General features: G+C 48.7%; 23 protein-coding genes, 8 long non-coding RNA genes and 7 other non-coding genes across 120 annotated transcripts; 15 read left to right on the top strand and 23 right to left on the bottom strand.

The window, feature by feature from the left end:
- The first annotated feature begins 42,606 nt into the window (after nucleotides 1-42,606).
- Nucleotides 42,607-61,571, top strand: Plekhg6 (pleckstrin homology domain containing, family G (with RhoGef domain) member 6). 3 transcript variants are annotated; one of them, XM_017321495.2, is made up of 17 exons: nucleotides 42,607-43,872; nucleotides 44,246-44,467; nucleotides 45,312-45,520; nucleotides 46,685-46,840; nucleotides 48,334-48,498; nucleotides 48,884-48,979; nucleotides 49,198-49,248; nucleotides 49,544-49,693; nucleotides 51,005-51,115; nucleotides 51,356-51,409; nucleotides 51,607-51,744; nucleotides 52,045-52,164; nucleotides 53,508-53,640; nucleotides 53,726-53,841; nucleotides 59,487-59,638; nucleotides 60,503-61,180; nucleotides 61,355-61,571. In XM_017321495.2, exons 3-17 carry the CDS (start codon nucleotides 45,383-45,385, stop codon nucleotides 61,362-61,364), a joined length of 2,268 nt encoding a protein of 755 aa, XP_017176984.1. In that variant the 5' UTR covers nucleotides 42,607-43,872; nucleotides 44,246-44,467; nucleotides 45,312-45,382; the 3' UTR covers nucleotides 61,365-61,571. The 3 variants fall into 3 exon arrangements, with proteins under 3 accessions (XP_017176984.1, XP_006505930.1, NP_941006.2); NM_198604.2 differs by having other exon boundaries at nucleotides 43,718-43,872; nucleotides 51,260-51,409; XM_006505867.3 differs by lacking the exon at nucleotides 44,246-44,467 and having other exon boundaries at nucleotides 51,260-51,409.
- Gm52918 lies at nucleotides 50,827-51,659 on the bottom strand. Its single transcript, XR_003956501.1, has 2 exons — nucleotides 51,582-51,659; nucleotides 50,827-51,253 (listed from the first exon to the last, which is right to left on the bottom strand). It is a non-coding gene; the product is annotated as a predicted gene, 52918 (long non-coding RNA).
- Nucleotides 61,572-61,738: 167 nt separating the features above from the next.
- Nucleotides 61,739-74,499, bottom strand: Tnfrsf1a (tumor necrosis factor receptor superfamily, member 1a). The gene is made up of 10 exons (NM_011609.4): nucleotides 74,160-74,499; nucleotides 67,244-67,397; nucleotides 66,781-66,909; nucleotides 66,352-66,501; nucleotides 66,090-66,168; nucleotides 63,649-63,725; nucleotides 63,399-63,512; nucleotides 63,102-63,130; nucleotides 62,638-62,923; nucleotides 61,739-62,535 (listed from the first exon to the last, which is right to left on the bottom strand). Exons 1-10 carry the CDS (start codon nucleotides 74,196-74,198, stop codon nucleotides 62,228-62,230), a joined length of 1,365 nt encoding a protein of 454 aa, NP_035739.2. The 5' UTR covers nucleotides 74,199-74,499; the 3' UTR covers nucleotides 61,739-62,227.
- A 4,779-nt stretch (nucleotides 74,500-79,278) lies between these two features.
- Nucleotides 79,279-109,951, bottom strand: Scnn1a (sodium channel, nonvoltage-gated 1 alpha). 3 transcript variants are annotated; one of them, XM_030255276.1, is made up of 12 exons: nucleotides 109,710-109,951; nucleotides 93,038-93,311; nucleotides 91,939-92,129; nucleotides 86,322-86,425; nucleotides 85,823-85,986; nucleotides 85,287-85,385; nucleotides 84,999-85,116; nucleotides 81,542-81,620; nucleotides 81,377-81,434; nucleotides 81,146-81,201; nucleotides 80,925-81,000; nucleotides 79,279-80,523 (listed from the first exon to the last, which is right to left on the bottom strand). In XM_030255276.1, the coding sequence occupies exons 4-12, from the start codon at nucleotides 86,398-86,400 to the stop codon at nucleotides 80,134-80,136; spliced, it is 1,119 nt and encodes a 372-aa protein (XP_030111136.1). In that variant the 5' UTR covers nucleotides 86,401-86,425; nucleotides 91,939-92,129; nucleotides 93,038-93,311; nucleotides 109,710-109,951; the 3' UTR covers nucleotides 79,279-80,133. The 3 variants fall into 3 exon arrangements, with proteins under 3 accessions (XP_030111136.1, XP_017176960.1, NP_035454.2); XM_017321471.2 differs by lacking the exon at nucleotides 109,710-109,951 and adding an exon at nucleotides 102,931-104,747; NM_011324.2 differs by lacking the exon at nucleotides 109,710-109,951 and adding an exon at nucleotides 101,848-102,882.
- Nucleotides 109,952-110,336: 385 nt separating this feature from the next.
- Ltbr (lymphotoxin B receptor) lies at nucleotides 110,337-117,651 on the top strand. The gene is made up of 10 exons (NM_010736.4): nucleotides 110,337-110,632; nucleotides 110,736-110,832; nucleotides 111,103-111,228; nucleotides 111,312-111,470; nucleotides 111,856-111,952; nucleotides 112,100-112,179; nucleotides 114,656-114,763; nucleotides 115,003-115,028; nucleotides 116,076-116,292; nucleotides 116,751-117,651. The coding sequence occupies exons 1-10, from the start codon at nucleotides 110,537-110,539 to the stop codon at nucleotides 116,990-116,992; spliced, it is 1,248 nt and encodes a 415-aa protein (NP_034866.1). The 5' UTR covers nucleotides 110,337-110,536; the 3' UTR covers nucleotides 116,993-117,651.
- A 20,489-nt stretch (nucleotides 117,652-138,140) lies between these two features.
- On the top strand, nucleotides 138,141-145,952 carry Tuba3a (tubulin, alpha 3A). Its single transcript, NM_009446.3, has 5 exons — nucleotides 138,141-138,254; nucleotides 141,244-141,466; nucleotides 141,721-141,869; nucleotides 142,572-143,252; nucleotides 145,568-145,952. The coding sequence occupies exons 1-5, from the start codon at nucleotides 138,252-138,254 to the stop codon at nucleotides 145,862-145,864; spliced, it is 1,353 nt and encodes a 450-aa protein (NP_033472.1). The 5' UTR covers nucleotides 138,141-138,251; the 3' UTR covers nucleotides 145,865-145,952.
- A 4,492-nt stretch (nucleotides 145,953-150,444) lies between these two features.
- On the bottom strand, nucleotides 150,445-158,697 carry 4930417O13Rik (RIKEN cDNA 4930417O13 gene). Its single transcript, NR_015527.1, has 4 exons — nucleotides 158,153-158,697; nucleotides 157,696-157,822; nucleotides 153,809-153,899; nucleotides 150,445-150,774 (listed from the first exon to the last, which is right to left on the bottom strand). It is a non-coding gene; the product is annotated as an RIKEN cDNA 4930417O13 gene (long non-coding RNA).
- A 7,347-nt stretch (nucleotides 158,698-166,044) lies between these two features.
- LOC115486330 lies at nucleotides 166,045-166,173 on the top strand. Its single transcript, XR_003956577.1, has one exon. It is a non-coding gene; the product is annotated as a small nucleolar RNA SNORA70 (small nucleolar RNA).
- Nucleotides 166,174-166,296: 123 nt separating this feature from the next.
- Gm24175 lies at nucleotides 166,297-171,048 on the top strand. Of its 2 annotated transcripts, XR_869428.2 has the most exons (3): nucleotides 166,297-166,549; nucleotides 169,773-170,273; nucleotides 170,916-171,048. It is a non-coding gene; the product is annotated as a predicted gene, 24175 (long non-coding RNA). The 2 variants fall into 2 exon arrangements; XR_869427.2 differs by having other exon boundaries at nucleotides 169,773-171,048.
- Nucleotides 171,049-184,287: 13,239 nt separating this feature from the next.
- On the bottom strand, nucleotides 184,288-192,953 carry E130112N10Rik (RIKEN cDNA E130112N10 gene). The gene is made up of 2 exons (NR_015604.3): nucleotides 192,868-192,953; nucleotides 184,288-185,561 (listed from the first exon to the last, which is right to left on the bottom strand). It is a non-coding gene; the product is annotated as an RIKEN cDNA E130112N10 gene (long non-coding RNA).
- Cd27 (CD27 antigen) lies at nucleotides 187,086-191,602 on the top strand. Of its 7 annotated transcripts, NM_001033126.2 has the most exons (6): nucleotides 187,195-187,465; nucleotides 187,618-187,749; nucleotides 189,528-189,707; nucleotides 189,906-189,968; nucleotides 190,461-190,580; nucleotides 190,791-191,600. In NM_001033126.2, exons 1-6 carry the CDS (start codon nucleotides 187,330-187,332, stop codon nucleotides 190,910-190,912), a joined length of 753 nt encoding a protein of 250 aa, NP_001028298.1. In that variant the 5' UTR covers nucleotides 187,195-187,329; the 3' UTR covers nucleotides 190,913-191,600. The 7 variants fall into 7 exon arrangements, with proteins under 7 accessions (XP_006505961.1, XP_006505963.1, XP_006505964.1 ...); XM_006505898.4 differs by having other exon boundaries at nucleotides 187,086-187,465; nucleotides 190,461-191,602; NM_001286753.1 differs by lacking the exon at nucleotides 189,528-189,707.
- On the top strand, nucleotides 189,410-189,538 carry Mir8113 (microRNA 8113). The gene has a single exon (NR_106193.1). It is a non-coding gene; the product is annotated as a microRNA 8113 (primary transcript).
- Tapbpl (TAP binding protein-like) lies at nucleotides 192,362-200,295 on the top strand. 2 transcript variants are annotated; one of them, NM_145391.2, is made up of 7 exons: nucleotides 192,362-192,688; nucleotides 193,425-193,667; nucleotides 193,805-194,077; nucleotides 195,821-196,159; nucleotides 197,426-197,731; nucleotides 199,272-199,358; nucleotides 199,513-200,017. In NM_145391.2, the coding sequence occupies exons 1-7, from the start codon at nucleotides 192,625-192,627 to the stop codon at nucleotides 199,554-199,556; spliced, it is 1,356 nt and encodes a 451-aa protein (NP_663366.2). In that variant the 5' UTR covers nucleotides 192,362-192,624; the 3' UTR covers nucleotides 199,557-200,017. The 2 variants fall into 2 exon arrangements, with proteins under 2 accessions (NP_663366.2, XP_030111162.1); XM_030255302.1 differs by lacking the exon at nucleotides 192,362-192,688 and adding an exon at nucleotides 192,715-192,849 and having other exon boundaries at nucleotides 199,513-200,295.
- A 1,620-nt stretch (nucleotides 200,296-201,915) lies between these two features.
- Nucleotides 201,916-208,641, bottom strand: Vamp1 (vesicle-associated membrane protein 1). Of its 2 annotated transcripts, NM_009496.3 has the most exons (5): nucleotides 208,495-208,641; nucleotides 205,522-205,648; nucleotides 205,153-205,311; nucleotides 204,585-204,636; nucleotides 201,916-204,172 (listed from the first exon to the last, which is right to left on the bottom strand). In NM_009496.3, coding segments are annotated over exons 1-5 (357 nt in total). In that variant the 5' UTR covers nucleotides 208,497-208,641; the 3' UTR covers nucleotides 201,916-204,155. The 2 variants fall into 2 exon arrangements, with proteins under 2 accessions (NP_033522.1, NP_001074026.1); NM_001080557.1 differs by having other exon boundaries at nucleotides 201,916-204,636.
- Nucleotides 208,642-223,725: 15,084 nt separating this feature from the next.
- Nucleotides 223,726-227,488, bottom strand: Gm52878. The gene is made up of 2 exons (XR_003956366.1): nucleotides 226,980-227,488; nucleotides 223,726-226,361 (listed from the first exon to the last, which is right to left on the bottom strand). It is a non-coding gene; the product is annotated as a predicted gene, 52878 (long non-coding RNA).
- An 855-nt stretch (nucleotides 227,489-228,343) lies between these two features.
- Nucleotides 228,344-228,430, bottom strand: Mir3098 (microRNA 3098). The gene has a single exon (NR_037281.1). It is a non-coding gene; the product is annotated as a microRNA 3098 (primary transcript).
- A 1,399-nt stretch (nucleotides 228,431-229,829) lies between these two features.
- Nucleotides 229,830-232,022, bottom strand: Mrpl51 (mitochondrial ribosomal protein L51). Its single transcript, NM_025595.3, has 3 exons — nucleotides 231,789-232,022; nucleotides 231,596-231,706; nucleotides 229,830-230,999 (listed from the first exon to the last, which is right to left on the bottom strand). The coding sequence occupies exons 1-3, from the start codon at nucleotides 231,865-231,867 to the stop codon at nucleotides 230,803-230,805; spliced, it is 387 nt and encodes a 128-aa protein (NP_079871.1). The 5' UTR covers nucleotides 231,868-232,022; the 3' UTR covers nucleotides 229,830-230,802.
- A 99-nt stretch (nucleotides 232,023-232,121) lies between these two features.
- Ncapd2 (non-SMC condensin I complex, subunit D2) lies at nucleotides 232,122-256,215 on the top strand. 4 transcript variants are annotated; one of them, XM_006506532.4, is made up of 32 exons: nucleotides 232,634-232,724; nucleotides 234,314-234,459; nucleotides 237,070-237,145; nucleotides 237,410-237,468; nucleotides 237,961-238,122; nucleotides 238,386-238,528; nucleotides 239,660-239,787; nucleotides 239,870-239,993; nucleotides 240,161-240,308; nucleotides 243,046-243,243; nucleotides 244,393-244,527; nucleotides 244,622-244,709; nucleotides 244,810-244,984; nucleotides 246,298-246,413; nucleotides 246,670-246,894; nucleotides 247,396-247,570; nucleotides 247,995-248,079; nucleotides 249,864-249,997; nucleotides 250,310-250,442; nucleotides 250,537-250,621; nucleotides 250,698-250,862; nucleotides 251,060-251,232; nucleotides 252,275-252,389; nucleotides 252,463-252,586; nucleotides 252,669-252,824; nucleotides 253,129-253,306; nucleotides 253,401-253,495; nucleotides 254,008-254,088; nucleotides 254,224-254,407; nucleotides 255,233-255,359; nucleotides 255,474-255,632; nucleotides 255,903-256,215. In XM_006506532.4, exons 5-32 carry the CDS (start codon nucleotides 238,033-238,035, stop codon nucleotides 255,986-255,988), a joined length of 3,825 nt encoding a protein of 1,274 aa, XP_006506595.1. In that variant the 5' UTR covers nucleotides 232,634-232,724; nucleotides 234,314-234,459; nucleotides 237,070-237,145; nucleotides 237,410-237,468; nucleotides 237,961-238,032; the 3' UTR covers nucleotides 255,989-256,215. The 4 variants fall into 4 exon arrangements, with proteins under 4 accessions (XP_006506596.1, XP_006506595.1, NP_666283.1 ...); NM_146171.1 differs by having other exon boundaries at nucleotides 232,636-232,724; nucleotides 237,941-238,122; XM_006506531.4 differs by having other exon boundaries at nucleotides 232,685-232,828; nucleotides 237,941-238,122.
- Nucleotides 237,791-237,861, top strand: Scarna10 (small Cajal body-specific RNA 10). The gene has a single exon (NR_028517.2).
- Nucleotides 256,216-257,754: 1,539 nt separating the features above from the next.
- Nucleotides 257,755-262,370, top strand: Gapdh (glyceraldehyde-3-phosphate dehydrogenase). Of its 3 annotated transcripts, none has more exons than NM_001289726.1 (7): nucleotides 257,755-257,828; nucleotides 258,911-258,951; nucleotides 260,786-261,083; nucleotides 261,182-261,379; nucleotides 261,514-261,744; nucleotides 261,829-262,010; nucleotides 262,121-262,370. In NM_001289726.1, exons 1-7 carry the CDS (start codon nucleotides 257,769-257,771, stop codon nucleotides 262,188-262,190), a joined length of 1,080 nt encoding a protein of 359 aa, NP_001276655.1. In that variant the 5' UTR covers nucleotides 257,755-257,768; the 3' UTR covers nucleotides 262,191-262,370. The 3 variants fall into 3 exon arrangements, with proteins under 3 accessions (NP_001276655.1, NP_032110.1, XP_017176874.1); NM_008084.3 differs by lacking the exon at nucleotides 257,755-257,828 and adding an exon at nucleotides 258,449-258,670; XM_017321385.2 differs by lacking the exon at nucleotides 257,755-257,828 and having other exon boundaries at nucleotides 258,492-258,951; nucleotides 261,514-262,370.
- A 68-nt stretch (nucleotides 262,371-262,438) lies between these two features.
- Iffo1 (intermediate filament family orphan 1) lies at nucleotides 262,439-279,017 on the bottom strand. 15 transcript variants are annotated; one of them, XM_006506279.4, is made up of 11 exons: nucleotides 278,193-279,017; nucleotides 274,573-274,633; nucleotides 274,386-274,481; nucleotides 272,697-272,837; nucleotides 272,419-272,427; nucleotides 271,451-271,608; nucleotides 271,060-271,180; nucleotides 270,720-270,815; nucleotides 265,030-265,160; nucleotides 263,578-263,685; nucleotides 262,439-263,465 (listed from the first exon to the last, which is right to left on the bottom strand). In XM_006506279.4, the coding sequence occupies exons 1-10, from the start codon at nucleotides 278,963-278,965 to the stop codon at nucleotides 263,589-263,591; spliced, it is 1,683 nt and encodes a 560-aa protein (XP_006506342.2). In that variant the 5' UTR covers nucleotides 278,966-279,017; the 3' UTR covers nucleotides 262,439-263,465; nucleotides 263,578-263,588. The 15 variants fall into 15 exon arrangements, 12 of the variants coding, with proteins under 12 accessions (XP_006506342.2, XP_006506338.2, XP_006506341.2 ...); XM_006506275.4 differs by having other exon boundaries at nucleotides 263,578-263,689; nucleotides 278,193-279,016; XM_006506278.4 differs by having other exon boundaries at nucleotides 262,439-263,685.
- Nucleotides 279,018-279,468: 451 nt separating this feature from the next.
- Nop2 (NOP2 nucleolar protein) lies at nucleotides 279,469-292,339 on the bottom strand. 2 transcript variants are annotated; one of them, NM_138747.2, is made up of 16 exons: nucleotides 292,219-292,339; nucleotides 291,904-292,014; nucleotides 290,658-290,703; nucleotides 290,420-290,508; nucleotides 289,491-289,675; nucleotides 287,254-287,309; nucleotides 287,007-287,167; nucleotides 286,712-286,911; nucleotides 286,498-286,587; nucleotides 284,495-284,582; nucleotides 284,276-284,416; nucleotides 283,548-283,687; nucleotides 283,343-283,432; nucleotides 283,064-283,186; nucleotides 282,720-282,948; nucleotides 279,469-280,221 (listed from the first exon to the last, which is right to left on the bottom strand). In NM_138747.2, the coding sequence occupies exons 2-16, from the start codon at nucleotides 292,007-292,009 to the stop codon at nucleotides 279,581-279,583; spliced, it is 2,385 nt and encodes a 794-aa protein (NP_620086.2). In that variant the 5' UTR covers nucleotides 292,010-292,014; nucleotides 292,219-292,339; the 3' UTR covers nucleotides 279,469-279,580. The 2 variants fall into 2 exon arrangements, with proteins under 2 accessions (NP_620086.2, XP_030110957.1); XM_030255097.1 differs by having other exon boundaries at nucleotides 292,193-292,313.
- Nucleotides 292,340-293,630: 1,291 nt separating this feature from the next.
- On the bottom strand, nucleotides 293,631-328,242 carry Chd4 (chromodomain helicase DNA binding protein 4). 11 transcript variants are annotated; one of them, XM_017321295.2, is made up of 39 exons: nucleotides 327,962-328,242; nucleotides 326,957-327,135; nucleotides 323,633-323,754; nucleotides 323,229-323,423; nucleotides 322,886-323,004; nucleotides 322,528-322,769; nucleotides 322,213-322,340; nucleotides 321,924-322,059; nucleotides 321,612-321,790; nucleotides 321,190-321,429; nucleotides 319,152-319,355; nucleotides 318,841-319,046; nucleotides 317,682-317,813; nucleotides 317,486-317,582; nucleotides 316,563-316,754; nucleotides 315,741-315,941; nucleotides 315,426-315,563; nucleotides 315,049-315,170; nucleotides 314,757-314,930; nucleotides 314,302-314,443; nucleotides 314,080-314,211; nucleotides 313,852-313,969; nucleotides 310,633-310,757; nucleotides 310,085-310,322; nucleotides 309,756-309,931; nucleotides 303,837-304,017; nucleotides 303,666-303,752; nucleotides 303,490-303,578; nucleotides 303,249-303,382; nucleotides 302,805-302,949; nucleotides 302,541-302,706; nucleotides 302,193-302,290; nucleotides 301,940-302,099; nucleotides 301,674-301,745; nucleotides 301,267-301,404; nucleotides 300,774-300,882; nucleotides 300,541-300,673; nucleotides 295,232-295,430; nucleotides 293,631-294,402 (listed from the first exon to the last, which is right to left on the bottom strand). In XM_017321295.2, exons 2-39 carry the CDS (start codon nucleotides 327,054-327,056, stop codon nucleotides 294,221-294,223), a joined length of 5,751 nt encoding a protein of 1,916 aa, XP_017176784.1. In that variant the 5' UTR covers nucleotides 327,057-327,135; nucleotides 327,962-328,242; the 3' UTR covers nucleotides 293,631-294,220. The 11 variants fall into 11 exon arrangements, with proteins under 11 accessions (XP_017176784.1, XP_030110914.1, XP_017176785.1 ...); XM_030255054.1 differs by having other exon boundaries at nucleotides 321,612-321,751; XM_017321296.2 differs by having other exon boundaries at nucleotides 295,235-295,430; nucleotides 321,612-321,751.
- On the bottom strand, nucleotides 302,363-302,498 carry Gm23751. The gene has a single exon (XR_003956644.1).
- Nucleotides 327,136-327,198, bottom strand: Mir7045 (microRNA 7045). Its single transcript, NR_106012.1, has one exon. It is a non-coding gene; the product is annotated as a microRNA 7045 (primary transcript).
- Nucleotides 328,243-338,092: 9,850 nt separating the features above from the next.
- Lpar5 (lysophosphatidic acid receptor 5) lies at nucleotides 338,093-356,378 on the bottom strand. Of its 3 annotated transcripts, XM_006506340.4 has the most exons (3): nucleotides 356,246-356,378; nucleotides 355,855-355,945; nucleotides 338,093-343,085 (listed from the first exon to the last, which is right to left on the bottom strand). In XM_006506340.4, exon 3 carries the CDS (start codon nucleotides 342,902-342,904, stop codon nucleotides 341,750-341,752), a length of 1,155 nt encoding a protein of 384 aa, XP_006506403.1. In that variant the 5' UTR covers nucleotides 342,905-343,085; nucleotides 355,855-355,945; nucleotides 356,246-356,378; the 3' UTR covers nucleotides 338,093-341,749. The 3 variants fall into 3 exon arrangements, with proteins under 3 accessions (XP_006506403.1, NP_001156741.2, NP_001156740.2); NM_001163269.2 differs by lacking the exon at nucleotides 355,855-355,945 and having other exon boundaries at nucleotides 340,178-343,085; nucleotides 356,246-356,302; NM_001163268.2 differs by lacking the exons at nucleotides 355,855-355,945; nucleotides 356,246-356,378 and adding an exon at nucleotides 352,824-352,887 and having other exon boundaries at nucleotides 340,178-343,085.
- Nucleotides 356,379-360,956: 4,578 nt separating this feature from the next.
- On the bottom strand, nucleotides 360,957-374,295 carry Acrbp (proacrosin binding protein). Of its 2 annotated transcripts, NM_016845.2 has the most exons (10): nucleotides 374,170-374,295; nucleotides 373,573-373,788; nucleotides 373,281-373,375; nucleotides 372,862-372,979; nucleotides 370,270-370,732; nucleotides 369,417-369,549; nucleotides 363,233-363,412; nucleotides 362,969-363,136; nucleotides 361,703-361,786; nucleotides 360,957-361,286 (listed from the first exon to the last, which is right to left on the bottom strand). In NM_016845.2, exons 1-10 carry the CDS (start codon nucleotides 374,210-374,212, stop codon nucleotides 361,164-361,166), a joined length of 1,623 nt encoding a protein of 540 aa, NP_058541.2. In that variant the 5' UTR covers nucleotides 374,213-374,295; the 3' UTR covers nucleotides 360,957-361,163. The 2 variants fall into 2 exon arrangements, with proteins under 2 accessions (NP_058541.2, NP_001120812.1); NM_001127340.1 differs by lacking the exons at nucleotides 360,957-361,286; nucleotides 361,703-361,786; nucleotides 362,969-363,136; nucleotides 363,233-363,412; nucleotides 369,417-369,549 and having other exon boundaries at nucleotides 370,029-370,732.
- Nucleotides 374,296-374,368: 73 nt separating this feature from the next.
- 4930557K07Rik (RIKEN cDNA 4930557K07 gene) lies at nucleotides 374,369-414,046 on the top strand. The gene is made up of 4 exons (NR_130997.1): nucleotides 374,369-374,460; nucleotides 395,064-395,094; nucleotides 397,230-397,249; nucleotides 413,828-414,046. It is a non-coding gene; the product is annotated as an RIKEN cDNA 4930557K07 gene (long non-coding RNA).
- Nucleotides 374,957-384,374, bottom strand: Ing4 (inhibitor of growth family, member 4). Of its 2 annotated transcripts, none has more exons than NM_001368695.1 (8): nucleotides 384,325-384,374; nucleotides 380,197-380,268; nucleotides 377,152-377,318; nucleotides 376,897-377,011; nucleotides 376,635-376,743; nucleotides 376,282-376,429; nucleotides 375,985-376,046; nucleotides 374,957-375,854 (listed from the first exon to the last, which is right to left on the bottom strand). In NM_001368695.1, exons 1-8 carry the CDS (start codon nucleotides 384,359-384,361, stop codon nucleotides 375,815-375,817), a joined length of 750 nt encoding a protein of 249 aa, NP_001355624.1. In that variant the 5' UTR covers nucleotides 384,362-384,374; the 3' UTR covers nucleotides 374,957-375,814. The 2 variants fall into 2 exon arrangements, with proteins under 2 accessions (NP_001355624.1, NP_579923.1); NM_133345.2 differs by having other exon boundaries at nucleotides 374,958-375,854; nucleotides 376,635-376,740.
- On the bottom strand, nucleotides 386,352-415,205 carry Zfp384 (zinc finger protein 384). Of its 18 annotated transcripts, none has more exons than XM_030255424.1 (13): nucleotides 414,723-414,812; nucleotides 413,782-413,841; nucleotides 400,473-400,543; nucleotides 399,952-400,189; nucleotides 399,670-399,717; nucleotides 399,140-399,476; nucleotides 398,282-398,374; nucleotides 397,903-397,965; nucleotides 393,200-393,424; nucleotides 392,369-392,551; nucleotides 390,904-390,982; nucleotides 388,351-388,509; nucleotides 386,353-387,916 (listed from the first exon to the last, which is right to left on the bottom strand). In XM_030255424.1, the coding sequence occupies exons 9-13, from the start codon at nucleotides 393,415-393,417 to the stop codon at nucleotides 387,497-387,499; spliced, it is 1,059 nt and encodes a 352-aa protein (XP_030111284.1). In that variant the 5' UTR covers nucleotides 393,418-393,424; nucleotides 397,903-397,965; nucleotides 398,282-398,374; nucleotides 399,140-399,476; nucleotides 399,670-399,717; nucleotides 399,952-400,189; nucleotides 400,473-400,543; nucleotides 413,782-413,841; nucleotides 414,723-414,812; the 3' UTR covers nucleotides 386,353-387,496. The 18 variants fall into 18 exon arrangements, with proteins under 18 accessions (NP_001239012.1, NP_780766.3, NP_001334381.1 ...); XM_030255425.1 differs by lacking the exon at nucleotides 414,723-414,812 and adding an exon at nucleotides 414,321-414,548; XM_006506201.3 differs by lacking the exons at nucleotides 397,903-397,965; nucleotides 414,723-414,812 and adding an exon at nucleotides 414,977-415,205.
- Nucleotides 415,206-421,125: 5,920 nt separating this feature from the next.
- Nucleotides 421,126-427,502, bottom strand: Pianp (PILR alpha associated neural protein). 6 transcript variants are annotated; one of them, NM_175696.4, is made up of 6 exons: nucleotides 427,283-427,502; nucleotides 425,245-425,304; nucleotides 424,482-424,987; nucleotides 423,487-423,568; nucleotides 422,574-422,795; nucleotides 421,126-422,259 (listed from the first exon to the last, which is right to left on the bottom strand). In NM_175696.4, exons 2-6 carry the CDS (start codon nucleotides 425,247-425,249, stop codon nucleotides 422,238-422,240), a joined length of 837 nt encoding a protein of 278 aa, NP_783627.2. In that variant the 5' UTR covers nucleotides 425,250-425,304; nucleotides 427,283-427,502; the 3' UTR covers nucleotides 421,126-422,237. The 6 variants fall into 6 exon arrangements, with proteins under 6 accessions (NP_783627.2, XP_006506297.1, XP_006506299.1 ...); XM_006506234.3 differs by lacking the exon at nucleotides 427,283-427,502 and adding an exon at nucleotides 426,830-427,266; XM_006506236.3 differs by lacking the exon at nucleotides 427,283-427,502 and adding an exon at nucleotides 427,021-427,266.
- On the top strand, nucleotides 426,319-465,777 carry Cops7a (COP9 signalosome subunit 7A). Of its 12 annotated transcripts, XM_030255406.1 has the most exons (10): nucleotides 426,319-427,107; nucleotides 457,467-457,584; nucleotides 458,465-458,820; nucleotides 459,294-459,498; nucleotides 461,525-461,600; nucleotides 461,776-461,864; nucleotides 462,862-463,064; nucleotides 464,026-464,131; nucleotides 464,272-464,423; nucleotides 464,585-465,773. In XM_030255406.1, exons 4-10 carry the CDS (start codon nucleotides 459,337-459,339, stop codon nucleotides 464,622-464,624), a joined length of 828 nt encoding a protein of 275 aa, XP_030111266.1. In that variant the 5' UTR covers nucleotides 426,319-427,107; nucleotides 457,467-457,584; nucleotides 458,465-458,820; nucleotides 459,294-459,336; the 3' UTR covers nucleotides 464,625-465,773. The 12 variants fall into 12 exon arrangements, with proteins under 12 accessions (XP_030111266.1, XP_006506224.1, NP_001157561.1 ...); XM_006506161.3 differs by lacking the exons at nucleotides 426,319-427,107; nucleotides 457,467-457,584 and having other exon boundaries at nucleotides 458,697-458,848; nucleotides 465,450-465,777; NM_001164089.3 differs by lacking the exons at nucleotides 426,319-427,107; nucleotides 457,467-457,584 and having other exon boundaries at nucleotides 458,710-458,820; nucleotides 465,450-465,769.
- Gm23851 lies at nucleotides 459,835-459,939 on the bottom strand. Its single transcript, XR_003956668.1, has one exon. It is a non-coding gene; the product is annotated as a U6 spliceosomal RNA (small nuclear RNA).
- A 22,295-nt stretch (nucleotides 465,778-488,072) lies between the features above and the next one.
- On the bottom strand, nucleotides 488,073-492,834 carry Mlf2 (myeloid leukemia factor 2). Of its 2 annotated transcripts, none has more exons than NM_145385.2 (9): nucleotides 492,636-492,834; nucleotides 492,046-492,123; nucleotides 491,685-491,811; nucleotides 491,410-491,445; nucleotides 490,215-490,268; nucleotides 489,803-489,931; nucleotides 489,477-489,636; nucleotides 488,777-488,989; nucleotides 488,073-488,620 (listed from the first exon to the last, which is right to left on the bottom strand). In NM_145385.2, the coding sequence occupies exons 2-8, from the start codon at nucleotides 492,093-492,095 to the stop codon at nucleotides 488,802-488,804; spliced, it is 744 nt and encodes a 247-aa protein (NP_663360.1). In that variant the 5' UTR covers nucleotides 492,096-492,123; nucleotides 492,636-492,834; the 3' UTR covers nucleotides 488,073-488,620; nucleotides 488,777-488,801. The 2 variants fall into 2 exon arrangements, with proteins under 2 accessions (NP_663360.1, NP_001163812.1); NM_001170341.1 differs by having other exon boundaries at nucleotides 488,073-488,599.
- Nucleotides 492,835-498,377: 5,543 nt separating this feature from the next.
- A230083G16Rik (RIKEN cDNA A230083G16 gene) lies at nucleotides 498,378-507,359 on the bottom strand. The gene is made up of 2 exons (NR_152158.1): nucleotides 507,040-507,359; nucleotides 498,378-499,048 (listed from the first exon to the last, which is right to left on the bottom strand). It is a non-coding gene; the product is annotated as an RIKEN cDNA A230083G16 gene (long non-coding RNA).
- Gm38896 lies at nucleotides 503,484-504,632 on the bottom strand. The gene is made up of 2 exons (XR_869424.3): nucleotides 504,124-504,632; nucleotides 503,484-503,593 (listed from the first exon to the last, which is right to left on the bottom strand). It is a non-coding gene; the product is annotated as a predicted gene, 38896 (long non-coding RNA).
- Nucleotides 506,276-510,547, top strand: Ptms (parathymosin). The gene is made up of 5 exons (NM_026988.2): nucleotides 506,276-506,662; nucleotides 509,233-509,304; nucleotides 509,509-509,587; nucleotides 509,756-509,814; nucleotides 509,990-510,547. Exons 1-5 carry the CDS (start codon nucleotides 506,618-506,620, stop codon nucleotides 510,038-510,040), a joined length of 306 nt encoding a protein of 101 aa, NP_081264.1. The 5' UTR covers nucleotides 506,276-506,617; the 3' UTR covers nucleotides 510,041-510,547.
- A 1,240-nt stretch (nucleotides 510,548-511,787) lies between these two features.
- Nucleotides 511,788-519,863, top strand: Lag3 (lymphocyte-activation gene 3). 2 transcript variants are annotated; one of them, XR_377427.3, is made up of 8 exons: nucleotides 511,788-512,928; nucleotides 513,311-513,458; nucleotides 513,826-514,118; nucleotides 514,733-514,996; nucleotides 515,570-515,856; nucleotides 518,730-518,966; nucleotides 519,254-519,384; nucleotides 519,622-519,857. XR_377427.3 is itself a non-coding variant. In NM_008479.2 (8 exons), exons 1-8 carry the CDS (start codon nucleotides 512,871-512,873, stop codon nucleotides 519,778-519,780), a joined length of 1,566 nt encoding a protein of 521 aa, NP_032505.1. In that variant the 5' UTR covers nucleotides 512,517-512,870; the 3' UTR covers nucleotides 519,781-519,863. The 2 variants fall into 2 exon arrangements, 1 of the variants encoding a protein (NP_032505.1); NM_008479.2 differs by having other exon boundaries at nucleotides 512,517-512,928; nucleotides 515,570-515,845; nucleotides 519,622-519,863.
- The last annotated feature ends 14,843 nt before the right edge of the window (nucleotides 519,864-534,706 follow it).

The raw sequence follows: 534,706 nt of genomic DNA, 5'->3' as shown, positions 1-534,706 counted from the left end.
AGCTCAGTGGGGGTACACTGGGGGTTCCGTCACAGCAGCACACACACACACACACACACACACACACACACCAGAAACAAAAGAACAGAGCCAGATGTAGTGGTTCACATCTGTCTTTGTTATCCTGACACTTGGAAGGAAGAGGCAGGAGGAGCAGGAGTTGAAAGCCAGATTCAGCTACACATTGGAGTTTGAAGCCAAGGGAGAAAAAATTAAAGCAATAAAAAGAATACACCCAAACTGTAAACCATAGGCATGGCCTGACCCGTGGGGCTAGTACAATTCAAAGTCTTACTAGGAATTCAAAACAGGATTCCACTGCTCCCAAGGACATGCAAAAGAGAGAGAGGCAAAGTTTCCTCAGGAGGAGCTGGGGCACAGCATTTGACTAGCGGAGGCTCACAAACTCTTTGACTGTCAATCTACAAAGGTCCAGTAACCAAGTGCCCCTAACAGCTGGAAATCTTGCTGGCATGATTCATCAATGAACGGCCCACATATTTTGGGTCTGTGGTCGTGAATAAGTCACGGCTGTGGCACTTACTGGGCACAAACATGCTCACCTCGTCCCCGTCCCCAGGAGGCAGCGGAGAAAGGGCAAATGCAGGCTCGTGCAGGCCTTGTGCAGCGACCCTTTGCTCTCAGCACTTGGACCAGCAGCGAATCTCTGCTTTAACGCCGGCTCCTTGGACAAAGGCCGAGAGCAGCCCCTGTGGATGTGTAGAAACGTGAATGTTCAGAAGGCAGCATGTCCATTTAGCAAAAGCAGAAACATCCCTCTAAGAGGTTTGTGTCTTCCATTCTCTGCCTACTCTCCCTTGGGTTACCACACTAAACTACTGCAGCCTGGAACTGCTCTCAGCTGCATCCATCCGTCTGCCTGTCAGCCTGTCCCTCCTGAACATCACCTGACCAAATTCTTCTCCCTTTCTTGGGAACCCAGAGCCACAGGTGATAAGAACGTTCTGTACTTCCTGCAGCCAAAGTCACCCACCCACAACTTAATCTGCTCTTTCTTTCCTCTCCTGATCTACAAAGGACCTGTCCCTGAGAGCCTAGTGGTCCTCAGGTGTCCTGGCTCCCACCCTTCCTCCTGGCCCACAGCTTCCCCAACCTATTGACTACCCATCTCCACTCGCTACCCGACAAGCTCTTCCCTTCAATAGCCTGTTGATATGTGGAGTTGTTGTTTTTCTTGTGTGTGTGTGTATGTGTGCGTGCACTATTGACTACTTGATGTCTTTTGTAATTCCATATTACTTTGGAATTTCTTTTTCTGTTTCTGTGAAGAATTTTCTGGCATTCTGGTAGCCTTCCATCTAGGCAGGGAACTGGTTACCAGTCTCCTTGCCACAAAAACAAGCTGGAAATGCACCTTAAGGAAGAGTTTATTTTTGGTTCGTGGTTTGAGAATGTGGCGCCTCAAAGCAGGAAGACGTGCTGAAGAGAGAGTAAGTGGCTGGTCTCGCTGTATCCACCTCCCTTCCCTGCAGCCTCTCCCCGCTGCAGTCCCTCTTCCTGTAGCCCCTCCCCTGAAGCCCTACCTTCTGCAGCCTTTCCCTCCTGCAGCCCCTCCCTCCTGCACCCCCTCTTCTTGTAGCCCCTCCCCTGCAGCCTCTCCCCCTGCCGCCCCTCCCTCCTGTAGCCCCTCCCCTGCAGACGCTCTCATGAAGCCCCGCCCCTGCAGCCTCTTTCTCCTGCAGCTCCTCCCTCCTGTAACTCCTCCCCCTGCAGCAGTGGTTCTCAACCTTCCTAACTCAGCATCCCTTTAACACAGTTCCTCATGTTGTGGTGACCCCGACCATAAAACTATTTTCACTGCTGCTTCATAACTGTAATTCTGTTACTGTTGTGATTTCCGTGCCCGTGAACCTATGAACGGCTTGACACAACGTGGTCCATACACACATACTGGGATATTATTCAGCCTTAAAAGGGAAGGAACGCCTGACACATGCTAGGACATGAACAGACCCCGAGGACAGTATACTCAGTGAATAAACCGGTCGTGAAGCAGCAAGTCCCGTGTGACTCCACTTCTGGGAGGTTCTCAGAGAAGTCAATAAAGCACCCAGGGATGAGTCAGGAAGAGACGGGCAAGGGTGGAAGGGGCGCAAAGAGGCTCATGGGAGGAATGTGATTATTAAACACATTCCACCATGTATGGAAATGCCACAATAAAACGCACTATCATGTAATTTATACAATAGTTCATTATTCTGTTTTTTTTTTTAAAGAGAAAGAACGGCAGTTGCCAGGGCTAAGAGGGATGAGGAGTCAGTTTTCAAGGACTGCAGTTTCAGCTTTGTAGGATGCAAAGGTCCCTAGAAACGGCATAGCTGTGCAAAAGTCTCAAGGGAAGTGCTCCTGGATTTTGCTGTCTTGTTTTGTTTTTGAGATCCAGTGTTGTTACGATATAGCTTGGAGTGACCTTGAACTCACAATATTCCAGCCTCAGTGCTGGGATTACAGGCCTGTGCCACTCCGCCCAGTGAGTAATTATGTAATAGTTAAACTGATTCCCAGAGTCTTAGATTTTCAAACTAAAGTCTCATTGCCACAGTGGCATACCCCACCCCCGACAGACGGACAGACAGACACACACACACCATGAGTTGTTGGCTAAGGAGTCCCCACAGGCCCCCATATAACACAGACTTTTGCCACCACTCTTGGTTACCTGAGAGGACTAGACAGTAAGACCCCATTGCTCATCTAGCAAACGGGGATCAGACTGGACAAAGCCTGGAAGCTCCCGTTCTGCTGGCCATAGTGCTGGAAGGTTCTGTGTAGGCTGCTGAAGAAATAAGTGATCCCCCAGCTGTAGACCCCACATGCTGCAATCCTGAACTGCCTAGTAAGACACTCCCACTGGCAGCATAAATATCTGCAGGTTACAAGCCAATCTCTGACTAGATTTGAGGCCCGATCCATGGGAGAAGATACATACCTGGTTTTCACGGTCAGAAGCCTATGGCCCTATAGGTCCTATGCTGAAGGAACATGTAATAAACGTGCCTTCTAAATATTTATGCTTATATCCATAGACTAATGTAGCTCTTAGCTTTGCTACCGCCCTCAAAACTCCCAAATGCCTCTCTCTCCCAGCCATGGGCAAGGGTCAAAACAAGGACTCATAATTGGTCAAATGCCAAGAAAGAATGACCACTGAGGCTCAGGCAAAACAGGACATTTGTGTCACCCTTCCTGAGATCCCAGGAACTTTGTGGAGAAAGGATGCAAGAAAAAACCGTGGGAGCCAGAGAGGGTGGGCTGAAGTGAAGTGTGCGTCTCCGCATTGCTTACAAGTACGGAAACATCAATAACAACAGAAGAACGGTTCCGCTGAAGTTGTGCGTGGGGTCAAGGAGGGGGCACCCGACGTGGACACCTGAGTCTGGTCCCCAGAGTGTGCATAATAAAAGCTAGTTCGGTGGCTTCTCTGGGGCTGTCTACCCTAGCCTTGCTGAAGAGCCCCAGGTTGGTGAGAGAAGCTGTTTCACAAACCAAGGCAGGCAGCACCGCCTGAGGAATGATGTCTGCAGTTGACCTCTGCTCTCCACGAGCATGCGCACACTCCGCACACCAATAGTTAAGCTGTCCTGATTTGTTTTCGACAAGGTCTCACTGTGTAACCCTGGCTGACCTGGAACTTTCTACGTGGACCAGGCTGGCCACAAACTCACCTGCCTCTGTGTCCCAAATGCTGTAATTAAAGAGGTGTGCCACCACACCCTGGCCAAAGGCTGGCTAAGTTCTATGCTGTGTTTTTGTAACCACAACATTAATGGGAAAAATAAATTAGTGTGTATTTTTTTCCTCTTCTTAAAGCATACGGTAGCTTTCCATTTTGCTCAGAATAGTAGCTGAGTTCCTCGAGTAGCCTAGAAATCTTTGCTGGCCTCGATTTCCCACCCAGCTCCACTGCAGAACACCCAGTCAGCAGGCTTGTGTGTGTGTGTGTGTGTGTGTGTGTGTGTCTGTGTCTGTCTGTGTCTGTCTGTCTGTCTGTCTGTCTCTGTCTCAAACTCACCAAGTAGGATGACTTTGAACTTCAGATCCTCCCTCCGTCTGCTGAGTCCCTGAGTGTTAGGATTACAGATGAGCACCAGCAGGATTTTATTCTGAGCGCACCTGCCGCTTTGGCAGACAGTCCTCTCAATGGGATTCCCACTGGGTCTCTGGGGTCTCTCTACTCCTGTCTGCTTGCTCCTTACAGGTTCTGCTCACATGCTTGCTAATGCCTCCTGGACAGGACCTTGGGACCACCACTCCTCTGGACAGAGGACACCATCACAGCAGGCGGCACAGCACAGCCACCATTCCTGCTCAGGACTAACATTATCCTTGCTAAATTCTGGGATTTTCCTGTCGACTGTCTTTTAAGGATTATGATTAAATTGCACATGTAGCTGGGCGGTGGTGGCACACGCCTTTAATCCCAGAACTTGGGAGGCAGAGGCAGGAGGATTTCTGAGTTTGAGGCCAGGCTGGTCTACAGAGTGAGTTCCAGGCCAGCCAGGGCTACACAGAGAAACCCTGTCTCAAAAAAACCCAAAAAATAAAATAAAATAAAATAAAATAAAAATTGCACATGTAAAGTTTGACACTTCATATATAACCAGGGCCTTCTGCGACTGGGTCTCAGAAAGTTCTTGATTTGGAGGGGTGGGGGTGGGGGTAAAGGGGCGAATTCCCTTTGAGAGTTTGATTAAAACTATAAAACCAGGCCTGGGGGCTGGAGAGATGGCTCAGTGGTTAAGAGCACTGACTGCTCTTCCCGAGGTCCTAAATTCAAATCCCAGCAACCACATGGTGGCTCACAACTATTCATAATGAGATCTGATGCCCTCTTCTGGTGTGTCTGAAGATAGCAACAGTGTACTTACATATAATAAATAAATAAATAAATCTTTTAGAAGGAAAGAAAGAAAGAAGGGAGGGAGGGAGGGAGGGAGGGAGGGAGGGAGGGAGGGGAGGGAGGGGAGGGGAGGGGAGGAAGGAAGGAAGGAAGGAAGGAAGGAAGGAAGGAAGAACCAGGCCTGGTGGGGTGACCCTTGCCTGTAATCCCACCACTCTGGGGACTGGAGCAGGAGGACGGTGAGTTCGTGGTGCATATCTAGTCTGCTGATGTTTATAGGACATCAAAGCCCTGGAGACCAGGTTAAGAACCCTAAGTATACAGAGAGAACAAAATTAATCTGAAGAGCTGGGAAGCATGGCCAGCTTGTGAAGAGCCTGAAGCTCCGGAGCGCAGCACTCAGGAGTCCTAAGACAGGCATCTCTAGGTCCACAGTGCCCCCTGCTGGTTAGCTTAAAAAACTGCACAGACTGGCGCGGTGGGAGAAAAGTCATCACTCTGGGAAAAAGCTTGGAAATCCCGAGGGGCCCCTTAACTCTTCGGATGAGACTGTTCCCCCCAGCCATCTCCACCACGTTCTCCACAGACATCTCTTAGAGTCTAACATCCCTTGGAGACGTGAAATGTGTCAGTTCTGACCTGCTTGCCACAAGTCTGGAATCTGGAATGTGATGTTGAACACCATTATGCTCTTTTTTTTTTGTTTTTTTTTTTGGGGGGGGGGCGGGGTTTCGAGACAGGGTTTCTCTGTGTAGCCCTGGCTGTCCTGGAACTCACTTTGTAGATCAGGCTGGCCTCGAACTCAGAAATCCGCCTACCTCTGCCTCCCGAGATTAAAGGCGTGCGCCACCACGCCCAGCTTCATTATGCTCTTTTTGTTTGTTTGTTTGTTTGTTTGTTTGCTTGTTTTTTGTTTGTTTTTCGAGACAGAGTTTCTCTGTGTAGCCCTGGCTGTCCGGGAACTCACTCGGTAGACCAGGCTGGCCTCGAACTCAGAAATTCGCCTGCCTCTGCCTCCCAAGTGCTGGGATTAAAGGCGTGTGCCACCAACGCCCGGCTCACTCAATGTTCTTACTCAGCCAGCTCAGCTCCTAGCACGGCCAGGACCCTTGGTGCCCGTGGTATACTCGGCAAGCCCTGCACCAACACCAAGCAGCACCCTCACGACTACCCGTGGTTTCCTGCTCCAAGGGATCCGATGCTTCTTCTGGCCTCCATCGGCAGCCACACCCAGGGACACACATATAACTAACTGTAAGTCGTCGTCGTCGTCGTCTTCTTCTTCTTCTTCTTCTTCTTCTTCTTCTTCTTCTTCTTCTTCTTCTTCTTCTTCCAGTGCTTTCTATATTCACAGTGTGTGGTTCATCACACTCTGAAATCATAGAAGTCACTGTTGCTGGGAACGGGTGACACAGAGAAAGCAAACACACAGCTACAGCAGAAACATTTAGAAAGGGCCAGGCATGGGGTAGGTAACACACCTAAGCGCTCAGGAGGCAGAGGCAGGAGGCAGGAGGCAGGAGGCAGGAGGCAGGAGGCAGGAGGCAGGAGGCAGGAGGCAGGAGGCAGGAGGCAGGAGGCAGGAGGCAGGAGGCAGGAGGCAGGAGGCAGGAGGCAGGAGGCAGGAGGCAGGAGGCAGGAGGCAGGAGGCAGGAGGCAGGAGGCAGGAGGCAGGAGGCAGGAGGCAGGAGGCAGGAGGCAGGAGGCAGGAGGCAGGAGGCAGGAGGCAGGAGGCAGGAGGCAGGAGGCAGGAGGCAGGAGGCAGGAGGCAGGAGGCAGGAGGCAGGAGGCAGGAGGCAGGAGGCAGGAGGCAGGAGGCAGGAGGCAGGAGGCAGGAGGCAGGAGGCAGGAGGCAGGAGGCAGGAGGCAGGAGGCAGGAGGCAGGAGGCAGGAGGCAGGAGGCAGGAGGCAGGAGGCAGGAGGCAGGAGGCAGGAGGCAGGAGGCAGGAGGCAGGAGGCAGGAGGCAGGAGGCAGGAGGCAGGAGGCAGGAGGCAGGAGGCAGGAGGCAGGAGGCAGGAGGCAGGAGGCAGGAGGCAGGAGGCAGGAGGCAGGAGGCAGGAGGCAGGAGGCAGGAGGCAGGAGGCAGGAGGCAGGAGGCAGGAGGCAGGAGGCAGGAGGCAGGAGGCAGGAGGCAGGAGGCAGGAGGCAGGAGGCAGGAGGCAGGAGGCAGGAGGCAGGAGGCAGGAGGCAGGAGGCAGGAGGCAGGAGGCAGGAGGCAGGAGGCAGGAGGCAGGAGGCAGGAGGCAGGAGGCAGGAGGCAGGAGGCAGGAGGCAGGAGGCAGGAGGCAGGAGGCAGGAGGCAGGAGGCAGGAGGCAGGAGGCAGGAGGCAGGAGGCAGGAGGCAGGAGGCAGGAGGCAGGAGGCAGGAGGCAGGAGGCAGGAGGCAGGAGGCAGGAGGCAGGAGGCAGGAGGCAGGAGGCAGGAGGCAGGAGGCAGGAGGCAGGAGGCAGGAGGCAGGAGGCAGGAGGCAGGAGGCAGGAGGCAGGAGGCAGGAGGCAGGAGGCAGGAGGCAGGAGGCAGGAGGCAGGAGGCAGGAGGCAGGAGGCAGGAGGCAGGAGGCAGGAGGCAGGAGGCAGGAGGCAGGAGGCAGGAGGCAGGAGGCAGGAGGCAGGAGGCAGGAGGCAGGAGGCAGGAGGCAGGAGGCAGGAGGCAGGAGGCAGGAGGCAGGAGGCAGGAGGCAGGAGGCAGGAGGCAGGAGGCAGGAGGCAGGAGGCAGGAGGCAGGAGGCAGGAGGCAGGAGGCAGGAGGCAGGAGGCAGGAGGCAGGAGGCAGGAGGCAGGAGGCAGGAGGCAGGAGGCAGGAGGCAGGAGGCAGGAGGCAGGAGGCAGGAGGCAGGAGGCAGGAGGCAGGAGGCAGGAGGCAGGAGGCAGGAGGCAGGAGGCAGGAGGCAGGAGGCAGGAGGCAGGAGGCAGGAGGCAGGAGGCAGGAGGCAGGAGGCAGGAGGCAGGAGGCAGGAGGCAGGAGGCAGGAGGCAGGAGGCAGGAGGCAGGAGGCAGGAGGCAGGAGGCAGGAGGCAGGAGGCAGGAGGCAGGAGGCAGGAGGCAGGAGGCAGGAGGCAGGAGGCAGGAGGCAGGAGGCAGGAGGCAGGAGGCAGGAGGCAGGAGGCAGGAGGCAGGAGGCAGGAGGCAGGAGGCAGGAGGCAGGAGGCAGGAGGCAGGAGGCAGGAGGCAGGAGGCAGGAGGCAGGAGGCAGGAGGCAGGAGGCAGGAGGCAGGAGGCAGGAGGCAGGAGGCAGGAGGCAGGAGGCAGGAGGCAGGAGGCAGGAGGCAGGAGGCAGGAGGCAGGAGGCAGGAGGCAGGAGGCAGGAGGCAGGAGGCAGGAGGCAGGAGGCAGGAGGCAGGAGGCAGGAGGCAGGAGGCAGGAGGCAGGAGGCAGGAGGCAGGAGGCAGGAGGCAGGAGGCAGGAGGCAGGAGGCAGGAGGCAGGAGGCAGGAGGCAGGAGGCAGGAGGCAGGAGGCAGGAGGCAGGAGGCAGGAGGCAGGAGGCAGGAGGCAGGAGGCAGAGGCAGGTGGTCTTTATAAATCTGAGGCAGCCCGATCTACAGAACAAGTTGTTCTGGGATAACCAGGCCTATACAGTGAGACCTTGTCTTAAAAACAATAGGGGGCTGAAGAGATGGCTCAGTGGTTAAGAGCACTGACAGCTCTTCCAGAGGTCCTGAGTTCAATTTCTAGAAACTACATGGTGGCTCACAACCATCTGTAAAGGGATCTGATGCCCTCTTCCGGTGTGTCTGAAGACAGCTACAGTGTACTCATAAATAAAATAAATAAATCTTAAAAAAAAAAACCAAAACAATAAATAGCCAGGCAGTGGTGGCGCAGGCCATTAATCCCAGTACTTGGGAGGCAAAGACAGGCAGGTCTCAGAGTTTGAGGCCACTCTGGTCTACAAAGTCAGTTCCAGTATAGCCACGGGTACACACACAGAAAAACCCCATCTCAAAAAACAAACAAACAAACAATGACCAAGAAGAAAAAAAAACAATAAACAACCAACCAACCAGTCAGGCAGGAACTCTGTGATTGAAGGCCAGCCTGGTCTGTATAGCAAGTTCTTTCCAGGACAGCCAAGGGTCACTACGTAAAAACAGTTTTTATCAACAGCTCTGTGGATGTTACAACCTAGCTTCAATTACTGTGTATCCATCAGACAGTTCTATATGGCTGGCTAAAATCCCTGGCATACAGACTTCGAAAGTAACTGTAGAAAGGAAGGGGGTATACAAGGGCAAAACCCACCGTGGACACAGGTTTCACCTGTCTCTATAAGCCTTCCCATACGACAAGAGTATTTTGTTCTATCTCAGCTTAGTCTGGGCATGAAAATGCACCCTGGAATTCACACAAACAGAGGGCTGAAATGACAGAGAAGGCGCTGTACCTCTACGTGCTTCTGGGTTTTCAAAATCTGGGCATTAATACAATAATAATGTCTATTGCTTGCGTTTGTAAAGATCAGCGAGCAAGTACATGTGGGGTTGCGGCTGGACCTTGGCGGTAAAGCACTTAGCTTGCTTACATGAGGTGAGTCCTGGAGTCATCTCCAGTACTGAGTGGGGGCAGAGAAGAGAGAGAGAGCTCACTGAGGGTCGTGCAGAGTTACTCAATAGAGGGCTGGGCAGATGGCCCGGCAGTTAAGAGCACTTGTTACTCTTGCAGAGAACCTGAATTCAGTTGCCAGAACCCACACAGAGACTCACAACCATCTGCAACTCCAGCTCCAGGGGATCGACACCTTTTTCTGGTCTCCACGGATATCAGGCATGCCAATGGTGAATAGACATACACGTAGGTCAAACACTCATATAGATTGTCTTAGAGTTTCATTGCAGCGAAGAGACATCACAACAAAGGCACTCTTTTTTTTTTTAAAGACTATATATATATATATATATATATATGACAAGTACACTGTAGCTGTCTTCAGACACACCAGAAGAGGGCATCGGATTCCATGGTTGTGAGCCACCACGTGGTTTCTGGGAATTGAACTCAGGACCTCTGAAGAGCAGTCCACTGCTCTTAACCGTTGAGCCATTTCTCCAGCCCGAGGCAACTCTTATAAAGGCAAACATGTAATTACAGTTTCAGACAGAGATTCAGTCCATTATCATGGTGGGAAGCATGGCATCCTGTAGGCAGACTTGGTGTTGGAGATTCTACATCTTGAGTCAAAGGCAGCCAGGAGGGCCTCTCCTCCACACTGGGTGGAGCCTGAGCATAGGAGTCTCAAAGCCTACCCCAACAGTGACACACTTCCTCCAACAAGGCCACACCTCTTAATAGTGCCACTCTCTGGGCAAAATATATCCAAATCACCACATAGATACAATACAATAAAATATTTTTTAAATTTACATTTGTTTACTTTACCATATAGGTATGAATATTTTGTCTGTGTGTATGCACGCCTGACCTCTCAGAAGGAGTTGGATCCCCAGAATTGTAGTTACTGATGGTTGTGAGCTTGCTATGTGGGTGCTGGGAATCGAACCCAGGTCCTTCTGCAAAAGCAGCAGGTGCCCTAAACCGCTGAGCCAGCTCCTAGCCCCAAATAAAAGATTTTTTTTTTTAATTCAAGAAATGCTAGGTGTTATTCTTATATGCCGGTTTGAGCTCTATTTAATTCGCTGAGTGGCACTAATAGCCAGCAATGTAGCTCCAGAGGTCAATGAAGTGTTGAAGGAAATAAGAAAGAAAAGTCTCCATGATTCAACAACAGTCACTAAGGAAACATTCTTTTCAGTGTGTTCACGGAAAACACAGAAACATGAACCCTGAGCTGCTTCTGCCCTCTCCCCGTGAAGTCTCAGCCGCTCATTCCCAGGGTGAAGTGCCCGCATGCGTTTTGTTTGTTAGGCTTGGACATTTTTACTGAGCCGTGACTCATACAGTATAAACTTGCCATTTAAACTTGGCCCGTGGCTTTTGGCATACTCACTGTGTTGAGACTCCATCACCAGTGCTAACTCATTCTAAAACGTTCCTATTGCCCCCCACAACAGAAATCCCAAACGGGCCTGCAGCTCTGTTCCTTCCCCTCCGCACCCCCTGGAAGCGGCTACTCTAACTCCTGTCTCTAGGGTTAGTCGATTCCAGACATTTTATATAAGTGAGATCAGACAAACTGTTCGGATAGGGCCATAGGTAGTCCAGGCTAGCCTCCAGCTCGGTAAGCCAAGAATGAGCTGGGCTTTCTCTTCTCCCTGCTCCACCTCCTGAATGCTGGGGTGACAGGTGTGTACCACACATGCAGATTTTTGTATAAATGTGTCTTGATTGCCGACAGGTGGGACTTTGACCCTTTGAAGAGCCACTAAGTAGTTCGGTGTAGCAGCTAAATCATCTTACAATCCCACCAGCAGTGCATGGGGAAAGTTCTCAATTAGCAAAATAATAAACCTAGGATAAGCCTCAGTGATTGCTATCTGCATCTGCTGCTATGAAAAGCTTTTTGCAATCTCCCTCCATTCTTTTTTTTTTTTTAAAGATTTATTATATGTAAGTACACTGTAGCTGTCTTCAGACACAGCAGAAGAGGGAGTCAGTTCTTGTTATGGATGGTTGTGAGCCACCATGTGGTTGCTGGGATTGAACTCTGGACCTTTGGAAGAGCAGTCTGGTGCTCTTACCCACTGAGCCATCTCGCCAGCCCCTCCCTCCATTCTTACAGACAGGTGTCAACGTTATTGAATTAGTGTCGTAGCAGTTAGGAAGAGACACCTCGTGTTTGCATTCTCATGCACTAGTCACTGACTGGGTACACATTTTTCATTCATTTGTTAGACATTCTTGTTGTCATTGTTTTTGCTTTAGATTTGGGGTTTTGTTTGAGGGGGTTCAGGGGTGTTTTTTGTTTTGTTTTGTTTTGGAGACAGAATCTTTTTATCCCCAGCTAGCCCGGAGCTTGCTGTGTAGATCAGGCAGGCCTGGAACTCAGGACCTTCCTCAAGTGCTAGGTTTATAGGTGTGTACCACTATCTGGCTGTAACTTTTTTAATTTACAAAAACATTGGTGCTTTGTGGGTATATGACACCTAATAAAATGACAAGGACCAAGGATGCCACATTTGAGGGACATCGATATAAGCCAAGCCTGGAAGTACAGACCTGTAATCCCAGCTAGTGTTGAAGACCAACCTGGGCTACAGAGAAACACTTAAGCAGAAATCGCAATGCTCAGTTTCTGCTCTGATGTTTGTTTCTTTTGGTTTGGTTTTTTTTTTTGTTGTTGTTGTTGTTGTTGTTTTTGTTTTCTGAGACAGGGCTGGACTACACAGCCTTGGATGACCTGGAACTCTTTGTGTAGACCAGGCTGGCCTCGGCTCACAGAGATCTGCCTGCCTCTGCCTCCTTAATGCTGGGATCAGAGGCATTCGAGAGCTCATTACATAGGTCACAGTGGTCTGGAGCTCACTTGTAGCCCCGGCACTGAAGACTTCTTTCTAGATCCTCCTGCCTCCACCTCTTGAGTGTTGGGACTACAGATGCGCACCGCACCACCATACTCAGCCATCTTGACTGTTAAGTAAGAGTTATTGTGCTGGCTAGGGTATTGTAAGCCTTTAACCCCAGAACTCAGGGGACAGAGGCAGGTGGGTTTCTATGAGTTCAAGGCCAGCCTGGTCTACAAACCCAGCTCCAAGCCAGTCAAAGCTACATAGTGAGACCCTGTCCGGAAAAAAAAAAAATCTATTTTTAAAGAATAGAGTGGTAGTCTTTGATTTAGCATCTTCACCAGGTTCTGCCCAAAGCATATGAAAACCTGAAAAATAAAAAGGCTTTGAAGGCTCTAAACCTGTGCATAAAAGCAACCCTGGGCGTGGTGGTGTGCACCTGTGAGCCCAGCAATCAGGGCTGATGCAGAACCATTCAAGACACGCCTGGGGTCACAGAGAGTTCCGGGAAAGCCTGGAATACATGGGCAAACCTAGCCTTGAAGGTGGGGTTGGGGGACGCCACCTGCTGCTCTGGCTTCCCTTTCTTTTGGCTCCAAACCACCCTGCCACTAGCAGGGAGAACTCTAAGTGACCAGAGCTCATAAACCGGTCTACTTTTCATTGCTGGGAGTTCCTCTGTGTCTGCCTGTCTAGACTCCTCCCTAACTAGGGTGAGGGAGGGAAACCTCCAATCAGCAGAGAGTTTCGCAATCAGCCCCAATTGCGAGACCAAGCTTCTGCCTCTCTCCCAAGGAGACCCATGCTGGAGAACACACCTTCTCATCCCCATATCACCCTCCAGCGAGCATAGAAACAGCTGAGTTATGAGCCAGACAAGGGAGAGGATGCTCCACCCTGCATACTTGCCCTCTAGAAATTGATTTATGCTGCATTGTTGCTGGGAACCATGGAAACCACAGGTGACCGTGAGTCAGATGGTAGTAAACAGGAATCTTTACTAACAGAAGTTACCCAGGCAACCCCGGGAGAATAAGACCCTGCATCTCTTGGTTTAACCTCGGAGAACTTCCAGGCACCGTTATTTTGCTCCTATCCTCTGCTCCAGAGCTCCCAGATCTGGGATCTTTGGAGTAAGTCAGGTACTTACTTAAGACTTGTACAGGTCCAGCTCTCTGCGCTCCTTTCTGGAAACCCTGGGGCTCTGAGCTCCCCCATCCTGACTTTCTGTTCTGGGTTTTGGCACTGCTCACACCCGGAATTCTCGTGCTGGCTGCTGACTCAGCTTATCCACGCTTTCCGTCTTTGCTCAGATGTCAGGGCCTTCCTTCCCTGACCCCGTGAATGGCCTTTACAAACTTTATAAAGCGTAGAACTTTAGTTCCACACACACAATCTAGAATAGCAGGCGCCCATCATGGAGTGCCCAGGCTCCCAGCTCGTCTTGCCAGCCCTAAGCCCAGGTGCTCAGGCTTTGGGTCTAGGTTGGATGGACCTGTTCAAAGACCAGGATGAATGGAGACAGGGACCAGATGAGATGGAGACCGCATGAGGTGGGAACGGGAAGTGAGATGCCAAGGCGTCTTGCCGGCTGCCATAAAAATATTGACCAAGCAGTTTTTAGACCCCCGTTCCAGTCATCTTCCTGGACTATCCCTGCCACAATGAGGCATCGGGCCATGCTCCGCGTCTCCTGCCTTTCCACCAACTTGCCTGTTTGCCATTTTATAAAAGGACGATGGGTGTGGGGCTAGGGAACCGGCTCAGCACTTAAGAACTCTGGTTGATCTTGAGTAGGACTTGAATTCACTTCCCAGCACCCACATGGTGGCTCACAACACCCGAAACTCCAGGTCTGGGGGATCTGATGCGCTCTTCCAGTCTCCAAATCGTGCATGTGGTGCACAGACATACATGCAGACAGAGCACCCATGCACATAAAGTAAAAATGAAGTAAACCTTTTTTTTTAATTAAGAAAAAAGATAGGGGCGGGATTTGGCTTGGTAGAGAGCTCTTGCCTAGAATACACATGGCTCTGGGTCCCATACAGCTCTACGAAATCAAACATGGAACTAAACCTTTACCACTGAGGCACACTGCAGCCAGGGGCAGGGGACAGGGATGCCTTGTCTGTGGAGACTCTGAGAACAATAAGCAAACAATGGTTACCGGCTCTTTGTTTTGTTAGCTTTTAATTTTTATACATTTTAAGTTAAATATAATTATACCACTTTCACCCTTTCCTTTTCTTCCTTCAATCTATCCCAAGCCCTCCATCCAACTCCTTCCATGTCCCTCCTTCATTCTAGCGTTAACAGCCTCTTTTTCTTTGGCTAGTATTGATACATATATACATATACATATACATATACATATATGTGCATATGTGTATGCACCAATGTATAAATGCAACCCACTGGGTCTGTTTTGTGTGTTGGTGTTTAAGGCTGACCCTTTGTATAGGATGAGCAATCAGGGGGATTATCCCTGCAAAGGCTGATTCACCTCTCTGCAGTCATTTCTTACTGTAGTTCTTTGTTTTGGGAGCGCCCATGTGAGTATCCCCACCCCCTTTCAGGGTTAGCAAGTCTGTTGACATTGCTACTGTTTAGATAATGTTTACGTAGCCATTTCTTTGAGAGACATTCACAGTAGATGTCCTGGTATTCTGACTTAAAATTGTTCTACCTCCTCTTCTTCAAGGTTCCCTGAACCCTAGATGCAGGAGCTTTGGTGTAGACACAGCCATGGAAGCTGGGCTCCCCGTACCCTGTTAATCTTTGAACTGTGTTCAATTGTGGTTTCTGTGATGGTCTCCATTTGCTTTAAAGAGAAACTAATTTGAGAGGTGTGATAGATTTTCCTGTGGGTATAAGGATAAGATTTAGGATGTAGTTAGGATTTAATGCCGACTTGCAACTCTTCTAAGACTCGATTCTCTTCTAAGATCCATGACCTGATTAGCCCTGGGAAGCTGGTTCCGTTTCTAGGAGCAGATTTCTTTCTTGTCGAGTGGTTCTTAAGTCAGTAGTTGGTTACCACCAACGTGAGTGCCACTACTGCACCTTTACAGCTATGGTGCCTTGCTGGTTCATGGAGGTCACAGCTGGATAAGGCTATCACTCCGTTCCCTGCACTGGCAGCCTGCACAGCACCTTCTAGTACTATAAAAAGTGGACAGCAAGAAGGAGGCTTTCAGGTTAGACCTAGCTCACATAGCCCTGTTCCCTACGTGTGTCCTGTGTCGTGTCTTCAACAGGAGGGGCTTACCTTTGAGACTCAACCAAGGGCAACTCTATTGTCTTGGGAGTCACTAGGACTATGCTTGCCGCCATTCAAAACGAGATTTCTCAGACATGGTACGGGGTGGGGAAGTTGTTAGTCCATGGTTCCTATGGGGAGCATTGTTAACCCAAGTAGCATGATCTCTCTCTCTCTCTCTCTCTCTCTCTCTCTCTCTCTCACACACACACACACATACACACAACCTTGTTGTTATTCATTCTTCATTTATCTGTCTCCTTCTGTATTGACCTCCCATTTCCAGTTGAAGCCCTTCCTATTTTTCACTTACTACTTAAAATCATCTTGATCCTGCTAATCCCCTCTCACGCCCCTTCTCTCTCTCTCCCCACCTCTCTCTGTCTCTCTGTCTCTCTGTCTCTGTCTCTCTGTCTCTGTCTCTGTCTCTCTCTATCTCTCTCTCTCTCACACACACACACACACACACACACACACTGCATGGTCCCTTTATACTTCCCTAGTTTTTGTGCTTCCTCCATGAATTTATGACCATACCTGAGGATTTGGAGCTAGGAACCACAGATGAGACCGTGTAGGGTTTTCCTTTCTGAGTCCATGTTATCCATCATTGAGAATCTTTTCTAGATCCGTTCATTTACCTGTACATTTCACGGTTTCACTTTTCTTTGCAGCTGAAGAGTATTCTATTTTGTACAGGTACCGTATTTTTATTACCTGTTCATCTGTTGGAAAACACCCAGATTGCTTCCGTTTCCTACCTGATGTGACTAGCGTGGCTAGCAAGCTACTCGCTGAGCAAGTATGTGTGGATTCGGGTGTTGAATCCTATGCCAAGTGGCGTGGTTCTGCTGAGTCATACAGTAAATTTACTCTTAGTGCTCTGTGGCCTCCCTCTACTGCTTTCCAGAGTGGCCACACCGATCTATATTCCCAACAACAGTGAAAGAGGGTTCCCTTTCCCCACAACCGCACCAGCATTTATAATCAGTTGTTTCGTTGGTCTTAGCTATTCTGACTGGATTAAGATGAAATCTTAAAGTTGTTTTAATCTTTGTTTCCCTAACTACTAAGAACGACTGACTTAGTCACTGTTCTACTCCCGGGAAGAGACACCATGACCAAGGCAATGCTTACAAAAGAAAGTATTTAGTTGGGGCCTTGATTACAGTTTTAGAGGGTTAGCTCATGATCATTATGGCAGGAAACGTTGTGGCAGATCCTCGTGGGGCTGAGAGTTTACATACTGATGCACAGGCAGCAGGCAGAGAGACTCCCAGCGACACACCTTCTCCAACCAGGCCACACCTCCTTCAACCAGGCCACACCTCCTCCATCAAGGCCACACCTCCTCCAACAAGGCCACGCCTCCAAATACTTCCCAAAGGATTCTATTAGCTAAAGACAGAGTGTTCAAAATCAAACATATGAGCATATGAGGGCCATTTTTATTCAAACCACCACAGCGATGAACGCTTTTTGAGATATTTCTTAGCCATTTTTGTTTCTTCCATTGAGAACGAGATCTCTAAATCCTTGGACCACATTTTGACTGGTCCCTTTGTTTTCTTGCCTCTGATCATTGTTTTTGTTTTTAGTTCTCTGTGTATTCGGGATATTTTTCTTCTATCAGATGAATGGCTGGCAACTATTCTTCCTCACTCTGGAGACTTCCTCTTCATTCATTGTTTCCTTACCAGCTGCTCTTCAGTGTCACCTCAGCCCACTCTTCTGATCAATGGCGGAAGCACAATGCTTTACCCTGCAAATGTGTTCTGTGGGTATAAGAGGTTTGGATTGTTTGTGTGTTTCTGGGGTCAGGTGTGCATCCCTGGCCTATAACTTTCTATACAGATCAGGCTGGTTCCAACTTGCAATGATCCTCCTGCCTCTACCTCCTGAGCCCTGGAATTCAGGGCATGAACCAGCCTTGGTTTTGGTTTGTTCTGGTGTGGTTCAGTACAGGCTTCATTGCTTGCTTTGTTTGGAGTTTTCTTGCTTGTGTTTTGTTTTGGTGCCAGGGATCAAACCGAAGGACTTCCTTGTACACAGTAGGCCAAGCTGTCTACTTCTGAACTCAGTTCCCTGACCCTGTTCTAAGTCAAAATGAATGGAAATAGTGACCACTGAGCTTCGGTGATGTGCAAATTTCAAATCAGGTGTGTGTGTGTGTGTGTGTGTGTGTGTGTGTGTGTGCGTGTGCGTGTGTGCGCGCGCGTGAGCACACACATGCACACATGTATGAGTAACTTAGAGGGAGGGGTGTCCCCAAACCCTTTGGATTCAACTATATGTGTTGCTACCAACACTATGAAGCATCCTTCTGTATTGTCCCAGTTCCCTTTGGCCCACTCAGCACCCACAGCCCTGTGGTGTTGCCTGTGCTCTGGACTACTTACCACACAACCCTACCTGCCCTTGGGGGTTGTGGGTGCGGTGGCGCAGAGTCAAAGACACAGAATCCAGGAGCAGGTGAGAAACGCTGCAGCAAGCTCATCTGGGCACTGCTGCAAGCTCCTTAAATATCTCCACCCACATCCCCACTGGTCTCAAGAAGGCATCTATAGCAGTTCCCAATTGGCTGGCATTGTCCGCACCAGCACTCCTTGGCCTCTCAGGCAGTCCTCAATTAGGTCCTCCTGCAGGGGGTGCTTTTGCACTGCCCCCGCACTCCCTGCCCCCTGTGTTTACATAGAGGCGGTTCCTGCTACGCTTTGGAACTGGGGATCTCCGAACCCCAAGGAGTCAGTGACGTCCTTGTCACGAAGGCGAGGCACATACACTCCCTGCCCCTTGGCTTATGGTGTTCTAGCTGTGTCAGGATTCTGCCAGTGAGAATCAGCCCTCCACCTTGAGCCTTGTCCTGGTTTGCTTTCTGCTGCCTGCCATCATCACACTGTGACCAAAAGCAACTTGAGGAGGAAAGGGTTTGTTTTATCTTATACTTCCAGATAGCAGTCCATCTCTGAGGGGAACCAGGGCAGGCGCTCAAGGCAGGGACTGAAACAGAGGCCGTGGCTTGCTTACTGGCCTGCTTCCTCTGGCTTGCCGGAGCATATACAGCACAGGCCCCACCTGCCTAGGGTAGAACCAACAGGGTAGCACTAACCTGAGTGGGCTGGGTCCTCCCATGTGAACTAGCAATTAAGAAAATGCCCCATAGACATGCCCAGGGCAAACTGATGGAGGCAGTTCCTCAGTTGAGGGTCTCTTCCCAGATGACTGTGACAAGGTGACAAAGACTAACCAGCACACAGCTCCAGTACTGTAAGTTAAGTTTCCTTAAAAAGTTGGTCTGCCCTGGGTGCTGTATTACAAGGATGGAAAATTACTAACGCAGTTTTTAAGCCTTAAAACAAAAACCTAGAAAGTATGTTTGTTTGTTTGTTTGTTTGCTTGTTTTGGGTTTGGGGTTTTTGTTTTTTGTTTTGGTCTTGGTTTTTGGTTTTTTGGCTTTTCGAGACAGGGTTTCTCTGTATAGCTCTGGCTGTCCTGGAACTCACTTTGTAGACCAGGCTGGCCTCGAACTCAGAAATCCACCTGCCTCTGCCTCCCGAGTGCTGGGATTAAAGGCGTGCGCCACCATGCCCAGCTCGAAAGTATGTTTTTTTTAAAAAAAAAAAAAAACAATAACAAAAGTTGCTGTCTATACTGACAACATGAAACTCCATGGGATGGTTGAGGGGAAGGATCCTGTAGAGATGAGAACAGCCAGAGGCATCTGCAGAGTCCAGAGCAGAGAGAAAGTAGTGGACTGAGCACGGCCAGCAGACGATTTCACCATGATAGACGCAAGAGCAGGGCAGAGACAGACAGACAGAGACATAGAGAGAGACAGAGATAGAAAAACAGACACACACACACACCACACACAGTGGGGGGGGAGGGGGAGAGAGAGAGAGAGCAAGCGAGGGAGAGAACACAAGAGGGAGACCAGAGATGGAGAGATGATGGAGAGGGGATGAGGGAGGAGCCAGGGAGCAGAGCTGAAATATCAGGGCTACACAGAGAATGAGGAGCTGGGGAGAGGAAGTTTAGGGTAGAGGATGGAGAAGGGCTGGGACTTCAGCATGGACTCTGAAATGGGTAACACGTACGTGTGTTACTGAGGGAGCCCAGCAGGCTCTTTGGGATACTAATAGGCACCACAGATAGCCCATTTGTCCCTTCTGCCTTTTGGAATTTGGGAGAAAAGGAGTTTCCTTTGAAGCTGCCAGTTGCTTTGTTTCTAAGTGTGTGGTGGGTGGGGTGGGGTGGGGGTGGGGGTGGGGGAATGAGACAAGGTCTTATAGTACAGCCCTAGTCAACTGGGAACTCAAGGTAGCTCAAGGTAGCCTTAAATTTTCAGCAATTCTCCTGCCTCTGCTTCTCTAATTCTGGGATTACAGAAGGGCACTGCCAAGGCAGGCAAGCATAGGAGATAGTTCAGTGTCCATCCTATTTGGTTTGGGTTATGTGCAGCCCCCTCTTTCACCCAGCAACCTCAGAACCCTCAAGCCCCCATAGGCACCAAAGCACACATGACTCCCATCTCGGAACGATTATCTAGATGTCTCTGCCCTTAGTCACAAACATTTTTGTTCACTTGTTTTATTTTTCAAGACAGGGTTTCTCTGTGTAGCTCTATTGTCCCCGAGCTAACTCTGTCTGTAGACAGGTCTCCCATGTGTCTGAGTATGACAACTGGACGGCTGTTCGTTCAGGCCTGAATTGGTTTGGGGCACAGTAAGCTCTTCTTACCTCAGCCTCCTTAAGCTCTAGGAATAAAGGTGGCACCATGGCAGGACATTTATATTTTCTGCTTAAGGACAAAGTTTAAAAAGGGAAGCTGTTTGGGTCCACACTGCACTTCCTGGGTTCAGACGGACTGGCCAGCAAGAGTGAGAATGGCATGAATTTCCTCACCTTTCTAAATGTCCAAAGATGCCTGAGTGCAAGGAAAGGACACGACAAAGGTGCAGTGCCTTGTCATCCACAGGCGAGGCCCTCATGGCAGTGCACTATATTGTCTAATTATTGTAATGACTTGGAGGAGGGGGGTGCGGTTAGGAGACGGGGTTTCTCTGTGCAGCCCTGGCTATCCTGGAACTCACTGTAGATCAGGCTGGCCTCCAACTCAGAAATCCACCTGCCTCTACCTCCCAAGTGCTGGGATTAAAGGTATGCGCCACCACTGCCCAGCTTACACTCATGATTCTTAAAAAGGAAACCTGGCCACGCTAATCCATTACAAAGCACTGCCCAGCCCTGCCTAAAGCAATGGCCTAGTGGTAAAGAAAGCACCAGGCCAGCATTTCTCACTTCTCATCCCTGTCAGACTCTGCTCTGTGCATAGCATTCCTGAAGTTCATGGCTTCAGGAAGGAGGAAGTGAGGGGTTTCATGCTTACTTTGTTCTCTCTCTCTCTCTCTCTCTCTCTCTCTCTCTCTCTCTCTCTCTCTCTCTCTCTCTTGACGTTTGTCAGTAATAGTTGTTCACTGATGTATCCTACTGAAGCCAAGATCATCAGCTGAGTTGCAAATGCATGAATGTCTTAGTCAGGGTTTCTACTCTTGCACAAACATCATGACCAAGAAGCAAATTGGGGAGAAAAGGATTTATTCAGCTTGCACTTCCGCATTGCTGTTCATCACCAAGGAAGTCAGGACTGGAACTCAAGCAAGTCAGGAAGCAGGAGCTGATGCAGAGGCCATGGAGGGATGTTCTTTACTGGCTTGCTTCCCCTGGTTTGCTCAGCTTGCTTTCTTATAGAACCAAGACTACCAGCCCAGGGATGGCACCACCCACAAGGGGACCTCCCCACTTGATCACTAATTGAGAAAATGCCCCACAGCTGGATCTCGTGGAGGCATTTCCTCAAGGGAGGCTTATTCCTCTGTGATAAGTCCAGCTTGTGTCAAGTTGACACACAAAACCAGCCAGTGCAATGGGGTTGCTTTCTAAGAGTGTCATGATCTTAACTCATCTAGCTCTCCTGTAACTGTACAAAGCCAACACAATCACTTTGAAGATACGGAGGTGCAGAAATGCCCCAGTTGTCTTTCTGTTGCTGTGATACAAACACCATGGCCAAAGCAACTGGGGAGGGGAGGGTTTATTTTATCTTGAGACTCAGAGTCCTTCATGAAGGGAAAGTCAGGGCAGCGACTCAACTCGGAACCAGGAGACAGGAACTGAAGCAGACCAGGGAAGCATGCTGCTGACTGGCTTGCTCAGCTACCTTTGTTTTTTTCTTTTCTTTTCTTTCTTTCTTTCTTTCTTTCTTTCTTTCTTTCTTTCTTTCTTTTTCTTTTTTTTTTTTTTTTGTTGTTGTTTTTCGAGACAGGGTTTCTCTGTATAGCCCTGGCTGTCCTGGAACTCACTCTGTAGACCAGGCTGGCCTCAAACTCAGAAATCTGCCTGCCTCTGCCTCCTGAGTGCTGGGATTAAAGGTGTGCGCCACCATGCCCGGCGCTTCTTCTTCTTCTTCTTCTTTTTTTTTTAAAAAAAAAGACTTATTTATTATTATATCTTTTTTTTTAATGTACATTGCCTTGGTCATGGTGTTTTGCTTTGTTTTTATTTATTATGTGTAAGTACACTGTAGCTGTCTTCAGACACACCAGAAGAGGGAGTCAGATCTTGTTAGGGATGGTTGTGAGCCACCATGTGGTTGCTGGGATTTGAACTCAGGACCTTCGGAAGAGCAGTCGGGTGCTCTTACCTGCTGAGCCATCTCACCAGCCCCTTATTATTATATCTAAGTACACAATATAGCTGACTTCAGACACACCAGAAGAGGGCATCAGATCTCATTATGGATGGTTGTGAGCCACCATGTGGTTGCTGGGATTTGAACTCAGGACCTTTGGAAGAGCAGTTGGTGCTCTTAAATGCTGAGCCATCTCTCCAGACCCTCAGCTACCTTTCTTATACACCCCAGGACCACCTTCCCAAGGTTGGTGCCAACCACAAGGGGCTGGGCCCTCCCACATCAATCACTAATCAAAACAATGTTCTCAAAGACTTACCTAGAGGCATTTTCTCAACTGAAGTTCTGCCTTCCCAGATGGTCTCAACTTGTGTCACGATGACAAAAAAACTAACCAGCACAAGAAACATTAGCTATTCTTTAAAATGGCTGACATCAAACAGACCGTCTGGCACAGCATGTAAGATAAGTCACTAGCCATGTGCCTTCTCTGGGGCAGGAGGTCTTTGTCTTTCTCTGTGGGGATCTCTATCCATCCTCTTTGTTATAAGCAGTTGCCTTAGCCTCACATTCAACCTCAGGTGGAATATATTAGAAATAAATAAATAAATAAATAAAAATGCAATGACCAAGCAGGAACAGAATTGTTTCTTGCCATTATTCCCTAAAGAATAGAGTAGAGCCACACCTAGCACTTGGTGCTATTGGGAGGCAATGGTCACTCTCAGAGGTGGGTCTAGTAGGAGGTCTTTGGGTCCCTCGAGGGTACTCTTATGATGTGTGAGCAAAGCCTGTCCTCTTTTTTCTCTTCTGTTTCCCTGTTGTGAGGTAAATGGTTTGATCCACTATCACTATGATGTGCTAGGTTGCCACATGCCCCAAAGCAGCAGGGGCAACCAGTGCATTAAAACCTACAAACCTGTGAACCCTACAAAACTGTGAGCCAAAATAATGAATGGTACCTTCTTCTTTTTTTTTTTTTTTTTTCGAGACAGGGTTTCTCTGTATAGCCCTGGCTGTCCTGGAACTCACTTTGTAGACCAGGCTGGCCTCGAACTCAGAAATCCACCTGCCTCTACCTCCCAAGTGCTGGGATTAAAGGTATGCGCCACCACTGCCCAGCTTACACTCATGATTCTTAAAAAGGAAACCTGGCCACGCTAATCCATTACAAAGCACTGCCCAGCCCTGCCTAAAGCAATGGCCTAGTGGTAAAGAAAGCACCAGGCCAGCATTTCTCACTTCTCATCCCTGTCAGACTCTGCTCTGTGCATAGCATTCCTGAAGTTCATGGCTTCAGGAAGGAGGAAGTGAGGGGTTTCATGCTTACTTTGTTCTCTCTCTCTCTCTCTCTCTCTCTCTCTCTCTCTCTCTCTCTCTCTCTCTTGACGTTTGTCAGTAATAGTTGTTCACTGATGTATCCTACTGAAGCCAAGATCATCAGCTGAGTTGCAAATGCATGAATGTCTTAGTCAGGGTTTCTACTCTTGCACAAACATCATGACCAAGAAGCAAATTGGGGAGAAAAGGATTTATTCAGCTTGCACTTCCGCATTGCTGTTCATCACCAAGGAAGTCAGGACTGGAACTCAAGCAAGTCAGGAAGCAGGAGCTGATGCAGAGGCCATGGAGGGATGTTCTTTACTGGCTTGCTTCCCCTGGTTTGCTCAGCTTGCTTTCTTATAGAACCAAGACTACCAGCCCAGGGATGGCACCACCCACAAGGGGACCTCCCCACTTGATCACTAATTGAGAAAATGCCCCACAGCTGGATCTCGTGGAGGCATTTCCTCAAGGGAGGCTTATTCCTCTGTGATAAGTCCAGCTTGTGTCAAGTTGACACACAAAACCAGCCAGTGCAATGGGGTTGCTTTCTAAGAGTGTCATGATCTTAACTCATCTAGCTCTCCTGTAACTGTACAAAGCCAACACAATCACTTTGAAGATACGGAGGTGCAGAAATGCCCCAGTTGTCTTTCTGTTGCTGTGATACAAACACCATGGCCAAAGCAACTGGGGAGGGGAGGGTTTATTTTATCTTGAGACTCAGAGTCCTTCATGAAGGGAAAGTCAGGGCAGCGACTCAACTCGGAACCAGGAGACAGGAACTGAAGCAGACCAGGGAAGCATGCTGCTGACTGGCTTGCTCAGCTACCTTTGTTTTTTTCTTTTCTTTTCTTTCTTTCTTTCTTTCTTTCTTTCTTTCTTTCTTTCTTTCTTTCTTTTTCTTTTTTTTTTTTTTTTGTTGTTGTTTTTCGAGACAGGGTTTCTCTGTATAGCCCTGGCTGTCCTGGAACTCACTCTGTAGACCAGGCTGGCCTCAAACTCAGAAATCTGCCTGCCTCTGCCTCCTGAGTGCTGGGATTAAAGGTGTGCGCCACCATGCCCGGCGCTTCTTCTTCTTCTTCTTCTTTTTTTTTAAAAAAAAAAGACTTATTTATTATTATATCTTTTTTTTTAATGTACATTGCCTTGGTCATGGTGTTTTGCTTTGTTTTTATTTATTATGTGTAAGTACACTGTAGCTGTCTTCAGACACACCAGAAGAGGGAGTCAGATCTTGTTAGGGATGGTTGTGAGCCACCATGTGGTTGCTGGGATTTGAACTCAGGACCTTCGGAAGAGCAGTCGGGTGCTCTTACCTGCTGAGCCATCTCACCAGCCCCTTATTATTATATCTAAGTACACAATATAGCTGACTTCAGACACACCAGAAGAGGGCATCAGATCTCATTATGGATGGTTGTGAGCCACCATGTGGTTGCTGGGATTTGAACTCAGGACCTTTGGAAGAGCAGTTGGTGCTCTTAAATGCTGAGCCATCTCTCCAGACCCTCAGCTACCTTTCTTATACACCCCAGGACCACCTTCCCAAGGTTGGTGCCAACCACAAGGGGCTGGGCCCTCCCACATCAATCACTAATCAAAACAATGTTCTCAAAGACTTACCTAGAGGCATTTTCTCAACTGAAGTTCTGCCTTCCCAGATGGTCTCAACTTGTGTCACGATGACAAAAAAACTAACCAGCACAAGAAACATTAGCTATTCTTTAAAATGGCTGACATCAAACAGACCGTCTGGCACAGCATGTAAGATAAGTCACTAGCCATGTGCCTTCTCTGGGGCAGGAGGTCTTTGTCTTTCTCTGTGGGGATCTCTATCCATCCTCTTTGTTATAAGCAGTTGCCTTAGCCTCACATTCAACCTCAGGTGGAATATATTAGAAATAAATAAATAAATAAATAAATAAATAAATAAATAAAAATGCAATGACCAAGCAGGAACAGAATTGTTTCTTGCCATTATTCCCTAAAGAATAGAGTAGAGCCACACCTAGCACTTGGTGCTATTGGGAGGCAATGGTCACTCTCAGAGGTGGGTCTAGTAGGAGGTCTTTGGGTCCCTCGAGGGTACTCTTATGATGTGTGAGCAAAGCCTGTCCTCTTTTTTCTCTTCTGTTTCCCTGTTGTGAGGTAAATGGTTTGATCCACTATCACTATGATGTGCTAGGTTGCCACATGCCCCAAAGCAGCAGGGGCAACCAGTGCATTAAAACCTACAAACCTGTGAACCCTACAAAACTGTGAGCCAAAATAATGAATGGTACCTTCTTCTTTTTTTTTTTGTTTTTTTGTTTTTCGAGACAGGGTTTCTCTGTATAGCCCTGGCTGTCCTGGAACTCACTTTGTAGACCAGGCTGGCCTCGAACTCAGAAATCCACCTGCCTCTACCTCCCAAGTGCTGGGATTAAAGGTATGCGCCACCACTGCCCAGCTTACACTCATGATTCTTAAAAAGGAAACCTGGCCACGCTAATCCATTACAAAGCACTGCCCAGCCCTGCCTAAAGCAATGGCCTAGTGGTAAAGAAAGCACCAGGCCAGCATTTCTCACTTCTCATCCCTGTCAGACTCTGCTCTGTGCATAGCATTCCTGAAGTTCATGGCTTCAGGAAGGAGGAAGTGAGGGGTTTCATGCTTACTTTGTTCTCTCTCTCTCTCTCTCTCTCTCTCTCTCTCTCTCTCTCTCTCTCTCTTGACGTTTGTCAGTAATAGTTGTTCACTGATGTATCCTACTGAAGCCAAGATCATCAGCTGAGTTGCAAATGCATGAATGTCTTAGTCAGGGTTTCTACTCTTGCACAAACATCATGACCAAGAAGCAAATTGGGGAGAAAAGGATTTATTCAGCTTGCACTTCCGCATTGCTGTTCATCACCAAGGAAGTCAGGACTGGAACTCAAGCAAGTCAGGAAGCAGGAGCTGATGCAGAGGCCATGGAGGGATGTTCTTTACTGGCTTGCTTCCCCTGGTTTGCTCAGCTTGCTTTCTTATAGAACCAAGACTACCAGCCCAGGGATGGCACCACCCACAAGGGGACCTCCCCACTTGATCACTAATTGAGAAAATGCCCCACAGCTGGATCTCGTGGAGGCATTTCCTCAAGGGAGGCTTATTCCTCTGTGATAAGTCCAGCTTGTGTCAAGTTGACACACAAAACCAGCCAGTGCAATGGGGTTGCTTTCTAAGAGTGTCATGATCTTAACTCATCTAGCTCTCCTGTAACTGTACAAAGCCAACACAATCACTTTGAAGATACGGAGGTGCAGAAATGCCCCCAGTTGTCTTTCTGTTGCTGTGATACAAACACCATGGCCAAAGCAACTGGGGAGGGGAGGGTTTATTTTATCTTGAGACTCAGAGTCCTTCATGAAGGGAAAGTCAGGGCAGCGACTCAACTCGGAACCAGGAGACAGGAACTGAAGCAGACCAGGGAAGCATGCTGCTGACTGGCTTGCTCAGCTACCTTTGTTTTTTTCTTTTCTTTTCTTTCTTTCTTTCTTTCTTTCTTTCTTTCTTTCTTTTTCTTTTTTTTTTTTTTTTTTGTTGTTGTTTTTCGAGACAGGGTTTCTCTGTATAGCCCTGGCTGTCCTGGAACTCACTCTGTAGACCAGGCTGGCCTCAAACTCAGAAATCTGCCTGCCTCTGCCTCCTGAGTGCTGGGATTAAAGGTGTGCGCCACCATGCCCGGCGCTTCTTCTTCTTCTTCTTCTTTTTTTTTAAAAAAAAAAGACTTATTTATTATTATATCTTTTTTTTTAATGTACATTGCCTTGGTCATGGTGTTTTGCTTTGTTTTTATTTATTATGTGTAAGTACACTGTAGCTGTCTTCAGACACACCAGAAGAGGGAGTCAGATCTTGTTAGGGATGGTTGTGAGCCACCATGTGGTTGCTGGGATTTGAACTCAGGACCTTCGGAAGAGCAGTCGGGTGCTCTTACCTGCTGAGCCATCTCACCAGCCCCTTATTATTATATCTAAGTACACAATATAGCTGACTTCAGACACACCAGAAGAGGGCATCAGATCTCATTATGGATGGTTGTGAGCCACCATGTGGTTGCTGGGATTTGAACTCAGGACCTTTGGAAGAGCAGTTGGTGCTCTTAAATGCTGAGCCATCTCTCCAGACCCTCAGCTACCTTTCTTATACACCCCAGGACCACCTTCCCAAGGTTGGTGCCAACCACAAGGGGCTGGGCCCTCCCACATCAATCACTAATCAAAACAATGTTCTCAAAGACTTACCTAGAGGCATTTTCTCAACTGAAGTTCTGCCTTCCCAGATGGTCTCAACTTGTGTCACGATGACAAAAAAACTAACCAGCACAAGAAACATTAGCTATTCTTTAAAATGGCTGACATCAAACAGACCGTCTGGCACAGCATGTAAGATAAGTCACTAGCCATGTGCCTTCTCTGGGGCAGGAGGTCTTTGTCTTTCTCTGTGGGGATCTCTATCCATCCTCTTTGTTATAAGCAGTTGCCTTAGCCTCACATTCAACCTCAGGTGGAATATATTAGAAATAAATAAATAAATAAATAAATAAATAAATAAATAAAAATGCAATGACCAAGCAGGAACAGAATTGTTTCTTGCCATTATTCCCTAAAGAATAGAGTAGAGCCACACCTAGCACTTGGTGCTATTGGGAGGCAATGGTCACTCTCAGAGGTGGGTCTAGTAGGAGGTCTTTGGGTCCCTCGAGGGTACTCTTATGATGTGTGAGCAAAGCCTGTCCTCTTTTTTCTCTTCTGTTTCCCTGTTGTGAGGTAAATGGTTTGATCCACTATCACTATGATGTGCTAGGTTGCCACATGCCCCAAAGCAGCAGGGGCAACCAGTGCATTAAAACCTACAAACCTGTGAACCCTACAAAACTGTGAGCCAAAATAATGAATGGTACCTTCTTCTTTTTTTTTTTTTTTTTTTTTTGTTTTTTTGTTTTTCGAGACAGGGTTTCTCTGTATAGCCCTGGCTGTCCTGGAACTCACTTTGTAGACCAGGCTGGCCTCGAACTCAGAAATCCACCTGCCTCTACCTCCCAAGTGCTGGGATTAAAGGTATGCGCCACCACTGCCCAGCTTACACTCATGATTCTTAAAAAGGAAACCTGGCCACGCTAATCCATTACAAAGCACTGCCCAGCCCTGCCTAAAGCAATGGCCTAGTGGTAAAGAAAGCACCAGGCCAGCATTTCTCACTTCTCATCCCTGTCAGACTCTGCTCTGTGCATAGCATTCCTGAAGTTCATGGCTTCAGGAAGGAGGAAGTGAGGGGTTTCATGCTTACTTTGTTCTCTCTCTCTCTCTCTCTCTCTCTCTCTCTCTCTCTCTCTCTCTCTCTTGACGTTTGTCAGTAATAGTTGTTCACTGATGTATCCTACTGAAGCCAAGATCATCAGCTGAGTTGCAAATGCATGAATGTCTTAGTCAGGGTTTCTACTCTTGCACAAACATCATGACCAAGAAGCAAATTGGGGAGAAAAGGATTTATTCAGCTTGCACTTCCGCATTGCTGTTCATCACCAAGGAAGTCAGGACTGGAACTCAAGCAAGTCAGGAAGCAGGAGCTGATGCAGAGGCCATGGAGGGATGTTCTTTACTGGCTTGCTTCCCCTGGTTTGCTCAGCTTGCTTTCTTATAGAACCAAGACTACCAGCCCAGGGATGGCACCACCCACAAGGGGACCTCCCCACTTGATCACTAATTGAGAAAATGCCCCACAGCTGGATCTCGTGGAGGCATTTCCTCAAGGGAGGCTTATTCCTCTGTGATAAGTCCAGCTTGTGTCAAGTTGACACACAAAACCAGCCAGTGCAATGGGGTTGCTTTCTAAGAGTGTCATGATCTTAACTCATCTAGCTCTCCTGTAACTGTACAAAGCCAACACAATCACTTTGAAGATACGGAGGTGCAGAAATGCCCCAGTTGTCTTTCTGTTGCTGTGATACAAACACCATGGCCAAAGCAACTGGGGAGGGGAGGGTTTATTTTATCTTGAGACTCAGAGTCCTTCATGAAGGGAAAGTCAGGGCAGCGACTCAACTCGGAACCAGGAGACAGGAACTGAAGCAGACCAGGGAAGCATGCTGCTGACTGGCTTGCTCAGCTACCTTTGTTTTTTTCTTTTCTTTTCTTTCTTTCTTTCTTTCTTTCTTTCTTTCTTTCTTTCTTTTTCTTTTTTTTTTTTTTTTGTTGTTGTTTTTCGAGACAGGGTTTCTCTGTATAGCCCTGGCTGTCCTGGAACTCACTCTGTAGACCAGGCTGGCCTCAAACTCAGAAATCTGCCTGCCTCTGCCTCCTGAGTGCTGGGATTAAAGGTGTGCGCCACCATGCCCGGCGCTTCTTCTTCTTCTTCTTCTTTTTTTTTTAAAAAAAAAGACTTATTTATTATTATATCTTTTTTTTTTAATGTACATTGCCTTGGTCATGGTGTTTTGCTTTGTTTTTATTTATTATGTGTAAGTACACTGTAGCTGTCTTCAGACACACCAGAAGAGGGAGTCAGATCTTGTTAGGGATGGTTGTGAGCCACCATGTGGTTGCTGGGATTTGAACTCAGGACCTTCGGAAGAGCAGTCGGGTGCTCTTACCTGCTGAGCCATCTCACCAGCCCCTTATTATTATATCTAAGTACACAATATAGCTGACTTCAGACACACCAGAAGAGGGCATCAGATCTCATTATGGATGGTTGTGAGCCACCATGTGGTTGCTGGGATTTGAACTCAGGACCTTTGGAAGAGCAGTTGGTGCTCTTAAATGCTGAGCCATCTCTCCAGACCCTCAGCTACCTTTCTTATACACCCCAGGACCACCTTCCCAAGGTTGGTGCCAACCACAAGGGGCTGGGCCCTCCCACATCAATCACTAATCAAAACAATGTTCTCAAAGACTTACCTAGAGGCATTTTCTCAACTGAAGTTCTGCCTTCCCAGATGGTCTCAACTTGTGTCACGATGACAAAAAAACTAACCAGCACAAGAAACATTAGCTATTCTTTAAAATGGCTGACATCAAACAGACCGTCTGGCACAGCATGTAAGATAAGTCACTAGCCATGTGCCTTCTCTGGGGCAGGAGGTCTTTGTCTTTCTCTGTGGGGATCTCTATCCATCCTCTTTGTTATAAGCAGTTGCCTTAGCCTCACATTCAACCTCAGGTGGAATATATTAGAAATAAATAAATAAATAAATAAAAATGCAATGACCAAGCAGGAACAGAATTGTTTCTTGCCATTATTCCCTAAAGAATAGAGTAGAGCCACACCTAGCACTTGGTGCTATTGGGAGGCAATGGTCACTCTCAGAGGTGGGTCTAGTAGGAGGTCTTTGGGTCCCTCGAGGGTACTCTTATGATGTGTGAGCAAAGCCTGTCCTCTTTTTTCTCTTCTGTTTCCCTGTTGTGAGGTAAATGGTTTGATCCACTATCACTATGATGTGCTAGGTTGCCACATGCCCCAAAGCAGCAGGGGCAACCAGTGCATTAAAACCTACAAACCTGTGAACCCTACAAAACTGTGAGCCAAAATAATGAATGGTACCTTCTTCTTTTTTTTTTTTTTTTTTTTTTGTTTTTTTGTTTTTCGAGACAGGGTTTCTCTGTATAGCCCTGGCTGTCCTGGAACTCACTTTGTAGACCAGGCTGGCCTCGAACTCAGAAATCCACCTGCCTCTACCTCCCAAGTGCTGGGATTAAAGGTATGCGCCACCACTGCCCAGCTTACACTCATGATTCTTAAAAAGGAAACCTGGCCACGCTAATCCATTACAAAGCACTGCCCAGCCCTGCCTAAAGCAATGGCCTAGTGGTAAAGAAAGCACCAGGCCAGCATTTCTCACTTCTCATCCCTGTCAGACTCTGCTCTGTGCATAGCATTCCTGAAGTTCATGGCTTCAGGAAGGAGGAAGTGAGGGGTTTCATGCTTACTTTGTTCTCTCTCTCTCTCTCTCTCTCTCTCTCTCTCTCTCTCTCTCTCTCTCTTGACGTTTGTCAGTAATAGTTGTTCACTGATGTATCCTACTGAAGCCAAGATCATCAGCTGAGTTGCAAATGCATGAATGTCTTAGTCAGGGTTTCTACTCTTGCACAAACATCATGACCAAGAAGCAAATTGGGGAGAAAAGGATTTATTCAGCTTGCACTTCCGCATTGCTGTTCATCACCAAGGAAGTCAGGACTGGAACTCAAGCAAGTCAGGAAGCAGGAGCTGATGCAGAGGCCATGGAGGGATGTTCTTTACTGGCTTGCTTCCCCTGGTTTGCTCAGCTTGCTTTCTTATAGAACCAAGACTACCAGCCCAGGGATGGCACCACCCACAAGGGGACCTCCCCACTTGATCACTAATTGAGAAAATGCCCCACAGCTGGATCTCGTGGAGGCATTTCCTCAAGGGAGGCTTATTCCTCTGTGATAAGTCCAGCTTGTGTCAAGTTGACACACAAAACCAGCCAGTGCAATGGGGTTGCTTTCTAAGAGTGTCATGATCTTAACTCATCTAGCTCTCCTGTAACTGTACAAAGCCAACACAATCACTTTGAAGATACGGAGGTGCAGAAATGCCCCAGTTGTCTTTCTGTTGCTGTGATACAAACACCATGGCCAAAGCAACTGGGGAGGGGAGGGTTTATTTTATCTTGAGACTCAGAGTCCTTCATGAAGGGAAAGTCAGGGCAGCGACTCAACTCGGAACCAGGAGACAGGAACTGAAGCAGACCAGGGAAGCATGCTGCTGACTGGCTTGCTCAGCTACCTTTGTTTTTTTCTTTTCTTTTCTTTCTTTCTTTCTTTCTTTCTTTCTTTCTTTCTTTTTCTTTTTTTTTTTTTTTTTTGTTGTTGTTTTTCGAGACAGGGTTTCTCTGTATAGCCCTGGCTGTCCTGGAACTCACTCTGTAGACCAGGCTGGCCTCAAACTCAGAAATCTGCCTGCCTCTGCCTCCTGAGTGCTGGGATTAAAGGTGTGCGCCACCATGCCCGGCGCTTCTTCTTCTTCTTCTTCTTTTTTTTTAAAAAAAAAAGACTTATTTATTATTATATCTTTTTTTTTAATGTACATTGCCTTGGTCATGGTGTTTTGCTTTGTTTTTATTTATTATGTGTAAGTACACTGTAGCTGTCTTCAGACACACCAGAAGAGGGAGTCAGATCTTGTTAGGGATGGTTGTGAGCCACCATGTGGTTGCTGGGATTTGAACTCAGGACCTTCGGAAGAGCAGTCGGGTGCTCTTACCTGCTGAGCCATCTCACCAGCCCCTTATTATTATATCTAAGTACACAATATAGCTGACTTCAGACACACCAGAAGAGGGCATCAGATCTCATTATGGATGGTTGTGAGCCACCATGTGGTTGCTGGGATTTGAACTCAGGACCTTTGGAAGAGCAGTTGGTGCTCTTAAATGCTGAGCCATCTCTCCAGACCCTCAGCTACCTTTCTTATACACCCCAGGACCACCTTCCCAAGGTTGGTGCCAACCACAAGGGGCTGGGCCCTCCCACATCAATCACTAATCAAAACAATGTTCTCAAAGACTTACCTAGAGGCATTTTCTCAACTGAAGTTCTGCCTTCCCAGATGGTCTCAACTTGTGTCACGATGACAAAAAAACTAACCAGCACAAGAAACATTAGCTATTCTTTAAAATGGCTGACATCAAACAGACCGTCTGGCACAGCATGTAAGATAAGTCACTAGCCATGTGCCTTCTCTGGGGCAGGAGGTCTTTGTCTTTCTCTGTGGGGATCTCTATCCATCCTCTTTGTTATAAGCAGTTGCCTTAGCCTCACATTCAACCTCAGGTGGAATATATTAGAAATAAATAAATAAATAAATAAATAAATAAATAAAAATGCAATGACCAAGCAGGAACAGAATTGTTTCTTGCCATTATTCCCTAAAGAATAGAGTAGAGCCACACCTAGCACTTGGTGCTATTGGGAGGCAATGGTCACTCTCAGAGGTGGGTCTAGTAGGAGGTCTTTGGGTCCCTCGAGGGTACTCTTATGATGTGTGAGCAAAGCCTGTCCTCTTTTTTCTCTTCTGTTTCCCTGTTGTGAGGTAAATGGTTTGATCCACTATCACTATGATGTGCTAGGTTGCCACATGCCCCAAAGCAGCAGGGGCAACCAGTGCATTAAAACCTACAAACCTGTGAACCCTACAAAACTGTGAGCCAAAATAATGAATGGTACCTTCTTCTTTTTTTTTTTTTTTTTTTTTTTTTTTCGAGACAGGGTTTCTCTGTATAGCCCTGGCTGTCCTGGAACTCACTTTGTAGACCAGGCTGGCCTCGAACTCAGAAATCCGCCTGCCTCTGCCTCCTGAGTGCTGGGATTAAAGGCGTGTGCCACCACGCCCGGTTTGAATGGTACCTTCTTAATAAATTCTCTATCTTGGGTCTTCGTTATGGTGACACAAGTCTAACACACAAACCCTTACCAGCTAGTTCTAGGAAAGCAGCCAAGCAGCCTTTGTGGAGAACAGCACTGTTGGGCCTTCTCTTGGATTCAATCTCTCTGGAGAGCAGAAGGGGACACATAAAGGCTCAGAGACAGTGTGGCTCACACCGCCAGCCCCTGCATTGTCAAACCTCTCCAGGGAAGTCCCAAGGAGTTTCTCACCAGCCTCTCTCAACCCCCAAAGAAGTTCTTCATCGACCCCCTAGGGAGCATTCTCAACCACCCCACTCGATTACCCGCTCTATGCCCCTGCCTCAGTTTACCCTGGATGTCAAAGCTGGTCTTGGACGCTGCACAACTGTCTCCCATCTGAACAAAGAGGCCAGATTTTTATGTTGTCACACCCCTGCCTGTCACTGTATGCAGCTGCTCCACAGAGGGAGCAGGGTGGGTGGGCACTTCTTCAGAGGAAGCAATCAGTAAGTCAGGAGAGACAACTGGAACTGTCAACAGGCACCCACAAGACTTCTAATCATGGGAAGCATTAACCTCTGTGCCAGTATAGATGGAACTGGGTCATTCTGTCAATTTGGTCCAGGCCTGGTTGATTTCATCCAGGATGCGGTCCTGCTTTATTCTGTTTGGTCTTATGTGGTAGTTTGAAAAGCAGTTGCCCTCATAGGGCTTATATATTTGAATGCTTAGCCCCCAGGGTTTGTGCACTGTGTATTCCGATGCTGGTTACTGAGCCCAGAGATCCGGTTGCTGTCCGGACACTGGCACTGTCAAGCAACTCCTGTCTCAACATTGTGTAAAAATTGTTTTTGGTCACCTCTGATAGGTTAACAAAGAGGCAGGGCTTCCAAGCCCAGTGAGAGGGTCTCTGGTGGGGGGGGGAGAGAGAGAGAGAGAGAGAGAGAGAGAGAGAGAGAGAGAGAGAGAGAGAGAGAGATTCACCACGAGCAGGTCACCAGGGGAGCCGCTATAAGGACACTGGTGGAGCAGGAGCAACCAGGGCAAGACTAAGTTGGCAGGTAATGGGGCACGTGGCTGGGTAGGAGGCAGGTGTAGATGAATTAGAATAGATGGGTATCTGCCTGCTATAGTGCTTGATGTTTATTAATAAATATAAGGTCTCCATGTCTTTATTTGGGAGCTAGAACAGGCATAGAAGAGCCAGAATTACTTTACAACCAGGAGAGGCACCATTTGAAAGCTTAGAAGGATCAGGAGGTATGAATGACCTTTTTGGAGTGTCACTGGGGGTGGGGTTTTTAAGGCTTCCAAAGCTCATGCCAAGCCCCGAGTCTATTGCTCTCCCTGCCCGTGGGTCAGGATGTAGCCCTCAGCTATAGCTCCTGCGCCTGCCTGCACGCTGTCATGCTTCCCACCATGATGATAATGGAGCAATGCCTCTGAAACTGTAGGCCAGCCTCCCAGCTAAATGCTTTCTCTTGTAATAGCTGTCTTCATCGTGGTGTCTCTTCACAGCAATAGGACAGTGACTAAGACCTCTGGGAAGGACTCAGGAGGGCAGAGCTCACGTCACAAAGTCTCTCACCCTACAGAAGGCACTGGCTGGTGGGAAGATTTTTGAGAGAGAAAGAAAAAGCACAAGATTGATGATGTTTTCTTTTGGTTTGGTTTAGTTTGGTTTGAGAAGGGGGGGGGGGAATCTCACTATGTAGCCCAGGCTATCCCCAAACTCAGGATCTTCCTGCTTCAACCTCCCAAATTCTGGGACCATATTTGTAGCTGTAGACCACATGTAGATCTAGCTGCACAAGAGCTTCCAGTTAAAAACAGTACATTTCCATTCTAGCACACATTGTTGATCCAAGCAAATCTCAAGCTCAAACCAGAGTTATATGGGAGGAAGCTACCAAGCAACAGAGACAGAGTCGGACATGCAAGATCGGGGAGCATCTACCACAGTGATGGGACAGAATTTGAATGATTTGATTATGTAAAACATGGTCTGGCCATATAGCCCTGGCTGGCTTAAGTCTTACTATGTAGCCTACCATGACCTATAAATCTCCATCCTCCTGCCTTAGCCTCCCTAGTTGTTGGGATTCTAGGGACATGGCACGGCCCCCAGCTTGTAAATTTGAGTACATATCAGTATTCCTTGTGAAGACTTTGGGAGTTACATGCCTGTTTCTCTGAATAATTAGACGACCCTTAGGGCTGAAGTGAAGCCGTCAAGCTTTAGTTGGTTGGTTGATCTTGCAGACAGAATCTCACTATGTATCCCAAGTTGGCCTTGAACTTGAGATTCTGTTGCCTCTACCTCTAGCGTGCTGGGTTTATACAGATGGGCCTCCATGCCCTGCTAAATAATTAGATCTATTTTGTACTTCATCGGGGGTGAACTTATGTGTGCAAACTGCCCATTTCCCACACAATGGCAGTTAAAAGTTAGGGGTGAGAGGAATTGGAGTTGAAATTTTGTCTTTTGCTCTTACTAACACTGTCATCCTAAAAATGTCTGATGGCCCTTCTGAGCCCATGTCCTCAGGCTATGAGACAGTGATGGTGCGTAGGCATTTTGTTTGCTTGTGTGTTTGTTTGTTTTAGAGGGGGTATCATGCAGCCATGTTGGTCTTGAACTCACTATATAGCCAAGGATGACCCTGAACGTCTATTTTCTTGATTCTACTTCTTGGGTGCTTGGGATGACAGTCATGTACCACCATGCCTGCCTTTTGTGGTGCTAGGATGAAACCCAGGGCTTCACACATATCAAGCAAACAGTACCTGAGCTACATCCACAGTCAATCCTACGGTTTAGGTGAAGGACAAATGAAGAAAAAAATGTGCCTTGCATACTCTAATCAGCCTTGTTTAAGGATTAACTGTGGTGGCAAGCCTTTAATCCCAGCACTTGGGAGGCAGAGGCGGAAGGATTTCTGAGTTCAAGACCAGCCTGCTCTACAGAGTGAGTTCCAGGACAGCCAGGGCTACACAGAGAAACCCTGTCTCAAAAAATAAAAATAAAAATAAAAATAATAAATAAATAAATAAATAAAAATCTTCAATTTTGTTGTTATAATCTTCATCTGACATAAAGATAGGCAAGTCACCCACTTCCTTTGTGTCTATGAAGTCAAGTGTGGTGGTGCACGCCTTCAATCCCAACACTCAGGAGGTAGAGGCAGGTGAATCTCTGTGAGTTTGAGGCCAGCCTGGTCTATACAATGAGTTCCAGGACAACCAGAGCAATGTAGAGAGGCCCTGTCCCAAAGAAAATAAATAAAAACAGCAACAACAAACAAACAAACAAACAAAATCAACCAAGAATAAAGTGTCTATGAAGGGCTTCCTGAACTCTTGAACTGGGAGTGGAGTTCGGTGGTAAATTACAAAGCCCTTGGTTTAACCCCCAACACCAGAGAGAGAGAGAGAGAGAGAGAGAGAGAGAGAGAGAGAGAGAGAGAGAGAGAGAGAAGAGACTCTCCTACTAAGTGAACAGACATCCTGATACCTGGCACAGGGCAGCAGACCACACTAAGCATCTGGGGGCTGTGTGCACAGCACACATACACCGAGTCTGTTTTCTTTTGTAGTGTTTTCCCTTTGAGGCAGACTCTCTAACCTAGGCACACCTGTAATTCACTATGGAGCTGGGTATGACCTTGAACTCATGATCTTGCTACTCCCACCTCAAGTGTGGGAATTCTAGGTGCTCACCACTGCATACATCTGTGGCAGCAGCTGACACTTCTCCTTCTCCTACTCCCTCTTCTTCTCTTCTTCCTCCTCCTCCCCTTCATCTTCCTTGGTTATGCTGGGCCTGTTATGCTGCCCAGACAACAGGCTGGTCCTGAATTCCTGGACTCTATCCACCCCGCCCCCTTAGGAGACATGCCACTGCACCTGGCCTTTTGCACTCTAAAAACAACCAACCAGTGAACATGGGAGCAGCAAGGACAGTGAGGGAGGGACTCTTAGGCAAATAGAGAGGATTAACACAGCTCTGGAGTGGGGCTGGTCTCACACACTCACAGCGCTCCCCTGTGAGGAACCCGAGGTTGGACCTCACGCCAACACCTTGTTTGATGTAATCAAAGGACTGAATAATTGTGCCCTCCACTCTGCCTTTGTGACCTCGGTCAGGTCAGTTCACACCTGAAGCTGAGTCTGGCAACAGCACTGGCCTCATTAGGGAGGGTGCGGAGAGAGTGAAACAGTCAGAGTTCTCTAAAACAGTTCTTGACTAAGATGGTCCCTCAGGCCTCACTGACAGCCCACATGAATTCTACTGAGACTCTGGTCTCTGAAGGAAGGTGCAAAAACCTTCAGAGAATGAGCGCTCACTAAGATGACCTGTGATCCAGCTTACTCGAAGGGCAGCCTCTAATAAGACGGGATTCCCCAGAGCATGAGGACATTAAGCTTGAGCAAGGCAAATGCAGGACAGAGATGAGAAAGAACTTCCTGAAAGTCAGGGTTGCCCAATTAAATTGGAAATAATGATTTAGAGCTGTGGTGTTCCTGGGCTGAACAGGGAGTGGCATGATGAGACAGGTTGGGACAGTCAGCTGCCCTAGTAAGTGGGCCTTGAGACACACACACACACACACACACACACTCCAGGAGCCAGGTCTGTGACCTCTGACTAAGTGGCATGGACTGGGCTGGTAGAAACTGGCCACAGCTGGGGAAAAGCTGCCCTAGCCATGAAAACTTTTACAAGGACTAACCTAGTCTCTACTACCCACTCGAGTGGGCTTTGGGGACACCCTACAGCTGCGGAAACCCAGGAGACCTGGAGGAAGGGGACTGAGAGAGGCAATCTCGTGCATGTATCAGCCTTCATGTGTATCTCCCAGGACAGGCTGGGAGAAGCCTTGCAGGTTGTTAGGCCAAGTCAGGGACCCTTTGCCAGGACAGCGTCAGCCAGGCCTCAGATTGCAAGGCCTTGTGGGTCTCCTCCAAAAGAACAGGCATAGGCTTATCCACTGTCCCCTAAAACCAAACCAAATCAGCTGTCATTTCCAGGAGATGTCACTAGGGGCAACAGTGTTCCCCTGGGGTAATGGAGAGGAGGAGAAATCCCTGAGCAGCTGTGAGCTGTGGTTTATGGAGACCCCACTATTGTGGTTTGGAATTTGTTTTGTTCCCTGGAAGCAGAGGGTGGGTAGGGAGCGTCCAACAGGCGAGGGGTTTGGATGGTCACTTGCGCCTCACGGCTAAGGACTTCCTGGGATACTGAGACACAAGGGCCCTACAGGTCTCAATGAAAAATTTGCACCCTTCTCAGGTCAAAAGCAGAGGAAGACCCAGTCAGAGAACCGGCCTGGACATCAGACACCCAATCCCAAGTCCAGCCCCGGGGAAACCCTACAGTCATTCTGCCTCTGGGGCTCCCCGTGCCTCTTCTTCTTACTTCCTCTGTCACCTGTGCCCCCAGCAGACACCTCACACTCCCACCGTGCTCGGCCCCTTTCAGTGCTAGAATAGACAAACATCACACACAGTGTAAGAGCCTCAGCCGTGTTCCTGCTGAGCCGCCCCATCCTCAGAACCCTGCTGCTGAAGGGGGTGTAATACTAAATCAGGGGTGATCATGTGACATCACTCAAACACCAGCTAGCTAAAAACAGACGGGAACAGAGAGGTGACAGTGCGGGCAAGTAGCCTCCAAATGGAATGTCCTGGGTCTTCCAGCAAGTGAGTTCAGTGCAGTCTAGGAAATGCCGAGGCTAGGCTAGCATCACACTTTATGCAAGGGGCTGTCCCTGCTTCAGGGACACTTAGTTAAGGTCCCTGACCCAGATCCAGATAGCTGTGGGGCTGGGGTAAGAGAGCAGTGGGGCCTTTGAGCAGGCAGGTGTCAGCAGGAAAGACAGTAAGTGCCAGGCCTGAGAGGGATTGGAAGGAAGTGGGGGGGGGGTGTCTGGGGGACATAGCAGGTGACACCAAAGGAGTAGCAAAAGCATCAGGAAAGTTGAAGCAGATCCAGGGACACTGACACACAGGGAGAAGCAGGAGAAAAGTTGAAATTGTTTCTGGGGTCCAACGAGGAGACCCTTGAATGCCAGAAGAAAGAGAGTTTATCTTCCCAAGTCACCAGGACCCAGAGATGGTCGGCTTGGAGGTGGAAAGTCCCTAGGGAGCCATCAAAGCAGATTCTGGAGTCGTTGGAAAACCTGCCTTTTCTGTATTTCTGTTTGTTTGTATACAAGTCCTGTATAGCCCGGAATAATACTGAACCTCTGGTCCTTATGCCTCCACCTCCCCAGTGCCAGAGTAAGAGACGCATGCCGCCAGTTTATGCTGGTACAGGGCGTCAAGCTCGGCGCCCCATGCATGTCAGGCAAGCACTGAATCAACTGGCTCAGCCATGCCCTGGCCCTGGTTGCTTGCTTCTTTTTAAATGTTTTTTTTTTTTTTTTTAAAGATTTATTTATTTATTTATTTATTTATTTATTTATTTATTTATTCTATGTAAGTACACCGTAGCTGTCTTCAGATACCCCAGAAGAGGGAGTCAGGTCTCATTACGGATGGTTGTGAGCCACCATGTGGTTGCTGGGATTTGAACTCAGGACCTTTGGAAGAGCAGTCAGGTGCTCTTAACCTCTGAGCCATCTCTCCAGCCCCTTAAATGTTTTTTCTAATTATATTTATGTGTGTGAGGAAGTCAGAGTCTTTCCTTCCATTAAGTGGGTCCTGAGGATCAAACTCAGGCCTTTGTCTTCCCAGACATCTCCTTAGCTTCGTTTGCTGGTTTTTCTGCCCGGGTCTCACTGGGCTGCACAAGCCGCCTGTGAACACTCACTTCTGCCTCCTAGGAAGCAGGGACAAGTGTGCTCTACCACACTTAGCTCCGGCATCTTTACAAGCAAGCTCTCCCACATCACAGCTCTTTGCCCATTCTTTGTTCCAGAAGTGTCCTCTCTGCAGCCCCAGCAGCAGAACCCTTTGCGCTCAGCAGCATGGTCTCAGTGCAGAGCTCAATTCCTCCAGGAAACCTTCCTTGCCTGCCCTATGTAAGAACTGGACCCTCTAACATGTGCTTGTGGTTTCCCATCCATCACGTCTATATCTACCTTTACAATGTTTTATCTATCTGTCTGTCTCTCCACAGGTCTGGAATTCCCTGCCTCTGTCCGGCATTCTCTCATTTGTCTCTAGATTCCTTAGACCTTGCACAGGTGGCCAGGAGGAAGGAAGGCAGGGAGAACTGGAGCCCAAGGCTGATGTGAGGCACCAGCAGCTAGACCCAGTGGCCTTGTATGCATTGTCTTCCGTGATCTGCCACCTCCTGCTCACGTCCCCAGTCTGTCCCCAACTCTTCAGCAAAGACATAGCTCCCATTGGCTGCCTCCTGTTGCTAGGAACTTCCAGTACCTCATTGACATAGGTGGCCTGCCTCTCCCCAGAGATGTGGACTGGGTCAGACTTAGGGATCAGGCTCATCTTCTGTACCCTCCCACCTCTTGGAGCTTTATGCCAACCCCACAAGTGCCACCTGGCCCCAAAGTTACTTTCCAGACAGAGCCTTTCGATTCTCCAATCTCAGATCCTAGGACACCTATCAGCTGTAGGGTCAAGCGGGGGCCTGATGAAGAACATCTGGCCCACAGAGGAAACTGAGGCACAGTGGGTCAAGGAGTGTGATCCTTGTTATGGCTACCAGGAACTTCTAAGGAAGCAGAAAAGGAAAAGAGGTATCCAGGGGGTCCCCTCTGTCCTGACCAGTGACTCCCCACCCCTCCCGGCAGAGTCCCAGCCTCTGGCAAACTCCTCATCTTCAGGAGACTACGCAGTTCCTCTGCTTGTGTTTCCTTCTCAGCCCGCCCCAGGAGTCTGTCCTCCACAGCACGGGAGAGCTCGGTGGAAGGGGCAGTTGTAGAGAGGACAGCTGGACAGAGCCAGAATAGAAGGAAGGAATGGACCAAGAGAGCCTGCGAGTCCACCTGCCCACACACCTGCAGCTGGCCACACCTCTGTCTTTAGCTTTGTCTGGGAACCTCTCCTCCCAGGGAGACTTGATACAGGCCCCAGGGTACTGGGAGGTGGAGGTGGGACCTCAGCCCTGAGGGAATGGAAAGGGTTAACTCTGCCTGGGTCTATGGGAGACATCAGAAGCTCACTCCAGGGGCATGTAAGTCCAGGATTTCTCTCCTACCTTCTCAATTCCAATTTCCCTCTTTCTCCTCCTTCCACCTTTGTCTGAGAATCAGTGGGAGGAGAAGTCCTCAGCACCAGTGTCTTTGGGGTGTCATTTAATATGGCCAGTAATCAGCACCAACTGGTTCATTAACTCTCTCTCTCTCTCTCATGGCTACTCATCATCCCTGGATATGTCTTCCTCTTCTCCTGGCCCCCCACAGTGTGAATGCTAGGAACAGGCAAAACCTGCATTCTTGACAAACATGGTTCTCATCCAACTCCTTCTCCGCTCCCCCCCCTACACACACACCTGGGGGGGCAGAAGGCAGGATGGAGGCAACCACAGGTCAGGACAGCTCCTCTGTAACACTGAGACCTCACAACATCATATTCTAAAAAAGTACACTGAAGGACAAATCTGTGACTGGGAACAGGAACACACATTCAAGCAACCGATGGCAAAGATGCCTCTCCAGGCTGAAAGGAGCCATGGGAGAGGGTGAGAATTAGAGGTGTTTTTGTTTTGTTTTGTTTTGTTTTTGTTTTGTTTTGTTTTTGTTTTGTTTTGTTTTGTTTTTCCTCTGAACACAGGGAGACACTTCTGAAAGGGTTTTGTGTACTTCGGGATGCTTTGTGTGGTAAGAGGTTGCACCAGACCCAGTCTAGTCCATTGGCGGAAGGAAGATCCCAAAGTGGACCTCAGACCTGCCCATCTCCCCGCCCCCTCCCCCCCCCCCCCACCGAGACTTCCACCTCTGGATCACACATCCATGGGATGATATAACTCTCAGTTCTTCCCTCAGACCAGACGACAGGACTTGGGAATGTGGGGGCGGGGGGGCGGGGATGCCTTTCACATCACGCCCAGCCAGTGCTGTACCACTTCGGAGAAACTGTTCAGTCTGTGTAGCCCTTGGGAAGGCCACACTGGCCCAAGTGCAGTCCGGTGGGAGGGTACCCTCCCCTGGTATGCCCCCTCCCTCCAGGCTTAAGTAATGAGAGTAGTGTTGGGTATGGTCTAAGCTTGGCCCCTGATGCCTCCCTCAATAAGACACAAAGTCCACAGAACCTTCCTCCCTGTTGCCAGGGCAGGCCAGCAGGTTCACTGGAGATAAGGGCTACACTTTGGACTCCATGGCCAGAGGACAGCCATGGGGCTGAGAATCCTTGGGCCTCCGCCCTTCCTGATGCTAGGCTGGCTCCCTTTCAGGGTAACGGTCTAGGACAGGCAAGAGGGGCCTGGTGCAAACAAGGGATGTGTACCTGCCACAGGTCGCTTGGTCATTACCTCACCGCCTCCGCATAGCGGCGCCCAACCTTTCATTTATCCCTCATTACCCTGGCGCCTGGCAGGGGTCTGGCCGGGAAGGGAGGACACGCTGGTGGCCTGCGGGTGGCACAAGGTTCCAGCCCCTGGCCCCGACCAGGTGACAGATTGCTGGTTAGTTCAGGTGCAAAAGAAAGGGAAAGGTGCGCACCGAGAAGTGAGCACTCCTGGTCTGGGGTTGGTGTACGGAGAGTCCGGCTCCCTACCCTCTCTGTCCGGGTGACCAGGACCGCGACGCTGCAAGGCCCGCAGGGAGGGGGAGGTGCCAGCCCACGTCCCGCCCCTCTGCCTCCACCTTCACCTCCCTTCCCGGCCCCGTGCTGCCTGGTCCCGCGGGCCGCTCGGTCCTAGTCCCAGGCTGGGACAGTGGGGCTGCCATCGCCAAGGAAGCTGACAACGACCCAGATTTCCACAGTATCCAGCGGACGTCAAGGACAGCGGAAGCTCGGACACCTGCGCTCACAGGTGAGCACTTGGGAGGGCGAGTGCCGGGCGGCCAGGGAACCGGGGATCTGGGACAGGGTCGCGGGGCCTCAGAAGGAGGAGGGAAGGAGGCTGGGTACGAGGGAGGGAGAAAAGCTGGGCCTGGGAAAAGATAGAAAAGGTGGACGTGGGGAGAGATAGTAAGGGGGAGGGAGAAGGAGGGGCGGGGGACTGCCTTCGGGGGCTGGACTGTTGTTGTCCCGGGGCGGGAGACACAATGAACAATCTCCTCTGCGAGTAAGTCAGAGTAAGCTAGGAGAGAGAAATGGGAGGTTTCTAGAGCCCAGTTGGTGGGAAACCAACCCCTGTATAGGGTTCTTGAGTCCAGTTCCCATTAAGGGCCTCTTCCCTTCAGGCCCTGCCCACTGCAAGGGATGGGTCTTCCATCCAGGCTTAGAAAGGAGGGGTGGAGTCCTGCATCTGACTTCCAGCTCTATCCCTGGTGGTGCCCTCGGCGGCCAGGAAAGGAGCTTAGTGGGAGACCAGCGGGCTGCCTCAACTAGGGGCATCCCTCCAGACCCTGTCTGACAGCTCTCCTGACTTCGCCAGATTGTACGTGGACGTGTGGGGTTTCCAGGTAAGGCATGTACAGACTTCTCAGTAAAGGGACAGAAAAGCTATATTGTAGAGTCTCTTGTCTATTGAGTCTCAGTTGCGACTAACTGAAAAGCAGCCAAGGATGGCCAGCCGACCAGTAAGGGTGGCTGGCTGGCTGAACCGTGATAAAACTAGCTGTAACTCATGGAGTGTGAACTGGGTGTATTGTTCTCTTTCCCCAAATATTATTTTTCCTTTTTTGCCCCCCCCCATTATTTAAAAATGTAAACGTTGCAAAGCATGATAGAATACATCTGTGATCATAGCACTCTAGAAACTGAGGCAGGGGGATGCAGAGTTGGAAGGTAGCCTAGACTGGGTTACACTGTGTGTCAGCCTGGGCTATATTAAGAGGTCCTCCTATCTCAAATCAGAAAATAAAATAAAAGCCGTTCTTAACCCATAGTCTGTTCCAACATGAGAAACCCACTTGTCTGTCTCTAGTCAGCTTTACCTGTCCCAGTTCATGGTGTTTGTGCAGTGTTGACAAAGGTAATACAGGAAAGGAGACATCTAGGTACAAGAGACCGCCTTCTACCTGGGGCTATCTAGAGTGCTAGAGATTTCTGTGACCCTTGCTCCCAGCTGCTCTTGAGACTACAGCATCCTCTGAGGCTGAAGTGTGAATGTATCCTAAGTATAAAGCAGATGTTCCTACCCAGCATGCACCTGGCCCTGCCCTCCCCCTACTAGCTTATAGATAGCACACACCCCCCACCATCTGGCCCTCTTCTTCCCCACTCTGTCCTCTTGTCTTTCCTTGCTCTCCAACCTGTGGAGACGTTCGTTCATCACTAATCCAGCCTGGGCTTTCTATCTTGCAGAAAAGGGGATACCCCCCTTTCTCCTGGACATTGGTGCTATGATCCTCTGGGGGTAACTCAGGAGAGAAACAATGCAAGCCTTTGGTCCTCCAAATGAGGGCCCCCTCCAAGGCCTGGTAGCTTCCCGAATTGAGACTTACGGGGGCCGTCATCAGACCTCTGCCCACAGCACTGCTGGGAATCTATTTCCCAGAGGAGGTCCTGGAGTGGTGAGTGCGCCTGTGCCCCAAAGGTGACCTGGGTGGGGCAGGAGGGATGACACCAAGGTTTTGAAGTCTGTCCCCTTTTTCACAGGCTGCTCTATTCTTGTCCCTTAACCTCCTCCGCTTTCCGGGGTTACTGGGAAGGAGGGTCAGTGCCCGGCCAGGATGCCAGCGCTTCACACCCAGCCTCAGACAACAGTGGGGGAGGCGGGGAGCTCAGAGGAGGGATTGGGAGGCATTTCTGAATTCCCAGCGCAGTGGGGAAAGGCATCTGTCAGTCTCTACTTGAGTTGGGAGGAGTCAAAAGCTCCCTGAGTCAGGGCTGAAGAAGAGCAAAGGTTCAGGGTGCCCCTGCTCTCACAGGGGAGGAGGGGGAGTGGCCGGAACTGTCTCTGCCCCGCCCCTGGCTCCACCTACCCGGCCCACTTCCAAAGCTAGTAGAGGAAAGGGGTGTGGAGGCCAGGACTTAGGCTGTTTCTGCCCTCGGTGCTTCCTTAAGAACAGTGCCCCTTCTAGCTGGGGGTATTCCCTGCCTCCTTAGAGGATTCCACCCCTGGAGACGAGACTTGCCCAGGCAGAGGGCAGAAAGGGACACTAGGAAGTATGTAAGGCAACTCAGGCCAAGGCAGACAAGGAATGTGACCAGGCCTGCCTTGGGAGGAGACTTGTGGCTTCAACCTCTAGCACAGAAGAACAGCAATTCCCAGTGCCATAGGACACAAGCTGCAGGCCCTAGGGAGGAGGCTGAACCTTTGCGGTCTTTCATTTCCACATGTGAGGGAACCCAGCTGCCCGCAAAGGGATGAGCTCAGAACACAGCGTGGACCATCCTCTGTTCCTGAGAGCCCTTGGCCCAGAGGGCACGTGTATAGCCGGGCAGAGGCTGGGTACCCGACGCAGAGCCCAGGCATGTGTGTGCCTGTGTACAAGCGCTGCAGGAGACCTCAGCCTCTACCTCCAGGCTCCCTTGGGAACCAGGCAGGCATGTCCCTGCCCAGCAGAACTTGGCTTCCCTGGCAGCAGCCACTGTGACTCAAAGCAGCAGCGACTCACACCAAACTGGTTTGATGAGAGCAGCGAGCCAGCCCAACTTGCAGGAGCCAAGCTCGGCCCCTACCACCTCTCTAGTATTTCTGGTACCCCCAGAACTTGTCTTGTCTTCTCCTCTAGGACCCTAGTCGCCGACGCCTTCAGCACTATGTCCCCTTTGCCAAGGGCTCTGGCCAGACCCGAGGCATGTCTCCTCTGGTGCTTCGGGAACCAGACCCAGAGAAGAGGCATGGAAGCTATTTTGGGGTCGGCCCACCTCACTCCCCCAAACTCAAGGTAAGGATTCCCTTGCCTTCTGCCCCAGTGCTCACAATCCCAGTCATGATGGCCTCTAGAGACAGTCAAGCCCAGAAATTCCGTGAACTGAACGCTGGCAGGGAGCCTCTGACAGCAGGCAGATGAGAAGTCAATCAGAGACAGCTCTCTGCAGAGGCGCTCTCAGGAACAGCTCTGCGCTGATGCGCTGGGTCCCATGGGAGTAAACCATTAATATTAAATTCCCTGCATTGTGGGCTGGGGAGATGGCTCAGCAGTTAAGATTATGGGCTACTCTTCCAGAGGACCTGAATTCAATTCCTAGTACTGACATGAGAGCTCACAACAGTAACTCCAGTTCCAGGGGACCTGATACCCTCATACAGACATACATGCAGGCAAAACATCAGTGCACATAAAATAAAAATAACCTCACAGCTTTTGGAAATTACCAAATAACATGAGATCCAGGGACAGTCTCTTCATCCCTACTCTCCCAAAGTATCCTTCATCCTAGCCAGGAGCCCCGCCACTTCCTCCCATGTCACAAGAAGGGCAGAGTGAGCAAAGGAATTGTTTGTCCCCCATTATTTGACACCAAAACCTCTTACGATGAACAATTTTAAGGCATGCTGCTTCAGAAATATCTCTACTTTGAGCCAAGCACGATGATTGCACATTTATAGTCTCAGCACACAGGAGGCTGAGGCAGGAGGGCTGCAAGTTCAAGGTTAGCCTGAGCTGTATTACAAATCCCCATCTAAAAAACAACCCAGAATGTAATGTGTCCATTTTATGTCACTGTGTTACCTGAGACCATGCCCTTTTGTTTTATTTTGTCCTTGTTTTGGTTTTGGTTTTTCAAGACAGGGTTACTCTGTGTAGCCCTGGCTGTCCTGGAACTCACTCTGTAGACCAGGCTGGCCTCAAACTCATAGTGATCCACTTGTCCCTTCCTCCAAGAGCCTGGGATCAAAGGCGTGCGCCACCACCACCCTGAAAGACCATGCTTTCTTAAGTCTAGTCCTGGTTCTTACTTGAAGGCCTCTCAGTCTGGGGTGTATGTCTCAGTGGTGGAGGGCTTGCCCAGCGTGCAGAAGGTCCTGGGTTCGATTTACAGTGCAGCCAAAAACTGAGAAGTTTTTTTCCCTTTCCTTTCCTTTCCTTTCCTTTCCTTTTTTTTTCCTTTTCTTTTCTTTTTTCTTAAGTAAAGAAAATCAATTCTTAAGGACCACTCTGAGAAGTCTGATTCTGCCCCTCACCCCTATTCTGAATTGGGAAACTTCTAGAAGGAATTGCTCTAGTCGGGAAGGTCCCCTCAAACCCCTCTACCCTGGGATCTTTTCTTTCTGCAGACAAAACTGTAACTTCATTTCCTGGGCAATAACAAACCTACTCATTGCCCTATCAGGCCCGTGTATGTATACATGTGTGCGCACACAGCCAGTCCAGAGCCTGGGCACCAGATGCTGAGGACATGTCAGGCTAACTAACCATCGTCCCTGCTCTCCTAGGAAGTCACCAGGGCCCATGAGCTAGAAATAAGGCTGCACACATTCAGCATGTTTGGGATGCCCCGCCTGCCACCAGAGGACCGGAGACACTGGGAGATAGGAGAGGGAGGCGATAGTGCCCTGACCATGGAAAAGTCCTGGAAGGAGCTGGTGCTGGAACACAAGGTGGGTTTGAAACGGTATATGTCCCTATAATGCATCAGACCCTCCTACACACACACACACACACACACACACACACACACACACACACACGCATCCATGTGTCTTACTTCTGTCCTGAAAAAGGCAAAGACCGTGGGATATAGCACGTAGAAGGGAAAACCTCCAGAGATCTGTTCAAATCCCAGCTCTGCCACCAAATAGTGAAACCCTGGTTGTGACAGAGGACGTCCAGAGCCTCACTCGCTTCATATGGAAAGTGGGGGACTGGCTAAGATGAAAAGGCCCTGGGTCAAGGGACCAGAACTGGTGGTGCTGATCCAGCTCTTGACAAAAGATACCTGCTCTCATAAGCGGTCCCCAAGTGAACCAGCACTGTCCCCCTCAGGAGATGAACCGCCAGCTTTGCCACCAGCAGGAAGCACTGTGGGAACTCCTGACCACTGAGCTGATCTACCTGAGAAAGCTCAAGATCATGACTGATGTGAGCCACCTTCAACCCCGTCTCCTCCCTACCTGGGTCCTTAGCACTATCTCCATCCTCCCAGAGCAGAAGGGCTGGGGTGAGGGCTAGGAGGAAGGAATCCAGGCCATGGTTTCAGATGTGCTCAGATGGAGAGGACACTGAAGATGGCAGTGCTGGGAGGACCCCCTGAGGGAGGATGGTCAGGAGCTGAGCCCCTGTCTTCCTCCTGCCTCTAGCTCCTGGCAGCTGGTCTGCTGAATTTGCAGCGGGTGGGGCTGCTGACTGAGGTGAGTGGAAGCAGAGGAGGAGGCAGGGCCACGGCGAGACCCCCAGGTCGTACAGTCTGAATTCCCACAGCCCTGCTTTCTGGGATGCCCCTGGTTTTCCTATATTTCCCATTTGCATTAGACCCTCAGCAAACCACAGGCCCCTGGCTCCCCTGGTGCCACAGGGTTGGGGTTGGGGGATAGAGGGACTCCCTAGGATCTTCCAGGCCACTGTCAGGTTCTGCCCCTCCTCCCCAGCCCTGTCCCTTCCTGTCTGTGACAAATGTCTGTTACTGAGTTCTGCTCACTCCTCCAGGTGTCGGCTGAGACCCTGTTTGGAAATGTCCCCAACCTGATTAGAGCCCACCGGAGATTTTGGGAGGAGGTGCTGCAGCCCATCCTGGAAGACACTCGCACCTCTGGCCAACCTTTGGATCCTGTCAGCTTACAAAATGGCTTCCTGACAGTGAGTCTGGGGAGACCCAGAAAGAGCAGGATAAGGACAGCCCAAAAGAACCCACAGGGCACGGCCCAGCCCAACTCTAAAGCATAACCACATCTCCTTCCCTCCATCCCACAAGTGTGACCTGTCCCAAAGGCTTTTTGGTCTTCTAGGGACGCTTATGAAATGCAAATATATCTAGGAGGTGGGGGAGGGGTGCTCTCATCAGTGCTACAGTTTGTATTCACTATTGGATTTGGGGGGAAGGGGGACTGGTTTGGTTTGGTTTGGTTTTTGGCTATCCGGGAACTCACTCTGTAGACCAAGTTGGCCTCAAATTCACAGAGATCCGCCAGCCTCTGCCTGCCTCCTGAGTGCTGAGATTAAAGGCAGGCACCATCTCCACTGTGTTTTGTTTTGTTTCGTTTTGTTTTGAAGACAATGTTGCCCAGGCTAGCCTCAAATTCAAGCTCTTCCTGCCTTAGCTCTTCAAGTGCTCTAATAACAAATGTGCATCACTTGGCAGCTATAAAATATTAACTGTATCATTGAGACCCAGCAGCAAACAGATCAGGGCAAGACCTCAGTCTAAAGGGCAGGGAGGTGGCTCAGTAGTTAAGAATGCTTGCTCCACTTGCAGAGCACCTGGATCTGTCTCCCAGCACCTACATGGTGGCTCACAACCATCTGTAACTGGTTCAAGGGGACCTGGCCTGACCTCTAAGAGAACCAGGAAGGCACATGGTACACAGACCCACATGCAGATGAAACACTCATACACATAAAATAAAATAAATAAATTTAATAAAATGTCTCTTAAAGATGCTGCCCAAGTAAGGAGATCCCAGAGGCATTGAACGTGAGAAAGAGCTAGCCTGGGCTAGTCTTTCTTCCATAGTGCCTCCGGGTCAGCAGGAAACTTTGAGGTGGGGTACAAAGCTAGTTTGGGCAGGTTTCTGGGAGCCCCGGCACCTTTTTCCTTCAAGGCTGGGCTTCTGGGCAACTTTCAGGTCATAGAAACAGGAGCCCCGGTGTCCCGAAAACAAGTCAGGCTGAATTATTGATGGTGAGAGAGTGAATCCAGAGGAGCAGGCACAGCCACTGCCACAGAGAGAATGAACTCCAGGGGTGGCCAGGGTCTGCCTCTCGGGGTGTTGGTTCCTCTCTGGAGCACAGAATGAGGGGTCTGGCTGTGGGAGATGTCTTGGGAGGTGGAAGCCGGCAGAGGTTTCTCAGAGGGACTGTATGAGGCTCTCTCCTCAGCCTGCAGCCATGTTCTACCTGTCAGAGTTTATTCATGGCCCTCTCCTGCCTGCTTTATATGTGTTCCTCCAGTTTGGCCAGCGGTTCCAACCTTACGTCCAGTACTGCCTTCGAGTAAAGCAGACCATGGCTTATGCGCGGGAGCAGCAAGACACGAACCCACTGTTCCACACCTTCGTGCAGGTAGGGTGCGGTGGAGCACAGGGGCAGCGGGGCAGCGGGCGCAGTTGGCACAGCCAGGTCCCGCTAGGCTTCAGCTGCTTGCAAGGTTGCGGCGGTTGCAGGAGGGGCCCTGTAGACTCCTGAGCTCTACCTGGTCCCCTGCAGTGGTGTGAGAAACACAAGCGCTCCGGAAGACAGACGCTGGGTGACTTGCTCATCAAGCCCCACCAGCGCATCACCAAATACCCACTGCTGCTGCAGGCTGTGCGCAAGAGAAGCCCCGAGCCCCGAGCCCAAGAGGCCCTGAATGCCATGGTAGGTATTCAGGTGGGGTTGGGCCCTTGTGTGGTGGGGGCTGGCGGGTGACGGGTAAGAACTGATCTCTAGTGTTCCCCGAAGGTCTCGTTCCCCCTACAGTGCTGATCGACTAGACCTATTTTAGAGTGCTGTGGCTACCATTGGGTGGGGAAGCTGGGCTCAGCTGTACCTCCTTCTGCTTCTCACACCCCAAGATCGAGGCTGTGGAGTCCTTCCTGCGACACATAAATGGCCAGGTCCGACAGGGTGAAGAGCAGGAGAGTTTGATGGCTGTGGCCCAGCGCATAGGACCCTATGAGGTGCTAGAGCCCTCCAGCGAGGAGGTGGAGAAGGTGAGGAACCGCACTGGAAAAATGCCAAGCTCCAGGGAAAGGAGATGGAGGAGAAGCCTGGTGGGGAGAGGACAGAGGTACCTGAGTACCACAGCTGGGTGTGTCCATCCTTCCTTCCTGTGAGAGGAACCCAAAGGGCAGATGGGAAGAGTAAAAGGGGGGCCCTGGGCATGTCTGCTGTGGCTCCAGCTACAGAAATGATGGACCGATCACAACACAAGGATCCACCGTGGGTTGGGATGGAGAGGCTCGCCTGCACGATGCCCTGATCCCCTTTCTGCTTGTTCTCTGTTCCCTTAGAACCTGCGTCCATTCTCCACCCTGGATCTGATGACTCCTGTACTAGGGGTTGCCCCTGAGTATACCAGGCAGCTGCTGCTGGAAGGACCTGTGCGGGTGAAGGAGGGACGAGAAGGGAAGGTGAGGGTGCCACGCACAGAGGTGACATGTAAGGGCACGGCGACATAAGAGGCGAACAAGCTGGAAATGGGGCTGGGAAGGTGACTTGGTGAGGGAGATCACTTGCTCTTTAGGCGTGCAGACCTGGGGGTGGAACGAGAGAGGGCTCAGCAGGTAAGGTCGCTGGCTGTTCTTGCAGAGGACTCAGGTTCAGTTCTCAGCACCCACATGGCAGCTCACAACTGTCTATAACTCCAGCTCAAGGGTCTGACATCTCTTCTGGCTTCCCCAGGCACTGCCTACATGTGCTACAAACAAGGCAAAACATCCATAGGCATAAAATCAAACAAGCAGCTCTTTCAAAGAAAAACAAACCAAGTAGTTTACCAAACCGGAGCCAAACATCAAACCAAACAAAACGTGAGAACCTGCGTTTGAATCCTCAGCACCTTCTGGAGGAACTGGGCCTAGGGGCTGGAAAGAAAACTAACTCAGCAGCTAAGAGTGCTTGCTGGTCACCTCCCATTGTCGGGTGACTCATCACTTAGCTCCAGAGGATGATCCAAAACTCTCTTCTGGACTCCTTGGACACCTTCACTTACATGCATATACCCCCCCCACACACACAGAGAGAGACACATGTCACTAAATAGAATAAATGCTTGTTTGTTTGTTTTATGTATATGAGTACACTGTAGCTGTCCTCAGACACACCAGAAGAAGCCATTGGATCCCATTACAGATGGTTGTGAGCCACCATGTGTTCGCTGGGAATTTAACTCAGGACCTCTGGAAGAGCAGTCAGTGCTCTAAACTGCTGAGCCATCTCTCCAGCCCCCAAAATAAATGTATTTTTAAAAAACAAAACAAAACAAAAACTGGGCATGGTTGCTTGCATCTGTACTCCAGGATTGTTGGGAAGAGACAACCAGATCCAGAGAGTTCTCTGGCCAATCCGCCTCATTTCAGAGCAATAACGGTAAAAAGTAATAGCGCAAGCCACCCAGGATCCTGCTCTCTCCCGCACATGCGCACACTGGAGCAAAACATCCATACAGCCACATACATGTAACCACACAGATACTACACAACCACACAAGGTAGCACTGGGAGAAAGTGTGCTGAGCTGGTCAGGAGGACAGGGTTCTGGTCCTGCCCGAGCTCTGGTTGTTTATATGACCTTCAGCCAGCCCTGTTCCCTGCTTGTAAATCAAGATATGGAACCAAGTTAACTCTCTCTCAGCTGATCACTCTGCAGGTCTGACCTTGTCCTTAGGCTCACAGGCAAAGAGCCAGAACCCTGGAGAAGCCCCTCCCCTGACTCTGGCTGACCCTGCCTCTTTCTCCTGCACCCCTACCTGTAGATGGATGTGTACCTATTTCTCTTCTCCGATGTGCTCCTGGTAACCAAACCTCAACGCAAGGCGGACAGAGCCAAGGTCATCCGTCCTCCCCTCATGCTGGAGAAACTCGTGTGCCGACCACTGCGAGACCCCAGTATGTCTCTTCTCCAGAGGAGGAAGGGTTGGGATTGGGGTCAGATAAGGCCCAGCCCTTAAAGCAGAGCTTCTTCTCTGTGCAGACAGCTTCCTGTTGATCCACCTCACAGAATTCCAGTGTGTCTCCAGTGCCCTCACTGTGCACTGTCCCAGTTCTACAGAGCGTGCACGGTGGCTGGAGAAGACCCAGCATGCTCAGGTAGGTGGTGGGTCAGGCTTGGAGGCGGGCGAGCATGCATCCCTGGAGCTCAGGACTGGCATCACAGAAGGGTGAAGGAGGGCCGAGAGGCTGGTGCAGGGGCAGATCTGACCAGCAGCAGGTCGGATGCCTTCCAGAGTCTGAGAAAGCCTGTGGCAGCTATTGAGACAATCCAACACGCCGTACACCCGAATGCTTTCCCCATACCGAAACAGTGAATTTCTAAACTTTATCTTCTGTTCAGAGACACCTACGGAGCACTTTCTGGGGACAAGCAGAGCTAGTGCTACGTGCCAGGGAGTCAGAAAAGAATGAAAATACCATTCCTGCCCTCCAGGAATCTGTGCTTCAGCTCATTAGAGTAATCAGGGTACAAATAACAGAAGCAAGCATGCCAAAGACAGCAGCAGGGAACGGCCATGCTGTCTGTCCCAGCAGGCTGCTGGAAAAGCAGTGGTGCTAAGGGAGCTTAGGGGGGAGAAACCGGTGCATCAGAGCAGACAACAAAGCAGGAAGAAGGGAATTACAGTGCAAAGACCCAGAAATAGGAAACAGTCCTGGGTGCTGAGAGAGGCACCCCATCTCTCACTTTATAGGAAGGGACCAGGACTGGATCAAGGTCATACAAACCTTTAGAGCTCAGTAGGAACCATGTTCTCTTTCCCTCCCACTGCCACTGTGTGTGTGTGTGTGTGTGGTGTATGCATATGATTGTGTGTATGTATTATGTGTGGTGTATGCATATGACTATGTGTGTTGTGTGTGTATATGACGTATGCATATAACTGCATTGTTATATATGTGTATGTATTATGTCGTGGTGTATGCATATGACTGTGTGGGTGTATTATGTGTATGGTTTATGTATATGACTGTGTGTATACTATGTGTGTATATATTATGCATATGGCCGTGTGTGTATTATGTGTGGTGTATGCACACGATTGTGTGTGTGTGTATTATGTGTGTGGGTGTACGGACATGACTGTGTGGGTGTGTGCACTCAAGTGTGCGTGTGTGTAGAACTGAGCAGGTTGTTTGCTTGGCATTGTTAGGGTGAGAAGTAGAAGGGTGGATGCAGCAGAAGCTGAGTTCAGGAGGTGGTACCACAGGATCATGCCCGGCTCTAAGGGCCACGCAGGAACTTGAACTTTGACCTGTAGACAACGTGGAGCCAGTGGAGGCAGACTTAAGTGATACAAGTAGGAGCTTAAAAGAGAGAGAGACATCAGTAAAGCTACATCTGTTACTATCAGTTCAGAGGCTATAGAAAAACAGAGGCTGGGCTAGGGTGTAGCTCAGTGAGCGCGCGTGCTTAGCTTGCACGAGACCCTGGAGCTGACTGAGCCATGGTTCCACACAAACAAAGCAAAGCATCCAGAAACAGGGTCCCTCACAAATTTGGAGGCCACAAGTTCAAAATGCAGGATTGACAGAACTGAGCTTCCTGCCCAGGTTCTAGGGGGGCATCTGTGTTTCAGCTACCAATGGCTTCTGTGGCCCTTAACTTGGAGCAGCAACTCCTGGCCCCTCCCCCGCATCTCTGGCTTTCCCCTCTGTATGCTGGTGTCCAGATTCTCCTCCCTTTCTTATGAAGATGCCAGACGCCTGCTTTAGAATCCACATGGAATGTCTGAGGTCTTCACCTTAGGTCCTTTCACATCTTCAAAGACCCGGTTCCCAACTAAAGTCACATTTATGGTTTCTGGGGATTGGGTTTCGGACCCGGCTTTCTCCAGGCAAACCCACGGTGGGAGCAGAGTGGCAAAGAGCTGGAGATTTGCCTTAGACTCTTTGTCTTGCTTGTTGGCAGAGCCGAGGATCAAACCCAGCATCTTTGCTACCCTGGGAAAGTGCGTATCCCTGCACTCCACCCCAGCCCCAGGAAGGAATGTGCACACTTATTTACTTGTTTATTTATTTGTGGGTGGGCGCGTGTATGTGCATGGGCATCACCACACCTGTAAACTTTGCTTTTCCACACCAACCTCTCAAGTGTCTCCTCTTCCTTTGGCTCCCAGTCTTAGAACAAGCCTTCTGCCACATTCTCACTTGGAACTTCTGAGAACCAGTCAAACCTGCTTGTGTTCATATGCAAAATAACAGCCCCTGATAGGCTCTGCAGCGTGACAAATGGGGAGTCATTTCTCCTCTGTGATCAAATTTGCAGTGAGGTTCCCAGCCACTCAAAGCCTGAAACACTGCAACACACACACACACACACACACACACACACACACACACACACACACGCATGCACATGCTCACACAGGGTGAGAGTTTCTCTTAGTTTTTCTTCTGCCCAGAGCTCAGACTTTTTCTTCTTCCCCTTGCAGAAATGTTAGTGAGGCAGCTTCCTTGAGGTGGCTTATGCTTTAACAAAAAATGAGCTTGCGGGTGGGGGTGGGGAGACTTAGTGGCTGGGAGGAGGAAAAGGAACTGAGAACCCTCAGAGGAAGAGGCCAAAAGATGAAATTGGGGCCAATTAAACAAAAGCAAGACTTGAGAGCAGCCCAGAGCCTACGCTGTGCTCTTGGCAAGTTACTAGCCCTTCTAAGCCTGGCCCTCATCTGGGGAAGTACAGTGATAGCCCACAAGCCAGTGAGTGGCTTGGCCTGAGGCTCTGTGCGTCCTGGGAGCGCTACAAGTGTGGGTCATTGTGACACAAGGGGGTGAGCTAGTTGAACACTCCTATAATCCCAGCACACAGAAAGCTGAGGCAGAAGGATTGTGAGTTCAGGGCTAGCCTGGGCTATACAGCAAGTTCTGGATCTGAGCTGCATAGAAAGACCCAGTCTCAGAGAAACAAAGAAGAGAAAGGAGGAGGAAGAAAGGAGAAGAGAGAAGAGGAAAGAGAAGAGGAGAAGGAAGAGGAGGAGGAGGGGGAGGAGGGGGAGGAGGGGGAGGAAGAGGAAGAGGAGCCCTCCCTCCCTCCCACTCTAGCTTTCTTTCCATTACTCCTCACCTTGGCTCTCCTCACCTTGGCTCTCCTCCTGCTGTAGCAGAGAAGATCCCCCTGCTGTAGCTTTTGAGGCAGCTGGAAGCCCTGGGCTCAGCTGCTCAACATCTCCCCCCACCCCAGGGTGGGTTTCCCAAGCTCCTGCCTTTCTTGGGGAGGGACAAGGGCAAGCTTAGTGAAGCCAATACCAGCAGAGATTCTTTAAAGAAGTCCTCTGCTCATCCTTTCCCTCCACACTAACCCATCCTCAGCAGCCATCACAAAGTCAAACTTGGGGCATGGGGGGGGGGAGAGGGCAAAGGGCGTGGCTTCTCCTCACAGCAGGCTGTGCAGCCCACCACCCTTCTGCTCCTACCTTTCTCAACTTCACACTGAGCAGAAAGATGAAGCCCAGAGAAGAGAAAAGGGAGGAGACACAGGAACTGGCCCCCTAGTGCTAGTTTCCTGCTCTCAACCTCGGCTCTGGTTCAGTGACTGGGAAGCCAGGGAAAGGAGAGTTGGAACAACTGTCCACTTGATACCATTTTCCTATGCCTGCCCAACCCTCCTCCAACATGTCTGGTTCTGACCCAGCCGCCCTTGTGCTCCTACCAAAGCTTTGGAGAAGCCCAGGAAGCCCCAGGGCTGCTGGTTCACACTCTCCCAGCTTCTGAGAAAGGACAAACATGGAGCCATCAGCTAACCTGGCATCAGTCACAAGAGAGCGTTGTATGGGGTGAGGGAACACTTGAGGTCTCTGCTCTATGCCAGATGCAGCACCTTAGCTGCCACTGTGGTGGGGACGCCTAGGAAGGAGGTGAAAGACTCCAACCACAGCCACTCTTTCTTTTCCTTTTCTCTTCTCTTCTCTTCTCTTCTCTTCTCTTCTCTTCTCTTCTCTTCTCTTCTCTTCTCTTCTCTTCTCTTCTCTTCTCTTCTTCCCTTCCCTTCCCTTTCCCTTCCTTCCTTCCTTTCTTCCTTCCTTTCCTTCCTTCTTTCTTTCTTTTCTTCCTTTCCTTTTTTCTTTCTTTCTAACAGATTGGTTGATTATGTACACAGTGTTCTGCTCACATGTATGACTGTCCACCAGAAGAGGGCACCAAGATCTCATTATAGATGGTCACGGGCCACCATGTGGCTGCTGGGAATTGAATTTGGGACCTTTTGAAGGGCAGCCAGAGCTCTTAACCTCTGAGCCATCTCTCCAGCCCCTCCTTTTTCTTTTTGAGGTAGGATCTCACTGTATACATTCTGATGGGCCTGGAACTCTCTATGTAGACTGGGCTGGTCTCAAACTCAGAGATCCTCTTGACTCAAGTGGCTATGCCGTGATCCAAATGCTGGGATCAGCCTAGCCTTCAGCCATTTCTTTACCCTCTGGGAAGCTCTTTAGTGTTTCTTAGCCATACCTATGAATATTGCTGTCCATTCTGCCCATAGCAGCCACTTCTGTGTTCCTTCATGCCAAGCCTCCTCTTGCTACCCACCTGCGTCTTCTCAGGCTCTGCTGTCTCCCCCAACATTAACCTCCTGTGATAACTCAAAGCCCTTCAAGGCTGCCAGAAAGCTTGCAGTCACTGAGCTAAGACTTAAAGAGTATACACTCACCCGGCTCTCCTCTCCTTGGCAAGCAGCTGCATCTAAGCCTAGTCTTTGCATCTGTAAGATGAGCTCAGGTCCGTGCTTGCCATGCTGGAGGGTGACAAAGCGCCCGTATGTATGGAGGTCCTTGCATGATATCTGTCAGCTGCCACTTCCTTATTCTGTTTGAAAACTCAGAAGGGACACAGACGTGTGTTCTCTTCTCTTCCATCTTGGGACAGCTTTCTTTTCTTTTCTTTTCTTTCTTTCTTTTTCTTTTCCTTTTTTTTTTTTTTTCTGAGACAGGGTTTCTCTGTATTGCCCTGGCTGTCCTGGAACTCACTCTGTAGACCAGGCTGGCCTCGAACTCAGAAATCTGCCTGCCTCTGCCTCCCGAGTGCTGGGATTAAAGGTGTGCGCCACCACTGCCCGGCTTATTTATTTATTTATTTATTTATTTATTTATTTATTTATTATATGTAAGTACACTGTCGCTGTCTTCAGACACACCAGAAGAGGGCATCAGATCCCATTACAGATGGTTGTGAGCCACCATGTGGTTGCTGGGATCTGAACTCAGGACCTCTGGAAGAGCAGAGGTTTTTCGTAACCACTGAGCCAACTCTCCAGCCCCAGCTTTCCTTTCTCACCTGGCTAAGGGACAGGAGAGTCCTCAGCCTAGGGCAAGCGTGCTCCTGCTCCTCCCTCCTTCAATGAAGGTCAAGGTGATGAGAGAGCAATGAGCCCAAAAGAGGAACCCAAGGACCTGTATGGTCCAGAGCCCTGGCAGCACCATCTTCTGGGCCAGGGAGAGATTCTAAGAGAGGAGCATCAGAGGGCTGGCTTCCCAGGTGGTGTGGGATACAGGGCCAAGAGAGCAGAGGAAAGGGGACGTTCTGTCCGCCCCAATTCCCTCCACCAGCAGCTCTGCAGCTTGCTGCCACCACTGTATCTCGGCATCATTGTGCTCCCTCCCTGTAAGAATGACTCCTGTGGTGGTCCCCAGCCTTCATTGCCCTTTCTCAGTAGGAAAGGAAGTGTAAACCCCTGTGCCTCGGAAGGGAGTTAGGAGAGCCAAAGGTTCTTGATCTGTAAATGAGAGCTCATAATGAAAGTCCCTCCTCAGACCACTCTGCAGAAGCTGAAGGGTGAGCAGTACATTCAACAGAAGAGGGAGCTGCTGGCCCTCTATCGCAACCAGGGCACGGAGTCCCCCAGCACCAGGCCCTCCACACCTTCGCCTTCCCCGGAGGACTCCCAGAGCAGTGCCGAGGGGAGGTAAGACTCCATCACCATGCAAGGAGGGGGGCGCAGTTGGGGAGGAGGGAGGTGGGGAAGAGGGGGGTAAGGAGGAGGGAGGAGACATTTATAAAGCTGAGCAGGGTGAGTAGGAGCCTCGGGGACTTGGTATGAGAACAAGAGCATGAGCTGCAGCTGGGAGTGGAAGAGGTTGGTAGTTACCATGTGAAGGGACCCGTGGCATAGGGTGGGCACCGAGCAAAGGAAACAGAGACACAGCATGTGAACTCCCTGTGATGAGCAGGCTCCAGAGTGAAGGTAGATAGCAGAGTTTCCAGAATAGCAGAGTTCCCAGGGCACAGCAAGCTCCAAACCCCGCAGGGTAAAGAGGTTCGTCCGGGATGCAACAGCTGCTTAGCAACAAGCTTTTAGAGAAGAAGGACCCACCAATGGGCCCACTCAGCAAATCCGAGACAAGCTGCGTGAGATGAGGTCTGAACCAGGTGCTGTGCACAGAGTGGCTCAGAAGCAAACCTGAGCTCTTGTTTGTTTTCGAGGCGAGTAACTCAGACTGACCTTGAACACATCACAAGGCATTCCTCCTGAGCACCCCACCCCCAGCTGACCTCCAGGTCTTTTTCTGTTTCAAATAGGACTTTGCACACTGACTGGGCTAATCTCTGTGTCATTCCAGTTTCAGTATAGGTGCTGTATAAAAGGAGTACCCACGGTCTTTTATAGAGCATAATCCTAAGCAGTGAAGTGGGGAAAGCCAATCACTGTCCTGCACTGAGACAGGGCAGTAAGTTTGGAGGAGACATTTCTGAATGGATTAATAGGAGAGGCTTCTCAGCCTTGAATCCCATTCTCAGCATGAGTCTGACTTTCTACTCCTCACTGTAGGACTTTAGAGTTCGCCATCATCCCCCGCCTGGTGGTGACTGAGGATACAGATGAAGACACGCCCTCCATGCCGGATGACGCCTCAGACTCTGGCTACGGTACCTTGATTCCAAGCTCCCCGAAGGATTCTCATTCCCCCCTGAACAGGCTTCGGTCCAAGGCTCTTCGTAGAGACCCTCGCCTCACCTTCTCCACCCTGGAACTCAGAGACGTCCCCTTGCGCCCCCAGCCTCCCGACCCCCAAGCTCCCCAGCGGCGAAGCGCCCCAGAGTTGCCAGAAGGGATCCTAAGAGGAGGCAGTCTACCCAGGAGAGCCCCACCAATCTGGTCGGAGGAGGAAGACGAGACTTTGGCATCAGGGAATGTGGTGGTAGAAACCCTACACAGGGCGCAACGTCGGAGTCCGCTCCCCCACTCTCCCACTCATACTGACTCTGCTGGGGAAAGCCCCTGGGAGTCCTCAGATGAAGATGAGGGGCTTCTATCCCCTGAACTCCGCCCCCGCTCCCTACGGGAGGACATGCTCAGGGAGATCAGGGAGGAGCTGGCCAACCAAAGGATCGATGGAGCCTCGGAACCGGAACCAGGGAATGGCAAGCCCCGGAGGCTGACTCTAGCCCAGCTGCAGAGAATGAGGGTCCCCCACATCATACAGCTGGACACGCCCCTGTCTACATCGTAAGTGCAGAAACTACTATGGGACAGAAGGACAGTATGGAGTGGGGGGCCGTTCTAAGAGGCAGGCTGTGCAGAGCAGGGAACAACCAACGCAGGGGAGGGTACTCTGCTTTACCCATCAGCCCACTCGTTGCTTGACCTTGACCTAATGCATTTGTCTTCCTTCCTTCACAGAGAAGTATAAGGAATGCTGAGGCCCTTTGATACACCTCCTAGAGAAATTGTCTCCCTAAGAGTGCTGGCCACCACCTCCCCCGGACTCTACCTCAAGGATCCACCTCAAACCAAGCCTGACCCAGGCATCACCTCTGAGGACCCTGGAGGTCAAGAACTGAACATTTTGTCTCACAGACGAACCCCTGAGCCCTATATAAAAGTGCCCAGAAACATGGTTGTTTGGTGAACACTGGATGAGGATGGGAAACGGAAAGCATGGGTACCCACAGGGTGGAATCTACTGTTAGCTGGCAGGATGGCTGGACTTGCCGGGCTATTTTTTCATATCCTGGCTCTGCCCACTCTCTCCTATCCACAGACCACTCTTTCCAGGGTCAGCGATCATTTTTAGACGTTTAGTGTATTTACAAGAGTCGAGGGCTCCAGCTGGAGACCCCGCCTTTCTATGCTTGTCCTTACCTTACACAGTTCATCCATTAGTGTGATATAATTGATACAAAGATTGCTTATCAAAAGTGAAAAAGGCCCAGAAACCCACTGAGGAGGCCCTGAGAAGCTTGGCTTGGGCCCTGTGCATCCCAAGTGGGCACCAGATACATTGTGCCTTTCCTCTACAATCCTGTCTTTGGCACCCTCAGCTGGCCAGGAGCTGATGGTACATCTCCCTGCCACTCACAAGTGGCTGGCTCAGGCAGTCCTCGGCGGCTGAGAAAAGCTATGTACACCAAGTTGGTAGCACCAAGGAAGTGGCTACCAGCTCGAGCCTTCCCCTTAGAGACCTTTGCCCACTTTTCACCCACAGGGAGTAGGGCATCTAGCAGAATGGTCCTTGAAGTTCAAGTCCCTCTTCCTAAGGTTGTGGGTGTGGCTTTATCGCGGGAGGCGGGTCGTGGACGAGGGGGCGGGATTTCTCAGAGCCTCGAGGATATTCTCCAGGCACCCAGCCAGGTTCATCTTGGAAAGCACGAGGCCCACTACTTCCAGCGTGTCCTCGTGGCGCGGCGTGCGGCGCCGCCAGGCTTCCAGCATGCTGTACTGAGCCTCGCGCAGGCAGCGCCCGTTCTGCATCTCCAGCCTCTCGATCTCGTGCTCGCTCAGCCCCATGAAACGCATGAACTCCTTCCAGCGCGCTGGAGGCACGCCATCCACCACAGCATACAGAATCGCAAGGTCTGCATCTGGGGACAAGGACCGTGCACTTCCAGCAGCAGCCTGCCTTTGTGCCCTCCACCCTGCCCGACTCCCTCCAGGAGTAATGCCCCAGCAGGAACCCAACTCACTGTCAGGACGTTGCGGGTGGGCGGAGTCTTCCCATTTCTGAACAGAGGTGGGGGCTGGCACGGAGCAGAGTGATTCGTAGAGCAGAGGGTCAGCTCCCTGGGTTGGGACTACCTCACTGACAGGTGGCATGAAGTGCCAGTTACTAGGACCGAAGATGGGGCTGATGGGGGTACTGGAGACAGGAGAACTAAAGCCTGGGGTGCTGAAGCCCAGAGTGGGGTTGAAGCCGGAGGTGGGGCTGAAGGCTGGGGAGGGGGCTGGAGTTAGGGGCTTTCCAGCCTTCTCCTGAAAGAAAGAAAGCATAGCATTAGTGGGAGTAAAGAAAAGGACTCCCTTCGGGCGCTTTATTCTTTATGGGGGTGGGGACAGAGGAGCTAAGGGAGCCCACCGCCCTCATTCCAAGTAATTTAGGTATCAGGCGTTGGAAGGAGTAGTCAGGGAAGCTGGAGTCGTCCCTTCTCACCTCTTTGACAGGCACGGGATCCCTACAAACTGGAGAACAAAGAAACAAGGTGTCATGAATTTCACTTCCCTTTCAACGCTGACCTTGGGGACTTGTGGTGTCATGCCCCAGGGTCTATGTGGCCCCAGGGACAAGAGAATTACGGATATCAGTATGGCTTCCCTCCCACCATCCAGGGCCACTCAGCCTAGAGTCCTTAACCATGAAGAGAGGCCACCCCTCATTTCCCTCCAACTTGCCCACCCGAACCCCTCCCGTATCTCCACCAACACCCTATATCCCCAAAGTCCTACTTACTGATGGAGTAGACTTCGGGCCTCCACCGGGGATATCGGCACATTAAACTGATGAAGATAAAGGATAGAAGGCAAAGACCTAGCAAGATAACCAGGGGCAACAGCACCGCAGTACCTGCAGACCAGAGAGGTTGCTCAGTGTGAGGCCACAGCAGAGACTAGGGGGCTGGGGGGTAAAGGGTGGGGGTGGAGGGAGGTCATGGAGTCAGCCAGCCAGCTCGGTGAGCTGGCACCAAGCCACCCCCCCTCACCTGAGTCCTGGGGGTTTGTGACATTTGCAAGCGGAGGAGGTAGGCACAACTTCATACACTCCTCATTTTTCTTGCAGCTGAAAGAAGAGAAGGCACCGGTTAGCAGGAAGGCTGCCTGCAGTTCTTTGCTTTGCAAATGGTTTTGCTATCTCTTCAACCCGCCTTGAGAGCTGGTGGGGAAGAACGAGACAGTCCACACCGTACAACAGTTTACAAGCTGATGGGAGCCCGGGAAGGCTGTGTGGACAGGCAGGAGCAGAAGTGGATGCACGTGATCTCAGCACTTGGCAGGAAGTGACGAAAGGATCGGTTTAAGGCCACCCATGGCTACCCAGCAAGGTCAGGGTCAGCCTGGGCAACAGGAGATCCTGTCCAGAAAGAGACTAGAGAGGAAAGGGAGGGGAAAGGGAGAGAGAGGGCAAGTCGGCCATCTTGATGAGTTTGACACAGTCATCACCCCACATGGCAGCTCACGGCCATCTGTAACTCCAGTTCCAGGGTATCTAACGCCCTCTTCTGGCCTCTGAGGATACTGAGCAATGTACACAGTACACATATATGCATGCTGGCAAAACACTCATACACATAGAATGAAAATAAATAATTCTTAAAGTATTTTTTAAATGCCAGGCATGGTGACACATCCCAGTGGTCGGGAGGCTAAAGCAGGCAGATATTTAGGAGTTCAAGGCCAGCCTGGTCCACCTAGTCCCAGGCCAGCCAAGGCTACTCAGTGAGACCCTGAGTAAAAAGAAATAAATAAAATGAAATGAAATAAAATCAAACGGTCGAAGGGCTGAGGGTATTTTGGCTCCATGGTAGAGCACGTGAATAGCATGCGAAGAGCCCGGATTCAACAATCAATCAGTATTTTAAAAATAAAATTTAAAAGGCCTTTATAGTCAAGAGTAAAAATTCCATTCCAGTCATTGACTGGCAACATGACAGAAATAAGTCACTTCACTTTTCTGGTCCAGCATCTCATGGCGCTCATGACACCTCCTTCTGGGATCAAGTACTTGGCCCTGACATGGCACGGTAGACGGCAGCTGTAGTAGACTGGGTTTATCATTGTGTTTGCCGGTAGGGCATGGATCTGAAATGTCCTGCTGGGTCCATGTGTTGAAGGCTTGGTCCCAGCATACTGGGACATGGGGACTAGTATAAGTTAGGTCCCTGAGGGCTCACTTTTGACCCCTCTCCACACCCTTTCCTTTGGCCTCTCAGGGGCTGCGAGGTGAGCTACTGTGCTTGCACAGTATGCTCTGATCATGATGCCCCTGCCTCAGCACTGACTCTAAAGCAGCAACGCCAACCACCAGGAGCTGAATGAAACCAGCCGGTCTTTGCTTTAAGCTGATGAAGCCGCGTGCCCAGAAAGAGGACTCATATGAGACGCTGGAGGGCTTCCCAGCCAATGGTCCGGCTGCTTACAGCACTTGACTTTGGAGACGGCAGGCCTCAAGGGCACGGGAGGTTTTAGGATGTCTCTCATTGGGGCAGCCATTGAGAGCTGTCACAGGGCAGAGGGGATGAGAAAACTACACTGGGTGGGGGCAGGGGGACGGCAGAGGAACATGCGTTCTCAGCAGAACAGGGAAAGGAGGTTTTGTCTACCTCATGACAGGGTGAACACATGGGCACATGAGCTCTTTTGAGATGAAACTGCGTGGAAAAAAAAATAGAAAGTAGACAGCTTTGGTTCAGACAGTCCTATAGATTGTTGGTTTAGCTGTCTGTTTTGGGGATCTAACCCAGAGCCTCCAATACGCTAGGCCAGTGCTCTACCGTTGATCCACATCTCCACCCCCACTCTCCTTACCCTAAAGGTTAAGAAACATAAGGCGTAGAGAGGTAAGAACTTGCCCAAGGTTGCAGAGCCAGGAAAAAGGTAAGTTGGGATTTAACCCCCAAGTCAGGTCAACTATGAGAGTCTTCTCTGGAAGCAAATGTATAAGAGCAGCCCATGCGGAGCCACAGGAATGAGGAAGTCTGTCAGGGAGCCTGGGAAGAAGGGATCCCCAGCGGTAGAGCTTGTGCGAGCCAAACCTAAGATACCATCAACAGTAAGATGCACCAGAGTGCAGTCAAGAACAGCGCGCTCGGATCTAACTGCCCAGCACTGAAGAGGCATGCGAGCTATAGCACGTGTGTGTGGCAGTCAGAGGATGACGTTGTGCACCTGATATTCTCTCCTGTCACCTTTACAAGACGGGGTTCCAGAGCTTGAACTCAGGTTGCCAGACGTTTGCTGCAAGCGCTTTACCCGCTAAGCCCTATTGCTTATCCCCTAACGTCCTGGAGAAAGGGAAAGGGCTGTCTGATGTCTTGTAGTGTCTTCTGCTCATCCGGCTGTAGGATCCCACCTTTGACCCTGCTGGGGCCCCTCAGCCACAGCTGCTCACCCACCCCTGAACCCCAAGCACTTGGCAGATACTCACTGGCTGCAAGGGACGCACTCACTTTCTCTCAGAAAGAACCCTGCATGGCAGTTACACACGGTGTTCTGAGTCTCCTTACCTGTGGGAAAGCGGTTAAGACTAAGAGCGCGTGCCTGCAGTCTGAGGGCCCGAGGGAGGGACGAGGGCGGGAATGCAGGTGCCACATAGGAGCTCAGACACACAGACAGGATAGGGTGGGGGGCAGAGGAGGGGGGCAGGGTGCTCCCGGGGAGGGGAGAGGACTTGGGTGACCGGTGCTCACAGGGGATTGTCACGGTGCCGTTGAAGCAGGGGCTGCAGTCCACGCACTGGAAGTGTGTCTCACTCAGGTAGCGTTGGAACTGGTTCTCCTTACAGCCACACACCGTGTCCTTGTCAGCTTGGCAAGGAGAGATCTCCACCTGGGACATTTCTGAAGAGGGAAGGAAATGGTGTGTGAGTCTCACATCCCTTTTCCCACACAAATCTTGACGCCCCCTGGCTCTGCCACATGGCATTCGTCTTTGTAACAGACACTCCTCCTACGCACACAGGCCCGAGCTTGCATGTGCACGCATGCATACTACCGCCACACTCACGAGCAGATTCGAAATCCTGACCTCCTGGCCAACACCCACGGACACACACACATGTTCGCACGTCTTCACACACCATGCACCTTCTATAGCCCTGGCCCAATCCCAAGGCTTACCTTTCCGACATGTCTTGCAACTGAGACACTGCCTGAGGTAATTCTGGGAAGCCGTAAAGGTGCCCTTTTCACACTCCCTGCAGACTGTATCCCGCCCTGGGCTCGGACAGTCACTCACCAAGTAGGTTCCTGTAGATAGGGTTAGGGTCAGGCTGTAGTGGAGAACTAAAGGGCAAAACCCAAGTCGGGGGCAGGGAGTGGGGCAGCAAAATAAGGGGACTCCCAGGGACCAAGGTCGGGGAACATCAGAAACAAGCAAAAGAAGCCGGGGCGTGGAGGCGCACGCCTTTAATCCCAGCACTCGGGAGGCAGAGGCAGGCAGATTTCTGTGTTCGAGGCCAGCCTGGTCTACAAAGTGAGTTCCAGGACAGACAGGGGTATAGAGAAACCCTGTCTCAAAAAAAAAAAAAAAAAAAAAGCAAAAGAAATCTCAAGACAATTCTCTGCTCTCACTTTCTCCTACCTTTGTGGCACTTGGTGCAGCAGATGGAATTGTTCTTAGAATGGACATACTTTCCTTGGGGACACAAGCTATCCCTCTTCTCCCGGTCACCAAGAGAAGGGACTAGTCCAGTGACCCCTGATGGATGTATCCCCATCAGCAGAGCCAGGAGCACCTGAGGGAACAATCAGAAAGAGGAAATACTGTCAGGGGTGGGGCCTTAGAGGTAGCAACAAATTGAACACACACACACACACACACACACACACACACACACACAGAGAGAGAGAGAGAGAGAGAGAGAGAGAGAGAGAGAGAGACAAGTTCACATTCCCCCCACCCCCTAGGGACACTCTCCCCTAGATGGTGGCGACTGTGCAGTCTAGTATTTTCTTGGTCTCTGGTGGCTCTGTATGCTAGCATTTGTTTCTACAACTGAGCAATTAGGTCTCAGGCCCCAGCTGCATTTTATCCCGTTCAGTTCCCTGAAGCGGCTCCCAGTGCTGATCACAAGAGAGCCGGTCAAGGAATGTTTAGTTTCCCCGTGTGTCTGCAGGGCTGAGGGTGGAGCTCCAGGTCTCACACAGAAGCACTGCAATGCCCTCTGCCCGACCAAGAAATGTTAGCCAGAAGTAGCAGGCTGTTTCCGTTACAGCCTGTTTTTCCAACAGACAATCAATCCTACTACTCATTTGGCATTTCTATATCTGGGTACGGGTTTCACACTAAGCCTGTTTGTGGACACTTCCTAGAGGTGAGCCATTAGGATCTACAAACCTCTTTGGATTCCATGACAGTAATTCAAAAAGTACTACTGGGGGGGGGAAATCAAGTTGAAGGGAGGGCTGTCATGAAGATGGTTCAGGAAAGTGTCAGCTGTGCGACGTGAGGACCTGACATCGAGCACCATCACCTACATAAAAAGCCAGGTACGGGCTTGTATTCCCGGTGATGGAGGGGAGCCCACCAGGTAGGCCCCTGATGATCTCTGTCTAAGCAACCTAGTCCAACTGATGGGAAGCAAACACCTGAGGATGACCTCTGACCTCCGTGCACACTCAAACACCCAGATATGAATGCGCACCTGGGGATAATGCTCTCCCAAGCACCATTGCGGGACAGAAACAAAAGGAAGAACTCCGAGCATGCAGGCGCGACAAGGATTAAGTAAGACCAAAGACAAATGTGTCATGTACTAGAGTTGACCAGAGATTGGTGATCTGATTCAAGATGACCCTCAATTCAGGAGCTGAGGATGTGCCAGGAGTCCCAAAGCAGGGCATTCTAGAGGGCTGGCTTTATAATCTTGGCAAAGCTCATAGCAACCAACTGGCTTTCTTGTATGTAAACAGCTTCAGTATGGAGAGCGCAAAGCCCTCTTAGTTTCAATGTAGACCTTGCTCTTTGATCTCTCCCGGTTTTGGGTTTCCCTCAGCCTTCCTTCTTTCATCTCCCCTCCCCCCCTCGCATAGCGTTGTTACGTCAAGATAGCGGAGGTCTTCAAGACAGATGCAGAAGCAACTGACCAATCAGATCACATTCAGGAGAGACCTAACACCTAGACTCACAGCTGCCTTTGGGGGCTCTGCAACCCCCAAAGCTCCGTTTGGAAAGAGGCTGGCAGCTTGCACCCTGCTGTCAGCTGCTGTTACTAGAAGTGCTACCTCCTCGGCACAGCAGCTGCACGGGCCAGGAAGCCCCTTGCCTCAGCCATAGACCCAAGAAGCCACACACAGAAAGCACACCAGCAATCTCTCAGGCAGGGGTGCACCCCCACCCCTCACGACACACAGAGGCTTCCAGGGTGACAGGAAGGGTTAGTTATGATAAGAACTTCCCAATCATGAAAGTGTGGTTCCTTTCCCCGAAGAAGAAATGCTTGGAGCACCTAAGGTCAGTGGTACTTCCAACCCCATCAGAGAACCTGAAGCCAAACCAACAGATCAGGCAGTGTCAGGAAGAGGTAGATGTGGGCTCCAGGCCAAGAACGGCCTTGCGGGGGTGGGGGTGGGGGCGAGTCTCAACCAGCGATGGACGAGCCTCCAGAGAAGGAGCCTGTTTCTTTGGTCACGTGTCCTTCCTTTGCAGAACTCTGGGGGTTAAGTCAAATCCGGGAAAGGGAAATCTTTTCCCAGCAGCTCCGCCCCAGTGACTCAGGCCAGGGAGGGAGATCTAGGACAGTGGACAGGGAACTGCAGCTTCCCGGCTCAACAAGGGCTGTGAATCAGCAGAAAAGCCAACCAGCAGCAAGTGGAACCCCATCTGCTCCCTCCTGGGTGCACAGTCTCTCTCTCTCTCTCACCCACCCCCACTCAGACCATTCGTCCAGGCAATGAACCCCTGTCCCACTGGGCTCAGATTTCGGGAAAATGCCTCCCTCTTCCATCCCATCCCAAAGGGAAGTCTTTCTGACCCCTGGCTTCCCTGTCAGGCCAGTAAGCTCCTCCCAGAGGATCTACCTCCTCCATCTCTGACATCCTTCCTTTGGACTTGGAGCTGCCTTGATCCCTCCTCAAAGGGAAACAACATCGTCTTCAGCTGATAAAGCCTTTCCCAGGATCCCTGCTCCCTGGCTCCCTGGGCCTTTGGCAGCCCCTGACACTCCCCAATCCCAACAAGAATCAAATCCAGGGTGCCCTCCCGCCCTAGTTCACCACATTCCCATAGCCTGCCTGGTTCTGGCCACTTGCATTGGGTTTGGATGCTCCCTAGACAACCTTTAAGAGACAGGGCCAGTTCTCCCCAGGTCAAGTAGCTATGGAACAAAAATCACAGCCCTCTTAAGGTTAGAAGAGATGGAGGAAGCTAGACATTAATCCAGGCACTCTGAGAGGTGGAGGCAGGCAGATCCCTGGGTTCAAGGCCAGCCTGCTCTACAATGTGAGTTCTAGGACAGCCAGGTCTACTCTCAACAAAAACAAGGTAACAAAAGAGAAGGAGCAGGTGCAGAGCCAGCTCTCTCATCTCACATGCTCCAGGGATTCCAGGGCCCTCTGGCTCTTTCAATAGGCACCCTATTACCAGTTGCATTGTGAGGCCAACAAGGGACAAGGGACACAGGTCCTGGCCCAAACTTGAATGCCTGGAGCAGAGGAGGGGCAGGATGCTGGGGGGTGCCTGAGGAGAGGAGAGATGGCTGAGGAGGTGGCAAGGCCTCTCTAACTACTCCTCAGCTTCCGCCTAGAGAGGCCTTAAAGTGTGACTTCCTGTGCCGGGGCTGCTGAGTAGGGGAGCGAAGATGAAATGGACCCTGTGGTCAAACTTGACCCAGCCACCTTTTGGGGACCCACTCACTAAGCCCCACATCAGCGTGCACATTAGGTTAAACTGTGTTCCACTTAATGTCAAGACCTACGGTGGTGAGGAGCTCTTCGGTGTGACCTCCTCAGAGAGCGCTGCCACGCTGCCGCAATCCTACCTTCCACCCACGAAGCCCCCCGTCGATGATTCATGTCTCCCCACCCAAGCTCCTCGGATACCTAGCCGCCTGTTCTGGTTGAATAACACGAACTATCCATATCTACTCTGGGCTCTTATCAGAAGCTATAGTTATTTCAAATGAGTAGATACAATCTCCCCAGACAGACCACAAACCCTCTGAGTTAAGAGATCAGAGCATGTCTTGGTCACATCACCCAGAGCCAGGCCTGCAGACCTGAGGGACTGAGGTGCCTTCCAGTCAGGGAGCCGGATGGAAGGAAGCAGCATCCCCCTGCCTCAAACACACTCTGCCTCTGGGAGGTATTTTAGAAGCTGTGCATCCCCTTCCCCACACACGGGCACACTCGTGCACATGTCCCTGGTGACAATTCTGCCACATTTGCTCATCTCCTGCAGAGTCCAGCTGACGAGCCATGCAGCTGGAATTAGCTGGAAGAAAGGCTGAGAAGGGCTGCTCCAGACAGCACAACCACACTTCCACTTAGCCAGCCAGTGACCTACTTTAACCTGCCCCCAGCTGAGCTCACCAAGCTCCTTGCCTAGATGTCACACCACCGACTTCTTGGTACCAATGCTGCAAACTCTGCAACAGCCCTAAGACTCATCAGTCAGTCCTTCTGGAACCTCTCCACCCTTTACCCCACACCCGGAGCCCTGGTTTTTACAACTGCCTTTCTCCTTCCTACTCCACAGTGGTGTCTCAGGGCTTCACTATGTGGCTCAGGCTGCCACGAACCTTCTGGTTCAAGTGATGTGCCTGCCTCAAACCTTTGCAGGGGCTGAGGCTACCTACATAGTTTCTTATCTACATTCAGGCTTCAACTTGTACCACCTGGGTGTGAATCTTCCTCTGCACCTCCAGGGCCTGGCTTCAAACATCATTTCCATGGATAAATCCTTCCATGAGCACATACATCTGAGAAACTCACTGTTCTTTGGAACACAGTCTGGCCAGACTGCTTGGTGGATAGCAAAGGAGGAAGGGGAGGGAGGAGGGAGGGAGGGAGGGAGGAAGGGAGGGAGAGAGGGAGGGAAAGAGGAAAACAGGCCCCCACCTAGGTCCTTAAGCATGACTCTTTATTTCTTTTTGGTGTTTTTAAGACACAGTCTCAGTCATCCAGGCTGGCCTCCAGCTCCCTATATAGCCAAAACTGGGCCTCGATCTGAGCACTGGCCTCCATCTCCCAAGTTCCAGGATAACAGGCATGCCCCAAGGTGACTGGCTCAAGGTTCTTTTTCACAAACGCCAGAGTGCCCTTCTCTCTCTGTCACATTTCTCAACATGGCCACTCCACCCCGAGCTGAGATGTTCAGCTTCTGTGACTTCAAAGTCCCACCTCTCCATTCCCCCAACCCAGGCGCCCAACTCCTCTGTTCTTCCTCCTCCTGGCTTCTGCACACCAGTTCCAAGTCCTCCTTTCTATGCAACACCCGCCTTGTTCCCATCTGACCAATCTCTTGTTCCTGAATTGATTAAGCCATTAGTCAACGGTCAAGGTTTCTTTTTCAGGGCCTGGATAGGTGCTGGGGATGGGACATAGCTCACAGTTTCAAGAGCTCTCCATGAGCCAAAGATGATAACACACTATGAGCCTTAGGGTCTATGCAGGCAAGCTCAGCCCAGCAGACAGGCAAAGGCCATTAAGCAAGAAGACAGTTGGCATATAGCCCACCCTCCTCCCCCAGTTCTGCCTCTGGGATAGTACATCACCAAGGCCTTGGAACGTCTTTTCCTCCAGAGTATTCTAAAGTCATTTCCACTCCTGTACTGAAACTTTTTAAAAATAGCAAAGTCTTCTTGGCCTTGCCACATCCCTGCCACGGCCATCACTGCCTCATGACCTCAGCACCTCGTCCTACCTGAACACCTCACAGGCACTGTGCTCTGTACTGATAAGGCAGTGGCCAGCCCCATGTAGACTTCAGTAGCCTTCCGTGTGCCTTGTCTTCAGGATCTGCTTCTGTTCACGGTGCCCCCACCCTCACCTGGGCCTCCACAACTGGCTCAGCCTCTCTCCTCTACCTAGCTGGGCCACTGCACTCTGACAGTTATTGTGACATCTACCGTCACAATGAGTAGTGACGTGAGTAGTGACGAGTATCACTGCTAGAGATGAGAAGAGAGAAGCCAAGCTGAGTCCTTTCTGTTTGTGGCATACTTCTTACTCCCCTTTGGGATCATTCACCTAATCTGAATTGGACCTAGCAGGGAAGGAAATGAATAAATATTTAACACAAATCCATCTACTCAATCTTAATAACAACTATGAGGTACTGATCATTGTAGACATTTTGGAAATAAAAGAAACAAAAAGCGGGGGAGTCACATCACATGCCTGCGTTCATGAGGGTAAGGGTGCTGGGCTGAGCCCTAAATCCAGGTGATCTACCCCTAAAGAGAAAAGAATTAAGTGGGTGGGGGAGTTGGAGAACAGCCAGAGGGGCAGCCTTGACAAGTCTCCCAGGAGAGACTGGGAGACAGGACAGGACCAGGAGAAGGGAGGTGACACCCAGGCAGGGTTCTAGGACCACTGCTTTAGAATGGTGTGTAGAGAAAGGGAAGGGAATAGACACAAAGGAGCCACCCCCACCCCCCCACCCCACCCCCGCAAGGAGGCTCTGGAGACTGACCAGAAGAGAATGAGGAGTGAAAGGGGAGGGAGAAAAAGGCAGGTCTCAGGGATAACGCTGGGCCAGGGAGAGGCAGGACCCAGAGAACACTGCGCCGATGGTACAGCCCACCCAGACAGCCAGGGAGCCCCCAGGATCTACACAGAATAATTATGGACACACAGAAATCAAGAGAACATGAACACTAGGCCGAGGCCAGAGAAAAGTACATTTTCCAGTGACGAAAACAAGCTGCTACCAACTTCCCCAATTGGAACTGTGGAATTGGAAACCGTGAGACTGACTTTTGGGTCTGTGGGGAGGGAGCAGGAGGATACATGGCCTAGATAAAGAGGTATTAGCTACTTAAGGAGGGTCACGCCAGGAGGGACCTCTTGTCTGGAAGCAGAAATGGAGGCGGCAGAAGGTCAGAGGCTGTCTCAGGGAGAAGTCTGGGACCGGAAGGCTGCCCAGCTTTGTCCAGTTTCGGGTCCACTCCCAAGCACGCTTTCCCAAACTCGTCCCGCCAAAGCGGTTCTCCTAGCACCCAGTCTTCCAACACCCTGCCCCACGCTGTTCAACCTCGGCCAGAGAAAGAAGGCTTCTCCGTCTAACTCCACTGGCCGAGCAGCTGGCCTGACCACAGCCCAACACGGGCCAGGACCTTGACTGTCAGGGGCCCAGGCTTGCCAGCTTGGCTTGCCAGATTCTCTCCCTCTCAGATTTCTCCCTTCCACATCTCAGGGCAGCCCCAGGTGAGGCACAGCAAACCTGGCGTCAAACTAAAGCACAGAAGCCCCTGCCCCCATCTCTACCCCTAGTACAAGCCCACTCCTGCCCGGCGCCTCGCTAGCAACCCACCCTCCCCTCCAGTCTCCCATCTCACCAGTGACAGCAGCAGGCCAGGCACGGTGGGGAGACCCATGTCCGGCCGGCAGTGGCCTCTCACTCCCCCATTGGGGCTGGGGACAGGGCAGCAATTGACAACGCTCGTGAATGAAGTAAGATGATCGGACCAGGTGGCCCGGGCGATGGCAGCCTGGGCCTCGAGTTCGAGAAGCTGAAAGTCAGAGGCAGATAGAGATCAGGGTACGGTCCTCCAGGACCTCGCACCCAGTAGGCCCGATCATGAGCCAGAGTTCGGAAAACTCGGAGAAAATTTAAGCTGAGGGGAGAGAGAAGGTAGGAGGGGAAGGGAGAGTGGCGGGGGTGGTGTTGCAAGAGCGGGACCGGAAGAGCCTGGGGAGAGGCGAGGGAGGAGGAGGGAGGGAACTAGGAGGAGTGAGGAGAGGGCCAAGGTTCTTTAACGCTTTGTAGCCCGGGTCCCGTAGCTTGGCGCCCCAAACCCACTTAACACCACTTAAGAGCTTGAGAGTCCACAGAATTCCAGTTCGGACTCCTTTGCTTTTGAAGTGGGTGAGCTTAGACCGGTGGACTAACCCCTCTAAGCCTGTTGTCAATTTCACGGAAGGAAGCCAGCCCACCTATCTCACGGGACGGCAGGCGGGAGTTATTAGGGGGAGGGCAATATCTGATGCTCGCCCGCCGAGAACTCCTTTGCTTCGCGCTCTCCCTCCCTCTGAGTTCCCTCTAATCGCACTTTCTTGGACGTTTACCCAGTCAGCCCAAACCGGGAGGGAAATCAAATGTTCTTTTCTACCCTGCCTGGGTCCTGACCCAAGGTCACTCCCACTGACTCTCATCTGTGTCTTCCAGACAAGTCCCTCAGCTGCCCACCATGGCTCGGTCACCAACGGTGGGGCACGGGTGAGGGGGTGTCAGGCAGCACCCTCTCCTAAGCCTTGGTTGTCTCCCCAGTTGTTAATTTGGAGTGAAAAGTGCCTGCCCTGACATAGCAAAGAGAAGCCATGAGAATTCAGGCTTCTGTAAAGGGCTCCCAGGGCCCCCTTTCCAACCTGTGTGAAATAGGGTTTCATTTAGCCCAAGCCGGCTGGCCTCAAACTCACTGTCTAGCTGAGGCTGGCCTTGTACTTCTCATCCTCCCACCTCCTACCTGCTGAGACTACAGGTGTGCACCACCACACCCAGCTCTAGATATCCTGATGCATCCGTTGGGACTGACCTCAAAGATAGTTATACCACAGTCTGTAGCTTTAGGGGTGAGGAAAAAGCCACGGGACTCTGCACACTGGGAGGCTGATCTCGGAGAATCAGGATGCCAGCCGAGCTCCTACTGCAAGGCCCACAGTTCTCTCTGTCCTTTTGAGTAAGACCTTACCTTCTGATAGCATCCCTTACTAGGGATGGCTGCCTCCTGCCATCCCCATTTGGGCAGGTCTTCAGTGCAATGGAACCCTGTAACACCCGGACACTATTCACTCGAGTGCCCTTGAGACTCAATGACCTTCTTTATGCATGCCAGTTCAACCAACCTGCGGTCCTTTAAAAGCAGCTGAGACTTTGAGACTTGGAGGGAAAACCCAGGAATAGGGGCATAGGGCTTGGGGACTTGGAACCAGAGCTCCTGGCCCTTCTCCCTGTGAGCTACCCTGACTTCCAACCTCCAGTATCCTAACCCTGCTGTCTCCTCTCCTCTGTGACCCTGAAGGCAGAGCGGAAGACCAGCTGGAGGTGTCCCTGCTGCTGGAAGCTCACCCCCCTCTATCAGACTGGCCAGTTTTCAATGGGAGCAAGCCAGGAAAAAGAAATGGTGTGTGTGGGTATGTGGTCGGGGGTGGAGGTGGGGCTTCCCCAGCATAGATGAGGCCTTAAGTTTATCCCCAGCACACACACACACACACACACACACACACATACACACACACACACACAAATAGACACAAAACACACTAGCACATTTCTCAAGGCTAGTTTGGTGGTAAGATTCATATTAATATTAGAAGTGTTTGCCACATGTTAAGAATCCTACAATATCAATAATTTGAAAATAATAATTAACAACTCTTCAAGGTCCCATGCTTAATATTACAAGGAACTTTTAATGGTCTATCTGTGCAAACTGCCAAAGCCATTATTACTTAGAAGTTGGAACAAAAGGGGACTTTCCTTCAGGGCTTAGGATAAACGCTGATTTTTCTTAGCACCTTTGAAGCTTTGAGACAACAGGGTACTAGCATGCTCCATAAAACTCGGTTTAAGACCGTAAAAGCAGGTGAATTTGAGGACATGAAAAGCCAGCTAGTTTTACAGAGGAGATATGAGTAAGAGTAAGAGTAGAAAAGGCATCGGCCGGAGAGATGGCTCAGTAGTTAAAAGTACTTGTTGCTCTTGCAAAGGTTCAGGGTTGGGTTCCCAGCACCCACATAGCAGCTTATAATTGTCACTAATTCCAGTTCCAAGGGATCAGACACCCTCTCCTGGCCTCAGGTATGCATGTGGTATACAGAGATGCATGCAGGCAAAGAGCCATACGTATAAAATAAAAATAGTAAATCTTAAAATAAAAAATAACTGAAAAGATGGTGTTTGGTTTCCAGACCTGGGACAAGGGACTGAGGTGCCTTGTGTTGTTTGTTTGTTTGTTTGGTTGGTTGGTTTTTTTGTTTTGTTTTGTTTATTCGAGACATGGTTTCTCTGGCTGTTCTGGAATTCACTCTGTAGACCAGGCTGGCCTCGAACTCAGAAATCTGCCAGTCTTTCCCTCTCAAGTGCTAGAATTAAAGGCGTGAGCCACCACTGCCAGGCCCTGAGATGCATATTTTGCATACAAAAGCAGACCTGGCTTACAGGTTTTCCCAGCATCCCTCAGTCTCTATCTGGAATACCCTGCCCCAACCCTAAACCTTCCAGTCCAGGAGCTGGACTGCCCTTCCCACAGTGGTTCCTCCCTATATAATCCAGACATTTTGGACTCCCCGCCTCCTGCTCCTCCTCCTCCTCCTCCTCTCCCTGTGCACATGCCCCCTTCTCTTTCTCTCTCCCTCCCCTATCTCCCCTTTCCCCATGGTGACTTCCCTGGCCTTGTTCCTTGGGGATCAGTGAACTCGCCTGCTCAAGTACAGATTCCTTATTTTTTAAAATGTATCTAATGTATATGAGTACACTGTCGATGTCTTCAGACACACCAGAAGAGGGCATCAGATCCCATTACAGATGGTTGTGAGCCACCATGCGGTTGCTGGGATTTGAACTCAGGGCCTCTGAAAGAGCAGAGGTTGTTCTTAACCACTGAGCCACCTCTCCAGCCCCACCCCTCCCCCCCAGGTGCAGCTTCCTAATAAACCTGCCTTTAATATAATCTAATCTGGCTTGAATTGGCTCATTTCACCAAAGATGGAGAAATAACCTGGAGAGATGGCTCTGTGGTTAAGAGCACTTGTTGCTCTTGCAGAGGACCCAGATTCAGTCTTTAGAACCCACACAGTGGCTCACACCCACCCATAACTCCAGTTCCAGGGGATCTGGAGCCCTCTTCTGACTTCTGTGGGCACCAGGCATTCATGAGGTACACATACATACGTTCATGCAAAACACGAATACATATACAATTTTTTGAATGCCCCCACCCCAAGAACCAACAAGAAAAAGAAAACAAAACAAAACGTGACAGTGGGTAGAACAGGGGGCCAGAGCTGGTGGTTAGAGAAAGCAAATCAAAGGATGAAGGAGAGAGCTCCAGAGAACAGCCACCCTCCCCCATGCCTCACACATGCACAGGGACCTAAAGTCACTCACGCCACAGTGAATCCAAAGGGCACTGAGCTCCAAGTCCCTGTGACTTGGACCCTGGCCACAGTTCTGCCATCCAATACCCTGCTTTATACATAGAAGCCAGGTGAATCACTGAAGATGGCCTGGAACCTAGGCCAGCTCTGTGACAGTTACAACCCTGGGTAAGTCACTTCACCTGAGATGCCAGATAAGGAAATGGGGAGGGAACCCCTTTAACACTCTGACCCCAATGTCCCAGCAATGGTCTTCAGGTGAGACACAAGATAAGGTCAGACCTCTGAGAGGCCACAGGTGCATAAGGGGGATTGGAGCTCAGGGAAGGGAGGAGCTGACAGCAATAGATAATATATAATAGATCCAGCTTGGTGCCTCTGTCCAGCAGGTCCTCTCTTCCCAGCCATGGCAGACAGGGATGGGCAGGATAAGACTGGGGCCAAGCAGAGAAGGAGAGGCCAGAGCAGCCACACCTGAGGCTGTGACAGGGACACTGTTGACACAACACCATTTCCTGCCATTTGCCTGAGTCTAGGAAAGGGAAGTCAAAGCCTTCAGGTCACATGACTGTGGCCTGCTCCTTCCTTCTTTCTACAAGCTCTCCTTCTCCACATACCTTTGATCACAGACTTTAATTCAAAATGGCCAGATCTTTAATACACTACAGCACTCGGGAGGCAGACATAAGTAGATCTCTGTGAGTTTTGAGTTCAAGGCCAGCCTGGTCTACATAGGAGTTCCCTGAAGAGGGGGGTGGTGATGAAAAAAAAAAAAGCTTCTCCTCTGCCTCCTAAGGATAGATATTATGATGCATGGGAAAACAGAAACAAGTCTCATTCCCCATACACGAGAGGAGGCAGGGGTACTTCTGGGTCCCAGGTCTGATTACTGGAGTGGGCAGAGAGACTGCAGGTGAGAAAAGCAGGGTTCCACTCAGACACTCCCCAGCTTCTTCTTTATTGGGGTGAAAGGGTTCCCTCTGCCCCTCTCACTATGGATAAGACTACCCAAGGCTCTGATAATCTGGAAGAACTGGTCGAGCCTCCTCTTCTTCCTTTTCCTCCTCCACCTGGGCAGTGTGGAGGGTGGGGGGAGAGTGGCAGAGGTTAGATGGAAGCTGGGTGATACCTGGTACCACCAGGGTGTGACGGGGAGGAGGGTGGCAGAGGTTACATCACAGTTGGGTGGAGTCTGAAGAAGACTATTCTTGATGACATATAATTGTGACCAGTTTGGGATGGCTGCCTGTCCCCTCCCTTCACTCTAAGACCTCCCCCAAAAATGTAGGCAGTGCCTCAGGGACTTGTATGCCCCTCCCTAGCCATTTCACGGGGCCCCACCCAGCACTGCAGACACTGTTTGATGGAACAAGCATTTATTGAGTATCTGCCTACCTGGTCCAAGTGGGATACTGGGCTAGAACGGAAGGATACAAAAATGAGCAAAGCTCATCCCTGAGCACAGTTCAGTCTACCCAGGGAGATGGACACAAAAGAATGTGAGCATCTAATACAGCATGCTGTGGGGGTGAGGGGAGAGGGGGGCAATCCTGGGGGAGACAGGATAGGGTGAACGAGTTCACAAAAGCAAAGGTGCCTTTGAGCAGGGAGTTTCTAGGCTGAAGAAACAGCTCAGAAGGCACACAAGAAGGAGGCGACGCAGAGGCACTGGGGTACAGGGTACCAAATGAAAGAGAGAGAGTCTTGAGAATGGAGGAGGATGTCAGGCTTACTCTAGCCCCCACCCTGAGGAGTGAGGGAAGGAGAATTGCCAAAGAGCTAACAAGGGGGCTTTTGGGTGGGGTTCCCCACCCAAGTTCAAGAGGGGTAGCAGACATCTGTGTCCTTGAAAGCAGTGAGGCCAGGCCAGTCTCTGGTCGTGGGGTGGGAAGGCTGTGGCCACTTCTCTGTGCCTTGTTTATATGTGTTCGGTTCGTTTGGTCGTTTCCCGGGAACGTTCCTTGTCAAAGCTCCAAGTCTGGCTTGGCTGATCCAAGGGTAAAGGGGACTTGCCCGTGCTTGTGTGGAAAGCAGTGTTCAGAAGCAGGGGCAGGGCAGCTCTGAGCAGCTCATTAGCCCCTGTCCTCTGGACAACTTCCTGGGCCCCTTGCTTAGCCTGTTCCTCCGGGACACACCAAAGACAGCTGGGCAGCTGTGGAAGATGTGCTGAAGTGACAGGAGCACTGGCCTGGGTGAGAGGAGCACTCTCCTCTCTCAGAGTGCCATGGCCGGAGCACAGGCAGAAGAGCCAGGCACAGCCGAGTCCAGTGGAGAGGCAGAGGGGCCTAGGGTAGCATAGGCAGGTGGAGGGGCTGTCAGGGCCAGGGGAGGGGTCGTGCCCTGCTGGGGCAAAGAAGGTGGCGGGGATGTAGGGTGGGGACAGAAACGGGAAGGGAAGGAGGAAGCTGGGGTAGAGGCCACCTCCCTGGCACCCCTGGCCCCTCGTCCTGGAGACCAGTACCGGCTCCGGAACCTGTGCAGTAACATGATGAGTGTGATGACCAGGAGGTCGAAGATGAGCTCCGCCATTTCCACCACGGACAGCACAGATGAGCCGAACCACAGGCTCCACTGGCTGCCCAGGTTGGACAGGAGGCTGACCATCTGCGGAAGAAAGAAGTACCCATGCCCTTACCAAGCGGCTCCCTTTGCATCTGGGGCCCACCTGGGACTCGTAGTGCCTCCTTGCCTTGCAGGGGCAGTTTCTGATTGTCATCACCAATGGAAAAAAAAACGGTCATGAGACCCCAGAAACAGTCACGGAGAAGGTATCGAGGGCCTTCTTCCAGCTGTCTGCCACACTTGTGCTTCCCCTCCCCCTGTCCCCTTCCCAGTTCCCCTCTCCAATTCTTTCCCCTTATCCTGAACCCCTGTCCCTTTTTCTTGTTCTCTGCCTCCAAGGCACAAACCCTTCTGACCCTTCAGGGTGACCCTTTGTCCTCCCTCAGAGCTACCCTGCCAAGCCCCCAGGAGATCCCAGGCTTCCTGACTAAGGCAGGCCATACCGTGACAGAGGGAGACTCCGAATTAGTTTTATAGTTCAGCTCTTTGAAGAAGATGTTGAGTTTAGCAACTCCGTTTCTTGGGGAAGGGGAGAGAGTGGGAAGAAGTGGTGGAGGGTTAACGCCACCCATGGGCCCTCTCCCCAACACCTCCATCAGAACCTCTTCCCAGACCTCCCCCACCCCCCAAGGATCCTGCCCAGGAGCTCAGGAGCAGGGCTGACCTTTTGTTGTTGATCGTGTAATTATTCTGCAAGGATAGCATCTCGAAGATCCAATCCTGGGGGGAAATGAGGGGCCAGGGGTCACCTCCATATCCCTCAGGTTTCCAGGGATAGGTGGGATCAGTCAAGTATACCACGTGGATGATCTTCAGAGGGCCACTGTGTTATGTCCACTTGCATGTGTGTGCAGCTATGTTTACATGGACACCCACCCTCCCCTCCCGACTTTACCTGGGACTTCACAGACGGCCATCTTGAGTAGCCAGCAGAGAGCTTGTAGTTGGTCACACTGCAGACAGATAAGAGTGCTTAGTGATAGAGGGGGAACCCCCAGCGACCTTTATCCTACCAGGCTAAGCAGCCGCTGCCAAGCCCAGTCCCAGGAAAGCACCTCACCTGCACGGCTTCCTGCACTTGGAGAAGCAGCCCAGGCTATCCAAGGAGAAGGCAGCCTGCAGTTTATAGTAGCAGTAGCCTGTGAGTGGAGAGAAGCGCCTGTTTTCTGAGGGCATCCCCACCTCTTCCACAAGCAAGCTCTTACACATTGCCTGGGCACCCACTATACAAGAGCATGGTGGGAGGGGCAACCACAACAAAATTGTTTAAGAAAGCTGGGGACCGGGTACATCCAAAAGGCACAAATTAAGTCAGAAAAAAAATGGGAACAATGGTTGCATAATAAAGGCGTTAAGCCACAATGAGATACAATGTTACACTCATTAGGAAAACAGTTACAAAACAAAACAAAACAAGACAAAACAAAACAGAACAACAGAACAGAACAAAAACTGCCAGCCAGAAGCACAGGGGCCATCACTTACTGCTGCTGGAAATATGAGATGGTACAGCCACCTCCAAAAGTATGACAGTCCCTCAGAAGGCTTGAACAGTTACCATGCGCCCAGCTCAATGTGCACAGTAGCATTAGTCACAAAAGGACAAACTAGAAGCACCCAGATATCCATCAACTGGCTAAGTAAATAAAGCTGGCCACAGCAGGACACCATAGGAATCCCAGCACTCATGGGCCCCCGGAGGGAGGACAGAGGGAGGACTGCTGTAAGTGTGAAGCCAGCCTGGGCTACAGTATGAGACCCCACCTCAACAAGTGAAAGTTGTGTATCTATACAACAGGATACTGCTCAGTCGGAACAAGGGATAAAGTGTTGATGTGTTATAACATGGGTGGACCCAGGAAACAGTGTTACAATAAAGAAGCCAGTAGGAAAGGCTCTCAGCTCCTTCGTTCAGCACAGGGGCTCATGGTTGCTCAGCGGCTGGCAGTGGGGGGTTGGGAAACCTGGGAGACTACACATAGGTATAAAGTTTCTCTGGGGAGTGATTTATAAAATTCTCAGATAGACAATGACTATGAGACCAGAATAAAAGCCCAACACCGAAACGACAAGTATATTTAATTAAAACTATCCAGTTTAAGTGCGTGAGGTCTGTAAGGTTCAAATCATCTCGGTAAGACAATGAAAAGGGGAAGAAAGGGCCCATGGGGTCTAAGGGCATTGGGAAGCTACAGGGAAAAAACTTTAAAAATACTATTTTGTTATAGTGTAGGTGTGTGCATGGAAATGTGTGTGTGTGTGTGTGTGTGTGTGTGTGTGTGTGACAGAGACAGAGAGAGAGAGGAGAGAGAGAGAGAGAGAGAGAGAGAGAGAGAGAGAGAGAGAGGTGACCCAACCCTCTCCCCGCCATGCTGGGACTTGGTGGGAAGCAGCCCGAGGGCTTTGCCTTCTCTGGGGAGAAGGCCTGGGAAGGGCAGCACGCTGCTCTTAGCTCTACCTCATCCCCCTCACCTGCAGTTTCTCTCAGATTTCCTAAGCCACAAGAACTCAGAAAGAAGGCCGGGCACAGTGGCCCACACTTTTAATCCCAGCACGTGGAAGGCAGAGCAGAAGGATCTCTGTGAGTTTGAGGACAGCCTAGCCTACAGAGTGAGTTCCAAGACAGCCAGAGCTATGTAGTGAGATCCCATTTGAGTAAATACGTAAATATAAAAAAGAAATTAGAATTGTTGAGAGCAGGGAGGAGAAGAGGGGAACTGTCACCAAGCCAGCACCCCTTGCTGCCCTGTCTCCCCTCCCCTCCAGGATTCTGTCTGCCCATCCAAGAAAACTTGACACCAAATGGCCTCTGAGTTCCCTCCAGTTCTGACATTCTGTGATTCTCCCAGGCAGGGGGCAGGAGGTGGGAGGCTGTAGGGTGGAGGCAGGGGGCAGGGGAAGGGAGGCAGGGGGCAGGAGGTGGGAGACTGTAGGGTATAGGCAGGGGGCAGGGGAAGAGAGGGGGGCAGGAGGAAAGAGGCATGGGGAAGTAAGCAGGGGGCAGGAGACATGGGATAGGTAGCAAGGGGCAGGGGGAGGGGCTGCCCTGACAAGAGCAGTGACAGGCATCAAGGCCTGTCAGAGTGGGCCAAGCAAGAAAGGAGGTAGAGAGCACAGACAGATGGGACTGGGGCAGAGGTAACACAACTCCACAGAGGTCTTTCTGTGTCCTTGGTGTCTGGTGCCTTGCCCCCTCAGCAATGGCCCACTTCCTCCCTCTCTCACCCTGGTAGAGGGCTGAGTGTGCAAAGCCCTGGGAGGGAGCTCTAAGGAGAGTCTGTGAAGACAGAGCCTGCAATCTCATAGTTTCCTGTTAGGATAGTTTTCTCCCAGCAGCCTCAGGTAGCTGTGCCACAGCAGAAAGGAAACGGGCGTGTTCAGGACAATGGCCGGATAAGCAGGACGTGCCAGGGCTCTCCGGCTTGTTTTGTGTGCCCTGCTCTGGGTAAAAACATTTTCTAACATTTAATTTACAAACTGAATCCCTGGGGGAAAGATGGCTCAGTGGGTAAAGCTCCTGAGCTTCAACAGAGTCCAACTTATGACTCCTGTGACTCAACAACACATGCATACACACACATGCACCCACACATGCATACATACACACACACATACACACATGCATACACACACATGCATAGATACACATATACACATATACACACATGCACACACACATGCATACACACATACACACACACTGACAAACATACACACATATACATGCATATACACACATACACACACCACACAAACACACACACTGACACACACACCACACATATACACATATACACACATACATACACATATACATACACACACACTGACACACATACACACACTGATACACACACAACACACATATATGCATACAGATATACACACACATACATGCATATACACATATACACACACACTGACACACATACACACACACACACACACACACAGATGAATGCAGGGAAGAAGGACCAAGGAAAGAGAGAGGAAGGTTGGTCTTTTAATTCACAAATTGCATGACTAGAATACTGAAAGGATACTTCATACAGTTCGTAGAACACAGAGAGATGACACAGAAACACAGCACTTGTAATAAGTTCTACCTGGGCACCAGTGAAATGATGGCTGCTCTATCTAATCTCCCAGAAGCCAGCCCTGCTGAGCACTCAAAGAAGATGTAGGCACATTGAACCACAGCAGGACGCCTCACACATGCACAAACATACATGCACACACACACACACACACACACACACACACACACACACACACACACACACACTTCCTTCCTTCCTTCTGCTGTAGGTTATTTTTAAACTGGACAATTCTTTCACTAACACACAAAAGCCAAAGACAGGAAGGCAAGGAGCAGGGGAAACAGAGGCAAGGGCTGAGGGCAAAAAAAGCAAGTGGAGGCCAGGTGGAAGTGAGGCACCGCAGACAAGGCCTCTGAGAGGCAGGCACCTAGGGAAGAGGAGGTGAGCTCCAGACAGGGCAGGGGCTCTCTGGCTCACCCCAGGAGCTCTGCTTTAGGTAGTCACAGAACTCTACACCCTTGGGCTTAGGGTAGAAGATGTAGGCACAGCCACACTTCTTGATCATGTTCTCCTGGAAGCAGGAGTGAATGCACACCTGGAAGAGAGGGGAGAAGCAAGAGGCTTCAGGCCTGGCCCAACCCTGCCCTCCTCACCACTGCACACCGTGGCCCATTCTACCACTCCCAGCCTACTTCCTCTCCATCCCTCCGCCCAGCTGACCGGCGGCATACAGTCCCCGGAATGGCTGTGACAGGCTCTGTGTACCTGCTGTGTGTACTTGGAGGGGTAAAGGTTCTTGACAGGGACATCACTGCCATTCTCAGTGCAGTCTCCGTAGTTGCCTCCGAGGCTGTCCAGGGCTTCCTGTGAACCATTGTACATCCCAAGATCACAGGTGAGGAGGCAGACAGAGGCTTTTCGGTCTTTCCTCATTCCCAAGTTCAAACTCACACCCTGCCAGCAGTCCACCAGCCTTCCCATCTCAAAGCATATTCCAGCACCCCAAACACCACTCCGTGTACCACTTTCAAGGCCGTGCATGGGTTTAGAGAATCCTCTGAAATCCTAAGGACACCCTGAACCTTTCTTAGCACCTGAGCTCTTCTCAAAGCCTTGCTTCCCCGGTGCCCCTTGGCTAGCCCCTCTATCCGGTTCTTCTCCCAAAGACCTCCACATCCTGGAGATGATTCACCATGACCTCCCTTCAATCTCCTGGCTGTCAAATCTACCTCCCATTTCCCAAGTCTTCCTCTCCCTCCTGTGGGGTTCTCCTCCCAGGTTCCCAATCAGAGCATCCTTGCCTTTCTCATACTGATGGAGGTCTCCACACCAGGCCTCACGTTGAAGCCACCATCATCCATAAAAGCAGGCTCATCCTGACCGTGCACCATCACCCTGGCCCCCGTCACTGTGGACAGCAGGGGGATGAAGTCATTCTGCTCTGTGCGCAGTGTCAGGGACAAACCTGGGGATGCAGCAGGAGAAGAGTTGGGGATGGAGACCCAGAATCTTACCCTCCGTTCCCTGGTGGAACAAGGCCAGTAAACCCCTCAGGTGGGCATGGCAACCCAAAGCTGGTTTCTGGGCTAGATTAAAGGATAGAATCCCTTCCATGCCTAGAATGGACTATGGAGGACTTTGGGGGGAGAAAGGACAGAGCAGACCTTTCCAGAATGGCGAGAGGCATATCAAGGTGAGACCCAGAAGGTTCCCAGCATCTCTAGACTGTAAGGCTGAGGTAGGTAAGGACGGGTGAGGTAGGTCAGTGGGAAGGGCATCATGGGGACGGGAGCTGCTCACCATTGTTGACTCCAGGCATGGAAGACATCCAGAGATTGGAGTTGTTCTTGTTGTTGAAAGTGTAGCAGTTCCCATACATGGGGTGGTGGAACTGAGAATAATTCCTTAGTAGGCAAGGGAACCAGGATAATAGGATCAGAGAGGGAAGTACAGGAATTCACCAGAGCACAAGGTGAGGCAGAGGGAATTCCCCTCCGGGCCACAGGAGCATCAGTTTCCTGTCACCTCCAGTGTGCCTGCACAGCACTGGGAAGTAGACCTATGCTTTGTCACCTAAGCCAACAGTCCCATTCTGCATCATGCAAGACCACACCAACAGTGATGGCAGGCCTGAGATTTACATATGTGATCTTGTGTGTTCTTATTTTATTTTCTTCTAAAAAACCAAAACCAAACCCTCCTAAGCTCTGTTTGTTTGTTTGTTTTCTAAGAAATATTTACTTATTTTATGTATATGAGTACCCTGTTGCTGTCTTCAGACACACCAGAAGAGGGCATCAGATTCCATTACAGATGGTTGTGAGCCACCATGAGATTGCTGGGAATTGAACTGAGGACCTCTGGAAGAGCAGTCCGTGCTCTTAACCGCTGAGCCATCTCTCCAGCCCCCTAAGCTCTGGCTTTAAGATCCATCCATGATGCTCCACTGGGTCTGCCGACACCACGTGCCATACGCCTTCCATGATGAGACTCCGCTACACTGTGCCCTTCTCCTCTCCCAGTCAGCGGGGATCCCAGGCCGCAGGGACAGTGGTGATGGACCTGGGATTCAGATCCAGGCGTTTACCTGTTAGACCGGCTTCTCCTCTGACCTCATCACTTGCTTCTTTGTGTCTTCTAATGTTATACTAAGACTCGTGCAATGCTCTTAACTTCTTAGCATCTAAATCTTGGTTCTCGGTGCATCAATGAGGGAAATGGAGAGATGCAGGAAATCAGCGTAGAGGAGGGAACAAATGCCTCAGTGAGCGTGGGGCTGAAGGGAGGAAGTTCAGAGCACAGGACAGAATGAAGCCAAGCGTTCTCCACAGGCCCCTGTGCATCAGATTAATAGGTCCAGTGATAACAGCCCTTCTCTAACAGGCTTGGGAGTCCAGCGGAAACCACACAGTCACACTACCGCAGCAGACAGACAGATGGACAGCAAATCACAGGTTCTAAGAACTATGTAGGGGAGAAGGGATCTGTGTTCTACTCCCTGCCAAGTGGGAAATAGCAGTGGGAACCAGACAGGAGGAAAATAAGACTCTGGCCTGTGACCAGTAGAGGAGGGAGAGGGGCCAATGACCAGAGGTGGGTGTGTCTCTGCTCATGTGGCTTTGAACCAGCCCCATTTCCCAAGGTCATCCTCTTCCTCTCTAAAATGAGGAGAGCAAATCTAGAAGGCCCAGGGTGGTCTACTGGCTTTGAAAACCAAAGGCAGGCATAGGGCATGAAACATAGGGGTTCATGTTAGGCTGTACTGAAAAGCCAGCATTTCTAGAGGTGGGCTGGATATGGAAAGAAAAGCTATATCTTAAAGGGCCACTGATCCCCACTCACTGGGAGGGGGGAAGGGCACACTGTGGTGGGTCTTAAATACCGAGCTTAAGAAAGTTTTATTTTGTATTTTAGAAGAAGATAAAATAAGATCTTATAACACACAAGATCACTTATGTAGGTAAAATATAAATTTTGTAAATGCACATATAAGAAAATGTACATTAAACACATTAGTGCAACATCCATTGAGAAGCCAAATCATGTAATGGTTAAGAGTAAAGCCTTGAGCAAGATGGCTCAGCGGGCAGAGGTGCTTGGCCCAGCAAGATGGCTCAGTGGGCAGAGGTGCTTGCTGCCAAGACTGACAACTTGAGTTCAGTCTCCAGGATCCACATTGCAGAAGGACAGAACTGACTTCCACAGGTCCTCTGACCTCTACAAGTACACCACATCATGTATGTGTATCCGTGTGTGTGTCCGTGTGTGTGTGTGCAGATATGTAATAATAATAATAAGAAGAAAATCTCACCTAGGCGTGGTGATGAGCTCCTGTGATCTAGCACTCGGAAGGTTGGTACAAGAGCATTGTTGCCAGTATGAGTCTACTTGGGGCTACACACTACATAGCGAGTTCCAGATTAGCATGGGATAAGAATGAGCCCTTGTCCAAAAAAGGGGGCTCTAGCGTGCAGCTCCTTTTGAGTAAATTCTAACTGTAGCAAACAGTAGAAAGAAAGCCAAGCAAGGTCTTTACTCTCCTCCTCTGACAAATGAAGACCACATACACAGGTAGGACAGAGAACTGAGGGCTAAGTTAAAGTATCAGTACTTAGTGAGCTGTATTAGCTTCCCACTAAGGTGGTAGGGATTGGTTACGTTGCCTAAAGGGATAAAGGCAAACAGACAGGTGAGATGGCCCAGCTGGGAAAGGCGCTTGCCACCAAACTTGCCGCCTTAATGGTTGAGAAAGACGACTCCTGAAAATTGTCTTCTACCCACTCACATGCACAAATACAAACAAGTAAGGGTAGTTTTGTCTGCTTGCTTGTTTGTTTGTTTGTTTGTTTGTTTATAAGGTAGACAATAACAAGCAGAGGTTGTAGAAAATGTAGATCCCTCAGGGTTGCTGCTGAGAACATAAAGACCTGTATCCCTGGGCAGAGTCCAGCAGCCTCCAAAATGCTAAACAGCTCTGTGACCCAGCACTGCACTCTGGGTGCATTGCAAGCAAAACCAAAACATTACCAGTATAAAATCTTACTCAGGCTCATAAAGGCCAAAGAGTAGGCATGTTCATGTCAGAAAGCTGTGGTGTGTCTGTACAACACAGCCCAGTGTTAATTGCTCATATGTGAGTTCTGACATGTGTCAGCACAGATAAACCTGGAAAACATATGCTAAGTGAAAGAAGTCACCAGTCACAAAAGATACTATATGTGTGTGTGTGTGTGTGTGTGTGTGTGTGTATATATGTATATATGTATACACATACACACATATATACATACATATACACACATATGTATATACCTATATACACATACATATGTATACATATGTGTGTATATACATATGTGTATATATACATGTATGTGTATGTGTGTGTGTGTATATATATATATATATATATATATATATATCCCAGAACCTAATAAATGTTAGACGATCAATCTACTACTGAATTGCATTACTAGCCCTTGTGTGAAATCCCCACAAAGAACAGTCCATTGAGACAAGAAGGCAGATTAGTGGTTCCCAGGGCTTGAAAGGGATGGAATGGGGAACTGCTAAGAAGTAAATGGGTTCCTTGAGGGTGGGTGAAAAAAATGTTCTAAAATTAGATAATGACAGTAGTTGCACAACTCTAAACATATTTAAAAACCACTAAAGTGTCCATATGAAAGGGAAGACTTTAACTACGTGTCATTAAGGAGAAGATTATGTCTGAGGACAGAGCTCAGCAATGGAGAGCTTGCTTGCATGTTGTGGGCTCTGGCTTTGATCTTCAGAACAAAAAAACAAAAGGAGAAAGAAATCCAAAAGAGAAGAGGAAGGAGAAGGGGAGGGTCCAGGAGACCACGAAGGGAGGGAAGAGGGTCCAGGAGGCCATGAAGGGGAGGGTCCAGGAGACCTCAAAGGGAGGGGGGAGGGTCCAGGAGGCCATGAAGGGGAGGGTCCAGGAGGCCATGCTAAGGAAGTGTAGTTAGACTCAGCAAGCCACAGGAGACTGCAGAGGATTTTAATATATTGATTGTATGCGTGTGAGTGCTCTGCCCACTTGCACATCTGTGTTCCACGAGCATGCCTGGCACCTCTGGAGGCCAGAAAAGGGTATCAGGTCCCGTGGATCTGGAGTTAGGGACAATTGTGAGCCGAATTATGGGTGCTAGGAACGGAACCTGGGTCCTCTGCAAGAGCAGCCAGCGCTCTTAGTCTGAGCCTGCGGAGTCTCTCCAGTTCCTACTTTGGAGGATTTTGAACAGGACTGACTGGAATAGTTAATATCACAAACGTACGCTCCCTGCTACGTTTCAAATGTGCCTCTCAATTCTTGGGTTGGAAAATTACTTCCCAATATGTTGGAGATGGGATCCAACAAGAAGAGACAGGACCATGGAGTGAATCCTCATGAGCGCATCCACGGAGTCCTGAGAGGGTTAGCTATGAACACATGGACGTTTGCTGGGTCGGCCCGCCCTTCCTGACCCTCTTTCCCAGACTCACTTTCCCTTCCCCTTTCTGCTTTGTTACGCATGGGAGCGTCACCAGGTTCCCGCACCAGGCTCTCAGGCTTTTTAACCCCTAGTACTATAAGAATGAGCTTCTTCTTCTTCTTCTTTTTTTTTTTTTTTCATAAACCAACCAGTCTGTAGTATTCTGCTATAGCAACAGAAATAGACAAAGACTTCTGTGAAGAATGAAGGGAAAACTTGGGGGCAGAAAGTTAGATAGTTTACAGAGTTGTCCCAACAGGCCTCGTGGGAAAGGAGATGACAAACTGAGGACCGGACCTGCATGCCAAGACTAAGATAAACAGTGGACTTGGGGGCAAGGGAGGCAAGGGCTTGGAGTGGACAAAGGTGGGAGATAACAGGGAGGCTTGGCAACAGGACAGGTACTGCTGGCCTAGGCTTAGCTGCCTCGCTTCCCAGCTGCGACTGTTTATCCCCAAACAAACAAAGAACAGGACCAAGCCATGGGATGGGCATGTGAGCACACAGAGTGAAAAGCCAGAGAAGCAGGTGACACCTGGTCCTGCTGCCACTCTCGGGTGGCACTGGAGGGAAGGGTCCCCTGTAGAGACACCGCCTCAGTGCCAGCCAGAAGCAAGAAGGTGGCCCTTGAAAACCCGGGAGCAGAGGTGGAGGAGAAAGCAGGAATATGCAGCCAGAGGCTACAGAAGGGAGAAGGAAGTCCCTCACTTCCCTCTTGTATCAGCGCTTAGAGGGCCTGAGCTGGTGGCCGTGACCTCTTTAGATAGATGCTATGACAGGGGCCCTAACAGAAATTATCCCTGAGGGACAGTGGGCTGTGGAGAATCCTTAGGCCGGCCTGAGCCTCTGGGAGTGTCTCTTCCTTCACCTGTTTGGGTACAAGACGACGACTGACCCCCACCATACCCTAGAGTGTATAAAGTAACCTCACATTTGTCATCTTATACATGTGACATGACTCTTAAGGTGGGTATTAGCATCGTGGTCTTCATCACTTTAGTAAAAATGCCAATCAGGCAAGGATTGAACATATTTTTTTTCCTGTAATACATCCCAGATGCCTACAACAGAGTCTGGCACATGGTCCACACAATCAGAAATATTTACTGAATAAACCTTCTCTCTTGTGTTTGGATTTGTGTCCATTTTACAAAGAAAAGGCTCTGCAAAACGATGTGAAATGGAAGCGTCACCAGACCATGAAGGGACAAAGGGACGGAACAGTCATGGGAACTCTGGTTGGGACCTGCCGTCCATGGATCTTACCACACGCCCGTCTACAGGTGACATGCTGGGCACAGACTTGGGCACCTGCCTTGGATCATTTCCTCGCCTAACCACAGAGAACTTCCTGAGCCCTCAGGAGGACCCAGGATAGGAGATTCTGAGGAACAACGGAGCCAGCAAGGGGGCCTACTCACGCCTGATTGCAGGGGGCCTGGTTGAAACGACAGGTAAAGATGAAGCTGCCCAGGGCTTCTTCCTCTAGAGCAGGCGAGGTGTCGGGCAGTCTGGACAGAATGTTGATGTAATGGAAGCGGTACCATTCTCTCACGGCATCCACCCCGGATGAGTATGTCTGGTAGAAGCAGTCTGATTTGTTCTGGTTGCACTGCACAGAGACAGGAGTGTCAGTGCATGTCAGAGACAGTGCACCAAGGTCAAGGACTGAGAGCTGAGGTGTTCTGAGGGCTGATGGGCATGTAGGTACAGGGAACAGGGTGTGGGTAGAACAGAAGGGGAGAAACACTTCCCTAGAAGCCCCTAGGAGAGGTGGCCAGAGGACCCTGGGATTGAGGTAATGGTAGGCAGTGCCTCCTCACTGTAATTACTTATGCAACCAGGTAGGAAGAAGCAAGAATTCTCCCCTTTCACTGGTGCAAGAAAGCTTCTGGGATCAGACTTTCGTTCCCACAACAGAGGTGATCCTAGAACTTCCGTGTGCTGGTGGTACAGCCCATCTCTCCGGGGCCTCCCTCTCTCCTTCACTAGATGAGCCTCTGTCCCATTTCCTCCTACCCATCCTTTTTAGTCTACATGTTTATTAGGGTGCAGGGATGTAGCTCAACAGAAGAGACCCTGCCAAGCACGGACAAGGACCTGGGTTACACACATACACACAGAGACATGCACACACACACACATGCATCTCATTTTACTGTCTAAGTGTCTCATTTACTTGCCTTCTGTTACAGACTTGAAGAACTTCAGTTCTTCACAGGAGGGTCTCAATTGAGTCCCATCAGTAGGGACTAGAATTCAGAAACGTATATTTTCTGCAACAGATTTCACTTCTCGACATTTATCCTCTGCTAACATTCATTCATTCACTCATTCACTCATTCACTCATTCATTCATTCATTCATTCATTCATTCATTCATTCATTCATTCATTCATTTATTCACGTATTGGTGTTACCCGCTGGAAAGTCCATCAGGCCTTTCAGTTTGAAGGAGTAGGCGGTCCATGGGACCGAGCAAGCTCGTAGGCGGGTCCTGGACCGAGGGGCGGGGCTTACCAGTTGGAAGCCGATTTTCCAGTCCTTCCTGTCCACTTGGGGATTGTTGTCGCGTACACTGGAGGACGCGCTGCGCGCCGAGCGGGCGGGATTGGGCGGAGGTGGTGTGCGCAGGCGCTGCAGGGGGTGTGGGAGAGCACCCCGGAGGTCGCGGGTGCTGCGGCGGCGGCCCCCAGCCTGGCGAGTGTAGGAAGAGTTGTATTTGTACAGGTCAAAAAGCGTCTGTTCCGTGATGCGGTCCAGCTCTTCCAGATCCTCTTTAATTTCAGTGTATCTGAAAAAGCCGATGAGGAGGAGGTCGGTCCAGGGGCGGTCTACCAAATCCCTGGCCTCGAAGGGCCACGGTGTTCTCCATAAACACCGAGGGAATCAGTGATCCCTGTGAGAGCTCCAGGGCTATCAGCTGGGTAGTGTAGAGTGTAGTTGTATTTGAACAGGTCAAAAAGAGTCTGTTCTCTTAGCTCAGGTCGCCCTGCCCGATCTCCTTTGGGGAGGGTGGCCTTTGGGAATGTCCTGCTTCCTGTGCCTTCAAATCTTCTCAGTGACTGCACTTTCAGAATGTCCCTGCACTGCTCTGAAAATACCAGATGAAGTTCCTACCTTTGCCCCTTCTTCAGAGGCTACATTTTAATGAGATTTGGAAGGGACCCACCCAAACACGATTCCATATAAATCCCTATAGTTTTCATTCTCAATACTGGCTGTATTACCATCTGCACGATGGACATCCTTAGAATTACGGTCTAAGAAACACAAAGCCGAGATGATAAATTAAAACCAGGCTGCAAGATGCAAATCCGACACACAAATATTAGCTGCATTTCTAGATACTAGCAACAAATGGAAAATATTTTCATTAACACCACACTGAGGCTGGAGAGAGGGCATGCCATTGAGAACATGTGATGCTCTTCCGAGGACCCAGGTTCATTGCTCAGCGCCCACATCAGAGCACTCACAACCCCCTAACTCCATTCCAGGGAAATCTGACTCCCACCCCTGGCTTCCAGCCACACTCACACATGTGGCTCACACACACAGATTATGTACATATAATCAAGAGTAAACCTTATATTTATCAGATCTACTCCTAAATTTAATATAGGCAAGATTTCTTATTCCGCAGAGCACACTGGAACCCTGCCGGAGGCCAAAACATACGAAATCATACAACAGCTCCTATCTCATGTCTCCCAACTTGATTTTCAGATCACATAAAATCCGGATCCCGAATTCAGCAAACATCCTTAAAGGAAGTGACAGGTGCTTCTGAGGTGTCTATGGAACGCAAAGAGTTTCTGTGAAGCTCAGGCTGACCTCAAACTTGAAACCTTCCTGCCTTAGCCTCACCAGCAGCTGAGCTTACAGGTACATGCCTCCACAACACCTCTTTGCAAAGAACCTACGGTGCCCAAAACAGTTGTGGAAAAGAAAAAAGCTGGGGGAGGGGGCTTATACTACCTGAGTTTAATATTTACTATAAAGTGGGATTGGAGGGATGTCTCAGAAGCTAAGTGCAATGGCTGCTCTTCCAGATGACCTGAGTTCAATTCTCAGCACCTATAAGGTACAGCTGTCTATAACATCAGTTCTGGGAAATTCATTGTCTCTCTTCCTTTCTTTCTTTCTTTTTTTAAAAATTTATTTATTTATTTTATATGAATACATTATTGCTGTCTTCAGACACATCAGAAGAGGACATTGGATCACAATACAGATGGTTGTGAGCCACCATGTGGGTGCTGGGAATTGAACTCAGGACCTCTGGAAGAGCAGTCAGTACTCTTAACCACTGCGCCATCTCTTCAGCCCCAGGATTTAACCTCTTTAGGCCTCCATGGGCGCAGCATGAACTTGGTGCAAAAACATACGTACATTAATAATAATAATTTAAAAATATTTTCTATGCCCAGCATTGGGGAGGCAGAAGCAGGCAGATCTCTGTGAGTTTTAGGCCAGCCTGATATACACAGCAATTTCCAGATCAGCTAGGGCTATATAGTGAGACCTGGTCTCAAAAAATAACACACACACACACACACACACACACACACACACACACACACACTCACACAAGGGATTGGCTAAAAATGCCCAATATCTTAACTATTAAATGTCACTTAAAGAAAAATTCAAGAGTCAGGTGTGGTGGCACACGCCTTTAATCTCAGCACTTGGGTGGCAGAGGCATGAGGGTCTCTGTGAGTTCCAGGCCAATCAGGCCTACAAATCAAACTCTGAGCACTAGTGAAGCATGCTATTGCCAGAGATGTGGGGTCAGTGCATCTGGGGTCTGACACAAGCACAGGGGCCTTACAATGCTAGGCCCTTCCTCCAGCCGCCACCACTGAGCCACACCCGCAGCCCAAGGTTATTTAAAATCTCATGCACGGTCCCAACATCCAGTTCAGAGCTACAGGATCCTCACCCAGCTGGCTGGACCCTAGGCATTCCCTCTTTGTAGCCAGCTGGCCCCTCATCCCCTCACAGAAGAGAACAGAACTCAGATCCAGGGTGTGTCCCAAGGGCTTCTGAGAGACTGAGCGGTACTTATGATTCCAAGAGTGGCCATGCCAGCTCGTATGAGCCCTTCTGAGGAGCCAGGAACATCCATTGCATCTCCTGCTGAACAATCCGGGCTAATACCATTGTCATGCCCTTTCCCAAGACAATGTGGCCAGGACATGAGTCACAATGTGCTCCCACCTTTCAGTGTCCCCTAGGCTGTCCCAGGAGCTCATAGACACTGCCCCCTGCTGGAAGGGCACTCTGGTGCCCAGCTGTGTAATGCTAGGCAAGGCATCCAAACCTTACCCCTCTGTAGAATGGACACAGCACTAGGTCAGCCCGCCACACAAAGTTCTGGGAAGATGAAATTAGGCACTGCTCGGGCACACTAAGTAAAGAGATGGTCAGGCCTCAGGAAGACACAGACAGGAGCCGGATGCCCGGAAAAGTGTCACTTCAACTTTCTCAATGTCATACAGGAAGAATCCAGATCCCAGCTGGAATTCCAGCTCTGCTGGAATCATTTCTATGACACGGTCTCTACTGTCATCTCCCTTTCCCCCTCACCACCACATTGCTACCTCTCTGCCTTCATCACACTCTTCCCCACTGAGACTATGTCATGCCTGAACACACTCTCATCTGTCTGGTTTCCCAACCCTTGGTCCCTGAAGAAGTCAGGTTCCAAGCAGGGATCTTTCTCACCCCAAGGACACTTCTCTGCTTTTGTCTAACAGGATTCAGAGCCCTTGACTGACACTCGTGCTGAGAGAATGGATCACTGAGCAAAGCACCGTCAAACACTCAGGTCTTGTCCTGAGACCAGGAGGTAAACAAAGGATCAAGACTCCTTGGATGGGATGCTAGTAAGATGGTCCACCTCATGTGGCCATGACTTACTTCCTCGGCCACGCTCACTGCCCTCACCCCTGTCTGTCTGGCAGGCAAACCACCTGTGGGAGATGGGTGATTCCCGGCCCCAATCCAACTCCATCAGGCCTTACTGTCTTATTCCACAACTCAGGATAGCGAGGTAGTTACACTAGTCAACTACCCTAGAGTTACTCACCTGGGAACTACTGAGCTTTGAATAGCTTTGAAGTCAGGCTTGTTGGACTCCCTAGTTTTTGTTCTTCCACTACTCCTGGCTAAGGCTAAGGACCGTTTGAAATTGGCTACCAGCTCCCTCTCTCTGAAGCAAGCCTCCCTTCTGACTTTCCTCTGTATGAGACAGGCTAGCAGGATACAGGAATCCTAAGAAGTTTGGGACTGACATACATATGTTTCCCTCTGTGTCTACTCCTCCATCCTTGATATACATGATGGGCTCCCAACATCCACTCAGGGACCTCTGGGGCACTGTCAGCCAGCATTCAGGAATACCCCTTGGCAGTGTATACCTGTGCGCTCGGCCCTCCTCTCTGCTTCATCCAGGCCACACTTAACACTCGTCTCTGATCAGTTTCCCGGCCCTTTCTCACCTAAGCAGCTTTGAGCAGTGCTAATGGAGCACACAGTGACCTTACAGCTTCAGCTCCTATCACAGTACACTCACATGTAGATACCCTTATCTGGACATAGCCCTTATCTGGATCTCTTTCGTGGGTTCTGAGCTCTCATGGTGGTCTGTCCCAGGGATGGCAATCTAAGAGCCAAAGGTTCTCCTGAGCTGTTGAGACAGCCAGGTGGTGAGTGTGGGCAGCATGCTGAGTGAGATACAGGGCTGTGCTGAGTTCTGGCCTCTCTGACAGGACTGTTATTGCCTCTGGGCAGGCTGGGCTCAGGGCAGCCACTGTTGACTCTAAGCAGGATTCATTATTTCTTTAGGAAGAGTTAGTGACAACAAACCCTTGCTGCAATCTCTCTTAGGCTGCCAGGATGATGCTATGTAGAAGTCCACTTTTTTTTTTTTTTTTGGAGACAGGGTTTCTCTATATAGTCCTGGCTGTCCTGGAACCTGCTCTATAGACAGGGCAGGCCTCAAACTCACAGAGCTCTGCCCGCCTCTGCCTCCTGAGTGCTGGGTTTAAAGGTCTGCCATCACTTCCCAGCTCAGACGTCCACGTTTTAATGAGCTGGCCCAGGCCATGTAGACTGTGACCCCCTAGTGACCTAAGATCTCTTTTATGGAGAGCCAGTCCCCAAAATAAATCACAACTCATGCTGTAAAACTTCTTTTCTGGGCAGAAGAGATGGCTCAGCAGTTGAGAGCACTGGCGGCTCTTCCAGAGGTCCTGAGTTCAATTCCCAGCACCCACGTGGTGGCTCACAACCACCTCTAATGGGATCTGACGCCCATTTCTCATGTGTCTGAAGACAGCTACAGTGTACTCATATACATAAAATAGATAAATCTAAAAGAAGTATTTTTTTTAAAAACAAGCCTTTTTCCTTTGCAATACAATGAGATATTCACCTTGTCATTGAAATATGAACCCCACATAGATGGCAAGGAGTTCCTGCTTCCCAGTGGCCTAAGAATATATGGAAAGGGCTACACCTCACTCTTGGGAGAGTGGGTTCCATGTGACTGCAAGTGGTGTTTTATTATCATGGACATTCGTTATTAGAGATACGTGCCATCACAGGGGAGTGCTGACTGCCACTCTTCTACCATGCGACCTTGCAGATGTAACAAAAGGAACCAGGAGGGACCCAGATTCTGATTCTGAGGCCTCTCATCAGCCGGTGGCTTTTTGTTTCTCTTTGCTTTTAGGTCCTTGGGGCCTCAGTTTTGTCATCTGCCCTTCTTATTCAGGAAGCTGAGATGGCTTGGTAGGTAAAAAAAAAAAAAAACAAAAAACAAAAAACAAAAAAAACGCTTGCTGATGAGGGAGCAGAGCAGCCTGAATTCAGCCCCCAGAACAGAACCAGGTAAAGGAAGAACACTAGCTCTAGAAAGTCCTCTTCCACGGACTTACCACCACACATGTGCACCCATGCATACACACCCACACACACAGCTTTGCCTGTGCAAGAACTCTTGCCCTGTACCATCCTGACCCCAGCACCGGACTGCCTGACAAAGGAGAACCTGACCACTGGCCAGCCCAGCCTCTCAGCCCTCAGTCTGGCCTCTCCCTGCCAGACACCGAGTACAGTCTGGCCTCTGGACAAGTGCAGGTCAAGGGTGTCTTTCCATCCAGCTCAGAGCCACACCTCCTGTGGCTCTCCGAGGACATGGCCCTCCCTTTGTTCAGTCCTGCTGCTGGGCCCTGGCTCTGCAGACAAGATAAGACCCATGAGCTTCACTCTTCCAACGCTCCACGTTCTTCCGTGGTTTTATTTGTTGTAGGCATAGGGTCTGATGTAGCCTATCCAACCTCAAACTCAAGTTGCACCCAGGGCTAAGCTAACTCTGAACTTGCAGTTCTCCTCCTGTCTTTACTTCCTAAGGGCCAGGATTACCGGCATTTGCCAGCAGGCCTGGCTGAATTCTGCCTTGGGTCCAGCCCTAAGTTCCATATATGTTCGAGGTAGGCTCTGTGTCCCAGGATGTGGCAACGAACGGCTCTTTCCTTCGAGTGACTAGAAACTGGAAAGCCACACAGAGCTGCGGTCAGGACCTCCTTTTTACAATTCTCTGCTGGCTGCGTCCCTCATCAGGTGGACACCCCGGTGTGACTCTGGTCCCCTCCAAGGCCCTCTTTGGGAACTGGATCTTCCACCATTTCCTCCTCTCTCCCCAGATCATTCGTCCCTCCCTGTGCCAATGACCATGATTCACACTCAGGGCAGCAGCCACCAGGCTGCCCTAGCTTGTCTGCCACCTCTGCCTCTCACTGGCCAGTGGCTTCCCACCCCTGCACTCCTAACCAGGAGCCCCCTTCTTTCTGCGCCTCTTCCTGCTGGGCTCCTACCAGCTGCCCTACCTTGTTGCCCTACCTTGCTGTCAGGTGAGGGGGAGCTCTGAGGTCACGCCTGCTCTGGAACTTCACTGCTAACCTGAGAGGCTCTAGCTCTTGGTTGGAAGTGATTTTTGCATCCCAGTTTTAACACCTGCTATCTTTCTGAGTTTAACTTTCTGGGCATCTGTCGCCTTATCTATTAAATGGACGGAATAGTGGTACCTGTTCCCTAAGTCTGTTGTAGGCTTAAAACATTTAATAATATTTCTTTTCTTAAAGGTCAGACACCTGAGCAGGTAGACAGGGCCGCTGAGCAGGGACCTACTACATTCATTCAGCCTGGGTTTTGGGGGGACGGCTAACAACACTACATAGCTCCGACTATCCTGGAACTATATAGAGATATATAGCTCACAAGAGATCTGTCTGCCTCTGCCTCCACAGTATTAGGTTTAAAAGCATGTGCCATTACACCTGGCCGATTTAATCATATTTCATTCAGACTTAGATTCATCTGGAAAGCCATCTGGGACATAAATATGCATTCTCTATTGTTACTGTTATTTCTCTTCGTTATTAACTATACAGCTTTGGGTCTAATTATTTCACTTCGGTGAACATCAATTATCCTCATCTGCAAACTGGAAATAGCACAAGTGTGATAGCGAGTGTCCTGTAATGCCAGGAGTTCAAGGCCAGCCTAGGCAACACCGAGATCCTGTCTTTAAAAGAAAAGAAAGCAATAAAGGACATATATAAAATGCCCACCTCTTTAGACTTTGCAGGATTGAGGAGTTAGTGCTTAAAAATAACCCAACACTGAGTCAAGTACTTAGTAGGTCTTCAGTTTCCTCCAATACTTGAGGCTCCTCCCCTCCCTTCTGAGTTCTCTCCTCCTCCCTCTGCTGTACGGACAGCTGCTTCCCGGTCCGGGTCCCCTAGGCACTGTGATGTCCACTCCCCGGTGGTTTATCCTGGCCTGTCCAGGGTCATGCACCCAGCAGAATCTTAGAAAATATGCAGACTTCAACAGACTCACCTCAGCCCTCCCCATATCTCCTCATCTTTGTGACCACAAATATTTATTGAGTGCCTGCCTGCAGCCTACTTCCAGGAGCCGGCTCCTCCCCTGCCAGCACCTTCTGCCTGTTATGTCCCCCACCCTGCCTGGCCTGGGATGAGAAAGAACTGACAAACTGAAGGAGAGATGAGGCTAAGGGAAGGAGCTATCCCAAGGCTTGAAACGGAGGTGAACAAGTGAGCAACTTCACTTATTCCAAGTGGTGCCTCGTAAGAATGAGAGAAGGCCGAGTTTGGGGATCAAACTAATGGGCTAAGTCAGGATCACATCAGGATCGGTGACCTTGTTGACTTGCCTTGGCCTCTTGGTCTCAGTTTCCTGTGTGTAAAATGGGGATAATACCTGTCCCTGCCCCAAGACAGATTAAGCCTCCAGGAGGCTGCAGACGACCTCTAAGGAGGTTCTGACGCATTCAGCTCCAGTAAGTGACCCTTACCGTGTCCATTATATGGGGACAGTTTTACCTTTCCAGAGCAGGACTTCCCAACCTTTGTTAATCCATGACACATCTTTGGACATGACAGGCTACCTGAGAGAGCCTCCACCCTCAGCGTGTGACCAATCCCAGCCATCCATAATTGCCCACATTCCTGAGGCTGTGCTCACTCGAATTTACCCTCCTTCAAACCCTCCGAGAGAGCTTACACTCCTTGAAGGCAGACCAACTCCGAGTTTTTATTGTGCTAATCACGGTGTGTTGCTATATTTGTTCACACGCCTACCCCTCCTACCTTGTTGTAGCTTTTCCCGTCTCCAGGACCTATTCAAGTACCTGGCCCTCCATAAAGCTCGCTGAATTAGCACAATCCTCTTCTGCTGGGTGCCTGGCACCGTCTGGCTTGACGGACGTTTTCAATGTGTGGCATAGCTGAGTGCGGACGAAATGGTATGTGTGTACAAACACCCAGCCCTGCCCGCCTCTCTTCACCATGGTAACAGTGCAGTTTCCAGACCCAAACTGGCAAAGAGCATTGATGAAACCCAAAACTTCAGAACACAGCAAAGCCCTTAAAGGTCAGAGACCTGGGCAGGCGGGTAGGGCAGCTGAGTGGTGATCCCCTGCACAGGTCAGCAGGAGACTTCGGGGACAGCTGACGATGGACCTCTTTTCCATTCCACTCTCCTACTCTTCATCCCACTCCCATGGTGCCTACTCCCCAGCACAGCAAATATCCCCTCTGCACAAAGATCTTATCCACCTCTATAGCACCTGCAAGGCCTTGACCTCTCAGCTCTCTGGCCTCACAGCTCCATGACCACTTTTGTTTGCTCTCCGGCTTGCTTGCTTTTGTGCTGCTGAGTGTAGAACTCGGGGCCCTGTGCACGCTAAACCCATGCACTAGCATTGAGCCACCCCTCTCTCTGCGACTGACCTGTAAGGATTAAGGGTGCACACAGTGACGGCAGGGAAGACCAGCTTGTCCGAATTGAGGTTGATGTTGAGACTCACGGGGTAGCTGAAGTATTCCTCGAACAGCAAAGCAAACTGCCAGTACATCATGCCGAAGGTGCAGAGCCAGAGCACCGCCCAGAAGGCCGTCTTCATGCGGTTGTGCTTGGAGCACACCAGGCGGATGGCACCGTGGATGGTGGTATTGTTGCAGAAGAACTGGAAGAGCTCCCGGTAGGAGCGGTGGAACTCGATCAGTGCCTCCTCCTCCTCGGTGGGCTGCCGGGGCTCTGAGGGTTCCGGGCCCAGCGCCTGTTCTTCACGCTTGTCCCCCTTGCCCAGTCCTTGCATGGGCAGAGGAGGACAAAGGTCTTGCTCCTTGAAATTGTTGCCCTTCATGGATCCCTTCGGTGAGTTGGAGACGTCAAGGTCTAGGTCAAGGTTGAGCTCAGGGGCTCTGGTGTGGTCCAGCATCATTAGTATGGAGGCAGAATGGGGCCGTCCGTGACGGTGCCCGCATCCCACGCTGAGTTCCCTCTTCCTCAGTCCTCCCACCCTCCTCCACCTCTCCAGGAGCCAGCTGACCTTCTGGAGTTGGGGCCAACCAGGCAGCACGGAGCTTCACTGGAGTGGCCACAGAGCGAAGTGGTCACAGCGAAGGCCACCTTCGTTTGCCCGCTAGCGCCTCCCTGGGTCTCCACAGCAGGCACCCTGTCTGGCTTAGCGCCTCTCCCTCTTGCCCCTTTTTCCTCCCGGACTGTTTGACTCTCCGGCTTTCACGCCCTCTTGGCCCAGCTGACTCCCGCTTCTCTTTGGGTCTCCCTCTCTGTGCCAGGCTCTCTGATCCTGCCTCACTTCCTTTCCTGCCTTCCCTATCTCCTCCTGGGTCCTCTTCTCTAGGCTCTCTAGCCCTGGCCTCCAGCTCCCTGCTACCTCCTTCTCTGCCTCGGGGACCGTGGGTTGCAGGAGGCCGGAGCTGCCTCCTGCTCCCGGCTCCAGGTGTGGCTGGGCTGTGACTGGTTCCTTTCCAGTTAAATCTGGCAGCCGAGCCTCTCCACCCTCTCACCTGACAGGTGCAGTGCCTGGCTCCAGAGACCGCCCGTCGGCCACGGGCAAGGATGGGAGCGACAGAAGCCTCATTAGCATCTCAATTAAAGGTGAGCAGGGCAGAGGGAGGATCGGAGGAGGAGTCTGGTCTGGGAGCTCTCCAGGGAGGAGGGCTCTTGGGGGACAGGTGAACCAGGTACCTGCTGAAGAGTTTCGGCCAGGGATTGATGGCGAACTGACTGAAAAAGAGACTAGGGGCAGAAGACAGGTGAGGCTCAGAGAACCGGAGAAGAGAGGAAGGATTCTACACGCAAAAGCCAGGAAGGCAGAAGCGGAAGGAGGATCGCCGAGAGTAGGTGGGGAAACCAGGAGAACAGGGAAGGCAGAAAAGAGAGACAGACTGAGGAGGACTGTGCAAAGAGCTGAGGGAAGATGAAGGAGGAGGAAGAGGAGGGAGCCAGCTCCAAAGGGACTCTCCTGTCAGGCAAGATGGCTAGGGGAAAGGAAATCTAGGTGAAATTTCAGAAACCAGGGTCCCTTCTGATTGAGGTCCCTCAAGGTCATCCCAGGTCAGCCTCACACCCAGGGTCCTGGAGGAAAAAGAGAATGGGTCCCCCAAAACTGGGAGCACCTGCTGGCCCCCACCATCTTCTTCCCCATCCCCTTCCCTCTGAACTTCTCACCCCATCTACCTGGCCCTGTCCAGGCCTGGGAGGGAGGGGCCCAGGTGAAGTAGGGGGCTGGGCCAGGTCCTAGGACATTCTGTTCTTTTTGACACTATTGGCTGATAGGCCAGGAATGTGTAATGTCCCCTGTTGTGGTCACAGGGTTGCAGGAATGTGGGCACCAGAGGTAACATGTACATGGGGGCCAGGCAGAGCTCTGTGGGCACAGACCAAGAGCCCTGGGACAGGCAGGGATGGCAGACCCTGGAAGAGAACACAAGCTGTGTCTATACTGGTATCTAGGGCAAGGAGGGTGGGCACGCTGTCCTAGAAAGAAGTGGAAGCTCTTTCATCCAGGCTGTGTTTTTCTCCAAACTCTCCCTCAAGCTACCCTAGCTAGAGGAGACAGATGCAAGCAGGGACCACACAGGTGTGACAGCCTCAAAGGCTCACACCCCCAAAAGAAAGAGTGAAGAGTCATGGGAGAGCCATCCACATAGCCCAGGTCCTGCAGAGCTTGCTAGTGATAGTGCCACTTGAGCCCTGGAGAGGGCAGCCACCCAGTGCTCCAGTGTGCTCACTGGCTCTTCCTACCCTCTCTCCAGCAGCAGGAACAACAGACAGGGGTGTTCTCTGTGCTCCAGACCTACAGACACAGACCAAAGCAGCCACAGAGGTTTATGGAAAGCAACAGGTAGTTGACATACAGGGAGATGAGGGGTCTGGAGGCAGGGATAGGAACCAAGTGCTGGGGGACAGTGGGGGAAGCAACAGGAGGGACCCATTTCAAGTGACACCCTGGAGGGACTCATTTCAAGCGACACCCTGAAGACTGGCATTGCGGCTGAAGCTTGCAGAATAAACCAGACAAATAAGAGGGTCCTCTGAGCTAGTCTCATTCTTGAAATGGTCAACCTGGGTGCCGCCTGTTAGCTAGGCTGTTTGACAGACGCCTTGACACACATCCACGAAACCTTTCTGTAAGAAGAGGGAGGCAGGCTCCTTCTCCACTTCTCACACACGGAAACCGACCCTCCAAACCAATAAGCCAGTTTTCTGACATCACAAAGCGGACCAGCAGCTGTTGTAGACAGAATGCAAACAAAACATCTTTTCCTCTGACGTTGCCTCTCGTCATTTCCCTCCTGAGACAGACCAGTCATAACTCCTGGGGAACCAGCCCAGCAGGAGGGGTTTGGTCCCTCCCACACAAAGCCTATGGATTCACCCTCTCCAGGTAATGTCTCCTTGGCTGTGTGCCTCTGAGCTGTTTCTACCTCTCCATTTCCCCAGCCACCCCTATGCTCCCTTGAATCAAGCAAGTCCTTAAAGCAGTGTCCTACAGGCAAGGTGCCCGCTTCCCCTGACTGTTTAGTCTGTGAGGTTCCGAGAAGAGAAGCTGGCTCCTCCCTGCCTCTTCTGTTTGCTAGCTGGGCCTGAAACCCAAGTACTGGCTTAAGGCAGCATGACAAATAGTTTTCATCTCAAGGACTCCGTGAGAATGCCTGGCCCAAAGAGTGTGGTGACTCTGGCATGTCCTGACAGAGTATGAGAGAGTGGCTTGGCTTGGCTTGGCGTGGTGACCACGGCACTAGAGATCTGGAATGGGCCAGTGCAAGCATGATGTAAGAATAGATATTGGTACTTTGGTCAGAGTCCCATTTGAATCACACTCACAAATACACATGCATACACATAGATATTCAAATACAGACAGACAGACAGACAGACAGACAGACATTCAAATACATGCACACACACACACACACATACACACACACACACACAAACACAAACACACCAAAACCAGGGGATCCTTCTGTAGCCCAGGCTAGCCTGGAACTCACAGTAGTCCTCCTGCCTCAGCTTTGCAACTGGATACATTTTTGTGGTAGTATAGTTTCCCAGCAATCCCGAAACATGAAGCAACACAAGCTTCCCATTGTCCCCTTTTCTCCTTCCCCTCAGCCCAGAAAGAGCACCACGATGCTGATGACATGTTCATCAGTGCATCTCTGCCATGACATGTTCATCAGTGCATCTCTGCCGGTGACATGTTCATCAGTGCATCTCTTCCTTGGTGTCTCTCTGACTTACGTGTTTTGTTGTGCTGTATGCTGAGAAAAGGTTTCAATGTCTAACTAACCTTAAACTTGCTTCCTAACCAAGGCTGACCTTGAACTCGTGATCCACCTGCCTTGGCCTCCCAAGTATTGCGATTACAGATATGTATGGCATGCCAGCTTACATTCATTTCCAAAAAGAAATAATCCTAAGTGTGACTACTTCATACGTATCACTCTATGACTTCCATTATTTTCAAACCATTTGTCTTCAAGAAAGCACGTTCAAGCCGGACATAGTGGTGCAGCCTTTACCCCCTACTTGACAGGCAGGCAGATCTTCATGAGTTCAAAGCCAGCCTGGTCTACACAGTGAGTGCTACATAGAGAGATCCTAGAGAGATCTGGGGGGGGGGGGTAGAGAGAGAGAGAGAGAGAGAGATTGAGAGAGAGAAGGACAGATGGACAATTTTACCTCTCTGGGCCCCAGGGGTCTCATTTAAAGAATGAAGGGACAGGAAATGATGGGTAAGGCTGCCTAACGACAAAGGCCTTGCCAGGTGCATCTAGCTCCCTGCTCAGGACACAGGGGAACTAAGGCTTGAGAACAAAGTGACCTTGTCAGGGTCACCAGGAGTTGGGGTGAGTTATATCCCAAGTCTGATGCTGTTTTCTTGACTTCCAAGATAGTAGAGTCCCGTATGACATTTCAAGGGCATTTTTTTTTTTTTTTTTTTTTTTTTACCTTGTCTGAGAAAGGCTCCCTACCCAGGGCGTCCTGTTGCCTCTCCCAGAACCCCAAGCCATCTCTTAAATAAGGGGCTGCCTTCTCTGTCCCATTCCAGCCACCCATTGAACCTTTAGTACATCCATAAACCATGCAGTGGCTCTAGGGAAAGAAGCCAACCTTTAGGGTTGCAGTGGGTGCGCATTAGGACTGACAAGTCCTCCGGCCTCTTCATTCCAGAGATGAGTGACAGGAAGGATCCGTTTCTGCTCCACACCTCCAAGGAAAGCCTGCCTCATCACCTCCTGCTGTTCACTGTTAACGATGTGGCCCACGCATGCACCTGTGTTCCCTTCCACAGGCCTACATGTATGCAGACCATTTTATGAAAACTCTGATGACAAGCACCAGGCTTGTTTATCTTGGCGGGTGACTCGTGGCTACCATTTCTGTTTTGTTTCTGAGACACTCACTCTGTGGCCCAAGCTGTTCTCAAATTCCCAGTCCCCCAAGTGCTGAAGTTACAAATGTATGCCACTATGTCCAACTTAATGGTCGTTGCCCGTTGGCCCACTCCGCAGACAAAAGAATCTCACATCTTGGCTAGGATCCAAGGTTTATCATTTTTTTGACAGTGGAGTGCACACGGGAAAAACTTCAAACATCTCGGCTTCCTCCAACAGCATACTGATTTGGGGGGCTGTTAATTTATCAAAATTTCTTACACCTTTCCCCTTTCAGCTTTTATGCTTTCTAGGGTAAAAATGAGTCACACAATTAATCATACCCCTTTACTTTTACACTTAGCACTAACTATGGGGCAGCCTACTGTGGCAAAGAGCATCCTTTTATCATTCTTTATGTAGTATAAATCTAATGAGGTAGACCAGAAAATTTCTCTCTCCCATCCTCATTCTAGCGACCTGTGAAGATGCTTAGGAGTCCCCATTAAGACTTATTCCTTTGCTTAGTTACAGGGCTTGACAAGGTCCTTGCTGCTGGCAATCCCAACCAGGCAATTCCTTACTGTCTGAGCCTGTCTTACACTGCGGGACACAGCAACATCCCTGGCCTCTGCGCTAGGTGACAGTGGGAATTCCAAGCAGTTGCAACCTAAAGTGTCTTTAAGATATTTCCAAGTGTCTTCTGGGGAGCAAGGTTACCAAGATGGAGAGTAACTGGACAAATCTTTGCTCCCACTGAAACTCCAAACACTCATCTGATCTGTCCATTTCTCTCTGTCTACCAGCCCAGCTGGGCTGGCTAACGGAATCAGTTGGCTAAGGGAAATATAAGGAAGAAGACAGGAGTGGTTTAGAGTGATCCACTCACACCAATTCTCTTTGGGAATTACTCATAGGCTGTGGGGAAAAGGGTGTTTCCGCAACCCCTTCGGAGGGAGGCCTGGGAGAAGAGCCCTTCACACCTTCTGGGAGTCTGAGGGCACTCAGTTCTGGTCTGGTATTGCCCAGTGGACATTGATGAAAGTTTCTGGAAGCTGGTAAAAAGTCCAAGTAACAAAGACAATGCTGTGCTCACTAAGAATTTGAAGATTTCTCATCCGGAGTCTCCATCCCCCAGAAGAAGGTTGGAGAGGTATTATAGTAACCATTTTGTATTGTCTGCCCGAAGTCTCCGTAGGCTGCCAGGAGGTGGGTCGGGTCTCCCCACCTTTCTGAGTCCTGTCACAGAACGTGCCCACACTCCTATACTCACTGCATAAATAGACAAATAAACAGGTGAAAAAAGTCAATGAGACCCCACTAATCTACATGTGAAAACTCACAAACTTTAAAATCCACACTAAAGGTAGCCAACACCTTTAATAGCAGAGCTTGGGAGGCAGAGGAAGGCAGATCTCTGAGTTCAAGCCCAGCCCAGACTACAGAGGGAGTTCCAGGTTAGCCAGAGCTACACAGAGAAACCTTGTCTTGGGGGGAGAATGATGTGAAAAAAAAAGACAGGTCACAAGTGAAAGCTAAGTAAGACAACATGGAGGCTCCTAATTCTCTCTCTCTCTCTCTCTCTCTCTCTCTCTTTCTCTCTCTCTGAATAGTACATGTGAATTTTCCCTAATAAAACATTAAAAAAAAAAAAAAGAAATAGTGAAATGTATCTAGGGCCGCTCCCCACCCACCCGTTCCTTTATGCTGTTAAGAGATCCAAGTGAGTCAAGCCCCTGCCCCAACTCCCTGAGCCCAGAAGGAAGAGAAATCAGAGGTCTGCTATTCAGTATCTCTACCACTGCCAGGGAACCTGGGACAATTGAGACAGACAGGTACCAGCAGAGTGGAGCTGCTGGGCCAGCACCCAGGGAGGGGACAGCACAGAGTGACTATCAAGAGCCCAGGCAGCAGTTAAGAGCATCAACTGCTCTTCTGAAGGTCCTGAGTTCAATTCCCAGCAACCACGTGGTGGCTCATAACCACCACTAAGGAGATCTGACTCCCTCTTCTGGAGTGTCTGATGATAGCTACAGTGTACTTACATATAATAATAAATAAATCTTTTTTTTAAAAAAAGTATACACTTAAAAAAAAAAAGCCCAGGCAAGTTCCCCCCCACCCCGCCCCGCTCTGTTCCCCCCTCTCCCCAGGTCTTCTCTAAAACTCAATCCCTTGCCAGCATTTCGAGGCTCCACCGAAAGCCTGTCTGGATATCTGATCCACCATGGAAAAGGTCAGTTCTCAGGTGAGCTATTGCAAGAGAAGGCTTTCCCTCATTCCAAATGAGAGTCCAACCCCACCCCCCACCCCCGAGTCACAAGGGAGGCAGGACAGATGTTGCCATGGGCTGGGATCTGAAAATCAGATCTGGACTGCAGTTAAGTTCTTCCAGAGTGGCTAAGCGGTGTGGACAGCCTTCATTTACACAACGAATATGTACCTGGCCAGTGGCATAAGCCAGATCATGCTAGACTCCGTGAGCCTAGACTAAATAGCCAAACCAGGCCACGGGCCAGCCAATAGCCTAGTAAGGAGCACAGGGCAGACATTAGGGTTCCTTGGGGGCTCCATGGCTGTTTTCTTAATAGAAATTTAGAGGGGTGTGTGTGTGAAGGGGGCTGGGGGGGGGGGTTGGGAATCAGTAGACGTGGGAAAAAGGGGTGTCACATACTTCCAGCAGCTCTGGGCTATTAATGGCAGGAAGAAAAGGCCCACCAGGCTTAACGATCTTGGAACCCTGTGCACCGCTGCCTGGCACCCTGGGCAGGTCTTCTCTAGAAAGTAAGGTACCTACACTGGCTGGGCTCTCAGGTCCCTCGGTTTAAGAGAGTTATAGGCTTATGTGCACACACGCTGGAACTAGGCTACCCAGCCCCAGCCCAGAAGCCCCCACTCACCAGGACCTGGGTTTACACACGCCCACCCTTCCGTGAGAGAGGTCCCAGAGGAGAGGACAGATTCAGGGCCAGCTGAACTCTCTCCAGTGTCTTGTGGTGTGCGCCCTGGTGTGTGGCGTGGGTGGGCTTGTTACTGTGGAAGCTTCTTTTTAAAAAGTCACAGAGTGGAGCAGGCCCTCAGTCTCTGCCAAGTGGGATGCCTGGCCAGACGCTGGCTGCATCTGCTAACCACCTCTGGGTATCCTGGCTGGGTGCACTGTCAATCCCTGGCGCCTCCTCTTTGCAAATCTGACACCCAGCTGTCCACAGCTCTCTGCCTCAACGTCCACGGCAGGTCAACCAAGTCAGCTCTGCCTCGGGCTCTCGGAGGTGGGCCTGACTGATGGCTAGCCACTGTCTCTGCTGCCCCCCTTTCGGCCAGCAAGCGATCCTAATCCGCAATCCCCTCTGAGAGCCAGGCTTCCGAAGAAAGGTGGAGGCCGGGTTCCGGGCCTGCAGCTCTCACGTGCTTTCCCGGCCACCCCCTCCCGCCCTGCGTCGAGGCGGCCAAGCCTGTTCCTCTTCCCCCCCCCCGTCGCGATTGCGACAGGCCGGCCTCTGCTCCCAGGGCTCCCTGCCCCCGCCCCCGGCCGGCTCGCTCCACTCCCACTTCCTGAGCCCGGCGCTGGAGCCCTGGAGGCCAGGCCCGGCCGCTCCCGGCCCCCGGGGGCACGTCGGCCCAGCCGCCAGGCTTGGGAAGTCGTGGCCAACGCTGCTCAGGACGTCCGGGCTTCCCACCTTCCTCCTAGGACTCCACCCGGTCTGGTCAGCCGAGCCGAAAGGCCGCCATGCGCCTGCCCCGGGCCTCCTCTCCCTGCGGCCTGGCCTGGGGGCCACTCCTGCTGGGACTCAGCGGGCTTCTGGTGGCCTCTCAGCCCCAGCTGGTGAGGGAGGGGCTAGGTGGGATGGACCAGGTTTCTCTCTAGCCCTTCTGCCCTCCAGAGCTGACCCTGCCTCATTCTTCTCTTTCTCCGCCTCCTCTGGAAGGTGCCCCCTTATCGCATAGAAAACCAGACTTGCTGGGACCAGGACAAGGAATACTACGAGCCCATGCACGACGTCTGCTGCTCCCGCTGTCCCCCAGGTGAGAACAGTGGCTCCAAGTGGCTTGGGTGGTAGAGGTGAGCCAGAATGAGCCAGCACTGCTAAAACTAGCCAGGAAGGAGAGTCTACGAAGCATTAGCATTGTCCCACGGACACTGAGATTTGAAGAGGTAGCGGCATGTAGCCATGAAGACAGGATGGGGACAAAGAGACCAAGGAGAGGCTCCGAGGCATGCAGCAAGCAGAGGCAGCGGACGCAGAGATGGACTTCTTGTCTCCTGATAACCCTCTTTCCCCATTCGCCTCATAGGCGAGTTTGTCTTTGCGGTATGCAGCCGCAGCCAAGACACGGTTTGCAAGACTTGCCCCCATAATTCCTATAATGAACACTGGAACCATCTCTCCACCTGCCAGCTGTGCCGCCCCTGTGACATTGGTAAGTGGGGACTCATCTGGATCTGCATGATGGGTACGACTGGGAGGGCCAGCTCCTCTCTGACTCTTCCCTCTCCCTGACAGTGCTGGGCTTTGAGGAGGTTGCCCCTTGCACCAGCGATCGGAAAGCCGAGTGCCGCTGTCAGCCGGGGATGTCCTGTGTGTATCTGGACAATGAGTGTGTGCACTGTGAGGAGGAGCGGCTTGTACTCTGCCAGCCTGGCACAGAAGCCGAGGTCACAGGTCAGAGGTCACTGAGGGCAGCCAGTAAAGGGAGGCTGGGCATCAAGGGCAAGGAACGTGATACTGTGCGCATGGTGCTTCTCCCCACTGGTACTGTGAGTGTGGTACCTCTGCCCACTGGGAGAACCATAAAGAATCTATCAGTCCTTGAAAAAGGCTCACAGGAGGGGGTCTGCCAAGACATGAACTGGTATGAGGAGCTTAGAAGGTAGCTCCCTCCTGTCAGCCCTGGGGAAGCTTGGGCAAAACGGCAGGCTGCAAAGCCAAGCTTGGGAAAGGTAGCAACTACAGAGCAGAATGGTTGGCAAAGAGGGGACGTAAAGGAAGGCCACCGAGTCCTCACACTTACCCACTCACCCCCACTGGCCTGCCTTTCTTTTGCCAGATGAAATTATGGATACTGACGTCAACTGTGTCCCCTGTAAGCCGGGACACTTCCAGAACACTTCCTCCCCTCGAGCCCGCTGTCAACCCCATACCAGGTGAGAGGGCCCTTCCCCCACTCACCTCCAGGAAACCCAAGGGTTGTCATCTCCTCCATCCTTGACTTCCGGCCATCCCGACCATGTGTTCCTGGAGCCAGTCACCAAGGGGAGCAGGGAGAAGCTCACAGTCTTGTTTCTCCACAGATGTGAGATCCAGGGCCTGGTGGAGGCAGCTCCAGGTACCTCCTACTCGGATACCATCTGTAAAAATCCCCCAGAGCCAGGTAAGACACCGGGCTGAGGAACACAAGGCAGGGTCGGTCTGGGAAGATGCCTCAGCCCCCCTCATCCACAGAAACAGGGAACAGTGCATCTTTCTTCCCAGGGTTAGACAAAGTCAGAAACATTTCTTCTGAAGAAATCAGAAGGAGGTAGCGTGTAGTTCCATGGTTAGAACGCTTGCTTGGGATACATAAGACCCTGAGTTTGGACCAAAAGAAAAAAAACGAAAACTTGGAAAGGCAGGTGTGGTGGTGCACCCTTGTAATCCCCAGCGCTTGAAAGGCTGCGGCAGAAGAATCAAGAGTTTGAGGCTAGCCTTGGCTACAGAGTGAGCCTGTCTCCATAGAGGGCCTGGAGATTAGAACATCCCTAGACTCTTTTCTTACACTTTCAAAATTATACATATTATGCCAGGAAACATTCCTGTGCTGTGACGTAATTCTAACCGGCTTCATCACTATGCTTGGATGCGATTCCGTCATAGCCTTCCTTCACTAATTGAATACCTCGTTGTTCACTTACACACATCTGTTGGAGACATGCTCCCCCACTGGGCTCTTTCTAGGTTTTCTTGTTTCTTGGTTTCTGTCTTCGAGGAAACCCACTAGTTTCCCAGCCTGGTGGTTGACTATAAGTTCTTCTGATGACTCTAATCGCTACTAATTGGCAGAATGTAGTAACATTTTTGAGTGACCAGACTTTTGTAATTATAGCTTCCACATCCTGAGAACAACTCTGAACCTCTCAGTGATTCCACTTAAGCTGCCTAATGATTCTATAAACTGGGATTATTCATTCTCACTGATGGGGGGAGAAAGCTGAGATGTTAAATGACTTGCTGGAGATCACGTGTGTGTGTGTGTGTGTGTGTGTGTGTGTGTGTGTGTGTATGTATGTGTGTGTGTATGTGTGTGTATGTATGTGTGTATATGTGTGTGTGTTTGTGTATGTGTGTGTGTGTGTGTGTGTGTCTGTATGTGTGTGTGTGTAAATCACGTTATTACTGTCTATATCTAGGTCTTCCTTACTTGGGGCTCATTTATAAGGTACACAAGCTATAAAATGTCCTAAGCCTTCACACCAGTTGTGGAAGCACACGCCTGTCACCCCTACATTTGGGAGGTGTAGCCAGGACCCAGGCTGGGCTGCATAAGACCCTGTCTCTGAGAGAAGGAGGAGAGAAAGAGGGAATGAATGAAAATTCAGCTAAAATTCCCCCACTGAACATAGAACATTTCCACTCTTACTACCTTGGTCTATCCCTTCCAACACATTCCCCGTGCATTTCTATTCATATAATCTTCTAGACTAAAAGTGGGGTGATAGAAGTGTTTTATACTTGACTTTTTTGATAAGGAGAAATTGGCAGTAGATGCTGAACCACTGAGATGATATACAAGCTTCCCTTACACACACACACACACACACACACACACACACACACACACACACATTCCCTTATATACTAGTATATTCCCTTATAGACTATAACATATAACTAGTATATATTATATAATATATTCCCTTATAGACTAGTTAACAATGTGTCATAAATATTTTCCCATCCTCTCTCAGAAACTTTCAGCTATGCATCCAAAATCAACTATGCATCAAATATCACTGGAGTATCAGAGCTAGGATTTAAAAGTCTGTTAGCCTGCTTGTTTTATGTATGACGAACTGATGCTTGGATAGGTGAACTGACTTAAAGACAGGGACCTAGCCGGGCATGGTGGCGCACGCCTTTAATCCCAGCACTCGGGAGGCAGAGGCAGGCAGATTTCTGAGTTTGAGGCCAGCCTGGTCTACAAAGTGAGTTCCAGGACAGCCAGGCCTATACAGAGAAACCCTGTCTCAAAAAACCAAAACAAACAAACAAAAAAAGACAGGGACCTAGGAGTCCAGACACCTGGTCCAGTTTCTCTCCATGCCCTGCATTCTGTATTTCCTTAGGCCACAAGTGTGGTCGAATCACCAGGGGCAAGCTTAGGGACCCAAACTCCCATCTCTCTGCCTCTGTCTTTGCCCTGTTATGAGCAAGGGGGTGAGCAGTTTGCAACTCCTACTCTCCCTGAGTGCCGTAGGCCAGGCTCGGAACTGAATCAAGTTCTCACAGGCACAGAGAGGCAATCTCAGGCCCAGTGGCCCCTCTGTAAGATAGCCAGGTCACGGACATGGGGCTCTCCCCTTAGGCCCAAGTACCACCTCCCCTCCCCTGCCACCCCACACCCCACCCCCGCCTTTCACCAATTTCCAGCATTGAAAGCCAGCTTCCCACTCACTGCTCACCCACTGACTTCCAGAGATCTAGACACCAACACTCAGGACAGAGTCTCTCGTGTGGTCAAAAGATCTTTCCCAAGACCAGCTCAGCCCTTTGTCCCCAGTCCAAGGGACAGGGCTCCAAAAGAGGGACTTCTGAGAGGAGCTCCTCCCCCTTGTCCTTTGGTGCCATCTGTCTGTCTGCTGTCCTGGCAGGAGCAATGCTACTGCTGGCCATCCTGCTGTCGCTGGTCCTCTTTCTGCTCTTCACCACTGTCCTGGCCTGTGCCTGGATGAGGCACCCGTCTCTCTGCAGAAAGCTGGGTAAGAAGGAGCCGCCATCCCCGCCCTCCAATCCCCACAAGGAGGTGGTGGTTGACTGGAGGGATGTTCAAGGGCAAACCCTCCCTACCTGACACCATTCTCTCTGATCCTAGGGTTAAGGGTAACTCTATCATCCTCCGCTGGGACACTAGGGTTGGCAGCCCCACATGGTGTCAGGATAGAAGTTAGAAGGTTGGGAACCGCAGGCCTCTCTCAACCCATTCTGTTTTTCATTTTAGGTACTCTGCTCAAGCGGCACCCAGAGGTAAAGGAATGGAAGAAGACATCCAGGAGGGGCGGGGCTGTGAGGTCAGGGAAGGCCCACTTAGCTTCCATTCATTCCTCTGATTGGTTGCCGAGTGTGCCGCGGTCCAGCCCCCACCCCCACCCCCACCCCCGTTCTAGGCGCCAGACGTACAGCCTGAGAAAGTGCCTCCTGCCCTGGGGTTTGCACACGAGCGAGCAGAACAAGAAAAGAATACAGTGCCAAGGCCGGGAATCTTAGAGCCCTTAGCTAGCATGTATCTGGACTCCATTGCCAGTGCCATGCGGGGAGGGGGCAGGGAGTGCCCAGGGTGGTGGCTCAGTCCTGTAATCCAAGCACTTGGGAGGCTGAGACAGAAGGCTCACCATGAGTTTAGGGCTAGCCCGGGCTGTTTAGTGCAATTCAGTGTAGCCTGGGCTAAAGTAAGAAAGCCTGCATCAAACAAAACAAAACTACCACAACAGTAATTACACACACACACACACACACACACACACACACACACACACCTTAAACAGCAACCATAATAAAAATGAGATGGACAGAGAGTGACAGCAAAGGATTTGGGGTACATTCTTTTTTTTTTTAAGATTTTATTTATTTTATGTATATGAGTTCACTGTAGCTGTCTTCAGACACACCAAAAGAGGGCATGGTATCTCATTAAAGATGGCTGTGAGTCACCATGTGATTGCTGAGAATTGAACTCAGGACCTCAGGAAGAAGAGTCAGTGCTCTTAACCGCTGAGCCATCTCTCCAACCCCAAGGGTACATTCTTTTAGACAAAGTGGACAGGGCTTCTTTGATACACTGATGATTTGAGCAGTGAGTTGAAAAAATGAGGAAGCCAAACAGGGAACTCTTGAAGAAAATGATCTAGGAATTGGAGGAGCGGGAGGTGCAAAGGCCCTGGGGCAGGAAGCACGGTGAGGAACAAAGACAGACAATGAGTCACCAAAATACAAGGGGTAGGCCATGGAAACGAAGGTATGATGGAGTCTTGGTCTCTTTGATGCTGGATGGTTCTCTCTGTACCTCTTCTACAGGGAGAAGAATCTCCCCCTTGCCCCGCTCCAAGAGCCGACCCACATTTCCCTGACCTGGCAGAGCCACTCCTACCCATGTCTGGAGACTTGTCCCCATCCCCTGCTGGACCCCCAACGGCCCCCTCCTTGGAGGAAGTGGTGCTACAACAGCAGAGTCCCCTGGTCCAGGCCAGAGAGCTGGAGGCTGAACCTGGGGAACATGGCCAGGTGGCCCACGGTGAGCTGGGCAGGCCAGAGCCGGGGGAGGAGTAGGGGGAGGAAGGAAGGGATGGTAGCTGAGTTGTCGGGGAGGAAGAATAAGGTCCAGACGGAATAAAAAGATGTGGAGGCAAGACAGAAGGGAAGTCTGAAAGAAGCAGAGGAGTGTGTGCAGAAACCTATAGCAGGGCTGAGGCTGGGACTGGGGCTGGGGCTGGGGCTGGGGCTGGGCTGGGGCTGGGGCTGGGGCTGGGGCTGGGGCTGGGGCTGGGGCTGGGGCTGGGGCTGGGGCTGGGGCTGGGGCACAGCTGTAATCCCAGCACTAAAAAAGGATTTCAGAGCTATCCTGCACTACCCAGCCTAGGCCATGTGAGACTGTGACTCAAAGAAAGGAATGACAAATGGCAGGAGAGGCTAGGAAGAAAGGAGAAGAGAGTTCTGGAAGCATCCTCTCTCATCCCACCTTCCCTCCCACAGGTGCGAATGGCATTCATGTGACCGGGGGCTCTGTGACTGTCACCGGCAACATCTACATATACAATGGGCCAGTGCTGGGGGGAACACGGGGCCCTGGAGACCCTCCAGCTCCCCCTGAGCCTCCATACCCCACTCCTGAAGAGGGAGCTCCTGGCCCTTCTGAGCTGTCTACACCCTACCAGGAGGATGGCAAAGCTTGGCATCTGGCCGAGACAGAGACACTAGGATGCCAAGACCTCTGACAGGGCCAAGGAACCTATTTGCCACCTGTGCCTGAGGGCACCTGGGAAAGGCAAGGAGCAGAGGGTCCAGCACCTTCTTTCTGAGGCTGCTCTACTCACCAGGACTCACAGGGTCTGGGGAGGCTCTGAGAAATAGAGCCCTAAGGGACTTAGCCTCAGACACCTCTTCAGAGCAGAACCGGACACTAGCAGGCCACAGTGCCTGCCCAGGACTCTGACTACCGCCTGAGCAAGCCTGAGACCTAGTTTCAGACCCACCGGCTCCCAGAGGCTTCGGCCATTGAGCCTCGGACACAAGGAAGGCTCGTGACCCCCGCCCTGCCTCTCTGTGTTCTAAACATGGCAGAGGAGGGAGCTGGTCCCAGGGTCACTCGCAAGGATATCCCAGGGACCTCGCAAAGCTTTGTGGTGCTCATCCCTACCTTCAGAGGCCTTGAGAGCTCATATTGCGTGGACCAAGATAGACCCTGGGGGAAGGTGAAGTCGCGCGGAGGAGCAACCCCTCCCTTGCTCCTGGGGGAGAGGATAGAGAGAAGGGGAGGATGGGGCCTTGGGTAGCGTTAGCATGTGTGGAGGAGAGTTTGGGAACAGGAGAAAAACGACAAGTGTATTTATGAGTTGTAATCACACACGAATAAAAACAAGATGGAGGTCCTTTATTTCCTTGGGTTTTATGTGGAAACACACTAGGCCGTTAGGACAAAACCAAAGGCAGAGGTGAAAGCACAAAGCCCTCAAAGGCGCTTCCGGGAGGGTCCCGGCTTCCAGGTTCAGACAGCACCCCACTTAAGCAGCAGTGGCTGGGGGCTTGCCTGGAAGTATTCTACACACCTGCAATAACAACCGGAGTCAGTCCTCCCACCACCCATGAGGCAGGCACTCTCCACAAGTGAGACAGAGGCACAGACAGAGGAAGTCATTTGTTCAAGCCAGTTAGCCCAGCATAAACGACTCTTCTTCCACGGGTGCCATCTCAGGACTTTCCCAGACATCCCACTGCCCCTGCGCAATGGAAAGGGTTGTCTGGAAGGGGTCGTGGGTGCTCAGTAGCTACCCTATGAGAGGCCAGCTTCCGTGCTACTGGTGAAGAGAAATCTAGGCTGGCCTCATCCTTTCAGCTCAGAAGGAGCAGTCAGGACTCTGTGTGTGTGCTATCTTATTTTATCTTTATCCAAAAACAAACAAAAAGAGTCTTTAATGTCTCTTGCCCCCAGCCGGGTGATTGTGGCATACGCCTTTAATCCCAGCACTTGAGAGGCAGAGGCAGGCAGATCTCCCCGTTCGAGGCCAGCCTGGTCTACAGAGTGAGTTCCAGTGCAGCCAAGGTTAATGACACAGCACAGTCAGTGCAGAGTGAGACCCTGTCTCAGGGGAAAAACCAAAAACAAGAAACCAAACCTCTCTTGTCCCTTTCTTAGTAAATGCCTGCTGCTCGCACATTGATCCTCCATACTGACCAGCAGAGACAACCAGAGCTTGAGGGATTACTCAGTGCAGCTTGTTCCTGCCATAAAAGGCAGTCGGTATGATCCAAGTGTTAGGAGCTCAGTCGCTGGCCTTCATCAAGCCGGTATGGCAGGAAAACACATACCCCAGGAGTCTGCTGGGCCAACGGAGTGGATGGGTTATTTAAGGCTGACTATGAAAATCACATCCAACTTCCTTCTGCACACAGTGAGAGCGGGCTGCATCTTCACAGACATAAATCTTCTTTGTCATGCTAGAGCCAAAGAGCAAGGATCCTTAATAATTATTCCAATGTGTTTAGATTTTTTTAAATTACTACATTCTGCTCAACAAAATAAAGGAGGAGGCAGAGAAGATCAAAGAAATGGCCTTCCAGGGACATCAGGAAGGCTTGGCAGGTAAGAGTTGGATGCCAAACCTGATGATGACCAGGTCTGATCTGCAGAGCCATTTGACTCCTGAAAGGTGCCCGCTAATCATGAGCACACGCACACGCACACGCACACGCACACGCACACACACACACACACACACACAGAGCAAGACAGAGACAGAGACAGAGAGAAACAGACAGAGAGACAGAGACAGAGACAGAGAACAAGAAATGCTATCCAGGCACAGCCCTGTGTGACACTGACTGTTCAAACTGAACATTAAGCCTGCCTGCCTGCCTGCCTGTCTGCCTGCCTGTCTGCCTGCCTGTCTGCCTGTCTGCCTGCCTGTCTGCCTGCCTGCCTGCCTGCCTGCCTGTCTGCCTGCCTGTCTGCCTGCCTGTCTGCCTGCCTGTCTGCCTGCCTGTCTGCCTGCCTGTCTGCCTGCCTGTCTGCCTGCCTGCCTGTCTGCCCGCCCGCCCGCCCGCCTGCCTGTCTGCCTGCCTGTCTGCCCGCCCGCCCGCCCGCCTGCCTGTCTGCCTGCCTGTCTGCCTGCCTGTCTGCCTGCCTGTCTGCCCGCCTGTCTGCCTGCCTGTCTGCCTGCCTGTCTGCCTGCCTGTCTGCCTGTCTGCCTGTCTGCCTGCCTGCCTGTCTGCCTGCCTGTCTGCCTGCCTGCCTGCCTGCCTGCCTGTCTGCCTGCCTGTCTGCCTGCCTGTCTGCCTGCCTGTCTGCCCGCCCGCCCGCCTGCCTGTACTGTACTAGTCCCAAGCAAGCTCCATTCTCGTCTGCATTGAGTACACAGACTAGTTAGAAAAAGCTGGCATCTTCCTGGTTAGTGCATCATGTGTTGGCAGCACATCTGAGCGTTGGAACGTTACTGTTTGTGTCCAACAATAGCACCTCAATGTCTTCTCACCTTTTCTTGTCAAGTCGATTCCTAGGTGTTTATCTTCACTATACAATCAGACCACTCAGCTTAATTTTTTGTTTCGTTTTCTCTTGCTTTTTAAAAGACAAGATCTCACTATGCAGCCCTGGCCGGCCTAGAACTCCTATGTAGACCAAACTGCCCCCTTGAACTTGTGGAGATCTACGTGCCCCTCTTCCAGAGAGCTGGGGTAAAAGATGGCCAGCACCAGGCCCAGCTGAGGACAGCTCATATTTTTAACTCAACAACTATTTGATTCTTTTATCATTTATAATGATTTCCAGTTAGTTCTCTGAGATTGTCACCTCTAAGTAATATGAAGTTTATCTCTGCTGTTTATTTATTTTTTGATAGGGTCTCATGTATCCTATTCCAGGCTGGCCTTGAACTCGGTATGTAGAGAAGGATGGATGACCCTGATGCCCTGATTCTCCAACCTCTACCTCCCAACTGCTAGGCTGTGCACCTGCCTTCCACTGTTGAGTTTTTAGCCTTCTGGTAGCCTCACTATCGAAAGCATTGTCCAAACCTTCCAAAAGAGTATAAAACAGCACGGCACATTTCTATTTCAGTCTTAATTTTGGGCAATTTTTTTGGACACGTTCTCTTTTTAAACTTTTTGAACCTGTTCTTTTAATTTACATACAAAGCAATGGGTTGCATTGTGTCATCTTAGTACAAATGGCCAGGTACAATGACACAGGGCAGTATTGCCAGCACTCAGGAGGCAGACAGAAGAGGATCACCTCAAGTTCAAGGTCAGCTAATCAGTTCCAAGCCATCAAGGACTACAAAAGTCCTGTGTTAAAAAAAAATAATAACTAGAGAACCCACCACAACTACAATGTGCTGCTTGGTCCTATCATTGTCCCAAACCTGGGCATGCCTGGGGAGAGGGAACTGTAATGGAGAAACGCTTCCATAAGATTGGCCAGTAGGCATGTCTGTGAGTTATTCTCTTAATTAGTGATTGATGTGGGAGGGCCCAGCCTACTGTGGACAGTGCCGCCCTTGGGCAGATGGTCCTGTGGAGCAGGCTGCATGAGCCATGGAAATAAGCCAGAAAGCAGCACTCGCCCCTGGCCTCTGCTTCAGATCCTGCCTCTATGTTCCTGCCCTGGCTTCCCTCAGTGATGGATTTATGAGCCGTAAGCTGAAATACAGTCATAATGTTTTATCACAGCAACAGAAACCCTAACCAAGACAAATAACAAGGAAACAGCAAAACCAACAAACAAAAAGTATATATTTTGGGGTCCAGAGTGGTTCGCTGCTAAGAACACTAGTGGCTCTTACAAAAGATGGAGGGTTAATTCCCAACATGTCCACCGGCAGCTCACAAATGCCTGTGACCCTTGCTCTAGTGGATCGGATTCCTTCTTTGGCCTTCATGCATACACATGGTGCACGCACAGACAAGCAAGAGCTCAGGCATGTACATAAATAAAAATAGGTTGTTTTTTTTTTTAAATGTAAGCACACATGTAACATCATAGCAGGACCATCCCTGCCCTTAAGCCTTTTCTTGTTCAACGGGAATTTAAATAGATGTATCTATCTGTCTATATTAAGGAAGGATCCACGCCTAAGCATTTCGTGCAAATCAGATGGACAGAGATTAGATCTAATGGAGAGACTGGGCAGAGCGCCTGCAGCTGGAAGACGGAAGACGGGGAAAGTGGGTGATCTGGGATGGACTGTGCAGAGTGCCAGCCGATCAGCACAACACAACAAACAGGATGTGCTGATCCGCCGGCAGCCCGGCTCTCATTCTGTGGACTTGGCCTGATGGTTTATTAAATTAATCTGAGCCACACTTTCGAAGTTCACATTTGGAAAACATTAAGTACGTATTTTCTATGTAGCAGTCATGTTCAGATAAAACAGCCTCTAAACAAACTTGGCTGAGAACTTCCTGGAGTTTATGTAGTAATCACCGAGAGATGAGCGCTGAAAAGCACGGAACTGGGGTCTGGTGGAGGCTGGAAGGAAGGTCAGGAAATGCTTCCTCAGAGGAGTTCTCGAGCGAGTGACCTAAGGGACGTGAAGGTTATCCCGGGTGGAGAGCCTTGAAGATGCGCGAGTGCTCTGCGCAGAGGCCCTAAGATGGACCCATTGGCCTGGTGCTAGGGAGCTTGGTCCCCGGGAGCGGAAGCAGGAGAGGTAAACAGGAAGTGGGTTGTTCAGTAGAACAAACTTACAAACTCTAAGTTTGCAAAAACCTTGTAAAGTTGGAACTTCACCCGGGGATCAGTAAGAAACCACTAAACTTTTTCCCAGTGCAGTAAAATGTGTAAAGTCAGAGACCAAAAGGCTGGTGACAGTTCCAGGGACTCTAGCCAGCCCCAGCGTGGCAAACGGCTCAGGCAGGCCTTGCCCTTCTCCTCCATTCCCTCTGCCTTGCTTGTTACATTGCATTCCTAAAGCCAGCCCCCAAGGTCTAGTCCCTTATTTGGCCACCTCCTCCTCCTGAGGCCAAACACTGAGGTCCAGCTTTCCAAGTATTAAGGTCCAGAAATCAAAAGCCCCCTTTGGCTCATCAATGAAACTGTCAAATCAAGATTAAACACCTTATCCATAACACGGGGGAAATACTTTTGGTCTTTTGTTATGTTTTATAAAAAGAACGAAAGAACCAGGAATATGTTTGGTAGAGTCATGGAATGGTGAGGCAGAAGGGGGTGCCTCTATGGGCCCATGCTGAGACATCCCTTCCCCCTGAGGGACAAGCCACAGGACGGTATAGTATAGAATAGAGTTTATTTAGGCCATGGAGAGGGGAATTGAGGGAGTAGAGACAGAGAAAGGCGGAGGTGAAGGGGAGAAGTAGAGACTGGCCAGGAACACATGGAAAGGGGGTGGGGGGGGGATGGGAAGAGAAGGGGCAGAGAGGGAAGGAAGAGAGGAAGAGAGTGACAGCCCCTTTTATAATGAGTCAGGCATACCTGGCTGTCACCAGGTAACTGTGAGGCAGAGTCTACAAGGAATGCTAACACCTTTCCCTTTATAAACTGCCATTTTCCTAAGGGCCATGTCTGTCTCCTCTCTATCCAGAGGAGTATTTTGTCCTTCCCCTGCCCTATTCTGAGACAAAGACCTCTTTCCCTTCTTCCTTGTTCTCTGTTTTCCCCTGCCACCCCATCTCTCTCTTACACACACACACACACACACACACACACACACACACACACACACACACACAAACCTCTGTGTAGGCTGTCCCGGAACTCACTCTGTAGACCAGAGATCCACCTCTACCTGAGTGCTAGGATTAAAGGCTTATGCCAATCTCTTATTTCCTGCCCTTTTCTCCTCTGGGGCAAAGAACTCTCCTTTGTTCTGAGAACTTGGTCTTGGAGCTCCTGATCCTACACTGGTCCCTTTCAACAATGGCTTAGGGAGTTTAACCCCTTGCCACACTGTGTACTCTTAACTGCTGAGCCATTTGTCCAGCCCCTTGCAAAATAAAAAATTTAAATGTTAAAAATTATGAAGTCCGTTGCACCCTTATACTCTTATAAGTATCCTAGGATATATGATTTCATGGGTCTTTAAGATTTAAAAAATTTTATTGTTTTCAATTATGTGTAGACTATGTGTCTGCATGTGCCTATGAGCATGTAAGGGCAGGTGTCCACTTAGGCCAGAGGCAACAGATTCCCTGGAGCTGGAGCTACAGGTGACTGCGAGCTGCCTGAGGTAAGTGCTGAGAACAGAATCAGGGTCCCTGAGAAAGCAGCCAGTGCTTTTAACTGCTGAGCCAACTCTCCAGTGCCATCGCTCAGTCATTCTCGTTGCTGGAATCCCAGGAGACACCAGGATGTGGAATTAGGGTATACTATGGAGACATCCACTTTTTCTCTTCATCTGATACTGAGGATGGAATCCAGGTTGCATGCTAAACAAACATTCTACTACTGAGTTACAACCCCAGAACCATAGTGATTTTCAAAATTTCTAATATTGTCATTCATCTGCCCAGACTAGCTTCAAATTTGTGGTCCTCCTGCCTCAGCCTCCTGAGGAGCTAGAATTCAAGGTGTGCCACCACTTCGAGCGTTCACAACTTATCTTATTTATGGATTATTATCTCTGCACTTGGTGTCTGATGTGGTTGTCATCAGACAACTCTATGGAGCTGGTCCTCTCCTGTTCTTCCTTATGTGGGTCCGAGGCGTGGAACTCAGGTTGGCAGGCACCAGGCTTACACAGCCAGTGCCTTAGCCTGCTGAGCCATCCTGCTGGACCTTTCTTTTTATTTTTCACTACTTAAAAAAAAATGTATGAATTAAGGGACAGGTAGATGGCTTAGTGACTAATGGCACTTGCCACCAAGGCTGACACCATGAGTTTGGTCTTTCCAGAGAGAAGCAACTTCTATAGGTTACATTCTCACCATACATGCACATACACGTGCACACACATACATCAAACAAGCAAACAGATATGCACTGTGAATCTTGAGCATGCCAGAAAGCAATCTCACTAGCTTTGCTTACACATAAGGTACAGATTATTTTATTTTTCAGTTTTAGTTTTAGACAGGCCCTAAGCCTCACATGTATAGCTATTCTTTTTGCCTCTCCCTCCTGACTGCTGGGACTATAGGTTTGTGTGTTTCACCATGGTGTGTGTGTGTGTGTGTGTGTGTGTGTGTGTGTGTTGTGTGTGATGTTAAGATTACACACATGCGAAGCAAACTATCACTGAACTACACTGCACTTCTACATATTTTATTTTATGAACTTTTACTATCTATCTATCTATTCATTCAGGGGGTGTTTGTTGTGTGACAAGACTCTTCCTGGGGAGACAGAACACACACAGGTCTACTCACCCCAAACAGGAAGCCCATCACACACAGAAGTATAGATATCACCAAAGTCCAACTTGGCGAACCAATGAGTTTTATTGGGGTTACTTATAGGAATAAAGGTGTTATTAGGGTTATTAAGTTAATACTAGGTTAATTAAAACCCTATAAGTTAGGGTTTTATTGCTGAGAAGAGATATGACCATGGCAACTCTTATAAAAGAAAACATTTAATTGTGGCTGGCTTACAGCTTCAGAGGTTCAGTCCATTATCATCACGGCAGGACATGGTGGCACGTAGGCAGACATGGTGCTAGAGAAGGAGCTGAGAGTTCTGCATCTTGAACCACAGGCAGCAGCAGAAGACTGTGTGTCACACTGGGCATAGCTTGATCATAGGAACATCAAAGCCTGCCCACACAGTGACACACGTCCTTCAATAAGGCCACACCTCCTAATAGTGTCACTTCCTATGGGCCAAGCATTCAAACCCGTGGGTCTATAGCCTATCCCAGCACAGGTAGCAGGTAACGCTCACAGAGCCAGGAACTTGGAGCACGCTGCACATCTGCAGGCAACTCAGCAGCTGGGAGGGTTGTGTGAGAATGGCTTCCAGCAGGCTTCATTGTTTACTCTGGGAAGGAGGGGCCTAGTGAATCTGCTCAGCTTCAGGGACATCCAGAAGCTGTTTTGCGTTGTTTGCCTTCCGGTTTATGGAGCTTCTCTGAAGGATGGAATGTTTCAGTCGCAGAGTGTCTTGTGCGCACATCACAGTGCACACATGGAAGTCAGCCAACAACTCGTGGAACTCATCTCTCTCCTTCCGCCATGTAGATCCCAGGGATAAACAGATCCTCCTCAGGCATGGCAGGAAGCTCCTTTGTCTGCTGAGCCAACACACCGACTCAGCCTTTATATTTTTTTTTTTTAAAAGATTTATTTATTTATTATATGTAAGTACACTGTAGCTGTCCTCACATACTCCAGAAGAGGGCATCAGATTTCGTTACGGATGGTTGTGAGCCACCATGTGGTTGCTGGGATTTGAACTCGGGACCTTCAGAAGAGCAGTCGGCGTTCTTACTTAACCACTGAGCCATCTCACCAGCCCTAAAGTAACTTTCTTTTTTTTTTTTGTTTTTGTTTTTTTTTGTCTTTTGAGACAGGGTTTCTCTGTGTAGCCCTGGCTGTCCTGGAACTCACTCTGTAGACCAGGCTGGCCTCGAACTCAGAAATTCACCTGCCTCTGCCTCCCAAGTGCTGGGATTAAAGGCGTGCGCCACCATGCCCGGCCCGCCTTTATATTTTTAAGATTTGTTTTATGTGTATGACTACTTGGCTTGTATGTATGTCTGTGCGCTGTGTGCATGCCTGGTGGCCTCAGGTCAGAAGAGGGCACTGGCCGGACAGTGGTGGCGCACGCCTTTAATCCCAGCACTTGGGAGGCAGAGGCAGGCAGATTTCTGAGTTCGAGGCCAGCCTGGTCTACAGAGTGAGTTCCAGGACAGCCAGGGCTACACAGAGATACCCTGTCTCAAAAAAAAAAAAAAAAAAAAAAAAAAAAAAAAAAAAAGGCACTGGATTCCCTGTATCTGGAGTTACAGGTCTGTGTGAGCTACCATGTGAGTACTGGGCATCAAATCTGTGTCATAAAAAGAACAGTGAGTGCTCTTAATTATTGGGCCACCCCTCCAGGCCCTGTTATTGTTATTATTATAATTTTATGGGTGTTTTTTTTTTGAGACAGTGGTGTTTATATTTCAGGGGTACTAGGACAAAACCAAGAGATATACATACACTAGGCAAGTTCTCTACCACTGGGCAACACTCCCAGCATTTCTTCTTACTTCCCTCCCTTGCATGCACATATATGCACATATATATTATATATGTAATACATCATACAAACTATATCTATATCCATATTGATATAGATATGATCTTGCTGTGTACCTCAAACTGGTCTCAGACTCTTGATGTTGCAGCCTCCGTCTCCTAAGTGCTGGGATGAAAGCCCTGTCCCACTAAGCCTAGGTTTTTGTTCCTCTTAGGCGAGTTTAACCTTTGTACCCTGGTTAGAGAGCCAGATTAAAAGAAACAGACTTGGTTTTTTTTCTCCTTATAGAAAGAAGACAGAAAAGAAAACATACAGCATAGTTCCATTCATAAAGTTTAAAAAACCTAGACTACACCGTTTAGAGGCACATATGTAAGTAGTGGAGTGATTCTAACAACATGCACACACAGAGACACACACACACACACATACCAGGGAATGAGAATCACTCAGGTCTCGCGGCTTCAGGAAGGAGGAAGCTAGTTATGATTACAGAGGGGTGTGTGGGTGACTTCTGAACTTCAAATAATGCTCCTTTCTTTGGCTAGGTAGTAATTACAGTTATTTCACTTTTATTCAGTAGACAACAATAATCAGCTAGGATACATATTTCTTACCATAAAACAAAAGGCAGACTTGAACCATGTAGAGAGAGATCTGAATTAGTCACTTCTGAGCATCTTGAGATGAAGGTATTCAAGATTTACCTTCAGCATCTTAGCCATTTAGATGATAACTGAAGAGGACCATAGACCTACGCACAGAATGAGGGTAAGAAGAGAAAGATCTGAGCCAAGACCACATGGACCCCACGTTCAACAGACAGTCAGATGACAAACTAACAAACCATCCCAAGAAGCAAAAGCCAAAGATGGAGGAGGGAAAGCTAGTTTCTGGGGAGAAAAAAATGCTTTATGCAGAAGGGCGTGGTCAACATCCCAAATTTCTGTGTGACATTGCTGAGGAGAAGTGTTTCCTCAATGCAAGTGTTGAAGCTCTGAAGGGAAAGGTATCCAGGCAGTCAGGAGCCAAAGAATACCACAAAATCACACAGCACAGCACCATAAACACAGATTTATTGGGAAAGACACAAGTGGCTGCCTCAGCTCTGGGGAGAAGCTGCAGACTGAGTAGAAGGCAGGATGATATAGGGATGGGGGTGTCCGGGGCAGAGATTGGTGGGATTTCAAGTCCTGGGGTTAGGTAGGCTCAGTAATTGGTAGGTTTTTAAGCTCAGGCATTGGTAGGTTTTTGAGCTCAGGGATTGGTAAGTTTTCAAGACCTGGAAGTGAGCTCAGACTCTTTATTATTAATAAATATCCAGAGGTTGGGAAAAGGGCCAGCATTATCGTTAAACTACTTCCTGCAGTATAGGGACATCGAAGTCCATGGGGCAAGTTTGATCTTCACCATCAAGGTGTAATTGGGGTTATAGACCTCTGGTCCCATAGTTAGGGCCTGATAATCCTGTAATAGCAACTGATTCAAGGTCTAGGCATCTTTTGAGTTTGAATTGAAAAGAACTAGACAAGAATTTTATAAGACAGGGTGCCATTAGTAGGACTGGGAAAAAGAAGGATGAAGGAGCTTAAGAAAGACAGTATCCAATCCCATACTGGACTGCCAATGATCCACCGGCCAGAGGCATTGAGCTATTTCTTATATTTTTGGAAATCCATCCAGAGTTGTCAGATCTTAGCTTTTACTATAGCCATCTAGTTGACACAAAGTGACATTCCTTCTCCCTGAGGAAGAGACAAAGGCCACTTCTCTCTGCTGTTAGTACATCTAACCCTTGTCAGTTTTGAAGGGGTAGTCAGCAAGTCAGTTTGTCCCTGGAGGGTGAGGACAGTCTGAGCCACCCATTGGAGGTCCTGGATGAACTAAGAGGGAAACTGATAGTAGATAGTTAGGGAAACACTTAGTCCTGCTGTTCAGTGGTGACCCCAGCGGTTGGTTATACCCAGGCCTGTGAGGAGGGTTAGGACTCCGACTGTTTGTTTTTCATGTTGTGCAGCTATAAACTCTGTGATGGAAACTGGCCAGCAAGGGTTCTTCTCTGGGTGTCACTCCCAATTTTAGGAAGGAAAGCACAGGGCAGCAAGCATCTTAATAACTAGCCAGTTGCCCATGCGGTGGGGCCCCAGAGGGTGTAGAAGGATCCAGGAGCCTGAGAGAAGACACGAAAAGACAACGAGAGCCAGATGGGTGGAACAGGTAGAGGGAATAAGTGGCTTGTTGAGGTTTGGTCTTTTTTTTCTTTTTTTGCTACGGATTGTAACGTTGAATACTAGCCCAAGGCCTGGCTGCCCCCAGGCACAAGAGAATCCTAACTATATCAGCTGGCACTTTGTGACCTTGCTCTTTAAGTTAAAACTGCTGGTTAAATAAAGATGTCGGCGGCCTCTCGCTGAACAGGAGACTGGCTGAGTCTCAGTGCCCAGGCTTAGGATCTGAGGATGCTCCAGGTGAGTCAGGTGGAAAGGTGGGTGTCAGTGGGACTTTTTTGGATTCAGGGAAGTGTTTATCAACCTAAGGGGGAACTTACCAAATGGCTGAAGGTAGATTGGGTGCCAAGCAATCAGTAGGCCAGAAGAAGAGTCTATTGTGGGTGGTCTGGAGATGAGGGAGAGAGTCTTGGTGAAGCTCACACAGGGAGGGGAAGCCCAGGCCCCCGAGAGCCTATCCAAGTTAAGGCAGTAATGTAAGTGTTACAGGTCTGAGGGGAGAGAGTTTCCCAATGCAAGTGGTGCAGCTCTGACGGGGAAAGGTATCCTGGAAGTCACAGCCAAGGAATACCACACAGTTACACAGCGCAACAGAGGTCCCCCAAGAGATTTATTGGGAAAGACACTAGAGGTGGCTGCCTCTGCCTGGGTGAGAAGCAGCAGATGACTGAGTGGGAGGAAGGCTTATGTAGGGTTTCTTGGGGGCAGAGTTTCCTAGGGTGGCGATTTCCAGGGTGGGGATTGCTGGGATTTCAAGTCCTGATCTTGGGTAGGCTCAGAGACCGGTGGGTTTTCAAGCACAGGGATTAGAGGGTTTTTGAGCTCAGGGATCTGTGGGCTTTCAAAACACAGAAGGGAGCTCAAATTTTGTACCCTTTACCAAATGCTACTGAGAGGTCTACAGGGTTCAGTGAAACGAGATCATTGGCCGTAGCCAGAGGGCAGCAGACACAAAGATGGAGCGGGGTGAAGATTTGGTGGGCGGCAAGCTGGGCTACTATACTGCATAGTAACATAAGGCAGCCTTCAGATTATGGCCCAGAAGACACCATTAAAAAGCATCATCCCTCCCCTTTCTCAGAGGAGACGAGGAGGGGGAGGACTACTGAGGGGAGACTGGGAGGAAAGAGGGGCTCTAATCAGGATGTGAGATGAATGAATAAATTAAGGGGAGGAAGGGGTCAAAAGAAAAGAAAGACTTGGGGTCTTTTGTTTGTTTGTCTTTCTGTTTTTAATACAAGCTTTAGGCTCTTGGAAAATATGCACAGACAGTTTAGTGATCTCTTGTGCTCTTCCTGCTCCATCTTGCACGAAGCTTCCCCATTTATTAACATAGTCCATTGTGCAAGACATTTGATCTAGCTGATACACGATACTGCCTAACAGAGTTTACGTTAGGGCTTTTGCATTGTGTAGCTCTATGAATCATGGAGCGTGAAAATGTCATGAGCCATTAGTGTAATATAGGCCCAAATTTTCCTCAACCTACTTTATTTAATGAGGATTCAACCTCCCCTCTTGCCCACCACCCACCAGAGGTAGTGGAAATGAAAGGTTATTAGGACACAGGGGAAGTGGACCTGCTTAGAGATAGTTCTTCAGGGAGATTCCAACCTTCAAGTTGTTTTCAGTCCAGTCTGCTAGAAAACCACCAAACACAAATCACCAGCTGCAGACCAGTCCACTCGGCAGACACCACACACGAATCAGCAAGAGCAGTTCAATCCAGAAGAAACCTCGAGGCCCACCAATTGGCCTGAGTCTGCACAAGTGGCAGGAAGTCACAGGAACCTCATGAGAAGTCCTTTGGCACGTTTCTCTCTATGAAGTCCCCACAAGCAAAGCTCAGCAGTGAGGTGCAAGACGAACCAATACTAGGCGTTGTCAACAAAGACTAGCGAGGCAGAGCAAGGTGAACCACTGTTCAAGCTCCCACTGTCGTGGGATCATATTTATATTCTTTCTAAACAGTACATGTCCTTGCACGTGTCTACAGCAGCAAAACCTCCCTTCACCTGTGTCTGCTTCAACAAAACATTATTTCACGTGTCTGCTTTAGCAAAGCACCTTTTCACCTGTGTGCCCCAGCAAACATCATTTGACCTAACTGACTTTCCAAAGAAACCAGAAGTGTCCACCTCAATGTACTATCACAGGAATAATTTCACTGCTCTAAAAACCCGTCTAGCCACATATTCACCTTCCTGTTTCCAGGCTCTTGGGAGCACCTAATTTTTTTTAAATATATATATTTTTAAAGTTTTTATTTATGTGTTTATGTATGTTGTATACACATATGCATGAAGATACCCTTAAAAAGCCAAAAACCCTGAACCTCTGAATCTGTAAGGCAGCCTCAATTAAATGTTGTCCTTGTAAGAGTTGCCTTGATCATGGTGTCTGTTCACAGCAGAACCCTAAGACAAAAACTAAAATACAAAAATGCAAAACGAACTCTAAAGCCAAACCAAACTAATGGAAAACAACAACAAACTGACTGAAAAGTGGACCAAAGACCTCAACATCAACATTGTGCCTGAAAGGAAAGACTCTTCACACCATAAAACATCAGGGAAACACAAATTGAGGCAATGAGACACCCTAGCACCTATCAGGGAGGCCAGGGCAGTTGTAAGCCAGCCGTGGTAGATACTAGGAACAAAACTAGTTACTACAGAGCAGTTTGGGGGTCCTAATATTTTGAATGTATGTATAGCTTTGTTTTTTTCCAGAACATGCCAAAGTTGGAATGGAGTAGTATGTAGCCTTTCAGACTGGCTTCTTCCACGTAGCAATGCACATTTATGGCATTTATGCTCTTTCTGATTTCTCATTGCTTGTCCGCTCACTTCTTTTAGCTGAATGATACTCTATCTGGACTCTATCTGGACAACTCATAGCTCACCTATCAAAGTTAATGGCTTCCAAGTTCTCAAAACTATGAATAAACCTGAGAAAGCTTGTACATGCGAGTTTTTGTTCCGACTTAGTTTTCAGCTCACTTGAGTAGATACCGAGTAGTGTGGAGGCAGAGCAGAGGGTAAGAGGGCAGTACCTGGTGAGCCGCCTTCCAGAGAAGTCAGTTCGTGTTGCCACAAGCAGTGGATGAGAGTTCCTGTTGCTCCACGCCCCTGTTAGCTTTTGGTGGTGTCAGCACTCTGGACTTTGGCCTCCCTGATAGGTGTGCTAGGGTGTCTCGTTGCTTCAATTTGTGTTTCCCTGATGTTCTATAGTGTGAAGTCTTTCCTTTAAGGCACAATGTTAAGGTTTCTGGTCTACTTTTCAGTTGGTTGGTTTTTATTTTTTGTTTGTTTGTTTTGTTTCATTTGTTTGGTTTGGCTTTGGGGGTTGTTTTGGGTTTTGGATTTTTTTTTTTTTTCAAGACAGGGTTTCACTATGTAGCCCTGGTTGTCTGAGAACCAACTCTGTAGACCAGGCTGGTCTAGAACTCACAGAGATCCATCTGCCTCTGCCTCTGCCTCTGCCTCTGCCTCTGCCTCTGCCTCTGCCTCTGCCTCTGCCTCTGCCTCTGCCTCTGCCTCTGCCTCTGCCTCTGCCTCTGCCTCTGCCTCTGCCTCTGCCTCTGCCTCTGCCTCTGCCTCTGCCTCTGCCTCTGCCTCTGCCTCCCAGGAGCTAGGGTTGAAGGTACGCATCACCACAGCCCCGCTGTCTTCTTGTTGTTCTGAGAGGTCTGTTTATTTTATCTCATGTCCTGTAGCAAGATACAACATTTGCAGAGACTTTCCCTCGTCTGTGGCTCACACTTTTGTTTTCTTGAGTGTCTTTAAAAAACCAGAAACTGTTAATGAAACCCGGCTTGCTAATTGTTTCTTTGAGCCTATGTGCCTTCAGTGTCAGATCTAAAAGGCCATCGCTAGCCCAAAAGTCATCTAAGTATTCTGTGTTGCCTTTCGGTTTTTGTCTTGCATTGGGGATGTTAGTTTTTGTGCCTCCATAAGGTTTTCATTGGGAATCAAGCTTCACAATGAGTGCCCAGCTGCAGTGAGTGTCGGGAAGCAGCATGATGAACACCAGGACTTCCCACGCTTTGCTTTCTGCAGTCCAGGAATGTGACTCATCAAAGGAAAGACTCTAACAGCCCTAGTCCAGGGTGGGCAGGCTCCATTGGGACCTGGCAGAACATGGGAGTATCAGGCAAATGGTAATGAGTTTGCAGGCATAAGGGATACAGGCTTCAAGGGATCATGGACCACAATTCCAAAGAGGCACTGAAGCCAAGCAACAGGCAGACAGAGTTAGAATCCCTGCAGAGAAGCCCCGAGAAGCTACTACATGAGCCTATGAGGCTTCTGGGAATTCCAGGATGTTGGTGATTCCAAGACCATGGGATGGCCATCCAAGAAGGCACCTAGCAAGGAATAAAGTTGGCCCAAGAAAGAGTCTCTGTATGCTGGATGAATACGATATCTAAACTTTGTGAAGTCTAGATAGCAGAACCTAGGAACTGCCTGCTGGGTTTCAGTATGGCTTTAGTTTGAGACCTGGCTCCCTTGGACCACAATTGTATCAGTGTCTGTATAGTGATTCCAGAGTGGTGGTTCTCAACCTTCCCAATGCTTCTGCCCTTTAATACTGTTGGGTATTACCCACATTGTGGTGACCCTCAACCATTAATTATTTCATTGTTACTTCATAACTGTAATTTTGCTGCTGTTACCAATTGTAATGTAAATGTTTGATAGGCAGAATAGTCGATATGTGACCACCACCACCCCCAGCCCACACCAAGGGGTCATAACCCACAGGTTGAGAACCATAGCTCTAGAGATCCACTTGCCTGGGAGCTTCTTTCAAACAGGCAATTCCCCTTGCAGCATTTTCAAATCAGACTCTCTCTCTCTCTTTTCAATTTAATTTGCATCTTCACACGACGGCACCGGGGCGTGGGGTGGGGTGTCTCTGTAGTTAAATATTTCCCCATGTCCTGGTATGGAGTGCTGGGGTTCTTTTCTTTTCCTTTCTTTTGTTCTTTCGTTCTTTCGTTCGTTCTTTCGCTCGTTCTTTTGTTCTTTCGTTCGTTCTTTCATTCTTTCTTTCGAGACAGGGTTTCTCTGTATAGCCCTGGCTATCCTGGAACTCACTCTGTAGACCAGGCTGGCCTCGAACTCAGAAATCCGCCTGCCTCTGCCTCCCGAGTGCTGGGATTAAAGGCGTGCGCCACCATGCCAGCTGGGTTTCTCTTTTTAATGGAGTTGATCTCTTTAGCAGTTACAATGGCTCTCAAACCTGATTTGTGTGTCATGTAAGCTCTCGCTCCTTCTCACGGCAGACTGCTCAGGTTTTTATCTTCCTGCTCCACTTACTCTGTCTCCCTTACTGCAGACCTGGATGAGGACAGAAAGCAAAAGCCATGACCCAATCCAAATGCTGTAGCCTGTCTGGAGATTTCCTCTTCCACACAAGGATCCAACCAGCTACCTGTATCCAGCCTTCCTCGGGTCTTCAGGACACAGGCAGAACAGCCAGGTTCTTTGCCAGAGCATTGCATGCGCAGCCTATTTTGTACTAAAACCGGTGCTCTCTTCAGACATTTCAGGAGCTGGGCCTCTGCAGTCTACATCCTGGCCTTCCAAACTCCCACCAGAATGGCCCTTAAGCCCTGCTCACTGCATTCTAAGGCTTTTTCAACCTGAAGTTCCAAACTCTTCCACATTCTCCTTGCAGACCAGTTCCAGATGCTTTTCAGGTCAGGCTTATTACAGCAATGACCCTACTGCTTGGTACCAATTTCCCATGGGAATTATTTCACTCCTTACTACACTAAAGATACCTGACACCATGATGGTGATGATGAAGATGATGATGTAAGAGGCAACCACTGTCTTAGGAAGTGTAAAAGGTTGAAAGTAATTAGAAAGAAAAATGGGACATCATAAGGAAAGAGCTAGAATTGAGTGCATGCTAATGGCTGATTTATGTTTTTAGAATGTGGTGAATTGAGCACGCCCATATTGAGTGGAGAAGGGGGTGGATGGATGGATGGATGGATGGATGGAGAAGAGTAGAAAAAGGCAAAGGACCAGTGCAGAGAACGGTCCTGAAGGGAATTCAATATAAAAGCAACACTGAAATGTCCACAGCTATAGAATCAGATAAGACAAAGAATAAAATTGTAGGCGGTCACAAAGTCCTCATGCTCACAGACAAGCACCGGAGAAAGCAGAATTGTTAAACACGAGCTTTTTTTCTTCAATGGAAGAAACCGACACCTGTTCGCCCAGAAGGCTGGAGAGGGTGCTGTGTAATAACCTAGCGACCATTTGAGACTCTGTGGAGCCTGGCTTCACCTGAATCCCTCAGACTCCTGAGAATTACTTCTCAGTCAATAGAGCCCAGCCTCATGCTTATTACAAACCCTGCCTCCCCGGCCCTTCTCCCGAGCACTTTTCTTACATCAGTAGAACCTGTTCTCGTGGGAGAGGCCATAGGTGCTTGGCAAAGGAGCCTCGGAGTGTCATGCTTAAGCTTTCCTGTCAGGAGGAAACTTTTCTCCAAAGTTGTCCAGTGCTTAAATATGTCAAAAATAAACATATGTGCTTGGGGTGGGACTCCAGAAGTTTGAACCAGCCTGCCTAACTAAAGCCGTGTTGAAGCAAGTTTTGTTCTCACCTCTCTGCATTCCACTGCCAGGTGTGACACTTGCAAGGACACACAAGGACACACAAGGACACACAGAGTCCTTAAGACGACACAAGCCCCTGCAGAAGCACGATCCTTCTAACCTGAAGATCCAACGAGGCTCTTCTGGTGGCAGCAGCCCCTGGCTTGCTGTGGCTCTAGAGGGGTCCCTTTGGGGACATTCAAGGTTCTGTGACCCTGGTAGACAAAGTACTAAGAGATTTGCAACTGACAGACCCAGACTCTAACTTCAAAAGGCAAAATGTAACATAATTTTTGGAAGATAACTTCCTTATGCACTGAGCTAGAAAACCGCCTGTACTCTTTGGTCCAATCAAGTGACTCAGTGTCTACAGAAATAACCAGATTCACAGCTGCAGTCTGTTGCTGAGACAAACACCAAAAGGACCAAAATGACCAAAAATAACTAACAGGAAGAAAGGATTTATTTGGGCTTATACTTCTGGGTTACAGACCATTCCTGAGGGAAGTCAGGACAGGAACTTAAAGCAGAGACCATGAAAGAATGCTCCTTCTTGGACTTGGTCATGCTTTGCTCAGACCACCTGTCCAGTAAACAGTGTGGCTTACAGTGGGTGGGGCCCTTGTACACCAGTCATCCATCAGGACAGTCCAACCTGATATGGACATTCTGTAAATTGAGACTCCGTTCTCAGGTAACTCTAGACTGCGTCAAGTTGATAGTTAAAGCTAACTAGGATACATGGAAAAATGGGTGCCTACTGACCTGGCACATAGTTCAGATGGCAGAGGGCTTGCCTGCCATGCATGCTGCCCTGGGTTTGCTCCCCAGCACCACCTAAATTGAGCAGAGTTATACAACCATATGTTACTAGCACTTAGGAGCTAGAGGCAAGAGGATCCAAAGTTTTAGGCTACCCTGGGCCTCATACCAAGTTCAGGGCCAGCCTGGATACATGGGACCCTGGCTCACAAATAAAAACATTTTTTTTAAGTCTGCAGCCATGGCTTCCCCATCATAACAGACTGTACCCTCCAACTGTGAGCCAAAAATAAATATTCTTTTCCTTTAATAAATACCAAGTGTGGCATGGTGGTGAACACTGGTAGTCCCAGCTTCTCAGGAGGCCAGCTTGAGCCCACAAGTTCCCGAGTTAACGGAATCACACACACTATAGAGTAAGGTAACTAAATCTCAAGAAAGTGGTTTTAAAAATCATGTTTGACACATGAAAACTGTCGAATTATCCACACAGACCCAGCAGATCAAAGGCAAGTTGAACCAGCAGAGTATAGAAAGTGTGTAGCAGATTCGGCCGTCACAATACCCAGGAGCTGAAGGCTCAAGGAGACTGTAACTGTCTTCCCCCACTGTACTCTAATGAAGTGAAAAGTCTGCAGCTGGTGGCAAGCACAATAAACCATGAGCCAGGTGCTTCTCTTCAACCAAACCTCCCTTTCCTCCTGGGATCCCAGAGGAGACAGAATCCTAACAAAGCCAGCAGGCTGTCTCATGCCATTGCTCATTTGCAGGTATCGAGGTTGCCTTCTATATGCTGAATCTGGCATACATGAAGGAATATATTCATTCACGGGATATGGATATAAATTTCCTGGGTTTCAAATGCCTAGCGACCAAATCAGATCCCCAACAATAAGACTGCATCAAGAAGATTCTGTTCCAAAAAATGTTTATTGCAGAATTTTTTTAAAAAAAAATCATGTTTGATTCTAGTTATAAAACAAGTCATAAATGTATGCACGCCAGGATGAAAGACAGCTGAAATGTGTTTCTCTAGAGACATGCGTGGTTGTTGGTGTTCTATTTTATTGCTGCCTTTCCCACATGTTCTACTCTGAATGTGTTAATCTCATAATCAGAAAAAAATGTTTCTTGTAAACACAGCACTGGGGATTAGAGTTGTAGCTGGGTTTGGTAGAGTGCTGGCTAAGCATCTCTGAAGCCATGAGTGTGTCCCCAGCTTGTGATGCAGATCCGCAGTCCCAGGACTCAGAGGGTGGAGATTAGAGGGTCAGAAGGATCAAATCCATTCTTGATTACAGGGGAAATCAAGACCAGGGTGGGATACATGAGACTCTGCCCAAACAAACAAACAAACAAAAACACCATGGCACAGCCTACAATTCATTATGTGCAGTTCGATATCCTGAGGAAAGATAGGTATGTTGACTAATTTATGTTTCCTCCAAATTGCAGATTGAAGGTCTGGTTGCCACCAGGCATGGCACACATCTATAGCCCCAGCTCTGAGGTAGCCTGAGACAGAGTTTCAACTTCTGCCAGCCCGGGCTACAAGCTTTGGAGGCCAGCCAGGGCTGCATACCCAAATCCTTTCAAAACCTTCTCCGAGTAAATAATGTCGGAATAGGCAACTGCTCACACAGACTTCCAAAACAGCTCTGGGTCCCAACGCAAGACTTGGCAGATGGTCTCTGGAGAAGCACGACCTGGTGGCCTCCAAAGCGAGGGAGGCTGAACAGCTTTTCTGCCCCAAGTGAGGTAAGGCTGTGTGAGGTGAGGCGAAAGGAGGAAAGGCGAGGACAGAGGTACGGATAGTGTGCAGGGCTGCTAGGGCATCCCTCCATCGCCGATGCGCAGATAACATACGCAGATAAGCAAGACCTGAGCGCCCCACTTGTTCCATGCTAAGTTGGATGTCGGGGACGCGCAGACACACCTCCCCCCACCCCCCATTTTCAGATGCTCCTCAATGCTTGTCCCCCTCCAGCCACTCCAGAGCCTTCCCGCCAAAGCCACATCCAATCAGAAAGTGCCAGCACTGCAACTTGAGCCACATCCAATCATTAGTGGGATGTGGAGCCTAAGGCCGCCCCTAAGGCGCTCTGGGCCAATGAGCCCCGGCCTGGACTCCACATCCGTCCTGGACTGTTGAGCGCGCAGACCAGAGGCGGTTGAGGACCAGTGGTGAGGAACGGCCGAGGCGGCGTCTGAGCGGGTCTCCGGAGTTCAGCATGGTGAGAGCGGCCGGGGTGGTGGGAGCAGTCCCAGGCCGGGGTGGTTGGCCTCGGGGCCTCTGGGGGGGTCGGCCCCACGGGAGGTTGACCTCCGTCTCCTCTGAGGCTAGGGCTTCCTCGCAACCCCAGCTCCTGTGAGGGTGGGCGTTGGCAGAGCAGCCCAGGAGCCCGCAGTCTCCTCTAGACTCCTCACCATGCAAGTGCGTGTGAATGAGATGCTCGGCTTCTTAGCACCTGTGAAGCTCCAGGATGCTGGGATGCAGTTCCAGCCCGGAGTCCCAGCCCCGCGGAGGCTGATGAAAGAGGCGCAAGAGTTCGCGGCCAGCCTCAGTCTCGTGGGCCTCCAGCCTTAAGAAAAAAAGCAACAAAAGAAGGTGGCAGATAGGTTTCTGGAGAGGGAACTTTTGTTTTGTTTACTGGTACCAGTGGCCTTGAGTGCGAGAACCAGTGATGGCTTGGGTTCCAGAAGATCCTAGAAGCCACCAGGCTTTCTGGTCTAATGTTCGTCCACCTAGGAAAGTGAAAGTTACTGAGTCCAAAGAGCCTGTGCTCGGGTCTCGAGCTTACTATGATTGGGAAATGCCGTAGAGCCCCTGGTAGGCCTGCCCTCTCTGCCTCCACTCCGTCAAGATCACAGGCCACCAGCTCCACCAAGCTTGCCAAAGAACTTTTATATAAGTTTTGTGGCTACTGCTGTTTTTCTTATTTCATGGTTTATAAGTGGGATCCATTGTTGGTATTAGAAAGTACATTTGAGGTGTGTGCTGGCGCATGCCACAGTCCCAAGCAGGACATTTGGATTTCAAGATTAGTCTGAGTACATTTGAAGCTAGCATGGACTACAAAAACTTGTCCTAAGGGAAGAATAAAATAAGGCTGAGAACCTAATTTATTAGATTTTTTTTTCTTTGAAATCGCTGTGCATGTATGTCTCTGCAAAGTATGTGCTCCTGAGTGCAGTTTCCCAGAGAGGCCAGAAGAGGGTGTGGAAGACCCAGGAGCTGGAGTCAGGCCGTGGCGAGCCTGATAACTGAGCCCTGATCCTCTGCAAGACAGCTCTCCTACCCACCACACAAACTCTCCGGCCCCAGGCAGAGGACTTCTTAGATACTTGTGTTCACATACGATCTGGGTCTAAACAGCCAGAACTTGTCTTTGTTTCTCTGATGGGCTCTCGTCATCTGAGCTGGCCTCAAACGCCTCTTATTACCTCAGCTCCTCATTGAGCTGGCTACTGTCATGGACCCCCCCACACCGAGCTTGATCGTTTTTTTTTTTTTTTCTTTAAAACTTTTTTCTTGTTGCAGGGGCAGTGTCGTCCCATTACTTTGTTCTCAGGGCACAGTCCTTGATAGGCATGGGATTTGGCAACAGGCTCTATCTAGTTTGCTTTCTGTTGCTGCGATAAAACACTGACCAAATCAACTCCAGGCAGGATGTATTTGACTGCCGTTAGGAACCTGACCAGGAACTGAAGGAGACCATGGAGGAATCCGCAAACCGGCTTACTCAGCCGGCTTTCTTAACTAGCCCAGGCCTTACACTGCCCTCTGTGGGTTGGGCCCACCCACGTGGGTCATTAATCAAGAAAATACCCACAGACATTCTTGTTCCCTCTCCCCACGTGACCAGAACTAATTAGCACGATGTTTTTGCATACACTTTTTTCAAATTAACCCTCAGAAACTTAAGTTACCTGCAGATTCAGTAGAATCTTACTATTTGCCTCAAAAAAAAAAAAAATCTGCTTCATTGAAGAATCTTAGTGATTTTTTTTTCTTTTGGGGGGTTCTGTTTACTTCTGAGACATAGAAACCTTGCTGAGCCTTAAGAACGAGATAAGGAAAAAACGAGATAAGGGACTATATTTGCTTTATTTTTTATTGCATTCATTGGCATGAGTGGCTGCCAGTGGAGATCAGAAGACAGTGGCAGGAGTTGAGTCCCTGAAATAGGTATTTATAATTGCTGGGTTGGGTAGAAAAAAATGTATAATTTATCCATGTAGGGCTCTAAGTTGGGTTTGGTGGCATACCATATGCCTATAACTCTGGCACTCTGTATGCTGAGGCAGAAAGATTGCAGTTTCCAGGGCAGCCAGCTCCTTACATTTTAAATAAAATTTAAAATTGTCTTAAATTTTTTAAATAAAGAAAAAAATCAGGCTAATACAACGTCTCAATGCTTAACGGTGTCTGGGAATGTTGCATTCCTAGACCTGAACGCATGAGTGATTACCCTAAGTGGTATCTTTGAGAAGGATATTAACTTATTAATATTAACAGATGTGTACATGAGCCAGCTTCCTGGTACCAGAGTGGGATGGAGAGCATTAAAAAGGTTGATCTAGATGGGCAAATAGAAGATACAGTGACTATCTAGATTGGCTTTGGCTGGGTGACCTGGCATCTATCGCGTCATCCTTATTGAATTATATCTTATCCTTTTGTTGGGCCACAGTTGAGGCCTGATAGATTTTTCTGAGAATTACTGTGACTGTCCCCACTGAGCTAGTTGTTGACACTACATGGCTTCCGAGTCTCAAACTAACCATATTTTTAAAGAGTGGCAAACGTTTATGCTCTGGGGCTGGCTGCTACCTGGTTAGCCTTGTGCGGTGGCTTACATCTGTAATCCTAGCACTTGAGCAGCTGAGGCAAGAGAACTGTTGCTAGTTCAAGGCTAGCCAATGTTCATAAAACTATATACTAAAATGGGGTAAGTTTAGAGTAGGCAAGATGTTTTATCTTTGTGCAAGTTTGTGTGTGTGTTGAGATAGGATTGGACTTGAATTCTACTTAATCTTTCTGAGTACTGGGATTATGGACCTGTGTAACCATACCTGGTACAGTCAGTTTTAACAGATAAAAGGAACGCCTAAGCATTGCTGTTAATAAAGTTTGAAAATAGACACTGAGTCGCAGCACAGAATTGTATTTGTATGTCATACAGTTTGAAGTGAGTGAGTATCGTGTTTTCTGGTTTCCAGCGTGAGTGTATCTCTATCCACGTGGGGCAGGCAGGTGTCCAGATCGGCAATGCCTGCTGGGAACTGTACTGCCTTGAACATGGCATTCAGCCTGACGGTCAGATGCCAAGCGACAAAACCATTGGCGGCGGGGACGACTCATTCAACACATTCTTCAGTGAGACTGGAGCCGGCAAGCACGTGCCCAGGGCAGTGTTTGTGGACCTGGAGCCCACTGTGGTGGGTAGGTGCTTGGGGCCTGGGTGGAGGCTTTCCATGGGAGAGTGGGATGTCTCTGGAAAGCCCACTGAGATCTGTGCAGAGCAGACAGGCTCTACACTGAATGCTCGTAACTTAGTTGGGTAAGAAACTGAAAGAAAGGGTCGTAGGTGATGCATGTGTAACCAAAGACTAGGAGACACTGTTGACACACGTGCACAAAGGGATTGAACAGCCCTTGCCTGAAGGACTCACGGGACGTATGGTCTCTTTCTCTAGATGAGGTGCGCACGGGAACCTACCGGCAGCTTTTTCACCCAGAGCAGCTGATCACTGGAAAGGAAGATGCAGCCAATAATTATGCCAGAGGCCACTACACCATCGGCAAAGAGATTGTCGACCTGGTCCTGGATCGAATCCGAAAGCTGGTAAGAGGATTGCGGAGGAGGCTTTAGATGGTGGCTGTCTGGGTCAAGAGGGTCAGGGGTGGGTGGGGGGGCCATTGTACTAGTTGGGGCTACTTTACCATTGCTGTGATAAAACACCATGACAAATGCATCTAAGGGAGAAAAGGTTTGTTTGACTTACACTTCCACAACACTGTTTATCATTGCAGTTAGTCAGGCAGGAGCTAATGCAGAGGCCATGAAGGGGTGCTGCCTACTGGCTTGCTCCCTGTGGCTTGCTCAGCCTGCTTCCTTGCAGAATCTAGGACCACCAGCCCAGGGGTCGTACCACTCACAAGGGTCTGGGCCCTCTCCATTATTCACTAATTAAGAAAATGCCCGACGGGCTTCCTACAACCTGATCCTATGGAGGCGTTTTCCTTAATAACAGGGTCCCTCCTCTCAAACGTAAGCTGGTGTCAAGTTGACATAAAACTATAAGGCTCAGTCATCTCGGCAAATCTGTTAGAGTCAGGAATCTATCATAAGTTTACCAAAATACCTTACTTCAGACTCTGCTGAGACGCAGCTACCGGTCTTCATTGTATTCAAACCCAGTGCGGCGTCTGTATGGTAGGCAGTCTGAATTTGCATCAGTTTGTAGAAATGGAAGTCCTGCATGTGGGGTGGAAGTCGGAATGTGGCTTTGTAGGCACTGGCTTATGTACTCTGGTTTTACCACAGGCCGATCTGTGCACGGGACTGCAGGGCTTCCTCATCTTCCACAGCTTTGGAGGAGGCACAGGGTCTGGGTTTGCATCGCTGCTGATGGAGCGGCTTTCAGTGGACTATGGCAAGAAGTCCAAGCTGGAGTTTGCCATCTACCCAGCCCCCCAGGTTTCTACAGCGGTCGTGGAGCCTTACAACTCCATCCTGACCACGCACACCACCCTAGAGCATTCCGACTGTGCTTTCATGGTGGATAACGAAGCCATCTACGACATCTGCCGGCGCAACCTGGATATTGAACGTCCCACATACACCAACCTCAATCGTCTGATTGGGCAGATTGTGTCGTCCATTACAGCCTCCCTGAGGTTTGATGGCGCCCTGAATGTGGACTTAACAGAATTCCAGACCAACCTGGTGCCATACCCTCGCATCCACTTCCCACTGGCAACCTACGCCCCGGTCATCTCAGCTGAGAAGGCATACCATGAGCAGCTGTCAGTGGCAGAGATCACCAATGCTTGCTTCGAGCCAGCCAATCAGATGGTCAAGTGTGACCCTCGCCACGGCAAATACATGGCCTGCTGCATGTTGTACCGGGGGGATGTGGTTCCCAAAGATGTCAACGCGGCTATTGCAACCATCAAGACAAAGCGCACCATCCAGTTTGTAGATTGGTGTCCGACTGGATTTAAGGTAGGACTGGGTGCTGGGACAGTTATATCTGCCAGTAAGCAACAGACTGCCGTGGGGCCGCAGCTTTGGGCAAGCCCATGGCCCTTTCCACATCAGGCTCCAAAGAAAGCATGGGCAGTAAGCAATTGCTAAGTGGTGTGACAGTTTTCTAATAACACTGGAAGCCCTTTTTCCTCAAACCAGCAATTAATTACCAAACCTTTTCGAAACAGGGTTTCCATGTAGCTCTAGCTGTCCTGGAAATCACTCTGTAGACCAGGCAGGCTTCAAACTCAGACAATCCCCCTGCCTCTGTCTCCTGAGTGTTAGGATTAAAGGTGTGCACAACTGCCAATGTCCAAACCTTATTTCTTTTTTCTCTTTTTAAAAGATTTGCTTGCTTTTATGAGTGTGTGCACACGCGCGTGAGCATGCATGCACACCACATGTGTGCTGATGGTATCTGTAGAGGCCCAAAGAGGGCACTGGATCTCTTGGAACTAAAGTTCCAGACAGTCTGAGCCACCATGTGGTTGCTGGGAATTGAACCCTGGTCCTCTAGGAAAGCAACCAGCACTCTTAACAATGGAGCCATCTCTCCAGCCCCCAAACTTTACTTTGTTCTTTTTTCTTTTCTTTTTTCTTTTTTTTTTTTTTAAAGATTTTATTTATTTTATGTGAGTATACTGTTGCTGTCTTCAGATACACCAGAAGGTGGCATCTGATCCCATTACAGATGGTTGTGAGCCGCTGGGAATTGAACTCAGGACCTCTAGAAGAGCAGTCAGTGCTCTTAACCTCTGAGCCAGCTCTCCAGCCCCAAACATTATTTCTTTCTTAAACCATCAATCTACCAAATGTTATGCAGATGAGTTTTTCCCGGGAGCCCAAGAAGGCGAGGACTTCCAAGGGAGAGCGTGTCTGACAGCAAGTGCTCATTCAGAACGCTGTGCCTTGCTGAGTTTGCTCCCATTAAACCTGCATTTCTTCCGTAAAGAGCTGGTCTACCGGGAAGTACAAGCTAGGGGCTGCCCCTACAGAGAGGAACCAGATGACCCTGTCAGCCTCTCTGCACTAGGTTCCCTTTTGTTGGCATCAGTGTGGTTTATCACACCTTCCTTTACAACCATTTTCTGGGGCTACACTGGTTGCTGTGTCGAAAAATATGTTTGAGTTTTAGCTGGACAGTTAATTATGTCACATGTCTCTAATCCCAGCACTAGAGCGAGTTCAAGATCATTCTTATTCATATGACTGAGTTTACAGCCAGCTCTGGCTTTTAAAGTCATTTTTAGAGACTTTAAGTTACACACACATACACACACACACACACACACACACACACACACACACACATAGAGAGAGAAAACACAATATTATATGGAAGATTGGAAAGTTGGATTCTCTGCCCCCATAAGCTGCTTGTCCTTATAAATCAAGAGGCAGTCTCTGCATATTCAAGCTATGTTGTGCCTTTTATACAGGTGATGTTGGTTGGCAGGCCAGCAGGCAAGCAAAGGGTACATGTTCCTCCTTAAAGTGGGGGTATATTGATCTGCGGAGGACCCCTTGTGTCTGTCCTTACCTGTTTCCAGCTCCAATCTGGCTGTGCTCCGAGCTGCTGCTCACAGCCATGTGTTCACCAGGGTGTACAAATGTCACCACCATAGCATCTTCACCTTGGCAGAGTTTACTGCTACATAGGTGCTTTCTTTTCTTTTTTCTTTTTTTTATTATTTTCTTCATTTTCATTTCAAATGCTATCCCGAAAGTCCCCTATACCCTCCCCCCGCACCCCAACCCACCCACTCCTACTTCCTGGCCCTGGCATTCCCCTGTACTGGGGCATATGATCTTCGTAGGCCTCTCCTCCAATTGATGGCCACCTAGACCATCCTCTGCTACATATGCAACTAGAGACACAAGCTCTGGGGGTACTGGTTAGTTTATATTGTTGTTCCTCCTATAGGGTTGCAGATCCCTTCAGCTCCTTGGGTACTTTCTCTAGCTCCTTTAATAGGGGCCCACATAGGTGTTTTCTATACAGGAAGATTTCAGTCAGTTTTCTTTTAAGCATACAGTATACCTTGGATGCAATTCTCATTTTGGGCCTTTGTGTACTGTGTAAGTGTATGAAGAAGATCCAGCGTGTTGGTTTCCAGTTTGGCCTTTAGTGGTTTAAGTCCTTTACAATTTTTAGACATGTTGCTTTGTGTAGGTGATTATTCATTCCCAAAAGCATGGTACGGGTATTTCTTTTAAGCAGGGTCCACAGTTCCCAGTTTACATTTCTGAAGTCAATATAAACTTCACTATTTTTTCTCCTTCTCTGGCAGGTGGGTATTAACTACCAGCCTCCCACTGTGGTCCCTGGGGGAGACCTGGCCAAAGTGCAGCGGGCCGTGTGCATGCTGAGCAATACCACGGCCATCGCAGAGGCCTGGGCCCGCCTGGACCACAAATTTGACCTCATGTACGCCAAGCGAGCCTTTGTGCATTGGTACGTGGGAGAAGGCATGGAGGAAGGGGAGTTCTCCGAGGCCCGGGAGGACCTGGCAGCGCTGGAGAAGGACTATGAAGAGGTGGGCGTGGATTCCGTGGAAGCAGAGGCAGAAGAAGGGGAGGAGTACTGAGCGCATGGGTCTGGCTGGCGGCCGTCCATTTATGTCTTCCCCACCATTGGAAATAAAGGATATATTATTAAAATTTCTAGACTGAGGCATTTCCTCTCTAGTGTGTTGTACTTCCTAACAAAATTCCTTTCTAGATACCTGCTTTTTCCAAGTAATTTTCTCTGCAGAAAACATGGTTTTTTCCTAAGAAATGATAAACGGGTCTTTATGTTCATTTTTAAATTCTACCTAGGGACATTAGGATAAAGTACTGATTGACGGCACAGAAATGGCTTTACGCAGTCTTGGGCTGCTGGGGAGGGGGTCCCCGGGTCTCAGCTGGGGCTGTAGAAGCTCTCTCTGTGTGATGCTTGCTTTCCACGGACATCACACGGGCCCGTGTTATACTTCAGTCACCCTCTATCAGGTCCTGGTGTAGAATTAAGTGTTGAGCACTGGTCTTAAGATGTAGGTTCTTTGAGCAGAAACCATGAGTTGTTAGTGATGGGCCTTTTCCAGTCAGGGGCTGCCCAGGGCCTTATCTCAGCATAGAAGGTTCTGGTACCACACCATATAAATTCACACGCAGTCACTCCGTCCTAGTCAGCCAATATCTGGGTGCTCAAATGAGCCACGCATATGAAAGCATGAATCTTCCAGAATGACTGGTGCTTTCTTCAGATCAACATGAAACTTGTCTGAGGGGTCCAGGTAGTCCTGAGCACAGCTGAAGGCCCAGCATCTCCAGGTTTGGGCCTCAGTTTCCCCTGTACTCAAGCTGGTAGTGCTTATCTGAAAGGTCTGAGGAGGTCCACCTTCCCTCTTTAACAGCACCGGTTTGTGCCTCTGCAGACTTCCCAAGGAAGAACCCAAGGTGTGGCTCTTGGCTGGCCAGAGGTCAGAGGCCAGGGCTTGTGGGGCACATCGGTAGAGTACATCTACTGAGCACATTGAGAGCTGCTTTAAATAGATGGGCACCCAAGCAGGTAGAGGATGGCAGCTCCCTGTCCTGATGGAGAAGCCCTTGATCAGACAGTAAGAGCCAAGAGTGCTCATCTAGCTTCTCACTGCCCATGTCACAAGAGAAAGCCTTCTAGGTGGGGACAGACAGTATTCAGCATCCATTCTCTGAGTCAGTCCTAATTAAACCTGGCTTCAGGCACGAAGTCTCCCAGCTCTGAGGCCTGGAGTTTGGGTCCAGTCAGAGCAAGAGAATACAGAGCAAGAGAATCTGCCCAGCCTGGCCTTAAACTCTAGGTCCTGCCGCTTCTAAGCGCTGGGATTATAGGTGTGAACCACCCGGCCAGTATAAACTGACACTTTAAAAACCACAAGCCTTGTGGCTCATCCTCACACCATGGGTAATCTGGGCTGCTCAAAATTGTGTGTGTGTGTGTAACAGAACACTGGTTTCCACCCCAGTTTCGCTGCTCTCAGTGAAGGCCCAGCTCTGCCCACCTTTGTGCTTACTCCACTCAGATGCTCTCTATCTTCTGGGCAATCAGGTGCGCTTTCTCATTGAAGGCTGTGGTGGTTTGAATATACCTGGCCCAGGAAGTGGCATTAGGTGGTGTGGTCTCATTGGAGGAAGTCTGTCACTGTGGGGGTGGGCTATGAGAGCTTCCTCCTAGCTGGCTGAGGATGCCAGTCTTCTCCTGTTTGCCTTCAGAACAAGATGTAGAACTCTCAGCTCCTTCTACCATGCTTCCCTCCGTGATGATAATGGACCGAACCTCAGAACCAGTAAGCCAGTTCCAGTGAAATGTTGTCCTTTGTAAGAGTTGCTTCAGTCATGGTGTCTCTGTACAGCAATGGAAACCCTAACTAAGACAGAAGTATTACCCAGGATGAACGGGCATTTCCTTTCCACACTGAGCAGGGGAGCCCTCTAAGGACCAGGTACTCAGTGGGTACCTAGCCAATACCACTCTTTCCCTTTCCGAGGGGCGACAGCAACACTTTGCTCCATGGAGCCATGATGTGCAGCTGAGGCAAAGGGATTACCCTATTCACACATCACCCAAAATGACCCGGGTGTTGCTCTCAGGCCTTGGAGCTCGGTCCCACCCTTTTTCTCTTCCCCTTCATCCACTTCTTTTTCACCTTAATGAAAATTAAGAGGTTTTGGGTTTTTTGGTTTTTTTTTAAGCCTCATGGGGAGAGTCGGAATTGAGGGTGGACTGGAGACTGCCTGTATCAGGGGGAGGAGGATGGATAGAGGGGAGGACCAGAAAGGTCAAAGGACAGATGTGAGAACGATCCTGGGTGTAAAGGCAACACAGAGATGCCCGTGGAAACATCTGGAAAAGAACAGAGTCCTTTTGACAACACAGCCCTCGCAGAACCAGGCTCCTCATGTGGCGAGTCCGCCAGGCTCCTCTGCAGCCAGCAGCACCTCACCTAGCTACAGGGGCTCAGGGAGGACTCCTTGGGACCCCTGTAGCAGCTGCCTTTCCCTATTAATATCCAATCTTTCCTTAGAGCTAAGTGTTGAGATCCACGTAGCTTAACAAAGTAGCTCGTGTGAAGATGAGTCCAAATAAGTACGTTCATAATTTAGGAAATGATACTTTCCTGGAGCCTGATAGGATGAACTCGAGACAAGAAAGATGCGTCCACGTCGTAGAATGATCGTTGGTGGGAGTGGCTAACAGGAGGAGAGTGTACAGGAGTCACTTTATGGGACATTAGAATGATAGGATTTGCCTAGCTGCTTGCTGTTGGATAGTTTTGTTTGCAGAAACCTTTAGGGCACAGGTATTACAGTGAGCGTGCAGAAATCCAGACTGCCATCGTTCTCACAGCTCAAGAGGTTCCAAGACTGAGCACGGTTTAAGGTAACAGAACTGTGACATTCCAGAGTATTCCAGCTCTTCTGTTCCTTGCACACCCGAGTTCGTTACTTTTTCTGATGCTGCTACAAAACACTTGGCAAGGGCTGGAGAGATGGGCTCAGTGGTTAGGAGCACACTGACTGCTCTTCCAGAGGTCCTGAGTTCTGGTGCCCTCTTCTGGTGCGTCTGAAGACAGCTGCAGCATACTTACATATAATATATAAATAAATAAATCTTAAAAAAAAAAACAAAAAAACACTTGGCGAAACCCATTTTAGGAATGATGGATTTGTGCTGGCTCACAGTCGAAGCTACAGTCCACCGCACAGAGGCATCATGGCGGCAGCGGCGGGTATCTGGCCTCACTTCATTCACAGCCACAAGCAGAGTGGAGGAACGCTGTGCTCAGCCCATTTACTTTCCTAAAGATTAGTTTTTAAAGATTTATTTTTAGGGGGCTGATGAGATGACTCAGCGGTTAAGAGCACTGGCTGCTCTTCCAAAGGTCCTGAGTTCAACTCCCAGCAACCACAAGGTGGCTCACAACCATCTATAAGGGGATCTCATGCCCTCTTCTGGCCTACAGATGTATATGCAGCAGAGCCCAACAAGGCTAGGAGGCATCAGAGCTCCTGGAGTTCGAGGTACAGATGGCTGGAAGCGGCTTTCCTGAGCAGTGGGGATCAAACCCAGGTCTCCCGAAGGCAGTGAATACACCTAACGGCTGAAGCACCTTTGCAAGCCTCTCACTCTCTCCTTTTCATTCAGTCAGGGACCCCAGCCTGTAATGATACTGTCCACATTGAAGGTAGGTCTTTCCATCTCGATTAAACACATCTAGATATCCCTCACAGACATGACCTGAGATCTGCTTCCATCGTGATTCCAGGGTCCTTCAAGCTGACAAAATTACCCAACACAACACCTTTGATAGAAAAGTTCCCTGAAACACACTGTCGGCATCAACCAGAGAAAGGGAGTCGTTTTCATCAGAGTTTCCTCTGCTAATGGAAAGTCTTCAAAGTCCTCACTGAGACTTTGGGGCCAGGTTTAAATCAGTGCGGTTCGTTCCCAGCGTGAGCGTTATTCTAACGTCACCAAAAGCCCAATCCTGGAAACTCAGAGGCAAAAAGAGTGTCGCTTCAGAACGCAGTTATTCAGAATGTAATTATGATGTTGCTGTCATCATTCACTTAGCTAACAATCTTAATTAGGCCAGTCTCCAATATGAATACATTTTAGCCAGCTGGAGAGATGGCTGAGCAGTTGAGAGCACTATTACTCTTACAGAGGACCCAGCTCCAATTCTCAGCATCCACGTGGTGGCTCTCAGGAAGCCATAGCCCCAGTTCCAGGGGACCTGACGCCTTCTTTCAGCCTCCTCTGGCACAGGTGGCACATACATCCATATATGTAATCAAAATATTTAACACACACATACAAAACATTAAGTAATATCTTTTTGAGACAAGGTCTGTCTGAGACAGGTAGCCCTGGCTGTCCTAGAATTCACTGTGTGGACCAGGATGACCTCAAACTCAGAAATCTGCCTGCCTCTTGCTTCCTGAGTGCAGGGTTTAAATATGCCACCATGCCTAGCAACATTAAATAAATCTTTTAAAATGCATTTATATTTATTTTTTTAATTTTTATAAAAATGTATTTATATATTAAAATAATATACAAATATATCATATTTATGTATTGTTATACAGTATATAGAAATATATAGATATTTTTCTGTGTTAGTGAATATAAAAGTAATATAAGGAAATAACAAGATGTCTTTAATTCATTAATACTTGTATTTTTGTACTTTTCCATAAAACATCATGTTTTACTAGAAAGGGATAAATTTAGCATATCCGTCCATCCTAGCTACCTGTCACTTAATAGAACAGGAAAGAGAATTTCAAGGGGTAGCATGCACCATAGTTGGCAGGGTGCTTCTCTAGAGCTCACGAGGTAAACCGAGTGTGGTGGTTGACAGCTGTGATCCCAGAGCTCAGAGGCAGAGACAGAAAGTTCCAGTCCGAGTCCTCCTCAGCTTCCACATACAAACACCAACCCCTCACACACAGGAACCGATGACTAAACCTGAGTGAGTGAATGAATGAATCAATGAATCAATGAATCAATGAATGCTATTTAGCTCTCTGGCTCTTATGTTGCTTTCCTTAAAACAGAGGTAACAGAGTAGGGGCCTCCAACTCTAAAAATCTCCCTTTTGATATTTATTATGTAAGCATTTATTGAGTTCTTGAATAGTACAGTACTTGACCAAAAGGAAATCCCTTTAGTCATTTTTTTTAAATGTTTGTGTTATGTGTATTGGTATCTTGTCTGCATGTCTGTCTGTGTGTGGGTATCAGATTGCCTGGAACGGGGGAGTGGGGAAGGGGGGTGAAAATGCCTGGAGTTACAGACAGTGGTGGGCTGCCACGTGGTTACTGGGAATTGAACCCCAGTCCTCTGGAAAGAGCAGCCAGTGCTCTTAATCACTGAGCCAACTCTCCATCCCAGGAAACCCCTTTCAAGGTGTGTTAAAGGGACAGAGATCAATCTGTTGCTTACGTTTTCTGCTAGAAGCAAGTCAACCTGGCTGGTGAGAATATGTGAAATGCTTCGCTTTGCCTCTGTAAACTGTCACAGGCATTTCAAGCCATCTGAGAGCTATCTAAAATGGAGTTTAAGAGGCTCTGTGTTGCGGGGTGGGTGGGGGGGGGACTTTCATCTCAGTCAGATCCCTCAGACCCGGCACCGTGGAGACATTCTCGACCTTAAGATTATAAAGCACTTGTCTCTGTCTTTCTCGGGTATTTTCATAAAAGGGACCTCACTTTCTCAATACAGGGCCCTCTTTACACATCTCTGTGGGATACTGCTTATCTCATAAGAAGACACACACACACACACACAAAGACACACACACACACACACACACACACACACCTGTCCTTCCTCCCTCTCTAGGGAACCAGTGCGAAACATGTCTGATCTGCCTCAGAGAGCATCAGACACTGAGAAACTGACAGGAGCAGAGACCTAGAACGGGAGATGTCAAACTGTGAGTTTATAGTCGGGTGGTAGTGTCTCATGCCTTTAATCCAGCACTCAGGAGGCAGAGGCAGGCGGATCACTGAGTTCTAGACCAGACTCTGGTCTACAGAGTGAGTTCCAGGACAATCAGGAACCCTGACTTGAAAAACAAAACAAACAAAAACGAAACCAAAAAACATATGGGTTCTGGTCCCCAGAGACCACTAGCTTCCCCAAACCCTAAGCGGCAGTGTTCCGTTGTGTAATTTTCTAAACAAAACCCCAACATCAGTCTTAAGCTGCTCAAAAGGACCCCTGACCTCTGCCTTCCCCCAACAAAAACCCACCCTAAGAACCACGGGCCTAGAGTCTAGGCTAGAAGAGACCGGAAGGAAGATCGAGTAGGGCCCTGGTCAGTTCTTCTGAGCGCATTACAGACAGGTGTCTTTTAGACCAAGGGCTCTGCCCCCATCGGTGGCCTCTCCTCCATGTTAGGGATGTCACCCTCAGACTTTGACCACCCTGCAGACAAAGCTAAGCCCTGAGAGACCTGGTTCAGAGGACTGAACCCAGAGACTCACATTCTTTTCCATTGAGTTACACCCCCAAGCCCTTTGCCTTTCCATTTTAACAACAATGACCTTGAAGACGGTAAGATTCCAGAGAGGGAAGGAGAAACTGAAAACTCAAAACCAATATTCCGCCACAAGAGGGCACCCGAAGCCCAGGCACCAGGGACATGCTCTCTCCTGCTTCCATTCAAATCACGTGGAAGAACAGTGTCTGTAAACCGAGGCTCTGCGCCAAGTGAGGCAGAGCTTGAAGCTCCAGGTTATGCAACTGACCCACGAGGCCCCTGTTCCTCTTAAACAGACTTTGTCACCACAGGCGTCCCTCCTTCCTGGGGAGCATCTCCACCCCGGATGTGTCAGCTCCTGGTTGGCCCTGGGAGAGTGAAACAGACTCAGTCTCCATTCCCAGCGCTAGTCTAGAACTCCCCACAAGTTCTGTCCGTCCCGTCCCCTTCCCCCAGCCCCCCTTCTGCTCAGTCATTAGCGTAATTTCAGCGTTTGGAGTGGTCTTTCAGAAGTTTGCAGGTACCTAAGAGACGCCAACAGATCTAAACTCGTCATGAGTGCGGACTTAGACTTCAGAACTATTAAATGTTGTTGAGTGTAGTTTAAAGCCTTAAGGAGTTCTACGTACCAAATTTTCAAGACTCACTGTGCCGGTTGGGTTTTATCAAGCAGACACAAGCCCAGGCATATATGGGAAGAGGGACTTTTACTTGAGGGGGGGGGGGGGAGTTGGTCTGTGGAGTACTGTCTTGATTAATGACTGATGTGGGGGACCCCAGCTCCCTGAGGCTAGGCCATCCCAGCACACATGGTCTTAAATTGTATAGGAAAGCACTATAAGCAGGCCATAAGGAACTGGTCAGTGAGCATGGTCTCTGCTTCAGTTCCTGCCGCCAGGTTCCTGCTTTGAATTCCTGCCTTGACCTCCCTCTGTGATGGATTTATAGGATAGAAGCTGAAATAAACCCTTTCCTCCCCATATCGAGTTTGGCTGTGGTGCTTTATCACAGCCATAGTCCCTAAGCCACTCACGTACATGAGCCCAAGCCTGGGATTGAGGGCTCACACCTCTGACAAGGAGAGCACCCAGGCTTCCTGCCGAGATAACTGTAGATTACCATCATCCTGTGAAAGTGTCCTTAGTGGGCACAGGTTCTTTATTTAACATTGGGAAAAACTGGATCTCTCTTAGCTTCATACCATCTCAATGAAGATAAGACCATATTTCCTGGAATTTCCTCCTCTTATGATTCTGGGTTAGGGTTAGCCACAAGAGACGTGCAGAACTATTGGGAGGTAGAAAACAGGATGGAACCAGTGGCCACGCTGCTCTGAAGGCGAGTGGCACAGCAGATGCCCGGTTCCTTCTTACTGGCTGACCATGAAGCAAGCACAAGCAAGCCAGACCTGTATCTCTTCCAGGCCCAGTCACATTTCCTTCCCTCAGAAGCTCCTGGGCCACTGAGCGAGTAGTTCCCTGGTAAAGAGGGCTGGGTCCTCCACAGACAACTTACCTTATCAGAGTTGGGGCTGCTGAGGAACAAGTTACAACCGGTTCTTGATTTTCTCCGCTTCACACCCAGCGAGGAGTTCTCCTCCCCTGACCTGCAGTGATCCTCAGACTCAGCACAGATCCAAGCAGAGGTCCCATCCTTCCTGGGACCCTTTGGAGATTACATAAGATCTAAAACAAACTTCAGAAGTGAAACAACTCGTGCTAGACTCCAACCCGAGTTCACTGGAACCACAGGTGTGTTTGTTAAAGTTTTTGCAAAGGTTTTAGAAAGTATTTGACCTGGAGAGCTATAGATTTGCCTGGTCGAACTTTTAAAATGTATAATTTTAAAGATATAATCCTTTCAATTGGCGATTGTGCTGGCTAGTTTTATGTCACCTTGACACAATCCATTGGAAAACAGGATCCCTGGGCTGGTGGTCCTGGGTTCTATAAGGAAGCAGACTGAGCAAGCCATGCTGAGCAAGACGGTAAGCAGCACCCTCCACAGCATCTAAAATTACAGAGTTAAAACAAACAAACACTAATGCATGGATTGGAACACAGGGTCCATCTTTCTGCTGCATCCAAGAAATATGCCTCACATAGGATAAAAGGTAGGAAAAATATTCCACACAAATGGAAGCAAGAAGCAAGCTATTTTAATATCTGACTAATTAGACATCGAGCCACAACTAATTAGAAAAGATAGGAAAGGACCCTACCTAGTCATTAAAAAATAATACACCCAGAGTATATTAAAATTTTAAACATTATGCATCAAAAACGTCATCCAATTAAATACAAGAAACAATGCTATAGCCAAGATAACATTTCACCTTAACATAGTAAGAGTGAATGACATTACCAACTTCTACCATAGGACCTGTTAGCTCAAGGCAAAAACCAAACAGAGAAATACTGAAGTTAAATAACTCCATAACTCAAATGGACTTAACAGACATCTATAGAACATATCACATAAACACTAAAAAATTTACTATTTTCTCAGCATCCAATAGAGGTTTCTTCAAAATTAACCACATCTTAGGACACAAATCAAGTCTCAACAGGTATAAGAACATTAAAATAATACCTTAAGGACTAGAGAGATGGCTCAGGGGGTTAAGACTGTTCTTCCAGAGGTCCTGAGTTCAATTCCCAGCAACCACATGGTGGCTCCCAACCATCTGTAATTGGGATCCAATGCCCTGTTCTGGTGTGTCTGAAGACAGCTATAGCGTATTCGTGTAAATACAATAAATAAATCTTTAAAAACAATACCCTAAGTCCTGCCTGTCTCCCATGGATGAAAACTGGATACCAGTAAACAGACATGGCAGAAAGCATGCAAATGCATGGAATCTAAACAACTCATAACTGGTTAAAAGGAGACTGCATGGGGGCAAAAGTCAGGGGAAAGGTGACACCTCGCTGAGCTGAGCAAAGTTCAAACACAATGACCTCAATTGTATGCCGCACCCTGAAGGCACTTCTAAGAGGCATGTCGGGGTTGGGGATTTAGCTCAGTGGTAGAGTGCTTGCCTAGCAAGCACAAGGTCCTGGGTTCGGTCCTCAGCTCTGGAAAAAAAAAAAAAAGAATCTTAGTCCTTTGGGGCTGGTGAGATGGCTCAGCGGGTAAGAGCACCCGACTGCTCTTCCGAAGGTCAGGAGTTCAAATCCCAGCAACCACATGGTGGCTCACAACCATCCGTAACGAGATCTGACTCCCTCTTCTGGAGTGTCTGAAGACAGCTACAGTGTACTTACATATAATAAATAAATAAATCTTTAAAAAAATAAATAAATAAACTAAGAGGCATGTCTATGGTGCGAAGTGCTTCATCAATACACGGGTGTGATGTCATTTTAATAACTCAATGACACATTTGAAAGTTCAAGAAAACCAAAATGGACCATGCCTGCAAAGAGAAGGCAAGAGGAAATCTTCAAAGTCCGGGCAAAAATAAACAAAACAGAAGCAAACAAACCAGAAACAACAAAGTCTCTATCACTCTCTGAGAAATTTCAATCAGTTTAACAAACATTTGGCTAAATTAACTTTTTAAAAATGGAGAATAAAGATGTTAATTACTAAAATTAGAGATGAAAATGGAGATAAAATGGAGGGAGCCTCAATTTGGAAAATGACTCCATAAGATCCAGCTGTAAGGGCTCGAGAGACAGCTCACCTGTTAAGAGCACTGACTTATCTTCCAGAGATCATGAGCTCAATTCCCAGCAACCACATGGTGGCTCACAACCATCTGTAATGGGATCCAATGCCCTCTTCTGATGTGTCTGAAGACAGTGACAGTTTACTCACATACATAAAATATTTTTTTTTTAAAAATCCAGCTGTAAGGCATTCATTGATTGATTGATTGATGTCCCAAGTGTTGTGCCCCCAACCAGCCCCCTCCAATTACTAATTGATGGGGAGGACCCAACCCACTGTGGGTGTTGCCGTCCCTGGGCTGATACCCCTGGACTCTGTAAGAAAGCAGGCTGAGCAAGCCAGTAAGCAGCACCTCTCCATGGGCTCTGCATCAGCTCCTGCCTCCAGGATGCTGCCCTGCCTGAGTTCCTGTCCTGCCTTCCTTCAGTGATGGACTATTATATAGAAGTCAAATAAACCCTCTCCTCCCTAAGTTACTTTTGGTCATGCTGTTCCATCACAGTAATATTAACCCAAACTAGGACTGTGATTCTAGGTTAGGAGGTGTGCACGCTGACTGTAAACAATGATAATACTTCAAAGAATCATGATGACGACATGTAAACCTTTGTTAGACTTACAACAAGTGTTGAAGTAGTTAGGGAGTTTATTCTCACTGGAGTTAGATGTCTGACTAATGGTAATATACTCTTATAATACCAGCACTTAGGAGGCTGAAGCAGGAAGATCAGGTGTTCATAGGCAGCCTAGGCTGCCCAGTAAGTTGAAACGATGTCTAAAGAGACACTGCCCTGTCACGCATCGAAACGCTTTAAGAGAAAATCAAATATACTGGATGTTAAATTTAGATGAGAGATTTAAAATATTTAAGAGACTCCAATGGACTATATTTATAGTGGAGCTTAAATTGTTCAAGCTGAGTTAATAAAATTTTAATTTTAAAAGGACAAATGGGAATGAAGCACAGTGGGAAGTTATTGAACCAACCAGGGCTATGTAGTGAGACCCTGTCTCAAACAAGAAAGAAAGAAAAGAAAGATGGGTCTGCAGAAATGGCCCAGTGTTTATCTATGCAAGGTGTTACACAGCCATCTGAGGGCTGAGTTTGAATCGCCAGCACGTACATATGTAGAGCTTCATAATAAAACAACAAAATGCGTACTTTGAACTTAAAAGGCATAAGGGACAGTAGAATGTTTACTTGATGAACAATAATCTATTCTTTGTCTACAATGTCAGTAATTACTCCCAGACCATTTTTCTCTACTCTCTAATCCCGAACTATACAAACAGCTGGGCGTGGTGGTGTGAATCTGTAGTCTCAGGGCTTGAGAGGAGGAGGAGGCAGGAGGACAAGGGTCTGGGCAGTAAGTACTAAGTCATTGGACTACACAGACAGCCCTTGTCTTAAAAAATAAAAAGGATCAGAGCTGGCAGGGGGTGGCTCACAACCATCCATAATGAGATCTGACGCCCTCTTCTGGTGCGTCTGAAGACAGCTACAGTGTACTTATGCATAATAATAAATAAATCTTTGGGCTGAAGCGAGCAGGGACTGAGCGAGCAGGATTGACCAGAGTGAGCAGAGGTCCTAAAAAAATTCAATGACCAACAACCACATAAAGGCTCACAACCATCTGTACAGCTATAGTGTACTCACATACATAAAATAAGTAAATCTTTAAAAAATAATAATAAAAAGGATCAGAAAACACACAGAAACTCACGTCATCTCTTATTCTAGTCCCTTGCCAGTCCACCACATCCTTCAGCATGGAAATGTGTTAGTCACGTCTCAGCCCCAGAAGTCTCCACACGGCCCGTCCTGAAGTTCGCACTTTCCCACTGGGAACCCTAGGAAGGGTGATATTCTGTTCCACCTGCCCGCCCCGTGCCTTGACCTCCCGGGTTCCTTTACTCTTTGCCTGGAACCCTGACTTCTCATGCTGCTCTCACGCCTGGCAGAGAAGGCAGGAGCTGGTGACTGAGTCGTTCCAGGACACATTTACCAGCCCTGCGTCCTGCGCAGCTCAGTACCTGACACCATTGCTCACATGCTCCCTAGGAGCATCAGCACCGATCCACCCACCCTCCCGGTTACAGCACAGACAGACTCATTCAAAGTCCTTGAGCAGCTCACCCCACTAACAACCAGAGAAGCAGAGGGCAAACAGACATTTATACCTCCAATGGTCCAGTATTTCTTCAGTTCTTTGCCATCTGACTGACTCTTGGATTTTTCCTTGGATTTTCACCTCAGCCTCCTCTGGCCCCGCCTTGCCTGTGTCTATCATTTACAAACCTCCCTAGGCAATAGGCTCATGAAAATGCCCATCCTGGTCTAACTTGTAGGTGAAAGAGAAGAATCAGTTATCCAGTTTTGACATGGGCAAAGCATGAATAAACAGCTCTCCAGTCAGTAAGTACAGGCAAAAGGCATGTGACAAAATGTGACGGTAGCCAGGCATGGTGTCACACACCTGAAGTGTCAGCACTTGGGCTATCCTCAGAGGTCAGCCTAGGCTACCTCAAAAACATTAGAAAAGAAAAAGAGAAAAGAAATATGACCACAGCCTGTGCCCACTAAAGGGGTCCCTGTTCCTTCAGAAGGGGCTAGCCCAAATCCTACAGGAGTGAAGGGTCAGGACATCGAGAGCTCTGTAGACCCAAACTTACACTTCTGCTCAAACTCTCCCAGGCCAGGGAGCCCTCAGAAGCGAAGGCAGTGTGGGAATAATTAGTCAGACACGCTTCCCTTTGTGTCACAGAATCTAACTCGCCATCTATGACTTCAGAGAAGTTACGTGACAACAGCAGCACACGGTGTCATAGCAACACACCTACACGTCCTGCTGCCACCTTCCTGCCCGCAGAGAAAACAGCTGCCTTCTTCAAAAGTCAACACAGCCAGGCACTGTGCCGCTCATCTGCCACCTCCAGCACTTGGGAGGGAGACACGTGGAGTCAGGCTGAGGCTAGCAGAAACTACAGGAGACCCTGTCTAAATAGAAAAATAAGTAACGTAAGCAGCGGGTAGCCTGACATCAGCTGGGTGAAGTGTCACAGTGTCACTTAGTGCTTAGGAGTAGAGACAGAATCAGGTGTTCACGGTCATTCTTAGCCACAAAATCAATTTGAGGCCATCCTGGAATACATGAGACACTGGTTTTTTTTAATTAATTAATCAACTAATTAATTAATTTAAAAAACAAAGGAACCAAGAGTGCATATCTTTAATCCCAGCACTGGGGAGGCAGAGGCAGGCAGTTCCCTGTGAGTTCAAAGTTAGCCTGGTTGACAAAGCAAGTTCACGGACAGGCAGAGCTCTCTTTCAGAGAAACCCTGTCTCAGAAACAAAACAAGAAAAAACTAGGGGAGGGGGGAATTCCACTTACCATAGCATCAGAAAGATTAAAACCTTACCAAGAAAGTCAACAAATAAATTGTAAGACTTCTACAATGAAAAGTCACAAAACATTGTTTAAAGGCATTTAGTACTAAATATATCAGAAGATTTGGTGTTCATGGGTTGGAAAACCTGATTGTGTTATTGTGATAATTCTGCCAACTCCCACCAGTGAGTCCAAGACAATGCCTATAAAAATTTCAATTGCCCCTTTTTGCAGAAATGAAACTGATCCTAAAAGTCATACGGCGATTCAAGAGGCACGGAATAGCCAAAATACTTTAGAGAGGCCAGAAAGATGGTTCAGCAATTAAAGACATTTGCCACCAAGCCTGGCTACCTGAACTGAATCCCTGGGACCTCCAACGGTGGCAGGAGAGCATCAACTTCTGTAAACTGACCTCTGACCTCCACATACGTGCCGCGACACACTCCCACCCACACCACACACAAAATGAGTGAACAAATTAGTGTAAAAACAAAACATTATTTCAGAAAAGATCAAAACCCACTAACTCATTCTTTCCAGTTTCCTTTCTCTTCTCTTCTGAGACAGGTCTCGCTATGTAGCGCAGGCTGAACTTTTACTTACAGTAATCCTCCTGCCTCTGCCACCTTACTGCTGGGATTACATAAGCATACAGTACCACTCCGAGTTTATACTTCTTGATGTCAAAACTTACTATAAAACTGTAATCAAAACTGTGAGAGCGACATAAAGATGGACATAGATTAATGGAATAAAACTGAGAGTCCAGAAATCAAGCCATAGGCCAATTGATGGTTACCAAGACCCTCCAGTGTAAGAATAGTTTTCTTCTGACTTCAGGCACTGAGACACCGCTCAGCAGTGAAATACAAGAATTAAAACTACAGGCTGGGCGTGGTGGCGCACGCCTTTAATCCCAGCACTCGGGAGGCAGAGGCAGACGGATTTCTGAGTTTGAGGCCAGCCTGGTCTACAAAGTGAGTTCCAGGACAGCCAGGGCTATACAGAGAAGCCCTGTCTCGGAAAAAAAAAGAAAGAAAAGAAAAGAAAAGGAAAGAAAAGAAAAAAAGAATTAAAACTACAAAGCCATTAGAAGGAAAGAGGTGGCAACCTCTGTGACCTTAGATTAGGCGACAGTTTCCTAAGTACACCACCAAAAGAATAAGCAACAAAGGAAAAAAATAGATCACTACAACTCAAGATTTAAAAACTTCTCATATGAAAAGATAGCACCTGAGGGAGGAAGGGAAGCGGCCAGAGAGCATGGAGTGGTAGGAAGTACTCACTTAGGGGTATTATTATTATTGTTACCATTATTATTAGTGTGGGGAAGGTGTTGGGGTGCAAACACACTCATACACATACACATGCACATTTGCATGCCATCACATGTCAGAGGACAACTTTTGCATTTTGTGTGTGTGTTCGTTTGTTTTTGTTTTTTCGAGACAGGGTTTCTCTGTGTAGCCCTGGCTGTCCTGGAACTCACTCTGTAGACCAGGCTGGCCTCGAACTCAGAGATCAGCCTGCTCCTGCCTCCTGAGTGCTGAGATGAAAAGTGTGTAGCATCTCAGCCAGGCTTTAAATGTGTTCTTACTTATGTGTGTCTTGTCTGTATGTGCCCCACATGCATGCAGTGCCCACAGAGACCGTAAGAGGGCATTCGATCCCTTGGCACTGGAGTTTCAGGCGGTTGGGAGCCACCTGATGTGGGTGCTGGGAACTGAAACAGGGTCCTCTGCAGGAGCTGGGAGCACTCAGAATCCCTTTTGTTGTTTCTGCTGCTCTGTGCACTCCAGGCAGTTGGCTGTGAGCTTCCAGGTGATGTCTGGCTCTCCTGCCATTAGCAGGGAATGCTGGGATCACAGATGTGAGCCTCACATCAGGGATTTTACATGGGCTCCAGGAGCTGAAATGTGCTTATTAGATTTGTGCTCAGCACCTCACCAGCCCCAATACTTCCCTTCCCTTCTTCATACCCAATAAGGATTTAGTACCTAGAGCACAACAAGAAAAAAACCTTTTTGTCAGTTATAAAAAAGAAAAATAGCCCAATTTTTAAATTATCTAACAAAATATTAACAATATTTATTGATAATATTAATAAAATGTTAATATCATTTTAAATAATAACAGAAAATATTATTAACCAAAACAAAACAACAAAAGCTCAATAAACTTTTTCAGAAACATATACAAACGGCCACTAAGTACTTAGAAATATGCACATTATTAGTCTCTTAGAAAAGCAAATCAAAGCCGGGCGTGGTGGCACACGCCTTTAATCCCAGCACTTGGGAGGCAGAGGCAGGCCAGCCTGGTCTACAGAGTGAGTGCCAGGACAGCCAGGGCTACACAGAGAAACCCTGTCTCGAAAAACCAAAAAAAAAAAAGAAAGAAAAGCAAATCAAAACCAAATTGACATACTACCTATGCCAACTGGGAATTACAGTTCTCTTCTTTTTCCATTTGTGTGTGTGTGTGTGTGTGTGTGTGTGTGTGTGTGTGTGTGTGTGTGTATGTGTGTGTGACATCAGCTTGACAGAATGAAACAAACCTTTAAGGACGCTCCTGAGTGGGTTGCTAGATGGGGTTAGCTGAGGTCGGAGGACTAATCCAAATGTGGGTGGTAGCATGCCACAGTCTTGGGTATCAGGACAAAAAGGGGGAAATCAAACAGAATGACAGCATCCAACTCCTAGCTTCTCTCCTTGAGGGACTGGACCCCTCTTGAACTGTGAGCCAAAAGAAACGCTTCCTCCCTTCTGCTACTCAGATACTTTGGAAATGATCTGAGCAAAGCAATGAGAATATCGGTATGAAGAAGTGGGCTGCTGCCATGACAACCCCATCACCTGGTCCTTGGTCAGCCCTTGACACGGGTTTGCCAGAAGACCATCGTAGAGTTTGCAGCTTTACACGATAGAAACTCTAGAATATTATAAACAGACTTTCCTGTGCCATCCTGGCACAGACAAGACAAGAATATCAAACAAAATCCAGACAATAGAGGCCCAGCTCCGACGGTTTCAGGGCGAACAAGGACTTTATCAGAAACTGAGCAGGAGCCCGTTTCTGACGCACTGTGGAAAGAGCCTGGCTGGAATCTGCCCCATGCTCTGAGGATGTGAGTGAGGCCAGATTCAAAAGTAGCGACTAATCTGTTTGACAGAGGAGATTTCAAAACAGGAGAACATTCAGACTGTGTCGTGGTTATGGTGTACCACCCTTATCCAGTGAGAGAGAGAGGTAAGTGGAAAAGAAAGATATGGAGATGTGCCATTCCAGGGGGTGGAAGAAGAGAGTTTCAAGTTGCAGACAAGGTGGGTGCTGAGAAAGCACCTGTTACTGGAAAAGAGATCGGCACCGTTAAAGGGAAACCTTGAACAGCCAGGGGGTGATGGCTCACGCCTTTAATCCCAGCACTTGGGAGGCAGAGGCAGGCGGATCTCTATGTTCGAGCCTGGTCTTCAGAGTGAGTTCCAGGGCAGCCAGAGCTACATCTTTGTCCTTTCCTCTTTGCTCCCCGGCCACCATGAGGTGAGCAGTTCTGACCCAGCACGCCACATTTGTCACAATGCTCTGCCTCAGAGAGCAGAGGCCCAGAAACAACAGAATCACTCACCGTGCCACAGACCGGAGCCTCTGAGATGTAAGTATAGGAAATAAACTCTTTTTTATTTTCTTTTTGGCCCTGCGAATTGAACCTAGTGTTATAGGTGAGGATTCGAGTCTGTGGCCACCCACTCAAGTTACCAGATCTCTGTGTCTGAGGGCAAAACATTTGGTCAGCAGGGGACCCCTGGTTAGAGATAGAAATAGAGACAGTTTGTTAAGAAAAAGAAAGCACTTCTGAGAATGGGGCTGGGTCTGTGAACTGAGGGAAAAGCTTGTTCTTAGAAGCACTGGGTCAGGAAATCAGTGACCATGTTTAGGCCATCTACATAGCTCCTACATGTCCCAGTTCAAATAAGGCTGCTTTCTCAGGGATGCTCTGTTTGCTGTTTGGAGCCCAGTGAGTAAGGACTTCCAGGGTTTGTCTGACAACTGGCTTCTTTCATATGTTAATCTTGATGTAACTTTCACCAGTCCCCAATCCTCTGAGAGACTTGGGCCTAAAGATTGTGGTGGTGGTGGACAAAGAGGGTGATGATGAATTAACCTTCTATAGCTACGTTCATGTTGATGAGGGTGTAGTGGCTGCTTAAAAGGAACCACAGGATCATCTATTTACTGCTAAAGAGAAGCGTTGGCTTTCAGTGGTAGGAGTTGATTGGAATCCCTGCATTGTAGGGTGTTTTTCAAGTTGTTACACAGCTTATAAGACACGAATCAGCAGTGGTGACTCTACCTAGCAGAGACAGCCAGGCCTCAGCCTTGGCTCCAGTCAGCAGGAGGGACCAGCAGGAACACCAGGAGAAGTTCTCCACTGTGCCTCTCTCAGGGAAGTGAAGATCAGAGAAGACTCGAGACCCACAAGCGATGCACAGCTAGCTGTACTAGCAAGCCAAGCTCCGCCCCGGCACCGTCCATCAACTCCTATTTATACTTTCTGTAAACATCATGTGTCCTCCACGGGTCTTGCCTCAACACTTGTCTTGTCTCAGCACTGGTACATCATCTGTCTTAGCTGGCATCATTCTGTCAATCAGCCTACGTCTGCAGAAGCATCCAGAAACTATAACACACCACACCAGAAATTTCTTGGTGTGTTCTCTTTATGGTACCCCGACAAATGCAGCTCAACTATGCAAAAGTAAGGGGGACCAATACATGTCATCACATGTGCTTTCATGTGCTTGCTTTAGCAGAACATCCTCTCTCCTGTGTCTGCTTCAATGAAACGTTCCTTCACGAGACTAGAGCCCTTAAGTTTCCTATTCACATGCTTGTGCTCGCTTTAGAAGAGCCATCCTCTGTGGCTGTTCTGGGTGTGAATCTTTTGATTGTTAAACATAAGGTCAGTGGAGACAAGACTCAGTCATTAAGAATGCATACTGCTGGGGCTGGTGAGATGGCTCAGTGGGTAGGAGCACCCGACTGCTCTTCTGAAGGTCCGGAGTTCAAATCCCAGCAACCACATGGTGGCTCACAACCATCTGTATCAAGATCTGACTCCCTCTTCTGGACAGCTACAGTGTACTTACATATAATAAATAAATAAATCTTAAAAAAAAAAAAAAAAGAATGCATACTGCTCTTACAAAGGACAGGGGTGGGGGTGGGGGGAGGTGGGGGTGGGGGTGTGTGTGTTGGGGGTTGGGGTGTGTTTCGGTTCTTAGCCCTCACATTACACAGCTCAAACTCCCTCTTCTGACTCTGATGGGCATTGCATTCACACTTGCAGAGGACCTCCTCAATACACATATACACATAATTTAAAAATATAAAGATAAATCTTAAAACTAAAAAAAAAAGGTGGTTATAGATTAAGGCTGAATAAGGTTGGTGCATGCCTTTAATCCCAGCACTTGGGAGGCAAAGGCAGGCAGATTTCTGAGTTCAAGGCCAGCCTGGTCTACAAAGTGAGTTCCAGGACAGCCTGGGCTACACAGGGAATCCCTGTCTGGAATAAACCAAGGGTTGGGGAGGTGGGGAGTGCGGTGGCAGGGAGCACAGTAGAAAAGGTGCCACCCATTGAAGCTCCGACTCTTGAAAATTCAATTTGCACACTGAAAGCCTAAACTAAGAATGCAACTGAAGGGCTTCCCCATGGAAAACCAACCCATCAGAGAAATGTTCCACAGGATCAGCACACAGAAGCTGACACAACAGTGGTCCAGTGAAGCCAGGCCACCCCTTGAGCTGGCAAAAGAACTCAGCACTGACCTCTGCGTGGTACTGTTTGGCAGGCATGGAACCTGCCAAGGTGAAGGGACCGTAGAGGCTTGCAGCAAAGTTCCAGAGAGCCACTATGTGTCAAGCAGTATGTGTCCAGAACTGGAGCTCCAGCAAGGAGCCCCTAAGAGGCCATCAGGAGAGACTGAGGGTGAAGCCCACGCTGCAGTGGGGACCCCCAGGATGTGGTATATGCCAGCGCGGTGAGACATCTGCTGATGAACGAGTTTTGAAGGGCAGAGGCCCAGCTCTGGGAACCTTCACATTCTGGACCTGGCTACCTGCTCAGTGGGCCAATCAAACAGGCGCATCATATGGAAAGCGCGAATACAGGCTATTTACTCGGTGTGGGCACTGGGAGGAACAAAGAGGCCGGGGGACTCCTCAAGTCCATCTTGGCAGCCCTGAGGGACAAATAGGTTTACGTCTTTTTAAATGGTACTTGTTTATCACACACACACACACACATCACAGAGTTCATGTAAAAGTTAGAGGACATCTTACTGGAAGGGGCTGGTTTTCCTCTCCTACCATGGGGATCCCCAGTATCCATCTCAAATTGTTGGCCTTGGTAGAAAGCATCTTTAGCCATTCTTGCTGGACCTGTTTTTTATTTTATTTTATTTTATTTTATTGAGGTTTAATTTAAATGGAGAGCAGAAGCAGTTAAGTGCCCTTCACTGCTGAGCTGGTCTCTGCAGTCCTAAAGTGGCCATTTAAAAGACTTTAACCCACAGAGACACATAAATGAACCTTGACCTTGTTCTCTAAGTAGTCAAAGTCCTGAAAAGAAAAGCAGCAGAAAGAAAGCATAAGCAATTATCTTAGTAAAGCATAGAGCCTTGGTAATTTAAAACGTACATTCATTTCCCCGTGGGGACCCAGTGTGCAATGTTTGCTAACAGTTGCCTTTTTGTAGCGCATGCAGCCTGTTGCCTGTATGGATTGCCCTAAGAGACCTTGGAGACAGTTTTCAGGCAGTCGCAATTTTCTGATCTCAATGCTGCCCCGACCCAGGCTCCAGCTAGGGATGTGTGGCGCCTTTGCGAAGCCCCAGGGAACAGTAACCAGGGTTCTCACTGGCATCTGCACCAAGCTGCAGAATACGGAACATGTGACTGAGGCTCCTGGGAGAGTTCAAGCTCCCAGGCCGCCCGAAGACCCACATCTCAAAGAAGCAGGCTTCACTAGGTTTCACGCGGGTGAATGTTAAGACATGGTCTCTGAGAAGCAGCTCATCTCTAATGGCTGTGGGGTCAAATACATCCCCCATTCGTGGTCTCCTAGACAAGAGTCAGGCCCTGCATTCCTGATGTTCCACGTGTTCTCCTGAACCCTGCCAAATCACGTGAGTAATAAGTCTCAAATCCAGCCTGAAAACAAATGTACATACACCATATATGTTACGAATTACCCCATTAGCAAAGTTAGTCATCTGAACTCTGACAAAAGTATATGGATATTTCATGTGGACAAAGCAGAGAAATGTTGCAGAGTTTTCTCTGTCCAATCACATTAGGGCAGTGGGAGGCTTGTGATTGGACAGGAGGAGGGAGGTGGAGCGAGGAGTTGAGACAGAGAGGTCAGAGGAGAGGGAGAACCAGAAAGGAGGCTGTCTTAGGTGTTATCAAAAGATTAGAATAATTGTGTTAGAGCTTTATCAGTATCATTTGTCTCTGAAATTATTGTACTGGCATCTTGTAAATTGTGTTATTATTGATACATAAATCTGATTGGCTAATTAATCATTAAGAGTCTTGATTCTACCGAGTAGTTAGGTAGATGGTTAACCAGGGTTGAGTGGGGTGTTTCGTGAAAGTGAGAGGAACTCAGGGGTCCCATTGGAGAGGTGGCCTGGTGGGAGCCATGTGACCTAGCAGAGCTGTCGAGTTGGCGGTCCAAGAGACCTAGTGAGTGAGATCTCCTAGTGCAGGGGCTAGCTCTAGATATTTCCTGCAACAGAGAAATCCTTCAGAAGTATCTCTCCACACAGGTGACAGGCCAGTCATCTTTTAAATGTTGGTCTCAAGCTTGCCCGGCTAGGACAACTTAGTCCTCTTTGAGTGAGAGCCACAGGCAGCCCCTGCCACCCCATGAGGCGCTGGGGTCTGTCCACCTTTCCAGCAACATTTCAGTTTTTTCTGTCTCTTTCTTTTGGAAGCTGCCAGAGCCTGAGTCGCTGCTCTCTGGTACTTTGGCTTCCTTGCTCTTTCTCTAACGCTCCCTGCCTGCCACGTGGCCACATGGTCACTGGTCTGTCACGTGGCTGTCTGCCTGTCTGCCACTGGCCAACCTCCATGCCAGTGTCACGCAGACCAAATGACTTTCCCTTCCCTCTCTTCCTTCTCCAGGCCACTGCCAGGATTTACTCTCTGCCCACTCTGGGGCTTTTCTTTTAAAGTCTTAATAAAATTATCCTTGAGCTTCAAAAAAATTTTTTTTATTAAAGATAGATATGAGCTATGCACCTTGAAAATCCTATAACAAGATATTCTTAGGCTCAGTTTCCAGGATTTAACAGCTGGGAGTGTCTGACTCTGCCACACCCTTCTCCACCCTGGTGACTGTGAATTACATCAGATTGAGTTGGACCGCCCACCAGCAAGGGGGAGACACAGTTTCCACCTGCATGGGACAGCAGTGCAGTGACCTCCTCACTCTGCTGTGCTCACTCTTGGTGGTTGGCTTTGCTGCTCGCCTTTTAAAAAAATAAGACATTACCTTGCCCAGTTACTTTGGTTTGGACATCTGTCACTAACTGTCTTCCAGTCAACATAGTCTGGCCTGACTGAGGTAATGTCCCAGCTAACCAGTTTGGGTTTTGGTTCTTTTCAGTCCCAAATTTACAGCTGACTATTAAATTTCTATATTTTCATTAGACTTCCCACACCCAAGGAAGCACTGTTCTTGTATGTTAGAACTCAGACCAGACACTACTCAGGTCTTGCCCATGTGTTTCCCAGCTCCCACATAGCGGCTTCTGCATACTAGCCCCAGGTTGACAGTCACCAAGCTGTCGGGGGTTACCTGTAACACGCCAAATCTGGTGGGCACACATTAACTAAATGGATCTCCTTTTTCCTACTTTCATAAATGCCTTTCTCAAATACAAAGCTCTCTCTCTTTCCCCTGGCTGCCCAGGAATCAGAGCCAGCCTGTTTATAGCTGTGAGCCATGGGTGAGTCACCAACCATGGGACATGGAACCTTCTCCCATCCCAAGAAAACTAAGGAAGGCCCTGTTCTTCCACCTGGGCTGGAGTACTCCTCAGAGTGCACAGGCACACACGTGCGCACGTGCCCCTGCCCCCACACCAGCCATCTGTCTGTCACTGGGGTTGAATTATCCTCAAAGCCTTTGCCATGCTGTCTCCTGTACCATTTACAAATCTTCTAACAAACCTCTTACCCAAACATCAACCTGCCTCAGCGTCCCCTTGAACCCCAAACCCAAGACTTTTCTCTATATGTCTTAATGTAGCCCCCAAACCACTCCTAAGCGTTTGGGTTCGAGAATGAATGCACCTCACACACATTTCAAATTAACTATGCCAAGAATAGTAGTTTTACAGTTCAGTGAGTTTGAAAATATTCAAGAGGCTGCAGAGATGAGAGGGACTACTGGTTATCGGGGTGCTCGCTCGTCTTTCAGTGGACCCAACTTCCGGGCCCTGCATCCATACAGGGTGCCACAAAACCACCTCCATCTTCAGCTTCAGGGAGTCCCAGTGCCTTCTTCTGAACTCCATGGTTGCCCACACACCCACAGCACAGACATACACACATGTACATGAATAAAAACAATTATTTTTAAAAACTCCAAACTGAAGTGACCAGAGGTTTGCAACGCAGTTGTTTTCAGAAATACTAGGAGCAATTTAATGTTTGCCCCAATGCAAATTAGTGAGCTCTCCTACCTTTAGAAAAGATAAGTCCACTAGAATTCTCCCTGGGCAGCATCAGCTGATATAGACGTATTGTTTCCCATGGTTACAGAAACACAATAGAGAGCACAACACCCTTGTTTCTTTGTCTCAAGTGGTTCAACAGAATCCCAAGGGTTCAACAGAGTAGAGCCCCAAAATATCAACACATTTCAATATTCCCTGTAGTGTGGTAGTAATGTTTTGTGCTGGAATAGCTCAAGAGGACTCCTAATTTGCTCAAAAGAGCTGCCAAATTAACAAGACCATTATACACAGAACACAGTAGCCCAAAGATCTCTGCAAGACCTCAGTGACACGGAATTCCTAAAGACAAAACAGAGGCTGGAATGGTACCAAAACAAAGAAACAAACAAAAAGAAAGCAAAACCAAATAGCTCGAAGGGGACCCCAAACTATAAGAAGACAGACACCTGAGGGGCACCCACCATGGAGTAGCTTACTAAAGGTCAGACTTTCTCAAGCATACAAAACAAAGTCCAAACATCTTCTTCTCTGCTTTACCAAAATGGGGGTGGGGGATGGTGTGCCTGAGAGGGGATAAAGCGGGATGCTGGGTTGGACTGGTTAATGTTTCTTCTCCGTCTGGGGTCAGTGCCTAATGCTCACAATATGTCTTTACCCCCAGCCATGGCTTATCAGAGCCTGAGCCCTGGAAGCCCTAAAACCTGGGCTTGGCCATCCACCCTCCACAGGCCAATTAAACTCACAAGGAACAGTGAAAAGCAGAAAAGGGAAGTTGATTCAGCGAGGCCACATTAGGAAGAAGAGCAAAGAGTTCCAGCAACACCCACATCTATTTTTGGGGTCCTGATGTGAGGTTCAGACTTAACTAGAGAAGTCCCGGCCAAGATACTGTCCCATCCATCGCTGTCAAATCATTGTCTCCAATCTCTCCTGCAAGATGGTCTGACAAGTTCTCAGAATCATGTGAGATCGCTTTCCCCAAACCACGTTCCTCCTCTGCCTGGCACCAGACTTCAGTCTTCCTTCTTTGTTCGTATCAGGAAGATCACACAGCCACAAGGAGGGCTGGATCAAGAGAGAGGCTGTTTGTGTTCTGTGCAGCGCTGGGGACATCAGGGAGGCTACGCACGATGCTTGGAGCCCGGTGAACCCTTGATGGCAGGTATAGAGAGACATGGCTGGCACCACGCTGCTTCATGCTGAACTTTGGTTTGCTCTGGTCTGATCATTCCTCACTATGTCCCCATTCCTCCTTGTGAAGAGGAATATTCATTATGTGCTATTGTGTACTAAAAGCTTGTAACTTTTATTATTATTATTATTATTATTATTATTACATAGGAGAAACTCTAGACTTTTGAAAAGTGTTGGGACTCTTACAGACTATAGGGACGTTTAGTGACAGGTGGAATTCATCTTATAAAATGGCTTTGCGATTATAGGGACAAAAGATGGGAAGTTTTGGCTTACAAGTAATGCATCTGGGTGTCATAGTGTCAAGGGCTGGACTTGTAATGGCTGACACTGAACTTGACGAGGTCTAGAATCCCTTAGGGGCGAATCTCTGAACATGTTCATAAGAGAGTTTTTAGATTGGATTAACTGGGGTGGTTTGAATGAAAAATATCCCCCCCTAGGACTAGGTGTTAGAATACTCGGTCTCCAGTTGCAGGTGCTGTTTGCAGTGGATTAGGAGGTGTGGCCTTGGTAGAGGAAATATGTCACGGCTGGGGATGAGACAGGCTTTGATGTTTAAAAGCCACTCTCCCTTCCCAGTTCTCTCCTTACCCCCTTCTGATTGCAGTGAGGTGAGTCCTTGGTTCTCAGCTTTCAACTCTGGCTGCCAAGACTGCTGCCTGCTGCCATACTGTCTCCACCATTATGGACCCTAAACCTCTGGAACCATAAGCCTCAATAAATCCTTCCTTCTAAAAGTTCCCTTGGTCATGGTGTTTTACCACAGCAATAGAAAAGTAGCTGATACGAATAGGAAGACCTGCTCTAAATGTGGGCGGCACCATCCACAGAGTCCTGGTCTTAGTACTAGCGCAAAGCAAGAGGCGCACAGCACCTAGCTCCTGCTCTTCTTGACAGACCATGCAGTGGGGCTGGCCTCCTCTGCAGCCTCTATAAGCTCATCCCCTTGACCTGTACGCCCTTCCTCCCTTAAGTTGTTTTTGTTAAGTATTTGAACACGACAACGAAAAAAGTGACTCACAGACTGCATGAGCCAGCAATTCCTTTGGGCAGCCCCAAGAGAGTTAAAAACACATTCGCACAAAAACCTGTGCATGTTTCTGTTCCGTTCATAGCATTATGGGTTTGTTTGTTTTTTGTTTTTTTTTTTTTTTGGCAGTAAAAAAATTGAACATGGGGCCTTATGTATGCAGGATGTCAAGGCTCCTTCCTTACATATGCTAGCTGTCAAGGTTGGTTTTTGTGAACTTGACACAAACCTAGACATGCATGGAGAGAAGGAATCTCAACTGAAGACTCCCCTCCATTGGAGTGACCTGTAGGCGTGGCTGTGGGACATTTTCTTAACTGCTAGCTGATGGAGGAGGGCCCAGCCCACTGGGGGAAGTGCTTTGCTTGCCAGTGGGCTATATAAGAAGGCAGTTGAACAAACCATGGAAGCAACCAGTAAGCAGTGTCCCCCTCAACAACCCCCCCTTATTTGTTTCTATTCCTGCCTCAAGTTCCTCCCTTGACTTCCCTTTCCTCCTCGAAGTTGTAATGGTGTTTACCACAGCACAGCAAACCAACCAGGACATGAAGCCAGCACGGTCCCACTGACCTATAGCCCCACAAAATGGAATATTACTCAGACATAAAACGGGATGAGGTTCTGAAACGGAACCCAGGGCCTGGAGCACATTAGGTAAGTATTCTGCTAGTCGGCTGTATCCGTGGGCCATTAGCCTAGAAATGTAAGGGCCTAGGCACTCGTTCCCTATACACACATGTGAGGAGCGGGTGTGGCGGCAGTCCCAAAGGCGCCAGGGACTGCAGCTAAGTCGTATGACTTGCACCTGACTTCCTCATATAAGCCACAAACATCTTGAGAGCTGCACAGGTGTACCAGGATACTGGTGAATCCATTTTGATGGAGATATGCCCCTGCTGCCCTGATTAGCTGAAGCTGCATGCCTGGTGAGGTGGCGTGGCCTGCTGTGCGTGGATGGGAACTGAGAGTATAAAAGAGTGAGAGGCCCAGGGTTCGGGGGAGATATAAACAAGGGAGATATATGGAGAAAGAAGAAACAGGACTGAATAAACGTGTGCAGAAGGATCCTGTTGCAGCGTCGTTCTTCCTGGCCAGTTGGGCTCGCGCAAGAAATGGTGCCGAAACCTGGGACAAGAAACATCTTCAGGCACAAGCGAAGATCCCCCTGCTACAGGGAGGATTCAGAACTGCATCACGGGGAAGGAGTGGTTAATAAAAGTTCCCGTAAAACAGACTGTTGAGAAGGATCCGGCGTGGATTCAGAACTCTTCAGCTGGGGAACGGTACTGATGAAGAGAAAGAAGAAGGATGAAGACTGAATAAACTGCTGTTAGAAGGACTGGTGGTCGTGTCGTTCTTGCTGGTCGAGAGTGGACGCGACAATTGGTGGCCCGTATGGGGAACCGACTCCCCCACCGAGTTCAGAACTTTCAGCAGTCAGTGTTTGCCAGCAGGGTAAGTTCACGGTAAGTGAAACTTGCGACCCCAGGAGTTTGGGAAGGACCTCGGATAAAATAGAGGCGAATATAAAGTTGCCAGGAAGCAGGCACAAGGTAATGATAGGTTCACGGTTTTGGGACAAGATAAGGTTCCTGGTTTTGGGACAAGTTAAGGAACTATGATAACCTCAGTGTAGTGATCAATAGATCCTCGCTGTGTAGTTATGCTTTTTTCTCCCATTGACCCTTTGTGGGTAGGTCTGATAGTTTTGGTCTTGTTTGTTCTGATATATGGACTCTGTTACTGTTTGAAACTGTGTGTAGAGGCAGTCAAGACAGGTCAGAAAATCCTTACAAATCAACAAGAGAGTATGTCGGAAGAGGAGAAGGGCTTAAAAAGAAAAAAGAAAAAGAAAGACACAGTGTTATCAGGTGGACAGAAAGGACAAAATAAAAGAGCCGAGGCGGAGGAGGAAGGCGAATTAGCTTCTGCTCCCCCTCCCTATGCCTCCTCGGCAGCCGTCTATGGGCGGACCTTCTGTCCGGAGGTCTGGAAAGAGGTTAGATTCTCCTTGCTGGGATGTCCTATTTTCACTGACCAAGCAGGGCAGAGATATCATGAGCCTCTAGATTTTAAGGTAATTAAGAATTTGGCTGAGTCCATGCAGACATACGGCCTGAGTGCCTCCTATACTGTGGCTCAAGTAGAGGCCTTGAATAGACACTGCATGACGCTGTCTGGGCAGGCTTGGTGAAGGCATGCCTTTCACCTGGGCAGTATTTAGATTGGAAAGCCTTCCTTATTGAATTTACAAATGAACAGGCAGTGGCTAACGTTGCTGCAGGAAATCCAGCATGGGATAGGGATATGCTGCTTGGTCAAGGTCGATTTGCACAACAACAAACAGGATATCCACTATATGTGTTTGAGCAGGTGAATCAGATTGCCATAAGGGCGTGGAAATCATTGCCCAACAGAGGGGAAGCTAGTGAAAACTTGACTCTCATATTGACTCCCCAGATGGATACACAGGTGATTGAGGTTATGGTCTCATCACACAAGGTATTGTGTCCATCCCCACTGGGGATCGACCAGATCTGGTGTTGACATGGGCGAGAGGGTCTGTGTGTTTCCACAGGACCAGACGGAACCTCTTTGGATGCCGGAGAGATTGGTGAGACGCTGCAAGAATGAGGCTCCTGATCCAGTTGCCCCTGTGGATGTGGTGGATGATCCCACAAGCACAAAGGATGGAGCCGAGATGGGAGATCCTTCCGGTGTTCCAGAAGCTGATACCAGCTCGACATGACATTCAAATTTTCCCATGCCTTTTTGATCCCTGAATTCCCCTTAAAGAGATAGCCCCTCTGGCTATCTATCCCTTGCTTCAGGGAAGATGAGCGGGGATGAGAGCCCTGGGATGTATGCTTGTTATAGTGTGTGTGTTTTGTGTTTGGCACATGTGTTAGGTGCAGAGTGTGCGGGCCCGCACTTTCGCCATGGTAGCGTAGGCTTTTGCTGCAGTGGAGGCGGGACAATCTCCTCAGATTTGGTTTGCTGCTCTAAAAGAAATTATGCTGCGTTATGCCATGGGGTGCAAGGCTAAGCACTACACAGAGGATAGCTTGCTGTTGGCATCCTGTGGAAGGCATGTCTGATTGCATGAAGGTTCAGTGTCCTAGTTCCCTTCCCCCAGGAAAAATGACACGGGGGCTGGCCAAGACCTCTCTGGGTGATGAGCCCAAGGGATGGTTTTGTGTAGGGCCCCTATGCTTGCACACTGGGGATCAGACCTCTACCTTCACCCATGAGGCTTGCTTGCAGCAATTAAGATCTGGCCATAGATTAATCAATATCCTGGCCTTTTGATGCACCTGCCGCAAGCAAAACACAATCTCCCCAGGTGTGGCTTGGCATGATAGGGAGGTAGTCAGTGATAAGACTCCCTGGGCATGTCACCAACCTAAGACAGGGATCAAACCAATGCTGTTTGTCTCCCAAGGACGGGTCAGGGGCATGGCTGCGGGGGGCTATCTACAGACATTCTCTCTGCCAAAAAAGAAAAAAGGGGGAGATGTGAGGAGCAGGTGTGGTGGCAGTCCCAAAGGCGCCAGGGACTGCAGCTAAGTCGTATGACTTGCACCTGACTTCCTCATATAAGCCACAAACATCTTGAGAGCTGCACAGGTGTACCAGGATACTGGTGAATCCATTTTGATGGAGATATGCCCCTGCTGCCCTGATTAGCTGAAGCTGCGTGCCTGGTGAGGTGGCGTGGCCTGCTGTGCGTGGATGGGAACTGAGTATAAAAGAGTGAGAGGCCCAGGGTTCGAGGGAGATATAAACAAGGGAGATATAAACAAGAAGAAACAGGACTGAATAAACGTGTGCAGAAGGATCCTGTTGCAGCGTCGTTCTTCCTGGCCAGTTGGGCGCACGCAAGAGACACATATACAAACATACACACTCACACAAACAAACTCACACATATACTCAAATTCACTGACACACACACATTCATGCTAATACACTCAGACACACTAACACTCATTTTATCTCAATAAGAAAGAATGCACAGAGGAGCCCTCACATCTGAGCTAGAAATTGCTAGTCTTAAGGAAGGTATCAAGTGTTCAAGCAAGAGCTGGGAGTCACCCAAGTCCCAACTGTCACCTGATAATCGAGGTAAGGAACACAGCAGTCAGTCAGGCCGAAGCCTCTGTGTTGCTAAGAGAGGACAAAGAAAAGTCCATTGCTTTTCCAGAGGCTTGTCGCAGACCAAGAGCAGAGGCATCTATGTGACTGAGACCCCGCTCCCTGCATCATGAGGACAAGGCGTCGATGGAGGGAGACCCACGAGTCAATCTCAGAATACTTAACGGGACCCAAGGATAGAAAGACACCAGTCAGAACAAAGGAACCACACACAGGCTCACCTGTCATCAGGAGAATGTGTGCCAAAACAGGACAACCTTTCCCTCCTATTGAGCTGCTGGGAAGGGCTTTTAAGACAGAAAGTTGAGGGACACTGAGTGCTATCATTGTGCAGAAGGCAGGAATGAACACTGGTAGAGCCACTTTGGGAGGCAACTTGCCAGCGTCTGTTCAAGGGAGGTGCCTCCCTCAGCAAGTCCTGTGCCCAGGTCTCATTGCAGACACACTCCCGAGTGTACAGGGAATTCAGTGTTCTGATGGAACCCCACATGCTGTGGTGAAAGGTGGGGAGAGGCCTTGGTGTTTGTGAACGTTTGGACCTCTAAAGTGCCTCTATTCAGAGGTGGTAGGGTGGCGTTCAGCTGTAACCCTGCACGTGGGAGGCGGAGGCAAGAGGATTAGTCGTTCATAGGTTAGAGGTTTGTATTAGAGGCTCATAACAAGTTTGAAGCCAGCCAGGCTACAAGAGACCATATCCTATCCCCCAACACTGCTCCCCCTGCCCCAAAAGGCTCAGTACCAATGTTCTCTAAGATGAGTAGTTCTGGGTATAAAATGAAGAGAACTACAAGACATATGATTCTATTTAAAGGGCAAATCCAAGGAGTACATGCTGTTTGTCATTCATGATAATAAGATTTCACGTGTGCTGGGGCCCTTGAGCACCCCACCTAGCAGGTGAGGCACTAAATCAATAAAGAAAAAGACTTTTTGTTGTTCTTGTTGTTGTTGTTGGTTTTGTCTGTCCCTCTGCGCCATCGCTCCAGGCTCACTCCCACACTTGGTCTTATCTTGTTTTGTGAAGTCTTATTTCTCAGGTAAAGAAAATGAAATAAGACCGTATGTGGGAGTTGGCCTGGAGAGATGGCTCAGCCATTACGACACTGGCTGCTCTTCCAGAGGAAGAGTTTCCAGCACTCACTCTGGTCCATAACCATCGAATAACTCCAGTCCCAGGGGACCCGACGTCCTCTTCTGGCCTTTAAGGGCGACAGGCATGCACATGAGGCACAGCCATACATGCAGACAAAATACATAGACAATAACAAAAAGAGTTTATTTGAAGACAAAGAGCCTGTGTCTGTCAGACAGAAGCTGTTTTGTTTCCAGAGGGAAATTTTTAAACAGTGGAAAGACTCACAGAGGATTTCTTCTTCAGGTTCTATTTCTGGCTGTGTTCAGAGAGTAATAACAACTTTATTTGATGTTTCCTTCAGAGAACAGAGGTGACTGTCATGCCTCAAATAAGGAAGGGAAAGTCGGTGCTGTAGGATGGCACACCCTTATAATCAGAACACTTGGAAGGTAGAGGCCAGAAGAACAAGAGTTCAAGGTCAGTCTTAGTTACACAGCAAGTTGTAGCCAGCCTGGGCTACACGAGACCCTGCCTCAAAGAACCAAAACACAGGCTGTTGGAACGGCTCTGCTGAAAAGGCGCTCCTGCCACGCCTGACAACCTGAGTCCAATCCCTTATTTTTAGCCAAGAATATCCCTAAAATAATTTTTTTTTTTTTGGCAGACAGGTTACCATGTGAGCCAGGCCGACTTTGAACTTATTTTATAGACAATTATGACTTTGAACGATTTATCCTCTTGCCTCTACCTCCTGAGCACACACTCTAGCACACATCTGCATGCCTGGCTGCATACACTAGACTCTAAAAACATGCATCTGTATGTATGTGTCTAGAGAACACTGGACGAGTACTCCCGAGTCAGGGCTTGCTTGCATCTACAGAAGCAGACCGAGAACCAAAACTGAGGAAGGAGACAGAGAAGACCAACCAAGGGAACGAGCAGCAGGCATGGCGGCACACACCCATAATCCCAGCATAAAGGAGCTGCAGGTAGAATGATCAGGAGCTCCAGGTACTGACTGGCACTGACTATATCGTGAGTTCAAGGCCAGCCTGGGCTACAGAAGAGCCTACCTAACTCAAAGAAAGGAAAAATAAAAAGAGAGAGAGAAAAAAAAGGAGGAATAAAGATATTGAGTCTTATCTATAAATTTTAATTTTTTTCTTCACTCAAAAATCTTAAAACATAATTTACAGCTTTATTGTATCATGAACTCTATTTCACACACACACACACACACACACACACACACACACACACACACACTGAACACCCATAGTGAGATCAGATGTTCTGAGAATCTTCGGCTCCCTAACCAGTCTTTCCTCTCTGACCAGGCAGAGTCAGCCCTGGCCTGTCCATTATCCCTCATTGTTCTTCCCTCACTAGCCTTACCTGAGGTGTGCACTCGACAATAGATGCTTGGGGAGTTCACCCCTCTGAAATACACCCCACCAACTGTTCAGTGGCCTGTTGCTGCTGCTGCTTCTCTTCCTTCCTTCCTTCCTTCCTTCCTTCCTTCCTTCCTTCCTTCCTTCCTTCCTTCTTCTTTCTCCTCCTCCTCCTTCTTCTCCTTCTAGTTTTCAAGAATATTTTTTAAGGACTGGAGAGACAGCTCAGCAGTTCAGAGCACTTGTTGCTCTTGCAGAAGACCAGGGTTTGATTCTCAGGACCCACATGGCAGCTCCCATCCATCCACAACTCCAGTTCCAGGAGATTGACACTCTCTTCTGACATTCAAACACGCAGGGCACACGTGGTGCACAGACATAGATGCAAGCGAAGCATTCATACAAATAAAATAAACAGTCGAGCAGCACTTGGGAGGCAGAGGCAGGCAGACTTCTAAGTTCGAGGCCAGCCTGGTCTACAGAGTGAGTTCCAGGACAGCCAGGGATATGCAGAGAAACCCTGTCTCAAAAAACCAAAAACCAAAAAAAAAAAAAAAGCCAGCCCCTGTAGGCTCAAATATTTAAGAATTAGAAGGTTTAGAAGGTGGGCCTTGTTTGAGTGGGGTTGGTCTTATTGGAGGAAGTTTGTCACTAGGAGTGAGCTTTAAAGTTTCAAATTGTAAACGAACCCCCAATTAAATCCATATATATATACATATACATATGCATATGCATACACACACGCATACATACATACATACATACATACATACATGGATATGCTGGGGCACACACGTGAAGGAGTGTTTTCCTGAAGTAGACATACGTGAAAGACTAAGGCAGACCTGTGAAGCTAGAACTTGTGTAACTAGAACTCGATGGGCAGTGACAGGCTGAGCTAGGCTTGCTGGCACAGCTAGCTGTGCAATGCCTGTGGGTCTCGAGTCTTTGCTCATCTTCAATTTCCTGAGAGAGGCACAGCCAAGAACTTCTCCTGGTGTTCCTCCTGGTCCCTCCTGCTAACTGGTACCAAGGCTGAGGCCTGGCTGTCTCTGCCACCACTGTTGACTCGTGTTTGCTATCCTGACTCTAATGAATTGGACTGCTGGTGTATCCGTGAAGTGTTTGCAAGTAGGTCAAGCTATGGCTGCCTGCTGATCTGTGAACTGAACTGCTGATTTCCAGACAGCACAGATGGGAGTTGCTCCAAAGAACCTTTCTAGACAGGTCCACCTCCCCCTTATCCTTTCTTTCCTACTACCTCTGGTGGGTGGTGGGCTAAAAGGTAGTTAAAGCATTTAAGAACCATCACTGAAAATAGGTTTTGAAAAACTTAATTTACACACACATACACATCTATCCTTGGCCATAGAAATAGCAATAGACCAGTAACTAAGACACCATGTATAGAAGAAGACAGTACTTCACACCCTCCTCTCTCCCCGTCCTCCAGCTCTTACACTTCCTGCCCCTCCCCCATAATGCTCCCTGAGCCTCTGTGGGAAGGGTGATGTAGCTGTCTCATTTAGAGCTGAACTCTCAACTGTCACTCATTCTCTACACTCTGACCTCTTACCAGTCTCTGTAATAACTGCTGCCCACTGCAGGCTGAGAACAGCAGTAATTCATGGGTGTAATTATAGTTAGCAGTTTAACAGCATGTAGTAGTCTATGATCTCCCAAGCCATGGGCTTTTGATCTTTTATATTTTAGTTTAGTTTAATTATTTGTGTGAGTGTGTGTATGTGTGCACACGCACATGCGTGCGCATAGGTGTGCATGTGATCTGTGTGAGTGCAGGCACACAAGAGCACAACTTTTAGAAGTGGCTTCTCTTCCACCATGGATTCTAGAAATTGAACTCAGGTCTTTAGGCTTGTTCTACAAGCACCTTTACCAGCTAAGCCGTCTCACTAGTCCTGGCTTGTTCTTCCACTACATCTCTCTTAATTTTATAGTTTTCCATATGTTTACTACTTGATTTGTATTGTGGTTTTCCTAATGGCATATGGGGACCCAAGTTTAGAGCTCCCTGACTGTCCAGACATCCCAGGAAGCAGACAGTTAGCAACAGACAGTACAGTAAGACAGACGACAGAGTGCACCTAGCAAAGGAAGCAGGAAAGAGGCAGCAGACCCTCAGGGACCACCAGAACGGATGGACAGACATCAACAGCAGAGACAGACTCTTACACCTCATTGTAAACTTTCAGCAACTTTGGGGCTGGGTCAGGTTCTCCCTTCTTTATCATAGTTGACTACCCCTTCCACAACTGGTTCTAGTTTTCACCATATTTTCATGTCCACATTCAACCTATCAGGGCACCCTTAAATCTAAGCAGAGTGCATGTTTGAATATGCTTGGCCCATGGAAAATGCTATTAGGATGTGTGGCCTTGGCCTTGTTGGAGGAAGTGCATCACTGTGGGGGTGAACTTTGATGTTCTATGCCCAAGCTTCCTCCAATAGAGAAGAGAGCCTCCTCCTAGTTGACTGCAGAAGTGAGGAGTCAGTCTTCTGGCTGCCTTAGGATCAAGATGTAGAACTCTCAGCATTTCCAGCACCGTGCCTGCCTGGATGCTGCCATGCTTCCTGCCATGATGATAATAGACTGAACCTTGGAAACTGTTAGCCAACCCCAATCAAATGTCGGTCTTTATAATAGGCTTGCCTTGATCATGATGTCTCTTCATGGAAACCCCAACTAAGACAGTGCATTAGAATTTGAAGGAGGAGAAAGCCCTTAGCTTGCCCAGCTATCCTACCGGCCTGAACTCCCCCTCTATACTCCCAAGGGCTGGACAAGAATCCAGTCATAACTAACTGCCCCGATATATGATGTGGGAGGCAGAGGTAAGTGGTTCTCTGGGAGTTTAAAGCCAGACCTGGTCTGTTTAGTGCCATTCAGGGCTACATGGTGAGACCTGGTCTAAAGTTTTAAAATTAATAAATATAAATGAATATATGTACAGCTATACACTTAGAAATGGTAAATATGGTGAGCATTATGCATATTTTAAACACAGCCAGTGGTTCAGATACCTTAAATAAGGGACAACCCCTCTTTCCAGTTCTGCTAATTGAGGATCCTTATCTGCTCAGGCCAGGAAGACAAGAGCTTCCCATGGGCACTTTCAGCCAGGAGAGGCCTGGCATACAGATAGAAGAGAACACCGTCTCTCTATGATCAAATGAAGAAGGGTGACACTTCTCACCCTTGCCAGTGGGGGATAGGAGCAGGGGGCCAGTGTTTAACAGCTGGCTCCACCTGCCCATCATAATTTACGTGTAGCATCTGCTGATTTTCACTGTCCATCACAGCATCCCCCCATGGCCAGTTTGCCGGTTTGATGCACAGCACAGCACATCACTGTAACATTCCTGAAAACGGAACAATCTGGCTTTGGCTGCAGAGAGCGGTTCTTTGCAGTTTACCCCTGCTTCGGATGACACTCACAGGCAGAGTGGGAAATGGAGGCATGAGGTAGCTGGTAGGACCTGCAGTACTTTAGTCTCAGAGCTGAGGGGCAAGGCAGGGACTAGACCTGCTGTGTGTTGCCTACTTTCACCTGTTAGCAAGAGGAATCACTCAGACACAGGTGTAAGTAGGAGCTCTGTGAATGAGGCAGCCCTACCCCTTCTTCAGATCCCTCTCTGCATTGTGAGGAATGAAGAGAGCGCACACAGGGCCCGAATGCTGCGCATGTGAAGCATGTTCAACGCAGTGAGCCACCTCTGCTGCCTCCATCCACCGATGCAATGCATCGGTCCAGCGCCCAGGTAAACTGCTGCCCCTTCATCTCCACTCCTTGCGACTTGCAGACTCAAGTACCAGTGAAGGGGAAAAGGCACAAGTATCCTCTGAGCCCCTCAACAAAGTATTTTAGTTAGGGTTTTACTGCTGTGAAAAGTCACCATGACCCCAGCAACTCGTTTTTGGTTGGTTGGTTGGTTTGGTTGGTTGGTTGGTTGGTTTGGTTGGTTGGTTGGTTGGTTTGGTTGGTTGGTTGGTTGGTTGGTTTGGTTGGTTGGTTGGCTGGTTGGTTTGGTTGGTTGGTTGGTTGGTTGGTTTGGTTGGTTGGTTGTTTGGTCGGTTGGTTGGTTGGTTAGTTTGGTTGGTTGGTTAGTTTGGTTGGTTGGTTTGGTTGGTTGTTTGGTTGGTTGGTTTGGTTGGTTGATTTGGTTGGTTGGTTGGTTGGTTTGGTTGGTTGGTTGGTTGGTTTGGTTGGTTGATTGGTTGGTTGGTTTGGTTGGTTGGTTGGTTGGTTGGTTGTTTATTGCTTTCCCAGACAATGGTCCCCTCCCTGGCATCTTTGAGGATTTGCTTTACTAGGCTGATCTTCCCAGACCAAAACCCTCAGGACGCAGCATTAAAGCGGCACACACCAATTCACGTGACATCTGCTTTCCTAAATCAGCCTCACTTCCTGTCAGGATTGCCTCCCTACACCGTGGGCACATGCAACCCTGAGTGTTAGCAGGCCCTACGACAAAAACAGAGAGAGAAAGGAAACCACAAAGGAGGCACCCGGAACCTGTGACCTCAGCTCCCACAACAAACACCTGAAACACTGCACCACGCTTTCACATTAGGGTTCAGCTCACCAGAAAGAAATGGGCAAAAGGGTGGACATGTGGCTCACTTAGTAGATTGTTCTCTCAAATAGACTCAGTGCTAAGGGCGGGGGGGGGGTTATTTTTGGGTTTTTTTGAGACAGGATTTCTCTGTGTAGCCCTGGCTGTTCTCTCTGTAGACCAGACTGGTGTCAAAGTCAGAGATCTGCCTGCCTCTGCCTTCCAAATGCTGGGATTAAAGGTGTGAGCCACCTCTGCCTGACTGATGTTAGGTTTAACATTTAGCACTGCATAAACTAGGTGTGGTGGTGCATGGCTCTCATCCTTATCATACATATATACATACACACACATACACACACATATATATATGACATATATATTATGTATATATCATATATATGATAAAGATGAGGGACATATATATATATGTATGTATATGAATGATAAGAATGTATATGTGTGTGTGTGTGTATCACTAACATCAGAAAGGAATGTCAAGTACCATGGCTGGGGACAGCACTGAATCCAGAGGCAGCTGCCAAGGCGCTGTCAGCAAGCACTGTCCAGAGCTTCGCTTACCCAGAGTCTGAGAAAGAAAACCGTTAGAGCTACCAGACAGGACACTGGACAATAAATCCTCCTAAATAAAGTAGAAGCCTTAAGGGAATCTAAACAAAGAGCCGGAACCTACTCAACAATTCAGAAGCTCAGCCATTTGTCTGCTCCAAAAAATGTCTTCCCAGAGGGCCTCAAAACAGCACCTGCTGTAGCCTTGCTCCTGCTGTCACCACAGTCAGATGTGAAGACCCTATTGCTGAAAACGTAACACAGTGTGGGCAGTGTGGTCGCTAGAGAGATAGTTCTGGGTTATATAGAAAGCAGGTTGAGCAAGCCAGTAAGTGCTGTCCCCCTGTGATCTCTGCTTCAGTTCCTGCCTCCAGGTTCTGTAAGTCAGAAGTCTAAAGGAGGCCTCAGCCAGGGATGCAGCTCACGGCCTGGCCTCAGCCCCCAACTCATTGCCCTCATCTTCCTTCCGTCTTGCAAATCAGCAATGAGTCCTCATATGACTGCTTGTTTGTTCTTCTGCTTCCACTTGAGACCACTTAATATGCCCAGCAGAGCTGTGCACCTCTTTAATCCCAAGCATTCAGGTGGCAGAGGCAGGTGGATCTCAGAGTTTGAGACCAGCATGGTCTACAGATGTAAACAACACCGAGAGACAGGGTCCTCCTGGCTGGCACAGGCTTCGGCCTTTTCTTTCTCCCAGCATGAGATTCCTGGGGAAATTCCAGTTTCTTGGGGGACCATTTTTGCAGTCATTTCTGTAGCCAAAGGATATCTTCATTCCTACCAGGGCAGGAGAATAAAAACATTCAAACACATAAAATAAACAAACCCTTTGAAATTATTTTAAAATATTTTCAAAAACATATTTCTAATAAGAGATTAGTATCTGAAACAGTAACTAAAATCAAGATGATTAGAACAGAAGCAAAAGACCTAATAAACATTTCTTCAGAGAAGAGGTACAATTCTCGATAAGCATGTGAAAGGCTAAGGAGAGGAGAATTGGGATCTCACGGTTTAGCAGGTATGGAGTTTGGGGTTATATTGCTTGTTCATGTATGAGGGGGAGGGCGTTGGTCTCACTGCTTCTGGCCAGGATGGTCTCCTGGACTTAAATGACCCCTCCCACTCAAGCTCCCGAGGACCAAGAACCTCAGACAGGCACATGTCATCATGTCCAGCTTAAGAGTTCCAATTTTATAGTATAAAGAGAATATACAGATGAAAGGTGATGCGTTGGCTGTCATGGTTACAGCGAAACTACTTCAGAAGACAACTTGGAAGGAGAAAGGAGTTGACTTCGGTTCACAGTGTCAGAGATGTCAACCTCTGACTGACTAGTGCCATTGCTTCTGGGCCTGTGGTGAAGCAGAACTTTATGGTGAAAAGGGTGTGGCAGAGTCCTCTCACTTCACAGCATCTAGAAAGCAGAGACACCGAGGGAGACGGAGAGAGGAAGGAAGGCCATGAGGATAAGACACACCATTCAAAGGCTTGATTCTAGTGAGCCACTAATTCTAACTTGGCCCCACTGCCTATTTAGCCATGTAGTCATCAAGGGAGTACTTCGTGGATGAAGCCTGCTTACCTCCCCATGGCACTGCTGCTCCAGCCATGAGCCCTCTGCGGTACACTTCATATCTACCTTGTTAGGGTTTCCATTGCTGTGAAGAGACACCATGGCCAGGGCAACTCTTATAAAGGAAAGCATTTCATTGGGGCTGGCTTACAGTTTCAGAGGTTTAGTCCATTATCATCATGGCAGGAAGCATGGCAGTGTGAAGAAGGCACGGTGCGGGAGGAGATGAGAGATCTACATCTTGATCCTAAGGCAGCCAGGAGACTTTCATCCACACTGGGTAGAGCCTGAGCATTGGAGGAAACCTTAAAGCCACAACTATACACTTCTTCCAGCAAAGCCATACTCTAACCAGGCCACACCTCCTAAAAATGCCACTCCCTGGGCCAAGCATTCAAGCACATGAGTCTATGGGGCCCAAATCTATTCAAACCACCACATTAGGCAAACCTAACACCAGTGTTACTTCAGGAGAGCCAGGCAGGCCCTGTCCCTGTCCTGAGCCTGTGGAGGAAGATAGACTTTGAACCTAGAGGTGGAGGCTTTAGATGAGGACACAACTCATGGTCTGGCCAAGATGTTAAGTTCTCTGTGCACTCAAAGCCTCTTTTTAGCAACTTTCTTTCTACAGTTCTTCAACGCCAGGTCCTATTCATTCCTACAGGGTCAGCCGTCAGCTCCCCGCACCCATGACATCTGTCTTCAGATTTATGACTAACGGTGAAGATGTTGGAGCCTGGGAATGAGGAAGGAAATTCCTTCCGTTGTAAAGTTGTCGCGGCCTCTGCTGGGCATGTGGTGGAGGGTGGTTTCCTTTAAACAGAACATGCTGCAGCTCCTGGCTCGAGTGGACCCTTGAAGAGCTGTAGTGGGGGCTGGGGAAAGGGAGGAGGGTGGAAAAAATGAAGAGACAGGAAGCTGAAGCATGAGATAGAAAGAACAGATCTAACATCCCCCAGGTGCGACCACAGGGCTGTGACATTTCACCAACACTATGGAAACAACTGTGAAGCCCCCAAATGAGACATATCCTTGAGATAAGTCAGCAGGGGAAAGAGTGGAGGGGGTTCAATGGCCCGTGCTTCTCCAGTGTAGCAACTCCAGCATCCTCAAATCAGAATTCCCAGAGGAGCATGAGGCTTAAGATGATGGCCCACGTAGGTGCCCACCTTCAATCCCATGTGCCCAGGGCCATGAAGAGAGATGGCTCAGGTACCTGAAGATACTAGTGACCAAGCCAGCCAGAAGCAGGAAGGATAAAAATGGGATTAGGTCAAGAAGGAAGTTTGGCAAAAGTTCCCCCAGGCAGTGGGTCACATCTGTGTCACAGGCTGGCATTAAGAAGAAATAAAACCAGGCTGGAGTGGTAGCTCAGTCAGGAAAGTACAAGGGCCTGAGTCTGATCGCCAAAACCCAGTTTTTGAGTTCATTTCTTTGTTTGTTTGTTTTGCTAAAGGATCCCAGGGTTTGATGGTCATCCAGCCTCCTCTACTAGGCAAGTTGCAGGCCAGTGAGAAATAATAATCTCCATCTTCTTTATCATCACCACCACCATCATCATCATCATCGATGTCCCTGAGGAATGAAACCAAGGTTGTCCCCTGACCTCCATACGCATGAACACCTACACACACACACACACACACACACACACACACACACACACACACACACACATGTGCACACAAGGATTAAAGGGACTTGATATCACAGAACAGAAAAAGACACAGGGAACACAGGGCTAACTCTTGCCCTCAATTGTATGCAATGTTCAAGAGCTTGTATAGCCAGAAACTCAAACCTCAGTTATATAAGGCTGGTTGTCATGACTCCTCCCCTTTATACATGCAATAGCTTTGCTGCGTGTGCTGTGTCCAAGCTGGGAATATAGCTCAGACAGCAGTGTTTGCCTAGGATGCAAAAAGCCCTGGGTTTCATCCCCAGTACCACATAAACGGGATGCGGCAGCACAGCGCTATGGCACCAGCAGCAGTGGCTTGGTAGCAAACCCTGCAACACCAGGAACACTCAGGAGAGGGAGGCAGAAAGATCAGAAGTCCCAAGTCATCCTCAGCTACCAAGCAACCTTGAGGCTACCTTGGCATATATAAGACCGTCTTCCAAACTGTTGTGCTTAGCCGTGTCACCCCACCTCTAATGGGGTGTTTTGTGGTACTAGTTTTAGGCAAAATCTGAAAATGTCATGATTTTAAAACTAACCTGCCCCTAGGAGCTTCAGAAATAATCTGTAATCTGCTCCTATCTGGTCACCTCTGGAAGGGCTGGGCTATGAGAGAGGACACTTGCCAGGGACAGATGAGGGCACCCAGCGTCCATCCCTATCAACAGGTCCGGCGGCTGTGGGTATTCATTACTGAGAGAGGTGCCCAAGGGGGGCACATGTCTGTGAAGCTCAGCAGAGCTGGGTTTACCCCTTCATAGTCTCTCCGGAGTGCGGAAAAGAGAAGGGGGTGGAGGCTGCTGAGAGAGAGACAAAGAAAACCAAAACAGCCACAACTGCCTTCAAAGGTCGGTTTACCACCCAAGTGGAGTCGCAGTGGCTGCTGCCCAGAGCACATAGGAGCCACCAGTGACTCGGTACAAGCAGTTGGGGCTCAGAAAAGATCTCCCTGGGCAGGAGCTATGGCATGGCCACCTCCCTACTGGCTCTGCATGCTGGGGACCTTGGTAGGACTCTCAGCTACCCTAGCCCCAAACAGCTGTCCAGACAAACACTACTGGACTGGGGGAGGACTCTGCTGCCGGATGTGTGAGCCAGGTAAGAGTGGGCCTCAGCAGGGTTGGGGGGAGACTGATATTTAAGATGACGGAGGTACTCAGAATAAGGCTGAGCTCAAGCAAAGTCAGGCAGCCTGCAGAGCCTAGAGCCAGCGCCTTGCCTGGACTTCCACCTGGCCCCTCTGCTCTCAGGTACATTCTTTGTGAAGGACTGTGAACAAGACAGAACAGCTGCTCAGTGTGATCCCTGTATACCAGGCACCTCCTTCTCTCCAGACTACCACACCCGGCCCCACTGCGAGAGCTGCAGGCATTGTAACTCTGGTGAGAGGGGCAGTGGTGCGGAAGGCAGCACTGAGAAAAGAGTCCGGGGGGCAAGGCCAGAGGGGCTGGCTGTGGAGTCAGAGAGCTTCAGCTGCTTCAAGGCCCATGGAAAGTGGAGCCCATGCTGAAACCCGGTGTGCCTTGGGCGAGGCATGTGGGGAGAGGTCTAGTGTTTCATGGGAGATATGCAGAATTCGAGGGATGGCTAAAAAGGGCTCCATGGATAGGACTCAGACAACAGAAGAATGAGGGCCCGTGCAGTCACGCACGTCCATAATCCCAACTACAAGGCAGGCTGAGGCAGGAGGATCACTGGATGATAGGAGTTCAAGGCCAGGATGAACAACATAGCAAGACCCTGTCTCACAAAAAAAAAAAAAAAAAAAAAAAAAAGCCAAGGAGATGGCACAGTAAGTGGCAACAGTACTTTTGCCACCACCACGCCTGAGTTTACTCTCTGGGCCACATGGTAGAAGGAAAGAATCAACTGGCAAGTTGTCCTCAGATCGTCCTATGTGTCCATGAGTACACACGAAAAATGAAAAATATATAACTCAGAGTGCAGGGGAGGGGCAAGGTAGTTCCAGAAACCCAGTTTCCAGAAAAGCAACGTCCAGCCAATGAGCAGTCTATGTTCCCACAGTGTACATGTGTAGGTCAGCTCTTATTTGGAGTTGGGGAATAACACCAGAAACCAGGGCATAGCAACCTTTTTGTACAAAAGCCTTTTGGGAGGAAAGCAAGTAGATCTATCATTTCTCTTAATTTATACATTTCTACTTTTTGCAAAGGAAGAGGTAGGATATCTGCAGTCTCTTTTCAAACTCCCCTGTTGCCTCCCCACCTATGCCAGGGATTTGGGAGGCCTGTGTTACCGTACACTAGAATAGCATAATTTAAAGAGGCCCCTTTAACAGTGAGCAGGCACTTTGTGTGTAGGGGAAAAAAAAAAACTCTTTAATTGCTGTTGCAAAAAAACCCCATATATATATACACATACATACACACACATATATACACACACACACACATATATATATATATATATACACACACACACATACATAACTGATTTTAATAACATTAATAGAGAATATGTTCTGGAATGTGGAGGCAATTGGCTGGTAAGTTCTAGTAACAGAACCATCCAAATGGTTAGTCTGAGACAAACACCTAACAAGAAAAGTCTTCTTTTGTGGGACTTTCAGATAAGTCCTACAGAAATATTACACTGTGCCTAAACCAAACTTGAATTATTTTCCAAGTGTTAAAAGTTTCATATAAGTAAGGGCAGGTGTGGTGGTGCACAACTTTAATCCCCACATTCAGGAGGCAGAGGCAAACAGGTTTCTGAGTTCAAGGCCAACCTGGTCTACAGAGTGAGTTCAGGGACAGCCAGGACTGTTGTTACCCAGAGAAAACCTGTCTTGAGAGGTGGGTAGTATATGATTGCCAATAATTAAAAGCTTTAAAGTAGTAGTGAGTAGGAAAGAAAATCATATAATCTTTTTCTACTTTCAGTTTCTGTGTCTGAGCCTGGGAAAGGTAGCAGGCAGAGAGGGGCAGGTGACAGCAGGGGAGGGGCAGGTGACAGCAGGGGAGGGGCAGGTGGGGGTGAGGGAGGGGCAGAGGGGAAATAGGTAAGGCGCGGGGAGTGGAAGAAATTCATACCCTGTGAGTGAGTCTCGGGGGTCTCAGGAGAGTCAGGGGCAAGTAGACACCCCAGGTCTCTAAAGATCTGTGGTGTCCTGTTTCTCCTGGCTCTCCTCTCTCCCAAGGTTTTCTTATCCGCAACTGCACAGTCACTGCCAATGCTGAGTGCAGCTGTTCCAAGAACTGGCAGTGCAGGGACCAGGAATGTACAGAGTGTGACCCTCCTCTAAACCCTGCACTGACCAGACAGCCATCTGAGACCCCGAGCCCACAGCCACCACCCACCCACTTACCTCATGGCACAGGTATGCAGCAGGCTGCTCCTTACCCAGTCGGGACAAGGCAGAAGGCTGCCTACCCAGCACTGCCCAGTCTGTGTTTACCCCTAGCTAGGTTCTGGGCCAGCATGTCTTCCTCCTGTCTGACTCCTGCAAAATCACAGGAAAGCCTGGGACATCCTGGGAGGTTTCCTGCTTGTGACTCGCTCTGTCTGTTTCTTCCAGAGAAGCCATCCTGGCCCCTACACAGGCAGCTTCCCAACTCGACTGTCTATAGCCAGCGGTCATGTGAGTTGTCTTCCTAATCCCCACTCCACAGAGAAAGCACAGAGGAAAGAGGCCAAAAGAACAGCCATGGGAAACCCCTAGGTGCTGGGTGAGGGAGAGGGGTACAGAGTTGGGGAGAAAGTTCGGTGGATAACTTGCTATACAAGGGTGACATAATACCCAGGGCCACAGGGAAAACCAAGCAGAGTATGGAAGCTCGTATCTGTAGCCCTCACATTCAGAGGCAGAGGCAGAGCCAGCAGAGCTCAAACCAGCAAGCTTCCAGGTCAGGGAGGAATCCTGTCTCAAGGGACTAAACTAGACTCCGAGAAAGACACAGAGACAGACAGAGCTGGAGGCAAAGGAGGGGGAAGCAGACTCTAGTTAGAGATTAGGAGAGAAAGGACTGGTCCAACAGGGGCAGGGTTACTCAGGAAAAGGACAGACAGACAGGGCTAAGGGTCCAGGGTGAGATGCCCCTCCAAAGCCTCGGTGTGCTCTTGCCCGTCACAGCCCATAGACCCCTGTGCAGCTCGGACTGCATCCGGATCTTTGTGACCTTCTCCAGCATGTTTCTTATCTTCGTCCTGGGTGCAATCTTGTTCTTCCATCAAAGAAGAAACCACGGGCCAAGTAAGACACAGGCCTTCCCTCCTGTCTCTCAGCTGTGCTACCCACACCTAAAGCCCCCACACCTACTCCACCCACCTACTCTGGCTCCTCAAGTGTCCTTCCCCCAGACTCCCCAAGCCCCCCAGCTCTCAGCCCTCCACTTGGGCTTTTCTCCTCTTTTCTCCCCTTCACCTTTCTTCTCTCCACTGCTGACCGATTGTGTTTGCACAGATGAAGACCGGCAGGCAGTGCCTGAAGAGCCTTGTCCTTACAGCTGCCCCAGGGAAGAGGAGGGCAGTGCTATCCCTATCCAGGAGGACTACCGGAAACCCGAGCCTGCTTTCTACCCTTGACCGGGTGCTGGTGGGGCCCTTTCTGACGAGGGGCCATCCACAGAGACCTCAATGGTGGCCTGCTCCCCTGTCATGGTCATCAGAACCCTTTCCTGTGAATACTCAACAAACTGCCCTTCTGAGACCAACAGGGACAAGAGCAGGATCCCAGTGTGTGGCCCAGCAAGCTGGGGAGACTCAGGCTCTAGCTATAAAGCACACTTACTCTAAGTGAAACCGTCCAGCTGACAAAACTACATGCCAGGGGTGGAAATGGCTCACCAAGGGCTCCAGAGGGGGCTTGGCAGTGAGGAGCACGAAGTGTTCCTCCAGAGGACCAGAGTTTGATTCCCAGCACTGTCAAATGGATCGAAACCAGCTGTAACTCTACTTTCAGAGGGTCTGACACCTTTGACCTCCTCTGGCATCTACAAACACAGGACGGACACACACACACACACACACACACACACACACACACACACGATTAAAAATAATAATTTTTTTTAAAAAAATGGAATGAGCCACCGGCAGGTGCCCTGGTACCAGAAGGACTGACTGCCGTGAGAGACACTATCTACAGACACACAGACTTCCTGGCCTTGGTTCTGTCTTCTCTGTAAGTTGTGACAGTGCTGTGGGAAAGCTGAGGCTGAGACTTTCTCTCAGTTGAGCTAAAACTATAAATAAATTCATTTGTCTACTTCTATACACATTGTCCCTTCTCTCTGTGCAGGCAAACACTGGAACCCGGAGCCAAGCCTTACGGCCCAGGGACTCTAGTAACAAGCCAGCTATGGACACTCTCCATGTGCTATTCCCCTTCCTACAGAATGAGGGTAGGGGAACAAGAGGAGGAGGAGGAAGAAGAAAAAAAAGAAGGGACAGTGAACTAGGAAGAAGGATAGTGTAAATGCTAACTTCAAATACGCACACCTACAACTGAAACAAACAAACAAACAATCCCTCAGTGTGGCCCTGAGCTTGTAATTCAAGGGGTTAAGTGGTGTGACAAGGGCGGGGCTTGGAGTAGAGACAGCAGGAGATCACTGCTGTGCTTGTTGGCTACCAAACAATTCCAGGTTCAGAAAGAGACCCTGTCTCTGAAGAATAAGGTGGGGTAATAGAGCAAGACACCCAGTGCCCTCACCGAGCCTCCACACACAGGCAGGGCTGGGCATACTCACCCACACAAGTGTATACACCGCATATACACAAATACAAGTTAAAAGTGAGACTTCACATAGCTGTCCAGCCTCCTAAAATTCCAATCCTAGAACTAGGCCACACCCCATCTCGTCTGTTCGATCACAGATCTGAACAGGGAGTTGTCACCAGGGCAGACCCAAAGGATTTAACATGGACTGAAAGGAAGAAGGGTCCAGAGTACCGGGGAATCTATCTTCTGGCTCCACCCCCTCTCCAGCCCTCTCATAGTTGGGGCTGATGGGAAAGCTGATGTGGTGATACCAGGTTTTGAAATCACCTGGGGATTTCTTGGGTGCGGGGTGGACCTTAGGGAGAACAGAAAGCAGAGCTGGCTGCAGCCATTACTGGCCTCGGGCGGGCGGCCACAGAGGCAGTTGAAGTGAAAGTGAAAGAGAAACGATAAGAGAACGGAGACCACAGGTGCTAAGTGAGGGTGCTCACAGAACCCCCTCTTCAGCCAGAGATCACTAGCAGGGGAACTGTGGAGAAGGCAGCCAGCAAGGAAGAGCCTGAGAGTAGCCTCCATGGGCTTGGAGCCCAGCTGGTATCTGCTGCTCTGTTTGGCTGTCTCTGGGGCAGCAGGGACTGGTGAGTGCGGAGACCAGGCTGGGGCCTGGGGGACTGGGGGGGAGGAAGCGCCAAGCTAAAGGAGCCCCAGGAAGCCACCTTCTCAGAACAGCACCAGCTTGTCTGCTAAGCCCAGCAAATGAGTGCGGCACTCACAACATGCGGAACCAGTTTGGAGAGGGGTACGGCAGAGAACTCACAGAAAAGGGGGGCTTCCTCGATGGGAAGGCAGGGTGTTAGCATTCTGTGGGACAGCTCACTGCCCTGAGTTGAATCCTTAGAAGAGGAAGGGGCTCCCCAGGCTAAGAAATCATTGGGTTGGTGACTCCTGGTGGGCGTGGCTATGGCAGAAAGCAGAGGCCTCTGGGAAAGTTGGGTGATGAGAAAAAGGTTGTCAATGTCCCTAGGAACAGCAGTGTCTTGGCTCCTCTCCCCTGTGGCAGTATTTCTTATTCCTTTTTTTTTTTTTTTTTTTTAACCTGAGAATTCCTTTCCAGAAATTCCCTTGCATCCCACAGCTGAGACTCAGAAATACAAAGCATAAACCCCTCTGGCTTTGATCAGGACAGATCTAGGACTTGAAATAACTCACAGAGCCGCTGCCTGAGTAGCAGGTGCCTCAGCAGAAGCTGGGTTTATAGATGACACCAGGACAGCGGGGCTCAGAAGGCACCTTTACCTGCTGCTCAGCCCGGGGCTTGGTGAAGGGGTGGGAAGAGTGTGGAGGACGAGGGTGCTTGTTCCACTTTCCCTGCAGACCCTCCCACAGCGCCCACCACAGCAGAAAGACAGCGGCAGCCCACGGACATCATCTTAGACTGCTTCTTGGTGACAGAAGACAGGCACCGCGGGGCTTTTGCCAGCAGTGGGGACAGGGAGAGGGCCTTGCTTGTGCTGAAGCAGGTACCAGTGCTGGATGATGGCTCCCTGGAAGGCATCACAGATTTCCAGGGGAGCACTGAGACCAAACAGGATTCACCTGTTATCTTTGAGGCCTCAGGTAAAATCTCCCCATCCTAGGCTTCCTCCACAGGAACAGCCCCGTTCCCAGTTCTATCTACCCACGCCTGCCCCCCCCCCCCCCCGGTCTGGCGTTGTCCATCCAACATTACTTCTGTATGCTGCCCTTCTCCCCAGTGGACTTGGTACAGATTCCCCAGGCAGAGGCGTTGCTCCATGCTGACTGCAGCGGGAAGGCAGTGACCTGCGAGATCTCCAAGTATTTCCTCCAGGCCAGACAAGAGGCCACTTTTGAGAAAGCACATTGGTTCATCAGCAACATGCAGGTTTCTAGAGGTGGCCCCAGTGTCTCCATGGTGATGAAGACTCTAAGAGATGCTGAAGTTGGAGCTGTCCGGCACCCTACACTGAACCTACCTCTGAGTGCCCAGGGCACAGTGAAGACTCAAGGTGAGAAAACAAAATGCAGTGGCACAGGAACATTTTGTATTATTGTGTGTGTGTGTGTGTGTGCGCGTCCATGCGCACATACGTGTGCACATGCCACAGCACATAGGTAGAGATCAGAGGACAGCTTATAGAACCTACCATGTGGTTTCCAGGGATTGAACTAGTTCACTATGCTTGGCAGCAAGCACTTTATGCACTATGCCATCTCAATAGCCCCAAGATAGTTTTTTGGTTTTTTGGTTTTGGTTTTTTTTTTTTTTTGGGGGGGGGGTTGTTGTTTTTTTAATTTGTTTTTTGTTTGTTTGGTTGGTTTGTTGGTTGGTATTTTGTTTTCTTTTGTGGTTAGAGATGGGATAGAAGGAAGAAAACAAATATCCCACAGGTCCTCCTGAGGTACCCATAGAGCTTCATCTTTTCTTTCTAAAATATCCTGAGTCAAGAAGAGGGGATGCTAGGAGATCCTTATTCGAGCAAGCATCAAAACATAATAATCATCAGGTATTTTCTCCAAAGTGGGGAAGCAACACATGAGGACACTGTAGCTACACATGTCACTACACTCTTATTTAGCCAAACTCATGTTTCCTCCCAGGGAGAGGGAGTCTGGTCTGGTGCTTCATGGCAATTACAGCAGAGCACAGGGAGAAAGAAGTGCTCAGTAGCTCTTACTAGTGAGCCCATTCCTCATTCTCTCCCACTTAGTACCTCCTACCAGGTTCAAAACCAAGAGGAAACATATTGACAGGCACCTGGAGAGTCCAGTTCATTATTTTGCCTCCAAAAAGGAGAAAATCAAGTCCACAGAAGATGACGATGAGGGGGCCCCTCTCCTATCCCTGCAAACCCCTAAAACATTAGCCTTTAGTATTATGTTGTCCCATACTGAGGATAGAACCTAGAGCCTTGTGCTAAACACGAGCTCTACTACTAAACTACAGCTTCAATTCCTTTTTCAGTTTTATTGTGAAACAGGGGTCTCACCCAGATGCCCTGGCAGGCCTGGAAACTTGTGATTCTGTCATGCCTCCTTAGTAGCTGATGGTACAGGCATATACTACCACACCCTCCGGCTCTACAGTCCTTTCTGAATGTGCCTTGCCACATCAGAAAAGATGTTCAGCATCTCCTATCCTTGGCCATGGGTAGTTTAGTGCTTCTCCCTTTTTGAACTTATTCAGATCTACAAATAAATGAAACAACATACCCCCACCCAGCCGTGACTTATTTCTGACCTATTTCGTCAGCTGTCATAGTTCCTCTCTACCCGACTAACATAGATATCCTCCCCTGGACTGACTAGGCTGTAGGGACCACAACACTTCACCCCCAAATGCTCCCATGTGCAGTTAGGGCTGATAGCTGAAAGTCAAGGCCACTCTGCTTCACAATAACCAAGGATCCCAAAAGCCTATCAAGGCTGGGGAGTGCTCTACTCACAGTAACAAGGGTCCAGTGCACACAGGACTTAACAGTATTTCATTCATGGAAAGACGTGACTATTGAAGCTGGACGTACTGTCCACATCTGCAGTCCTTGCACTTGGAGGGACTGAACCACGAAGATTGTGGGTTTAGGCTCTCATGTGTGCCTTGCTGCACCATTAATTTATGGCTCCACTGGACAGGAAATGAACTCAGTACCACTGTCCAGGGAAGGGAGCCGGAGCTGTCTGTCCATGGCTCAGAGGCCAGGTGACCTTAAGGAAGAAACAGTCTGTAAGTCACCCTTTCTTTCTCTCTACAGTGGAGTTCCAGGTGACATCAGAGACCCAAACCCTGAACCACCTGCTGGGGTCCTCTGTCTCCCTGCACTGCAGTTTCTCCATGGCACCAGGCCTGGACCTCACTGGCGTGGAGTGGCGGCTGCAGCATAAAGGCAGCGGCCAGCTGGTGTACAGCTGGAAGACAGGGCAGGGGCAGGCCAAGCGCAAGGGCGCTACACTGGAGCCTGAGGAGCTACTCAGGGCTGGAAACGCCTCTCTCACCTTACCCAACCTCACTCTAAAGGATGAGGGGAACTACATCTGCCAGATCTCCACCTCTCTGTATCAAGCTCAACAGATCATGCCACTTAACATCCTGGGTAAGGACAGGCCTTGGGTTTTCTGGGATAAGGGAGAGGGAGATGCCTATGGGAATGTTTCCCAGACTAGAATCCAACCCCAGAGAAAATTTCCTCAGAGAAGGAATGCATTCCCACAACCCAAACACCATCTTCATTCTGGAGGTGTGGGTGATCAGATAAGGCGTCTCACTGAATGCCAAGATAATACCCCCAGGAAATAACTACATCAGAATAAAAACCCTGGGCTAGCTGTCTGTAATTTCAGTCCCCTGGACCATTTCCTTGAGAGGGACCCTGCAGGTGTCCAGGCAAGGAAGTCAATCACAGGGAGAAAGAAACCTTGGTTCAGATTAACTTCTTCAACCTGGATCCGACTTGGGAAGTCTGATACAAGGCGATTTATCCCCAACAAACTTAAACGCAGTATAACTGGGGGAAAAGTTATGCTGGTATAATACAGTCCCTTGTAATTACATCAAAACTGGACTTAGAGTCCATGTCATTTCTTTCAAGAAAATGGGTTCTAAAGATAGGAAGCCTGTATTAGCTTTAGGGCTTTAGGGAAGGCTCTGAGATGTTCTCAGTCATACAGATAGTGTAGAGGTCATTTGGGCTATCAGCCACCTCTGGTCCTGGTTTTGGGAGCTTGGGGGAGCCCCCTGGTTATACAGATAATATAAGGGTCATTTAGATCACCAGCCACCTCTGGTCCTGGTTGGAGGAGCTTGGTATGGCCTGGACCAACAGATAACACAGATCCAGGCTATTAATCACTTCCAATTTTCAGCTTTGTGGATGGAAGAACAGGTTTTTGGGGGTTTTTGTTTCTTTGATTGATTTTAGAACAGGTTTTTTAAAAACATCTTTCCCACTGTAAAGACAGTCCTGCGTGCTTCATTCCTAGTTGCTCTGGAGACCTGCGGCCACAAGGGCCTTCATCTTATGTTCCTAGCACTTCCTAATGGCGGCAACAGCCAATTAAGGACAGGCAGAAAGCAGTTCTCAACTCAATGAGCAATCACTGGCTTGCAGAGGTGATAAAAGAGAAAACCAAACGGTAGGGTATGTGGCTCAGTGGTATAGCACTTGCTAGTACTTATAAGGCCCTAGGTTGAATTCCCAGCCTTTTAAGATCTGTGTCCAGGAAGAGCCCTCACCCCAACATCTTGAAACACTGAGGAGTTTCCGTCTCTATAACATACCTTCACGCTTAAAGAGGCTGCAGGCTCCTCTGAGGGCTCTGGTCGGATACCTCTAAAATCTTACTCCTTGTTCTTTCTCCAGCTCCCCCCAAAATACAACTGCACTTGGCAAACAAGGATCCTCTGCCTTCCCTCGTCTGCAGCATTGCCGGCTACTATCCTCTGGATGTGGGAGTGACGTGGATTCGAGAGGAGCTGGGTGGAATTCCAGCCCAAGTCTCTGGTGCCTCCTTCTCCAGCCTCAGGCAGAGCACGATGGGAACCTACAGCATTTCTTCCACGGTGATGGCTGACCCAGGCCCCACAGGTGCCACTTACACCTGCCAAGTCGCCCACGTCTCCCTGGAGGAGCCCCTTACAACCAGCATGAGGGTTTTGCCAAATCCAGGTACTGGGGGTGTCCTCTCTCCTCCCCTGTCTGTATTCAGGCTGGGACTCCCCTGCTTACAGGTCATCTTTGGCTGTGTGCTATTCTCATGCGTTTCCTCAGTTCCACCTTCTGCACACTCTTTATCTTATCTTTATCTTTCCCAGAGTGGCATCCTCTACCACTATGAATCCCCAGCCTCCAAATAATGAGATGAGTAAGCTTGGGCTGGGTATCAGAGGTAAAGGAGTGCTGCTCCTTCCCATAGGAGCTAGAGAGACAAATTGAGGCAGACAGGGAAAAAGACCCAAAACAGACCTTTGAGCCCAGCCCAAGTTCAGCAGGAAGCCCTTAAGACTGGAAGCACAGTCCATATGAAAACCAAACGACACAAGAGTCTACAGAAAACCTAGGGGCCTGAGGGTGTGTGCAAAAAAGGGCACGAGGCAATGATACTTAAGACGATTACATCTGCACACCCATATGACCAAGCATTGGAAAGTCAGCTTCTACACTAACTTTAATATTTTATGTGTTTGCGTGGTTTGCCTGCTGTAGTGCACCATGGGCAAGCAATGCCCATGGAGACCTGAAGAGGGCATCAGATCCCCTAGCACTGGAGGTACAGATGCTTGTCAGCCACTATGTGGCTGCTAAGACTGGAACCCAGGTCCTTTGCAAGAGCAACAAGAACTCTTGACTTCTTAGCCAACTCTCCACCCCCAATATACTCAAGAGCTTCTGAGGGTGATCTCACATATTACACCTCCCATTTATTTTTGGAAACCGGTCTTCCTGAGCAGGCTGGCCTCAAACTCCTCTGCCAAGCAGCCCTCCTACTCAGCCTCCCAAATAGCTGGGACTACAGACACCATCGCCATGTCCAGAATTCATCTTACAGATGAGTAAGCTGGCATTTGCAGACACTGAGCAGTTTGCCCCAGGTTCTCTACCAATATACAATAAAGGAGACACTATAACCAAAAGGCAAGCTGCAAGCCCTTACGTGTTTACACCCTATATCTACACACACTTCATCCCAAAGGCCACAGAATGCTGCAGTTTCAGGCAGGAAAGGATGTGCACCTCACAATGAAATATCCAAGAGCTCCAGACCTATTTGGTTGCTCGCTAGACTATGAGCTTCCCCAAAGCTTGCCTTTTGTTTTGGCTCACATCATTCCCCAGCTATTTGCTGGTAGTCACTGAGATAGCCTCATTCTCTTCTGTAAAACATTTTCAAATGTCCTGAGATAGAATAGGGTCTAGTGGGGTGTGCCTATAAACACAGCACTAGAAGGCTGTGGCAGGACTCCTAAGTTCAAAGCCAGCTTGGACATCATGAGGCCCTGTCTCAGAATAACAAAGCCCCGATGGAGTAAGAGGCAGAACAGCAACACACAAACTTGAGAGTCTTGAACAAGTGCAGTGCTGCTGCGTGGGCAGGCTCCCGTCCTTCCGTGAGGATTCACAGCACCCAGGCCAGAGCTCCCCTCCTAAGGGGAGGGGTACTGGAGGGTGAGGGCTCAGCATGTGGTCTTGTGTTCATTCTCACCCACAGAGCAGAGAGGAACCTTGGGAGTCATCTTTGCCAGCATCATCTTCCTTTCTGCGCTGTTGTTGTTTCTGGGACTTCACAGACAGCAAGGTGAGTTTGTAGATCAACCTACTCTCAGGTATCTGCCCACCCAAACCAGGGATGAAGTCCAGTGTGCTGAGTTCCAGATGTTTCTACCATACCCCCAACATCTGCTTTTGGAATTATCCCTATTGAAAACAATCTTGTTCCGTTTTTCTCTCAGCTTCTTCATCAAGGTCCACCAGGCCTATGAGGCATTCTGGGTAGCCGCCTGCCTGCCTCCGAATACAAAGTAAAGTACTCCACATCCTGGCTACTTAAAGGACCCCGTGTGAGGTGTGGGGCTGAGCTGGGCCTGAAGGTGCCAGCACATTGGGAGTGCAGTACTGGCCCTGGACTGTACAAGTCTCTGCTTTCTGTGCTATTGAGAAGAGAGCCCTGGGCTGATGAAAAGGGACAGGACAAGAGGATGGCAGAATTATCAAAGTGGAAGCTAACACCATCTATGTGAGGTATTAAGAAATCGGGGGTGGGGGCTGGTGAGATGGCTCAGTGGGTAAGAGCACCCGACTGCTCTTCCGAAGATCTGGAGTTCAAATCCCAGCAACCACATGGTGGCTCACAACCATCTGTAACGAGATCTGACTCCCTCTTCTGGAGTGTCTGAAGACAGCTACAGTGTACTTACATATAATAAATAAATAAATCTAATAAAAAAGAAAAAAAAAGAAATCGGGGGTGGGGGGACACACAGGGGAGGGTTACCTAAAAAGGGCTTTCCTTCTCAAAGGAGAAAGGGAAGGAGGAATGGGGGTGGGTCTTCATGCAGAGGTACTAGAAGGAGAGAGGGAACTGATATTGGAATGTAAAATGAGTAAATGAAAAAAAAGTCAGATGTAAAAAAATTCTCTTAGAAAAAGGATCAAAGTGAGGGAAGCGGGAGAGGCTGTGACCACTCATGAATGCCAACACTGTCAAAATAAAAACATGCTGTGACTACAGCGCACTTTCTTCTCTCTCTCCCTGTTGGTTCCAAAACATTCCTAGCTGCTCCAACTCCCAACTCGTTGTTTCAAGGTACGAAGCAGAGGCCCTGGGCTACATCTGCACCGTTACATCATCAGATATTAGGGTTCTGACCCTTCAGACAGCTGCCAGGAGTTTTGGGAGAGTTATACAACACTCCCTCAGCTGCACGAGAGCTTCCTTGTGCTCACTGCTATGAAATACCTTATGGATACAGTGCATCCGAGCCTATAAAGACCATGAATTATGATGTCTGTTATCAAAAGTAAAGTGGGGGGCTAGAGAGATAGCAACCCGTGGATAGGAGCGCTGGTAGATTTTCTACACAACCTGGATTTGGTTCCCAGAACCACATGGTAGCTCACAACCATCTGTAACTAATTCCAGGAGTCTAACGCCCTCTTCTGTCTTCCTAAAGCACCAGACATGCATGTAGTACTCACACATACATGCTAGAAAAACAGGTATATGCATAAAATAAAAACAAATGCATCTTTAAAAATATCTGTGCATGAGTGTGCCTGTGTGTATGTGTACCACACGCACCCAGATGCCTGCAGAGGTCAGACGGGGCCCTGGATCCCCTGGAACTGTAGCTACCTACAGGTGTTAGTGGCCATGTGGGTGCTGCAAACGAGACCTAGGTCCTCTGAGAGTTCTCTTTAGTAGATCTATTTATCTTACCATTTTATGTGTGTTGAGTGTTTTGTGTGCAAGTGTGTATGTACACCACCTGTGTGCCTGGTACCAGGAGAGAGTGTCAGATCCCCGGGGACACACAGAGGGCTGGGGTCGGGGTGGGAGGTTGTGATCCTCCATATAGCTGCTATAAATTGGACCCAGGTCCTCTGCAGAAGTAACAAGTGCTCTTCACTGCTGAACCAACTCTCCAGCCCTAAATTAAGATTTTAAAAATTAAGTTGTGAATGATGGTGCATGCTTTAATCCCAGCACTCAGGCAGCAGAGGCAGGGGGATCTCTCTGAGTTTGATGACAGCCTGGTCTACAGAGTACATTCCAAGGCAGCCAGGGCAACAAAGAGAAACCTTGTCTCGTGGGTGGGGGGAAGGTTTTCTGGGTTTAGAAGCTAGTTTTTGCAGACATTAGGAACAGACCAATGTCTTAAAAGGAGGTGGGGGAAGGGCTGCAGAGATGGCCCCGTGGCTGGGGCACTGGTTGCTCTGGGGAGGATCTGGATGCCAGGCACACACATGTTGTAAATACATACATGCAAACACTCACACGCATACAATAAACAGAACTAGATCTTGAAGTGAACTTGCTATTTCAGAAGAATTAGTATGGAGAATCTACTTACAAGGCAAGCACAATGGGGCACACTGGAAACCCTGTCTTGAAAAACTAAAGAAAATAGAAATGAAGCTGAAGAGGGGAACAAATCATGCATGAGGACCAAGGAGGTACGGGCTGGAAGCCTCCCCCAAGAGGTGACAAGCAGGTGGAGAGGCCTGGGAGGGGCTGAGAAAGCCTGCAGCTGTCTGCTAGCATTTGGTGCCCACTCAGCTTCCTGTCAGCACTTCCTCTCACCAGCACCTGCAAGCCTGGCTGTTTCAGGTATGAAGGCTAAGACACAGACCACTTCCGCTGCCAACACAGAGACTTTAATCTCCAGGAAGAACAAAGAATACACACATCAGCCCTTCTGGCCTAGAGCCAACATAGGACACCACCTTCCTCTCCCCCTCCCCAGCACAGCCCAAACAACAATCAAGTCAATGTTGTGGTAGGAATTTGTATTTTTCGCCTTTGTTGAGAATACATGAGATTGGTAAATATGTCACATGCCTTTGGTGGAAGTACAACTCTTACTACTATACATAAACTGTGAGACTGGGTTAGGAAAGAGACAGAGGTAATGACAGACACGATGGAAGCCCCACATCATCCCATGGCAAACAAAGAGGAGATGTGGGAAGCTTGGCTTCAACTGACTGCAAAGTCCCAGGGTTAGCTGCATATTTGCTCATGCACATGGGTGGTGGGAGGGAGAGAAGACTGCAGAGACACAGAAGGGGGTTCAGGGTGAGGTGAGATAGAAAGTAGAAGGACTAACACCCCCAGAAGAACGAATGCCAACTACACCTAAGCCTTAGATGGACAGAAACCCAGGAAATAATTCCCGTGCTGGGGCTGGGTGGGCCAACAGGGAACATACGCTCCAGGCTTGGGACACACCAAGGACAGTGTTGCTTCTTCTCCAGAGATGGCTCCCTGCACTAGGCAAAGGGAAGCCCAGAGCAGAGTGGAGACCTTCGGGGGACATTGGGAGGCTACACTGACTGCTTTCTTCCAGCTCTTCAGCCCTGCCCTGAGGCAGCACGAAGGGAAGGTGGAAAATGGGCCAAGGGAAAGGAAGGATCGATGGCTCTGCAGAACGAAAGGCTGCTGCGTGGGAAGTGGACCCCCGGCCTAGCACGGCCCTGCCTCCTCCAGTTTGTGGACCAGAGCACAGAAGGAATAGAGGTCTGAGAACATTGCCCTCCTCTTCCCACCCTGCCCTCCACCCGCCGGGCACCTGGCTTTGTCCCATGCGGGATCCTATCATGACACTAGAAGAAGCCCCCGAGACAGACTGTGCAGCTCCTATCCTCGGCTCCAACAAACACAGCATGCAAAGGGAGTGAAAGACAGGAGGCAATGCAGAATGGATGGGCACAGCGGCTGCAGGGAGAACTAACGGAAGAGTGGCAGGCAGCTGCGGATGCGAGGCCCATGCCGCACAGCAGCGCAACGGCACACCAACACAGCCTGGACCCTCCTATCCAAAACTGAGCTGCGGGATCAGTGGACTTCTCTAACTCTGGAAAGGCCCTCCTGCCTCCCCCCGTGTTACATACAGGGTAGTGTGGAGGAAAGTGTTCTGTGGCAGCCTGGGAGTCTTGCCATGCAGCTCTCATTTCTCGTGATCAACAACAAGGGAGGGACAGGCCTTTCATTAGTGAGATGGCAAGAAGCACACTCCTGAAAGCTTGTTATTTTCCAAGCCCCTGATTCCCTGAAATTATTTGGTGCCTTCATGAATAACATCAAATGCTTCAGGTGACATGAAGAGAAGCATGTGGGATGGCTTCTAGGAGAAGGTAAGAGTGTCCTGGTGTTTTTACAACCAGAAAGTACGCCTTTCCTAGGCCTACAGAGAACAAAGCGAGCGAAAGGCTGTAAAGTTCCCCACAGACACAGAAAATCCTGTACTGACATGTAAAGAGTAGCTACAAAATACAAGTCTGACTTTTTCTAAAAGGGATTTGAAGTTGGTCTTTAAACAGACCTCTGGGACCAAAGGCAGGCCTGGTATGGGAGAAAAGTTTCAAATAAGGACAACAGTTCCCAACTAATATATACATATACATGTGCATGTACATATACATGTGCATATACACATGCACTGGCAGCAAGCTACTACTTCCCAACTATTCTTGCTCCCCTCCTGCCAAAGGCCAGCCTTTCTTGGAGACACCATGGACACAAATACCCTTCTCCTCCCCTCAGCTATGCTAACTTCTCAGACACTTCACCTCTGCCATTCCCGGCCCCCTCCTTCCCTTTGGCCACAACTCTTTTAAGCTCCAGGCACACGATAAATGGGTAAGGAGGAGGTGCCAGCCGTTGTCTTCGGGTAGTGACTTCAGGACTGGACCACGAGCAGCATTTCTAGTTTTGAGGAAGGGTGCAAATGAACGCAACAGTAAAGGAAGGGTCATGGAGAAGCCTGGGCCAGGATGGAGAACGGAGGATGGAGGAGTTTGTTGAGAAAGCAAACAGAGGGGAAGAGACATGAGCTTGGGTGGCAATGGAGAACAGGGAAGGGATGGCACATTCTCAAGTAAAAAAGTAGACTGGACACAGGAACCAGCAAGTCCCAGACGGAGAAGGAAAAAAGAGACAGGAGAGAACAAGAGGGCAAGTTACAGCACATCACCAGACATTCAGGTCTCTCAGTAACAGGCACCCCAGCCCCAAGGTCTCCCTTGGACCCAAGCTAGTGGCAAACAGCTCAACCCACCTCCTCAGCAGAAGGGGCAATCTCCCACAATCCTTTGCAGGGGGGCGGCTTGTCCATCAAGGAATGTCCTTGTTTTTGCCCTTCCTCCCTCCCAAACCAGACGACGATCCCCCAGTAGCCGTCTCCATACCTCTGCAGAGCGGCCCCACTCCCCAGGCAGGCAGGCAGGCAGGCAGGCAGGGCTGGGAGAAGTCTCCAGGACCTTCCCACCTCTTCACCCCATCAGCGACCTCAGCGATACTTACTTACAATCACTACCACGATGATGGCACAGATAGCTCCCAGCATGATCATCATCTGAGGAGACAGATGGGGACAGAGCATGAGCCCTTGCACTCAGAGATGGGACCACCCACAGGCCTCTGCCTCTTGTACGGTCACAACCTCAGGAGCATAGGACCTGCAGCCTCATGTTGTTTACTTCCTGTTGCCTGTTTGTTTTTTTCTCTTGGAATTCCAATGGATGGGCAAACTTTGTGAAGTACCTGCTCAGGCTACAGAAGTTGTGGATGTTTAAATACATATACTGAGCCAGTGTATGGCTGCTGGGTGTCTGAGGAAAGAGCCAGGTGAGACTTTCTGCAGAAGATACTAAATGAGAAAGAGCTACCTCACTAGTCTAAATTCTGAGTTCCTCTACCTAGGGCTTTCTTAGTGGTTCTGTTACTCTAGCCTACCCTGGTGGCCAACACAGGTACTACATATCAAGGAGGCTTCCAGATTTCAGAGGAAAGAAAATGAGAAGTTAATGGCTCTCTTGCCTCCTGAGAGGGGAGCGAGGCAGGAAAAGCTGGAGGGGGCAGGGAATCTCACCTTGCAGTTTTTCCACCAGTACTTCCTTTTTAGCTTGGCAGCACTGCTCTCAAATTGTGATGCTCCGGCCTGCAAGGCGTCAGCCCGGTCATCCAGCTCTGACAACTTCTGGTCCCTCTCCAAGACCTTGTCCACATTCACACGCATGATGTCCACCACCTAAGGAGATTGCAGAAATAAAGACGCTGAGATTTCCCCCCTAGAGACCGAGAAAATGAATAATGCCTGGGAGATCACAAGCCAAGGCCTTTGGATCCATGGCACGCTTTGCCCCACCCCACCCCCTGAGCCTCTCCCCTATAAAAAAGAGGAAGATGGGTAAACCGATCCTTGACTTAGACACTCTCACGGAGGGTGCCAGGCGCCTACCTCCTCCACTTGTGCCTGGGTCTGCTGTAACCGCCTGTTACTGGTCATGTTGGGAGGAGGACCAGGAGGACCCCCACCAGGGGCAGCTCCTTCTGTCCCTTCAGCAGGCGGTTGAGCTGGAGCAGACCTGTGGAGAGAGGCAAACAGTACACAACGTAACTGAGACAAGAAAAGAATCCTATGCATCCTCACCTCACACCACCAAAGCAAATGCTGATTGAAAACGGAAGGCATTTTAGCTCCTCAGCCACCCCCAAGTACTGAGAGGCAAACTCAGACACATCCTCTGGCACAATGGCCATAGGGACAAATATGCCAGCCTTGACCTAGATGGAATTTGCCTGGCCACTACAAGCTCCTCACATGAAATAAGATGGGACAACCCAATCCAGGGGAAGAGAAATTTGTAGAAAACATTAAATCGTAAGGCCACGTGAATCTGAAGTGTGAATATGAAAGGGGCAAGTCGACGGTCCTGCTTGGGGCAGGGTCTGGTTCCCGGTTGGGCTTCACACTGTAGTTGGAACATCACGGCTGCTGCAAAGACAGTTTGGAGAATCACCAAAAGCAAAGTCTGTATAGGTGGAGTGAATCCAAGCCGGTTGTTCTGTTCTTGGCAGAGAAGCCAGGAGTTTCATTTAAAATGAATCTGAGACCTAAAACAATTATACTAGTCGTTCCGAAAAGCACAGACCAGAAATAAAAATGCTAGAAACAGTCCTCAGTGTACACACAGCAGACACTCTGTCCATTCATCTTCAGACTGGGCGATGTCTCAGGATAGTTACCCAGTCCCGTGTCAGATAAGGAAGCTTGAACTACACTGCTGTGAGTTCAAGTCTCTCCACCAGCACCGCTGAGGGCAAAGCGTTCCCACGGCCTTAGAAGGGAATAATCCAGAGTGGGTTTGGTTTGGTTTGGTTTGTGTTTCGGGTGTTTTGTTTTGAGATGAGGTCTCACGAAGCCCTGGGTGTCCTGGAACTCTCTATGTAGACCAGGCTAGCCTGAAATACAGATCTATCTGCCTCTGCCTCCCCATCTGCTGGGGTTAAAGCAACGGTGGGGCCTGAAGATGAACTCCTCTCTGACAGTCACCAGCTAACGAGTTCCCAGAGTTAAACCCACAGAAGCAAGGTAAAGAGAGAAAGCTAAAATTTGATGGGGAATAGAAATTTCTTAAGTGCTAAAAAAAAAAAAAATCTTTGCTAGAAAAGTCCAAGAATAAGTACAGTAAAGGTTAAGCCACCAGAAAGTTGCTAAAAAAAAAGTAAATTCCTTGATTAATTACAACAGAACCAAGATGCAGAATCTCTTTTTCCATAACTAAGGGAAATGTTCTAGACACGATGTAATAACCCCAACCGCTTCTCGGCCTTTTGGCTAAGATCAAGATGTAGAAGCCCCTCAGAAAGACTCTATTAGCAGATTACACCAGCTTCTTCCACTTAAAGGGCCGCTTTCCCATTTCCTTCCTAAACATAGAGGAATCTGCAAAGCCATGGGAGCCACAGGATCTGCACTGCTACTGAGCTAGCTAAGCAATCTAGTTCTAGACCAGAGGGAGGGATTTCAATGAGTTGGTAGCAGCTAGTGTTGGAAGGTGTCCAGGATGGTGGCACCAATGACAAGATTAAGGTCAGAGACCTCGTGATTCCCTGCTAGCCACCATGCTTTCTCAACCTCCTTCCAAACATCACACATGAAACTACCTGCAGCCAGTCAACTAAGAAGGACCCCTCCCCTCCCCTAAACATCTAGATCTATGGGCTTGTAAAAACTGCACAGAATGTTAATGCAGAGAACGGATAAAATGGCTGTGAAGCTTTGGAGAACTCACTTTATTTACTATTTGTGGCAGGTAGAAACACTCCACCCTAACCTATTCAGGGAGTTATAACCCTTATGTAATACAAAATCCTGCCCCCCTTTTGCCAATAGAGGCAACACAAGCAGAGTGTAGTGGTGCACACCTTTAATCCCAGCACTTGGAAGCCAGGGGCAGGTGGATCTCTGAGTTCAAGGCCAGCCTTGTCTATAGAGGGAATTCTGAGACAGCCAGGGGTACACAGAGAAACCCTATATGGAAAAGCCAAACAAAGAAGGGGGATAGAGAGAGCGAGGAAGAGGGAGAGAGAGAGGAAGAGGGAGAGAGAGAGGAAGAGGGAACAAACACAAATAAATCTAGCACCAGGCAAGAGATTCAGATAATAAATGAAAAGAAAGAAAATTCTTCATTGTGTGTATGTGATCCTAAAGGGAAGTTCTTAATTTATCTGGCCACAGAAGGGGATGATGCCAAAAAGAGCTAAAGGCTAAACTATGTGTTTTGGATAAAATGAAGAATTCACTGTTCTCCCTATTTCTCCTCCAATATTTATTTGGCTAGGACTTGATCACTGGAAATCGCCTTAGCATAAACAGCTGCATTAAGATTTCATACCACTGTCCCCTGAGACTTTCTGAGCTACTCGCAAGGCGCCACAGAACTAGCAAGTTAAGTTTCTGCAGCTTTGCTCACAGCCATGAGGCAGGTACATCACACTCTGGGTGAGGGGCATGCATAACGCAGAGACTGCGGGCACTCCAAGTCAAGAATGGACAGGAACACCTATAAGTCTTCCCAGAGGCTTTAAGAGTCTGTCAAACAAGAAAGGGTCTCCGAGTTTCCTGTCTGAATCTATACCTCCCCCACTTTTTCCCCTTTGGGGTTCCACGATACAAAGACAAGAGGGGAGGGTGCGGTGTACGTGGGACCCCCGCGCCCTCGCCCTGCCATGGAGTGCCAGCTGCAGTTGGTGCGGGATGGAGCGCTGCCCGCAGTCCGGGGTGGCCCGGTCTGGGGGCGGCGCGAGCTGGTGGTTCCCGGCGTCGCCGCAGCTGCTGCAATGCGCCATTTCCCGTCCCGCAGAGTCGGACACTGCGGGGGAGAGTCGGTAAAGAGGTGTCGAGGACCCTAGAGCAGAGTCAACTCACATTTTTCTGAAAGAGGAAGTGGAGGTCCGTCCCCTCTCTGGAGAATGCAACGAGACGGGCAGGGAGACACTGCGGCTGAAGCAGACGGAACTGTCGAGCGCCGCCTCACACGAAACACCCGGAACTCTAACTGCGGTGGAACTTACTGCAGGTGCAGGGCCGGCTCTCGGCTTTATTAGACATGACCACGCCTCTCGGATGATGTCAAAACCTCCAGGTCCAATCCTCGTGAGAAATGGCCTGCTAGTCCCGCCCCCACAACTACAGCAATTACCATTGTCCTCTTATTTCTATTTCTTCACTGACCAATACAAAAGTGGCTTGCTTAAAGTCCAGCTCAAACTCTGTCTCCGCCGCTGAGTTAGACCTTTTATGGTGCCTACCAGCCAATCGCTGAGCTGGAGACTGCTGTCATTCTTACCGCTCCCGCCCACAGCACCTGGCAGAAGGAAACCCAAGTGACTTAGACGCTGGAATCCAACTGGCTGCGAGGTTCAGCAGTGAATGCATATTCATGAAGTCCTTGGCCACAGGACCACCCCGTCACCATCCCTGCCTGAGACCATAAAACCCACATTCTTCATTCTTCTCTTCCCTATCACGAACTTCATCCCTAAACCTGTTAACACAGCGACTTAGTTAACCCAGCCCAGAAACCTGAACTAAAGTAGACTTCCCTATTTTATGTTTATGCTTTGTTTTGTTTTTTGAGACCTCTCTCTATAGATAGATAGATAGATAGATAGATAGATAGATAGATAGATAGATAGATATAGATATATACATATATACAGATATATAGATACACACACACATATATATGTGTGTATATATATATATATACACACATATATGTATATATATATACACACACATTATGCGTATGTATGTGTGTGTGTGTATATATATATATATATATATATATATATATATATATATACACACACACACACATATGTATATATATATTATGGTACAAGTTTCTGCCTGCATCTATGCATGCTTGGGTGCCCTTGGAGGCCAGAGGAGGGTTATTCCCTAGATGGTTTTGAGTATATGTGAGTGCTGGGAACCAAACCCTCTGCAAAAGCAATATGCTCCCTCCACCACTGAGCCATCTCTCTCCAGCCCCAGCCCTTTCCTCTTTACTCCTCCTCCAAAATCTAAGTAGAATCAATTTTTCCTTCTCAATACTTAAAGACGTTTCTTCTCTCTTCCAGTAGAATCCCTTTCCTAGACATCAGTTGTAAAATTCAACATTATTTTATGCTTCACAGCTTTAAAGGAATCTATAGCTGTGGTTGCGTTTTCCTAGCCTTAGAATTCTTATTTTACATTTAGTGGAAGCTTAGGTTTTGGATGCAGTGTAAATGTTTATATCTTAGGCATCCATGCAAAAGGAAAGAGAACATAGTAACATTAATAGGACAGTTACAACTTGACGTTCAGAGACTCTTTTCCCAGCAGAAACAGAGGCTTGTGTAGTCCAGGCTGGCTTCAAACATGAAATGTAGTCAAGAATGACCTTGAAATTCTGGTCCTCCTACTTCTGCCTCCTGAATGCTAGGACTGCAGAAGTTTACCACCATGCCCAGTTTTCTGCAGCGCTGGTCAGCGTACTCTGTTCCTTTTGCATGCTAGGCATTCACTCTGCCAACTGAGCTCCATCCCCATCCCCCAGAGACTAACTCTCAGGCAATCATGTGTTTCACTCAGATGTCCACATGTTGGTGTCCTGTGTGCAAGCGTTTACGTCTTTGGAGATGCATGCAGCATTTCATTACTGGACAGGACATACTCCTTTTCTCCCTCTGGAACTTCCTTTCAAGGGCCTGGCATTCATTCTGCAAGTTGTGACATTTTGATGTTCATGAGCAGGTATGACAAATACAGTGTGGGTAGAGCCTGACTAAGCTACAGCAAAATTTCTGCCAAATGGCAAAAGAAAGACGGAACGGAAAAGGGGGGACAATTCTAGATTCAAGCCTGTGTCCAGTCTTGTTACCGGGTACCTACCTAATTACCACAAATGCCATTCACGGCTATTTTTCTTCTCTAAACTTGTTACTTTAGATCTGACCCCTGCCCTGTTTTTTATTCTGTTGCACTTTACAATTGATGATTTTGGTTTTGATTTTGGATTTCAAGACACGGTTTCTCTGTGTAGTCCTGGGTGTTCTGGAACTCGCTTTGTAAAGCAGGCTGACTTCATACTCAGAGATCCGCCTGCCTCTGCCTCCTGAGTGCTGGGATTAAATGTGGGCATTACTGCTGCCCGCTTTTAGATCATTTTGCCTCATGGCAGGTATGACTTGGTTTGGTTTTCTGCCGTATTCCCACCTCAGCCCCCCCAGCCCCCGCCAAGTGCTGGGATGACACTGAATAGGAATTTTAAAAGTATGTTCATGAGCTGATGAGAAAGAAAACATGGACTAAAGGTCAAACAAGTGAAAGCTGACATCTGGAGAGGCAGCTGAGCATTGCTCTTGAGCGTGGTGGCCTCGTGGGGTAGCAGCATAGCATAGGAAACAGCATGATGGTCTTACTCAAAGTTCAATCCCTAACAGAAAGCCCCTACATAAAGTTGGAATCCCTATATTGGCAACTAAGGGAGTTTTTAAAGTACTGGCCCCCGCATGCTCTTCAATTGAAATTATTTACAAACTAGGTGGCTGCTGAAGCTCTCTTTGTCCTTTTAAATATTTGAATTCATAACCTTGAACTGTGTTTTTAATACTTTGCCTGAAATCCTTGTTTTATTCACTTCTGAGAGCCTTAGCATCTTTTCTTCCTAAAATCATCCTGGCAAGAATCTCCAAGTGGTCTGGCATTGACAGTGGCACCCAGCACCAGCAAGAGCAATGCAGACCTCCCTGGTAAGCTCCTCTTCAGTGGAGGCCTTGGGGAATTTCCACAGAGACAGTTCCAAGAGAAATAAATTGTGGTCATATGCTGAAAACAAATCAGGGAAGAAATGCCAAGAAACAGAGAGACAGAGACACGAATTAAGGAAATTAAAAAGCCATGCCAAGTAGTTCAACGTCTGAGTAATAAAGAATATGAAAAGGGGGAAATTGGGATGTATGGGAAAAGGAAATGTGTGGGCAGGGAATTAATTATCCTGAACTAAATGAGCTTGTCCAGACCAACTTGTGGGTTCTAGCTACCACAATGACAGAAAAAGAATAGCATTAAATTAGACACATCTTTCTGTAATCTCAGAACAGGAGAGCAAAACAGGAGGTTTTGAAATCTTTCAACAAGAGAATAAACATGGGACAGGAGGGAGAACAGCACCATCAGTGCAGGCGAATAGTGCAGCAGCGCCTAAAGAGCTTTCAGGGGCTAGAGAGGCTCGACAGGATGAGAACCGTCTGCTCTTCCAGGAGACCCAGGTTTGCTTCCCAGCTGGCAAATGGTGCCTCACAACCATTTTTAACTCCAGTTCCAGTGGATCTGGAGCCCTCACACACACACACACACACACACACACACACACACACACACACACACAAAAATAAATAAATATTTTTAACCTGGGCAAAATGATTATTAACCTAGAATTTTATATCATCTCAAATATTAATAAAGGTGAGGGGGAACCAGGGCTCTGATGTCATCTACCTGTAATTTCACCACACAGAAGAGAATGGAGAAGAGGATCACTTGAGGCTAGAAGATCAACTCCTAACAAGACCCAGTCTCAAAAAAAGGTGGAACTAAAGATGTCATTCAGATAATGTAGGGAGTCAGAAATGTTACCATCTCCCCTGTCGAAACAGTCCACTGTGTGATGGGCTCTGGAAAATAGGAGAGAGACAGGCGACAGTTCTAAGGCATGGAACGGAGGGTCGTAACAAAATGCTTGAAATGGAAACCGTACTAAGGATCAAGATACAACCTGCCCTGACTAGATTAGAAGAAGGAAGCCGGGGGTGGTGGCACACGCCTTTAATCCCAGTGCTTGGGAGGCAGAGGCAGGTGGATTTCTGAGTTCAAGTCTATAAAGTCTATTTCTGAGTTCAAGCCTGGTCTATAAAGTGAGTTCCAGGACAGCCAGGGCTAGACAGAGAAACCCTGTCTCAAAAACAAAACAAACAAAACAAAAAAACAAAAAACAAAAACAAAAGAAGGAGAAGAAGAAAGGAGAAGGAGGAGGAGGAGGAAGAGGAAGAGGAGAAGAAGAAGAAGGAAGAGGAGGAGGAGGAGGTAAGCCCTCAGTATACAGTCTTCAGGCAAGGCATTAATGCAATATCTGACATGCTTAGGCATTTGGAAACTGTCTTGGTTAGTTTTCTATTACTATGAGGAAACACCATGACCGAGGCAAGTTGTAAAAGAAAGCGTTTAGCTTGGGTAGCCACGGACCATCATGGCCCATCATGGCAGGGAACATAGCTACAGGCTGGCTAGAGTTTATATCTGGTCCCACAAACCTGAGGCAGAGAGAGTGAGAGAGCTTACCTGAGGCAGAGAGTGAGAGAGCTCAGTAAGAATGGTGGGGATTTAGAAACTCCAAAGCTCACCCCCAGTGACACACCTCCTCCAGCAGGGCCACAGCTTCAAACAGTTCTTACAGAGTTCCACCAACTGATGACCAAGACTTAAAACCTATCGGGACCATTCTCATGTAAACCACCAGAGAAACTAAGGCAAGTGTTTCACAGATCTAATTGGGTATAACTTAGGGATAAATAGTATGGTTTTTTTGTTTTGTTTTGTTTAGTTTTAAGTTTCAATGATGTATTGCTTTTCTCATATATGTGTGTGCGTGTTATTTATTTATTTTATGCATATGAGTATACTGTAACTGTCTTCAGATGCACCAGAAGAAGGCATCAGATCCCATTACAGACAGTTGTAAGCCACCGTATGGTTGCTGGGAATTGAACTCAGGACCTCTGGAACAGTAGTCAGTGCTCTTAACCACTGAGCCATCTATCTAGCCCATGTTGTTTTTCTTTTTCTTTTTTTCTTTTTTTCTTTTTTTCCATGTTGATTTTCTTTACTGTTATTTTATGTGTATGTTTTGCTGGAACTTGTGTCTATCTACGCATGAATACAGTGCCTGTAAAGGCCAGAAGAGGGAGCCTGAGCCTGGAGTTACATATGGTTGAGCTGTCATGTGAGTACTAGGAATTGAACCCAGGTCCCCTAGAAGAGCAACCAGGCTCCTAGGGGCTGAGTCATCTCTCTAGCCCCAAAACTTAAAACTTCTGTCTTAAGATAATGGAATCTTAAAAAGAAAAGAAAGTTACTGAATAGGAAAAACATTTCAAATAATATATCTAATAAAGAACTTCTATCTAAAAAAGAAGAGGGCTGGTGAGATGGCTCAGTGGGTAAGAGCACCCGACTGCTCTTCCAAAGGTCCAGAGTTCAAATCCCAGCAACCACATGGTGGCTCACAACCATCCGTAATGAGATCTGACTCCCTCTTCTGGAGTGTCTGAAGATAGCTACAGTGTACTTACATATAATAAATAAATAAGTCTGAAAATAAAATAAAAATAAAAAAGAAGAAAGAAAAAAACTTCTGTCTGTGATAGATAACAAACCTGTGCAGTTCAAAAAGAAACTAATTTGAGCCACATGGTGCATACCTTTACTCCCAGCAGAGGAGAGAGGAGAGAGAGAAATTAGTTTGAAAATAGGCAAAGGACGTGTTTAGACACAAAATGCCAATAGACACTAGAAAAGATGCCCTGTGTCATAACCATCAGAGAAATGCAAATAAAAACTACATTGAGATACCAGTTCACCCCCTACAAATGCTGAAAAACTCTCAAAGTATTGTCAAGAATCTTGACAAATGACATCTTCATACATCGCTAGTAGGAATACAAAATAGTGCATTTGTTGTCTTGAAAAGTTTCAAAATTGCTCAAATAGTGTACCCAAGAAAAAAGAAGATACAAACACACACACTCACAAACTTGTACGTGATGCAAGCGCTCAGAATTTGGGGTTCAAGAGAAACTAAGTAGATTGTGTTTTGAGGGAGAGATTTCTTAGGAGTGCTATCAATGCCAGAGAAAGATAGCACGACAGAATCTCCTCTTACAGGTTTCAGAGACCTGAGGAGGCCCCATGTCTGTAGTTGATGAGTAGCCTACAGTATGATATGATCTACAGTCAGATTGTCTCTGATTCCTGGGGAGTCAGGAAAAGGTTTGGACCTTCAGTTAATGTGTGTCTGTCATATGGGAAGTGTAGTGGTTTGAATGAGAGGGCTGCTGTAGGATTGTGTATTTGAATGCTTGTCCCTAGTTGGTGGAACTGTTTGGGAAGGATTAGGAGGTGTGAGGCCTTGTTGGAGAAGGTGTGTCACTGGGGTGGACTTTGAAGTTTCAAAAGCCTGGGCCAGGTCCAGTTAGCTTTCTTACTGCCTCATGTTTGTGGATCAGATGCAAATTATCAGCTACTGCTCCAGCGTCATGCCTGTCTCCCTGTGTTCCATGTTTCCCACCTTGATGATCATGGACCCTAAACTGTAGGCAAGCCCCCCACCTCCCAATAAACTCTTTCTTGTGTAAATTGCATCGGTGACTATGTGCCCTCAAAGCAATAGAAAAATAATTTAAGACAGGAGGTATCACTTAACAGCTCCTAAGAACTTCTAGTCCCAAGTAGTCATGTATTTATGATAAACTTCCATGAAACATTCACAATACATAAAAAAGCAGACAGCAGTAGGTGTTCAGTTCTGGGAGGGTTAACTGGGATAACTGGAAATAATGGCTGAGGGAGAGATGATGGAAATATCAAAACTTGGGGGCTGTGGTCCAGATGTAAAGTGAGTAAATAAATTAATGGGGAAAAGGAAAATATCTAAAGTCAATTATGGTGATAGGCACACAACTCTAAACAGACAAAAAGTTTCCAAAGTCAGTGAATTGTATGATGCATAAATTACGTCCCTGTAAAAGAGTTTTGATCTCTCCTACTGCCCTATAAGGAAGGCATTCTCCCATGACTCTCTCGCCCTCCCTGGGTCTTTCCTCCCACCAGCAGGCAGCTCTCACCATGAGGGTTTCAGCAGATACAAGATCTACCCCAAACAAGGACAGAACTACACCAGGACTGACCAGGAGGTTTCCCAGTTTCTGAACGCAAAATGCAAGTGCACATGTCTTTTCTAAAAGGAATCCTTGGCAGATAAATTGGACTGTCCTCTACAGGATAAAAAAAAAAAAAAAAAAAAAAAAAAAGAACAGTTGGAAGAAATTCAGAAGGAAAGAAGCCACCGCCAAGTCCATCGGGCCGTCACTGGCACATCTTTTGAGGATATAATGACCAAAAGAATTCAGAAACCAGAACTTAGGGAAGCTCAGAGAGAGCAAGATAACATGTAAGCAAAAGGCTGAAGCCTGGATGGCCTCTCCTCCCCAAGGTAAAGAGAGTATTAATTAGGTAGATCAGAGTCTTAAATAAAGATCCATTTGTGGGGGCTGGAGAGATGGCTCAGCAGTTAAGAGCTCTGGCTGCTCTTCCAGAGGTCCTGAGTTCAAATCTCAGCACCCACACTACAACTCACAACTGTCTGCCCCTCCAATTCTAGGGGATCTGGCACCTTCAAACATACACGGGGGCAAAATACCAATGCACATAGAATAAAAATAAATAAATCTCTTTTAAAAAGATCCATTTGAGGCAGGTGTGGTGGTGCACACCTTTAATCCCAGCACTCAGGAGGCAGGGGCAGGTGGATTTCTGAGTTCGAGGCCAGCCTGATCTACAAAGTGAGTTCCAGGACAGCCAGGGCTGTACAGAGAAACCCTGTCTCGAAAACAAAACAAAACAAAACAAAACAAAACAAAACAAAACAAAAGATCCATTTGTGATTTAAAAAAAAAAGTTTAATAACATAATTGTTCCCGTTAAACATAACTCAGCTCAAAATAATATTTATTTATTTATTTATTTATTTATTTATTTGGTTTTCGAGACAGGGTTTCTCTGTGTAGCTCTGGCTGACCTGGAACTCACTCTGTAGACCAAGCTGGACTGGAATTCAGAAATCCACCTGCCTCTGCCTCCCAAGGGCTGAGATTACAAGCAAAATAATATTTATGAATTCCTAATAATTTAAACACTGCTTACCAATTTAAGCCAAAGTAATGATATTAGTAAAAGTAGGAAGGAAGAGATGTGGAGTGAAAGAGAAAAGGAGAGAGAGAGAGAGGGAGGCGTGACCCAGTGTCCTGGCAAGATGAGTTCTTCCTGTGAATAGCTGCCAGCTCTCTTCCAAAACCGTACCTGGGGCTGGGGAGGTGGCTCACCGGAAAAAGTGCTAACTGTGCAAACCTAAGGACTTGAACAAGATCCATCGCCCACTGAAAAGCCAGGTGCAGCAGAGCATACATCTGTGACCCAAGTGCTGGGCCACAGAGACCGGTACATCCTGGGCCCTCAGTGGCCAGCCAGTCTAGCCAACAGAACATACTCCAGCTCCAGTAACAGACTTGTCTCAAAAACTAAGGTGGAAGGGCCAGATGTGTTGGCACATACTGCCACTCAGGTGGCAGACACAGACAGATCTCACTGAGCTTGAGATCAATCTAGTCTACCTAGAGTTTCCAGGCTAGTCAGGGCTACATATAGATAGACTGAGAGACTAAAGTTTTGGGTTCAGACTCCATCTCAGAAAACCTGACATGTTTGAACTCAAGTACACTAACAGACTGGTACCTAGCTCCAGTTTCCAGGTTACCTCCCAACAAAAACTGAGCCTAAGTCCAGTTTCCAGGCTACCCCCCCACCCCCCCCCAACAAGATCTGGGTCTCCAGGTTACCCTCCCCAACAAACACAGTGTCTAGCACCAGTCTCTAGCCCCCAACAAATCTGGCACACACACCCCACCCCAGGTTACAAGCCCGCCCCTGCCTAACAACCACCAATCAGGAGGAAAACAGAAGTTAAGTTTATGGTTTGGCTCCCAGCACCAGCCAATTTATGCTAAAGGCCACAGTAGCCATCAATTAGATGCTTGCCAGGCCAGAAACACTCACTCCTCGCTTGCCATTTTCAATAAAACTTTGTCCGGATGAGTGCTTTCACTCCACCAAAACCGTCCTGTGGGTCAGAGGCAGTGAGTTAAGCCAAGCTCAAGTTTGAATAAAGACACCCTAATGCATTGAATTCAGCTCCCTTGGTGGTCTTTTGGGGTTCAGGAAAGTTTTGGCACAATAAGATCATGCTTCAGAAAAAGAAAAGAACAAAGAAAAGGAGAGTGAGAGCGAGTAGGGGAGGAGGGGGTAGGGGGAGAGTCTCAGCAGGTAGAGCACATTGCACACAGGCCTTTAATCCCAGCATTAGGGAGGCAGAGGCAGGCAGATCTCTGAGATCGAGGCCAGCCTGGTCAACAGAGTGAGTTCCAAGACAGCCAGGGCTACACAGAGAAACTCTGTCTTAAAAACAAACAAACAAAACAAAAACAAAAAACCGCCAGGCGTGGTGGCACACACCTTTAATCTCAGCACTCTGGAGGCAAGAGGCAGGCGGATTTCTGAGTTCGAGGCCAGCATGGTCTACAAAGTAAGTTCCAAGACAGCCAGGGCTACACAGAGAAACCCTGTCTCGAAAAACAAAACAAAACAAAACAAAACAAAAGTCTAAAATCAGCTGCTGGTGGCGCACACTTTTAATCCCAGCATTCAGAAGGCAGAGGCAGACAGAACTCAGGTCTAAAGAGCAAGTTCCAGGCCAGCCAGGATTACACAGAGAAACCTTGTCTTGAAAAACCAGAAAAGGAAATATGGAAGTGTTTGTTTCTAGAAAGAACATGGGTGGGTAGAGGGGAGGGGAGGATTGCTCTGTCTCATAACATTTTCTAGTCTTTTCTACTAGCTGGGCTCTTGTATGACTTTTATTTGGAAAATATAAATCAAGTATTCAGTCCCTTCCCCCTACGAGTCCCCCCCTCCCCTCTTCCTCCTCCTCCTCTTCATTTTTGTTTTTCAAGGGCTTCTCTCTGGAGCCCAAGCTGGCCTTACATTTGGGTCAATCTTCTTCCCTGGGCTTGCCTGGGATTGCAGGTGTGACCACCAGGCCTGGCTCCTCCCCTTTTCTGAGCTGTAGTTCACACACCATGTAATTCACTCCTTCGTTTTCATTTAATTTTATTGGTGTGTATTCTTTTAGGTCTCACGGAGCCCAGGCTAGCGTTGAGCTTCTGCCCCTCCTGCCGGCACATCCCAAAAGTGCTGGGATTGTAGACACGTATCACCATCTCCAGTAAAAATCCAAACTGGTTAGTTTTGGTTGGTTGGTTGGTTGGTTGACTGATTGGTTTTAGTTTTGGGTTTGTTTGGGTTTTGTTTTTGTTGTTATTGTTGTTTGTTTGTTTTTGTTGTTGTTTTGTTTTGAGACAAAGTCTGACTATATAGCTCTGGCTATTCTGGGACTCTCTGTAGACCAGGCTGTCCTCAAACTCACAGATATTTGATTGCCTCTGCCTCCCGAGTGTTGGGATTAAAGCAGGGTGTGACCATGACCAGTTCTAAAGTGGTTATTTTTACCCCCTTGTCTTAAATTTGAACCTAGGGCCTCAAGCATGCTGGCTCAGCTGTACTACTGAGCGACATCATGGTCCCTTCAAGAGGTTTTCAGTATATACCTTGTTCGACCATCACTACTACCGTACCCAATTTGTGGTTGTTAAGTTTTGAGGCAGAGTCTTGGTATGTAAGTTACTGGTTCTCACACTGTAGACCAACTTCAAGCTTGCCTCTACCTCCTGAGGGGCAGGATTGTGAACATGCGGAAATTGCTCCTTAAAAACTCCATATGTTGAACCGGGCGTGGTGGCGCACACCTTTAATCCCAGCACTCGGTAGGCAGAGGCAGGCGGATTTCTGAGTTCGAGGCCGGCCTGGTCTACAGAGTGAGTTCCAGGACAGCCAGGGCTACACAGAGAAACCCTGTCTCGAAAAAACCAAAAAAAAAAAAAAAAAAAAAAAAAAAAACTCCATATGTTAAACTTCCCACCCAGTATTGGGGATTAAACCTAGGGCCTCACACATACTAAGCAAGAACTCTACCACTAAGCTATAGCCTCAGTCCACAGTTTTGAGTTGTATGTGCTGAAGCTAGAGAGATGGCTCAGCAGTTTAAAGCACTTACTATTCTAGAGAACCTGAGTTTAGTTCTCAGCACCCACACATCAGGCAGCTGATGTGTGGATGTGTAACTCCAGCATCAGGGGAATCCCACAGCCTCTTCTGGCTTCTGCAGTCACATGAATATGTGTGGCTGACTTTCCCAAACACACACACATACACAAAAATAAATGAAGAGTTTTTAAAATTATATTATTTATGTTTTGAAAATAAGTAATAAGGGCTAGAGATGCTAGCTGCTCTCCCAAAGGTCCTAGGTTTGATCCCAGGACCCACAACCAACCCTTCATAGTACCAGCCCCAGGGGACGTTATGTCCTCTTCTGGCCACCAAAGGCACTTATATGGTGCACAGACATGCAGGCCAAACACTCATACACATAAAATAATAAATAAATCTTTCTAAATTTTCTACACATTTGCTTTTTGTTTTGGCTTATTGTAGTTGGATTTTGGTTGGTTTCATGCAGCGCTGAGTGAGGACCCAGCCCAGACTCTTGTACACGCTAGGCAAGCACTCTCCCAACTAAATCATAACCTCAACCTTATTAAAGAAATCTTCAAAAAATAAAAATAAAGTCATATATGTTTATGGTACACAGCATGATGTCTTTTTTAAATATATTTCTTTGCTTTTTTGTGTTCTTTTTAAAGAATTATTTATTTTATGTATATGAGTACATTGTACCCGTCTTCAGACACACCAGAAGAGGGTGTCAGATCTCATTAAGGATGGTTGTGAGCCACCATGTGGTTGCTGGGATTTGAACTCAGGACCTTCGGAAGAGCATTCAGTGCTCTTAACTGATGAGCCATCTCTCCAGCCCCAGCATGATGTTTTAAAGATATATACACTTAGGATAGAAAAAATAATAAATGGCTAAACATTGAACATTGTCTTACTTATGTCTTGTGGATAGCCCTGGAGCTAATTATATTTGATGTTAATTCCATTCTCCTATGAGTGGTTGAGAACAAGGACTGAGTCAGTCACTGAGTGATTTCCTGTAAACCTGCTACCCACCTTAATTTGTAAAATAAAGGAGAACTGAAGATTGGGCAGATAAAAAGGAAGGTGGAGTGGAAGGTGAGAGGAAGAGAAGAAGGAGAAAATAGAAGATAGAAAAAATTGGAGCAGAAGCACAAGGCCTGGAGAAACCGCAAGTTCTAAGGGGTCTCATAGATGTGGAAGATGGTAGTGTAGCGGTAGATCTGCCCAATCTAGGCGCACAGCATGTAATCATATTAATTGTGTTGTGTTTTCATTGCTGGGGCATATTTGGGTTGGAGAAATTTACCGCAACAAAATGGTGCCCAACGCATTGATTTGAATTCAACTAACCTGAGATAAAAATTCACTGACGCCCAACCCCTGAATGGGGTTTGACAGTGACCTAGGCTGTAGCAGTATGGATTTGAAGCTGACTAGATTTAAGGGTCCTACAGAGGACAGCAGAGAAGCATCTATGTCTGAAAGAGCCTTTCTGTGTTTGCTTCCCTGTATCCTTCGCTCCCCACCCTGCCTCCCCCATCTCCAAACAAGGACACAGACAACACACGGGTCTTTTTACACTCAGCTTCTCCCTGTGAATAAAGAATTGGGAGACAAAGGTACAAAGGACTCCGGACCAGGTAATTCATTTCTATAAAGAGAGAAATATCACCTTTTGATACTTGAAGAAGGTATAAAGATATGGTGCTCTAATAAGTCTTATGGGATAGTCATATTCTGTCTAACGTGGGCTCCATGGGAATTTTGGGTTTAAATCCTGGTTTGACAAGTTGCCTCTTATAAGTAGGTGTAGTACCTAAAGATAGGAAATTTCACCTGCGGTTCAAAACCAAATAGGGAATATTAGTCACTAACTCCAAGTAGAGAGAGCAGTGATAATCACCTGCTATGAACAGGAATTATTTAATAGAAGTCTGGGGCTCTAGGTAAAGAGCATAACAGATATTATAATAGGTATTAATAAAATAAATGTCTGTGGCTCAAGTTAGAGAGCACCCTAATAAGTCTTACAGGATATTCATATTCTGTCTAACGTGGGCTCCATGGAAATTTTGAGTTTAAATCCTGGTTTGACTTGACAAATTAGAAAAGCCTAAATAGGCTAAAATGTGTGTGATTTTGAGTATTGTGGTTGTTTTATTGTTCCTCTGGGACAGAGGGCAAGCTCCAGGTTTCCTAGTTACCAGCTGAAGGATGTAGGATGCTGATTTGGGGGAAAGGTTTTGTCTTTGTGTTTTTGGAAAAGGTGATGAAGGTGTTTACACCTTCCAGAGTTCTATGGATCAGATTTGATAGAGGGAGACCCCCTGAGAACTAGATTCCAGAGAATCAAACAAAAAGGTTTTCTTGATGATACTAAAATTTTGTTTTGAGATTTATATATTACAGAATATACAGTCTTGGTGAATTTCATCGTCAGACATGCTGAACTGACCTGCCTGAACTCCTGATGTCTTGGTTTTTCATCCAGACCAGATCCAGTGAGGACACAGACATCAGAGACTAATACAATCATTGGTGGGGCCTTCTTAAGGCCAACTAACTCCCCCATTTTCCCTACCTTTCTTTTCTCCTCCCTTTAAAATATCTTAACACCCATACTCAGCTTGAAAAAGTTATGAAGAGTCATTGTACCAGTTCCCTAGGTTTTGGGAGTAGGTCGTCTTTGATATTAAAAATTTGGAAGTACAAGGCTTGAACTCAGTCCTTCTACTGCTGTTATTATAAACAGATCTGAGATGTTTAAGCCTGTGAGTTAAGGGCCAAAGAGGAAATTCATGGCTCTGAGTTTATTGTTAGGGTGTTCTCAGTTATTTTAATTAGAAATGGCTGAGAGTAGTTAACAGACAACAGTCTAGATTACTCCACATAGTTAGTTTTCAAAAACATCAGCAGTCCAAAGAATGTGACATTTAATGTTATTTATTCATTTGTTGTTGAGACCAGTCTATTCCTGACAGCTTTCCCTGTCTTGGATTCAGAGAAGATACTGAGCATCTTTGAGTTACTCCAGCTGTGGCAAAATAGCCACTAGGCAAGAATTGCCTCATTTCATCTACAGACATAATACTGTCCAAAGAAAGGACACAATTACAGGTAAGGACAGCTTGATTCTGCCAAGACAGAGTAGGCTAGTGCTAAATATTCCTGTTTCTCTAAGTCTGTCAGATGACCCTGGCAGTAGGCTGAAGACCGACGCTCCAACGTGCTGAAGTAAGGGACTGTCCAGGTGATCAGCGGTCTCTATGGATTGGCTACGTTTTGGAAGCTGTTTTAGGTTTTCTATATATTTTCAGTTAATATCAGTCATTCTTGGATTTCTGGTGGGGTTGAAAAACTGCATAGTCTCCTAGCCAACCCAGGCTTTTTACTTTGAGAGGACAGTTTTGAGAGGATGGTGTTCAGATGGCATTCAATCTAAAGCCAAGACATAGCCAGATGTAGAATTATAAGTCTTTTAAGTAAGGATAGATGACAAAGGTTCTGTTTAATTAACAAACATGATGGACTGGGTGTTAGGTCTCTTGTACTTTATAAGTTACAAAATAATAATAGTTATGTTCAATTATATCTGAGATAAACAGTCTTTTAATTGGACAGAAAGGGGAAAGTGTTGTGGATAGCCCTGGGGCTAATTATATTTGATGTTAATTCAATTCTCCTATGAGTGGTTGAGAACAAGGAATGAGTCAGCACTCAAGTGATTTCCTGTAAACCTGCTTCCCACCTTAATTCGTAAAATAAAGGAGAGCTGATGATTGGGCAGATAAAAGGGAAGGTGGAGTGGAAGGTGAGAGGAAGAGAAGAAGGAGAAAGCAGAAGAGGGAGAGGATGCAGAGAAGGAGGAAGAAGGAGAAAAGCAGAGCAGAAGCACAAGGCCTGGAGAACCTGCAAGTTTTAAGGGGTCTCATAGATGTGGAAGATTAAGGTAGTGTAGCGGTAGATCTGCCCAATCTAGGCGCACAGCGTGTAAACATATGAGCTGTGTTGTTTTCATTGCTGGGGCATATTTGGGAAATTTACCACAACAATGTCTCATGTTTCTCTTCATGGCCAAAGCAAAACAAAAACAAAACAAAACAAAATAAAAACACCACCAACAAAAAAAAAACCATTTAATTGGGAGAGTGCTTACAATCTCAGAGGTTGAATGCTTGACCCTTAGCAGGGAGGATGGCAGCCTGCAGGCAAGGCACTGGAGCAGTAGTTATAACTTACATCTCATCTACAGGTAGCAGGTAGAAAGAAAGAGACAGATTCCGGGCCTGCCATGGGCTTTTGAAACCTCAAAGCCCACCCCCAACGACACTCCTCCAACAAGGCCACATCTCCTAACCTTTCTCAAAACACTTCCACCAACTAGGAACTATATATATATATTTAATTTTTAAATTACAATCATTTATTTATTGTGTGTCTGTGCAGTCAAACTTTTGGACAGGATTATGTTTATGAATTCATATATGTATATTAATATTGAGACAGTGTCCCCAAGGATGCCCTGGAACCTCCTGAGAGCTGCACTGCTGGTGTGTACCATCGTGTCCAATTAACTCAGTATGGCAGAATGGACTCAGAGTTTCCTGCATGCTAAGGAAGCAGTTTATCATTTAAGCAACATCTACAGCCCAACCTAACCTTTTAGTTTGCTTGTTTTGTTTTTGTTATTTGTTGTTAGAATATAAAATATTGTCTTAGCAATCAGGTATGGTGGCAGACCTGTGTAATCCCAGCACCTGGGAAGCAGAGAAAAGGGGATCTGGAGTTTAAGGCTAGCCTGGACTACATTGTGAGTTCAGAGTCAACCTGGGCCACATGAGACACTCTCCTTAAAAACAAAACAAAACAAAAAAGCCCAGCGTGGTGGCGCATGCCTTTAATCCCAGCACTTGGGAGGCAGAGGCAGGCAGATTTCTGAGTTCGAGGCCAGCCTGGTCTACAAAGTGAGTTCCAGGACAGCCAGGACTATACAGAGAAACCCTGTCTCGAAAAACCAAAAAAAAAAAAAAAAAAAACCAAGCCAGGCATGGTGGCACACTCCTTTAATCCCAGCACTTGGGAAGCAGAGGCAGGCAGATTTCTGAGTTAGAGGCCAGCTTGGTCTACAAAGTGAGTTCCAGGATAGCCAGGGCTACACAGAGAAACCCTGTCTCGAAAAAACAAAAAAACAAAAAACAAAAAAACCCCGCCACTTTCAAGAATGTCAGTGTTTTGAGTAATGTGGCTATGAGGATCAACTACAGGATTTATTATGGCTTCTTCAGCCTCTGATGGGCTGAATTCCTAATCACTGCAGAAGCCTCTTTATTCCTACACAAAAGGAACTATTACCAAGCCAATTTCTGAATATCAAAACCCCCTCTGACCTAGGAGCTGTCTGAAGGAACCATTACCTAAGCAATTCTCAGCCAAACAAGGCTTCCTAGTTTGCCAAGTATGTCTCAGGACTAAGTTATGCAAAGGCTCTGTGCATCCTCTGGAAGGACCACTCAGAACACCTCAGATAACAAGCACTGACTATTTATTTACAAAAGCCTATATGTTATCACTCGGGAATTCATGCCAGATAAATTTCTGCTACACCAGTGTTATAATCTGTTTCTATTAACTGATTTCCGGCTGTTCGGAAACCCTGTGCTCTCTGACTAGCATTTACCACGTCCATCGTGTCTCCACACAATCCCCAGAGAACCCGGTATGGGCTAAAGCCACTCCCCAGCCCTTATTCCACCCAAGGAGCAGCAACTAAACCAGGTCTGCTTCTGTAGACATGTCTATTCCCCACATTTCAGTGAGACAGAATCATATAGGATTTGGCACTTTATGACTGATTCTTTGATCTAACATGGTGTTTGTTTGTTTTTGTTTTTTGCTTTTTGTTTTCAAGACAGGCTCTGTGTAGCTGTGTGTTCCTGGCTGTCCTGGAACTCACTCTGTAGACCAGGCTGGCCTTGAATTCAGAGATCCACCTGCCTCTGCCTCCCAAGTGCTGGGATTAAAGGCATGCACCACCACTGCCTGCCCATCTAACATGTTTTAAATATTCATCTGAATGTGGCATGTATGGGTACTTCATTCCTTTAGTAATTGAATAATAATTCACTGTACAACTGTTCAAAATCTTGGTTACTTTTTTTTTTAAATCAATTGCTGGACATTTGTCCTTTTAAAACATTAATTTATTTGGGGGGCAGGCATGCACATATGGAAATGAGATCAGTTTGCAAGAGTTGGTTCTCTCCTTCTTCCATGAGGGATTAATTAGTTCCAGGGACCAAACTCAGGCGTCCTTCAGACTCACTATGTATCTGAAGAAGGCCTGGAACTCCTGATCCTCCTGCTCTACCTCCTAGGCACCTGGCCCACGGGGCTCTGCTAGCAGGTAGGCATTGGTTTGGTTGGGTTCCTCTTGTGGCCACCATAATGGCCTGCACTAGCATGGCCCTTTCTGCTCTTGTGGAACAGACACGCTTCCATTCTCTTGGGTGACACCTCTGAGTGACATTACCGATCCATACGTAACTCTGTGTTTAGCTTTTTGGGCAGCTGTGGATTTCCCAAAGTGGCTAGATCATTTTACTAAATGTAGGTTTCCTCGTGCTCTGACTCTTAACTTCTCAGCTTATCTTTAGGCACACAAAGTAGTTCCACTAACAAATACTACTTGTAGCCTTGCTGTGTGCTGGCTCCATGCTATTTCTCACATCTGTGCCATTTTGCTCTGCATCATTTGCCTGAAAAAAAAAAAATTGTTACCTCCCTCTGCACCCCCTCCCCACTTTTAACATTCCTTTAGGATAAATTAGTGGTGATCTGATCACCTACAGGAAGCCTTCCCTGCCCTCTACCTGCTCCCCTGGGGTTGGTTAGGGACTCCTTCCTGCCTGTGTCTATATAGTCATTTCCCATTGAATTCCTAGCACTGACCCTTTCCAAGACCTACTTCAAGCACTTCAATCCACAGTCACACACACACACACACACACACACACACACACACACACACACACACACACACACACGTGCATGCATGTGCACACACAATTTTCTCACCCCCTTTTAAAAACAAACAAACAAAACAAAAACAAAAACCTCATGTGGGACTGGAAAGCTGGCTCAGTGGTTAAGAGCTGCTCTACCAGAGATCCTAAATTCAATTACCAGGAGCCACATGGTGACTCATAATCATCTATAATGAGATCTGGTGCTCTCTTCTGGTGTGCAGGCCTACGTGTAGGCAGAACACTGTGTACACAGTAAATGGATAAACCTAAAAACAAAAACTCATGCTGCAACAATATTTTTCCCACGCAATTACCGAATTCAGATATGCATCTTGTTTACATACGCACCCTGTACCTGACGGATGAAATCTTTTTACAGGCAGTGGTGTAGCCTTGGTTTGTGGTGTATATGCCTCCAAGGTCCTTCCACACAATGATTCAGTGTTTGTTGAAGGGAAATGTTGCATTCTTTTTCATTACAAAAACAATCCAGCTCTGTGCTTGAAAAATAAGACTTTTTGTAACTGACAGCAGGAAGAATTTTATACGGGCTTCTGGGGCTGACTTGTTAGTTCCTTCTTCACTAACACTTGTGAGATTGTATTAAAACATTTTCCTCTTCCTTTTCTACCTTTCCCCCTCCTCTTTGGTTTCTCAAGACAGGGTTTGTGTGTGTGTGTGTGTGTGTGTGTGTGTGTGTGTGTGTGTGTGTGTGTGTAGCCTTGGCTGTGCTGAAACTTGTTCTGTAGACTAAGCTGACCTTGAGCTTATAGAGAAACACCTGCCTCTGCTACCCAAGTGCTGGGATTAAAGGGGTGACCACCGCGCTTCATGGCTTTTTTGTTTTTTCTTTTCTTTTTTTTTTTTTTAAAGATGGGATTTCACTGTGTAGCCAAGCCTGGAACTTGATATGTAGACCAGGCCTGCCTCTGTCTCCAGGGATCAGTCCTGGGTTCAAAGGTTTTTGCCTCCATGCCTGAAGACCTCAAGACTTCTTAGCCTCGTTTTATCAACCCTTGTTATTTAAATTTTGTCCTTTGGGATCAAGTCTCTAAGCAACCAAGCCCAAGAGAGGCTGAATAATAAGACCTTGTGCCAAAAGAACTTAGCTGGGGCTGTGGAGAGATGGCTCAGAGGTTACAAGCACTTGCTGTTCTTGCAGTGGCCCTGATTTGGTTCTCAAAAAAACAAAAACAACCCAAACTACCAATTGACTAAGTAGATGTGAGTGAAGATGTCTCAGGCGTGTTAGCCCACTGCTGAATATGGCCTCGTGACAGCAAACTAGATTAACCATCTGAAGAAGAAAACCCAGAGAAAATGATTTGAAGTTGTTTTAGTCATTGAGTTTAAGAATGGACTGTTACGTCATAAAAGATCATTGACACAGAACTTAGATTTAAATCAAATAGGATAACCACCCTAATTTTTCTACCTTCAGAGCTCACTTGAGTCTACAAGCAATTCATTTTCTTGGATTTGCAATACTTTTAACATTTTTAAATTTTATTCTACATCCCAACCACAGCTTCCCTCTCAACCACAGCTTCCCTCCCTCCATAGTCTCTCCCTGCCACTTTTCCTCCCCACACCCAGATCCCCACTCCCCTGTTCTCCCCAGGTCAGGCCTCAGTGGCTATCAACCAGCCATGGCATATCAAGTACAGTAAGACAAGGCACCTCTTCTATTAGGGCTGGGCAAGGCAGCCGGTTGTGGGGAAAGGGTCCTAAAGGCAGGCAGCAGAAGCAGGGGATAATCAGAGCTCCTACTCCTGCTGTTAGGACTCCTCCCAACCACAATGTGTGGAGGGCCTAGCTCAGTCCCATGCAAGCTCCCTGGTGGGCAGTTCAGTTTCTGTGAGCTCCTAAGGGCTCAGGTTAGTTGATTCTGTGGGTTTTCTTGTGATGTCCTTGACCCCTCTGGCTCCTACAGTCCCTCCCCCCACTCTTCCAAGAGAATCCCCAAGCTCTGCTTTGTTTGCCTGTGTGTCTCTGTAATACTTTTTTGTTTTGTTTTGTTTTTTTCAAGACAGGGTTTCTCTGTGTAGCTCTGGCTGTCCTGGAACTCACTCTGTAGACCAGGCTGGCCTCAAACTCAGAAATCCTCCTGCCTCTGTCTCCCAAGTGCTGGTTTTAAAGGCGTGCGTCACCACCGCCCGGCAATACTTTTTTATAAAAAGAAGTAGGTATTATATAGCCTTGGACATGGCCACTAAATATGAGGATTAAACAGTAGTTTGAAGCTGGATACAAGGACTCACACATATAATCTTGTCACTCTGGAGGTAGAGGCAGGAGGATGGGTCCCAGTTTGAGCTATAAGAGTTCCAGGCCAGCCTGAGCCTGACTTTGAGAGACTATAGGTTTTTGGTGTTTGTTTGTTTGTTTTTGTTTTTATGTTTGTTTTGTTTTTTCGAGACAGGATTTCTCTGTATAGCCGAACTCAGAAATCCACCTGCTTCTGCCTCCTGAGTGCTGGGATTAAAGGTGTGCACCACCACCGCCCGGCTTATTATTATTATTTCATGTTTTACATGCAATAATACATGCAGCTATGCCTGTGCACATGTGCATGCCTGTCTCCATGGGAAGCCCAGAAACTGGAAGTATAGTCAGCCTTGAGTCACCATGTGTGAGCTGGGAATTAACCTGGGCAACCTGCAAGAGCATCCCTGGGAGATGGCTGGAATCATCTCTCCAGCCCCAAGACTGTTTAAAAAAAAAAAAAAAATGCAAGAAAAATTCCCTGGATTACCTTTCTGTCATCTCCAGACTTCTCACTGAATTGATTTCAATTGAAACATAAATTCAAAAACCTGTGGAAAATGTGGTGGCTTAAGCCTTAGATCCAACACTAAGGTATTATCTCCATGAGTTCAAGGCTAGCCTGGTCTACATACTGAGTTCCAGGATAGCCAAGGCTACATAGAGAAAACCCTATCTCAAAAAACCAAAAGAAGTAAATGAAGAATGTCATAGCAAAACCTATTATTTTTGTAATATATACTAACAAAAGCAAAGTGCAGCAGAGGGTCTATAGCTCACTATAAAGTACTTGGTATATCCAAGACGCCAGCACTATGCCATATAGAAGAGTCTCTCAGGGAAGCCCACACTCATGCTCTCAAGTGTTTTACCTCTGAACACCTCTCTCATAGCCCTGATGCTCAAACCTGTATTAAAATATCTTTCTTTTTAAAAAAAGATTTATTTAATGTATGTGAGTACACTGTAGCTGTACAGATGGTTGTGAGGCTTCATGTGGTTGTTGGGAATTGAATTTAGGACCTCTGCTGCCTCAGTTGACCTTGCTCTCTCTGGTCAACTCCACTTGCTCTGGTCCAATGATCAAAGACTTTTTTATTATTAAAAATAAGTACACTGTGACTGACTTCAGATGCACCAGAAGAGGGCGTCAGATCTCATTATGGGTGGTTGTGAGCCACCATGTGGCTGCTGGGATTTGAACTCAGGACCTTCAGAAGAGCAGTCAGTGCCATCTCACCAGCCCTAAAATATCTTTCTTAAATGACATTTTTTTCCCCTAAAAAAAAAAAAAAAGCAAACAGGGTAGCACACACAGGGGTAATACTGGGTGTGATCTTTAACACTTCATAAAACTGGGCATGACTCAAGGTCAGCCTCCACAAAACTGCCCTATTCAAGAGGATGGGAAATGCTGTGGTACTCAGACAAGTTCCCTAACTTATAACTGATAAGAGCAGTACAAAGTGTAATTTCACTTTCCTAGTTCATTTTGGGGTGGCAGAGTCTTTAGAAATAGCAGCTACACTTCCAAGGGCCTGGGCGGCTAGTGGCAGAGTTCCCTAGAATGAGCAAGTCCCTGGGTTTCAGCTCCAAGATTACAAAAAAATAAGATAAAATAAATAAAAATAAATTCTTTAAAAACTTACACGAGGTGCCAGTGTCAGAAAGTGCCAGCAATAAATGATTGTTATAAAGGCCACAAGCATAACTGGGCTGTAAGTAATAGTAACAAAAGATCATGTGACTTAGGAACGAGGCAGACGTCAGAGTGCATGAGTAAATGTAGCACTGGGCATATCAGATTCCAAAGGAGCCCCATTTTTTTATTACATCGAGCACACAAAGCTCTCTCCTTGCTGGGATAAGTCCTGTTCCCCTTCTCCAGGGTGACACATTTCCCGTCCTATCTGTACTTCCCATGTCGGTTAAAGTGTTTGTAGAGATAGCTGATCCGTTTGTTAAGGTTATGCAGGTCCTCAATGAACATCCTGTTTCCCACAAATTTCTTCTTTCGGACACAACGCTGCAATTCATTTCCTCTCCAGCCTCGAAGCCATACTGGGCCCTTGATCAGTTCTTTTGGGTGCTTCTCGAAATTCCCTGTAACGTGACAGAATATATACTAGTTTCAAGAGAAGAGAAGTCAGCCTAGCCCAACTAGGCCTTCAACACAGTTTCATCTCCCTGATCAGAACTACTGACAGACAAGGCACACACCAGTCTAGTACAAGGGACAGAGTCTTTGTAACACTTGCTCTTCCAAAGGATTCCCCAGCACTCTCAACTGAAGGTTCACGACTGCCTGAAAGGGAAGTTCTAGGAAGTCACCCTGAACCTGCAGGCATTGCTTGAGCAGTACACGGTACACATTCAGAAAACACAAAAATCTTATTTAAAAAAGAAGAAAGAAAGAAAGGAGTAAAGACTTTGCAGCCAGAAATGTCTGGGTTCAAATACTGACACTCCCATTTACTCGCTTTGGCCCTCAGACCTGCCCACTACTGTGTTAGTGAGACTGAGTCCCGCACTCCTCACTATTCTCCGCATCTCAGACTGGTCTTGCCTGGCTTCATCTCCCGTGTAACAGGTTTGTGCCCCCAGGCTTGCCCCGGGCACATTACTATTCTCTCCACAAATAAAACCGAAAGAGTCAAGAGAGCATACTAATCCTTCAGAAACCAGGAATCGCGTCCTACCCAGGATTCCAATGTTGTCGTAGACGCCAAACAGAGCCCTCTTCTCGTTCCAGCGATCAACCACTTTGGGAGGTGGAAGAGTGAGCCTTACGAAGGCCAACCGTGGGACGCCTAGGGAAGGACAGAAGCATGAATCAGCACTGCCCAGTGACAAGCCGTTAGCCGGCCGTCCTACTACACTTAAGCCACTTACCCAGAGAGAAGCTTCGGCATGCCGAGGGCACCCAGCCCCACAGTCTCCTACTTGCCGCCCAAGGGACACTCCCTGCCATTACTCTAGCCTGTCCGCCTCAGTAGGGGCAGCAAACCAGCCGGAAAAATGGGGAGCGGGTGTGAATTCCAAAGCCAAGACACAGATTACAGTCCCAGGCGGGACTCACACGGTAGTGACAGTAAGAGGAGCCATTTTGGGCCTTACCCAGGTAGCTTAGGGAGTCATCCCAAGGTGGCTCGCACAGCCACAAGCCCCGCCCTCCAAGTTCCGGCCTGTGAGGCGCGTCCAGTCAAATACTTCCGGTTTAGCCCCTGGAAGAATGGAACCGCTGCGGTGTTTGTTGTCGCAGGAAAGGACGCCCCCAAACCGAAATTCCGTTAAAATAAGCTCTCTCCTGTCCCTTGCGCGTCCTCAACTGTGAGGGAAGTGGAGGACGGGAGCCTGGCGCTACGGCAAGCTGAGTTTTGCTGGGGCAGTATATTCCCGGAGTGTACAGGGCCGGGCGCCACATGGTTAAAAGCTGGACTGCTTTAGGCGGCCCGCGGAGAGACAACGGGTGACCATGCTTAGCCGACTACGGTAGAGATGCCGGGAAAGCGCAGACTCGGGGCCACGCCCCTCGCCCGCTTGCCCCGCCCCCGGGGCTGTGATTGGTTGGCTTCTCCAGCCTCTGTCGCGATTGGCCTCCTGGCAGCCGTTGAGGTTTGAACAGGGAATTGCGGGCTCCGCGAGCGCGACGCCTGGCGCTGAGGCGGGTCTCCGTCTCAGCCTGCCGCGGATTGGCCGGTTCCTCCGCTAGCTTGAAAACCATCTCGTTGTTTGGCGCGTATCCTGCCCTATTGTTTTCTTCCTTCCTTTTCAGCAGGGGGCTCTCCGGTTGAAGAAGCGGCGGGTGAGGGGTGTCGCGGGGTCCAGGTGAGATGTGGCAGTGCGAAAGGTTGGGAAGGGAAAGGTTGAGAAAAAGCAGGTCCAGGACGTGACGCAGCCTTTGCCGGAGTGCGGTCGGGAGCGACGGTCTGGTAGGGATGCCCTTGAGATCCAGTATGGCTGTGTGTCTGACAGATCAGAATCTGAATGTGTGGTGTGGGCAAAATCGCATAGCCTTACTACCCAATGTGTAAATTTGGTTGTTTCGTTCTGCACCCCATGAGACTGAAATCAGGCACAGGATAAGTAGAAGTTAATGTCCTTCCATTCCATTGATTGGGCTGGAACCCCAATGCTCAGTAAAATATTTCTTAAGGATTTTTTTCACTTTAAAATGGAAGCAATAAGTCTGTATGTATACACTGATTGTCACTTAATAGTTCATTAGTATTGTCTTGTGTTGTTGTGTTGTTGTTGTTGTTGTTGTTGTTGTTGTTGAGATGTACTCCTTGCAGCCTCACTGCAGTCCTGGCTGACATCAAACTCAGCAGTCCTCCTGCCTCAGCCTTCTAATGTTGCCTTTATACACATGTTCCACCACCCCTGGCTATTGACTAGTTTTTATCCCTTGATTCTTTTGATCCCCAGAGCAACACCATTTTACAGAGACCATGAGACTCAATGACTTAGTGTCAGAATAATAAGAATTATGCTCACTTGATCTATTTGTGTTGATTTTTAAAAAACTAATAGTGATATATTATTTTAAAATATCATACAGTTAATATATTTGGAGTTATTTAAAATTTATACCGAGAAAAACATATGTATTTTCAGTATTGCTGTAGACAAACATCTGCATAAGACTGTTCAATTGATTGTTGTGTTATATCACACAACTTTTATAATACTCATTGTTATTGTTACAATATTATATGTATATATATTTTTGTTTGTTTGTTTTGTTTTTTTTTGAGTTAGGGTTTCTCTGTATAGCCCTGGCTGTCCTGGAACTGCCTCTGCCTCCCGAGTGCTGGGATTAAAGGCGTGTGCTACCACGCCCAGCTTATTTTATAAATTTTAAAGAATATGATAAAAAACAAAAGGTATTGCAGGTTTTGAAAGGGGGGACTCTCTGGGAGGAGTTGGGGTACAAAAGGGAAAGAAGAATGTGATGTAAGTCTATTTACTCAAAATATGTAACAAATTCAGGTAAATTGAAATTATGTATCTTTTCTCATCAGAATGCAATAAAACTTAAAGGAAAAAATTATTCTCCTCTAGAGTTGCTTTTATATTGAGGGTGAGGGTTTGCAGGGGAGGGTGTTTTATGACAAGATCTCTTGCAGCCCACACCACGTAGCCGAGACTAGCCTTGAACTCCATCCTACTGATTCCCGTGGACTTGGGACATAGATATAAGCATGTGTTACTTTGTGCGGCTCTGATCTTATATTTTATAAGACGATTCATATAGCTGTTATAAGACTGAAAAACATTTGAAAAAATATATATTTTATTTATATTGAACTGAACCTGGGGTAGACTCAGTAGAAATGTTCTTGTCACATAATCAAAAGATGACACACTGGTAGATTTACACCATGCCTTTTTTTTTTTTGCTGTTTGGTTTCTAGGTGAACCAGGGGGAGAAAGATGTCTCCCCACAACTTTGAATTCCACTTGCCCTTATCTCCAGAGGAGCTGCTGAAAAGTGGAGGTGTGAATCAGTACGTTGTCCGGGAGGTGCTGCCCGTCAAGCACCTCTCATCCCAGCTTAGAGGTGAGAGACTCCATGCAATGATGTTATCCTTTCTGTTCTACAGCCCCGGGACACTCCATCTGGGCCAGGGAGGTCTTTCCTAGTCCCTGCCTTTAGTTGTTTGTTGTCCCATAGTTGGTTGGTTGGTTGGTTTATTTGTATCACCACATGGAATTCATGGCATAAAATGTCCTGGGCCATTTTTGAGAAAAAGGTGGTTTTTGTTTTTTTTTCGAGACAGGGTTTCTCTGTGTAGCCCTGGCTGGCCTGGAACTCACTCTGTAGACCAGGCTGGCCTCGAACTCAGAAATCCGCCTGCCTCTGCCTCCCAAGTGCTGGGATTAAAGGTGTGCGCCACCACTGCCCGGCTCCGGTTTTTGTATTTTTACCTCTTACCATGTGTCAATGTATAGTCCTGGTAATTGTAGACTAGGGGTTGGAGAGGTGGTTTAGAGGTTAAGGGTACTGCCTATTCTTCCAGAGGACCCAGGTTTGAGTCCCACTATTCACAAGGCAGCTCACTACTGTCTGTAACTTGTGCATGTGGTACGTGGATGGATGAATGGATAGACAAGACAGACAGATAGAGGTGTGTGTGTGCACACTACACCAGAACAGAACACCAGCACACATACAATAAATGCATGAAGTTTAGAAGTCCTGTGGGCGGTGCCAGGGTTTGCCTTGCCTATTCTCAGAGAGCACTGTTTAGAAACTACATTATGTTTCCAGGATGTTCAGTGAAGGAGAAACATAGCTGCAACAGCACACAACATAGTCGCTTGTCACTTAAACATGCCGTGTGGGGAGACACGTTTGAGAGGCCTGTTGCTAGATGATTCATTAATATGGAAACATCATTAAGAGTACGGGTGCACACGTTTTCATGGTATAGCTTACTACATGCTTAATGTTTGGTATGTATATTAAAGCCTATTGCTTCTAGGGCCTGGTGAGTAAAATAACATGGGATTGAATCAAGAGCAAGAGAAGGGCTGGGGATGTAGCTCAACTGGTACCATGCTTACCTAGTGTGTACAAAGTGAGGCTTTGGAGTTTTCAGTCCTCCTGCCTCAGCCTCTCTTAGTATCTGGGAGCAACAGTGACTCTGTCTGGTGCCTAGAGCTTCAGTTTTTACAAATCCTTCTCCTCTAACATGAGCCAGAACGCACCAAGAATTGTTGACTCCAGGACTTGGCCAGGAAAATAGAAGGTAGTGCTGGGCCATGCTATAGTGTGAGGAAGTAAAGCTCATTTCTGGGGCACCGATTCCTAGGTTGGAAGGAGACAGGAAGAAGAACGGCCCAGAAACAGTCCATAGTTTTTGGTGGTTTGGTTTTGTTTTTTGTTTTTTCTGAGACAACGGTTCCTCCATGTATCCCTGGCTGTCCTGGAACTCACTCTGTAGACCAGGCCTTGAACTCACAGAGATCCACATGCCTCTGCCTCTAGAGTGCTGTGATTAAAGGTGTGCGCCACCACCACCTGATGAAACATTCCATATTTTTATGAGAGAATTGTGAATATGACTAAAGTGCATGATATTTGTGTATGAAAATGTAATGAGCCAGGTGTGGTGGTCCATGCCTTTAAAGCCAGCTCTTGGAAAGCCAGAGGCAGGCAGACCTCTGTGGGTTCAAGGCCAGCCTGATTGACATAGGGAAGCCTTGTCTTAACCCTTTCCATAAAAAGAAAATGTAACAAAACCTACTTTATACAATGAGTGTGTGCTTATAAAGCTTTAATGTAAGAGAGAACTGAGAGAAAGGGAGGAGAGGGGAAGCGTCCAGAGTGAGGCCAAGGTGAGGAGGGCCCTGTGGACAAGCATGGGGGTCTGGACCCAACCGCAGTAACAGGCGGGTTGCAGAAGCCTGTTCTAACACAGACAGGTAAACAGTTTAATTAATAATTAAGAGGGAAAGAGACCCTGTCTTTTGAGGTAGGGCAGAGCAACCGTACGGGACATTTGGGATCCTGTACCTGGTCATCTCAGCTTCCCTCTTTCCCCTCCGTTTTTTGAGGCAGTCTCACTGTGTGACCCTGCTTCTGCCTCCTCGATGCTGGGATTAAAGGAACACACCACCACACCCACCTAGCCTCAATCCATTCTTACCTAGGATTCACATTAGCAGTTATAGAAACAGTAATGAAAATAGAAAACAACAATCTGGGAAATACCACAGTAATTAATATCTGTGTCCACAGGTGTTTGCCTTACCAAAAATGTGACTGATGCATGATTTCACACGTCATTTAACGGGATGCCTTCTAAGTCCTGTGTCATCGGGCAGTTTTGTTATTGTGTAGATTGTTGCTGTGTCACTGACTTTGTCATGTGTGCCATCCTTTGTTGACTGAAGTGTAGGAAGCAGTTGTGTGGAGCAGTGCAGAGACACTGCCGAGTGCTCAGTTAGTGCCGGTGCTAAGGCCCTGCCACTTTGCTTGACCTGTGGGTTTGCTTTTGTTTAAAGACCGGGTCTCTCTGTGGTAGCAACTCTTAGCTGTAGCCTCCTGAGTTGCTGAGGCTATGGCTATGTGCCATGACGTCAGACTCATCCGCTTTTTGATATAAGTGCCTTCTGGAGAAAAATAGATACCAAGAAATCCTGTCTTTCCTCCTTCATTTTCCAGCATTTCAGTCTGCCTTCCGAGCTCAGGGGCCCCTCGCCATACTGGAGCACTTCGATACAGTCTACAGCATTTTACAGTAAGTGAAATTCACAGCCAGTGCTCTGGAAAGAACTGGTGGCTTTTTCTCTTAATTTTTGCATGTGAGTTTTGAAATTACAAATTATGGGTTCACTGATACTTGGTTCTGGGTACTGACATCCATAGTGAGCATTTATCCAGCTTGCCACCGTGTTTACTTGACAATTTCCCAAGTATTTTCACGTTAGAGTCCTTAGAGCTGATCTTTGAGAATGGGCTCTGTAGGCTCCTGTCTCACCCCCACACTTTCTTTCCCTCATAGTCACTTTCGAAGTATAGAACCTGGCCTCAAGGAAGACACTCTGGAATTCCTGAAGAAAGGTGTCTGGGGTCCGGGGGCAGGGGCTGGGAGGTGTTGGTTATTATGTTTAGCAGTTCCTACATTTTCTCAGCCATGTGATGATATCAAGGCTGTTGTGATTCAGTTGGTTTAGCTAAGTCCAGGGACCTCTGACCTATTCAGGTCTGTAATCTTGGTGGTCGATACAGAGTAATGTGCGTTCACTGTAAGGGCGGACCGACAAAAAATTTCCTACTCTTTAAATTACCTCACTCCAGTCGGGGTGATTCTCCAGCTGCCAGGGAGGAATTGTGGTAACTGGAATGAAAGTAGGAACAGTCTTATATTCGAGGTGCCAGGGTCAGTGGTCTCAAAGGACTTAGCTGTGTCATGGCCACTGAGAGATGACACACAGATCTTTGGTAATCTGATGGCTATAAGCGCTAAGTGTTTGGAAGTTGGGTTATGTGAAGAAAGCCAATGAGACCAACCCCCAGATTCTGCCCCTCACAGTGGTATCCCGCCACTCCCAGGAACTGTCGTCCATCCTGGATGATGCAGCTCTGAGTGGATCAGATAGAAGCGCCCACCTGAATGCCCTCAAAATGAACTGCTATGCCCTGATACGCCTTTTGGAGTCCTTTGAGAATATGACCAGCCAGACAAGCCTCATTGACCTGGACATCGGTGGGAAGGTAATTGGATATCCCTGACCTATTTTATGTGAGGGGGAAAGGAATTGATGGGAAAGGAACCAATGATTTTAGCATGCTTATTGTTCTTGCTTGGGGTTTAGGAGGGAGCACTTAAGGTCCAGCTCTCCTTCCCTGTCAAGTAGTTCCTGTGCATTCTAGAGCTTATCCTCCATGGTACTGCCTGGCCTTGCCTTGATACTGAGTGCGGGCACAGGGACTCGATGACCGCTGCTCTCTCTGACTGATCTCCACCTTCACTTTAGGGTAAGAGAGCCCGGGCCAAAGCAACCCTTGGCTTTGACTGGGAGGAAGAGAGGCAACCAGTTCTTCAGCTTTTAACACAGCTGCTCCAGCTGGACATCCGTCACCTATGGAACCACTCAGCAATTGAAGAAGAATTTGTCAGGTGGGGAGTTAGGACGCAACTTGAGCAGATGATCTTGAGCCGTGCAAAATGCGGTTCTGGTGCTAGATAAGCCTTTTAAATCCGTCATCCCTTAGTGCTGTTTGCAGTAGTACATAGGAGTGTCTATTACATGCATACATATAATACATACTGAATGGAATGTGCGTTTCTCTCTTGTCCCCTCCCCCCTTTTTGAGAGACAATGTCTCACTGCAGCCTTGGTCGGCCTGGAAGTCTATGTAGACCAAACTGGGTTTGAACTCACAGAAGTTCACCTGCCTTTGCCTTCCAAGTACTGGGATTAAAGGCATGTGCCACCACAATGAAATTCTCATGTTAATACCCATACATTCATGAAGATGTGTTTACTGAAAATCCCCTAGGTGAAGCTGGTGCATGGTGCACACCTTTAATCCTAGCACTTGGGAGGCAGAGGCAAGCCAATCTCTTGAGAGTTTGAGACTAGCCTGGTCAACATAAAGACTTCTGGGCCATCCAGGGCTGTATAGTGGTGAGGTTCTATCTCCAAATAAGTAAAGGTCGGGGAGGTAGCTGTCAGTAAAGCACCTACCATGCAATCATGAGGGCTTGAGTTTGATCCTCAGTACTCACATCAAAAGCCAAATGGAGCGCAGTGTTAAGGAGGTTGAGACGGGCAGATGTCTGGATGCCTGGCCGGCCAGCCCCATATCCCAGCTAGAGGCCCTGTCTCAAAAAACAAGGCAAACAGCTCCTGAGAAATGAAACCCAAGGTTGACCTCTGATTTCCACATGCGCAGACACACACACACACTAAAACCAAAGTGAAAGTAAATGGTCAGTTAGCTACAGCAGATGTAATTTAAAGGTCTGTAAAGATCTAACTTGCCATTTTTAACAATGAGAAGTCTTCGCTAACCTTGCCTTACCATCTTCATCTTATAGTCTGGCTTTTTGTTGTCATGGTAACTGGCTGCAATTTACTAAATCCTGAAGGAAAGAATCCTTGGTGTAGAATACGATTAGACTGAAAGAGCGGAGAACTAGAAACTTTGAGATGGACATAGTAGGGACAGGATTGAGTAACGGCAGCTGCCTGGTATCTCGACTTCAGACAGCTCATTTCTTCCTGTTCATTCTTTTTTTGTTTAGTTTGGTTACTGGCTGTTGCTACCGCCTTTTGGAGAATCCCACCATTAGTCACCAGAAGAACCGCTCCACCAAGGAGGCCATAGCACACCTGCTTGGGGTGGCCTTGGTCCGCTACAACCATATGCTCAGTGAGTTGCCTTCCACTTCGCTTGCTCGCTTCCGCCCCCTGCTCTGCAGCTCTCCCTGAATGGCTAACGTTCCATCTCCCAGGTGCCACTGTGAAGATCATCCAGATGTTGCAGCACTTTGAGCACCTGCCCCCTGTGTTGGTGACAGCCGTGAGTCTGTGGGCAACAGACTACGGGATGAAGAGCATAGTGGGAGAGATTGTAAGGTAATCCTCCCAGAGTGTCTGTGTTCCTGGGGCGTTGGGGGAGAAAGGAAGTTAGGGGTCCTTTCTCCATGTGACGTTGGATTCCTTCAGCCCTGAAGCCTGTTGGCTTCCCTTACTGGGAACTCAGTAGCTGAGCTTTCTTACTGTATCTGCTTTCTCCCCTGCAGAGAGATTGGACAGAAGTGTCCACAGGAGCTGAGTCGAGACACAGCAGGGGCAAAGGGCTTTGCGGCTTTCCTCACTGAGCTAGCAGAGCGAATCCCAGCTGTCCTGATGGCCAACATGTGCATTCTGCTAGACCATCTGGATGGAGAGGTAGTCTATCTGGGGAAGCTCAGATTTGTAGAGGGGTTTTAGTGTTGAAATCACTCTTTCTTTCTTCACTTTAATGTGGTTCTGGGAATCAGCCCAGGAATTTATTCGTATTAATAATAAGCATGCTCTAAAAGTCAGAAGTTTTTCCTTTCCTTTAAACTTTTTTTTTTTAAATAAATTTTATGTGCTGGCCAGTGGTGGCACACGTCTTTAATCCCAGGACTTGGGAGGCAGAGGCAGGCGGATTTCTGAGTTCGAGGCCAGCCTGGTCTACAGAGTAAGTTCCAGGACAGCCAGGGCTACACAGAGAAACCCTGTGTCAAAAAAAAACCCAAACTTTTTTTTCTTTCTTGTTTTTTTTTATGTGTGTGAGTGTTTGACTTGTGTGTAAGTCTGCAGAGGAGATAGGCACACTGACACTCAGGGTTGTCCTTTGAATTCTGCAAATGCTCCATGGTGCATGCGTGCTCCACACAAGCACGTGTCTCAAACATGTATATACAAAAGAATAAGAAAGAAGGGGGGCTTGGGGGCTGGTGAAATGGCTCAGTGGGTAGGAGCACCCGACTGCTCTTCCGAAGGTCCAGAGTTCAGATCCCAGCAACCACATGGTGGCTCACAACCACCCGAAATGAGATCTGATGCCCTCGTCTGGTGTGTCTGAGGACAGCTACGGTGTACTTACATATAATAAATAAATAAATAAATAAATAAAAAGAAAAAGAAAGAAGGGGGGCTTGCCATGTAGCCTTGGCTGTCTCCCGAGTTCCAGAAGTGTAGATGTGCTGCCATGCCTAGGGAAGGTTCACAACCATCTTCTATCTCTCCCTTGCCCTCTCCCATCGCAGTGTCTTACATAGCCTAGGCTTGCCTCAAACTTCCTGTGTAGCCAAGGCTGGACTTGAATTTCAAACTCTCATTTCCCAAGTGCTGGAATTCCAGCCTTTTTTTTTTTTTTCTTTTGCATACCCACACCTGGCTTCTAGGTTGTTTTTTGAGAAAGTAGCTTTCAGTTAGGCTGGAAGTGTGCGCCTAGAGTCTGAGACCCAGAGGGCTGAGAGGAAGGAGGACCCAGCTGAGGTTATAAAGCAAAACTGTCCCCAAAATAGAATTTTGCATAAAATAGACAAGGTTGTCTAGATTTACCACTGTGACATTCCTATGGGGAAGCACAGGAGGAGCCCTTTATAAGTGGTATTTCTGGATTTGTGCAGTACTGGTAGACGAGATAGCCATCCCACAGCCTGTCTAATGAGAATGACTTAGCTTTGGTGCCCAGTCCATGCACTCCTTGGCCTGGAGCCTCTCGCCCCCATCTGGCTAGCCTCACTTTCTACAGACAATGAGCTGTCTCAACCAAACTCTGCTGTTCTTTTTACTTCTCTTTCCTGGATGCTTACCTGGCCTCTTCCCAGGCTAGCGCTGGGGGTTCCTAGGTAAATGTCAAAGACAGTCTACTCATTGATCTAATTTTCTTTAACTTCTGTGTGCAACTGTTCTCTGGCTCTTGGCCGAGGCAGGGGGAAAAATCCCCTGTCCTAGTCTCTCCCGGATTACATAATACACTTCTTGGCACTGAGGCCGCTTTCTGCTCTTCTGTGTCCCTAAGGAGTAAGAAGGAAAGCAAATGTTTATTCATAAGGCTCAAACGTTTTGTGGCCTCATATAAAGGATGAGAAGAAATGTTCCTCAAATGTGCATTGATGGATAGACCTGATTTAGGTTTTTAATTGTTATTTGCCAGGCATGGTGACACTCATCTTAAATCCCTGTACCCAGAATGCAGAGGCAGGTGGCTCTCTCTGAGGCCAGCCTGCTTGTCATACTTGTAGGCCAGACAGGGCTACTTAGCGTGTATGTGTATAATGTGTACATACATGTGGAAGTTGGCTCTCTCCCTTCACTGGCCCTGGGGATCAAACTCCGACTATCAAGCTTAGTGGCAAGCACCTGACCTGCTGAACCGTCTGACCAGTGCCAGATGGTATTCACGTATAGTTTAAGCAACAGAAATCCTGATTCTGAAACATAATCAGATATCCTGATATCCAAGTAGATATCACAGGTGGAAAATTCTATACTGTAAAACTATTTCATATATATAATTACTAAAAATATTGTCTAATGGGCTGATGAGATGGCTTGGAGGTTAAAAGCACTTGGTGGGGGGGCGGCGGGGGGGGAGGAGCTGGGTTCAATTCCTAACACCCAGTTGCAGAACATCTGGTGTCCTCTTCTGAATGGTTGATAGATCAGTACCCAAAGTCCACAGTTTACACTGACCCTGGATTTACTGAATACAGGGCACACAGGCAAGATAAACTTGCAAGCTGAACACTCATACACATAAAATAAATGTTTAATTATCAGTGATTACCCTTAGGCTATGTGTATGAAATATTTGAAACATAGATATATTTTGCATTTAGATTTAGGTTCCATCCCTAAGATAAAATGTATATACAGATATACAAAATCCAAAATACTGTGTTCCAAGCATTTCAGACTATGAATCCCCACTCTTTGATTTTAGCTTTTATTTTTCTTCTGACATTTTCTGATCAAACAAATCCACTTGGGTCTCAGCATCTTCTTTGATCTTGGGGACATAGGCCTAGACAGTTGACCAGATCACAGCTTAGCATAAGAAATCTAAACCAGAAGTGTTTAGGGAAGGAAATGTATATATAGAAGTTGAGAGATGTGTTCCAATGTTTCTCCTCTCTCTCTCTCTCAGAATTACATGATGCGCAATGCTGTGTTAGCAGCTATAGCCGAGATGGTACTGCAGGTTCTAAATGGTGACCAGCTCGAAGAATCAGCTCGAGAAACCAGAGATCAGTTCTTGGACATCTTGCAAGCTCATGGCCATGATGTGAACTCTTTTGTTCGGAGCCGTGTTTTGCAGCTCTTTGCCCGAATTGTCCAACAGAAGGTGAACAACCTTCTCTGCTGAAACTCTTAAAGTCCTCTGTGTACTTGCCAAAGTGAAGAGAGACTGGCTGAGCACTGTGTCATACCTGAACCAGACCACGCCTGATAGATAGCAGCAGTGGCAGGAGGGTCAGTAGTTTAAGGTCATCCTCAGCCACACAGGAAGGTTGAAGACATGCGGGGCTATAATAGACCTTGCCTCAATTAAAAATTTTTTTATTTTTATTGTATGGGTATGAGTGTTTTGCTAGCTGGTGTCCATGTGCTACATGCATGCAGTACCGGTGGAGGCCAGACGAAGGTATTTTATTCCCTAGGATTGGAGTTACAGGTGGTTGCTAGCCATTATGTGGGTGCTGGGAATTGAACCCAGGTCCTCTGGAAGAGCAGCCAGTTTTTTTTTTTTTTTAAAGATTTATTTATTATATCTAAGTACACTGTAGCTGTCTTCAGATGCACCAGAAGAGGGCGTCAGATCTCATTACGGATGGTTGTGAGTCACCATGTGGTTGCTGGGATTTGAACTCAGGACCTTTGGAAGAGCAGTCAGTGCTCTTAACCACTGAGCCCTCTCTCCAGCCCCTGAAGAAAGTTTTGTTGTTGTTTAAAAATAGATGCAGAATCTAGTAACTGCCCCAAAGAAGAGTCTAAACATGATTTTTTTTTTTTTTTTTAAGATTTATTGTTATATCTAAGTACACTGTAGCTGTCTTCAGACACACCAGAAGAGGAAGTCAGGTCTCATTATGATGGACCTGTCTCATTATGGATGGTTGTGAGCCACCATGTGGTTGCTGGGATTTGAACTCAGGACCTCTGGAAGAAGAGTCAGTGCTCGTAACCATTAGGCCATCTCTCCAATCCCTAAACTTGAGATCTTATGAGCAGTAGTAATTCTTCCTTTCCAAGGACAGAGGTGTCTGCTCCAGTTAAGAACTAGAGTGTGTGGTGCTGAAATATTTGATAATTCCACAGAAACGCTTTAGAGTGAGTGGGTGGCTGAGTTTAGACTCACAGTGGGTCCAACCTCTAAGTAGGGCTAAGATTTTATGTTGAGCTGCATACGTGGATATCCTCTACTGAATCTTCCCCCCAATAGGCTGCAGTTGGATGCTGTAGATTTGAATTGATTCTCTCTCTGCTCATCTAGGCACTCCCTCTGACCCGTTTCCAGGCAGTGGTGGCCTTGGCAGTGGGACGGCTGGCAGACAAGTCAGTGCTAGTGTGTAAAAATGCCATTCAGCTGCTGGCCAGCTTTCTAGCCAATAATCCCTTTTCCTGCAAGGTAAGGAACCGTGGTGTGTGCAGAAGAGGGACGGAATGGAAACAGGGATAGAGTTCTTTCACCTAGTGACGTGATATGCGTTCTACCTCAACAGCTTAGTGATATTGACCTTGCTGGACCACTGCAGAAGGAGATTCAGAAATTACAAGAAATGCGAGCCCAGAGGCGAAGTGCAGCAGCGAGTGAGTAGTCCCTGCCTGGGGAGGCTGCCTTACTTTCTCGATGTGGTCACAACCATCAGGAAAGACGAACTGAGACTCCCCCCCCCCCCCCCACATTCAGCTGCAGCACTAGACCCGGAGGAGGAGTGGGATGCCATGTTGCCAGAATTGAAGTCGACCCTGCAGCAGCTCCTGAAACTTCCCCAGGAAGAGGGAGATCATCAAATTGCTGATGCAGAGACTGCAGAGGAGGTGAAAGGACGCATCCGCCAACTGCTTGCCAAAGCAAGTTACAAGTATGTGACAGAACACGGTGCTCCGACGGCGTGTAGTATGTGAAAGAGCAGGGCACTCTGACAGTGTGTAGTATGTGACAGAACACGGTGCTCTGATGGTGTGTAGGTTTAGTTAACCTTGGAGAGACTTGGGGGCCCTTAAAGACGATTTGAACTTATGTCCGCTGCTGCGGGAAGTGACAGGTGTTTTTGCTGTAGTAATGTCTGACCAAATGCGTATTCCACAACTGCTTTTCTACTTGGAAATGTTTTAGAAACTACTCAGGAGCTTAGTCTGTGATATAGCCTGTAATTCCAAGGCCCTAGATTTGGTTCCTAGAACTTCATGAAACTAAATGGACCTAGTGTGATGGTGTGTACCTGTGACCCCAGTGCTCAGGAGGCAGAAGCCGGGGGTGATGCAAGTTCAAGTCCAGCAAGGTCTAAACAGCAAGTCTTCCTCACAGCCAGGCCTTTGTAGCAAGACTTTGTCTCCAAAAGGTGACAAGGGATGGCGATTGCTCGGTTGTTAGAGGGCTCACCTCAGATACGAAGCCCTGGCATAGCATAGACCAGTCGCTGTGCCACCTGCCATCTTTTTGTTTTTCTTGCTTGACGTGAAACCCAGGAGCTTGCTAAGCATATGTTCTGCTGCTGCGCTGGCCCACACCAACCAGCCACGACACCTAGCCATGCCCACTCTGTGATGTGTTTTGTGGCTCCTCACTGTCACTGTGGGGCAGCAGCACTTGTTTGTAATCCCAGGCCTGGGAAGTATGAAGTGGGAGGATTGGGAGTTGAAGGGCAGCCTGGGATACCTAGTGAGTTCATGGCCATCTGACCTCACTGTAAAACTGTTTGTTTACAACAGTTAAGCCATAAAAGTAACAAATTATTGAAAGTCTGGTGCTTCCATCCATAGCAGGTTTTACACAGGTGTTTGCAGTAGGTTTTTATTTTGCTTTGGCTTGTTTTTACATTTACAGCATTTGTAAAGGTCAGAGGACAATTTTGGAAATCAGTTCCCTCTCTGTGGGTTCTAGCATTGAAGTCATTAAGCCCTGTGGTAGGCACTCTTTCCTACTGAGCCATCTGGCTAGCTCTGGGTTTATGATTTTAAAAGCTTATTCAAGTTCTTTGAGGACCACAGTAAAGGCTCAGGGGTTTTGTATTTGACTGCTTAGTAGGAACTGCTTGTCTTTTTAAGCATGAGACATGCCTTTTCTATAGGGTACTGCATGTAGGGCTGGATGAAGTTGTCAGATCCCTTACAAGGCCTTCAGGGACATGGCTCTAGAGCTAAATTGGTGACAGGCTGCTGCTGTTCTTCTTAGACAGGCTATTGTTCTCACTCGGGAAGCTACCAGTCACTTCCAGGAGTCTGAACCCTTCAGTCACACAGAGCCAGAGGAGAACAGCTTCCTGAATCTCTTGGGACTCATCTTCAAAGGTAATCCTTTCAGTCAGCAAGCACAGCCTTGGGCTGAAGGAGTGGACACTTGCTCTGGAAGGGGAGCAGCCCAGTCAGTCGTAGGGCACCTTTGCAAACTAGGGAGGTCTGCAGGAATTGAGAAAGGAACCAAGGTGCTTCAGAGCACATTGTAATTTCATACATTCACGTTGTTGAAAGAGATGTGCAGGGATGTTGGTAGCCACTGGACTCCCGGTACACTTGTGCAAAACTGTCCTGTACCTCTAATTCCTAGGCCCCGAAGCTTCCACACAGGGCTCTCATGGGGACACAGACCCAGGGCTGACAGGCAGTAAAGACTCTCCCAGTGTGCCCGAGCCAGAGGGATCCCAGAGCAACGATGAGCTGGTGAAGCAGGAGATGCTGGTGCAGTATCTGCAGGATGCCTACGGCTTCTCCCAGAAGATTACAGAAGCCATTGGCATCATCAGCAAGATGATGTATGAGAACACAACTACAGGTAGGCCGGGTGCTGATCGGAACACAGTCCTGCCTGCTCAATGTTATTGATGCCCACACCCGTATCATCATCATCATCAGACTTTACTTATTTCTATGTGTATGAGTGTTTTGCACGTGTGTACTACATGCAGGTTTGGTGCCTGTAGAGAGCAGAAGAGGGAGTCAGGTTGTCTGAAGCTGGAATTAGGAATTGTTGTGAGCTACCATGTGGGTACTGGGAATCAAACCTGGGACTTCTGGAAGAGCAGTGAGTGAACAGTGAGTGAAGAACACTGCAATATCATCCAGTCCCTGATGCCTGCATCATTAAAAGGCAGAGGGTGCTTACCACTGTTCACATTGTATAGTTACTTTGATTAACTGTGTCATGAGAAGGCATTCTAGCGTCGTTCTCAGGGACTGGGACAGTGACCGCTCCAGCCATGTGTTACCAAGGGTTCTGTCTATGGGTATTAGGACATTTGCCAAGTAGATGGGTGATATTTGTATCTGTTCTCAGTGGTGCAGGAGGTGATTGAGTTCTTCGTGATGGTATTCCAATTTGGGGTACCTCAGGCCCTGTTTGGGGTACGCCGCATGCTGCCACTCATCTGGTCTAAGGAGCCTGGTGTCCGGGAAGCCGTGCTTAATGCGTACCGCCAACTCTACCTCAACCCGAAAGGGGACTCAGCCAGGTACATGGGGTTCCTTGTCTTTGTTAACTTTTCTTTTTGTTTGTTTGTTTGGTTTGGTTTGGTTTGGTTATTTTTTTGAGACAGGGTTTCTCTGTATAGCCCTGGCTGTCCTGGAGCTCACTTTGTAGATCAGGCTGGCCTCGAACTCAGAAATCCGCCTGCCTCTGCCTCCCCAGTGCTGGGATCAAAGGCGTGCGCCACCACGCCCGGCCTTTGTTAACTTTTCTAAGGTCAGCTTCTCACAGGATTTCCTAGTCTTCTGATGAGGAGTTCTAGGGGCGTTCTGAACTCATGGATGGGTCTATACCAGGCTTGGGGTGCACTTGTGCTGGGGTCTGCTCTAAGCACTCATTTAACCTAGCAGCCTATTTGCCAAGTTGAGAGTCCCAGTCCTAGTGACCACTGATGGCTGTTGTTCCTACAGAGCCAAGGCGCAGACTTTGATTCACAACCTCTCGCTGTTGTTAGTGGATGCCTCCGTCGGGACCATTCAGTGTCTTGAGGAAATTGTAAGTCCACTTGGTCTTCTTCGTATTCCACAGCTACAGTTAGAGGCTGTTTCCTGTGTGGGGAGATCTGCTCAGCTCCACAAAGACGTTGGAGAGTCATTACTTTCCCATTCCCAGCTCTTTGTTTCCTTGTTTGTTTGCTGTTGGTTTGAGGCAGTTGTCTCACTGCGTAGCCCAGGCTGGCCTCAAACTCATAGTCCTGTCACAGCTTCCTCATTGTTCACATTCAGGTGTGTGCTACAATACCCAAATTTAAAGAGACCAGTGGTTTGGTTTTAGTGAAACAAAAAACAAAAAACAAAAAAAAAAAAACACCCACCAAACACCTTTAGAAAATTGTGGGAGGTCAGTAAGTGTTGGGCTCCGGAGTCAGTGCACAGGCAAGCATGGTACCAGAAGGCTAACACGTGCTGTTTACTGTGCTTGCTTGCCCCTTGTGTAAGGAGGGTGAGGACCTGTGAGGGCGGCTCCGGGAGAGGTCTGGGAAGGTGACTGGCTGCAGCCGGTTTTGCCTTACACACACAGCATAGGAGCTCCAGAAAAGATGCTCAGCCTCTGGGTAAAGGAGGCCACAGAGCTGCTTAAGGGTAGAGGTCAGGCCTTACCCCAACAAGGTGGGACAAGTCAGCATGGGTCCTGGAAGTTCAGTCAGATGGGGGGGGGGGTGGCTGAAGAGGAGAGAATTTCTGATAAAAAGTAAAGAAAGTACCCTGTCCCAGCTGGAACTTTGTGTTCCGACTCAAGGTCATTATCCGCAGAAGATAATCCAATTGGGAGCATGGGCTGAGACTAAATTGTGGAGGCTGCCGAATGCCTTCACATCAGAGGGACCCAGGGTTTGATTGAGGTGAATTCCTGTAGGGGCATTCCCTGTCTTGCGGGGCAGTAGAGAGTGGCACTGGCTGCTGGGCCTGACTACTGATGGCTACTTTTGTTCCTTTCTGGGGAAAGAGGACCTGGTGGTGGTAAGTGACTTGGTATTTCCCAGGCTGGCTGCTACTCAGGACTCCCACAGTAGCCAGAGACGGACTGGAGACACATGCTGAGATGACCTGCCTGTCACATACAAGCTGGCTGGGGAAAGACCATCAACAGAGTAGAAGGGCTGCCAGAGGCTCCTGTAGGGATACAGTGGTGAGGACAGGCAGGACCTGCAGAAGCAGCTGTGGGTGGACAACATGTGACCAACAGGTGTCCGCATTGCTGGGAAAATGAAAAGGCAGAAAGGACAATGGCCTTGTCACAGATATATTGACTTGTGCTCATAGTAAGAAATATCCAGAGCTGGGCATGGTGGAGCACGCCTTTAATCCCAACACTCGGGAGGCAGAGACAGGTGGATTTCTAAATTTGAGGCCAGCCTGGTCTACAAAGTGAGTTCCAGGACAGCCAGAGCTACACAGAGAAACCCTGTCTCAGGAAAAAAAAAGAGAGAAAGAAAAAGAGAGAGAGAGAGAGAGAGAGAGAGAGAGAGAGAGAGAGAGAGAGAGAGAGAGAGAAAGAAAATATCCAGAATGCAGTTAGAGCTATGCTCCCTGTAGAACTCAGAATGTCCGTTTGAATGTGTGACCTTAGGAAGTGCAGCTTTGAAGAAAGCCATGAAGCAGGCTAATAGAGAACGGAGCAAGGAATACCTCCTCACACTGTTCACAGCTGAGCCCCCTTCCCCTTCCCCTTCCACAGTAGCCAGGCGCTGCTTCCGTCAGGGCTCTCAGTGTTGGCTTCAGACAGGTAGACCAAGGGACTGATGCTTTGAAGCAGACTCATTTGTCTTCTCTCCTCAGCTTTGTGAGTTTGTGCAGAAGGATGAGGTAAAGCCAGCGGTGATCCAGCTGCTATGGGAACGGGCAACGGAGAAGGTGCCAAGCTCTCCTCTGGAGCGCTGCTCCTCTGTTATGCTTCTTGGCATGATGGCACGGTGAGGCTCACACCCAGAATGCAAGCAGAGTGGGGCAGGCAAGCCCTTTCCAAACTTCAGTAATAGCAGTGAGCCGAGGTGAGGTTTCTTGGGGTTGGCTGCCTGCATGAAGAGGGTACCTGCCCACCTGTCTTCTGTGGTCACTAGCTCAAGGACATCCAGGAGGTGGTTGTAGGCCCGGAGCTTTCTGTAGTGAGTGCTTCAGGGCTCTAGACACCCGCCACACAGTGGGCACCGATACCGTCCTCCATTGCTGTTGTCTCCCTCAGAACCCTTCCAGGGCTGCCTTTAACTCTGTTTTCCTTTCCCTAGAGGAAAACCAGAAATTGTAGGGAGCAACTTAGACGCCCTGGTGAGGGTGGGGCTGGATGAGAAGTCTCCCCAGGACTACAGGCTGGCCCAGCAGGTGTGCCTTGCCATTGCTAACATCTCGGACAGGAGGAAGGTAGGTCATGGCGGGTGGCTGTGGCTCAGCTGAGGAGAGTGAAGAGCTTCCTGCTGGCCTTCCGCACCCTGGCATTCTGTTCTCTTCTCCTCAGCCTTCCCTGGGTGAGCGTCACCCTCCCTTCCGGCTGCCTCAGGAGCACAGGTTGTTTGAGCGACTTCAGGATATGGTCACAAAGGGTAAGCTATCCAGGAGGTGTAACGCAGGTCTGCTTGGTCCCTTTCCCAGAGAGATCACCTTCTCCTTTCTCTCTAGGCTTTGCACACCCAGATCCCCTCTGGATCCCATTCAAAGAAGTAGCAGTGACCCTGACCTACCAGTTGGCAGAGAGCCCTGATGTGCTCTGTGCCCAGATGTTGCAAGGCTGTGCCAAGCAAGTCTTGGAGAAACTTGAGAAGAACGCCACTGAGGCAGACCCCAGTAAGTGGGCAGGGGCGTCATTGCTCAGGGGTGGGGTGGACAGCCAGCCTCTGTCCACCCCAAACCTCGGCCCACGGCATCTCAGTTTGTTCAGGTTGATGTTGGGCCATTCTTTGCCGCGTCTCACCTTCTCCATGAGTGAGGAGTGGGTCTGGAAGTTTAATGGGACTTGGCTCTTTTCCTTCTCTCTTCTTTAGAGGAAACAGCCCCTAGGCTCCCCACATTCCTGCTGATGAACCTGCTGTCCCTGGCTGGGGATGTGGCTCTACAGCAGCTGGTGCATTTGGAACAAGCAGTGAGTGGAGAGCTGGGTCGGCGGCGAGTTCTGCGAGAGGAGCAGGAGCACAGGGCCAAGGAGCCCAAGGAGAAGGTGCGTGAGTGGCCAGGGGCACTTCCTTCTTTCCATGCCCTCAGCTCCGGACACACCTTTCCAGGGACCTCTGCTTCTGTCCTTCTGTAATGAAGAATCGGTCTCTCTCCCCTGGGAAGGTTAGTGTCAACAAAGATGTCCCAGTCTACCCATGCTCACCCAGCAAGGTGTTAGGACATATGGACTGACTGTTCGTTTAGTGTAAGACACGGGCCCTGCTGAGGAGGCCTCTGTTTGAGTTATCTGAACACACACAACACACCCCTCTTACCAGCCTGTGATACTGGCCTGTCACCTGGTGGGATCCTGAGTCCTCTCTGTTGGAGGAGTATTTGTCTTTCTGATAAATAAACCAGAGGCTTGCAGCAGTGGGACAAAGCCTGACTTCTGTGACCTTGAACCACTGCCAGGCTGAACAGGATTTGTTTACCATTGTAAATTGACCACAGTCAATTGTGTCTTCAGAGGAAGAGGTGTAGAGACCTGCCTTAGCAAACTTAAAAACTTACAAAAGAGACCTAGTCATTCCCTTCTCCATTCAGAAATTCTTTCTCTTTATGGACTTATTTGTCATTCCTGTGGACGGTTTTATAAATGATGTCTTACGGGGAGAGAGATGGCTCAAGAGGTTAAGCGCGCTTGAAGAGAACCTGAGTTCAGATCCCAGAACATACATGGTGTCTCCTAACCATCTGTAACTCCAACTCCAGGGAAACCCAGTGTCCTCTTCTGGCCTCCGTGTGCAGTGCACACATGTACGATTGCATACATGCCGGGAGAGAGACTCATAAAACAACAAAAGTTTAAAGTCTGTCTTAAAGCAGGGTGAAGCGGTGCACGCCTTTAATGCCCGCCCCCGCCTCTCTCTCTTTCCTCCTGCCACTCCCTAATGCCATCTCTTAAGAGACAGAGGCAGGCAGATCTCTGTGAATTTGTGGCTAGCCCAATCTACATAAAAGTTTTAGGAAGGACTGGGCCATGTAAGCACCTGTCTCAAAAAAGAAAAGTGGTCACCCAACATCCCTGGCTTCTCTTCCTGCAGACTGCAAGCTCTGAAACTACAATGGAGGAAGAACTGGGGCTGGTGGGGGGGGCCACTGCTGACGACACAGAGGCGGAGCTCATCCGAAGCATCTGTGAGAAGGAGCTGTTGGACGGTAAGAAAGATCGCTATGTGCCCTCCCCCAGTTGAATCAATCTGTCCCTAACCTGGACATGTTCTTTTGTCAGGCAACCAGGTACTAGCTGCCTTTGTTCCACTGCTACTTAAAGTCTGTAACAACCCTGGCTTATACAGCAACCCAGAGCTCTGTGCGGCTGCGTCGCTGGCCCTTGGCAAGTTCTGCATGATCAGGTAGGCCTAGTTGGCTTCATCTCAAGGAACATGAGATGGTACAGCCCTCTTGCTTTCCTGATGGGTCTCTCTTTGCCCTCAGTGCCCCTTTCTGCGACTCCCAGCTTCGTCTTCTATTCACCATGCTGGAAAAGTCTTCACTCCCCACTGTGCGATCTAACCTCATGGTTGCCACAGGGGATCTGGCTATCCGCTTCCCTAACCTGGTGGATCCCTGGACTCCTCATCTGTATGCCCGGTAAGAGATCCCTGGGCCACCTGAGACCCACTAAGAGTTCACGGGCTCCTCCCCCACCCGTGGCACTGACTTCGGTACCTGCTGGCTGTTCACCCTGTACAAGCAGGCCCGAAATGGGCACTGGGAGCTGAAGCTTCCCTCTAAAATCTTGCCTACAGATCTCGTGGTCCCTGACTCCAGCCTTGGAGCTGCTTCTAAACTGGCGTACTGTGGAACAATAGATCCTTGTTCTTAAGGCCTTCCTATTGTTCTCAAGGTACAAACACGAGTTCTTGATCTTAGTGACTAGAGTTTTTATTCCTAGCCTCCGAGACCCAGCTCAACAAGTGCGGAAGACAGCGGGGCTGGTGATGACGCACCTGATCCTGAAGGACATGGTGAAGGTGAAGGGGCAGGTGAGCGAGATGGCCGTGCTGCTCATCGACCCTGTGCCTCAGATCGCTGCTCTGGCCAAGAATTTCTTCAATGAGCTCTCCCACAAGGTGAGAGAAGCAGCTTGGGGCTTTGTCGGGGAGATGGATAGGTCCCACTTCTGCCGGCTGCTCCCCGCCTCATCTCATCCTTTTCCTCCTACAGGGCAATGCTATCTATAATCTACTCCCCGATATCATCAGTCGCCTGTCAGACCCAGAGGGCGGAGTGGAAGAGGAGCCCTTCCACACCATCATGAAGTATGGCTCTTTAGATCTAGAGTAGTGGGGGGGGGGGCACACAGACTTAGGATGGATGGATGGATGGATGGATGGATGGATGGATGGATGGAATGCAAAGAATGAAGAAGAATGAACACAGGGTCTTGCATGTGCTAGGCAAGCACTCTGCCGCTGTCTTCAGCTCTAGATGGACATTTTAGCCGTACTTTCTCCACAAGTTACTTGACCTGTTTGCCCGTCTTAACCGTATGAGGTTGACAGGACTTGCTGCATAGTTGTGGAGGCTCTTACATAGGGTAGGGTGCTGCTTGAGGGTGAGGGTGAGGCACATAGTAGCAGTCACTAGGTGGCAGCTGTTATTTGCTTTCTCAATAAAGGGAAGGAGACCAGAGGACAGGCGGTAGAAGGCCATGCAAAGAACTCTCTTCTAAAGCAAGGACAGAAGAGGCCATGCTGGGGTTGGGGTGGTGGCTTCAGTGTAGGAGCTGAGAAAGGGGTTTCCTGGCCAATCGTACACTCTCTCCTCACAGGCAGCTCCTCTCCTACATCACCAAGGACAAACAGACTGAGAGCTTGGTAGAAAAGCTGTGTCAGCGGTTCCGCACAGCCCGGTATGCTCCATTTTGGGACATCTTTGTGCTAAGAGGGACCTTTCAGAAGAGAGAGTCCCTGGTGGCATCCGTGGGACCAAAGGAGACTGAAGGGGGAGGATGTGTGTGCCTCACAGAGTCTCTCCCTCCCTGTAGAACTGAGCGTCAGTACCGAGACCTAGCCTACTGTATGTCCCAGCTGCCCCTCACAGAGCGAGGTCTCCAGAAGATGCTAGACAACTTTGAGTGCTTTGGCGATAAGCTCTTAGATGAGTCTGTCTTCAGTGCTTTCTTGTCAGTTGTGGGCAAACTGCGTCGCGGGGCCAAGCCTGAGGGCAAGGTGAGTGGTCCTGTTAGGTTCCGGTGCAGTAAACTTCATCTGCCTCCCTAAGTGCTCTGAGACTCCTGTCTGAACTTTCTGCCTTGCTAGCCTCACTACAGCTATGGAACCAGAGTGACTAAGACCAGATCTTAATTCCTGGTCCCTTTTTTAAAGGCCATTCATTTCCTTTTTTGTTAACATGCATTGGTATTTTGCCTGTGTATATGTTTGCATGAAGGTGCCAAGTCCCCTTGGAATTGGAGTTAGACTGTTGTGGGCCCTGAGAACTGAACACAGGTCTTTTGTAAGAGCAGCCAGTGCTCCTAACCACTATGCCACCTTCCCAGCCCCAGTGAAGGCCTTGAGATAGGGTCTTGCTATGTAGACCCAGCTGCCTCAGACTAACAGAGATTCCCCTGCCTCTGTCTCCTGGTAGTAGAGGTATGCCGCACATGTTTGCACTGGACTGCTTCTTTAGAGTAGTTTCATGTTTAAAGCAAAAGTCAGTAAGTAGAGCTCCCATATGCTCTGTCCCACACCCGCATGGCCTCCACCCCATGACCTTCTTGTCCTGGTATACGTGGTCCTGGATGAAGGAACGTGATTGACAGATCAGCATCCAAAGTCCACTCACTGGACACAGTGGCACATACTTACCACTTGTGTCATACTGGGCATTTTCAGGACTTTGAGGTCACCTTACCCCCCACCCCTGTGGTGGCATCAGTTAGTTGGAATCACAGTTTCAGATTGGTTTCTTTAGTTTTCTCTCTTTTCATGGCTATTTCTTTTTAAGCAGGGAGATAATGTTTCCAGCCCTGTCTTTAACTTTCTGTCCTCCAGGCTATAATAGATGAATTTGAGCAGAAGCTTCGTGCCTGTCACACCAGAGGCATGGATGGAATAGAGGAGTTTGAAACTGGCCAGGGAGGCAGCCAGCGAGCCCTGTCTGCCAAGAAACCCTCCGCTGGTATGAGAGGGATGCAAGCCCACATGGGGCTCCTATGAGTGGTCCCCACCCTTTTTTTGTTCCTTTGTGGTTTGTTTTTGGTTTTGAAATGGTCCCCTTGCCTTTCTTTTCTAGTCTCAAGGCTACAGCCTCTGACTTCTGTAGACTCAGACAATGACTTTGTCACACCTAAGCCGCGACGTACCAAACCTGGTCGTCCACAAACTCAGCAGCGCAAGAAGTCCCAGAGGAAAGCCAAAGTTGTCTTCTTGAGTGACGAGTCCAGTGAGGACGGTATGATACACCCTCCCAACAGATCAGCTGCCTGTGTGGGGTCTTCCAGTGGGGCTTGCCTAGCTGTGGATTCATTCTTCCTGGCCATGTCTTCCTCACTATGCAGCTCGGCTGACTTTCACAGTGTGCCGTGTGCGTGTGTGTTTGTGTGTGTGTTTGTGTGTGTGTGTGCACACGTGTGCGCGTGCGCACGCGCGCATGTGTTTACTTTGAGATCCATTTTGCCCCATCTTTATGACTCAGCTTTTGTTCCTATAATTCTTTGAATAGAACTTTCAGCAGAGATGACAGAAGAAGAGACACCCAAGAGAACCACCCCCATCCGCAGAGCATCTGGGCGAAGACACAGGTCCTAGGAGCTGCCTTTGCCTACTCCCGTCCCTGCCGTGCAGGGTATCTTACTGGATGATCTTGGATTCAGTGCCCCCCCCCCCTTGTAGAAGTGCTTGTTGTCTGTGGTTTTAACATGGAAATGGCCTTTGCATTGAGGTCTTTCTCTTAGAGCCCTGCTGCCACTTTCCCTTTCTCCGAGCCTGTGCCAATTGCTGTTTTCTAATGAATAAATGTTTTTATAGACTTTTAAGCATCCTGTCCTGGCTGGTCTGTCCCATCCTTAGCCCTGAGCTGTGTCTGGATCTTCATGGCCCCTGTGGTGCCTCATCCTTGCACAACTGAAACTCTGCTGTGCAGAATTATGCGGTTTCTAGGTTCACGTGAACAGTTCTCAGCAGTCTGGGGTACTTTGCACCCCAGAAAACATTCGGTAATACCTAGAGACTTATTTCTGTTTGCCTTGTGGGGCAGGGGGCTGCAGTGAAAGCCTTAAGATGAAGGCCACCTTCATGCACATTGTGCCCCATAACACAGCATGTCAGGAGTACACAACTTGAGAAATGCTGCTCTAGACCTAAGGTTTGTTTCCTCTGTGCGCCCCACCCCATCCCCCGAAGACTGGCAAATGACTCAGCCTGGCTAATGGCAGAGATTATGAACCCCACTCAGTTCTATAGGTGACAAGGTCCATCGCCCCAGAGCCAGTCCTTCACTACACTAAGGGGTCTGCAGGAGGTCCAGCTGTAAGCCATGCTGTGTGCCCACCATCCCCAAGCCCTTAATCTGCTGAGTCACTTGGAGCAGGAGGCACAACTGCTGTTTCTGCTGCCATGACAACAGCACAGTGCTGCTGAAGTGCTCCCTACCTCTTGGTGAGGGGACAGTAATGATAGATGACAGGCGTGAGGCAAAAGGGAAGGTGCACCTCTGAAACACTAGGTTAGGGCTGGGCTATGGAAGGGCTCTTTGGGTAGGAAAAGGGTTAACGCTGTGCATAGAGCCTCGGTAGGAAGGCAGAAAAGGGACTCTGAATCTGCCATGCCTCTCCTCCCCACCACTGCGCTGGGGCCACTCCCACCCTTCCCACCCTGTTCATCTGGCCTGCTCCCCGCTCATGGGAAGCCTGGGCACGGGCCACACAGCTGTCAGTCTAACACAGCCTTGGCTCTGGGGCCCCAAGGAGGTAGGGCAATCTGGAAGGGCAAGGAGCCAAGACTAGATTTGGGGTGCAGCCCAGCGTGCTCCCTGCCTTTTAAGCAAAGGTTATCACCAGGCCAGCTAAACTTAGCAATAGGCTCTTGAGCTAGATGAGCAGGGGGCTGGTTTCATGTTGCACTGGCCTAGCAAAGAGGCGCCAGAGTCCCCCTGCCCTGCACCTGCTACAGTGCTCCCAAGCCCTTCCACCCTTCCCAGCCTCCCTACCCTTCGGAGTGAAGAATCCCGGTCTCGAAAAGACAAAATAAAACCAAAGAATGCCTTTTCTCCCTTCCACTTGTGGCAAGAGGCTAGGGGCTTCCCTGTCCTGGCTCAGGGGTATAATATTTCCTCTCCTGTGTTCTCCCCTCACTGATCTCACCCTGTGTCCACGAGGGCAGCCAAAAAAGGAGAGTCCCTGGCTCCAGGGCCAGTCAGCACGTCCCTGGATGGGGAGGGACTTCCGCCCTCACGTCCCAACTCTCCACCCTGGGGCTACAGTGGGTGAAAGGGGCAGTGTCTCCTAGCCTGGGCGGGGCAGCTCTCAGGTTCCGAGGAGGGATACTATAGGAGGCCTCTGAGCCTCCTCCAATTCAACCCTTAAGAGGGATGCTGCCCTTACCCCGGGGTCCCAGCTTAGGTTCATCAGGTAAACTCAGGAGAGTGTTTGTAAGTCTCAATTATCAGGTTTCCAGGCTGCAGGGCATCCTGACCTATGGCGTAGCAATCTCCTTTTCAAGCGTCTTCCTGGCCACCCCCTTGCCCTCACAGCGCGGTACACAAGCCAGGCCTCTGGCCAAAGACAGAAGCCAGGAGGGGGGGGGGGGCAGATAGGGAAATGGGGCTCCTGAGGGCTCCCGCGGGAGGAAAAGTGCCCCCACCCTGGCATTTTCTTCCACTCTTTTTTTTTTCGGGGGGGGGGGTTGCTGTGTCACTACCGAAGAACAACGAGGAGAAGATCCTCAACTTTTCCGCAGCCTTTTCAATAATGGGGAGAGGTTCGATGATGCAGTGGCAGGGAGACCCACACTTCTCCATTTCCCCTGTTCTCCCATTTTACTCGGGAAGCAGCATTCAGGTCTCTGGGTCCTGGATGTCCTTGGTGCACACTCCAAGGACTCCTCGTCCTTAAGTTCATAGTCTGTATTCCCTGAGTCCTATCCTGGGAACCATCACCCGGTCACCTCCTGAGCGGGGCAATCTCAGCTCCCCTCCCCCTATCAGTTCGGAGCCCACACGCTTGGTGCGTGCACATTTCAAAAATGAGGCGGGTCCAAAGAGAGGGAGGAGGGGAAATGAGAGAGGCCCAGCTACTCGCGGCTTTACGGGTGCACGTAGCTCAGGCCTCTGCGCCCTTGAGCTAGGACTGGATAAGCAGGGCGGGAGGCGGGGCGCGCGTCATCAGCTCCCCCCCACCATCCGGGTTCCTATAAATACGGACTGCAGCCCTCCCTGGTGCTCTCTGCTCCTCCCTGTTCCAGAGACGGCCGCATCTTCTTGTGCAGTGCCAGGTGAAAATCGCGGAGTGGGCCGCAGGAGGCCGGGGACAGTCGGAAACTGGGAAGGGGAGTGGGCACTGTACGGGTCTAGGGATGCTGGTGCGAAGTGTGCAAGCCGGACCCAGGCTCCGCATTGCAGGGGGGGGATGATGGAGGACGTGATGGGGCGCACGGCGGGAATGGAGGCGGGGTGGGGGAGGGGACTGCCTGGTGTCCTTCGGGCCACGCTAATCTCATTTTCTTCTCCTGCAGCCTCGTCCCGTAGACAAAATGGTGAAGGTCGGTGTGAACGGGTGAGTTCCAGGGCGGGGCCCTGCTCCGTTGCCTACGCAGGTCTTGCTGACCCGGGGGCTCTGCAGTACTGTGGGGAGGTGGATGAGGTGGCCGAAGCGCCCAAGGAGACCTCAAGGTCAGCGCTCGGACCTGGCGATGGCTCGCACTTGCGGCCCCCAGCTGCTGCACCTCTGGTAACTCCGCCTTTGCGGGGATGAGCGGCCCGGAGTCTTAAGTATTAGGAACAACCCCACGCGCCCGTTCAGACCCATCCCGTAATCCCCAGTCCGGGGCTTCTTTCTTTACTTTCGCGCCCTGAGGAGTCACGTGCCAGGAGGGAAGCCCCTCCCCCATCTCCCCCTTCCTCGGGGTCGGTGGCATGGCGTTGTGAGGTGCATACCTTTGCGCATCATCTCCCAGGCTTGGGCTTCCTTTAGGGTAACTGGCCGCCGCCATGTTGCAAACGGGAAGGAAATGAATGAACCGCCGTTATGAAATCTTGCTTAGGCCTTCCTTCTTCCTAGCTTGTGACTAACCTCATTCCTCTCGGCTGGGTGGAGTGTCCTTTATCCTGTAGGCCAGGTGATGCAAGGCTTCCGTGCTCTCGAGAGAGTTCTACCTCACAATCTGTCTCACCTTATTAGCCTTAAAAGCCCTTGAGCCTTATTGTCCTCGGGCATAATGCGTATTCTAGATTATTCTCTGAAAATCAAAGCGGACTTACAGAGGTCCGCTTGACCTCCCAACCCCAGAGGTAGTTATGGCGTAGTGCAGAGCCGTGGGATGGGGAGCTGAGTCATGGTGGTTCTGAAAAGAAATTTTCCACCACAAAATGGCTCCTGTAGTAGCAGCCCCTTCCATCCCCTGCACTTCCCATCACAGCCTCGCACTGACCCAGGCCCTATAGGCCAGGATGTAAAGGTCATTAAGAGGATTGGGTGTCCCTGCGCCTCAGAATCCTGCCCTTCTCCCCGTTCCATCCTCCAGAAACCAGATCTCTCCACTCCGCCCTGATCTGAGGTTAAATTTAGCCGTGTGACCTTTCTGGATCTGGGGTCTGAGCGGGCTCTCCACCCTGCTCCCCCTACACACATCTGTTGCTCCGGCTCTCATTTTTGCCCGAGAAGAACAGGTGTTTCGCGAACGAGCCCTGGGATTAGGGTTGGAAACCCCCCACATGTTTTCTCAGTCTTTCCCCTTAGTTCGAGGGACTTGGAGGACACAGGTGGGCCCGCCCTGTGCTGCTCACGCTGACCTTTAGCCTTGCCCTTTGAGCTTGCTGATGAATGAGTTCACAGGTCTGCCCTGTCCAGGGGGTGTAGCCTGAAGTCCAGCCATGCTGGAACAAACTTCCCAGGGCATGAGTGATGGGGGTGATGTGCCAAGCTTGTACCCAGACTGGGGCAAACTGCCACTTCTTAAGAGACTTAGAATGACTTGGAGGAGGTTTGCTGGGCAAGCAATCACCTCTTGGACAGGAAAGAAACCTCCACTTTATAACCGTGCTATAAAAGCCCTGCCAGGCCTCGGCTGCTCAAAGAATATAAAATTAGATCTCTTTGGACTTTCTAGGGTGGGAACAGTCTATATTTGGGTTGTACATCCAAGCATTCAACTAGCTTTATTAAAGGGAATTCTGAACAAAACATGAACTTCCTGATGCATACATTTCTAATGTACTGTGTCTGCATAAAGGCTTGTACCTTTGTTGTGGTACGTGCATAGCTGATGGCTGCAGGTTCTCCACACCTATGGTGCAACAGTATTCCACTCTGAAGAACATGAGATAGCCTGGGGCTCACTACAGACCCATGAGGAGTTCTGATCTCAGCTCCCCTGTTTCTTGTCTTTCAGATTTGGCCGTATTGGGCGCCTGGTCACCAGGGCTGCCATTTGCAGTGGCAAAGTGGAGATTGTTGCCATCAACGACCCCTTCATTGACCTCAACTACATGGTCTACATGTTCCAGTATGACTCCACTCACGGCAAATTCAACGGCACAGTCAAGGCCGAGAATGGGAAGCTTGTCATCAACGGGAAGCCCATCACCATCTTCCAGGAGCGAGACCCCACTAACATCAAATGGGGTGAGGCCGGTGCTGAGTATGTCGTGGAGTCTACTGGTGTCTTCACCACCATGGAGAAGGCCGGGGTAAGTGGCCGGAAAGCTGAAGGTGACGGGCACCCTTGATATGGTGCAACCTGAAAACCAAGAACTGAGTCTGAAATCAACTTCTTTCCCTTAAACAGGCCCACTTGAAGGGTGGAGCCAAAAGGGTCATCATCTCCGCCCCTTCTGCCGATGCCCCCATGTTTGTGATGGGTGTGAACCACGAGAAATATGACAACTCACTCAAGATTGTCAGCAATGCATCCTGCACCACCAACTGCTTAGCCCCCCTGGCCAAGGTCATCCATGACAACTTTGGCATTGTGGAAGGGCTCATGGTATGTAGGCAGTGGGGAGACAGCTCATGCATTTCTTATCTTACCCTGCCATGAGTGGACCCTTCTTTGTAGGTGTCCCTTTTGGGTAGAGGGGTGCCGTGCAGGACCTCACTCATTGCCCCCGTGTTTTCTAGACCACAGTCCATGCCATCACTGCCACCCAGAAGACTGTGGATGGCCCCTCTGGAAAGCTGTGGCGTGATGGCCGTGGGGCTGCCCAGAACATCATCCCTGCATCCACTGGTGCTGCCAAGGCTGTGGGCAAGGTCATCCCAGAGCTGAACGGGAAGCTCACTGGCATGGCCTTCCGTGTTCCTACCCCCAATGTGTCCGTCGTGGATCTGACGTGCCGCCTGGAGAAACCTGTATGTATGGGGAGAGCTGGGCTTGTCTCTGGTGTGACAGTGACTTGGGACAAGGATAGTCATTTTGGGGTTTGTTCTTATCAGGCCAAGTATGATGACATCAAGAAGGTGGTGAAGCAGGCATCTGAGGGCCCACTGAAGGGCATCTTGGGCTACACTGAGGACCAGGTTGTCTCCTGCGACTTCAACAGCAACTCCCACTCTTCCACCTTCGATGCCGGGGCTGGCATTGCTCTCAATGACAACTTTGTCAAGCTCATTTCCTGGTATGTGGGGATGGGAAACCTGACTTTTAAGAGCAACTGGGGGTTTGGTGCCCTCTGGTGGCTAGCTCAGAAAAGAAACCCAAACTAACAGTTGTCCCAATTTGTTCTAGGTATGACAATGAATACGGCTACAGCAACAGGGTGGTGGACCTCATGGCCTACATGGCCTCCAAGGAGTAAGAAACCCTGGACCACCCACCCCAGCAAGGACACTGAGCAAGAGAGGCCCTATCCCAACTCGGCCCCCAACACTGAGCATCTCCCTCACAATTTCCATCCCAGACCCCCATAATAACAGGAGGGGCCTAGGGAGCCCTCCCTACTCTCTTGAATACCATCAATAAAGTTCGCTGCACCCACCTCTCCTTGGTTTTAATGCGGTGTTGGGGGAGGGAGGGTGTGTATGGGGAGGTGAAGCAGGCTCAATCAACTTTTGTGCATGTATCTTTATTGGCTCTGACATCCAGCTGGGTGCCGGAAGTCCAGGGCTACATTCTATCCAAGTCCCAGCCCAGGGCGCCTGTCCTGAACAGCTGATATGTCTGGCAATGCGGAGGGTGGGGCTTGACAATGGGACAGGAAATGCAGTCTGAGACTCACTTGTTGGACAGCACTGACTTCCAGAGCTCACTGCTCTTGAGAAAGATCGGTGTCCTTTTATCTGCAAACAAAGGTTAATTGTACCCAGCCCTCCTGCAGACAGACGTAAAATTAGATAAAATTGGAAGGGCGCCCAGTACAGTAAAACCTAGTGGTATCCATGAAGAGGGGCTGTAGCACTGGTCGATGCTTTGGTTCGTGCGTCACACAGTGACTCAGTGCTTGGGAAGTATTCCACACCGTCATTGCTTTTAAAGGTTCCATTCCAATAGTTCAACATAGCGTCTCCTGGGAGGTCGTGACTGACTCCCTAGGTCAGGGACATCTTAACCTTTTGGTTTTGTCAGTGACAGCCATGGCGGCATACCCTCAGCTGCTCACTGGAGAAACAGGCCCCGAGCACCAGTAACCTGCAGGCCACACCCATGTGCGGGCAGCAGCTTCACCTCCTCAGCCGCGACCTGGGCCCAGCACAGGACTTCCCAAAGGCGAGCCTGCACGGCCATGTTCACTGCAAGAGGCAAGTGAACAGCTGGGAGCATGTGGACAGAGCACCCCACACCCTCCAAAGCCTTACTAGGGAGCAAAGCCCTATCCCAAGGTACATGATGAATCTGCTTCACACGAGTGCCTAGGCAAGTTAGCACCAGTACAAAATCCAAGATACCCAAGGAATACAGGCAGGTCCCGTGATCACATTCCTTACAAAGTGGAAAAGGGAGGCTCACAAGTGTCCTGGCAGCATTCCGAAGATGGAGAAGTAGCAGATACCCACATGTGAGGAAGGCAGGAAGGAGTGTCCCAATGTCATGGGCGTTGTACAGGGAGGGTGGGGCTGAGCCTAGCTCCAGACACCCCAGAACCTGGGGAGGGACAGCCCAGGGCCAGGCTTCATGCAGTGGCACAGAAGACCCACACCCCTGCAGACCCACACCCCTGCCCCAGTGAGCTCTGGGGTGCCAGACACTGGTTTCTATCTCATGGAGCTATCAGATGAGACGTCTCGATCGGAGTCCTCAGTCTCACTCGGCGGTGGCGGCGGGTCGCTAAGCGGGACCGCAGTGAAAGCAGGAGACTTTCTAGAAAAAAACACCAGCTGTCACCTTGGACCAAGCAGGAAGGCTGCAGACTTCTAAGCTTGCTTTCTCATGGCCTTCTGAGGTACAGGGGGTGCCAGGCAAGGGCTGGGGAGGGAAGAAGACACTTCCCTTTTCAACTTGATGGGGAGCAGTGCCTCTCTTATCTTGGGGGGCTCTGAGAGGCTCAGAGATCAGAAAAGTGCGAAGTCACAGCACGGAGATGCCCCCTGAGCCACGCTGGGGCCTTAGCTTCTTGTCCAGCAGTAATCTGGTATGGGGGTGGGGGCTGCTGGACCCCAAAACTCCTGGGTGCAAGCAATCCTCTTGCCTCCAAAGTGGCTGGGGTGGAGCCACAGATCTCTTGTAAGCATGCACACTATACTCAGCTTGATGTAATTTGGGAGATTGGGTTGGGTTTTTTGTTGTCTTTGAGACAGGGCCTGTACGCATTCCTGTCTGGCCTGGAACTCTATACAGAGGTGAGGCTGGCCTGGTACTTGGAGTACCTGCCTGTTGCTTCTATGCATTTGAATGACAGATATGCGCTAGCACACCTGACTTACTGTAGTTTCTTGGATTTTGTTTGTTGTTGCTATTTGGTTTGTTTGGGACAAATTTTTGCTGCTGTCGTCCAGGACAGCCTAAAACTCATGACAATCCTTCTGCCTCTGCCTTCCAAGACTGAAACTGCAGACATGTACCACTCTGCCTGGTTTGCAGTAAATTTTAAAAAAAATTTTTAATGTGTGTGTGTCTGTGTATGTGTATCTGTCTGTGTGTCTGTGTGTGTATGTGTGTGTCTGTGTGTGTATCTGTCTGTGTGTGTTTATCTGTGTGCCTGTATCTGTCTGTGTGTATGTCTGTGTGTATCTGTGTGTCTGTGTCTGTCTGTGTGTGTATCTGTGTGTGTGTGTTTGTATCTGTGTGTGTGTCTGTGTGTCTGACTGTCTGCCTGTCTGTCTCTGTGTGTGTGTGTGTGTGTACACAGGGCCCCACACAGGCTAGGCAAGTCCTCTACCACTAAGCTATACTCCGAAACCCCAGATTTACTCTTACACAAGGTCAAACACATAAACCCGTGATTTGGATAAGATCCTGTCCCCGTATCTTTGGTCCTTGCCTGGTTTAGGTTCTAAGACACTCAGAGTTGGGACACTGGTCAGTTTCATCTGATGGCCAAGGCAGGGAGAGGAAGCTTCATTCTGGGCCACACCTACAGGCGACTCCCAAGGACAGCTGGACATAAAGATGTGACCTGGTCCCTGCCCACAGACCATCGGGGCCTATTCCAGCCTTCCTCCCTGGGAGAGAGACCCAGCCCGCTCGGGGCAGGCCCTTACCGGTCCCCGGACTGTGTGATGAGCCGGCGGCAGGTCTCCATCTGCACGTCCAGGCCCCGCTTCATGCTGCACATCTCCATGTACTCATGCAGGTGTCGGTTCATGTCGTTCTTGGCTGTGGCCAGCTCCAGCTGCAGTAAGGTGGGGTCAGGGAGGACCACGGTTAGCAAACCCAGGCAAGGCCCTGGGGGCCAAGCAGCTCAGGAGACAAGTAAGCTACAACTGCCTGTTTCCCCCAGGATATGGAGGAGGGGTGGGGCAACTGGCGATCTGACTTCAGGCCCTCACTGTGGCTAGGCAAGGGCTCAGGACAGTGCTCCCCGCTCGGCCCTGTCCTGCCAATCCACTCCTACTGCCACCCAAGAATCAATCAGCTGATGTCTGAGTTCTCTGTAAGAACAGCAAGAGCACACAACACAGTAAGGATGGTGCGGTGCGGTGCGGTGCGGGGAGCACGCATCCCTCCAGCGCTTACTCGGCTCAGGCAGCAGGGTCCCGAAGGCAAACCTAAATATAAAACCCGGTCTCAAAAAGGGGTAAGGAGGCCACACCAGGCGGCTCAGTGGATAAGGCTCCTGCGCATCTGGCAATGTGAATTTGTTCTCTAACCTCCACACATGCACCGTGGCATGTGGAGAGAGAGAGACACACACACACTAATAACAATAATAATAAAATTTAGTATTTTGGGGGCTGGTGAGATGGCTCAGTGGGTAAGAGCACCCGACTGCTCTTCCAAAGGTCCAGAGTTCAAATCCCAGCAACCACATGGTGGCTCACAACCATCCGTAACGAGATCTGACGCCCTCTTCTGGTGTGTCTGAAGACAGCTACAGTGTACTTACATATAATAAATAAATAAATCTTAAAAAAAAAAAAAAAAATTTAGTATTTTGTTTGTTTGTTTTTCGAAACAGGGTCTCTCCATGTAGCCCTGGCTGTCCTGGAACTCACTCTATAGACCAGGCTGGCCTGGAACTCAGAAATGCGCCTGCCTCTGCCTCCCGAGTGTTGGGATTAAAGGTGTGCACCACCACTCCCGGCAAGGCAGCAGTTCTTAACCTGTGAGTCTCAATCCCCTTGGGGGTTGACTATCAGACACTCTGCATGTCTGTATTTATGTTATAATTCGTAACAGTAGCAAAATTAGTTATGAAGCAGCAATGAAATAGTTTATGCCTGGGGCCACCACAGCGTGAAGCACTGTGTTAAGGGTCACAGCGTCTGGAAGGCTGAGCACCACTGCTTTAAGGACAGACAGGGCCACTCATCTGTCCATCTTTGCCACTGAGCCTCCCCTCAACTGAAGCTAATTCACTGTGAAATATTCCAAAGCCTCGCTGCAATGGAGGGAACCTGGCTGCTTCTGTTTATAGCATTTCATTCCACATCATCTTCTCCCTTATATCCTGCTCGCCCACATAAGAGAGAGACCTTCCTCCTGAGTGATTACAGGGTAAATCCCCAACAAAAGAAATGGGGGGGGGGAGTCTCTGTATCAAGAAAAGTCTCCCTTCCAGAGCTGACTCTGCAGCCAGGTTTGAAGGCAGCAAAAAAAGTAGGCTGAGGCGGAAAAGTATCTAGGCCAGAGACAAACTGCGGCCTCTCTTTGTTTGTGATACAAAGGCCAGGGGCCAGATAGGGAGAATCAGACTGCGGTGGGGAGATTTGCTTGGCTGCCTGAGGGCAAAGACAAGGAGGCCGAGTGGCCTTGAAGCATGTGGATCAGCTGTGGGAAGTCACCCGAAACAAATGTGAACTGGACCGGGTGGGAGTGGGCCCCAGGAGCAGACAAAGGAGACAGCCAGGACACTGGCATTTTGGGTCATCTGCTGAACAGCTGGGTGGTAAGCCACAGAGGAGATGGCTTGAAAGGCATGCTTGTTCCCACAGCAGACTGCACCATTTGTGAGAAAAACATGACACTGAGGATCAGAGCTCAGCTGCCACCCCCCACAGACAAATGCACACAGCATTCCAGGTCAGAGATCAGCTGCCACCCATGTACATCAACACGCACACACACACACACTATTACAGGTCAGAGAGCAGCTGTCACCCATACATACCAACACACACACACACTATTACAGGTCAGAGAGCAGCTGTCACCCATACATACCAACACACACACACACACACACACACACACACTATTACAGGTCAGAGAGCAGCTGTCACCCATTCATACCAACACACACACACACACACACACACTATTACAGGTCGAGAGCAGCTGTCACCCATAAATACAAGCATACCCCTCACTCCCTCCCCTACCCCACCTCCATTATAGTCTCTCAAAGCATAAGGCAGTACTACCAGCCATGTCTCTAAGTGTCATATGTCACCCTGATTTACACACTGAAGGGGAAGATGCACATTCTAGAAGATGCCTTCAACAAATCACCCCCAAATTTCAGACTCAGTGTGGGAGAGGCAGGGGTAGAGGTAGATAGGAGCGATGAAGGGGCGGGGCCATGGAAGAAAACTCCACCCACCACTCTGCATCACCATTCAATAATGGGGGCTGGTCTATCTCTATGCCAATAACCCTGAGATCAAGGGTCATGGAGATAAAGGTCCTACAGATGCTCCAGGGAGACCCAGGAGCTACTCTGCTACCAACGCTACCAAGTGAGCATCCTTTGGCTTTCTCCTCAACTCATTCTCCCAGGAGAGAACAGAAGTCATACAACTTAGGAACAGCTTCAAACATGTTCCCAATTTTTTTGGGAGGGCAGGGGGAGAGTAGAGGTTTGAAGCAGGGCTTCTCTGTGCAGCCCTGGCCATCCTGGAAGTAGTTCTGTTCCCCAGGCTGTCCTCGAACTCACAGAGATCCTCCTGCCTGTTTTCCCACTACCAGGACTAAAGGTGGCACCACCACACTCCATTTTATAGGTACTGGTATCAAACCTAGGGCTTCACGCATGAAGGTAGGCAGGCATTCTACCATGAGAGCACAGTCCCAGCCCAGGGTGCTCTTCTCTGTCCTACCACATCATGTTTACACTTAGTTATTTGTGGCCTAAGGGATGAACCACAGAAGGGCAGCAGCTCCTGATCACTGTGCTAAGACTCCTACCTGGCTGACGGTAGGGAAAAAAGGACCAAGCCTTAAATCTACCGTCTGTAAGAGGTGGACACAACCCAGGGAGGGGGACAGGAAGGAGGAAGGAGCAGTAAGAGGAGCGGACAGGAGGAGATGGGAGATCATTTGTCCCCAGGCAAAGCTTAACTGGTGGCAGAACACTGGCTGGGTGGGAATTCTGGGTTAAAAACCAAAAGCACTGGTTTTCCTCAGAGTAGCACGGCCATCTGACATGTGCTGGCCACTGCAGAAGAGTTACTTCCAAAGTTCCCTTTCAAAATGCAAACAGAGTGACCCCCATGGGCACGGGAATGCACCACAGGGCTCGCAGGGAGCCCAATGGCATTAGTCTCCTGCCTCATCCCTGCATCAGTGTCTAAGACATAGAGCCCTGTTCACTGTCCAATGGCGACCCCCTTCCTGCAGTCCCTGCCTGCAGTCCAGCAGGACAATCTAAACCCCAGCCCCACCACCATTCATACCCGATGCCCCAAGGCTCAAAAAACAAAAGAGGGAGACACCTCCAGGAGCTCCAAGGCTGAGCCAAGGAGACAGGAGTCCCTCTGGGTGCTACGGCACTTAGGGTGTTCCCAGTAATAAATGCGCACACTACCGCATGTCAACCTGCCAGATCCTGTCCTAAGAGCCACGCGCGCCTCACTCTATCTGATCATCTTAATAACCCTGCCTGCCTACCAGCCTGTCGGGAGAGATTATGAACATCTCTATTGGACAAATAAAGAGACAGGCCCACCCTTAGCAGGGTAGAAACCATCTCTAACCCTAACAGGCTGAGGCAGGAGGATTGCCTCAAGTTTGACTGGCTACACAGAAATCTGGTCTGGGTGGGGGCTTAGGATGGCTCAGTAGTTAAGAGCATGCCCTGTTCTTGCAGAGGACCCAAGTTTATTTTCCAGCGCCCACATCAGGTTCACAAACACCTGTGAGCGCCAGCTCCTGGAAACCTGATGCCCACCTCTGACCTCCAAGGAGAGAGGGGGAGGGAGGGAGGGAAGGAAGGAGGGAGGGAGGGAGGGAGGGAGGGAGGGAGGGAGGGAGAGAGAGAGAAAGAGAGAGAGAGAGAAAGAGAGAGGAGAGATGGGGGCGTGGATCTGCGAGGAAGGCAGGCAGGCAAGATGAATGTGTGTGAGAGCCTACAACAAAAGAATAAAAAGGAATGAAGGAGCTAGCTGAGGAACACCTCATCAGTGGGAGGCTTACTGCACAGCATGAAGACCTGAGTTTGATCTTAGAACCCATCTAGAAAATAAGCTAGGGCTGAAGAGATGGCTCAGCAGTTAAGAGCACTGTGTTTGCTCTTGCAATTCCCAGCAACCACATGGTAGCTCACAACCTGGGACCTGATGCCCTCTTCTGGCATGCAGGTGTACATACAGATAGAACACTCATATATTAAATAAATAAATAAATAAATAAATCTTAAAAAAATAAAATAAACTAGCCATAGTAGAACACACTTGCAATCCCAAAGCTAAGAATGTACAGACAGACAGACAGACAGACAGACAGACAAAAGATGCCTAGGGCTCCCTGGCCAGCTCGGCCTACTCAGCAAGTTTCAGACCAGTGAAAGACCCTGTCTCAATTAAAAAAAAAAAACAAAAAACCCTTAACCACACTCAAAGAACACTACCCAGGTTTGTCTTCTGGCCTCCACACTTGTATGTGTACACATGTGCGCGTGCACGCACACACACACACACACACACACACACACACACACACACACAGAGGAAAGGAGGAAGACCCAAGGAAGGATAAAAAGCTGGTCAGTCAAAGCTGGCTTAAAGCTCCTGCCGTAATCCTATCGCACAGGAGGCGTGGGCAGAAGCACCAGGAGCTTGAGGCCAACCTAGACTACAAGACAAGATCTTGAAAAGAAACAGAGAGGCAGGGGCAGGAAGGACACTCACAAGTGCGAGAGAGCTTGCAGTTGTGATGCACACTTTTAATCCCAGGAGAGGCACAGTAACTTCTCCAGAGTGAGTTCCAGGACAGCCAGGGCTACAGAGAAGCCCTGTCTGTCAGGGGGAAAAGAAAAAAAAAAGAAAGGGGGGGACAGAAAAGAAAAAGATAGTCTGGTGGGAAATGATTCACCGGGTAAAGGCATGAGCCACCAAGTCCAAAGACCTAAACTTGATTGCTGTCACCCCCATGGTAAAAGAGAACTTCCTCCCACACGTTGTTCTCTGACCTCTACACATGTGCATGGACTGCGCATGCTCTCTGACACTCCATCCATCCATCCATCCATCCATCCATCCATCCATCCAGTGTGTGTGTGTGTGTGTATGTGTGTGTGTGTGTGTGTGTAAAATAAATAAAAAGGAAGGAGGGAGGGACAGCAAAAGATTTGTTCCATGTGGTGACAGAGCCGGGATTTGAACCCACATCTATGTGCCTCCAGATCCTGAAGTCTCAAGGACCTGCTACAGCTACCACAACTGAGAGGATCACTACTGACAACAGATGGAAGCTCGGGCCCTGGGGTTCAGCGAGGAGGAGGCCAGCAACACACCTACAGCGTGGCTCCTGAGCCCTGGACCTACAGCGTGGCTCCTGAGGCCGGCACCCTTACCTCTATCTGGTCAATGGTCTCCTGGTACTCCTTCTCCCGGGTTTTGAACAGGGACTCCGTGTCTTTGATCACCTTCTCCAGGCTGTCCTCCTGCTGCTGGAGAAAGGGGAACCGAGGGGCAGCCGACCAGGGAGAGACAGGTTAAGGGCATTCCACAGGCCAAGGTGGGAAGAGAGAGAAAGTGTGGTTAGTGGAAACAGAATGGAGGAGGTCCACAAGCAGGAGTGGGGAGAAGCCAGGGAGGATGGAAGCCACACTGGGGACGGAGCATGGGAGGGGGCGGGGTGTGGAGGACACAGGGGCAGAGCCTGAGGGGCCTAAGGCCAGGAGGGGAGGTTACCTCTCCCTGGGCCTCTGCGGCTGCCATGGCATAGCCTGAGAAATCCTCCCAAAGTAGCAAGGTCTCCTCAGTCTCCTCCCAAGTCAGGCTGTCACAGTCGTCCTCAAAATCATACTCCCTCCTAGAGACAGGGAACCCATGTGTCAAGGGCGCTGGGGCCTCTGCACAGGCTTAGGGCACTATAGGAACTCCGGCCTCGGGGGAATGGGGCACATCTGGTGGGGGCAGCTTGGATGGAGCTGGGGGCTGGCCTAAGGGACCTGATAAAAAGTCAGTTAGGGTGTGTCTGGTTGGGGACAGCTGGGATGGAGCTGGGGGTTGGCCTCAGGGACCTGGCAAGGAGTCAGGGTGTGTCTGGTGAGAGCAGCTGGGATGGAGCTGCAGGACTCACAGCTGGCTGAGCATGCGCTGCATCTCCTCGTTGATGCTGAGGGCTGTGCTCTCCTCCTCGGCACCCTCAGGCTGGCGGGGCCCATCACTCTCCGACAGGGAGGTGTCCTCCTCCACAGCAGCCTTGCGCTCCCGCTTCCGCCCCCCCATGGACGGGACCTTAATGGGAGACAAGTGTAGAGACTACAGAGGCGAGGCCGGGTGCATGAGGAAAGGGTGGGCAGGGAGGCCGCAGGGTGAGGCAGGGCCAGCAGGAAGGGGGACAGACAGAAGAGACACAGTTACATGACAGGAACAGAAACAGGCAGACACACGTGGACAGGGCAAGGCTGCGGGCGAAGAAAGGAGAAAGAGAAACGGAAGTAGACCAGTAAGATAAGGAGAGAAACGGCTTGTGGTGACCACAGGATGCTGTGTTTAACAAGGGCCAGAGAGCTGTTAAGGGCACTGGATGCTCTTCCAGAGGACCCTGGTTCAATTCCCAGCAGCCACGTGGCGGCTCAGTGCCCTCCATAACTCCAGTTCCAAGGGAATCCAATGGCCTCTTCTGGTATCCTTGGGCAGAAGGCACTCATGCGGTGCACAGACAGAATGGAAGCAAAATATCCATACACATAAAATAAATCTTTAGGAAAAGCAAAAAGTTGTGTTTATCAACTACGGAAGAACTGGGTTTGCTTTAGTTTTGAAGTCTTTCTCATTAGAGGACTCAACTGAACCCAATTCTAGCTGCGAGGAAGATGAGAGGCGTGTCTTTACTATGGGAGAGCTAGAATCACATCCAGATCTGGAAGGCCGCTGAAGGAAGAGACTAAAACGGGGGTGGGGGCGGGGAGGTGGGGGCGAAAGGGGACAAGAAACAGAAAGGAAGAAGGCATCTCTTTGGAAGGGCCCAGTGGCTCAAGACTGAGAGCGGGGTGGCTTAGACACAGGGACTGGGACAATAAGCTTGCGTGAGGTCACACTAACCAGCTTCTTCTACGGAGAAAGCAAGAGAAAAGATGAGAGGAACAGAGAGAAGAGAAGCAGACAGAGAGGGGGGAGGGGGAGATGGAGTTAGACATGGCTTCCAAAACCTCTCTCCTGAGGCTGTTCCTTGCCTCCCAGCCTAGTCCCACCAAGGGCCCCAGGTGACGAGATGTGTCCCAGGGTGAAGGGCAGCGGGACCTGAGATCCAGGCCAGCCATGATAGGAGCGTCTCTCCCTTGCCCAGCCCCGCCCGAGGGGGCGGCCAGCAGGCCTCTCACCTGGAACATCTGGATCATATCCTCACAGTTGCGCTGCTGGGCCAAGTCACAGAGCTTGGCCGTGATGTCAATGCGGCGGCAGATGTCCATGTCGACTTTCATGGCCTTTTCCTGGATCTTGGTGTCCAGCTCTGTCAGATTCTGTACCGGGAACATCAGGAGCAGTGAGGAGACACCCAGTACCCCCGCTGGAACCAATAAAACCACAGCAAAATCCTCATCCTTCCAAGTACACCACTGTCACCTCCTCCACGAAGCCCTGACCTGCTGGATGAAGCATCCCTTTTCTCAGGGGCCCATCCGACCACATTGGCGCATCCATCAGGAGCCTCATGAAACTCACACCCAGCCACATAGACCTGGGAGGGCTCCGCCTAGTCTGGGACGAGCAGGGCCTCCATTAAACCAACAACAGTTCTTTATATCCTCCTGAATGTAAATCTCCAGAGATGAAAGAGACAGCCAGGGAGTGGTGGTACATGCCTTCCATCCCAGCACTAGGGTAGCAGGCAGGGGCCGCTCTAAGAGTTCAAGGCTAGCCCGGCGGTGGTGGCGGACGCCTTTAATCCCAGCACTTGGGAGGAAGAGGCAGGTGGATTTCTGAGTTCGAGGCCAGCCTGGTCTACAAAGTGAGTTCCAGGACTGCCAGGGCTACACAGAGAAACCCTGTCTCGAAAAAAACGAACAAAAACAAAACAAAACAAGAGTTCAAGGCCAGCCTGCGCTATAGAGCAAGTTCAAGACAGCCAGGGCTGTTATACAGAGTAAGACTGCTTTGAAAAACTAGGGGGTGCCGGGCAGTGGTGGCGTACGCTTTTAATCCCAGCACTTGAGAGGCAGAGGCAGGTGGATTTCTGTCTGAGTTTGAGGCCAGCCTAGTCTACAAAGTGAGTTCCTGGACAGCCAGGGCTACACAGAGAAATCCTGTCTAGAAAAAAAAAAAAGAAAGAAAAGAAAAGAAAAAGAAGAACCAGGGGGTTTGGGGTTGGGGAGAGATAATAAATGACACTTGTCTCACTGTCTAGCAGTACACACCAGCCAGGGGCATCATCTGCTTCAAGGCGACCTTGAGATGTCCTTCCTCCTGCGCTTTTCCACATTCCACAGATGAAGCAAAGAGGTTTGGTGGGGAAGGAAGAGCTTTAAGGCCAGACAGCTATTGAGTGGCAGAATTCACACCTGGGCCTAGGCAGCCGGCTCCAGAGCTGTGCACGTTCCCATTTTGTTTTATTTTTTTATTTTATTTTTTATTTTTTTTAAGATTTATTTATTATTATTATTCATAAGTACACTGTAGCTGTCTTCAGACACACCAGAAGAGGGCATCAGATCTCATTATGGATGGTTGTGAGCCACCATGTGGTTGCTGGGATTTGAACTCAGGATCTTTGGAAGAGCAGTCAGTGCTCTTACCTGCTGAGCCATCTCACCAGCCCCCATTTTATTTTTTTAAACATAGCTGATGCTGGACTTGAACCCCTCAGCTTTCTGATGGTTCTGGCTCCACCTCCCGAGGGCTGGGATTAAGGTGTGAGCTGCCAGAGAGTCTGCTTCCGCTAATGGCTTGGACCAACCATGAGGCTGAGCCTCCTCCTTTACAACAGGGCAACAATGGAGACCGTGGGGAAGAGCAAAGCCCAGGGAGGAAGGGAAGGGGCGAGGACCAGGGGGAGGAGGGCAGGAACTCACATTACTCATGAGCCCCTTGAAGACCACCAGCTCTGCCTTCAGCTGCTCAACCTTCATGGCTAGCTCCTCTTGGCAGGCATCGGCCTCTTGGGCCTCCTACAGCCAGGAGACGGGGACATGATGTCAGTGTGGGAAAAGCCATGGGGTGGGGACAGGGATGCAGGGGCTGTGGGGTGGCTGCCCTCACCTCCTGGAGCTCAGTCACTCGCTCTTGTAGCTGTATCCGAACCGTGTATTCCTCTTCCCACCTGACAGACATTGGGAAGGGGAGAGAACACAGCCTAGAGTCCCTCCTGCCGTGACAGTGACAGCTCCTGTCCCTCCCTCCGTCTCAGGCCCAGGCTTCAGACCTCAGGTCTGGTTCCCTAGATGGGAACTGGTTGAAGCAAGAATTTACAGGCGGCCGGCCAGGGGGCAGCTGCAGCTGTTGAATGGCTCCACACTTCCTGGCAAGGGCTGAGCTCACCAACTGCCTGCCCAGAACCTCCGGACCACGTACCAAGAACTATATTTAAAAACAACTGCTACCACTTGGGCCTCTGCAGTACCCATCCCCACACCGGCCCGGTTCCGCCAGCTGTCTGGCTGGTCTCATCCCCCACCTCCTGCCCACACACCAATCCACCATGTCCCCCCTATGACCCAGTCTCCCACCTTCAGTGGCACAGATCCGGTCTCCCGCTCCTGCCCGCACAGACCAGAGCTTGTTAGGCTGTGCCCTGCCTCCTGTGAAAGCATCTGCAGGACACAGGCTGGGTCAAGAGCTGCTCAGCAGCCTGGCTGGGAGCAAAGTCCTTCCCCACCCAGCCCCTTGAAGTGAGCTCTAAGAAGGTCACAGGGCTGGCGTGATGTCCCCCCAGCAGCGTGAAAAAAGTGGGCACGGGAAGCTAGCTATTGCTGAATAACCGCACGCAGGGGAAAGGGAACCGTGAGTGGGTGAGAAGGCACGGCCAAGCTGTACAGCATCTCTCACCCAGAGCTCAGACCCACACTGTCAGCAGGCCGAAGGCACTTGCTATGGAGCAGTGACTATGGGGCGCTCGCTACCCAGGGCTAGGTGCACATTCCATCGTCATGGAGATGGAAGCTGGGGTGCTGCTTGACCATGCAGGTTCAGCACCCAAGGCAATGCCTGTGTGCGTGATCTCATCACTTCCGCCTGCACTCTGCCTGCACAGGCTTCTTCTGGCCTCAGAAAGGAGGGCAACGGAGCTGAAGAAGAAGACTCGAAATGAGACCCATGGAGAGGAGGCAGCCGAGGACAGCCTCTGCAGTCAGGAGGACTAAGCTCTCGGGCCCCTTCTCTCCTTGCTCCTGCCCCTCCCTCGCCCTCTCGGGTTCTATGACTCTCCCATGTCCAGCACCTACAGCCGCACTGCAGTGTTCCTAATAATAACTCCAGGCAGCCAGGGGAAGAGGCAGCCAGCCTAGCCACCACCCTGCAGCTGACCATGCAGCTCAGCTGTGGCCCTCCCTCACACCCTCTTATCCTGTTTCCTGCCAGCCCTGCACTCCCCCTCGCCTGCTTCTCCCTCTGTTCCAGCAGTGACAGAGTCTGATAACCTCACGTTACACGTTTTCTTACATGAGACCTTTGTCTTTGCTAGGCTCTGGTTTCTTCCTCTACAAGTATGGGATGTGGCATCCTGTGTGCCTAGAGTCTGTGAGTCTCTAGAGGAAAAGCCCATAGGATAGACAAGAGGTTACGACCCTGGCCAAGACGCGTCAGGGATGAACTTGATAAATCCCAGTGAAACACGAGCAAGTTTAAGGCAAGATGATGCTTAATGAGATGGCTCATACAGGGAAAGAAATCTGAATTATCTAGATGCCCGCAGTGGTCTCCAGCCAGGTACCGATGGGTGCAGTGTGGCCTGCATTCAAATCTCAGTTTGTTTGTTTTTTTTGCAAGGTTCCCATAACTTGGGTAGAATCTGGGCAAATTTCATAATTACTACATTTACCAAAGGCTTCGCCTGCAAATAAATCCTATATTTGAGTTGAAGGGAAAGAGCAAGGAGCATCCTTATTACTGGAAAAACTGAGCCCCAAGAAAAATATCACCCAGGCAAAGGAGCTAAAGACAGGAGCTAGGGGGTGGCGGGGCCTCCATCCCGCCCAGTTTAATAATCAAGCTCTGCATGCCATCCAGGCTAACGGAGTGGGGTGTGGGGGCACGGTGTGAGGAGCTCAGAAGGAGGGAGGGGGCACTGGGGTGGAAGGGCGAGTGTCGTGTACCATGCAATCCTAGCCGCGGGCCCTCTGCACGACCCTGTGCTGCAGTGATGAGCTAACCAGTCCCCAAGGATAACTCTTTGCTGCCCAAGACAGCTGCACCAAGGACAAACAGTCTCTGTTTTAAAAGATGGCTTGGAGAGGAGCAGCTGTTCCTAGGACTAGAGCAGAACTCCAGAACTGTCCATGCTCCACTGGCTGTTAAGCCCTTCAGGGGAGAAGGCAGGTGCGGGCAGGCCCTGGGCGGTGCCTAGAGGCTGGGATAACTAAAAACCCAAAGACATGGGCCACAGTCATGGAAGCCAGGGTGAGGATTGAACTTCAGGAAGCCTGCTGATGCATGCGATCTGGGGGATGCTAAGAGATCACCAACCCTTGAAGGTCACCCAGAGCCTACAAAGTGTTTCCAGGGCCTCCAAATAGTCCTCACACACGGCTATAACCAGATAGCGATCCCTGCCACCTTGGCCTGCACACACAGACCAGGCTATCCCCCAAAGGGTCACATTAGGTAAGACACTGGAGCCTCCAAATCTGGGCTTCCCCTCTGACCGCCACCAACTTCCTCCTCAACCAGGGCCTGGTCAGCCTTGAGAAAACTCTCTCTGCCTGTGGCCCTGTCCTGTTGCCTGGTTACCAGCCATCCAGGGAGTCCTCCTGGTAAACAGCCAGCACTCCAATGTGACATCCCTTCCTCTTAACTCTTATGTTAACCTGCTGGGGACAGGGTTCCTCTCAGAAAGCCAAACCTTCACCCTCAGAACACACAGTGCTGGTCCTGAGATAGCCGATCTGTATCTCTGTAGGGCGTGCCCATGTCCCAACTTTTTTTTTTTACTTGGTTCTGGTTGGAGATTCTTCTGATAGAGCGCCCCCACCAGCTTTATGACAGCCATCCCTTCTCCTTGTCCTAGGAGACCCCATACCCTTTCTCTCTTTTCCTGTGTGTTTTGACTGTTCCAAGCAATATCTTTAGCTTCCGGAGTCCTTGAGCCTCTTGTATGGAACCAGGGTGAGACCTGGCTTCTGGGGACATGCCTTAGAGGAGGCCCTGGGCAGGCACAGTCGCCCTTCACTACCTCCTTCCAACTTCACTTAATTTGCCTCCAGAATTAAAGCCGCATCCTTCACCCCATATGTGGAGTTTATGTCCTGAAATTGCCCCCAAGGTCTGAAGCTGGCCCGACAACCAAGACCCACAGATGCAGAGCTCTCTCGGATGTCTCCCTTTCATACCACACAACACCCCACAGTTAGCAGAGTCACGCAGACACTGCAGCCTGCATAAGACAGGGAGACATGCCAGAAGAAAGCATCAGTTCCCAGTGTTCTAGAAGGCTTCGAGCCACCAGTCTGACTTGAGAACTGTCTGTGGATTCTGGGGTCCCTGCAACCAAATCTTTCCCTGCTCCTCACTTTTCATCATCACAGGAAGTTCAACTCTTGTTAACACGATTCTTGCCCTCCGCCCCCCACCCCCCGCCCCCCACTTCTCCGTTCTAGGAACCCTCACTAACTAACTCCCTGCCCCTGTCGTGTCTGTGTGGGGCATGTCTTGAACCCTGTCCCTACCTTCGCTTGTACTCGTCCCGCTCCCGCTTCACTTTGGCCAGCACGTTGTACAGGGCACGGATCTCAGGGGTGATGGTGTCGATCTGGACGCCCACCCCGTCAGGGTGTACCCACGACAGGCCAGGCCCTTGCACCAGCGTGGGTTCCAGTCCTGGTCCAAGCCGGCGGGCGTGAGAGAAGGACCAGATGGTGCCAGGCATGAAGCGGGTCGACGAGGAGAAGGCAGTGGATGTGGAAGTGGAGGATGATGTGTGGCAGGCGGCAGAGGATGCTAAGGGTCCAGCTGGCGAGCGGGAGGGCGAGCCCAGCACCCGCGCTGATGGGGGGCACACGGCGGCCGGCCGGGAGCTCAGGGGCAGCCCCAGGGGCCGGATCGGGCTGATGAAGCCGGTCTGTACCGCCTGGTCACGGCGGGCCAGGCCCCGCCTGCCCTGCTTACCCTCCTCTAGAGCCTGCTGCAGCTGTTTCTCCAGCAGCCGATTTCGGCGCTCTAGCTCGTGCACCTTGGCTAGGAAGCAGCGAAACCGGAGGTTCAGGGTCTTCAGTACGTTGATGTTGGAGCCTAGGTCGTTGCGGAGAGCCATGGCTGCGGGGGGCGCCGGACCAGGCCCCGGAGGCGAATAGGCAGAGGGGCCGGCCGAGGCAAGCGGAGCCGAGGCTAAGTCCCCTCCCCCGGCAAAGTGGTCACCTCCCAGAGGGTCCCCCAGCGGCCCGGCCAAGCCTTGCTGCTCCTGCTGTAGGAGGAAGAGGTTGGGACCAAATAACGGATTCATGGCTGCGCCTTCTGCCGGGAGAAGGAGACCAGTGCAGCAGAGGGTGAGGAGAAGAGCCAATGAGATGCTTGTGGGATACGAGTGACCAATCAGATAGCCCGGCAGGAGGGCAAAGGTCATAAGGGAGGGAGCAGAGGGGGCCAATGAAAGGCCCTCATTAGGGCATCAGCGCTGAACCTTTCCCGGGTCTGAGGCCCCATGAGTGGGGTCAACCCCGGCAGGAGCCAGACTAGCCCTTCCCGGGGAGCCACAGCCTAAGATTCTGACTGTAGGCACAGGACCTCTGGCTCTTTAGAGACAGTCTTCCCTACTGCCCTCTCTTCTACCTGGTACCCTGGGTCGGACTCCTTTACTTTTTCCCATGAAGACTAAGAAATGGAGGGAGAAATTTACCATTTGAATAGTCATTTGAATAGTGCACAACTGTCTCTCCCCAGAGAAACCCAGGCCCACTTTCCTACAAACCGCCAGTACCCAGTCCCCTCAAAAAACACAACAGCAACTAGGAGTGGTAATATGTATATTAAATTTCATATGTATGCACAGGGGGAGGCCAGCCTTGCATCAGGATCTAAAAGTTCCAACCCAGAGACAATGTCAAGTTTCCAAGTCCATTTAAGACAACAGAGGCTGGCTGTTGCCCTTTGTCATTGATTTCCTCCTTTTTGCTGGTGGGGGCCTGGTGGAACTGTGGGGAGACACAAAGGGGGCTGAGGGTCCCTTGGAAACAGCATCTTCTTTCAGGGGAGCAGCTCCATTAGCAGGCTGCTGTGCTAACTGCTGCTTTCCTTTCTGTTTCTTTTTGGCTTCCCCAAGGGATGGAGCACAGTCCTTAGGCCTTGGGGCAGCACGGATTTCAGAGGGAGTCGGCACAGGAGGTGTTCTCGAGTCCTCAACCCTGGAAGGGGCGCTCGGCTTTGGGACAGCAGCCTCCTTAGAGGGCTTCCACTTAGGTCCCCGCTGCTTCAGCTTCTCAGACCTCTTTCGTTTGCTGTTCACGTCAGCATTCCCAGCAGACTGACTGGGCCTGGTAGACACTTGGGCATCTGGGACAGAAGGTTCAGTGGACAAGCCTGGCCCTTTGGCGATGCCGTTCAACTTCTGGAAGGGCTTCTTGGAATGTGGCTGTCTCAGCAACTGCTGCTTTGCCTTCACAGCCCCACGGGCTTTCTTGGTGGGCTGACTACCGTTCTCAGACTTTGGGGTGACCTGATCCTTCAGGTCAGGCTCTGTAGGGGTAGCTGCTGCCGAGTTTCCTGAGGTAAAAATTAAACAGATGGCTTGATCATTAAGAAACAAGGCAGGCAGATTTCTGAGTGAGGCCAGCCTGGTCTACAAAGTGAGGTCCGGGACAGCCAGGGCTATACAGAGAAACCCTGTCTCAAAAAACAAACAAACAAAAACCAAGGCAGTTGCCAGGCAGTGGTGGTGGCACAGCCTTTAATCCCAGCAATTAGGAGGTAGGGCCAGATGGATCCGAGTTCCAGGCCAGCCTTGTCAACAGAGCCAGTCCCAGGAGAGCCAGGACTACATAGAAAAACCCGGTCTTCAAACACCAAAATCCAGGCTGGTGAGATGGCTCAGTGGGTAAGAGTACCTGACTGCTCTTCTGAAGGTCCGAAGTTCAAATCCCAGCAACCACATGGTGGCTCACAACCATCTGTAATGAGATTTGACTCCCTCTTCTGGAGTGTCTGAAGACAGCTACAGTGTATTTACATATAATAATAATAATAATAATAAAAAACCTGGCAAAAAAACAAAAAAAAACCCACCAAAATCCAAAGAAACAATAACGAAGGCCCACACCTTAGGATAGTGCCCAAAAACTGACTACTCACACTAGTTCATGGTTTTTACTGAAACTATTTGCCCCACACGTTTTAAGGGATTACTACTCTTCTTGTCAGGTTTTCAGAGGAAGCTGCTCCCTCAGGAGGGCAGTATATAACAAGACATTCTAAGGAGTAAGTCCCAGGCTCTAAAGCAAGCCTAAAGCACTTGCTCGCTTGTCCTATCTCAGACTGTCATGCAATGTGGGGAACCTAGCTAGTATCAATGAGAACATCATCAAATATGGACTTCACTTATATCAAAACTTGCTTTTTCCTGGGTTTTTCTGAGACAAGGTCTTGCTATGTAGCCTAGGTGGTCTTGGACTTACTACATAGAGACCAGCCTGGCTTCAAACTCAAAAGATGCCTTTGCCTCTTAAAATGTGCTGTTTAAGGTTTTTGCACTGTGCAGAGCACCTACCTGGCAATGTTCTAAGTCTGCAGCTACTGAAAACAAAATCAGCCGGGCGTGGTGGCGCATGCCTTTAATCCCAGCACTCGGGAGGCAGAGGCAGGCGGATTTCTGCGTTTGAGGCCAGCCTGGTCTACAGAGTGAGTTCCAGGACAGCCAGGGCTACACAGAGAAACCCTGTCTCGAAAAACCAAACCAAAAAAACCCAAAAAACAAAAACCAAGCCAGAAACTACCCACTCTACTCAGGCCCTCTTCTCCTCCCTTCCGACTAACCCAAGGCAGGCAGAGCTCTGTTTCAGAACACCCCGCCCTCCCGAGCTGCAGGCCAACAGGAGGATGCCTGAGGAAACAAATTGCACAGCCACAAGCTCCATGACCTGCCAGAGCTCTGCAGTTTGTCAATCCAGTGCAGAGATGCTGGGCCAGCAGAGCCAAGAATCAAAAGCAAGCACAGCCTGCAGTGGGAATGCACTTGGGCTCTTGGTAGAAGTATGTGACGCGTCCCCCTCAACCCGCACAGTCGAGGCTCAGGGCTCAGGAACAACTGCAGCTGAGAGGATAGGGTCTTTCCTCCAAGTGCAGTGGCTGAGGGGAACACCAAGCTCCCCTCTCCCTGCCATGCTGTACCCTCTGCTCTCCACACTGCAAAGTGTGTGTGTGTGTGTGTGGGGGGGGGGGGGGGGGGAGGACACGACATCTAGCTACTGCCAATCCAAGTGAAAACAAAAACCCAGAAGGCAGAACTGCAGGCTGATCCCAGGTGTCTGTGGTCCAGACAGTTTAACTAAAAGAGAAAAGTAGGGTGTGTGTGTGTTGTGAGGAGTAGAGCATGAAGTCCCAGTCTTATCTCAGGAGTACCTGGCAACTGATTGCAGCTGGGGGTGTAGTCAGGTTTCCTAAGGGATGGATGGGAGGCTGTCAGGTTACTCACACTCCAGTAGATGGTCCCACATCCATCCACATAGCCAACACTCAATGGACTCACTGGGAGGGAAAGTGGTGGTAGTGGGAAATTTTAAACAACATTTCTTTAAAGAGTAGCGATGGTGAGGTGAAAACAGCAGGTAATGGTGTCTGCCATCAAGCCCAAACTTGATCAGACTACGTGGTGGAAGGTGACAACTCCCAAATTATTCTGAGCTCCATGTGTTTTCTGATAGGTGTGCTGGTGCGTACGCACGCACACACACGCGTATACACACACACACACACACACGCACACGCACACGCACACGATACAACATAAGCGAGTCAGGTGGAGAGCAGAGGCCAATGGCTGAGGTTGAGCTATAGCTCTCTCACACGCATATGAACACAACTCTACCACATACATACATGTATCACACTGCATACACAACGGACACATGCATCACGCTGTACACACATGCATTCATGTATCATCACACTGCATACACATGCACCATGCTGCATATAGCACACGCGCACACACACTAAAAAGACAGAGAGCCAAGGAGGTGGTGGTAGGGAAGAGCAGAGCAGATTACCTGCATGGGGCTGGGGAATAGAATTGGAAAATTTCTTGAACTTGGCGATAAAGAAACCGTCCATATTGTGAGTGTGAGGGTAGAAGCGCCGGGTGGAACGCAGAGTGGGGTGAAAGCGCCTTGCTTGGAAGCGGGTAAAACCTTCCTGGCCGAAGTCCAGGCCGGTGGGCACCAGCCGCACATTCCTCTTCTTCAAGGCATAGTCTACCACCCACTCGTTCTCTTCCACCTGGATGTGGAAAGGACAAATAGGAAGGATGGCCGTGCAGGTGGAGCTGAGAGAGCTCTCAGAGTCCAGTGCCCTCCACAGCAGCCTCCGCCATCTGCCCCCGCAGAGGTCTCACCGTAATGGAACAGGTGCAGTAGACCAGGTAGCCTCCGGTCTTGGAGGCAGCGTTCACTGAGTCGATAGCACTGAGCAGCAGTTCCTTCTGAAGGTGGGCACAGCGCTGGATGTCTTTCTCATCCTGCCCAAGAGACCAGGAGTGAGGGACTTCATGAGACAGCCTGAGGAACGGAGCGGCTGCCTACGGGGTCTTCTCTGATCATGACACTCCAGCCCCACAAGATCAGCCAAAGCCTCTCAAGCGGCCCCAGGCCCAGGCCCAGGCCCAGGCCCTCACCTTGTTCGTCTTCACAGCAGGGTCTTTGGAGATGACTCCTGTGCCACTACAAGGAGCATCCAGTAGCACTCGATCAAAGCCCCCTACCACCTGTGGAAAGGAGCCGTCAACCTGATGCTTGCTGCAAGCAATACTTCTAATTTCATAAGGACAGCACAACACAGTGATGTCACCAAGGGCAAGCCTCAGAAAGACAAGAGCCCACCTTGGGGAACTGGCGCCCATCATAGTGGCTGATGATGGTGTTGGTGACTCCCAAGCGGTGCAGGTTGCCCACCACGCTCTTGAGCCGGTCTGCATTGGCATCGTTGGCAAGGATCACTCCTGTGTTCTTCATCAGCTGAGCTAGGGGCAGGGAGCAGGGAGTGCCAGCCAGCTCAGCAGCACTTCCTCTGCCTCACACCCACTACCTCCTCCCCAGCCCAATCCCATCCCTCCAAGGCCAACTCCTTTCTGCCCAGACAGCCAGTACTAAGTCCATCCACATGGCTTCCCCTTCTGCTAACCATCTTTCTGGTCCCCGTCTCACCCCCCACCCCCACCCCCAGTTTAGGGAGAACAAAATCAGAAGTCAACCAAGGCCAGGCACAGGTTAAATGACAGAGCTGAACTTGGAGCCTAGATTGCAGAAACTGCCCCTCCCTTTCTGCGAGGGGCATTGTGCATGCTAGGTCTGTGCACGCTAAAGCAAACTGCTCTGCCACTCTGCCACAGCCCAGCCCCCTTGCCTAACTCCCCAATTTTAAACTCCAGGTTTCTGGCTCAGTCTCCTGCTCTTCCATTTCCTAGAAGAGGCTTAGCTTCCTGTTCCAACTGCCCCTCCCTTTCTGTGAGGTGACGGCATACCAAACTGGATCACCTTTAAGGTGTCACCAATCTAGATTCTTTCTGAAGTACAGGCAGACGCCTGCACCCGGCCTGCCCTTTGCATACCTATGTAGCTGGTCTTCCCCCCAGGAGCACAGCACATGTCTAAGATCCGCTCATGCTCCTGAGGTGCCAGGGCCATGACGGGCAACATACTGGAAGCTCCCTGCAGCATATAGTGTCCAGCGAGGTACTCAGGGGTAGCGCCTGTGAAGGAGGGCCATGGTGTGACATGCTGGCAGAGGGAAGGGACAGAAGGGCTAGCTACCAGCTGGGGACACTTACCAATAGGCACTGAAGAATCATATACCACAAGTCCAGACTTTGACCACTTCCCCAGTGGATCCAGATTAACCCCACGATTGATCAGAGCCTGAGAATAAGGAGGGAGATGTCAAAACCATGATATTCTACCCCCAAGACAGCCATGCGGGAGAACCTGGTCCATTGCACTGCAGCTCCAAGCACAGCTCTCATGACAGCCAGCAGATTCACCTGGCAGATCTTGCCCCCTTATACCATCCATATGCCATCTGCCTACAGTGCGTGCGTGGAACCCAAGGCCTTGTAAAGCCTGAACAAAGGGTCGACCACTGAGCCACTCTAGCCCGTCCTCCAAGACCCTTGTTTTGACATGGGGTATAGCTATGTAGCCTGAGCGGTCTGCCTCAACTTCACAAGTGCTGGGATTAAAAATGTAAACTACCGGATCTAACCACACAGCCCAATTGGGCATCGCGTCTAGAGCTAGGATACAGGAAGAACTGCTGGGGTACCCCGACGTGTGTCAGTGGGTAGAGTGCTTGCCCAGCATGTGCGCTCACTCCCCAGCAGTGCATAAAACTAGGCACAATGGCACATGCTTGTGCCCAGTATTCCAATGGCACATGCTTGTGCCCAGCATTCCAATGGCACATGCCTGTAGCCCAGCATTCCAATGGCACATGCTTGTGCCCCAGCATTCCAGAGGCACATGCTTGTAGCCCAGCATTCCAGAGGCACATGCTTGTGCCCCAGCATTCCAGAGGCACATGCTTGTAGCCCAGCATTCCAATGGCACATGCCTGTAGCCCAGCATTCCAGAGGCAAACCCAGGAAGACCAGAAGTTCAGTGGTAACCTGTACTACAAAGCAAGCTTTAGGTCAGCCTGGCTTCATGAGACCTGCCTCAAAACCTGAAGGAAACAAAACGTTTAATCTCAGCCCCTGGAAGGTAGAGGCCGGTGATCTCTGTAAGTTCAAGGCCAGCAAGGGCTTACATAGTGAGATTGGCTCAAAAACAAAACATGAAACTACAATACGCAGGGCTGGAGATGGCTTAGCCCCGTCCCTGTGGCAGGGGTTCTGGACTGGATGCCAGCACCTAAATAGTGGCTCACAACAATCCATAGCTCCCACACACTCACACGGTGAATACTCATAAATAAAACACGTAAAATAAGCTCAGTACAACAATAAAAAACAAACAGTATGTGCACTGGCTGGTTGTGTGTGTCACCTTGACACAAGCTGGAAGTGGGGAGGGCCCACTGTACGTGGTGCCAACCCTGGGCTGGTTGGTAGTCTTGGGTTCTATAAGAAAGCAAGCCAGTAAGTAACATCCCTCCATGGCCTCTGCATCAGCTCCTGCTTCCTGACCTGCTTTAGTTCCAGTCCTGACTTCCTTGGTAATGAACAGCAGTATGGAAGTGTAAGCTGAATAAACCCTTTCCTCCCCAACTGCTTCTTGGTCATGATTGTTTGTGCAGGAATAGAAACCCTGACTAAGACAGTATGCAAGGTTAACACTACTGATTTTAGAAGCAAAGTCTTTTTTTTTGTTTTGTTTTTTTGAGACAGGGTTTCTCTGTATAGCCCTGGCTGTCCTGGAACTCACTCTGTAGACCAGGCTGGCCTCGAACTCAGAAATTCGCCTGCCTCTGCCTCCCGAGTGCTGGGATTAAAGGCATGCGCCACCACTGCCTGGCTAGAAGCAAAGTCTTTAACCTGGGGCTCCCGAATCCTTGTGTAAGAATAAAATCTTACTCTTGTGTGTTTTTTATGTTTTCCTGGGGCGAGCATCGTTTCTCGGCTTCCTGGTGCCCTCCCTCCAATCCCCTAGGTCGCAGTTCTTCCCCACGCTGGTGCCGCATCCCAGGCGCAGGCAGCACAGAGGCACACAGATCGCAGGCCTGGGGGCCAGGCTTGGAACAAGGCACTCTCAGGTCTGAAGAACACACCCAGCTACAACTGGGCAGGGTGATTCACGGGTGAGCCAGAGTCCAGTTCTGAATTAAAAGGACACTGACCTGAGCAAGGTCTCGGCGACGGGTTTTCAAGGTGTTGGTCCGAAGGGTGATTGGCCGGGGCACCTCATTAGCTTCTAAGAACTCGATCAACTGCGATGGAGACAGTGCATCAGGGCTGAGCCAAGAGCCCATGAGCTCAGCACACAGTGTGAGCGGGTAAACGGCATCACAGCCGTACAAAGGGAAGGGAAGCGGAAGCAGCAGCTGCCGGTACCTCAGACAGAGGGAACAGCTCCATGAGCTTGCTCAGCAGGAAGTCTCCATAAGAATAGTAAGTGGCCAGGTCCTTCTGAAGCCGACTTAGATACTCAGCTCGAGACCGGCCCTCTTCTCGCTGAGCTCCGAAATCCCGCAGCACTCCCACGATGTCCTGGATCCGCTTGTGAACTCGCTGCAGGTCTGGAGCCTGGCCATGTGGGCTCATTAAGGAAATGTGGCCTCGAATCCTAGCCTGAGAGAGCCCCACTCAGGCCCTCTCCTCCCACTCCCACTCTGCACTCAAAGGATATCCTGGTCCGTCTCCCCAGCAGGGGGCAGCACAAAGGCTTCCTCATCTTCCACATTAATCTGCAAATCCCCCTCTGCTTTGTCATCCTTTCTGGGGTGGGACTCAGGGGACACACCATCATCATCTTCATCTTCATCAGTGTCCTCTTCATTCCACAGGACCCTAAAAACAAGGCCAGGACCAGGGTTCAAGCCCAGACAGACACCTCCTCCTTCATATTTTCCCCTCCTGCCTGTGGCCAAACTCACCCAGCTGTGGCATCCTGGGCTTTCTGCTTCAGGGCAGCTCTTTCAATAGGCAACAGCTGGGAAGAGAGAAGACCCGTGTCTGACGAGGCAGCCCTTTGCCACCCTGCGTCACAGTCTGCCCCTCCCTTGTGGGCTACTTTTCCCTAAACATAAATCTAATGTTCTCTCAGAAGCAAAGACAGAAGCTAAAGACAATGCAGGGGTTGACACAGAAACTATGTCATTTGTATTTCCTCTCTAGTTTTTAATTTTAAGGTCTTTTACTTTAAAATGCTTTGCTTTATTTATTTAAAAAAAAAAAAAAAAAAAAAGCCAGGCAGTGGTAGCACACGCCTTTAATCCCAGCACTCAGGAGGCAGAAGCAGGAGGATTTCTGAGTTTGAGGCCAGCCTGGTCTACAGAGTGAGTTCCAGGTCAGCCAGGACTACACAGAGAAACCCAGCTTTGAAAAAACAAAAACAAAAAAGCGTATGATGGGTGTTTTGCCCACATGTCTGTGCAGGAAAAAGACCTTGACAACCAGGAGAGGTGAATACCTTGGCTCTGGAATGACAGACAGTTAGGAACAACTATGTGGATGATGGGAATCAAATCTAGGTCCTCAATGAGAGCAGTCAGGCTCCTAACCCGAGTCACCTCTCCAGAGTGTTTGGTCTGAAAGTATGCCTAAGTACATTACATAGGCACTCAGTGCCCATCGAGACCAGAGGACATTGGGACAGAGAACTCTTCATAGATAGCTTTGAGCACCGTGTAGGTACTGGAGAGTCAAACCTGGATCATCTGACAAGGTTCTCAACCTCCGAGCTCGTCAGCCCCCGCTGTTCATTTGTTTAGTTGGTTTTGTTGACAGTTGCCCAGGCTGGCCTCAAACTCAGCAATCCTCCTGCTTCAGTCTCTAAAGTAGGAGGATTGCCTTATCTGGCTCCTTATTTTGATTGGGGTGGCAGAGAGGTTGGAATGAAGGCAAATAAGGCCAAGCACATGTATAGCCATGGCATTCTAGAGGCTGAGATCAGAGCATGGTTTGGAGCCAGCCTGAGATACACAGCAAAGGAAAACCTCCTGTACATAAGAACACCGCTCACCTCCTGTATGTAAGAATCATGCTCGCCTCCTGTATATAAAAATCATGCTCTGCCACATGCCTCTGAATTACTACCTATTGCTCCTGCTCATAATTTTAATCAATTTCATTTCTAAGTGTTTCTTTTAAAAGATTTTGTTTTGTTTTGGGGACATGGTTTCTCTGAGTAACCCTGGCTGTACTAGAACTAGCTCTGGAGACCAAGCTGGTCTTGAACTAAGAGATCCGCCTGCCTCTGCCTCCAGAGTACTGGGATTAAAGGCGTGTGCAACCATGCCTGGCTCAGATTTTATTTTACTTGTAACCGTATGTTATGTAACTGTATGTGAGCATCTGTGTGTGGGCATGCGTACATGAACACAGATGCCCAGAGGCCATCAGAGAGCTTGGGATTCCTTGGACGTAAGAGTTACAGGCAGATGTGATTAATCCACTGTGGGTGCTAAGAACTGATCTTAGATCTTCTGCAGTGATCTTAGCCACTGATCCATCTCTCCACCCTCCTAATTAGGCAGAACACTCATACACACAAAATAAACTGGAAAAAAAGATGGTCTGGAATTCTGCTCCCAGGGATCCACCTCTCTTCTTGTCTCTGCAAGCATTGTAGCATTTACATGCATGCAGGCCGACACGCAAGCACACGAAGTACATATATATAAATCTAAAGCTGACAGTGCGTTCCAGCTTGGGAGTGCTGAGACAGGAGCACCAGAACCCTCTACTCCACTCAGACTGTCCTTGTCTCTGGAGGAGCCTGGACAATTTGGAAAGAAGCTAAAAAGCAAGTTAGACATGGTGGCACAAACCCAGATGCCAGCACTTGAGAGGCCAAGGCAGGAGCAGTACACATACCAGGCCAGTCTGGGAACTAAAAGGCTAAGATTCAATCAGGCAGTGACACATTACCTGTAATCACAACACTCAGGAGCCAAAGTAGGAGAGTTGTAAATTAGAGGCCAGCCTGGGCTAAGTAGAGTTCAGGCCAACAAAGATCGAACAAGCTAGGCGTGGTGACACATACCCTTAGCCCCGGCATCAGGAGGCAGAGGCAAGAAGAGCTGATTTCAAGGACAGCCAGGGCTACACAGTAGGACAATACCTCAAATAAACAGAAAGATCTACTTGAGAATACCCAGAAGAGACTCACCTTTTCCTCCTCATCCTCCGAGTTAGAGGCAGCTCCATAGTCATCCACCATATCTTCATCACTGTCCTCAGAGCCCCAAAGGTCCCCCTGGGTCACCACATCGTCTTCCCCCGAGTCTTCCTCCTCGTCCCCATCACTGTTTTGAATTGGTGCTGGGCGCTTCTTACCTCGAGCCTGGACTGCTCCTGAGAAGAGTGAGGGTTTGCCAAACCCTGGATGGACGGCAACCACACCCTGCCTCACACCCCTGGAGCCTGTACTTTCTAGCCCTAAGCATGGTCTCTGAGGGCTGGAGAGATGGCTTTACTTAACAGTTAAAAGCACAGACCCCAGAACCCACATATGACAATTCACAAGTACCTATATCTCCAACTCTCAGTCGATTCAGCATCCCACTCACGAGCACACAACCACATTCGGACACACACAAGAAAGAGTAAAAATAGGGCCGGAGAGAAGACTCAATGGATAAGAGCAGGCGTTGCCCTGGCACTCGAATGGTGGGGATTCACAACCATTTGTAATTCCAGTTCCAGGGGATCCGATGCCTTCTTTTGACCTCCACAGAACCAGGCACCCACATGACACTCACTCATATATGCAGGCAATACACTCATATATATAAAATAAACTGAGTTGTGATTTTTCAAAAGTAAGGCAGAAACAGTTGGATCTCTGTGAGTTCATGGCCAGCCTAGTCTACAAAGTGAGTTAAAGGATACTCAAGGCTACACAGAGAAAATCTGTCTCTTACCACGGCCTGAGCTATCTCCAGCATCTTAAAGAAACAAACAAACAAAAAAAAAAATATATATATATGTACATATATATATATTTTGCTTTGCCGTTCCTTCCATTCTAGAAACAATTAGCCCTATCCAGGTCCCAGAGGATTCTTCACAGAGCAACCAACTCCTATAGTCACTAACCTTTGGATAACTCTCCAGGCAATGTTTTGATCCCAGGAGACTTATTTGGCTTAGGGACGTCAACAGACCCTGCCCTCCTCTTGGCTGCCCTGAAAGAATACAGAAAGTGAAGACAAGGGAACATACCTCCGGGTTCTGCCACCTCCCACCACAAGGAAACAAGACAATGCACAACCAGCCCTCTTCACCCATGGATCCAGCAGCTACAATCTCACTAAACCAGCGGATTCACACTCACCGCTTTCGGGCACGACTCGACAGCCTCTTGGAATTCTCATCGCCAGCTGTTAATTTAAAAAAGGGATAGATTAGGAATTTATAGGAAATACAAACTGGGGGCAGGCATGTAATTAGGAAGAGAGAGAATCACCACGTTAACGAAGAAAAGTGTGGCAGTGGTAGAGCGAGTTTGTTTGTTATGTACAAGTCCTCATATTCACCCACGGCAGCAGGAAAGACTAAGGCTATAAACTACAGTCCATGGGAGTCACTCCATACAAGTCATCCAGGAGTTACAGGAGATGTGAAAGACAGGCCAATAGTACAGCCTGTGCGGAGTATGGGGAAAGCCCAAGGCTCCATTCCCATCACTTCCAGAAAACTTAAAAAGACCAAAAGAAGCCAGGTGTGGTGGTGAACGCCTTTAATCCCAGCACTCGGGAGGCAGAGGCAGGCAGATTTCTGAGTTTGAGGCCAGCCTGGTCTACAGAGTGAGTTCCAGGACAGCCAGGGCTATACAGAGAAATCCTGTCTCGAAACCCCCACCCCCACCCCACCCCACCCCAAAAAAGACCAAAAGATGTAGAGGAGAGGAAGCAGCCATCAGACTGTTCAGCAAGGAAACTCAAACAGTGACATTCTGATAACAATGTAACCTCAAACCCCTTTTCTGCCCTTCCCTTATTCTCAGCTTATTCAGTTATCAACTAAATTAGAACTTAATTTTGCTATTTTTGGTTTTACAATCTACAAGAAATGTCCCTTTTCACTTACTGTGTGTTAAGACACCTCTAACCTAACAAATAACAAAGCCTCTCTCCCAGGACTCTAAAATTCGATGAAGTGAGACCATGTGTCCATACAGTTGAGGATCTCCTTCATGGGCCTGTGGCTTGCCAATATTTCAACAAACTGCATCTTCCATCATCCTTCACCACAGAGGGCTCAGATCCGTGCTTTCATTCCATCTCTTCCGGACAATTCGTGACCGGTCTGTTCCGTTTCCAACTCTTGCTTACCAAAACTAAGCTTAATAACATCTTTCCAAATTCTTCATGAGAACTCCCTTCCTGGAAACGGAAGATCGCACCGCTCCTCGCACGAGTACCATGCCCCAGTGGCAGCTTCCCACCCTTCTCTAACCCAAACTATTTATCTCCTAACAGCTCACATCTATGCAGCAGGTAAAGGCGAACACGCAAACGAGAAGTTATGGCACAAAATGGGGCAAAGGCTGGCCGGGATCAGGGAGCTACGACCCTCACCTGCAGGCAAAAATCTGACCAATTCGGTCTCCGCACCCTTCTGTTTTCGGGCCTTTCGGCCGGGTCCACGCTTCTCCTTCTTCGTAGGATCCAACTTGCGCCCCATGATAACTAAAGCAAAGACAAACGAGGCAAAGCGACGTTGTGGATGCTGAAATGGGAACGCAGGCCGTAGGCTTAAGGATATTACCAGGGATGGGTACCGCCCGGCCCAGGACCACTACTCAGGACCCCGATGGCCCCCTCCAGGATCTCCCACAGGACCTCGTCACCACGCCCCTCTCGGAACCTTGCTCCGCGATCCTGCAGACGCACCTGAAGGCTCGGCTCGCCTAGACCTGGTTCCGGCTGACCCGGCACCTCCAGTCAAGGCCCGCTCCACGTGCACTGGGGGGAAGAACTCAGAGGTCGCACACCGCGAAAGTGAATCGCGCAAGCGCAAAAAGGGTCGTCACAACGCCCCGCCTCTTCCGGCCGCGGCACCGGAACACACGTGATCCAGGGACACGCCCCTCACCCGCGGTTCAGAGAGGGAAACGCGCGGCGCTGCGGTCAGCGTTTCTCTGCCCTCGGTTCGGAAGGTGGCTTCCGCCCGCTACTCCCGAGGCCGCACGCTCCTTCCACCTAGCACCGCAACTTGGCCCTCCCGCTGGCACCCTAATTGCCTTAGCCCGCAAGATCGCGGGGTCCCACGCCCCTCGCCCTCCTGTTCCCAAAGTTTTGTATTAGAGCCGCTTTCCTTAGAGGTAACCCTCCCCTCCGGACCCTTTCACATAGGAACACGCACTCGGCCGGCCTTCCTTCCAAGCAGGGAGACCGCTTAGCGGATAAACGCGCTTGTCTCCGAGCCTGCAGAACTGAGTCTTTGAGTCCAGGACCCACCCATCTAGTGGCATCGGGCACAAACTCCTACAAGCTGCTCTTTGACCTCCACGTGCACAGTGATGCTATGTACAAATTATATAAGAGAGTGGTAGTTCTCTATAATCTCAGCCCTCTGCAAGAAGCAGGTGAATCTCTTTAACTTGAGGGCAGCCTGGAATTCCTGGACCCAGGATTACACAAAGAAACCCTGTCTCAAAGAAAACCAGTAATAAGGGGCTGGAGAGATGGCTCAGCAGTCAAGAGCACTGACTGCTCTTCTAAGGGTCCCGAGTTCAAATCCCAGCAACCACATGGTGGCTCACAACCATCTGCAATGAGATCTGATGCACTCTTCTGGTGTGTCTGAAGTGTACTCATATATAATAATAAATAAATCTTCAAACAAAAAAAAAGTGATAACAATAAACCAAGGAAAAAATTTTAGGGTACGGTAACATCCTTAATTCCCCCACTTGAGAGGCAGGGGCAGGCAGTAGTTACTTAGACCCTCAAAAAATTTATACTTAAGGTAACACATCCTTAATTCCCCCACTTGAGAGGCAGGGGCAGGCAGTTGTTACTTAGACCCTCAAAAAATTTATACTTCTATAATTACATATTCACGCATATGTATTCCATGGTAGAACACTTGCCCAATGTCTTCACAACTGTACCAGGCAAGTGGCTACTTCCTGCAGGAGTGCTCTGCGAACAGTTTGCTAAAGATCAGAGCCTATAAACAATGGTCCAGAAGCCTCTTGTTCGCCAGAATGTCACCCTGTCAGGAGCACAGGCAGTCTTCCAGGATAAGCCAGTTCCTGGGGTACCTGGAACCCACACTCACCCACACAGAACCAGATCACTAAAATACAAGGAAACTTTTATTTTCAGTTCTCATCAAGAAATTTGCTGTGGTTTTTTATGCTTTTGGTTCTTTTTCTTTTTTTTTTTTTTTCCAACTTTATTTAGCTGCTCAGTGGCTGGAGCCGCTGGGTTCCTGGTATTAAAAAGATGCCAACAGAGGTAGCTGTGTCTCGCCCAGGGGCCCGGCCCACTCTGAATACCCCCCAAAAAGGAGAAAACACAAAGTAAACCAACAAAATAAAACCAAAAAGAGGAAGAAATTCAGATCATTTTCTTCGAGCCTGGCAGAATCCACAACAGTTTGTAACAGGCGCACGGTGGGGAGAAGCCAGGGTCCAGAAGGCAGCCAGCCCGCCAGCTCCTGCACATGGCGGGCGGGCGCTGCGCTACTGCTGCTTGTCTCTCCAGCAGGAAGGGCACCATTGCTTCTCCCTCCCTCCCTGCCCCACTGCGCAGGGCTGTTCCTTTACAACTCAGAAGATGGGCAGAAGGAAGGCAAGGGTCTCTCTGGCCCCCAGGGGCAGCCGGGACAAGAGAAAGTGAGGAAGGTCACTGCTGAGTGGTGGAGGTGGATATCACTCTGGGTCTTTCACTGCTGCTGGGCTACCTGCTGTGGGGGAGGTTCTGGCGCCCTGTTTGCCAGGCGGCTGAGAATGTTCCGCTCTGACATCTGTAACCTCACAGCGACTGGGGGGATGCGGGCAATGGTGGCTGGGAGCCGCGTCACATCAGCTTTCATGTCACTCAACAGTTCCTCCAGCTGTTTCAGGACTGCAGAGGGAAAAAGAAAGAAAGAGGCCGTGAGCTGTGGTAGTCAAGGGCACAGCTGTGGCCCACAGGGCTGGTTGTCACGCTGGCATACACAGGATACGCTCTTGACACTCGCTTTACCTGGCCTGCCCACCCAGCTATTCCTCCCATTCTAGTTGCAAGTGGCTCTGGTCTCACATGTTGTCCAGGATGGCCTGAGACTTGAGCTCAGGTCCTGCTGTGTCTCTTGAGTCCCTGTGACTCTAGGCATCGGCCATCCACAGCTGGCGGATTCTTGTTTTTAAGAGCCACCAAACTTTAGTTCATTATTCCTTCTCACTATTGTCTCCATTTTCTTTTTCTTTCTTTCTTTTTTTTTTTTTTTTTTTTTTTTTTTTATATAAAAGGTTGGCTTCAAACTTCCTATGCAGCCAAGCATGAGCACATCTCATCGTGCTCCCGCCTCCAAGTGCTCCCAAGTTGGGAGCACAGCAAATGCCCACAGAGTTTTTATTCTCAGCCTTGGGCTCCTCCACTTGAGAGGCTCAGTTCCTACCATCTCCTCTCTGCATCCACACCTTTTTATATCCCCAATGTCCCCGGCTACCTTTATGACACCCACCTTTTCATTTCACCCCCCCCCCATAAAGCTATGCTCAAAATCTCAATAGACTTAAGAGTTCAAAGAAAATCGCTGTCCTCGATTGCCTGCAAAGAAAATCCCCTCAGCTCACATCCTAAGGTTCCACACAGGCTCGGCAGACAGTTTGGAAATAAGCTGTTTATGGATGTTGGGGAGGGGAGAGTGGAGGGGGAGGTGGAAGGAGCAGGAGGCAGGGGAGCCACTGGCGACCTTTGTGTAGGACTGCATTGGCCGGCTTATTCCCTGCCATCGACTCCTTGGACAGGTGCTGGTGACTTTCTGCCAAACACTCCACCTCAGCGAAGCGGGTGTTAAGGGCCATAGACGGGTGAGAGGGGTCCTCGGACATGTTCAGGTAAGCTGCCCTGCGAAGCTGCTCCTCGATCACCAGGGCTTGTTCTAAGAGCTGCACACGGAGAAAGAAGACAGGGGTTGGACTGATGGCCACGTTCTCACTGACAGATTCATCTCTTCCTCCAGCTAGCAAGAATCTGTAAAGAAATGCCGGCCCCTCCACACTGTTCCTCACCCACGGACTTCAACAGGCCAGCACCTCCTACCCACTGGAGTCCACATTTCTCTCTCTCTCTCTCTCTCTTTTTTTTTTTTTTTTTTTTTTGTTTTTTGAGACAGAGTTTCTCTGTGTAGCCCTGGCTGTCCTGGAACTCACTTTGTAGACCAGGCTGGCCTTGAACTCAGAAATCTGCCTGCCTCTGTCTCCCAAGTGCTAGAATTAAAGGCATGTGCCACCACGCCCGGCTGGAGTCCACATTTTTAACACTGTATTTTATGTATGAGTATGCAGGACCTCTGGAAGAGGAACCAGTGTTCTTAACTACTGAGCATCTCTCCAGCCCTGGAGGTCCACACTTTTTAGATTCTCAGAGAAATCGTAAGGACTCAACTTAGAAAACATACAATTTATATAGAATTATGGACTGGCAAGATGGCTCAGAGAGTAAAGGCCGTGCAGCAAAGCCTAAGCACCTGCATTTGATGCCCAGAACCACATGGGGCAAGAACACCAACTACTGCCGGGCATGGTACGCCTCTAATCCCAGCACTTGGGAGGCAGAGACAGGCGGATTTCTGAGTTTGAGGCCAGCCTGGTCTACAAAGTGAGTTCCAGGACAGCCAGGGCTTCACAGAGAAACCTTGTCTCAAAACAAAAACAAAAACCAAACCAAACCAAAACCAAAACCAAAACCAAAAAAAAGAACACTAACTACCACAAGTTGTCCTCTGACCTCTTACACAGGCTCGTGCAGCCCAAGCCTCAGACTCACAGCTGTAAGTACATAACGCCACAGATAATCATTCCTGCGAAGCATGTTAGTATTTTGTTAATTTTTTCCAATTTTTTCTATGTATACAACTTTTACATGACAAGAGTCACATTATATTCATGACCATATATCTGAAATACATACTAGATATTCCTTTTGTCCTTCAAAACCATGGGAGTGACAGGTATAATTTTGACTCTCAAATACCTGGGAACAGCTGGAGCTGTAGGCAAAATCCAAAAACCACTACTAACAAAAGTAGTTGTTATTTGAGGCAGCATCTGAGTCTGTAGCTCTGTGTAGCCTGAAACTCACTTGTAGACCAGGCTGGCCTCAAACTGGCTAGAATCCACTTATCCAACTGCTAGGATTAAAGGAAAAATGTTTTTTTTTTTTTAAGAGACAGGGTTTCTCTGTGTAACAGAGCCCTGGCCATCCTGAAACTGGATTTGCAGACCAGGTTAGCCTTGAACTAACTCAGAGATTCACCTGCCTCTGCCTCCTGAGTGGTAGGACTAAAGGCATGCACCATTACACCCAGCTTTTTCTTAATAGTGGCATAGTCACCTGGCCTATGGAATCAATCAGGTTATCTGGGTTTCTTTAAAAAAATAAAATGCAGTCTCAAAAACCCAACGCTGTCGGGCAGTTGTGGCACATGCCTTTAATCCTAGCACCTGGGAGGGAGAGGCAGGCAATTTCTGAGTTCTAGGCCAGCCTGGTCTACAAAGTGAGTTCCAGGAAAGCCAGGGCTGCACAGAGAAACCCAGTCTTGAAAAAACAAAAAACAAAACCAACAAACAAACCCAACGCTGGCCTTGAACTCACAATGTGGCCAAGTAACAACTTTAAATTCCTGTTCTTCCTGCCTGTGAGATCCTATGTGCTGATTACAGGCAGGCACCACATGCTGCTTTATGAGGTGTGCTGGCTTTGTGTCTTCTAGCTAAGCTCTGTAACAACTGAGCTATATCTCCAATCCCACTTCTTTGACTTTGCAAAGATAGTTTCTCAGCACCCTGAGGCAAGAAAGAGAGCTGCAAGCTAGAGGCCAGCCTGGGTTACTTTGTAATAGACCCCATCTCAAAACAAACAGACCCCAACATCATAAACAAACACATAATTTCATTGTTACTGCTTCTATTACCTTGGAGTACAGCTCAGTAGCAGAGCACAGGTTCTCTCACACACACACACACACACACACACACACAATGTCCTTGGTTTCAATCCCAACAAATATATTTTGCTTTTATTATTCAGTCTTGTACAAGTCTCTCTTCCTAAAGGCAATACTATGTTTTTGAAGGCTATTGTCTTACATGCACATTTCTGAAATATACTCCAAGAGACAGAACTTTTTAGTTCTTCAAGATAGGCTCTCTTTACATAATCCTGGCTATCCTAGAACTCACTATGTAGACCATGCTACCTCTACCTGAGAATGTATTTAGTTCATAAGTTACAAAGTACCCATCATTTAAAGGTTCTTTCCCTCAATACTGAAGACCAAACTCAAGGCCCAGGCTAGTGTGGTGGAACTAAGCTACATATCTACTAAGTATTAAATTTTAGTTTGTTGTTACTGCCAAGCAGGTGGGTTTTTTTTTTGGGGGGGGGGGGTTGTTTTGTTTTTTGTTTGTTTTTCTGTTTTCTAGACAGGGTTTCACTGTATAGCCCTGGTTGTCCTGGAACTCTGTAGATCAAGCTAACCTCTAACTCAGAAATCCACCTGCCTCTGCCTCCCAAGTGCTGGGATTAAAGGTCTGCACCACTGTTGTCCGGCTCAAGAAGGTTTTTATAATTGTTGTTTTATTTTTGTGTGCATTGGTGTTTTGCCTACATGTGTATCAGTTGTGAGCCGCCATGTGGATGCTGAGAATTGAACCTGGGTCCTCTGGAAGAGTAGTCAGTTAGTTCTCTCTCTCTCAGCCCCTGTTGTTTTGTTTTTAAGGCAGGGCTCCTCCTGCTTCAGTCCCTCCCCTAAGCACTAGAATCATAGGCAGAGGCTACCAGCCTCTGTTCCCAATTTTTCTTCCCTAGACCGCTGAGAACGGGCCTGTTTTCATTGGCTTGTAGTCAGTCAAACTTACTAATCTAAGTGTGTTTCTCACCAACTCACTCCTCAGGTTATGAGTATTCCACAGGTTTAGCCTTGGCTTTTAGGAAGGGTTGTTAGAAACAAATTCCACTATAGCCCAGACATTAAACTCCTGATCCTCCTGCTTCCACTACGCAAATACTAAGATTTCAGGAATGTGTTGCTGCAGGTCTACGCTGGCCCTGTTCTTACATACCTGCACCAAATTCCCAAGTGCTGGTGGCAGGCATGTGACACCATATCTAAGTGCTGCTGTTTTTAAAAACACTTTCTCAAGAGATGTCCACAGTACCAAGCACACATACTGAGGTTTAGACCCCACTCGTGGACAGAAGGCAGTTCAGAGGCATTGTTTTGTGAGAAATGCCAAGCAACTTTCCTAAAACTAAACTTCCCTTTTCCTACAGGCTTCTCTGCTCACATGAGCACCTTTCTCACCGACTCAAACTGAAGATGTCAGTCTCTTCTGTCTAACTACACAGCAAACTTAGAACTCAAGAGTCGATGAACTCTGGTCTAGGGACTGAATCTTGCTCATGGTCCATTTTGGTATAACCCAAGAGCTAAGAATTAAGTTTTATGTTACAGATAAATGGCTATGAGAAAAGTAAAAATAAGATTCATACGTCTAGTTTTTAATAATTACATGAAATTCCCACCCACAAACACAAGGTTTTTTCTTACTGCTGATATTGTTTGGTTTTTCAAGACAGGGTATCTCTGTATAGCCCTGGCTATCCTAGAGAACTCACTCTGTAGACCAGGCTGGCCTCGAACTCAGAAATCCACCTGCAAATTTTATTGGAACTTGTTTATGCATCCCCTGTTCCCACTGCTTTCGATGACAGAGCTGTGGATTTGCAGAGGCCATAAGGCCCAATAAAGATTACTGACTTACTCTCTGGCTCTTTAACAGAAATGTTTTGTTAACCCCACAGTAAATCACCAAGCAGAGAAATCCTTTGGTGTTTTCTTATCTTAACCTTTCGAATCTCTGGCTTGGTGGTACACGCCCTGGCCTCTGGCTCTCCCACTGCTCCTCAGCTCCCTGTGCTCATACCCAATAACGACCCCTGAAGTCTCTCATGCACTGGCCCTGAACAACTTTCCCGGGACATTTAGTAGCCTGCTCCCCAACACATACAATGTCATCCACTTGAAACTAAATGCTGAAAAAAAACCACCATGCTAATCTGTTCTTATGTCCTTGTGCTACTCGGTGCACAAGTCAAGGTACAAATTAACTGGTATACATTTTCTTTTACCACCAAATACACCCAGCTTAGAAGAGACCTGCATCTATTTCCACGGTTTCCTACTTGATTGATACCTTCCTGTAGGGCATACTCAGTAAGTAGGCTGCTGGATCCTTGAATGAGGCTGTCTCTGTGGAATGCTCAGAAGAGGATTCACTGGGGATCTCCTCTTTGCACCCAGCCTTCCCGTTTTTTATTCATACGAATTCCATGATCCGGAAAAAAGGACTCCAGCCCATTCCCAGCCGTACGTCCTCAGGGATCCAGTTCATTCCCTCCCCTAAACACCCAACCTACAGTTTCCCATCAAACCCACTGACCTAGTCTGTGCCACTCACTATGTACAGCCACAACTCCTGAACAGCTCATAAATTCAACCCTTATCTTTCTTTTGTTGTTTTTCTGTTGGAATACAGGGACTATGTAGCCTTGTTGGCCTGAATGAAGCTCACCATGTAGACTAGGTTAGCATCAAACTCACAAAGATCTGCCTGCCTGACTCAACCTGCACATCTATATATCCCGATCTCTGTTAGCTAAGTCACTTGGAAGCAAAGGTATGAATCCAAGAAGACGAACTACATGTCTAGAAAGATGGTTAAGAGCACTAGCTGTTCCTACAGAAAGCCCAGGTTCAGCTACCAGCATACACAGGGTAGCTCACAACCTTCTGTAACTCCTCTGACCACTGCAGGCACCAGGCACAGACAAGGTGGACAGATATACATGAAAGCAAAACATTCATAAATATAAAATAAAAATGTAAGTATCTTGGGGGGAGGTGCAAGTGTGGCTGATGGTCCTTCACAGAACCTTCTTTTCCGCAGAGACCTTCAGAGCCAACTGAGGGCACATCTGTCTCATTCTGCTCACCTTGAATCTTCGAGCTAAAAATTTATTCTTGATCTCTAGAAAATTGCCACGATTCATTTCACCCTTGAAAGGCTCATTGAGGATGGCATACCGTGGGTCATTCTGGATGTCCTGCCACCGGGCATAGCCGTGGCTATTGATAAAGAGCTCAGGAAAAACAAAGGAACAAGAGCCTCAGACTAAACCTTCAGGCCCCTACACAGAGACCCCAATCTCAACTCAGGCAAGGATACTTTATAATGCCAGCCAGCAGCCAGTAATCATGGCGACGGTGCCAGATCTCGTAAGTCTTCTTAGTGACTGTGGCTGCCCGCTCTTCATTCTGCCACAGTGAGTGCAACTCTGAGGAGGAATTTAGCAGAAGGTTAGAAAGTGGAAAGGAAGACAAATAATCTGGGAGAATATAAATTAAAAAAGAAAAAGTTAGGCGGTGGACAGCAATTTTTACATACTGAATCCCAGGCTAGCCAGGGCTACAGTGAGACCCTATCTCCAAAAATCCCCAAAGATTAAAAAAAAGGGGTACCCTTGTCTGTCACACACACACACACACACACACACACACACATACACACACACACACACCCCCGCCAATCCATCTCAATATGGTCCAGATCTAGCTCGCTAACATAGAGCCCAGAAGGACAAACAGTCCATACCAAGTTCCCACTCTGCCCTGATTTCTGGCCAGAAGCCCAGCCTCCCTGCAGGACCCGCATTCCGTACCAGTAAAACCACCATCTGCAATGTTGAACATGAAACGCTGTTTGCTGTTTTTCTTCTGCTTCTCATCACTAAGATCCTTGGGAGTTTCTCCATTCTGAAGCATCACGTCCTTTTTCTCCTCCTCCTCCTTCTTCTCTTCTACAGGATACACCAAAGCAAACGTCAGCTGCGATCCGAAACCAGTGGGCCCTGCCCACAGCACTGCCTGCTCTCTCTGTCTACCTCCGCCTCCACACTCAGCCTCCCAGACCAGGGCAAGGCATCACCAGCCAGCTCCCTAACAACTACATTTGGAAACAGTCATTTATCTTGGAATAAAATGTCTATAGTAATAGATAATGAGGTAGGTGTGGGCTATGTGCTGGCTCTGGTCTTAGTCCAAACAACCAGCTTTCCTACACACTGACCTTTGTCTTCCACCACGATCGGGGTCAGGTCTACCGCAGACTTCTCCTCCACTTTCTCCACCTCAGTAGTACCTGGAGAGAAGAAGGCACTGAGAACACCCTGGTCCCACACGGCTGCAACAGAGTTCCACAGCTCCACTGCTGCCAGTAAAGAGTTTTACTTAGAAGCAAGGGTCCCAGCTGGATCACTTCCTCCTGATGGTTCAAAATCCTAGTAAATAAAGTCTGGAAGAACTACAGAGCGGCCTTCAGTTGCTCATATTTACCTTTGGCCTCTGTCTCCATAGGCTCCTCTGTTCTCTCCTTCACCTCTGCCTTTTCCACTTTTTCCTCCCCCTCAGGAGGCTCAGCAGGAGCCTTGTCATCCTCAGGGGCAGTGGCAGTGGCAGGGGCAGTGGCAGGGGCAGGGGCAGGGGGCTGTGCACACTGCAAAGGAACATGAGACAGAGGTGAAGCAAGTGCGCAGGCATCTCAGAGCCATCTGCCAACGGCATGGCACTCAGTCACCCTGCCTCTCACCTCCACAGTCGCCTCAGGGGCTGTAGATTTAACTTCCTTCTCTCCTTCTGTGCTCTCTTCTTCTTTAAGGCTATTTTCCTCTATTTTTATCCCATCCTCTGCAGACCAAAAGACAACCAATCAGGAAGGCCCTGGGTCAGAGGCCATGTCATGCTCTGTTCGTCTCCTAAATTGTCCTCTCGTGCCTTTAAGAGCCAGCCCCATTCTTAGGACAGCCCTCCTAAACTGAGAGGGAAATCACTGTGTGTCCTGCCAGACGACCCTGTTAGGACTGAGCACAGGGTAGCAGTTACAGGCACAGGACAAGATTTTTGTAAGAGGTCAGAAATGACATGACAACAGACGTACCAGCAGGTGGCACAGGCGCAGGAGTATTGGGTTGTGTGTCCCCTGGTGTGGAAGGTGTAGGAGTCTTTGGAGAAGGTGAACCTGGCTGAGACATTTTTTTGTTTTCCTCTACTTCAGCCAGTTCGGGCATGCTCCAGCGTCCATTAACATGTTCAAACTCCTGAACCTACAGCAATGAACAGCAAATTCAAGACTCCCTTCTAGCTACAGTTACTTGGCCCTCAGTTTCTCAACTTTAAAAATGAAAACAGGCTTGGGGCTCACCTTCTTTCGAATCAGAGACATGACACCGATCCTAGTGAGAACATGTTGACGAGACAGGCCTTCTCGTGGGACGCCATCAGCAAAGGTCTCAGCCCCATCTGCCCCAGGCTCACACAAATGTCGCATGAAGAGTGACACATAAGCCCTGCAGAAAAGGAGAGAACAGAGTTAAGCAGAGAACCCATCAGACACTGCTTCTGGCCACTAACATGGCTACACCTCAAGGTAAGGCCTATGACACCCTAGAATGTTCATCTCTAGATCCACACTATGGCCTACGGTCTGTCTCTTCAGAGAACCCAGGCACACAGCTCTCAGGAACAACAGCGTCACCTGCCAACAGCAGCTAGCAACACCCCTTTCCTTGTACAACATGGGCTAGGTCTGCAGACTACACACACTGTAAGCCCTGGCTCCAACTAGTATACCCAGCCTTGGACTTACTTAAATTCTTTCTCTGACTTGCCTCGAAGATCTCTCACAAGCCACTGAGTGGTAAAAGCATCCTGAGGTGGCATGCCATATCGCATAATTGCATTAAGAAATGCTTTTCGCTGACGAGCATTAAAACCAAGTACCTAAGGAAAAAAAACCTCTGTAAGAGGAAGCAAATCTCTTCTCACCAAAGACCAACTGTCTGGCAATCTCAGGCCTTTCTCCCACTATAGGATCATACGGTACTTACTTCAATATTCCCACCAACACGGGCCAACAGAGGAGGTAATGGCTTATCTTTATCATTCCGCAGGCCCTTGCGACTGGGCCTGCGGGGAGCTGTAAAGAGAAAGATGAGTGAGCGGCTCTGACAGGACAGCAACAATGCCAACAGCTACACAACTCGCAAGATGGCCCCGCTCTCACCTTCTGACCGTTCGTCAAAGTCTTCATCACCTTCCTCTGAGGCCACTGAGTAATCGGACTGGTTGTCGGACTGGTCGTCCTGCCAATCTGGAGGGAGAGAGGGCAGATGAGCGGGGCCCACTGCTCTAGTGGAACGGCCCGTGGGTGGGGGGCGGGGCCGGCCACACACACCTCGGTCCTCCTGTGAGCCATCATTGTAGTTGACCTGTTTACGGATTCTTTTTCCTTTGCCCAGATTTCGGGCTAGATCTTCTTGCTGCTGCTCATAATGGTGCCGCAGCAATTTCTCCCAGTAGTCAGGATCCACACTTTCTTCCTGTTTTATGATTTCCCGTTCTACCTCCTCTTCCTCCTGGGACAGAGGGAGGGCCAGGACTCAGGGGTGCTGAAGTCAGCACCACCAGCTACCCCTGGTCCTCACAGTTCCCATCTGCTAGCTCCTTTGCATGGCTCGATTTGTAAACACTTGATGTGCCTGCTTGGACCTAAAAACTTGGAAGAAATTTAACAGACAAGACATGGCTCCTCGGAGGTTTCGTGTAGCTTAGTTAGCCTGAGTAAAAGAAACTATTACGACGAGACATAGCGGGGCCTTCCTCCTGGCAAGGTCCAGAAACAGCAGAATAAAAAGGTTAGTGTCTTAGCAAGCAAAATGGAGGAGCTTCGCAAACAAACACTGCAAGAGATCTTTAGAACAGAAAGTATTCTGGTCTTAATTAACCTCAGAAGAAATTAGCAACTGTTTGAAAACAAACAAACAACAACAACAACAAAGTTACACAGATACACGCATACACGGTATTTATGTATCTCAATGGCTCTTTTTGGTTCTTTTAGCTTTTAGAGACAAGGTTTTTCTCTGTTGTCCTGGCTATCCTGGAACTTGTACTTTGGACCAGGCTGGCTAGAGCTCATTAGGAACAAAGCGCCACCACAGCTCTCCAAGTCTTAGCCGAGTTACAGTTTTTCGAATTGACAATTCAGAAGTCCCCGGCTGGGCTGAGGACAGTTCAATTGGCAGATGCTTGCTTAGCATGCATGAGGCCCTGGATCTGACCTTCAGCAATGCATGAAACCATGCAGTAGCATGTGCCTGCTACAATACTAGCCCTTGGGACATAGAGCCACTTCTAGATCAACTTTATGCCCGGCAGTGGTGGCACACGCCTTTAATCCCAGCACTCGGGAGGCAGAGGCAGGATGACTTCTGAGTTCCAGGCCAGCCTGGTCTACAGAGTGAGTTCCAGGACAGCCAGGGCTACACAGAGAAACCCTATCTCAAAAAAAATAAGAAATGTTTAAAAAACGGGCTGAAGAGATGGCTCAGTGGTTAAGAGCACTGGCTGTTCTTCCTGAGGTCCTGCGTTCAAGTCCCAGCAACCACATGGTGGCTCACAACCATCTATAATGGAATCCAATGCCTTCTTCTGGGGTGTCTGAAGCCAGCTACAGTGTACTCATATAAATAGAATACATAAATCTTTAAAAAAAAAAAAAAAGAAAAAGATCAACTTTAACTACACAGTGAATTCAAGGCCATCTCAGAATACATGAGACCATGTGTGTGTCAAGGAAATGAAAATCCAAGCCCACCATGACAGAGTAAAACTGCTGTTCACAGAATGAATATAAACAACCGAGATGCCAGAGTGACTCACAGAGTAAAGGCGCTCACTACAAGCCTTATACCCAAGAGGGAGCAAAATCAACTCTGCAGACTTATATCCTCCAAATAAACACTAAAAAACAAAACAAATTTTCAAGAAACAACCTAATTGCCTCCACAACTGAATTACAGAATAGGCTTATGATCCCTAACTAAAGAAAACAAAATCTAAAAATATGAAATAGAAATGTATTAACTGCCTTTGAAACTTTTAGTCTTTTAATTTTATGTTTGTTTTGTCTATATGTAAGTTTGTATACCACAATTACTCCTGGTGCCTGAGGAGACCAGAAGATGGCATCAGACTCCCTGGAACTAGAGCTACAGATGTTTGTAACTCTGGAATCAGTGCTCAGAATGCTGAACCGTCCCTCCAAGTGCCCTCCACCCCCCCACCCCCACAAATGTCTTAACAGGACGTCAATAAAAAGCAGTCCAGACTACTGACCTTGGTGTATGGATACTCAGTCTGTAAATCTACCTAAATCCCAACTTCTCCCATATCTGAAACAATTAGTTGCAAGCATTTCAGGTAAGGTGTATTTAGCCTGCCTTTACTCCCCAAACCACTTATTATGTAACTCCATAACAGACAGACAGACAAATACAGACAGACAGATACACATATAACATGATAGTTCACACCTGTAATCTAAGCATTTAGAAGGATGAAGCTGGAAGATCACCGTAAGTTCAAGGTCACCCTGGGTATAACTAAAACACACACACACACAAACACACTGTCCCCAGAAAAGAACTAGGCAGGACAGAATAGGTGTCTTGAGTTTTGAACCACGTTTCAGTACAGCTCGGATAGCCAGTCTTTGGTGAAACCTGAAAGCTTTCGAGGCTCCACGGAGTTCAGACCTGCTGGGAAGAAGTTCCAGAGCTGAAGTGTGCACGCGACGGAGCGATTAAGAAAGCAGTCTGCTCTTCTTCTTTTGCCCCATGAGCAGTTTCCTCAGTATGTTTGCCCCATTAAGCGAAGCCCATTGCCCATTAGCACTGGGACCTATTGACCATCCCTGGAGCTTCTGAAATGGTAAACCAAAATCAGCTTTCTCGCCCTCCCCAATATGACTTGTTTTGTTTTTTTCTTTTTTTCCGAGACAGGGTTTCTCTGTGTAGGCCTGGCTGTCCTCAAACTTAGAAATCCATCTGCCTCTGCCTCCCAAGTGCTGGGATGTGGCATGTGGCACCACTGCCACAATGATGGGCTCAGCTTTTCTCTTCTGTAAATTGATCACCACATGCCTATCATCTCAGCCCCCAAGAAGCCAGGGGTGGGAGTGGGGGGTAAGGATGGGGATGACTGAGCCCGAGGCAAGCCTGGGACTCCCAGGAACTGAGTGTGACCTGGGCAATCCAGCTGCGGGCCCAATGGGACGCGCTCTAGCTTTGAGCCACTATAGAGGATGAGGAAAGAGAATCAAAAAAAAGTTAAAGGCCAGCCTGGACATCAACTTACAGGGGCTGGAGACATGGCCCGGTTGGTAAAGTGCTTGCCTAGCGTGCACCAATTCTTGGATCCAATTCCTACCACCATATAAAGCAGGTGTGACGACGGCACTGCCTGGAACCCAGCACTTGGGAGGCAAAGGTGTCAGAAGTGCAAAGGTCATCCTTGACTGTTTACATTCAGGTCTAGCTTGGGCTACATAAGACCCTGTCCCAAAGCAGTGGTGGCACACGCCTTTAGTCCCAGCACTTGGGAGGCAGAGGCAGGTGGATTTCTGAGTTTGAGGCCAGCCTGGTCTACAGAGTTCATTATAGGACAGCCAGGGCTACACAGAGAAACCCTGTCTCGAAAAACCAAAAAGACCCTGTGCCAAAAAATATTTTTTAGGTACACAGTACTATGCATAATGAATACACATGATTAAAAACTAAAAAGTTGGGCTGGGGAGATGGCTCAGTGGTTAAGAGCACTGACTGCTCTTCCAGAGGTCCTAAGTTCAAATCCCAGCAACCACATGGTGGCTCACAACCATCTGTAATGGGATCAGATGCCTTCTTCTGGTGTGTCTGAAGACAGCAACAGTGTACTCAAAGACATTAAATAAATAAATAATACTTAAAAAGTTGATTATAAAAGCAATTAAAAAACAACACAATTCTTTTAGCATGTATAAATACCTACTTGGCCCTAGGTTCCATTCTCAGCAACACCACCTCCTGATGAAAAGGTCTAAAAAGAAATAACTACCCAGGAGTGGCACTGGATGCCTTTAACCCCAACTCTTAGAGGTAGAGGCTGGCAGATCGTTCTGATTTCCCAACCAGAGTGACATAGTAGGACGCTGTTTTCAATAAAATAAAATCAAGTGGAAATGATCAGAGCTACAGTGGACTCAGGCAGTAATCAGGACAGGACGGATGCTTGCACAGTCACTAGCATGGGTTTCTCCCTGGCATGGGCTGTGCTCAGCAACTACTCTCCGCAAGATCTAAAAAACAAAAAGATCTAAAAAAAAAAAAAAAAAAAAGAAGCAAGATCTAAAAAACCAAGTTTTTGGTTGAATGTACTACCAAATTATATAAAATCCTCCAACCAGTCACACATATAAACTATGACTAAAAGCTACATCCCATAAAAGCTGCTCAAAGAGCACAGTGGGTAGTTAGTGCCTGCTGGTGTGCACAGAGCCCACATTCAATCGCCAGCACCACAGGAATGGAACAGGCAACTCCACACCTCCAGGTATGTGTCTGCCATTCCAGCACTCAGGAGGTAGAGGTGGGAGGATCTCAAGTTCAAGGTCATTCTTGACAATATAGTGAGTTCCAGACCAGCCTGGGATATATGGGACTCTGTCTCAAAAAAAACACATTGTGGTTCATGTGTGTAATGAGTTCAAGACTGGTCTGAGCTATACGGGACAATTCCTGTCTCAAAACAAAACAAAACAAAACAAAAAACATACTATAAAAGTAGGAAGAAAAATCCAGATTAATTAGTGTTTGATTTAGGATCTTTCAAAGGGCTAACTTATCAGGCAGAACTGATTAAGCCTCACACAAGCCACCTTAAATAGATAGATGATAGATAGATAGATAGATAGATAGATAGATAGATAGATAGATAGATAGATAGAAAGATAGATAGATAGATAGATAGAGGATAGATAGAAGATAGATAGATAGATAGATAGAAAGATAGATAGATAGATAGATAGATAGATGATAGATAGATAGATAGATAGATAGCGCCACTGTAATCATGCTAATCAAGATCTGATGGAGGGATAAGGATGTGATTCAACTGGACAGAATGCTAGCCTAGCATGCATGCAGCGTCGGGCGCTATCTCAGGTAAGCCTGGCCTATCGGTACATGCTCTCATCACATCACAGTACTTGATAGATGGAGTCAGGTTACCCTCAGCTACAAAGTAAGGTCAAGACCATCCTGGAACATATGAGACCCTGTCTCAAAAATAAAATATAACACAAAAAAAGATAATAATAAATAAAAATTCCGGTAGTTGTGCATGAAATGCCAGCACTTGGGAGGTGCAGGAGAATTGGGAATTCAAAATCAGCTTAAGCTACATACAGAATTCAAAGTCGGTCTAGGTTTCTGCTAAAATAACACCCAGGCCTATAATCCTAGCAACTGATGCAGGAGGATCGAACATTTAAGATCTATGCTAAATAAATAGAAAGATTTGTTTAAAGAAGAAGAATAACCTAACCATGCTCTCTGAAGAAAGCAAAATCATCATTGGGTCAGGAGGATGTGAAAGCTTGGGATGCCGGCCTAGGCCTGAGCCAAGGGGATTAAAGGACCAGCAAAGAAAGCAATGCTTTGAAATTACTTGAGAGAAGAAATATAAACCAAACCCCACACATTCTCTTTTGGTAGATTTTGCCTTCTGTTAAAAAAAACAAGGAGCTATATAAAAGGGAAAGAGAATGAATCCTCTCACATTTGAAAAAACAGCTAGTTATTTAATGTATTGTTTCGTCTACGTTTTTTTCTGAGGTAGCATTAAAATTTTTTTTATGGGAGCTGGAGAGATGGCTCAACAGGTCAGAGCACTGACTGCTCTTCCAGAGGTCCTGAGTTCAAATCCCAGCAACCACATGGTGGCTCACAACCATCTGTAATGAGATCTGAGGCCCTCTTCTATAGCTAAGGTGTACTCATATATAATAAATAAATCTTTAAAAAAAATTTTTTTTTATGGAGAACTAGTAAGATTAATAAACATGAGACTCTGGGAGAGTCTGTGACAGTTCTGTGGCTCTAACCATGTTGCCCCTGACAAGTCAGGGCAAAGCTGAGAACATAAATTAAGCCTGTTACTTTCTTTCTTTCCAAGGCAAGAAAATGTTTTCCTGTTGTTTCAAATATCATCTGGCTCTTAATTCCACTGTTGAGAGGAATCACCAAGAACAGCACTGCCTTGGACCCATACTCACCCCCATCTCTTCTTCCCGTACCACATACTGAGCCACTTTGAATGAGCTCAAATATTCATTCATGCCCTGCAATTCTGTGTCTTCAGTCTCATCCTGGTTTCGATCCAGCAGTCGTTCAATGGCCTTATCGTCATAGTGGATAACACTGCTGTCTTCTCCCTCCTTGTTGTCTCCTCCTATGAAGAACCAGGGGCCCACAACCCAAGTCAGTTCAGCAGCAGCCCAGGAGAAAATGCAGTTCCCTCAGGACCCTTGCTATCAAAGGTCCTTTCTTCCCAGAGTCTGAGAAACCAAGCTCCACCCAAAATTGAAGCCCCTGAATAGCTCACCTCCATCCGTGGCTTCATCCTTGAATAGCTCCTCAGTGCCAAATTTGAGGATATCATCAAGCTCCTGTTTAGACATTGAGCCTGTCTTGGAGCCCAGGCCAGGCCGTACCACTAAATGTGTCAGCATCATCTTCTTCTTTGCCACCTGCGTGATGCGCTCCTCCACTGATGCACGGGTCACAAACCGGTAGATCATCACCTTCTTATTTTGCCCAATACGGTGGGCTCTGCTAAAGGCCTGGAGTTGGTCAAGCAAAACCAGCAATCTTATGTTCTCCTGACTTGTCACTGATATCAAGACAACACTAGACAGAAGCGGAAGCTGGTCTTCACATACAATCTCTTTCCCAGCTCTCTCTCCAGAAACCAACTTCCAGTCACATCACCTAAAACAGGACTGCAACCAATTCTAATTCCCAGGCTTAAAAGATAGTGACACTCAAAAAAAAGAAGTCTGTTGTTTCACACCTACGTTTCACATGACAGAACCCTCTCCTGGAGGGTTCCTATGAAGTGCTAGGACCTCCCAAAGCGAATACTCTACTCACCTGGATGTCATTATGGGGGTTCCAGTCAGAGTCATATATAATAACTGTGTCCGCAGTGGCCAGATTGATCCCAAGGCCCCCAGCTCGAGTGGAAAGCAAGAAGCAGAACTGTTGAGCACCCGGTGCTAAGAAACAAAAAACACCATGAGTTCTCTCCTGAATTCCAATAAATAAGGAGAGAAGGAAGGTGAGACGCTTCAGAAAACCAAGCAATTGTCAGCACGGTGCTCTGATAGATACTGCATCAACATCCAAGCTTATGAACAAAAAGACATTAGCATAATCAAGCTTCTCCCTCAAAATATGTAGGAATTTCAATGGGAAAAAGTAACTTTACAGTAGAGAATTTCAGCAGACACCATGACAACCAAGTGACCAATAATCACTAGAAAGGACAAATATCAACATCACGTACAGTATCCCATCGGTGGCATTCTTGAACAAGCATCTTTTCAGAAAGAGACACTACTTGGAATAACTGGCTAGAAACTTGAAGTACCAATGCCATGCAAGGACAGGGGTGAAATGTCAGCTAAGGAGCTTTTTATCTAGCTGCGAGTGTGAATAGTGGAATCTACACTTAGAGCTATGGCTGGGACTGGATCCTCAAACAGGAAAGGAGAGTAAGAGAAAAACTGGCGACATTCAGTTGACAGTGTGGCCCCATGTTTCTTCATTTCCTACTGTTGGAAACTCTACCACAGTTCCATAACTTGCTATTTGGTTTGGTTTGGAGACATGACCTCATCATTACCAGGTTGGCCTTGAACTCTTCAGATCGCCAGGATGACTCTGAACTTCCTGTCTCCCCTTCCCCGATGCTGAGGTTACAGTTGCATCACCACTTACGCGGTGCTGGGGACCTCACGAAATGTTAGGTAAGCACTCCTCACCAGACAACACCCTTTGACTTTGAGTACACTTATGTGTCAGCGTGTCAGAGTTTGCATGCCAGTGCACACATCAAGTCGGGGGACAGAGGAGTCTTCTTCCACTGTGACGTCCAGACGCAGGAACTCGGGGACATAACCAAGCAGCAGGCACCTTCTGTACTCAAACATCTCACTGGCCTTCTTATTTATCTTGTGTGTATACAAGTGTGTGTACATTCGTGTAGAGTCAGAGGACTTCTCACAGGAACTGGTTCTCTTTCACATATAGGACAGAAATCAGATAAACTGCTGGGTGACAAGTACCTTCACCTGCTGGCCCCTCGCTGCCCCTCCACCTTTTGTTTCCAGACAGGGTCTCATGTAGTCATGCAACCCAGATATCTTTGAATTATTTTTAAATTTTTTTTATATCTTTATTTTTATTTTATGTGTATGGGTGTTTTGTTTTTGTTTTTGTTTTTGTTTTTTTCGAGACAGGGTTTCTCTGTGTAGCCCTAGCTGTCCTGTCACTCTGTAGACCAGGCTGGCCTTGAACTCAGAAATCCACCTGCCTCTGCCTCCCGAGTGCTGGGATTACAGGCGTGCGCCACCACGCCCGGCTTCTGTGTATGTTCTGCCTGTAGTCTGTCTGTGCACAGTGCATGGGCACTGCCTGGGGAAGCCATGAAAGGATGGTGGGCTCCCTGGAACTGGAGTTTAAGTGGTTGTGAGCGGCCATGTAGGTGCTGGGAAATCAAACCCAAGTCCTCTGGAATTTAGTCAATGCTCTTCCCAGCCTCACTGAGTTCTTGATTCTCCTACTTCACCACTCCAGTGCTGAGAATACATGCCTATGCCCCCAGGCATGTAAGGTGGTATTAACAGAGGCAGGCTAACTCTCTGTATTGTTCACACCTTTAAAGTCTAAATATATTTTAAGTAGTGAGGATAACAGGATCACACAGAGAACTTGTCTCAAAAAAAATGAACAAAAATAATTAATTAATACGAAAGATTGGGGGGAAGGTGTAGTTACATCTACTGAGACAGACAAGTCTATTGCTTATTTGAGCTTCAACAAATCTGATCCCTTGGGGATAGAGATAGAGTATCATTGCTGCTCTTACGGAGGATTCTAGGTTCAGTGCCCAGTGCCTGTATCAGGGAGCTAAGAAGTATTTCTAACTTTCTGGCCGCTTCAGGCACCTGTGGAAAGTCCATGGTATGCATATAGACAAGCAGGCACATAAACATACTTAAACCAAAACTAACCACATCTTCCTTTCAGCCTAGGATATAACCCGGGTTAGAGAAAATGCCCCCTTTTAAGCAAAGACCAAAGACTCCAAAGGAAGTTAAGAAAAATCTCTTAGAGCTAGTCTGATTATTTGTTCAAGTTTTCCTCCTTTGTGTCAAGCAACCGAGACCCTAAAGAACAACAGACGAGAGACACACAAGAACAAGTTGGGGTTTGGAGGGATGGAGGTGCTGGACACGGCTCAGCAGTTAAGAGCCCTGGCTGTTCTTCCAGGAGACTTGGGTTCATTCCCAGCACCCACATGGTGGCTCACTCAGCTGTACCTCCAGTTCCAGTGGATCCGATGCCCTCTTCTGGCCTCTATGGGTACAACATGCATGTGACATACAGACACACATGCAGGCAAAACACCCAGACACAAAATAAAATAAAATCTTAAAAAACAAAACCAGTGGGGCTAGTGAGGCGGCTCCGCAGCAAAAGGTGCCTAGGTGATCTCTGTTCAGTCCTCAGGACTCACGGTACAAGGAGAGAACCAACTCATGTACGCTTTCCCGTGACTTCCCCATCTGTGCCATGGTGCGCATGTGTGCAGATGCAAGCTTGCATGCATACATGCACACTTTAAAAAAAAAATAAAGTGATCACTCCAACAATAGAAGAAAATGACCGGGACTGGGGAGGGGCAAACGCACTCTGTCTAAAGGCAGGTCCATCTCTACGTGTTTGAGTCTAGATTGGTCTACAGAGAGTTGCAGGTCACTCAAGGATACAACAGTGAGATTTTGTATCTTTTACAGAGAACCTGGGTTCAATTTCCAGCACCCACATGGTAGCTCACAACCCTCTGTCACTCCAGTCCCAGAGTACCTAGGCACACACATGAAATAGTATTTTTTTTTTTGTTTTAAGACAGAAGCAGCTGAGGCTGTCCTGAACTCTCTCTGTAGGCAACCAGGTTGGCCTTGAACTCACAGAGATATCTGCATGCCTCTGCCTCCTGAGTACTGGGATTAGGGTATATATACCATGCCCAGCTTCATACTACTAACAAATTGACTGCCTGGAGAAAAGACACTCTTCTCTTACCATTGAAGCGATCAATGGCCTCCTGACGCATGTTCCCAGTGATTCCACCATCAATACGTTCATATTTATAACCTTCATGTTCTAAAAAATCCTCTAGCAAGTCCAACATCTTGGTCATCTGTAAAATGGAACAATTTAATTATAGAGCTGTCAGGTGATAACAGTCACCTTTTCTCAGTCACTAGTTGTCCTGCTACTGGCTGTGAAACTCGGCTGGGACCCACACACCTGGGAGAAGATGAGCACACGATGCCCTCCCTCTTTCAGGTTCTTAAGCATCTTCTGCAGCAGCAACAACTTCCCAGATGCTCTGATTAGGGCACTGCCATCATACATACCATTAGGCATCTTAGGGGCTTCCTGGTGACAGAAGCAAAGGAAGATATATTTAAGGAACACCCACAAGGAGGACTGACTCGGCAAGGCACAGAAGACAAAAGGTGCACATACCATTGCTGCCACAGGGAAGAGATAAGGGTGGTTGCAGCATTTCTTAAGATCCATCACCACGTTCAGCAGAGAAACCTGGTTGCCACCACCTCGAGCATTAAGTGCTTCGAAATTCCGCGTGAGAATATACTTGTAGTACTTCCTACATGAACAAGACACAAGGACCGGTTGGACTGAGGGTCTTTTGAATGACTAATGATGCAACCAACAGCCTGAGATCATCTCTCCAACATTCCTCACTGTGGAGCTAAGCTAACAAGCAGCGACCACGCCATCCTCATGTTCGACACAGGAAGGTAAAACTAAGAACTACAAGCTCCGCCTCCCAGGTATCAGGTTCCTTCAGGCCCCGCTTGCTTCCGTCACCAGATGCCTGGAAGCTCTGGAAGAAGCTGCTGGCAGCACGGCCGGTGTCTGTTACAAGGCTGAGTGTGTTTCTATCCCTTCACACTCACTTCTGCATAGGACTCAACTCCACGCGCACAATCAGCTCTGTCTTGGATGGCATATTCTTGAAGACGTCAGCTTTGAGCCGCCGCAACATATGAGGCCCCAGCATGTCGTGGAGTTTTTTAATCTGGTCCTCTTTGGCAATGTCTGCAAACTCCTCCAAGAAGCCTTCTAAGTTGCTTCAGAAAAAAGAAAAAAGTTGTTAGAGAAGGGGAAACAAGGAAGAAAGGAAAGTAACACAGGAAATGGGCAAGAATGAGTAGAGCTAGGGACTGACTGACTGACAGGCGCACTTACTGGAACCTCTCAGGGGTGAGAAAGTTGAGCAGATGAAACAGTTCCTCTAGATTGTTCTGTAACGGAGTTCCAGTTAGCAACAGCTTGTGCTGGAGTGAGTAACCATTCAAAACTCGAAAGAACTGGTGAAGAGAAATAAAAATCAAGAAACGAGGGCACCAGAGTATTGCAACAGAATGCCAAGCTGTTTCACTGTCCAGTGAACTAAGTGTCTCATCCCATGGCTGGCATCCTTCTTAAAGGCCTGGCCAGAGAAGGGCTGCCGTGGTGAGGAAGGAAATAAAGACCACTTTCCCTTCTTCTCTACTTAGGGTTCTTTCAAAGAGATGAATTTCCCCAAGGACTAGAACTGGAGGCCGTTTCCTCCCACACCTCACCTTAGACTGGTTGTTCTTCAGCCGATGGGCTTCATCCACAATGAGGCAGGCCCAGTCAATAGAACCCAAGATGGCCATATCAATGGTGATCAACTCATAGGATGTCAGCAGAACATGGAATTTCACCGATGCTTCTTTCTGCACATAACAATAAGCCCGTCTCTCACTACTGGTCCACATCCACACAATGGGACAGGTAGGCTTTCCCTGCTCCCAAAGTTCTCTTTCTGCCTCACTTAGAGACCAGGTGAGGCAGCAAACCAGCCAACAGCAGTGACTCGCTCAACAGTCTCCTCCTCCCACACACTAAGATACCTTCATCCTCGAGGCCTTCTTGCCACCACGAATGGCATTGTCTTCAAAGGAGAACTCATTTTCCCGGATGATGGCACGGCTGTCCTTGTCACCCACATAGGTTACCACATACATATCAGGAGCCCACATCTCAAACTCTCTCTCCCAGTTGATGATGGTGGACAGAGGAGCGCTCACTAAGAAGGGGCCTTTGGAGTGACCCTGGGAGGAAGAAGGCAGGCAGAGTCAGGACTAAGAGCCCCATCCCTAAACCCCAGACTCCATCTCCCCCACCCCTGCCCCACCCCACAGTGAAGCTGATGCCTGACACCTGCGCCTCTGCCTCCCTGCCTCCCATCATTTACAAAAGCCATTTATCCCTCTCTTAGGCCCACCGTGACAAAAACCAAATTCCTCCAAGACCAACTGTAATTCCCTCAAAACACATGCCAGGCACTGAGTCTACCAGGGCTCTGATCCTGTAAAATTTCCACTGTAGGATCTAGAAAGACGGCTCTAGCTGCTCTTGCAGAGGTCCTACATTCAGATCCCAGCACCCACACGATGGCTTATAGTCTGCAATTCCAGTTTAAGGAGGTGACACCCTCTTCTGGCCTCCCAAGGTACTGCACACAGGTGGTGCACAACCATACTTATGGTCAATATACAGACAAAAATAATTAGAAAAAAAAGAAAAAGAAAAGAAAGGATTTGCACTGCAGACCTGTGTCTTCCTACCCCTCAGCAGCACCTCCTCCTCCTCCCTTCCTCCAACTCCTTAAAGCACAAGAAAAGAATACAGAATACCCACACCAAGCACTAGCATCTCCTGGCATCTTTTACCTCCTTATAGAGGGAGTAGAGGAAGACTGCTGTCTGCACAGTTTTCCCAAGGCCCATCTCATCAGCCAAGATAGTATCGGTTCCCTGAGCCCAGGAGAAGCGGAGCCAGTTTAAGCCTTCCATTTGGTAGGGATGCAGGGTTCCACCCGTCGCATCCAGATACTCCGGCTGTCGCTCATACTTCACGGTGGGCTAAGGATGAAGAGAAGTCACAATCTGGTAAAGAAGCCCTTCCCGGAGACGGGGACGGCAGACAGTAGCTGCTTCCTCCTACACAAGTCCTCACTAGATATTTTTTTCCTAAGAGCTAAGAGAAACAAAACCAAACCAAATAAAAAAGCCCTTAGGGAAATAAGGCATTGTAGGACCCGCCTATAATCCTAGTACTTAGGCTGAGACAGAAGGATTGAGCTCAAGGCCAGTCCTGGAACCAGAAGGAAATACTGTCTTTGGAGTGATAACAATAAAGAATTAAAGTGAAGTGGAGTAGCCAAAGAATCCACCAGGCCCTAACGGACAGACAGACATCAGTTAAATCCAGTGGGTCACAGAACAAAAGGCACGAATGTGGGCACGAGCTCCAGGGAAGAATGGGGCGGCTGAGGGAAGGGGAAAGGTCATCGGGGCATGGGGACAATAAGCAGAAGGTGCTGTGGACCTGTGTGACCCTCAATACACTTGGCAGAGGGAGTGATGGGAACCTCACTGCTCACTGCAGGATGCGGCCTAGGATCCTTTAGCAGACAGGGCTACATATCTAGGCTTCAGGTAGACCTGACACAGAGCACCATTTACAACACCCAGCGTTTGCTTTCTGACCATCTCAGCTAGAGCTATCCACAGGCCATGACTTGGAGCTTCACCATGACTGCAGCATACTTCCCACACAACAAACACACCCTTCCTGTTCCACCCATACTCACATCAACAGTTGGGGTCTCCGGAGGCCTTTCCAGTTTCCGTAGCTTCACCTTCTTAAGCTTCTTGCCGGGTCGTCCTTCTTCACCCCTCATTAACTCCCTAGGAAAGAAAACACACCACAGCTGCCTCTTGGTCCCTGTCCTTCCAAGAGAGAGCAAGAGCACGTCTGCTCTTCCTTGCTCGCTCACAGTCACCGACCTGTGGTTCCAGTAGCTCTGCTTGAACAGGTCGTAGTCCTGAATCTCCACGTCCTCGCTCTCCCAGGACGCCTGGTCATAGGGCAGGTCTCGCCACTTGATTAAATAGTGAACGTGGCCCTTCTTGTCCACACTACAAGATCAAGAAAGAAAAACTCATCAGAGTCAGAAAGCAACTTCCCTCACCTCTCTAGTCAGCCTTGCTCTTAAAAACCGACAAAACCGGGCTGGTGAGATGGCTCAGTGGGTAAGAGTACCCGACTGTTCTTCCAAAGGTCCAGAGTTCAAATCCCAGCAACCACATGGTGGCTCACAACCATCTGTAACAAGATCTGCCGTCTTCTTCTGGAGTGTCTGAAGACAGCTATAGTATACTTACATATAATAAAGTGTTCATTTATAAACAAAAAACAAAAAAAAACAAAAAAAAAACCGACAAAACCATTCTAAGTGTGCCAGATTCCACATATATTCAGAGCCTCAATGATACCTATTTTTGAACCAATACTCTCTCTCTAATCTATACTCTCGCTGTGGGCCAAATTCAGAAGAAACGTCTCTTGAACGTAAGTCGATGGCAACGTCCCTTTTCTCGAGCCCTTCAGTAAGGCCCTAACAGGTAGTAAGTGAGCCCAGGGAGCAGACGTGGCCCCTAACAGATAGTGAGTGAGCCCAGGGGCAGACGTGGTACCTAACAGGGAGTGAGTGAGCCCGGGAGCAGACGTGGCCCCTAACAGGTAGTGAGTGAGCCCAGGAGCAGACGTGGTACCTAACAGGGAGTGAGTGAGCCCAGGAGCAGACGTGGTACCTAACAGGGAGTGAGTGAGCCCAGGAGCAGACGTGGTACCTAACAGGTAATGAGTGAGCCCAGGGGCAGACGTGGTACCTAACAGGTAGTGAGTGAGCCCAGGAGCAGACGTGGTACCTAACAGGGAGTGAGTGAGCCCAGGAGCAGACGTGGTACCTAACAGGGAGTGAGTGAGCCCAGGAGCAGACGTGGTACCTAACAGGGAGTGAGTGAGCCCAGGAGCAGACGTGGTACCTAACAGGTAGTGAGTGAGCCCAGGAGCAGACGTGGTACCTAACAGGTAGTAAGTGAGCCCAGGAGCAGACGTGGCACCTAACAGGTAGTGAGTGAGCCCAGGGAGCAGACGTGGTACCTGTGGTTGAGGATGCGGTGGATCATCATCCACTCCGGTTTTATTCCATAGCGGTAGAAGCGCTCTTCCATCTCTGCAAACTTAGGGTCCTTGTTCTTTCGCTTCCGGCTCTTCTCTTCATCTCCACCAAAGTCCCCAGAAGGCGGCTCGTCCATATCATTCTTCCGCTGGTAGTTTCTGAACATCACCTGACAGTGCAGCTCCAACTGGAGCAGAAAGAGAAAGGAGACCCTCCGGGAGCTGCAGCCAACCAGCTTCCTGCCCTTACCTCTGCGGCGTCACCTCACACGTGCAGCCTGTCCCAGGCTTACCTGCAGTTCTGACACCCAGGAGCAGTGCCAGTAAGACATGCCTTGCCATTTCACAAAGAACTGCCTCTCTGGCCGCCCCTCCAAGGGCTTGGGCGACGGGGTATTAGGGTCAGCATCTGGAGGCCGAGGCACTGGTGTGGGAGACGGTGGCTGGCCCCACTTCCAAATTAGGATCTTCTGCACTTTGCCCTTAAGAGCTGGACACTGTTAAAAAGACACCACTTAATCTCAATTCAGTACCACAGGGAGATGCATCAAACCCTGAAAGAATATGAATATCAGTGTCTATGGGCAGAGCACGGTCGCACAAGCATGAGCATGAACTCAAAGGTCAACTCTGAAGAGATGGCTGGTCTTCAGAGAAACCAGAGCTCATTCCTGGTATCTACACTGTAGCTAAGAACCATTGTTCCAGGGGATCCAACACCCTCTTCTGTCACTGCACATCACACACACACACACACACACACACACACACACACACAGACACAGACACAGACACAGACACACACACACACACACACACACAAACACCTGCAGCCTACTGCCATGGGAGCAGAGACTGAAGGATCACTGGAGCTCTCTGGCCGCCAGCCAGCCCGAGCTCTAGGTCTAGTGAGCGTCTGTTCAGAGTGATAAGGTAGGTATCAGAGTACAGCACTGCTCTCTGGCCCAGCACTGAGGCCTGGATCCTGGAACATACATGTGCACATACAACACCCACACATGTGCTTTCTTTCTTTTCAGGTACGTCTTCCTATAACAGCCCCAACTGGCCTGGAATTCAATATATAGACCAGACTGACCTTACACTCAGAACTGCTTGCCCTTGCCTCTGCTGGAATTAAAGGGATGCACCATCATGCCCAGAAAATAAAATAAAATCAACTACAGGGAACTTGGGTGGTGACCCAAGTTTTTGATGCTAGCGCTAGAAAGGCAGAGTTAGGTAGATCTCTCTTAATTGAAGACCAGCCTAGTTGTTTTATACAGAGAATTTCAGGCCAGCCAGAGATATAAAGTGGGATCCCATAAAAAAAGTTTTTAAACAACTAAAAAGAAATTAACAGACAAGCCCACAACTTTAATCTTGTTAATGACTTATAAAAACTTCATTCAATCTGAGTGGTGGGGGTGATGCACACCTTTTTTTTTTGTTTTTTGTTTTTTTTTTTTTTTCGAGACAGGGTTTCTCTGTATAGCCCTGGCTGTCCTGGAACTCACTCTGTAGACCAGGCTGATGCACACCTTTAATCTCAGTGCTCTGGAGGTAGAGGCAGATGCAGGGGAATCTCTGTGAGTTCAAGGCCAACCTGGTCTACAGAATTCCAGAGAACAAAATAAATAAAAACGCCATCTTGGGGCTGGTGAGATGGCTCAGTGGGTAAGAGCACCCGACTGCTCTTCGGAAGGTCCAGAGTTCAAATCCCAGCAACCACATGGTGGCTCACAACCATCTGTAACAAGATCTGACGCCCTCTTCTGGAGTGTCTGAAGACAGCTACAGTGTACTTACATATAATAAATAAATCTTTAAAAAAAAAAAAGCCATCTCAAATAAAATCTAACCTCATAACCACCCCTAGGCAAAAACCCACTAGGACTTCCTCCCCGTCTCTGGATATTATCACAGAGCTAAAAAAAAAAAAAAAGTTAAGGATCTATAAGCTATATTCTAAATAATAAACCGAAATAGCTGGGCACATAAAATCCCAAGAGGGAACCAAGCAGTTCCTTCTCTTAAGCAACCTAATGCTGTCAGCAGGCCCTAGGACAGTCTAGGCTCCCGAGAACTGAAAAAAGGAAGGAATCAGAAGAACTACTACTCTAAGCTGGAACGGTGCTCCAACCTGCTTAAGAGGAATACCCCTCCTCAATTCAGTTAGCTGCATGTTTACACAGGAGATGATGTCCCAAGACTAAGCAAAAAAGGAAACTCCTGTCTCAGCCTTGGCCTCACAATGTCCACAAGAGAGCAAACCCTTGGGCTGTGAGGACACTGCTCCCATCCCTCACCTCAGTGAAAAGAGTCACTTACAGTACAGCGGGGACAGAGCCATTCGCCGTTTGGGATCTCTGGCAGCGGGGGGTTCAGGCAGTGGATGTGGTAGGAAGAAGGGCATGTGTCACAGCACAGGAGCTCCCCGCCGTCCTTGCAGACGCGACAGAATTCCATGTGATGGTCATCCTCCTCTTCTGGGTCCCCCCCGACTTCTTCCAGAATCTCCTCACCCTCAGAATTGTCCTCCTTAGCTTCCCACTGGATCCCCTCCTTCTCCTGCAATAAAACCAGAGACTCAGGTTACCCCACCCCACCCCACCCCACGTCAGAACCCACAGCCCATTCCTTTACACATACATTTCCCAAAGCTCCCGTTTGTATTTCCACCCAGACCCAAAGAAGCTCCTCACCACCCTCGCCCTCGGGGGACCCAGAGGCCACAGTCGCCAGGTACTCACACAGTGCGGACAGCTCCACTTGCCCTCCGGGGCCTTCTCCATGTCTGGGTCCAGGCACACCATATGGTAGGCTCGGGGACAGGTATCACACAGGATGATCTCGCCGCCTTGCTGGCACACCTCGCAATAGTCCTGGTGGTCTGTCTCATAACCATCCACAGCAGTCACCTCCTCCTCGCCTGGGCAAGGAAGAGGGAAAGCCCAATTATTAGAAAAAAACCACCTCCCCCCAACCCTTATCTCCTAAGGGAGATTTTCCCCTGGCCATTGCCATCTTATCCCATTACGCATAAGTACAGAAAAGAAACACACCTTTCTTTTTCTTTTTAGCGGTCCGGAGTTTCTTACGGCTCCGACTACTGCGGCTGGTGGAACCATCCGAAACAGAATAGCTGTTGATACTGGCATCGTCGAAGTCAGACTCTACATCTAAATCGTCGTCCTCACTCTGGAAGAAAAAACAGAAAACAAAGTTAAAAGTCCAGGCCAAGGAGAGAACTGCCCAGAAGGAGCCGAGTCACACCTGTCTGAAGCAGTAGTACCCTATGTGCCCCTCCCCCACACAGCTCCCCCTTCTCCGGTGGCAAGAGCCAGGTCTCACCGAGGATCTCTTCCGCTTGGAGCCGAACCCTCCCAGCTTGATCTTCAGAGGAGCTACTTTCTTGGGTTTGGGCTTCTTGGCGTCAGGCACTCGCGGGCTGCCTTTCGGCTTCCTCCGAGCATTGGGACCTAAGATCAGGATACAGCCAAATGTAGACCACAAGGCAAATGATGGGAAATGAGCTGGCTCACCCTGGCTTTCTTCTAAACCCAAGGCTCACTCCTGCCCATTAGGGACAGACTTAGGGGCAATGCCGCATTCCTAGCTGTCAGACTTGTCAAGCCCACCCAGACTCTTCATTAAATTCCACTGCACCTTTGCCCTCCTTGGTCTTGGCCTTGCGGATCGGCACCTCCACAGGGGGAGGGGGAGGGGCGACTTCAGTAGCTGTCACCATGCTCTCAACCACAGCCACAGCCGCCGCCGCCGCAGCTGCCACTGATGCTCCGGAGCTGCCCTTGAAGGGGTTGTTGGTACTGAATTCCCTCCACTTTGCACCCAAGACCATCATCATCTTGGAGACAGCAATCTTGGGGTTTTTAGCAGCAATCAGGGGTCTGGAAGAGAAATGGACAAGAGTAAGGTCGTATATAAAGAGAAAAGAGAAAAACAAACAAGAAGAAATTCTAGAAAGACTCCTCCCTTCCCACCGCACAGGCTCCTCCTGACTTACCTAACAAATTGGCTGAAGGCCTTGTAGTTGGTGAGGGTCCGATAATCCTCCTCTGAGAACACATGGTCGATGTCTTCCATACCCCAGTCTTCTAAAAGCTGGGCTGATGACTTAGGTTCCTGCAGAGAAGGCAGAGTCAGGGGTCTGCTTCATAGTGCTCACTGGCTAAGACAACCGACTGGGAAGTCAAACTGCAGCTTCCAAGAGCGAGCGAGGTACAGAGGAAATAATACAGAAGAAATGAGCACACCTACATGGAGATGCTGTGCTACAGGGCAGGGTGGTATCTGGGAGAAAGGACAGAGAGGACGGGCAGGGTCTTGACAGACAGAGATCTAGGCACCTTCGAGTCATCATCCTCGTCCTCCTCTTCCTCCTCCTCCTTCCGCTTGGATTTGCTCTTCTTCTCTTTCTTAGGTCCGAGCTTCTTTTTCTTCTTCTTGCCAGGAGTATAGTCGCTGCCCTCACTGTCTGAGCGCAGAGCCACCTCTTCCTCCTCCTCCACAAACTCTGGCCCCTCCCCAGAGCTGTCCCCCAGCTGCCGGCATAAGAGTAAACGCTGGAGCAGGGGGGGAGGGAGACAGACACACATGCTACACACATGCTCACCCAGGACAGTCCTGAGGCTCGCCCCAGAACCTGACCCCCAGCTCCAGGAGAAAAACTACCCGCAGCCTCACAACTCTCCTTGAGCGCCTCCTCCTCCTCTCTCTTCTCACTCCCCAGAACACTCAGTCACCCACTCACCTCCTTTTTTTGGCGCTTGCTCTTAGGGATTTTAGGGTCTCGAGGTTTCTTAGGCTTTTTCTTCTTCTTGAGCTTTGGAGTCTCTGCTTCGGATAAATCCTCGTCTGGGTCTTCCTCATTTTCTACATAGATTGGCAAACAGAGGCAGGCAGGGAAAAGAGCAACAGCACAGGTGAGGGCCCAATGCAGATGGTTCAGATCCTCTGTCCCCACCTCTCGCCCTAGAAGAGAACTGCTGTACTACACTCAAGGGAGCTGAGACCCAGCACAGAAACAAAGAGCTGTATATACCCAAAATCGGCCGCCAGGCCAGGCCAGGCCCACCTGGGGCAGCTGTCCAGGCCCCTGCCTCCTTTCCTCACCACTCTAGGCACCTTCTGTGTCTACCAGCACCGCTGAATTGAGCAGCTTGGAACTTAGTAAGTGAAAGAGCTAACTCCATCCAGCTCTCCCAAAAGTGGCCACCAAACAGCTCCTAAGACAGGAAATAAGGAGAGTCTTCCCAGAAGGCACTGAACAGACTCATCCCTTACCATGCCACCCTAGAACAAATACCAGGCTCAGGGCCTACAACACAACAAACACCCTTATTAAACCCCTTTGGGACTATCACTGCTCAGAACCACCAGAATCTCCCCAGTCCCACATTCAGTTGCCAGTTCAACTTCACACCCTCTCCCAGTTCCCTTCGGCATCTCTAGTCCTACTGTTTCTTTCCAGCTTTCTCCTGGGTCAGCCAGCTCTTCTCCCTAGGGGCCTGGAATCAGCCCAGCTGTCACCATCTCCCCTTCCCAACCCCCCTCCCATCTGGCTCCACCTCCTTCCCTGGCGAGAAGCACACACAAAGCCTGGTAACACTAGGGAATCCTGAGCAAGGGTAGGTAGAGAGGGGCACAGGGGGAGAAGGCTGGGAAGCAGCTTTCTTTGTACCAGCCATGTACACCAGCTCCCAGTTCCCTTCTCCTTCTTCCCAAGCCACCCCCGCTCAAGAAGAGGGGGAGTAGGGAAGGGAGGAGAGAGAAGGGAGTGTCTCACCCACTGAGGAGAAGGAAAATGGCTCCTGACCGCAGAAGCCAGCCCAGGGCACCCAGTGCCAACATAGGACAGACAGGAAGTGGCAAGGGTGGGGGTGGAGCCAACAGAAGTACACAGAGCGGAGAGTACCCTCAAAGAAAACTTCTCAAATTATTACCTGGCCCTACCTAGGTCCAAAGCCAGTGATCTCTAATACCTACTCTAGGATGACACAGTTTGTAAGAGGTCACCCTCATGTCCCAGACAAGAAAGCCAAGACAGCACCAGAGTAAACTATTGGAATGACTGCAGTACTCACTCACTTGTATTCTTTAAAGACATTAGAACTAAGACTTAACAAGGGCTCAATGGAGGTTACCAAACCATACAACCTTCATCCCTACAAGGAATCAGAAAGCTTTAGCTTGAGGAACCAAGTGTCAAAGCTCAGCTTCCCCAGTCACCCAACAAGAATCCTACCCAACCTGCAGAAACCATGCCCAAGCCCCCAAACAGCAGACTCCCTCCCTTTAATCCCGCACACTCAGTGCATAACCCAGAAGTAGCCCTAAATGATGCTGGAGCCAGTCAGATCCCAAGGTTGGACAAAGTGCCACGGGCCTCCCATCCACACCCGTCCCAGGGTTAGGTCAGAGGCTTGGAGGCCCCTCTCATCCCTAAACACACCATTTTTTTAAGGGCTTCTGGCCCACAGCCCTTACAGTACCCACCAAAGCCTTCTTCCTCTGCCTGCGGAGCAGAAGTGAGCCAGGGACAGGGCTGTGGAGGCACAGTGGGCCCCTTTCCACCCACACACAGCCCTCCAACTCCTCAGGCCCATCACGCTGCATGCCATAGAGGGAGATTTGGGAAAGGGGCAGAACTGGGTGTGGCCAGAGGAAAAACTGGGTCATGCTACAGATTGGGGCAGAGTTCACACTGAGAGCCTGCAGTGCTCCCACTTGGGAGGGAAGCCCCAGACCTTCAAGCAAGGGGTTATGGCTAAGATGGGAAGCAACGCTGGTCAGACAGCATCACCCAGCCTCTCATAAAGACAAGGAAGGAAAAGTAAGTCTTCCTCCTTACCCACCTCACCCTCGCAAAGGCAGAGCTCCGCAGGCCTACACCTCAGTGATCAGACACAGATCTAAGTCCCTTATCTCAGCAGCCTAGGACTCAGCAGCAAGAATAATGGCTCTCTTAAATGACAAATTTGAAAATGATTTCTTCTGGATATCTCACCCTCCAGTTGGGGCTCAGGAAAAGGCAGAAGTGAGAGCCATGCCGTAAGGAACAAAAAACAGGACAGCCAGGCTTCACAGGGTAGTAACCAGGACAGCCGGGCTCCACGGTGTAGGAAACTACGTGGACGCAGAGAAGATACCGACCTTGCAATGAATGTGGGGGAGTCAAGCCAATAGGTGCCTTAACTAAGGGGGCTCTAAATAAGGAGACAAGAGAAAGACATCCACTTCCAAGCATGACATCAGCCATCACTTGAGGGCAGGCACTCAGGCAAGATGGTTATAATAATACGGGTTTAGCCAGTCCAGGGAGCAACCCCAAAACACAGTGCAAACCCTAACACACCCACACAAACACCTCACGCCACCAATCCAGACCAGACCCCAAGCTACCTCAGAGTGGCGGAAGCCCCTAGTAAAGATCCAAGATTATGTCCACACCAAGGGCCAATTCCCTCCCTCTGCCCTCACTAGGCTACTGCATGCTGCCTCTCCTAGCCCTCCATCCTTCTCCACTCAAAAAAATCCCAACAATCTGACTAACAAAGTTCTACAGATCTGATAAAGAGTGAGATTCAAACTTTACACTCTTGAAACAGCACAGAGAACCCGTAAGAGATCGGGACAGAAAGCAACCAACACTCTCGCTTTCTTCTCCAGGGAACAACCGCGGGATCCCAGATGCCTGGCAGGGCTCCCGCAACAGAAATCCCCACCGCACCCCACCATGTCACCACCAGAGTCGGAACCACCTGCATTCCTCCAAGAACCTGCACGAGGTAAAGCTAACCCAGAGAGCTCCCTCAACCGGGGACTGCGGAGCATTCCAGACAGCCTTGAGTGAAGCCAGCTTGCATCTGGGTCCGTGGTGCCCAAGAGGCACATGGCTTCCACCTCCCCCAGCACCCCCCAGCACACAAGAGCTCCGCAGAAAAGAACCACTCCCTTCGGATGCCCTCCACCCTGGGTTCTGCACAGGGACAAGCAGCGCGCGAACGCAGCCTCACTGGAGTCTCGAGGAAAGATCAAACATCTTCCTGCCCTGGGCCCTCCGGGAAGATGTTACCTGGATGGGGTGGGGGCAGGCTGTTGTTCAGAAGTGCGTCCATATCCTCCTCCTCACTGCCCGCTGAGCAGGGGGACGGGGAGCCCAGGCCCGACGCCATCCCCTTCCGTTCCCCGGCCAGGGAATTGGCCCAGCTGCTCCTGCCTGCGGCCTGGGGCCCTCTGCACTGGCCCGAGTCACTGTGCGGGGGAGGGGGGAGAACAGTGAGTGACGCGCAGTCCCCCTCCCCCACCCGCTCTTTCCGCCCCCCTGCCCTACCACCCTAGCCAAGCACCCGAACCACTCAGGCTGAACTTAGTTCCACACTCCTCGGGGACAGCCCGTGAGCCGGCTCCCCAGCAGGAGCCCCCAAGAAGAGGGAATGACGCCCCCGAGGGCAGGCTGGTGCATGGAGGGGAAGGAAGAAGCTAGCCTGGCCTGAGCCAGGAGTGCCTGGGGAGTGGGGTTCGAGTGGGGAGGCGCGGAGAGGGTCAGGGGAGGCGGCCGGTGCTCGGGGACACAAGGTCACTTGGGAGTGGGGGGGCGCTCCTCTGCGCCCGGGGAGGGGCCAGTCCCCAGACAGGGCAGCTCTCCAAAGGCTGTCCTCTGGGACAACTCAGGTTCTCTTCCGGAACGGCGGGGACCAGGGGGCGTGGAGGCTCGGGCGCTCCGGGGTCCCGAAGAGTCGGGACGCCGGAGGAAAGCGAGCACCCACCGGGAAGGGGGCCGGGCCACGTGTCCCGGGGGGCTAGCGAGCAAAGGGCGAGGGGCGGGCGGGCAGGCGCTCGCCCGGCATTGTGGGAGGCCGAGCCCAGGAGGGGGGGGGGGCGGGGAGCAGGACTCCCTCAGGGCAGGGCGCCGTCTGGAGGTAACCCGGCCGCCTCCGGGGAAGAAGGGTCGGCTCCCTGGAGAGGGGACGGCCCGCGGGCCCCGGGACGCCTGAAGAAGGGACAGGTGAAGGAATGACCCCCGGGACGACGTCGGGCTGAGAGAGATGTCTCTCCCGTTGCCTCGCGCGCTCCTCACCCTAGAGCCGCCTCAGGTCGCGCTGGGTCTCGCCGGTGTCACTCCCGCTCCAGCTCCTCCTCGCCGCGGCCGAAGGGGGGAAAATGGCTCCGGCTCCGGCGTCGCCTCTTAAAGGGCCCGAAACACCGGCCGGGAAATCCCACCGCACAGGCCCCGCCCCCCACGGACAGCCCATAATAACCTCAACCAACTCCAACCCCCCCCTCCACTACCGCCACCCTCCTCTTTAGGTCTCCCGGGCAACCCCCGCCCCCTCGTCGCTCAGGCAACCATTGGCCACGCCCCCGTCGAGCGCGCGCGCGCGTCACCTGGGCAACCGCCCACCTCCTGGCCATCCCATAATACACACGGACACCCCACATACACACACCCCGCCCCCCACACTCTATGCATATATGTGCCCGGGGCTACAGACATATAGTGCAGATCTTTTACAAACTAAAACCTGCTCCCCCTCCCTTAGATAACCCATAATAACCACTCTTTGCCAACTTCTTCACTCTTGGCCTTACTGCTAACATCCCATAATAACTCATTACCCCTCCCTCCCCTTGGCCATCCCATAATAAGCACCCCTCCCAGCACTTCAGCCTCATATCCCATAATATTCAACCCATCCCCCACCGACATCCCATAATAACCACCCCCAGTTTGACATCCCATGATTGTCAGAAACTCACCCACCCCATACTACAACAACGGACACTGGGCCTCCTCCCACACGGATCCCGTAATAATCAGTCTCCCACTTTCTATACTGATATCCCATAATATCCAACCCCCCCAGAGCTGCCCTCAGTCCCTGCACTAGGGTTGAGATTCTAGATGCTCACTTTACCACCCACAGCCTTCCCAGTCTCTTTCTAGCTCCATGGTCCATAAATTACCATTCCTCCTAGCAAAGAGATACTCACTAATGATCAGCAGCTCTGCTGTCACCCCACAAATGGACATCTAAATCTCCTCCACTAACACTGGGAAAATGTCCTATCATTTACTCTATCTACTCTCCCATCCCATAATTTCAAAAAGCCCACGATACCATAATTGTCCCAACACAACCCAGTGCCACATCCCATAATACTTCTGCTACACTCCATCACCGCACACAGGTCTGGCCAGACATCCCCTAATTGTCACAACCTCCCCCACCTCTAGAAGTTGTCAGGCTCTTCCAACTAGAGCAGAGAGGGTGTGGCAAACTGCTAACTGCCCTGTCCCCACTAGCACACACTTTAGTCCCTTCCTGGGCAATAGGAGCATTCTGGGCTCTCAAAGTTCAGGACCCCCAGACTTCCTAGCTCATCATTTGCAGACACTCAGGAACCAAGAGCCAACCTCGAGCCCCAACAAACCCCACCAAATCCAGGTATGTTCTAGATACTTACCTCCCTCCAGCTTTGAATGTTTGTGTAAACTCAAACAAATAATATGCTGACTAGATGAAACACTTGCATAAAACTTCATGATGAAAAACTTTAACTCACCCAGAACATCCCATAACAATTACAAACCCCCATCCCAAAACTATTTCTCAACATTCCAGAAGTCCTCTACACTGCCACCTTCAAGTCCAGGCAGCCTCCGTGGACAGATAGCCTATCACCACCATGGACTGAGAGTCCTCTACCATGCCTTGCTCTGTACTCACCATCACTAAAGTTCATTCGACATACCCTTGACAGAGTACTAACAAGGTAAAGAGCTAGCTACTTACCGACCGAGAACGAGGATACCAACACACAGGTGCCTTCCTTCAAGAAACAGTCACAGCTGGGAACATTATCACATGCCAATAACCTCAGCACTCAGAGAACACACGAGATGATCAAGGGATCAAGGCCATTCTCTGCTACTCAGTGAATTCAAGGTCAGCCTAGGCTACAGTAAAAACAAGTCTCGGATAATTATAATTTATTTATTTATTACCAGCACCGTGCTCTAACCAACTGGGCTAATGGGGCACCCATGAATAAATATTAAATGTATAATGAAGAAACATTAAACAACCAAAGAGACCATGCATGATACAATATAAAAATATCTAGTAATTCTTGCTCTCTAACTCTCTTCCTGCTGTCCCTTCCCTCCTATCCCCATCATCACCTGCTCTCCATGTTCATGATGGCCAGCCTCTCTCCAGTCCTCTACTTCTCTCTCTCTCTCTCTCACTCTCCTCCCTCCTCAACTCCCCTCCCCATGCCCTAAATAAACTATTCCATACTAGAAAAACGAAAGAGAGAAAGAGAGAGAGAGAAAGACCACTGACCACTGTTCCCCAATGTCCTGTCATAAAGAACTGAGCAAATCTAAACTGTTCTCAGGAGGTCACATCCCCAGTAGAGGTCGAGGTAGGTGGGCCATCTAGACCAATGGTTCTTACCCTTCCTACTGCTGCGATCCTTTAATACAGCTCCTCGTGTTATAGTGACCCCCGACCATAAAGTTATTTTCGTTGCTACTTCCTAACTGTAATCTTGCTATTGTGATGAATCGTAATGTAAATATCTGTGTTTTCCCATGGTCAAAGGGACCATGACCTACAGGTTGAGAACTGCTGATCTGGAGGAGTTTACAAGAGAAGGCTGGTCAAGATAACTTCCTGCAGGGCCTGGTGATGCAAGCCTTCAAATCATCCCCTAGCTACTCCCTATGTGCTAAAGGATTTTGACTGGTAAGCAGCAATCATCCAGTCAGTGGTCCTGATGCTTAAAATCCGTATTGTTGCCGTGTGTCCCTTTAAACACATCCTGGACCACAACTGCTGCGCTTATTCTTTTCGCTTATTGGCTTTTTTTTTTTTTTTTTTTTTTTTTGCTTTTTTTTTCTGGATAGGTTCTCTCTTTTAAATTTTTTGTTTTGTTTTGTTTTTTAAAGATTTATTATTATATGTAAGTAGCTGACTTCAGACACATCAGAAGAGGGCATCAGATCTCATTATGGGTGGTTGTGAGCCACCATGTGGTTGCTGGGATTTGAACTTAGGACCTTCAGAAGAGCTATCAGCACTCTTACCCGCTGAGCCATCTCGCCAGCCCGCCTCTCCCCTCCCCCCCCCCCCCCCCCGTTTTTATGTTTTTTTCTTTTGGTTTTTCGAGACAGGGTTTTTCTGTGTAGCCCTGGCTGTCCTGGAACTCACTATGTAGACCAGGCTGGCCTCGAACTCAGAAATCCGCCTGCCTCTGCCTCCCGAGTGCTGGGATTAAAGGTGTGCTCCACCACGCCCGGCTGCCCCCCCCCCTTTTAAATTTTTAATTATTACTCTGTGTGTGCGTGCGTGTGTGTGTGTGTGCGTGCGTGCGAGAGAGAGAGAGAGAGAGAGAGAGAGAGAGAGAGAGAGAGAAGGGTATTATCAGATCACCTAGAGCGCAGTTATAGGCAGTTAGAAGCTGCCTGATGTGGATGCCAGGAATTGAACTCCAGTCCTGGTCCACAGAGTAAGCTCTTGTCCCAAACAAGACAAAAATAAACAGCAATCTTAAACCTCCTAAGAATCTCTCACTTTTCCCTCTTCCTGGTTCCAGAAAATAAGGCTGCAAGTGAAAAGCCAATATCCCACCCCCACTGCCTCTAGGCCTCTTTCTCTTAACCCAGAGGGGTCTCCCTCTGCTCTAGTCTTGTCTGTTTCAGGAAGGCCAAAGAGCTGTGGAAGTTGGAGAGCTTGAAAAGGAACCGGAACTTCTTTACAGGAAGAGGCCTTCCGGATCCGAAAGCGAACAGGAAGACCTTCACGCTCTCTCTCCTGCACCTCACCTCACCTTCCCTAGAGACAGGGACCCAACAGATAACACTGTCCTGTGAAATTCAAAGGACTGAATTTAGTGAGTTCTGGACTTTCATGTAGGCAGGACTTTACCCTGAAAAATGACAGTCTCCTTGCTCCCAAATAGATCACCAGGGAAACTAGACAGATCTTCCCACCAAACCCTATGTGTATAACCGTGAGCATTCCATATTTAAGCACTTTCTCACCTTAAAACTAGAGTCTTAACCCTTAGGTCTAACAGGGCAGGAGGTAGTAGACACCTTTAACCCCATACTGAAGAGATGAGGCAGGTGGATCTTTGAGTTTGAGGCCAGCCTGATCGACGCAGTAAATTCTAGGCCAGCTGGGGAGAAACCGAGAGATCTTGTCTCAAAACAAGCAAAGCCACATTAGTTCTTCCCAGGAGCACTCATCTTTGAAGTTCATGTTTTCTTTTTTTTTTTTTTTTGGGGGGGGGGTGGTTTTTTTCAAGACAGGGTTTCTATGGGTAGCCATGGCTGTCCTGGAACTCACTCTGTAGACCAGGCTGGCCTTGAACTCAGAGATCCGCCTGCCTCTGCCTCCAAAGTGCTGGGATTAAAGGCATGCGCCACCACCGCCCGGCTTTTCTTTTTTTTTTTTCCCCCAAAACATAGCTGGCCCCTCTGGACCGCCCTCTGGGGGGGTTACTGTGGTGTACTGGCTATTCCCTACACCCCACAAGCTTAGTCTCCCTCAGTCCAGCTTTCTTGACATCAAGATCCAGTGTCATTTGTGTGTCCAGACCTTCTTCCAAGTTCACCCCCCCCCCTCGTGAGTTGGTGCTTCACGGTGGGTGGGAGAGGATGTGGCCCGTTTGTTTGTTTGTTTGTTTGTTTGGTTGGTTGGTTGGTTTTTGTTCTTTTTGTTTTTCCGAAAGAGGGTTTCTCTGTGTAATTCTGGCTGTCCCGGAACTCACAGGGATCTGCCTTTGTCTCTGCCTGCTGAGTGCTAAGGTTAAAGGCATGCACCACCAACACCCAGCTAGGATGTGGCTAGCTGTTTCTTCTTACACAGTGCTGCTGGGTACCTATTAGATCCTCTTCGATCCCTGTTCTCCTGGATGTAGCATGTCTCTGGGTCTCAAATCCTGGTGTTTAAATATCTCCAACTGCTCCAGCTTTCCTCTCTCATGTATATACATACCACATTATCACAGCGACCAGTGAATATAAACCAGGGGCAGTTTACAAGTAGTCAGCCACAGCCTCTTGCCTAGGATTCTTCATCAGCCACACCCACGGCGTCCCTGCGGATTCTACCCACTTAGTCCTTTGCTTCTCACCCTCTCCCCATCCCACAACAAGAAGGTTCAAATTCCTTTTCATTTAATCTTTCTTTTTTAGATTTATTTTTATTTTATGCATGTATTTGCCTGCGTGTATATGCACACAGCACGTATATGTCTAGCAGCCAAAGAGAACAAGAAGAGGGCATCAAAGCCCCTGGAACTGGAATTATGGGCAGTTGTGAGCTACCTTGTGGGTGCTGGGAACTAAACCTGGGCCTTCTTGGGAGGTGAGTTCCCTACCTGCTGAGCCGTATCTCCGCCCACTTCCTGTGTACCCGGAAGGGAAGGGATGGAGTGTGTTTGTGCTGCTTTTGTGGAGCTCCGGCTTCTGTACCTCCCACTCCCTTCCCAGCCCTATGCTCACCTCCTTGATTAATTATAAATAGACCACTGACATGATTGGCCCACGGAGACTAAGGATAGTATAATCTCCTAATTAATGCACCCCAGGGGCAGCCTCTCTAGCCAGTTATGTAGAGTTCTGTTTCCACTCCATGGGACCCAGGAACCTAGAATAACACCGGGAGAAGGTTATCCCCGAGTTTTTAGCATACAACCAATGGTTCCTCTCCTCACACCTCTGTGTGGATATAGAGAGTCCTCTGAAACCCAAAGGGCTAGTGTTCTGCACTGACACAAAGAGGATTTGTGAAGACTGGATAGCGAGATGGGATGCAGTCCACGTGGAGCTTGGGGTGTGACATTTGTTCCTTAGGAATCCACCCAGTCTCTACTTTTTCCATGTTCACCTTTCTGTGTTCAACCCCCTACAGGAGATAGCCCTCAAGCCAAAGGAGGTACAGGTGGAAGGCAGTACTGGAACCACCTAGCCAGAGAGCTCTTGCAGCACTACCCCGAATACCTTGAACTCTGCAACCCCCAAGAAATGAATAGGACCCAGGTGTCCTAGGCTTTAGCTCGATGGCGCCTGCCCCTGGGGCCTCTTCCAACAGCTGTCACCAAAGAAACCTCTCCAGCCAGTTACTCCTGCCAGGCCTCAGGTCTGGCTCCAGGGCTCACCCCACCCTCCCCAGCTCCTTCCCTCCCTCTTCCTTCCTTTCCTCCCCCCCCTCCCTGCCCTCCCCAGAGCTTTACCTACCCAAGACAGCCCCACCCAGCTGTGCTGGGTCCATCCCATAATAATTCTCCTCCCTAGCCCCCACCCCTCCCAGAAGAGAGGCGGCCATCCCATAATAGCCACCCACAAGAGACATTCCGCGGTGACCGCCCCCTCCCTGCAGAGCTGCTGGGAGCAGCCATCCCATAATAGCCGGCCGCCTGTTTTACTGGTTACGGCTGTGGAGGGAGGTGGAGAGGAAATGGAGGGGCGGGGGAGGGGAGAATCAAGGGCCCCCACTTTGTGGACCCGAGGGAGGAAAGAAAGGAGAGTGGCATAAGAATTTGGGGGTCAAAGGTGACATGCAGGTGGGAACCACTGGCCACCACAACCGTGCTTTGAGGCTTTCTCCTCTTCATTATTCAGGAGTTACATTTTCCCCTCCACAGTCCGGAGGTGGCTGCTAGACAGGGGCGATGCCTAGGATGGCCTGAGGTGCCCAGTATGGAGCGGGGGAGTGGCTGTTGATATGTGTGGGTGAAGTGTGTAGGGAGATGAATTTCAGGTGTTCCCATTGGACTCTTGAAGGGAGGCTGACCTTAGAATGATGAGAGAGGAAGGGGTGAACTGGGGGGTGGGGGGGTTGGAGAAGAGCTCCTCAGGCCCTCCCAATTCTGCACCACCATCCCATAATAATCCCCCCAGCCCCCCTCCCCCTCCCACACACGACATCCCATAATATCTTCTGGAGAAGCAGTCCCCGCAGTAGGTACAAAGAGCTATCCCATAATAAGCTCCCCCACCCCCACTCATCACCCCCAACTTGCCCCCCCCTCAGTCACATGCAGCCGGTGCCATCCCCCGCTGCTCCCCCCTCTGGCCACCGAAGGCCTTGCCAGCCCATAATACTCTTGCCTCTGGTCGCAGGAGGCCTCCAGCCCATAATACTCCCTTCCACCACCACCCCCCCTTCCCGCCCCGCACCCCTTCCTCCCGCCTCCAGTTGGAGCCGGGCCTCACCAGCCCATAATATTCCCCAGTCTCCTAAGGCTGTTCCAGCCCATAATACTCTCCCTGTCTCCTAAGGCCTCTCCATCCCATAATACTGCCAGACGCCTGACCTGTGGGCCAAACCCCAGCCCGTTCCACACATCGAGGCTGTGTCAGCGCGCTGGTCTCTCTCCCTGTCCCTCCTCCCGCCCTGGGTCAGAGCTTTCCCTCCAGGGCTGGCGCTGCCCTCAGGACCACGGGCCCCTCTCCCAGCCCCACCCTGTGTCTGCCTGGCCCTCACTTCCCCTCCAGCCTTCTCCCTGGCCCTTTCTCCACCATTGGTTCTTCATTCTGTCTCCCTCCTCTGCCTTTCATGCACTTCTCCACCTCCATATTAGTCCGTGGGATTGGACATCAGCCTCATGGGGAGAGAGTGCCCCCAGAGGGCAATGGGCCAGTCACTGCCCCGGGGCTGCCTGCTTGACCTAGCACCATGGAAACGTGCCCAGCCTGCCTAGTGCTAGTTCCCCTGACTCTAGTTCTGCTCATCTGGACGATTCACCTGGAGTCCTTGCTGTCTTTCACAAGAGTAGCTCCAGCAATCCCAGACTCCACATAAGACCGTGATGGAAGGAGCTCCCATTTATGGGATTTCTAAAATGCCTTTCACATTTCATTGTCCTCAGCCACCCAGTAAGTAGATACTAGGAGCCCCATTTCCCAGGGGTGGAAGGAAACAGAGGCTCACAGAGGTTAACTGGCCAAAGTTACTTTACTAAGAAGTGACAGCTGACATTACTAACCAGGTTTGTTTGATTCCAAAGTCCTGGAAGCCTTTGGTTTTCTTTAAACCCAGTATGAGAATTCTGGAAGGACAGAGGATTGGAGAGGGTCATGACCATCTTGCAGGAGGTCTAAGCCATTTTGTGTGCTACCAACAAAGACAAGCTGCTGCTGACAGTTCCTTGGTGGTGTGTTTGGGGAACAATGAGATTAGAGACGTGAGTCCAGTTTTCAGCCCCCATTCAGCCACACTGTGTCCAAGGTGAGCATAAAGTAAGGGGTCAGGGGAGCCATGAGTGGACAAGGATGTCAGAGGAGGACGATTTGGGAAGAACAGAAATAATGAGGCAGATTCAAGGTGCGGCAACAGAAGAGCTAGGTCTACTCATCCTAGATAAGGAATCCAGGACAGACCAAAATGCACAGAAGTCCTAGCTGGTGAACCGATAAGTTTTATTGGGGTTACTTATAGGAATATGGGTGAGGGGTTACTTACAGGAACAGAAAGGACTCAAAGACAGCTGTATCACCAAAGCCCAACCCAGCATGGGTGACGGCTCACAAAAGCTGGGAACCTGGAGACACCCTACAGCCTGCAGATGGCTCAGCAGGTTGAGGCCCTTTCCAGGTGCCTCAGTTGCTCTAAACTTCTAGGCAACTTGGCTGGTTTCTACTTCTACCGGGCAGCCGATCTGGTCTCCGAATCTTCTTTAGAGCTGGGCTTCATGTAGTCCCTCTCAACCTTGATTGTTAACTCTCACAAGGGATAGGCCTAATGAATTTGGTCAGTTTTAGGCACTTCCTGAAACTATTTTGTGTGTTTACCTTCCTGCTTAAGGAGATTCCCCACCGGGTGGAATGTTTCAATTTCAGAGGAAACCTTTACACAACAAGGTATTAGGATTATTATGGGCTGGCAAGGCCTTAGGTGGCCTGAGGGAGAAGCAGCTGGGGTGGCACTGGCTGGATGTCCGGAAGGGGATGGCTAGTTTGTTAAGACTGAAAAGAAAGAGTTTAGGAAGCCAACTGAGCCACTTCCTGGTGGTGTGACCTTTAGACCTCACAGTCGCCAGTGTTTCCTCAGTGAAATGAGGCTCATCAGAGGCCCGTATAATAACTAAATAAAAAGAGGCTCCCTAGAAAAGCATGCTAGAGCACATGTGATCTTAACACTTCAGAAGCTGAGGCAGGAGGATTGAGAGCTCAAAGATAGGCTGGGATGCAGAGCAAAAAAAAAAAAAATATTATAGACATTATTTTGAAATACTGGTGTGCAGAAATTTTATTTGCATATGGATTTATTGAGACATATGTTTTTTCTTTCTTTCTGTTCATTCTTTTTCTTGAAACAAGATGTCTCCGTGTGGCCCCGGTCTGGCCTTGCCCCAAAACCACCGTCTGGCTTGGAATTTTCTTTATTGTTCAGGCTGCCCTTGAATTCTAACTCCTCCTGTTGTAGACCCCAGAGTAGTTTGAGACTACAGGTGTCTGTCACAATACTTCAGCCATCTTGTGGGGGTGGGAGCAGGGATATATTAACTCCATAATGCTTTTTCATAGTGGAGATTGAACCCAAATCAGCAAACATGGTTGGTAAGGACTGTCCTCAGCCCTCTGTTTATTTTGAGACAGAGTCTTGCTCACTTGCCCAGACTGACCTTGAAGAAAAGATCTTCCTGCTTCAGCCTCCTGAGTTGCCCAATGCTCTTATTTTCACCTAAGACCCTCTCTTAAATGGGGCAGGCCCAGAGCATGTGAGTGTAGGGGGCAGGGCTCTGGGTTTCTCCCTTCTGCCGCTTCTTTGAGGGGCACTTTGTGAAAATGGCAGACTCTTTAGACCTGCACAGCCTGTTTTTCGTCGGGTGCTATTCGTTTCCTCCGCCTTCAATGCCGTTCTCGAGGTGATGAAATGTGTGGAAACCATTCTGAGCTCTGATGCCACATTTCAGGCTAGCCTCACCTGCCTCCATCTGTGTCTCCCCAGGGCCTGACCACATTTCTCCCTAGTCCAGTCACCCCCACACCACTTTCCCTTCTTGACTCTCCCTGCCTGGTCCCCCACAGTTCTATCCTACAAGCATGTCTGCGAACCTCGCTGGGAGAATTTCAGGGGCTTCGTTAACTGCCAGCACCACCTTCTGCTTTCTCTTACCTTCAGGTCTTCAGGTGTGGACATTGTTCACCTGTGCTGTGGTCGCCACTGGATACTAAGTACTTCACAAGATCTGACTGTTTAGTTAGCGAGTCTTTATTGAGTACTAACTGTGCAAGCATGGTTCTAGACGCCAGTAAATACATCAATGAACCAACCAAACAAAAATCTTTGCATCCCCTCCCCCATGGGGCTTGCGTTCTACCTAGGGAGGTGGAGGAAGTCAGAAGTACATACAAAAATTAGAATAAATAAGTTATATGGTCTGTTAGGTGATACATGCTGTTTTAATTGTTCTGGGATTCACTCAATACCTGTACCTAAAAGAGCTCAATTTTCTTTCTTTTTTTTTGGGGGGGTGGTATACAAGGGAATTTCAAGACAGGGTTCCTCCATGTAGCCCTGACTGTCCATGTAGCCCAGGCAAGCCCCCAACTCACAGAGATCCACCTGCCTCTGCCTCCCAATGCTGGGATTAAAGGTGTGGGCCACCACCTCATAGTTCAACCTTTTTTCCAATGTATTTGTTTATCTAGTTTTGTTGTGCCAAAGATCATACCTAGGCACTTGCAAAGGCTGGCCTCCGAGGCGTGGTTCTCCAGCCTCAGTATGTACAGAGCTGGGATTACAGGCGTGCACACCAGACTCAGATCCCTCAAGTTGTTTTTGTCTCTCTTTTGAGAAGAGGGTTTCACCATGTGGTGTGGCTGGCCTGGCTATGTAAACTACTCTGGCCTTGAACTCGCAAAAGATCTGCCTGCCTCTGCCTGCTAAGCACTGGGATTAGAGGCGTGGGCCACCACCATGTGATGTGGTTGCTGCAAATTGAACTCAGGACCTTTGGAAGAGCAGTCAGTGCTCTTAACCACTGAACCATCTCTCCAGCCCCATCTGGGAACTTTTTTTTGAGACGGTCTTATGTATCCCAGAACTCAATATATAAATATATAGCTAAAGATAACGTAGAACTTCTGTTCTTCCTGTCTATGACTTTCCCTTCTCTCTCTCTCTCTCTCTCTCTCTCTCTCTTCCTGACAGTCTCTCTATGTAGCCATGGCTGTCTGAAACTCTCTGTGTAGATGAGGCTGGCCTCACCTCTGAAACTGACAGAGAACTTCTTACCTCCACCGTCACAGTGCTGGGATTAATAGGGTGTACCACTTCTTGGGTGCTGGAATGATACAATACCAGACCAGGTTTGGGATCAAACCCAGGGCTTTATGCATGCAAGGCAAACACTCTACCAACTGTGCCACAACCACACACACACACAACAACACACACACACACACACACCTACCTTTTGAAAATTCTGTTTAACTCTGTTCCTATAGTGCCTGTTCTGACATTCTGCCTCAGGTGGGTGCTCATACTCTCCACAGACTTTGAGTGCTGAGGAAGAGAGGCGCTTGGGACGGATGCTAACAGCAGCTTTAAAGCATCTGGTAGTAAGGGTCTGACTTCTATGCATCTGGACTGTGGCCCATCACTGAGGAATGGAAGTTACTTCCCTAGTTTGGCCACCAGGGGTCATGTTACTCCTGCAAATCACCAACAGATACACGAGGCCCAAATCTTAACTAAAACAGAGGCATTTGGGAAATCTCTCTGTACTGTGAGACACAGGGGCATAGTGCGTGTAGGACATACACATGACATCAGTTCTCAATGTCAGGATCTAAAAATGTCACAGCAACAACTGCAGCCCTGCCCACAACCCAGTCCTACTTGGATAAATAGGGAAGAAAACCTTTTTGCTACCCTGCTTACTAAGACAGGCTCCTCCTCCTGCCCTTCCATCTCCCCCTTCCTTCCTTGTACACTCTTCTCTCCTGGATGACACGGTTCTCCAGAAACATTCCGCCTGGCCCTGAGTATTTGTGTCCTCCAGAGAACCTTAAGGACCACAATGAGCAGGGTGATCAGTGCCAACCTAGAGGAAGTTAGATGTGAACTCTAATACCTTAGAATAAACAATCTCAAAGTGTGATCCAGAGACTGGCTCTTTGAGGAATCCTGAGGTCAAGACTATATTTAAATGCTAGCATGCCCCGTGTCCGTCCGTGTTCATCCTCTCCCGGGTGTAGAGGGAAGCTTCCAGGGGTTTCATGGAATGTGATGACATTCCCGCTCTCACAGATAAATGGAATGTGTGCTTCTGTATTTCCATGTCTCAGAAACATGTCAGCTTTAATTAATAACATGGTGAGCATCATAAGAAAAGGAAAGAACAAAAGCTCTGTCGGCTCCCTCGTTCCTTGCACAAAGGGATTTGAGACCAAACAGTTTGAGGACTGACGTTTGACTGCAAAAATGGTAAAGGTCAGAGGAGGAGAGGGAAGAGAAGAGGGAGGGGGAGGGAGGAGAGGATCGAGGGAAGGGAGGGAGAGGGAGGAGGCCCAGGATGGGGGATAGAGAGAATGAGTTAAGAGACAGAGAAGCAAAGTGTGGTGGCCATGTAGAGAGAGCGGTTTTCAAAAGATACAAATTTCATAAAATACTGACTGCAGCTGGGCTTGTAACCCCAGCATGTATGAAATGCTGAAACCGGAGGCTCACCAGCATGCTGGGCGCACCTCTACTCTCAGCACTCAGGAGGCAGAGGCAGAGGCAGGTGGACCTCTGTGAGTTTGAAGCCAGCCTGGTCTACACCAGTGAGTTTCTGGATAACCAGGTTATTACACAGACAAATCCCAACCCAGTCTTGAAAAAACAAAAACAAAACAAAAAGACAACAAAAAGACCAAAGTCTGTCTTAGTGGCAGACAGCTTTAATCCCAGCATTTAGGAGGCAGAGGCCAGCAGATCTCTGTGTGTTAGTTCAAGGCCAGCCTAGTGTACAGAATGAGTTCCAGGACATCAAGAACTACATAGTGGGACTCTTGCCTTGAAAACAGAACAAAACAAAAAGAGTTCAAGGCCAGACTCTGCTATGTACTATATAAGGGGGCGGGGTGAGGAGAAGGAACGGGGTGGGAAAGAGAGGGAAGTGAGACTGAATATTAAAGATCCAGGATGGAAGAGGCCCCGAGAGCTGCAGAAGGGAAAAGGATGACTTAGAAAAGGAACCAAGAACTAGCAAGTGAGAGGGACTCCAAGCATGGCTCTGCCCTGCCCCAGCCACCACATGCCAGGTGTCAAGTCGAAATTGTTACAAGTTGGGAAATGGGTCAGAACTATTTGGTCCATAGCAAATAAACCTTTGTGTTATACCTCCCATCTGAACAGGGAAGCCAGGGCTGGTGACACAGTGGCCATCACCCTTGAGTAAACACAAAAGCCAGCAGGTAAGGCTGGGATACAATACAGTGGGAATGTACTGGCCCAGCATGTGCGGGCTGTGGGTTCTCGGTTCCACCACCAGCCCAGAGTTTTATTTTTGAAGATGACAGATGAGCGTCTGTGTAGTTGATTCACCAAGGTCACCAGATCTTTAGCTCTCAGACTGACGACCTAGGAGATCTCTCTTCTGCTCCATGTACCAGCTCTTAGCCATGCGCATGCTCACTGCTTGGCTTCCTACATACTGGAGCAGGGTTTCTCTGTGTGATAATCAGAAGCTAAAGCTGTCAGCAGTGGCACTCTTCTTTTCCTTGCTTACACACTTGTTCCCTTCTGCACACTAGAGCTGGAGTTGTTTCAAAGTCCAAGTACCCAGCCCACCTCCCTCAAATGTACACCCTAAGCCTCTGAGGGAGGCACAAGTCTACGTTCACTTAGACTGCGTCCTCTCAGAGAGCCGAATCCTGGGAGCAGTTGTCCGGGGGTGTACCCAGAGTGGCAGGCTGGAGTAGAACCTGACTTGTGGCATCCTGCCCAGTGTTTTGGGTGCTTTCTGAGGGTAGTTCGGTGAGCACGCCTGCAGCCCCATTGGTAGCCAAAGGCCTGGTATTCAGCGGGGCGCCCAGGTTGCGAAGGGTGTTACGGAAACCCTCGGCACTGAAGTAGTAAACCAGTGGATCCAGCACGCAGTTGGCGCCGGCCAGCAGCACCATTATCATCAGCACCCCGCGCACCTGATCGCGGTCCTGAATACTGTTCTTCACCAAGTTGGCCCGTAGCAACCCATATACAGCCAGCGTGGAGTTATAGGGCACGAAGCACAGCAGGAAGATGATGAGATTGGCCAGCAGGAGGCGCACGGTCTTCCGTCGCCGTTGGCTCTGAGTGGCGTCGGGCCTCGCCAGTGTCCAGAAGACTCTGCCAGACGAATAGACGACAGCCGCCAGGGGCAGCAGAAAGCCTAGTATCTCGGCCAGCAGCAGGAGCGGCAGCAGCCTGCCCTTCCACAGTTCATCGCTGAAGCTCTCGAAGCACAGGCGCACAGTGATGTTCTTGTACGTGCAGTGGGACGGGCTGTGCACGCGGGCGGCGGGCACAGCGAACAGCAGGATGAGAGCCCACACGCCCAGGCAGAGCCGCCGTGCCACACGGGGCCGCCGTAGGTGGCGCAGTCTCAGCGGGTGCACGATGGCCGCATAGCGGTCCACGTTGATGAGCATCAGAAAGAGACAGCTGCCGTACATGTTCATCTGGAAGATGGCGCCCGACGTCTGGCACAGGAAGCCTGGAAAAGGCCAGTGGTGCTGTGCATAGTAGGAGAGGCGCAGGGGAAGTGACAGGGTGAAGAGCAAGTCGCTGGCTGCCAGGTTGCACATGTACACGCTCACCACTGAGTGTACGCGCAGTACACGCAGGAAGACCCAGAGAGCCAGAGCGTTGAGAGGGAGACCAGTCGCCAATACCAGGCTGTAGACCACCATATGCAAACGATGTGTATCTCGATAGTCAGGGCACTGGAGCACAGAGCTGTTGGTAGAAGTCGTGTTGGCTGAAGAATTGGCAAACATCATGTCCAGGTGGGAAGAGAAATTAGTCTGAGGCATCGTAGGGAACAACAAGGTCAGAGCATGACTTTCACCTCCAGGGTGGTAGCCTGGTGGCAATACAGACTCTGTCCCCAGGCAAGCAGAAGCAAGACATGGGCACGTGGGCTGTGACCTCAGGGGCAGATGACTGGCCAAGGCTGGAAGCCCTTGGTGCTGCAACTTCTTCAGCAGTGGAGACCTGGAGTGGGAAGGCAAGCCAAAAGTAAAGCTATGAGAAACAGAACCGTAGCCTAAACACTTGGCTGACCACTGGCCTCTTGAGTCCTTTCTTGGCCTCAAAGGCTCTTCAGGCCATCTTTCACCATCCATAACAAGCAGGCATTTTATAGTTCCTCTCTATCCTACATTGTCATGCCCAGGTCCTGCATGCAGTCAAGGGTCCCCGGCAGGCTATATGCATGAGTCTTGGCTTTGCCACTTGCCTACCTTTGTGGCCTCAGAAGATTTGCTCTGAATTTCATTTTCCTTATCTAGGTGTGTGTGAAGGTGTTTGAGTTCACATATATTTAAAGACATTGTTTGGACATTACGATGAAGATGCTTCAATTGCTGTTCTTATAATCCGCCTGCCTGCCTTCCCATAAATGTTTACTGACTCCTTAGAAGGTTCTAGCCTGTCCACAGTCAGAATCAAAACAAAGGCCTTGTCCCACCCACCGGCTTCACATTCCATTAGAGGAAAATTAACAACATTCACCGCAAATAGGTCTGACTGGGGAAGGCGGTAGAGCACTTCCTCTCTCTGCCTGGAGTGAGTCTGCGACCTTATCTAAGGAATAAAGTTCAGAGCGCAAGTCCAGGACAATATCATCCAGTCCGGTTCATCCCATTCACCTTCTCCCTTGTGGGCTGGGTTTGCTCAGAGAGACCCAGCTACATTCAGCTTGAGTGACCTAACCATCTCCTCACCTATAAAATGAGAATGTACCACCGGTGTGATTCCAAGTCACTTACCATCAGCCTTGGCCAGAGGCACGTTAAGAACACTTTAGCATTCCTGTTAGAAAGGTGCTGGGAGGCCTCAAGGCAGTGATTCTCAGCTTTCCTAATGCTGTGACTCTTTCATACAGTTGTGGTGACCCCACCACCATAAAATTTAATTGCTACTTTATAACTGTAATTTTGCTACTGTTATGAATCATAATGTAAATACCTGCGGTGCAGGACATCTGAGATGCAACGGGGGTCTCGACCCACAGGTTGAGAACCACTGCCTTGGCAGGGCTTCTCCCAGTGTCTCCTGTAAACCTTCCTTACTAAACTGTGGGGCACTCATTATGAGAAATCAGTTGGCATCCGAGAACAACTAAGAGGTAGACAACCCACAGCATGCAGGAAGCCATGAAGGGGCCACCTCTCTAGCCCCGCCTCACGCGCACGCACAATTTGTATATCTGTTAGAGTGAATATAACTTAGCCTTTGCCCTTTTTTTTAGACATAGTCTCATATGACCTAGGTTGGTATAAAACTTGCTATGTAGTTGAGGTTGGCCTTGAACTCCTGAGCCTCCTGCCCCAAATCTCCCAAGTGCTAGGATTACATCCTCAGCTCTGTCTTTACTTTTTAAATTTTATTTTACTTTTTTCTTCTAGAGACACAATCTAACCATGCTGCCCAGGCTAACTGGTCCAATTTCCAGAGTTGCTGTGATCTCTTTGTCTCAGCTGGGGATGCGGAGATGCAGGTGTCTCCATAATCTCTAACATCATTTTTACTTATTTTAATTTTAAGAGATATTTTGTTTTAAAATACCTAGTCTTTTTAATTTTATGTTTATGAGTATTTTGCATGAATGTATGGATATGCATCATGTGTGTACCTGGTGCCTTTGGAAGCCAGAAGAGGGCATCAAAAGACTTGAAACTGGAATCACAGAGCATGAGAGCAGCCACGTGGGTGCTAGCAACTGAACCCAGATCCCCTGCAAGAGCAACAAGTGCTCTTAACTCTGATCTATCTCTTTTGTTGTTGTTGTTGTTGCTGTTGTTGTTTTGCTTGTTTGGTGTTTTCAGTACAGTGTTTCTCTGTGTAGATCTGGCTATCCTGAAACAGAATCTCTCAGAGTAGTCCTATCTGGTCTGGAACTGAGTATGTAGCCAGGCTGGTCTCAAACTCAAAGATATCCTCCTGCCTCTGCACCATAAGTGCTAGGACTAAAGGTGTGCACCCAGCTTTCCCGGACTTCATTATTATTGTTTTCATTATGTATATTTGTGTATCTGTGTGTGGGTTTGTGGCATGAGTACAGTGTCTGAGGCCAGAATCCAGGAGCCCTGGAGCTGGAGTTACTGACACACTGGACACAGAGGCTGGGGAAAACCTGTGTTCTCTGGAAGAGCAGTGAGTGCTCTTAGCTGCTGAGCCATCCCTCTAGCCCCTTATATAATTTTTAAAGAGTCTAATAACTCCATGTCATTAATACATAATTCTTACCACAAGTCGTGTCCAGAAACAGAATTTTTTCATTATGTCAAACAGTGCTATACTCATGAAGCACTACTGCCCGTGGCACCCCTTCCCCAGCCTCTGGTAACCTCTTTTCTACTTTCCGTCTCTGATGTCTATTCTAGATGCCTCAGAGTGACGGAGTGGTAGTGTTTATCCAATGTCTGCCTTATTTCCCTTAGCAGCCTGTTTCCAAGACCCACTCTTCCTTCCATCCATCCTTCCACTCATCCACTCATATTGTAATGTGTAAATTTTTTTTCAGTGCTGGTAAGGGGTGGAACCCAGAGCCTTATAAACCCTAAGTACGTTCCTATGTGATGGTGCACCTCTGCAATCTAGCATTTGGAAGCTGAGGCAGGAGGACCAAGAATTCATGGTGATCTTCACCTACATAGAAGTTCGAGGCCATGAACTACATGAGACCCTGTCTCAAACAGACAGGCTAATGCTACGCTTGCTTTCTCCCACCAGCTACAAACCCAGCCTGTGCGACAGAACGTGTGCACGACACTTGGCTCAGCACTCACCTCTGAGTAGAAATGGACTATTTATTTCTGTTTGACCACTGAATAATACTGCTGTGGGCATAGGTATCCACATGGCATCTTAGGGAAAGGGGCTGCCCCCGATTTTGAGTCATTCTCTCCAAAATACTAATCTAGGACTGGAGAGATGGATCAGAAGTTAGGAGCACTGGCTTCTCTTCTTCAGTTCAATTCCCAGCACCCACATGGCAGCTCATATAACTATGTAACCATGTAACTATATAAATATATACATATCTATCTCTATCTTTATCTATCTATCTATCTATCTATCTATCTATCTATCTATCTATCTATCTATCTATCTATAGTTCCATGGGATCCCTGCTGTCTGGTGTACAGATAAACATGCATAAGCAAAGAACTAATTCTTTTCGAAAGGGCTGGTGAGATGGCTCAGTGGGTAGAAGAACCTGTCCACCTGACCACCTGAGTGGGATTCTAGGATCCCATAAAGTGGCAGGAGAGAACCAACTCTTGAGAGTTGTCATCTGACCTATTCATGTCCAGTGACACATACATGTCTATATACATACATAAAATAAAGTTATCTATTAAAAGGCACCTTTAATTCCAGCACTCAGGAAGCAGAGGTAGAAGAATCTCTGAGTTCCAGACCAGCCTGGTCTACAGAGCCAGTACCAGGACAGACACAGCTATACAGAGAAACCCTGTCTTTTTTTTCCCCCTTGGTTTTTCCAGACAGGGTTTCTCTGTGTAGCCCTTCCTTGCTGTCTTGGAACTCACTCTGTAGACCAGGCTGGCCTCGAACTCAGAAATTTGACTGCCTCTGCCTCCCAAGTGCTGGAATTAAAAGGCAGGCACTACCACTGCCCAGCAAGAAACTCTGTCTTGAAAATAAATAAATAATGGGCTGGAGAGATGGCTCAGTGTTTAAGAGCACTGACTGCTCTCCCAGAGGTCCTGAGTTCAATTTCTAGCAACCACATGGTGGCTCACAACCATCTGAGATGGGATCCAATGCTGCCTTCTAGTGTGTCTGAAGACAGCTACAGTGTACTCATATTAAATCAATCAATCAATCAATCAATCAATCAATCTTTAAAAAAATAAATAAAGGCACTATTAAAATTCTTGCACTAATGATAAACGTCTTGCCTATGTAGTCAAAGTCCTGGGTTTTATTTCCAACATTTCAATAAATAAATTAGCCCATGGAACTAAGTGGCAAGCTTGACTCTATCAAATTTATGGGGCTTTTTTGTTCTTCCTCTAGCAACCAGCTTCTCAGGATTTATAGCAAGGATGGTAAAGCCGTTAAAATGGAATAAATATTTACTCCGTAAAATACCAATTTAGATAATGGAACTACAGTCAGCCCTCCATGTGTGGGTTCCTTGTGTTCTATATTTGTCCAACCAACCTCAATCAAAACAAATGTTTTTTGTTTTTGTTTTTGTTTTTAAATTTGCATCTGGCCAGGCATGGTGGCACACTTGGTAGGCAAAGCAGGATCTCTATGAGTTTGAATCCAGCCTCATCTACATAGCAAGTTCCAGACAAGCCAAAGCTATATAGTTAGACCTGTCTCAAAAAAAAAAAAAATGGATCCTAAGTCAGTCTTAGTAATAGATGTCTTTAGTCCCAGCACTGAAAGACTAAAAAGCAGGGACTGGAGAAATGTCTCTGTGGTTGAGAGCACTTGCTGCTCTTGCAAAGGATATAGGTTCCAGCACCCACATAATGGGATTAGAACTCCAGTTTCAGGGGAACCCAGTGCCCTCTTCAGAGGTCCATGGATACCCACTCCACACATGGTACACGTATATGCAAGCAAAACACATAAAAATTAAGGAGTAAATCTAAAATTGGTTTTAGAAGCTAAAGCAGAAGGAAATTGAAGCCAGCTTGGGCTACAGAGTGTGAGGCTCTGGAGAGAGAGAAACAGAGAGAAACACAGACAGACAGACAGACAGACAGACAGACAGACAGAGAGACAGAGAGACAGATAGACGGGGGTAGGGGGGACACAGAGAAAGAGAGAGAGAATGTTGCATCTGAACTAGACATGATGACCCTGCCTGTAATCACAGCAGTTGAAGGGCAGAGGCCAGCCTGGGCTACATGGGACCCTGTCTCAAGAAAAGGCCAGCTGTGATGCTGTGAAGCACTTAGGAATCCTGCAATCCCAGCACTTAGGAAGATGCCTGGAGTTCAGTCTCAAACAACACCAGCCAGCCAGCCAGACGGATTACGCCCAGTTGCGTAGGGTGCTGAGGTAGGATTATTCTTGAACCCAGCGTGCTGAAGACAGGCTGAGAAGCACAGCAGTACCCATCTCAAGAGAAAAAAGAGCATCTGTCTTGGATACACATATAGATGCTTTCTTGTCAGTATTCCCTCAGAAAGTACAGTATAGATCTATTTACAAGGTCTGGCAGAACTCGGGAAACTGAGGCACAAAAAATCCCAAACTCAAGTTCAGCCTGAGCCAAGGAGGAAGACACTATATTGGTTAATTCAAGGCCAGACTGGTCTGCACAGCAAGTTCCAGGACAGTAGGGCCACATACAGAGACCCTGTTTAAAACAAAACAACAAGGAAAACAACAAACAAAACCCCTTTTTAAAAGGTACTTATGGGCTCAGTGGTTAAAAGCACTGTCTGCTCTTCTCAAGGCCCTGAGTTCAATTCCCAGCAACCACGGGGTGGCTTATAACCATCTGTAATGGGATCTTCTGGCATGCAGATATATATACAAATAGAGCACATATATGTATAAAATAAATAAATAAAATCCTTTTTAAAAAAAGTACTCCATGCTTTTCAAGAGAACCTGGGTTCAATTCCCAGCACCTATATGGTAGATCACAACTGTCTGGAACTCTAGTTTCCAAGGTATCCAGTGCCCTTTCTGGCTTCCATGGGCATTGCACACATATGGTGCACAGTCATACATGCAGGCAAAACATCCCTACACATAAAATAAAACTGAATCTTTTTTTTTTTTTTAAAGCAGGGTGTGGGACACAGGCTTGTAATTCCAGAGGTTGAGTGAGGCAGGGCATTAGACTGGGCTTCTATAGTGAAACCCTTCTTCAAAACACAAACATGGTGGGATAGCTCAGTGCACACCAACATGAATACACACACAGAGAGAGAAAATGGAATAAAGAACAACAAAAATCTGTTTACATTGTATTATCGAGGTTATAAGCAACCTAGAGATAGATGATTAGGGTGGAGACGAGGATGACACAGGGTCTCAGGCAACCTACTAAACTACCCTAAAACAAAGCAGCCAAGGATAGCCTTGAACCCTGCTCCTCCAGCCTCCATCTCCCATGTGCTGGGATTACCGGTAGGTAGAACCTGGCTTGGGCTCAAAGCCTTAAGACATATAGGACAATATATGTAGGATTTATTGCCTCTGGGGATTTTGGCATCTGAAGGGGTCTGGGAACCAACTCAGCACAGATATGGGGAGACACTAGTACCAAATAAGATGTATGCATGCTGAAAGCAAAAATGTCACCCCTTACCCCAAGTCCCTCTGCCCCACTTACAGCAAGCCAGCAGGTTCTGCACAGGCCTTGTGTTTTCAGGCCTCTTTGCGGCTGGCATTTCTTCAACCTGGAATGTTCTTTCTGCCGTTCCTCACCTGGCAAACCTAGTCATTTTCCACGAGGCTTATGACCCCTTCCCTGGTTGTGTCTTCCTCAGAAGGGTACGGGTAGTCTGGCCCCTTTCTTTCTGCTACCAGGGTTTGGGGTACACAGGTATCTCAGCTGTTCCTGTGGGGATGGTGACAGCTCCTTCTTAGCCCCTCTCCTTAGACTGTGAGCCCTGGAAGGGGTTAGCTTCAGAAGGTGGCTCATTCATCTTTGTGACTTCAGCATCTGCACCAGTACCCGTGTGGAGTGTGAAGTGACAGCTATCCATCACTCTACCCCAGCCACGCTATGCTATGCATGTGCTCTCTAATCCTTCTTCCCACAGTGCTTTGAGGCAGGTGTTTATTGCCATTGTTATAGGAAAGCAAAGCAAAGCAGGAGAGGTGCTACCCCGGTGGATGAAGGCAGAACCCAAATCTAGGACTGCCTAGCTCCAAAGTCCACAGGGTACATTGCTGCTCCCAAAAAAAAAAATGAATAGGAGGGCTTGTGGGTGTGTGCCTCACGGGGCACCTGCTCTTTTCGAATTGTCCCTATGAAATCTATGCCCATGGGCAGCTCGGTTCACTTCCTCATTTGTCCTATTGATCTACATTACCATCACCCACTTCCTTTTAAATCCCTTCAGAACACTGGCAGCAAACACCTGCCTCTCTTTCACACACGCTTTCATGCATGCGCACAAACACACACACACACACACACACACACACACACACACACACACACACACACACGCCTCCTCACAGTGCTCCCTCTAAGTACTGAAGCACTTAAGCAAGGAACTGTAGTGCATTCCTAAAGTCCCAGCGACTCTGGAGTCTGAGATAGGAGGAGCCGAGCAGTGAGGGCCAGCCTGAGCCAAAAGAGACACCTGGTTTCCAAAAGGGAAAGGTCTTTTAGCTTGGTGCATTTAAATGCTTTTTAACCCATTAGCTGTTTTGTGTATTTATCCATTCTCTTAACTAGATGGTAAAGCCCTAGGGTGAAGATCACAGTCTTAGAAACACACCAGCCCCTGCACTTAGGTCCCCCGAGGGAATCTCTTTGGTCACTTGGAAGGAAAATGGTTTCTATCCAACAAATGATTGGCCCACTCTTTGTCTTCCGGGAGCTACCTAACCGTTTACCACACCTCTGCCTCTGCTCTATTACAGACTCATAGGACAGCAGGTCTCTGAACAGGCCGAATGGAAAACACTCGCACTACAGCTTCAGGAAGGGGGCTGGAGAGATGGCAGGAAAGAGCTAGCACTGCCCCTGCAGAGGCTGGAGTTCACTTCCCGGCACTCAGGCACCCACATTAGGTGGCCACAACCTGGAATCCCAGCTCCAGGGACTTCAACCCCTCTCTCCAGTCCCCTTGGGCACCTGAACAGACCCACACACAGAAAGACGCATGTAGCATTAATTTTTAAAAGATTAATGGGACTGGAGAGATGGCTCAGCTGTTCTCAGCAGTGGACTGCTCTTCCAAGGGATCAGGGTTCAATTCCCAGCACCCACATGGAAGCTCACAATTGTCTATAACCCCAGTTCCAAGGGATCCGATACCCTTCCACAGGCATGCATGCCGGCAAAACACCAATGCATATAAAATAATAAATAAAAATATTTTTTCCCAAAATTTATTTTTTAGAGTCTTTTTTAAAAAAGATTTATTTATTGTTATAATATCTAAGTATACTGTAGCTGTCTTTAGATCACTGTAGCTACACCAGAAGAGGGCGTCAAGATCTCATTACAGATGGTTGTGAGCCACCATGTGGTTGCTGGGATTTGAACTCAGGACCTTTGGAAGAGCAGTTAAGTACTCTTAACCACTGGGCCATCTCTCCAGCCCTAGATAGTCTCCCCCTCCCCTCACCGAAGACAGGGTTTCTCTGTGTAGCCCTGGCTGTCCTAGAACTCACTCTGTAGACCAGGCTGGCCTCGAACTCAGAAATCCTCCTGCTTCTGCCTCCCAAGTGCTGGGCTTAAAAGCATGCACCACCACTGCCCGACTTCCAAAATTTATTTTTGAAAACAGTTTATAAGCAAAACAGCAAGATCTTATCTTTTTAACCCTTCCTTGTAAAAATCAGTAACTCCTTGCAATTAGGAAGAGCATTCTAGACACTGAGTGAGAGCAGGAGTGCATTCTTTTACAAGAAGGTCAAGCCTTTCTGTTTAAAAAAAACCAAACAAACATGTTATGAGGTTGAAGCAGAGAAAAATGGACTCTTTGAGCGGCTCCTTAAAGGTGAATCTTGGGATCCTCTAGCAAAGAAAATGGTGATAGTCTCATTACCCTATTCTACAGAGAAAAAATGGTGATAGTCTCTTTACCCTATTCCACAGAGAAGAAAATGGTGATAGTCTCATTACCCTATTCCACAGAGAAGTTTTTGGGTTTCTTCACAGTGGAGCCTGTTTGTGAAAAATCAACCTCTTTCCAACTAAGAGAAAGGCCAGGCCCCTCCCTCCTGGCCCCTCCTTCCTCCTGCCCCCTCCTCCCTCCTGCCCCCTCCTTCCTCCTGTCCCCTCCTCCCTCCTGCCCCCTCCTCCCTCCTGGCCCCTTACCGGTTCCCCTCCTTCCCTGAGCTCTAGGCTTCTGGCTCTGGAACTGTGTGGGCCCAGTGCCAGGCCAGATGGCAAGGAAGGGAAAAGCTGCCAGAGAGGAGGCAAACAGCAAATGAAAGGAGGGGTCTAGGTATGGAAGAGAGGTACCACGGACCCTCTCCCCAGTTCTGCCTTGAAGAAGTAGGCCAGGTTTTGGGGAAGATGGGGAAAAAAATCAAGTAGCTGCTGCCTCCAAAAAGAAGAAACACTGGAGTTTCACTTCACCAGCTAGGAGGAGGGCCATGGGGATCCACATAGGCCTAGTAACAGGGACAACGATTTCACATAAGCGCACTGAGGCACACAGTTTCATGCACAGACACACAAAGGCATGCATACATTAGCATAGAAATCAGCGCCTGGGTACATGCACATGTGCAAAGCCACATGGGCCAGTGCAGAAAGAGTAACCCGGTCCCCTGACTTAGGGAAAAATCTTACACAGATGTACATAGTACCAGGTCTTTCATCAGCACATGTTCACCCAGAGATATGCAAGATTATCTCAGGCCACAGGCACAGAAAGCCAAAGAAACCACAGACACCATAGAGGAACCAGAAGCTTTGCGCGCGCGTGCACACGCACGCACACACACACACACACACACCACGCTGGACCAATCGATCGCTCAAGGTGTCTCTGTCTTTGGGTTCCCATGTGCACATCTGGGGGCTGTGTTCCTTACCTTCTTGGGACCTCTGGAATCTGTCCTGTTGCCCTCTGAGCTGGGCTGGGTGCTGCTCTAAACTGAGATAAGGGAGCGAGCGGGGCAGGGCTCCTTTCTACCACAGGCAGGAAGTAAGAACCCAATGTAAAGCAGGCAGGAGGCTAACTCATGATCTGTCCTGCACACTGTTCCCCATGCTCGGCTCAGAGGAGCCGCCCTCCCCAGCACGCAGCCAATAAGGCAGATGATTGCTGCAAAGGACTCACAATACTGAAGACTTGAAGAGTCCATCTGCCCACCACACTCTCTGTGTCCCTCCTGCCTTCACAGGGCCAAAATTCAGGTCTTTGTGCCCACAATTACCTGTGGGATAGCCTCAGGTCTTTTCTTAGCCCAAACACAAGAAACACTTTTTAAATGCCTAAGTAGCTAGTTGGACTCTTCCTCTGTTTCTGTTGGAAGGATGCTAAGTGGGTCCACCTTTTCTGACAGGCTTAGGTATAAGAATGACATCATACCCATCCACTAAGCTCCCTCCAGGACCCCGGGATGAGAAGCAGGCCTTAGACTTGTCAGCTTTGTCCCAGCCTCAGAGGAGCTGGTATACACCTCTAATGCCAGCACTTGGGAGGCAGAAAGCTGGAAGATCGTAAGTTCCAGGCCTGGTCTGCACAGCCAAGTTCAGACCATGCAAGAAATCTATGTATGAATAAATAAATTAAAAAATAAATAGGGGGCTGGTGAGATGGCTCAGTGGGTAAGAGCATCCAACTGCTCTTCCGAAGGTCTGAAGTTCAAATCCCAGCAACCACATGGTGGCTCACAACCACCCGTAATGAGATCTGAGCCCTCTTCAGGTGCGTCTGAAGACAGCTACAGTGTACTTACATAGAATGAATGAATGAATGAATGAATGAATGAATGAATGAATAAATAAATAAATAAATAAATAATGCATGCCCAGGGTGGTGGTGCACATTTTTCTACATAGTGAGTTCAGGGCAGCAGAGTTAATTACATGGTAAGACTTTCTAAACAAAAGGTGTGCTCTGGACCTCTCTTGCCAGTCAGCTTCCCCTGAGACTGAGGGCCAAGGAAAGATGGAAGGTCTGTGCTCTGGGGAATCCAGAGTGAGGTTGCCCAGCCTAGAGGGAGCTAGAGTCTCTGGGGTCACCAGAAAGAGATTAGAGGCTTCCCATGTATGCCCCAGGTGGCAAAGATAGCCATCCTGTGGTTTCTGGCCCAAGTATAGCTGTTTAGTCAAGGGGTCACCTTTCTGACCAGGGCTGCCCTGCTCTCTGACCAAAATTCTGATTTCAGCCTCTCTGCACCAGAGCCTTTCTCGCCCCGACTTCCAACATCACCCTCACCTCCCTGTCTCGCTCTTGCACATGCACAGTGATTCCCTTCCCTGCGTCTGGCCAGCTCTCCCCAGTGAGCCTTCCCTCTCCTCTCCTACTTCTCTCTTGCTCCCTGAGGTAGGGTTTCACAGATCTCTTACTGACTTGGAATTCGTGACCAGTCTCCTGCCTCAGGCTCCAGGCGTGTTGGGCATATGCTCATCCTTCCAAATACTGGTGTGGGAAAATGTCCCAGAGCTCAGTGGTTAGCTCCCCTGATGTGTAGCTGACAGCTTACCCACCTCTCTCTCCACCCTACCTTCCAAAGCTGGAAAAACAGGAAACAAAGTTCCAACCCAAAAAAAAAAAAAAAAAAACCCAACAACACAGTCACTGCCATAGGTCCAGCTGAGTGCTGAGCTGTGAGCTGTGCCCTGTGTGTGTCTTACCCTTGCTTCAGGCTTAACAGGTCCTGCCCACTCCGAATAATCTCCTGGAGCCTTTTAGGCTGGGTGACCTTACTCTGAACTTCCACCATACCACCGGACTCAGAGGTCCACACCCTTGTATTTTTTTATGCCGGAGATGAACCCAGAGCCTTGTGCACACCAGGCAGATCAAATGCTTGGCCTCTCAGCTACATAAATATTCTCAACAGTTCCCTCTTTTTTGCTGTCTCCTCCTTGGCTGCTATATTATCATTATTATTATTATTATTGTTGTTGTTGTTGTTGTTTATGCTTCTGGACAAAAAAAGGTCTCTGTGCCAGTGGGCTACGCACTGAGAACAGCAGGGTAGGAAGAACTAACGGCATCAGACAGCACAGATTGAGCTAGTGTTAGTGTCTCTTGCTGTTTGGGAAGTGAGGGGGTCACAGTTCCTCACTTCCCAGCCCCCCAGGGCTATGACTTCAGTTTACCATAAGTGAAGAGTTCTGGAAACAGAAGTCTATGTGTCCCTTTCTTGTCACTGAACACCCATAACCATAGGTAGTAGGCAGGCAGTGGCCTGCACCGGTATGGCAAAAGTCCCAGACAGCCTTCCCTGGATTCCCAAATATGCACAATGGCTCATTTCCTCTCCTAGTTGCTCATCAGCCATTCTGTCAAAGCCATGGGGACAGAGAGACCATGCAGCCTGACACCTTTCTGTTACATATGAGCATTTCAGGTTGGAGTAGGGCAGTGCTTCCTCAAGACCCATTAAAATATACCTGGAAGGGCTGGGGTAGCTCAGTGGTAGAATAGCATTCACAAGGGTTTAATCTCTAGCACAGCCCAAAATAGATGAAATAGATCTGAGCTCACACTATAGTTTCATCGTGGCTCACACGTATAGTTTCAACTAGCAGGAAAGCTGACAGGGCAGGGGTGTCCGTGGAGGTTAGGAGTTGAAGACCATGCTAGAAAGCATAATGAGACCTCACTCATCCAAAAGGGTCGGGAAACTGGGGATTGAGCTCGGCCGGTAGAGTGCTTGCCTAGCACGACCTAGGTTTAACCTCCAGCACTTGCATAAACTTGATGCCTGTAACCCCAGGGCTCCAGGGAGAGGCTTCAGGAGTTCAAGGTCCTCCTTGGCTATGTACAGATTTTGAGGCCAACCTGGGCTACATCTCAAAAAGGGGAGGGAACTCAGTGGTAGGGCAAGTGCTTATTAGCATATAGGGCAGTCCATCTCCAGCACCAAATAACAAAATAAAACATACCTTGGTAGCTCGAGTAAGATGCCTTTACCAGTAAACTCTTTAGCCAATTTTACTCAGAGCAGCTCCGTGTCTTCCAGAACAGGACCTGGCCCTGCAGGATGAGTGGGCTTGAGGGGAGCAGACCTCAGGGTCAGCATGAAAACAGGAGTCTAAAGTTTTAGGGCAAGACCCTAAGGTGGCCCACAGTGAGGCTTCAGCCCATCAGGTGTCTCAGGCATGTTGGCTGCCTCTTCAGGCTCCTATGGACAGATCTGTCCACATGGGGCAGCCCCGTTTGCCTTTTCACTGTATCTAAAAGGATTTCCCAGAGCCTACGGCCCACCTACATTCTCCATCCTCACCAATGTCCCCCACTTCTGGTGGTCCAGCCCCATTTGTCACCTCCCCATACCTGTGATCGGTTGCTCTTCCTCTGCCGCTGCCCCAAGCCTGCTTCCGCTGACACTCTGGGCTGGGTTGGGCTGAGCTTCCCTGGTAGGACCTGCTCCTGGGCGGGCCTGACACACCCACCTTACAGATCTCAGAACATCCCTCCCAGCTCCTGCACTCACCCAACCAACCCCACAGAGTCAAAGAGCTTTGACCACAGACACCTTCGCAAACAGGTCAGAGAAGCAAGCTCTAAAAGCCGGTGAAAATCCAACCTTACCCCAGTCACCTAACTCTGCAACTATGGCTCCCAGATGTGCAGTTTCCGGGAACTCTCTCTGCGGCACACCCACCCACTGATACCTGATGACTAACACACACACACACACACACACACACACACACACACACACACACACATCATGATGTTCTCACCTGTCTCCTCCCTGCCTGTCTCTCTTCCTCTCTTGGGTCAGCTAGGTGGTTTAGCAAAAGTGGCTCGTGGTTGTAGCTTCCCCTGCCTGGGGCCTGTTGGTCAGCCAAGGGTTCTCCCTCCTTGCCTGCCTACCAGCACACACCCAGTTCCTCCATCAGAGCAGTTGCCTGACTGGATGCTTCCTCCTCTCCCTCTGTCTGCCTCAGGCTGGGAGCTCCTGGAGGTAGGGGGCTTGTGGTGGTCTCTGTCTGCTCTTCAGGCTGAGCATAGCCCTTCAATGCATATTAGTTAGCAAAGACGGATCTTTTGGAGATAGCTGACAAAGGTATTGTGGTTAAATGAGTTTGACCAACCCTGGATAAAAATCAACGTGAATATTCTGCTGAGTGATAAGCCATGGGTTGATCACTCCTGAAGGCTGGAGGGTGCGTTATACTAGCTGTGGTTTTTTTTCCTTTGTGATGACTGAATATAAGATCTCGTGTATGAGCCGGGCGTGGTGGCGCACGCCTTTAATCCCAGCACTCGGGAGGCAGAGGCAGGCGGATTTCTGAGTTCGAGGCCAGCCTGGTCTACAAAGTGAGTTCCAGGACAGTCAGGGCTACACAGAGAAACCCTGTCTCAAAAACACCAAAAAAAAAAAAAAAAAAAAGATCTCGTGTACGCTAAGCAAATGCTCTGGCACCCAGTCGTACACCCGGGTCTACTGGTTTTGCTTTGTTTTTTGTTTTTGTTTTTTTTTTTAAAGATTTATTTATTTATTATATGTAAGTACACTGTAGCTGTCTTCAGACACTCCAGAAGAGGGCGTCAGATCTTGTTACAGATGGTTGTAAGCCACCATGTGGTTGCTGGGATTTGAACTCTGGACCTTCGGAAGAGCAGTCAGGTGCTCCTACCCACTGAGCCATCTCACCAGCCCCTGGTTTTGTTTTTTAAATTGGGTATTTATTTCATTTACATTTCCAATGCTATCCCAAAAGTCCCCCACACGCTCCCCCACCCACTCCCCCACCCACCCACTCCCACTTCTTGGCCTTGTCGTTCCCCTGTACTGAGGCATATAAAGTTTGCACGACTAATGGGCCACTCTTTCCACTGATGGCCAACTAGGCCATTTTCTGATTCATATGCAGCTAGAGACAGGAGCTCCAGGGGGGTACTGGTTAGTTCATAATGTTGTTCCACCTATAGGATTGCAGATCCCTTTAGCTCCTTGGGTATTTTCTCTAGCTCCTCCACTGGGGGCCCTGTGGTCCATCCAATAGCTGACTATGACCTGGGTCTACTGTTTAGAGCAAGTTTCAACATCTCTCTTTATGTATCTCTGGCTACCTTTGAACTCACTATGTAGATAAGGCTGGCCTCAAACTTAAAGACATCCTCCTGCCTCTGACTCCCGAGTGCTGCGATTAAAGGCGTGTACCGCCACTGCCACCTGGTTTAAAAGGAATTTTATGCTACAGAGAACCACAATTAATCACAATGCAAAGATCAACTGTTGCTGGTGTACCCTACAATATACCTCCTGCAGGTTCGGGGAACATCTCCAAAGAGGGGCAGAAAGACTGTAAGAACCTGAGAAACAGGAAGTAGAAATGACAGGATGTTTCCCTGTCACCCATTGTACCTCGGCAGACATGGCTGCCTAAATAAGAGCTGAATAGTATCACCACCAGTAGGTGGATGGATCACCAGGGCTCCCACCTCTAGATAAAGAACTGCTGTCCCAGGGATGAGGCCCGTAATTGCCTAACCACTGCCAAAACCCTTGACACTGTATGCACACAAGCAATGCTGAATGAACTCAGCAGGTTGTATATGTAGTGTGTGTGTGTGTGTGTGTGTGTGTGTGTGTGTGTAAAAATAAGTCAAAGAAAAAGGCCAATTTGGGGCTGGTGAGATGGCTCAGTGGGTAAGGGCACCCGACTGCTCTTCCGAAGGTCTGAAGTTCAAATCCCAGCAACCACATGGTGGCTCACAACCACCCGTAATGAGATCTGGTGCCCTCTTCTGGTGTATCTGAAGACAACTACAGTGTACTTACATATAATAAATAAATAAATCTTTAAAAAAAAAAAAAAAAAAAAAAAAAAAGAAAAAGGCCAATTCATTAATTTGAGAGGGAGTGAGGAGGAGACATGGGAGAAATCAGAGAGAGGGACAGGAGGAAGGGGAGAAATTAACTTATTATATTTTAATTAAAATAAATAGAAATTGAAAATGTATGTGTGTGTGAGGATCTCTGTGTGCAAGGTGCTTGGTGCCAGTGCTTGTGAAGGCCAGAAGATGGCATTCAATCTTCAGGAACTGAAGTTACAGATGGTTGTGAGTCATCAGACATGAGTGCCAGGAACCGAACCTGGGTCTCCTGCAAGAGCAGAAACTGTCCCTAACCTCTGAGCCTTCTCTCTGTCCATACAATTGTTTCCTTGGTTTTTTTTCTGAGATGTGGTCTATTACATAGCTCTATCAGACCTGGAACCTGCTCCATTGACCCAGCTGAGCTGGAACTCACAGAGATCTGCCTCTGCTTCCCCAGAGCTGGGGTTAAAGATGAGCATCACCACACTTGGACTCATTTATTTATTTAAAAAAAAAAAAAAAAAGACAGGGTCTCAAGCCCCGTGATAGTGGCGCACGCCTTTAATCCCAGTACTTGGGAGGCAGAGGCACTCAGATCTCTGTGAGTCTGAAGCCAGCCTGGTCTACAGAGTGAGTTCCACTACAGCCAGGGCTACACAGAGAAACCCTGTCTCAAAAAAAAACCCAAAAAAACCAAAAAACCAAAAACCCCAAAAATCAAAGACAGGTCTCGTGTAGCCCAGGATGTCTTCTCTGTACCTCTCAAGTGTTGGGATCCCAGGCATATGCCATCACACAGAATTTTATGAACGCATGTATGTGTGTTTGCATGCGTGTGTGTGTGTGTGTGTGTGTGTGTGTGTGTGTGTGTGTGTGTGTGTGCAAGGTGCAATCATGCCATTTACCTGTGTCAACACTATAGTGTCTGTTCTCACCTCCCCCCACCCCACCCCACCCCACCCCACCCCACCCCACCCGTTGCATGGGTTCTGGGCTTTTGACTTAAGACACCAGTCCTGCTCAGTACATGATTTTATTTGCTAAGCAAGCTCTTTAGCTCCCCACAATTAGCCCCCCTTTTTAGAGGAAGGGTCTCATGGAAACCCAAGTTGACCTTAAACCAAGAGGCTAGGGATGACCTTGAATTTCTTATCTTTTAACCTCCACTTCCCAAGGGCTGAAATTAAAGGCTTGCACCACCTACCCCACGCCTTGTCCATGCCGGGAAAGCACAATATCTAGTGAGCCACACCTCCCCAACTGCAAGTACTGTTTTGTTTGAGTTAAAACTTTGTTAAGGACTGCAGTGGTTTGAACAGGTTTGGCCCCATAGACTACGGTGTTTGAAAGGTTGGCCCACAGGGGTGGCACTATTAGGAGGTGTGGCCTTGTTGGAGGAAGTGTGTCACTGTGGGGGGTGGACTTTGAGCTCTCCTATGCTCAAGTTCTGTCCGGTGTGGAATCATTCTCCTCCTGGCTGCCTTTGAATCAAGATTTAGAACTCTCAGCTCCTCCCGCACCATGTCTGCCTGCACATTGCCATGCTACCCGCCATGAGGATGATGGACTAAAAACCTCTGAACCTGTAAGCCAGCCCCAATTATATGTTGTCCTTTGTAAGCATTGCCTTAGTCATGGTGTCCCTTCCCAGCAATGAACCCCTAACTGAGACAATGACTGTTGGCCTAGAGAAGAGACTCTGCCAGACTCTGCCGTTTCCTCGGGCTACACTGAGTGTGCAAATTATCCAAGAGCAGTGCCAAAGGCAACACTTCAAAGTGCTTCATCATTGAGACCATCTGGCAAAGCGGTCATCGTCAAGGACTTTCGAGCCCCGGGATGTAGTTCCTCTCTCCTAACAGAGGGAAATGGCAGGCTATGTCATATTTTTCTGGGGTTGGCCTTGGCCTTGAAAATCCCCCATTCACATGAGAACACATGGAGCCCAGAGCTTCAGAGATGAAGACCCTGAACACCCTCATGGCCCTCCTAACCCCTCGGATGCCAGCCCTTTAGGTGCAGCTCCTTGACTGCTTAGGCCTCCTGTGGTGATGCCTCCCTCAGTGCTGTGATTCCCAGGAATTTCTCTCACTGATGTGCAGACCTCACGCCGGGGTGGGGGTGGGGGTGGGGGGGGTCTGGAAGGAGGTCCCTAGGGAGGGAGGGGGCAGTGCTGAGGGTGGGGACCACACTAAGCAGAGCACGTGAGATGCAGATAAACATTTTATTTGAAGGTAATCTTCAAGGCACTCGGAGCTCCCATCATGCACCTCTCTGGGACTGTTCTCCCAACCCAAAGAAAATGCAAGTAGGGGCCAGGGAGGAGGCCCCATGAGGGGCACCTGGAAGCCAACTGACAGATGTAGTCTGAGAGCGATGGAGCAAGGTAGAGCTGGGGTGGGGGGACACAGACCTCAGCTCATCCAAACTGGCCTATAGCCAAAGTGCTAAACTCTTGGCTCCATCGAAGGATCACCTCTTCGCTCTTAGCCAGGCTTAGCACGTTGTACCTCTCATTCAGCATACACCTCATGCGGGACATCTACAAAGGAGTGGCATGAGGTGAGGAAGCGCCAGGACCAGGGGCAAGTGGGAGAGGGCAGGAAGGAGTACAGATGGAGGCCTATACTCAGAGAGGAAGCCCCTTAGCCTAGACTAACTAATGCATATGGCTGGGAGCCCGGACAGAAACTCACTATCCAGTTTTCAGGCCACCTGAGGCTCTCCCTCTGGCTCCTCAGGGCCCACCCTTCTTATCTGTCCCAGCTGCCCCTGCCCACTCCTGCCTGAGAGGGCCTGGCTCACCCCAAGGCTAGGAAGAGAAGGCACCGTGTGGAGCCTTTACCTCAGAAAAGCTGACTGGGAACTGTTCCCACAGCCTAGCTTCTGGAATAGAAGGGCTTGGCACAGGTCCTCTCAGGGGCACTAAGGGCGGTGTGGACGGGGTCAGCAGCTCACCTTTCTGTTCTGGTTTCTCAGCAGGCACTGCTGGCTTTTGAAGGAACAGTAGTTTGGGTACTGGATATAGTTTGTGTCACAAATCTACACCAGGAGAGCCAGGGAAAGAGAGCATCAAAATCCTGACAGGACACTAGTGTCCAGCTTAAGGGTAATGGCAGCCTGCCCTGGGTGGGACAGGGCATAGCTGGGGGCACCCCGCCGAGCTTCCTTTTACCTCCTTCTGCCCTCCATCATGGATCCCTGGGAAGCAGTCGGGAGGTGAGGGAACCAGGAGACCCTGTCCTATTGGTCAGCACTGGGATGCAGAGGAAGGTGCTTAAGGGTCCGGTACATGAATGGCCAAGGGCTTGCTTAGCACACATAGGCGCTTGGTGACATCCCTAGCAACACACAGACACAGACAGACAGACAGACAGACATAGACACAGACACACACAGACATAACACACAAATGCACACAGATACCAACACATATAGACACAGACAGACAGACAGACACACACACAGAGATATACACATACACAGAAACACATATATAGATACGCACACACAGATAACACACAGACATGCACAGAAACACGTATACAGACACACACACAGAGGTGTGTCAGAGAGGAACAGAGAAGAACAGAGTATAGGCCATAGGAAGGTGACCCAACTAGTGGTCCAATTATCAGGAAGCCTGTTGGTGATAAGTGAGGTGGAGGTGGAGCGGCAGGAGGCTCTCTGATGTGTGACGGTAGACAATCACTCCCTTGTGGCCCCTGCCTACTGTCAGACTACTGTGGAGTGGGCTTGGGGACTAGCTCTCAGCAACAGCTACTCAGAGGAGGCAGTGTGGGGGTGAGGGGAAACGGGCGGATATTATTGGTCAGATCCGGCTGGGCTAGGGAGGCTGGTTCACAGAGCTGGGCAGGATCGGTTGCAGCAGTGACTATTGTTTAGCAGTGAGTTGACTGGGCAGTGATTTGAGTAAAGCCAACCAGCAAATGACTGGCAAGGCTGCAGCTAGAGCCTCTGTCTCCATCTCTTGCCCCCCCGGGCTGGAGTCTTCTCACTGCATTCCTACTGCTGTGTTGAATGTGACCCTGCTCTGATGGGGGGCGGGAGGGAAGGGTGTGACTGAGGCTGTTGAAGAATGGCAGGAGACCACCAAGGGCTGGGTCTCAGCGCCAGGATCCCAAGCCCCAGACTATTTAGAACAAGTACCTAGAAAGAACTGGGGGTGTCTGTGGGGGCTAAGATTGAAGAAGAGGGTCTGACCTTGGTGGGGAAATCCCCCTCCTGGAAGCTAAGGAACTCAGCTTTGAGCCAGTTGGAGACTCGGTCATCTTCACAGCCCTTCATAGCAAGCCGGTTGCACCAGAACTCTGAGCTGAGTCCTCCGTACATTTCTAGCCCAGCAAATCGTCCTTTATCTGGGATCCTCGCCTATGGAACGGAGACACGTGAGAGGCACAGGCCTCTCCACCCCCACACCCTCCAGCCTCCTCCCTTCCCACAGCCCCTTCAGCGGCTGAGGTGTACCTGGTTGCCCGTGGATATGCTCTGGGCTGAGAGCAAGGGGCTGATGAAGGGTATCTTGTGGGAAGCGTCACACTTCTGGCGCAGCACACTGGCTTCACTGTGGCACTGCTCCAGCTTCAGGGAGCAGAATGCACAGAGGGGACAGGCAGCTGTGTGTCGCCTTCCGAGATTGTCACACACCTGGGACAGGAGTTTGAGCGAGAGGCTGAGTCCTGGCAGGCCTACCCTTTTCTTTGCATCAGACCTCCAGAGCATACTGTAAGGACGGTTGATGTTTTCGCCCTAGGGCCTTTTGCTCGGCTTCCCCCCCACCCCCCCCAGAATTTCTCCTGGACCTCCTCTCAGCTCTTTCTGGATGGTTATTCAGCTCCTAGGCAATCTCCATCTACAGGTGGCACCCACATCCTTATTACCAGCTCTGATTTCTCCCCCATGGTCCAAATTCTCCTCACCAAGTAACTCACAGGCATCTAACATGGGGGACGGCAATCATCCTTGCTTAAGCAATCCGCAAGGGATTAACTCGCCTCTCGATTTTGTTAATGACTGTGCTAATATTTGCAGAGGTGACAGTGCTGACCAGCAGTCCAGAGCATCATAAAATTGAGACCTGCCTGAGCTACTTGGCCAGACACTGCCTAAGAAAGAGAAGTGGAGATAAGTCAGGGGCTTACCCTGTTGGAAGGTAGAAGCAGGAGGATCAGGAACTCAGAATCCTCAAGTTCCGGGCCAGCTAGGCCTACAGAGATCCTTTCTTTAGAAAACAAACAAACAAAACCCCAGCGAGGCATGATGGCTCACGTCTTCAAACCCTGAACCCTGGAGGCACAGGCAAGTGGATCGTGGAGTTCTAGGCCAACCTGGTCTACTTGGTGACACACTGTGTCAAAGTCAGAAACAGCAAACAAACGTCGTTAGTCCCCGAAATACTATCAAATAGTATTGGCACTTACGCAGGAGATTGAGGTTCCATGTGGCTAATTAAGAACATTGCTCAAGGCTGGAGAGATGGACTCATCGGTTAAGAGTACAGACTGCTCTTCCAGAGGTCCTGAGTTCAATTCCCAGCAACCACATGGTGGCTCACAACCGCCTGTAATGGCATCTGATGCCCTCTTCCGGTGTGTCTGAAAAGTGTGACAGTGTCCTCATAAAGAACATTGCTCTAAGTTGGACATGGGTCCAGGTCTTTCTATCTCTCAAAAACATCCTCCATCAAATGGCTAGCTCTGAACCCGCAGTTCCTGTAAGCTCTTTCAGAGTGCAGTTACAGCCATCTTCCTAGCTGAGGGAACTGTATGTGGCAGTGTATATACTGCACACCCAAGGTGCAGCCTGAAACAGGGCACGGGCTCCTTTGCAACCCATGCTGACCCCGCAGCAGCAGGCAAGGAAGACATGACCCGATCCCAACCCTTTACCGACTTTCTTCTTGCAACATTAAATGGACATTCAGGCTTTCCCCATTAGTGCCCTATCTTTTTTGACTTTGTCTTCTGCTACTACATGCTCAGTAAAAGTGGACTCTGTTCCCTTGTCCAGCCATACCACCCTGAGTCTCTATGACCTCTGAACTTACATGTGTCTAAAAAAACTCTACCACACCCTTTTATCATGTTGCTGACTCCGCATTCGCCTCTTGCACCAGGCTCAAGCCCCTTCTGGGCAGAAAATACATTCATTCTAAGCTCGCCATGAGCATTCAGTTCTTGCTTGCTCCAGAGCCTTTGTGCATGCTATACTCTCTACCAAGAACCTCCCACTGGGAGGTTTAAACTCCAGTTCCCCTAAGGACATTCTCTGGTCATTGCAATCATGGAGAGCAGCCTGTTCACCACACTGGATGCTTTCTTGGAACTCTCCTTCTCCCCTCCACAGTGCTGATCTCCTCACAAGGCCAGGTCTGCTGGTTGTAGCACCGGGATCAAAGCCAAGTACCTCGGATATGCAAGCACTCTCCCGCAGAGCACACTCCGGCCTTGCACACTCTCCCAGAGTGCACTACCTGGCCTTGCACACTCTCCCAAAGAGTACACCCCAGCCTTGTTTTTCCTTCTTTCTCCCCAACTAGTTTCCAGGGGAGCAAGCATGGCATCTACTGTTAGCATCCCAAGAGTCTAGCAGATAGCTGGGGCCCTATCAGTGTTTGTCAGAGAAGCAGGTGAATGCATGGTAGATTGGCATTCAGTGGTTGTTTGCTAAACTGTACTGTTTCAAAGTCAGGGCACTGTATGTGGCAGTGTATATACTGCACACTCAACTGCTAATTAGTACCAACACTGCAAGAGGATCACGTGCGCCCAGGAGCTCCAGATCAGCCTGTGCAGCACAGCAGAGGCCTTGGCTCAGACACTGACAACAAAGGGACACTTAAAAATATTTTCTTGTAGTCAGCCGGTGATTGTGGTAACACTTCAATCCCAACACCCAGGAGGCAGAAACAGGCAGAGTTCGAGGCCAGCCTGGTGTACAGTGTTCCAGGTTGGCCAAGGCTATCTACAAGGAAACTGTCTCAAAACAAAAACAAAAACAAAAAAACCCCGAAGTCTTTCTGGGAATAAACTTGCTAAGTGTGGGAGAGATGTTGGAACTGGGATCTTTTTACAGATCCTTTGAAGTGCTGTGATGGTTGTCTTGACTGTCAGCTAGACAGTCTCTAGAATCAACTAAAAGGAAAGCCACGGGACGTTCCTGTGAGGGATTTCCTCCACCAGCTTATTTCAAGCGGGAAGACCCGCCCCTAAATGGTAGCACAGATAAAAGGCAGATGGAAAAAAGCAAGTCTGTCCATTCCGCTGCTGACAATCTGCATTCCCTCACTGACATTAGAACCCACTTCGCTGGGCTCCCAACACAGACTGAAGACCAGCTGCTCCCTAGGAACCCCCCATGTTCCAGTACCCAGCTGGGACAACTGAGACAGCCCGTCTCCTGGAATATCCAGACTGGATCATGTTACCCAATCTAATAAACCTTCACTCTCGGGTCCGTTCATCCAGAGGACCCTGGTACAGATGATGGATGGCACCAGTCTCCCGGGTGACAGCTGTCGATCTCATGGCAGGTGACATTGGGAAAGTACACTGTGCTTTTCTTACTTCTGGATTTTCCTGACTGTCACATAATGCTCCTGGTGGGATTAGCATCCACGGACTTGCAGGATGCCTTATCTGACATCACGGTACTCCATTAGCCTTGCGTCTAATCAAGGAACTTCTCAGCCCAGCAGGTGTCTGGAACCCACTGGACTTACGATGTCCCCACCACTTGGAAGCTGCTCGCTTGATCAAACGGTGAAATGGATATTTTACCTTTTAGATTTTGTTTTGTGTGTATGAGTGTTCTGTGTGCATGTGTGTCTCCACTTGGGTGCCTGATGCTCTTAGAGGCCAGAAAAGGGTGTAGGATTCCCTCAGGCTCCTCATGTAGTGGAACTAGAGTTGCAGGTGGTTATGAACCATTATATGGGTGTTTAGAATTAAACCTGGGTCCTGGGCTGAAGAGATGGCTCAGTGGTTAAGAGTCGATTCCAGGCAACCACATGGTGTCTCACAACCATCTGTAATGGGATCTGATGCCTTCTTCTGGTGTGTCTGAAGACAACTACAGTGTACTTATATATAATAAATAAATCTTTAAAAACAAACAAAATAAAACAAAAACTTAAGTCCTTTGGAAGGGCAGCCAGCACTCAACCTCTGAGCCATCACTCCAGCCCATTTTGTTGTTGTTGTTGTTGGTGTTTTTGTTTTTGTTTTTTGTTTGTATTTTTCAAAACAAGGTTTCTCTGGGTAGCCCTGGCTGTCCTGGATCTCACTCTGTAGACCAGGCTGGCCTCGAACTTAGAAATCTGCCTGTCTCTGCCTCCCAAGTGCTGGGATTAAAGCTGTGCACCACCACTGCCTGGCTGGTTTTGGTTTTTTAAAGACAGTAACAGTATCAATTAGATGGGAGTAATGGAGAGGGCTGGGGTAGCGCTTTCCAGGAGACTGTATATGTTCTGAACCAACCTCCAATATACATATTGTTTTTCTATCGCCAGGATTCATGGTTCAGGACAGTGGAACCCCTCACTGTCACCTCTGTGACACCCTAGGGACAGTTCCTTCATCCTTTGACTTTTTGCTCAGCTAGCCTAGAAGTTCTGGTTCCACATAGGTGAGCAATTCTGCCAGGAGTTACATGAAACATTCCACTCAATTGGAAGCTAAGGCCTCTCCTTAGCCACTTTGGGCTCATGATACAAGTCATTGGGCTAAGAAAGGGATAATTGTTAGGAGGGTGACTGGTCGGACTACCAAGGGAAAACTTCCCAATGGAGATAAGATTGTCTGGACAACAGAGATCCTCTAGGGCAGTAGTTGCCAACCTTCTTAAGGTCGTGACCCTTTAACACAGTTCCTCATGTTGTGGTGACCCTCAACCATAAAATTATTTTCATTGCTACTTCATAATGATAATTTTGCTACTGTTATGAATAGTAATGTAAATATCTGATATACAGGATATAATATGCAACCCTCAGAGGGGTCACAACCCACACATTGAGAACCACGGCTTTAGGGCATCTCTCAGTGTCACCATGACTTGTGATTAAGGTCAATGGGAAGCTACAACAACCTAATCCAGACCGGGTGACAAAGGGTCCAGCCCCTTCAGTGATAAAGAAATGAATTACTCCTTTGTGCGGAGAGCCAAGGCCTTCCCAGCTGCTTCCTGATGGCAGGAAATACAGGATAAGGAGCAGAAGTAGTAAAATCAGCAAAGGCGTAGTGACCAGTCACGGAAGTGAGGGTCGTGCTGACTCCAGTGCTCCTGGCCTAGTGCGTTAAGAACATGTTTGTGCAGGCAAACATATATTAAGCAGATATGTGTTTTCTTTCCTCTATTTCTTTATCACGTAACATCCACTGAGATACTATCAGCATTTCAAGGGTTGTAGGTATATATTATCGTATGTAAATTATGGGACACTGAAGGACTAAGCATTCCTCAAGGGATTTTGCCACCTACTTAGTGTTTAGTTATATGTGGGGCAGTTGTATCACGTGTAGGCAGAATTATAATCTTGTCACTGTTTTCATCTGGAAATGAAGCACAACAGAAAGAGCTATGATTGGATGTCACCTGACAAGGGGTGAATGTCTGATTGTTGTCAACTTGACTGGATTTGAAACGGACTAGAAACAAGCACCCCCCCGCCCCCCCCCCCCGCCCCCCGCCCCCAGGAACTCCTTCGAGGGATTTTTCTTGACCAGATCATTTGAAAGGAGACTGATCCTCCATGTGGGCAGCATCTTTCAGTAGGAGCCCAGATCAAAGGGAGAGAGATGGAAGCAAGCTTTGCTTTTTGCCTGCCTGCTTGTCTTCACGCTTGCTGGCAAGTCGGTCTATCATGCCGGCACAACATTCTTTCACTGACAGGAGAACTGACTTCTCTTGACATCCAGTGTAGCCTGAAGAACAGCAGCTCTCCAGGGATCCTCAGGCTTTCCGTGCAGGATTGGGACTGCTGGGGCATCTAGCCTCACAGATTAAGCAACTACCAGACTGTCAGCCTCTCCAGCCATCGTTGGACCGTATAGACTGCATCGTGTAAGCAATTCTATCAGTTCTGTTTTTCTAGGAAAATCCTAATATAAGTGGCTTCCGTTATATATTGCTTTTTGGTACGGAGGATTGAACACAGGGTCTTCTGTGTGCTAGGCAAGTGCTCTACCACCGAGCCTCATCCTCAACCTTCTATTGACTTTTTTTTTTTTTTTTTTTTTTTGCACCTGGGTTTCCCTAAGTCGACCTCATTCTGCTGCCCATTCCAGAATGAACTTGTGACTCCTTTGTAACAGCCTCCCAAGGATCTGGGGCTACAGCTCACATCACCAGACTCAACAGGAATGGGTTCTAGGAACCTTTTGTAAAGAAACAGAGCTGAATCTAGGGCACAGCTAGGTACTGAAGGTGCTGAAGAGGACTTAAGGGATGGCTTACAGCCTAACAATCGAGCTGAAGGATGCATTCCAGACCAGACTGGCTTCCAGACTAGGTCTTGAGCCTTCCTCTACGATAGAGGTCCTTCCAACGAAACCTCAACTAGGTCTCCTGCTTTCTTCGCCCAGCCCCCTCACCCATGGCTCACACAGTGCCAGGCCCATGGGATGTCCATTAACTAGCATGGTGGACATACCGAATCCCCGAAGCCAAGGATCTCCTCCTCCATGTAGCTCCAGGCCTTGGCTGTGGGAGTCATGGTGCAGGTATTCTCCATAATGGAATAGCATAGCACCATCAGGGTCTCCATGTGGGGCAGCTGCTGGAGGCTGCAAGAAGACAGTACAGGATGGTGGGGATGGGCCAGAGGGCTGGGGTGGAAAACCACAGCCACTCTGCCCCTCCGCTGAGCATTTGGTCTTGGTCATGTGCACTAGGCAGCATGCTTAGCAGAGGGTCTCCATCCTGGAGCCTGAGAGGACCCTGGACCAATTCCTACTTTTACAAGAGGAACTGAAGTAAAAAATGGAGAAACAGTGGCTGGAGAGATGGCTCAGTGGTTAAGAGCACCTGTTGCTCTTCCAGAGGACCCAAGTTTGGCCCCCACACCCACTCTTGCAGCTCACAACTACTCATTTCTTGTAGATCCAGGGGATCCGACGCCTTCTTGGGGCCCCCTCAGACACTTGCACACATGTACCTACACACACACACACACACACACACACACACAGAGTCACACACGGAGTCACACACATATATGTCTAAGTAAAATTAAGTAAATATCAAAGAACAACGACAACAAGATGGAGAAACAACTTTCTGAAGGCTTTAGTGCTAATCAAGGCCAGAGATAAGACCAGAACCCAGGGTGAGGCTTAAAACAAGGATGGGCACAGAACAGGAGGGCCGCCATTGCTAGCCGTGCTTGACGCCTAAGCAGGTCTGAGTGGGTCTGGAGACCAGAGCTGGGAAGTGGGCTTTGTATTTCCAAGGAAGGCCGCAGGGATGGATGGCAGGGCCCATGAAGAAGTCACAATTTCCTGTACCTGCCAGTGCTTTGGCTTCTCCAGGAGTCATCATACAGTTCATTCATTTCATCCATTTCCTGGGCAGACCGAATGAGCTCCTGGATATTCTTCATCATCAATGGAGCAGACTCCACCTCTCGGACCCGGGGAGTGAAGAAGGACGGGTTGGAAGACAGTGACTGGGATTGAAACTTGGGCTCTGAGTCTGACTGCAGCCTGGACACTGACTCCAGACCCGCCTCTGTCCCCTGCCCCTCTTCCTGCTTGGCTTCCTCCTCCTCTTCCTCTTCTTCCTGCTCTTCTTGCTCCTGCGCTTCTTCTAGCTTATGTTCTTGGATCTGCTCCTGCTTGCGCTGCTCCTGGCCTGGTCTCCGACTGCTCTGTTGGTCCTTGCCTCCCAGGGACAAGGATGACTGCAGCAGCTCCTCCACGTTGTTGTTGAGCCGCTCAGGCCAAGGCTGGAAGGCCTGGTGTTCTGTGGCTGCAGCAAGGTTTAGGCGGGACCAGGAGAGAGAAGAGAGAGGAGAGATCAGACTTCCATCTCCTGGAGATGCCCATTTACCGATGCAGTGCTGAAGGAACGGTAAACTCAGTAGCTGGGAGGTAGAGACAGGAGGATCAGGACTTCAAGTCCAACCAGCTCAGCTACATATACAGCCCGAGGCTGGAACTACAAGAGATCCTATCTTGAAGCAATGTTAACACAAGCTTTTGGCCTGTTTGTTTTGTTTGTTTTGGATCAATAAATTGGGGCTGGGGAGGCAGCTTCAGTTGGTAAAGTACTTGCAAGTGTGGAGATGTGAGTTCAGCCCTTAAAAATCTACATAGCAGGGCATGGTGGTGCACGCTTTTAATCCCAGCACTGGGGAGGCAGAGGCAGGCGGATTTCTGAGTTCGAGGCCAGCATGGTCTACAGAGTGAGTTCCAGGTCAGCCAGGGCTACACAGAGAAACCCTGTCTCGAAAAACCAAAAAAAACAAAACAAAAGTCTACATAAAAGCTGGGCATGGTAACGTGTTTATAATTTCAGTGCTTGGGGGGAGGATGCTGCTGCTGCTGCTGAGGACTTACTGGCTCACCAGTGAGCTCCAGCTTTCTTTCTATTATTATTATTATTATTATTATTATTATTATTATTATTATTATTAGACAAGGTCTCACTATGTAGTCTTAGCTACTCTGGAATTCAGAGTTCCCTCTGCTTCCTGGGTGCTAGGATGAATGGCCTGTGCCATCAAGTTCAGCAGCTTTGAGTTTCTTTTTTATGTGTCTTTTCTTTGTTTTTCCTTGTACGTGAGTACACTGTTGCTGTCTTCAGACACAACAGAAAAGGGACTCAGAACCTCAGACTGAATTACAGATGGTTGTGAGCCACCATGTGGCTGCTGGGAACTAAACTCAGGACCTCTGGAAGAGCAGTCAGTTTTCTTAACTGCTGAGACCTATATCTCTAGCCCCGTGTCTATCTTTTCTTCCTTCCTTTCTTTCTTTTTGTATGTTTACCTTTATTTTATGTGCATTGCTGTTTTTGCCTGCATATATATGTGTGTGTGTGAGGGTGTTAAATCGCCTGGAACTGGAGTCACAGACAGCTGTGAGCTGCCATGTGGTTGCTGGGAACTGAACCCCCGTCCTCTGGAAGAACAGCCAGTGCTTTTAACCACTGAGCCATCTCTCCAGCCCAGCTCCAAGTTTATTGAAAGATCCACTCTTAAAAAAAAATAAGGTGGTCTAAGCTAGGCATAGGAGTATATGCCTTTAATGCCAGCACTCTGGAGAAAGAGGCAGATCTTTGTAAGTTCTAGATAGTGAGTTACAGGCCAGCTAGGACTTCATAGTCATACCCTGTCTCAAAATAAATAAATCTGGTAACTGAGGAAAACACCCAGTGTTGACCTTTGATCTCCACATACATGCATGCATGTGTACACACACACATACATACACACACACACACACACACACACACACACACCAAACACATTATGTATAAACAAGGACATGACCATAACAAATGCTGGTGGTATGTGTCACCTTCTTTCAAGGGTACCTATTCCCTAACTCCTAGAGCAAATGTTACCTTTTATCCATCTCATCTAGAGAACACTATGTATTCTAAAGAACTAGCAACCTTCTATTAGAATGAGGGGAACCTATGAATCAAACCCAGGGCCTCATGCATAGAATGCGTATATAGAACAAAAGTATAGGTTCAGCCGGGCGTGGTGGCGCATGCTTTTAATCCCAGCACTTGGGAGGCAGAGGCAGGCTGATTTCTGAGGCCAGTCTGTTCTACAAAGTGAGTTCCAGGACATCCAGGGCTATATAGAGAAACCCTGTCTCGAAAAACCAAACCAAAAAAAAAAAGTATACATTCTACCATTGAGCTGTACTCCCAGTCCAAATACTCTCCAAAATGAAGATTTCAATTTACAAAAGGCCCAGAGGGCTTTTTTTTTTTTATTTTATGTGTATAGGTGTTTTGCCTGGATTCATGCAGTGCTTGTGGAGGCCAGAAGGGGGCGTTGGATCTCCCAGGACTGGAGTTACAGACTTGCAAGCTGCCAAGCTAGGGCTGGGAACTGCGGTCCCCACTCTGGGAGGTCTCACCTGTGGCATGGGACACAATGGGGGTGGTCATGGAAGTGGGAGGAACTTCTGCTGAAGACTCCACCTCCTTGAGAGTGTTGGGGGATAGGATGGAGACGGGCTGGGAGCACCGGACCCTCTGCAAGGAAAGAAGGGAATTGGAACGCCTTTCCCCATAAGCAGCCACTCCTACCCCAGCGAGGACCTTTTGGAAGCAAGGGAAGGGCATAATGACTCTGCCTTTTCCTGTATCTCTTCTCTCCGTCACTCACAGTAATGAGGGTGGTTCAGGCAGCCTGAACATCCGTGGTGAGACTATACCTACCGTGGCAAACTGACAGAGCCTGCGCTACAGTGAAGACCTTCCCAGAGTCCTTCCTCAACTTCCCAGCCCCACCGCGCTCCCCTGGCCCCGGATCACCAGATGCAACCTTTCTCACCTTGGCATAGTAGACATGGTTGGAGCAACGATACTGAGCAAACTGGCAGAAGGACTCAAACCAGGAAGCATAAGGGAGATCGGAGCAGACAGCACCTGAGGAAGGAGAGCACCCATGGAGAGGCTGGTTACAGGAAGGCCAGGGCTGAGTCAAGGTCTCCATGAATGAGAACAGGTTCTGGGGTGAGCTGCCAGCTATCTCCTTCTCCCGACTCTCATATGAGCACGAAGCTTTTGCCCCAAGCCTAGGTGACCCCGGGATGCCTAGGTTTTCCCACCGGCCTGGTCCTCACCATCTGGTACCAATCCGTGGTTTTCATATTGATCCAACTGAACGAGAGTGGGGTTCCGGCAGCCGTGGGTGGCACGGAGGCGGCAGGTGGTCTCTGCCTTCCAGGTTGGGGTCAGCAGGGCGAAGAAGCGTTCATACTCAGTGGACGAGAGAGGGCTGCCTGGAGTGGAGGCTGGAGATTCCTCAGCGGAAAGAGGTGTTCCAGGCAGGAGCAGCACTGCAGGGTAGGGGGACAGACAAGAATGGACCTTAACCCACAATGCACTTGGGGTCCAGTGGCCAGACCCAGGCTAGAAGTAGACCCTCCCACTCCCCGACAATGAACTAAGAACTGGAGTGTGTGTGTGTGTGTGTGTGTGTGTGTGTCTTGGGTGATGCCTGATGACTACAGTGGAAGGCTTCAAGGGACAATAGATAAAAAAACCAACCAAGCTCGGATCAGGTACAACTCAACCACCTGGAGACAGCTGTCTCAAAACCCATTAAAAAAAAGGGAGGGGGCTCAGGGCCCTTCAGGAGCATAAGGGAGCCCCAGGGAAGATCCACCTGCGCTTTCAGACCACAGCAGCTTCCAAATGGGCCAAGCGTAGCCTCTCACCTTCCAGAAGCATCAGAAGGAAGCCAGCAGCTAGATTCATCATGGCCTGGGAAGATCCACCCGCGTTTTCACAACAAAGCGACCTCCAACGGGCCGAGCCTCGCTGCTAGCGCGAAGAAGGCAGGAGGCGCGGCTGCTACGTCACAGAAGGTGAGGGCGGGGCCAGGCCACGAGGTGAACTCCTCTGAGCTGCACCAGTAGCAGACCAAGGACAAGGGGGCCATGTCAGGAGCCACAGGCTACAGCAGCCCTTCCAGTCGGTCTTCAACAGCGTAGGACCTCTATTGCTCGGTACCACTTTTTTCGAATTTATTTTTGTGTTGCCGGGAAGTGAACCTAAAATCCTGCTCCTAATTTCTCCTAGCTGTAACCCCGGGTCTGCGCGCTACTTCCTGCCACTTAACCCCTAGACCCAGGAGGTGTGTACTATGACCCCTTCTTCAGATAAAGATGGTGGGTTTTGCGAAGCAACATCCGCGGTTTTGTGGAGACCTGGCTGTTGAGTATAGGCAGCACTGTGGGCAGCAGAGCTGGATGTCTGAAAGGAAGGCAGGGAGGGGTAGGAACTAGGGAGGACACCTCTTCCGTAGGAAACAGGCCCAAAGTTAAAATGAAGCAGGGCTGACCAAGGCGAGCACACATGAAAGGATGGTTCAGTGGTCCAAGGGATACCGTTTCAAGAGGGAGGGGACCAACACAACTCATAGGGAGATGGGGAGAAAATACCTGTTTGTATCTATTTTGTATTTAGAAGAAATCAAGCTAATACTATCACCGCACACACATATAAAGCAAATACATGATTTATTGGAATTGGGTTAAAGGTGTTTCACGGAGAGGAGATTCGTAATTACAAAATTCTGAGTCCCCCGATGCAAGGCACTCCTCCAGGTGGAGAAGCTGTGGACACCACAGGACAGGACCATTTTGGGTTTTATGTCTTGTCCTATTTCTGGCAAGCCATCTTCCTGCCTCTCATCCAATCCAGAGGATGCGAAAAGAATGCTTACCACATATACTTAAACAGTCTCTACAATAAACACAGCAGGCTAGCATGGATAGCTTTTATTTACCTACCCCAACTCCTTTTACATGTGAGTAACCTGCGGTCTACCTTGCCCCTCTCCCATTCAGAGTCAGCATAAATCCCCGGGCCATAGAGGTTGGAGTAACCACTTAACTAGGCCACTGCCCAAATGACCTAGAAGACCCCTCCCCATGGAGAACAGGAAGAGTGCAGAGAAGGCAGTCTGTCCTGCCTAGCTCCCAATGGGGGAAGGAGGAGTGAGGGGACTGGGAAAGTGCCCCACTCCACTGCCCCAGTCCTTAAGTCAAAGCAAGGGGAATGAAGAGGACCCTCCCTCTGAAATACAGCACCAACCTCACCAAGGAGGCAAAAGGACAGTGAGTGAGATTACTTCCCTCTGGGAGAGGCGGGAGGAGAGCACATACCGTCACTGGCTGCAGCACCCTCCCTACTGGGGTTTGGATGCAGCCTCAGCACCGAGTGGGGAGGAGGGAGAGGGATGACGGTACCGCACTGTCCACATCTCCCTGGGCCCCCCGTCCCCAGCACAGGCCTTCCACTCTGTCCACTAGCCCAGGTCAGGGGGATGCAGAAGTCTGTAATGGAATCCAGGGAAACCTATTTCTTCTTCCGTTCTTGGGAGCAGCGTGGGCAAAACCTAAAACCCAACATGAAGGAGAGAAGAGTGAGGTGAGCTGAAAGTGAGAGAAGCCTGTGTGCTCTCTCACACTGGGCGTTGGGACATGGGACGGCCTGCCAGCTCCTGCCACACTTCAGCTGTCACTCACCATTTCCCTCGAGGTTTGGTTGTCAGCCCCACACAGGCGAAGTGGAACCACTCGATGGAACACTGGAGAAGGCAGATGGATCACAGACATCAGGGAGGGACTGGAGCAGGGTGGAGGGAGGGCCACCAGCGGCTCCTGAGAGGTAGGGGCCCTCTACTCCAGTTTAGAAACTTCAAGTCTCAGCAACCCAGTCCAACCACCATCCCATTCTGCATCCTTCTCTTCACCCGAGTCACCTCCTCCTCTTACTCATGCCCCTCAGAGCTCCTCCCCCAACCCCGAGGAAACGGTTCTCACATCCGGGTTGTCACAGCCAATCATCTCTCCATAGGAGACCTGGTGACAAAGGCAATATGTGGGTTCGTTGGGATCCACAGGCATATCCAACACATCAGAGGGGTGGACACTGCCAAAGGTCACTGAGGGCATCCCATACTCAGGACTTCTGTATGCCAAGAGGAAGACAAATGTCATCCGCAGGAAGGGAAGCTACAACCTGCGCTCTGAGGTGGTAGAAGATCGTGGTGAGGCAAGTGATGTGTGGCTTCCTCTCCGTCCAGCAGACACCACAGTGACAGAGTTACTGGCACAGAAGACAGGGAAAGTGGCACGAGGCTGGCTGGGAGGCGGGCGTCCTCTGGTATACTCACGTGCGCACAAGTTTTAACTTCTTCTGGGCAGCCTTGGGGGCTTCTTCATCTGAGTTTTTCCCTTTGGAACGGGCTCTGGCAGCTTTTTTCTCCTTTTGGGTCCGGCCTTCTAGGAAGAAAGGGTAAGCCGGGAGGCAGAGACAAAAAGATGGGTTAAGTTCTCTTTGCTCCTGGTCCAGGCAGTGCCGCTCCCTCCTAGCTGGAGTTGGCCTCTTCTCCCTCTGACTCCTTGCCCGCATCTCACAGCCCCGCCCCTCCTCACTCTTTTTGCCTTTGCTAGAAGAGCTGTCATAGTCACTGGACTCGATCTGTTTCTCCTTCAGATCAGCCTCAAAACGGGCCAGGTCTGTGTCCAGCCGCCGAATGTGTTTGTCTACCTGTGAGGGAAGGAAGGGAAGAGGTCCAAGCCTGGCTCCGATCAAGGAAAACAGCTAAGACCCAACACAGCTGAAGGAGGGGGTCTAAGACCCTGAGAATTAGCTGAGAGCTAGGTGGGAAACCATGAACAGGGCCATACCATCTCATAGGTCTGCATGGCCAGCTGCACCTTGTCGTCACCAAATTCCTTGCACTTGCCATAGGCCTCCTGGATCTGTCTGAGAAGGGCCAGCTTCTCCTCGGAGCTCAGGCTGCGGGCGCTACTCATATATTCAGTGGCCAACTTGTCAATTTCAGCCTTCAGGTCTACAACAGAGACAGGCCTGGGTCACAGCGGCCCCTGGTGGCTAGATGAAACATACTTCTTCCTCTTGTTCCTTGGACCTTTTCCATTGGCCATCAAAACCTTCCAAGTGAACTGTACTGAACTATGCCTTGTATTCAGGAAATGCAAATACTCATTTGGGCTTTTTTTTTGGTTTGTTTTGAGACAGTGTCAGTATGTAGCTTAGCCTGGTCTTGAACTTGGAATATCCTCCTGTCTTAGATTTCCTAACACTGGGATCATAAGCGTGGGCCTGGCTGAGACTGTCTTAAAGTCCCTTCAGGGTACAGAAAACATGGCTGCCGAGTTGGGAGTTGAGACTACTACAGAGTCATTGTGGGGTTCTCTGCAAAGCAGGTTGTCCTGAAGTACATTCCTGATGACATTTCAGGATGCTTCTTTGCAGGGCTTGCTTGCTGCTTGCCTCGTGAGTGGGGTTCCAAAGACCATCTTCTTTCTGAGCAGCATCTCCAAACGGCCCTGCCCTGCCTCCTGCAAACCAGGCTGTCACTCACTGGTGCTCTGGCTCCAGGTCTCTCTCTCTCTTTGAGTCTTGCCCAGGTTGGCCTTGAACTTAGGATGCTCCCGCCTACGCAGCCAGAGTGCGGGGTCTGACATTTTAACATTACGTCTTAATTACTTCAAGGAAAGCGGTGTCTGCATCCTTCCCATCCACCCTACTTTTCTCTTTCCATTTTCCGAGTACCAAGTCTCTGTAGCTCAAGATGTCTTAGAACTTACTATATAGTCCAGGCTGACCTCAAACAGAAGCTAATCCTCCTGCCTCAGCCCCCTGAAAGCTGAGATTCCATGTGTGTGCCACCACATCCAGCTTGCTCATCACTTGTAACTTGCTTACCATTCTTGTCATTTTTTTTGTTTGTTTGTTCATCTTAGATATCGCTCAAAACACCTTAATAGTAGAGGGCTGGTGAAGACCCGGAATACTGACTAGAAGATCTCTACCCCCTAGCATTATGTAGGGCTCATAAAAATGACAATGGAAGGAGATGAAAGACTAACCCAGTGCAGCACCAGGCAGTGGGAACATGCTATGCCCATACCTCACTGCATTCCAGGCCTTTAGAAGTGAGAAAAATATACAATTCTGTAATTTCCAGCTGGTCTCTATACACAGAATCAAGAGTTAGAACAACATTGAAAAGAAATCCAGCCGATTCTAACTGTCTCGCAGACAGCTGTCAGAGGCAGATGTCCAGAGTGTTAGGTGATACCCATGAAGACACTTAGCCAGAGCAACTTAAGACATGGCTTCATGGACTGGTGAGATGGCTCAGTGGGTAAGAGCACCCGACTGCTCTTCCAAAGGTCCGGAGTTCAAATCCCAGCAACCACATGGTGGCTCACAACCATCTGTAACGAGATCTGACGCCCTCTTCTGGTGTGTCTGAAGACAGCTACAGTGTACTTACATCCAATAAATAAATAAATCTTTAAAAAAAAAAAAAAAAAAAAAAAAAGACATGGCTTCACAGCCTAGCTTGCTAGGTCTTTGAACATGGCTACCTAGGATGGAACATAAGACATATCTATCCTTCAGTGGGTATGAGGACACCTTCAAAATGAACCTTACCTCCGGAGCAGAGCAGCCTGAGCTCTGCAGTGAAGCGCTCCTCAGGCGCCAGAGGGCAGGCACCTCAGGAGAGCCAACTCAGCCCCGAGTACAAGGACTGAAAAATCCAGCTGATTCTAACCGCCTATGAGTTATGACATCCAATGTGTCTATGAGTTGAGGAATACAGTAGAGCACTTCTGATGTTACCTGATGCATTTTGTTTTATTCCTTTCCCTTTTGTTGTTATTGGTTACTTTTATTTCTTTAGTTTTTTGGGGAAAAGGTCTCATGTAGCCAAGGCAGACCTCAAACTCTGGGTATGTGCCAGATGTACAAGGATGACCTCAGATTTTTTTCCCCCCAACAGGGTCCCACCATATAGCCCTTGCTGGCCTGAAACTCAATATGTACAACAGGCTGGCCTCGAACTCACCAAGATCTACCTGCCTATGCTACCATGCCCTGCCCTTTCTTTGTAATAGCTTCTTGGCAAAGTTGCCAGCAGCCATCCATGCAGGCGTATGTAGCCTCAAGTGCTGTGGATTTGGTGATAGCAAACACTGCAATGAGGCATACCTTGCGTTCACGCAAAAGCAAAAAACAAAACCAGGAGCAACGTCTAGGCTTCGTATCTTCTAGTCTTGAGGAAAGAGGTACAAAAACTGTAACACCCCTGAACCTTGTTTATTTTGTGCATAGTTTGTATGTGTGTGGATGAACGTGTACAATGGCCCACAGGTTGTGGTCACAGGACCAACTTCTGGGAGGTTCTCTCCTTCTACTGTGTGGGTCCTGGGGATCAAACTCAGGGCATCAGGCCTGGTAGCAAACACCTTTACCCACTGAACTGTTTCGCCAGCTCAGCATCACTGAATTCTTGAGGTATTATCTCAATCCTTCATTTGATATGGAAAAGTAGAAAAGGATGGCCATTATCTTCTTTTAAGGAGTCCATGAAAGTCAAGGTGGAGAGATGGCTCAGTGGTTAAGAACACTGGCTGTTTTCTTGCAGAGGACCTGGGTTTGGAGCCCAGTACCCACATGGTGGCTCACAACCATCTTTATAGCTCCAGTTCCAGGAGATCTGATACTGTCTTCTGGTCTCTGTGTACCAGGCACACACATGATACATAGATATACATATGGGCAGAACATTCATACATACATACATACGTGCATACACACCTCCCTCCCCCAAGTAAGTCACAGTTCACCAGATGGTACGGTAGCAGAAAGCAGGAAACCACACAGTGATCAAGAAAAGCCTATTATTCTGTACGTACCCTCTGTCCTTTGGTCTAGGTCCCTCATGAGCTGAAAGTTTCTCTGTAATTCAAACGGGAGGTTTTCAATACCTGGGAAGAGACAGAAATAGTTACTGCAGTACACCTAAGTTGTGGCAAGTGCTCTACCACTAAGCTAGACCTCAGCTTGCTGCGGCCATCTTTCTATTTAACCTTTTGTTTACTGTTTCTGCGATGCTGTGGATAGAACCCAGGGCTTTGCGTATGCTAGGCAAGCGTGCTGCCCCTGATCTACAACCCTAGCCGACTGAAGGCTCCTTTGAAAATGAAGTTCAGGCTGGAAACAAAAGGAAGAGGCAGGGGAATTATGACTCAAGTCAGGCTCGGCCACATAGGGAATCTGGAGCCACCTAGTTACATAAGATAATTGTTTTAAAAGACAAAACAAAGAATAGGAAAATAGACAAAAGTAAAGTTCAGGGGCTGCAGAGATGCTCGGCAGACAGGAGCACTGGCTGTTCTTCCAGAGTCCAGAGTTTGGTTCCCTGCACCCAGACTGAGTGGCTTACAAGTCCCTATAGCTCCAGCTCTGGGGATACAATGTTTCTGAGTTACAAGGGGACATGCATTCATGCATACACACACATACATACCCATTCCCATGATTGATGGATAGGTAATAAAAAATAATTAACTAAAATACTTTTCTAGGGCTGGTGAGATGGCTCAGTGGGTAAGAGCACCCGACTGCTCTTCCGAAGGTCTGGAGTTCAAATCCCAGCAACCACATGGTGGCTCACAACCATCTGTAACAAGATCTGACGCCCTCTTCTGGAGTGTCTGAAGACAGCTACAGTGTACTTACATATAATAAGTAATAATATATATATATATTCAAATATATATAATAAATAAATCTTTAAAAAAATACTTTTCTAAAGTGCAATTCAGTATTTTGAAAAAAAAAAGGGGGGCTGGAGAGATGGCTCAATGGTTAAGAGCACCGACTGCTCTTCCAAAGGTCCTGAGTTCAAATCCCAGCAACCACATGGTGGCTCACAGCCATCCCTAATGAGATCTGATGCCCTCTTCTGGTGCGTCTGAAGACAGCTACAGTGTACTTATGTATAATAATACAAAAAACTTAAAAAAAAATATATATGCATATATATATAAAATGGAGTGTGATTCAGTTTTCCCCTCATCTGAAACTGGAGTTTTTTCTTGCTTTTGTTTGTTTGTTTCTTTTTTTAAGTTTTTTTTTTTTTTTTTTTTTTTTGGACAGGGTCTCTGTAGGCCAGGCTGGCCTCAAACTTGCTTTGTAGCCAACGATGACCAACAATAAAATTCTGATTCTTGTCATGTGTTGGCTCCTAATAGTCCAGTGTTAATAGTCCTATGCCAGCTGTATACAGTGTTGGGGATCAAACCTCAGGGCCCTTGCATGCCAGGCAGTCATTCTACCAACTGAGCTCCATGCCCAGCCTGAAATGAGGGATTTATTTGTGACAGGATTCATTCACCCTTTCTCAAAAGGGGAAACCTCTTTTTCAGCTAGCCTCCTGTCTCTGCAAGCCTCCTAACCTCTTCTTATTTGGTGACCTTATTCTATAAACCAGCTTTCTCTCTTTTAGCTTCAACCTCCATCTTCTTTGCTCTCAACTTTAGCACTCATCATGCGTTCTGTAACCGTCCAGTAACTTAAGGCTGTGTTCCACACTTCCTATCTGGCTTAGCTCACTCAGCCTTGCCATCTTCTTGCTCTCTCTGATAACACACTGGCCTTCTAAGCGCCTCACACTTGTCAGCAACTTTCCAGGAGTCCTGGCTTCCTCATCCCACCCACACAGTACCTGCTTCCCCCACTCCACTTCTTCTCATTCTTCAAAGTGCAGTTTCAGAACCGGACTTTCCCAGACTCGGACAAATGCCTTACATAGACAGGCTGTCAAGATAGTCTAGCTAGAGCCGGGTTTGGTGGCGCATGCCTTTCATCCCAACACTCGGGAGGCAGAGGCAGGCGGTTTTCTGAGTTCGAGGCCAGCCTGGTCTACAAAGAGTTCCAGGACAGCCAGGCCTACACAGAGAAACCCTGTCTCGAAAAAAACCAAAATGAAAAAAAAACAAAAAAAAGAGATAGTCTAGCCAGTATTTTTAGTATTTATCCAACCATAACGAAATAACTAATAGTTACTTTGGGTATGTCTCCCTAACCTTCCAGGAGACACATGCCTGGATCAAATTTTAAATTCCCCTCATGTTTAGAAAGTGTCAAATAAATAATTGAATAAACGTATTATTAGTTAAGCTTCTCCACAAAAGCAAATTTTCTCTACAGAGCTTAACCTCACTCTCTCGCTCCCTGTGGTGGGGCAGACTGAACTTCAATCCCAGGGGCTGCCCCTTGTTAGGCAAGTGGTCTAGTGTCATCTCCTATATAAACATAAAGACAGGCTTTCATTATGTAGCCATGGCGGGCCGAGATCTCACCTTATAATACCAGGCTGGTCTCAAACTCAGAGATCTTTCCAAGTGCTGGGATTAAAGGTATGTGCTACCCAAACTTGTGTTTCTGTAAGTCGAACTCAAATGTAAAAAAATGTTTGTACTGAATATGGCTTGGTGCTTATAATCAATAGCACTGTGGAGATAGAAGGAGGGCCTGGAGTTCAAGGTCAACCTGGGCTAAATCAGACACTGTCTGAAAAGACAAAACAAGAGGGGGCTTCTTAAGTCTGTGACAGCAGTTCACTAGGATTACTAGTCACAACAGATTACCAAATCAGATGACTCATCTTTCCCGAGGCAGTCGGCACCACCTTCTCGTTCAAGTAACTTACTTCCTCCTAGCAGTGAATACTAGGTCAGAGGCCTTCTGGTATTGCCAGCATCGACATTTTTTTTTCTCCCGAGACAGGGTTTCTCTGTGTAGCCTTGGCTGTCCTGGAACTCACTTTGTAGACTAGACTGGCCTTGAACTCAGAAATCCGCCTGCCTCTGCCTCCCGAGTGCTGGAATTAAAGGCGTGAACCACTACATCTTATCCTTTAAATGCTGCTTTCTTGAGCTCAGTGTCTTTTTTACTGTCTGAAGTTTTTTCCTGAATAATCTCACTGTCAGATTGAATGCCTATTTCTAAGGCAAAGACTAATGTATTGTTATTACTCCAGAATCTCCTACACTGCTGATTAGATAGTTTATTTTCCAAGCAGAATTCACCTTGGATTTTCCTTCTCTCTCAATCGCAAAGTCATTCAATCAATCTTGCCATGTTCAATATCTTTTTTTGTTTGTTTGTTTTTGAGACAGGGCTTCTCTGTGTAGCTCTGGCTGTCCTGGAACAAACTGTAGACCTGGCTGGCCACGAACTTAGAAATCCGCCCGCCTCTGCCTCCCAAGTGCTGGGATTAAAGGTGTGCCATGTTTAATATCTAAAACTTTCTGTCATTCTCTAAGACCAGGTCTGCACTTCTGATTTGGACTGCTACCATTATTTGATCAGTTACTTTCTTTTATTAAAATCAATGCTCTATTTTAAGATGCCCAGGTTAAGAGTTGCCTAAAAGTCTAATATATCCCCAGCCGATTTCTCACTTCCCAGTCTCTATACACACATACACACACACACGACGGGGGAGGGGGAAGACCAGGGAGGCGAGGAGACAGACAGACAGACATATTCCTCATTTTTTGAGAACTGGATTTTGCTCATAAAGTAAAGCATTTCAGCGATCAACTCAGTGGTCGCTCTATTCCACCCAGCAAGCTTAATGAGGAGCAACTTTTGAGATATAAATGACTAAAGGAATTAGGTCGAATATCTGCAGCTGCTCCAAATGGCAGTGCGTAAGTAACGACGCTGCACAACTTAGGGGGGAAAAAAAATCTACCCTCAAGAACTGAGTCAGCAACTACTTTCCTGCTACCCCTAACCCTTTAAAGCCCAGCCCTGATCCCACGGAGCAGCCCTTCCCTCGTCCAGATCTTGAGCGAGGCCTCTAAGCCCACTGCCCCGCCCCCTCCCTCTTCCCCCTCGAATAAATCTTCCCACGGAACCCTTTTCCTGTGATCTTCAGGCTACCAGAACCTCGGGGCCATGAAGTCTGTCAACCTGGACCCTCTACACCACTCTATGGCCCATGACCCCCTTCTCCAGTTGGCTCTTACTGTCCAGATAATGTTCCAAATACATCCCAGCAGCCATCTTGAAGCAAAACAAAGCAACTTCCGATCTTCCCCGGAAGTGACTGATACACGACAGGCGCTGTAACCATTCTTGGATTACACCTTTTCCGTACCTGAACTTCCGCCCTTACTAAACTATCTGCCTCGGATACATCCGCCGGAAACTGAACTTTTTTTTTTTTTTTTTTGCGCCTATTCACGGTCATCTACAGCGAGGCTGATTTAGCCTGGCTTCCGCCCTTAATAAGGCGGCAATATGTGTCTGCGACAGGCATGACGTCACGCGAAGTCGCCATTTTGCATTCTCTAGCAAACTTTTTTCCCTCCAAAACTAGGAATGTTTGGTAAATGGGGGAATCTATTATGTGTAGTTATATTTTGCAAATAATCGCTTTCAACAAGTAGGGAATCGAGCTGTTTTGCTTTTCTAATTATGAATCTGGCCACCAACGTCCCAGCTTAAGTAGAATAGTCTCGGAGGCAGATGCTTTCTTCAGAAGTTGTCAGGCTTTGCAAATTTAACCCTTTGCATCTCTCATCACTTACAAGTTTCTTTGTGTAGCCCTCGCTGTTCTCGAACTCCAAGAGACCTTCCTCTGCCTCACTAATGCTGGGATTAAAGGCGTGCGATATGGAGATCCATGTTTGTGTTTTGTAATGGACTTATGTACTGAAAAGACTGGGTCATCAAAGTATATGCTAGATAGCAGCCTTCACCCTAGTCAAAACCTGTCAGGTTGCTGCTCTTAGGGAAAGAGAACTCAAACCTCTTAGTATTGGTGGTAGATTCTAGCAGATAGGTGTCGCCTCAAGTTGATATACCCTTCACAGTAGTTAGACCCCATACTTGTAAGATAAAATTTGAGCTCTTTTATACCCAATAAGCCCAAGTTTCCTGCTGAGCAGTTGCTAAAGCAGGACAGCAGGATGTGGACTCCATTCTAATCTAAGAGCATGCTGTCGGATAACTGACTCGGCCGGCTTTTTCCTATACAATGAGAATAACAGACATTATCATTGCGCAAAAGTGGAAATGGATGTTCACCCACAAAGGAGGAGCTGATTGCAATCCTTGTGATGAGAACAGGTTTGTCAAACTCTCCATAGTTGGTGAGTGGAAAGTGCACCAGGCAGCTAACCAACAATACTGAGGTACTACTGTCCTGGATGCCCAGTCCCAAATTAAATGAGACTTCTTTATCCACATCACCAAGTAGTGACAGCTGGCTAGGTCTCAGATAGGAGAACATTTGCCAATCTTTTCAGTACTGTATGAAGGATTTAATCTTCATGAAGCAGTCTTGGGAAATTAGCCGAATCCTTTCATGGTAGACTGTGAGAAGTTTCTTAAGTTTCTTGTTCTGCTCTGTCCAGCACAATGGTCTTCCATTTTAGGTGAACATGATAACCATTATTATCATGGGAAGCTCACTGCATTTGGCATTTTCTTCCATCTTAAACCCAGTAGCTGGTTATAGTTTCCATCACTGGAAACCTTTGCACTGCAGTCTAATGAGACACTATGTATACGTACACAGTGCCCAGTAGAATTTGGATAATATGGGGTTGGGGGTTCCTTTCAAGAGGCCATACATGTCTGTGCCCCTACCATACCTGGCAAGAGACAAAAGATCTCTGTGTAGTCCTGGCAGTCTTAGAACTTGAAACTAGACCAGGCTGGCCTCTTAGAGATCCAACCACCTCTCCCTCCTGAGCAAAGTCGTGCACCACGGCTTGGCTTTTTTTATTTTTTGCGGTGTGGGGGTGGCAAAGGGGAAAGAATATAGCCGTTTTGTTAAATGTAACCTTGTCTCACATATGTAGGCAGTCCCACGATAGGACATGTATACAACTGTTCCTAAACTGGCAATGGCTTCGGAATAACACATCCGGTGGCTTATGAGCCTAGCATCTGTTCTTCACCCTCTCCAGTCTAAATTCTTCCTGCTGGCCTGGAGAGCTCCCCAGATAGCCTTCCCCACGCTAGCTTACACAGTAGCTCACTGCCTCTCATCCTTAAACATGAATTTATTTCTATACAATGGTCTAAAAACACCCCTTAGTTTGTACATAAGATTTTCATTTTTAAATTGCTTTATAACAACTGTATAATTCCTGATTATTTTATCTGAAATCTCCCATGATTAAAAAAATTAAAAGTCAAAAGAAAATTAAAATGCCATGGCCAGAGGACAAGGTGGAGAAAAAAAAATAAGACAAAAATAAAACATCAATATGAAAATTCTCAGAGATAATGCATTTATAAACACAGAAATGGTTACAACAAAGATGGCCGTGATGAGCAGGTATATATATATATATTTATATATATATATTTATATATAAATCCATGTCCGGCATCTGACCGTGGCACCTAGGGAGGCTAAGTCCAGTCCTGTGTGTGCCCTGAATTCTCCCTTCTCTGCAAAAGACCGAATGGTATTGCAGAGAACACAGCTACCACAGCTCCCAGAGCTCCTTGGACTGGGATAGCGAGACTGAGTATATAGGCCCTTGGTTGGCAGAGAAGGAAGGAGGCTGTTAAGGAAAAATAACTCATACTCTTAAGCCACCCTTGGTCACCGGGGAATCTCTGGCACCTTGGCAACCATGAATCAGCTATTGCCCCCTTACAAATAAAAAGGTATAGTCATCACCCAATATAAAGTGAGACCACGGAAGGGGAAGAAAATGGCTCACAGGGGTCAGGCCACGTGCAAAATCTGTTCTTTTACAGGTAAGCATAGAACGGAAGGCTGGTGGCATTTAGAGCTTCCTTCTCTGTTATCTGGGAGGGCCAGCCACTAGTCTTCCATCAACCTCAACTTTGAGGATGAAGAGAGAGAAAGGTAAGCGCCCCACACTGGATAAGATGTGTGAGCTCCCAGCGGATCCTTCTCTCAAGCACCAAGCCCCAGTTTTAAAAGCTCTGCCTGGATGGGGGCTGTTGGATAACACTATCAGCTCAGGATTCCTTGGCCAATCAGGAGCAGCTGAGAATAAGGATGGTTATCTTGCGAAGAAAAGCCATGCCTGAGACCCAAGGAGCTGGAGACAGGACTTGTCAAGGAAGAAGAGAACTTTCCCACCAAGAAGAGTTGACAAAGGAGGGACCAGGACTTCTCCCCGTTCCGATGGATGGCAGTACGGATCTCTAAGAGCTGGCCAGGTGCTCCACCTGGATGGTGCTGGTGGTGACAGTGAGGCAGATGTCTTTATGATGCTCTGCCGGCTTATAGGGGGTCAAGTCAAAGGAACACTGGGGTGGAGGGTTCGGGTTGCTGTCCCCACCACCCCCTCCCTGGGGAGCTGCCCCAGGGGACTGGAAGTGTGGTGGTTGTGGCGGTGGCTGCTGCTGCTGCTGCTGCTGTGACGCCTGTGAAGCCTGGGCCTGGGCCTGGGCCTGGGCCTGGGCTTGAGCTTGGGCCTGGGCTTGAGCTTGGGCCTGGGCTTGAGCTTGGGCCTGAGCCTGGGCCTGGGCCTGGGCCACCGCTGCTGCTGCTGCCGCTGCTTGCACTTGCTGTTGAAGATCAGGAGGGTTGTGTTTGCGCATATGTTTCATAAGGTATGTTTCCTGAGGGAGATGGGTATGAAAAGAAGTTAAGATAAAAGAAAGGGAAAAAGACAACCTGCAAGTCTCAACCTGGGCTCTTACTCTGTAGTGTCTGTCTACGAAGAGATGTTCTGGAGTGGGGCAAAAAGGAACAGAACCTTTAGAAGTCACGGCGGACGCTGAGTTGGCAGACAGAAACCTATTTCTCTCAAAGACCTCTGAGTGAAGCCATTACAACCTTGTTCTAGAATCTCATAGAAAATACCTGAAATCTAGAATGAAGAGTCACTGCTTATGGCACTAATTATCTCTGAATGCTGACTCTAGTAACTGAGAACAGGGGAAAGCAGATGCCAAGCCAGTCACCCACAGACTCCATCAAGTAAAGACACAGTGGACTGCTGTCTTAAGAGAGATGGGGGTGGGAGGGAGACGACGAGACACACAATACTTACTGATGTATATGCCCGACTGCAGATTGTGCAGGTATAAACCTTGGCGTGTTTCACTGTGTGTGTAGATAAGTGAGCCTCGAGAGAGGCTGCGTCTGTATATGCTCGGTGACAGTTGTGGCACTTGAAGGGTTTATCTTTGTTGTGCTGCCGTCTGTGAGACTGCAAACAATGAGAGAAACCAAAGTGAGTCCCGGTTCTTCCTTGGCCTATAGAGAGTTAGCCTCACGGTGATCACAGGCCATCCTAGCTTCCCGTTCTACAGGAAGGCAGTAGAGACTGCTTTGAATAGAACGTTAGGACTAATGACTGGGAGAGGAAATGTGTCTCAAAAGGCACAACCTTGGGTCGTAGTAAAGTTACACTGGCTTCCAGTGGTCTCGTGAGGTATGGAGACTACATGGTCCTTTCCAAGGGCTCACAGAATCAACTCTTCACGATGAGCTAAGGGCTAAAGAGATGGCTGAGTGGGTAGAGTGTTTGCTGTGCAGGAAGAACTGCTCAGATCCTCGGCATCCACGTAAGAGTAGGTGAGGCCTTGTGAAAACAGGAGCATCCCTGAGGCCTCCTGCTCTAGTCACAAAATAGTGAGCTGGACATGCAGTAAAACACTGTCTCACAAATCAGGCGGTGCTCCAGAAGCAGACGCCCACGGTGCCTCCCCAACATGCCCACACACACACGAGCCAGGTGTGTGCCTCTGCTCGCTCGCTCGCTCGCTCGCTCTCTCACATTATTATAGTATCCCATGAGAGGAGTGGGCTCACACTCACCTAAGCCACAGACCTTGCAAAAATCCTGGGCACAGCAGCACATGCCTGAAATCCCAGCACTTAGAAGGCTGAGGAGTTAGGATGGCAGGTTCAAGGCCAGCCTGAGCTACACAGCATACCATTTTAAGAGTAACAAAATCACAAGGGCTGGGTGTGTAGTTCAGTGGTAGAGTGCTTGTGTAGAGTAGGCTATGAAAAACAAAAACCTTGTAAAATATGAAATATCATTCTCCCATTAAGTTCCTTTAGTGAGATTTGGGAATATTAATGTTCTTTTAATGCTACATGGGATTGGGTTATATATTATAATTTTGTTTTTATGAAATGGGGTTTCATGTAGCCTAGATTGTGCGTTTTTTGAGTTTTTTTTTTTTTTTTTTTTGGTTTTTTGAGACAGGGTTTCTCTGTGTAGCCCTGGCTGTCCTGGAACTCAGAAATCTGCCTCTGCCTCCCAAGGGCTGGATTAAAGGCTTGTGCCACCACTGCCTGGCTTTTTTTTAAATTTTTTTTATTTTTTTTTAAATATTTGTGTAGGCAGATCTCTGAATTTGAGGCCAGCCTGGTCTACGTGGCAGGTTGCAGGACAGCAGTGCTATCTATCTCAAAAAACAAAACAAAACAAAACAACCCAAAACCCCAAAAACAACAACAAAAAACAAGACTCAAAAAGTGTATTTGTGCAGGTGCCTTGGGGGCCAGAGTGGCACTGGATTCCCTGGAGTAGAGTTAGAGGTAGGGCGCTGTAGTCACCTGGCCCGGGTACTGGAACATAAAGCCCCTAAGTGCTAACTCTCCAGATGCTATTTCTTTGTTTCTTCTTGCTTACTATGGCGTCCAGGGGAGGCTGGTTCCAGGCACACAGCACTGTTCCCATCACCTGAGAGTTTTGGCTTTCTGGTTTGTTCTAATTTTGTACGTACCAGGGACTGAACCTACGGCCTGGTACATACTAGACAAGCACTAACAGTGAGCTACAGAACCAGTCTTTTCTTTCCCTTTATTAGTGTGTGTGTGTGTGTGTGTGTGTGTGTGTGTGTGTGTGTGTGCACTCATGAATTCATGAATGTATTGTGTGTGGGTGTGCGTACCTGCCATGACACATGGATAAAGGATAATGGACAACTTTCAGAGTGGGTTCTCTTCTAGTCGAACTCAAGATAGTCAGGCTTGTATGGCAAGTATGTTTCAGCACTGGGCCATCTTATCAACCTCCAGTCCTTTTTGGGTGTATGTCCAAATGCACATGAATTCAGAGGCCAGTGACAACTTTGGTGTCATTTCCCAGGAGACGCCCACCTTGTTTTCTCAGACACTGTCTCCCAGTGGCCTAGGGCTAGCCAATCTGTTTAGGCTGGCTGGCCAGTGAGCTCCGGGGGTGCCTGTGCCCACCTTGCCAGCACTGCAACCACAAATACATACTAATGCTAATTATTGTTTTGAAAAAGAAGATCTGAGAGATCAATTTCAAGCCTTCATGTTTGTGGCAAGCACTTTATTGTCTGATCTAACTTTACAACAATTTTATTTTTAAATTCTGAGACACTGTTATCATTATGTTGCTCAGGCTGACATGAACTCATTTTGTAGCATAGGCAGGCCTTAAACTTTGAATCCTTTGCCTCAGCCTTCCAAGCAGCTGGGACTAACGCCTATCAGGGCCAGCTTCACCTCAGTAATTTTAAGAGAATTTATTTCTCTTGAAAAACTCTGAGAATCCCAGTAACAGCTAAATGGCACTCTCAAGTCTCAGACTCAAGGTCTCCTGTGGAACTCAGACACTTACCTGCAGATTGGAGAGTTGTGTGAAAGCCTTCTCACAGCCCGGGTGTGCACATTTGTATGGTCTATCACCAGTGTGGATTCTACAGAGGACGAGAAGAGGCAGAGTATGGACATGAGCAAGGTCACTTAACAGACTAGCTCCATACAAGAACTCAGGTTCTTCAGGCTGCCTTCCAAGAAAGCTCCTCAGATGCATGTGCCCAGGGTGCTAGTTCTAGGCAGCTCCTCTTTGCCCTGGAGTGGTTTGTGTGCCTGATCTCTGCTCATTGCCTACAGCACTCAGCTCGGAGATTCTCATTCTGCTGGGAGAAGAGGAACTGAGGGCTCAGCACCCAGGTCACAGGCAGGGCATGATCTGACATACAAACTTGCTCCTGTAGCAACCATCCAACATTCACAAACAACAGGAAAACACAATGACAAGGAAAAGAAACACTTCGTCCTTGCTTTTACCCTACAGGCAGAAACTGTCCCCTCAACTTTGAGCCATCATATCCAGAGTTAGTTCTGTGATCAAAGAATACGATACAGTGATTGTTGAAAGAAACAGTAATTTTAGTGGAAACTCATTGAAATTCCTAGGGATATCCCAATCTAAGCCCTTAATGACAGGAAACCCTGAGTTTGGAACCAATTGCACCTCTTCCCCCAACACCATAGGGCACTCTGTCTACTAAGATGAGCCCAAGACAAGAGGGTGCACCGACACCTGCTCCTTTTCACAGTCATTTCTGTGATCAATGACTCAAATACATGAAGACAGCAAACTCCAAGTCTGACCACGTTCAGGTGAGACCATCACATCCACAAGAAACAAGGTGAGGCAGCCAATTGCTAGGAGTCTGGACTTTATCTTGAGACATCAGCAAAGGAACCATCAGCTCTTCAAGTTGTCAGACTCCCTTCTCCCTAGTAACTCCACATTGACAGATTAAATGCAAGCATCCTACGTATGAAGTAGGAGCTTTTTCATTTGTCTCCAGTTCTCTGTGTGAATGTTAAGGTCATGTTTCCTTTTGTGCTCTTCTCTTGGCATCCCGTGGAATCTTGCTTGCTGTAGTTGAGTGTATCCAAGCTGGTGCCAGCTTACATCTGATTATATCTTCCATTTATAACTGGTGCCCTGAGGCACCAGAGAAGAAATCTGGTAAGAAGTGTGCTTGGTATTTTCAAGGAGGAAAACGAAGGAAACAGTCATCTTTGTTCCAAGTTTGTCTGTCTTTAATCAATCAGGAAAGTATCACACAATCACTGTGTCTTTTCAATACACTGTGTGCTCCAGAAAGACTCTCTTGGCATCCACTTCTTTTCTCTCTGTTGCCAGTTATAGCCTCCTCCAGCCAGGTCTCACCTCCAGCCAGGTCTCTCCCCCGCCCCCCCGCATGCGGGTGGTTGTGTGTCTCCGGGGCGGGGGTGGGGAGGGCATGCCAGCGGGGCGGGATCAAGAGCCCGCCCCTCTCCCTTACCGTGTGTGCTGCTGGAGGTGGGAGAGCTGGCGGAAGGCCTTCTGGCAGTAGGAGCAGTTGTAGGGCTTGGCCCCTGAGTGGATACGGAGGTGCTGAGCCAGGTAGGAGGTGTTGGCGAAGGTCTTGGAGCAGTGCGGGCACTTGTGGGGCTTGATGGTCTCCGTGTGCATCTTGGAGTGAATCCTGCCGGAGAGGAGAGGAGGGAAGGGGGGAGGAGGAAGCAGTTCGACACCATGGGCTCAGCTCTCTGCTGGGTGAAATGATGTTGCTTGACGGATGAGAGCACCCCCTCCCTCCTCCCAATAAAGCTCCGGCTGCAGAGGCTAATGAAGAGGACACCCATGTCTAGGTTGCTGCTGACTGCAAGTCGGTGCTAGAATGGCAGTGAGATGATGAAGACTGTAACCCATGGCTCTTGGTAACCTTACAACACTGTCTTGTCAACCCTCGGCCTTTTCCTAAGGTTACACACTCACCACAGTTACCCTGTTTCCAAATAGCAATTTGAACATAGGCCAATACCGCCTGTTCCCCATGGACCTGAAGTTGAATGCACACCATGGCTCTGAACTGAAGCATATAGTAAAAGCAGGGTCTGCTCTGTAGAAGATTTCCAAACAGACACAGAAAGAAACCACAAAAATCGTTCCAGAACTGGGGATTGGAAATCACAATTTTCAAGGCCCCCCCACCATACACACTGCTAGGATACAGAGTTTAATTTTCAGAAAATAACAAAAGTAAGATTTCAAAAGGCAAAGGAGAGAACGGTTGGCACAGGCCTCACGGCCTTGGAGGTTTTGTACCTCGGTAGGGGTAAGGCAGCCTTACCGGGTGTGCTGCTGCAGATGTGAGAGCTGGCGGAAGGATTTCTCACAGAAGTTACAACTATAGGGCTTGGCCCCTGAGTGGATCCGGATGTGCTGGGCCAGGTAGGAGCTGTTGGCGAAGGTCTTGGAGCAGTGCGGGCACTTGTGGGGCTTGGTCTCGGTGTGTGACTTGGAGTGGATCTGCATCTCCGACTTGGAGTAGAAGGTCAGGGAGCACATCCGGCACCTGGCCAAGCAAGCGCAATGTTAGAGCCTGCCCAGCAGGAGGCGCTGCTGAGCCTCTCAGCCCTGCCAGCATTAGAGCCTGCCCAGCAGGAGGCGCTGCTGAGCCCCTCAGCCCTGCCCAGAGAAGCCCACCTAGCTGAGCTCATCTCCTGTTCCAACTACACGGGGAAGCTCTAGAAACTTTCTCTTTTCTATTTAAAGAAAGGGTCTCATGTAGCTCAAGCTGGCCTTGAACTCATAATACTCTTGTTTCTTACCTCCCAAATGCTGCAATTATAATAGCTATGTGCCACCAAGCCCAGCCTCTTATTTCTCTTTATTGCCTAAGCTGACAGACACAGTGCCCAGGACTCAGAAATACCCAATAAATGTTTGGTAAATGACTACATACCCTAAGTATACAAAATGAAGCAGAAAAATATTATGAGCTGAGTGACTACAGATCAACCTTCCCAATGCTGTGACCTTTTATACACTCCCTCATGTTGTGGTGACCCCCCCCAACCACAAAATTATTTCTTTGCTCCTTCATAACCTTAACTTTGCTACCGTAATGAATCATAATGTAACTATCTGTGTTTTCCGATAGTCTCAGTGACCCCTGTGAAAGGGTTGTTTGACCTCCAAAGGAGAGGTGACTCACAGTTTGAGAACCTCTGATGAAGATTTTATTAGGCCAGTTAAGTTTCCAAATTTCTACAATGAATTCCTATTCCTTCTCCATGTCCATTTCCCGCTTAGTATTCAACTCTCCTGTGCACTACTGAAGGAAAGCTGACTAGATGAGAGCGTCCATCTCCGATAACTGTCTTCAGGGATTTCCCCTGCTTCCTTCTCCTAGCAACTGCTAAAGAAATGGTGATGGGAAGTACCAGAGTTACTTGGGGGGCTTTCTCAGCCCTTCTCGGCCTCTATGTCCCTGATGCTCCATTCATCTTTTGCCCTTGCCTCAAGCCAATCAAGTGAGAGCCAGTTCTGAAACAGGCCAAGGTCACTGTTAGAAGTGGATTATAATCCTTAAGTCTTAACAAGAAAAAAGGATTGAAAAGCAATGTTGTGCTATGCTAAACCTTTTCTTTTGTTAACACACAAAGCCAATACTGGACCTCCTAGATGACATCCACAGCACCTGAGTACACATTTGCTGGTCACCTGAACCAGTGGATCCTTCCTACTTTCATACCAGCCAACAATATGAAATAAGGAGGCCTCTCTCCAAATTGAGCCATCTTTGTAAATTGGACATCAAAGGGTATGGGATGATTCCTGTGTCCTTTTCATTTTGTAATTTTTGAAAATAGCTAAGATCAAGACTAGAAAGAACAAGTTCCCTTTGAGAAAATAGTATCATTTGCTGTGGCCTCTATATTAATGAGTTCACTAAAATCCTAGTAACTTGATAACCAGTCTTCATTCTCTACACACTTTGTAACTCTGAAGCAAACTCCTGACTCCCGGTTAGTTTATCAGTGACTGAGACATCCAAACACCACAGTAGAGATCAGCGTGGTCCAAAGTAAACAGTCAACAGGAGTCTAGATACCTGAGCCCTAGTCCAATGGAATTCAGTTATAGGTTACCCACTATAGCCTAGACCTCAATCATCTCATCTTTAAAATGACATTAATTTTTGCTTCTAGGAGAGCCAGCAAGCACCCATGACCATCAAAGGTAAGCTAAATATTTATTAATAAAACAGCATTATTGCTAGCAGCCTCAGTATTGATGATAGGTGAGCCAATAATGATACAAGCATTTTACAAAGACTGAGGTCAGAAACTGGACACAATGCTACTTGTATGACACTGAATTAATGTTGTGAAGTTCCTTTGATAACTAATTTCTCAGTCCAGGTAGAACATGTTCATTGTTTACAAAGAAATGTTTTTACATTGCTGGGGCTCAAACCTAGGCCTTGCCACATACCAGGAAAGTGCTCTACTACTGAATTGTAGCCTCAGCTCCGACACACATTTTAATTTAAATCCTACCACCTTGAGAATGAAAGTTAATTATAAAAAGAAAGTAATCCTAGACTGAGGACTATGATGGGCTTGTAGTCCAGCTTGCTCTACAGTGAGAGACCCAGTGTTAAGAAACCAGAAAGAAATCTTCAACAAAGCTTTAATTAGAGAAGAATATGAAAAACTTAACTGAAAACAGAATGGCAAGCTAGGTACAGTGGCACATGCCTATAGTCCCAGTACCCAAGAAGTGGGGGACAAGACAAGCAGGAGTTCAAGCCAGCCTGGGCTGCCTGAGAGCCTGTCTCAAAACAGAAAACAGAAGTCTGGCAACAGTCTCAAAGATCCTAGGGTACAATGACATGACGATGGTCAGATGGTTGTCATGACAACCACAACTGCTGCTGCTATTGCCAGGGACAGGGTAGGTGGGTGCTTTTAATTAAGCACCTTTTGTTTCTACTCAAAATAATCTTGAAGGTATTCTAATTCTATAAAAATGAACCCAAAAGCTCCCAAAATAAGCGATTTGCCAGAGGGGCGAGCTGTTTGCCATAATGCTGCCACAATGCTAACCTAGCACCACAGTCTTGGCCCTGAAGTATTCAAGCAGAGGCTGAACATCCATCTGCCAGGTAAAGGCACTGACCTTTGACGACCATTAATGCACAGGCTGTGCCTCTTTAATCCACAAATCTAAAACCTGAAATGCTGCACTATCCAAAACTAAGCCCTGACACCACCTCCTAAGTGGAAAATTCTGCACGCAGCCTTATGGGCAGACAGAAATCAAACACAGGTTCACTAAAAATGCCGCGTAAAATTACCTCTAGGCTATTTAAATAAGGTATATTTGAAATAAATGAATTCTCTTCCCTTACTTAAAGCCTGAACACAGTTTTACTAAAATCTAAAAGAAAAAACAGGGAAGGCAGGCTGTAAATCTTGGCAGATGAAAAAGAAGAAAGAAGAAAGTTGTGCCTTTTTGAGTTAGGCATGAAGGTTCAGCAAGCAGGCAGCCCCGGGACATCCCAGCAGTTAGGTGGGTTGGAGAAACTTTAGAGAACGAGGGAGGAGATCCAAAGTGTTAGGGAGAGTGCTCCTAGGCTTGAGCCACTACTTGGAGAGGGAGAAGGGGATGGGGTGTTGGGGAGGAGGAGAGGGAATAGCTATGCCTTTCTGAGCCAGGACTGAGACAGGCTGGCAAACCCAACAGGCTCACAGAAGCTCCACAGCAGCCGACTCTATTTTGGCTTTGAGAAGCAGAGAGACCAGGCTGGCACTGAACTCCTGATCCTCCTGTCAGCTTCTGGAGACTGCTAGTGTGTGCAAGGTACCACATCCAGCTTAACAAATAAGCTTCGTGTTCAGACTTGGCCCAATCCCCACAGGTATTTCATTGTATATGTGCAAATATTCCAAAATTTGAAAATAGCCACTTTAAAAAAAAAAAAAGAAAAAGAAAAAAAGAAAATAGCCAGTCTTAACCACTTTTGAACAGGGAATATTCAACCTGTATTTTAAAACACTGGAGTCCTAGGAAACCAAATGAGTCCTTTACTGTAAGGTCCTGGCTATTAAGACTCTCACTCAGGACAGCTCTGGCGGTAGGGAGGGAATGCTAGCACCCCGCACCATTCAGTCCATTACGTCAATGGACACCATGTATATCAAATACATTAAGAATGATATGCAATTTAGCGGCCTTGGATTCAATGATCACTTTGAATTATTATCCCAGTTTTTTCTAAGATGCTGAAAACAATTTCAAATGTTCTGATTTTCCCTCAAAATACTTTAACACACTGGACAGTCTGACTGACCTCCCCGTTTACTTCACAGATGGGAACAAAGACTTGGAGGTAAGTTGATTTGTCCACAGTAGCAGTACCTGATTCTTCATTACCCAGCCGTGCTACTGACAATTGCGATGGGCAGAGTTGACATACATATGCACCAAACCCAGGATTCTTTCTGTTTTAGTTCAAATGCATGATAGATAAGACAGGCAGCCAGGATTCTTTGTGAGTTATAAGATCCCTTTGGACTTTAGAATTTTAAGTTTCTGAAGTAATTTTTTTCAACTAGGATATAGTCATTTCTGTTCCAGGGTTCCCTCCATTTAATCATCCAAGTATGGGGCTTTTAAGAATTCCAAAAACACTGGGAGTAGAAGGTCCCAGAAGGCTTCCTGCCACCTGGGTGCTCACAATCCTCTATAGACCATGTATAGATGTATATATAGATCCATGTGTATATTCATACACAGCTGGGAAATCCACAGTAATAATCTTAGTATGGAGAAAAAAAAATAACTTGGTACAATTGAAGACCCTGGTCAACCAGAAGGTCTGCCTCCACGTTCAACATGTTATCAAATGCATCTCATGTCACATGGCCTCACTTTAAGCAAATACATAAAAAATCCAGGTATCTACACAACCAAGTTTAAAGGGATTTTCATTTACTGATATAATCAAAGAATGCCTTTAAATGAATCAAACTTGTCAGGTACCTTTATAATATGGTATGATGTAAACATTTTCCAGGAACACTTATTGTATAAAGTGGGGTACACCTGTAATAATAAAGCTACAATGAACTTCTGGATTACAGCTGGAATTCTGCAGTGCTCAATATATTCTGCATAGCAACACCGCCCTCTTTCTCATGTATAAAGAGGTATTTAAAAGTGTAGTTGTGGACGTCTCCATAGAAAAACTATACAATTCAAGTAAATAATGCTAAATAACGATTAGCTCTCATCTTTCTGAACTTCCCAACGTTTTAAAGATTATCTCATCTATACTCCCAACAAATGGGAGGCATACAAAGAATTCTCCCCATTTTGCAGATGAGGAAACTGAGGCGCAGAGAGGGGAAAAAGGACTTGCCCAGGGTCACACAGCAAGTTCGTGGTGGAGCCGGGAACTGAATCCATGAGCCCAAGGCTCTGTCCATTTCCTGTGCCGCAGTTCCCTTCGCTCCTAAAATGGGAACAACATTGCCCATCTCGGTACACTAAGGACAGAACCAGTCTCCCAGCCATGCAAATCTGCCCCTGTCTATATTAAAGCTGTGTAAAAGTTAACCCATTTCATACATTGGGACCAAGTGCCCAGAACCCACTAGGGACCCTGACAGCTCTCAAGGAGGTTAAGTTATTTCAACTTTCAAAAGGTAAGGAATTTCTTTGTACACAGTACCACATGCAATTATGCATGTGCTTTTTTAGAATGGACAACGTAAGAGAAAAGTGGAGGATCAAAATGACTTGCATGAATTAGAAAGTGACCACAGTCATTTTATAGGTGTCCTATTCCTCCCATCCCAACCATGCAGGGGCTGATGGGCTCAGTGCTCCACACAGCCCAAAAGCTGGTGGATGGCACACAGATTAGGTAAGGTGCTTACCAGAGGATCTCTTGGAAAAGAATAAACACAAAGTACAAAAAGCTGCAGACGTTGTCTGGAACCCAGTCTGAAGCCTTACTACAAGAGAGAGACTCTCTTGTCATTGAAAAATTAGTCCTGAATTATGACAAGCCTATGTTTTAAAAAGGAGTGGAGGAAACTACAGGTGCCAGTGGCTCCACCTTCCTACCACAATACAGGACACTTGGACATGCAAATGGCTCTCAAGCAGAAAGCTGCTTAGAGCACAGAGCCTGACTGGGGAAGGACCCAAAACAGATAAGGGAGACTTCAAATTGCAACCCTCAACCCATCCTGGCCCTGGCTTTGGCTCCTACCTGTAGGTCTTGCCATCTTTCTGATGGTCATCGTCATCCCCAGGGGCAAGGACGTAAGGGTCATTCATCTCAGGAAGCCCTGACTCCAGCATCCGCTTCTTCTTGCGGCCCCGAGGAGGTTTAGGAGGAGCCACAGTGCCACCTCCACCACCACCTCCGCCTCCTTCCTCAGTTAGGGTTGACGCTACCTTCTTGGAGAGGTCAGGGACCACCTGTAGGGCTTGCGAGCCCGGGGGAAGAGCTGAGACAATCATGGGAGCCGAAATAGGGAAAGTCTGAGCTGCGGAGGCTGTGGTCACAAGAGAGCCTGACGGGGATGTGATTACCAAACCAGGACCTGGGGTTGGGAGAAAAGGGAGATGGGGTCACGCTGTTCATCTGACAGTCATCCACCTCATTTCCCCAGACCATTGTCTAAGTAACCCCTCACCACCACCCTCCAGCCCAGTCTACAGGAAATCCCAAACCCTGTACAAAAATAATGGTCTCCTAACCCCTGTCCCCAGTACCCCGGTAACAGTGAGATTTACCCCTTGATTGACTCCCTTCTCTTCTCCACCTCTGAGAACAGGAGACTCCTTGATTCAGAGAAGGAAAGAATGTCACCTCCTCAAAGGCAGGGACCGCATCTTCTACTTCTTTGTATCCCCCACAATGCCTAGCACATTGCTAGGTACACAGTAGGCACTTAATAAAAATCTGATTGAGGGATTAAACACATACCCCACTCCCCATGTCCTCAGAGCCCTCCAGACTGGGGTACTGATCATGGGAGATCAACACCTCAGATTGGAGGGAGCAGGGGTGCTTACCCGCAGTCATGAGTCCTGTAGATGGTACAGGAACCACTGTGATATTCTGGGTAACAGATGCCTGACTGTGTGGGGTCAGCTGTTCTGACTTGGACTCTGTGTCCATGCTGATGCCAGAGGACAGGGACACTGAGGCAGGGACAGTTAGCAAAGTGGGATAGTGAGGTGGCGCCAGTCCACAGCCCTTCTCTGGCAACAGCTGATCCTTCATCTTGTTGATGAACATAGTGTTTTCAATCTAAAAGAAAAGGAAGAGGAGTACCCTCTTCAGAAAGAGCAAACCCGATTCTGTCTGTGCCCTAAGGACTTCTCATTGTCTTCCTTAAGATCAAGGCACAAGGAGTTGATATCTGTGTTTCTGGACAGGAGCCAGACCCATGCCATGCAACTCTCAGTAGTAACGGATTCAGTGAAGCACGTGTTTTACTCTGCTTCAGCTCCCACACGGTAGAAACAGCGTGACGGACTTACTACTCAGAGCTGAAGTAAATACTGGGGAGAAACAAACAAGTCTCACTCACCTGCCCTGAGACTGTGGGGATAGAAGGCCAGAAGTACGGGTTAGAATTGAAGTGAGACTCTTCCATTCTACCTGAAAAGAGAGAGACCAAAGATCACACCTATGAATAACTACTGAATGGTAGTAACGGCTCAGAGTAGTTGATGAAATTCTGGTGTCTAGCACCTGGCCACATAGTTTGAGAATTAACAATCATGACCTCAATGTCTAGACAAGACAAAGTGACATGGTGCTATAATCTTAGCACTCAAGAAGCTGGAGTCTGAGGCCAGTATGAACTACTTATTCAAAGTCTCTAAAAATAATAGAACAGAAACAACCACTGAGCAGTATGGCTCACCCCAAAACATACTTTTAAATGTTTATGACAAAATTTATGTGCATCTCATTGAGTTGCAAAATGTTTATCAAGTTTCAAAAAAAAAGAAAAAAAAAAGGAGTTTAAGAAAAGCGGCGTGTCCAAGGACACACCCAGCAGATCATCCACAGCCTGAGAACAGCCATGCTACCTTTCAGCATTTTCCCTTTCCCTTATTCCTTAAATCCATTTTCCTTGGGAAAAAATTTTTTTTCTAGATTTCCAATCAACACTTCTATGAAACTGCAATTCTACACCACTTCAAACAGTTTTCGGCTAGGTTTTAAGCCAGCAGGAAGCTGAGCTATCTGGACAGAGCCCTAGCCTCAGGCTGGCACTGTGATCCTCCATCTTCCATCTCTTTTCTACCCAGGCTCACAGGCATGCTACCACACCTGGCCTAGAATCAATCTTTGGGTATAAAATGAGGCCTGGGACAATCCCACATAAATCTAAGATTGAAGAACATTCATGATAGCTCACTGAGTAATAAACATAATGGGCTGGTCAGTGAGAAACAAGAAATTACCAGTCTTTGAAAAAAAAACTGTAAAGAGTTCCTGTGTGTGGATGTGTGTATGTAGGTGCCCTTGGGGGCAGAAGAGAGGATCAAATCCCCTGGAGCTGGAGTTATAGGTGGTTGTGAGACACTCAATAACTTGGAACATCTGGAAGAAAAGAAAGCACTCTTCAAATACAGACACCAGTTTTTAAAAGGAATTCTGGCCAGGTATGGTAATGCATGCCTTTAATCCCAGCACTCAGGAAGCAGATTACAGTGAGGCTTAGAGTCTGAACAGATGGCTCAGCAGTTAAGGGTTAAGAGCCCTTATTGCTCCAGCTCTGGACAATGCAAAACCCCCTTCTTACATAGAGGACCTGCATGCAAATATGCATACAAATACACAAAAACATGCATACACATATATAAAGGGTAAAATGAGCCAGGCATGGTGGTATATGCCTTTAATTCCAGCACTCAGGAGACAGAGGCAGCCAGATCTCTCAGTTCAAGGTCAACCTGGTATACAGAATGAGTTCCAGAACAGCCAGGAATACACAAAAACCCTGTATCAAAAAACTGACCAAAATAATACACAAATAACAAAAAGAAAGACAAGAAAAGAAAGAAAGAAAAGGAAAGATGAGAAAGAAAAGTGAAGCGGGCTGGGGAGACAGATGGCTCAGCAAGCATGAGAAGCTGAGTCGGTATCTCTAAAACTCACATCAATTCCAGGTGAGTGGTGGGTGGCTCACCCATAATCTTAACACTCATGACCTGGAGTCGGGTATTGCATGGGTAGCTAGACTATCAAAAGGAGCTAAATCTAGGTTTAGCAAGAGACCCTGCCTCAATTTCTATGGAGGAAAGTGATCAAGGAACACACTCCAACTCACCAGGCCTCCATGCATGCAGGCACACACGCACACAGAGTGTAGTAAGAGGGGCTGGAGCAATAGCTCAGTGGTCATGAGTGCTCCCTGCTCAATCATGAGAACTGGAGTTTGGATCCTAGCACCTGTATCAGGAAGCTCACAAAGGACTGTTAACACAGCTCCAAGAGATCCAATGCCACTTTCTTGCCTTGATGGGCACTTGAACACACACACACAATTTTAAGAAGAAAAACATTAAAAGCTGTCACAAATCAGTTTAGAATCTAGTCTTGCCCATCACTAATTTTCAAAATCTGGTCACCTCCCCTGGAAAGGCTTTGCTGGCTGTATGCCTGGAACTAGAGGTGCTAGCTTCTGCCTCCTGAAGGGTGGCTCCTCTTTTAACCTTTTTTGCTTGTTTGTTTTTTTTGAGACAGAGTTTCTCTGTATAGCCCTGGCTGTCCTGGAAATCAACTCTGTAGAGCACGGAGATCCGCCTGCCTCTGCCTCCCAAGTGCTAGGATTAAAGGCGTGCACCACTGCCCAGCTCTTTTAAACTTTTAATTAAATAACTTAAGACAGGGTCTGATGTAGTAGTTCAGGCTGGCATGGAACACACAGCAACCCCCGTCCTAGCATCACTAGACTTTCCATTTGCTTATTCTTATTTATGTCCGTGTGCTTATATTATGTGAGTACAGGCATACACAAGTCACAGTATCCACATGGAGGTCAGAGACAACTTGTAACAGGTCTCTCCTACCATATGGGTTCCAGGGATCAAACTCAAGTCATCAGGTTTGGTTAGCAAGGGCTTTTGCCCTCTAAGCTATATTATTAACCCTTGAATTTTCTTAAAGTCTACAAAGGGAATTAAATTTATTTCAGCCAAAGAGAAAAATGTACCAAATCTGTGGCTTTGGCAGTTTTACACAAGGATCAATACTAAATGACTGAGCAATGCCAGGCAACTCCTGGTCTTATGTTAAATAAAAAAGTCACCCTAGGTATTCCCAGTGAAATGGTTCTAAGACTCCTTCCCAAGGAATATCAAAAGTACATGTTCAAGTCCCTTTATATTTTAAAAAAATTTTTCATTTATGTCGGTATGAATGTACATGTGTAATTGTGGCACATGTATGGGAGTCAGAGGATATCTTAAGGGAGTCAGTTCTTTCCTTCTTCAGAGAGACTATCATCTCAAGCACACCCACAGAGAGCACATTATTGTTAGTATGTAACTGTTTCTTAGTAGATCTACAGCTAGGGGTGGCTGAACATGAGGCTATGTAACTCCTTAAAGATGCTAACCTCGCTGATCCTGGACCTTCTAAGGCAATAGAAACAATCTCACTACAGTTTAAGGGGATCCAATCTGGCTCAACTTTTGGGGGGCGGTAATGACATATTCTACATTGATGTCTTCCCACTAACCTTGATATCACTCCAATGTTATTTTGTACTTAATGATTTGAATACTAGTAGTCTCTCTATATGTATAAATTTTGGAAAAAAAAATACTAGGAGCTCAAATGTCAAGTATAACCTCTGTCTTTCTCCTCTTTTACTGAATAGAAATAAAATAGAAGACATGCCCCTAGACATGAATCTCTGAGTTTGTGGCCAGCCTGGTCTACAGAATGAGTCTCCAGGATAGCCAAAGTTACACAGAAAAAAACCCTGTCTCAAGCCAGGCAGTGGTGGCACACGCCTTTAATCCCAGCACTTGGGAGGCAGAGGCAGGCGGATTTCTGAGTTTGAGGCCAGCCTGGTATACAAAGTGAGTTCCTGGACAGCCAGGGCTACACAGAGAAACCCAGTCTCAAAAAAGAAAAGAAACAAAAAACCAAAACCAAAAAAAATCCTGTCTCAAAAAAACCTAAAGCAAGCCAACCAACCATCCAAGTGGGAAATCTAATTTCTAATTTTTCCCTAAAGAATAAGGAAGAAGCTGGACAGTGGTGGGGCTTTTATCCCAGCACCAAAGAAAAGGAAGGTTCACACACACTCACACAGGTAAGACACCAATACACACAAATCTTGAACACACACAGAGCCAAACATGGTGAGCAGGCCTGTAACCCAGCACTCTAGAGTTCAGGGCTAATCAGGACTATACCCTGAAATAATCACTCAAAAAGAAAGGAGGGATTCTTACAAAAACAAAGACTACAAATGGAGTAACACACTGAGGGTGTGGCTTGATCTAGGAACTGAAATTTTAAAATTTGGGAGAAGGGGAGACAGCTCAGTTGTCAAAGTTCTTGACACATCAGCCTAAAGATCTAAGTTCAATTCCCAGAGCTCACAAAGTGGGAGGATGAAACAGACTCCCACTGCTTACCTACTACCCTCCACATGTACACACACACACACACACACACACACACACACACACACACACGTTAGCAAGTGTGTAAATCCAAGAAGGCAAACAGATAGACCCCTAGGGCTGACTGTCAGTGAGTCCAAGCCAATGAGAGACACATCTAAAATAACAGAAGGCCCCAGAGGAACGATACCTGAAGCTGTCCTCTGTCTCCCTTGTCACATACTTGCGCAAACACCTGTACCTTTCCTAAGAATGAACTGTTTTTCAGGTAGTTCTCAACGATGTTTTCAAATTTATCTGAGTAACACTGGGGACTGAATATGGAACCTCCCCAATGTTAGCTAACTGTGCTCTCCCACTAAGCTATGCTCTCAACTCCCAAACTGAAATGTGGGGTTATAAAATGTATGTGTATGTCTGCGTGTATGTGTATGTACCATGTACATACTTCATATCCCTGTTAAAGACCCTGGAGCTAGAGGCACAGACCATTGTAAATTACCATGTGGATGCTGGGAATTTAACCCAGGTCTTCTGCAAGAGCAGCAAGTGCTCTTAACTGCCTAGCCTTCTATCCAGTCCCTCAAATTAAAGACTGCTTTATATTTTTGAAACAGGGTCTATGTAGCACGGGTTGGCCTTGAACTCACAAAGAACCACCTGCTTCTGCCTCCTGAGTGCTAGGATTAAAAGCATGAGCAACCACAGTAGATGAAGTTTCTGAAAACAGCAAAATAGCATGCCATTCAACATCAACATCATATTCTCACAAAACTTCACTTAGGTACCAATTCAATTCATTTTGGAATGGAGTATGAATGAATCAAACAGCCAATGATGACACATACCTGTAGAAGGCAGAAAGAGGAGGATCAGGAGTTCAAGGACACCTTTCCCCATTGAAACTTGAGTATTCAAGGCCAATCTGAGACACACAAGACCCCAGTCTCAAAAAACAAACAGCCAGGGGCTTGCAAGATAGCTCAGTAGGTAAGGGCACTTGCTGCTGTGCCTGAGAGCTTGAGTCTGATGTAATCCCTGGATCCTATGTTGTAAAAGGAGAGAACTGACAACTACAAGTTGTCCTCTGACCTATGTATATGCACAGTGGCACACCCAAGCCCCCACACATATAGAAGTATTAAGTTTTAAAACAGACAGGGCTGGAGAGATAGCTCAGTGGTTAAGAGCATTGACTGCTCTTCCAGAGGTCCTGAGTTCAAATCCCAGCAACCACGTTGTGGCTCACAACCATCTGTAATGGGATCTGATGTCCTCTTCTGGTATGTCTGAAAACAGCTACAGTGTACTCATCTACATAAAAATAAACAGACAAAACAAAGAAAACCCACAACAGCCTGTAATCCCATCATAGATGGCACAAGTTACATCATGAAGAAGTTCCCCAAATACCTATGGTTTCTACTTCTGTTACAGTGTTGTATGCATCCAAGCCTGTGTCTATAGCCTCATGGGTGTGTCCTATGATCAGCTTTCTGAGGTAGAAAAAAAGAATGGGCCTGGTTTACTGATGGTTCTATATTTTATGCAGGGAAAACCAAAAAGTAGACAGCTGCAGCATTACAACACCTTTCTGGGATAACCCTGAAAGACGAAGGGAAATATTCACTGTGGGTAGAACACATGGATGTATATTTTACTGGAAAAGAGAAATGGTCAGATGTGCAATTATTTACTGATTAATGGGTGTGATGGTTTGTATTATGCTAGGCCCAGGGAGTAGCAATATTAGGTGTGGGCCTGTTGGAGTAGGTGTGGCCTTGGTGAAGTAGGTGTGTCACTGCGGGCGTGGCCTACTCCTAGCTGCCTGAAGCCAGTATTCTGCTAGCAGCCTTCAGATGAAGATTTAGCTCCTCCTGTATCATGCCTGCCTGGATGCTGTCATGTTCCTGCCTTGATAATGGACTGAACCTCTGAACCTGTAAGCTAGCTAGCTCCAATGAAATGTTGTCCTTATAAGAGTTGCCTTGGTCATGGTGTCTGTTCCCAGCAGTAAAACCCTAAGACAGAAGTGGTACCAGGGACTGCTGTGATTGGCCTGAACATGCTTTTGTTTGAAAGAATGTGGATTTTGTGGACTTTGGATTTGGAAAGCACTGGAATGCTTTAAGTTGGGCTTGATGGGCTATCCTAGTAGAAATATGTAAAACTTTGTTACTGAGAGTGATTTAAATTGTGTGGACCTGGCCCAAGAGGTTTCAGAGGAGAATTTCTTCTTTCTTTTCTTTTTTTTAAGGCTATATCACAGGCTCCTTTTGTCAACTTTTTTTTTTTAATGAACTCAGGACCTCTGGAAGAGCAGTCACTGCTCTTAACCGCTGAGCCATCTCTTCAGCCCGGATAATTTCAATATGTGGCCTAGACTGTTTTTGTAGTATTTTGGCAAAGAATATGGCTACTTTTTGCTCTTGTCTGAAACGTCTGCCTAAGGTTAAGGTGAAGAGTCTCAGATTAACTGCATTGACAAAGGAAGTCTCAGAAATGCCCATCATAGACTTTGTTCTCTGGTTAAGTCTCACTCATGAAGAGCATTTTAAACAAGCATAGCAAGCTGAGAAAACAAAAATATAAAATATGGTTCCAGTATTAAAGGGGCATCAGGAAGTGAAATGGAACTGAATTCTATGTTCTAGGAGATAACAGATTAATGGAGTAGGACTTTGGGGCAAGATCCTACCCAACTAAGTTTAGATCCAGGAGTGGTAGTTGTGAACCCCCACCCCCCATCCCCGGAGATAAAGCCAAACAGATCTCTGAGTTCAGCCTCAGACAGAGAAAGTTGAAGCCTCAGAAGTTGAAAGGTGAAGTGAAGCCTAAATCCAGGCATGTTGGTACACACCTTTAATCCCGGGAGACAGGCATGCTGATCTCTGAGTTCAAGGTCAATCTACAGAGCAAGAACCAGGACAGCCAAGCTTAGGCAGTGAGGGAGCTGGAAAACAGAAAGCTGGTAACAGAACAAGGGGGGCCATGTTCCAGCCCCAGCAAGCAGAACATAGCAGCTTCAGCCACGTGGCTCTGGCTTTAGAGTGAAAAATAGAAGGGACTACTGGGACAATTGATGCTCGTTAGCTGGAGTTAAGAAATAGTGGTGATTAAGAAGAGACCAGCATCACTGAGGTGACATCTTCTGGGAAGTGTTTTCTGAGGGCACAAAGAGGCTGTGTTCCAGAGATAGCCAAGGTTGTACCTCGTGCTGCAGCTGGACTTGGTAAATATGTAAGGGTCACCCAGGTGGTACTGGTTTTGAAGGTATGAAGGAGTCATGAAGAACAGCTGAGGCTTGTCACTATGAGAGACCATGGAAGGCCATTGGTGAAGGTTCAGCCTCAGTTGTAGTTGACAACCCAGATGAAGGGGTCATGCAAAGGAACTGAGGCTTGGCAACATAAAGAGAGCTATGAGAGGCTATTGGTGAAGCCTAGTTGCAGCAGAAGACCCCAGGGTATTGGAGATGCCAGTACCATGGGATATCACCACCACCAGCAGTAGCAGTGGAGTGGAGTCAACCAGAGCCTAGAGTGCTACAAAGGACAGAGCTGGAGAAGTGATTCCAGCCAGCGCTTTGGAGGAGCCCAGAAGTTCATGTGTGAATCTCAGATATCGTATCAAGAAGCTGTAACACTGAAGTTGCCTTGGGACCCCAAGATGTTCGAGATGCCAGAGCCATGGGCTATCTGCTGAGGAAAAAACTGCTAACGGGAAGTAGAAACAGCCCAGGAGAAAGAGTTTGATACAGTTAACGAAGATGAAAAAGGAGTTGGAGCTCTGAAGACCGTTTTGACATCAGACATGGAGATGCAGAATTGCCCAACTGGTTTCCTGTTTTGTTCTGGGGATTACAGTTAAGGGACTGGAGGAATCTCAGAAGAGACTTTGGACTTTTAACATTATAGAGACTGCTATAGACTATGGGAACTTTTGAATTTGGACTAAATGTATTTTTTATTATACTATGTTTAGGTATGCCCCCCACAGACTTATATGTTTGAACAAGCCTATGGGGGCCAGGGAGTGGAATGTGATGGTTTGTATATGCTCGGCCCAGGGAGTGGCACAATTAGAAGGTGTGGCCCTGTTGGAGTAGTTGTGCCACTGTGGGTGTATGCTTTAAGACCCTACTCCTAGCTGCCTGGAAGCCAGTACCCTGCTAACAGCCTTCAGATGAAGATGCAGAACTTTCAGCTCCCCCTGCACCATGCCTGCTGGATGCTGCCATGTTCCTGCCTTGATGATAATGGACTGAATCTCTGAACCTGTAAGCCAGCCCCAATTAAATGCCCTTATAAGAGTTTCCTTGGTCATGGTGTCTGTTCAGACGTTAAACCCTAACTGAGACAACAGGGTTGTAGCCAAAAGACTGGCTGTAAGGTCAGGGACTTAGAAAGAGCATGATTAGAAAATTGGTGAGAGACACCTGGGGAATAAGAACGTGGACAGATCTCTCCAAATAAGGGAAAGATGCCAAAATACCAGTGTCCCATGTAAACGCCCATCAAAAGGTAACTTCAAAAATCAGTTTTGTTTTAGATTTGTTTTGTTCCCACCCGTTATCCACCATCATGGGATTCCACACCAAATTGCTTCTGACCAAGGAACTTCCTTCCCAGACACAAACTGTGACAGCGGGCCCACGTTCATGTACTCCATGATCCTACTATGCGCCCCACCATGCTCATGCAGCTGATCTGACTGAATGGTGGAATGGCCTTTTAAAGACACAGTTCACTAGGAGGCTAATGAGAAGGTGGAAGCAAGAAAAGAAGTTTAGGGTTGGGGCAAGAGAGACAACTTGGTGGTTAAAAGTGTATGTTGCTTTTGCAGAAGACCCAAATTTGGTTCCTAGCACCCACATCAGATGGGTCACAACTGCCTCAAGTCCAGCTCCAGAGGGATCCAAACCCTCTGCTCTGAGGGCGTGAGTACTTACATAGACATAACCACACACACACACAGAGTACTTACATAGACATAACCACACACACACACACAGAGTACTTACATAGACATAACCACACATACACATCAGTTAAAAAAAGGACCTCAAGGCCATCCTAGGCTATAGCCAGGATGTTTGAAGCCAGTCTAGGATACAGGAAACCCTATCTCAAAAAAATAAATGAATAGTTTTAAACAGGGTTGAGCTCCAAGCCAGGGTTGAAGAGATGCCTCAGGAATTCAAAGTCCTTATTCTTACAGATAGGACCAGTTTCTAGCACATAGTATCTTGCAACCATCCATACCCTAATCTTGACACACCAGGCACACACATGGTACAAATACATACATGTAAGCAAAATGTTCCTACACACATTAACATACTTTTTAAAGTAACCGAGGGTCAGATGGTAATGGCACTTCCTGCCATGCCTAGCAACCTGAGTTTACTCTGCAGGACTCACACAATATAGAGAATAACTGGGAAAAAAAATATAAGTACACATGTGATCTGTGGTGCACCCATATGAAAAATGTAATAAAAATTTAAAAATAAAATAAAACCTCAACCTGCCAGTCATAATGGCACATAGTTTAAATATCAGCAGCAATGAGGACGCAGAGGCAAAAGGGACTTGGTGAGTTCAAGGCCAGCTTGGTCTCCATAGTTCCAGCCAAGGATTCAGAATAAAATTGTCTCAAAATAAAATAAAATAAAGAGGCACTTCTCATTAACAGGTCAGCCCAAACCAAGCACATAATTAGTGCTCAGGAAGGAAGCATACATATGTAGCTGTAAAATGACACACGAGGAGAGTGCTGTAATCTGCAGGGCACAGGAGCTCTTCCTAGGACCGAGGCACTTGAAAGACTCAGACAGGAGGACTACTGTGAGTAGTCGGCCCTACCTGGTTCCAGGCCAATTTGGATACCAAGTGTGACCCTACCTCAAAAACGACAGACATGACAACATGTGTTAGCAGGTGAACACATTGCTTCCAAGTCTAATAACCTGAGCTCCATCACCAGAATGTGCATGGTAGAAAGAAAGAACCAACTCCTCCAAGTCGTCCTGACTATAACATGTGTGCTATGTCTCATATTTGTGCAAGCACACACAAAAATAAGTGTTAAAAAAAAAAAAAAGATGCCAGGCGTGGTGGTGCACGCCTTTAATCCCTGCACTAGGGAGGCAGAGACAGGCAGATTTCTGAGTTCGAGGCCAGCCTGGTCTACAAAGTGAGTTCCAGGCCAGCCAGGACAATACAGAGAAACCCTGTCTCGAAAAAAACCAAAACAAACAAACAAAACCAAAACAAACAAACAAAAAACCAAAAAGCTATAACTACCTTTCTACTGATAAGTTATCCGAAATCCATATATTCCTTGGTATGAGATTGACTGGACAGCCAAGAATGAAGGTCATGGCTAAACTGCAATGCAAATGGTGCCCCCAGATGCCTACCTCTCAGGTTCCCATTCCCATCTTCCCACTCTCTCTCCCTAATGTTCTCACAATTTCAAGATGGCTACTGATATTACAGGGGACACCATCTCTCCACAAAACATCTTTCCCAGTTTTATTTAATTATGCAGGCACATTCAACAACAAAGGGCTCACTGTGGTGGCTGGTGCAGCCTTTAATCCCAGCATTCAGGAGACAGAAACAGGAGGGTCCCGGTGAGCCTGAGACTAGCCTGGTTTATGTAGCAAGACCTCCTCTCAAAAATAAAGACGTAAACAAGGAGCAGGAGCGATGGCCTGAAAGAGGGCTCAGTATGACAAGCACTCACAGCACCCACCACTCTCTCCAGGGTTCAATTTCCAGCATCCAAACAGCAGCCACAACCACCTGTAACTTCAGGTTCAGGAAAGTCAATGCTCTCTTCTGTCCTCCATAGCCGCTAGGCATGCCAGTGGTACACAGGTATACATGCTGACAAACAACCACACATACTACAAAAATAAAAAGGGCCAGGTGTGAGGGCACATGCTTGCAAACCCAGCACTTAGGAAGCTGGGGCAGGAAGACTAGAGCTGTCAGTATGGCTCAGCGGACAAAAGTGATTGTCACCAGACACAATGACCTAACTTTGATGCTCAGAACCCACAGGGTTTCCAGCAGCTGACATCTGACCACTCTCCTTGTACCATGGCAGAAGCACCCACACACTTATTTCTTCTTTCCACTGCCACACCTTCCATATGTAAAAACCAACCTGGGCTACGTGAGGCTATGTCTCAAACAAACAAACAAAACAAAAAGAAAGGAAGGAAAAGAACCAGAGAACCGGCTCTGCTCTAGGACTTGGGAACAAGTAGAAGACTTCTCTTATAGCTCCAGAGAAGGAGTAAGAGGAAAGAGTTCAGATTCAAAATGAGCTTCAACTTTGCTCCTCCATCAGGCCACGACTAGTTAGTAAGAAGGGAAGGCTAGCTCCACAGAAAGGAGAAGAGTAAGTCATAATGAAATGATCACTTTTCTTCCCAGTCCCCAGGCTCCGTCTGGTGATGCGGCTCAGCTGGTAGATAGAGCACTTGTCCAGCATAAGCCTCTGGGATTGATTCCCAACACCACTTAACCTGGGTGAGGTAAAGCTGCTACCTCCAGCATTCGGACGGAGGCAGGAGGATCACAAGTTCAAGGTCATCTGTGGCAACATGGTGTCCTATCTTAAAAAGTAAAGTAAAAAAAGACAGCTGCCTAGATGGCTCAGCAGAAAAAGCCACTTGCCACCAGGCCTAATGACTTGAGTTTGGGCCCCAGAATCCACAACTCCCTCAAACTTGTCCTCTGACCACCTCCCCAAAACATAAACAAATTAAATAAAAACCAAATTTTAAAAGTACAAAGATTTGTTTTCCAGAGGAGTTACTGGCAGCGAGGAGATGATGACAGTAGGGTGAGCACTCCTGCACTCTTCCGTCCTATGCTGCCACTTAAGGCGTTTCCAACCACTCAAAGGTGAGAGGTCACGGCCTGAGAACTCGGGGAGGCTCAGTTTACATTACCTGCTATCTTGTCTTTTGTGTTTAGAAAGTGAACATAGAAGTCAGAAGACAACCTCAGGAGTCATTCCTCAGGTGCTCTCCGGTTTATTTTTACACATTGGGTCTTTCACTAACCTAGGCCTCCCCAATTATGGTAAGCTGGATAGCTAGCTCGTAAGCACCAGGGATCCATCTAGCTGTCTCTGCCTTACCAGCGCTGGGTCCACCATGCTCTGCTTTCCTGCCTGTATTCTGGGCAGCAAACCTGGGTCCTCATGTTCACATGACAAGCACTTTACCAACCCGACTGCCTCTCCAGCCCTCCAGTGCTGCTGTTTTTAAAGATTTATTTATGGATTTAAGCAGTGGGTGTCTCATCTGTATAACAGAGGAGGGCATCGATCCCATGGGACTACAGTTACAGACAGTTGTTAGCTGCCATGGGGGGTGCTGAGCTTGAACTCAGGACCTCTGGAAGAGCAACCAGTGCCCCTAACTGTTGTGTTTAACAGCTATTTTTTTCAACTAAAGAACCTTTCATCGCCATTCACAGTGGCGATGCCTGTAGTCCAAACACTTAGCTTGCACAGGGAGAAGAGATGGCCTCGAGGCCGAGGCCAAACTGGTTTACTTAGTGAGTTCCACACTAGCTTGGGCTTCATAACAAAATTTTTTGTTTCCCTCCCCCGAAAAAAATAGAAAGGTTTCAGTATTAGCATCAGGTATCACTTTGATTTCTCCCAGATTTACTAGAGCAGAAAGCATATAATTTTATCTCTTTTATTTCAAACTATCCAAGAAGCAGTGTTCTCTGAAAAATATTACCTGACACATCAAACTCAAATTGTCTCATGTTAGAGTCTTCATCACTCAACAGAGTCACTCAAACACTCCACTGAACACCAAGAATGGGAAACTCCAAACTTGCCTTTGTTGTTTCTCTAAGTGACACCATAAAGACTATACTGTAATCAGAGTCCCTGTGTCTCCACAGCAGAATACATCTCTGACAAAATGTAAGCCCATTTAGTGGCTTCACCTGAGTATTTCACATTTTATTCCTGTTGAGTACCAGTGGCCATGAAAGGGTAACAAAGAAACTACCAATTTTTTACACAAAAACCTCCTGGGTACTATGGGAAACAATAAGAAAAGGCTTTTATCTCTCTCTCTGCAAGCGCTGGTGTTGGTTACTTCAATAATTCTATCACACTGTAAAGGAAAAAAAAAAAAGAAAAACCATTTGAGATGACCCCATCTCTCCCCAAATCATTAAACCAAGATTGTCTTACCCTCTCTCTCTCTTCCTCCTGTCGTCTTATTCCTTCTCCTTTCCAGGGCTCCTGAACTTTCTGGAAACAAAATTGTCTAGGTTACAGAGGCCAGTATGTAAAGGCCACCAGAGAACTGTGGAGAGCCTCACAAGTTGACTGTCAGCAATTTGGAAAGCGGACAGCTTCCCCAACCAACAATCCAAGGATGGAAGGGCTAGAGTCACAGGCGTTGAGTGACACCCACTAAGTGTACATAAGGGAAATAAAGCCAGTTCCCCAAAACTAAGATGAATTCTATTAGCAGCATTTGGGTTCCACTCCTGGGCTCAGACACTTAATTCTTCGTTCCCCCCAGGGCTACAGGGAACCAGGAGTCAGAGGTGAAGGAAGGTCCCTGCTCCTGGGAAGTGGCTTTAGAAAGCAAAGCTGAGGGTAGGGGGGATGCCCTAGCCCTGTGTCAGGCACAGTGCCAAGTTCGGGCCCAGCCACTTCCTCTAGCCTCGCCCCCCCAACCCCCCAACACACACACTTCAGCTAGGACTTCGCCCCCTTCCTACCCAAGGCCTTGTGCCAAGAAGTACTTCCTTCAACCTTCAGTGGTCTATATACTGGAGGCTCCCAGCTGTCCCCCTAAAACCTTCGCTCCCCCGAGACACCGAACCCGGTCCTTCCTCCCGATGTCAAGTCCCACTCCTTCCTCAAAGACCGGTCTCTGGGACGTCCCTCCTTCACCCCTCCAGGGAGCTGAACTCTGCCACCCACTAGACAGGCACCCGCCCCCTAAACCCCCCCCATTCCTCCTCAGCGCCCGCTCCTCCACCGCCGCCACTTCCGGTTCCGGGACAGTCGCACTCACAGTCCCATCGTGGACCCCCCCCTCCCCACTCGCCCGAGGTAAAGGGGGGGGGGGAGGAGCGAGGGGCAGCGGCGCGCACCGACTGCAGCGGCGCGACACTCACCAGGCGGCGGCGGCGGCGGCGACGCCAGCGCCAGAGCCAGCGCGCGGGAGGGGCGGCGGTCACCGGGGAAGGAAGGAGCCGAGGGAGCGGGAGGACCCGCGGGGCGCGGGCTCGGAACCGCGAGGCGGGGCTCGCCGGCATGCACCGCAGGCGCCAGACGGACCCCGACGCTCGGCCGGGCGGCGCGCGAGACACCCGCAGGGCGGGGGCGCGAGGCGAGGTGTGGGGGGGCCCCCGCCCTCCTGGACACTCACCCGGAAGTGGTGCTGCGGCTCGTGCTCCCGGGAACCCCGAGTCCTCCACGCCCACTCCCCCCCCACCCCCCCCAACAGCTTCAATGTGCAGTCGTTTCTCGGAGAAGGCGGGAGAGCCGGAAACGAAAACGGGGGGGGGGAGGAAAGTAGCGGGGGGAGGGCGGCAGCAGGAAAGGAAAGGGGGGGGAAACAGGTCAGAGTCCGAGTCACTTCCGAGAGCCGCTCGAGCACATCCGGTGCTGTTAGGGCTCGGACATCTTGAGGGCAGAAGTTACGACACGTAAGGGCGGAAGTAGCTCCTTACCCGGGGACCGGTGGAGCGCTCGGTGGATGTGACGCCCAAACCGGACGTGAAGGCAGCGTGTGTTAAAGGGCTGAAGCTGAGCATCAGGAGAGCGTTCCCGGGCTTCCGGAAGAGACCTCTGGGGAAGTGGGAGGATGGAAGCTAGACGGGTTCATGAATTATGCATCAAGACACTAAAGACAGTTTAGATCGCCCCTCTTTTTCTAGATTTGCTTTACTTTTATGTGCGTTTATCTGTGCCTATGCATGCCGTGTGTGTACAGGAGTTACCGCTACCTGCTTCCAGCTTCACTGTGTGCGATCTGGGAACCGAACCTCCGGTCCTCTGGAGGAGCGGCCAGCTGAGCCAACTCTTCACCATGCGGAATCCTTTTTGATTTATTTTTCGAGACAGGGTTTCTCTGTATAGCCCTGGCTGGCCTGGAACTCACTTTGTAGACCAGGCTGGCCTCGAACTCAAAAATCCCCCTGCCTCTGCCTGGGGTTAAAGGCGTGCGCCACCACGCCCGGCAAAGATTTATTTATTTTTTTATTTATTTGAGTACACTGAAGCTGTCTTCAGACACACTAGGAGAGGGCATTGGATCCCATTACAGATGGTTGTGAGCCATGATCGCTGGGAATTGAACTCAGGACCTCTGGCAGAGCAGTCGATGCTCTTAACCACTGAGCCATCTCTCCAGTCCGACCATGCGGAATCTTAAAAAGACGGGAGTCACAGCTCATTTCTTAATGGACTAGGTTGTTGTAGGACGTTACCCTTTTTTCTTGGATCTTCCCGAATGTCTTTTTGCTGAGCTAGAGTGGGGGAAACTAATTTCTTTGAATATTCAAGAAAGGTAAGAAGGCCCATAGTTGTTTGAGGTTTCGGGATCGGTGCTATCAAAGTTCAATCGGTCTTCCTCTGACCACTCCGTTACTCTTTTCACTTTGGTCTTTTCTTTTTGCCAACACCCACATCTCTTATCTTCTTACCGGGTTTTAATTCTAAGTACAACATTCAGCGTACCTGCTGTTGTTTACAGCTCACCTGGTGTTGTTGCCCAGCTCCATAAGGGCAAGGACTTTGAATTGCTCCCGATGGTATCACCAGATCCCAGAATTTGTTAAGCATTCCAGTAAACGTTTGATACGTAAATGAACATTATAAACTATTGCAGGAAACTCCCTGATTGCTGCAACCCAAAGGGTTTTTTTAATTTTTCATAGCATTTACTGTGTTTTTGTCGTTTGTTTGTTTGTTTTTGAGACAGGGTTTTTTTTGTGTGTGTGTAGCCTTGGCTATCCTGAAACTCTCCCTGCAGACCAAGCTGCCCTTGAACTCAGAGACCCATCTGTCTGCCTCTGCCTCCCGTGACCCAGCTATGTCTCTGTCTTCGAGACCGGAGCTTACTTTGGTGTATTTAAAACTGGCCTTGAACCCTTGATCCACTTTCCTCCACCTCCTAAGTAGTAGGATTTTTGAGATCTCTTAGTCTATTGCTTTTACTGTTAACTTTAATTAATTTATATATCTGAATCCCTACTAAGATTGTCAGGACTTCCTATGTGTCTCTATCTGTCTACCTTATCTCCCTTTCCTACCTTCACTCCCTGTCAACTGGTCTCTTGTTCTTCCTCTTGACCCATGACTGACTTTATTTAATCCCGTTTACAATAAACAGAAAGCTCATAGATTTAAAAAAAAAAAAAAGATTGTCAGGAATCTGATTCACATACTGAAATAATATATGTGTAAAGTCACAGATGCTGACCCTGTAGAGCTCAGCTTCCTTCTATCTCGGGCCTTCCCTAAGCTGCTAAACTGCTAGCATGTAACAGCCCCAAGGTAGGATGGGGCAATGGGACTAACTTCATAAATGCCTTCTTTTTTTTAATTTAAAAAAATTTATTATTATTATTATTTGGTTTTGGTTTTTCAAGACAGAGTTTCTCTGTGTAGCCCTGGCTGTCCTGGAACTCACTCTGTAGACCAGGGTAGCCTCGAACTCAGAAATCTGCCTCCCAAGTGCTGGGATTAAAGGCATGAGCCACAACCACCCAGCTCAAAAATGCCTTCTTTACATCCTATCTGCTACCTTCACTAATCTGCTAGGCTCTGAGACCCCCTACCTCTCTTAAGACTGTGACTGTTAGTAATTTCCTTTGTTCTGCAGGTGCCTGGTGGCACTCATGTGCCAGCTTCCTCTGCTTCAAGTAGCCAGTGATTAAAAGACATGGTTACCAGAAATCCATCTCGGTACCAAATCTGGAAAGAATCTTTAGTATTTAAAATAATGTTTGTTTATTTATGTATTTATTTAGTAAGTATATGTAGCCACAGGTCTGTCTCAGCTCATGCAAATGGGTTCCCATAGTGAGAAAGCAAAATTACTCTAACAAAGAGCTATGATCTTATTCTACAGATAATTAAAGTGGGACTGTCAGTTCAAGTGACTTCTTCCCCCAAAGTCACAGCCAGGAATCGCAAAAGTTAGCTTTATATCTTTGTTTCTTTAGGATAGGGTCTCACTATGTAGCTCTGGCTAACCTGGAACTCACTATGTAGATCAGGTTGACCAGATAGCCTTGTCTACTCTTGTAGCCCAGCCTGGTCACAAACTTGCTAGGATAACTTTGAATTTCTAATGCTGCTGCCTCAGTGGCTTTCCTTGGTGCTGGATTATAAACATAAATCTCCATACCTTTTATTTGTGTGTGTGTGTGTGTGTGTGTGTGTGTGTGTGTGTGTGTGTGTGTGTGTGTCTAAGCCATTATTAAATGTCTTCCTTAATTCCTGTGATCATTTTTTTTTTTCTGTTGAGATGGGGGTCTCAAACTGAACATAAAGCTCACCAATTCAACCACATCATCTAGCCATCAAGCCCCGAGATCCTTCCAGCCTCCCCAAGGCTGGAATTAACAGGTGTGAACCATCATGACCAGTATTTGTACGTGGGTGCTGGGAACCAGGCCCAGATCCTCACACTTTCATGGAGAGCATTTTACAAGCTCACCCGTCTCCCAGAACTGTTTTGTTTTCATATTTTTAGTCCAGACTGACCCAAACTTAGCACATCGCTAAGATGGCCTGGAATTCCTCATCCTCCTGTCTCTGTCACCCAGACACTGGAATTATCGGCATAAGCTACCATGCCAAGTATCTCTTCCTTCTTATTACAGTTTCGAGCTCAGCACTCTGTGCTGATTTCAGTGGCAAATTAGCAGGATAAGGACTTCAGTTGTAAGGACTTCAGCCTGATAAGCCATCATGTAACTGTAATACCAGCATTCAAGAGGCTGGGGCAGTATTCTAAGTTACGGGCAGGCCAGCCTCGGTTATATACAGAGACTCTGCCTTCAAAAGAGAAGGAAGAGAAGGTAAAAGAAAAGGCAGGAAGAAGGGAGGGAGAGAAAAGAAATATGGAGGCAAAACAGTAGTTCCCAAAAGTCCTGGTTCTCCAGCTCTGCCGCCTCTGTACATTCTTCAAGCACTCTCTGAGCCCCGCGCCTCTGGCAGCCCTCCTCCTGCCTTTTGCTCTAAGAAGCCACTTTTAAGTCCCTGGAACAAAGCTTTAGAGCAGTAAATGTGGGACACAGTGGGGTGGGGAGGAGGGCTGTTAATTTTAGCCTGGGGTTCTCCAGCTGGCACAATTTCCATCTTGAATCATTTCCACACCCTGAGCCCTACTAGGAGATCCCTCCTCCTGGGGGCTTCCCCATCCCCTGCTCTGGTCTGCTGCAATGGTAAGCATTCCAGAAACGTGCCTAGGAGAACCTTGGCTGAGTCATTTGATGTACTCCCTCAACAGAGGGAGCTTGGTGATGGGAGATGCCTCCCTCAAACTGGGCTTGTGACTTGTGGCCTCCAAGAAACTTCCAGTTCTCAGAAGAGCCGCTTGGTCCTTGTTCTTTTTCTCCTCTATAACTCTATCGCCTGAAGACCCGAAGCCCCGAGTCACTGTTGGAGTTTTAAGAAAGAGAAAAATGAAAGGTGTGCTCCCCAGGGCCCATGCTTTGTCATGGTTAGCAAGACACTGACCCAAGCTGGCATACTTCCTCTAAGCAGGCGATCCAAACATCCAGATTGTCTTCTCTCTCCTGTCTTTCTGTCCATCTGCCCTTCCACAGTGGAGAGGGCATCTGGGGAAAGGGAACAGGTGAGACTCCCAGTGTCTCACTGGTATGTTTAATTTATTTAAATTTAGGAGGACTGCAGTCTAATCAGACGGCAATTAATTCCTTGTTCATTAGGGGACTTCATGTGTGCCTTTTGCATATGGATGAGCCACAGGGTCACACTGTCCCTCTAAAGGGAGAGTTGTGGAAGGTGAGAGCCCAGGGAGCCCTTCGAACGAGAGCATCTTGCCCTTCTACTCCAAGTGCTCTTTCATTCCCCATCGCCATGGCAAGGCCTCCAGCCCTGTGGGGAACGCTGGAAAGGTTAAAGAGGCTTCTTCACCTTCCACGTAGCCCTTCCTTCCTTCCCTACTCACCGACCTCCCCCAGGCCCTTCAGTGTCCTCCTGGCCCCCTCCCTTTCCATTCCCTCTGGAATCTCCTGTGCACTGTGCTGACAGCCCTCCTCAGAAGGCTTGTTTGCTCCTACCTCAGCAGGGTGGTCCTTGGTTCATGACTCCGGTCGCTGCTCTCCTCTGGAGCAGCCTGTCCTAACACTGCCCTTGTCCTAAGACAGACAGTCGTCACCGTGTGCTTTAGGGGCTCAGCTACACGTCTTTCAATATACAGTACAGCTCGTCAGCATCTAAAGCATATCTATCTCTCTCTCTGTGTGTGTGTGTGTGTGTGTGTGTGTGTGTGTGTGTGTGTGTGTGTGTGTGTGTACGTGCATGACACACACCTATTTATAGCCTCAAAGATAAAACACATGGAGGCAGGTACATTCCGGGCAGCCCACACTGCTCTCTTGGATACTATATTGTCTCCTACTTCCGTGGGGCTAGCCATTTCCAGAGAGCAGGTGAGGCACAGATGGGGGGTAGGGTGGGGAGGAACAGGACACAAGACCTAGGTGGTTACCAGAGCAACAGAGCCTAGCAACAGCTGAGAAACTGATGTGTGGGCTTTACTAGGGCTGTTAAAGAGCCAAACCTAGAATTGCGACCCCAGAGGTGACTGATCCCAGCTGGGCAGCCTGTGTTCCCTCCCCAGACACACCCCTTGATTCCACCCCCACACCTTAGCAAGTGGGAAAACCACACTGAGCTGCACACAGGCTCCTGGTGCAGCATAGCTTTTTGGCGGGCAGTTGTGGGCAGGGCCATGGTAAGGAGCATGGATGAAAATAGAGCGGGTAGAGCATCCTCTCCTGGGCTCGCTCATCCTCTCCCTATGACCCTTTATCCTCTGCCTTAGCTGTCTTGCCCAGTGCGGTGTGGTGACTCATGCCCGTAATGCCAGGATTCAGGAGGCCAAGGTGGGTGAATCTAGTATGGGCCAGCCTGGAAACAGGGTGAGAGACTCTATGTCAAAATCAATCCATTGCCTTTCTGGCTTGTCTCATTGCTTGTCCTAAGAAATGTCCCTACTTTTCTCTGTCTTTGGTCTCTCTTGACCCTCACTAGTAAGGAACAAGCAAGCCTTAAAAACACTTCAGATGCAAGTTCTCCCCCCTCAGGGCTCTTTCTCCTCTGGAGCCTCTCCGGTTCCTTCCTTCATCCTGTCCTAAGTTAAGGTATCCATCAGTCTCCAGCTTCAGGTAGAGCAGGCCAGGTGACAATCTAGTCTGAAGAAGTTCTTCATCTCCCCTTTCTCTCCCATTCTCCTTCCTGTCCATCCTCTTCTGTGTATGGGGCTGGGGGACGGTGCCAGGGGTTGGGAATTATAAGGCAAAACAGGCAACTAAATTATCTTGCAAAGGCTTTATTTGAAAATTTTGAAACTTACATCCCACAAGATTATCACCACAAGAAGAAAGAGATAATACAAAAATATATATCACAGCATAGGAGCCAGGTAAGAGGGAGAAGGGAGCTGGAGAGGTGAGCGAGAAACTGGAAGAATCTGAAAAAACGGAAAAGGGAGAGGGGAGGAGGGAACGTGAGGGGCTCAGGGAGAGAAGGGTGGATATGGAGGCAGAGCTCCCAATGGCCTTGAACCAGCTGGCTTCAGTTCCTGGCAGCCTAGGTACATTAAGGGAGGCCTTAGGGGAGGGTGGGAGATGGAGGACCTGTTGAGGGGGCTCCGAATTCCATACAGACACATACACACAGACAGCCAGGACCGACAAAACAAGGGACTTGGGAGGGAAGGGAGGACATGGGAGTCCCTTCTCATGTAGTGCAGCAGGAGACTCCCCCAAACCCAGACTTCTGATGACAGAGTTTAACAACTGGGCCTCACTACCCCCGTTCCTGTGGGGGAGCCCTCAGTAATACCAGCATCCTTGGAATGGAATGGAAAGACACAGATGTGAATGGGGCCATGACAAATGGTACAAGGAGCCCCTAGCTCACCTCCCACCCACCTCTAGGGCAGCATGCAAGGGCCACAGAAGCTAGACCAGTGGGTGCTGATGAGGCAGAGTGGGCACACTATGCCATATATTGGAGCCAGAAATGCTCGTGCCCAGTCTGAGATGGGCACAGAGAATGTAAAGGGGGCAGGACATAGGCAACACGAGGGAGAGAGCTAGGAGCCGGCTGAGCAGACGTGAATGGGGACACGGCAGAGGAGCAGCGTGGAGAGCGTGACTGTGCTATGGCCTGTGAGGGTGTGGGTGAGTGTGCAAGGCTTTCATGTGAATGTGCAAGGGTGGGAATGGGAGACCCCAGTCACTGGAGGACAAACGCTTGGGCTTGCCCATGGGATTAGTGAGTGTCCCAGGTTGTGTGCAAGGACAGGAGCTAGGAGCCCCCCACCATGGCCCCAATTCCCCAGGGTTGCCCCACCCTCAGTGGATGGTGGCTATGCTGGCCACTTGGCCTCCTGCTTGGCAGCACCCCAACATGGGGGGGCATCACAGATTCACCAGGGGAATCCTGAGAGGAAGAGGGAAAATGCACAGTCAGGAACCAAGGAGTAGGCTGAAGCTGCAGGAGAAGTCAGGGTTAAGAGGGCAGAGCTGGAATTAAGGGTGGTAGGAGGATAGAACAGAGAGCCTAGGGGTGCAGGGAGCCCCATTCCCCTTGGAGAGGATCTGACCAGCCCCCTTGGGAGGCCCAGGAACCAGGTCAGGAAGGGTGTCATGGACTGCATTAGGGAAGACCACCCACCCAGGAAAGATAACTGAAGGTCTAGAGGTTCCCTCCTCACCCTCCCATCCCATCAGCCCCTCCCATCCCATCGCCCTCACCGGTTCAACTGGAAGGCTGGAGCCCCCTTAGGCTGGGGCATCCCAGGCCGGGGTCCCCCTCGGGGTTCCTCATGGTCAGGGGTGGGGGTAGGCGAGTCCCCAAAAGCCCCCAGCACAGTGACTCCAGCAGGAGACAGGTCTGTCAGTGGTTGCTGACTCTCCTCCTGCCTCAGGGCACCTTGCTGCCCTGAGGGCCTGCGCCGCTTCTGGCTACGGTCCCAGCTTGTGCATCATAAGGAAAGAGGTCTTCTCACAAACTCAAGTACTCTCTCAGTTCAGCATCCCTGGTTAACCCAGCTTCTCCTTCCCCAAACACCCCAACTTCCCCACAGCAAGGAAACTGGCTTCTGAGACCGTCAGACTATTCCTTCTCCTTTCCTCTAGATCATTTTTGGAGGGCCACAGGCTTAATGACTCCTCCCCACCAATACATAGCCCTTTAAAACTGCCCCTGCCACACTGATGTCCAGAGGAGCCTTGCTCTCCTCTGCGGGGACCTGGCAGATTTAGTTCAAGCTCAAAGTCAGCTAATGACTTGGGCACCTGAATCTAACGATTCTCTCAGTAAAGTGTGAAGGACTGTGTGACCCACTATTACACGTGTTCAAAGAAAGCTCCCAATTTTCTTCCTCCTGGACAGAAGCCCTGCGAAAAGGTGTTGCAGCAGGTTCAGTTTGCTCTGTTGTAGAGAGCTGCCCACCAAAGTCCTCAGTTTAGATGGAGTCCTCCCTTCCCTCCCACTGCCCTTGTATTTTTTTTCTGGAAGAACGTGAACTGATTTCCCCGAGTCTTCCTCCACTCCAGTTAGCTTTCCCCAAGCTCTCCCCTTCATCGTTTCCTACTCCTGAGAAACTTGTCCTTGGTCTTGCCCTGTGCCTAGCCTTCCACGCCATCAGGCGTCTCCCCGGCTTACCAGAACTTGAAGATGATGCCGGTAGCCACAAGAACGATGATGATGGATATGGTGATCGTGACATAAAGCTGAGGGTCCACACCTGATGGAGAGGGAAGAAGGCTGTTGGGAGGCCTGGGCAGGTTCAAAGTGGGTGTGGCCGAGTGTTGCCGTTGGACTCCACACTGCCTGTCTCCTCTGGACTCTCCCTCCTCGCCTATAATCAACTTTCTCCTGAGCTATCAGCTCCTCTACTTTCCCAAACATTACATGTACCAAATCTTACACATACATGTGGTGAGGATGAGGCTCCAAGGTCAGACAGAACTATCTTCCTGTATAGAAATGGGGTAGAGGTATCAGATGGCCTTCCCTCCACTAGTGTCCAGCACAATATGTGCTAACACATTCCCTGGTAGTGAGTGACCTTCCTCCATGGCTTCCCCCTGCCTGGAATACCCATTCTGGTTTTTTGTTTTGTTTTGTTTTTTTTAAAGATTTATTTATTTTATTATATGTAAGTACACTGTAGCTGTCTTCAGATACTCCAGAAGAGGGCGTCAGATCTCGTTACAGATGGGTGTGAGCCACCATGTGGTTGCTGGGATTTGAACTCAGGAAGAGCTGTCAGTGCTCTTAACCACTGAGCCATCTCACCAGCCCCCATTCTGTTTTTTAACATCTAGCTCACACGTCAATTGTTGGATCTGCCCTGATCCCCCAGGGTAAAACAGTCTCTCGCTTCTCTACATTCCTAAACACATGCTGCTCGCGCTTCTGTTAGGGTGTTTATTATGTTGACTCATCCCCAAGTGTCTCACATCTGTTTTCAGCAGTGGACCTGAACCCCTTCAGAGTGCACGCAGCAGCTTCACCTCTGCATCCTTTGCCAGCCTAGAACCTGGCACATTTGCTGGAGACACTCACAGATAAAGCCTCAATTTCCGCAGATCATAGTCTTCAAGTCCCGCCCCCTCCCCCAATCCCTCACATCCCTACCAGCCTTGCTCACTCACCTTCTCCACGCCCTCCAAACAGGAAGGGCCTCAAGGTAGCAGGTGTTTCCCCAAGGATGAGCCCGTCTCCGTCATCCCGCATGGAGTCTGAGTTAGGGTGCGGAGTAGCCAGCCCATGTGGGGCTGCAAAACCATAGTCCAGAGGCAGAAATCCAGGATTGACCGAGTTGGGGTCCCCTCCATCCTCCCGAGATACTGTGGGACCCCACACTATAGCCCAAGGGTACTGAGATGAGGGAGGCCCCTCTTCAAAGCCTGATGGGGTAGCAGGAGGGGCAGTGCCTGGCACAACCTGCCGACGTGATCTTGGGACCCGTGGGGATCGGCTTGGCGGAGGCGCCCGCTCCCAAACACACACATGGCGAGGGGCTGAGGGCCCACCCCGGACGCAGGGGGGGCGGGCTGGGGCTGGTGGGGATCGATGGGAGGAGCCCTGAGCAGGTGGTAATACGGACAGCAACAGCAGTGGCCAGAGAGGGAGGAGTTGGGACAGCAGTTGAGCAGACCTATAGGAAGGGAGAAAAAGCAGGTGAGACCCAGGCGATGGCTCATGTAGAAAAGGGTAGGTTTGCACCAGGAGTCTTGGGTACCTCCCTCCAGGTTTCTCTGCTTGAGCAGGTGTGTTAGGAAGACCCTGGCCCCATTTTGTCTCTTCCCAAGGGGCCAGTCCTTAATAGGCCCCAAGTTGGCCTAGGCAGGAAAGGGCCCAATCCCCCAGGGAAAGTGGTCTCCAAGCAAGCTCCCTCTGCTGGGCCAAACTTACCACATTCTGCACTCTGGATCTGAGATCTTCCTCAGCTGTGACCCAGATTTTTGGCCTTTACTGGAGGGAAAAATGAGGGTGTCACACCCTAATCTGGCCTGTGAACTCCCCCATCTCATCTATCCACCAGTCCTGCTCCTTCCCGCCCCACCCGGGCTGCCCAGTTACCCGCCATGCTTCTGCTTCCCAGAAGCCAGTGTTTCCCGGCATACTTTTCGGGGAAAACTCCCTAAACTAGCCCCCTGCCCCACCTCCAACATCCCAGATGGGGCCCATTCCCTCCTGGCCCCAGTGTCTGTCTACCCTTGCCTCTTTGGCTTCCTTCCTTCTCACTTCCTCTGCCCACAGCTCCAGGCTTCTTGGATCTTAATTTAGAGCCAAGAACCTTGTGATTCCCTGAGCACCTACCGCTAGGGAGGGAGTTTTTGAGTGGGGGAGGGAAGGGAAGCCAATCTTAGTGAGTGTTGGGGGGGATGCTAGAAGCCCGGTCACCTCTTGAAGCGCCAGGCACTTCTTTTATGATGGAGCCTAGAAGCTGGCTGCCTAGCTGCCTTTTCAGACAAGCGGGAGAAAACAGTCGGTGGGAGGAAAGCTACAGGACACGCTTTGGGGTTTGCTCTTGATGCTTAACCACCCAAATGCATGGGTGCATTCTGAAAGAGGGTGGAGCTCAAAGGAAGCCACCCCCTCAACTGTGGCTGCTCCGGGGAAAAGTCCTAGGAGAATCTAGATGGTTGGTTCTGAAAGGAAGTGCAGTCTCCAAACTGAGGGTGGTGAGGCCCGAGGGGCTGGGATCTTCAGAGAGAAGAAACATGTGACACCCTGTGTCTTCTGGATTCCTAGTCTCCGTCTGCGTGTTGAATACCCCAGGGAATAAACTAGGGAGGGGAGGGGGGTGCGAGAGGTGAAAGGCTGCGAGGGAAAAGGTTGGTCAAGAGTGAGAAGACGGACAGACAGCAGCTGGGAAGGGAGGAGATGGGGAGGAAAGAGGGGCTACAGGAGATTGGCCAAGGATGCTGAAGAGAGAAGACGGCAGGGAGGGAAAAGAAAACAGGCATCAGGCAGGAGGATGGAGGGGTCTGGTCAGGGCAGAAGCAAAGAGAGTGGAAGAGAAAAGGACGGTGGAGATCAGAGACGGGGAGAGAGTCATTGAGACAGATTAGAACACGGTGTTGAAGGCAAAATCAAAAAAGGAAGGGACGGGGACCGGAGGTGGGGGGTGGACAGAACAGCAAAGATGGAGGAGTTAGGAATTGTTTCTTGAAATTGAAAGAGATATGGAGACAGAGCTGGAGGCCAGGTGAAAGAGAAGGGAAAGGAAAGAGGCCGGGGGGCTTAGTGGGAGGAGGTTAGAAACGGGAGGAAAGAAATGGTAGCCGAACCAGTGGAGCGAATAAGGACTCGGCGACACCAGTGGCCCGCTACTCCAGGGCATACCTGCCCCTTCGTTGGCTACAACCCACCACCACCACCAATGTCAACTCCAGCCCCTTCACACACCCCGTACCCCTCTGTCACCCCCTCCAGGAAGTCCGCAGTCCCCAAGCTGGTGCGCCACCCCACCCCCTTCGCGCTCCTCACCGACCTGTTGTGCGCAGAAGACGAACTGGGGGTGGGGTGGGGGAACCGGGCCCCATCTCTAGCAGAGCCCCCCAATCCCGCCAATCCCACAGGCCTGCGCTCCCTGGATAGGGTTGGAAAGCGGTGCGAACCGGGAAAAATAAGGAAACGATCGGCCAAGGGATTTGGAGGGAGCACCCAGAGCGGAAAGGGGACCTGAGGCAGGAGGATGCCCGAAGCTGCAGGATGAGCTAAAGGCGGGATGGTGGCAGGCGCGGAGACGTTGACTGCTGCACCAAGAGGGTAGGATGGAGTCAGGACAGCGGAGGGATGGAGGGCACTGTGGAAAGGAGCTCTGGGAGACTGGAGGCGGCTGGAGACCGCGCCAGGAGGGGCGGGGGGCGAAGGACGCGGAGCTGGCACTGGGAGGGCAGAGTCTGCTCCCTACGGGTAGGGGCTTTGGGTCCCCCTCGCTCACCTGCATGCCTGGTGTGGCGGCGCGACGACTGCAGGCGCTCGGAGCTACGCGGGGCTGGGGGGTCGCAGAAACGGGTGGGGCGCCGGGCATGGTCGGGAGGTTTGGCTGGCAGCGAGGAGCTGGAGCCGGAGGGGGGCGGGCGCCCGGGGCGCGGGGCGGCGGCGGCGGCGGCGGCGGCGGGAGACGCTCGCTTCGGCTGGGCTCGGCTGGGCTCGGCCGGGCTCGGCTGGGTTCGGCGGGCGACTAGGACCACTTGGTCTCCGCCTCTCCTTCTCACGTCTGTAGGCCACGCACGACTTAACCCTTCGTTTGCTACGCTGCGAGCTCAGCTTTTGTCCAGGTGCAAGGTTGGGAAGAGGAGCAGGGATGGAGGGGGTTGGGGGGACGCAACCTCCTTTGGGTAGTGATGGTAAGCTTCCCCTCTACCTAAGCGCAGCTTCACAGACCTCATGATTTCTGACCCCCAAGCAGTCTGAGATTCTGAGTCATCCATACATTTGAGTCCCCAACTCTGGCAAAGGTGGAAAGGCAGCTCAAGACCGTGGGTGAGAGGACCAAAGAGGGGTGGGAGAGAAGACTGCATACGCAAATTGGAGTGCCCCCAGCAGATTAATTCCTCATTTCACTATGATCCTTCTTATAATTCATTCTCCCTGAAGCAACCCAAACAGTCCTTAAATGGTTCAAGACCATTTGCTATACTTAGCTTTTCCGAGACTCAGAATATCCAACACTCACTATGGCTCACAAGGAGGCCCCCGTAGATTCCTGCCTCTGGGTATCTCCAGCTTTCTTTCCTAAGGATTTCTTCGGCACAGCCTTAGTGCAGTTGGGGAATATTCCTAGACCAGAGGCACTAGAAGCCTGCCTCGGGGCTTTGCACCCTGCTGTTCCCTCTAGAAGTTTCTCCTTGTCTGTTCCCAAATGGTCTACACGGGCTCACTTAGATTCAGGCTTCTGAGTGCCCTTTTCTAATCTCTTAAAACTCCCTTGACCTGGGCCGTGGAGATGGCTCAGGGGACAAAGGTGCTTGCCACCAAGCCTGACTACCTGGGTTCTATCCCCAGGACCCACATGGTGGAAGGAAAGTTGTCACCAGACCCCTGAACAAGTGGTGTGACACATACACTAATTAGATGTAATAAAGAGAATTCTGGGGCTGGGGAGATGGCTTAGTGGTTAAGAGCACTGACTACTATGCTTCCAAAGGTCCTGAGTTCAAATCCCAGCAACCACATGGTGGCTCACAACCATCAGTAACGAGATCTGACTCCCTCTTCTGGAGTGTCTAAAGACAGCTACAGTGTACTTACATATAATAAATAAATAAATCTTTTTTAAAATTCCTTTGACCCTACCCATTCATACCTAACCCTTCTCCCTGCATGACCCCCCCCAACCCTGCGCCCCAAACTTCTAGGAAACCACACTTTCCTGGCTCCCCTCCAACCCTCTGGCTGTTCTTTACTGTCTTCCTCGGTTCTGACCTCGACATGTTGGCGCTCCTAGGGCTTAGTCCTTGGCCTTCTTTTCTTTCCACATTCTTTGTCCAGTGATCTCATCCAGTCCCAGGGCTTAAACACTCTGTAAATGTCAGTGAGTCCTAAATTTACAAATGAGTGCCAGACTCATTTGTCCAACCGCCCACTTGACATATCCACTCCGTCCGATGTCTAATAGCCAGGCAAACCTAATGTGACTCAAGCAGATGGCTTGAGCCATCCCACCCCCAACCCTCTTGTGTCCCGAGCTCTTCATCCTAGGACATGACAACTCCTTGTTGTTCAGGCTAAAGGTGTTTTGATTTCCGGTTCCTTCCCTATGCCTGCGTCTCCAGCAGGTGCGAAAGCCCACACTTTCAGCGCATGCGCAGAGTCTACCCCCTTCTCGTTTATTGTTCGAAGCCGGATCCACGCAGTCATCCTGTGTCTGAAATTGCAGTACCCTCTTAGGAGCTCCTTCATTTCTGTCCTCATCTTTTACAAAATACTCTTTACAATTACCGGTAATATTTTGAAAGCTAAACCATAGCATGCTCTCCCCTTTCAAAATATTCAAGGGCCGGTGAGATATAGCTCAGCAGGCCATCAAACGTGACAAGCTACCTTGGATACTTAAGACCCGCAGGGTGGGGGGAGAGAACCAACCCCTTCCTACAACGTTGTCCTCTGACCGCCATATGCGAGCACATGCACGTGCACACCCTAAATAAGTACAATGGAAAAGCCACCAGTGTGTGCCCCCTTCATAACAGTGCTTCTGCCAAAGCAGACTCCCTGTCGTCCCAGAGCATCCGCAGCCACTCTCAGATCCCTCTCCCTCCGATGCTTCTGTTTTTACCTGGCTGGCTCTTTCTTGACCTTCGGCTCTCTGACCAAAATCTAAAGGGGGTCCTCATTTCATCCGTGTTTCCTTATCTTTTCTCCGCCATCGCCCTCTGGCATGGTTTTGTATCTGTTTGCTATTTATCGTCTTCCCCTAAACACTGAGAAAACGTCTCGCATGCTGTCTTCGCCCGACATCCTGACTACAGCTCTGGCACATGGTAAAAACTCCATCCTCATTGCTTGGTGACCAAGGTCTGGGACCGGCCCCCCCCCCCGCCCACACTGGACGCTGTTCATTCTCTCCCTTGCATCCCCTGCTTTCCCTCTCCGTCTGCTTGCATTCCCTCATCTCTTCGCTCTGCCCCTAGACGCACCCCTCCTGGCCATCCATCCTCCTCCTTCTGCCCCTTAGCACCCTCGTGACTCCGGCTCTCCGTCCCAGGAAGGAAGCCTGCTGTTGAGACCAGCATCCACCAGCGGCCAGGCAGCTGCTACTCTGCTTCTTGCCTGTCCCTGACAGCCTTTCATTCCAAGTCAGTGAGATGCCCTCCCTCCCAGTGTCTCCCAGTGGCAGGAGAAAGACAGTGCACTTCATAGGAAAGCACAGCTGTCGGGCATTGCAGGGAAGCTTGGACAACTCCCACCACTGCCTAGGCTCCCAGGGAGCCTGGATAAGCTCTAGTGGACTCATTGTAACCTCGGGAGGATCATTGTAACCTCGAGAGGACCGCGTTGATCAAATGAAAAACAGTGCCTTGAACGTGAAGCTTTGCATCATGATCAATTATTTTTACTGTTCTTTATTCCTTTCAACAAATGTTTATTTATGTGAGACAGAGTCTCATATGGTCTGGCCTGGCCTTGAATTCACTATGTAGCTGAGGGTAACCTTGAACCCCTGACCTCCTGTCTTTATTTCCTTAAGTGTTGGGAATTACGGCAATGCAGCACCACACCCAGACCTCAGCAAATATTTTTTGAACATTAACTACAAGCTGGGTAGGGCGCTGGACCAGGGCATACAGTGAAGAACAAAAACAAAGTCACCGCAATCCTCGTGACTTACAATTTAGTAAGAGAGACAGTGAGCCATCACGTGATAAGCTCGAAGCGTGAGTCACTGGTGGAGCACGTGCTTAGCATGTGCAAGGCTCTGGGATCTTTATTACTATTGCTGTACTCAGAGAGTGCTCCCGGTATGTGTCTGGGTGAATCTCTGTCTGTAGCCCAGGCTGGCTTTGAATTTGCAATCCTCCTATAGATCTGGCAGATTTCTATGTTTTCCTTTAAATATGTGTGTGTGTGTCTGTGTGTGTCTGTGTCTGTGTGTGTGTCTGTGTCAGTCCTTGTGCCCCAGTGCATGTTTGGAGGTCAGAGGACAACTTACTGAAGCAGTGCCTCTCTGTCATGTGGCTCCCAGGGATTGAACTCAGGCCATCAGACTTGGTGGCAAGTGCAGTACTCACTGTACCACCCAGCTGGCTCCATATTTCTAGGCTTCTTCCTTTTCCTCAAATGCCCTGTCTGTCTGTCTGTCTGTCTGTCTGTCTGTCTGAGCTGAGCTGATGGTTGTGCTGCTCTATTAATAAAACTGGAGCAGGCAGAGAGTTCTTACCACCCCCATCTTCTTGCACCATCTTCTGACATCAAAGTTGTCACTGCAGCCACTGTCCCCTCCTGTCCCAAAGCCTTCCTGTCCCTCTCTCTGCTTGGTTATCTCTAGCTGTGTGCAAGCTTGTTGAACTTTCTTAAGAGCAATCCTCCTTGGCTGCCTCTCTCTGCTTCCCACTATCTTCAAAGATGACCTCTACTCATCTCCTCCGCTGCTCCCCCTACCCCCTTCTCCCTCTCTTCTACAAATGCAAATCTAAAGGGTTTCCATTTGTACTTCACTATCTGTTGTTTTTAAGATAGTCTCTCTCACTATATAGCCCTAGGCTGTCCTGGAATTCCTCAGGAGACCAGACTGGCCTCTAGTTTGCATTGATATTCCTTCCTCTGTCTTACAAACTCTGGCATTGCAGGCAAGAGCCCCCACCTCCCATTCTGTAATTCATATTCTCTGTGAAAATCAGTTCACAGAACAGCAGGTTCCTTTGTGTATCTTCACATGTACTTCATTATGGTGCATTCTGCTCCCATCTGCCCACCCCTTCTTGCCCCTCTCTACCATTCTGCCCCCTCCTGCTTTCCTACCTCATGTGTTCTGTTGTTCTCCCCCCACTCCTTGCTTAAGGCCTCTTTTTTCCTGTTTTATGAACCGTTTCTGGTTTCCTAGCATTTACCCACATTCACTCCCACGACATGCGTTTATTTAACAATTAGCAGCTAGGATTCCCATCTGAGAGAGAACACGCAGTGTCTAGCTTTCTGAACCACGGTTATCTTAATTAATATAATATTTTCAACTTCCAGTGATTACCCTGCAGGCTTCATACTTCGTTTTTCTTTGTGGCACAATGAAGTCGCATTGTTTCTATGGGCAACATTTCCCCAACCCATTCGTCTGTTGATAGACATCTAGGCTGACTCCGCTTTCTTGATATCGTGAAGAGAGCAGTAACGGACAGGAGTGAGCATGCGTCTCTGTGGCAGGATGCAGAGCCCTCTGAGTATATATGTGCCCAGGATATTGTGGCTGGACCATGTAGTAGTTCCAGTTGTATTGTTTTGAGAAGCCTCCACGTTGATTCATACGGTGACCACTCTAGTTTATGTTCCTACCCGCAGTGGATAAGACTTCCTTTTGCCACGTTAATGCCAACATTTGCTGCTCTTGGCTTTCTAGATAGAAGCCATCTTGACAGGAGATGGGATCTCATGGGAGCTAGGGATTGAGTTCAGTTCTTCATTCAGGCTTGGCAGCGAGCACCTTTAGCCACTGAGCTATGTCACCGCTGTATTTGTGTACTGCTGTATGCTTGTACTGTATACGTGCATGCGTCTGCAGGTGCTGACGCACACACATGTGAAGGCCAAAGCCTGTGACTTGATGGCTTCCTCTGTCCATGCTCGCCTCATTGAGACAGCTTGCCACTTCAGCTAGGCTGGCTAAGCAGCAAGTTCTGCTTCTCTCTCCCTGCCCCAACCAGTGCCCAGGCTTGCAAGCATACATAGTCATGCCTAACTTTCTATGTGGATGCTGGGGGCTGTATTTTAGGTCCTCACAGTTTCAGAATAAGCACTCTTAGCCGCTGAGCCATCTCCTCAGACCTTTGGATACCTTAAAGATATTTATCGGCCAAGTAGACTTCTTTTTTTATTTAAGAAAACGTATTTATCAGAATCAATACAATGGTTTCTAATGATATTCTGGTCTACCCGAAGATCAGTGCCTAGCCTAGCCTTCACAACAGAGGCTCCCTCCAGCATCTGACGGGACAGACACAGAGACCCACAGGCAAACATTAGGTGGAGAGAGAGCCTAAATCGAAGGTCTCCATTGGATCCTTCCCTTGGAGCTTGGGGATCCCTGAAGAGGAGTCAGAGGGATAACTGTAAAGTCCAGAGGGGACAAGGATATCATAAGAACACAGCCCACAGAATCAACTAAGTGGTGGCTCCTAAGAGCTCACAAAGGCTGAAGCAAGTGGCAGTCTTGAAGCCTTGCATGGGTCTATGTTAAGACTGTACATGTATGCTATGGTTGTTAGCTTGGTGGTTTTGTGGAACTCCTAACAGTGGGAGTACGTAGGGGGGTGTCTCTGACTCTGTTGCCTGCTCTTCGGACCCTTTCCTCCTGCTGGGTTACCTCGCCCAGCCTTCATATGAGGGTTTGTGCCTTGTCTTATTGCATCTTGTACCATGTTCAATTGCTCTCCCGGAGAGGCCTGCTCTTTTCTGAAGGGAAATGAAAGAGGGGTGGATCTGGGGGAGAGGGGAAGTGGGAGGGGGAAGTGGGAAGAGTGGAAGGAAGGGAAACTGGAATCAGGATATATTGTGTGAGAGAGGAATACATTTTTAAAAAACTAATTTCTTCTAGTGGGCGATTTGACTGCAAGGATGTCTGTCTATTTTGGTGCCTGCAGAGGCCAGAGAGGACACGAATCCTCTGGAACTGGAGTTGCAGTTGGTTGTGAGCCACTATTCAAGTTCTGGGAATCCAACCTGGGCCCTCTGGAAGAACAAGTGCAAGAGCCATCTCTCAGGCCTCCCCTTGTCCTTCTGTGACAAGCTTCTAGTCAGTTCACTGACCCACTGACAGGAGGGCAGGATTGTTCCTGGGGCTATTTCCTGTGTCACTAGGATCTTACTTGACAATCTCCTGCCTGTGCCTGTCTGTGCCTGTCTGTGCCTGCCTGTGCCTGTCTGCCTGTGCCTGCCTGTGCCTATCTGTACCTGCCGGTGCCTGTCTGTGCCTGTCTGTGCCTGTCTGTGCTGCCTGTGCCTGCCTGTGCCTGTCTGTGCCTGTCTATCTTTGCCTGTCTGTGCCTGTCTGTGCCTGCTTGTGCCTGTCTGTGCCTGTCTGTGCCTGTCTGTGCCTAACTGTGCCTGTCTGCGCCTGTCTGCGCCTGTCTATCTGTGCCTGCCTGTGCCTGTCTGTGCCTGTCTATCTTTGCCTGTCTGTGCCTGTCTGTGCCTGCTTGTGCCTGTCTGTGCCTGTCTGTGCCTAACTGTGCCTGTCTGTCTGTGCCTGTCTGTGCCTGTCTGTGCTGCCTGTGCCTGTCTGTCTGTGCCTGCCTGTGCCTGTGTGTGCCCGTCTGTGCCTGCCTGTGCCTGTCTGTTCCTGTCTGTGCCTGCCTGTGCCTGTCTGTGCCTGTCTGTGTCCTGAAGTGTTTGTCCGGTGCTTTCCTAGTGGTGTCAGTGCTTCCAGGTTCAGATTAAGGTCACCGATATGGTTTGAGTTCATTTTGTGCCTCATAGTAAGAGGCAAGAACCCGGGGTTGGAGAGATGACTCAAAGGGTAAGAGCACCGGACTGCTCTTCCGAAGGTCCGAAGTTCAAATCCCAGCAACCACATGGTGGCTCACAACTATCCATAATGAGATCTGACTCCCTCTTCTGGGGTGTCTGAAGACAGCTACAGTGTACTTACATATAATAAATAAATCTTAAAAAAAAAATTTAGGCCGGGCTGGCAAGATGGCTCAGTGGGTAAGAGCACTGACTGTTCTTCCAAAGATGCTGAGTTCAAATCCCAGCAATCACATTGTGGCTCACAACCACCCACAATGAGAACTAAGGCCCTTTTCTGGTGTGTCTGAAGCCAGCTACAGTGTACTTATGTATAATAATAAATGAATCTTTTGGGCCAGAGCAAGCAGGAACTGAGCAAGCGGGGCCAACTGGCAAGCAGGATTGACAGGGGCAAGCAGAGGTCCTAAAAAATTCAATTCCCAACAACCACATGAAGGCTCACGACCATCTGTACAGCTACAGTGTACTCACATAGATAGATAGATAGATAGATAGATAGATAGATAGATAGATAGATAGATAGATAGGTAGGTAGGTAGGTAGATAGATAGATAGATAGATAGATAGATAGATAGATAGATAGATAGATCTAAAAAAAAAAAAAGAATTGGGTTTCCATAGCTGTACAGGTTTCCCACTGTCCTATGTGTTTGCTTCTTTCCCGTACCATGCTGTCTTTGTCACTATGTCTCTGCTTTAGAGTTTAAAGTCAGGTAAGGTAATACCTCTGACTGTTCTTAGAATTGCTTTGGCTAGCCATAGTCTTTTCAATTTCCATGAGAATCATAGGGTTTTTTTGTTTGTTTGTTTGTTTTTTTTTGTTTTTTGTTTTTGTTTCAAATTCTGTGAAGACTGTCTCTGGAATTGTGATGAGGATGGCATTAAATCTGTAGGCTGCCTTGGGTAGTATTGCTAACCTGCCAATCCAGGAGTGTGGAAGAAGTTTCATTGTCCAGTATCCTCCTCAATTTCCTTTCCAATGTCTTAAAGTTTCTCTTAGAAAGGTTTTTTTTCCCTCTTGTAATTGACTCTTTTGAATTGGTAACACAGCACATTCCCAAAGCAAATACAGAGGTTCTCATTTTCATTCCGTCCACTGTCCTTCGACTGCTATCCCTGACCTCAGTGTGGCTCATGGTATGTATTCTTTCAAAGGTTCTCAGTATATAAAGCAAATAGCACTAGCGATATAAAATCCCCACCCCCTCCCAGGGGCTGGAGAGATGGCTCAGTGGTAAAGAGCACCCAGGACTTTTGCAGAGGACCTGGGTTTGCTTCCCAGTGCTCATGTGGTGGCGCAGAACCATTTGTAACTTCAGTTACAGAACTGTTACAGGCAGTTGCGAGCTACTACATGGATTCTGGGGATGGACCTAGGCCCAGGGGAAGAGCAGCCAGTAATCTTACACCTGAGCCATCCATCACTCCAGCCTTTATTGCTCCTCTTTTACTTTGCTGTGGGTCTTTGAGATCTTCCTATATTGATGAATAGAAATCACTGGTTTTTTTACACAGGCATAGAATTCTGATGCATGCATGCCCCCTTAATATCTCTTGAATCCATTCTCAGTGAGGCTTCTACCCTAAATCACTACCTGAAATCTTCTGTGTGAACACTGCCTAATATCTCTGTTTCCATACCTAAGGGTCAGTCAGCAGGGTGATTTCTTTACCTGATTTTGTTGTTGGTGGTGGTGGTTTGGTTTTGGTTTTTCTTTTTTCTTTTATTTATTTTTTTATTATTTATTTAGTGTATGAGTATTCTGCTGCATGTATGCCTGCAGGCCAGAAGAAAGCACAAGATCTCTTTACAGATGGTTGTGAGCCACCATGTGGTTCCTGGCATTAGAACTCAGCACCTCTGGAAGAGCATCCAGTGCTCCTAACTACAGAACCATCTCTCCAGCCCATGGTTTTGGACTTTCTTTCTTTCTTTCTTTCTTTCTTTCTTTCTTTCTTTCTTTCTTTCTTTCTTTCTTTCTTTCTTCCTTCCTTCCTTCCTTCCTTCCTTTCCTTTTTCCTTTCTTCCTTCCTTCCTTCCTTTCTTCCTTTCTTTTTCTCTCTCCCTCACTCCCTGCATCCCTCTCTCTCTCTCTCTCTCTCTCTCTCTCTCTCTCTATTTTTTATTGGTTATATTCTTTACTTGTATTTCAAGTGTTATCCCCTTTCCCGGTTTCCCCCCCTCCCAGGAACCCCCTATCCCATCCTCCCTCTCCCTGCTTCTATGAGGGTGTTCCTCCACTCACCCACCTACTCCTGCCTCTCTGCCCTTGATTCCCCTACACTGGGGCATCTATCCAGCCTTCATAGGACTAAGGTCCTCTCCTCCCATTGATGCCTGACAAGGCTATCCTCTGCTACATATGTGGCTGGAGCCAAGGGTCCCTCCATGTGTACTCTTTGGTTGGTGGTTTAGTCCCTGAGAGCTCTGGGGGATCTGATGGGTTGATATTGTTGTTCTTCCTATGGGGTTACAAACCCCTTAAACTCCTTCAGTCCTTTCTCTAACTCCTCTCTATTAGGGACCCTGTGCTCAGTCCAATGGTTGACTGCGAGCATCTGCCTCTGTATTTGTAAGGCTCTGGCAGGGTCTCTCAGGAGACAGCCATATCAGGCTCCTGTCAGATGCACTTCTTGGCATCCACAATAGTGTCTAGGTTTGATAACTGTATATGGGATGAGACAGTCTCTGGATGGCCTTTCCTTCAGTCTCTGCTCTACACTTTATCTCCCTATTTTCTCCTGTGAGTATTTTGTTATATTCTAAGAAGGACCGAAGCTTCCACACGTTGGTCTTCCTTCTTGAGTTTCATGTGGTTTGTGAATTGTATCTTGGGCATTCTAAGTTTCTGGGCTAATATCCTCTTATCAGTGAGAGTGCATATCATGTGTGTTCTTTTGTGACTGGGTTACCTCACTCAGGATGATATTTTCTAGTTCTGTCCATTTACCTAAGAACTTTATGAATTCATCATTTTTATTTTGTTTTGTTTTATTTTGTTTTGTTTGTTTTGTTTTGTTTTTTCTAGACAGGGTTTCTCTGTATAGCCCTGGCTGTCTTGGAATTCACTTTGTAGACCAGGCTGGCCTCAAACTCAGAAATCCGCCTGAATTCATCATTTTGTGTGTGTGTGTTTTTTTTTAATTAATTAATTTATTTTATGTATATGAGTACACTGTACAGATGGTTGTGAGCCTTCATGTGGCTGTTGGCAATTGAATTCTTAGGACCTCTGCTCACTCCAGTTGGATACTCCAGAAGAGGGAGTCAGATCTCATTATGGGTGGCTGTGAGCCACCATGTGGGTGCTGGGATTTGAACTCAGGACCTCTGAAAGAGCAGTTGGTGCTCTTACCTGCTGAGCCATCTCTCCAGCCCTGAATTCATAATTTTTAATAGCTGAGTAGTACTCCGTTGTGTAAATGTACCACATTTTCTGTATCCATTCCTCTGTTGAAGGACATCTGGGTTCTTTCCAGCTTCTGGCTATTTTAAGTAAGGCTGCTATGAACATAGTGGAGCATGTGTCCTTATTACATGTTGGAGCATCTTCTGGGTATATGCCCAGGAGAGGTATTGCTGGGTCCTCAGGTAGTACTATGTCCAATTTTCTGAAGAACCGCCAAACTGATTTCCAGAGTAGTTGTACCAGCTTGCAATCCCACCAGCAACGGAAGAGCGCTTTTGGTTTTTCAAGACAGGGTTTCCTGGAACTTTCTTTGTAGACCAGGCTGGCCTTGAACTCACAGATCTGCCTGCTTCTGCCTGCCATGTGCTGGGATTAAGCCACCATATCAGCTTTTTACCAGATGAGGGTGTGTTTGACATTCTGCCTCTCTGGTTGCTCGCACCCCGTCCTCTGAGGTCTCATTGCTAGTCCCTGTCTTCCATCAGATGTCTCTATCTGTGTCAGCGCTCATTCCCCCAGGAGGTCATTTAGTTTCTAGGTTCTAAATACAATTTTTCTCCTCATAGCTTTCCAGTATTATTTCCATCTCTGTTATTTGGCTTCGGCTACTATTTCTGTCTAGCTACTTGTCCCTCTTTAAACATTTTTTCTTTTCTTTTTTTTTTTTTAAAGATTTATTTATTCATTATATGTAAGTACACTGTAGCTGTCTTCAGACACACCAGGGAGTCAGATCTCGTTACGGATGGTTGTGAGCCACCATGTGGTTGCTGGGATTTAAACTCTGGACCTTTAGAAGAGCAGTCGGGTGCTCTTACCCACTGAGCTATCTCACCAGCCCCTAAACATTTTTTCTTTAAAAAAATTTGTGTTTATTATTTTAAATTGTATGCATGGAGCTGGTAGTAGTATCAAATCTCTTTAATCCCAGCACTTGAGAGGCAGAGGCAGGAGGACCTTTGTGAGTTCAAAGCCAGCCTGATTTACAGAGCAAGTTCTAGGACAGCCAGGATACACGGAGAAACCTTGTCTCAAAAAAAGGGGATGGGGCAGGGCATCTACACACTTATTTCTAGTTAAACAGGACCGTGGTGGTTTGAATAGGAATGGCCTCCACAAACTCACTCTAACCCTAAGACAAGGACAAAATGGTTGAAGTCATTATTTTTAATATTTAGCATTTCTATAGCTGCCTCATATTTTTTCTTTAACCTTATCTTATGTATACATAGGAAAAGTTCTATGCCACAAAATTCACAGGACATAAAATTTATCATCCGATTTAAGTCTACAGTTCCGTGGTATTAAATACATTCATGGGTTAGTTGGTAGAGTTCTTAGAATGTATGAGACCCCAAATTCAGTCACCAGCACCTCATACATTGGGCTTAGCAGCACACACCTCTAGCCTTGGTATTCAGAAGATGGAGGCAGGAGAATCAGAGGTTCAAGGCCAGGACTAGAGGTAGTACAAGGTTTCCAGTAGATGCATGAGGATCGAGCTCAGTTCCCAGCAATGACATAGAAAGCCAGTTGCAGAGGCAGAGACTGGGGGAATCTCTGGATCCTGCTCCAGGTTCCATGAGAAACTCTGTCTCAAAAAACAAGATAGAGAGCAATTGAGGAAGTCACCAACATTGACCTCTGGACTCCATGTGCACATACGAACATAAACATGTCGTATACCCATATATGCATGCAAACAAGTACGTACACACAGAGAAAAAAATTTTCAAGGCCATTCTTGGATACGTGAGATCCCAAAATGATCAGTGAGAAATGCATTCCTGATGGAATGCCATCCCTCTCTGCCATCTCCATAACTCTTCTCTTGCTCGTTTGTTTTTAGTACAGGGCCTCAGTATACAGAACTGCTGGAGCCAAGTGTGGTTCAACTCACCTGGAATCTGAGCACTCAGGAGTCTGAGGCAAGATTGCCAAGAGTTCAAGGCCACCCTCAGCTACATGGTAAGACCCTGTCTCAAAAAATAATTAAAATGAAATATAAAGAAGCTAGAAAATGGCCAAGCAGTGATGTCACACGCCTTTAATCCCAGCACTTGGGAGACAGAGGCAGGCTGATTTCTGAATTCGAGACCAGCCTGGTCTACAGAGTGAGTTCCAGGACAGCCAGGGCTACACAGAGAAACCCTGTCTCAAAAAAACAAAAACAAAAACAAAAACAAAAAACAAAAATAAATAAATAAATAAAAGCTAGAAAATTAGGTCAGTGATAAAGATTACTAGTTACTTTGGGGGTAGCCCAGCACTTGGGAGGCAGAACCAGTCAGAGCTCTGAGTTTGAGGTCAGCCTGGTCTACAGAGTGAGTTTCAGGACAGTCAAGGCTATACAAAGAAACCCTGTTTCAGAAAACTAAAACAAGGATTACTCCTTACTCTTTCAGAGGACTAAAGTCGACTTCCCAACATACACATGGCAGCTTACATAACTCCAGTCCCAGGGCATAACACTTCTGTCCTACTTAGGCACCAGGCACACACATGGTACACAGACATACATGCAGACAAAACACTCATACAGCTCAAATAAATAATAAATACCCAATTTGGCCTTAAATTCTTTTTTAAAAATATGCATTTAATGAGTTTTGCCTGCATGTCTATATAAGCATCATGCATGTCTGATACCTGCAGAAGGCAGCGGGTACCAAAACCTCTGGGATGGGGGTTATAGAAGGTGGGGAGCCACTATGTTGGTTATTGGGAACCAAACCTAGACCCCCCTGCCATAGCAGCAAGTACTCTCTCTTAACTGCCCAGCCAACTCTTCAGCCCCAGCCTTGAAGTCTTAATCTTCTGACTCAATTTCTTGAGTGTTGGCATTATAAATATACAGCTTAACTTCATTTGGTAAAACTGAAACCCTGAGCCCATTAAACCATGACTCCATTCCCAATCCAACTGCCATCCCACCATCTGGACCTATGATATTTACCAGTCTAAGATGTATGTGTGTGTATTTTTAATTATGTATATACGTGTGTAGGAAGGGGTATGTGTGTATGTGCAAAAGTGAGTGCTGTGTTGTCCTCTAGAGTCCAGTAGACCAGGCTGGTCTCCAATTCACAGAGATCTGCCTGCCTCTGCTTTCCAAGGCATGCTCCACCATGCCCTGCTCACCATATATACTTGAAATTACATATGTATAAAAGTCACTACACAGCTGTTGGCCCATGCATTTCACCCCAGTACTCAGAAAGTAGAGGCAGAAAGATCTCTTTGAGTTCAACGCCACCCAGGGTTACATAGAGAGACCCTGTTTCAACACACACATAATGTCAATATACAAGATGCGATTATATATGTTAGGTATAAATAGGTCTTGTTTTCTAGTTGAGATGGGATCTTATGTAGCCCAGGCTGGTCTCTAACTTGCTACTTCAACATCTGGTCCTCTTTCCTCCACCTCCCAAGTACCAGGAAGATAAGCAGGCACTACCATACTCAGCTCACACCTTTCTGCAAAAGGATAAAAGTGTAAATATGCTGTCTGTTTTTACTTATTGGTACGTGAGGTCCATAAATAAGACAGCTCACGTGGTCTTCCAGCTGGTTTGTTTTCACTTAATATAACATTTTCAGGATCCACCCACGTTATTTCATGAAACCGGAGTTCTCACGAGGTAGACCAAGCTAGCCTTGAACTCAGAGACCATCTAGTCTCTGCCTCCCAGGTCCTAGGATTAAACATGTCTACCACCATCCACCACCATACCCAGCCATTTTAGGTGTGTGTGTGTGTGTGTGTGTGTGTGTGTGTGTGTGTGTTGGTTCTTTGAGGCATGGTTTCTTGTGTAGCCTTGACTGTTCTGGAACTAACTCTGTAGACCAGGCTGGCCTCAAACTCCACCTGCCTCTGCCTCCCTCCCAAGCGCTGGGATCAAAGGTGTTCACCACCACCACTAAGCTGCCATCTTAGTTTGTGAAGATGAGGTCTCTCACTGAACCTGGAGCTCACTGATTGGGATCAGTAGCTGGCCAGCGAGTCCCAGGCATTACTGTCTTTGCCTCTCCAGCAAGGCATCACAGGGTGTGCATCTCCTTACTAGGCTACTTCACCTGGGTGAGGAACAACCCAGCTCAGGCCCTCACACTTGCATGGCAAACACTTTGCTAACCTAGCTGAGCCATTTGCCCAGTCTCTTTTTGCTTGCTTCTTGACACAGGGTCTCAAATACTCAAGAGTTCACTCTGCGGCTGAGGATGACCTCAAGCCTCTGATCTTCCTGCTGGGATCACTGAGAGCTGGGATTACAGCATTGGGTAATGTGCTCGGTTCTGTTCGATGCTGGGGATAAACCCAGGGCCGCATGCATGCTAAGTCAGCACTCTCCTAACTGAGCCATGTTCCCAGTCCCTAACAACTTCCTTTTAGTACTGAAATTTCCTCATATGGACTTGGACTACCTCCCCTTTTATTCAGGCCTTCTTAGTTTTGTTACCATTTATTTATTTACATTTATGCTCCGGTGTGCCCACACATTTAGGAGTGGCTGTGGAGTCTAGAAAGGGGCATTAAAGCCCCTGGAGCCATAGTTACAGGTAGCTGTGAGCCACTCTATGTGGATGCTGGAAACCAAACTCTGCAAGGGCAGGAAGCACTCTTACCTGCTGAGCCATGTCTCTCTCCAGCCGCTTTTTAGGGTCTCCTTAGGTGTCTTTCGGAGAAGTATGTTTTTGCATATGGATAGGGTACATCTTCTGCTTTATTTACCACTGAGTCCTATTTTGATTTTGTTGTGATATTTTTTTTCCAGATTGCATTTCCAATGGTTTTGTTTGGTTGGTTTTGCCAATACATAGAAATACAGTTACTTTGCAATTAAGAGTTTAGAGCCAACAACCCTGACAGAATCTGTCTAATAATTTTTCTATACATTTTTTAAAAGATTTATTATTGTATCTAAGTACACTGTAGCTGTCTTCAGACACACCACAAGAGGGCATCAGATCTCATTACGGATGGTTGTGAGCCACCATATGGTTGCTGGGATTTGAACTCAGGACCTTTGGAAGAGCAGTCAGTGCTCTTAACCACCACCGAGCCATCTCTCCAGCCCCTTTCTATACATTTTCTTTTTTTTTGCATTTTCTGTTATTAGACGCGTTCTCACGACCGGCCAGGAAAGACGCAACAAACCAGAATCTTCTGCGGCAAAGCTTTATTGCTTACATCTTCAGGAGCCAGAGTGCAAGAAGCAAGAGAGAGAGAAAACGAAACCCCGTCCCTTTTTTAGGAGAGTTATATTTCGCCTAGGACGTGTCACTCCCTGATTGGCTGCAGCCCATCGGCCGAGTTGACGTCACGGGGAAGGCAGAGCACATGGAGTGGAGAACCACCCTCGGCATATGCGCAGATTATTTGTTTACCACTTAGAACACAGCTGTCAGCGCCATCTTGTAACGGCGAATGTGGGCGCGGCTCCCAACATCTCCCCCTTTCCTTTTAATAAGAGCAAATAGGCCACCCATATTAATGAGAGTGGAGATAGAGGTCAAATCCCCAGTGTGTAGGTAAAGGAGCCATGTACAGGATTAGCTCTTAGGCTCACAGGCTTTTACCCAGAGCAACCCTGACCTGCTCCCGTGTCGTTTTGCCTGGGGGAAGGGAACTAGGACACTGAACCTTCATGAAAGATGACATGTCTCCCTAGAATAGGCTCATATATGCCGCAGAGCCTTTCCATTGCAGTGCTTAGCCGTGCAACTCTCTCGGGCTGCTGAAGCACACTCACTCTATCCCGTGCAATGAGTCTAGCCTCGTGAGATGTAAGAGCTGAGTGGCCAGCGACCTATTGCCTAAGCATAGATAACCATATATCAGGGGGAGCTCCATGTTCTAGTCCTGCAAGCGCCTGGGCAATAACCACCTTGTCTCTCCTAGTTTGGGCCTTAAGCTTACAGACCAATCAAAGAAGCAACACTAATCCACAGCAAAGTGTATCTCCAAATAATATTAATCCCACCCAATTTTTTAAAGAAGGAAAATGCTGAGGAGATCCAATTGGGTAATCCTTTGGTCAGCGACAGGTCCAAGCGCGTGGAGTTGACCTGAAGTCTCAATTCCCGAAGGATCTGTTCAAATTCAGCCATCCAATTCTGTAACATATACTGAAAAAGACTTTTTGACAATTTAGCTGCCCTAGTAAATTTAACATACTGAATGGAAATAACACACAATCCCGGAAACTTTTGTTCACAACCCTGCTGAGTTATTTGTCATAATACATCTAGTTGTATCTGGACAAGATCTATGAGTTGATTAACCAGCATGAGACCTCTCTGTATCTTGACATTAGCTGAGGCCTGTTCATCTATGACTGTAGTCACTGAGGCTGACAAAGTGTTAATGGTGTCAGTCGTCTGGACCTGTCCAGACAGAGCCAAGGCTGTCTGAATCAAGGCTAAACCCAGTTCCCAGTTAGTGGTAAAAAAGCAGGAGAATACTTGAGCATTATACATCACCGTCATTGGGAGTGGAAATGTCGACATTATCCCCCAACGCTGCTCTCTCTTTATTATTGACGCCCTGGACATCACCAAGACGAGGGACATTAGTATTCCCTTGGTCAGTCTGGATTTTTCGGGTGAGTCTTTCTGGTATCCAAAATGGGTTGTCTTCATTCTGTGGGAAAACACAGATAGCTCCCCTGGATCTTATCAAAATAGGATCCGGGCCATACCATTTATTATCAAGGACATTTTTCCATTTAACCATCTCATTGGGCCTATCTGGCTCTGAACAATGACGTTCAGCCGCAGTATGGCCATGAGCATCAATATTTAAAAAATTGAGTGTAAAGAGTGCCAAAGACACAGACACTCTTGGTGCTCGGGGTAAAATCTCTTCAATTCCCCTCTTCTGTTTTATAAGATAGGCTTTGAGGGTGCGATGCGCACGCTCAACAATACCCTGTCCTTGAGGGTTGTATGGAAGTCCAGTCAGGTGGGTTACGTCCATCTGACGGCAGAACTGTTGGAATTTTTGAGACGTATAAGCTGGTCCATTATCAGTCTTAAGGAGTTTGGGTTTCCCCCAAGCACTCCATGCCTCAAGACAATGTTGAATCACATGTGAGGCTTTTTCTCCAGTTAACGGAGAAGCAAACATGATGCCAGAACATGTGTCAATGGACACATGGAGATATTGAAGTTTTCCAAAGGAAGAAACATGTGTAACATCCATTTGCCAGACCTGTAGAGGTCGAATACCGCGTGGGTTAATTCCCACATGAGGAACTGGCAAGAACTCACAGCAGCTTTGACATTGAGTAACAATGTCACGGGCTTCTTTTCTTGTCAAGGAGAAACGACTGCGTAATGTTTCAGCCGTCACATGAAAATTGTTATGAAAATTTCTTGCAGCCTCTACCGGGGATGATAGGGCAGCAGCCACCACTTTAGTGGCCTTATCTGCCAAATCATTTTCCAGAGCCATGGGGCCAGGTAGGCCTGAATGGGCTCTAACATGAGTAATATAAACAGGAAATCTTCTAGATAACAAAACTAATTGTATCTGCTGAAAAATATTGACAACTCTACTGGAAGGCTTAATCACTCCAGCCACTTCTAAAAGATTTACTGCATTAACCACATAACAGGAATCTGACACAATATTAAGGGGTTCTAAAAAGGTTTTTAAAACTTCTAAGACCACTAAACATTCTACCACTTGAGGTGAATTTTCATTATATTGTTTGGATACCACTTTACCATTAGCCACATAGGCACCTATGCCAGTTTTTGATCCATCAGTATATACCACAATCCCATTTTTAAGTGGGTTTCTTACTGTTATTTGTGGAAACACAACAGATTGATTTTGGGCAAACTGTAAGATTGGATGTTTTGGATAATGGTTATCTATTTGTCCTGAAAAGGAGGTAACTAAAACTGCCCAATCATTAGATGTGGCTGCCAAGGTTTGAACCTGTGCAGCGGTATAAGGTACAATTAAAAGATATGGACTTCGCCCAAAGTGGGTGATTGCTGCTTTTAGACCTTTAAGGGCAAGCTGTGCAATTGCATCAGGATACCAATCTATTATTTTAGCTGGGGATATGTTTGGATGGATCCATAACAATGGCCCATTCTGCCACAAAACTGCAGTTGGCAATTGTGCTGTCTTAAAGACACACAAACTGAAAGGCTGCGAATCCTCAATACGTTGTAATTGTGCATTCTGTAAGGCTTTTTCCACTTTTTGTAAGGCCTGGTTAGCAGCTAGAGTAAGAGTCCTAGGGGAGGAGATATGAGGATCTCCTTCTAAAATACCAAACAAAGGCCTTAACTCAGCGGAAGGAATCTTTAAAAAAGGTCTGAGCCAATTAATATCTCCCAACAGCTTTTGAAAATCATTTAAGGTATGGAGGTGATCTCTTCTTATCTCTACCTTTTGGGGCACAATCTTATCTGGGGACACCACAGAGCCCAAGAATTGTCCTGTATCAGAAATTTGGACCTTTTCTGTGGCTATCTGTAAACCCCACTGACTTAAAGTTTTAAGTAGAAAAGGATATGCCTTTTGTAGCATGGTAAGGTCTTTATGGCACAGGAGGATGTCATCCATGTAAAGGAGCAAAATTAAAGAGGGGAATTGTTCCCTCACTGGCAAAAGAGCTTCTTGCACATAAAGTTGACACATAGTAGGACTATTGGACATTCCCTGTGGTAAGACCTTCCATTGATACCTCTTATCAGGTTCCATGTGATTAATAGAGGGGATGGTAAAGGCAAATCTGGGCCTATCTCTTGGACACAAAGGTATAGAAAAGAAACAATCTTTAATATCTATAATAATTAAATTCCAGCCACGTGGTAAGGCGGAAAGTACAGGGAGACCCCTCTGTACTGGGCCAAATAAGTTCATTTGCTCATTAATGGCTCTGAGGTCATGGAGCAGTCTCCACTTTCCTGACTTTTTCTTAATTACAAAAATTGGAGTATTCCAAGGTGAGGTAGAGGGTTCAATATGGCCTAGTTTTAATTGTTCCTCTACCAGTTGAATCACAGCTTCTAGTTTTTCAGAGGATAGGTGCCATTGAGGAACCCACACTGGGTCCCCTGTTTTCCATGGTATGGGTCGTGCTGCCCCAATGGCCGCTAAGGAAAACCCAGACCCTGTCTGTCTTGGTTTCCATTAGGTGAGATGGGCTCTATCCTTCCCTGTTCTTGATGTCCTAACCCTTTTCCTTCTTTATAACCCATCTTTGCCATGATATTTTTTGCTTTAGTTGAATACCCTCCCGATGGGGCGTTTTCATTGGACAAAATAAGGCCCAAATGCTGCATAATATCCCTTCCCCAGAGGTTAACCGGGAGTGGGAGCACATAAGGTATGAATTTCCCTTGCTGCCCTTCAGAGGATTCCCACGTCAAGGCAATGGAGCTTATAGTGGGACATGATTGATATCCTAGGCCCTGTAATGAATGAGATGACTCTGTGGTGGGCCATGCTTTGGGCCACCAATGTGTAGAGATTATACTTTTATCTGCTCCGGTATCAAGGATGCCTTCAAACTCTTTTCCGTTAATCTTAAGGCAGAGCTTAGGTCTATTATTCAAAGATACAACCAAATAGGCAGAATCATTTCCTGAGGAGCCCATCTTCTTTATCTCAGGTCCTGCAGATTTTTCCCTGGTATTATCAGGGAGGAGCAGCAGCTGAGCTATCCTATCTCCTTTACTAATAGAAAAAACGCCTTTAGGGCTTGAGCACAGGACCTGTATTTCAGGGGAATGTTGACAATCCATAACTCCAGGGTGGACTACTAAGCCCTGCAAGGTGAGTGAACCCCGGCCGAGAATAAGGCCCATGGTTCCCGGGGGCAAGGATGGTATAGGCTCCACTGGCACCGGCTGAATACTCATTTGAGGCATTAATAGGAAGTCGGAGGCGGCACGCAGGTCCACCCTTGTGGGTCTTCCTGGGTCGCCTCTCTGACTGCTTCCTGGGTCCTGACAAACCGGTTCCCATATCTTTGAGGGCCCTGGGACCGAGGGCCCGATGACCCGTTTTTTGGCACATCAGTTGATTGACTATCAGGTGGGGGAAGGATTCTGCCCTTTATATCCCTCACAGAGCGACACTGGTCAGCTCTATGATAACCCTTGCCACACTTAGAGCAAAGAGTGAGAGTCCCTCCCTGTTTATCTGGAGCTCTGCAATCTTTCTTAAAATGCCCAGGCTTTCCGCAGTTAAAACATGTCCTCTGATTATTTCTGCCCATGGAGCGGTTTTGGGATTGAAGGATGGCAGCCGCTAAACCTGCATTGCTGAGAGGTCCCCCAAGCTCTCGACAGACCCTGAGCCAGTCTTGTAAGCCTTTGTTCTTTCTTGGGGCTATGGCCGCTCGGCACTCCTTTGTGGCTTGCTCATAGATTAGCTGTTCTATCAGAGGCGCAGCTTGCTCTGACTCTCCAAAAATACGCTCTGCTGCCTCTGTCATTCTGGCCACAAAATCTGAGAAGGATTCCTGAGGTCCCTGGATTATCTTTGTTAACTGCCCAGTGGTTTCACCTGCTCGAGAGAGCGCCTTCCAGGCCCTAATAGCCGTGGAAGAAATCTGGGCATAAGCTCCCCAATGGTAGTTTGTCTGATCAGCAGAATAAGCTCCCTGACCCGTTAACAAGTCAAAAGTCCAATCTCTCTGCTCTGGAGTCAAAGCAGCTGCGTTTGCTCGGGCCTGCGCTTGTGCAGTTTCATGCCAAAGAGCTCTCCATTCCATATATTTGCCCATACTAGGGAGAGCGGCTTTTACAACCGTTTGCCAGTCGGCAGGAGTTAGTGCCATGCCGGCAAGCCTGTCTAACTGCACCAAGGTAAAATTAGCATTGGTTCCGTATTTACGGACCGACTCGGCGAGTTCTTTAATTTGTAAGTATTCTACCGGAGCGTGGACACGCCCACCCTCGGCTCCTTCAAAGACTGGAAATGCCTGTTGTATTTTCCTTTGTTCCTCTCTGGGAATGAATGAGTCTGCGCACTGCCTCTCTGCGCACTGCCTCTCTGCGCATCTCTCTGCGCATTGCCTCTCTGCGCATTGCTGACGCACTACGCAGGGCGGGGGCTCCGCATAGGGCGGACCTTGAAGCCGACTGCCCTGAGGCCAATCAGCAAACTGGCCTTCGCCAGCCGCTTTTGGCTTCCTTAACTGATTAGCTAGCACTTTACCTGGCTGGTACCCTTTTTTCTCATAATGAGCTGCTTCTTCCTCCCAGTCTGTTTCTTCAGAGGAGAATTCTTCATCTGCTTCAGAGCTACTAAGAGCTGGCTCCCCGAGCCCATCCAGCGATGAGCACAGGCTCCTTTTCCTAGAGACCTCCGCTAATTGATCTTTCTTCTTTTCCCTTTTTCCTCTTTTTCTTCTAATCTCTCTCCAGGTATTCCTACCTAACCTTAACTTTTCCTCGGGTTCAAGACCCTTGGAAAGGCCTGTATACTTATTTTGTGTACCATATTTCCTCTTTGTTCCTACTCTCTCTCCCCACTTTACTTCTGATAGCTTGTCCTGAATTTCCTCTAGAATCCTCCCTGCCTTAACCACTTGATAACATGTGAAAAGGAACAAAAGGGCTTCTAACACTAGAAAAAATTCAAGGCCAAACATTTTCCACTTTACTTCTGATAGACTGTCTTGAATTTCCTTAGAAAGTTCAAGATCAGACTTACCTCGTAAAGCTGTACTCACTGGTACTCTCGTTCCCCAGCTGAAAAGTTCTGAATTCATACAGTTGAATCCTTCTTAACAGTCTGCTTTACGGGAACCTTTATTACCGCGACCCGCAGTTCTGGTTCTGGAATGAGGGATCTTCCTTGCGCCAGTCCCGAGTTTTTTCTCGTCCCGGAATTCGGCACCAATTGTTATTAGACGCGTTCTCACGACCGGCCAGGAAAGACGCAACAAACCAGAATCTTCTGCGGCAAAGCTTTATTGCTTACATCTTCAGGAGCCAGAGTGCAAGAAGCAAGAGAGAGAGAAAACGAAACCCCGTCCCTTTTTTAGGAGAGTTATATTTCGCCTAGGACGTGTCACTCCCTGATTGGCTGCAGCCCATCGGCCGAGTTGACGTCACGGGGAAGGCAGAGCACATGGAGTGGAGAACCACCCTCGGCATATGCGCAGATTGTTTACCACTTAGAACACAGCTGTCAGCGCCATCTTGTAACGGCGAATGTGGGCGCGGCTCCCAACAATTTTCCACAAAAGAATTCATGCCATCAACAAAAGACAGTAATTTGCTTTTTCCTTTCCCATGCTATGTCCTTCAGTTTCCTTTAACTGTGTGGGCCAGGACCTTTAGTACAACATTGAATACCAGTGGGGACAAGCTGTTCCTTTGCCCTGTTTTTAGAGAAACTACTTCCAAAATTTTCTCAGTGAAAATGGTATTTGTAGCATGGTGCACCGGATTCAATCCCCAGCTCCATGAAAATAAAGGAATAAGCGATCTTTTCTTTTAAGAAGACATGTCCTCACTAAGCACCCCTGGTTGGCATGGAACTTATTATTTACACTAGGTTGACCTCAAACTCAGAGATAGAGATCCCCCTGCCTCTGCCTCCCGAGTGCTGGGGTTAAAGATGTGCAGTGCTGTGACTGGCCCCAAACCAGCCAAGGCTATCTAGTGAAATCCTGTTAAACAAAACATTATTTTTTTTTAAAACAAAATCTCATTTGGTTTTACCAATGAAGACTGGGGAGCCAGATGCTGGGGTGAAAGCCGCCTATCTCAGAGAAGCAGAGAAAACACTCAGCTGACCTTCCTCCTCAGCTGTCATTCCAAAAGGAATGGCCCTCTCTCATGCCATCTCCAAAACCTCCTCCAAACTGAGTGTCCCTCCCTATTTCCTGTGTGTCTCTCTATCCATCCTCTTGACTCCCTCTTACTCTCTATGGTTTTTTCCTTAATAATCCTATGTTCACTTCCTGCCTACTGGTTGCTTGCTCCACCTCTTGATCTAAGACTGACTTTATGTAATCCTATTTACAATATTCAAGCAGAAAGCTCTTGGATTAAAGGTGTGCTAAGACTGAGCCACCCACAACTAAAACCAGGTTTGTCCAGTAAATAGCACAATCTCGGGTTTCACAGTGTGATCAAATATCCTACAACAAAAATACCGATTACATAGGCCAGGCAGGCCCAGTGGCAAATGTCTATAATCTCAGACTTGGGAGGGAGAAGCAGGAGGATGAAGAACTCTAGGTCATCATCAATGCATTAAAAGCTCAAGGCTAGGCTAGACCACATGAAACCCTATCTCGAAAAAAAAAATCAAATGAACAAATAAATATAACTTCTACAAATTAAGACTCTAGAGCTGGAGAGATGGCTCAGTGGTTAAGAGCACCTACTGCTCTTCCAGAGGTCCTGAGTTCAATTCCCAGCAACCACATGGTGGCTCACAACCATCTTTTATGGGATCCCATGCCCTCTTCTGGTGTGTCTGAAGACAGCTACAGTGTACTCATATATATAAATAAAATAAATAAATCTTAGAGAGAGAGAGAGAGAGAGAGAGAGAGAGAGACTATTTTTGTTTTTAAGTCTTATCTTTTCATGTTTTGTAAAGATTTTTGTTTATTTATTTATCTATCTATTTTTGGTTTTTCGAGACAGGGTTTCTCTGTACAGCCCTGGCTGTCCTGGAACTCACTCTGTAGACCAGGCTGGCCTCGAACTCAGAAATCCGCCTGCCTCTGCCTCCCAAGTGCTGGGATTATAGGCATGCGCCACCATGCCCGGCATATATTTATTTTTTATTTAGGGTGTATGTGTGTGCCTGCATGAGTTTATGTTTGCAATGTGTGTACAGGTGCCTACAAAAGTTGGACGAGGGTACTGGATCCCTTGGGACTGGCTGTTGTGAGCCCACTGACTTAGGTGCCTGAAACCAAACTCTGGTCCTCTTGAAGAGCAATAAGTGTTCTTAACTGCTGAGGTGCCTTTCCAGCCCTGAATTAAATGCTATTTAAAGCCTTTCTTATCTTGAAATGTAAGAGACATAAATGTAAAGGTACCAAAACATAAAATGTAATGAGTATTTAGGGAGGGAATAGTTATAAGCTGAGTAACGGCATCTGCATTGTGTAATCACCATATAAAATAGCTTTTTATGTAGTTCAAAAGACAGTGTGTCCCTGCCCAACTATATGCTACTCATTGATCACTAGTGAGAGGTAGTGTAATGGTTTTTATAAAAATTACTTATGGTGGTCCTGAGTTCAATTCCCAGCAACCACATGGTGACTTACAACCATCTGTAATGGGATCTGATGATGCCCTCTGGTGTGTCTGGAGACAGCGACAGTGTACTCATAAACATAAAATCAATCCTCAATCTTTTAACGCTCAGTTTACACCATGCCGTGCCTCAAACACAGGGATGTAATTTTAGGCACTTACTCTAATGAACTATATCCTCCCCCTCTCCCTCCCCTCTCCTTCTTCTTCTTCTCCCTCTTCTTCCTCCTCCTCTTTTGTTTTTTTTAAGACAGGGTTTCTCTGTTTAGCCCTGGCTGTCCTGGAACCCAATCTGTAGACCAGGCTGGCCCTGAACTTACAGAGATCCTCTTGCCTCTGCCTCTTGAGTGCTTTGAATAAAGGCCTGCATCACCCCTGCCCGCCCCCCTTATTATTTTTTTAATATTTTCTATGAATGGATATGTATTCCTTAACAATATAGTTTAATTTTGAAGATAATATATGTAAAAATATCATATGTATTCTCTATATCTGGGGAGTTAAATTATCCCACTTTATTAGATAATGCTAAACTGTTTTTTCCAAAGTGGCTTAAGTACCCAGACATGGTGGTATACTCCTGTATTCCAATCCTCTGAGGAAACAGCTAAGCTTGAGGCCAATCTGGGCTATGGAACGATGACCAGTGTACATAACAACACAATGTTCACTCTGTAGCACTCTCCACTGTCTCTGCAGGAGAGTTTCTTTGTCTGCACCTCTATCAGCATCTGGTAGTGTGGGCTTTAATTTAGCAGCTCTGTGATGGACAGCGCTGCTCACTGTGCCTGTAAGTTGCATTTTCATCACTACTAATGAAGCTGGGGCAGCTTCCTTCTGTTTGTTGACCTTGCAGGTTTCTTTTGTGAAGTGCTGGTTCAAACCTTTAGTTCACATTCATAACTTTGTCAAGGTTTATAGCTTTTTCTTTTTTCTGTGTGGTTCTCCTTGCATCTTGGACACATCTTTTAAATAAGCATACATATATTAAAGCATTCTCTCTCTCTCTCTCATTTGTGTGTGTGTGTGTGTGTGTGTGTGTGTGTTTTATACTGGGGATTTGACCTTGGGCCTCTCACACCCTGGCCACATATTTTGTTAACCACGTGTGTTCCCCCCTCTCTCGTAAGCACCTATGGCTGCCAGGAAACAACGCTAGGTGGCATCCCTCAGGGGCTACCACCTTGACTTGAGATGGGCTCTCTCATCAGCTTGAGGCTTGCCAGTTCTACTATCCCCAGATAGTAGCTAGATGGTGAGCTCCAGGGATCCTCCTGTCTCCCTCCAGATCTCCAGAGCTGGGATTCCTTTATATGCTGCTGTGCCCAGCGTTGGTTTACGTGGAATTGATACAGTCAGTAGAGGTCTTCATGTTTGTATGGAAAGCACTTTACCCTCAGGGCCAGCATCTCCCTAGCCCCCGATTTTTCACATTGGTGGTCTTTCTTCGATAGACTCGCATACAGCCCAGCTGGCCTCACACACTAGACATCCAGATGATCCTTTCATTCTAGTGTCCTAAGGTGACACTCAGACCTTTGTATCTGGGGACTTTTACCTTAGTCTCCTATGACTCACTTAGTCTAAGTGCTGGGTTTATAGTATGTGCCATCAGACTGGGTTTAGGTGCTGCTGGGATTGGTTCAGGGCTTTGTAACTATTAGGCAAGCACTCTTACAACTGACCCATATCCCTTTCTGGTGGCCTGTCTTTTGAAGAACAACTGTTGCCAAATGTATCAATTTTTTCATCTTACAGTTAGAATGAGTATTAAGTACTTCTCACCTAGTTTATATCCCAGACTATAACCCAAACACAGAGGAAGAGATCGAGAGAGGTAAGGCAGGACTGTAGAGATGACTTGCCTCAAACCAGAACTAAATATGTCTCCGTCTTGAATTCGTGGATATATTCTAGGTAATCTGCTCTCGAGCCTTTTACGTTTACTCTGTAGTACTGGTATCAGAGCAGTCAAAGGAATGACCGTGCTGAACCACACCTTGGGGAGCTGTGAAAAGAGGCACCAGGGGAAAAGGCCAAATATCTTGTACCTCAGATTCACTGTGTGCCCTGGATTGTCCTTGGGCACGATTTTGTGCCTTCTGTGACAAACATTTACATTCAACTTACAAGACAAGCTTATTCTTGTTGCCTCTCAGAATATAGCTGTGGCACTCAGTCTGGTGAAAGGACTTGCTGAGTGCTGTTCTTAGTGTTCCCTGGATCTGGACATGGCCTCCTGCCTCACTTTCATGCTTTCCCAGATATAATCTATAATATGTGACTGGCAATTGTGTTTAAGTTGGTCTGTCCTGAGAAAGCTCTGGGAAAGGGCTGCACTGTTAATATTTTGTGTGTGCTCACTGGTGTTTATTTACATGTTTGTCTGACCATGTTTTTCTGAACTCAACCAACCTTTCCTGGATAATTGCTTCGTTACATTCATGTATATAAATACACTGAATCTGAAATAAGGTTGTCTGCAGCACCAGATTGTAGACCACCCCATTTGTTCAGCCCTCAGACCCCAGGGCCAGCAGTAAAGAATCAGTCTTATCTCCTTCTTCATATATATCCAGTTCTCAGAGTCAGCAAAATGTATATGCTTTCTTTCCTGCTCCAAGGTGCAGTCACAAATCAAGTTGTTTATGTGTGTGAGTCTGTTTCTGGGCTATTATGGTCTAGTGGCCCATCTGTCTATAAGTATATCAATACTATGCCTTCTTTCTGTACTGTAGACTGAATCTAGGTTCTGACCTAAGTTAAGCATGTGGCCTATAGCACAGAGCTGCATCTATGGTCTTGTGTGAGTCACAGTACATGTCTTGGTATCTGATAAAGCTAGTGTTTACATCTTGGTCCTCTTTGGGAACATCTTGGGGATCAGTGAGAAGGCTCAGGGGGTAAAGGCCTGATGACATGAGTCTAGTACCCAGGACGTACACGGTGGAAGGAGAGAACCAACTACTGAAGTTGTCATCTAACCTGTACACATGCATTGCAGTACCTATGTGCCCACACACATACAAACGGGAGTGTAACACACACATCTGGCCTTCTCTATTTCTTTGGGTTTGAGACTGCATCTCATGCTGTAACCTACACTGGGCTTGCACTTAGAACCATCATCCTGCTCTGACATCTTAAATGTTGGCGTGACAGACATGAGCCATCGTGTCTGACTTCAAGAGAGTCCTGATACAGTCAGTTTCCCACACTTTGGGATTTGGTTTGCAAATATTTTGCTGATGATTTCAGTGTCAGTTTGTGATGCTGACCTATAGTTTCCAATCTCATTTTGTCTTTGACTGGTTTTATCAAAACATAGCTCTGGCCTCATAGAATAAGCATTCTTTCTTTTCGAACTTTCTGGAAATGTTATGTGAAATTGAAATGACTGGCACTCTGCCTTTTTAGTTACCAGACTAGCCTTTAATGGCTGAGCCACCTTTCCAGCCTGTGATGTACACTTTAAGAGCTTTGTACAACTTCAGGTTATTTTCCTTTGCTCAATTTTTTTCCCAAGGAAGGATCTTCTTATGTAACCCAGGCTAGCCTTAAACACATGACCCTCATATGCTACTACTCCTGGCTGTAATATCATTTTCTTTCTTCCTTCCTTCCTTTCCCCCACCCTGCCCCCCAACAGATGGTTTCTGTGTAGCTCTCACTGTCCTGTAACTCACTCTGTAGACTAGGTTGGCACTGAACTCACAAAGATCCTCCTGCCTCTGCCTCCCTGGAGTACTGGGATTAAATGCATGTGCCACCATACACAACTTGTCATTTTCTTTTTAAGACTTTAAGTTGGGTGTGGTAGTACACAGATTTAGTCTCAGCACAAGAGGCAGAAACAGGCTTATCTATGTCCGTTCCAGGCCAGCCTGGTCTACAGATTGAGTGCCAGGACAGCCACCCGGAAACCTGTCTTAAAACAGTTGAGAAACCCTGTAATAAAAAACAAACTAATAAAGTTTATTTTTTTTTTCCTTCAAGTATGTGTACATCACATGCAGTGCCCGTGGAGACCAGAAGAGGGCATCAGAACCCTCTGGAATTGGAGTTTGACAGTTGAGCCATTTTGTGGGTGTTGGCAACAGAAGCCAGGACCTCTGTAAGAACAGCCAGTGCTTGTAACCACTGAACCATCTCTCCAGCCCCTATGATGTCACTCTTAAAACTCTTCTGTTCATGCCTTGCATCTAACCCACTTGCAAATAATGTTCACTGAAGTCCGACAACTCATTCCCACTGTTTCTGCTTGGTCCAAGTCAACTTCATTGCTCACCTGAACACCTGTAATAGTCTCTGGTTGATCTTCCTGCTTCTCTCTGTGAGCTATCAATAGTGGTTTAAAAATCTTGATTATACTCAGGTGTGGTGTTGCACAACTTTAATCCCAACACCTGGAAGGCTGAGGTAGGCAGCCTTTGGTGAGTTAGAGGATAGCTCACTCTACACAGTGAGTTCCAGGACAGTCCATGATATATAGCTATATAGTGAGATCCCGTCTCAAAAAAAGGAAAAAAAAAATGTCTGGTCAAGTTGACAAAGGCTAGAGTCATCTTAAACGCGGAACTTCAGTTGAGAAAATGAGCCCATTATATTGCCTGTAGGTAGATCTATGGACTTATTTTCTTTTCTAAAAACTATGTTTTTGAGTGTTTTGCCTGCAAATACTCACGTGCACCATGTGCATCGCTGGTGCCTAATAACCCATTCAATGCCCCGAAGCTAGATTACTGTGGGAGCTGGGAATCGAACCAGGTCCTTTGCAAGAGCAACAAATGTTCTTAAATGCTGAGTCACCTCCGCAGCCCTGTAGTTATTTTCTTGATTAATGATTGGTGTGGGAGGCTCAGTGCATTGTGGGTGACACTACCAGGCAAGTAGTCCTGGAGGTGTAAGGTGTTTAGTGTGAGCCCTAGAGAGCAAGTCAGTCATCGCATCCCTCGTGCTCTGCCCAGACTTCCCACCAGGATGGACGGTGATCAGGATGTGAAAGCCTTGGCTTTGGCTGGTGTTTCCACATGGTGACAGAAAGCAAATGATTTATTATGTGTAGTGTTCCGCCTGCATGCATGCCTGCAGACCAGAAGGGGGCACCAGTTCTCATTAGAGATGATTTTTGAGCCACCATGTAGGTGCTGGGATTTGAACTCAGGACCTCTGAAAGAGCAGCCAGTGTTCTAAACTGCTGAGCCATCTCTCCAGCCCATTCATTGCCTTGTTTTCTAACTCTTCTCTCTCTCCCACTCTCAGCCTGGAACTATGCAGCTCACATGGCCTTTGGGCCTAAGATACTCCTGACTTAGCCTCCCAAGTGCTAGACCACAAGCATGCACCACCATCCCTCGAAGGAAGCGACGGAATCAGACAGGTATGCACTTGGACCCTATCCATATTTCTTTGTCCTACAGGTTAGTTCCAGAACTCAGCCCTTGAAGGTCCAATTCTCCTGCCTCAGCCTACTGAGTGATAGGATTACAAATCATCTAACAGTAAACCTGGCTTTACCTTAATTTCCTCCTTATATGGTTTCTGTAAGGATTTTTGTTTTGTTTCATTTTGAAACCTGGTCTATTTAGTGGCGGATGATCCAACTCAGAAATCCACCTAATTAAAGGTGTGTACCACCATGATATTTGGGAGATAGGGTCTCTCACACTGTAGCCCGGGATAACCTCCCAACATATAGCAATCCTCCTGCCTCAGCCTCCTGGATGCTGGGATTACAAGTGCCCGGCTGAATCCTTTAACTTTTAAATTTCCTCATCTGCCTTGGTTCCACTCACACTTTTCTCCTTGCTAATTTGGGATCCAAAGACTAAAAAAATGACTCAATATTTATTTGTAGTAACCATGGCCAAAAGTCTGGTCATGCGATCTGAAACTTCTATGGGAAGAAAACCTCAAAAGCCTAACCAATACACTTCCTTTTCCCCCTTAATCACTCGGGGGTTTGTTTTCTTTCTTATTGAGACCGGTTCTCATGTTGCTCAAACTGGCTTGGAATCTGCGATGGAGCTGAGGCTGGTTTTGAACTCCTGATTCTCCCCTACCTCTACCTCCAATACGCCGGGGGGTGGGGTGGGGGCATGTGTTACCACTTCCTGCCCCCTTACCCTTTAAACTTTTCTTCTGCTCTTTAAAAAGAGTGGATAAGTTGTTGGACTATTTATAGCCTCGTTTCTCTCCTTTCTCCCTTATTTTTTCTTTCTGCGAATTCTCGCCTTCCGCTAACGCTCACGTCGCCGCAGGAACTCGGGGCCGCCATCCTGCCTTGTCCTGCAGCTCCCGGGAGGGTCGCTCCCCCGGACCTCCGCAGAGCCGAGGTCCTCTCCGCACCCTGCATTCACCGCTCTCGCACCCATAAAGATGCACGGACAGAGCGGAAGATGGGCGCCGCTCTCGCGCCTCCCGCGGTCCGGAAACGGAAGCAGGCCGGAGCCGCCCGGAACCCGCCTCCCGAGAGCGGAAGTACGGCCGGAAGCTGGCCATAGAAGCGAGCGGCTAGAGCGGCCCTGCGGGGAGGTGGCAGGAAAGGCTTGGGAGCCGCTGCCGGAGGTGACGGAGCGGCCGCCCCGCCCCGTGCGCTGGGAGACGAGGCTTCCAGGTAGCCGTCGGTTGCAGTCGGTCCGGGGGTACGACCTGGCCTTGGGCGCAGACCCCGGCCGGTCCCGGGGCTGCCTCTTTAAGGGAGGGGGTGGAGCCGCGAGTCAGGCGCGAGGAGGTGAGGTCACGTGGGGGCGGCCACGTGCACGACTCGCGTCCCGAAGTGGGGGTTCGTCGTCGTCCGGTAGACACCATGTGCTATCTCTCCCTTCCCTGGTTCATCAGTCTTGGAACTCAATGGGGTGCACGTGGTGGGGCTTGGGACTGGGCCCGGGATGACGGAGCGGGTGGGCGTGGCAGCCAGGATGGGGCTGGCTTGGAGGAGCCCTCGAGTTGCCTTTTAGACCTCAGGACCCCACTTACTCACTGCGGATGTGGCGGGGTCCCTCTTGAGCGTGCAGCTCCCGTCCCTTCGAGCTGACCACCCTCGCAGGGTCCAGGGACCTTTAGTTTCACGTTCCTCTTTCCTTGCAGCTCCAGAAATCTTGAGGCCAGAGCCCCGCACCTCGGCGCAGCCATGAGTGCGGAGGTGAAGGTGACAGGGCAGAACCAAGAGCAGTTTCTGCTCCTTGCCAAGTCGGCTAAGGGGGCGGCACTGGCCACACTCATCCACCAGGTGCTGGAGGCCCCTGGTGTCTACGTGTTTGGGGAACTGCTGGATATGCCTAATGTTAGAGAGGTGTGTTGCTTGCCTGGGTAGTCCCCAAAGAACGTTGGGACCAAAGTTAACTCTTGAGTGCTGGGCTCGTTTTTTGTACCCAGTAACCACTCAGGTGATCGGGGTACCGATAATTAGCTCTCAACATGGAAAAATAAATCAATCAAATAAAGGTCTTCATTATCTTACAGATAAAGGGTCTGTAAACTTAGTGCTCCCTCCCTCTGTACCCACACTTTGAGTCAGGATTTCACTGTGTAGTCCTGGCTGCCCTAAACTAGTAACTATGGTCTAAGGTGGCCTTGAATGTGTGGGAAATCCCTGCCTATGTCTCATGCATAATTTTTTTTGTTATTTAAAAATATGGAACGCTTTACAAATTGGAGTGTCGTCTTTGCTCAGGGGCCATGCTAATCTTCTCGGGATCGTTCCAGTTTTAGTATATGTGTTGCTGAAGCAAGCAGAAATCTTTAATTTTGAAGCAAAAGAACAAGTCATTAAGAATACCACTGATAAACTCCAGCTTGTCCACCAGTATGATATCTTTTTGTGTTGGTTTTTTTTTTTTTTTTTTTTTCAGGACAGGGTTTCTCTATGTACTATAACTGTGTTCTGGAACTCTCTCTGTCGACCAGGCTGGCCTTCAACTCAGAGATCCTCTGCCTCTTCCTCTCGAGTGTTGGGATTAAAGACTTGTGCTACCATGCCTGCCTAGTGATACCTCTTAATAATCCTGTCACTAACATTTGGGAGGTAGAAAGAGTTGGATCTCTGAGTTGTAGGTCAGCCTGGTCTACAGATTGAGTTCCAGGACAGCCAGGGCTACACAGAGAAACCCTATCTTAAAAACAAAATAAGTCAGAAAACCTGGATCAGAAAACCCTCAGTTTTCTCTTTAAAATGGTGGTGAGAATCTAACTGCTGATAGAGTAGTTGCTTAGCACTTGTGAGGCCTTGGCTTCGATTTCGGAACTTGGGATGCTGAGATAGGGGACCACAACTTTTTAGATCAGCGTGGGCAACTTAGACTCCATCTCAAAAAGGAGTGGGGGTCTTTTCAGTGAAAGAGCCCTTGTCTGTAGTTTGCAAGGCTCAGTATAGGTTCAGTTCTCAGAACTGCAATGAGGAAAAACCTAAAAAAGCACACAGTTCCCTTCACGGTTACAGAAGTAACATTGTGGGGAAGTCTAAAGTCCCCTGAAATCAGAAAGAATGAGCATATTGAATTATGCCATGGTACCCCACCCCACCCCCAAAGTGTCACACATTCTGATTCATTTAAGGTAGAAAATGAAGATGCTGTCTTCTGCCCTAAGACGGTAGCAAAGCTATGAACACAGTAATGAGAACCACTCACAGAAATGGCTGCGTCAAGAACTTAGAAAGCATAGAGCAGGTGGATTGCCACTCTCGTGACACCAGCCTGTCACGAGAGCCTGACCGAAGTGTGTGGCTAAACTGAGCCAAGCATTAGAAGACCTTTGGTTGAATCAGGATAGAAAGTTACTTTGACTGCTGTTTTACAAAACACTGGCTTTTGTTGCTGATTTTATCCACAGTAAACTGAAGTATATCGTTAGGATGAAGTAGATGCCAGTGAAAGAGATCAGATAAGTGAATGAAAATATATGTCAGCAAGTCAGCCATTTATCAGTTATTTACTGCGAGGGCTGCAGCTCTGCTGGGTCTAATGCCTTGTTAAAAGACTGTTAAGTGAGAACCTACAGGGATGGTATGCCAGGATAAGTGGGGGTGACAGGAAGGGAGATGCTGTGGATGAAGTAAGCCCTCACTATGAGGACATTGCGAAGCAGTGGCCACACTATACCCTCTGGGGGCCACACAGTTTACGATGTCTGGTGTACGCGTGTGCACCTGTAATAGTCACAACACTGAAAGTTTTAAGCTCTGAGAGTAGGAATTAGCTGCTTAGCGCAGCAAAGGGCCAGAGTAGAGATGAGCAGCTGAGGGACCAGGATAGGTACTGTTGGGATGGATGGGGTAAGATCAGGGCCTTCTTGTCACTTCCTCCCTCACGTTCTTGCAGCTGGCAGAAAGCGACTTTGCCTCCACCTTCCGGCTGCTCACAGTGTTTGCCTATGGGACCTATGCGGACTACTTAGGTAAATAGGGGCCAGAGCTGTGGAGACAGGAGAAGGGTGGTTCTGGAGAGACTTGGAAGAAATACCTACTACGATGCCATAAGTGAACCTCTGCAGTGTTAGACCATAATTGGTACAGAAAACTTGTAGGAAACTGCTAAAAACAAGATTCCCGGGCTTCTCTCCCTGTCTCTAGCTGAAGCCAGGAATCTCCCCCCACTGACTGACGCACAGAAGAATAAGCTTCGACATCTGTCAGTTGTCACTCTGGCTGCCAAAGTCAAGGTAAGTGACAGCCTTGCCAGCTGCCAGTCCAAAGCCAGAGACGACCTGTTGTGAATCCAGGGAGTCTAAGGAGAGCCATTGGCCTCCCCTGTCTGGGTCTGAACTGAAACTCCATTTCTGCAGTCACTTAGTTAGGAGTCTGTCAGTTTGAACTGAAGTTCTAAGTCATCGTCTTTTGTGATTGGGGTAAAAATAGCCACTAGAAGGCTGGCCGGCTCATTCATCAGATGGAGTTCCAGGCCAACAGAGCCTCAGAGCTAGAACTGGGGTCCTTCTCTACTTACTATAGTAAGATGTGTGTGACCTACAGTACCTGTGTGCCCCTGTGGGCACAGACTTTTTATATCACATTCTCCCAGTTGTTAACTAGAATTGAGTCCTGGTGATTTTTGCTGGAATTAGGCTTGTGGTTGTAGATTCTTCCCCAAGGTCATTCCAGTTTGTAACATGGCTAAGTCAACATGATAAACAGAAACTCCAGACCCCTCCTATCTATCCTCTGATGTCAAGCTGATCAAAAACAGTTTCCTTAGCTACAGCCAAAGAAATGGCACCAGGAAGATGTCACACTCGTTCTTTCACTATATAGTGGGAGGTGGGCATAGGAGAGCATCTACCACATGTTTTTGGATTGTCCTTTTTGAGTCTGGTGCCGTGTCTCATGTCGGCCCAGCGCTTGGGACTCTGAAGCAAAAGGATTAATGTGAGGTCAAGTCTAGCCTGGACTACATAATGAGTTCCAAGCCAGCCTGGGCTATAGAATGAGACCCTGTGTCAGAACGCCATGAAAGAAAAGGAAGGAAGATTATTCTTTTCTGGTGATGTTTTTGAGGCCGTAATAGGGTTTTGCTTTAGAACCAACATTTTCCAGAAAATGGCTTACGGATAGGAGTGGAGGGATGTGGGCCTGGACATTGGGGAAAAACTGGAAGAGGATTCTGGGAAATCCTCCTCTGCTTTTGAACCCCACAAATTCCGGTCTAACCTCTGGACCCAGTGTATCCCATATGCAGTGTTGCTGGAGGCCCTTGCCCTTCGAAACGTGCGCCAGCTGGAAGACCTTGTGATCGAGGCTGTGTATGCTGATGTCCTTCGTGGCTCTCTGGACCAGCGCAATCAGCGGCTAGAGGTTGATTACAGCATCGGGCGGGACATCCAGCGCCAGGACCTCAGTGCCATCGCCCAGACCCTGCAAGAGTGGTGAGAACTTACTTGTCAGGCCTTGACCCTCCCTTATACAAGCAGGAGAGCAGGGACTGGCTGGGGAGGGGGAGCCTAGGAGAGTGCTTTCTCCTCAGGGTTTCTGAGGGGACAGAGGCTCTAAGGGGGCCCTGGGCGCAGAGTCAGGGTTGTTGGGCAGGAACTGGGCAAAGGAATGGAGCTGTGCTCTTGACTAGCTGGAGGCTTGTCACTGTCATACGCTGAGTTTAGGGCAACTGCACATAATAACACCAGGGGCCGCGATGGGTCTCTTCTCTTCTTTGTATCCCTGTGTAACTTCATTGTGATCTCACTGTGTACCCCAAGCTGGCCTTGAATTGGAAATCTTGCCTCTGCTTCCTGGTTCTAAGCTTACAGGTGTGTGCTGCTGTACCCACCATGCCTGACTCTCCCGTTTTGTTTTCTGGTTCCTGCTCTCATCTTGTTATTTTGATTTCTTTTTAGTTATGTGTGTGTGATAGAGAGGTAGAGGGGTTATAGGTGAGTGTGAGTGCAGCTTCCACCCCTGAGCCATTTCTCCGAGCACTCCACCCCCACCCACCTTGTCCAGGACACTTGCTTATCCCTTTCTTCTCCTGCCCTGGGGTTTGCTGAGGAGAAAGAATCCTGTTGTAGCCGGGCGTGGTGGTTCACGCCTTTAGTCCCAGCACTTGGGAGCCAGAGGCAGGCGGATTTCTGAGTTCGAGGCCAGCCTGGTCTACAGAGTGAGTTCCAGGCCAGCCAGGACTACACAGAGAAACCCTGTCTCAAAAACAAAACAAAAAAGAATTCTGTTGTAGCTAGTTCCCAGGTGCCCTGGCGAGAGCTGCCAGCTCAGGCGAGGGTTTTCAGTCCAGCCTAGAGGCCAGCTTTTGAGACTTTTGCTTTTGTTTGCTTTGTTTTTATGAGGCTGTGATGACTGCCGCCTCCTGCTGACTTCTCATCTGCCTGCTTCCCACAGGTGCGTGGGCTGTGAGGTTGTGTTGTCGGGCATCGAAGAGCAGGTCAGCCGTGCCAACCAGCACAAGGAGCAGCAGCTGGGCCTGAAGCAGCAGATCGAAAGTGAGGTGAGCAGACAGGATGGACTGCAGCTCCCCAGCCTGGGTACTCGGGCTGCGATGGGGCTGAGGCCGACTGATAAAATCATCAGGGCCCGTCCGGTTCCAGAACCTCCTTTGGCTATCCCTCATTCCTTTCATCCTGATAGGTTGCCAACCTTAAGAAAACCATTAAAGTTACGACAGCAGCTGCTGCTGCAGCCACCTCCCAGGATCCTGAGCAACACCTGACAGAGCTGAGAGAACCAGCTTCTGGCACCAACCAGCGCCAGCCCAGCAAGAAAGCCTCCAAGGGCAAGGGGTGAGCCCATGCGGGAGCCACTTGTCTCTGGGTACCCCACTTTTACCTCAGGGACCTGGCTGCTCCACTGCTTTAGTCATTTGCATGGGGTCGGGAGTGGGGGTGTCCTCTAGGAATTAGGGGACCCCTTGCATCCCCTCTCTCTCTCTTCCCCTTGCCAGACTCCGAGGGAGCGCCAAGATTTGGTCCAAGTCGAACTGAAAGGACTTGTTTCTTCCCTGGGAATGTGGGGTCCCAGCTGCCTACCTGCCTACCCCTTAGGAGTCCTCAGAGCCTTCCTGTGCCCCTGGCCAGCTGATAATGCTAGTTCATTACTTTTCATCTCCTCCACCCCCAAGCATAAGCCACACCCTCTGTAGGGAGGAGGCCAGTGCAGGTCATGTTCTGTTGGTACCTCTTATGTGTTCCATGCTCTTCCCCAGCACGCTTGCTCTCATCGTTTTTCCGCACTGTGTCTGCCCATTACCCCTGTCATTGAGCAGGTTGGCAGTCCTATGGAGGGTGCTGGCTCTTAACCACCCACACCTACCCCTGCATGCCTAATCTGCAGTTCCTCCTCCTCCCCTTGCCTAGTGGGCTGCATCTGAAAAGCCATGGGGAAGGGGGTCTCCACCTTCATTCCAGCCTTAGAGTTCTGGAGCCAGTCTGCTACCCTGGGAGTCGCTGGACATTTTCCTCCCAGAACCCCATCACACTACAATTGTTTCTTTCCTCTCTCATCTCCTTGGGCCTGGGGATACTGCTGCTTCAGTGACCCCAGAGCCTGAGAACAGCTATTTTTGAGATGTTAAGAAATGGTTCTTTGTTGCTCATCATCTTAGGAAGCCCAATGGAAATCCTGGAAGGATTTATATCTCCTCCTGTGGTTCTGGTGGGGAAGGAAATATAGATTGTATATTAAAAATAAAAAATATATATGAATAGGTCTATATATATTGACACATGACACAGAAATAAATCTATGAGAAATCTATGTACAAAAATGCCAGGAACTGGGCCTCTTCTGTCTTTGATGTTTGTTAACAGGGAGAAGATTAATCCCCAGTCCACTGTAAAGCCAAGTGCCAAGTGAAAAGAACCAGACACTTTGCAGACTCTGGGCCTAGCAGCTAGGAGGCCTAGACCCTGGACAGATTGCTCCATCCCTCAGCCCATGGTCAGCAGTCACGGGCACCTGCTGAACACCGCCATGTCCTAACAATGGAGATGCAGACACCATCACTGACTGTCCTGCCCAAGGACCTGCAGTGTGGTCTGCTTCCTGTCACCTCAGAGAATCACAAGGGAGGTGTTGGTAGTGAACTTGACTTTTGACATTGAAAGCACATAAAACGATTAGATTTGTTGGTCTCTGTCCCTTTTGTCCAAATTAAAAGAGTTTCCAAGAAGTATGTATGCCAGGAGATTGGCCTAGAGTGCTCCTTGCCCCTAGAGGCAGGAAGTACTAACTTGAAGCACAATTGAACCCTCACTCAAGTGTGAAGTGCTGTCCGAGAGCCTAGTGGGTCTAGTGTTGACTGGGCCTGGGCTTTTTTCTAGCTGGGGATTCAGGACAAATTTCTTCCTCCCTCCCTCCCTCCCTCCCTCCCTCCCTCCCTTCCTTCCTTCGAGACATGGTCTTTCTATAGCCCTGGCTCTCTTGAAATGCACTCTGTAGATCAGACTGGCTCAACTTAAGAGATTTACCTACCTCTGCTCCAGAGTGCTGGGATTAAAGACATGTAACCACCATGCCTGGTTATAGACAAATTACTCTTAACTGCTTCCAAAGCTTGCTGTCATTAGACCAGAAAGTAGGGGCAAAGTCCTGGTGGTGGTTTGGTGTGTGTGTTTGGGGGTTGTTACTGTAGTTCTGAGACAGTCTTGTATTTCAGGATGGCCTTGGATTCAGGATGCCATCTTCCCTCCAGCAGAGCACTGGGATCACAGGTGTGCACCACCAAACTTGATTTAGTTTACACTCTTGGCTCTTAGCTTTCTGAAATAAGCTAGTTGATTCTCTTGCCTCTGAAATCGACGCCAGTTTCTGATGTTTTGAGCTACTCCTCAGATCCCTTTTAATCTAGTTAAATCTTTTCTTGTAGGTTGGTTCCAGACCAGCCTACAGTTAACAGCTCTAAAATCCTCTGCCTGGCTTTATTCCTAAGGAAGAGGGGGACTGTTGATACCTGTCCCTCACAGCCCAGTGCAGTGTGGTTTTTATGCTCCAGGAGGCCTCCTGCTTCCGGGACATAGGGGAAGGGAGGATAATTGCTGGGGAAGAAGTGAGTGCTCAGTTGGTTTTCGTTTCTGTTTTGGTTTTGGTTTTTCAAGACAGGGTTTCTCTGTGTAGCCCTGGCTGTTCTGGAACTTGCTCTGTAGACCAGGCTGGCCTCGAGCTTATAGAGATCTGCCTGCCTCTTACTCCCTAGTGCTGGGATTAAAGGTGTGAGCCACCACGCCTGGCTAAATTAAAAAAAAAAAAAAAAGATTTATTTACTTATATGTAAGCACACTGCAGCTATCTTCAGACACACCACAAGAGAGCATCAGATCTCATTATGGATGGTTGTGAGCCATCATGTGGTTGCTGGGATTTGAAGTCATGACCTTCAGAAGAGCAGTTGGCACTTTGAACCACTGAGCCATCTCTCCAGCCCTAAATTTTTAATTTAATGTGTGTGTTTGCTTGCTTCTATCTGTGCAACATATGTGTGCCATAGTGGTGCCAGCAGAGGCCAAAAGAGAGCCTCAGATACTAGGACCTGGAGTTACAGAGTTCTGAGCCACTGTGTGGGTGCTGGGAATAGAACCTGGGTTCTCTGCAAGAGCAGCAAGTGCTCCTAACTGCAGAGTCTCTCTCCAGATCCTCCCTAGAAAACCTTGAAATTTTAAAACTAGAAATTAGCTTACAAAGTACTGGGTTTCCATAGGTTTTTTATCTGGGTTTTTGGTTTCACTGTGTGATGGAAATTGCTCCCCACCCATTGCTCTGCTCGGTCTGTTTAGTTTGCTTTGGTTGGAGAAGGATTTCCGGACTGTCTTCTGTCTCCAAGTGCTGGGACTATAGGTGTGGGTCGCCACGGTACATACCTACAGTTGGTGTTTTATAGAGTTTTTTCCTTTGTCCTTTGAAACAGGATCTTGCCATATAGCAGAAACTGACCTGGAGCTTCCTATGTGGTAGTTATAAAATTCTGTTAGAGATCAGAAATTCCAGAGATGGGAGACATGGCTCAGTGTTTAAGAGTGCATACTACTCTTGCAAAGGACCCAAGGTGGATTCCCAACCCCCATAATACATGGCTTACAACTGCCTGTAACTTCAACTCCATGAGGGTTTAATGATTGGCACCTGCATTTGCTTGAACAGAGGCGCACACTTGTCCACAATAACAACTCAAGAAAATCCCATGAAATCCATACATTAAAAGGCAACAGACTCCTAGGTGGGAGGGAGATTTTTCTCCACTTGGGTGAGTAGTCTAACGGGTTGGTAGAGTGGAGTGTAGGAAGACATAAAGCATTCTGTCACCGTGTGCGGGAGACCAGCCTGAACTGTAAGAAGCTTACGGCAGCATTTTCACTAGGCATGGTGGTGTGTGCCTGCAATCCCTGCATTTAGACGCTGAGGCAGAATTGCTACAAGTTTGAGGCTAGCCTGGGCTACATGGTACCAGGCTACCCAGGTCTGCGTAGCAACCCCTTGTCTCAAAACAGAATCCCTCAGCATATTGTCGCTGGGGTTGTATGGTAAGAATTCTCACTTCAGTGTTTCTCACAAGGCTGCAATTAAGTTGTGAGCCAACAGGCTTGAGTGTAACTCAGTGGAATAGATGCCTGATCCGGGTTTGATCTCCAGTACCATAAAAGGTAATAGCCCATCATTTCCACCACTGGGCCACCCAATCTGTTTTCAGGAGGGTGGGAGAAAGCAGGAAGCATAGGCAGCCACTATGAAAAGTGCTAACTGGAGGCCACCAGCAACCAAGTTCCTACATAAACCAAATGGTGGTACTGTACACCTTTTAATTCCAGCACTGGGAAGGCAGAGGCAGGTTCTAGGACAGCTGGGACTACACAGAGAAACCCTGTCTCAAATTAAAAAAAAAAAAAAAGTCTTATGACTTTGGTACACTCACATGCACATGGTACTCACTTGTGCACATACACACACTAAACATGCTAGAATCTCTAGGGTGTGTTTTCCACCCTCGGTGGCTTTCAGGTCTAAGCTGTGGAGTCCTGAGAAGGAAGCACTCTTGCCCAGACTAGTGATAACCTGGAACTGAAGCTGATAACTGCAGGGCTCTGGAGAAGAGGGAAAGGCTGGGCCACCATCTGGGGTGAGTCAAGGTGACTGAGTGCGGAAAGTGAGCAAGACAGGACTTGTCTTCCGCTGGTGCTAAGTGTGTGGTTATAAGAAGGCCTGCGTGCTAAGACATAGTGGAAGAGCTAAAAAATGGTTGCCCAAGAAGCCACATCTTGCCTGAGGTCAAAAAACAAAACAAAACCCAACAAAGGATATGGCTTTTAAGCAAACTGGAGACTGCAATGGAGAGAGCAGAGGAGGAGGAAATGGGCCATCCTGGGAGGAGCAGCAGGGTGAGTCCCTGCTCACAGAAGGGTTAACCTGCAGCCCTCTCGTGCTCCTCCAGAGACGGGTGGACAACCCTGTCCAGTCCTTTCTCTCTCTCTCTTTTTTTTGTTTTGTTTTTTTGAGACAGGGTTTCTCTGTGTAGCCCTGGCTGTCCTGGAACTCACTCTGTAGACCAGGCTGGCCTTGAACTCAGAAATCCGCCTGCCTCTGCCTCCCAAGTGCTGGGATTAAAGGCATGCGCCACCATCGCCCAGCTCTCTCTTTATTTTAATCTGAAAGTTGGTGTAGTAGAAACAATTTATGATTATCCCCGACTGGCTTACCAACAAGTGACACTCAGACCATAGCTGTTTTATTTGGCTTTGACAATTATTGAGAGGGTCATCCCTAGTCTACTTTCTAACTGCTGGCCTGGCCGCCTCCCAGTGTGCCCCAAACCTTTGGTGGCCACATGCCCATGGTTCATCTCCCATCATAGCGCCTTCCCTTCCCTCTCACCCTCATCGTCCTCTCTCCCCACTTCTGGTTTCACCTCCAACTAGCTAACTCAAAAACCCACTCACCTCCAATCCCTCCAGTAATTGGGTACAGCCAATGTTATTTAACCAGTAGTTTTAAATTAAGGAACAAGGTTTGCACAACAAAAGCCTGCAAACTAGACTTCACTCTTAGGCCCTGACCTTCAGGTACAGAATTTAGCATTACAATACAGAGCAGCTGACCAAACCACCACAGTTGGTGACTGCATAGTGACTGAAAAGCCCAAAATTGTAAAGAACATGTTCTGTGTTAAGCATTCTGGGAAGTGGAGTATGGGTTGATTGTCTTCTGTCTTAAGGTTTTACTGCTGTGAACAGACATCATGACTAAGCAGCTCTTAAAAAGGACAACATTTACTTGGGGCTGCCTTACAGGTTCAGAGGTTCAGTCCATTATCAAGGTGGGAACATGGCAATGTCTATACAGGCACAGTGCAGGAGTTGCTGAGAGTTCTACATCTACATCTCTAGGAGCAGCTCCCACCAGGTTAGGAGGAGGGTCTCATTGCGCACCCCACAGTGACACACTTCCTCCAACAAGGCCACACCTACTCCAACAAGCACACTTGCTCCAACAAGGCCACACCTCCAAATAGTGCCACACCCTGGGCCAAGCATATTCAAACCACCACTGGTGGCCTTTTCTCTTTTTACTTGCATCTATTTTCTGGGACTGGAGAGACTTGATTATAAACACTTCCTGCTTTTGCAGAGGACCCAGGTTTGGTTCCCACCATCCACACAGCAGCTAACAACCGTTAACTTTCAAACCCAGGACAAGTGGCTGAGATGCCTATTTTAAGAGATCAAAGCAGACCTGACATCCATATTCTCCCAGCATCCCTCAGTTCCTACCTGTTACAGGACATGGCTGTCATACCCCATGCCCTACCTTGAACTCTCTAGCACAGGGACTGGGCTGCCCTTCCCCAAGAGGCTCTTCCCTGTATAATCCAGACATTTTGGTTACCCAGCCCCCTTTTGTACCTTTGGCCTCCTGGCTGCTGTACCTGGTTCCCCTCTCTCCCTTTCCCTCTGCTTCTCCATCCATGGTTCTGTCATGGCTACTCTGGACTCTTCCAGATGCCTGTGGGGCATGGGGGCCAGCGTTATCAGACAGGCGTGAGAACTGGCTGAATGAGCTAAAACCCCAGGAATCTCAGAATCGAGATTCCTGAGCACCGGGGTGCTGACAGGAGTGGAACCAATACCCGCCTGTCTCTACCTGCTCTGGAACAAGTTACCACGACACCCACTGAGGACCATGGGCATTGGGGCTTGTAGCCTAAACACCTGGAGTTCTTCTCCATGCTAATGAGGTGTCTAGCCCAGAGCCCTCAGCCAATGAGCTTCCTTTCCTGGGTATTCCTCACAAAAGGTATGTAAATTCCTGGTTCACCCCAATAAAGTATTCGCATTCACATCCACCATCAAATAAAGCAGTATGAATGAGCAAGGGTCATCTCTTCATTAAGGATCGCCTTGGGGAAGGCCTTCATCTTTAAGAATTCCACCTAAACTGCCAATAGACGCCTTCTCTCTTCAGCCCCTTCTAACTCTTGGCACTCACTTTGAGTCAGACTGGTTCTTCCTGGCCTGGGCTCTACCTTCTCCTCCTTGCCAGGCACGTGGATGCCCAGAGGGGAAGCATGGACCCGGGACCTCTGTTCCCCATTCCCAGCAATATACCAGCAGCACCCAGGTACACAGGGCACAGGAACCCACAGCATTTGTCCCAGCCCCTGCTATTTTTCCCGGTCTGGCGAAGGAAAACACGGCCTGAGGACCACCCTCATGGACTTCATTCTGGCTACTCTGAGCGGCATGCCAGCTGTGCCCAGGCACCCAAGGTTGAGGCAGGGCACAGTAAAACAGAGAGTGTGCATGGGGGGCCGGGGGAGGGGGCAGGTTACTCTGTGCTTCTACTACTGCCATTGGACTTAGCAGCCCAGTCTCTGCCCAGGCAAGCCAGGCTCTGCAGCTGTGCTCCTCAAACTTGAGCTAAATTAATACTAGAAAAGAGTAGCCATTTTGGGAAGAGGGACAAAGATCCAGTGGTCATCCCTGTCCCCAGTTCATCTTTGAGGTTCTAGAGTGAAATTAAGGTTTAAGTGGAGAACCAGATGCGCATCTAAGCAATCTAGGTCAGGGTGTGGTCCAGCCCACTATTGACCCATCTTTTCTCGGTAAGGTAGCCTGAGGAGTTGTAAATCTCTTTCCAGGAGAAAAGGTTCCCTTCTGGCTAGCCTAGGCTTACACCTCTTCCCAGCATGAAAGTCTGGGAAAGCTGGGTAGTGGCAGCTTCATTGCAGGCCTTTAACTCCAGCATTCAGGAGGCAGAGGCAAGCATTCATGAGTCCAAGGCCAGCCTGGTCTACAAAGTGGGTTCTAGGACAGCCAGGGCTGTTACTTGGAGAAACTCTGTCTTAAAAACCAAAGGAGAGAGCCGGGCATGGTGGTGCACGCCTTTAATCCCAGCACTCGGGAGGCAGAGGCAGGTGGATTTCTGAGTTCGAGGCCAACCTGGTCTACAGAGTGAGTTCCAGGACAGCCAGGGCTATAGAGAAACCCTGTCTCGAAAAACCAAAAAAAAAAAAAACCAACCAAACAAACAAAGGGGAAAGTCTGGGGAAATTCTAGTTTCTTAGAGTCCATTTTGTCTGAAAGACTCACAACATGAGGACTCCCACATGTTCTGACTCAGGAGAGCCAACACCCCAAATCACTCACGAGAAACGGTCTTGATGCAAACCGCAAGAGGACTTTTATTCCAGGTGCGCTCTGGGACCCAAAGTTGTACACCAAGCAGGGGTAGAGGACCGTGGGCCCGGAGTGGCTGGGACAGTGGGTATTAAAAGAAGAAACCGCTCTTCCAGTCTCAGGCGCTGCAGGAGCTGCAGGTTACTGTGCAGTCATGGCCAAGTCCAAGAACCACACCACACACAACCACGCAAATGGCACAGAAATGGCATCAAGAAACCCTGGTTGCAAAGATACGAATCTCTTAAGGGGGTTGATACCAAGTTCCTGAGGAACATGTGCTTTGCCAAGAAGCACAACAAAAAAGGCCTGAAGAAGATGCAGGCCAGCAATGCAAAGGCAGTGAGCAGAGGCCATCAAGGTGAAGCCTCAGGCCATCAAGCCCAAGATGCCAAAAGGCCCCAAACTCAAGCGGCTGGCTTTCATCGCTCACCCTAAGAATGGGAAGCAGATTCGAAGCTACATGGCCAAGGGTCAGAGGCTCTGCCAACCGAAGCCTAAGGTCCAAACCAAGGCAGGGGCCAAAGCTCCAGCTAAGGCCCAGGCTTCAGCTCCAGGTAAAAGGTGCTCAGGCCCCCAAAGGTACACAGGTCCCTGTGAAGGCCCCATAGAAAAGGCTCCTGCCAGTGTGAAGACAGACGGACTGTTGTGACACACCTCCTCACATAGTATTTGCAGATGACCAGTGTCCTATGCTATTCTTACAAATAAACTCTGGCAAGATCACAAAAAAGAAGAAGAAGAAGAAGAAGAAGGAGAAGGAGAAGAAGAAGAAACCACAACTCAAGGGGGTAGGGAGGGCGTTGTTGGAAAATACCAGTTAAGAGTCATGAGGGAGTGGGAGTCAAGACAGTTTCTATGAGTCTCTAACAATAGCACATTTGCATAGTGGGTTCTAGGAGTGGTCAGGGTGGGTCAGGGTGACTTTCTTTGAATGAACACTCCTCCGGGTGGGTGGAGGAAGGTTGCTATCTGTTTTATGATTGTCATACCTTGGAGCATTGAGTCACGGAGGTCACATTCTCAAGCCTGGGCCTAAAGGCCTAGAATTTTGTTTTTACACTTTTTCAGTCAAGAGTTCGTTGCTGAAGCTGAGGACCCAGCTGTCTGCCTAGCATTCCAGGTGGAATGCATGGAACAAGTCCAGTGGTCTCTGCTTCCAGATGGAATGCATAGAGCAAGCCCAGTGGTCTCTCCTTCAAGATGGAGTACATGGAGCAAGCCCCTGTGGTCTCTGCATGGTGTTAGCAGAGAGAACTAAGATGCAGTGTTCCCACACACTTTAGTAAATATATAATGGATAATACATATAAGTATAATATATACATTAGTATGTATACTAATTCCTTCTGAAAATTATGGACAAAGAAGAGGAAAAAAGCCCTGCAGTTCATAGCGGGTGACTGAGACTGGTTACTGCACAGCTCTCTTCAGAAACTTAAGGCCCCAAGGAGAACAGGGATGCTTTTTTTCTTTTCTTTTTTTTTCTTTCAAATATTTATCTATCTATCTATCTATCTATCTATCTATCTATCTATCTATCTATTATATGTAAGTACACTGTAGCTGTCTTCAGGCACTGCAGAAGAGAGCATCAGATTTCCTTATGGACGGTTGTGAGCCGCCATGTGGTTGCTGGGACTTGAACTCAGGACCTTTGGAAGAGCAGTCGGCACTCTTTTTTTTTTTTTGTTTTGTTTTTTTGGTTTTTTGGTTTTTCGAGACAGGGTTTCTCTGTGTAGCCCTGGCTGTCCTGGAATTCACTTTGTAGACCAGGCTGGCCTCGAACTCAGAATCCACCTGCCTTGCCTCCCGAGTGCTGGGATTAAAGGCGTGCGCCACCACGCCTGGCTCTTGTTTTTTTGTTTTGTTTTGTTTTGTTTAGCAGTCGGCACTCTTAACCACTGAGCCATCTCACCAGCCCCAAAACTCTTCTTTGTTTGTTTGTTTGTTTGTTTGTTTGTTTGTTTTTAGACAGGGTTTCTCTGTGTAGCCCTGACTGTCCTGACTTTGTAGACGAGGCTGGCCTCGGACTCAGAAATCTGCCTGCCTCTGCCTCCCGAATGCTGGGATTAAAAGTGTGTGCCACCGTGCCCAGCTCTCTTTTTTTTTTCTTTTCGTGTTTTTAGACAAAGTCTCAGTAGGTAGCCACAGCTGGAACCTGCTAACACACAGTGTTATATATGTATGTGTGTGTGTGTGTTTTGTGTATATATATATATATATTCTAGAACAAAAATGATCCTCAGGAGGCAGAGGCAGGTGGACCTCTGTGAGTTCAATATGAGCCTGGTTGACATGGCGAGTTTCAGAATAGTCAGGGCTGCATAGAGAGATCCTGTCTCAAAAGATCAAAAATACATTTAAAAATAGCAATAACTAAAATTTTACTAATTAGCCAGGCATGGTACACAGGCCTGTCATTCACTACTAGGCAGACAGAGGCAAGAGTTATGAAATTTTGAAGTCAGAAAGATCTACATAACAAGTTCAAGCCAGCCTAGGCTATATAGCAAGACCTTGTCTCCAGACACCAAAACATAATGAAAATTTACTGGACAGATTTAATAGTAAACTAGAGAAGACAGAGGAAAGACTAGGCAAGTTCAAGGCATTTTTAAAATTAATCCATCTGAACAAGGTAAAAATAAAAATGCAAGAGCCTTGCACCTCTGAGGAAGTACCAAAGGTCTGACAGTCAGAGTCCCAGGAGAGGAAAGAGTATAAACAAGGAAAGATTTTGAAGGAAAAAAAAAGCATAGTTTAAGATGTCCAAATTTTGGGGCAGGAGAGATGGCTCAGTGGTTAAGAGCACCGTCTGCTCTTCCAGAGGTCCTGAGTTCAATTCCCAGCAACCACATGGTGACTCACAACCATCTGTAATGGGATCCGATGCCCTCTTCTGGTGTGTCTGAAGACAGTGACAGTGTACTCATGTACATAAAATAAATAAATTAAAAAAAAAAAAGGCTTACAAATTTTAACAAAAAAAACTAACAGATTTAAAAGGCATGATCAGTGAACAAGATGTACTCGATAAAATCCACATCTAGACACATTGTGTTCAAACTTCTGAAAATGAAGGAAAAAGGAAAAGCGCCAAAAGCCGTGCAGTTCATAGCAGGTGACTGAGATGGGTTACTGCAGAGTTCCCTCCAGAAGAGAACTGGGATGCTGCCTTTCTTCTTCTTCTTCTTCTTCTTCTTCTTCTTCTTCTTCTTCTTCTTCTTCTTCATCTTCTTCTTCTTCTTCTTCTTCTTCTTCTTCTTCTTCTTCTTCTTCTTCTTCTTCTTCTTCTTCTTTTCTTTTTCTGTTTTTTAGACAAGGTTTCACTAGGTAGCTAGGTTGCCCCAGCTGGAACCTGCTATGTAAATGACATGACCTCAAAATCTCAACTGTAGGGATTAAAGGTGGATGCTACCACACCCAGCCTTCCAGTGACTTTTTGGGGAAGGAGGCTTTAGCTTTTCGAGGTGTAGCCCTGGCTGTCCTGGTACTTGCTTTGTAGACCAGGCTGGCTTTGAACTCACAGAGATCCTGAGTGTTGGGATTAAAGGAGCACATTACCACATCTGGCCCCATCCAGTGACTTTTAAATGGTTAAGGGGAAGTAACTCAAAGCTCTGTTCCCAGTGAGAACATGTTTCAGGAATGACTAGCGAATACAGACTCTGAGTGAGAGAGAATTTTGCTATCACCAAATATGCTCTGAAAGTGCTAAAGGAAGAGCCTGAGAAACCAGGGAAAAGACACCAAAGGAAACTTAAAACATCAAGAACAGTGCTGGAGAGATGGCTCAGTGCTTAAGAGAGCACTGGTTGCTCTTGCAGAGGACCCAGGTCCAACTCCCAGCACCCACAGGGTGGCTCACACCCATCTCTAACTCCAGTTCCAGGGGATCTGATGCCCTCCCTCTTCTGACCTCCTCAGGCACCAGCCACACACATGGTACACATACACATACAGACAACACACCGACGCACATAAAGCTAAAAGAAAGGCTTTGGAGAAGAACAGAGAGGTAGCACCTGGAATCACTGCACCTGGAAGACGGGGGGGGGGGGGGTCAGGAATTCAAGTCTAGAATTGGTCATCCAGCCAGACCTACATGGAGACCCAGCCTCCAAAACCAAGCTGACCAACCAGTTTCCTTCCCTGCTCCCCCCACCCCCATCTCTCTGTGTACTTACCTCTTCAAGGTGTGATTTTTAATTCTTTTTTCTTGTAGTATTGGAGATTGAGCCCAGAACCATAGTCAATGCTAGGCAAACACACTGGGATACTTCCTCAGCCCTAAGATAAATTATTTTATTTTAATTATAATCTTTGCTAGAACTCAGCATTAAATTTCAGCACGTGGAGTTTCATTATTAGTCGTATTTTGTTCTCGTCACGAGTATATTATATTGTATATTTTGACAGCTAAGCATAAAAGAAGGTAAAGGAACGAGGGTGGTTGTAATATAACTTCCAAATGTCACTCACTGTGGTAAAAGGAGCTCTAAATAGACAGTGACATGGACGTCTTCTGTAGTCCTTAGGGAAGGACTTGGTAAACCCCACTTCTTAAGGTGTGTTTGTGTGTGTGTGTGTGTGTGTGTGTGTGTGTGTGTGTGTGTGTGTGTGTGTGTGTGTGATGTTCAGAGGACAACCCTGGATATTGTTCCTCAGGCCTCGTCTGTCCATGGTTTTGGTTTCTTTTATGGTTTTGTTTTTGTTTTGTGAGACCCTCACCAGCTTAGCCTGGAACTAAGTAGGCTAGGCTAGCTAGCCAAGGAGCCCCAGGGATCCTTTGGTCTCCATCTTCCCAGTGCTGGGATCACCAATTTGTAGTGCCATTGGCTTTTTTTTTTTTTTTTTTTTTTTTTTTTTTTTTTTTGGCTTTTTGAGACAGGGTTTTTCTGTATAGAACTGGATGTCCTGGAACTCACTTTGACCAGGCTGGCCTCGAACTCAGAAATCTGCCTGCCTCTGCCTCCCAAGTGCTGGGACCACCAAGCCAAGCGCACCACACCATTGACTTTTTAAAATACAGATTTGGGCTGGTCAAAGTGAGATGGCTCAGTGGATAAGAGCACCTGACTGCTCTTCCGAAGGTCAGGAGTTCAAATCCCAGCAACCACATGGTGGCTCACAACTATCCATAACGAGATCTGACTCCCTCTTCTGGAGTGTCTGAGGACAGCTACAGTGTACAGTGTATTTTTATGTAAATAAAATAAATAAATAAACATTTTTTTAAAAAAATAAATAAAATAGAATATAGGTTCTGGGAATGAAGCTGGGATTCTAAGGCAAGCAGGTTTCCCCATGGAACTGTCTCCCCAGCCCCCACATCCTGCTTTCTACAAATAAAAATTAAACATAATTATGCCTTATTTATTTAGATATTGCATAAGGTTGCTATCCTACTACAGTGTCCAAGTTGAGTATTGGAACAGATATTGGGCCTATAACACCCAACATATTCACTATCTGGCTGCTCATAAAAGAAGTTTGCCAACCCCTGCCTACAACCCCTAAAATATGTATGCAGAGAGGTGCTGGAATAACAGAGGAATTTAATGAAACAAACAACCTAAAAGTCAAAAAGCCCAGTACCTTCCATGCAGGGAATGGTGCAGGCCTGTAATCCCAACACTTGGGAGGCAGAGGCAGGGCTATCACTAGCCTGGGTTCCATAATGAGACCCTGTCTCAAAATAACACAACAAAGGGCTCAATGGGTCAGACAGAACATGGGCTGCTCCTCCAAAGACCACAGGTCCTGTTTCCAGATCCCCATACCAGGCAGCTCACAGGCACCAGCTCTAAGGGTCCAGTGCCTCTGGGTCTGCAGGCACCGGCACTCACATGTACATACCACAGGTAGACACACACACCACAACTGTACATAATTAAAAATAATAAAAATAGAGCAGTAGAAATGGCTCAGCCATTTAATATTAGACTCACAATTGTCAAAAATAATAAAATAAATCTTTTTTAAAGGAAGATTTATTTATTTTATGTATGTAGGTAAACTGTAGCTGTCTTCAGACACAGCAGAAAAGGGCATCAGATCTCATTACAGATGGCTGTGAGCCACCTCAGGTTTGCTGGGAATTAAACTCGGGACCTCTGGAAGAGCAGTGAGTGTCCTTAACTACTGAGCCCATAAAAATCAATCTTAAAAAATAAAAATAAAATGGAGCACTAAAGAACATTCAAATAAGAGGTAGGCAGAACTCTGAGTTCAAGGCCAGCCTGGTCTACAGAAGTGAGTTCCAGGACATGCAGAGAAAGAAACCCTGTCTCAAAACAAAACAAAGCCAGGCGTGGTGGCGCACGCCTTTAATCCCAGCACTCGGGGGAGGCAGAGGCAGGCAGATTTCTGAGTTCAAGGCCAGCCTGGTCTACAGAGTGAGTTCCAGGACAGCCAGGACTACACAGAGAAACCCTATCTCGAAAAACCAAAAACAAAACAAAACAAAACAACAAAACAAAAACAAGAAAAAGAATAGCCTTATAAACTAAACAAATAAGCCTAAACAATGTGGAAAGTTGTGACAGGAATCACAAATGGGAAACAATAAGTCACCAATCTAGGAATACCAATGAAAACAGAATTCATCAAACAAAATTTAAAATGCTCAACTATATGCAGTTTCCAAAAATCCTACAAGTTGGTTAAAAGAATGAGAAAACTATACTATTAAACACTAAACAAAATAAGTTCAATTGTGATGGGCAAGATAGCTCAGCAAATAAAAGGATTTCTGCTAAATTTGATGTCCTGTCTGATTCCCAGGGCTCCTGAGGGTTATCTTCTGGCACTCGCGCGTGCACACACATGCACACACGTGCATACACACGTGTACACACACACACAAATGTACACATAGACACACACTTGCATACAAACGTGTATATGCCCACACATACACATACACAAAATGTAAAACAATTTCAATTAAGGGGCAAGAGAGATGATTCAAGGAAAATGAACAAAAATGAGGAGATAACAGCTCCTAGCTATGGCTGAGGAGAAGGGCTTTACTGCAGATGTGAGGGAGTGTTCAGCCAGAGGCATATGGAAGGGCCTAGAGAGGGCAGTGACAGGGAGGGAGGGAGGGAGGATGGGGCGGGGTGAGCAGAATGGTCCTGGTGGTGGTGGTGGTTGGTAGTGGTGGTGTGGACCAAGAGTGGAGCCAAGAGGCCATGAGAGATTACTCGACCAAAATGTCTGGTTCACATAGGAATCAGAAGCTGGGGAAAGGGAAGGGAAGACCAGTAGGTAGGGTGAGAAGTGCTGAGAGGAGCCACAGGGACCCAGTGAGACTTGTTCTAGGGTTTCATTGGGACCTGACATTTTGGCTGTTCTTCCAAAGGACCCAGGCTCAATTCCAGGCACCCACTTGCAGCCCCAGGCCAACCCAATGCTCTTTTGGTCTCTACAGACACCAGCCACCACATATATGGTACATAGTCTTACATTCACACAAAATACCCATACACATAAAATTATAAAATAATTATTTTTTTCAATAAAAATTGCATGTAGTACTGCCAGTTAGCAGATAAAAAGAGGCATTATAGGACTGGTGAGATGGTTCAGCAGTTAGGAGCGCCAACTGCTCTTCAGAAGGTCCTGAGTTCAAATCCCAGCAACCACATGGTGGGTCACAACTATCCATAATGAAATCTGATGCCCTCTTCTGGTGTGTCTGAAGACAGCTACAGTGTACTTACATATAATAAATCAATCAATCTTCAAAAAGGGGGGGGGCATTACATAATGATAAAAAAAAGTTTTCCAAGAAAATAATGTCTGTAAAGGTAAAGTCTATAATTATATAGAAAGGTAGATTTTTTTTTTATAATTTATTTTTATGTGCATTGGTGTTTTGCCTGTGAGGCTCCCGGATCCTCTAGAACTGGAATTACAGACTTTGTGTGCTGCCATGTCGGTTCTGGGAATTGAACTCCGGTCCTTTGGAAGAACAGTCAGTGCTTTTAAAGCAGTGGAGATGGAGCTATCCTCAGCCCAGGGAAGACTGATCTTAAAGGAGACGTGCAAAGTCCCAGAAATACATTTGAAGGCATCTGTTATGAAGGGGCCTTGCAGTTCGCAGAGAACACATCCAGATACCAAATTCTCAGCACAAAGGAGATCTTTTTTGGATCAGCAAAGACAGCAGCAGGTGTCTCTGCAGGAGTGGGTTTTGAAGGAGCAAAAATGGAAGTCTGTGCCAGGAGGAGTTGGTAAATCCGGATTAGACAGGTTAGCAAATGTGGCCAAATAATGGATTTTGATTGCCAGGGCCTTGTTGTTATAGTCAGGTACAAGGAAGTGTCCAAATAAGGGATTAGACCTTGGTAGCTAATGGTAGGAATGTAATCTAATGGTTTAGCAAGACACAAGGAAGGGAGGGGGAAGACCTGACGGCGTGTTAGCCGTGGTTGGATCTGTTAACCTTCACATTTCAGTTAGCTTCACCTTCACATTAACCCAGAGTCAACTGGCAAGAGGGCACCTCAACTGAAGGATCACCAAGAACAGACTGGACTGTGACTGTAGCTGAGAGGCAGTCTCTTAATTGCCAGTTGACATAGGAAGGCCCATCCCGCTGTGGGTGGTGCCACCCCTAGGTATGTGGGCGTGGGCTGTGTAGGTAGGGAGCTGAGTGAACCTGAGGAGCAAACCAGGGGACAGTGGTCGCCCATCAGTCTTGGTCCCAGTTCCTGCCTCCAGGTTCCTGCCTGAGTTCCTGCCTTAGCCTCCCTGGATGATAAATTCTAACCTTTTCCTTCCACAAGTTGCTGTGGGTCAGAGTATTTTATCACAGCAACAGAAAGAACCTAGAACAGCCCCGAAGTTCAATAACCAGCCACTAAACAAACAGCAAGACAGAGAACTGGACAATGCCACCAGCTAGCAGGATCAATCCGACACTTAACAAACATTCTGGGGCTGGAGAGATGGCTTAATACTGAGGGGCTCTGGCTGCTCTTCCAGAGGACTGGGGTTCAAGTCCTAGCACATACATGGTAGCACACAATTGCCTGTAGTTCCAGTTTCAGGAGATCTGACACCTTCTTCTGGTCTTCATTGGCACCAGGCACATACATGGTACACAGACATACATGCAGCGAAATAGCCATACCCATATATATATTTAATTTTAAAAGGGTCAGACATGGTGGTCTACATGTTTAATTCCAGCACCTAGGAGGCAAGTCAGCCTGGTCTACATAGTTCTAGGCCAGCCAAGGCTACATAGGGAGATTCAGCTCACTACAATCAAAAACAAAACCACCACATAATCAAAAAAGAAGGAAGGAAGAAAGAAAGAAAGAAAGAAAGAAAGAAAGAAAGAAAGAAAGAAAGAAAGAAAGAAAGAAAGAAAGAAAGAAAGGCCGGACGTAGAGGCGCAGGCCTTTATTTTTTTTTTTTTTTAAAGATTTATTTATTTATTTATTTATTTATTTATTATATGTAAGTACGCTGTAGCTGTCTTCAGACACTCCAGAAGAGGGCGTCAGATCTTGTTACAGATGGTTGTGAGCCACCATGTGGTTGCTGGGATTTGAACTCTGGACCTTCCGAAGAGCAGTCGGGTGCTCTTACCCACTGAGCCATCTCACCAGCCCCAGGCGCAGGCCTTTAATCCCAGCACTCGGGAGGCAGAGGCAGACGGATTTCTGAGTTCAAGGCCAGCCTGGTCTACAGAGTGAGTTCCAGGACAGCCAGGGCTATACAGAGAAACCCTGTCTCGAAAAACAAAAGAAAGAAAGAAAGAAAGAAAGAAAGAAAGAAAGAAAGAAAGAAAGAAAGAAAGAAAGAAAGAAAGAAAGAAAGAAAGAAAAAGTGCTGCCCTCAGGGTAGCAAAATACACACTTTTTCCAAGCATACATGGGTCATTTAGAAAGTCCAATTATATCCGGTCTCATAAATCTCAACCAGCTTAAAATAAATGATACAGAGCTGGGAATGTAACTTATCTGGCAGAGTGTTAGCCTAGCATGCACAAGGCTATCCATTGGACTCCAGCACCATATAAAACTGGGTGTGGCTTGCACACACCTGGAATTCTAGTACTCAGTGGAGAAGGTAGAAAGATCAGAACTTTAAGGTTATCCTTTCTTGTACAGAGCAAGGAGGGCTAGCCTGAGGTACATGAGACCCAGTCCATAGATAGATAGATAGATAGATAGATAGATAGATAGATAGATAGATAGATAGATAGACAGATAGATGGGACTGGGACTGTATCTAAGGTGCATAGCAAGACAAGGTGGCAAAGGCTATAACTTGGAAAATTGAGATGGGAGGATTTTTTTAAATTCAAGTCTAACCTGGGCTACCTAGTGAGACTCTGTTTCAAAACAAAACATTTTTTGAGAGAGAGAGAGAGAGAGAGAGAGAGAGAGAGAGAGAGAGAGAGAGAGAGAGTATAAAAGTCCTCCTGACTCCTGAGCCGTCTCTCCAGCCCGCAGGCCTTGAGCTTTGGATTTTCCTGCTTCCGCCCTGAGTAGCTGGGATCACAGTCTTCCAGTTCTGAAATCGATACACACTATATCATAAATTAAGTCCCCTCACTAGGGGAAATCACTTTGTCCCTTCCTAGTACAGTCTCTGTGAATTGACATTTGTCGCTATTACAAATTCAAGACGGGAATTATATATATAAAACACCTGCATTGCTGGGACAGAACCAGGGCCTTGTACGTACTCATCTACAGCCAGTCCAGGGTCCTTTGCCTACATTCACTAAGAAGCGTAGTTTTGCTTTCTGCCACCGAACAGCTTCCCAGTCATTGTCTCCTTGGCCTTCATGCTATTTCTGCTAAGCCTATGGAGCCCCGACCCCAGCCCCACAGCATTTTTCTAGGCTCCTCTTCTCTTCTCTTTATTTCAACCCCCTCAGTCACTTGGTTGTCTCAAAAGAAACTAAATTAAAAAGTAGTAAACCCAGCAGTCTATTCTGTTAGTTAGATTCTATCTATCTACCCATCTAATTTTTGTTTTTTTTTTTTTTGTTTGTTTGTTTTTGAGGCAAGGTCTCTCTCATAGCCTTGGCTGTCCTGGAATTCATTCTGTAGACCAGGCTGGCCTAGAACTCACAGAGATCTGCCTGCCTCTGCCTCCCAAGTGCTGGGATTAAAGGTGAACACCACTGCAGCCCTGTTTCAGGTCATATATTAAAATGTTAACTTGATTCTGCATGTCAGGACAAGCCCTCAGGGCCACCTGACTGGAGGACACTGCCACTGCTGTCCCTAAAGAACCCACAGTCCCTGAGCAGCAGGGGTCAGGCAGGAAGAGGTTGATGCTACAAGAAACAAGAAGGGGCCCGGGAGTGGTGGCGCACGCCTTTGATTCCAGCACTCGGGAGGCAGAGGCAGGCAGATTTCTGAGTTCGAGGCCAGCCTGGTCTACAAAGTGAGTTCCAAGACAGCCAGGGCTATACAGAGAAACCATGTCTCGAAAAACCAAAAACCAAAAAAAAAAAAAAAAAAAAGAGAGAAACAAGAAGGGGACACTCCACACCCATCCAAGAGGAGACACACTCAGGAGGATATCAGAGGGCAGAGGAAAGGCAAGGCACTCCAGTCACTCGAAAACCCCCCTCTTGGGGCGTGCACAGGACCTCAGGCTGACCAGGAGCCAGCAGCCTGAGCAGGGCAGATCCCACAATGTATCCTTCCCTCAGGCAGAGCCAGCTCTGTGTCTAAACACAATCTCTTCACTTCATCAATACCTCAATATCAATACCTCAGCCTGAGGTAGCAGTGAAGTGGCAAGGTCAAGGCTAGCCTGAGCTACATAGCAAGCCTTTATCTAGACAACAACATCATCAACAACAACTTAACTCCCCACTAACAAACCAAACCAAACCAAACCAAACCAGCAGAGGTAAAAGGTCTCTTTGCTGCCCCTAGTTTAACAAGAGCGGAGAGAAGGGACTTTTGGCCCTTGATGCTCCCCCACCCCTGGACCTTGGGAGCAGGACTTGTCCTGACATGCAGAATCAAGTTAGCATTTTAATACATGAGCTGAAACAGGGCTGCAGTGGCGTTCACCTTTAATCCCAGCACTTGGGAGGCAGAGGCAGGTAGATCTCTGTGAGTTCTAGGCCAGCCTGGTCTACAGAATGAATTCCAGGACAGCCAAGGCTATGAGAGAGACCTTGCCTCAAAAACAAACAAACAAAACAAAACAAAAATTAGATGGGTAGATAGAGAGATAGAATCTAACTAACAGAATAGACTGCTGGGTTTACTACTTTTTAATTTAGTTTCTTTTGAGACATTATATAGCCTGGGGCTGGCATCCAACTACTGCAGTACGTAGCCCACTCTGGTCTGGAGTTTAGTTCTTCTTCAGCCTCCGGAGTGAAGGTACTGGGATTACAGGTGAGTGTCACATGCCCAGCATTGCTGTGATCTAAGTGCAGGTCACTTCCTGATTCTCCAGGTAACGTCATCTATAGGACTTGGATACAGAGTAGGGGAAGACAGAGAAAATGCCGAATTTGGGACCATTACAACAGGAGAGAGAACTCCAAACCGCAGCAGAGCAGAGCCAAGCCTCTAGTTGCCACCTGTCATCTCAGCATCGCACTGAAGGCTGAGATGGGGGGAAGCAAAGGATGATGGTTAGGGGGCGGAGTCCATGCCAAGAGGATGGTTTCCAGTTCGTACCTGAAGCGTTTTTTAGGAGCTCGGAGGACAGTAGGGGCTGAAGGATCACCAGAGTCATAGAAACCTAAGAACAGGGCTGGTGAGATGGCTCAGTGAGTAAGAGCACCCGACTGCTCTTCCGAAGGTCCGAAGTTCAAATCCCAGCAACCACATGGTGGCTCACAACCATCTGTAACAAGATCTGACGCCCTCTTCTGGTGTATCTGAAGACAACTACAGTGTACCAGTGTACTTACATATAATAAATAAATAAATCTTTAAAAAAAAAAAAAAAAAGAAACCTAAGAACACTGGTTTGTGTTCCCGATGATGTGTCCTCTGCACTCCATTCACAATTCTGAGGTGTGATTCCATGAGTCCACACCTCCAGCTTCTAGCAAAGCCCACACAGGGAACGAACTATGAAAGATGATCCTCTTACAGTTAGCAGCTCCTAAGCAGTAGAGTTAGGCTGGGGCTCGCTCACTACTGAGCATGCTCCTCTGCATCACTTGGCTTAGCCTCACGCCCTAGACCCGCCCCTTCTGACCTATACTTTTCTGGGGTGAGGCCAGGCCTGAGTATGTCTATCTACTGTCTGGGGACTGAGGCGGAACCTATTGCGGAGGAGGCTGAGCCCAGATGGAGAGCTGACCAAAGCAACACACCAGCATTCCTGAGGAGAGTAACTTTTTTTTTTTTTTTTCAGTTTTTTGAGAAAGGGTCTCTTAGCCAGTGGTGGTGGCTTGATCTTTTGGTCCCAGCAGTAGGGAAGCAGAGGCAGGTGGATCTCTTGAGTTCAACATCAGCCTGGTCTACAGAGGGACTTGCAGCACAGCCAGGGCTACATGAGAGCCTGCCTGGAAAAACAAAAAGAAAGTGTGTATGTGTAAGGGAGAGAGGGAGGAAGAGAGAGAGAGAGACAGAAACAGAGAGGGAGAAGGGGAGGCAGAAAGAGAGAGAGGGAGAGAGACTGACTCTTCACAGTTCTAACCTGGAACTCACTCTGTAGACCACGCTGTAGACCAGAACTCACAGAGGCCTGCCTGCCTCTGCTTCCCAGTGCTGGTATCAAAGGCATGTGCCACCACTTTCTATTTGCTTCCCAGCTCTTCTTCACTGTGACCTCAGAGGTGAGGTGCTGGGAATAGTCACCCAAATGACTTGTTCTTCGGTAACTCAGTCTCTTGCTGGCACCTTGTATCCTACAACATGTCGCTAAGTAAGCACTACCATCACGTGGGCCAGGCTGAAGCAAGGTGATCATGACCCACCCGAGAGAGCAGAGACCAGGGGAGTATTAGTTCCTAAGGACTGGGGCTGTAGCTCAGGGGTAGGACACTTGTCGAGCATATGTGAGAAAGCCCCAGGTCCTATGCCCAGCACTACACAAACAGAACAATGAACCTGTGTGCCTGAAAACCGAGACCCAAACTGTGAAGTCCTGGCTGTGACAGAGAAGCCAGGGTCCTGGCCCTGCTCTAGACAACCCATAGCTACACTTGAGAGCTGGTTGGACTAGCTCCAGCCTGGAACCCTACCACCAGGGAGAACCCAGCCTGCAAAACAAACAGACTCCAAAGAACATTGGAATGTGGGGACTAGCACTGGAATGCAGAGGGACGCATGAACTACACCCTAAGATTGCTTGCAGTTGGAATGTAACTATGTAATTGAGGCCCAGGTAAGCAAGAAGACCAAGCTATAGGAAGACTGGCCTGGAGACCAAGTTTCTGGTTTTCTTCAACCCTAGCTAACCCCTCAGGAGACTGATGAGAGCAACTTGTACACACAGGAAGTACGTGCCTAGCCATCATCATGTCAGGGGTTATACTTAAATGACTGGGGATGCTTTGAGCTTCAATTACCAGCTTCAAAACCCAGGCAATGCTGCCCCTGCAGGCATGAGCCTTCACCAGCCCTCTAGCCAGTGATTGTCTAAGCTAAGTCAGGACCTGAATGTCATACAAAATCCTTTCTTCCTTGAGAGGGTCTTTCCCTTTTTTTTTTTTTTTTTGAGACAGTTTTGACTATATAGTCCTGATTGGCCTCAATTGTGGAAATCCACCTGCTTCCAGATGGATTAAAGACATTCACCACCACCACCACGCTTGGCCTTCTATTTTAACTTTTATCAGCAAAATAACAGCTGAATAGACTGAATAGGCTGAAACGCTTCAGCATGGTGGTACAGGCCTATAACCCAAGCAGGAGGAGTAGGAACTCAGGGTTGCTCTCAGCTACAGTGTGAGACCTGTCTGCAGAAGAAAAAGAAAAAAAAAAAAGAAAAAAAGAAAGAAACCTGGCTCAGTGGCCAAGTGCTTGCCCAGCATGTAGGAGGGACAGGGTGACCCATTTGGCTGCAAAGCAAGAGTTGAGCATTCAGAGAAATGTGAGCTCTTCCTAGCCTCCAGACTGCTCAGGTTCCAGCTTACTCTCCACTGCTCTCCTTCCCTGGCTCAAGTTCTCAGCAGCTAGGGGCTGATGAGTTTGAGAAATCCTTCCCTCTTGAAACTCGGGTAAAGCTACCTGTGCATGTCTGCCCAGCCTTGGCAAACAACCCTGCCCAAGGGACGGAAGGGACAGCCAATTCCATAGGTTACAGTCTGTACCCCAATATGACCCTGGAGTGAAGTTACACCAGGGAGAGCAAACACCCCCACCCCATCCCTGCTGAGCTGCAACAGCCCTGTCACTACCCAGGAACTGGTATGGTCTGAATGAAAATGGTCCCCGCAGGCTCATATAATTCAATGTTTGGTGCCCAGTTGTGGTGGACTATTTAGGAAGGACTAAGGTGTGTCACTGGGTTTGAGGTTCCAAAAGGCCAAGCCATTTCCAGTCTCTCTCTCCATCCTGCTTGTGGAGCAGATGTAGGCCAACTGCTCTAGCATCATGCCTGCCTGCCGCTCTGTTCCCCGCCCTGATGGCCATACCTCTGCAACAAGCAATCCCCCAATTAAATGCTTTCTTTTATATGCTGCCTTGGTTATGGCGTTTCATCACAGCAAAAGAAACCCTAAGACAGCTGGGCCACATGTGGAGCCAAGATGGCAGAAGGTAGGATTGAGCAGGGTTGAACTGGGGCAAAAGTACAGCCAGAATCTTCACTTTTTTCCATTCTCCTTTATTCCATAAACACCTAGTTACAAGTTGCACAAATCATTAGTTTTTATAAAGGCAGAGAAGGGTAAAGGAAAGTGTTTCTGTGATGGGTGGGGGAAGGGACAAAGAATTGGAACTAGTCCACTTTCTCCACAGCCCTTATAGGACCATGGCACCTGCAGTGGGGCTCTGAGGAAGAGGTGGGCAAGGGTCAGGGGAGCTGAGGGACGGAGATCCCTAAACCCAGAGCTTTCCCCAAAACCCTTCGATGCGTGGCAGGGGCTCGGGAAGATGAGGCGGCTTGGAGATGGAGCAGCAACATGAGAACTCAAGTTAGTGGATACAGGATGGGTGGGACACGCAGTGAGGGGTGAAGATGGAAACGTAGGTAAGGGGGGCAGTAGAAGGCTCTCCCTGAGACCCAGGGAGAGGCGGGGCCAGCTTGCCTGTTAATTTAATATTAAATTGGGATAGAGGTTGGAAAGGACAGTCATTTCAAGGATGGTTACTCAGCCGCTCAGCCTGCACCTGGAGGAAGGAAAGATGAGCCTGTCAGAGAAAGGACACAGAAGTCTGGGGTCAGGAGCATCTTCCAGCCACTCAGAAGGAGCAAGTCTCCTGTCCCACGACAGCTTAACTACATTGATCTGCCAGCCAGCCTCCTCTGGTCTGTCACATTCCCACTATTCCCTCTCAGGCACTTACATGAGAAGCTGAGAGCCTGGGGCCTTCACCAGTCATAACGACGGGACTGTCGGGAGGGGGAGTCCTCAGGTCCCTGGATCGCCAGGCGGGGAGGCCCCTCAGCCCTTCGCCCCCCACCCACAGATGCCTCATGCCGTCGAAATTCCAGAGGACGCTGCTGTCTGTATCGGGATGTCTCCCTTCTCCATTCATCATCAAATGCTGCTGCCTCACCTAAAGAGGACAGAGAGCAGCCATGGAAGCCACAGTATTCTGAGATCAGAAACCAGGGCAAAGGTTGAGATCATGCATGGGAGAATGGGGGTTGGGAGCCATCTTAGCTTCAACACAGTTCCTGGATGCCACTGGCAAGCCTGAGGCACAACTACTGGGGTTACACACCATGGGGAGGCACAATTACTGGAGTTATACATCACGAAAGCTAATAAAGCACTCATTTGAGAAAGACAAAGTAAAGGGTGGAAAAGAAAAGCCACCAATCCCGATAGAGGAAACTACAACCATCAGCACCTGACGTCAGTCAAGCTCTGCCCCCTCCCTGGCAACACCTGACTCAGCCCTGAAGCTGGCAACAGAGCCTAAGCACAGGGCTCACCCACAGCTCTGCCTGAGATACCTGTGGGATGGTAGAGAAAGCTATGCTCCAGTCTACAGCAACTAGCTCAGGGACTGCTGCCCAGAAGAAGACAGGCTCACTCACTTTCATCCAGGTTGATGTAGTCCTGCCGCTCTTCCTGGTCCCCTGTGCGGTGGTTTCGGGAGCGCTGGAGGATGTGAGCCCTATCCCGAATGTGATGCCCAATGGACATCTGCTCTAGACCACTGTCTGAGTCCCGGACAGTCCTCCGTGTCTCCCGGATCTGGGACGAGGTGAATAGGCTCATTCACTTCTCCCCACAAAGCCCTGGCTACATCTCCCCGGGACGAACCAGCCACCCACGACCCAGTCCTGAAAACAGATGACCCTGGTTCCTGTGGATGCCGATCCATCCTACCTCCTCTGAGATAGAGGGGTTCCTTACTCACCCCGCCTGGGGCAGAGCGCATCTCCGACGTCTCCTGGTAAACCTTGGGCGCGCCGTCCCCAGTGTTGGAGTAGGAGATAACAGTGGAGGAGGAGAAGGTCTGGCAGTTGCCCCCTGCAGCCATGTGCTCCTGAGGAGGGACTGAATGAGGGCCTACTCTGCAGAAGGGAGCTCCCTTCAGCTGCTGGCTCTTGCTACATCTTCCTCAAAATACGTGAGGATGGGAAACTCGCATCACAACCGCCCCGATTCCTCAGGCCCAACACTAGCATACGTAATCACTCATGGGTCTAAGAACAAACACAGGACCCCTGGTGCTCTGACTCAACTTAGTCACTAGCTCACCCCACACCCCCAACCATGTTGGCTGCTACGGAGATCAAGGCAGGGGAAGACTATGGGGCAAGTCATACCATGTTCCCGATCATGTCGTTCATCATCCCAAACATGTCCATGAAACCGCCGGACTGGGGAAAGATGAGAGTCCAGAAGACTAGTCAGCGGTTTGGGGCCAGCCACTCACCTGAGGACAGACCCCTTTTCCTTCTTACATCTAGCCTGACCACTCAAGTTCCTCCCCATGAACTGCTGGCTACCTTCTCCGGCTCTGTGACCGCCCTAATGCTTCTCCTGCCTGCCGTCCCAATCTTTTTTTTTTTTTTTTAAATTTGGTTTTTTTTGAGACAGGGTTTCTCTGTGTAGCCCTGGCTGTCCAGGAACTCACTCTGTAGACCAGGCTGGCCTCGGAACTCAGAAATCCGCCTGCCTCTGCCTCCAGAGTGCTGGGATTAAAGGCGTTCGCCACCACACCCAGCTCATCCCGATCTTTAAGGAAGTGACCCAAAGGCAATGAATTAAAACCTCTGATCACGCTAAATGTTGATTGACAGGGCTTGCCTTTAACCCAGCACTGAGAGGCAGAGGTAAACAGAGCTGAGTTTGAGGGCAGCCTGGTTTACAGAGTGAGTTCCAGGACAGCCAGGACTGTTATAGAGAAACTTGGTCTCAAAAAAAAAAAAAAAAAAAAAAACAAAAAAAAAAAAAAACAAAAAAAAACCAAAAAACCCCTCTGAATATTTAGAGCTGTAAAAGAACCCCAAACTTTCCCTCCTCAAAAGAACCGCTGTACATTTTTACTTTCCCCAGTGATTAAGAACTTCTGAGTGTCAGTAGCATTTGAGTGTTCTAGTTATTATCTTTCTGTGTATGAGTGTTTTGTCTGCATGTACGTCTGCTCTCTACATTCATGCAATGACGGTGGAGAACAGAAGATGGCATCAGATGCCCTAAGACTACAAATACAGACAGTTGTGAGCTGCCATGTGGGTGCTGGGAATCAAACCCTGGTTGTCTGGAAGAACAGCCAGGTGCTCTTAACTCGGGAGCCATTTCTGCAGCCCTAGCTCCTTAACTTATAGTCAATGGGCTCTGAACCATGTCAACTATCCAAAGAGAAGATTTTTAAGACCACCAGAGTGGTGCATTTGGAAATAACATTTAAGGGGTGTGTGTGTGTGTGTGTGTGTGTGTGTGTGTGTGTGTGTGCGCGCGCGCACGTGAGTGTATGCACTTGTGCAAGAGATACAGGAAGAGAAGACAGGGACTCACCATTCCCAACATCCCGAAGGGAGAGACAGCCCCAGCCTACAAGACGAGAAACTGAAGTTAGAACTACACCCTACCAACTGTATGTACCAAAGGAGGTCAGTGCCTCCGTTCCCCCCTTCCTTCTTTCCACAGGAGTCACACAGCCCCTTTCCCAGACTCCTGACCCCACTCGTCTGCCTCCCACGCAGGTCATGTCCCTTTAAAGCTGGTTGTAGGGCAAGAACTGCAGCATACTTAACTAATCACCCCAGGTCTCGATATGTTCCAACTGTTACCTGCATCCTGCGGCTGGCAGGCCTGGTTGCTGGCATGTTACCATCTGTGATGCTCAGGAAGGGGCTATATCCAAAGCCGCCTGACAACATGCGGCTCATGTGCTGACGGTGAATTGCGAAGGGGTCCCTGCGGAGTGAGCATACACTATAGAAGGCAGATTAACCCCCAGCCTTCTTCACCTCCCCGAAATGAAGTCAGGGTACACAGTGGCACGGATGCCGGCTTCCCTCTGAGAGCGGCAGCTGAGTATCCAGCTAATTCTAACTGGTTCCAGCCAAGGGAACCAACTCAAAGGTCTGCCTGAACTGCTCAGACCTGAATCCGAATGGGCTGAGGGCGCGAGGGGGAGGGAATTCTCACATCAGGAACATGGGATCCTCAGGCTCCACGTCCCTCATGAAGCGGAACATCGTGATCTCAGCTCCAGGGGGCTCCACACTGTGAAGATACGGAGGCTGTGTTTCCTGCAGGCGGCCAGGCTTATGCACACCAGCTCAGTGTTGCTACTCTTAAGGCTGCCTCTTGCATACACTATCACTGACCCCTCCAAACTCCAGGGAAGATCCTTCGCCAGGTGAGCCATATAACCTATGAGACCTGAGAGCCAGCAGCTCTCCAAGCCGGTCATGGAATTTTTCCCAAGCCTCTTAGTGGTGCCCCTCCACCCCCGCCCGCCATCCTCTCTTCCCCGAGCCACGGTCAGCTCCTCCTCCGACGCCAGACTCGATGAGAATCTCGAACGGCGGCCCGCCACCCCATTAATGACCCCCAACTACTCCGCCTTCTGCTGGCACTGGGCGCTACCAGGCCTCCCCGGGCAGGCCTCACTGCCCACCGATCCGGGCCGCCACTGCCCCAGCCCGTGCCTCCCGCCGGGCGAGCCGGAGAGGAAGGTCCACTCCCGGGATCGCATCCCTGCAGCCGTGCGGGCCGCGGCGCCCTGGCCTCACCGGTCCCCGACTCCGGCTCAGCGGCCCATCCGGCCGGCCTCTCCTCGGGGCGCTGCAGGAGCAGGGTCGCGGCCCGGGACGCAAGGATTGGTCCGCGCGGCAGCTTCTCGCCTCCCGCACCGCCTCCTGCCTTCGCCTGCCACCTCCGTACCCCCGCCCTCGGCCCGAGAAGCCGATCTTCGGTCAGGCCCGAACGGAAGTGACGTCACGACGGACGGCCCCGGGGGCGGGCTGCGGGAGCTCCGCCCACCTGCTTGGGAGGGAGGGCGGCGCGCGCGCCGTGGAGCCCCGGAGGGCGGGTCCTCTGGGGCGGGTGGGAGGTGTCATTAAGCTGGCTCGGGGATCTGGGGACAGGAAGAGGCTCCTGCAAAGGTGGGGGGGGGCGGAGCGGAATCGGGAGGGACCGGCTGAGCGCAACGTGGGGGCAGGGTGTGCCGCACCTTTTTTGCGGGGGGGGGGGGGGAGAGGCGGGCTGTCTGGGGGCGATCGGTGGGGCGGATCCCTGCGGGGACCTTTAAACACACTGCAGGAGGGGCGCTTAACCAGGGGAGCGCGTGGGCCTGTCCCTCTGGAGAGACGCTCGGGCGGGCGGTGTCCTCCGAGTGACGCAGAGAAGGAGGTGACAATTTAGCTCAGGTCTAGTTAAGCCTTGGAAAAGGCCAACCAGGGAAGGGAATCCAGGTTGGGAGTTTGGCCGCCAGAGGGCGATCCTGGGCCGGGCTGGATCCTTAGCTCCTTAGGACTCGGTGTTGGCTTAGGCTTCTGGACCACTCCAGGACCTGTCTGTGAAGGGTTGGCCTGGGCAAAGGCGTTAGTTCTGAAGTCTGTTTGCTTTTTGTTGTCGTTTTTTGGTTTTGGTTTTAGTGCTCAGGACCCAACTCAGGACCTTGGGCATACCAAGCACATGCCCTACCACTAAGCTATAGTCCAGTTCCTTTAGGTCGTAGGTCTTTAAAACTTTCTTTGTTCTGAGCAGGTAGATAGGTCAAGGGACTAAAGTTTAGAAGAATAAAGGGGTGGAGAGCTAAATTAAGCAGAATCACCCAGGGGTGGAGCTAAAAAGTAAGCCCAAGAGGGCTGACTCCAAAGCCAGAGACTGGTATTTTGACATACTAATTGTCTTGCACAAAATCTGGCTGAGCTGGAGAGAAGAGCCCTCCCCTTTGGGTCAGAGGATTTGAACTGTATTGGGTAGACTTTGACCCACAGAGATCCAAACTCAAAACTGTCCCAAGTTCTTTACTCTGGCTGTCAGCCACATTGGTACCGTGTGGAACCTGATCTGAAGAGAAAGGTTTATTCTAACCAACTCCCTGAGGGAAAAGGGTCAGTGGTTACTCAGGAAAAGATTGGGAGCAGAGACTCTCAGCTTCTTTCGATTTGATCATTGCTAGTGGGAAAAAAATAGTGCTAAGAGAAGAAACAGTGATATAGTTAACGTAAGCTGACAGATTGGCAAAGTGAAGCCAAAAAAAAAAAAAAAAAGGAGAAAATGTGTTTTTCATTGATATTTGATATATAAGACCTTCTTTAAATGCCTCTTGGTATCCCACCCGACAATTGTCCTTTCTTCTTGCTCTAAAGAAAAGCACTTTGACATTCCATCCAGAGTACCTCAGAGCTGCAGAGCCAGCTCAGTGGCTAAACATGCCTGCTGGTTGGTGGGGCACTGGGAGGGAGGCAGAAAAAGGATGATCTCTGTGAGTTAGAAGCTGACTTGGGCTACATAGCTTATCTAGAAGAAAAACAAAAGCATAAAATTAAAAACAAACAAACAAAAAACCCAAAAGCATAAAATTTAAAAAATAAATAAATAAAGCTTGCTGCTATTCCAGAGCAACCCAGGATGGCTGCAGAGTTGCAGCTCCAGCAGCTCTAACATGCACTGCAGAAATCAAGGGTGTGTACACACCTGGCATACTGGCACACATCTACACGGAAAATAAATCTGAAAAAGGAGCTTGCTACCTTGCAGAGGACCTTGTTCCAGGACCCACTTTGTGACTCTCAATCATCAATCGGTAAAACCCCAGTTCCAGGCTATCCAATGCCCTCTTTGGGCCTCTAGAGGGATTGTGTACACATTGTACACACCTATAGGCAAAAATACATAGAAAATAAAAATAAATCTGGTTATATAAAAGGGTTACTTTGGCCAGTGGTGACCTTTAATCCCAGCATTCAGGAGGCAGAGGCAGGTGGATCTCGGTGTTTGAGGTCAGCCTGGTATGGGAGGGGAGCAAGGGGGAGGAGAAGAGCAATCAAGCTCCGGAGAGCTGGGACAGCCAAGGCTACATCCTTCTCTAGTCTATAATATAGTCCACCTTCCCCCTAGGCCATTGTAAATACTTGTGTATGGGTGTAACTCAGCTATCTATAGTTCTAAGTATCTACTCTGGTTCCTCCTTGGATCACAAACTTACTTCTTCCTAGATAATGGTAAATTCCTGTGTAAGGCAGTGACTTAGCTATCCATGCCCAAGGTCGGATCAATAACTGCCTAGAATCTAACTTAGCTATATGTCAAAATATCAATCCTTAGGAGCACTTGTAATAAAGGAATATTAAGGGAAAGCACACAGATCTGTTCACCAACTAAAGCAAGGACATTGGAGCATTCGTTATACAGGATGCCAAGGTTCCAGGAGACTAAGTTTCCATGAACTTTTCGCCTCGGGACAGCACCCAGGTTTTTGGGGCCTGTCGCGCTTGTCACTACTGGAGTGGATGTAGCAGGCTGGGGAGATGGCTCAGCAGTTAAGAGCACTGACTGCTCTTCCAGAGGTCCTGAGTTCTAATCCCAGCAACCACATGGTGGCTCACAACCATCTGTAATGGGATCTAATGCACTCTTCTGGTGTGTCTGAAGACAGTTACAGTGTATTTGTATAAACAGAAACAAATAATATTTAAAAAAGAAAAGAAAACTCGTCTTGAAAAAACAAACAAAACAAAAGAATGTTACTTCAATGAGCATTCTGCCACCTACACTTAAAGATATCCTACACAAATGTTCTTTTTTCTTGTCTCTTTTGAAAGCAAGTCTCCCACACTCTCACTATGTAGCTCTGGGACTAAAGGTATATGCTCCCTACCTGGCCATCAAAGCAAGTTCTACATTGCTTGGCCACTCAACAGCTGTTTAATGAGCACGTGCTCTGTGCTGGGTCTAGTGTATTAAACAGACAGACAAGGCTAAGACAGCCCCTGCCACCTTGAGGTGTGGTCTTTTAGTCTCCTTGCCTGTGTGTTGCGTTTGTTTTGACATAGGTTTTTGCTATATAGCCCAGGCTGGACCACTTGAACTAATGGTAACTCTGCCTTAGCTTCCTGGCTACAAGGATTCTAGTTGGGTGCCGCCGTGGCAAGCTATATCTCCAGGTTTCTTTTTCTGTCTGTTATTTGCTGTCCTGTCTCCTTTCTTTAAGTCCTTTCTCTTCCTTCTCTCAGACTGTAAGGATGTTGCCATGTTGTTAGATATAAATCTGTAATCCCAGAGATACATAGCAAGTCTCTATGTGAGATGATGTCAGAAAAGATAGCAAACAGAAAACCTTAAGAATCTCATACCATTCCATTTTATCTTTGCATGCCTCTGTGTGTGTGTGTGTGTGTGTGTATGTGTGTGTGTGTGTGTGTGTGTGTATGTGTGTGTATTGTGTGTGTGTGTGTATGTGTGTGTGTATGTGTGTGTGTATGTGTGTGTGTGTATTGTGTGTGTGTGTGTGTGTGTGTGTATGTGTGTGTGTGTGTAACCAGGACCTTGCATATGGTAGATAAGCACTCTACCATTGAGCTAAGGCCACAGCCCTATTTTTTATTTGGGACAGTCCTATTGTGTAACCCAGGCTGACCTGAAACTTCCTGTGTTGAAGTTAAGTCCTGATTGTCTGTCTTCACTGCCCAATTGGTGGGATTCTGGGCCAGTGCTATACACTATCTTTTCCTAATTTAATTTCTGTTATATTCACCTGTGTATGGAGTGCTTCTATCATGACATGCATGCATGCAGAGGTCAGAGGACAATCTGGAGGAGTTAGTTCTTTTCCTCTACCACATGGGTTTGAGAAACCAAACTCAGGTCACCAGGATTGGTGGCAGCTGCTTTTACCTGCTGAGCGACCTCACTGACTCTATATGATTTTATTTTAAGATTCATTTAGGGGCCCCTAATGAAGGAGCTAGAGGGAACTGCAACCCTATAGGTGGAACAACAATATGAACTAACCAGTACCCCGGAGCTCTTGACTCTAGCTGCATATGTATCAAAAGATGGCCTAGTTGGCCATCACTGGAAAGAGAGGCCCATTGGACTTGCAAACTTTATATGCCCCAGTACAGGGGAACGCCAGGGCCAAAAAGTGGGAGTGGGTGAGTAGAGGAGTAGGGGTGTGTGTATGGGGGACTTTTGGGATAGCATTGGGAAATGTAAATGAGGAAAATACCTAATAAAAAAAAAAGAAAAAAAAGATTCATTTAGGTTAGCTATGGTGATGCATACCTTTAGTCTCCGCACTTGGGATGCAGAGGCAGGAGGATCTCTCTGAGTTCGAGGCCAGTCTGGTCTATGTAGTGAGTTCCAGGAAAGCTGGAACTACAGTGTGGGTTCTTGTCCAAACAAAAACATAGATAAATAAAAAAATTTTTTTAAAGAAAAAAAGGCTTATTTATTTGATGTGTATGAATGTTTTGCTGGCCTGATGTATGTCTGTGCCTGCCTGATGCATACAGAAGTTGGAAGAGGGTGCCGAGAAGGTCTGGATAGTTGTAAGCCACTATGTGGAACTGAACCCGGGTCTTCAGCAAGAACAGGGAGTGCTCTCGACCACCCACCGTGCTATCTCTCCAGAGCCTCCATGTAATTTTAAATGAGCGTATTTCCTCACCTAGGAACATTTACAAATTACAACTTAACTTCTTCTATTAGACAGAGTTTGGAATCTAGGGTGCTTGTTGCTTTCTTGTAGCTTAAAAGTTCTTGAGCTGGGCTTGGGATGTAGCCCTGTGTAAGAGCTTACCTTGTACACACAAGGCTATCTCCTGGATCCTCACCAACACACACACACACACACACACACACACACACACACACACACACACACACACACTTGAAATTTTGGGAGCTATGCAAGCTTGTATCAGTGTGCCTGGTGGCTTACAGCTCTCTAGGAAATGGAAGGATATCATTTACAAGCCACTAGCAGTTATGTCTGCCTGCCTTCTCTTTTCCTCACCTCCTGTTCTTGTTCTTTCTCTTCTCCCTCTCCTCTCCCTCCCTCTCTGTCTGCCTTGGTCTCTGTCTCTTCTCTATCGGATCAATGAAGGGCAGGAGTTTGTCAGTCATTGGCATTTCCCGTAGATGACAGGAGTGAGAGGGACTGAAGCTTGAGAGGACAAGGACTGAGTGTGCCTCCTACATTCTCTGCTCATGTCTGGACTCGGTCAGGAAATCCTTGAGAGGGTAGAGCTGGGCCAGAGAAGGGGCCCTCTTTGGATGTGAGGTCACATATCTGGAACCAGCCCAGAACAGTTGGATATTTGAACAGAGGGTGGAGGGTGGAGCAACGCAGTAAGTATGGAACTCCCACAACAGCCTGTTTGTCTTTTAAATCGAAAGACCTTTTGTGCATTCCTGGGAACTTTTCTCTCTCTCTCTCTCTCTTGAGCTTGTCCTATGCAGCAGGTATGGCAAGAGGGAAACCGAGGTAGGTGTGAAGGTACAGAAACCCCAAACTCGTGATTGACAATTGTGAGACGGCGAAGCTTCATAGCACTCCGAGCACAAGCAGGTCAGGGGGGTAGGGACCAAATGCAAGCTCAAGGGACTAGGGAAAGGAAGAAAAAAACGAGGTCTAATTTTGCATGGAGGAAAGTGCCATCAACCAGGAGAGGAAACCCAGGACAATTTCAGTCGTCTCCTGTTTGAGTGTTTCCTGTGCTAGACCTGGGAGCCTCCAGGCTTCCAGCTATGTGGTTGGTGGGTGGGACCTCAGCAGGCATCCATGATGGAGCAGTTGAGAGAGATTGGAGCAGAGAGCCTATAAAAGTCACCTGGAAGGTCCATCGACCACGCACTGACGCTTCCTCGTTATCCTCTTGTAAGTCTTTAACTTGCTAGGTCAAGTGCGTCTTTCACTAGCCGCTTAGTTTCTGGTCCCCTTGCTGGTCCCCTGAATCAGCCATGGGCAGTGTCATGTGTGAAAGTTGTAAACACACCTGAGGTTAAGTGCACAGCAGCCGCCTGTAGGAACGAACGCAAACAGCAGCTGGAGCTCGCTGGCTCTGACATTCTAATTACAAATTGCAGGGGTTGGCTGTGGGCAGAGAGGCAGGCTGCAGGCTGGACTGACAGCAAAGTGGTGAGGTGTGTGACTGGCATGCACAAAGCCCTGGGTTTGATCCCCAGAATGACCCTAAAAAAGAAAAAAGAAAAAAAAAAAAGAAAGAAAAAAGAAAAAGATATGGTTAAGGGGCTGGATAGATGGCTCAGTGGTGAAGTCCTTCCACATAATGAGTTCACAGAGACTCGAAGTCAGAAATGATTGACAACTACCTGTCACTCCAGTTCCAGATCTGTGGCCTCTGCTAACACCTGTACTATGTGTACACATGGACATAAACATAATTTAAAGATAAAATAAGTATTTTTATTTTTTCTGTATAGCTCTGGCTGTCCTGGAACTCGCTCTGTAGACCAGGCTGGCTTCCAACTTACAGGGATCCACCTGCCTCTGCCTCTGGAGTGCTGGGATTAAAGGTATGAGTTCACCACTAATACCAATGCCCAGATAAATAAAGCTTTTTAAAAAAGGAGGTAGCTTGAATCAGAGATCTAAAATTGTGGAGTCCAATATGGTAGCTGCTAGCCACATGTGGCTATTTAATTAGGCCTAATGGTATAACTCAATGGTATGAGCCTTGATCACCATGTGCTAGACCCTAAGTCTGACCTTCTGCATAAGCAAAAACAAACAGCAAAACTTAAATAATTCATATTGTTTCTTAGTGGGAACTAGTCACTCCCCCACTTTCTCTCTCTCTCTCTCTTGAGATAGGGGTCCCATATATGTCACTCTGGCCTTAAACTCCCACAATGACTTTGGTTTCTGACCCTCTTCACCTCTCCTGACTAGTTTTTTTTTTTAAAGATTTATTTATTTATTATATGTAAGTACATTGTAGCTGTCTTCAGACACTCCAGAAGAGGGCGTCAGATCTTGTTACAGATGGTTGTGAGCCACCATGTGGTTGCTGGGATTTGAACTTCAGACCTTCGGAAGAGCAGTCGGGTGCTCTTATCCACTGAGCCATCTCACCAGCCCACCTGACTAGTTTTAAGCACGTCACCTCCCACACCTAGTTTATGCAGTAAAGAGTGTTAAACTCAGGACTTCATGCATGAGAGGCAAAACACTCTATAACACTGCCCAGCCCATAAGCTAGCCGTTCTTTCAAGTGTTAAATAATCACATGCTTATTGTACTGAACAGAACAAATGGCAACTTCTCAGGCTGACAGTGTAGGTCCGTGGTAGAAGCAGTCACCGGCGTATGCACAATGTCTTGTGTTCCACGAGTAACACTGCAGAGTGTTTGTCTTTTTTTTTTTTGGTTTTCCAAGACAGGGTTTCTCTGTGTAGCCCTGGCTGTCCTGGAACTCACTTTGTAGACCTGGCTGGCCTCAAACTCAGAAATCTGCCTGCCTCTGCCTCCCGAGTGCTGGGATTAATAAAACATAAAACTCTTTTTTTGTTTGTTTGTTTTTTTTAATATTTATCTACTATATGTAAGTACACTGTTGCTGTCTTCAGACACTCCAGAAGAGGCATCTGATTTCCTTACAGATGGTTGTGAGCCACCATGTGGTTGCTGGGATTTGAACTCAGGACCTTTGGAAGAGCAGTCGGCGCTCTTAACCCCTAAGCCATCTCTCCAGCCCCAGTTGTTTTGGTTTTTTTGTTTGTTTGTTTGTTTTGTTTTGTTTTTCGAGACAGGGTTTCTCTGGATAGTCCTGGCTGTCCTGGAACTCACTCTGTAGACCAGGCTGGCCTTGAACTCAGAAATTCACCTGCCTCTGCCTCCCAAGTGCTGGGATTAAAGGCGTGTGCCACTATGCCCGGCAAAACATAACTCTTATACTTCAACAAACTTTAGCACACCTCTTAGTAGCTAGTAGGAACTGTAGTATAAGGTGCGAGTCAAAGCTGAAGGCAAAAGACTAGTCCCTGCCCTGAAGGATTACAGATCAAGAGCTCTTCACATCAAAGTACAGCCTAGGGCCTTGGAGAGATGACTCAGAGGTGAGGGGCTGTGGCTGCTCTTCCAGAAGACCTGAGCTTCGCCCCCAGGATTGCTCAAAACCACCCAAAACTCCAATCCCAAGGGCACAGCAACACTCACCTGGTCCCTGAAGGACTACAGACAAGCGATGCACAGACATACATGCAGACAGAACACCCCCACACATAAAGATAATAGATTAAAAAGGTTTTTAAAGTACAGCTTAAAAGGGATGTAATCTGATAATTTACTGATCTGTATCCTAGCAGTCAGCTGCAGGGTGCTGGCATTACGAGTGGCTGCCATCATGTCTGGTTTAAATTTAAGCCTGGGCAGAGAGCATGGTGGTACACTTCTTTAATCTTAGCACTCCAGACAGAGGCAGGCACATCTCATCTCTGAGTTTGAGGCTACCTTGGTCTACTGGACTGTCAGGGTGAGAAACCTTATCTGAAAACAAATAGACAACTCCAATCGTGATATAAAGGCACAATGGAAATTCAAAGTTCTTCCACTGAAATTGACATATCTGAGTAGAATTTTGATGGTGAATAAGATCAATGAAGCTAACTTTAAATTTTATTTCCATTCTCTTTCAACCAGATTAATTGCATATGATGTGACTGTTTTGTTTTTAAATGAACAATTTTTAAAAATATTTATTTATTTTATGTATAAGAGTACACCATTGCTCTCTTTAGACACACCAGAAGAGGGCATCAGACCCCATTACAGATGGTTGTGAGCCACCATGTGGTTACAGGGAATTGAACTCAGGACCTCTGGAAGAGCAGTTGGTGCTCTTAACCACTGAGCCATCTCTCCAGCCTGGGACTGTGTTTTGAAAGTGATTTTGTGTGTGTGTGTGTGTGTGTGTGTGTGTGTGTATGTGTGTGTGTGACAAGGTCTTGCCATTGGTGGCAGGGTGTTTATAGGTAGCCCATGCCAACCTTGCATTTGAAGTCGTTCTGCTGCCTAAACTCCAGAATACCAGGATTACAAGGATTCATTGTCTCATTCTGCTCTGTGGAAGCTATTTTTCTTGTTGTTTGCATGCTTGTCAGTTGAAACAGAGTCTTACATAGTCCAACCTAGCCTCACCTCCAACCTAGTATGTAGCCAAGATTAGCATGCATATATGTATACACACACATATACACATGTATAAAATATATGTATTACATACAACATATAATATATAAACATTGCTGCAGATAAGACTAAGCCATTCTATGAGCTGGAGTCCTGGGCTGCATAGAAAGAGGAAAGCGGACAGTGACCTGGAGAGATAGCTCAGTGACCGAGAGCTCTTGCTGTTCTAGCAGAGGGTCCAAGTTCAAATCTCAGCACCCAAGTCCAGTAGCTCGCAACTGCCAGTAACTCCAGCTTCAGAAATCCAAGTTCTCTTCAGACCTCCAAGCTCACCTGAATATGCATGAGCTGTGTGCCTTGCACGCATGTGTACACACACACACACACACACACACACACACACACACACACACACACACAGTATTTCAGGGCTTTAAAGCCCACAATGGGGAGGCAGAAGCAGGAAGCAGACCAGCCTGGTCATCATAGTGAGACTCCTCTGCCTCAAAAAAAAAAAAAAAAAAAAGAGGAAGGAAGGCTCTGGAGAGATGGCTCATCTGTTAAGAGCACTGACTGTTCTTCCAGAGAACCTGGGGTTTATTCCACACGGAGGCTCACACTCTAGTTCCAAGGTTTCACACACCCTCTTCTGGACTCCTAGCGGGATCCGGGAACACAAATAGGGCACCACTCACAGACAAAACACCCAGACATAAAAACTAAATAATAATAAAAAAAGGACACCAGGCTCTGAGCGAGCACGAGTCTGTATCACTCCCTCCTGCCTTTGAATTTAATGAAAACCACTGCTTCTGGCTCTGTTTACCACAACTGTCTTCATCACCAGGATAGCCTGCATTACTGTATCACAGGGGATGGTCACCAAAATAAAGCTTTCCTTCCAAAAAAAGGAGGGGGGGGGGCAGAGAGAAGTGCTTGCCACCAGGCCTGCTGATCTGAGTTTGATTCCCAGGGCTCACATGGGAGAAGGGAAAAAACCATGCTCACTCTTGAGGTCTGCCTTCTGCTGGAGGGCACCAACACACTAGATATAAGGGCTTGGTTAATTTCTAAGTGTTCGTCTCCTGACTTGGAGGTTTTTTTGTTTTGTTTTCCTAAGATGAAGGAAAAATTGGGATATAAAAAAACTGTGGTCACTGGGAGTGAACAAAAGATTTAATAAAGGCTAAGGGAGATGGCCCAGCTCTCTGGACTTGTGTGCTCCACTGCCTTGAGTGACACAGGCTCTCCTCAGCACTGATCGGAAGAACACAGGCACACTGACTACGGAACTGGAGACCTCACTAAGAAGGAGTCTGAAGCAATTAGAAGGGAACACCTTCCACACTTGAGAGCAAGAGCAACTTCTAGGAACTCAGCCAGATGTCATAGCTTCCAGGGGGCTCCGGCCTTTCTTGTTCTTCTCACCTTGGTCTCTTCTTTTTCCCACTTTCAGAAGATGTGTAAGCACAGGTTGTTTTTTTTTTTTTTTTTTCCCCACTCAACTCGTGGGAAATGTCTCAACTGCATGGTAGAGTAATAGAATTCTAGGAATAGGCAGGCCTCCACAAAACCTCAAGAGTACTTCTATGGAGCGAAGCAAAAGAAGCAAACGTTGGCATTTGACACCAGTGACCCGAGGTACAAAGACAGACCTTAAAGGGCCACTCTGGTGGGTTCTCTGCTCAACATCCCATTTCCTTCAAATTCACCTCAAGTCTCCCAGCTGCTTCCTGAAAAAGCAGAACTTTAGGAGACTCTGGTCTGTGCTCTAACCAGATAGAAAGGATAATGGGTGGTTCCTCCGTTATTCATAGGAAGGGATTTAGAATCGGCCTTCCAGGCCTGTAGAATGACCCCCAGCAGTCCCTGAAGACCCTAATGTCCAAGTTCTTAGATTTCTATGCACTCCCTTGGGCCTTGGGGCAGGATTCCCATTCTCTGCCTCGCCATCTCCCTGGAATTTTCCACTGCAGCTGCCTCCGCTCCCAGACACCCCTCCCTGGGCAAAATTCCCGGCTCCCTCCGCCTCCCCTTCCCTAATCACACCTCATTCCCACCCCCAGCCTTGAGGCCCAGCCCACAGTCCAACCCACTCCCCAAGGTCCGTCCCACACCTCACTGCAACCCTGGTGGTCCCATCTAAAGAAATGGGAAGATAGGCCCTTTATGAGAGGGTAAGCCCCCTTTATGAGAGGGTCTCAATCTCCTTCCTAGGCCAGAGTGAAAAGACAGTGGTGGGGCTCGTCCCCTGTGGGGCGGGAGTGGGGGGAGTGGCCCTCTTCACATCCCCTTATAAGGCAGGGCAAACAGTTAGAATCTTGGATTGGCTGATTCAAATGAGCATTCCACCTGGCAACAGGGTTTCTATTGGCTCTCGGGAAAAACAGGAGGAAGGTGGATGGAGGTTGTTGGTGGCGGTGATTGGAGGGGGGAGGGGAGTGGAGGTGACCGGAGTTGAGGGCGGTTACCAGGGCAACAGGGTAAGAGCCCAGCAGGGTGTCCGAGACAGCAGGCGGGGCTGGGAGGTGGAGTAGAGAAGGCAGAGAAAAAAGAAGGCGGGAGGGAGAGGAAAGAGACCAACCCAAAGGGAGCGAGGCTTGGGGGGGGGGGGGCGTTATGGGGTGAGGGAGGGGAGATAAATGAAGCAAGAAAGGGTACAGAGATGGAATATGGTGAGAGATTGCTATAGACATCAGTCACTGAAGTCTGAGAAGCGCATTGAAAAGGGGAAATGGAGAGATCTCAGAGAAAAGGTGGACCGAACCCTGCCAGGAAAAACCAGGGTGGGGCGCAAAGATTTATGAGACGAAGAAACTGAATTAAGAGTCAGAGAAACCAGGAGATGTGTATGAGAGATCAAACGATGGTGTGTTGACACGCTCACATGCTAAATGATGATGGAAGACCAACAATGGCTTCCCTTTTTTTCTAATTGGGGGGGGGGGTCGGGAAGGGGCAAGATGTATTGCTCAGGATGCCCTCAAACTAATGGCAATCCTCCTGCCTCAGCTTCCCAAGTGCTGAATAGGTCATCTGGCTAAAGGTGATGTTTTTTATTAAGGAAATAAAAATGATTAGGAAAAGGTGAGGGGTAATAATGACAGATCACACACACACACACACACACACACACACACACACACACACACACACCCCAAAGACAATCTTTTCCCAAAGCCCAGCCTTCTTCTTCATCCACCGTTCGGGCCTCAGACTGACAGGCCAGCCCGTCTCTTTCTGAATCTTAGGGTTCTCAAAAAATTATCTAAAGATTCTGAACCTAGGGGTGAGGCGCTGAGGACAAGGAACCCCGTATCTGGGCCCGTGTGTGCAAAGGACAATTGAATTCAGAAAGACTGGGGGGAAGACAGAGAAGAGCTACGAGAGGGAAAATGTACAAGGACAATCGGAAAGAGTTGAAAATTAGCTAAGTTTATAGGGCCAGGTGATAATCAGGTAAGAAAACAGTGTTATCTGGAGCAAAGTAAATTGAGACATAAGAGATGTAGATGGTTGTAAGGGAGGGGTCTCGGTCTATATGAATGAAGAGGTGAAGAGAAACACAAGAACCAGGCAATTAAGTGAGGTGAGACAGGTAAGAGGAGAGAAGAATAAAGAGGCAGACGAGAACATCAGAGGGCCCCTCACATCCCCCGAAACAGACTGGAAGGAACCCGACAAGGACCACAAATGTCAAGTCCAGCCGAGAGGCCCAGGCTGTCCTTTGTACTCTCACTTTCCTCCTCAAGGCCACCTAGAGAAGGCGGACAGGAGCGAGAAATGGAAGTGGCTCTGCAGCCTTCTTCCTCTCCTTTCAGCTTTTGGTTTCTCAAATACCTGCCCAGCCTCTACATCTACAGCCCCACTCCCTGCACCCCCACTTTAGCAAAATCCCAGGGCTAAAAGGAGGAGGTCAGCAGGAGTCTGGCCAGTCCGCCCCCAGGAGCCAGACTCCAGCTTGCAGGCAGTAGGCTGGCATTTGGAGCGGTGTCTCCCCGCAGGAACCCCACCCCTTCCCACCTCCTCGCCCCACTCCGCTCGCTCCCGAACCGTCAGTCTCTCCATTCCCCCGCCCGGTCTCGTCCTTCCTCCTGTCCCGCTCGCTCTCCCGCCCTTCGCTTTCATCCTCCTATCCCCACCTCTCCAACCTCCTCTTTCATCCCCCTCCCCTCTCCTCTCCTCCCCGCTCTCGCCTGCCCCACCCCTGGGAAGCCCCTCCCGTCGGGCAGCGCCGCCTTAAAAGCGGGTTCCCTTCCCGGGGGCGGCAGCGGCTGGTCGGCGGCAGCTCTGCTGGTGCGGGGGCGGCGAGCAAGACCGAGCGACCGCGACCGGAGCGCGCCGGCCACCGCCCGCATCGTCCTCCCGCCTGCCCGCCCGCCCGCCCTCCGGACGGCCGCAGCCCTGCGGGTCTCTGCTCGGGACCCACCCCCGCCCCACCCCGCGCGCCTCTGCCGCCTCTTGCAGCGAGCCAGCTTGCCGAGCGGCCGTCGCTGCCGCTGCCGCCGCCGCCACCGCGCCAAGTTCCGGCCGCGGCCACCCTCCGCCGTCCAGGGCTCCTCCGCCTCGGCCCCGGGACCCCGGCTCCCTGCCAGCCCCGGCCCCGGCACCATGTCGGAGAAGAGCGTGGAGGCAGCGGCCGAGCTGAGTGCCAAGGTACGGGCAGGGGCGGCGGCGGCGCGGCACCCGGGCGGCCCCGGGATCGGCGCGGTCCTTCGCGCCCGGTCGCCCCCGACGGCCCCGAGCGGCCCTGGCGCCCGGTCCCCGCGGACCCCGCTGCGCCCTCCCCCCGCTCGGAGCCCGGCGCTGCCTATCCCGCTCGGCACCACCGGCGCCCTCTAGCGGCCCAGCGCGCCGTGGCTCGGGCCTCACCGCCCGGCCTGCGCCCGGCCCCGCCATCCCCACCCCTCTCGTGCCCTGCCTGCCGCGCCCGCCTCTGCCCGGTCCGCCTTCTCGTCGGAGAGCGGCGCCTCTAGCTTCCCGGGCCCCATGTCCGAGCCGAGCCCCCAGGTCTCTTGCCACTATGACCTCACCTTTCCTCTGCTAAGCGGTTTGGGATCCTCAAGTGTAAACAGGACTCTCCCGGGAGGCTACTCCTCGGCTCCTCCCCTTGCCGCCCGACCGTCTGTCCTCGTCCCTGAAGGGCTGCTCCTCTCCACCCCCCCTTTTTAATTTTTAAAAAAATTTTTTGCCCATCTTCATTTGTTCTTCCTCTACTACCGATTTCCATTTTTTTTCCATTATCGCCTCCCCTCATGTTGAATTTCTAAAAATCAGAAAGACGGAGAAACGAGCCTTCGAAAAAGCTGGAGCTCAGCATCGCCTGACCATACGTCAAGCTATCTTTGCTCTCAGCAGCTGCCTTTCCCGGCCTCATCCCTTTGCCCTTGTCTCTCTTTCAGCCTTCCTCTAATTTCCCCAGGGAAACTGCGGAGTGCCGCTTAGGGAAATTAATGCGGCCAGGCTTGGGGGCTGGGAGCCCAGTCTTTTTTTTTTGGGGGGGGGGGCGCAGTATAGTTCTCGAGGTCCAAGTGGAAGGAGGGAGCTGATAGGATGAAAGGCAGTGGGAAGAGGGGACATGTGAGATCTGATAAGGTGTGCCTGTGTGGCCCTCCGGTGGGTTGTGCGGTGGCATGTGACTTCACCGAGTAGGCGTCTTTGTATGTCTGAGATCCAGCGAGTGTGTGGGACCGCCCGTGTCAGTTACATGTGTGCATGCGGAGACTGACTGAGATGTCCTGGAGGCATGTTGTTGCTTTGTGAGTGGCTACAGTGTGCTCCTGTGAGACTGTGCCAGAATGCCCAAACATTGGGCCATGTGTCTACAGAGTGAGTGGGTGCTCCCCTGCAGATGTGTGAGTTGGTGTTAGCCTGGGTGAGCTTCTGTGCCCCTGGAGAGGCCAGAGAGCTGCTTAGCAGCTGGGGGCAGGTCACATACCCTCCTGGACAAGAGATCATGGAAGGACAGTGACCAGGACAGGACCCAGGAGGAGAGGGGCCAACCCTGTGGACTTTGGTCTCTGGTATTCTCTCTCCCTTCCCCTCACCCCTCCATCAACCGCAGTAGAAAACTCAGGCCAGGGCCTGGCTCATGCTAAGCTGACTTAGTTCCTGCCTGGCCCGGGAGTGTATGAGAAAGCCCACCTGGTAATACAAGTGCCCAAACCCACCATGTGACAGAGAAGGAACGACAAATCAGAATGAGGAACCATGTCTGGTGTGAGAGGGTCCAAGTGTTTTGTGCTCTTCCTGAAGGGAGAAGGGAGTGGAGTGTCCTCAGGCCAGTCATTTTGGCACCTCTTCTACCTCAGTCTTGTTCTAGAAAGGACACGTACCTCTGGGGTGATCTACTTAGGAGAACTCCGGCCCACTTGGGATCGTGTACACAGAGTTGCATACTAACGTTAGATAAGAGCGGAGGAGAAGGTGGCCCCTGCCAAGGAGACATGGGATCTGTATGGGGTTGGAAGGCTGGTGTGTCCAGAGGGGCTTACCCACTGTCAGAATAGAATAGGACCTGCTGGGCTTTTGGAGTGAAGGCAGACAGCCTGGTGGGAGGGACTCTGGGCAGGTAACTCCCACCTGCCCGCCCGCCCCGGCGCACACTTGTTTGTTGTGCTTCCTCCTTCCTTGGCGGCAGGAAGGTGGAGCGCGCAGGGAACGCCGAGACTGGTTAGATTGGGGATAGAAACCGATGTGGGAACACGTTAGGGTGATCGCCACATCCCTGTGCCGTTAGGCCAGGTAGGAACAGGAGGATTAGGGAGACACAGCAGGGAAACAAAGACCCCAGAAGCTGACGGAGAAGCTGGGAGTGATGCCCAGGAGAGAGAGTACTTAGGCAAAGGCCCCTGAGGTAGACAAAAGGCAGAGCGGGGGCAAGCAGAGAGGGTGAGGGGGTGGGGCAGCCAGGCTGCCAGCAGATGGGGGATTTGCTTTGTGGAGCTCAACTCTTAAGCCAGGGGAGGTTCGGAAGAACTTGATGGGGTGGGAGCCTCAGCGACTCTGGCCACTTATCATCACTTGCCCACATCCCTGGGGGCCCTAGGGGACAGAAGTCTCTAGTATCAGCCAATTATGGCCCATATCTAAGGACCGGAGGACTCCAGTTGTGTCTCAAACTATGGCCACCTTCACTTACTACCTTTGACCTAGCTGCAGAGTTGGAAGCACTCGAGGGCTGTCTGTCATCCTTGCTGAGAGAAAGGTGACCTTCTGTCTTGCAGGACCTGAAAGAAAAGAAGGACAAGGTGGAGGAGAAGGCCGGCCGGAAAGAACGGAAGAAAGAAGTAGTGGAGGTGTGAAGGCAGCAGGGGGAAGATGACTGCGCTTGCCCAAACATCCTTCCTGCCCCCCTACCTTCTGGGGGTGCTGGGGTCCTGCCATTCTCTCGACCTCTTCTCATTCCTTCCCTACCCTGAGACTCCTAGGCCCCTTTACCACCCAGTGAGTGGCAGCACAGCTGGCTTGACATCCATCACCCCTTGTCTTGGTCCCCATAGGAGGAGGAGAATGGAGCTGAGGAAGAGGAAGAAGAAACTGCAGAGGATGGAGAGGATGATGATGAAGGGGATGAAGAAGGTAGGGATGGGTAGGGAAGGCTGGGCTGCAAAGTTGAGACACAAAAGAGCAGAGCCAGGGAGCAGTTGAAGACTGGACACTGGGATAGAAAGGGGTGGGTGTGGGTGTACGCGCGCGCGTGCCCAGAGCCTCCCAACCTTCCCCAGTGACTTGTTTCTGGCTCCTCAGATGAGGAAGAAGAGGAGGAGGATGAAGGCCCCGTGCGGAAGAGAACTGCTGAAGAGGAGGTTTGAGCTGGGTTGGAGCCTGAGGGGCTGTCAGGAATATATCAAGGGCTGGGTGGCCTTTGGATTTGGACCCAGGTCCTTGTGGGTAGCATGGATAGGCAGGGGCCAGAGCAGGGCCAGCAGGAACGGGGAAGTCTCCTTTGTACAGCTACTTCAACTCTTATCCTCTCCACAGGATGAAGCAGACCCCAAGAGGCAGAAGACAGAAAACGGGGCGTCGGCATGAACCCCTGCCCGTGGGCTTGGGGATGGGAGGCCCCTCAGGTCCTGGAGGTGGGGCGGGAACACACAAATCCAGCCCCCTTTCTCCTGGCTCCCTGCTCTGGCCCTGCCCCAGAGCTGTGACCCTTGTCCTTTGACCCAGCCTCTCATTTCCATCTCTCCAGACACTGCTCCTTCACCCTCACTGCCACCGGTCCAGCTCCTGACCCGCCTCATCTGAGCTCCCCAGCCAGCCCTCACTTGCCCTAGCATTCTTGTTCTTCTTTCCTGCCTTCCCTCACCATCCCATATGTTCCGGTCCCTGCGAAGCCTCTCCTTGCCCTCTACACCCCGAGCCTCTCAGCCTGCCCTTCTTTCTCCTGCCTGACCCCTGGGTCTCCCTCAGATTCCCTCCTCTCAGACAGCGCCAGGCCGGGGTGGGGCTGGGGTTGGGGCCAAGCCCCGAAGCTGCCCCCTCCCCTTTTTGTATAATTTAATAAAGAAACGGTCGCGCTTCTGTTTTTAACCCGTCTCCTGCTTTCCCGCAGTCCGGTCAGTGCATGAAAGGGTGTAGAGGGCGTGGCTGACCTCATACCCAGATTATAAGAGACATGGCCAGTCCTCGGAGTGGGAGCTCAAGGTCTTCCTCTGGGGGCTGACATACGTCCTGTTTTTGGGCTCCTGGGGAGGTTTCTCCTCAGCAGTGCACACTATATCATGTTAACTCACGTAAGATCTAGACTCTGCTGAGCCCAGTGGAAAGCTTCCAGCTCCATTGTGCTGAACCAGGCAGATAGAAACAGGAAGTCCTGCCCCCAAGGTGGAAGAGGCTGTTAGGCCCATGTCTCAACCTAGAGTTTGGAAAGAGAACTCCCAAGCATGGACACATTTTTGACTCGTGGGAAGCAGAGTTCTCATACATGGGCGGCAAAAGACTCCAGAGTTAGTTATCAGGCCTGTCTCCTTGTCATCGTCTTCATTTTCTCAGCTCAGCTGAGCTGGGGAGCAAAGGTTGTTGGGTTCCTCTAGCCTGCCTCAGTTCCTCTTGTTTTATAGTCTTACTACGCAGCCCTGGCTGGTCTGAAATTCACATAAAGCCACCTGCCTCTGCCTAGTAAGTACTGGGATTAAAGGTCTTTTTCCCTTTTTATTTTAAGTTTCATTTTGTTGGCATAGCATCTACTTTGTAGCCAGGGATGACCCTGAACTCATGGGCCCAAGCAAGCCAGCTTCAATTCACCCCACCTTCCAAAATCTTGACTTACACATGCCACTGTTGCTGACACCTTGGTCTCTCTTGAGTTTTCCTTGCTATAAGATTCCTGCATTATTCCATCTCCATAGACCCTTGCCTTCATTTTTTTCTTAAAGTACAGAATCTTGGGGAGGAGGGAGGTTTTGAAGACAGGAAAACATCCTATTGTCAGGGCTGGAAAGGCCGTTCTGCAGTTATGAGTGCTTGTTGCCTTTCAAGAAGACCTAGGTTTGATGTCGAGCATCCAGATGGGGCGGCTCCCAAAACACCTGTAACTCCAGTTCCAAGGAATCTGACACCCTCTTCAGGCCTCTGAGCATTCACACAGGGTGGGGAATTTATGTATACAGACACATAAATAAAAGTAGACATCTAAAACAAGTTTCCCAGCCGAATGTGGTAGGTGGTGCATGCCTTTAATCCCAGCACTCAGGAGGCAGAGGCAGGCGCATTTCTGAGTTCAAGGCCAGCCTGGTCTACAAAGTGAGTTTCAAGACAGCCGGAATACACAGAGAAACCCTGTCTCGAACTCCCCCCCCCCCCCACACACACACATAAAACCAAGTTTCTCAGTGTCATCTTCCTAGAAGATGAAAGGCCATCCCATAATGCAAGTAGGGTTAAGGACTAGACAGCTTTTGCCTTCATGCTTCCTAATGTTGGCAAGTTATTTAATGCCTGTGAGCCTCAAGTCCCGAAATCTGTACAAAAAGGGGCGCGCATCAAGTTTCACAAGTTGCTTTACGGAAAATGTATAATACAGTTATATGTAGCATAGAATGAAGGTTAACACCGTGTGGCTACTATACTTTTCCACTGAGCCCTTACCCAGATCTGGTAACTTGTGGTATGGTGACACTTCTTGAGTACCTGTCCAAGAGATGCTGAAAGGCTAGGCAGGCAGACTGTAGGACAGTGGCTTTTTTTTTTTTTTTTTTCAGTGTTAATGGGAAAGAGCAAGTCAAGAAGAAACTGTGGGGACAGTAGAGGAAGCTTAAAGATACAGCTGTAGTTCTAGGCAGAAATGCTTGGCAGAGAGAGAGAGAGAGAGAGAGAGAGAGAGAGAGAGAGAGAGAGAGAGAGGAGACAGAGGGGGAAGAGGTGAAGAGGGGGCGGTAGGGAGACCCGAGTCTGAGGAAGTAAACAAGGGGAGTGCCACCACCGAGAGGAGGGCTCGGCTGCTGGGAATCAGCCCCCTCACACTTTCCACTGCGAAGCGAAACCCCGCGCCTTGGTCTGGGGGGGCGGGCAGTGGGGAGGAGAAGCAGAAGGACTGGGTCTGGAGGAGCAGCTCAAGTTCTAGCTAGCTGCAGTGGGTTTGCCTGCACTCTGCTCTGGGTCCCAGCCCGGGCCTCTGATCATTATCCATCCTGCTGTCTCCAGTCCCCACTCCTGGGGCGTCCTCTTCACCCTACATTCTTTCCCTCCGCCTCACCTCCTCCTTGTAGAACTTCTCTCTCTCTCTCTCTCTCTCTCTCTCTCTCTCTCTCTCTCTCTCTGTGTGTGTGTGTGTGTCTGTCTGTCTGTCTGTCTCTCTCTCCTCCCAGGACCTTTTTCTAACCTCCCTTGGAGGGCTGGGGAGGCCCGGGCCATAGAGGAGATGAGGGAGGACCTGCTCCTTGGCTTTTTGCTTCTGGGACTGCTTTGGGAAGCTCCAGGTAAGGTGGAGAGTCCAGCAGGGACCTCTATGGCTGTCTCTTTAGCTGTGGTGATATTCCAATGCTTTTGTTGAGGGGAGGGGTGTGTGTGTGTGTGTGTGTGTGTGTTTTGAGACAGGGTTTCTTTGTGTTGCCCTGGCTGTCCTGGGACTGGCTCTGATGACCAGGCTGGCCTTGAATTTATAGTGATCCACTTGCCTCTGCCTCCCCAGTGCTGGGATTAGAGGCGTGCACCATCACTTTGTATAAGGGCAGATCCCAAAGCTGCCTCAGCCTCCCTTCAACAGGGAGGCATGATGTTTCTTTCTTAGGAAAGCCAGGGCATTTCTCTATTCTCCAATCTCTTGGCTCAATGCCCTTGGCCTCTCTTTTGTTCCACTAGTTGTGTCTTCAGGGCCTGGGAAAGAGCTCCCCGTGGTGTGGGCCCAGGAGGGAGCTCCCGTCCATCTTCCCTGCAGCCTCAAATCCCCCAACCTGGATCCTAACTTTCTACGAAGAGGAGGGGTTATCTGGCAACATCAACCAGACAGGTATGAACTCCAAAGTTGAACAACAGAACCTCCCAATCCTGTCCTAATGGATAAAACCCTGTCCAAGCCAGTTTTGTCCTCTTTGTGAGCCCCTCTAAAGCCAGTAGCTCAGTGTCCTCTAAAACCACACAGCCTTCCTGTGGATTGCTCCCCACACACCGGCATCCTGTAGTGCCCCACCTCTCCAGTAGCAGATAGTGCTGAAGACCAACGGAAGTGGGGACAGGGGTAGTTATGGGGGAGAGGGGAGGCTGCTGACGGTCAAGAGGTCTCTTAGGCAGGTTAACTTTATCCTCAAAGCATGCTTGAGTGCATCTTCTTCGTGGCCTTATCAAATTTCTCAATCCTATTCTCTCTCCCCAACCAGTGGCCAACCCACTCCCATCCCGGCCCTTGACCTTCACCAGGGGATGCCCTCGCCTAGACAACCCGCACCCGGTCGCTACACGGTGCTGAGCGTGGCTCCAGGAGGCCTGCGCAGCGGGAGGCAGCCCCTGCATCCCCACGTGCAGCTGGAGGAGCGCGGCCTCCAGCGCGGGGACTTCTCTCTGTGGTTGCGCCCAGCTCTGCGCACCGATGCGGGCGAGTACCACGCCACCGTGCGCCTCCCGAACCGCGCCCTCTCCTGCAGTCTCCGCCTGCGCGTCGGCCAGGCCTCGAGTAGGTGGGGCCGGACAAAGGGAGAGAGAGGGCCTGGGAAGCAGATCCCTGCTTCCCCCGGGGCAGGGAGAGCAATGGCTAGGGGTTGTGATTTAGACCCTGTCTGAGGACCTCCAGAAGTGTAGAAGAAGGGATGGCCCCCTGATGGCAGGATGGAAAGGCAGGTTGGAAAGTGCCCCCTGAAACGCTCGCCTTTAGGCGGGGATGAGGGGGCTATGGAGAAATTGTATCACCCCACCCCCTTCCAACTCCCTTTCCCCCACCTACTGCGGGAGTGCCATCCCTTGTAGAGGTAGAGATGGGGAAGCACCTCTTCTTTGGGGGGCTAGAGTGATTCATCTAAGATATCTGTAGCTCGTCCTTAGGCCAGGTCTGCCCAAAGCCAAGTAAAGTAGAGGCAGGAGGCCGTGGAAAAGAGTCCCGGGTCTCTTGGAGATCCACCCATAAACATCCCCAGGTTTCAAGAACTGACTTGGAATGAGCGGGTGTGTGGAGAATCTGAAAGCAATGCCCCATTTCTATGAGTTTTTCAGCTTGGTTTGGCCGGCTGCGTTGAGAAAGCATTTCCATCTATTGGACTGATTTTTTTTTTTTTTTTTTTAACTTTTGCACAGTGATTGCTAGTCCCTCAGGAGTCCTCAAGCTGTCTGATTGGGTCCTTTTGAACTGCTCCTTCAGCCGTCCTGACCGCCCAGTCTCTGTGCACTGGTTCCAGGGCCAGAACCGAGTGCCTGTCTACAACTCACCGCGTCATTTTTTAGCTGAAACTTTCCTGTTACTGCCCCAAGTCAGCCCCCTGGACTCTGGGACCTGGGGCTGTGTCCTCACCTACAGAGATGGCTTCAATGTCTCCATCACGTACAACCTCAAGGTTCTGGGTAACTCTTCTAAGCAGCCTTGACCACAACCTTCCTGCTCACCACCTCTCCTGACTCATGCATGGACCCCCAAAACTTTCTCAGCTGCGTGTGGTCTCACTCCACATCACTTTGTTTCAGTGTCCAAACCATTTTCTCTCTGGGCATCTTTTAGCTGCTGTCTCTCTTACTTTTATTTATTTATTTGTGTGTTTATTTATTTATTTTCATTTTAGCGTGCGTTGGTGTTTTGCCTGCATAGATGTCTGTGTCAGGGTATTGGATTCCCTGGAACTTGACCTACAGACAGTCATGAGATACCATATGGGTGCTGGGAATTGAACCCAGCTCCTCTGGAAGGACAGCCAGTGTTCTAATCTGCCATCTCTCACTGTTTATCCCTTGGCTGTTCAGCCTCCTGAGCCTTTGGTCTCTTGCTGCCTCAGTTTCCCTAGTTTCTCTGCTTTGCTCTGTTTCTTTCTGTGTTACAGCCAAATGCCTCCTTCCCCCTTCTGCCTTACTTCCTTGATGTCTCCACCCTCTGGCCCACTGCTTACCCTTGGTAACGGCTTGGCTTTTCCTTCTTCTCTCCAGGTCTGGAGCCCGTAGCCCCTCTGACAGTGTACGCTGCTGAAGGTTCTAGGGTGGAGCTGCCCTGTCATTTGCCCCCAGGAGTGGGGACCCCTTCTTTGCTCATTGCCAAGTGGACTCCTCCTGGAGGAGGTCCTGAGCTCCCCGTGGCTGGAAAGAGTGGCAATTTTACCCTTCACCTTGAGGCTGTGGGTCTGGCACAGGCTGGGACCTACACCTGTAGCATCCATCTGCAGGGACAGCAGCTCAATGCCACTGTCACGTTGGCGGTCATCACAGGTCAGCCACAGGTGGGAATGGAATAGTTTCCATCTCAGGGAGAAAGAACAGGGTGGGAGTGTTGGCTGTCAGAGAGGGGTGTGTGCATTCGTGCGTGTGCGTGTGCCTGTGCGTGTGTGCGTGTGTGTGTGCGCGCGCGCATGACCAGTATATGTTCCTCAGCATGTATTTGAGGTCACTGGACAACTCTGTGGAGTTAGTTCTCTCTACCCACCTTTCTCTGGGTTCTAGGGTTTGCACAGAAAGCACCTTTTCTCCTTTAGCTTAGGATGGCCTTGAACTCCTGATTCTGCTGCTTACAAGGCCCAAGTGCTGGGACTAGAGACATGTACTACTGTGCCTGTCAAATTATGAGCTGTTTTTTTTTTTTCACCCCTGTGATAAAACAAAACAAAAAACAAAACTGAAACTGAAAATCTCCCCTTGAGTCACAAAATAAACGTTCCACTCTTCTCTGAGGGACTCCCCTACTCTGAATTGCCAGGATGTCCAAGAAGGTAGAAACAGAGATGATAAAAATTTGAAAGAAAAATTTGAATGGTTAAAAGAATGAGGCATATATTTTTGAACCCTTGTCTGCTTTTGGCCTAGGGCTCTGTTAAAATTGTGGGAGTTGACCTGGGTTTCGAAGGAGCTGATAAATCCGTCCCTTGTCAGTATTTAGTGAATAAGGTTTTTGTTTTTGTTTTATTTTAAGGCAAAATAAAACAAATAGAGGCAAAACCAAAACCAAACCAAAACAACCCCAAATCAGAAAGTATGTGTTCATTGATTGGCAGCTGTCAGCTGTGACAGATCAGCTACATCTATGGTTATTTATTTTCGGCTATTAAGCAGCACCACGTGATAGCCGCTTAGCAATTTATATTGGAGCCAGGCGAGGCTGGACACTGATGAAATCCTAGCACTTTGTAGGAGGACCAGGAACTCAAGGCTAGCCCCAATGTACATGGAAAGTTCAAGGCCAGCCTGGGCTACATGAGCTCTGTCTTAAAACAAACAGACACTGAATACATGAATGAGTAAATGACCTAACACATACTGGTAACCCTGAATCCCACACACATTTTCTATAACTTTATCTTGATATTATGTTGACTCAACCCTTCAGCTTCACAGGGAACCCCATCTTTTTAAGTCACCCCTTTGCCGACTTAGTCTATTAGCAACGCCATTGGAATCCCACTCCTCCCAAACCCCCCCTTTGCCACATTCAACAGTCACCAAAGCCCACCCATAAAGGCAGCCCTTAATGTTTTCTAGTGCTCTAGCGCACTTCTGCTTTCGAGGCAGAGGCAGGCGGATTTCTGAGTTCGAGACCAGCCTGGTTTACAGAGTGAGTTCAGGACAGCCAGGGCTACACAGAGAATCCCTCCCTGTCCTCCCCCCACCCTCCACCCAAGTGGGGGGGGGGGGAAAAGAGAGAGAAAGAAAAAAAAATCAGCTGTGCTCAGGGGGAGAGAGACTGACATCTGTGCTTTACAGAGAAGGAGTATTCAAGGTCACACCACTGCCAAATGCTAGAGTCATGGTCTAAACTTGAAAGTTGGATATCTGTGTTACTAAAGTCCCCCCCCCCCCCCGCCCTGCTCCTACCATCCTTTCTCTAGTCAACTTGGAACATATTCTGCCTGGGGATCAATCAGTTGCTTACTTGTTCTGTAAACATTCAAGAAGCCGCCGTAACCTTCATCCAGAGGCACCATGAAGCTGGGGTCACTGGGGGGTGCACTGGTGTGAGAGAAGTGATGGGGGCCTGGGATGTCATTGGGAGTACCGGGTGCTGATTCATCTGACTAAGCCCTGAGAGTCTGAGCAGTTTAGAAGAGAATAATTCTTGTGAGTTATGTGTTTCTGTGTGAGTGTGCACACATGGGTGTCCAAGGAGATGTGAGAATGGAGTGTTGGGTTCCCTGGAGCTGCCAGGTGTGAGTGCTATGAACTGAATGTGGGTCCTTTGGAAGAGCAGTAAACCCTAATATCTTAGTAAACTCTGAGCCACCTCTTCATTTTATTTAAAAATGTATTTAATAAGCCAGGTAGTAGCACACACTTTTAATCCCAACACTGGGGAAACAGGGGCAGATAGATCTTTGATTTGAGGCCAACCTGGTCTACAGTGTGAGTTCCAGGACAGCCAGGCCTACAGACAGAACCCCTATCTTGAAAAACAAACAAACAAAAAGTATCTTATTATATGTGAATTTTGCCTGCTTGTACATTTGTGTCCTGTACCCACAGAAACAGACGAGGGTGTTGGTCTCCTGGATCTGGAGTTACAGACAAGAGTGAGCTACCATGTGGGTGCTGGGAATTGAACCTGGGTCCTCTGGAAGAACACCAAGTACTCTTAACCACTGAGCCGTCTTTCCAACCTTATTTTATGTTTTAAAACAAGGTCTCCTGTAGCTCAGGCTGACCTTGAACTCAGTGCATAGTGAATCTTTAGCTTCTGATTTTCTTGTGTCCACCACACCAGTTTATGGGATGCTGGGAACTGAACCCACGAACTCAAGCATTCTAAGAAAGTGTTCTGCCAACTGAGGTACATCTCAGCATAAGTACTGCCTCTGTGGCCTTCAGCACCAGTCAGTTTGAATAATGTCTTGAAGGGTTGGGAACATTTCGAGTACAGTATTAAGATGACTAATGGCCAGATGGGACAGCCCTGTAAACACAGTACTTCTGAGATGGAGGCAGGAGGATCAGGAGTTCAAGGTTATGCTTGGCTACATAGGAAGTTCAAGGTCAGTGTCCTATGACCTCTGCCCCTGAGGTTTTCCCAGCCTGATCCCAGTGAGGGTTAGGTAATGAGAGGATTGTAACACTGATGACAGCTAAGGGGTCGAGGCTCCCATGAGATCTCTCCCCTCTGATTTTTCAGTGACTCCCAAATCCTTCGGGTTACCTGGCTCCCGGGGGAAGCTGTTGTGTGAGGTAACCCCGGCATCTGGAAAGGAAAGATTTGTGTGGCGTCCCCTGAACAATCTGTCCAGGAGTTGCCCGGGCCCTGTGCTGGAGATTCAGGAGGCCAGGCTCCTTGCTGAGCGATGGCAGTGTCAGCTGTACGAGGGCCAGAGGCTTCTTGGAGCGACAGTGTACGCCGCAGAGTCTAGCTCAGGTTTGGCATCCCAACTCAGAAGCCTTCCAAGCCTCCCCACCCCACCCCCCACCCCCACCCCCACCCCGCGCCTATCTCCTAACCCCACCTCCTCCCCCCCTCCCCTTCCATCGGGGACCTGACTTCCAGCTCTCTAGGCCTGACCTATTTCTGTCATTAGTTAGCTGAATGATCCTGGACAAGGCCCTTAAACTCTCTGGCCTCATTGTATCTGTAATGGATGAGGGTGTAGCAAGGTATCCTTTCCCATCTCCAACCCCGGATCTAACCCAGTGCTTTCTTCACAGGCGCCCACAGTGCTAGGAGAATCTCAGGTGACCTTAAAGGAGGCCATCTCGTTCTCGTTCTCATCCTTGGTGCCCTCTCCCTGTTCCTTTTGGTGGCCGGGGCCTTTGGCTTTCACTGGTGGAGAAAACAGGTGAGACAGACCTCAGAGTGCTGTGTGGGACCGCTTCCCCTTCCGCAAGAAAGAGAACCATACTGGGTTCGGAATTTGCTCCCAGAGTCCCTCTACTGGGAACACCTTGTAGCTGGGAAGCTTAAAGGTGCTGAAAGGCGGCCCTGGGCCAAATGGAGAAGCCTGGAAAGACAGAAGTGGAGCTCCGTGATTATCTTCTTTGTTCTCCATTGTCCTTTCTGTCTTTCCCCCCCACAGTTGCTACTGAGAAGATTTTCTGCCTTAGAACATGGGATTCAGCCATTTCCGGCTCAGAGGAAGATAGAGGAGCTGGAGCGAGAACTGGAGACGGAGATGGGACAGGAGCCGGAGCCCGAGCCGGAGCCACAGCTGGAGCCAGAGCCCAGGCAGCTCTGACCTGGAGCCGAGGCAGCCAGCAGGTCTCAGCAGCTCCGCCCGCCCGCCCGCCCGCCCGAATAAACTCCCTGTCAGCAGCATCAGCAAGCTGGAGTCTGTCTTTCTTGTCTGGGTCTGGAAAGGTTCCTGTTTCTCCCAGCCACTAGGGGCTCCCTTCTCTCACTTCAGCCTCCCAACCTACTTTCTCCAGCCAATCTTTCTCCTCATTCCCTTTTCTGTTGCTTGCCTCTTTGTTTCTTCCACTGTTGTCCCCTTTCTGTTAAGTAATCCGTTCCTCTCCGCCTCCTTCCCCCCGCCCCCTGAAAGCTCCAAAGAGCCCTCACTTCTGACCTCCGTAATCCTTTCCCCATCTTGTACCCACATTGTGCTGACTCTCCTGGTCTCCTTTATATTCGGTCCCTTTGGCCCACACCTAGCTCAGCTGCACTTCAGTACTTGTGCTCAGACCCCTGGCTACAGAGAAGGAAAGCACTGGCAGGCGATCGCGCGCGTGCACGCGCGCGCGCACACACACACACACACACACCACACGCTCGCGGGCTCACACCACCCATGTGAAATCCAGAAGATGGGAGCCTCCTAATCTTTCTGGATAACCAGCTGACGTTGTTACCTCTGCCCCATCCCCCATGTTTGTCATCCGTGGGTGACTTTTCTGGCCCCAGGCATGACAACACACTGCCACCTAGTGGTCACCGCTCGCCACGCCCCCAGAGGAGGTCACTGGACCAACTGCCACAGCCAGGATGCCTAACACTGCAGTAGGCTAGGTGGAGCAAGGATGCAGGTGCTTCATTTACATATGCATTCTGGGTGTGCAGCCTCGAATGTGCTCCCAGCATCTGTCACGTGTCTGATGTACCCCGCAGGAGAGGGACTAAATAATACAAGCTTCAGGAAATACAGCCCTGGTACTGGCAAGGTTATAATCCCAGTAAGACAAAGGAGAGGGCTGTAAACAAAGACCATAGGCAGGGAGGAAAACAAGCCACCAGGACTTCTGTGTATTGCCTGTGAGAGTCCTAAGTCCTGGATTCTCTTTCTATTACCGTTGATGAGGATGTTACAAATCTCTTTAAACATTTGTTTTCTAATCTATTAAGTGGGACAATGGCCAGGAGCGGGAGGCAGGAGGATGCCCCTGGGTCCAGGAGTACTGGACAAACATGGGTAACATAGTGAGACCCCCATCTTTTAAAAGTAAAAACTGAATATGGAGGTGCCTGCTTGTAATTCCAGCACATGGAAAAGTCACCAACTTAGTAAGTTTGAGGCCAGCTTAGGCGACATCAGATCCTGACTTGGAAATAAATTATACGGTGGGGCATGCCATAGGGGCTCCCAACACTCGGGAGGTAGAGGCAGGAAGATCTCTGTGAGTTTGAGGCCAGCCTGATCAACCTAGTGAGTTCTACGACAGCCAAGGCTACACAGAGAGACCCTATCTCAAAAACAAACATTATTTTAATTACTAGGCCAGTGGGATGGAGCAGAGGGTAAAGAGGCATGCCACGTAAGCTTGGTGACCTGATTCACCGACACCTGGGATACAGGTAAAGGCGAAAGAAAGCAACCACCAGTTCAACAACGTTGTTCTCTGAACATGCATGCCATGGGACCCACTCACATATAACACCATGCACACACACCATCATCACCATCACCATCACCATCATCACCATCACCATCACCATCATCACCATCACCATCATCATAATGATGAGGAGATGGCTCAGCACATGCTTCGCAAGCCGGAGGACCTGAGTTCAGCTCCCCGGCACCCGTATAAAAGTTAGGTGACTTCCAAAGACCCTTTAGGATATTGCTTTACAGTGCGCCTGTCTCTGATCCCTCTTCCAGGGCCACTGGGTTTCCACCTGTGACAACCCAAGAGTCCCAGCCCTGAACCCCAAACCTCAGAACATCAGATTGCCTTAAATGGCTGGGTATTCAGGCTTTGGGGACTCCCAGCACAAAATAATGGTGTCACTTTTCATTCTCTGTCCCCAAGTCTCTGTCCCCTCTGTCTCCATAGAGATGGAGATCTTCAACCTCCTGTTTATGCTCAGGTACCAGTGTAGGGTGTTTGTCACAGCTGTGTGTATGCCACCGTGAGACTCCTTCAGGCTCCCTTCCTCTTGGGGTCACTAATTTGCTCCCCTGTGCAGAGCTACAGCTCCCTGACAAACAGCAAGGGTCCAGGCTCCACCTTCATCACAGTGCAAGGTCTCAGGTCCTACCCCTTTGACTGAGGCACAGTGTGTTCTGCAGAGACCTCTGCTGAGGCCCTGCCTCAGGCCTTCTTTCCATGGCCTCAGGGGAGGCCACCATGTTTTCACAAGGCAAGGATTTCCTGGAAAGTTTTGTGGGTGGCATTTTTTCCTTTGCACTAGATAATAACCCATGCCCTTTGGGTTTGTGAGAGAAGTCACAGGCTCACCAAGGCTCCTGCAGGGACTTCCCCACACTCTTTCATGAAGGGAACAGAGGCAGAGTAGAAGACCACCTTGGTCTTCTGTCTCTCATAGAAGATGTGTGAGGCCAGTGGCACAGAACACAAGACAGAGGGGTTGGCAGCTTGTGTTGAACAGTGCATAGTTCATACAGAGCCCCACCCTCTTGCCAGCAGGATAACTTCTAGCCCTTCCTTGCAGTGTGTGTCCTTGTTAGATCTCTGCGAGTTGGGTTAATTCGCTAGTTGTGTTCCCAAGTGGCTGTTTGTTTGGGTGTTTTGTTTTTTGTTTTTGTTTTTGTTTTTTTGTTTTTTTTAATGGCTTTGGAGTTTGAACCTAGGATCTCGGGTTTGTAGCAAATGTTCTACCAATGGGCTCCTCAGCCTGTTGACCAGTTAGTTTATCTGTAAACCAGTGCTCTGGACTGGGAGCCTGAAGGTGAAGGGAGCCTGAGAGGAGGCAAGTTGATCGGGGAGCTTTAGGGGTTGGGCAGGGGGAGTCATCCCAGAAGCAAAGAATGTATATTATAGCTATCTATCACTGCACTTAAAAAAAAAAAAATCACCCCAGAACTGGGTAATCCCCTCCCAGGCAGAAATCAGGCTAGCAGATCATGCTGGTACAGGGTTTGTCACGAGGCTGCTCTAATGTGTGGCCAAAGCTGTGGTCAAGGGGAAGCGAGGCCCGGGTTGAGGAATCTGTCTCTGAACAGGCTCGCTCACTTGGTCGAGGGCCAGAGGCCTCAGTTCTTCCTCTTTAGTGCCATGGCAACTGGCCTCTCTGTGGACAGGATGGATGAGACAAAAGCACTCAGGCGTCATCACCTGATCTTGAAAGTGATAGGTCATCATTTCTGCCCCTGTCTGTAGATCACACAGGCCACTTGTGACACGGTATAGGAAATGCAAGATAAGGATGTCAACCAAGGAAGGGGATTGCTGGGACCTCTTAGAGCCTGGCTGTCACAAGCTAGCAGTACTTGAATGACAGACAGCCCAAGAAAGAGGAGGGGGCATCTCTGATTATCCGACATCTGTGCCCTTCTCACGGAATTGGCAGGCTCCTCCACTGTCAACTTTGCAGAAGTTCTGGAGGCTAATCAAGGCCAATCCTGCAGGTAGAAGGCTACCCGGTGGACCTCCAGACCCTTGGCTACTGCTCCTTCCACATATGAACTTGTTTACAGGGCTTCATGGCTCAGAACCTACCCAGAGAATTTTCTGTTCTACATCCCCAACCAAGCCAAGGTGTTGGGGTTCAAATTTGAGCCCCAGCTGTTAGCCCTCTGCAAAGAAAAAAAAAAAAAAAAAAGAACAAAGGGCCTAGATTTCCCTTCTGAGCCCCACCCTAAGATGAAGCCTCTTCTTTCAAGGGAGTGGGGTTGGGGTGGAGGCGGATCCTGTCAGCTTTGCTCTCTCTGTGGCTGGCAGTTTCTCCAAAGGGTAACAGGTGTCAGCTGGCTGAGCCTAGGCTGAACCCTGAGACATGCTACCTCTGTCTTCTCATGGCTGGAGGCAGCCTTTGTAAGTCACAGAAAGTAGCTGAGGGGCTCTGGAAAAAAGACAGCCAGGGTGGAGGTAGATTGGTCCTTCTAGTTGCAGCTTCCAAGGTGCCGCCAGGGTCTGGGCGTTTCACCCCACACCAAGGAGAAGCCTTTGTAACCCAGCCCAGCTACCGACCCAAGCCCACCCCACAGCTATTTTGCGGGAGTTTCAGTGCTATAGCAGATGGTTTCTGTAACGAGGTCACCACAGGGCTGCACCTGGTGCTCCACTTCCATCGTCCTCATCTCTAATACACTGGCCTCCTCTAGTGCTCTTTTGGCAGCCTCTCACAGTGTCCGGGCCCCTGCTTCCTTTCTCCCATTTGGTCACCTTCCCCTCTTCTAGCTAGAAGCACAGAATATGGACAGCAAACATAGCTCCAAACAAGAACTAGGAATCTGCAAAAATCAGGCTCTAAGCTCACCTTCAGGGACCGGGGCAGACAGCCTGACTTCAGTTTCCTTTGTAAAATGAGGATAGCGAGCTGACCTCGGTGGCTCTTGCCTGTAGCCTTCCAACTCGGAGGCTGAGGCAGGAAGAGCTCTGCTTCCAGGCCAGGCAGAGCTACTTAGACTATCTCAATAAAGCAAACAAGAAGGTTTTACTTCTATGATACTCTCAGGATTGGAGCCAGGGTCTCACACAGAGATCCCGAGCAAGGAAAATGCTTTCCCATTGAGCTATCCTCAGCCGTATTTATTTATTCATTTATTTTGAGGCAGTGTCTAACTATGTAGTACAGGCTGGCCTACAACTCTCTTTCCTGTAGTCTGAGCCTCCCAAGGACTGGGGTTACAGGTGTGAGGGCACAACAGCCAGTTTCTAGTTCTTAGCTGATATATCAAAACATTAAATGCACTTATTAAACTAGGTGTGATGTCACAGGCCCTTAATCCCAGCACTTGGGAGGTAGAGTCAGTGGATCTCTGTGAGTTCGAGGCCAGCTTGGTCTTACAGAGCAAGTTCCAGGATGGCCAGGGCTACACAAAGAAACCCTGTCTCAATTAATCAGAAAAAACCAAATCCAATTATTTGTGGGACTATCTCCTGTGTAATGTATTGACACATGTATGCTATGTAATATTTAAATGGGCAAATGGGATTATAGCGTTGGCTCAGTGGTTAAGAGTGCTGGCTGCTTTCCCAGCAGACCTGAGTTTGAATCCCAGCACTCAGAACCATCTGTGGCTCCAGTCCCAGGGATCCGAGGTCCTCTTCTGACCTCTGAGGGTACCAGGCATGCACACATTACACAGACATACATGCAGGAAAAAAAAAAACCTCACACATAAAACAATAAAAATAATAAATCTAAATCAAGTTAACTACCTACTCCAAAAATATCATTTCTTCATAGGGAACTTTTGTTTGTTTGTTTGTTTGTTTGTGCCTTTGCTGCCTTGAAGTTTGCTATTCAGACCAGTGTGGTCTCAGAGTCACAGAGATCCACCTGCCATGGATTTCCAGGATCTGGGACTAAAGGCTTGTGCTGACACGTTGAGTCTCACAGTGTTTTCGGAGTCAGGGTATCTTACTGAGTCCTAGGCTTGTGTCTTAGATTAGGCTTGCTGGCCAGAATCTGAGGGTTCCTCCTATCTCTGTCCGCCTAGTGCTGGGGTTAAAAGTGTGCGCTAGTACACTAACTTTAATTACCTGGGCGAGGGGCCCAAACTCACAGCCTTATGCTTGCTTGCAAGCTCTTGATGGACAGAGCCATTTTCCTAGGCCCTTCAGCTCTAATTTCTAAAAGAATTTTGTTCTGCCCCAGTTTCCTTATCTCTGTTCCTGGGGAATGGCGTCTGAGCCCCCCTCCTCTTATGAGGATTAAATAAAGACATCAATCACATAACACCCAAAGCTATACCATCTGCTCACCACAAACCCTCCCTCTCTTCCTCTTTTTTTTTCCTCTCTGGAGATCCCCGAAGGAGGAGCTAGGCTCGTGATGCCCTTGATTTTCAGGTGCCAATCTGCACAGGCAATCACAACCACACACACACAGCCACACACACACACACACACACACACACACAGCCACACACACACAGAGACACACACACACAGCCACACACACACACACACACACACACACACAGTCAGAAGGCTGACTAGGTTCTTCTGGCCCATAGTTTGCAAACTGGTGGATCTGAAGCTAGAGCCAGATTGCTTTGTTTGATCTACCCAGTGGTATTACCAAAACAAAACACCCAAAAACCAGAAGACAAAACCCCCAAAACCAAAAAAAAAAAAAAAAAAAAAACAAAAAAAACATTTCATTGCCGTCATTAAAATAAGGAGGTATTACATAATCCTGGTTTTTTATTCTCTCCCAACATCTTTGCAGAGCTGGCAACTCTGGGCTCATGTCCTATCATTCTGATAGAAGTTCTAGGATTGAGCAGGCCATGGCGCTGCAAACCTCTAGTCCCTGCACTCTGGAGATAGAAGGCATGATGGTGGGGAGTGGAAGGACAACCTGGTCTGTGGAGAGAGAGAGAGAGAGAGAGAGAGAGAGAGAGAGAGAGAGAGAGAGAGAGAGAGAGATAGTTCAAATCCAGCCCAGGCTGCATGAAACCTTGTCTGAACTAAACAAACATCTAAACCGGGCGTGGTGGCTCACGCCTTTAATCCCAGCACTCGGGAGGTAGAGGCAGGTGGATTTCTGAGTTGGAGGCCAGCCTGGTCTACAGAGTGAGCTCCAGGACAGCCAGGGCTATACAGAGAAACCCTGTCTCGAAGAAAGAAAGAAAGAAAGAAAGAAAGAAAGAAAGAAAGAAAGAAAGAAAGAAAGAAAGAAAGAAAGAAAGAAAGAAAGACCCTAAAACAAAAACAAAACACAAAAACAAAACGCAACCAAACATCTACTGGCTCAGCTGGACCTCTAAAGATGACTTCTTCTCATCCTAGATGAGGTGGGTACCCTCTGGCTTTCCTCAATTCCCACCCTTCCCTATTATGTCATAGCCAGCCTGCTTTCTCACTTTACTGGACAGACTCCTAAAGGTAGTTAGGTCGGAAACCTGCTGCAGTAGGCCAGGCCTTTTCATTTCTTCATTATCAAATAGCTAGTAGCTAGTAATGCTTCCCACCTGCCCCCAAGCATGAGCGCATGTGCGTGCGTGCGTGCGTGCGTGCGTGCGTGCGTGCGTGCGTGCGTGTGTGTGTGTGTGTGTGTGTGTGTGTGCTGTGTGTAATTATGGTGTTTAATGAGACCAGAGAGTTTAGGTGGGGAAGGTGATAACATTCCAGTGGCGGATACTGGTATTGATGACACAACCATGTTAGAGAAACTATCTAAGATTTCCTAAGTTTAATAGCAAGGGCCAGACAGTGGAGAAGACCAACAGGAGAAGCCATCAGTAGCAGCTATGTTGCCAAACCCACACCAGCAACACAGAACCACCCCACAGTTCGGAATGTATCCATCAAAAGTTTGACTCAATCAGCAGGTGGCTAACTGACAGGAATTCCTGCATTTTGCTCTCAACTTAATCCAGAAACAAGTCTGTTCTCCTCATGGAGCTTCCTGTTCCAGAACTTTCCTCTCTTTGCTATCTCTTACCTCTCTTTTCAATGAGAAGCTTATATTTTCCTTCCTCAACCTTTGTTATAAAAAAACACTCTTGAGGCCTAGCATGGTGGTGCACACCTTTGAGTCCAGTCCTTTGGAGGCCGGGGCAGGCTGATCTCCGTGAGTTTGAGGACAGCAGTTCTAGGCCAGCCACACAGAGAGACCCTGTCTAAAAAACAAAACCACGACAGAAAAACAAACAAACAAACAAACAAACAAACAAACCACCTGCTCTTAGACATGAAAGAGCCAAGAAGGGGTGTGTGTGTGTGTGTGTGTGTGTGTGTGTGTGGAGGTGTGTGTGTGGAGGTGTGCCTCTGGGGTACTATACCTTATTTTTTGAGACAGTTCTCTCAATGAACCTTGCCATTTTTTTAGGTTAGTTTCCAGTGACTTTGGGGGTCTGTCTCTGTCCCCAACACTGGGGTTATAGGCACACACAGTTGTGTCCGGCTCTGCAAGTGCTGGTGGTTTGATAACTCACTTGGAGTTATCTTTCTTTCACGGCAAGTGCTGTGACCCATCTCCCCTCTCCCAGGGTAAAGCTTTTCTTTCTCGTTCCTTTCCTTTTCTTGCCTCCTCCATTTCCTCCTCTTCCTCCTTTACTTCCTCCTCCTTCTCAATATGATTCATGCCTGTAATCCTAAAACTTGGCAGAGACAGGAGGATTTCTATACATTTTAGGTCATCCTGGCCTACAGAATGAATTCCAGGCCAACCAGGACACTGGCTGTTCTTCCAGAGGCCCCTGGGTTTGATTCCCAGCACTCAAAAGGCAGTTCCACTCTCAGGGCATCTGATGCCCTCATCTGGCCTCCTAGGGGGCTGCATGGTCATACATGCAAGCAAGACACCCACACATATAAGATAAATCTTAAGAAAACCACCCAAAAAGCAGAGGTGTGATTGCCACATCTGTAGCTTAAGCACTTGGGAGAGGGAGGTAGAAGGACCTAGAGTCAAAAGCCAGCCTTGATTACAGGAGAGTTTGTGGTCGGTCTGAACTACATGAGACCTTGTTAAATTAAACAAAAAATGAAAACAATGATTTTTTTTTTTTAAGTTCTTGGCTTGTAAGCCTAGTGGCCATATTTTCAAGCACTTTTTAGCTTTTGGCTGAAGATCTGGGGACTGTCCTCTTCCTTAGCAGGAGTTGGTAATGATTCAATAAACCCTTTTCTTTCTGAACCTCTTGGTCTCAAGAGTTTTGCTTTAAGGTTTAACCACTACAGTGTGCCTCTAATCTCAGCGCTCGGGAGGCTGGGGTGGAGGGTTTAATCTTTTGTTTTGCTTTGCTTTTCAGCAGGGTCTCCTGTTCAGGATGGCCTCGAATTTGCTATAGGGTAACCTTGAACTTCTGATCTTGCTGCTTGTACCTCCTAACTGATGGGACTACAGGCATGTGCCATCATGCCTAGCCTAGCAAAAGGAACTTTGGAGTAAGAAGCCAGTATAGGCTATGCACTGAGACTGTTTAAAAGGCAAAAGGAGTCGGGCATGGTGGTGCACGCCTTTAATCCCAGCATTTGGGAGGCAGAGGCAGGTGAATTTCTGAGTTCGAGGCCAGCCTGGTCTACAGAATGAGTTCCAGGACAGCCAGGTCTACACAGAGAAACCCTGTCTCAAAAAAACAAAAACAAAAACAAAAACAAAACAATAAAGGCAAAAGGTTTCAGTTCAACGTGGTAACTATACTTAACCTCACAGAGGTGTGGCTTTTCAAATGTTTTCAATGTTGGCTGGGATATAGCTCAGTGGTATAGCTCATACTTACCAAGTGTTAGTTTTTGTGTTCAATCCTCAGGGCCAAAAATTAATATATAATTTTTAATGGTTTAGAGTTGGGTATGGCAGTACGTGCCTGTAATCCCAATCACTTGAGAGGCAGAGGGAGGAAGATTAATATATGAAGGCTGTCGTTGGCTATCTGACAAATTCAAGACCAGCCTGAGCCGGGCGTGGTGGCACACATCTTTAATCCCAGCACTTGGGAGGCAGAGACAGGCGGATTTCTGAGTTTGAGGCCAGCCTGGTCTACAAAGTGAGTTCCAGGACAGCTAGGGCTATACAGAGAAACCCTATCTCGAAAAACAAAACAAACAAATGAACAAGACCAGCCTGGGCTACCTGAGACCCTTTTATCTACAAAAAAAGTCATTACCACCACAAGCAAAAAAATATAAGTGGCTAACATGGTAAACTTCATGGTACGTATATTTTACCACAAGAAGTTTAATATCAATTTCACGTCAATTAATCTTAACATATAAAAATATATTTAACATATGGATATATGGATATAGGCCAGGAGTTGGGAAGTAGGAATTAATAAAACAAGGATCTGGGCAGTGGTAGGACACACCTCACAGCACTCCAGCAAAGGCAGAGGCTGCCAGGGCTCTGAATTCCAGGCTAGCCCGCTCTACAGAGCAAGACACTGATAAAATAAAACAAAACACTATCCTGGCCAGAGTCTGCAACAGCCCTTGTCCCTATGACCCAGGGTCACAACTCATCCACCCAACACAGAGGAGGTACCTGTCTTAGTCAGGTTTCTATTCCTGCACAAACATCATGACCACAAACAAATTGGGGAGGAAAGGATTTATTCAGCTTACACTTCCGCATTGCTGTTCATCACCAAAGGAAGTCAGGACTGAAACTCAAGCAGATCAGGAAGCAGGAGCTGATGCAGAGGCCTTGGAGGGGTGTTTCTTACTGGCTTGCCTCCCCTGGCTTGCTCAGCTTGCTCTCTTATAGAACCCATGACTACCAGCCACAATGAGCCCTTCCCCTTCTTGATCACCAACTGAGAAAATGCCCCACAGCTGGATCTCATAGAGGCACTTCCCCAGCTGAAGCTCCTTTCTCTGTGATAACTGCAGCTCGTGTCAAGTTGACACACAAAACCAGCCAGTACAGTATCTATTGAAACTTGGACTTGATTCTAAGAAAATAGCTCCTAATCCTGGAGAAAGCCTCTTCCTGTGAAGATGAGACCCTGAGAAAAGTTTAGTTCTAGCACCAGGGTGACAGCTTAGGCCATGAAGAGCTTACCTCACCCATACAAGGACATGAGTTCAGTCACCAGACCTGAGGTCCTAGCTGTACACAGTGTCTTGGAGGTATACTCTGTTCTTCTTTTGTTTGCTCCAAAAAGCCTGCCTATTCTTGCTGAATATCTTCGTGTGTGTGTGTGAATATATATATATATATATATATATATATATATATATATATGTGTGTGTGTGTGTGTGTGTGTGTGTGTGTGTGTGTATATATACACACACACAAGATAGCCCAGGTTATTCTAAACTTGTAGCACTCCTTTTGCCTTAGTCTCCAATGGTATAGACATGTGTGCACCATCCTTGAATTTCTTTCTCCAAGGAAACCAAAAAAAAAAAAAAAAAAAAAATGGAGCCTGTTGTCTGGTAACATAGGTACTAGGTGTCTTTGCTGAGATCCTTGAGGTTGGGGGGGGGGGCTCAGGGCATCCAGTGCTAAATAAGGCACTAGCTACCACCATTGTGTTTAGTGAGGTGGACAGCAGCTAATAAATATTTGGTTTTGGTTGAAAGATGGCTACAGAGAAGAGGCGCAAGGCATCAATCGTTCCTTACATTAGGGAAGTGTACTGCACCTGAAGAACTAGAGTGGCTACAGCCTCTGGGCAGAGGTCAAGAAATAAAAAAACAAGGATCCCAGCAGCCTCTTCTAGGCCCTGGAGTAGCTGGAGTAGCTGGAGTAGCTGGTGCTCCCTCCCAAAGAACCACCACCCTCGACATCTTTCTTATGAGGAACAAACTCTTCTTAGTCAAGCCAAGCAACTGTTTTGAATTTTCCTCCATTTGTCGCAGCATAGAAGCTCTTGATACTTAACAATACACTTGTAGTTGGCATAAGGCTACTTTGTGGTAAGCTTGCTCTCTCTCTCTCTCTCTCTCTCTCTCTCTCTGCTCTCCATGCTTTTCCTTTTGAAGTGCATGCCATTTGCGATAAGATCATTCATTATGGACATGTTACAAACCAAAGCTTGTGCGACCTAATCTGCTTTGATATTCACTATTACATATTCACGCTCACTGTTACACCCCCAACACGGACTAAAGTGGCTTGGTCTGGTGGATGCTTAACACTCTTTGAATATATGGATGGGTAGATGGGTGGGTAGATAGGTGGGTGGGTGGCTGGATAGATGGATGGATGGGTGGGTGGGTAGATGAGTAGATGGGTGGGTGGATGGATAGGTGGTGTAATGGTTTGTATATGCTTGGCTCAGGAAGTGACAGGATTAGAAAGTGTGGCCCTGTTGGAGTAGGTGTGGCCTTGTTGGAGTAGGTTTGTGACTGTGGTGTGGGCTTTAATAACCTCATCCTAGCTGCCTGGAAGGCAGTACTCTGCTAATAACCTTCAGATGAAGATGGAGAACTCTCAGCTCTTTCTGCACCATACCTGACTGGATGCTGCCATGTTCCCGCCTTGATGATAATGGACTGAATCTCTGACTGTGTAAGCCAGCCCTAACTAAATGTTGATTTATAGGAGCTGCCTTGGTCATGGTGTCTGCTCACAGCAGTAAAACCCAGACTAAGACAGGTGGATGGATGGGAGGGTGGGTGGGTCTAGAGCACGGTCAAAAATTCAATTGCCTACTGAAGCCTGCTAGGTAGTGCAAATGAGAAAGGAGGGCTGTCTATAAGTTATACGGAAGGGTTTGCATAGCAGACTGTAAGAAAAGAAAGCCCCAGGCAGGGGAGTCAACACCTAGCTGCTTTTAAAGAGCAACTTTGAGGTTTTGTCTGACACGTTCACTTCAATTCATTCACAAAACTGAGTCACTTGGCCAGAATGACTGCAAAGAAAGCTTGGGAGTGTGTGTGTGCTATCTGGTTGCTAAAGGCTGGCCTGCAATTCCAGCTACTTGAGAGGAGGCAGGAGGATTGTCTGAGCCAGGAGTTGGAGATCAGGCTGGGCAGCATTGTAAGATTCCATCTCAAAATAAATAATCAATAAAAAAAATTGAGCTCAGTTGAAATCTGTGAGTTCTGGGGCTAGGGAGATGGTTCAGTGGATAAAGCATTTGCCTCGCAAGTGTGAGGGCTGGAATTTGGACCCCAGAACCTGCATAAAGCCAGCTAGATGCAATAGTGAATGTCTGTAACCTTAGCACTCCTATAATGAGGTGAGAGGCAGAGACAGAGCAACCTAGCATGCTCATGGGCCCAGGATATACAGCAGAGGACAAGACACCCTTGTTCACCCGAGGAAGAAGGTGGAGACCAACACCACTCGAGATTGTCCTTTGATGTTGTCATTGGCATGTGTGTCCCTTTACCCATACAGAATAACACCTCTTTCTCTCTTTCTCTCTCTCCCCCCTTACACACACACACAGATGATAAAAAACGAGGGGGGGGGCTCTATTAGTAAGAAGAAAGAGAAAACCAAATTGAGACATAGCTAAATAAAACTGATAGCTAGGCTCTAAAGAATGAATAAAGGGTCCCCTAGATTTGTGGTTCCCAGCGTATAAGTGTGGCCCGTGGATCCCTAAGAGACCCTGAAACCTTAAAGGGCAAGCCAGCTTTATTAAGGCAACAGGACTCCATCTGCCCGTTGCTGTCCTAAATCCCAGCGGGGCTGCAAAAGCTTCCTGGGTGAAACAGCTGCCTCAGCACAAAGCGAGGTGGTGTCAGGAAAATGCACCCTGGTCCTTCACTGCCAGGCACTTGCCATTTTCAAAAACATGCCCATATTTTACTGAGCAATGTCTTTGGTTGAAACAATAAAATTTAATTTTATTAAAATGCAACCTTTGGGAACACCGTGTTGTGAAACAGGAAGCTGCAGAGAGCACTTGTGGTGCAGATGGGGTTGGGATGTTCGTCGTGAGTAGAAACTCGTGGGGGCCACAAGTCAAGCTACACTTTTAACATCTCTCGTTTCTTCTTACCATTGTAATAATTTGTTTATTTTTGCTGCCAGTACTCTTAACTGCTGAGCTATCTCCCCAGCCCATTATTGTTTAAAGTTAACATGCATAGCGATGGGTTTCACACATGTATGTCATCACAGTGATGGCATCTTCATATGTATAGATTATTAAGCTTTGCTTTTATCTTATTCTTCCCGAGCCCCTATGCCCATCTTGCTGAAGCAGCCACTTTTTTTAGTTGTCTGTTTGTGTGTGTCTGTGTGTGTTTTGTTTTTCATTTGTTTGTTGTGTGTGAGCATTTTGCCTCCACATATGTTATGTACCTGGTGCCGGTGGGAGGCCAGAAGATGGGGCAGATCCCCTGGTGCTGAAGTTACACACAGTTGTGAGCCACCAGGCAGGTGTTGGGAATAGAACCTGGATCCTCTGGAAGAGCAGCCAGTGCTCTTAACCACTGAGCCATCTCTTTAGGCCCAGAACCAGCCACTTTTTCAGAGTAGGGGGATGGCTAGAACACGTGTATACCTTTTAGTGATCACTCTGGCTGCTGTGTGGAACATGACCTGGAGGAAAGCAGAAGACAGAGTGGGTACCCACCAGCCATGGGTATCAAAGGCCTTGGCAGGGAGGGTGATGGTAGCCAGAGACCCAAGACTCTGGGTTCACCTCAAGACTAAACAATTTTGCCAGGTGTGGTGGTGCATGACTTTAATCCCAGCACTCAAGGGGCAGAGGCAGGAGGATTTCTATGACTCTGAGGCCAGCCTGGTCTATAAATGGAGTTCCAGGATAGCCTAGGCTGTTCTTCAGAGAGAAATACTCTCAAGAACAAACAAACAGACATGAACGGAGTTTGTTTTTCCTACCACTGTTTCTATATGGCTTCTCTAGCCACTAAGAGATTGTTGTTGCAAGCAGCACTTGAATAAAGAGTGCCTTTGCCCCCTTATAAGAGTTCTTCCTGCCAAGCTCCCCTGACCTTGTGGCTTTGCTTGGCTCCAGAGGACATTCCTCCAAGGTTTTATCTGTGCTTGAAGTTTTCCAAAGTCAGGCAGTCATGGGGCTGCATCTGGGTCAGGATTTGTGCCCAATAAAGGAACAGCGAACCATCTGGATCCCAACAGGAGAGGCCAGGACATGGGAGTTAGGGACTGGAGCCACCATGCCGGCATAGAATGGCAATGTCACCCTACGCTGACATAGTGGTTCAGAATGACCTAGAGAGATTTGAAAGACATTTAGAAGAATTTGTAAATAGATACATGACAGGGATTGGGGACTGAGGAAGTAAAAGATTGCATTCAATGTGTTTGGCTTAGCTATCTTGCCGTCACTCTGTAGAAAACTTGAGGCAAGGGCAGGCAGATGCTAAGTCTGTCCAGAACTAGTCTGAGATTTATGGAAATTGCTATGTGAAGAG

Source organism: Mus musculus, chromosome 6 (genome assembly GCF_000001635.26).
Source record: "Mus musculus strain C57BL/6J chromosome 6, GRCm38.p6 C57BL/6J".
NCBI classification, from domain to species: Eukaryota; Metazoa; Chordata; class Mammalia; order Rodentia; family Muridae; genus Mus; species Mus musculus.
The sequence above is the reverse complement of the archived record's forward strand: the minus strand, read 5'-3'. Positions and strand labels throughout refer to the sequence as shown.

Coding starts and splice junctions, on each gene's coding strand:
- Plekhg6 (XM_006505867.3), top strand. CDS start 45,383: ATGCAAGCCTTTGGTCCTCCAAATGAGGGCCCCCTCCAAGGCCTGGTA. Junction 45,521..46,684: donor CCAGAGGAGGTCCTGGAGTG/GTGAGTGCGCCT, acceptor CTTCTCCTCTAG/GACCCTAGTCGCCGACGCCT. Junction 53,641..53,725: donor CCGACCACTGCGAGACCCCA/GTATGTCTCTTC, acceptor TTCTCTGTGCAG/ACAGCTTCCTGTTGATCCAC.
- Tnfrsf1a (NM_011609.4), bottom strand. CDS start 74,198: ATGGGTCTCCCCACCGTGCCTGGCCTGCTGCTGTCACTG. Junction 66,502..66,780: donor TTGCAAGACATGTCGGAAAG/GTAAGCCTTGGG, acceptor TTCCCTCTTCAG/AAATGTCCCAGGTGGAGATC. Junction 62,536..62,637: donor CCACCCGCAACGTCCTGACA/GTGAGTTGGGTT, acceptor CCTTGTCCCCAG/ATGCAGACCTTGCGATTCTG.
- Scnn1a (NM_011324.2), bottom strand. CDS start 102,341: ATGATGCTGGACCACACCAGAGCCCCTGAGCTCAACCTTGACCTAGAC. Junction 93,312..101,847: donor TGCACCCTTAATCCTTACAG/GTCAGTCGCAGA, acceptor CGGCTTTTTCAG/ATACACTGAAATTAAAGAGG. Junction 80,524..80,924: donor CGGAGTCTCCCTCTGTCACG/GTATGGCCTGCC, acceptor TTTCTTCCGCAG/ATGGTCAGCCTCCTGTCCAA.
- Ltbr (NM_010736.4), top strand. CDS start 110,537: ATGCGCCTGCCCCGGGCCTCCTCTCCCTGCGGCCTGGCCTGGGGGCCA. Junction 111,471..111,855: donor CACAGAAGCCGAGGTCACAG/GTCAGAGGTCAC, acceptor TTCTTTTGCCAG/ATGAAATTATGGATACTGAC. Junction 112,180..114,655: donor TAAAAATCCCCCAGAGCCAG/GTAAGACACCGG, acceptor CTGTCCTGGCAG/GAGCAATGCTACTGCTGGCC.
- Tuba3a (NM_009446.3), top strand. Junction 141,870..142,571: donor TGGATCGAATCCGAAAGCTG/GTAAGAGGATTG, acceptor GTTTTACCACAG/GCCGATCTGTGCACGGGACT. Junction 143,253..145,567: donor GGTGTCCGACTGGATTTAAG/GTAGGACTGGGT, acceptor CTTCTCTGGCAG/GTGGGTATTAACTACCAGCC.
- Cd27 (XM_006505898.4), top strand. CDS start 187,330: ATGGCATGGCCACCTCCCTACTGGCTCTGCATGCTGGGGACCTTGGTA. Junction 187,750..189,527: donor CTGCAGGCATTGTAACTCTG/GTGAGAGGGGCA, acceptor CTCTCTCCCAAG/GTTTTCTTATCCGCAACTGC. Junction 189,708..189,905: donor CCACTTACCTCATGGCACAG/GTATGCAGCAGG, acceptor TGTTTCTTCCAG/AGAAGCCATCCTGGCCCCTA.
- Tapbpl (NM_145391.2), top strand. CDS start 192,625: ATGGGCTTGGAGCCCAGCTGGTATCTGCTGCTCTGTTTGGCTGTCTCT. Junction 193,668..193,804: donor TGTTATCTTTGAGGCCTCAG/GTAAAATCTCCC, acceptor CCTTCTCCCCAG/TGGACTTGGTACAGATTCCC. Junction 199,359..199,512: donor GGGACTTCACAGACAGCAAG/GTGAGTTTGTAG, acceptor TTTTTCTCTCAG/CTTCTTCATCAAGGTCCACC.
- Vamp1 (NM_009496.3), bottom strand. Junction 205,312..205,521: donor CCCAGGCACAAGTGGAGGAG/GTAGGCGCCTGG, acceptor CAATCTCCTTAG/GTGGTGGACATCATGCGTGT. Junction 204,637..205,152: donor ACTGGTGGAAAAACTGCAAG/GTGAGATTCCCT, acceptor CTGTCTCCTCAG/ATGATGATCATGCTGGGAGC.
- Mrpl51 (NM_025595.3), bottom strand. CDS start 231,867: ATGGCAGGGAGTGTCCCTTGGGCGGCAAGTAGGAGACTGTGGGGCTGG. Junction 231,707..231,788: donor ATGCCGAAGCTTCTCTCTGG/GTAAGTGGCTTA, acceptor GTCCTTCCCTAG/GCGTCCCACGGTTGGCCTTC. Junction 231,000..231,595: donor CGACAACATTGGAATCCTGG/GTAGGACGCGAT, acceptor GTCACGTTACAG/GGAATTTCGAGAAGCACCCA.
- Ncapd2 (NM_146171.1), top strand. CDS start 234,333: ATGTCTCCCCACAACTTTGAATTCCACTTGCCCTTATCTCCAGAGGAG. Junction 244,710..244,809: donor GAGGCGAAGTGCAGCAGCGA/GTGAGTAGTCCC, acceptor CCCCACATTCAG/CTGCAGCACTAGACCCGGAG. Junction 249,998..250,309: donor CTTCTTGGCATGATGGCACG/GTGAGGCTCACA, acceptor TCCTTTCCCTAG/AGGAAAACCAGAAATTGTAG.
- Gapdh (XM_017321385.2), top strand. CDS start 258,929: ATGGTGAAGGTCGGTGTGAACGG. Junction 258,952..260,785: donor GTGAAGGTCGGTGTGAACGG/GTGAGTTCCAGG, acceptor CTTGTCTTTCAG/ATTTGGCCGTATTGGGCGCC. Junction 261,380..261,513: donor GCATTGTGGAAGGGCTCATG/GTATGTAGGCAG, acceptor CGTGTTTTCTAG/ACCACAGTCCATGCCATCAC.
- Iffo1 (XM_006506274.4), bottom strand. CDS start 278,965: ATGAATCCGTTATTTGGTCCCAACCTCTTCCTCCTACAGCAGGAGCAG. Junction 272,838..274,385: donor TCAAGGGGCTCATGAGTAAT/GTGAGTTCCTGC, acceptor TTCCCGGTACAG/AATCTGACAGAGCTGGACAC. Junction 270,816..271,059: donor CCGCAGAGGCCCAGGGAGAG/GTAACCTCCCCT, acceptor CCCTTTCTCCAG/CAGCAGGAGGACAGCCTGGA.
- Nop2 (NM_138747.2), bottom strand. CDS start 292,009: ATGGGGCGCAAGTTGGATCCTACGAAGAAGGAGAAGCGTGGACCCGGC. Junction 290,704..291,903: donor GGTCAGATTTTTGCCTGCAG/GTGAGGGTCGTA, acceptor TTAAATTAACAG/CTGGCGATGAGAATTCCAAG. Junction 283,688..284,275: donor GGGGAAGACCAGCTACATAG/GTATGCAAAGGG, acceptor CCCTGCCCCTAG/CTCAGCTGATGAAGAACACA.
- Chd4 (XM_006505281.1), bottom strand. CDS start 327,056: ATGGCGTCGGGCCTGGGCTCCCCGTCCCCCTGCTCAGCGGGCAGTGAG. Junction 315,564..315,740: donor AGAAGGCCTCGAGGATGAAG/GTATCTTAGTGT, acceptor TGTTATGTGCAG/AAAGAAGCATCGGTGAAATT. Junction 294,403..295,234: donor CAATGCAGTCCTACACAAAG/GTCGCCAGTGGC, acceptor TTCCCTCTGCAG/TCCTGAAACAGCTGGAGGAA.
- Lpar5 (XM_006506340.4), bottom strand. CDS start 342,904: ATGCCTCAGACTAATTTCTCTTCCCACCTGGACATGATGTTTGCCAAT.
- Acrbp (NM_016845.2), bottom strand. CDS start 374,212: ATGATGAATCTAGCTGCTGGCTTCCTTCTGATGCTTCTGGAAG. Junction 372,980..373,280: donor ACCATGTCTACTATGCCAAG/GTGAGAAAGGTT, acceptor CTTTCCTTGCAG/AGGGTCCGGTGCTCCCAGCC. Junction 363,413..369,416: donor TCCTTGGCTTCGGGGATTCG/GTATGTCCACCA, acceptor CTCCTGTCCCAG/GTGTGTGACAATCTCGGAAG.
- Ing4 (NM_001368695.1), bottom strand. CDS start 384,361: ATGGCTGCTGGGATGTATTTGGAACATTATCTGGACA. Junction 376,430..376,634: donor AAGTTAAAACTTGTGCGCAC/GTGAGTATACCA, acceptor CTTGGCATACAG/AAGTCCTGAGTATGGGATGC. Junction 375,855..375,984: donor ACCAAACCTCGAGGGAAATG/GTGAGTGACAGC, acceptor GTTGGGTTTTAG/GTTTTGCCCACGCTGCTCCC.
- Zfp384 (XM_006506201.3), bottom strand. CDS start 400,538: ATGGAAGAGTCTCACTTCAATTCTAACCCGTACTTCTGGCCTTCTATC. Junction 399,718..399,951: donor TACAGGACTCATGACTGCGG/GTAAGCACCCCT, acceptor CTCTGAATCAAG/GAGTCTCCTGTTCTCAGAGG. Junction 399,477..399,669: donor AGAAGGGAGTCAATCAAGGG/GTAAATCTCACT, acceptor TCCCAACCCCAG/GTCCTGGTTTGGTAATCACA.
- Pianp (XM_030255439.1), bottom strand. CDS start 425,504: ATGTTGGAGGTGGGGCAGGGGGCTAGTTTAGGGAGTTTTCCCCGAAAA. Junction 422,796..423,486: donor GGCATCATCTTCAAGTTCTG/GTAAGCCGGGGA, acceptor ATGATGCACAAG/CTGGGACCGTAGCCAGAAGC. Junction 422,260..422,573: donor CCAGCCTTCCAGTTGAACCG/GTGAGGGCGATG, acceptor TCTTCCTCTCAG/GATTCCCCTGGTGAATCTGT.
- Cops7a (XM_006506161.3), top strand. CDS start 459,337: ATGAGTGCGGAGGTGAAGGTGACAGGGCAGAACCAAGAGCAGTTTCTG. Junction 459,499..461,524: donor ATATGCCTAATGTTAGAGAG/GTGTGTTGCTTG, acceptor ACGTTCTTGCAG/CTGGCAGAAAGCGACTTTGC. Junction 463,065..464,025: donor GCCCAGACCCTGCAAGAGTG/GTGAGAACTTAC, acceptor TGCTTCCCACAG/GTGCGTGGGCTGTGAGGTTG.
- Mlf2 (NM_145385.2), bottom strand. CDS start 492,095: ATGTTCCGCTTCATGAGGGACGTGGAGCCTGAGGATCCCATGTTCCTG. Junction 491,446..491,684: donor CTGCCAGCCGCAGGATGCAG/GTAACAGTTGGA, acceptor CTCGTCTTGTAG/GCTGGGGCTGTCTCTCCCTT. Junction 490,269..491,409: donor CCTTCGGGATGTTGGGAATG/GTGAGTCCCTGT, acceptor ATCTTTCCCCAG/TCCGGCGGTTTCATGGACAT.
- Ptms (NM_026988.2), top strand. CDS start 506,618: ATGTCGGAGAAGAGCGTGGAGGCAGCGGCCGAGCTGAGTGCCAAG. Junction 506,663..509,232: donor CGGCCGAGCTGAGTGCCAAG/GTACGGGCAGGG, acceptor TCTGTCTTGCAG/GACCTGAAAGAAAAGAAGGA. Junction 509,305..509,508: donor GGAAGAAAGAAGTAGTGGAG/GTGTGAAGGCAG, acceptor TGGTCCCCATAG/GAGGAGGAGAATGGAGCTGA.
- Lag3 (NM_008479.2), top strand. CDS start 512,871: ATGAGGGAGGACCTGCTCCTTGGCTTTTTGCTTCTGGGACTGCTTTGG. Junction 514,119..514,732: donor GCGCGTCGGCCAGGCCTCGA/GTAGGTGGGGCC, acceptor ACTTTTGCACAG/TGATTGCTAGTCCCTCAGGA. Junction 519,385..519,621: donor TTCACTGGTGGAGAAAACAG/GTGAGACAGACC, acceptor TCCCCCCCACAG/TTGCTACTGAGAAGATTTTC.